General features: G+C 38.6%; 2 protein-coding genes, 3 long non-coding RNA genes and 1 other non-coding gene across 7 annotated transcripts; 1 reads left to right on the top strand and 5 right to left on the bottom strand.

Annotated features, from left to right (window-relative positions):
- The first annotated feature begins 6934 nt into the window (after positions 1-6934).
- LOC105480050 (uncharacterized) lies at positions 6935-10388 on the top strand. The gene is made up of 3 exons (XR_986257.2): positions 6935-7572; positions 8691-8783; positions 10254-10388. It is a non-coding gene; the product is annotated as an uncharacterized lncRNA (long non-coding RNA).
- A 1665-nt stretch (positions 10389-12053) lies between these two features.
- Positions 12054-255022, bottom strand: LOC105480046 (DnaJ heat shock protein family (Hsp40) member C1). The gene is made up of 13 exons (XM_011738488.3): positions 254816-255022; positions 253065-253366; positions 178192-178293; positions 177658-177704; positions 169931-170096; positions 168961-169058; positions 167901-167994; positions 153027-153117; positions 132733-132890; positions 55681-55800; positions 22553-22601; positions 14747-15195; positions 12054-12266 (listed from the first exon to the last, which is right to left on the bottom strand). Exons 2-13 carry the CDS (start codon positions 253290-253292, stop codon positions 12198-12200), a joined length of 1671 nt encoding a protein of 556 aa, XP_011736790.1. The 5' UTR covers positions 253293-253366; positions 254816-255022; the 3' UTR covers positions 12054-12197.
- A 733-nt stretch (positions 255023-255755) lies between these two features.
- LOC139356403 (uncharacterized) lies at positions 255756-457967 on the bottom strand. The gene is made up of 3 exons (XR_011608215.1): positions 457698-457967; positions 283721-283813; positions 255756-256216 (listed from the first exon to the last, which is right to left on the bottom strand). It is a non-coding gene; the product is annotated as an uncharacterized lncRNA (long non-coding RNA).
- LOC105480071 (endogenous Bornavirus like nucleoprotein 1) lies at positions 442713-449696 on the bottom strand (the record flags this gene model as incomplete). The annotated part of the gene is given in 3 exon segments (XM_071070413.1): positions 442713-448978; positions 448981-449042; positions 449045-449696. Coding segments are annotated over 3 exon segments (1116 nt in total), but the record flags the coding sequence as incomplete, so codon positions are not given.
- Positions 457968-465064: 7097 nt separating the features above from the next.
- LOC112426382 (uncharacterized) lies at positions 465065-486599 on the bottom strand. 2 transcript variants are annotated; one of them, XR_011608211.1, is made up of 3 exons: positions 485604-486599; positions 472831-472963; positions 465065-471104 (listed from the first exon to the last, which is right to left on the bottom strand). It is a non-coding gene; the product is annotated as an uncharacterized lncRNA (long non-coding RNA). The 2 variants fall into 2 exon arrangements; XR_003017675.2 differs by having other exon boundaries at positions 472831-472958.
- TRNAN-GUU (transfer RNA asparagine (anticodon GUU)) lies at positions 469498-469571 on the bottom strand. The gene has a single exon. It is a non-coding gene; the product is annotated as a tRNA-Asn (tRNA).
- Positions 486600-490754: the final 4155 nt, after the last annotated feature.

Raw genomic sequence — 490754 nt, 5'->3', positions numbered from 1 at the left:
TCCTCAGATGAGAGGGAGAGTGAAGAGGGAAATAGCCTCGGTGGAGATAAAAGGAAAACAAAGTCCAGATAAGATAATTAATTAGAGCCCGTTGATAAAGCAGTACTCACACTTGGTAGAGATTCGATTCCTGTTACTTACAGAGTTAGCTTTAACTAGAGGCATTCCATGAAAGAGAAGCCCAATCTATTTAGTGGGCTTGGTAAGCATCAGAATCACCTGTGGTGCTTTTCAAAAATATAAATGCTCAGACTTTATCCCAGACTTAATTGAATCCAAACATACTGATCTGTGTCAAGTGCTCCTGGTAATTAAGAGGCAAATGAACAAGAAAAACTGGTCCTAGGCTATAAACTTTATTAAGGAGCAAGTTTTGGGTTCTTGGAGATTTTTTTTTTATGCACATGAAAAAATTACGATTCTAGAAATTCATCTGTCTCCCAAGGTGAAGGATTACCTTCCCTCTAGAGTGACAGGTGACTCATCCATCAATTCCTGCGAGTTTAGTTTCTTAACACGTGTCCTTTGCCTTAGCTGCGTGTTTGTAAGCGTCCACTTCTGTAGCTTTCTGGCTTCCTGGAGGCTCCAGGACATTGACCTTGTCATCCTGCGTTGCTGCCCTGCAAGGCCCTGGCAGCTGCTGGTTCGCATGTGCGCCTTGTGTCCTGGGAAGGGCTCTGAAGAGCTACTGCCCTGCTGGTGGCCCTGAGCCCTGAAGAAGGTCGACACTGACTGGTTGCCATCTGCACTTCTGTGCTTTAGTCCTGTGGTTGTGCAGTCCACGTTGTGGGTCAAGATCAAGCACTGGGCCAAGACAGAAAAGCCAAGTCGTTGTCTTATGCTGTCTACCAAGCAGAAGGGAAAGATGATCCCATAATCCTCCCAATAGGTGGGAGAGACCCTTGGAATTTGCAAGGGAGGTACCACCTTACAATGAAATGTAATTTTGCTTTCATAAGTGGATTATGTACTTAGGTTTTAAAAGAGATGGTCTCACTCTGTCGCTGGGCTGGAGTGCAGTGGCAAGATCATAGCTCAATGCAGCCTCAAACTCCTGGGCTCAAGCAATCCTCCTGCCTCAGCCTCCTGAGTAGCTGGCACTACAGTTCAGAGCCAACGTGCCTGGCTCTCTGGGTCATGTCCTTCCAAGTAGAAATCTCAGACAAATACTGTTCATCTTAGTTTTACTTGTTGAAAATAAAACATCAATGATACCATCTTTTCATATAAACTAGGCTTTTCAGAATGAAATAGGGGTGAACTTTTATAATTTGGAAGTCATTTTTTAAATAATTTGTTAAAATGCATGTCAATTGTTTTTCCATTCCCCAATTTGTTATTTGCAACAAAAGAAATGTCCTTTTCGCACCACTTACTAATTTTTGCAATTCAGTAAAAATTTATGTAAAAATGTAAGTTTCGTTTGACTGTGACTTAGGTCACAGTTCAAGTTTGGCAGGTCTTTCTTAAGGGACAGATTCCCCATTGAGGTAAACAAACGGGCACACATGTCCCTTCTAGCTGTCTGACATATCTCAGCCTCAGATCCCTGGCTGCATCAAGGTCTGGAGGTCCACAGTCACATGTGGAGTAGACAAAGTGCCCATTTTCCAAGTGTGTGATCCACATCCACCTCAGGGCACTGGTGACACTTTTAGGTGTTAGCATTAACCTATTTAAGTAATAAAAATTAGCATGACCACTTTTTAAAAAATTCGAAACCAGAAAAAAAAAAAAAAGTCCTGTCACTTTTCTTTTTTTTTGAGACTGAGTCTCACTGTCACACTGTCTAGAGTGCAATGACACAATCTCAGCTCACTGTGACCTCCACTTTCCGGGTTTAAGCAATTCGCCTGCCTCAGCCTCCCAAGTAACTGGGATTACAGGCAACCACCACGCCTGGGTAATTTTTGTATTTTTAGTAGAGATGGGGTTTCACCATGTTGGCCAGGCTGGTCTTGAACTCCTGACCTCAGGTGATCCGCCTGCCTTGGCCTCCCAAAGTGCTGGGATTACAGGTGTGACCTACTGTGCCCGGCCTTTCACTTTTTATAAAATATGATACATCTGTAATTTTAATATTTTCTTTTCCTACATGGTTGAGTGTTCAAAGTTACGGCCTGCTTTTGTCACTTAAATAAAAAGTGACAGGAAAGATCTTAGAAATCAAATTTTGTGTTTTTTAAATTAGTCATTTTCTGGGCCAGATGGGCAGTTTCCCACTGGCATGGTTGTCGCAGCATGAGCTCTAAATGTTGTTCCCTTGTCTTTTAGGGGAAGGAGGTCTCAGGGGATTGGAGTAGCGGCAGCATAAAGGGCAGGGTTGGGAAGGACCAGCGCTAGTCACAAGGGATCAGGTGGGCACAGGAAATGAGGCTGGAAGGCGGCTGTGGGTTTGCAAGAAAGATGATTGGTGCTGTGCTGGAGCGTGGTTTCTGTAGTTCTGTGGCCACAAAAGATTGTAAATGCACATTAAGCCAGCAAGCAGCGTGTGGATAGGGCAGTGAGGCACCCTCTCTACAAAACAAAGTTAGCCAGGCATGGGGTAAACACCTGTAGTCTGAGCTATTCAGGAGGCCTAGGTGGGAGGATCATGTAAGTCCAGGAGGTCACGGTGGCAGTGATCATGCCACCACACTCCAGCCAGGGTGACAAAGACCTCATCTCTTAAAGGGGCAGGGCGGGGGCAGCTAGCAACTGGTTGGGCACGATTACTCACACCTGTAATCCCAGCACTTTGGGAGGCTGAGGTGTGTGGATCACCTGAGGTCGGGAGTTCGAGGCCAATATCAAGACACCCCGTCTCGACTAAAAATACAAAATCAGGCATGGTGGCACATGCCTGTACTCCCACCTACTTGGGAGGCTGAGGCAGGAGAATCACTTGAACCCAGGAAGTGGAGGCTGTGGTGAGCTGAGATTGTGCCATTGCTCTCCCGCCTAGGCAACAACAGCAAAACTTCATCTCGAATAAAAAAAGGTAGGGGGATTGGCTAGCAGCAAGGTGCAGACTGGGTAAATTCAGGGGAAAGGCAGATGGGAGAAGGTGGATACTAGGAGACAAGTGCGTTATTTCTAGATCTGGGTCCAAATATTCTAGATGAACTCACTGCCTCTTCTCTGGCCTGCTTTTTGTTGGAAGCTCCCAAATTCCATGAGGTTGAATTTTCAGGTTTTGTTCACAACTCTTGGTACATCTGGTTTACTTCAGGTACAACCAGAGCTAGGCCTTTGGTTGGTGAGAACTCCAGCGCCCCACCCTCCAGGTGAGCCATCAGTGTGGCCACCACCCTTGTCTACTTTCAGATGGCAGAGACATGTCCCTTGAGTGTGGGCAGTTGGCAGCGGGTGTTGCCATGGGTGCTGACCCAGACGTCATGTCAAGCCCTTCACCCGCCTTACCTCACACCTCCACTTCACACAACCCTGTGAGGGCTGTTTTGTTTCCCCCATTTTGCAAATTAGGAAGTTGAGGCTTAGGAGGGTACAGAGTCACATAGCTGCCAAAATGTGAATTGGTGCAATTAAGAACAAGAATGATCTGAGGCAGGTAAAGTGGCAGCGCCCCATGATGCTCTTAGAGCCCCTCCCGACTCCGAGTTCACTAAGGAGTGGTGGAGGCTGGGACACCTCTTCAAGACTGAGGCCTCTCAGGGTGTGGGCTCGGCTCATCCATCCAGTGCTGGCTCCCAGCACAATTCCACCCCTTGCTGTGTACCCCAGCAAAACCCAGCCATGCTGTTCTCGAACATGCCATGTCCCTGATACCCCTATGCCTTTCCCAGGCATCACTGGTAACTAGAATCATAAAGGCCTGGACATGGCTATGGCCGGAGTTTGAGCTGTCCCTAGCTCTGCATTCATTTGTAGTCTTTCCAAGGGGTGTGGGGGTGTGAGAGCCTTAGCCTGGCTGCAGACTGGAAAGGAACTAGGGAAGAAACCAGAGACCCCTCGGTGGACCTGTGAATTGAACTGGTTTGGAGAATTCAGGTGAGATGATGTGAGAGGACTGGAGAACAGAGACAAGTTGGAATCCCCTCCCCCCCGCAAAAAAAAAAAAAGCTGGGGATGTTTCAATCCCCCTGGAGGCTTTCAGGGCAAAGGAATTCACCTTTTCTAAGGCCCTAGCTCCAGAAAAACTGCTTTCTCAACTCCGTGGGAGGGACTCGTACCCTCCAGCTGACTGGAGAGGAGACCACACTGGCCGTTTGCCATACCTCTGCTCTGGCTCTTTTGGACATCAAGGAAGCACCATAGCTCCCTGGATAGAGTGGAGGATTCTGCCAGGTATGCCAGGGGAGGATTAGAGCAAAGGGCGCTGGAACCATAAAGTTGGCCCTCACCAGACCCCTAACAGAGGGGGGCAGTTGAAGTCAATGGGATGGAGAAGGGCGAGGACAAGGAAGAAGACCGCAGACTTTGGGGACACCAAGACTACCAAAGCAAAAGATCAAACATCTGGAGAGGAATCTGAGGAGGAGCCAGGGGAACTCTTGGTTTGATTTATATCCATTTCACTCCAGAATGTGAAGCTGCAAAAAGCTGGAAGATGTCACACACCGCCTTCAGGATTAAAGGGGTAAGGTCAAGCCTGAAATCACCTTTTGGACGTGGTACTCAGGTATGTGGTGACATGAACAGGAGCAGCTTTGGCAGTAGGAAGAGGGGCTAATAGGTAGGAGACAGTGTCTAAGGCTCCCAACGCGTGCCCTTAAATACTTGATTGTACACTGAGGTGGTATCAAGCCAGTGTCAGTTCAGCTTGCTTTAACAAAGTGCCATAATCGGGCTGGGTGTGGAGGCTCAAGTCTGTAATCCCAGGACTTTGGGAGGCCAAGGCAGGAGGCTCACTTGAGGTCAGGAGTTTGAGGCTGCAGCTATGATCACTCCACTGCACCCCAGCCTGGGTAAGACCAGGACCCGGTCTCGATGAAATAATTTAATAAATGCTGTAGTCTGGGTGACTTACATACAACAAATGTATTTCTCCAAGTCAGTGAGGCTCTGTTCCAGAGGCAGAAGGCTGACTCACAGGGAAGGGGGCAACTCTGCTCTCTGGCCTCCCATTAGTGGGGGCTCCACCCTCTTGACCTAATCACCTCCAAAGGCCCCACCTCCTGATCCCATCTCCTTCAAGGTTTGGGTTTGGACACATGACCTTGGTGAGGGGAGACACATTCAGTCCACTGCAACCAATGAAAAAGAAGTTACCTCATGGTTTGCAGCAAACTCAACAGCGTTATCTTCATTTTGCTAGCACCTTCCAAAGTTTAAAATTAAAGCATGACATTTCACTTTGTGCCGATCAGGTTTGTTTTCCTTCAAACACTGATGGTTGCATCTGGGGGTTTCTCACTTGGCTCCCGTAACAAGCAGATGGATGAATTAGGGGATTCCATCTTGGCAGCGCCGCCACCTTGCTGGTTCCCCGGGGCTCTTCCAGAGCAGGTAAGGTCAGGTGCTCTCTGCAGCTAAGTTGCCCGCGTACATTGGAATTGTTGAACAAAACAGGGTCCCATTTGCTTTGCAAGCTCTTGGCCTCATGCAGTGGTTCTTCCTGGCTGGCCAGTAGAATCACCTGGACATCAGCACCTTCATGCAGGGATTCTCTACCCAGGACCCATTATTTCCCCGCCCCACGAAACAGGGTCTCACTCTGTCAGCCAGGCTAGATGGCAGTGGTGCGATCATAGCTCTGTGCAACCTCAAACTCCTGGGCTCCAGTGATCCTCCCACCCCAGTCTCCTAAGCAGCTGGGGCTATAGGCATGTGCCACCGCATTTGGCTTTTTTTTTTTTGTAGAGACAGGGTTCATGTTGCCCAGGCTGCTCTCAACCAATCCTGCCTTGGCCTCCCAAAGCGCTGATCACAGGTGTGAGCCACTGCACTGGGCCCACATCCAATTTTTAAATTCTAGTTTTTAACAGAACAGGACAGACATAATTGTATCCAAACAGCAAATTTCCAATAGTGATTTTTTAAGCCAAGCCTCTGAAGGGAAAACAGTTGAGGTCAAATATGTCAAGACATCTACTGTTTAACTGCAGTGATATCTAACTTTGTGAAACCAAGATTGGAACCAAAATGACAGTATAAGCAATGAGACATTTTATCTTACATTTTACAAGATATTTCTTTTTGAGTAATAACAAAAGCAAACATGACCAACATGGCTCATTTTCCTTTATGACTTAGGCCACAGTAAATCACATGGCGACCCTACTGTTACCCCCAAATCTGTCGATTTCATTTTGTAAACGGTATACTGTATGACCCACAGATGACCCAGGGACACTCTTGGTTTGGGACCGTTCCTGACAAGGCTGTGAGGGCAAGAGGCCACCCTGGCCTGGCTCCCACTCCGCGTCTCAGACTCGGGCCTGGCCTGGAGTGTGGTTACAAAGGGAGTCCCCAGACCCGAGAGAAACACCATTCATGTTTCAGCCCAATATTTGGAAGTCGGATTTGTTTTAGAAAATACCAACACGGTTTCACCAAATGACTAACCTTGTCCAGTTGCAGTCACGCAGGCCCCCACACCAAAGTCTCACCTCTCCTCAGCCTGCAGAGCCAACTCCTGGTCTTAAAGGCCTGAGCTCAGGTGCTGGTCCGTGGCTAGGGGCGGCAGACCTGCAGCGCAGGTGCCGGTGCACGTAGTTGTAGGAGATCCTGCCAGGCTGGGTCCTGACTCAGGTGTCTCTGGGGCTCAGCCATTCTCTGAGGCAGGTGGGTCTTCACGAGGGCTGGGGCAGGACCAGGACTCACCTCTACCCTGGGGCGTTCTAAACCAAAGCAAGACAATGGACATCTCTGAGCTGTCCTTCCTCTCTGGGGAGTTCAGCGCCCCTCTGAAAATCTGCAGGCATTTGGGATTGGCCACTTGTTAGCAATGCCCCATAAGACAGGAAGGCCACATCCTGTAGCGCCTAGGCTGGGTGTCCTGGGCCCCAGGGAACACATGGCCTCCCTGTATGCACAGAACATGATTTAAACCATGCCATTTAAACTGTAGGAACAAGCCTAACTGCCAAAATGAACAACAACAAATACCCTAGAAAATGAAGTTGGGATGAAATACTTGATAGAGCTTTAGTTCTCTACTTGGAGAGGAGTTTGGGGGAGTGTGACTGGCATATATCAAGAAGCAGCCCTGCAGCAGGAGGCATTTTTTAAAGTGTCTGAAGACATTGACAGTGGAAAGCTTCTTACGGTCTTATTCTAAAACTGCGAAGGGAATTTGAGGGCACTCCAGTGGAAGACTAAACCCACAGTCTGTAACTCAGGGTGTTTGCCAAGCACGTGCGGACCAATTGAAGACAAACTCCCAGGCAGTTCCCAAAGCGAATTCTGCAGATGAATCGGGTAATTTGGTGAAAATCTAAGTAAGCTGGTCCACTGATGAAAAAAACCTCCTTCCCACCCCAACTTTTCCTAATAGGGCATTCTAAGGCCGTGCACGGGGAGCTCTTGCACACCTGGGGAAGAACGTGGCTTGGCTGCACATCCCAAACATTCCTGACCCCCTGTGGGGGGCGGGCGCAGAACCCCCATTAGGGGTAAATAAGACGACAGGTGAGTGTGCTTTGAAGAGTGGCGCGATAAACAGTTTGAGGAAATGGTAACGCTGACATTTCTGCCCCAGTGGGGAGAGGAAAATTTAAACCACTAAAGGGTAAGAGACTCGGGTGTCCAGGAAGATGAGGGCAGAGCCCCCGTGCCTGGTGTCATGCCTGGGAGTACCCTGCTGCTCTGCGCTCTGTGGGGCTGAGCGGGGTGGGGACTGCAGACGGCCTCCCTCCCTCCCTCCCTCCCTCCCTCCACTCCTCCCCCATCCCCTCCCTTCCCCCCACCGCAGCCCTCAGAACCACAGCCCTCTCCGTGGCCTTGGTCCCTGCTCCTTCCCCATGGTCTTCACCTACGACTCAGACGTGGGTCTTCTGATCGAAACTCTGCCCTTTCCCTAAACTACACCTGAGGAAGAGGAGACCAGGCTGAGGTCAGCCCTAGGGAAGAAATGTCCCCACTTAGTGGCAAGGGGAGGAGCACAAGATGGGGGCAGAGCCGAGAGGGGCCCTGAGCGTGAAGGGCTTTCCCAGAGCGGCTCGCTGCCCCTCAGGTATTAGCAACTGCATTCTGTGGACAGGAAACGAGCCCCAGAGAGGGGCTAATACCACTTGCCCAGGCCCTGGTCATCAGCAGTAGACCCGGGACTTTGAGCCCTTTCTGCCTGAGGCCCAGTCTAAGGTTCTCCTGCACACCACACGGGCCCTCCTGGGGCCATGTCAGGAGAAACGTCACCGCACAGGCTGTGAGCCTTTTTGGGTGAGAGGCCCTTGGGGCACCCAGTGAAAGATGTGGACCCTCTCCCCAGAAAAGTACACATCCAAGATGGAATGATTTTGCAGGCCTGTTGCAGGTCCCCGGGAGTGCACAGAGTGACCCAGGCCCCTAGGCCCCGGGCTGGGATTCCCGCCCCCATGGGCAGGAGATGGAAGGAGCTTGGCCCTGCCCCATCAGCCCTGCTGTGGCCATCGCCACGCAGAAGACGATGGTGACAGGAAGCCAGGCTGTCAGAAATAACATTGTTTCTGCCAAGCCAGGCACTGCGTTAGAAAGAGTTCACACAGATTATCTCACTTTATCATCCTAACAACCTAAGCGGCAGCTGCCATTATTCTCTCTTTTCCCAGATGAGGAACTGAGGCACAGTAGTAAAACAACACACCTGATGTCACCCAGCTCCATGGACAGTGGGAGAGCCAGCGTTCTCCACCTCCAACCAGGTCTCACTCCCCGCAACATGAGCAAATGGACATGGCCATGGGGGCGAGAGGTGGGGGGGCTGCCGAGAAGCTGGAGCCGTGGGGTCCCCAGAAGTGGAGGCCTGGAGGCAGCGCTGGGGCCCACTGCACCTCAGGGCAGCCCTGGGCTGTTCTCCGTACCAGCTTCACCCTCAGGAGACTAAGTTATGCCCTGCTGAGGATGTTCACAAGGACGCACTGCAGGCCCCAGAGGCAGATGATCCCCCTGGAGAGGCTCCAGGACTTGGTGGCCGGCGAGCAGCCCAGGACCCTGGGCCCGGGGTGGACTGCGGTTTGCCCTCCCACCCGGGACATTCCAGGTTCACGTTTTCTCAGGTCTCATTTAACAAGGAAAAAATAGCACACACAACATTCATGTCCCACAGACAACTTCTTTTCTTCCCTCAAAAAGGGAAAACCAGCCCGGACCACAGAGCCAGACCCATCTCTACATAAAAACAGAAAAAATTAGCAAGGTGGTGGTGGTACACGGCTGTGGTCCCAGCTACTTGGGAGGCTGAGGCAGGAGGATTGCTTGAGCCTGTCAGTTTGAGGCTGCAGTGAGACATGATTGCGCCACTGCTCTCTAGCCTGGGCAACCAAGCGAGGCTGCTTCTTTAAAAAAAAAAAAAAAAAAAAAAAAAAAAGGTGTAAACTGAGGAGGAAAGAGTGGTTGGGTTGGTTCTCATGAGCAAGACAGCAAGAACAGAAAAGCAAGCACAGGCCACCTGTGGGGGCTGGGCGTGGCATGGGGAGGCCTCCTCAGTGGGCAGGGTAGGGTGGCTCAGGAGGACACAGGTCTGGGAGTGGGAGAGGAGAAGGGGCACGGTGGGGCTGTCGCGTGGCTGGTGCATGCGCCACGTCCCCACACGCATTCAGTGCATTCCCTCTCGAGGATCCTCGCTCTCCTGCTGTGACCCGGGGTGGCAGCTGTCATCTGTGTACAGGGCTGTGCTCTGAGAGCTGGGAGCCCACACGAGTCCTTCTGCCCAGCCTCCGGCCCTGGCCTCCCCCACAAACCCCCCCCCCATCCTACTTCAGTTGACTCCTTGGCCCCCAGAGTCCCCCGAGGGGAGACCATGGGCAGCGCCTTTCCTGGCAGGCAGAGACAGGCAGCAGAAAAGCACACTAGCACCTCACTCTCTCAAGGTAGCTGGAGAAGATGAGGACAGGGCGAGTTGAGGGCTTCCAGCAACTCAATTTCCTAAAGCACCTCTGGACCCCCAGGGGCCTCTCCCGCAGAAAGCCCAGGAAACTCATAATTGGGCTTTGGGGTATGTGTGAGAGGAACCCAATTCAGGCTGCTGTAAGTGTAAAGGGCGATTTAATGGCAGAACACTCACAGAGTGTCCTGGGTTGTATAACAGGCCTGAGGCTGGGCTCAGAGATCAGAGGGGCCCCCGGGCCGGCATATGGCCAGGACGATCCTCCCCTCTCCCTGTTCCTCTCCAGGAACCAGCTTCCCTCTCAGATGTGTCACTCACATAGAGCCACTGCGACTGCACAGCAGTCACCTCATGGCCCCCAGCTGGAGGACAGAGTTCTGGGAAAGACTCAGATTCTCGTGACTAGCCTGGTTTTGACTTGTTACAGGAAGAGGACAGTGAGTACTGCTGGGGCCAGATGACTGTGCCTGTCCCCTGTCCCCACCGGGCCAGACAGGTACCACTTCCCTATCCCTGCTGGCTGAGGCTGATGGAACGGACTCCCTGACTCAGGCAGTTCTGTGCAAACCAGACTGCGGAGACTGTGGCTGGCACAGGCTGAGCATCCCTAATCCCAAATCCAAGATCTGAAATGCTCTCAAGATCCAAATTTTTGGAGTGCTGATGTGACGCCACCAGTGGAAAATTCCACACCTGATGCCTCTTTCTGATGGTTCAGCAAATAAACTTTGTTTCTTGCACAAAATTATTAAAAATATTGCATAAAATTACCTTCAGGTTGTGTGCATAAAGTGTATGTCAAACATAATGGACGTCTGTAATCCCAACACTTTGGGAGGCCGAGGTGGGAGATCACTTGAACCTGGGAGGCAGAGGTTGCAGTGTACCGACATTGCACCACTGCACTCCAGCCTGGGCGACACAGCGAGACTCTGTCTCCAAAAACAAACAAACAACAAAGAACGTGGTGTTTACATTCAGGTCCCATCCCTGAGCCAACTTATTATGTATATGTAAATATTCCAAAAATCAGAAAAAAAATATGCAAAATCTGAAACTTGTCTCACAATTTTGGAAGAGGGCTACTCAGCCTGCAATGTGCTGTTTTCACTTCTCTGCTGCTCTTTTTGGGATGAGGGAGTTGGGTCTGAAGTGTAAGTTCCCTAAAACATCTGCTTGGAGCCAGGTGTAGGCCTGAGACCTAAGGCAGCCTCTGTCACCTCGTGTCATGGAAAGGGCTGGGGACTTACCTGGTTCCATGTCCTCTGTATGGAAAGAAGCTTGCACTGCAGAGTGGGAACCTCTGTCACCCAAACTATCCTCCAGGAAACTGTACCCTCACTTTACTCCTTAGAGAAAACATCTCTAAGATATCTTATCAAATCACGTCCCTTAACTGTGTTCTGGTTATCTTCATGATTTTCACGTTCAGGCAAGCTGCATTCATCACACTATTTCCACGCCCTGAGCAAATGACAGAAGATTTAAAAGGAGTGCTCAGCTGACAGTGACAGTTCAAATACAGCAAGAAAGACTTCGACAGAAAGTAATAGTATAAAATAGTCAAAATAGTGATTTTTAACTTAGGTACGAAAAAATGGTCCCAATTTCATCATTTCCTGAAAATGGTCCTGCCTGTTGTCTGGAAATTCTATCAGGTGGGAACACATTTCTGTCAAGCAGCTCAAACTTCGAAAGTATTACCTTATGTCTTTCTTCACCTGGACAGTTTTTTCCCTCGATATATTTAACTAACTAAGAGAACCTCACATTGTTCTTAGCCAACCAGCTGGATACCAACCTGGTTTTCTTTCTCCCCAAGAACTGATCTTTGCTACTCAACCCCCAATAGAGACATGAACTGCTGTGTTCTTTGGTCGTGTTTTAGAGAAACATTGTTTGAATTCTTACACATTAGTTTGTTCACATGTTCCTTCAAAACCATATATTTTTGCCTGATCATTAGAAAGCACTGTTTATTCCCTAAGAAAGTAAACTTTGAAGTGATGAGAAATAAAATAATCTGCAAAATACCCACATCCTTTTTCCCCGGCACAGTATTTGTTTAAATAGTATAGCACAACACTCATCTTTTATTTATTTATTGGTTTTTTTTTTTTACTAAGGCACATGACGTAGAAATATTGAGGTACAAAAATGCAAATTTCTGCAAAAGATTTTTAAGATATTCATTTTGGAAAATGAAGGTGAACATCAACTCCCAGAATATTCAGCTTTTAGCTTGTTTTTTCTTTTGGACCAGTTCAACCAGCAACTTGTACCTAGCGATACAGTCTTCCTGTAGGAAGAAAAAAAGAGAGGTGAAAACAGTCACTTGCACAAGTCAGTGGGGTCCCCGGGGGGCCGGTCTGCTGCCTTCTGCTCATGAAGAGCCTCACGTCCAGTCCCTCTGCCCAGAGTTCCCAGGATGTCCTGGAGTCCAGCCGCTCACAAGGCAGACCTGTCCAGGCAGTGCAAGAAGGGCTCCTGCAAGCCCAGCCCGAAGGGAAGGTGCTTGGCGCGGAGTGAGGGGCTGGGGCAGCCATTTGTGAGGTGCACTAGCATCATCACTGGTACCTTCAGCCTGCTGACTCTCATTTTCATGTTAACATTTCACTCTTTCATCACAACACGCTACTTTAAAGAAATCAAAAACCCTGGGGCCAGGTAGCCACAATAGTCTTCTTCCGTGGGTCTGGCTTTCCTTAGGTGCTGCTGAGTGAGACCTTTCCTGTGGGGCGCCAGACCCCGGGACACTGGAAACACTTGTGCTGAAATACACACTCCTGCTCCTCCCGGCCCCACCTCCATCCCACCCTACAGGCTGCAGGGCCACCCACTTCAGACCTCAGCTGGCCACAGCTGTCACGCCCTGGGCTGGGACTCAGGACCAAAGCAGAGGTGGGTTGATGGTGGGGAGAGGCCTCATTATTTTCTCGTTGATTACAGGAACTTTCTAGAATCTATTCTGTTTCTGTTCCAAAAATACTGACCCCTGAGGTTCTGTAGCTTCTGCTGACTTAGGGTCCAGTGCAAAGTGACTTTATCAGCTGCCTGGGACAGGGAAAGGATGTTTACTCTCCCAGGATTTTAGCTTAGTGGTGTCATGAGAGTCTCTTCTCAGGGTTTTTTCTGCATCCCCAAAGATTACCTGCCTAAGGTCTTTAAAGATATCAGTCTTTCCTTAGTATCTATGCTGTCCCTAACCACATAGTGCCGAAACCAGATGTGGCCAGACCCAGCACGTAACCCCGGAAGGACAGTGTGCTCAGAGCTCTGAGCTGAGCTGTGGCAGCCAGGCCCAGGCTCCAGGACAGCAGGCAGCTCAGCCCTGGCTGGCTCTCAAGTCAAGGCTTGAGGGGAACACCTGCAGGCCGACGAAGCCCCGCTCATTGCTGGTTGAAAACTGGAAGGTTTCCAGACCCCCCAGGTATGAGTTTCTGGGTGTTCTATCCTTAGGAATCCAAGCTCCAGCCCCTTCGTTTATAAGCCAGTGTGGACTCATCACACATGGAGACACCTGTGTTCTGACAGATGCTAGAGAAATTCGGGGAGAATAGTTACTTCTGGCAAACCAGTTGGAGAGGCTGGGAGAAGCTGCGCTTCCCAAGATCAACTGCTAAGGGTTTATTTTTCTCCCCAGGAACTCTCAACTTTCATCCTTTTAAAGTAGGTGGAGAAAACTAGACCTGTACACTCAGGGACACGCATGGCCATGAGCTAGATTTTCCAACACAGAATTTCAATTACAAAAATAAGAATGTAAATGAGCATCAGTGTGCCCAGAGGCGACTGAAGGAGGCACAGACGGCAGAATAGATCGTGGCTTTTGATTCTGACTGTTCCTGATTCCTCGACTAACAATCTAGCTCCCTGGAAAGAAGCCTCAAGAGACACTGTGGTAGGATCACACCCTGGAACTCTCTGCAGCGCCTCACGGCCAGATCACAGGAAAGAGGCCGCCCAAGCTGGGTGGGTGGGCTCTCCACAGGGCACTCCCGCCCTCTCCTCCCATCTGAGTTTTCATCTGAGAACTATCTCAGATGTATGTGAGCAGGCACTAAGAGCTACAAGCAGGGAGAAAGGCCAACTACAAACAGCCACGGCCGTGGAAGGTAAGCCGAACCCTAGCTGTCGCCTGGCACTGAGCACACATGGAGATGGCCTCAGGGCACTGAGCACACATGGAGATGGCCTCAGGGCACTGACCACACATGGAGATGGCCTCAGGGCCTCTGGACAGCCACGAGGTGCACCCGCTGAGTCCAAAGTTATTCACATGGCAGAACCAAAGATGATTATGGTAATACTGTCTATACCAGCTATCCCTTTGGTCAAAGATTTGCTACATAGCCAATGGGCCTTGTGATTTATGAACCCTCAGCCTGGTTCAGAGGCGCTTCCCATCCTGACCCTCCCCAGCTGCCGCATTTCACGGTGAGACAGCACCGGCTGAGCCTCCCATGTGCCCTTAAACCCTAGGCCTGAGTGGGCGAGTTCTCCAAAGGGCAGGCAGGTGCTGTAGGTGAAGTTTCTATAATCAGCTACCCTGTGTGATGATGAAACTTAGAATCTTGAGCTCATCTACACACATGAACCACTCAATGCACAGATTCATATGCTCTAGGGAGAAATATACTGGAAGATAGCTGGGAAAGAAGAGATCATGGGGCAGGTGTCAGTAGATAGGAATGAGGGAAGAAGCCGCAGGCAGACAAGCTGCGGCTCCTCTGGTGGGATTCTAACACCTGTGCAGAGGCCTCTTTCCCTGTCACTCACCTTGCTCTTGGACGGGACACATCTGGCTATTTTGTCCCAGCGGTCAGAGGATCCCTTTGGGTACTGCTGCAACGCCAGTTCCAGAAGTTTCTGTTGATTCTGAGTCCACGGCTCCTCTGCAGCCCGAGCTCTCTCTTTTTTCTGGCTCTCCTCGTCGCTGGACTCATTTGGTTCTGCTACGTCAAAGTCCTTCTGCCGCCTGGCTCTGGGCTTCTCCTCTGGCTCCAGCTTCGCGGTAGTCTCCAGCAGCCTGGCTGGCTTCCGCCTCCGAGGTCGGGCCTCGGTGCCCCCCGTCTCCTGCTCACCAGAGTCTCCCCCCTGCTCCTCCTCCACCACCGCCCCCTCTGCGTCCTCTCGCTGGGTGATCATGTCATCAGGCAAGGTGGTGGCACTTTTGATGGGCCTGGAATTCTGAACTGTTGATTTGAGTTCGGAGAGTCTAACCATTCCTAGGAAAGAGGGGTGCGCCACACAGATGTGAAGGGCAAGGTGAATTAAGGAGATGGTGAGAACAGCAGCTGCTGGGCACACAGCAGGCAGCGCACTAGGCATTTTGCATGCATGGTCTAATTTCATTTCCACACTATTCTAGAAAGATAGGGATCATTACCCTAATGTTACAGATGAGAAAAAGAAGACTCAGAAAGCACTAGAGTGGGATCTGAACCCACTTCTGTCTGATTGCAAGCCTTTGTCCCTTTCTCTACTCTGAGGAATAATGGGCATATAAAGAATCAGATTGTGAACAAGAATACAAACATGTCTTTGAGAAGGAATAACCTGCTACTCAGTATAAGAAAGGATTCACTGGCTCCACTGGAAAGACAAAAATCAACTGGTCAAACCTTAAACTGTGCTGCCTCTGGAAGTCAAGTGTATGAGTAAATTATACACTTATAAATAGTAGCTATAACAAGAATTTTTAAACATGGAAAAGAAACATTTTATCAAAACATTTATTAGCTGGGTGTGGTGGTATACACCTGTATTCCTAGCTACTTGGCAGGCTAAGGAGGGAGGACTGCTTGAGCCCAGGAGTTTGAGGCTGCAGTCAGCTATGATCACACCACTGTGCTTCAGTCTGGGCAACAGAGTGAGATCTTGTCTCTAAAAGTAGTAATAATTAATAACAAAAGTTTTAAACCTTTTAATAGGACAGAATAGTATACAGAGCACTGATATCCTCAATACAGTAGGAGTTACAACTCAGTAAGATAAAAGGACAAAGAACACAGCTCACAAAGGAAGAACTACAGTAGCTGACGAGTATTAGAGAACTGAAACAGTGAATCACCACTTTTTAATTATTAAATTGGCAAAGATTAGAAAGTATGACAATACCTAGTGCTGGCAAAATGCAGGGAAATAGGTACATTCGGACACCGGGAGTGGGAGCAGAAACTGGCCCACCTCAGAGCTGTCCAATGAAACATGCTGTGATACGATTATACAAACCACTTGGTGTAGCACTGAGGAATTAAGTTTTTAACTTTATTTAATTTTAATTAATTTAAAATTTAATATAAACAGCTACAAGTGGCAAGTGGCTACCATATTAGACAGCACAGGTCTAGCCTTTTTAAAGAACAATTTGTCAAATGGAGGTGAACCTTAAAATTGTATTTACTTGTGACTCTATAATTTTACTTAGAGGAGGTTCTCCTATGGAAATAATTACAGATGTATATACAAATTTGGCTACAAAGAGGCAATATTTTAGGCCCAGTGCAGTGTGGCTTGCGCCTGTAATTCCAGGACTTTAGGAGGCCAAGGTGAGGTGCATCACTTGAAGCCAGGAGTTCCAGACCAGCTTGGGCAAACATGGCAAAACCCTGTCTCTACTAAAAATACAAAAAATTAGCTGGGTGTGGTGATGCATGGCTGTCATCCCAACTACTTGGTGGCTGAGGCATGAAAATCGCTTGAACCCAGCAGGCAGAGGCTGCAGTGAGCCGAGACTGTGCCACTGCATTCCAGTCTGGGCAACAGAGTCTCACTCTGTCTCAAAACAACAACAAAAAAGGAGGCAATATTTTATTTCCTTTTTTACGGCAATGTTTCCTCTTTTTTATACTAGCTTTTATTTAATAAAAAACAAAATCCCGGCCGTACACGGTGGCTCACGCCTGTAATCCCAACACTTTGGGAGTCCAAGGCGGGGGGATCACCTGAGGTCAGGAGTTCGAGACCAGCCTGGCCAACATGGTGAAACCCTGTCTCTACAAAAATACAAAAATTAGCCAGGCATGATGGTGGGTGCCTGTAATCCCAGCTACTCAGGAGGCAGAGGCAGGAGAATCGCTTGAACCAGGGAGGCGAGGTTACAGGGAGCCAAGATGGTGCTATTGCACTCCAGCCTGAGTGACAGAGTGAGACTCCATCTTAAAACAAAAACAAAAACAAAAACAAAAACCTGCATATAATTTAAAAAAAAAAAAAAGTAAAAACTACAAAAAGGAATACAATGAAAAGTGGCTTCCTGGTCTGCTTTCTAAGAGGCAAAAATGAGTTGGGGTGTGAGTGTGTGAACGTCTAGATATAGAATGAGTCTTGCACACCCTGTGTAGCTGTATTTGCCTTCTCCTTTCTTATGTTAATGGCAACAAACTCCCTGGAGGTTATTCTGTATTAGCTCACTAAAGTTCCAGGTCCTAGTCTTTTGTTACTACAAATGAGTTGCATTTCATAATCATTATCTCCTCCATATTTTTTATTATGTACTCCATCAATAAAACCTCTTTGAAAATGCAATTATTATTTTTTTAATTTTTATTTTTTGAGATGGAGTCTCGCTCTTTCACCAGGCTGGAGTGAAGTGGTGTAATTTTGGTTCCCTGCAACCTCTGCCTCCTGGGTTCAAGTGATTCTCCTGCCTCATCCTCTAGAGTAGCTGGGACTATGGGTGTCAGCCTCTCAAGTAGCTGGGACTACGAGCACGCGCCACCATGCCCAGCTAATTTTTGTATTTATAGTACAGACGGGGTTTCACCATGTTGGCCAGGATAGTCTCAACCTCTTGACCTCGGGATCTGCCCGCCTTGGCCTCCCAAAGTGCTGGGATTACAGGCATGAGCCACCGCGCCCAGCCGAAAATGCAATTCTAATATATGTATATTTACTTATATTTACTTATTCTTTTATATCCACCACTCTACTAATATATTATAAAACACATATGAATAAGAAAATCAAAGATAAAAAACAATCTAAAAACATCATTAAGTGAAACATTCTCATGAAAATATTAATATTAAAAACAATGAGACTGAAAAATTGCTTAATACTGGGTAAAATACTCAATTAAAGGCCTGGTTCCAAATTCACTTTATTTTGGCACCTAACTTTGAATGGCCATCCCAGTTGGAAAAGATGACCCAAAAGGATACATCTATCCACATGGAGCGTCCTGTTGGCCATGTTTACTATGCTCTGATATTCATTGTACAATACAAATTATGAAAACATTTTCATAAAAATCTTCCCCAAGTCAATCATTTGGTCTTGCAAACTAAACAGAAAGTGTTATTTATCTGAGATGGGGGTCTTGTCACCCAGGCTGGAGTGCAGTGGTGTGATCGTAGCTCACTGCAGCCTCCAACTTCTGGGCTCAAGTGATCCTCCCACCTCAGCCTCCTGAGCAGCTGGGACTACAGGCCTACACCATCACGCCTGGTTGTATTTTTAACAAATGAGTTCACTTTGTTTGAAAGATTTACAGGTTAAAATTCTATTTTCAACATTTTTAAATCCGTAAAAATAAGTTTTTATAGGTCACATTGTTTTGGTCATAGAATAACACATAACAAAGAAAATACTATCAAGCATCGACTTTTTTTTTTTTTTTTTTTGAGCCAGTCTTGCTCTGTTGCCCAGGCTGGAGTTCAGTGGCATGATCTCGGCTCACTGCAACCTCTGCCTCCCGGGTTCAAGTGATTCTCCTGCCTCAGCTTCCAGAGTAGCTGGGACTACAGGCATGCACCACAATACGCAGCTAATTTTTGTATTTTTAGTAGAGACTGGGTTTCACTATGTTGGCCAGGCTGGTCTCGAACTCCTGACCTCAGGTGATCTGCCCGTCTTGGCCTCCCAAAGTGTCAGGATTACAGGCGTCAGCCACCACACCCAGCCAAGGATCTACTTTCAAACGTCCTTTCTACAGCATAAATAGTTTTCAAAACACTTTCATATTCATTGTTAAAAACCCATCTTTATTTTGTAAAAATATTTTAATATAATAAAAGGATTAAATATATTAGTCTTCAGTGAGTATGCTGCCATTAACATAGAAAGAGGGAGGCAAATACAGACAGGGTGTGCGCCACTAGTTACACTTCTAGACGTGTGCACCCCCCACTCTGATTCATTATTCCTTCTGTGGAGGGCCAGGAATGCAGACTCAGACACTTTTCATTGTATCCCCTTTCGTACTGTTTTAATGTTTTAAGCGTGTGCAGGTTTTTTTTTTAGACCCTACATCAATAATTTATTTATTTAGTTATTTGGTAAAAGAAAAGTATAAAACTGAAGATCTTTAAATTCAAAAACTTTTAAAAGTACTTTGTCAAAATACTAGGAAGCCTCCATATGATAGGAAATATTCCCGTGGTTGCCCTCCACCTTATAAAAAGATGTCACTGCAACTCTGGGGTTATCTATACATCCACTCAACTGGGTATCTTGTTGCAATATCTTGAGAGCGAAAGAACGTGGGATGATGCCGAGTGATGAGGCCATCATCAACCTGTGAGCGCTGTGGAAATCCCATTTTTCCCTTGGGAAACGCCGGTGCCCTATGTAACACATAAGCTCTGCTAATGGGCACAGTGAGGGTGCTGGCATAAGTCTGAATATCAAAGATGAGAAAGCTTAATTACTCTCTCACTGCTTTAAGATAAAAATAAAGATCAATAGAAATTCAAATACAGTCTTCTTAAATTCCAAAGAATCATCTTGTCTACCTCACTTTGGAGACCACAACTTCATAACAATAAAAAAAAATGGAAACAATCAAAATGTCCAACAATAGAAACCTGTTAAATAAACCATGGGGCAGATATCTATATTATGGACTACTATGGAGCCATTAAGGTGATGATACAGACATATGAGTATATGGAGTGAAAAAATACAAAACAGTATTGTAGCATAGTCCCATTCTTGTAAAAATATTATATGCACATACGTGCATCAGAAAAGTCTCAAGAAATAGGCTGGGCGCAGTGGCTCATGCCTGTAATCCCAGCACTTTGGGAGGCTGAGGTGGGAGGATCACCTAAGGTTGGGAGTTTGAGACCAGCCTGACCAACATGGAGAAACCCCGTCTCTACTGAAAATACAAAATATTAGCCAGTCGTGGTGGTGCATGCCTATAATCCCAGCTACTCAGGAGGCTGAGGCAGGAGAATTGCTTGAACCTGGGAGGCGGAGGTTGCAGTTAGCCGAGATTGCACCATTGCATTCCAGTCTGGGCAACAGAGCAAGAATCCGTCTCAAAAAAAAAAAAAAAAAAAAAAGAAAAGTCTGAAGAAATATCTCTCTCAAAATAACAATTGGTAGGTTACATGTGATTATTTTCTTCCTTTTGTTTATCTGTATTTTTTTGAGTTTCTATTAGCAAATATTTCTTTCCATACTCACTAAAGCAACTCTCTTAAGAAAGAGCTGAATACTTCCATCTGGGTGTGTTCTTATCTGTAGAAGGTCATTTTCCCCTGTGCTAGCCTATTAAGCCAGCTGTGTTTTCTAAACCATCCATTTCAAACCCTTTGAAAGGTAACCCAAATCTTAGGAAACAATTTTAGAATATCTAATAATACTTCAGAAGCACAGCTTTGTGACTTAAATGGATCACACTGCTTACGGATTCTTTGTTAATTTGTGAACATAATCAGAAGAAATACTTTTATTTCAAAATCCTTTGGCTTCTTAAAGGCTATTAAAAAACAAAACACAGAATTTAATGAATATATCTGTGACAAAGACCTTATGGTGCTTTTAGAGTCACAGGATGCTTGGATGTGGCCAAATATCACATCGGATTTGCTTCTTTTCCTCTCTGTCCTAATGCTGGATCTGCTCTCTGCTCAAAGCTGCTTCTGGTGCCTTCTCTCAGCCACAAGTGTTGGTTGCCTCAGAGATGCACTTAAATATTCAACTCCACATTTCCTGTTTTCTTCATACTTCTGACCCCCTCCACCAAAGCTCCAGGAAGATCTATGTCAGTTCCTTACTCTGAGATGCGCTGCCTTTTCAATGGTATGATTTTGGAGAATGTCTTGAAGTAGACTTCTGTTATGTAACATTCCATTGCCCCATCTCTGCCTCCATGTCCACAGAAATAACTTCATTGGCAGAAAAAGAAATCCAGAAATGTCCTCTTTGCTAAAGCCTGGAGAACTCCAAGTTGAATTCTTTTTTAAAAATTATTTTATTTTTATGTTTATTTTTCAGAAATGGGGGTCTCACTATGTTGCCCAGGCTGGTTTTGAACTCCTGGGCTCAAGTGATCCTCCCGCCCTGGCCTCTAGAGTAGTTGAAACGAGAGCTGGGCCACCATGCCTGGCTGGGATGGCTTTTTGAGATCTCTGGGTTTGCTAATCGTTGGCTTGTTCATCTGCATTACTCTCCCTGGCACCTGTATTCGAGTTAGGTTGGAAAGTTTCTGAGGCATGTTCTTACTTCCTGGTTCTAAGCAAAGAATATGAAGACTCTAACAAAATTCCAGTTAATCTTGGAGGAAATTGATTTTAAGAAACATAAATGCGGCCGAGCATGGTGGCTCGCACCTGTAATCCCAGCAATTTGGGAGGCCGAGGTGGGAGGATCAAGAGGTCAGGAGTTCAAGACCAGCCTGGCCAACATGGTGAAACTCCGTCTCTACTAAAAATACAAAAATCTGTCAGGTGCAGTGGCGGGCACCTGTAATCCCAGCTACTCCAGAGGCTGAGGCAGGAGAATTGCTTGAATCCAGGGGAGGCAGAGGTTGCAGTGAGCCGAGATTGTGCCACTGCACTCTAGCCTGGGCAACAGAGCAAGACTCCGTTTCAAAAAAAACAAAAACAAAAAACAAAAAACATAAATGCTTGGGAAAGCTGTTTGTCATCTATCCCAAAGGGTAGCTCTGCAAGTGCGGCAGTGACAGGGGTGGACAGTGCAGGGAAACAGTGTGCACACAGCATTTGCGTGGTGTGCAGAGATGGGCTTTCTCCTGCGTCCCCCGTCCCCACAAATTGAACTAGAGAAGACGATCTGTATATTTCTTTAACCTTATTAATTAAATACATCTTCTCGGCACCAGAATATGCAGGGATGGACTGGCTTGCTGGTATTTCTTTTTTTTTTTTTTTTTTTTTTTTTTTTTTTTTTTTGAGACGGAGTCTCGCTCTGTCACCCAGGCTGGAGTGCAGTGGCCGGATCTCAGCTCACTGCAAGCTCCGCCTCCCGGGTTCACGCCATTCTCCTGCCTCAGCCTCCCGAGTAGCTGGGACTACAGGCGCCTGCCACCTCGCCCGGCTAAGTTTTTGTATTTTTAGTAGAGACGGGGTTTCACTGTGTTACCCAGGATGGTCTCGATCTCCTGACCTCGTGATCCGCCCGTCTCGGCCTCCCAAAGTGCTGGGATTACAGGCTTGAGCCACCGCGCCCGGCCGGCTTGCTGGTATTTCAACCCCTTTTGGAGATGCGACCAGATTTAGAGTTCATTAGGCAAAACTTCTAGACCCTTGTATTTAAAGAAGTTATTATAAAAAGGGATTAATTTAGAAGAAATCACTTTAGATTAATGAGATAGAGGAAGTATGAACTCACCTGGGGAGCAGGTCACTGAATCCTTCAGTTGCTTGGCTTTGGTTGTCACCTGTTTCAAAACATAAAAGCAAAAATCTTACTTTCCATGTACCTACTGTAGGCTGAGTGAAACTATTCCATGTAAGCTCCATGTGAATGAACAGGGTTCACTGAATCTCAGGTCTGAAAGACCCTCAGTCATCTGTCCCATCCATTAATGTAATTAACAAGAAAATTGAGGCCCACAGAGATTAAATGGATTGCTCCAAAACACCCATCCACTCAGCAGCACAATTAGGACAAGAACTCACATACCTGGACTCCTTCTAGTTCAATGACAGTTCTGTTATACAAGACTGCCTCTTAAAAGATACTACTTTCAAGGCCAGGCATGGTGGCTCATGCCTGTTATCCTAGCACTTTGGGACACCAAGGCGGCTGGATCAGTTGAGGTCAGTAGTTCAAGACCAGCCTGTCCAACATGGTGAAACCCCATTTCGATTAAAATATAAAAAGTAGCTGGGCAAGATGGTGGGTGCCTGTAATCCCAGCTACTCTGGAGGCTGAGGCAGGAGAATCGCTTGAACCCAGGAGGCGGAGGTTGCAGTGAGCCGAGATCGCACCACTGCACTCCAGCCTGGGCAGTGAGACCTTGTCTCAAAAAAAAAAAGATACTGCTTTCATTATGCAAACAGGTCATTTTTTAAACCTAGAATTTCCAGAAATTGAATATCTTTCTTCACTGGAGAAGATTACAAGCACATGCCTGTAGTCCCAGCTATTTGGGAGGCTGAGGCAGCAGAATTGCTTGAACCCAGGAGGTGGAGGTTGCAGTGAGCTGAGAACACGTCACTGCACTCCAGCCTGGGTGACAGAGCCAGACTCCATCTAAATAAATAAATAAATAAACAAAAATAAAAAAAATTACAGAACATTCCTGTTACTCCAGAAAGTTCCCTTGTGCCCTTAATGCAATCTCTATCCTGCCACAGATAACCACTGTTCTGACTTCTATTGTATATTTTTAAAAAATATGGGGTTAAAGTTATTAATTTTTTTCAAATGAATAGTTAATTGCCCTAATACACTTATCTAACAAGCTATACTTTCCATTTATTTAAAATATGAATTTCATTAAAATTATGTTCGGCTGTATACATGTGCTATTATATTTTTCTATATTTCTCTATCCCATTAATCCATGTATATTCTTGAACCAACACTTCAAGGCTTTAATGAAATTTGAAAGTAAAACGTCAGAAAGCATGATCATTAAGAGCCAAGAAAGAGTCAGGCAGATCTGCTCTTCAATCTTGGTTCCACCTCTCAGCTGGGTAACAGACAGCAATTTTCCATCCTTTCTCTGTTTCATATATTACCCTCTGTAATGTGTGGATACCACTACTAATACCATTTGCCGCTTACGGATGTTTTCAGTTTGAAACAAACCCTTAGCATGATACCTGGCAGACACTAAAGGCTCAGTAAATATTACCTGTTACAACTGAAATAGATCATTTGTTTTCCATTCATACAAAGTGCAGAATTAGAACATTTAAAGCTGCGTGGAAACACTTTTCAATTTTGTTCTCTACCTTCCACTCTCTCTACAGATGACCTTGCTTCCTATTTAATGTAAGCAAACTGAACTTATCCAACATGAGCTTCCTTGACTTCTGAATTTCCCAGCTCAAAAATTTGCTTGCCCCACCACATATCCATCCCTTCTTTTATCCTAATTCAAAGAAATAAATGCATTCCTTCCCCTTGAGGCTAAATCTGCCCCTTGAATCCTCACAGAACTATGTGCCATCAGTCATCTGCTTTCATCTTCAACTTCTCCCTGTCCATCAGATACATCCCATAAACCTTCAAACTTAGCTCAAGTAGTCTACTCTAAAAGACAATCTTCCCTTGACTTTATCTTTTCTATTCTACTTGGCATTCATGAGAGTATCTCCTAGTTTTCCTTCTTTCTCTGAATGTTCCTCCACTGGCCTCTCCTATATACTCCTGCCTCGTTCCCTAATAGAAGTGTTCCTCAACATTCTGCCCATGTTCTTTCCACTTTCTACTCTGGTATTTCATCCCATCTATTCAACAATACTTTAGAAAAGAAATGATTAACCTACATCTCTGGCCCTGACTTCTACCTTGGAATGCCAGTCTCACAGAAATTGACCATGCAACAATGGATCCTCGGATCTGAAAGGGACTTCACCTATGTAACATTAAGCTTACTATGCAATAGGCACTGTTCTAAATAAGCTGTGTGTGTATACATATTCCTCACAGTAGCGATATTAGGTAGGCATAGAACTGTTACCTGATTTTACAGAATCTGAGGCCTAGGGAGAATAAATAATATATCCAAGTTAAACAGTTACTGAGAAGCTAAAACCAGACAAGTAGGAATCTAAAATTTTTGCTCTCAATCACTGTAACATAACCACTTTTTAAATCGAACTCTTTCATTTTATAGAAAAAAAAACAAGCCAAGTGCTCTTTCTGCTATACTACATGGCTTTACTTTCTAACTGCCATTAAATCTCTTAGAGGTCTCCTAGTTCCTGAAACTAAACAATGTAAAAACTAAACTCATCAGTTTTTCTAATAAAACAACAACTCTGCTTTTCCTCCATTGCTTAATAGTTTTATCACCCAAGTCACTCAGGCTTAAAATCTAACAGTCCATTTTTGGAGTTTTCTCTCCTTCCCCAACCAGTTGCTTCATAGTATCAATTTCATTTGTTCCCTACTCTCTCAGACCTCCACCACCTGCACCAGTCCTTCATTCTCACTTGACCAAACTAATATAACACCTTCTAACAGGTCCCTAACTTAATTAATAGTTAATAATTAATGACTGATACGGAGCATTTTTTAATGCGTTTATTGGACTTTTGTATATCTTTCTTGGAGGAATATCTATTTCATATCCTGTATCCATTGCTTATGTGGGTCATTTAACTTTTTATTATTGAGTTGTAAGATTATTTTTTTCTTTTTTTTTTTTTTTTTGAGATGGAGTCTAGCTCTGTCGCCCAGGCTGAAGTGCAATGGCACGATCTCAGCTCACTGCAGCCTCCACCTCCCAGGTGCAACCGATTCTCCCAACTCAGCCTCGCAAATAACTGAGACTACAGGCATGCGCCACCACGCCCGGCTAATTTTTTGTATTTTTAGTAGAGATGGGGTTTCACCATGTTGGTTAGGCTGGTCTCAAACTCCTGACCTGAGGTAATCCGCCTGCCTCGGCCTCCCAAAGTGCTGGGATTACAGGCATGAGCCACCATGCCTGGCCAGAGCTGTGAGATTCTTGATGTGCTCTGGGTACATGTACTTTTATCAGACATAAGATGTGCAAATAAGTTCTCTCACTCTTTGGGTTGCCTTTTCACTTTCTTGATGGTGTCCTTTGACTCACAAAAGTTTTAAATTTTGCTGAGGTCCCATTTATCTATTTTTTTAATTTTGAAGTTTTTGGTTGCTTGTGCCTTTGGTGTCATATCTAAGAATCCCCTGCCAAATCTAAGGCCAGGAAGACTTAAGAGTTCCAAATTAAATTACTTTAATTTCTTTCAACAATGTTATATAGTTTTCTTTTTTTCTTTCTTTTTTTTTTTTTTTGAGACGGAGTCTCGCTCTGTCGCCCAGCCTGGAGTGCAGTGGCCGGATCTCGGCTCACTGCAAGCTCCGCCTCCCGGGTTTACGCCATTCTCCTGCCTCAGCCTCCCGAGTAGCTGGGACTACAGACGCTCGCCACCTCGCCCGGCTATTTTTTTGTATTTTTTTACTAGAGACGGGGTTTCACCGGGTTAGCCAGGATGGTCTCGATCTCCTGACCTCGTGATCCGCCCGTCTCGGCCTCCCAAAGTGCTGGGATTACAGGCTTGAGCCACCGCGCCCGGCCAGTTATATAGTTTTCAAAGTTAAAGTTTTTCACTTCTTTTGTTTAATTTATTCCTAAGTATTTGATTCTTTTTGATGCAATTATGAATGTAATTATTAATTCCATTTTCAGGTTGTTCACTGTAAATGCATAAAAAAACTGATTTTTGTAATACTGCTATATATCCTGCAATCTTGCTAAACTCATTTATTAGTTCCAATGTTTTTTTTAGTGCACTTCTCAAGATTTTCTACATATAAAATCATGCCATCTGCAAACAGATAATTTTACTTCTTTTTTTCCATCTTATTTCTTTTTCTTGCCTAACTGCCCTGGCTAAGACTTCAGTACAATGCTGAATAGAAGCAGCAAGAGCAGACATCCTTATTTGGTTCCTGATCTTAGCAGGAAATCATTCTTTCACCAGTAAACACGGTGTTGTGGGTTTTTAGTAGATGTTCTTTTATCTGGTTGAGGTACTTCTTTTTTATTGCTAGTCTGCTGAGTGTTTTTATAGTGCAAGGGTGTTGGATTTTGCCAAACACTTTTTTTTTTTTTTTTTTTTTGTGAGACACAGTCTCGCTCTGTTGCCCAGGCTGGAGTACAATGGCACAATCTTGGCTCACTGCAACCTCTGCCTCTGGATTCAAGTGATTCTCCTGCCTCAGCCTCCCGAGTAGCTGGTATTACAGTTACGCACCACCACACCTGGCTATTTTTCGTATTTTTAGTAGAGATGGGGTTTCGCCACGTTGGCCACACTGACCCTGAACTGCGGACCTCAGGTGATCAGCCTGCCCTGGCCTCCCAAAGTGTTGGGAACCACCGAGTCCGGCTCAAACACTTCTCTTGAGATGATCGTGTGATACTGCTTTTTATTCTGCTGACATGAGGTATTTACATTAATTGATCTTGAGATGTTTAACCAACCTTGCGTTCCATGGTTGATCAGGGTGATTTTTTTTTTTTTTTTTTTTAACATAAATCTTCACCCAGCCTGAAGTACAGTGGTGTGATCAAAGCTCACTGCATCCTCCAATTCCTGGGCTCAAGGGATTCTCCCTGCTTAGCCTCCTGAGGAGCTGCAAGTACAGGTACACACCACCATGCCTAGCATCATGGTGATAATTCTTTTTATAAGCTGCCGAATTCAGTTTGGTGGTATTTGTCAATATTTATTTGCATCCATATTTATAAAAACATTCGTCTGTAGTTTTCTTGCGATGTCTTTGGTTTTGCATCAATGCAATACTGCCATCATAAAATGAGCTGATAAATATTCACCCCTCTTCTGTTTTTTTTTTTTGAGAGCACTGGAATTTTTTAAATGTTTGGTAGATTCAATGGCGAAACTATCTGGACTTGGACTTTTCATTGTGTATAGGTTTTGGATAACTAATTCAATCTTTTTACTAATTACAAGTCTATCTATTAAAATTGTCTGTTTCTGATTCAGTTGTAGCAGTTTGTGTCTTTCTAGGAATTTATCCATTTCACTTCTATTAGAAAAACAGCCATCTAATTTCTTGATATTCATTTATTCATGGGTGTATTCCTTTATAATCCTTTTTATTTATATAAGATTGGCAGTAATATCCTTTTTTCCCCCCACTTTTGACTGTAGAAATCTGAGTCCTTTCTCTTTTTTTCTTGGTTAATCTTACTTAAATTAAATGCATGTTTATTTTCTTGGTATTTTCCAAGAATCAGCTTTTGGTTTCACTGATTTTCTCTATTTCTTTACTGTTCTCCATTTCTTTTTTTTTTTTTTTTTTGAGACGGAGTCTCGCTCTGTCGACCAGGCTGGAGTGCAGTGGCCGGATCTCAGCTCACTGCAAGCTCCGCCTCCCGGGTTCACGCCATTCTCCTGCCTCAGCCTCCCTCCATTTCTTTCATTTCTGCTTGTATTAGTCCGTTCTTGCATTGCTATAAAGAAATGCCTGAGACTGTGTAATTTATAAAGAAAAGAGACTGAATTGGTTCATGGTTTCACAAGCTGTACAGGAAGCATGGCAGTATCTGCTTGGCTTCTGGGGAAGCCTCAGGAAACTTACAATCATGGCAGAAGGCAAACTAGGAGACAGCACTTCACATGGCCAGAGCAGGAGGAACAGAGAGCGAGGGGAAGATGGTGCATACTTTTAAACAACCAGATCTTGTGAGACCTCTATCACGAGAACAGCACCAAAGGCGGAAATTCAACCCATGATCCAATCACCTCTCACAAGGCCCCACCTCCAACACTGGGGATTACAGTTTAATATAGAATTGGTGGAGACACAGAACCAAACCATATCGCAGCCCTATTTTTTTGTTATTTCCTTTTTTCTGTGTGCTTTAGGTATAGTTTGTTCTTTTTCTAGTATCTTAAGGTGGAAAGGTTAATGATTTGAGATCTTTCTTCTTTCTTACATAGGCATTTATAGCTATAAATTTCCCTCTAAGAAGTGTGCTAGCTGCATTCCTTGAGTCTTGGTATATCATGTCTTAATTTCATTCATCTCTGATAATTTTCCAATTTTCCTCATGATTTCTTCCATGATCCACTGATTATTTAGGATTGTGTTAATTCCCAAACATCTTTTGATTTGCCCTGATTTTTTTTCCCTGATACTGATTTCTAATATCATTCCACTAGAATTAAAGAACATACTGTGTATTATTTCTATCCTTTTAAACTTACTGATGTTTGTTGATGTCCTAGCATATAGTCTATTCTGGACAATGTTCCATGTATAAAGAAAAATGTATATTCTATTGTTAGATGGCGTGTTTTAGAAATATGTTAGGTAAAAGGGAGCTATTGAAATTTCCAACCATTATTGTTTAACTGTCCATCTCTTCATTCAAGTCTGTCAGTTTTTGCATCATGTATTTTGGTGTTCTGTTATCAGGCGCATACATATTTACAATTGTTATATCTTCCTGAATTGGCCTTTTTATAAATGTCCCTCCTTAGTAATTTTTTTTTTTTGCTTTAAAGATTACTAGAGGACATACAAAGATGTATAAAGATACAGAATATATTGCATTTTACCTAAATAATAAATCAAGCACAAGAGCATAATTCTAAGAAAAGCTTATGATTTATCTTGTAGAATTTAAATTTTTCTCTGCTTCCTGCCTGGATAAGTAAGTTGTGACATATATGGTCACACAAGGAGTTCATATAAACTTTTCATTTGAGGTCAACTGGCAAAGTCACAAATACATGTGACCTCAGAATCTCATAACTTAAGATTCATATAACTCTCTAACATCTTAAAGTCATGCTACAGCCTTTCATATACATTTTTTATCTTATATGAATAACTAACATATTAAACATATTAATGTATGTTCTTATAGCCAAATGGATCCCTAACATCAGAATCCTGCCCAGTAAACACATTCTAATGGCATGTGGGGATGAATTACCTTAGAGAATCATTCACCTAGCATTGATATTCTAGTATTAGAACATAGCCTTGACTGACTTAAGGTTTCCTGATACATAGTCAAGAACAAGCTTCGTTTCTACAGAGTCATGGACTCAGTTTGAGAAGAGAGTCACCTTATACTGGTAGTAGATTCTGAATACAGCATCTATCACAATTTAGCTTATCCATCACACATAATCTGAGTCCTTCAGATCATTACTGCCAAACAATGGAAACGATGTGACATTGCTATTGTCATTTTGGGGCCATACCTTTTTTTCCCTCACTTAAAAGGCCAACTTAGAACTTATAATAGGTTCATTAGACAGAGGCAAAGCACAGTCCATTTTCCAATTCTGTGTGGTCCAATGTTAATATTCAAGTCACTCTGCAAAGTCTACATCTCCTGCTGTTATAAGACAGTTTCATAAAAATGATAACTGCAAGTGACTTTTTTTGTTTTTTGAGAATTTCCCTTTTCACTAGTTTTTGTCTTGGGAAGAGCCATACACATGGTGGATGATGGCAAAATATTTTTGTTTGGGGGCAAGTTTGGCATCTTCAAATGATCATTTATGATTCCAGGTAGATAAAGAAACTTCTAAATAAGTAGTGGTCTAATATAAAGCTCAATGCCAGGGTGACTCAGTAAGATAGTAAGTCAGTTTGGGAAAGTAAATTCATCTTTCCATGACCATGGTCATCACCAAATTTATTTCTCTCCTTTAGATCTGAATGACTTTCAGTAAAGTGGGTACCAATTTACTCTCAAAATGTTTAGTGTTTATTTTCTCAGACAGTATGTAATAAATTTTTCAGCTAGTCATTCTATTTTTATATCATGTGCAGTTTCAGAAGATATGGGACTTTCTGTAGCCTCTTCTTGGGAGAAGACATTTATTCTTGGGAGAAGACATTTATTCCTATATATGTTTCACACAGATGAGGCCTCCCCCTTCTTCTTTGGTATCTGAGGAACTAATATTGTGGGCTACTGGCTTGGGTAGGCTTTTGGACAATCCAAAGTGCATTAACAGTATATGGATTGTAACTGTGGTGGAATATGTTTCACCACATTACGATTCCAAGCAGAAAACACTTTCTAACTCCTCTTCCTAATGCCCAAATTTATCTCTAAAATGCTTATGAAATTGGGGTCCTACGGTCTAAGTTTGTGACTTACGATAGGTAAGGGTACAGTGAATGAAAAAAAACTAAAATAGGTTGCATTCCCTCTAGTAAAAACAGATGAAATTAACAGAAAATTAAATCAGCAAAATGAAAACTATAGTTCACAAGCCAGAACTAGGATCAGTTAACAGTTACGTGGTTACGTATTTCTGTTCAATATAAAGAAGAATTTTCCAATTTTCTGAGCTATATAAAGTATATGTTCACATTTCTGGCATCTTCAGGTAACTCATAAAATAAGTACCGAATCTGGAAAATAACCTTAAGTCACATTTTTCAAATTCTGGCTGTCAGTGATATTTTAAGTATTACTCTAGTAACAAAAATTATGTAACTGTGAAGTTCATTATTTTCATTTGTTAAATTTACTCTTGGTCAACTTTCCACTTGAATTTAGCCCTCATTACAAGTGAGAACTACTACAGCGTTCAAACACAAAGCATGTTCTGTTACTTGAACATTAAAAAAACCACTCTGAAAAAGTACTTTTTTTCTCCTCTCCCTTCTCCTCCTAAATAAGCCACCTGAAAAATGTTTCCAACTGGTAGAAAGCAGTGGTGCTCATTCTTGTTATTTCTCTAATGTCTTTAAACTTTTCTGTGGATTATCTGTCTAGATAGAAAAATATGATATGATAATTGTGTTCATCTTAACTTTTAAAAGAGAAGGTCTTTCATTAACTGATTACCTCTATAAGCAATGTGGATAGCCATTTCCTGGGAGAAAACACTTATGCAAAAAGACAGTTGTGTGGTTTTGCAGATACTGTTACTCTACTAGTGAACACCGTAACAACATAATACATATTCACCCATATTATTCTCTTTTTAATGGTTTCCCCAAATTTTAAGACAAGGAGGCAATTTTAAATTGCATTAACATGTAATAGCTCAGGTATCACCATTCTATTGACTTGCTGCATTCTTAACTATACGTAAGAAGGTGTTATATATAATTCAGAGTAATAAAATAAATCCTTACTAGGCAGTATGATAACATCACCAGACCACAGACTATACTATGAGCTAAACCAGTTCTTTTATGAATATCATTCATAGTATTCAAAGTGTATGTGATTATTACTAGTAAATTTGATACAGGGTTTAAAGTTAAAGCAGATACTATCCTTTTGGTAAGATATAGGGCTCTGATGAGTGAGTACAAATTACAGATTCAGTATACTAGTAACACAGAACACTTAATAGGATCCAAAGACTATATAAGAATCTTAAATAGGAGATATAGAAAGAAATGGCTTCTTGTAATCTGCAAATATGCTTTGCTTTAATGAGTCACTAAAGAAGATGACAAAGTGTTCCATTAGAGCTTAATGAGTCCTTGAATATTTCTGTGGTTCAAATATTCAAAAGGATACCTGTGAGAGTCACTGCTTGCAGAATCCCTTAGGAGCATAGCCACATAAACTGGCCAGTCTCTCAGGACATGAAATACCTTGCTCTCACATTTACTCCCTTTTAGCCCAGCACCCTCAGGAAACCAAGTGATTTCACTTTGAAGATATTATCAGATCAAAGTATGACAAAGAACAGTGCTGCCACATATGCAGGGTTTGAAATCACGTTTTTGCTAAACCAAAAGGGCAACATGGCCTAAGAAAGAGTCAGAATGGTCCGAGTTGTAGGCCTGGGCTGACAATAACCAGTTTTGTGGCCTTCTTTATCTCTTTTTAAAACTCACATCTGTAACAAAAGTGATAATGTGATTTACAATTGCATAACGGTTCATTCCTATTAACAAAGTATTTTCATAAGACTGTCACATTTCATCCCCCAACTACCTTGTAAAACTGGTATCACAGGCTGGGCACAGTGGCTCATGCCTGTAATCCCAGTACTTTGGGAGTCCAAGGCGGGTGGATCATCTGAGGTCAGGCATTCAAGACCAGCCTGGCCAACATAGCAAAACCACGTCTCTATCAAAAAATACAAAAATTAGCTGGGCGTGGTAGTGCACACCTGTAGTCCCAGCTACTTGAGAGGCTGAGGCATGAGAATTGCCTGAACCTGGGAGGCGGAGGTTGCAGTGAGCCTGGATGACAGAGTGAGACTCCGTCTCAAAAAAGAAAAAAAAAAAATGCTGATATTACAGATGAAAAAACTGACTGAAGCTCAGAGTGATCTCAGGACCTGCAAAGTCATATACTTGAGTCAGAACACCTAAGGCAGGTTTCCTTTTAAATCCTGTTTTCTTCCCACTTTACATCTTTGTCCATAAAACAAAAGGATTGCATTCATGATTTCCTTTTAGTTCAAATATTCTGTGGTTCACTGGATGTCACATTATTAATAAAATATCCCAAATACCAAAGATTTATTAAGTATTTACTTAGTACATCACTGCACTGAGAACGGTAGTTTGTATATGCAAGGTATTATCCTATCCATTTCAAGAGGCTTACAATTGGGCTATTTACTTGCATATTCATTCAAGACACTGCAGATTAATTAGAACTGTGCTTATAAGAAAAAAAAAATCAGCTTCTTGCTTTAAAAAGGTCTTATTTATAAATCAATATTGGCCAAAGCAAGGAAATAGCAATCCAAACAGGCTTGTACACTGGCAATTTGAGGGTCTGGCCTCATGTCTCAAGAAAGAGGCCAATTCTGTACTCTTAAGCTGCATTACTGCCAATTTCCCATCGTGTGGAGGTAGGCAGGATGCAAGCCCTTTGTACTTCAATTTCCCCAGTGTTCATCAGATGTATCTGCCAGTGATATGTGTCACCCTACTAATTTGCAAGGATTGAAAGAATCCAGCAGGCTTGGTAGGTATCTCGTTCCTCTCTGTCAACTATTGCCTTTGCTCCTCTTCAAGGTGTGTCCTCCGTAGAAGAAGAAAACTGAAGGAGGATATCCTCTGGTCCAAGGCCTGCAAGTATTTGTTACTCCTTTACCAGAACATTTACTCCATGTCCTTTGACAGGGGAAAGTAGGCAGTCAAAAATACAACAAAATTCTAGAGATGGCTCTAGAATTCCTTTGAAAAATAAAACTGTCTTTGTTGAAGGGATAGTCTGGCAAGTGTTCCAAGTGGAAGTTGAATGCTCTCCCTGCCCTCCTGGGACTAGATGGCAACTGCCACCTGGACATCAGAGCAAAAGGCAAAGTACTCTGTAGAACACAGGAAAGAACATGGAGTCCAGGCTGAGGGTTAATCTGGAAGAGAGAAAGTGACAGGAAATGGAAGGCAGAGGAAGATGAAAAAAGAAAAAGGAGAAGGGGAAGGGAGAAAAGCAACTGGAAATAGTATGATTAAGAAGGGCACTGGACCACAGTGATATCTATAACTAGTATGTAATGTGTGGATTTTAAATTGTTTGTTATAGGGCGTTCCTCCATTTCCCCTATAAGATCACTAGGAATGTCAATCACTGTGTAAACTTCGAGCTCCATTTAACCTAGATCCACTCCTGCTCATTAATGCTTTTGGATGAGTAGATTCTTTTTTGAGAAATTCACTGTCGTATAGTACAAAGGGGACACACTAGAATACAGGGGCGTGAGGCAAGAAGAGTGCACACCTTGGGAATTAACACACATAATGGGAATATTTTTAGATTTTTCATGGACTATAGAGTCATTGGTGGTCTTAGCCCATTGGTTCTGGATCTCTAAGAGGCAGAGAGGTCCATCTGACACCTGAGTTATAATATGATAAAGATAGCGGAAAAGAGTAATTCCAGATCATACATTAGGTTGTTTACTATGTAAATTCAGGCATTTCATCTAACATTTGGGTGCCTTCAGATTTCCCACCCATAACAATCTCTTGAAAATTCATTTCAGACGTAATGATGAGGTTTTGATTTTAAAATGGGAAAAAAAAAATATATATATATATATACATTTTTTTTTTTTCTTTTTTTGAGATGGCATCTCGCTCTGTCGCCCAGGCTGGAGTGCACTGGCATGATCTCGGCTCACTGCAGCCTTCGCCTCCTGGGTTCAAGTGATTCTAATGCCTCAGCCTCCTGAGTAGCAGGCATCTGCCACCACAGCGGCTAATTTTTGTATTTTTAGTAGAGACGGGGTTTCACCATGTTGGCCAGGCTGGTCTCGAACTCCTGATCTCAGGGGATCCACCTTGGCCTCCCAAAGTGCTGGGATTATAGGAATGAGCCACTGTGCCTGGACTAAAATGGGAATTTCTATCTATCCAATTACCCTCTGTCCCTACCGGATATCGCTATTAATGTTATTTTCTTGGTACTAATGAAAATTATAATCTTGTTTGTTGTACAACTACTCATTAAGCTGTTTTACATATTTATATTTTATAATAACGGAGGAAGTACGTAATAAAATAATATTAACAACCTTGGGGCCGGGCGCGGTGGCTCAAGCCTGTAATCCCAGCACTTTGGGAGGCCGAGACGGGCGGATCACGAGGTCAGGAGATCGAGACCATCCTGGCTAACACGGTGAAACCCCGTCTCTATTAAGAAATACAAAAAACTAGCCGGGCGAGGTGGCGGGCACCTGTAGTCCCAGCTACTCGGGAGGCTGAGGCCGGAGAATGGCGTAAACCCGGGAGGCGGAGCTTGCAGTGAGCTGAGATCCGGCCACTGCACTCCAGCCTGGGTGATAGAGCGAGACTCCGTCTCAAAAAACAAAAAACAAAAAACAAAAAACAAAAAAAAAACAACCTTATGCCAATTTATTTCCAGATTTAGTTTAATGGGATACATTCCTAGAAAAATCAAATGTTGTAAAATTTACTCAGAAGAAACAGTCTTGGCTGGGTGTGGTAGCTCATGCCTGTAATTCCAGCATTTTTGGAGGCCGAGGCGGGCGGATCACCTGAGGTCAGGAGTTTGAGACCAGCCTGGGCAACATGGTGAAACCTCATCTCTACTAAAAGTACAAAAATTAGCCAGGCATGGTGGCGGGTGCCTGTAGTTCCAGCTACTCAAGAGGCTGAGGCAGGAGAATTGCTTGAACTCAGGAGATAGAGGTTGCAGTGAGCCGAGATTGTGCCATTGCACTCCAGCCTGGGCAACAGAGCGAGATCCCATCACAAAAAAAGAAAAAAGAAGAAGGAGAAGGAGGAAGGAGGGGAAGGAGAGGAAGAGAAAAAAGAAGAAAGAAGAAAAGAAGGAAGAAGAGGAGGAGGAGAAAGAGAAGAAGAAGAAATAGAGTTATTTGGGGAGGTGACATCAGCAAGATGGCTGACTAGAGGCCCCTAGTGCTTGTCCCTTCCATAAAGACAGCCAAAAACAAAACAATGAATAAACCACTACATTTTAACAGAAATAACCAAAGGAGAGTGCTGGAGCATGTCGAAGAAGTAACAGCAACCCTGGTGAGTGCAGAAACTCAGGACAGTCACATAAAGAACACAAGGAAATGCCAGTCCTCTGCCACTCCATCCCCCAGCCAGGATCAGCTGGGAACCAGGTGGCCACTTCTGTCTTTGATGAAAAGGTAGGCAAGAGGATCCCAGCAGCTCCCACCAACACCTTAGACACCTACAGGCCTCACCACTGGGGTCGCTTGCAGTCCTCACAGGCACTAAGCCCAGGTGAGGGAGCTGCCAAGAAGCTGCACAGCTTTGCTTCCCCAGAGAAGTAGCCAATACTGTGTTCCTCCCACTGTGGCCTGCATGGTCACCATGCCACACCATCTTGGAACTGGAACTAATGCTGGAGTAGTCTTGCTCTGGGGGCTAGCAGTCATGGCACCCCTTCATCCCTGAGGCTACCCTCCTATCAAAGCACCTTTGCTCAGTGGTCTGACATGCCCAAGTGGCTCAGCTGTGAGCACCTTTCCCTGTGGAATCAAGCAGTGGTGGAACTTCCACCCCCCACCTCCCATCACCTTGGGCTGGAGCTTAAGCACCATTTCTCCCTCCTGAGGAAAGGGTGCTTTGACAGAACAGCTCCATTTACCTCTGTCAGCTGAGGCTGTGCTCTGCCCCTATAGGCCTGAGCTGGAACTGTGTACTGCCTCCACTGGAAAGAGGGCTTTGCTGGAGCCCTGCATCCATGGTGCCTGGGCTGCCTGGGCAGCCACACCCCTGTAGGCCAGAGCTATAGCAGCACGTTGCCCCCTGGGGAACTCATGCCTTGGCTGAGCTGAGAAGCTGTGCATCCCAGGGCTAACCTGATGTACTACCCTTTGTCTCAGGGAAACAGAGCAGTGACTAAGCTCAGACACCCTACCCTATAGGCCAAACAACTCCAGTACCCTGCTTCTCTGGAGCTGGACCAGCACCTTAGAGTCTGGGCTGTTAAGACACCTCCCTGTTTGGGGAGGAGTGTTATCGCTCTGCCATTTTCTGCCCCTCATGGCCCAAACGACAGCTATGCTCAGCCATTCTGGGCTACTTGCTGCCACTGCACTTGGACTTACAGAGACTGAAATACTGCTGAGCCCCACCATCCCAGATTGTAGAGTTACGCACCTGAGTTTTCACTGAGCCCTACTGGTTCAGGCTCCTGAATCAAAGCCATATCCTGGCCTAGGCTCAAACCTCCAGAGCACACCTTCTTCCCCGGAGTCAGGCCAGAGCTGTGAACTGCTCCCCAGGGGCAGCATCACAGCTACAACCTGACCTCCTGGACATCAGCTGCTAGAAGGTACCTCAGAGTCACAGATGCTAGCACTAAAAGCAACCTACATCCAACCCTGCCACAGAGAGCAAGCTTGCACCCCAAGACCCTGGTGTCATAATAAGGTTCATAAGACCCTGAGCTTAGGACTCCAGCCCCACAGATGCTCTGAGCACCCACACCTGGAATTTAGCCACTGTGGCAGCTGCTTATAGGCCATGCCAGATCTGACAGCAAGAGGGATCCTCCTGTGGCTAAGTTTCCCCACTGTGGGGAAGTTGAGAAAAGGACTCCAAAAGCCCCTGCTACCAAGGAATTAACAACCTATGCTACTGCTGCTGCCACAACCACAGATGTCTACAACCTAGGCCACTGAGGCATTCATATTTATTACTAACATTGAATACGGATGAAGAAGCTGCACAGAGACTATACCACTGCATCTACGTGGAAAGAGTTACCACCCACTCCCCAACTGGTACTGTAAGACCCAGGTGCAAGTTTTTCTCTACGTATGAAAGCCACTCTAGAAAGTTTGGAAGAGGCTATTGTTTCACAAGATGCACAGACATCAATACAGGGACATAAGAAATATGAAAATCAAGGAAATATGACATCACAAAAGGAACATGACTCTTCAATAACAAACCCTAATGACAAGGAAATCTGTAAGTTGCCAGTACAGATATTAAAAAGTAATGATCTTAAGGAAACTCACCACGATATAAGAATGTACAGATAGATAATTCAACAAAACTAGGAAAAAAAAATCAGGATACAAATTAGAAATTCAACTGAGAGGCCGGGCGCGGTGGCTCAAGCCTGTAATCCCAGCACTTTGGGAGGCCGAGACGGGCGGATCACGAGGCCAGGAGATCGAGACCATCCTGGCTAACACGGTGAAACCCCGTCTCTACTAAAAAATACAAAAAACTAGCCGGGCGCGGTAGCAGGCGCCTGTAGTCCCAGCTACTCGGGAGGCTGAGGCAGGAGAATGGCGTGAACCCGGGAGGCGGAGCTTGCAGTGAGCTGAGATCCGGCCACTGCACTCCAGCCTGGGCGGCAGAGCGAGACTCCGTCTCAAAAAAAAAAAAAAAAAAAAAAAGAAATTCAACTGAGATAAATATCATGAAAAAGAATCAAACAGAAATCCTGCAGTTGAAGAATTCAATGAATAAAATAAAAAATACAGCCAGGTGTGGTGGCTCACGCCTATAATCCCAGCATTTTGGGAGACCGAGGTGGGTGGATGTTCAAGCCAGGAGTTCAAGAGCAGCCTGGCCAACATGGTGAAACCTTGCCTTTACTAAAAACACAAAAATTAGCCGGGCATGGTGGTGCATGCCTGTAATCCCAGCTACTTGGGAGGCTGAAGCATGAGAACTGCTTGAATCCAGGAGGTAGAGGTTGCAGTGAGCCGAGATTGAGCCACTGCACTCCAGCCTGGGCAACACAGCGAGACTCCAGCTTAAAAAAAAAAAAAAAAAAAAAGACAGCTTAAGTAGCAGACTTGATCTAACAGAAGAAAAAAAAAATCTCTGAGTGTGAACACAGGTCATTTGAAATTACCCAGTTAGAGGAAAAAAAAAATCAAAAAAGAGTAAAAAGAATGCTTACAAGACTTATGAGACCAGGAAGTAAATAAGTGTTCATATTATGGAAGTTCCAGAAGAAGAAGACATGGAAAAAGGCATAAAAACACCTATTTAATCAAGTAATAGTTGAAAACTTCCCAAATCTGGGGCATCCAGAGACCCCCAAATAGATTCAACTCAAAAAGATCCTCCCAGAGGCACATTATAATCAATCAAATTTTCAAAGTCAAAGACAAAGAGAAAATTCTAAAAATGGCAAGAGAAAAATGTCAAGTTACATTTAAGAGGATTCCCATTAGATTTCTCCAGAGAAACATTGCAAGGTACAAGAGAATGAATGAAATAATGTATTCAATGAACTGCCAAAACAAAACAAAACAAAACAAAAAAAACACCCACCAAAGATTAATGTACCCAGCAAAACTATCTTTCAGAAAATAGAAAGAAAATCTTTCTCAGACAAGCAAAAACTAAGAGAATTCATCACCACTACATTGGCCTTACAAGGAATGCTCAAGGAAGTCCTGCATCTGGCAGCAAAAAGATGATAGCCACAATCATGAAAACACTCAGAAGTATAAAATTCACTGTTATAACAAATAGACAAAGCAGAAAAAGGATCAAATTTTAATATTACAGAAAACCACCAAACCACAATGATGAGAGGAAGAAACGAAAAAAAAAGATACCTAAAACAACAAGAAAACAATGAGCACATAATGACAGGAGTAAGTCCTCATTTATCAATAATAACCTTGAATGTAAACAGATTAAATTCCTCACTTAAAAGATATAGACTGGCAGAATAAATTTTAAAAATATGACCCACCTATACTATATGCTACATATAAGAAATTCACTTCACTTGTCAAGACACATACAGATTGAAGGCAAAGGAAGAAAAACATACCCCATGCAAAAGGAAAACAAAAGTGAGAAGACATAGCTATATTTATATTATATAAAACAGGCTTTAAGTGAAAAGCTGCAAAAAGAGACAAAGAAGGTGATTATATGATGATAAAAGGATCAATTCAGCATGATGTGAATATATATGCACAGTTGTGAATATGTATGCACTCAACATTGGAGAACCCAGATACATAAAAGCAAATATTATTAGATCTAAAGGGAGGGATAGACTCCAATACAATAACAGTTGGGAACTTTGACACCCCACACTCAGCAGTGGACAGATCATTCAGACAGCATATCAACAACAAGAAAACACTGAATTTGAATTGCATCTTAGACCAAATGGAACTAACAAACATTTACAGAACACTATCCAATACAGCTACAGAATACACATTCTTCTCATCAGCTCATGGAACATTCTCCAGGATAGAGCACATGTTACGCCACAAAACAAGTCTCAACAAATTTTTAAAAAGTAAAAATCATATCAAGTATCCTCTCTGACCACAATGAAACAAAACTAGAAATTAATACCAAGGGAACTTTCAAAATCATACAAATATATGAAAATTAAATGTGCTCCTGAACAACCAATTGGTCAATAAAAAAATTTAAAAGAAAATTAAAAACATTCTTGAAACAAATGAAATTAAAAACACAACAAATCAAAATCTACTGAATACAGCAAAAGCAATATTAGAGGGAAGTTTATAGCCATAAACAAGGAGGAAGATTTCAAATAAATAACCTAATGATGCATTTCAGGGACTAGAAAAGCAAGAAACGAAACCCAAAGTTAGCAGAAAGAAAGCATTAATAGACATCAGAGTAAAAATAAAATTGAAACCAAAAAAACCATACCAAAGATCAATGAAACAAAAAGTTGGTTTGGTGAAAAGATCAACAAAATTGATAAACCATCAGCTTAGAGTAACCGAAAGAAATGAAAAACATGGATAGTTCACCCATCATTAAAGAAATGAAATCTGTGGTCAAAAAAAAAATCTTATTTGGAGACAATATCAGCCACACTTTTATTACTCAAGCACTTTCAGAGCACAACCGCTGATGTGAATGAAATGAATATATTCCTAGAAATTACTAAAATTTAATCAAGAAGAAATAGAAAATCTGAATAGACCTATAATAACTTAAAAACAAATGAATTAGTAACTAAAAATCTTCCCATAAGAAAAGCCAAGGCCTAGTTGGCTTCACTGGCGAATTCTTTCAGATAGTCAAAGAAGATATAACAGCAAATGTTCACAAGCTTTCAGAAATTAGGGGAGGAAGGAACACTTTCTACTCATTCTATGAGGCTAGCATACCCTGATATCAAAGCCAGGCAAAGACATCCCAAGAAAACTATAGACCATTCGCTCTCATGAACACAGAAACAAAAATCCATAATAAATTATTAGCTAACCTTGGCCGGGTGTGGTGGCTTATGCCTGTAATCCCAGAACTTTGGGAGGCTGAGGCGGGCGGATCACTTGAGGTCAGGAGTTTGAGACCATCCTGGCCAACATGGTGAAACCCTGGTCTCTACTAAAAATACAAAAAAGTTAGCCAGGCATAGTGGCAGGTGCCTGTAATCCCAGCTGCTCCAGAGGCTGAAGCAGGAGAATTGCTTGAACCCAGGAGGTGGAGGTTGCAGTGAGCTGAGATCGTGCCACTGCTCTCCAGCCTGGGTGACAGAGTGACACTCTATCTCAAAAAATAAATAAATAAATAAATAAAAATTAGCTAACCAAATCCAGCACCATATAAAATGTATATACAACATGATCAAGTGGGAACATAAGGTTGGTTTAACATCCAAAGATCAATTTATATAATATGCCATATTAATAAAACACAGGATAAAAATCGTGATCATCTCAACAGATGAAGCAAAATCATGTGACAAAATCCAATGTCTATTCATGATAAAAACTCTTAAGCTAGAAATAAAAGGGAAGTTCCTCAGATAAAAAGCATCTATGAGCCCAGGCACAATGGCTCACGCCTATAATCCCAGCATTTTGAGAGGCCAAGGAGGGCAGATCATCTGAGGTCAGGAATTCAAGACCAGCCTGGCCAACGTTGTGAAACCCTGTCTCTACTAAAAATACAAAAATTAGCTGGGCGTGGTGGTGAATGCCTGTATCCCAGCTATTTGGGAGACTGAGGCAGGAGAATCACTTGAATGCGGGAGGTGGAGGTTGCAGTGAGCCAAGATTACATCATTGCACTCCAGCCTGGGCGACAAGAGCAAAACTCCATATTGGGGGTGGGGGTGGGGGCGGGAAAGAAAATCATCTATGAAAAACCTGCAGCTAAAATCATACTTAACGGTGAAAGGCTGAATGTCTTCCCTCCGTGATCAGGAACAAGGCAAGTATGCCTGCACTCACCACTTTTGTACAATATTGTACTAGATGTTTTGGCCAGTGCAATAAGACATTAAGTAAATAAATGGACTGAAGGCATCCAGATTGGAAAGGAAGAAGAAAAACTTTTTATCCACAGAACTATTAAACTATCAATGTTAGTTAAGTCCACAGGCTCCAAAACCAGTATATAAAAATCCACTGTCTTTCTACATACCAGCAATGGACAATTTGAAAGTGTAATTAAGAAAACAATTCTGGCTGGACACAGTGGCTCACATCTGTAATCCCAACACTTTGAGAGGTCAAGGCAGGAGGATCTCTTGAGCCCAGGAGTTCGAGACCAGCCTGGGGGAACATAGTGAGGCCCTGTCTTTATAAATAAAAAATTAAAACATGAGCTGGGCATGGTGATCCATCCCTGTAGTCCCAACTACTGGGAAGGCTGAAGTGGGAGGATTTGTTGAGCCTAGGAGGTTGAGGCTATAGTGAGCAGTGGTCACGCTACTGCATTCCAACCTGGGCAACAGAGTGAGACTCTGTCAGAAAATAAATAAAAATGTAGATAAGTAAATAAAACAATTCTGGTAGGGCAAGGTGGCTCATGCCTGTAATCCCAACACTTTGGGAGGCTAAGGCGGGAGGATCGCTTGAGGTTAGGAGTTTGAGACTGGTCTTGGTAACATAGCGAGATTCCACCTTCACAGAAAAAAAATTAGTTGGGTGTGTGGTGGTATGCACTTCTAGTTCCAGCTATTTGAGAGGCTGAGGTGTAAGGATTCCTTCAGCCAAGCAGTTCAAAGTTTCAGTTATCTATGATCATGCCACTGCACTCCTGGGCAACAGAGTGAGTTCCTATCTTCAAAAAAAAAAAAAAAAAAAAAAAAAAAAAAAAAAAAAGTGAGAGAGAGAGGAAAAAGAAAACAATTCTCCATAAGCTGAAAAAATACTACATTTAATTAAAATAAAAAAAACCAGATTTGCATACTGAAAACACTGTAAGACAGAACTCTTAAAAGCTCTAAATAAATGAAAGACATTTCATGTTCATGAATTTGAACATCGATGGCAGTTCTCTCCAAATTGATCTATTGATTCAATGCAAATGAACATCCATGAGCAAAAAAAAAAAAAAAAAAATGAACTTGACCCTTACATCTCCTTAAACACAAAAAATCAACTCAAAATGGATCTTAGACCTAAATATAAGATCTAAAACTATAAAACTTCTAAGAAAATATAGGAGAAATTCTTTGCTATCCTGGGTTAGGCAAAGTTCTTAGGTAAAACACTAAAAAGCATAATCTATAAAAGAAAAAAATTGATAAACTGGACTTTACTAAAAGTAAACTTTTGTACTTCATATGACACCATTAAAAAAAAAAAAAAAAAAAAAGACAAACCACACAGTGGGAGAACATATTTGCAAATCATATATTTGATTAAAGACTTGAGTCCATAATATACAGGTTGAGTATTCATTCTCCAAAATGCTTGTGACCAAAAGTGTTTCAGATTTCAGATTTATTTGGATTTTGTAATATCTGTATTCTATTTACCATCTGAGCATTCTGAACCTGAAAACCTGAAATCTGAAATGCTCCAATAAGCATTTCCTTTGAGGGTCATCGTGGTGGTCAAAAAGTTCTGGAATTTTGAGCATTTCAAATTTTGGGTTTTCAGATTTGGGATGTCTAACCTATATATAAAGAACTCTTATGACTCAATAATTAAGGAAAAACAACCAAATTAAAATATGGGCAAAAACTATGAATAGGTATTTCACTAAATAAGACATAAGAATGGATAATAAGCACTACACAGATTAATGTTCATGGCAGTATTATTCTAATAGCACCAAAGTGGAAATAAGACAAATGACCAATTAGTAGAGAACAAATAAAATGAGGTATTTATCCAAATATTGAACAATACGAATAAATGAACTGTTGATACATGCTACAACACAGATGAACTTCAAACAACACAAATGAACTTCAAATACAACACAGATGAACTTCAAATACCTTTTGCCAAGTGAAAGAAGCCATATGTGAAAGACTAAATACTGTAAGATACCATTTAAATGTAATTTCCTGAAAAGAAAATAGATCAGTGTAGCCTGAGAGAACAGAAGACTAAATACTATAAGATTCCATTTAAATGTAATTTCCTGAAAAGGAAATAGGTCAGCATAGCCTGAGAAAACAGGAGTGGGAAATGACTGCTAATGGGATTGAGGAAACACTTCAGGTGATGAAAACATCTAAAACTGGATTGTGGCGATTTCACAACTCTACAAATTTACTAAAATAACATGAGATTTACTCTCTTAAATCAGGTATAGAGTAAAATACTGTTAACTATATGCACAACATAATACAGCAGACCTCTAGAACTTATTACCAAAACTTTATATCCATATTACCAAAACTTTATATCCATTAAACAACTCTCTATTTCTCCCTCGCTTCAGCTCCTGGCAACCACCATTCTACTTTTTGCTTCTGTGAATTTGGTTATTTTAGATATCTCATAAAAATGGAATCATGTAGTATCTGTCCTTACAGATTTTTTCACTTAGCATAATGTTCTCAGGGGTTCATCCATGTTGTCACATATGGTGGGGTTTCCTTTTTTTTTTTTTTTTTTTTTGAGACAGAGTCTCACTCTGTCACCCAGGCTGGAGTGTAGTAGCATGATCTTGGCTTGCTGCAACCGCCACCTCCTGGGTTCAAGCGATTCTCCTGCCTCAGCCTCCCAAGCAGCTGGGATTACAGGCATGCACCACCACACCCAGCTAATTATTGTATTTTTAGTAGAGACGGGGTTTCACCATGTTGGCAGGCTGGTCTGGAACTCCTGAGCTCAGGTGATCTGCCCGCCTCAGCCTCCCAAAGTACTAGGATTACAGGTGCCAGCCACCACACCCGGCCATTCCTTCTATTTCATGAATGAATAATATTCTATTATACGTATATACTACATTTTTCTCTAGCCATTCATCCATCAGTGGACATTTAGGCTATTTCCATGTCTTGGCTACTGTGCATAATGGTGCAATGAACGTGGGAGTGCAGATACCTTTTTGAGATCTTGATTTCACTTCTTTTGGATATATATCTAGAAGTTTTTCTAGAATTGCTAGGTCACATAATTCCATTTTTAACTTTTGTAGGAACTTTCATAGTGTTTCTATAACAACTGTACCATTTCACATTCCCAGCAACAGTGTACAAGGGTTCCAATTTCTCTACATCACTGCCAACACTTTTTTTTTTTTTGATGATGGCCGTCCTAAGAGATGTGAAGTATCTTACTGTCATTTTGATTTGTATTTCCCTAATGATTAGAGATGTTGAGCACCTTTTCATATACCTGTTGGCCATTTCTATGTCTTCTTTGTAGAAATGTCTTTTGAAATCCTTTGTTCATTTAAATATCAGGGTTTTTTTTGCTCTTGAGTTGTAGGAATTCCTTACATATTTTGGACATTAACACCTTATCAGATAAATGGTTTGTAAGTATTTTCTCCCAGTGCATGGTTTGTCTCTTCACTCTGTTAATTGTTTTCCTTGCTGTACAGAAGCTTTTTAGTTTGATAGTCCCACTTCTTTATTTTTCATTTTGTTGCTTGTGTTTTTGGTGTTATAATCCAATAAATCACTGTGAAGACCAATGTCATGAGGCCTTCTCCTGTGTTTTCTTCTAGGCATTTTATAGCTTCAGGTCTTACAGTTAAGACTTTAATCCATTAAAAAAAATTTTTTTTGTATGGTGTAAGGGTCCAGTTTCATTCTTTTGCATATGGACATTCAGTTTTCCAAGCACCATTTTGGTGAAAAGACCATTCTTTCCCCATGTAATGTAATTCTTGGCCCCCTTTTGAAGATTAGTTGACTGTATATGTGTGGGTTAATTTCTGGGTTCTCTTTTCTGTTCCACTGGTCTATGTGTCTGTCTTTATGCTAGTACCATACTGTTTTAATTACAATAACTTTGTAATATATGTTGAAATCAGGAAATGTGGTATCTCCTTTCTCAAGGTTGCTTTGGATATTGGGGGTCCTTTGTAATTGCAGATACACTTTAGGATTGGTCTCCTAGTTCTGTAAATCAATAATTTTTTTAAATATAAAAATTTAAAACAAATGAGTGCTATGGTTTGAATGTGTCCTCCAAAGTTCATTTGTTGGAAACCGAATCCCCAATGCAATAGTGTTGAGAGGTGGGACCTTTAGGAAGCAATTAGCTCAGGAGGCCTCTGTCCTCAAGAATGGGTTAATGCTCTTATGGCGGAAGTGGGTTATTGCAGGAGTGGGGTCCTGATAAAAGGATGAGTTCAGCCCCCTTTCTTCTTCTTTTTTTTTTTGAGATGGAGTCTCGCTCTGTTGCCCAGGCTGGAGTGCAGTGGTGTGGTATCGGCTCACTGCAAGCTCCACCTCCCGGGTTCATGCCATTCTCCTGCCTCAGCCTCCTGGTAGCTGGGACTACAGGCGCCCACCACCACGACTGGCTAATTTTTTTGTATTTTTAGTACAGACGGGGTTTCCCAGTGTTAGACAGGATGGTTTTGATCTCCCGAGCTCGCGATCTGCCCACCTCGGCTTTCCAAAGTCCTGCGATTACAGGTGTGAGCCACCGCACCCAGCCCCACTTCCTTTCTTTTTCCTTTGTGTGTTGTGTGCTCTCTTGTCCTCCTGTGTTCTACAGTGGGAGGACACAGCAAGAAGGCCCTTGCCATATGTGGGCCCCTTGACTTCTCAGCTTCCAAAATTGTAAGAAATCAGTCTTAGCTCTTTGTAAATTATCTACTCTCAGGTAGTCTGTTACACCAGCACAAAACAAACTCAGACAATGAGGTAGGCCTATATATACTGTCATGAAAAATATCCAAAGACAAATGTTTTATTTCTTCACAGTTTAAAAAGTCGTTTTTAAAAATCAAGGTCATGCATGTACATGGCTTTTTAACAAAAGCAGTACACAAGGTCTTATGACAAAAAACAATGCACTTTACACACACAGGCAATCATTTCCATTCACAATTCTTCTGAAGGTTACAAGTATACATTGCTAATTAACATGCCTTTGTATACCACATCCTGCATCTAATCTCTTTCCCACCTTTACCAACAACCACTAGTCCAAACCACCATTGTGTTCTGCAGGGACAACCAAAATAGCCTCTTACCTGGCCTTCCTTCCTGCTTTCACAATTCCCCACCAAGCAGTCAGAACAATGCTTTTAGATCACTGCACTCCTTTACTCAAAATCTTCCAGTGCTTTCCCACTCGCTCAGGGTAAAATCCAAAATTTTCACCTTGGCCAAAAAGGGCCAATATGGCCTGGTCTTCCACTACTTCTCAGATTCATTTCCTGTAATCTTCTTCTCCTACTCATGCCTTAGCCATATGGACCTCTTTGCTGGGCCTTGCACACCCGACATGCTCTTGCCTCCAGACCTTTGTAGGTGCAATTTCCTCTACCAGCAATGCTCCTTCTCAGACAATCTTGCCCCTTCACTTGCTTTGTACCTCTGCTCAAATACTAGCTCAAATACTACCTCTCGGAAAGGACTTTCCTCAGAACCCTATTTTAAAACGCAGCTCCATCAGTGTCTATCTGCTTACTCTGCTTTATTTTTCTTCATGTTACTTGTCACTATCTAAGAATTTTCTTTTATTGCATTCATTCAGGTTCTTTATAGCCTGTTTCTCCATAGCTCCTTAGGGAAACTATCTTTGCTTGCATGGCTGCAGACATATTAGTATTCTAGCTTAGTGGGAGGGAAAAATAAATAAGAGCTCATATGAACACACATTACTTTATGTTCTCCTGAAAAGAAATTAGTGATACAGCCATATCAGAGCTTGGGAGGCTTCGGAATGCAGTATCGTTGGGCACATATGTGCCTGACCAACAATCTACTGCTAGAGAAGGAGAGAACTTACTTTGGTGAACAACATGCCACGGTCCTCCACAATGTGTGGATTTTAAAAACTGAAAAATAATCTGTAAAACATCAAAAATGTTTAAAATATAAAAAGTCATCATGTAAGATATTACATAATTATGACCTGGTAAATATTATTCACCAAACAAGTGCTCTTTCTACCAATCTACTTTTTAGTATAATTAAACTTAAACTATGTCTCCTTACATCTGGTTTTCCTGTTCTGTGTGGAATTTCTGGTTGCTTTTTACTTTTTGTTGTTGTTGTTGTTGTTGAGACAGGGTCTCACTCTATCACCCAGGCTGGAGTGCAGTGGCATGATCATGACTCATTGCAACCTCGATCTCCTGGGCTCAAGTAATCCTCCTGCCCCAGCCTCCCAAATAGCTGGCACACAGGTGTGTGCAACCATACCCGGCTAATTTTTCTTTTCTTTTTTTGTAAAGATGAAGGTATATGTCACCCAGGCTGGTTGCAAACTCCTGGTCTCAAGTGATTCTCCTGCCCTGGCCTATCAAAGTGCTGGGATTATAGGCATTAGTTGTTGCACTTCACCTATTTTTTTTCTTTTCCACATTTAAACATATGCATTTTTCCAAGTTCTCAGCCATACTATCTATTCTATGAAACTTCCCTCCCTCCCAGGGTCCCTATCATGCAGTCCTTAGTTCTCCTGATTCACCATTTCTTGGCTCCCATGTTGTCCTCTTCGATTTATTCCTTTTGTTGCTGGAGTACGACCTCAGGAAAATTTCCAGGAAAGGGTACGAGTTCTCACCCCATGTATTTACCATCACACTTGGTCAGTTCTAGATTCAGAACCATTTCCCCTCAGCACTGTGAAGGCACTCTTCCCTCACCCCCCAGAATCTAGTGTTGCTGAGTGACCTGTGTCATTCCAATTTCCTTTACTTTGGAGACATCCTATCCACAGAAAGTTTAAAGATCTGAGTATGCTCAGTGTTCATAAATATCCCCAAGATCTTTTCCATGTCTCTTCCTTGATTTTGAGAGACTCTTACAAAGTGGTCTCAGGTGTCCCCACATCCTGAAAACTTAACTGTATTATTTACCGAACAATGATCTTGCCCCTGTTTTCTCTGTCCCACACCAGAACTCCTCATCAGATGTGGACCCCTTGTACTGAGTCCCTGTGTTTTCTTTTGCAAGTAACAAAAATCAGTACTATAACACTTTTCACTTGATGGGCAATGGTGAAAAATGTAGTGTTCGGTTTTTACGGGACTATGAAGTGACCTCTCACATACCACTAGTGGGAATGTGTATTGTTATAACCTCTCTGCAGACCAATTTCAGAGCCCTCAGAGGCTCTAAAAACATTCATATTCTTGAACTAAGCATCTTCTAGGAATGCAATCTCTACTTCTAGGCACACAAGCTAATAAAATAGATATGAGTGAAAAGACAATTTTAAAAAACACCATGTCCATCTCAATGAAATAGCAAAAAAAGGAAGCAATTTAAATGTCAATCAATAGGATATTCTTTAATGATATCATGGCAGCATAGTCTATTATGTAACTCTTTAGAAAAATGATGTGGATCTTATCTATTGCCATGAAAGATGCTCATGGTCTAGAGCTATGTGAAAAGGACAGAAAGTAGATTACTCCTATTAAAATTATACATATTCATACATCTATACAGAAACACTAGTCTCTAGAATGATATAAAACAATGTTTATACATTGTTTATGCAATGTTATACAAAAATGTTCACAGAGATCTCTTTGAAATTATGGTTGATTAGAAACAAATTTAGCTTAAGTGTATTCTTTGACGTTTTGTTTTTGCTATGAACATAGAGTTTTATCAAAAAAGGGTCAATGATGTAAGTCTCTAGACAAGTTTAAAGTATCTTCCATACAAACATCAATAAAGCAGAATTAACCAGAGGTAAAAACACGTAAGTATGGAATCAAAATATGTGATCTTGTCCCAGTTCTACTAACAGCTGTGTCACCTTGAACAAATGTCTTAGCAGCAGTTTACTCAGCTGTAAAACAGGGAAAAATAATGGTTGCTTATTTACTTCACAGTGTTGTTGTGAAAAACCAAATAAAAGTATATTTAAATGTTTTGAAAAGGCCGGGCGCAGGGGTTCACGCCTATAATCCCAGCAATTTAGGCGGCAGAGGCAGGCAGATCACCTGAGGTCAGGAGTTCGAGACCAGCCTGACCAACACGGAGAAACTCTATCTTTACTGAAAATACAAAATTTGCCGGGTGTGGTGGCACATGCCTATAATCCCAGCTACTAAGGAGGCTGAGGCAGGAGAATCACTTGAACCTGGGAGGCGGAGGTTGCAGTGAGCCGAGATCGTGCCATTGCACTCCAGCCTGGGCAACAAGAGTAAAACGCTGTCTCAAAAAAAAAAGTTTTGAAAAGCGTTAAATACTAAAAAAATGAATGATGCAATAATCATTATTATCACCAAAGCAATTACAAATAAAAATGTTGGTTTGCTACAGAATGGGAGAAAGTATTCGCATCTGGCAAAGGTCTAATATCTAGCATCGATAAGGAGATGAAATAACCCCATTAAAAAGTGCGCAAAGGACACAAATAGACACTTCGAAAGAATATATACATGCAGCCAACAAGCATAAAAAAAAAAGCTCAATCACTGATCATTAGAGAAATGCAAATCAAAACCATAATGAGATACCATCTCACACCAGTCAGAATGGCTATTATCAAAAAGTAAAAAATAACAAATGCTGGCAAGGTTGTTGAGAAAAGGGAATTCTTATACACTGAAGGTAGGAGTGTAAATTAGTTCAACCATTGTGGAAAGCAGTATGGTGATTCCTCAAAGAGCCAAAAGCAGAACTACCCTTTCTTTGACTCAGCAATCCTATTACTGTACATATACCCAGAGGAATGTAAATCATTCTACCATAAAGACACATGCACGTGAATGTTCACAGCAGCACTATTCACAATAGCAAAGGGATGGAATAAACCTAAATCCCATTAATGATAGATAGTATAAAGAAAATGTGATTATATATACATACCATGGAATACTATGCAGCCATAAAAAAGAATAAGCTCATGTCTTTCGTGGGAATCTCAAAAGATGGAGTTGGAGAGGGTACTAGCCTTAGCAAACTAACTCAGGAACAGAAAACCAGATACCACATGTTCTCACTTGTAAGTGGGGATGAGAACTCACCAACACAAAGAAGGCAACAACAGACACTGGGGCCTACTTGAGGGTGAAGGGTGGGAGGAGGGAGAGCAGCAGAAAAAATAACTATTGGGAACTAGGCTTAACACCTGGGTGATGAAATAATTGTACAACCAGCCTCCGTGGTACAACCAGCCCCCGTGACACGAGTTTAACTGTATAACAAACCTGCACGTTTTCTAAAATTTAAATATCTTTAAAAGTTTGTAAGGTTGAGAGGGTAAGAGAAGGAAGAGAGAGGAGTATGACATGTGGCTCAGACCAAGAGAATTGCTATAGCAGGAAACTGGTAAGGGGACAGTGAGGATGAAGGCAGAAAAACCAAAAGGACAGTCCTTATCATGTTTACAATTTTGTGTAGGGCTAGCCTAAGTCTAAAAGTAATAGCAATATATTTGCCAAGATAATAACTATATATTTAGTTCACTGATATAAAGCATAATGCTTATTTTCGATTGAAGAGTCCACTTACGTGTTTTTGAAACCAGTATAACAGCAATATATAAATTTCCCCCAATAGGAATCTCCTTGTGGTTGAGCTATGGAAATGAAATTGGGAATTTTATGATTTTCCCTCCTCCTCTTCACTTGCATAATAGGCTACTTATATAACTACACACCTCTTACCTCACACTATGGCACTAAGCTAATTATAAAAGCCTGTTTAAATCTAGCCACCTGTCTTTTGTTTTGCTGCCTACCTGGGCCTTTTCCAAACAGGCAGAAAAATCTCCTATCAGTCTGTTATCACAACCAGAATGCAAGAGATTAGTGACCAGGGAGAGAAGCAGAATCAGTTTACATCCTTTCAGGCAAGAGAATAGTATTACTTCACAAGCAAGAAATCTGGGGCCCCCTGAACTTAATTTAGGAAACCTGCAGTTAATCATCATGTTAAAGTTGGTTTTACATGCGAGACAGTTTTTGTTTCCTCTGTTATTTTTACAATTTGAGTGTCCTTTGTGATTACCAAAATTATTTGCTGAAAGGCATATATGAACATTTAAAATATTAAATCCACAATAAAGTAGGTCTTACAGTTTAGGTATATTTGAATTAAAATACACTCAGTGTCAATTTTTTAAAAAGCTTAAAAAAACATTGCTTGTATTTATCCAGAGCACAATTTAGCAATCTAATTCTGCTAATTATGACAATTAATATACTTAATTTCTTTCTTAATTGAGGAATAAAAAGGTTTTTAACTGTAACCCGACAACCCAAATAAAGAATCATATAAATCTCACCACTGGCACACACTCACCTCTCTCCCAAAAGGTCAATTGTTTCTTGAAGGAAAGAGAACTAAGCCTGAAGCTACAAATTTGGCAAGGAAACCGGGTCAAAGAACAGCTGTGCAAAGTCAGGGAGAACTAGGCAGGTGATCAGGTCAGTATGCAGAGGTTCTGATGACACTCAATTGAACCTGGCTTCTTTTTCATGATCGAATTCTTAATGAAAACAAATCTAATTAACACCATAAGCCAAAAACAGGCACAAGTGGTCTTTTTAAAGTGTGGTTAACTTTCACTTAACATTATACTAGAGAAACAATATTAGCTGAACCACTTCAGCTGTTTCATGTGATTTACAAGTCATCTCTGTGAGTTACTAAAATGAGTCTACAGACACCTGTTCTCTTTTACAGAGTGATTTTTCTCTGTGTGTGTGTGTGTGTGTGCGCGCGCGGATATGTGCATGTGTTGGGGGACGGTAGAGTTATTGAAATGAATACTCCAGCCATGGAGATGATGCTTACAGAATGAAAATGCAGTGTGGGTCTATATATATATATACTGACATAGATGAAAAGTTATAATGGCATTTTTTTGTACAACAAAAATTTAGATTTATTACATATTTATTTCCAAGGTACCTTTGTTATTATGAAAACAGAACTAATACTTGGTCAAAAAACAAAAACAAAAAACCCAAAAAACAAAAAAACACCACTTCACAATGTCAGGTTTTCCACTTCCATGATAAAGGGAAAAAATATCTATTGCATACATGGAATCAGTCTCCCTTGGGTAAGTCTAGGGAGGAAAAAAAGGAAACATATGGGATGAATTTGAAAAAGTTTAAAAAGATGCTTTTGACTGCACCAAGACTACTCTAGTAAATTAAGTATATACTAGGATCTATGAGGCTCTGTTGGTTACATCGTGTGTATTTTTGGCATTTTTAAAATCTTCATCTTTCTCCTCTTAAAAATACGGATAAAAATTTACCAGGTTTTAATGACAACAAATTAAAATATTACTCAGTTTCCTATCTGCCTTTAGCATCAAATGTAGAGCCTTACAGAAATATTATCTTAAAAGTTAAATGTGGTACAGTCTTCAAAAGAGATAATACATAAGTATTACTATTATTTTTCATTAAGCAATTGAACTAAAAGTTTAGGGCCTTTTTAAACCAATGTTTTATAACTTAAAAAAATTATTTCAGTTTCTTTTGATAATCACTGTATTAACAGCAGCTATGTAATTAGAAGGTCATAGTACTTAAAACATCAAAAACCATGGAATGTCTTTAATTTGGTCAGATATTTACTGATTAAGTCATTATTAACTTATCTTTTACAAACAACCTTAAAACGAGATAATAAAACACACCATCCAGTAACATAACATGTTTAGCTGAAGAAGAGTTACCCTTATGGTTCTTTTCTAGTAACTCAAGATGACTAGTCTCCTCATGAAACATAGCAAAAAAAAAAAAAAAAAAAAAAGTTACAAAATACTACAGCTATTTTCCCCTATGATCAAACTTCAACTTTAAATCAAAAATATTGCTAACTATCTTATAAAAATTCAGATTGCAGTCTTTTAAATGACTTCTACAGTAGTAACAATATTCATATATATAATTTAAAATTCTCAAAGCAGGTCCATTGCAAAAACAAAACAAAACAATACAAAACCTGACAGTACAGATCAAGGATACCTAATCCAAAAGTCTGAAATTGCTCAAAAATCTGAAACTTGAGTGCCAACGTGACGGATTACGAATGTGCAACCGTAATAATTTCCTAAGTTTCTTTCTGAACTAAAAAGTGGAAGTTGATTATAGAAAGGAACTTACAGCATTTACAATAAGCTTTTTTTTGGTAGCCATGTTTAGTAATCATTTTGCAGGTTTTAAAAAACTGTCAGTATCAAAAATGGCCTAAAAGTATACTAACAGAATGGAAGGGGAAATTTAAATCTTTGCTTTCAGTAACCCTCTAAGTATTTTTGGATCTATAGGATTTATTTAAAGTAAATTTAGTAAAGAATATTTACTATCCCTTATGAAAATATCAATTTGATAAAAATATTTTTTCTCAATTTCAATTAAACATTTACTGTGTATTTAGTATATTACACATCAGGCACTGTGCTGGGTGCTTTCTAAAAAATTTTCTGCTCTAAATTTCCTCAATAAAAGCAGCTAAAGTGTTAAGTCAAAACCTTTCCAAGTAAGTAATTTATCTTTTAAATGTTAGGTATGGACACACACACACACACACACAGTTTCTTCTGGTTAAACTACTTATCACACGAATAGTTGCTATCATCCTTGAAACAAAAAGGCCAACCTCCATTTGCATTATGGGAATATTGCTCATTTAATTAATCCAAACCACCTGTCTAAGTAGCAATCGCAATCTGTACTTCAATGTTAAACAGATCCAGCTGAAATACAACCTTCCTAATTCTGATCAGTTTGAGAACTATTTTTTCCACAGTTAAAGGGGTCACTATAAACCCCAAAACTGGCATTGTTTTCCTTTGATTAGGTTACAGTAGCTTAAGTCTCTAAACACTAGAATTCCTCACACAGCTGTTAATTGTGGACCAGGGGACTGGCTCACATCTGCTTCTCACTTATTTCATTAATGGTTCACTTTCAGGTCCTAAAAGGATTGTACCCCTCCCCAAAAATACTGTGGAACCCATCTATATCTGCCTTCTACATAGCTGACTTGTTCTGGTTTGTCTCTCTCTATACAATGTAAATCTCAGTGAACTCACATCTGTCACAGATCGACCCAATTCGTGGGCAATCTTTTCCCATCGACCTGGAGTCCCTCCTGGGAACTTAACCATACTTCTTGTCAGTTGGCTGAGGTCCTCTTCTGTCCATTCAGGTGCCTGCAAAACATTAAAGAAAATAAAAAAAGATAATTGGGAGAATAAAAAAGATAATTGGGAGATAACTGCTGTGAAGCAAATTATTGGCAATATGCTTTCTGTAAAAAACAATGCTAAGTTGTATCTAACAGTAAGATTTGAGCTGCATATTTAACACTGGAATGCAAAGCTCTAGAAGCCTATTTCATTTTCCTACGTATACTAACTAAGAAAGCATAAATATTGCAAAATCAGGTTTTGTAGACATTTTTTAAAAAAGACTATTCGGTTTTGAATTAAAGTGAGAAACCATTCTCAAAGCTTATGAAATGCATCCTTGCTATAAAATGCAGTGCTGCTCAGAAATGCCTCACATAAAGTTACTATTAAAGGTCTCTCTTTTTGTTTGTTTTAAATACACACTTTAAAAAAAGCAAAAAAAAAAAAAAACAACAAAACGCAAGTATAAATGAAATGTGAACAAGTAAATATACTGGTCTGAAATAAGAATTGCGACAAGACACTTTTTGATCATTCTATGTAATGATGTTCAATTTTAAAATAATATTTTTTCAAGAAGTTTAGCTTGTCAAATGTCACTACATTTTTTTTTTTTAAACTTCGGAATAGAAATAAAATTAGAAACTCTTGTGGCCAAGACTCAAACCATCAAGTCCATGTAAAGCGGTATTTCATTTCATTTTGACCATTTCATTTTGGTCAACTTTTAGCTTTGACCAAACGATTAAACTAAATTTAAAAATACCTTAGAGATTATAAACATGCATATGCAAAAATTCCTACAGCAAACATATTCTCTGCATTTTACTCAGCACTACCAGTGGTCAAACCCCAAAGTGAGCACAGTGAAATAAATCTTTATCAAACGACAAAAAACCATGTTACAATTATTTCACATTACATTTTAGCACTTAACTATTCCCCACCAGAGGCAATAAAGCACTCTGGTATTAAACAATACTCCAGTAGCCAGCAGAGAGATTGAGGAAGCCTACCTTATTTTCCTTTAATTAAAATGAAAGAATGAAAGAGAAAGAAAGAGAGAAAGAAGGAAACCTTTGAGGCAAATACCTTTTCTAATCACCATTTCCGATAATGAACAGGCATACATCAGGCAGTTTGCATTACAGAACCATCAGCACAGAACAACAGTCAGAGGTGAGTGACCCCAGGGACTATCTCCACAGCTACAGCAAAGCTTCTCCCTGACACTAATCCTCCCTGTCATTCTCCCACTGTGCTCTAACCACACTGACATCCGCCTGCCTCACTGCAAGCTTAACGGGGCCCTTCCTGACTTTTTACTGTCTCCCCCAATCAATGGTTCAAGCGTGCTCTTTTCACCATGTCCAAATGGCAGCTTCACTCATAATCAAAGTGCATTGCCCCTGTTAAAGGGCTTTCCGAAAGGCTCTCCCATTTGCATTCATTTGCAAAGCAAACTACTTTTATTCACTTTGTTCTGCTATCAAGAATGTTCCCTGAAGCAGATAAATTGGCATAAATACAACCTGCCACTTAAGAGTCAGTAAATAATAGCCAATAGTAGGGAGGATTTTATCAATCATTCTATTTTGTATCCACTAAGAGCTGAAAGCCTCAAACATATTCATCAGTACAGCATCTACAATACATGCATAAATTCACTTATATAAAAAGGTAGCCCACATTGGGTCTGGTCGGAATTTCTTTGATATTTAATGAATATCAGAAATCTAATTATTCATATCAGATGACTTAAAAATTTACACGGAGGATTTTTTCTTTCTCCTTGTCTTTATTTAAGGAAAAAAGTATTATTCTTATTCAGCTACTATTTAGAGAAATATATTTGGATTTTAAAGGAAATCATAGCTTTATTGCTAAAAAGCTTTAATAAGTAGACCAATCGGTTTCAGAAATGCAAAAGACTTAAGTTTAGGCAGAATTTAAATAAGCTTACAGTAAAAGATCATGTCATGAAGAGCGTGAAGTTGATCACTGCATAAAGATATATACTGATCAAATCATACAGTATGTACAAAATCACACTAAATCAAATTACCTAATTTCTATGTTATTTTAACATTTTTGAAGCAAAAAAAATTGTCTACAATGTCTAAAATATAAATCATTGTTTCATATAGTAAGCTAAGTCTTTAAAATAATCTCTGTTTTTAACAGATCGGCTTCCCAAATACTCTCTGCATATATAAACGTTGGCATTAAAAACAAATCTGATTTTAATTAGATTAATGAGGGTGTAAAAATATAGTACTTTTCTGAAAAATAAAAATTTTATATAAAGTATTTGGATTGAATTCCTGAAAAATCACCTACTGCTATGACAGTCTTAAGTTTCATAGTTCTTTTATGGCCATAATTTTTATTATTAATATTTTTAAAGAGGCTTGATAGTGACTAGGGCCATAATCTGAAATCTGAGAGAACCCTTTTAGCAATGCATTATTCTCCCTCCTACAGCTGTAAGGCACTTCGGTGAATGTGTAATTCCTTGGCAATAGTTAGTTGTGTCTTTAGAAGGAACAGAGCCTCCTGTGATCCAGCTACTACAGCAGCCATGAGGGTGGCCATGGTGTGAATGTATTCTCCCTGTTCTAATCTGGAGCCAACTGTAGCTGTGAAAGTCAAATGAATGCATAAGCAAACTGCTTTGCCACTTAAAACCATGTGTGTCCAATACTACCGAAACACTGGGCCAAATATTCATCTCTACAGTAAAGTAATGGAAGACACCACATGGTGTGGAGACAGCTGTTGTGACTACACAAGCATTCCAATTTTGCATCAGAAAAGCCCATTCTGGGAATAAATCTCCATACTGAATACAAAATAAAAAGTTTTCAAATTATTCAACATTTTAATGTAATGACCTCAAAATACAGCAACCAGAGTAAGAACTGATATGAAAACTTAAATTATATTCTCAAATTATGTCCCTTTGGGATGGATTTTTGCCATGAAACCCACTATGTTCAAAGATTTGGTGTCTGAAAATCCTCTATACTTTTGGGGTAGGACTGTATTTTTAAAGTAATCTACATGTACTTTTCTTCTCACAGCTTTGGACTACAAAATGTTAATTAGAAAGCATCATGTAATTTATCTGGCACTAAAAATTACGGCAAAATTAAAAAAATTTTTTAATGTACTTATTTATTGTATTTTTATACTTTAAAGACAAAAGGCTCAATTTCTATCTAATAAATAGATACCAAAACTCTCTAATGAGCAATACTTCTACTGAAATGGCCTATTAATAATCATTATTTATATAAATACGGAAGTCAAAATTTTGGACTCAACTATTTTTAGTAGATTCACCTCAACTCATAAATTCTCAGAAATTTTATCCAAGAAAATAATATTCTTACATAGCATCACCCAGTGAATATATAACACATTATTAGATATACATAACACAATATTAGATATACATAACACATTATTAGATATATATACACATGTTAGATGTATATATCTAATATTTATTAGATGGGATGGGATGAGATTGGATGTCTAATAATCTAATTATCTCCTACCCTCTTAAATTCTATAAACAAACTTTTAGTGCATTTAATTCAGTGCATAGTTTTCAGCTATACAATTTTCCTTTCCAATTTAAAAATGGAGGCACACTCTTGACAAATATATATAAATACATGGTATAAAAACAACAACAAAATTAAAAACTAAATGACCTCAAAGGTCTTTTTACTCTTAGGAGGAGAAATTCCTTTTTGAGGCCTATCTTCCTGACTTGCAGTTGGCTGCCTTCTTGCTCAGTCTTCACATGGCCTTTCGTGTGTGTGTGTGTGTGTGTGTGTGTGTGTGTGTGTCAGGGTGGGGGGAATGGGGGAGTCTGTTGTCTCTCTTCCTCTTCTTTTAAGAATACCAATACTATCGATTTAGGTGCCCACCCTTCCGACTTCATTAACCTTAATTATCTCCTTACAGGCCCTATCTTTAAATACAGTCACACTGGGAGTTAGGGCTTCAACATGTGAATTTGGGGGCACACAATTCCATTCAGAACAGGCAGGACACAAAAAAACAAAAACTAAAACAGAAGTCCACAATTTGGCCCAACTGGTTTTTCAAAATTCACTGAATTTATACAGTACATAGATAAAAGGGCAGGAATTGGCTTTTGTGCCTCTATGACACTGGCTCTGAATTAACATCTGCTGAAATACACCAATTGGCAAACCTTTGTGCTGTTAATCAATATTGGGGATCCCCCCAAATTTAAACAAGGGTCCCCCTATAATCTTAGGGGAGTTATTGAACATAATATAAAGGACAAGTATGCATGCCTCACCCTAACCACAGGAATTCTGTCTTGCCTTAATTTCCCATGGTCATCACACCCATTGTTCTAAAATATCCCATAGTGGTCATGGACTCTGACCCAATGAGTAATGAATTAATTTTAAGTCTTTGGCACTAACAAATTGCCTTTTTAAAATGGACTCATGGACCTACTGCTTCCCCATTAAAACAGTTAATATAGCCAGATGTAAATTAAAACAGGGCCTTTAATGATTAAAACCCACTATACAAGACCTATTTAGAAAAGGGGTGACTATCCCCACTGCCTGTCCATTTAACAGCCCAATTTGACCAGTTTTTACACTTGGGAGGAATGTATGGTACCTCCTGGTGGATTACTTCAACTTCAATGCTGTGGACTTCACTAAGGACCATACCCAATATAACTGAAATTACTGACTTCATCTAACCAGCAAATGGTAAATATTTTGCTAGTATAGATTTGGTGAATATGTTTTGTTCAGTGCCTATTTCAACACTCTTGACTGCAGTTTGCCTCCAAAGGGACCCAATACAGTTTTACCCAACTACCACGGGGTACTACAAACAGCCGCACTGTAACATACAATCTTCGAAGGCAAGATTGAAACTGCACCCTACTTTTCCCAGGAATGCCCGTATGACATCACACTGATGACCTCCTCTGCTGAGGAGATTCCTTTGATACACTCACTCGGGACATACAAATGAAAGGAGCTCATGGGGTGACCCACAGCCTCACATACAGTGCAAGGCCTTGGTTGTATTTCTGAAAATTATTGGGTAAACTGAAGGCAACTCCATCCATGACACTGTCAAGAAACAGCTACTGACTCTCATAGCACCCACAGTTTCTTTTAGGCTCTTTTGGGTTCTGGAGGAAATAATACTTCTCATTACAAATTGTATTAAGCCCATATATGTTGTCACTTGTGAAATGACTCACCTTGAATGGGGCCCCTTTTGACCAAAGGTTCTAGAATCTGTCCAAATTGCAAAACAACTGACACTCCAGTGTGTCTCCCACAGACTCCTTAACTGTAGAGGATTTAACAGTCTTCTATCAGTTTGAGAGTTGTGTGCAAGTAATAACATGGTAAAACCACAAATATTTGGATTTTGCCAAAATTAAACTTTTGGTCTTTTAAAGAAACTATTTTTAAAAATGTAAAGGAAGACCACAAACTAGCAGCAAATATTCTTAACATATATCAGAAGAAAGATCTGTATCCCAATCTGTCTATCCATTCTCCTATTAATGGATATTTGGGTTGCTGCTAGTTTTCATTCATAAGGCTACCTTCCGAATGAATAGGGCTGCTATGGATATTGTGTCCAACTCTCTTAGTGGTCATGTTTTAATTTCTCACATATAAATACAGAGGGGTGGAATTGCTAGGATCATAGGGAAAGTGTACATCTAACTTCGTAAGAAACTACAGGAGTATTTTTCCAAAGAGGTGCTATTTTACCATCTACCCAGCAATGCATGAGTGTTCTTGTTGTTCTACACCCTTACCAACACTTGACATGGTCAGTTGTTTTAATTTTGACTACTCTGGTGGGATTGAAATATAGCTTACTATGGTAATAATTTGCATTTCCCAGATGACAAATTTTTTTTTTTTTTGAGATGGAGTCTTGCCCTGTGCAGGCTGGCGTGCAATGGTGCAATCTTGGCTCACTGCAACCTCCACCTCCCGAGTTCAAACGTCTCCTGCCTCAGCCTCCTAAGTAGCTGGGATTACAGGTGCCTGCCACCATGCCCAGCTAATTTTTGTATTTTTAGTAGAGATGGGGTTTCACCATGTTGGCCAGGCTGGTCTTGAACTCCTGACCTCGTGATCCGCCTGCCTCAGCCTCCCAAAGTGCTGGGATTATAGGCGTGAGCCACTGAGCCCAGTCAGACAAATGATCTTGAATATCTTCACATGTGCTTATTGGCCAAGTGAATGCTTTCTTGAAGTATGTGTTCATGTCTTTTGACCATTTGTTAGTTGGTTGTCTTCTTATTAGTTTTAAGAGTTTTTTATATTTTGTAGATACTAGATCTTTGTCAGATATAAGTATTACCGAATATTTTCTTCTGGTCTACAACCTATATATATATTTTTAATAGCTTTTTTCCTTTTTAGAGACAGAGCCTTGCTATGTTGCCCAGGCTGGAGTGCAGTGGCACAATATGGCTCACTGCAGCCTCAAAATCCTAGGCTCAAGTGATCCTCCCGCCTTGGCATCCCAAAGTGCTGGTATTACAGACATGAGCCACCACTCCCAGACCCTATATTTTCATTTAAAATCCTTTAACTTTTACTTTGAAATAGCTTTAGGTTTATAGAAAGTTGTAGAAAATAGTACAGAGTTCCCATATACTCTTTATTTAGCAAACTACGGTGTTAACTATATAGCCATTGTGATAACAAGTCAGCCTCCAAGGTGTTCCTCAGTGATTCCCACTTCCTAGTATTAATGCCCTTGTGTAGTCTCCTTCCACAGTGGCGAGGGTTGACCTGTAACAAACCAATAGGATACTGTGGAAGGGACAGGGGGATAGGGTGTGTTTTCCAAGGATAAGTGATAAAATACATACGTGTATATATATATGGCTTCTGCCTTTCTCTTTCGTGGGTTACTTGTCTCTAAGGGAAGCCAACTGCCAAACAGCGAGGACACTCAAGCAGCCCAATGGATAGGGAGTAATAGGAAGAGACGGTGTCTCCCTTAAGGTCAAAGGGCAAACATTCTTATTGTCCAGTATAGTGAAGATACTGCCTCCTCAGAGGAATAGGTAGCCATGCTTATTGCCTGTTGTAAAAAATTTGAGTTACCTAAATTCAGGATTCCTCATCTGTAATACACCGCAGTGGTTGTTTAGGAGTCAGTTGGCCTTCTTTACTCTGTGGGAACTGAGCTCAGAGAACAAGCAGAAAAATGCTGATACTCTAGCTATTGCTGCTGCTGTGAGTAATAAACTGCCCTCTGTCTCTGACCCAGGAGTCTCATGTCTTCTACCAGCATTCATGAAACTGTAGCAGGCTACCTTATTTGCTCACAAGTAAGGTGAAATCTCAAACCCTTCACCGTTTTTGACATTTTGGTGATGAGGATGGGATTCTCAAATAGACTCTTCCTCTTTCTGAATGAGGGCCTTGTAGAGATTTGCAGAAGTTCCTGGGCACCTACAGTGAACATGTTAATTAAGTTATATTGTCGGTTGGGCAGTAAACGTTATTCCTTTTACTGCCTATTAATAAGGAAGAATTGCGGAAGTGGCTGCATGCTGAATACCAGGAAATAGGTTCAAACACAGCTGCTATTAAGGCACCCTTATTGTTCCTAAATCTCTTCCAGGTTGGGGGATTTTCTTGCCATCCTGTTTGGTCAGCCTCAGGTCTGTACCACTGTAACAAGTACTAAATACTAAGTAACAGTACTAAGATTCATTTTGTGTAGCCATAAAGTCTACTCCCTTTCCGAAAACAATTAGAGATACACACTCATAATGAGCATGAAGAGAGAAATTCATGAGCACAAACCAGGCCAATCATTAGAACAATGGCTAGTTCACTTGGGAGATAAGGGGGCAGGGTGAGTAACGCTTTTTAAGGAAGAATGGGATCAGGTGGGCTGTCTTACAGTTCAACTTCTCTGTAGTCTATTACGCCAACCTTAAATCCATCTGGAAATGACAGCAAAATGTCTCAAAGTATGTCTTGGGTGTTTTCATCCTTTCAGGGAGATCTCCCAGAGAAAGATATACTCTTGTATTATAGGAAACCAAGGACGACCACTTGAAGAGTATTCAGGCTTATTGCCCTGGATTGGATTTATTAGTAGAATGCTAAATTCAGTGAAAGTGAAACAAAAGTAAATGGAAAATGAGAAACTAACTCAAAGAAATGTACGTAAATCTATGCAGTCAGCCCTGCTACTCTGGAAAACTCCCCTAGCCCTTACGCTGAAATTTAGGAGGATTTAAGAGATTTTATTTTAGTAATGGGAAAGCAGATGCTCTGGATTAAGGTAGACTCACCAAAGGTCACACTGCTAGCTTGAGTCAGGCAGAAGGGCAAACTCCATGACCTCAGCTAGAAAGGACTGTGGCTAGGGCATGGTGTCAAAGAGCTCTCAAGATTGAAATAGATGGTGTCAGTCATGAAGACCTTCTTGCCATCTCATATAAATCCTGAGTAGCCAAAAACATTAAGCCACAAGCCACAGTACTATGCTGCTCAGAATGAAAAACAATGTTAAGCTTTGTTTAATGGCATGGAGCCACTATAGCTCCCTGACTATTTGAACTGATCCATGACACCACCCTACCATGGTAGTGGAAGTCATTCAGGTAAGCTCCTGAACTCTCAGCCTGGGGTTATTCTTGATGACCAAACTGCAACAGATGTTTTCCTTGTGGGCCAAGGTGGAATCTGTACAATCGTTAATGCATCCTGTTACACCTGAGGTTTGGGGAGCTGGCACAAACATACTGATATTCTGGTAACTGCTATTGCTATCATTAATAAACTGTCTTCTATCTCTGACCCAGGAGTCTCAAGTTTTCTATCAGCAGTATCCATGAAACTGTGGAAGGCTAACGTAGTCTACAAATAGCATGAAACAAACTCTTCACAGTTGTTGGCAATATACGCCTTTTCATTTCCTTAATGGTGTCTTTTGAAGGGCAGAAGCTTTTCATTTTCATAAAGTCCAATGTATCTACTTCTCTATTTTTTTTATGGTTAGTGATTAGAGTGTCCTAAGAAATCTTTGCCTATCTCAAGGATGAGGCAGAGGTCAAGTTTCATTTTTTTTTTTTTTTTGAGATGGAGTTTCCCTCTGTTGCACAGGCAGTGCAGTGGTGTGAACTTGGCTCACTGCAACCTCTGCCTCCAAGGTTCAAGCGATTCTCCTGCCTTAGCCTCCCGAGTAGCTGGGATTACAGGTGCCCGCCACCATGTCTGGCTATTTTTTGTATTTTTAGTAGAGATGGGGTTTCACCATGTTGGCCAGGCTGGTCTTGAACTCCTGACCTCAAGTGATCTGCCAGCATTGGCCTCCCAAAGTGCTGGGATTATAGGCATGAGCCACCACACCCAGCCTTCAAGTTTCATTTTCTATTATATGGATATCAACAATACCATTTGTTGAAAAGACTATTCTAGATGGACGCCTGTAATCCTGGCACTTTGTAGGGCTGAGGCAGGTGGATCACCTGAGGTCAGGAGTTTGAAACCAGCCTGGCCAACATGGTGAAACCTGGTCTCTACTAAAAACCCAAAAATTAGGCAGACCTGTGCCTGTAATCCCCGTTACTCAGTTGGCTAAGGTAGGAGAATCGCTGGAACCCAGGAGGAGGAGGTTGTAGTGAGATGAGATTGCGCCACTGCGCTCCACCCTGGGCGACAGAGCGAGACTTCTAGAAAGAAAGAAATCACTATCCTTTTTCCTTCCGAATTGTCTTCACTCCACTGTCAAAAATCAATTGACAAGCTGGGTGCAGTGGCTCATGCCTGTGATCCCAGCACTTTGGAAGGCCACGGCAAGAGACTCACTTGAGGCCAGGAGTTCAAGACCAGCCTGGGCAGCATAGGGAGACTCGGACTCTGAAAAAAACAAAAACAAAAACAAAAAAAACCAATAGACTGTGTGTGTGTACATCTGAGGACCTTCTTTCAGGATCTACATTTCTTACCTGTAAGAAAAACATGGTGATATGCTAAAATGTGTTTAAGATGCTCATCACAGCATTTTTCATAATAAAGTTATTTAAAATTACACATAAATGTTTACATTTATTTAAATCTTTGTCCTTAAATATAATACTGAACACCCTGACCACCTGCGAAAGTCCTATCATGACTTGCAGTCTTTGTATTTTTTTCCCCTCATTTTTTATTTTTAGCTACATGTTTCTAGTGCTCTATAAAAGTTATGTTCTGTCTTGCTCTTCCTGAAACAATAACACTGTCATCACCTTTAAGGTTAGGAAACCAGCAAAAAAAGATGTAATGACTTTCTTAAGACCTTCTAGGAAGTTCATACAAGAGCCAAATTAAAATTGAAAGTTCTTAATGAAAAAAAATGTATTCTGGAAAAAAGAAATGAGTATTTAAGAATAAAGAAATGAGTAAGACCCAACTTTTGCTATACTGTTCAAAAAGATTCAAAATGATTTGTTTTGAAAATGAGCACTGATGGTTGGGCGCGGTGGCTCATGCCTGTAAATCCCAGCACTTAGGGAGGCCAAGGTGGGCAGAACACGAGGTCAAGAGATTTAAGAATCAAGAAATGAGTAAGACCCAACTTTTGCTATACTGTTCAGAAAGATTCAAAATGATTTGTTTTGAAAATGAGCACTGGTGGCTGGGTGTGGTGGCTCATGCCTGTAAATCCCAGCACTTAGGGAGGCCAAGGCGGGCGGATCACGAGGTCAAGAGATTGAGACTATCCTGGCCAACATGGTGAAACCCCATCTCTACCAAAAAAAAATACAAAAATTAGCCGGGTGTGGTGGCGCGCACCTGTAGTCCCAGCCACTCGGGAGCCTGAAGCAGGAGAATTGCTTCAATCTGGGAGGTGGAGGTTGCAGTGAGCCGAGATCACGCCACTGTACTCCAGCCTGCCAATAGAGTGAAACTCCGCCTCAAAAAAAAAAAAAAAAGAAAATGAGCACTGGTAAATCCATGCTAGAAAATCTTTGTGCAGTCATTATTTACTTATTTTCTGCTGTTTTTTAAATACTGAAAGGTAGAAAAAAGTCTTACATAAGATTATACATAAGATAATATTACAATTCACTTACATAAGATTTTATTACAATTCACTGTCTGAAACCTTGTTTTTAGAAAAATGCAGAAGAGTAAACTGAAAGAAACCAAAGTCAGATGCATCTGATATATAATATCCCAACTATTATACTAGTTGGGATAAAGCAAAGTCATATTTAAGGCCTAATATGACACTAATAGAAAGACTTTAGAACATGACACTAGCTTTAAGACCTGACGAAAAGCAATAAAAGTTTGGTTTAAAAAAAGTTTTGGGCCGGGCATGGTGACTCATGCCTGTAATACCAGCACTTTGGGAGGCCAAGGCGGGCGGAACATGAGGTCAAGAGATTGAGACCGTCCTGGCTAACATGGTGAAACCCCGTCTCTACTAAAAATACAAAAATTAGCTGGGCGTGGTGACGTGCATCTGTAGTCCCAGCTACTTGGGAGGCTGAGGCAGAAGAATCACTTGAACCTGGGAGGCAGAGGTTGCAGTGAGCCGAGATCACACCACTGCACTCCATCCTGGGTGACAAGAGGGAAACTCCGTCTCAAAAAAAAAAAAAAAAAAAAAAGTTTTGGAGGACATGCATTAGTCTACTAGCTTGTTGGTCATACTTTGAAATTTAAGTTTTAAAACGTATTGCTTTACCACCAATAAAATTTAAATTATAGAAGCTTAGAATCACAGAACATGTGAGGTGGCCTTTAAATGTTATTTAATCTCTTAATTTGGGGTATTGGTCACATTTTGTGCATTTGATATTGATTTAAAAATTTTTTTTATTGAGATCTAATTAGCATACCATAGGCTAGGCACGATGACTCACACCTGTAATCGCAGCACTTTGGGAGGCTGGGGGCGGGGGGGTAGATCACCTGAGGTCAGGAGTTCAAGACCAGCCTGGTCAACATGGTGAAATACCATCTCTACCAAAAATACAAAAAATTAGCAGGGCATGGTGGCGCATGCTTGTAATCCCAGTTACTCTGGAGGCTGAGGCAAGAGAATTGCTTGAGCCCAGGAGGCAGAGGTTGTAGTGAGCTGAGATCACGCCACTGCACTCTAGCCTGGGCAACGGGGCAAGACTGTCTCAAAAAAAAAAAAAAAATAAATAAATAAAAAATTAGCACGCCACAAATTCACCTAAAGTGTACAATTCAATGCTTTTTAGTATATTCATAAAGTCATGCACAATTTTGAAGCATTTTCTTCATTCCAAAAAGATACTTCTTATCCTTTAGCAGTCACCTTTCATTTGTACTACTGCTTCAGTCCCTAGTCAACCACTAATTTACTTTCTGTCTCTACAGATTTCCCTATTTTGGGCATTTCATAAAAATGGAATCATATAATACATAGTCTTTCACTTAGCATAATGTTTTCAAGGTCCATGTAGTAGCACATATCAGTACTTCATTTCTTTTAATGCTGAAAAATATTCTATTGTATGGGGGGTATATGTCACATTTTGTCTGTGTTGTCCATTTGATGGACATTTGGGTTGTTTCTACTTTTTGATTATTAAAAATAATGCTGCTATAAACATTCATGTGCAGGTTTCTACGTGGATGTATGTTTTATTTCTCTTAGGTATACACCTGGGAACACTCTCAAACTGTGTTTTTCCTCTACTTCACACAAACACAAAAACAATCAACACAAAAAGCTTCTGTGACCCACAATATGCGGCGATTTCTCTCAACAGCAAGCAAGCAATCAATTCTACAGGAGACACCAACTGGGTGTCCGACAATTCAGTTCTGACCCTACCTACCTGGAGACAGTGTAAGATCCCATAGGACTCTGGGCCCAGTCCCCAAGAGTCCCTCCAACCCAATGGAAGTCTGGGCCTCCGGAACTTCTGACCAACTGGTTTCAAGTTGGGGTTCCCATGACCCCCTCTTTGGGTTCAAATAATTTGCTGGAGTGGCTCACACAACTCAGGGAAATATGTTTTACAGGTTTACTTTAAAAGATATTACAAAAGATACAGGTGAAAAGACGTTTAGAGTGAGGGATAGGTGAAGGGGTTCAGAGCTTCCATATCCTTTCTGGGCACACCACCCTCCAGAAACCTCCACATGTTCAGCTATCCTGAAGCCCTCTCAACCCTGTCCTTGTAGGTTTTCATGGAGGCCTCATTATGTAGGCAAGATTGACAACCATGCAAAAATGGGATTGGACAAAAAGGTCTTATACTAATAGATTGAGTAGGGAAACCCAGCCAGGCCTCTGTTCAGAATCTTCTTGGTCTCTCTGTGCAACACTCCTTCCTCCAGAGAATGGGGCAAGGCATTCTCTGGAATGAGGGTCTTATGACCCACAATCAGACTGAGTCCTGCTTCAGGCAGGTGAAAGGAGGGCAGGAGGTCAGAGAGAGAGATTCTGTTTCCTGAGGTCTGCTCTTGCCCTCAATATTGTAACAAAAGACTGTAACAACATCTATGTGAGTTATGAGCCAGGAATTGTAGGAAAAAATGCAATATATACATTGATATATAGTTTTATTAAAATTACATTATATTATGATGGCTTCTTTATATAACTGTTTTTCTCTATAGAATATAATCTCCTAAAGTTTGGGGACTATGCCTCTCGCTTATATATTCTCAATGCCTGAAACACATTCTCAAGTCAATGAATGACTGTTGAATGAGTATTTTGAGGAAAAATAGAAGAACGCATGAGAAAAATCGATGTGAAGCCTACCAGGCCACTTTGGAGGTAGGAAAATAAATTCTAGATATATTAATAGACATGTATAACTCACACACAAGTGAGAAATGACAATAATTACATATTTCTCCTAGGATTCATGATGTTCAAAATGAACATTTCTTGCTTTAAAGTTAGAAGTCCACAAAATAGACATTTTTATGTCTCAAGGGACATTTTAATTTATAGATTTATAGCTCTTAAAATTAAATGTGACCTCAAGGGAACAAGTATTCTGTCTTCAGGCAGAAAATTTTGTTATTACCCTATTCAGGAAAAAAAAAAAAAAAACAAACCTGAGACTAAATTAAAAGGATTGAAAAAATGTGTAAGGACATATCACCGGTAAATGGTATAGTGGAAATCAGAAACCTGCAGGGTTCTTTCCACTACGTTCTACTATGGCGCATCGAGTATTTATCAAAGGTCATATTATTCAACAGAATGGTACCTGACTCTTAGTATAGTAACTGAAATCCTATATGTATACTAGAATCTAATTACCATTTTGAAAGCATGAAGGGTAACATTTTTAGTTATGTTTAGTTTTGTTATATTCTCTTAGAACAGACTCATTTCAATAATTGGAGACAACTGGTTAGGCACAGTGGCTCACACCTGTAATCCCAGGAGGCCAAGGAGGGTGGATCACTTGAAGTCATGAGTTCGAGACCAGCCTGGCCAACATGGTGAAACCCCATCTCTACTAAAAATACAAAAATTAGCCAGGCATGATGGTGCACACCTATAATCCCAGCTACACAGGAGGCTGAGGCAGAAGAATCACTTGAACCCAGGAGGCGGAGGTTGCAGAGAGCTGAGATCGTGCCATTGCACTCTCGCCTGGGTGACAGAGCAAGACGCCAACTCAAAATAAATAAATAAAAATAAATAAATAAATAAATAAATAAATAAATAAATAAATAGAGACGATCTAGTCTTATGCTCTGTTTTTAAGAAAGAAAAAACTGAGACCTACAAAACTTGAGAAATTTTTTTTAAGTTCACAAGGTAATCAATGACAGGGCTAGAGTAAGACCTTAACAATTTTAGCCCAATAATCCACTGTCAGTTTTTTGGGTCAGAAATACAAGTGTTAAATTGTCACTGACAATGGATATATATATATTATATCATAGTTAGGTGATAAAAAACTTATCAAGCCAAATTGTTGAAGTGGGATACCTCTGAATAGTTCCATACAATTAAGGTAGGATTACAATTTTAGGTGTCAGAACAGTCATGACAAGGCTTGAAAATTCTAAAGATCAGGATAAGTGATTTTTATTCTGGAAAATAATTTCCTTCACAGTTTTATTATATTATCTAGTAGAAAAGACCTAGACATAAACCAGGTGCACAGAAAATATTAATACATGTTAAATTGAAAAAACTACCATGGTCAGTAGTTTCGAATATTAGTCACTAACAAGAGAAGGTCTGTGTAATTTACAGAAAAAGGATAAGAATGCAGGTAGGGAAAACATAATAAAGAGGAATAATTTGTAAATCATGACAATTTTAAAAATAGGTGTTATTTAGGTCTTTATTAATCTCTGCCAGTTCAAAGAGACTTGAACTGAAGTCTGCAAAATCACAAGCAAAATCTATTAGAGGAGTTTTTTAGGAGAAAACTAAAACTTAGATGAATTATGAGCTTAAGAGCTGCTTTTTGTAAAGGCAGTAAATAACTAGATCTCCTTATGACTAGTGGTATACATCTATAAGATGGTTCCTAGGATGGGATAAGGAAAGTGATGTCAAAAGTGTAAAAACTAATCTCACACAGGGATCAAACCACAGCATGACACTGTTGATGATGCTCACATATGTGCACCCACCTATTTCCCTACATTTTCACATAGGGTGGTTTAGTGTTTTTTCCTAACATTTAGTCTGATTTTTCTATCACTGATGAGTATTTTCCTTACTCTCAATAAAAAGTTGTCATATTTTCTTTCTTCAATAAAAAGTTATTGTCATATTTTCTTCCTTCAGTATTCATTCGATGCCTTAAAATTTCTGGCTTCCGATATGCTTTTTACTTACATATAAACCAAGGGTGTCCAATCTTTTGGCTTCCCTGGGTCACAGTAAAAGAAGAAGAGTTAAGTCTTGGGTCAGACATAAAATACTAATGCTAATGCTAATAACAGTTGACCAGCTTAAAAAAAAAAAAAAGCAAAAAAATCTCATAATGTTTGAAGAAAGTTTATGAGTTTGTGCTGGGCCACATTCAAAGCTGTCCTGGGCTGCATGCAGTCTTTGGGCATCATGGGTTGGATAAGCTTAATATAAACTATATAGTTCTTTTAATTTGAACAATAAAAAAGTGCATTGTTACTCTTTCATGTGTTTCAATACTTGAGAATAAAAACTGAATACAATAAACCTATCAACAAGTAAAAACATATGGACAAATTCCTTGAATATCTTAGCATACACTGTGCCTGACATATAGCAGGCTTACAATAATTCTGTTGAATGAATGACTGGTTGATTAGCAGAATGAATGACAGAAAGAAACAGGAAGATTCTAGGCATTCTGAGAGGGGCAGAAATTTACCACTAAACAGTTCTTCTGGCACGTAACCATACAGACTAAATTCACTTGCTCTTCTGAAGGAATACTAAAGCTTCCATTCAATAACAATAGCAGTATTAAGAGCGGCTGTCATATCCAACACTAAAAACTAGGCTAGGCAAGAAAAAAAACACTATTTGAGAGAGGGATTTCAGACAGACTTTGTTCTCAATGCTAAATGCACCTCAAGTGTGAGAGTTCTATAAATGTTATTTACAGGTATACAAACATGCGGTGAGTAACAGAGAGTACTAGTGTCTCGAAACAGGGAAAGTTTGGCAACACAGGATGGTGGAAATACATTTGAGTACATGAAGTAAGGCTGTAAGTTGAAGATATATATTAAGGCCCTAGAAAATAATATTTAACAAGTGTCAGCCCTGTGTTACTGAACTGCTAAATAGTCCTCTGGAGAGAGATGGACAGTGATGGAAGTCTTACCTTTCTGTTTCCTACTGGCCTGGGCAAACCACACTGCTCCCATCCAGTTCCCACTTCCTACCCAGTTCACAAGACAGTCACAAACCTGCCCTTATGCTTTTATTTTTAATTGTGGTAAATCATACATAATACAAAAGTTGACATTTTAACTATTTTATTTTTATTTATTATTATTATTATTTTTGAGATGGAGTTTCGCTCTTGTTGCCCAGGCTGGAGTGCAGTGATGCAGTCTCAGCTCACTGCAACTTCTGCCTCCTGGGTTCAAGTGATTCTCCTGCCTCAGCCATCCTGAGTAGCTGAGATTATAGGTACCCATCACCATGCCTGGCTAATTTTTTGTATTTTTAGTAGAGATGGGGTTCCATCATCTTGGTCAGATTAGTCTTGAACTCCTGACCTCAGGTAGATCCACCTGCTTTGGTCTCCCAAATGCAGGGATTATAGGTGTGAGCTGCCATGCCCAGCCAACTGTTTTAAAGTATGCAATTTTAAGTGCACCATTCAGTGGCATTAAGTACATTCATACTCCTGTACAAGCCATCACCACTGTCCATCTCTAGAACCTTCTCATCATCCCAAACTGAAACTCTATACTTATTAAACAATAACCCCCTGTCTCCAGTCTCTGGAAAACACATATTTGCATTGTGTCTCTATGGATTTACTTATTCTGGATATTTCATCAACATGGAATTATATCATGTGACCCTTTGCTTCTGACTTCTTTCAGTGTTCATCCCCTATGTACCATCTACCAGTCTTTTTTAATGACTGAATAACGTTCCATTGTATGTATATAGCATAGTCAGTCAATCTAGTGATGAACATCTGGGCTCTTTCTACCTCTTGGCTACTGTGAATGGTGCTGCTCTGAACATGGCTACATGTGCTATTTGTTTAGCATCTGTCTTCAATTCCTTTGAGTGTATACCTATGAGCGGAATTGTTGGGTCATATGGTAACTCTATTTTTTTTTTTTTTTTTTGAGACGGAGTCTCACTCTGTCGCCCAGGCTGGAGTGCAGTGGCCGGATCTCGGCTCACTACAAGCTCCGCCTCCCAGGTTTACACCATTCTCCTGCCTCAACCTCCCGAGCAGCTGGGACTACAGGCGCCCGCCACCTTGCCCGGCTAGTTTTTTGTATTTTTTAGTAGAGACAGGGTTTCACCATGTTAGCCAGGATGGTCTTGATCTCCTGACCTCGTGATCTGCCCGTCTCGGCCTCCCAAAGTGCTGGGATTACAGGCTTGAGCCACTCTATGTTTAACTTTTTAAGGAACCACCAACCTATTTTAAAAAGCAGCTGAGACATTTTACATTCTCACTTGCGATGTATGAAGATTCAATTTTCTCCATGCCTTCACATTTCTTATTTTCTGTTGTTATTGTTATAGCAATTCTAGTGGGTTTGCAGTGCTATCTTCTGTGGTTTTGATTTTCATTTCCCCAATGATTGGTGATGCTGAATATTTTTCATGTGATTACTGAACATCAGGAAATCTTCTTTGGAGAAACGTCTACTAAAATCTTTTGCTCATCTTTGAATTGAGTTTTGTTGTTGTTATTGAGTTGGACTTCTTTATATATTGTGGATATTAATTCCCTTATCAGATAGATGATAGAAAACATATCGACCAGGTGGGAGGCCTACACAGGCAGATCGCCAGAGGTCAGGAGTTTGAGACCAGCCTGGCCAACATGGCAAAACCCTGTCTCTACTAAAAAATACAAAAATTAGCCAGGCATGGTGGCAGGCACTTGTAGTCCCAGCTCCTCAGGAGACTGAGGCAGGAGAATGGCTTGAACCTGGGAGGCGGAGGTTTCAGTGAGCTGAGATTGTGCCATTGCACTCCAGCCTGGGTGACAAGAATGAGACTCTGTATTAAAAAAAAAAAAAAAAAAAAAAAAAAAAAAAAAGAAGAAGAAATATATTATATATGCAAGTATTTTCTCCCATTCTATGGGTTGCATTTTTACTCTCTCTCTCACTTTTATTTTAGACATAGGGTCTTACCATGTTGCCCAGGCTGGTCTTGAACTCCTGGGCTCAAGCAATCCTCCTGCCTCGGGCTTCCTGAAGTGTTAGGATTATAGGCATAAGCCACTGTGCCTGGCCCATTTTCAGTCTCTTCATGGTATCCTTTGATACAAAAAAGTTTTTAATTGTGATAAAATCTAAGTTACCTATTTTTCTTTTGTTGCCCGAGCTTTTGCTGTCATATCCAAGAAAACTTGCCAACTGCAATGTTGAGAAGCTTTCCTTTTATGTTTTCTTCTAATAATTTTATAATTTTAGCTCTTACATTTATATCTTTGACCCGTTTTTGTAAATTTTTCTATATAGTGTAAGGTAATAGTCCAATTTCACTCTTTTGTAAAAGGATATTCAGTTTTCCCACCACCATTTGTGGAAAAGACTGTCTTCTCCACAGTGAATGATCTTGGCAGCCTTGTTGAACATGTTTGACCATATAAGCAAGGATTTATATCTAGGCTCTCTATTCTACTTCATTGGTCTATATATCTGTCTGTATGCCAGTATCACACTGTTTTGAGTACTGTAGCTTTGTAGTAAGTTGCAAAATCAGGAAGTGTGAGTTCTCCAACTCTGTTCTTGTTCAGGATTTTTTTTTTTTTTTTGGCTTTTGGATCCCTTGAGATTCAATTTTGATGGGGACTGCACCAAATATGATTGCCCTGGGTAGTTATCGTCATTTTAATAACATTAAGTCTTCCAATCCATGAACATAAGATGGTGTTCCATTTATTTAAGTTTTCTTTAATTTCTTTCAGTGATATTTGATTGTTTTCAGTGTTACTTCATTCATTTGTATGATGAAATAACTTCAAAGCCACTTTGTCCAGTTACTACCACTTGCTTACTGGAGGTCAGTTTCCTCCCTCCCCAATGTCTGCCTTGTGGTTATATAACTTGTATCACGCTATCCACTCTTTTCCCATTTAACATTAGGTTTTCAAGATTTACCCATATTGATACACACAGTTTTAGTTTTAGTTTCATTCATTTTAACTGCTAGGTAGTACTCCACTGTGTCTTTGTTTCCTAGGGCTGCCATAAAAAATTACCACAAATTAAGCGGTTTAAAATTGCAGAAATTTATGCCGTTACACTTCAGGAGGTTAGAAGTCAGAAATCAAGGTTTTGACAGGGTTAGTTCCTTTTGGAGGCTCTGAGGGAGAATCTGTTTCACGTCTCTCTCCTCGTCAGCAATCCTTGGTGTTCTGTGGCTTGCAGCTGCATTACTCCAATCTCTGCTGTGTCACCACATGGCCTTTTTCCTTGTGGATGCTTCTGTGTGTCTTCTCTTTTTAGAAGGATACCAGTTGTTGTATTTAGGACCCATTCTAATCTAGTATGACCTAATCTTAACTAAGACCCTATTCCCAAACAGTATTATATTCTGAAGTTCTAGGTAGACATGGGTTTTTTTAGGATACTATTCAACCTACTATACACTGTTGACTACATATAATTTATTCATCCATTATTCTCCTTTTGGACTTTTAGGTTGTTTAAAATTTTTCACTACTAGCGGGGGGCGGAGCAAGATGGCTGAATAGGAACAGCTCCAGTCTCCAACTCCCAGCGCGAGTGACACAGAAGACCAGTGATTTCTGCATTTTCAACTGAGGTACTGGGTTCATCTCACTGGGGAGTGCCGGACGATTGGTGCTGGTCAGCTGCTGCAGCCCGACCAGCGAGAGCTGAAGCAGGGCGAGGCATTGCCTCACCTGGGAAGCGCAAGGGGGAAGGGAATCCCTTTTCCTAGCCAGGGGAAATGAGACACACAACACCTGGAAAATCGGGTAACTCCCACCCCAATACTGCGCTTTAAGCAAACAGGCACACCAGGAGATCATATCCCACACCTGGCCGGGAGGGTCCCATGCCCACGGAGCCTCCCTCACTGCTAGCACAGCAGTCTGCGATATCGCGGCAAGGCAGCAACGAGGCTGGGGGAGGGGCGCCCGCCATTGCTGAGGCTTAAGTAGGTAAACAAAGCTGCTGGGAAGCTCGAACTGGGTGGAGCTCACAGCAGCTCAAGGAAACCTGCCTGTCTCTGTAGACTCCACCCCTGGGGACAGGGCACAGTAAAAATAACAAAAACAGCAGAAACCTCTGCAGACGCAAACGACTCTGTCTGACAGCTTTGAAGAGAGCAGTGGATCTCCCAACACGGAGGTTGAGATCTGAGAAGGGACAGACTCCCTGCTCAAGTGGGTCCCTGACCCCTGAGTAGCCTAACTGGGAGACATCCCCCACTAGGGGCAGTCTGACACCCCACACCTCACAGGGTGGAGTACACCCCTGAGAGGAAGCTTCCAAAGCAAGAATCAGACAGGTACACTCGCTGTTCAGAAATATTCTATCTTCTGCAGCCTCTGCTGCTGATACCCAGGCAAACAGGGTCTGGAGTGGACCTCAAGCAATCTCCAACAGACCTACAGCTGAGGGTCCTGACTGTTAGAAGGAAAACTATCAAACAGGAAGGACACCTACACCAAAACCCCCTCAGTACATCACCATCATCAAAGACCAGAGGCAGATAAAACCACAAAGATGGGGAAAAAGCAGGGCAGAAAAGCTGGAAATTCAAAAAATAAGAGCGCATCTCCCCCGGCAAAGGAGCGCAGCTCATCGCCAGCAACGGATCAAAGCTGGACGGAGAATGACTTTGACGAGATGAGAGAAGAAGGCTTCAGTCCATCAAACTTCTCAGAGCTAAAGGAGGAATTACGTACCCAGCGCAAAGAAACTAAAAATCTTGAAAAAAAAAGTGGAAGAATTGATGGCTAGAGTAATTAATGCAGAGAAGGTCATAAACGAAATGAAAGAGATGAAAACCATGACAGGAGAAATACGTGACAAATGCACAAGCTTCAGTAACCGACTCGATCAACTGGAAGAAAGAGTATCAGCGATTGAGGATCAAATGAATGAAATGAAGCGAGAAGAGAAACCAAAAGAAAAAAGAAGAAAAAGAAACGAACAAAGCCTGCAAGAAGTATGGGATTATGTAAAAAGACCAAATCTACGTCTGATTGGGGTGCCTGAAAGTGAGGGGGAAGATGGAACCAAGTTGGAAAACACTCTTCAGGATATCATCCAGGAGAACTTCCCCAACCTAGCAGGGCAGGCCAACATTCAAATCCAGGAAATACAGAGAACGCCACAAAGATACTCCTCGAGAAGAGCAACTCCAAGACACATAATTGCCAGATTCACCAAAGTTGAAATGAAGGAAAAAATCTTAAGGGCAGCCAGAGAGAAAGGTCGGGTTACCCACAAAGGGAAGCCCATCAGACTAACAGATCTCTCAGCAGAAACTCTACAAGCCAGAAGAGAGTGGGGGCCAATATTCAACATTCTTAAAGAATTTTAAACCCAGAATTTCATATCCAGCCAAACTAAGTTTCATAAGTGAAGGAGAAATAAAATCCTTTACAGATAAGCAAATGCTTAGAGATTTTGTCACCACTAGGCCTGCCTTACAAGAGACCCTGAAGGAAGCACTAAACATGGAAAGGAACAACCGGTACCAGCCATTGCAAAAACATGCCAAAATGTAAAGACCATCGAGGCTAGGAAGAAACTGCATCAACTAACGAGCAAAATAACCAGTTAATATCATAATGGCAGGATCAAGTTCACACATAACAATATTAACCTTAAACGTAAATGGACTAAATGGTCCAATTAAAAGACATAGACTGGCAAACTGGATAAAGAGTCAAGACTCATCAGTCTGCTGTATTCAGGAGACCCATCTCACACGCAGAGACATACATAGGCTCAAAATAAAGGGATGGAGGAAGATTTACCAAGCAAATGGAGAACAAAAAAAAGCGGGGGTTGCAATACTAGTCTCTGATAAAACAGACTTTAAACCATCAAAGATCAAAAGAGACAAAGAAGGCCATTACATAATAGTAAAGGGATCAATTCAACAGGAAGAGCTTACTATCCTAAATATATATGCACCCAATACAGGAGCACCCAGATTCACAAAGCAAGTCCTTAGAGACTTACAAAGAGACTTAGACTCCCATACAATAATAATGGGAGACTTCAACACTCCACTGTCAACATTAGACAGATCAACGAGACAGAAAGTTAACAAGGATATCCAGGAATTGAACTCATCTCTGCAGCAAGCAGACCTAATAGACATCTATAGAACTCTCCACCCCAAATCAACAGAATATACATTCTTCTCAGCACCACATCGTACTTACTCCAAAATTGACCACGTAATTGGAAGTAAAGCACTCCTCAGCAAATGTACAAGAACAGAAATTATAACAACCTGTCTCTCAGACCACAGTGCAATCAAACTAGAACTCAGGACTAAGAAACTCAATCAAAACCACTCAACTACATGGAAACTGAACAACCTGCTCCTGAATGACTACTGGGTACATAACGAAATGAAGGCAGAAATAAAGATGTTCTTTGAAACCAATGAGAACAAAGATACAACATACCAGAATCTCTGGGACACATTTAAAGCAGTGTGTAGAGGGAAATTTATAGCACTAAATGCCCACAAGAGAAAGCAGGAAAGATCTAAAATTGACACTCTAACATCGCAATTAAAAGAACTAGAGAAGCAACAGCAAACACATTCGAAAGCTAGCAGAAGGCAAGAAATAACTAAGATCAGAGCAGAACTGAAGGAGATAGAGACACAAAAAACCCTCCAAAAAATCAATGAATCCAGGAGTTGGTTTTTTGAAAAGATCAACAAAATTGACAGACCACTAGCAAGACTAATAAAGAAGAAAAGAGAGAAGAATCAAATCGACGCAATTAAAAATGATAAAGGGGATATCACCACTGACCCCACAGAAATACAAACTACCATCAGAGAATACTATAAACACCTCTACGCAAATAAACTGGAAAATCTAGAAGAAATGGATAATTTTCTGGACACTTACACTCTTCCAAGACTAAACCAGGAAGAAGTTGAATCCCTGAATAGACCAATAGCAGGCTCTGAAATTGAGGCAATAATTAATAGCCTACCAACCAAAAAAAGTCCAGGACCAGATGGATTCACAGCTGAATTCTACCAGAGGTACAAGGAGGAGTTGGTACCATTCCTTCTGAAACTATTCCAATCAATAGAAAAAGAGGGAATCCTCCCTAACTCATTTGATGAGGCCAACATCATCCTGATACCAAAGCCTGGCAGAGACACAACAAAAAAAGAGAATTTTAGACCAATATCCCTGATGAACATCGATGCAAAAATCCTCAATAAAATACTGGCAAACTGGATTCAGCAACACATCAAAAAGCTTATCCACCATGATCAAGTGGGCTTCATCCCTGGGATGCAAGGCTGGTTCAACATTCGCAAATCAATAAACATAATCCAGCATATAAACAGAACCAAAGACAAGAACCACATGATTATCTCAATAGATGCAGAAAAGGCTTTTGACAAAATTCAACAGCCCTTCATGCTAAAAACGCTCAATAAATTCGGTATTGATGGAACGTACCTCAAAATAATAAGAGCTATTTATGACAAACCCACAGCCAATATCATACTGAATGGGCAAAAACTGGAAAAATTCCCTTTGAAAACTGGCACAAGACAGGGATGCCCTCTCTCACCACTCCTATTCAACATAGTGTTGGAAGTTCTGGCTAGGGCAATTAGGCAAGAGAAAGAAATCAAGGGTATTCAGTTAGGAAAAGAAGAAGTCAAATTGTCCCTGTTTGCAGATGACATGATTGTATATTTAGAAAACCCCATTGTCTCAGCCCAAAATCTCCTTAAGCTGATAAGCAACTTCAGCAAAGTCTCAGGATACAAAATTAATGTGCAAAAATCACAAGCATTCTTATACACCAGTAACAGACAAACAGAGAGCCAAATCAGGAATGAATTTCCATTCACAATTGCTTCAAAGAGAATAAAATATCTAGGAATCCAACTTACAAGGGATGTAAAGGACCTCTTCAAGGAGAACTACAAACCACTGCTCAGTGAAATAAAAGAGGACACAAACAAATGGAAGAACATACCATGCTCATGGATAGGAAGAATCAATATCGTGAAAATGGCCATACTGCCCAAGGTAATTTATAGATTCAATGCCATCCCCATCAAGCTACCAATGAGTTTCTTCACAGAATTGGAAAAAACTACTTTAAAGTTCATATGGAACCAAAAAAGAGCCCGCATCTCCAAGACAATCCTAAGTCAAAAGAACAAAGCTGGAGGCATCACGCTACCTGACTTCAAACTATACTACAAGGCTACAGTAACCAAAACAGCATGGTACTGGTACCAAAACAGAGATATAGACCAATGGAACAGAACAGAGTCCTCAGAAATAATACCACACATCTACAGCCATCTGATCTTTGACAAACCTGAGAGAAACAAGAAATGGGGAAAGGATTCCCTATTTAATCAATGGTGCTGGGAAAATTGGCTAGCCATAAGTAGAAAGCTGAAACTGGATCCTTTCCTTACTCCTTATACGAAAATTAATTCAAGATGGATTAGAGACTTAAATGTTAGACCTAATACCATAAAAATCCTAGAGGAAAACCTAGGTAGTACCATTCAGGACATAGGCATGGGAAAAGACTTCATGTCTAAAACACCAAAAGCAATGGCAGCAAAAGCCAAAATTGACAAATGGGATCTAACTAAACTAAAGAGCTTCTGCACAGCAAAAGAAACTACCATCAGAGTGAACAGGCAACCTACAGAATGGGAGAAAATTTTTGCAATCTACTCATCTGACAAAGGGCTAATATCCAGAACCTACAAAGAACTCAAACAAATTTACAAGAAAAAAACAAACAACCCCATCAAAAAGTGGGCAAAGGATATGAACAGACATTTCTCAAAAGAAGACATTCATACAGCCAACAGACACATGAAAAAATGCTCATCATCACTGGCCATCAGAGAAATGCAAATCAAAACCACAATGAGATACCATCTCACACCAGTTAGAATGGCGATCATTCAAAAGTCAGGAAACAACAGGTGCTGGAGAGGATGTGGAGAAATAGGAACACTTTTACACTGTTGGTGGGATTGTAAACTAGTTCAACCATTATGGAAAACAGTATGGCGATTCCTCAAGGATCTAGAACTAGATGTACCATATGACCCAGCCATCCCATTACTGGGTATATACCCAAAGGATTATAAATTATGCTGCTATAAAGACACATGCACACGTATGTTTATTGCGGCACTATTCACAATAGCAAAGACTTGGAATCAACCCAAATGTCCATCAGTGACAGATTGGATTAAGAAAATGTGGCACATATACACCATGGACTACTATGCAGCCATCAAAAAGGATGAGTTTGTGTCCTTTGTAGGGACATGGATGCAGCTGGAAACCATCATTCTTAGCAAACTATCACAAGAACAGAAAACCAAACACCGCATGTTCTCACTCATAGGTGGGAACTGAACAATGAGATCACTTGGACTCGGGAAGGGGAACATCACACACCGGGGCCTATCATGGGGAGGGGGGAGGGGGGAGGGATTGCATTGGGAGTTATACCTGATGTAAATGACGAGTTGATGGGTGCTGACGAGTTGATGGGTGCAGCACAGCAACATGGCACAAGTATACATATGTAACAAACCTGCACGTTATGCACATGTACCCTAGAACTTAAAGTATAATAATAATAAATAAATTTAAAAAAAATTTTTTTCACTACTAGCATGCTGCAATGAACATCTTTTAAATAACTCTTTGCTTATATGTGTGTGTGTTCTCTAGTGAATTAGAGGTGGAATTTAGAGGTGGAATTTCTGATAGGACATGGGTATCTTCAACTTTACAATTAGATATTGTCAAATTACTCTCCAAAGGAATTTTATTAATTTACTTCCCCATCAGCGTCAATGAGAGAACCTCTTTTTCCTCCATTATAATTGCCAACATCTAATTTTGACTTTGCCAGATGTACAGTTTGCTATTACTGCAAAACAGACAACTGAAAATCACAGTGTATAAAACAATAAGCAATGTATTTATTATATGAGATGGCTGATCTACGCTGGGGTCTGCTAGAGTAGTGCAGCCAGATCACCTACATCCCATGTGCCCAGGTAGGTACTATGATCATACTCAATTAACAGATCAGAAACTTAGCACCAAAAAATAAGGCAACTTTCCTAAGGTCTAATAGCAAACAAGTAACCACTTAAAAGCCAGATATCCAGATAATGTGGAATGAAAGGAAATTAAGGTATTATTTTCATGTTCATGATTCTTAAGTGAATGCTTCAAATATTTTATGAGTTAATGTACAGTTTTACCTATTGGCAGCTGGGTGTACTGGATGTTGAATTCTGTTGAATACATACTAGATTATGATAGACTTAAAAAAAGTTTTAAGATAAAAAAATTTAAACATATAATAGAAGTAGAACCAGTAACATAATAAATCCTCACGTACCCATCACCCAGCTTCAATGATTACTAATTCATAATCGATCTTGTTTCATGGCTATCACCATCTACTTTCTCCCTCCCATAGTACTTTAAAGCAAATCTAAGACATTAGAAAATAACTTTTTAAAACTCAGTAACATTTTTGGAAGGATTTTTGTAACTAAGTTCATATGCAACACTGACCTACACTTTTCTTTTTCATGATACACGTATTTAATTTTGAAATTACAATTTACATTAGCCTCATAAAAGAACTTCAGGAATTTTTTTCTCTTTCTATATAGGAATAATCTATGTAAGGCAGGTTATCTGCTCCTTGAAAGTGTGGTAATTGTGTATATTTTCTTGCCATGTGTAAAGTTGGGGTTGTTGTTCGATGCATAAAAATTATTAGGGTCAGTCCTCTTATTTTTTCTATCCCTTTACTTTCTTCTTCTTCTTCTTCTTTTTTTTTTTCTATTTGAGGTGGAGTCTTGCTCTGTTGTCAGGGCTGGAGTGCAGTGAGGGTGATCTTGGCTCACTGCAACCTCTGCTTCCTGGGTGCAAGCGATTCTCCTGTCTCAGCCTCCCAAGTAGCTGGAACTACAGGCATGCATCACCATGGCCAGCTGATTTTTTTTTTTTTTTTTTTTGAGACAGAGTCTCGCTCTGTTGCCCAGGCTGGAGTGCAGCGGCGTGATCTCGGCTCACTGCAAGCTCCGCCTCTCGGGTTCACGCCATTCTCCTGCCTCAGCCTCCTGAGTAGTTGGGAGTACAGGCACTTGTCACTACGCCCGGCTAATTTCTTTTTGTATTTTTAGTAGAGACGGGATTTCACCTTGTTAGTCAGGATGGTCTCAATCTCTTGACCTTGTAATCCACCCACCTTGGCCTCCCAAAGTGCTGGGATTACAGGCGTGAGCCACCACGCCCGGCAAATTTTGGATTTTTACTAGAGATGGGATTAAACCATGTTGGCCAGGCTGGTCTTGAACTCCTGACCTCAGGTGATCCACCCGCCTCGGCCTCCCAAAGTGCTGGGATAACAGTCGTAAGCCACCAGGCTGGGCCCATCTCTTTACTTTCAACCTTTCAATGACATTATGCTTTAAATGTCTCTCCTGTAAATAACATATGGCTGGATTTCATTCTTTTAATTTGACAATATTTGCTATTTAACTGGTAATTATAGCCTATTTTCATTTATTGTGATTGAAGTATCTGGATTTATTCCTCATCTTAATTTATGCTATTTACCATGTGCTTTCTTTTATTCTTTCTCTTTTCCTACATTCTTTCAGACTGGCAAAGTTTTCTTGCTCATAATCCTCCCTCTACTGGCTTGGAAGTTCTACATTCTAGCTACAGTAATGAATATCCCATTTTTTTTTTTTTTTTTTTTTTTTTAGACGGAGTCTTGCTCTGTCACCCAGGCTGGAGTGCAGTGGCCGGATCTCAGCTCACTGCAAGCTCTGCCTCCTGGGTTTACGCCATTCTCCTGCCTCAGCCTCCCGAGTAGCTGGGACTACAGGCGCCCGCCACCTCGCCCGGCTAGTTTTTTGTATTTTTAGTAGAGACGGGGTTTTACCATGTTAGCCAGGATGGTCTCGATCTCCTGACCTTGTGATCCGCCCGTCTCGGCCTCCCAAAGTGCTGGGATTACAGGCTTGAGCCACTGCGCCTGGCCGAATATCCAATATTTTTTAAACAATCACTAACAAATCTAAAGTAAATCCATATCTATCCTCCCCCCATTAAATACAAGTACCCTAAAATGTTTCCCTGATTTTTTTCTCCCATCTTCTAAGTGTTGCTGTCATGTATTTTAGTTTTAGTTTGTTTTACCTTGCTCTAAACTAGTCATCATCATTACAATAATTTCTTTTACAGTCAGTGTTTTAGATTTATCAACACAATTTCCCTGTTTTGTCACAACCTTTTCTCAATACCCTCTCTTTTTTTCTACATTCAATTTTCTTCTTGCTGAAGCACATCCTTAAGTAGACTTCACAGTAAGGGTCCATGAGTGGCAAACTGCTAGGCCTTAGTTTGTTTGAAAATATCTTTATTTTATTCCTACTTTCAACTAATACTTTAACAATACATAAAATGCTAAGTTGACAATGATTTCCCTCAGCACTTTGAAGATATTTTCCTACTTTCTTCTGATATTTTTTGTTGCAGATGAGAAGGTAATTGGTAGTATAACTGGTGTTCCTTTGTTTTCTCCCTGTGGTTAGTTTTAAGATTTTCTATTTGCTTTAATGTTCAACAGTTTCTCCTTGATTTGTTTAGAGGTAGATTGTTTTTATTTATCCTGTTCAGTATACTATGTACCACTCAAATACAAGGATTTTTTTCTTACCAATTCTGAAAAATCTGTCTTTTTAAAAAATTATAATACTGCATTTCCCATTCTTTCCTTCTAAAACGTATTAAACATTCTATCTTTAGTGTCTCTTAACTATTCCTATATTTTCCATCCTTATCTGTTGGTTCTACATTCTGGATGATTCTGAGTTTTATTAATCACTAATTGATAAACTTGTGCAAAAAGCATAACTCAAGTTAACTCATCAGTAAATGAGAAATAATAATAATGTTATCTCATATAGTTGATGTAAGGCTTAACTGAGGTAGTTTGCGTACAACGTCTGTGAACTGAAGGAGTTCAAGCACAATGCCTGTCATGTAATAAATAATAAACAAACATTAACTGCTATTATTATCATCTTTTAATTGTGAAAGTAGCTACCTGCTACTTTATTGGAACTCCTTTAGAAAACAATTTTGGGTTCTGCCAAAAATCATTTAATATGGCAAAAAAAAAAATCAAAGGTTTAAAGTTTCCACAATATGCTTGACCAGGTATCTGGACCATCCCTGTGGCTAAATGCATCTGTGGATAAGGTGTTACTATGTTTAAAGAAATAAAAGACCAGCATGAAAATATCCACATACGCACAGGTATTAGAAAAATATAAATATTTACCAAAAGGATTTGATAAAGTACCAAGTAGAGCCTCTACCATTAAAACTTTTTAAAATTGAAATATAATATTCAGTAGATAGGTATAAAAGCAAATTAAACATATATGTTATAAAGAGTATTAGTGAGATGGAAGACAGAAAATTTAAAAGCCAGCCAAAATGAGGTTAGGATTAAACACTACATGCCAAGTATCAAAGTGTTTTACATTAACTAACTGATTTAATCTTCCCAGCAACCTACTATTACCTCCATTTTACAACACAAAATAATGAAACTGCTGTTATCTCCATTTGTATTTCAAAAATAAACATTTCCATATCAAAGATGAAAGACAACTGGATAATGACCTTTTTTTTTTTTTTAACTCCGTTTTCAGTTCTGGCTTAGATGGGAGAGGTAATAACTAAGAATCCTGCTTGAAAGTGTCAAGGACAAATAGATAGGAAGCTTCTATGATAAAGACATATACATTTTTCACATAATATAGTTACCAGAAATAAATATGTATTACTCCTAGGTCCTCTCCCCTTTTCTAGTTGTTTGGCTCTTACTCCTCAATGTTCAGCTTAAGTGTCATTTCTTTTCCCTTAGGTGTCACTTTGCACCTATGCATTATTTTACTTTTACATTCATATTGTGTTGTAAGCATTGTCACTTCCAGACTGTGTACCTCTACGAAAGAACCAGCAAGGCAGTCATAAAAATGTCAAACAGTTAGAATTCAGCAATTTTTGTGACTTTAAAATATCATTTATTTTCTCCCAATTTTCTTCTTTTAAAATTGATATATAATAATTGGACATGTTTATGGGGCACATGTGATATTTTGATACATGCATATATATATTAAATCAGGGTAATTAAGATATCCATCACCTGAAAAATTTATCATTTCTTTGTGTTGGCAATTTTCCAAATCTTATCTTCTAGCCGTTTTGAAATATACAACAAATTACTGTTAACTATGGTCACTCTACTACGCCATCAAACACTAGAACTTATTCTTTCCAACTGCATTTTTGCAACCATTAACCAACCTCTCTTCATCATCCCTCCCTCCTACCAGTCTCTGGTAACTATCATTCTACTTTCTACCTTTGTGAGATCAAGTTTTTTAGCTGTCACATGAGAGTGAGAACTTATGATAGTTATCTTCTTGTGCATGGCTTATTAAAATTAACATAACGTCCTCTAGTTCCATCTATGTTACTGCTAGTAACAGAATTTCATTATTTTTTATGGTTGAATGATATTCCATTGAGTGTGTGTCCATATCTATATGCACAAACACACCATTTGCTTTATCCATTCATCTCCTAATGGACACTTAGGCTGATTCTGTATCTTGGCTATTGTGAATAGTGGTGCAACAAAAATGGGCATGCAGATATCACTTTGATACCCTGGTTTCCTTTCTTTTGGATACATACCCAGCAGATGGATTGCTAGACCAGATGGTAAATCTATTTGTAGTTTTTTGAAGAATGTCCATACTGTTTTCCACAGCGGTTATACTAACTTTCTCACCAACAGTGAACTATTAGTGTTTCCCTTTCTCTACATCCTTACCAACACTTGTTTTGTCTTTTTGATAACAGCCATTTTAACTGGGGTCAGATTATATCTCATTGTGGTTTTGATTTGCATTTCCCTGATTATTAGTGATACTAAGCATTTATTTTCATATACTTGTTGGCCATTTCTATGCCTTCTTTTGAGAAATGTCTATTTAGATCATTTGCTCATTTTAAAATCAGGTTATTTGCTATTGAGTTGAGTTTCTTATATATTCTAGTTATTAATCCCTTGTCAGATGAATAGTTTGCAAATATTTTCTTCCATTCCGTAGGCTGTCTCTTTACTTTGTTGCTTCCTTTGTTGTGCAGAAGATTTTTAGCTTGTTGCAATCCTTTTTGTCTATTTATTTTTGCTTTTGTCTTCTGTGCTTTTGAGGTCTTACCCCTAAAAAAATCTTTGCCCAGACCAATGTCCTCAAGTATTTCCTCAATACAACTCCACTTTCAGTATGGATAGAACATCTAGAAAGAAGATAAATAGGGAACCAGAGGATTTGAATAAAACTATAGATCTAACAGACATCTATAGAACAATCCATCCAATAACAGCAGAATACACATTTTTCTCCAGTGCACATGGAACATTCTCTAGGATAAAATATCTACCAAGCCACAAAACAGCGTCAATAAATTTTAAATTGCTGAAATCACACAAAGTATCTTCTCTACTCATAAGAAGTGAAGCCAGAAATCAGGAACAGAAGAAAAACGAGGAAATTCAAAGTATGTGGAAATTAAAACACTCTTAAACCACCAATGAGTACAAGAAAAATCAAAAGGAAATTTCTTGAAAACACTCAGAAACAAATGAAAATAATAAAAAAACATACCAAAATGTATGAATACAGTGAAAGCAGTGTTTGAAGGGAAACTTATAATAGTAAACACCAGCCAGGCACAGTGGCTCATGCCTGTAATCCCAGTACTTTCGGAGACTGAAGGAGGTGGATCACTTGAGGTCAGGAGTTCAAGACCAACCTGGCCGACATGACAAAACCCTGTTTCTACTAAAAATACAAAAAAAATTAGCCGGGTGTGGTGGCACGCACCTGTAATCCCAGGTACTTGGGAGGCTGAGGCAAGAGAATCATTTGAACCCAGAAGTCAGAGGTTGCAGTGAGCTGAGATCGTGCCACTGCACTCCAGGCTGGGTGACAGAGTGGGACTCTGTCAAAAAAAAAAAAAAAAAAAAAAGTAAATGCCTACATTGATAAGAAGTATTTCAAATTAGTAATTTAGACTTTATTCCTGAAGGAAGTAGAAAAAGGAGATCAAAGATCAAAGCTAGCAAAAGGAAGGAAACAATAAAAATGAAACAGAGAACAGATAAATAATAGAATCAATATGAAATAAAATGTCATTTTTTAAAAAAGACAAAACTGATAAGCTAATACTGACAGAGGGAAAAAAAGAGGGGAAATGCAAATAACTCAGTCCTTTTCAACATCTTACAAAACGTCTGAAAAGAAGGGAACATTTGCTAACACATTTTATGATGCCAGTATTACCCTGATTCCCAAGCCAGACAAAAACACCATGAGAAAAGAAACTATAGATCAATATTGTTTATAAATATTGATACAAACATCATCAAAAAATATTAGCAACCCAAATCGAAAAGCATATGAAAACAATTATACACTAAGATGAAGTGAGATTTATTCCAGGAATTCAAGGTTGATTCAACATGAGAAATCATTCAATGTAATACATCACATTAATAGACAAAAGGGAAACCCCCCCACACATGATCATCTCAATTGATGCAGAAAAATATTTGACAAAATTCAACACCCTTTCATAATTAAACACCCAACAAAGTAGGAATAGAAGGAAACTACCTCAACATAATAGAGATCATTTATGGAGAAACCATAGCTAACATCATACTCAATGGTAAAAGACTAAAAACTTTTCCTTTGAGATCAGGATCAAGATAAGGATGCCCACTTTTGCTACTTCTGTTTAAACATAGTACTGGAAGTTCTAGCCAGAGCAACTGTGTAAGAAAAAGAAATAACAGACATCTGAATTGGAAGGAAAAAGTAAAATTATCTCCATTCACAGATATAATCTGATATGCAGAAAACTCTAAGGACCCTACAAAAAAAAAACTACTAGAATTAACAAATTCAGTAACATTATAGGTACAAAAATCAATACATAAAATGCAGTTGGGTTTCTAGACACTAACAATGGACAATATAAAAAAGAAAATTAAGAAAACAATTCCATTTACAACAGCAAGAAACAGAATAAAATACTTAGGAATAAATTTAACTAAGGAGGTGAAGGACTTGTACACTGAAAATTATAAAACACTGCTGAAAGAAATTAAAGGAGACAGAAATAAATGGAAAGACTTCCCATGTTCATGTATTGGAAGACTTAATATTTAAATTTTCTTTTCTTTCGTTTTTTTACTTAGTGCTTCTTAGCACAAGGGAGACAATATTGTTAAGATGTGACTACTGTGCACATCTACGCACATCAATGCAATACCCAACAAAATCGCAAGGACATTTTTTGCAGAAACAAAAAATTCCATGCTAAAATTCATTAAAATCTCAAGGAACCCTAAATAGCCAAAATGAACTTGGAAAAAGAACAAAGCTGGAGAATTCACACTTTCTGATTTCAAATTTTACTACACACCTATTGTAATCAAAACATCATGGTACTGGCATGAAGAAAGACATACAGAACAACAGAAAAGAATACAGAGGCCAGAAATAAACCTTGCATAGATGATCAAATGGTTTTTGACATAGGTGACAAGTCCATTTAATGGAGATAGAAACAGTTTCTTCAACAAATGGTCCTGAGACTATAAATATAGAACGAAGCAGGACCCATAACTCACACCATAAATAAAAATTAACACAAAATGAATCAACAACCTAAATATAATAAGAAAAAACATAAAATTCATAGAAGAAAACATAGCAGTAAAATTCATGCTCTTGGATTTGACAATGTACTCTTAGTCCATACAACAAAAATAGAAGTCAATAAATTGAACTTCATCACAATTAAAAACTTTTGTGCATGAAAGAACATTATTATGAAAGTGAAAAAAACTACAGGATGAGAGAAAATATTTACAATTCATATATCTGATAAGGATCTAGTATGCAGAATTATAATAAACTCAACAACAAAAAGACATCCCAATTCAAAAAAGGGCATTTCTTCAAAGAAGATACACAACAAATGGCCAAAAAACACGTGAAAAGCTTCTCAACATCATTAGTCACTAGGGGAATGCAAATCAAAATCACAGTGAGATAGTAAGATATAACTGCACACCCTAGGGTGGCTATAACAATCACAACCACAACAAAAGTGAAAAATAACAAGTGAAGGCGAGAATATGGAGAAAATGGAATCCTCATATATTGCTAGTGAGAATGTAAAATGATTTGGCTGCAGTGGAAAACAAGTTGATGGTACTTCAAAAAGTTAAACATAAAATTACCATTATCACCTAGCAATTCCAATCAGGTATATACCCAAAGCAATTGAAAACAGAAACTCAAATAAACATACATACATTTGTAGCACCATCATTTACAATATGTAAAAGGTAGAAACAGCCCATTCATTCATCAATGGATGACTGGATAAACAAATTGTGAGATACCACCAGGCGCAGTGGCTCATGCCTGTAATCCCAGCACTTTGGGAGGCCGAGACGGGCAGATCACAAGGTCAGGAGATTGAGACCATCCTGGCTAACATGGTGAAACCCCGTCTCTACTAAAAATACAAAAAACTAGCCAGCCTGGTGGCAGGCGCCTGCAGTCCCAGCTACTCAGAAGGCTGAGGCAGGAGAATAGCGTGAACCCAGTAGGCAGAGTTTGCAGTGAGCAGAGATCACACCAGTGCACTCCAGCCTGGACGACAGAGCGAGACTCTGTCTCAAAACCAACCAACCAACCAAACAAACAAAAAAACCAAATTGTGAGATACACACACACACACACACACAGACACAGAAATGGAATATTATTCAGTCATAAAAAGACTGATACTAGCTACAATGTGAACATCAAAATATGCTAAGTGAAAGAAGGCAGAAACAAAAGGTCACATACTGTATGAGTTGCTTTAAATGAAATATTCAGAAAAGGTAAATTCATTGAGACAAAATGCAGACCGGTGGTTGTCATGGGCTGGTGGAGGGGGGCAATGAGAAGCAATTGCTTAATGGGTACAAAATTTCATTTTGAGGTGATAAAATGTGTTGGAGGTAGACAGAGGTGGTGGTTGGACAACACTGTCAATGTCCTAAATGCTACTGAACTGTTCATTTTTAAAAGGTTAATTTTATGTTATGTGGGTTTCACCTCAATTTTTAAAAACTCTTACAGCAACAACAACAGCAACAAAAAAATCATACCTCATTGTGATATCCACCAGAAAAGCTAAAATGAAAAAAGATACATAATATCAAGTGTTGTCAGGGTGTGGAGCAACAGAAACTCTCATGAACTGGTGGATGTATAAACTGGTTACAATTACTTGGGAAGACTGGCAACACTTACCAGAGGTAAACCATATTCATACCAAGCATAATGCTTGGTCAGGTGCTCAGTAAATATTTACTGATTGAAGTAACAAAGTACCCACTTTTTTTTTTTTTTTTTTTTTTTTTTTTTTTTTTTTGGTACTATGCTAAGAAACAGGACATAAATGAAAAGATATGGCTTGCTCTCCTAATAAAGAGACACACACAAATGCTTATAATATGCTTATATTGTGGAGGGTGGATAGTGTAGTGGTTTTGGAGTCAGATCATTTGAGTTCTGACTCCACCATTTACTAGTTAGCTATGATTTTCGGCAAGTCTGAATTTTATTTCTGCATCAATTATAAAATTTCTTTCATTTCCACTCTCACTCCACAGTTTCAGTCTACTGCTGCTACTGTCATCTTTACAAAACAGAGCATGTCAATAACCCATTCCTTCCAGCTAAAAATCCAAAGATTCCCTACTATATAAAATAATGTAAACTTCTTAACTTGGCATTCAAAAACTTATACATCTTGTTACCTACCTTTCTTTCCAGCTTTATCTCATATTCTACTCCTGCCATGTTCCAGAGTCGTTCTGGCCTACTATCTCATTTGGAACATACTGTTGAAATGTCTTGGCTTTGTGTCTTTGCTCCACATGTGTTTCTTCCAAGAATTCACTCTCTCTACTTTGAGTATTGTTAGTTCATGAGAAAGTGAATTTTTCACGGTACTATATATTGATAAAGGATCTTCTGCATTTAATTTTACTTAACATGTAGATTAACCCTGGCAGAGAATAAACTGACCACATTTATGGGAGTAGTCTGATACACATTAAAAATGAATAAAAAGTAGCATTCAGGAGCATCCTTTGGCCTCCCCACCTTTTATTTTGGTAAAAATTATTTCCTCAATACTAACCATATTGTTGTACCAGAATATCTCTACTTAAAAACTGTCTCTGACAGCCTGGACAACATGGTGAAACCCTGTCTCTACTAAAAGTATAAAAATTAGCTGGGCGTGGTGGTACATGCCTGTAATCCTAGCTAATCAGGAGGCTAAGGCAGGAGAATTGCTTGAACCCAGGACACAGAGGTTGCAGTGAGCTGAGGTCACGCACTCCAGCCTGGGCGACAGAGTGAGACTCCATCTCAAACAAAACAAAACAAAAACCTGTCATTGGGGAAACTGCTTTTCTGGTTCATTCATTTGAATCTAATCCAGTGTCAAAACAAGTTAGCTCTGCCACCCCTGTTATTCCTAGTTGTGAATATGGGAAGATAACTCCCAGGAACTTTAAAATGACAGAAATAAGACTGTCCTTTGAAAGATCAACACATAAAGGATAAGAACATGTAATAGGCATTGAGTGATTAAGTGAAACAAATTAGTGGCATCAGTCTAATTCACCAACTCAATTTAATTACATTTACCCTATAGATACTACAGTGGATACAAAGATAAAAAGGCCATGAACTCCACCATCAGGTTGTTTATACTAGAACAGAAGAGAAATATAAGTCCCCAGGTAATTATAATATAAGAATTATATCTCAAATTCTTCCTAAAAGGTAGTTATTTATGTTAATAAGAAGGCTGGATGCAGGGAAAAAAATATAAACTATAAAAACTAAAACCTATACTACAGTATATGAGGAAAAAACCTTACATTATAAAAGGACTGTCAGATACAAGTGTGGATCTTTAAAAACAAACAAACAAACAAAAAACTGTTTCTCCATAGGTAAAGGTTGTATTTTAAATATTGTCAAACTTTTACTTTTGGAAAGCATTTAATACACTGTAACTTGTCTTTTCTATAATTTCCTTACCTCTACAAAAATGAAATCTAATTAGGTATCTGTTTTATTTAATGTCATATTCCTAAGACAGAAGTGGTGCATTTAGAGATACAGGAAAAAAAAAAAACAAAAAACAGGAAGTAGTATTCACCTAATCAGTAATATGATGTCTGACTGGAACAAGTAGCATATCAGCTGTTAGGAAGTGAAAAGCATTCTCAGATTTCAAAGCAACATAGATGTGATAAGATTCAAGGAAGAAGAGAGCAGGTGGTATGACAGCAGCCATTAATTATAAGATATGCTTATAATTAGGCTTAACAAAAGACCTACTTTAAAGACTTAATTATCAATATTGGTGTTTTAAAAATTGACTGTAAACTGTTTTTATTGTAGAAAATTTCTAAGAAAATAAATTTATAATTAAAAAATTAAAGTCAAATAGTCATCACAAGAGAAATGGTTGTAAAGTTTCTTAGCCATCTGTGAAATATAGTCTTTGATATTATGAAACTAAAGATAACATTAGAGAGTATTAGTAAGTGAATGAGACATGCTGATAAAAATCTACTTTAACCATAGTTCCATTAATTCTTCTAGAAAATAATCTAGTTAAGATCTGACTTTTTTTTGTACTCCATTATTAAAAAGTTCTACCTCTAATAGAATCTTACAAAATATAGGCATTTAATCAATACTGATAGAGTTAAAATAGAATTTTAATAAAGCAAGAATACAAAACACATAAACAGTGAATAAATATCCCATTTTTTTGAGATCTCAAATCACTGGCCCTTTTCTGTCACGATGATCAAAAGAACCCTGAAGTGTATTTTTAATAGTGCCATATAATAATGCATTCATTAGGGGGTCTTTTCTTACACATTCTGCAATAGTCAGAGACAAGGTTTAGAGAAAGTTATTCTTTTTATCTTGATACTTATGTGATAAATATCTTTAATTCAAAAGGCCAAATCAATAACATATATGATTTTCTAACTGGCAAAGCTCAGATTTTTGGAAAAAAAAACTGTTTTAGACAATGTATGTGATAAAAAACAATTTTTATTAAAGCGTAAGCTAATGAGTAGTAAAAATATTCAGTAACAAGCTGATATTATCAATGATGAATACAAATAGGTGATTGCTAGGGTAACAGATTGAGACTTACCACTGGAGACTTCAGCTGTTACCAAACCAATTACATTTAAAAGCTTAAAAAAGAAAACTGTGTTCTTAACAATAAAACAGTTTAGGTAGCTGAAAATCTAGCAAAAAAAGAGCCTTACCAAATACTTCAAGGTAATCAGCGTTCTGCCACCCCCGCCCCCACCACTGCCACCCTGACCGCCTCTTTTTTGGTTGTGTTGTTAAGACATAGGGAAGATGTTCATTTTGATAGTTTCAAGTCATCTTGCTAGGCAAGTTAACAGGAAGCAATGAGATTAAGTGACTACAGAATAATGTAACAGATGACTTAATAAGACAGACAGAATAACCTAACAAAACAGAAAACAGGTTGGTGTTTATATCGTCTAAATATTCCCTAGATACAGCAAAATAATCTACATAACTATTTATAATGAATAATCTTAGAGGTAGTCACAGAGACTGAGGATGGTTGAATTAGACTTAGAGTGGGAATTTTCTAAATTCTCCTGAAGGTAGATATTATCTCTAAAGGGTTTTGTTTTGAAAGGTAAAGAAACCAAATTTTCCCAAAGAACAGTGGTATGCTGAAGTCTACTCATACCAGCTCATGAGAGCAACTGCTATTTTCAGAAACTCTGTAAGCTGGTTAAATATATGCATCATTAAAAATTATGTAAACATAATTAAATTATACTAAAAAAGTAATAATGACTCAAAATTCATCACTTCCTATTTTACTACATTTTATTATTGTGTATGTCTTTGAGGATATTTACATCTATTGTATCTGCACGGCGGAAATATTATATAATGGTAATCCACTACTATGCATCTACTTCTAATTCCACTTTTGGTGTTTCACGTTGATAGCTTGAAATCAGCCATGGTGGGAGAAATTAATACCACTAAAACTGGCAAATGTCACAAATCAAGGCTTTTTTTCCTCCTAAGAACCAATTAAAAAAAATTTACCAACACACTCATGGTATATTCTAGAAGTGAGGGCTGGTTTAAAATTGGTTACGTTGTAAGATAGTTGGAAAACTATCCTCTAAAAAAATCACTAATGACACGTAGAAAAAAAAATTTTTTTTTTTTTTTTTTTTTTTTTTTTTTTTGGGACAGAGTCTCATTCTTACCCAGGGTGGAGTGCAATGGTGCTATCTCGGCTGGGGTTTCACCATGTAGACCAGGGTGGTTTTGAACTCCTGACCTCAGGTGATCCACCTATCTTGGCATCCCAAAGTGCTAGGATTACAGGCCACCATGCCCGGCCAAAAAATATTATCTTAAATGGTACTAGATTATAAAGTATATCGATTCTGGAATACTCCATAATACAAATAACAACTATCCTTATTAATAAAGAAGGATATGCCATTTATCTTTAACTGACTGCTATGACTTTGGGAGTTTAATTTTGGTTTGGGGGCCATTTTACTCGGAAATGAAGAGGGTTTGGCATAAGAGCAGAGTAAGAACCATTAAGAGTCCTTGTTGAATACTTTTCAGGACCATACTCTTAGTGCTAACACTTTTAAACAGGAAAAGAAAAGTATTCCAAAACCACTAAATTTTTGTGTATATAGATAAATGTGAAACTAAGCAGGGCAGACATGTTTCTTGGAATTTTAGGGCTTTTCCAAGGTTCTACCTCATGGAGTGAGGAAGAAGCTGAGATGACGAGACTTTAGCCTCCCTCGTTTTGGCATTAACCAGAGAAGCTCTGCTTTTTGTATCATTCTTTAATATACTGGGGTTCTATGTAAAATGTCATTAGAAAAAAAAAGTGTTCCTTTGTAGGAAGGTAGGAAGAAAAAAAGGGAGAGAGAGAAGAAGGAAATCAGCGTGTTAGGGAATATTAGGGGGTGTGTATGTATGCATCCATACCATCAGTACTTATAAAAGATATGTTTGTTGGTGAAACCCCGTCTCTACTAAAAATACAAAAATTAGCTGGGCATGGTGGTACACACCTGTAGTCCCAGCTACTCGGGAGGCTGAGGCAGGAGAATTGCTTGAACCTGGGAGATGGAGGTTGCAGTGAGCTGAGATTGCGCCACTGCACTCCAGGCTGGCGACAGAATTAGGCTCCGTCTCAAAAAAAAAAAGCCAAAAAAACAAAAAAACAAAAAACAGGTATGTTTGTGTGTGCACGTTCTGGGAGAAACAACTTTAGGTAAACTGGGTCTATTCATGTAAAAAAGATGAATGTCAACAAACATTAGTGCAATTCTTACTGAATTATATGTGTTGTTTATTTTACATATATAACCACATCTACCTAATTAAAAGTATTGGTATTTGAGATTGTTCTAAATTATAATTTAAAATTAAGAAGTATATAACCTAGGTTTTAAAGGGAACAAGAAAACAGCTGTAATTTTGGATCTTCACACAGTTATATGCATTAAAAATTTTTTTATGTGTTGCATCGTTTGTAAAGTAAGGGCAACATTATCTCTCAAAACAAAAAGAAACAGAACAGGCATTTTATAACAATGAATAAAATGAAAAGTCTCTGAGAAAGTAAATTTTTACACAGTAGAAAACACTGCTAGTTGGGACACTGCCTTCTCAAGATTAAAACCAAATGTCTTTCAAACTAAACAATTTTTCAATTTTGAAAAGGAAAAATAAATAATAAGTGCATTGATTTAAATGACCAGAATGCCATTTACTTTAAAAGACCTTTCTTTTTACCCGGAGCAAGCAAATCAATCAAATAGTAAAGAGGAAAGTACAATAATAACTGTAAGACAAGGTTTCATGGAAGATGAAATACTGGCTGTATACAAGATCTGTGTTCCACAGACTTTGTTTTCTTTGAGGTCTTCCAACCCAATACTAACCAGGTCCAGCTAGCTTAGCTTACAAAATCTGACAAGGGCACAGCCCATGGCAATAAGGATGCAGGATAGTGATTTTATTTCTTATTTTATTCATTGCAGCCCCAGGGAGACAGATAACGAGAATAGATATGAAATCCAGGTCTCCTACGTAAAACACTGCAGAACATTACCACTAGGTCACCAGGGGTGAAGAGGAAGAAAATATTTTATTTTAAAAGAGTTTATTTGTTATAATATTTATGGTGGAAAATTATTTGTTTTGGCTTACCTGATGAAATTAGAACCTTACTCTCATTAATCATAAATTTGAATGACTGTTTCCACAAAAAATTGTTTGGTATCTGCTTATTAGATTTAAAATGTTTAACTACATTGTTGTGGAAACAGAAAAAAACACTATCATCAACTTAACTCACAAAATGTCAGGCAGTTAAAAATCATCAGTTATAATTTTTAAAATTTCATCTAATCTTCCCACTACTTGGATATTTGTCATATTTCATTTATTCCTACCAAGTGTTGTAGGCACTGTCACTGATGAAAGCCCTGGCAAATTCTGGAGAATTTACCTACATTTGACTCTTCCAAGAACTTAAGAAGGTTAAGAAGTTCCTTCTTAAGGGAATGGCTTAATGCCTAACTTACTAATAATGCTGATTGAGCCATGTAAGATTCTTGACATTTGAATGTTTTTGCCCTAAAAAGTGGTTATTGCATATGACTAAATTAAACATAGCACAATGCCCCTGATACTCAAACTCCTATGTAAAATGAAGAAAATACTATACCTAAGATTCTTGTGAGGTTAAAATGAGCCACTCCATGAGCACATAGGACAGTATCTAACACTCAAAATATGTTAAGAATGATGAAAATAATGATGAAAATTTTATATTTCCCCTATTTGACATGGAATCATCAGTAAAAATCAACAGAGTTTTCTATTATGGTATTTTTCTGGTATACTATGGTATAACTCCTATAGACATAGGCATAGGGGTTATACACAGACATACTAGCTCTGTCTATGGTCATTCACTGCCATGACATTTTACATCAACACTTTGTGAGATCTTTTAGATTATAAATACTGGACAAAACAAAAACTAGTCAGGGAAACTAACAGATAAACTCTTGGGAAAAAAGTCAACTTTTTTTTTTTTTGAGACAGAGTCTGGCTTTGTTACGCAGGCTGGAGTACAGTGGCATGATCTCAGCTCACTGCAACCTCCACTCCCTGGGTTCAAGTGATTCTCCTGCCTCAGCTTCCCGAGTAGCTGGGATTACAGGCGTGTGCAACCACATCTGGCTAATTTTTGTATTTTTAGTAGAGATGGGGTTTCGCCATGTTGGCCAGGTTGGTCTCTAACTCCTGACCTAAAGTGATCCACCCACCTCAGCCTCCCAAAGTGCTAGGATTACAGGCATGAGCCACTGTGCCCGGCCAGAGTCAACTTCTAAATGCAAACAGCAGAAAGGGTAACTAGGATATATATTTATCTTCACTTTGGTTTATACTAATGAAAAGGAGAAAACAAACAAACAAACAAAAAAACTTAAGCAAACTTTGAAAACGATAGCAGATACCAAACAAGGCGAGAATAAGAGAAAAACTTCATGTTTTAGGGTTTCTGAGTTTATAAAATGTTTTTAACACACATCTCTTATCTCTAAAATAGAAAGAGGAGATAATTTCATATTTTATAAGATACTAAATGGTAAGAAAACTAAAACCCAGATCATAAAAATAACAAATGGCAATGTTAAAACTAGAATCAGGACAGGCACGGTAGCTCATGCCTGTAATCCCAGCACTTTCGGAGACTGAGGCAGGCGGATCACGAGGTCAGGAGTTTGAGACCAGACGGACCAAAAACGGTGAAACCCCATCTGTACTAAAAAATACAAAAAATTAGCCAGGTGTGGTGGTGCGCACCTGTAATCCCAGCTACTTGGGAGGCTGAGGCAAGAGAATTGTTTGAAACCAGGAGGTGGGGGTTGCAGTGAGCCAAGATGGCGCCACTGCACTCCAGCCTGGGAGACACTGTGAGACTCTGCCTCAAAAAAAAACAAAAAAAACCCCAAAACTAGAATTGAAGTATTCCAACCGTTAGAGACCAGGATCTTGTCTCCCACTCTTCCCAAGATTATGCTCTCTCAGCAGAGGTCACTATGACTAATTGGGCGCTTGATTAACTTAACAAGTACTTACTGAGGGTCTAATGTGTGCACATTTCTATGGTAAGTTCAACCACAGAAACCACAGATACAAGTTCAATGAGAAAGAGAATACAGGCTTTGAAACAAAGGACTCTAAGAGAGCTAATGCTGCTTAATCACACAGTTCTATAGATAAAAACTCTAGTATGACCTCATTTAATTACATCTGCAAAGATCCTCTATTTCCAAATAAGGTCACATTCTAAGGTAATGGGGGGTCAGGACTTCAACATGAATTTTAAGGAGATAAAATTAGCTCCTAACACAAAAGGCAGGAGGAAGACAGATGAGGTAAAGGTTCTAAACCCATTGCATTTTCTGGAAAAAGGCAAAGAAATTCAAACAAGGCTGTGGTAAATTATTCACTAAAAATAAAATAAAATGAAAAGAGTATATAACTGCATCAATTTCATAGAAAGGAGAAATAAAATATTAAAAATTAATCCAAAAGAAAGCAAAAGAGGACACAGGAACAAATTTGAAACAAGAGGGATAAACAGCAAATCCTAATAGATTTAAACCCCAAATGTCAATATTAATACTATATATAAATGAATTTAATGCTTACCCCAAATTTCAAAAACAGTAATGTCAGAGGCATTTGAACCACTGCAACTCCATCTTAGGTAGGGGCTGGATAAAATGAGGCTGAGACCTACTGGGCTTCATTCCCAGACGGTTAAGGCATTCTAAGTCACAGGATGAGACAGAAACGAGGTTGGCACAAGACACAGGTCATAAAGACCTTGTTGATAAAACGGGTTGCAGTAAAGCCGCCGGCCAAAACCCACCAAAACCAAGATGGCGATGTGAGTGACCTCTGGTGGTCCTCACTGCTACACTCCAACCAGTGCCATGATAGTTTGCAAATGCCATGGTAATAAGGGAGGAGACCACGCCTCATATCATCTTATGCCCAATTTCTGCCTCCAAAGAAAGATGTAAAAACTAAAAGGCAGAAATGAAATCCACAGGCAGACAGGCCGGCGCCACACCCTGGGCCTGGTAGTTAAAGATTGACCCCGACCTAATTGGTTATCTAAAGATTACAGATATTGTATAGAAATGCACTGTGAAAATCCCTATCTTGTTTTGTTCTGGTCTAATTACCGGTGCATAGAGCCCCCAGTCACGTATCCCCTGCTTGCTCAATCAATCACGACCCTCTCACACGCACCCCCCTTAGAGTTGTGAGCCCTTAAAAGACAGGAATTGCTCACTAGGGGAGCCTGCCACTTGAGACAGGAGTCTTGACAATGCCCCCGGCTGAATAAACCCCTTCCTTCTTTAATTTGGTGTCTGAGGAGTTTTGTCTGCAGCTCGTCCTGCTATATTTCTTGTTTCCCTGACCGGGAAGCGAGGTGATTGGCGGATGGTCGAGGCAGCTCCTTAGGCAGCTTGAGCCTGCCCTGTGGAACATCCCTGTGGAGGACTCCGACCAGGCCAAGCAACAGATCCTGAGAGCGCTCCCAGGTAGGCATTTGTCCCGGTGGGACACCTCGCCAGAACAGTGTGTAGCAGGCCCCTGTGGAGGATCAACGCAGTGGCTGAACACTGGGAAGGAACTGGTACTTGGAGTCCGTACATCTGAAACTTGGTAAGACTAGTCCTGAGAACTTGCCCACTCCATTTGAGTGGAAGCGTGGCCTGATCACCCACAGCATGCCTTTATCGGTGCTTTGGTTTGGTTTTGGTTTTGGTGTGGACTTGGTTTGAATTGACAGGACCGGTCTTGGGAACTTGCCTACTCCATTTGAGTGGAAGCGTGGCCTGATCACCCACGGTGTGCCTGTACTGGTATTTTGGTGTAGGTTTTTGACTTGACTTGGGTTGCTTGATACTTTGGTTTTGGTTTTGACCTGGCTTAGATTTCTTGATACTCTGATTTTGGTTTTTGATTCTGGTTTGGAGTAAACTGTAAACGTGTGTGTGTGTGCCCTTTTTACCCATTCTTTGTTTTGTGGTGTGCATGTGGTGTGAGCGTGGTGTTTGTCTCAAGGAAACACGGGTCAGGCACAAAGTAAGCCTACCCCACTAGGAACTATGTTGAAAAATTTCAAAAAGGGATTTAAGGAAGACTATGGAGTCACCATGACACCAGGATAACTTAGAACTTTGTGTGAGATAGACTGGCCAGCATTAGAGATGGGTTGGCCATCAGAAGGAAGCCTGGACAGGTCCCTTGTCTTGAAGGTATAGCACAGGGTAACCTGTAAGTCAGGGTACCCAGATCAGTTCCCATATATAGATTCTTGGTTATAGCTAGTTTTGAACCCCCCACAGTGGTTAAGAGGACAGGCAGCAGCAGTACTAGTAGCAAAGGGACAGTTAGTTAAGGAAGGTCCTCGCTCCACCTGCTGAGGGAAGTCGGCACCAAAAGTCCTGTTTGACCTAATACCAGAAGAATCATGGCAGGAACTGGTACCAGCAATACCCCCTCCTTACTGGAAGGAAGGGCTCCCCACCCCGGAGCTCACAGCACCTCCACCTCCACCAGATGACCACACCCCTAGACCACCCAGAGTAGACAAGAGAGGAAGTGAAACCATGGGAGAAACTCCTCCCTTGGCAGCTCGCTTACAGCCCAAGACTGGAATCCAAATGCCCCTGAGAGAGCAGCGATATACTGGAGTAGATGAGGATGGACACATGGTGGAAAGGCGTGCCTTTGTGTATCAACCTTTCACCTCTGCTGACCTCCTCAATTGGAAAAATAATACTCCATCTTACACTGAAAAGCCTCAAGCTTTAATTGACTTGCTCCAAACTATTATACAGACTCATAATCCTACTTGGGTTGACTGCCACCAGCTGCTCATGTACCTCTTTAATACAGATGAAAGGCGAAGGCTGCTCCAGGCAGTAACTAAGTGGCTAGAGGAGCACGTCCCAGCCAATTACCAAAACCCCCCAAAATATATAAGAATTCAACTGCCAGGAACAGACCCCCAGTGGGACCCGAACGAGGGACCAGACATGGAGAGGCTAAGATGGTACCGTGAGGCATTAATAGAAGGTCTAAAGAAAGGGGCTCAAAAGGTTACAAATGTAAATAAGGTCTCTGAGGTCATCCAAGGAAAAGAGAAGAGTCCAGTGCAATTCTATGAAAGACTGTGTAAGGCTTACCGTATGTACACTCCTTTTGATCCAGATAGTCCTGAAAATCAGTGCATGATTAACATGGCCTTAGTCAAAGCGCAGAAGATATCAGGAGAAAACTGCAGAAACAGGCTGGGTTTGTGGGTATGAACATCTCACAGTTACTGAAAATAGCCAATCAAGTGTTTGTGAATAGAGATGCAACAAGCCGCAGAGAAAGCCATCAGGAAGGTGAACACCAGGTTAGGTGAAACGCCAACTTACCGGCCGCGGCCATTAAGGGAATTTCCCTGAAAGGAGAGGGAAAGGGGGGTTCAGGGAAGAATACCCAGTCTAATCACCCATGCTTGCGACATAACCAATGTGCCTATTGTAAGGAAATAGGACATTGGAAAGGTAAGTGTCCCCAGCTGAAGGAAAAGCAAAGTGGTTCGGAACAAAAGACCTCAGATAAAGACGAGGGAGCTTTGTTCAATCTGGCTGAAGGGCTACTGGACTGAAGGGGACGGGGTTCAAGTGCCCCCAAGGAGCTCACGGTCAGGATTACAATTGGGGGCAAGGACATTAGGTTTTTGGTTGATACTGGTGCTGAACATTCAGTAGTGACCACCCCGGTAGCTCCCTTATCCAAGAAAATCATTGATATAATCGGAGCAACAGGAGTTTCCACTAAGCAGTCTTCCTCTCTACCACAGACCTGCTCGGTGGGGGGACATGAGATAGTTCACCAGTTCTTGTACATGCCTGGCTGTCCCTTGCCCTTGCGGGGAAGAGACTTGCTTAGCAAGCTAAGAGCCATCATCTCCTTTACAAAACAGGGCTCTTTACAGCTAAAGTTACCGGGAACAGGAGTTATCATGGCCCTTACGGTCCCCCGGGAAGAATTGAGACTTTTTCTAACCGAGCCAGGCCAAGACATAAAACCAGCTTTAGCTGAGTGATGGCCCCGAGTATGGGCAGAGGATAACCCTCTGAGACTGGTGGTCAACCAAGCCCCCGTACCCACAGAAGTTAAGCCTGGGGCCCAACCAATTAGACAAAAGCAGTATCTGGTTCCCAGAGAAGCTCTCGAAGGAATCCAGGTTCATCTCAGGTGCTTGAAAGCCTATTCCTTGCCAGTCTCCATGGAACACCCCCCTGCTGCCTGTCCCTAAGCCAGGGACCAAGGACTACTGGCCAGTACAGGACTTGCGCTTGGTCAACCAAGCTACAGTGACTCCGCACCCAACAGTTCCTAATCCTTACACTTTGTTAGGGCTGCTGCCGGCTGAGGACAGCTGGTTTACCTGTCTGGACTTAAAAATGCCTTCTTTAGCATCAGAATAGCTCCTGAGAACCAGAAGCTGTTTGCCTTTCAGTGGGAAGATCCAGAGTCAGGTGTCACTACTCAGTACACTTGGACCCGGCTTCCCCAAGGGTTCAAGAACTCCCCTACCATCTTCGGGGAGGCCCTGATTCGAGACCTGCAAAAGTTTCCCGCTAAAGACCTAGGCTGCGTCTTGCTCCTGTACATGGACGACCTTCTGCTGGGACACTCCACGGCAGGCGGTTGCGCAAAAGGGACTGATGCCCTGCTTCGGCACCTGGAGGACTGTGGGTACAAGGTGTCCAAGAACAAAGCTCAGATCTGCAGATAGCAGGTACACTACCTGGGATTCACTATTTGGAAAGGGGAGCGCAGCCTGGGGTCAGAAAGAAAGTAGGTCATCTGCAGCCTACTGGAACCTAAAACCAGAGGCAAGTAAGGGAATTTCTAGGAGCTGTAGGGTTTTGCAGATTATGGATTCCAAACTTTGCAGTACTAGCCAAACCTTTGTACGGGGTTACAAAGGGGGGTGACCGGGAGCCTTCTGATTGGGGGCCTCTACAACAGCAAGCATTTTGTAAGTTAAAGGAAAAACTTACGTTGGCCCCAGCCCTAGGGACTACCAGATTTGACAAAGCCCTTTACACTCCATGTGTCAGAAAGAGAAAAAATGGCAGTTGGAGTTTTTAACCCAGACTGTGGGGCCCTGGCCAAGGCCAGTGGCCTGTCTCTCAAAACAACTAGATGGGGTTTCCAAAGGCTGGCTACCACGTCTAAGGGCCCTGGCAGAAACAACCCTGTTAGCGCAAGAAGCAGATAAACTAACGCTTGGGCAAAACTGGAATATAAAGGCCCTCCATGCTGTGGTAACTTTGATGAATACCAAAGGACATCATTGGCTAACAAATGCTAGATTAACCAAGTACCAAAGCTTGCTATGTGAAAATCCCCACGTAACTACTGAAGTCTGTAACCCCCTAAATCCCACCACCCTGCTCCCAGTTCAGAGAGCCCGGTCGAGCATAACTGTGTAGAGGTGTTGGACTCAGTCTATTCTAGCAGACCTGACCTTCGGGACCAGCCAAGGGCATCAGTAGACTGGGAATTATATGTGGACGGGAGCAGCTTCGTTAACCCACAGGAGAAAGATGTGCAGGATATGCAGTGGTAACTCTGGATACTGTCATTGAAGCCAAACTGTTGCCACAGGGTACTTCAGCCCAGAAGGCTGAGCTCATTGCTTTAACTTGGGCTCTAAAACTCATTGAAGGTAAGACGGTAAGCATTTACACTGATTCTCGATATGCCTTTCTAACCCTCCAAGTGCATGGAACATTATATACGGAAAAGGGTCTGTTAAACTCTGGGGGAAAGGACAAAAAATATCAACAAGAAATTCTACAATTATTGGAGGCAGTGTGGAAACCTTAGAGGGTGGCAGTCATGCACTGCAGGGGACATCAGTGAGCCTCCACCTCAGTGACCTTAGGAAACTCTCGAGCTGATTCAGAAGCTCGAAAAGCAACATCTACCCCTTAATGGGCATCAGTAGTAGCCCCCTTACTCCCTCAAACACCTGACCTGGTACCTACCTATTCTTTTTTTTTTTTTTGAGACGGAGTCTGTCGCCCAGGCTGAAGTGCAGTGGCGCGATCTTGGCTCACTGCAAGCTCCGCCTCTTGGGTTAACGCCATTCTCCTGCCTCAGCCTCCAAGTAGCTGGGACTACAGACGCCCACCACCTCGCCCGGCTAATTTTTTTTTTTTTTTTGTATTTTTAGTAGAGACAGGGTTTCACCGTGTTAGCCAGGAGGATAGTCTCGATCTCTTGACCTCGTGATCCGCCCGCCTCGGCCTCCCAAAGTGCTGGGATTACAGGCGTGAGCCACCGTGTCCGGCCGGTACCTACCTATTCTAAGGAAGAAAAAGACTTCTTCCACGCAGAAGGGGGGCAAGTAATAAAAGGAGGATGGATCAGATTGCCAGATGGGAGGGTAGCTGTGCCACAGTTGCTAGGAGCCACAATTGTATTGGCTGTGCATGAAATCACTCATCTAGGTCAAGAGTCACTTGAAAAACTGTTAGGCCGGTACTTCTAGGTCTCACACTTGCTAGCCCTTGCCAAAGCAGTAGCACAATGGTGCGTTACTTGCTGACAGTACAATGCGAGGCAAGGCCCCACTGTTCCACCCGGCAGACAAGCTTATGGAACAGCTCCTTTAGAGGATCTTCAGGTGGATTTCACAGAAATGCCGAAATGTGGAGGTAACAAGTATTTGCTGGTTCTTGTGTGTACTTACTCTGGGTGGGTGCAGGCTTATCTAACAGGAACTGAAAAGACCTAAGAGGTAACCCGTGTGCTTCTCCGAGATCTTATTCCTAGGTTTGGACTGCCCTTACGAATTGGCTCAGACAACGGGCCGGCGTTTGTGGCTGACTTGGTATAGAAGACAGCAAAAGCACTAGGAATCACTTCGAAGCTACATGCCGCCTACCGACCTCAAAGTTCCGGAAAGGTGGAGCGAATGAATCGGACTGTCAAAAATAGTTTAGGGAAAGTACGTTGGGAAATAGGATTAAAGTGGATACAGGCCCTTCCTACAGTATTGTTTAAAATTAGATGCACTCCTTCTAAGAAAACAGGATACTCCCCTTATGAAATACTGTATCATAGGCCTCCTCCTATACTACGGGAGCTTCCAGGCCCTCCCTGGGAGTTAGGTGAAATTTAATTACAGCGACAGCTACAGGCTTTAGGAAAAATTACACAAACAATCTCAACTTGGGTAAATGAGAGGTGTCCCATCAGCTTATTCTCCCCAGTTCACCCTTTCTCTCCAGGTGATCGCATGTGGATCAAGGACTGGAATATAGCCCCTTTGTGGCCACGGTGGAAAGGACCTCAGACCGCCATCCTGACCACTCCCACAGCTGTAAAGGTAGAAGGAGTCCCAGCCTGGATCCACCACAGCCATGTGAAACCTGTAGCCAATGAAACCTGGGAGGCAAAGCTGAGCCTGGACAACCTTCGCAAAGTGACTCTGAGGAGGACGACAAGCCCCACTCCAGTCACACCTGGAAGCTGACTGGTCTACGCACAGCCGAAGCATGGGAAGAATCATCGTGGGACTCATTTTCCTTATAATTTGGACTTGTATAGTAAAAACTTCCACTGATTTTCCTCGCATGGAAGACTGCTCTCAGTGTATACATCAGGTTACCGAGGTAGGGCAACAAGTTAAAACAATCTTTCTGTTCTATAGTTACTACGAATGCCTAGGAACTTTAAAAGGAACATGTTTACATAATGACACAGTACAAGGTATGTGGCCCAGGAAATGACTGACCAGATGTGTGTTATGACCCCTCTGAGCTTCCCATGTCCACAGTTTTTGAAGTAAGATTAAGGACTGAAGACTGGTGGGGACTCATAAATGATACAAGTAAAGTATTAGCCAGAACAGAAGAAAAAGGGGTGCCCAAACGCATAATCTTGAAATTTGATGCCTGTGCCGTCAATAATAGCAATAAGTTAGGAAGAGGATGTGGCTCTTTTAGCTGGTAAAAAGGCTGTATGACTGAAAATAAGTACTTTTGTCATGAATTAGGACTGTGTGGAAATGAATGTGGATACTGGTCGTGTGTCATTTGGGCCACTTGGATAAAAACTGGAAAGGATCCAGGCCATCTTCAGCGAGGAAAAAATGGCTTTTCCTGTACTAAAGGACAATGTAACCCCTTAGAGCTAGTAATAACCAATCCCCTTGATCCTCACGGGAAAAAGGGGAGCTTGTGACCTTAGGAATCGATGGGGCCGGACTGGATCCTCGAGTAAATATCTTGGTTCGAGGAGAAGTTTACGAACCCTCTCCTGAACCAGTGTTTCAAACTTTCTATGATGAACTAAATGTACCAGTACCAGAAATTCCAGGAAAAACAAGAAATTTGTTTTTCCAATTAGCCAAGGATGTAGCACAGTCTCTCAATGTCACTTCATATTACGTATGTGGAGGAACTGTAATAAAAGATCAACGGCCATAGGAAGTCCGAGAATTAGTACCTACAGACCCAGTTCCTGATGAATTCCCAGCTCAAAAGAATCACCCTGATAATTTCTGCGTCCTAAAAGCCTCAATTATTGGACAATATTGCATAGCTAGAGAAGGAAAAGAGTTCACTCACCCCGTAGGACGACTTAGTTGTCTGGGACAGAAACTGTGTAATGCTACCACAGAAGCAGTCACTTGATGGAGTTCAAATCAAACAGAGAGGAATCCATTTAGCAAATTCCCAAAGTTGCAAACCGTGTGGACCCACCCGGAGTCCCACCAGGACTGGACAGTCCCCACTGGATTATACTGGGTATGTGGGCATAGAGCTTATGCCAAATTACCTGACCAGTGGGCAGGTAGTTGTGTTATTGGCAATATTAAACCATCTTTCTTCTTACTTTCTATAAAAACAGGCAAACTCCTGGGCTTCCCGGTCTATGCTTCCTGTGAAAAGAGAAGCATAGCTATAGGAAACTGGAAAGATGATGAATGGCCCACTGAGAGAATCATACAATATTATATGCCTGTTACTTGGGCACAAGATGGCTCGTGGGGATACCGGACCCCCATTTACATGATCAACCAATTCATATGGTTACAAGCTGCCTTAGAAATAATCACTAAAAAAACCAGCAGAGCCTTGACTATTCTGGCCCAGCAAGAAACTCAGATGAGAAATGCTATCTATCAAAATAGATTGGCTCTCGACTACTTGCTAGCAGCTGAAGGAGGGGTCTGTGGGAAATTTAACCTTACTAATTGTTGTCTATAAATAGATGATCAAGGGCAAGTAGTTGAAGACATAGTTAGAGATACGACAAAACTGGCACATATGCCCGTGCAAGTGTGGCATGGATTTGATCCTGGGGCCATGTTTGGAAAATGGTTCCCAGCGTTAGGAGGATTTAAAACTCTAATAATAGGAGTTATAATAATAATAATAGGAACCTGCCTACTGCTCTCTTGTTTGATACCTGCACTTCTTCAAATGATAAAAAGCTTCATCGCTACCTTAGTTCACCAAAATGCTTCAGCACAAGGATACTATATAAATCACTATCAATCTGTCTTGCAAGAAGACATGGGTAGTGAAAATGAAAGTGAGAACTCCCACTAATAAAATGAGTGAGAGTCTCAAAAGGGGGGAATAAAGAAGGAGACCACCCCTCATATTGTCTTATGCCCAATTTCTGCCTCCAAAGAAAGAAGAAGTAAAATCTAAAAGGCAGAAATGAAATCCACAGGCAGACAGCCTGGTGCCGCACCCTGGGCCTAGTAGTTAAAGATCGACCCCTGACCTAATTGGTTCTGTTATCTATAGATTACAGACACTGTATAGAAATGCACTGTGAAAATCCCTATCTTGTTTTGTTCTGATCTAATTACCGGTGCATGCAGCCCCCAGTCACATATCCACTGCTCACGACCCTCTGACACGCACCCACTTAGAGTTGTGAGCCTTAAAAGGGACAGGAATTGCTCACTCGGGGAGCTCGGCACTTGAGACAGGAGTCTTGCCAATGCCTCTGGCCAAATAAACCCCTTCCTTCTTTAACTTGGTGTCTGAGGAGTTTTGTCTATGGCTCGTCCTGCTACAGTAACATCAGGAAGTTACCCTAGTTGGTCTAAAAAGGGGTGGCATGAATAATCCACCTCTTGTTTAGCATATCATCAAGAAATAACCATAAAAATGGGCAACCAGCAGCCCTTGGGGTTGCTCAGTCTATGGAGTAGCCATTCTTTTATTCCTTCACTTTCTTAATAAACTTGCTTTTGCTTTGCACTGTGGACTCTTCCTGAATTCTTTCTTGTGTAAGATCCAAGAACACTCTTTTGGGGTCTAGGATCTGGACCTCTTTCCTGTGATAGTAACACCTAAATAATAACAACAAGACTAAAAACCATATGCAAACAGGAGGTAGTATGAGAAAGATTTCTGTAAAATACCTTCTGTTAAAAAACAAAACATGGCCTAAAGAACCAAGGGAAACTAGGATATGTTTTAATTTGAATAAAAATGAAAATATGATACTAAAATTTGTGGGCTAAAGCTAAAATATAATATACATAATACAAATAAATACAAAAAAATATAAACTACTTTTTTTTTTTGAGACCGAGTCTCATTTTGTCTCCCAGGCTGGAGTGCAGTGGTGTGATCGTGGCTGACTGCAACCTCCGCCTCCCGGGTTCAAGCAGTTCTCCTGCTCAGCCTCTCAAGTAGCTAAGATTACAGGTGCGTGCCCCCATGCCTGGCAAATTTTTGTATTTCAAGTAGAGACAGGGTTTCACTAAGTTGGCCAGGCTGGTCTCAAACTCCTGATCTCAGGTGATCTGCCTGCCTCGGCCTCCCAAAGTGCTGGGATTACATGCATGAGCCACCGTGCCCGGCCATAAACTATATTTAAATAAACCAATGCTCAGAGGAAATTTACAGCATTAACTCTTAGAAAAAGAAGGAAGTTCTCAAATCAACCTTATCTTCCACTTTTTAAGAAATTAGAAAAGGAAGACCAAGGCCAGGTGAGGTGGCTCACGCCTATAATCCTGGCACTTTGGGAGGCCAAGGTGGGTGGATCACCTAAGGCTGGGAGTTCGAGACCAGCCTGACCAACATGGAGAAACCCCATCTATACTAAAAATACAAAATTTGCTAGGCATGGTGGCGCATGCCCGTAATCCCAGCTACTTGAGGCAGAAGAATCGCTTGAACCCAGGAGGTGGAGGTTGCAGTGAGCCAAGATCACGCCATTGCACTCCAGCCTGGGCAATAAGAGTGAAACTCCATCTCAGAAAAAAAAAACAAAAAAACAAAAACAAAAAAACAAACAAACAAAGTAGAAGACAGGTATATAAGAGCAGAAACCAATGACACACAAAACTGAAAAAACAGAAAAATCAACAAAACCAAAAGCTGATGTAGCTCAAGAGAGGCTAAAACAGAGAAGAAACAAATTACTAATATCAGAAATAAGAGAGGAGACATCACTATAAATTCTATAGATGTTAAAATAACTAACTATTAGAAACAATTCATGCCAGTACACTCAACAAGTTAGATGAAATGGTCAGACCTCTTAAAATACACAAACCATCAAAGAACCCATAAGAAGAAATAGATGAAATTCTACACAGAGGAGGGAACATTTCCCAATGTGTTCTATAAGGTCAATATCACTGTCACTGGACATAAAAAATAGGCAAAAATGTTAAAGTAAAACTAAATTGTAGACCAATATGAACATAGACGTAAACTGAAAAGAAAATTTGCAGACTAACTCCACAATATATAAGAAGGCTAACACATAATGACCAAATGAAGTTTATTCCAGGAATTCAAGTCTGGTTTAGGATTTTAAAATCAACCAGTAGAATTCACTATATTAACAGATAAAAGGAAAAGACCACATAATCATGCTATTACATGCAGAAAAGAAGATCTATTCATGATAAAAACTCTCAGCAGACTAGAAATAGAAGTAACTTTCCTCACCTAGATGAGAGCATCTGTTAAAGGCCTGCACCTAACACAATTGGTGGTAAAAGACTGAATGCTTTCCAACATCAAAAATAAGATAAAATGGCCAGGTGTGGTGGCTCAGGCCTGTCAAGGAAGTTAGGAGGCCAAGGCAGGTGGGTCACTTGAGTCTAGGGGTTCAAGACCACCCTAAGTAACATGGCAAAACCCTGTCTGTATTTAAAATATGTACAAAAATTAGCTAGGCATGGTGCCGTGCGCCTGTAGTCCCAGCTACTCAAGAGGCTGAGGTGGGAAGATTACTTGAGGCAGGAGGATCATTTGAGCCAGGAGGCAGAGACTGCAGTGAAGCAAGATCGTGTGCCACTGCACTCCAGCCTCAGTGACCAAGTGAGACCCTGTCTCAAAAAGAAAAAACTATAAACTTTGACCCTTACCTCACCCTATTTGCAAAAAAGGTAACTTAAAATAGATCAGAAACCTAACTATAAGATAAAACTATAAAACTTCTAGAGGCCAGGTGCAGTGGCTCACGCCTGTAATCCCAGCACTTTGGGAGGCCAAGGCGGGTGGATCACGAGGTGAGGAGATGGAGACCACCCTAGCTAATGCAGGGAAACCCTTTTTTTTTTTTTTTTTTTTTTTTTTTGAGACGGAGTCTCGCTCTGTTGCCCAGGCTGGAGTGCAGTGGCCGGATCTCAGCTCACTGCAAGCTCCGCCTCCCGGTTTACGCCATTCTCCTGCCTCAGCCTCCTGAGTAGCTGGGACTACAGGCGCCCGCCACCTCGCCCGGCTAGATTTTGTATTTTTTAGTGGAGACGGGGTTTCACCATGTTAGCCAGGATGGTCTCGATCTCCTGACCTCGTGATCCGCCCGCCTCAGCCTCCCAAAGTGCTGGGACTACAGGCTTGAGCCACCGCGCCTGGCCCGGGAAACCCTGTTTCTACTAAAACATACAAAAAATTAGCCGGGCGTGGGGCACGCGCCTGTAGTCCCAGATACTTGGGAGGCTGAGGCAGGAGAATTGCTTGAACCCTGGGGGCAGAGGTTGCAGTGAGCCGTTATCATGCCACTGCACTCCAGCCTGGGTGACAGAGTGAGACTCTGTCTAAAAACAAACAAGCAAACAAAAAGAAAACTTCTAGAAAGAAACAGAAGAAAATCCTAGTGACTTCGAGTTTGGCAAAGATTTCCTAAATATGACATATAAAAAGAAGTATAAAAGAAAAAAAAATTGAACATATGAATTAAAAACTTTACTCTTCAAAAGATACTTTTACTAAAATAAAAAGCAGGCCAAATGATGGGAGAACAAATCTGCAAAACATACAGGAACACAGCACTTGTATCTGAATTACATAACGAGCTCTTAAACTGAGCAATAAGACAAACTGGACGACAGGGTTGAATGGACACTTCATAAACCATGATATTCAAATGGAAAACACATGAAAAGATGCTCAGCATTATTAATCATTAGGGAGCTGAAAATCAGAATCACAATGAGGTACTCCTACACATCCACTAGAATGGCTAAAATTAAAGAGGGTGAAGATAAAAAGTGTAGGCCAGGATGTGGAGCAATTGCACTTCTCACACACTGCTGGTGGAAATGTAAAAATCAACAGCTACTCTAGAAAATAGTTTGGCAGCTTCTTAAATAGTTAAACTATACCTATCATGCGTTCTAGTCATTATCCCACAAGGCATTTACTCAAGAAAAATGAAAGCATCTGTCCATACAAAGACTTGACTTGCACCTGAATCTTCATAGCAGATTTATTAATGATGGTTAAAAAACTAGAAACAACTCAAATGTCCATCAAATAGTGAATGAATTAAAAAACTTTAATATACTCATACAATAGAATATTACTTAGCACAAAAAAAGGCAAGTCACTGATACACGAATAAACATGGATAAATGTTTATTGCTAGTCAAACAAGCAACCCCAAACTAATAATAATAAAAGGATTTAAAAACATAGTTAACAGACTTTAATTAATTGACATATATGTAATTCTGAACCCACAGATACACAATTCTTTCAGGAGTACATCAAATATTTAAAACAGCTGACTATAGAGTAGTCCATAAAGCGAGTGTCAACACAATTCAAAGGACTGAAATCAGAGTGTGTTCTATTATAAAACAATTAAGCTGGAAATTAATTACAGAAAGATAACTAGAACATTCTCATGTATTTGTAAATTAAGAAACAGACTCATAAAGAGTCAATGGGTCAAGAAAACAATCACAAGGAGAACTAGAATTATTTTTTAAGTAAATGGGAAATGAGAACACAAATTATTAAAACTGGCTTTTCAGCTAATGCTGACCCTAGGGGGACATTTATAGCCTTTAATACCTATATTACAAGAAAGACTAAATATCAGTATAGTAATTCTCCATCTTTAGAGGAGAGAGAAAAATTGCAAATTAAACTCAAAGAAAGTAAAAATAAAACAGCTGAAATCAGTAACAAAGAAAACAAGCATACAATATACAAGACTCAAAAAAGGCAAAAGATGGTTCTTTGAAAAGACTAGTACATTAATGGCCTGAAAAGGAGAGAGAGAGAGAGGGAATATAAGAATATACAAATACCCAATATTAGGAATGAAAAGGAGGACAACATTACACAACCTATAGGTGTGTGCTAATATGGTAGCTGTTAGTCAGTTGAAGCTATTTAAAGTAAAATTTAAAGTATTTACAGGGCAACACAATTTAAAATCTAGTCTCTCAGTCATACTAGTCAAATTTAAAGTGCTCAAGAGCCGCATACTGAGACACAAATAATACAAGGTGGTCGCTGAGAGAGGAATAATACAAAGTGATCACAGTATAGAAAATCTCAGGCAGCAGTTTCACATGACTAGCAAAAGGAATCTATTGAAATAGCTGCAGCTACGGACTGGTAAGACCCTGAAAACCCAGGAGTAGACCAAGCTGGCTGAGACCAACTGGTCCCAACATGGCACTGGATTTGACCTAGGTTTCACCTAGAACCTCATTATATGCTCATTAACATACAAAAATCACACAGCTACCAGTATCATGACAGTTTCAGGAACATCCATATTTGGTGTAAAACTGGGTGACAGGCCAGGCGCAGCAGCTCACGTCTGTAATCCCAGCACTTTGGGAAGCCAAGGAAGGCGGATCATCTGAGGTCAGGAGTTTGAGACCAGCCTGGCCAACATGGTGAAACCCTGTCTCTACTAAAAATACAAAAAATTAGCTGGGCATGGTGGCACGCGCCTGTAATCCCAGCTATTCAGGAGGCTGAGACAGGAGAATCACTTGAACCCGGGAGGTGGAGGCTGCAGTGACCCGAGATCGTGCCACTTCACTCAAACCTGGGCAATAAGAGTGAAACTCCGTCTCAAAAAAACAGAAAAAAACCAAAAAAACTGGGTGACACTAGAGTTCTAAGAAATCTCTGCCCTTTTCCAGGAATCTTCATGAATATTCTACCCCTTGGTTAAAGAAACCCATAAAGACGGAAACCCCACATCCTATGTGCGACTCTCTCTTGAGGATGCTCGCACTCCCCTTTCTTGAGTATATACTTTCCCCTTTGCGATAAATCTCCATATTTTCACTATTTTCTGACTTATCCTTAATTCATTCTTGCAACAGTGTCAAGGGCGTGGACGCCAGCTGGGGTTGAGGTCCCACTGGCATTCAGGGATCTCCCCCAGCCCAACAGTATCAATACCATAGCAGACAGCACAGATACAGAACATTTCCATATCACAGAAAGTTCTATTGGACAGTACTACTATAAACATTAAATTAAAATAAGAAGACACTGTGATCAACTTTATACTAATTAGTTCCATAATTTAAACAAACTGACAACTTTCTGGGAAAAACACAACCTAAGCTAAACTGACTCAGGAAGAAATATAAAATCTGAATGATCATGTAAGTATTAAATAAATGAGAACCCAATTAAAAATCAACCCTCCAAGAAAGCCCAGATGGCGTTACCAGTGATTGCCTCTAAGTATTTATGGAAGAAATAACCTCAATCTTATGCAACTTTTCCAGGGAATAAAAACAAAAAACAAACAGAGATAGTCTTTTAAACAAATGGTGATGAAACAGTTGGATTATTGATAGGCAAAAACAAACCAGAAACAAAAAACCCCAAAGCCTTAACCTAAACCTCATATCTTAGAGAAATATAAGCCAAAGTGGATCATATAGTTTATGTAAGATAAAGAACTTACTAAATCTTTAGAAGAAAACACAGGAGAAACTCTTTGGGACCTATGGCATGGTTACAAAAGATCTTAGGTATGACCTAAAGGCACATTCTATAGAAGAAAAAAATACTAAAGTGGACTTTATCATAATTAAAAACTTGTTCTGCCAAAGGTCCTGTTAAGAAGATAAAAATACAAGTTACAAATAACTAGGAGAAAATATTTGTACATCAAAAATCTGATAAATGACCCACATCTAGAATATTTAAGGAATTCACAAACTTTAACATCAAAAAAGTAAACAACCCAATTAGAAAATAGGCAAAAGACATGAAGAAAGATTTCTTTAAAGAGAATATATAGATGGCAAATAAGCCATGAAAGATATTCAATGTGGTCAGTCATTAGGGAAATGGAAAATAAAACAAAGTGATATCACTACATGCCTGTTGGAATAGCTAAAATAAAAAATAATGATGCCAAACATGGGTGAGAATGCAAAGAAACTGAATCTTTCACATATTGTTAGTAAAAATGTAAAATGGTACAGCCCCTTTGAAAAAGCTTGGCAGTTCCTTAGAATGTTAAACATAGAGCTACCATATGACCCAGTAACTCCACAATACCCAAGAGAAATAAACTCTTCAAACAAGAAATTTGTTTACAGCAGTTTTACTTGTAATTAGTAAAAACTGGAAACATGCTGGGCGTGGTAGTTCACACTTACAATCCCAGCACTTTGGGAGGGCGAGGTGGGCAGACCATTTGAGGCCAGGAGTTTGAGACCAGCCTGACCAACATGGCGAAACCCTGTGTTAGATATGAGTTGTAAATTTCTTTGCAAAGAATATGTCAGTATGTTCAATTCTTTGCCTTCTACTTTTGAACTTAACTTCCTCATAAAGCAACCTTTTTCGATTACCTACTCCACCCTGACTCATTCTGATCACCTGCTCCACCCTAACTCATTCAGATTACCTGCCACCTGCTCTGCCCTGGCTCCTGCCAAAGCACTCACCCCAAAGCACTCGCCCTGTCATTCTCTTTAAATTAGCCAATCGGAATTAGTTTAGCCTGTGCAGTCTAACCCTAGCCAATAGGGGAACAACACAGCAGCAGGGCCCAGGGATAAGAACCCCTTCCCCTCCATTGTCCAAGAGGGCGCTTCCTACCATTGCTCCATCTGTAAGGGTGCACCCTTCTATAGAAGTAACTTGCCTTGCTGAGAGTTAAAAAGAAAATTTTCTATTCGAATGTTATTCCTTTTGCAGCTCCGAAACTTTATACACAACACCCATCTCTATTAAAAAATAGAAAAATGAGCTGGGCATGATAACGTGAGCCTGTAGTCTCAGCTACTCAGGAGGCTGAGACAGGAGAATTGCTTGAACCCGGGAGGCAGAGGTTGCGGTGAGCTGAGAAAATCGTGCCACTGCACTCCAGCCTGGGTGACAGAGCAAGATTCTGTCTCAAAAAAGAAAAAGAAAAAAAAAAAACCCAACCTGGAAGCAATGAAAATATTCTTAAATGGAGAAATAATTACATGAACTGTAGTACAGGCATACAATGGAATATTCAGCAGTAAAAAGAAATCTACTGATACACTCAAACATTTGGATGAAATCTCAAGGGCATTATGCTAACTATAAAAGTCAATCTCAAGAGGTCACATATTATTCCATTTAGATCCTCAAAATGACATTAGATCCTCAATATCATTAGATCCTCAAAATGACAAAACTCTAGAGAATTGGTTGTCAGAGGTTAAGGAGGGTGAGTGGATAATGGGTGTGTAAACCAAAAATAAAATCTGAAGCCCCCCAAACCAAATTTATGGACCTCCACTGAGGTCCAAGTGATCCCAAAGAAAACCTGAAAAACTAGGTCGGGCGATGATGGGAAGGGAGGTTAGATATGCCTCATTACACCCTCCTCCCTTTGGAGTTTAGGCACAACTGACCAAAAATTAACATTAAAATAGAGATCATAAGACTGACAAAACAGATTCTTTGTAGCAATAGGATACCAAATTCCAATCTGTGGTATAGCATCACAAGACAGGTAACAGTCCTTAAAGGAAATCAAAGTATTTTGTCCCCAAATACATTTATTTGATACATTGTGGAGTGGCCCTACAAAGCGATCTCTTGTGGGGAAAATTTGTATTCTGCAGAGAATCTCCTTCCCTTACTAGGTCTTTTCCAGATATATTTTTGGAGAATATGACACCTTTTAAGGTCTGATAAGAGACAGTAGCCCACATCACTGCACTCCACTCCAGCCTAGGTGACAGAATGAGACCATGTCTCAAAAAAAAAAAAAAGAGACATTTGCCATCTATTCTCTCTGAAGCCTGTTACTTAGAGGCTTCATCTGCATAACAAGAACCCTGGCTTCTACAAGGCCCCTTATCTTAACTCAAGCATTTCTTTATATTGACTTCAATTCTCCAGACAAAGCTTAATGCTTTCAATCAATTCCTAATCAGGAAATCTTTGACTTGGAAGCCCCTACTTTGAAATGTCCTGACATTCTGAGCTAAACAATGTATACCTTATATGTATTGATTTATGCCTTTGCCTGTAACTTTTGTCTCCCTAAAATGTATAAAACCAAGTTGTAACTCAACTACCTTGGGCACACCTGCGGACCTCCTGAGGCTGTGTCATGGGCCATGGTTACTAACATTTGGCTCAGAATAAACCTCTTTAAATATTTTACAGAGCTTGGCTTTTTTCATCAACAGGTGTGATTATAAAGGAGAAGTATGAGTGACATTTTTGTGGCAATGAAATAGTTCTAAATCTTGTTGGAGAAGTGGTTAATAAATCTATAGGTGATGAAATGGCATACATCTATAAACAGCCAATGTACCAAAGTCAATTTCCTGGTTTTGATATTGCACTATAGTTACATAAGATGTAACCATTAGGAAAAACTGGGTGACAGGTACAGAGGAACTCTGTACTGTCTTGGAAACTTCCCGTCAATCTATAATTTTATTTATTTTAAAATAAAAACTTGATTAAAAATTCATATTTTATAAGTCCAGCATGTAACTGACACCACACCTGACAAAAATATTATAAGAAAAGAAAATCACAGGTGAATCTCTCTCATAAACATAAAAGCAAAAATCCTAAAAATATAGCAAATCAAATCAAATAATAAAGAACAGTATTTCATAGGACCAAAGAGGGTTCATTCCAGAAAAACAAAGTGATTTAATACCAGAAAATCAATCCGTATACTTTATCTCATTCACAAAATAAAGGTGAAAAATCACACAATCATCTTAATAGATGCAAAAATAAATATTTGATAACACTTAACAGTATTCATTTGCAATAAATAAAAAATTTTTAGCAAAACTAGAAAGAAAACTTCTTAACTTGATTTTTTAAAAATCTAGACTGCTGTAGCCCTAGCACTTTGGGAGGTCGAGGCGAGCGGATCACGAGGTCAGGAGATGGAGACCATCCTGGCTAACGTGGGGAAACCCCATCTCTACTAAAAATACAGAAAATTAGCTGGGCTTGGCAGCGGGTGCCTGTAGTCCCAGTTACTCAGGAGGCTGAGGCAGGAGAATGGCATGAACCCATTCAACCCGGGAGGCAGAGCTTGCAGTGAGCCGAGATCAAACCACTGCACTCCAGCCTGGGGGACAGAGCGAGACTCTGCCTCAAAAACAAAACAAAACAAAAAAACCCCATACTGATGTGGACAAAATCAGAAGAGTAAGAAACTCCCAATTCCACCTCTCCACAAAAGCAACAACAACAAAAAAAAGCCAAAACTATATAATCGACTTTTTCTGAACTCCGGAAATTAACAAAAGGCTTGCAGCACCATGAGTAAGGTATATTTAAGAAAACCAGCTAGAGCCTGGTATAGTGGCTCATGCCTGTAATCCCAACACTTTGGGAGGCTGAGATGGGAGGACCGCTTGAGCCCAACAGTTGGAGACCAGCCTAGGTAATGTAGGGAGACCCCATCTCTAGAAAAAAATTATAAAATGAGCCAGGCCTGGTGTCACATGCCTGTAGTCCCAGCTACTTCGGAGGCTGAGGTGGGAGGATTGCTTGAGCCTGGGAGTTCAAGGCTGCAGTGAGCTATAGTGGCGCCACAGCACTCCAGCCTTGGCAACAGAGCAAGACCTCATATCAAAAAAGAGAAAGAAAGAGAGAAAAGAAAGAACAAAAGACAGACAGAAAGACAGACATCTGATTTTTGATCAGAACAGTAACTTTATGGCACATTAATTTACTCTAGTCCAACCCACTGTTCCTGGGTGATCACAACCTGTGAACATCACAACCCGTATTACTAGTACTAGAAGATGCAGAATGAACTAACTTGCAAAGAATGGAAATTATTTGTTCTGTCCTGTTTGGTACCTCCCTGGAAGACAGGTTTAAAAGGCTTGTCTTTATTTTCCCTAACTTAAAACTAGCCTTATGCTAAAGCTGCTTCCCTGGGGGCATTTGTTAAAAAAATTTACAGAATATTGTCTTTGTATGTTGCATGAAGCTATTAAAACAGTTGGGGCAAACAACAGGTAAACCAAAAAGTTTGAGAGGAAAGGCTGAGGCATGAAATGTTGACATTCCTGGGAACCTAGAAGGCCGTGTGCATGTTCAAGGCTGCACACATACTCAGGAAAGATCTGAGAAGGAGCTAAACTCTCACCTGCTGCTGACATTAAGGCTATGTGGAAGCAAAAAACAAAACAAAACAAAGTGTTAAGGCAGAATTGTAAACCAATACAGAACCCAAAGCAAAGACGGAAAGAATTTTTGCTTCCAGGCATTTATGAAAATCTCTTCCCAATTATTAGCTGATTACCCAGCTAATGTAACAGACTTCAGTGGCTACACATAACAAAAAATAGAGACTTCATAGAATTAGTTCAGAAAACTCACTAAAAAACAAACAACTACAATAAGCCCAACACCACAAGTCCTTTAAAAAGTAGATATCTGATTTCCATAATTGCTAATTTATAACATTTAAAATGTCCAATTTTCATTATTATTATTATTATTATTTTTGAGACAGAGTCTCACCCTGTCACCCAGGCTGGAGTGCAGTGGCGTGATCTCTTCTCACCGCAACCTCCGCCTCCCGGGTTCAGACACTTCTTGTGGTTAAGCCTCCTGAGGAGCTGTGCACCACCACACCCAGCTAATTTTGTATTTTTAGTAGAGATAGGGTTTCACCATGTTGGACAAGCTGGTCTCAAGCTCCTGGCCTCAAGTGATCCTCCTGCCTCAGCTTCCCAAAGTGCTGGGATTACAGATGTGAGTCACCATGCCCAGCCAAAATGTCCAATTTTCAACAACGAAAACTTACAGACTAAAGAAATGAGACAGTATGGCAGACATAAAGGAAAAAAATAGAAACTGTGCCTGAGGAAGACCAGACAATTAACTTTCTAGACAAAATGTTAAATCATCTTTTTTTTTTTTTTGAGACGGAGTCTCACTCTGTTGCCCAGGGTGGAGTGCAGTGGTGTGACCTCAGCTCACTGCAACCTCCACTTCCTGGGTTCAAGTTATTCTCCTGCCTCAAGCTCTCAAGTAGCTGGGATTACAGGTGCCCACCACCATGCTCGGCTAATTTTCTGTGTGTTTTTAGTAGAGACAGGGTTATGTCAGCCAGGCTGGTCTCAAACTCCTGACCTCAGGTGATCCGCCTGCGCTGGCCTCCCAAAGTGCTGTGATTACAGGCGTGAGCCACTGTGTCAGGCCAATCATATATTTTAAATATGTTCAATGAGCTAAAGGAAGCCATGTTTAAAGAATTAAATGAAAGCATGGGAACAATGGCATACCAAATTCAGAATATCAACAGATTAAGTTTTTTAAAAGGCAAAATAGAAATTCTGGAGTTGAAAAGTGTAATAACTGAGATAAAAAATTCTCTAGAGGGGCTCAACAGCAGGTACGAGCAGGAAATGAAAGAATCAGCAAACTTGAGGATATGTGCATTGAAATAATCTGGAACAGAAAAAAAAAGGAATAAAGGAAAAATGAATAAATCTTCAGAAACATCATTAAACATATCAATATATGAACAATGGGAGTGCCAGAAGGTGGTGGGGAGTAGTGGGAGAAAGAGGAGAGAGCGGGTAAGAAATATTTCAGCTAGGCGCAGTGGCTCTCGCCTGTAATCCCAGCACTTTGGGAGGCCGAGGCAGGTGGATCCCGAGGTCAGGAGATCGAGACCACGGTGAAACTCCGTCTCTACTAAAAATACAAAGAAAGCAGTTGGGTGTGGTGGTGGGCACCTGCAGTCCCAGCTACTCGGGAGGCTGAGGCAGGAGAATGGTGTGAACCCAGGAGGCGGAACTTGCAGTGAGCTGAGATCACACCACTGCACTCCAGCCTAGGCGACAGAGTGAGACTCCGTCTCAAAAAAAAATAAAAATAAATAAAAAATAAAGAAATATTTCGAGAAATAATGGTCTAAACTTTCCAAAATTTGAAGCTCAATGAACTCCAATCAGGATAAATTCAAATGGACCAAAGGGAGGAAACCACCCTTCATATTGTCTTATGCCCAGTTTCTGCCTCCAAAGAAAGAAGAAGTAAAATCTAAAAGGTAGAAATGAAATCCACAGGCAGACAGCCTGGCGCTGTGCCCTGGGCCTGGTAGTTAAAGATCAATTCTTGACCTAATCGGTTATGTTATCTATAGATTACAGACACTGTATGGAAAAGCACTGTGAAAATCCCTGTCCTATTCTGCTCTCTTCTAATTACCAGTGCATGCAGCCCCCAGTCACATACCCTCTGCTTGCTCAATCGATCATGACCCTCTCATGCAGACCCCCTTAGAGTTGTAAGCCCTTAAAAGGGACAGGAATTGCTCACTCATGTAGTTCGGTTTTTGGAGACGTGAGCCCGCCGATGCTCCCAGCTGAATAAAGCCCTTTCCTTCTACAACTCGGTGTCTGAGGTGTTCTTGTCTGCAGCTCTTCCTGCTACAGACTCATATTAAGGAACATCATAATCAAACCATCAAAGCTAAAGAGAGAACAATACTGAAAGCCCCAAAGAAGTAACTCATGATTACGAGGAATCTTCAATAAGATTAACAGCTGATTTCTAATCTGAAACGATGAAGGCCAGCAGGTAATAGCATTATGTAATCAAAAGTGGTGAAAAAAAATTCTACCAAGAATTAATATATCTGGAAAAAAACTATCCTTCAAAATGAAGCATAAATCTAGATATTCTCAGTAAAATAAAAAGTGAGAGAGTTCACTGCTAGCACTCCTGCCCTACAACAAATGCAGAAGGGCGTCCTTAGGGATGAAATAAAATAACACTGGACAGTAACTCAACTCCCTATGGAAAAATAAATGCCGAGAAAGGTATAAACATAGGTAAGCGGAAAAGACACTATAAAGACATTTTTGGCTTGTAATTCCTTTTCTTTTTAAAAATCTAATTCAAAAGACAACTGCATAAAGCAATAACTACAAATCTAGGTTGATGAGAACATAATATATAAAGATTTAATCTGTGGCAATAATAAATAATAAGAACAGGCATAAAGGGAAGTGGAACAGGGGCAAAGTTTTTGTGCTTTTTAAAGTTTGCATTAATTCTAAGTAGACTGCTCTAAATTAAGATGTTAATTGTAATCCCTAGAGAAACCACAAAACTATGTTCACACGGACTTGTATTAGAATGTTCATAGCAGCTGTAACATAGCCAAAAGACCCAGAATCTAATTAAATGTCCATTAGCTGAGTAACAAATAAATAGTATGTGACATATTCACACATTATTATTCAGTCACAAAAAAAAATGAAGGCCAGGCACAGCAGCTCACTCTTGCAATCCCAGCAAATTGGGAGGCTGAAGAGGGAGGATCACTTGAGGCCAGGAGTCCAAGCCCAGCCTGGGAAACATAGTGAGACCCCATCCATACAAAAAAATAAATTAGCCAGGCTTGGTGGCACACACGTGTGGTCCTAGCTACTCGAGAGGCTGAGGCAAGAGGACTGTTTGCATCCAGGAGATTTAAGTTGCAGTGAGCTATGATCATGATTATGCCACTGCGACCCGGCAGCCTGGGCAACAAAGCAAACACAGTAAGACCTTGTCTGTTAAAAAAAAAAAAAGAGAGAGAGAGAGAGAGATGAGGTACAAAGTATTGTTATACGCTATGATAGGAATAAGCCGTGAGAACATTATGCCAAATTAAAGGAGCAAAACATAAAAGGCTACATATTGTATAATTCCAATTATATAAAGTGTCCAGAATAGACAAATCCAGAGATAGAAAGTTGGTTAGTGGTTGCCAGAAGAGGGGAGATCAGAGAATTGCTAACTGCTAATAATATGGTTTTATTTTCTGATGCGATGAAAATGTTCTAGCATCAGACAGTGGTAATGGTTGCACAACCTAAATAAACTAAAAACCACTTAAGTGTCTGTGCATTTTCAAATGGCGAATTTTATGTTCTGTCAAGTACATTTCAACAAGAATGTTATAAAAAGCCTATAGCATACATCATATTTAATAGTAACAAGATACAAATGTTTTTGTTTTGTTTTTGTTTTATTTTTTGTGTGTGTGAGGGAGTCTTGCTCTGTCACCCAGGCTCAAGTGCAGTGGTGTGATCTTGGCTCACTACAACCTCTGCCTCCCAGGTTCAAGTGATTCTTTTGCCTCAGGCTCCCGAGTAGCTGGGATTACAGGCACGTACCACCACAGACGGCTAATTTTTGTATTTGTAGTAGAGACGGGCTTTCACTATGTTGGCCAGGCTGGTTTTGAACTCCTGACCTCAGGTGATCCACCCACCTCAGCTTCCCAAAGTGCTGGGATTATAGGCTTGAGCCACCACGCCCAGCGATAAAAGTTTTTTTTTTTTTTGAGACAATGGAGTACAGTGGTGTGATCAGAGCTCACTGTAGCCTCAAACTCCTGGACTCAACGAATCCTCATGCCCCAGCCTCCCAACTTGCTGAAACCACAGTTGTACACCACCAAGCCTGGCTAATTCATTTATTTTGTAGAGATGGGGTCTTGCTAGGTTGCCCTGGCTGGTTTTGAAGTCCTGACCTCAAACAATCCTCCCACCTCGGCCTCCCAAAGTGTTAGGATTACAGGCGTGAGCCATCACAACCAGCCACAAGTTAAATAAACAATTTCAATGATGAAATAAAGATTTTCAGTGATGAAAGCTTTCTTTGAGATTGGGAATAAAACAAGGATACTTGTTATCACCACTTCTATATTGTATTGGAGATTCTAATCAATACGAATAAGAAAAAATGTATAATATACAGAGAAACCATTAGAATTAAAAAATAAGCCAGGTGCTGTGGCTCACGCCTGTAATCCCAAAACTTTGGGAGGCTGAGGCAGGCGGATCACTTGAGGTCATAAGTTCAGACCAGTCTGGCCTACATGGCGAAACCCCATCTCTACTACAAATACAAAAATTAGCTGGGTGTAGTGGCAGGCACCTGTAATCCCAGCTACTCAAGCGGCTGAGGCAGGAGAATCACTTGAACTTGGGAGGCGGAGGTTGCAGCGAGGTGAGATCGTGCCGCTGCACTTCAGCCTGGGTGACAGAGTGAGACTCTGTGTCAAAAAAATAAATAAATAAAATTTAGCAAGGTTATTAGGTACAAGATTGTTGGACAAAAATCAGTTTTAGTTCTATATACTAAATATAATTAGAAAGTGAAATTTGAGACACAATGCCACTTACAATAATCATTTAAAAACACAAAATAAATCTAATAAAAAATATCTCATATGTACAAAAAGCTGCAACGCATTATTGAAAAAATTTTATTTATTTATTTATTTATTTTGAGACAGAGTCTTGCTCTGTCGCCCACACTGGAGTGCAGCAGCATGATCTCTGCTCACTGCAATCTCCACTTCCTGGGTTCAAGAGATTCTCCTACCTCAGGCTCCTGAGTAGCTGGGATTACAGGTGCATGTCACCACACCTGGCTAATTTTTGTATTTTCTGGTGGAGATGGGGTTTCACCATGTTGCCCAGGCTGGTCTGGAACTCTTAACTCCAAGTGACCTGCCCGCCTCAGCCTCCCAGAGTGCTAAGATTACAGGCGTGAGCCACTGTGCCCAGCCTGAAAAAACTTCAAAAGATCTAAACTAATGGATCTATTTATGGGTTTTAGAGTTAATACAATTTGAATGTCAATTTCTCCACAACTGATACATATATAATTGTTATCCCAATTACATATCTCAGCTGAATAATTTGTGGAAAACAAGCTACATTAAACATTTATATGAAAATGTAAAATGGCAATCTTGAAGAAGGAAAACAAAATTGGAAAATTACTGTACTGGATACCTATCATGAAGCTACAGTGATTAAGACTGTGTGGTAGTAGCACAAGCATGAACAAGTAGATAAATGGAACTAAGCAGAACATCTGGAAACAGACCTACACAGTTAAGGGCACTTGGATTATGATTAAAGTGACCTTTGTAGAGCTGTAGGATGCAGTTTTTAAAATAATTTGTAGCAGGCCCATGGGTTTGGAGAACTTTTGGAACAAAACATTAATCTTGATCATTACTTAATGCCAAACAAACAAAACATTCCAGGATGTTTAATTGAAATGTTTAAGTCAAATAATAAAGCTTCAAAATCTTTATAGTTGTGAGACAGAAAAATATTTGTTCATTCAGGCGTGGCGGCTCATGCTTGTAATCCTAACACTTTGGGAGGCTGAGGCAGGATAACTTGAGCCCAGGGGGTTGGACCAGACTTGGCAACACAGAGAGACCCAAACTCTAGAAAACATTAAAAAATTAGCTGGGTGTGGTGGTGTATGCTTGTGGTTCCAGCTACTCAGGAGGTTGAGGTGTGAGGATCACTTGAGCCTGGGAAATTGAGGCTGCAGTGAGCCATGACTGCATCACTGTGCTTCAGCCTGGGTGACACAGTGAGACCCTGTCTCCAAAAAAAAAAAAAAAAAAAAAAAAAAAAAATTTTATATATATATATATATATATATACACACACACACACACACACACACACACGCACACACACACGAACACAGAAAAACCAAATAAGGAAAAGGCAGACTGATTAACATAATGAGTAAGTTCTAGTCATCAAATGACAACACTAAGAGCAAAAAAACACCAAGCAGAACGGGAGAAAATATGTGCAAAACGCTTATTTCTGAAATACAGAAAGAACTCTTTATAATCCAGTCTCAAAAGCAAAAAGTCAACACAATTAAAGAAAGATTTGGAAAGGCACTTCACAGAGTAAGATATCAGTATCCAATAACCATAAGAAAAGGTGTTCCGTCTTATTCATTAAAGGATATGCCACTTAGACCAAAATTAGGTATCACCACATACTTACCAGAATGGTTAAAATATGAAAGACTTGACCAAGTATTGGCAAAAATATAGAGTAACTGGAATACTCATATCCTGCTGCTAAAATATAAATTGACACAAACTTTTGGAAAACACAGCTGACCCTTGAACAATATGGAGGCTGGGGCGCCAACCCTTGGGCAGTTGAAAATCTAAGTATAACTTTTGGCTCCCCAAAAACTTAACTACTAACAGCCTACTGTTGACTGGAACCTTTAATAATAATATAGACAATAAATTAACACATATTTTGCATGCTTATGTACTGCATTCTTACAATAAACTAGAGAACACAAAATCTTAAGGAAAACACCTTTTTAGTAATGTACTGTATTTATCAATACCCTAAATTCATGTTGTTGTCTGTCTGAAATGGCAGCCAACAGCAGGTGCAGACCTCACTCTACTGTACTTATAAAACAATTCAACTTTTTCTTGTAATGTCATGACTTTTCTCTGGTTCTCGAGAGCAGTCCTAGCATCACTAGTGATACTTTCCATAGGCCCGATGGTGTTATTCAAGGTTTACAGGATTTTACTAAACATGATAAAAAACACATAAGAACTAAGATAGATCACATTTTCTATGCTAGGCAATTTACTGGAGAGACAAACTGCTCACACAGAGATGATTAGCATCATGGGGAGGTTTAAGCCAATACTTGCAACACGTGAGCCTACTGCAACAGCAACAGGAGGTGTTTTAAATTATTATAGTAGTATAGTAGGTACACTGTGTGCTACAGTTTATTTTACACAGTTATGATTTAGTATTGCATATTTACATTTGTCTACATTACCCTCATCTGCAAATGGTGCCATGTACGGTAAGTATTTGTGTACGTTTTGATAAGTTTTAACTTTTTATGACAGATTTATATATATCTTATGGTAATAAGTGATAAAATACACTAGTATCTACATATATTTTATGCATGACATGCCTAACTTTTTCTTAATTTTTTCAATATTTCTAGGCTACGTGGTTTGAGATTTGAAAAATTACCCAAAATCGTCTAAAAATTTTCCAAAATATTTTTTGGAAAAAAATCCATATATAAGTGGACCCAAGCAGTTCAAGCCTATGTTTTTCAAGGATCAACTGTATTTACTGAAGTTGAGCTTTGACCCTGCAACTAACTCGAAAAATTGAAATTTACACATATACGTACTAAAAGGCATGCACAAGACTGTTCACAGAGAAATTATTCATTATAGCCCCAAACTGAAAACACTACATTTCTCCAACAAAAATAAATTGTGCTATATTTATAAAGTATTATACAGCAATGAAAATAAATTACTGCTATATGCAATTATTAATAAATCTCACAAATATACTGATGAATAAATCTCACAAATACATTGAATAGAGGAAATCATACACAAAGGACTACATATGAAATGATGCTATTTATAAACTAACAAGCAGGGAAAACTACTCTGAAGTCAGGAACGTCATCATCTTCGTGGAAGAAAAGAAATAGTGAGTGGCAGAAAGCATGGTTTCTGGATTCTAGTCATTGATCTACGCAATGGTTAACTTGCGTCACCTGTGATAGTTCGCTGAGCTGCATCTCTATACACGCATACCTCAGAGATATTCCAAGTTCAGGTCCAGGCTACCACAATAAAGTTAATACTGTAAAAAAATAGGCCGGGTGCGGTGGCTCAAGCCTGTAATCCCAGCACTTTGGGAGGCCGAGACGGGCGGATCACGAGGCCAGGAGATCGAGACCATCCTGGCTAACACAGTGAAACCCCGTCTCTACTAAAAAAATACAAAAAACGAGCCGGGCGAGGCGGCGGGCGCCTGTAGTCCCAGCTACTCGGGAGGCTGAGGCAGGAGAATGACGTAAACCCGGGAGGCGGAGCTTGCAGTGAGCTAAGATCCGGCCACTGTACTCCAGCCCGGGCGACAGAGTGAGACTCCGTCTCAAAAAAAAAAAAAAAAAAAAAAAAAATGAGCCACATAAATTTTTTGGTTTCCCAGTACTTATAAATGTTATGTTTACAAGTCAGGCGCAGTAGCTCACACCTATAATCCCAGCACTTTAGGAGGCCGAGGTGGGCGGATCACTTGAGGCCAGGAGTTTGAGACCAGCTTGGCCAACACGGTGAAACCCCATCTCTACCGAAATTACAAAAATCAGCAGGGCGTGATTGCACTTGCCTATAATCTCAGCTTCTCAGGAGGCTGAGACATAAGAATCTCTTGAACCCAGGAGGCAGAGGCTGCAGTGAGCCAAGATCATGCCACTTGCACTCTAGCCTGGATGACACAGAGAGACTGTCTCAAAAAAAAAATTAAAAAAATTTTTAAAGCTATGTTTACATTATAGCTTAGTTTAAGTGTGTGATAGCATTATGTCCAAAAAACAATGTACATACTTAATTTAAAAAATATTTTATTGTTAAAAAGTATTAACAACCATCTGAGTCTTTCAATAAATCATAATCTTTCTGTTGGTAGAGGGTCTTGCCTCCATGTTAGTGGCTGCTGACTCACTGGGGTGGTGGCTGGTAAAGGTCGGGGTGTCTATGACAATTTCCTAAAATAAGACAATAATGAAGTTTGATGCATTAACTCTTCCTTTCACAAAAGATTTCTCTGAGGCATGTGATGCTGCTTGATAGCATTTTACCCTCTCCAACCCTGCTAGTTCCTTTATCAGTGAAGCTTATAGAATATTCTCAATCCTTTGTTGTCATTTCAACAACTTTCACAGCATCTTCACCAGGAAGAGATTCCATCTCAAGAACACTTTTTTTGTTCACCATAAGAAACAACTCCTTATCTCTTCAAGTTTGACCATGAGATTGCAGCAATTCAGTCACATCTTCAGGCTCCACTTCTAATTCTAGCTCTCTTGCTATTGACACTGTATCTGCAGTTATTTCCTCCAATGAAATCTTGAACCCGTCAAAGTCATCCACAAGGATTAGAATAAACTTCTTCTAATCTCCTGTTAATGTTGATATTTTGACCTCCTCCCATCAATCATGAATTGCATGATTTATAATGGCATTTAGAATGGTAAATCCTTCCCAGAAAGTTTTCAATTTACTTTGCCCAGATCCATCAGAGGAATCACTCTCTATGGCAACTACAGCCTCATCAAATATATGTCTTAAATAATAAAACTGAAATTGGAAGGGCTCCTTGATTCATAGGCTGCAGAATGGCTGTTGTGGTAGTGGGCATATAGATAATGCTCATCTCCTTGCATATCTCCCTTAGTGTTCTTGGGTGACTAGGTACACTGTCGATCAGCAGTAATATTTTGAAAAAAATATTTTTTTTTAGCAATAGGTCTCAACAGCGGGCTTCAGTAAACCATGCCGTAAACAGATGTGCTGTCGTCCAGGCTTTATTGTTCCATGTATAGAGCACAGATAGAATGGATTTAGCACAATTCTTAAGTACCCTAGGATTTTCAGAATGATAAATGAGCACTGGCTTCAACTTAAAAGTTACCAGTTGCATTAGTCCCTAACAAGAAAGTCAGCCTGTCTTTTGAAGCTTTGAAGCCAGGCATCAACTTCTTCCCCTCTCTAGCCATGAAAGTCCCAGATGGCATCTTTTTCCAGTAGAAAGCTGTTTCATTACGTTGAAAAATCTGTTGGCTGGTGTAGCCACCTTCATCAATGATCTTGGCTAGATCCTCTGGATATCTTGCTGCAGCTTCTCCATCAGCACTTGCTGCTGCACACTGCACTTTTATGTTATGGAGACAGCTGCTTTCCTTAAGCCTAATGAACTAACCTCTGCTAGCTTCCAACTTTTCTTCTGCAGCTTCCTCACTTATCTTGGCCTTCTTAGAATGAAGAGAGATAGGGCATTGCTCTGGATTAGGCTTTGGCTCAAGGGAATGTTGTGGCTGATTTGATCTTCTATCCAGACCACTCAAACTTTCTCCATATCAGCAATAAGGTTGTTTTGCTTGCTTATCTTTGATGTATTCACTGGAATAGCACTTTTAATTTCCTTCAAGAATGTGCCCTTTGCATGCGCAACTTAGCTAACTGTTTGGTGCAAGAAGCCTAGCTTTTGGCCTGTCTTGGCTTTCAACCATGCCTTCCTCACCAAGTTTAACCATTTTTATGTAAAGTGACACACATGCAACTCTGCCTTTCACTTGAACACCTGGAAGCCACGGTAGGGTTATTAATTGACCTAATTTCAATACTGCTGTGTCTTAGGGAGTAGGGAGACCAGAGGAGACAGAAAGAGACTAGAGAATGATTGATTAGTGGAGCAGGCAGAATATACATAATATTTACCAATTAAGTTTGCTGTCTTGTACGGGTGCACTTCACGGTACCCCAAATAATTATAATAGAAACGTCAGAGGTCGCTTATCAGAGATCACCATACCAGATGTTAAAATAATGAAAAGTTTGAAATACCACAAGAATTACCAAAATGTTATATAGAGACACAAAGGAGATGCTTTTGGAAAAATGGTGCCTGTAAACTTGCTCAACTCATAGCTGCCACAAACCCTCAATTTGTTAAAAAACAAAAAACAAAAAAAAAACCCCGCCGGGCACAGTGGCTCACGCCTGTAATCCCAGCACTTTGGGAGGCCAAGGTGGGCAGATCATGAGGTCAGGAGATCGAGACCATCCTGGCTAACACAGTGAAACCTCATCTCTACTAAAAACACAAAAAATTAGCTGGGCGTGGTGGTGGGCGCCTGTAGCCCCAGCTACTTGGGAGGTTGAGGCAGGAGAATAGCATGAACCCGGGAGGCGGAGCTTGCAGTGAGCTGAGATTGCACCACTGCACTCCAGCCTGGGTGACAGAGCGAGACTCCATCTCAAAAACAAAACAAAACAACCGTATTTGTGAAGTGCAATAAAACAAAGCACTATATTGTGAGCTAATCCTGTATTTTAACCCTATATTTTATGTGCTTTTCTATAAATGTTTTACTCAAAACAAGTTTTATAAAGTTTATTTACCTGTTTTTTCTGTGTTCGGTTCCTGTTTTCCAACCAATCATCCATTTGTTCCTCAATTTCTTCTATGGAAGTTCCATGATCATAAGACTGAATATATGTACTTTCTAAAGGTGTGTATACAGGAAATTCAGGTTTGGGTTTTTTAACTTTCTTCTGTTCTAAAAAATGTTTAAAAGAACCAATTATTGAGATTTTTAAAGAATAAAATTAATTTCTAACATTTTATTCATAGTCCATATCCTGAAAGAAAATATCAAAATATAATTGTTCTGTTATAAATAATTAGCTATAAGTATTATTGTACATAAACCATTGCACTGTTTCTAAACAAAACTCAGAGCTGCTACTATTGTGGAGACGATCATGAGATAGCCATCATATCAATTTGCACTGATACAAACACCTTTGTTTTCAAAGTACTTTTCACAAAATATTTCATTTTGGCACAATAAAAAGAGCTTCAATTTAATGTTGTAATCCTAACTTTACCATGCAATAGTTAAATAATACTGGGCAAATAACTTAACACTTAGAACAGCATCAACTGTCTCATCTATAAAAAAAAACTGGCTCTCACTAAATGGTATACATTTATTTTTCAATATTTTACAAAGGTGAAATATGATGTGGCAACAGTAGTTATGAACAGATGGCAATCCATTGGGCTCCTTATTAAATCCCATTTTGGGCCTGGGAGCAGTAACTCACAACTGTAATCCCAGCACTTTGGGAGGCCAAGGCAGATGCATCACTGGAGGCCAGGATTTTGAGACCAGCCTGGGCAAAATGGCAAAACGCTTCTTCTACTAAAAATGCAAAATTAGCTGGGTGTGGTGGCACATGCATGTAATTCCAACTACTTGGGAAGCTGAGGCATGAGAATCACTTGAGCCCAGGAGGTGGTGGGTGGGGTTAGCCGAGATCACACCACTGCATTCCAGCCTGGGTGACAGAGTGAGATTCTGACACACACACACACACACACACACACACACACACACACACACACCATTTTAATTGGAGACTTGACACTGAGAAGCAACTCTATTCTTAATTACTATAGTCAAACTCAAACAGCCTTATAAGAGTATTTTCACCACCCTGTGTGTATGTGTGTATATGCATGTACTAAACTGCCAATGTAACAAAATCAATATATACTGGCATAGGAATAGATGAATTCCTACAAGAGAATAGAGAATCTGTAAATACCAATGCTTGTTGACTTATTATGGGATTACATCCTGATAAACTTACCATATATTGAAAACATCCTTAATTTGAAAATGCATTTAATAAAACTAACATCATGGCTTAGTCTAGCCTACCTTAAGTGTACTCAGAACATTTACATTACCTTACAGTTGGGCAAAATAACACAGTGACACAGTACACCGTAGGGGATCAGTTTTAACCCTCATGATCATATGGCTAAGTGGACACTGCAGTCTGCTGCTGTTACACAGCATTATGAGGGAGTATCCTACCGCATATTGCCAGTCCAGTAAAAGATTCAAAATTCAAAGGACAGTATTGTTTTTGCACTATCATAAAGTCAAAAAATTGTAAGTCAAATCATTGTAAGTCTAGGATTGTCTGTATTTCAATTTAGTGGGAAAACAATTTAATTAGTAATGCTTACACAACTGAATATCCATTTAAAAGAAAATTGGACATACTCTTACACTGTATACACAAATAAATTCCAGACAGATAAGAGAGTTGACTTTAAAAGCCAAAACAATAAAAATTTTGCAAAAAGAAATCTTAAAAACTACATATACTATTTAAAGGAAGGAGACGTCTTAATTAAGAATGAAAACCCAGATGCTATTACAAAAAAGATAAAAGAGTAAACAAATCAAGAGACAAATAATAGATTTGAAAAGGATGTATCCAATTCAGAGTATAAACAGAAGATTGCTATAAAGAGATTTTATAAATGGACAAGGGGATAAGCAATCCAATAGAAAAATATAGGCAAAGGTCATAAATGGGCAATCCACAATTGAGCAAATCCACATGGCCAAGAAATAAGAAAACAGGCTCATACACTCTAAAGGTTAAAGAAATACAAATTAAGTAATACCAAGATATAATTTTATACCAATCATATGGGTACAAATTTAAAATCTAATTCAGATGTGCTGTTGGCAGGGAAAAGGCTACTTTTAAATTGGTGGAGGGCCGGGCGCGGTGGCTCACGCCTGTAATCCCAGCACTTTGGGAGGCCGAGGCGGGCGGATCACAAGGTCAGGAGATCGAGACCACGGTGAAACCCCGTCTCTACTAAAAATACAAAAAATTAGCCGGGCGCGGTTGTGGGCGCCTGTAGTCCCAGCTACTCGGGAGGCTGAGGCAGGAGAATGGCGTGAACCCGGGAGGCGGAGCTTGCAGTGAGCTGAGATCGCGCCAGTGCACTCCAGCCTGGGCGACAGAGCGAGACTCCGTCTCAAAAAAAAATAAAAATAAAAATAAATAAATAAATAAATAAATAAATAAATAAATAAATTGGTGGAGGAAAGGTGAATTATTCTATTACAGCCTTTCTGGAAAGCAATCTAAACGTATCTATTAAAATTAAAATATACAGCATTTTCCCCAGCAATTCTCCCAGAAACAAAAGTACTCAAATATAACTGCATGTGGGTATGTATGTGTTTGAGTGTGTGTATGACTATTTACTGTTTCTTCATAGAGAGGTGAAACTATTAACACAGTAAATGCTATTAGGAGAAATGACTGAATAATTATTGATAATGCTTTTACACTGAAAGGTATGAAATCACCATTGAAGTTGAGCAATAGCAGAACTAATTTGGGCTACATATAGAGAATCAGTTATTTTTTAAAAAAGCAAATAAATTCAGTTGTTTGTATTTATTTCTGGGGTGTTTCATTACAATTGCAAGTGATGTCTTTTTAAATAAGCATTTATAAAGGAGCATAAATACAGAAATGAAAGACTGCTACAAGCTAATACAAAAATACACAAACCAGTGTCACTATAAATTAACCACACAAACAAGTCAACATAATAACCAGCTAATAATACAATGACAGGATCAAATCCACACATATTAATACTAACCCTGAATGTAAATGTGCTAAATGTCCCACTTAAAAGTCACAGAGAGTGACAAGCCAGATGAAAAAACAAGACTCAATGGTATGCTGCCTTCAAGAGACCCATGTCACAAGTAATGATACCCTTAGGCTCAAAATAAAGAAATGAAGGGAAAACTACCAAGCAAATGGAAAACAGGAAAAAGCAGGGGTTGCAATCCTAATTAAAGATTAAAGCAGGTTCTTAGAGACTTAAAAAGAGACAAAGACTCACCCACATTACTAGTGGAAGACTTCAACCCTCCATTGACAGTATTAGACACATCACTGAGGCAGAAAATTAACAAAGATATTCAGGACTCAAAATCAACAGTGAACCAAATGGATCTGATAGATCTCTACAGAACTTTCTACCCCAAAACAACAGAATATACATTCTTCTCCTTGCCACATGGCACATACTCTAAAATTGATCACATAATTGAACATTAAACTGTCCTCAGCAAATGCAAAAGAACCAAAACCACACTAAACACACTCTCGAACCACAGTGCAATAAAAACAGAAGTCAAGACTAAGAAACTTGCTCAAAAGAATGCAATTACATGGAAATTAAATGACATACTACTGAATGACTTTTAGATAAATCATGAAATAAAGGCAGAAATCAAGAAGTTACTTGAAACTAATGAAACCAAAGATACAACATACCAGAATATCTGGGACACAGCTAAGGCAGTGTTAAGAGGGAAATTCATAGCACTAAATGCCCACATCAAAAAGTCAGAAAGATCTCAAATTAACAATCTAACATCACAACGGAAAGAATTAGAGAAGTAACAACAAATCAACTGCAAAGATAGCAGAAGACAAAACATAACCAAAATCAGAGCTGAAATGAAGGAGACAGAGAGAAGAAAAACCATTCAAAAGATAAACAAATCCAGAAATGGATTTTTTTTTTTTTTAATTAACAAGATAGATAAGCTACTAGCTAGGCTAATAGAGAGAAAATCCAAATACACACAATTAGAAATGATGAAGGGACTCATCATTACCACTGACTCCAAAGAAGTAAAGATAACCAATAGAAACTACTACAGAAACCTCTATGCACACAAACTAGAAAACCTAAAAGAGATGGATAAATTCCTGGACACACACACCCTCCCAAGACTGAACCAGAAAGAAATTGATTCCCTGAATATACCAATAATGAGCTCCAAAATTGAATCAGTAATAAATTAGGCTCCCAACTAAAAAAAGGCCAGGACCTGATGGATTCACAGCTGAATTCTACCAGATGTACAAAGAAGAGCTGGTACCATTCCTATAGAAACTATTCCAAAAAACTGAGGAGGAAGGACTCCTCCCAAACTCATTCTATGAGGCCAGCATCATCCTGATACCAAAACCTGGCAGAGCCACAACAACAAAAAAACTTCAGGCTAATATCCTTGATTAACAGTGATGCAAAAACTACAAAATATTTGGAAAACTGAATACAGCAGCATATCAAAAAGCTAATCCACCTCAATCAAGTATTCTTCATCCCCAGGTAGCAAGGTTGGTACAACATACGCAAATTAACAAATGTGATTCTTCACATAAACAGAACTAAAGACAAAAACTGCATGATTACCTGAATAGACACAGAAAAAGCTTTCAATAAAATTCAACACCACTTTATGTAAAAAGAAAAAAAAAACTCTCAACAAACTAGGTATTCCCTTTGAAAATCGGCACAAGACAAGGATGCCCTTTCTCACCACTTCTATTCAACACAGTTTATTCAACACAGTATTGAAAGTCCTAGCTGAAGCAATTAGGCAAGAGAAAGAAATAAAGGGCATTCAAATAAAAAGAGAGAAAGCTAAACTGTCCCTGTTTGCAGTTGACATGATTATATATCTAGAAAACGCCATAGTTTTGGCCCAAAGCTCCTTTAGCTGGTAAACAACTTCAGCAAAGTTTCAGGATACAAATCAATGTACAAAAATCACTAGCATTCCTATACTCCAACAACAGCTAAGCCGAGAGTCAAATCAGAAAGGCAATCCCATTCACAACTGCCACAAAAAGAACAAAATACCTAGGAATACAGCCAACCAGAGAGGTGAAAGAGCTCTACGATGAGAATTACAAAACTCAAATAAAGAAATCAGAGAAGACACAAACAAGTAGAAAAACATCCCATGCTCACGGATAGGAAGAATCAGTATCATTTAAATGGCCATATTGCTGAAAGTAATTTACAGATTCAATGCTATTCCTATCAAATTAACAATGACATTCTTCAAGGAACTAGATAAAACTATTTTAAAATTCATACAAAATGAAAAAGAGCCTGAATAGCCAAGGCAATCCTAAGCAAAAAGAACAAAACTGGAGGCATCACACTACCTGACTTCTAACTATACTATAGGGCTAGAGTAACCAAAACAGCATGGTACTGATACAAAAACAGGCACATAAACCAACGGAACAGAACAGAGAACCCAGAAATAAGGCTGCACACCTATAATCATCTGACCTTTGACAAAGCTGATAAAAACAAGCAATAAGGAAAGGACTCCCTATTCAGTAAGTGGTGCTGGGATAACTGGCTAGCCATATGCAGAAGATTGAAACTGGATCTTTTCTTTACACCATATACAAAAAACTAAAGATGGAGTAAAGACTTAAACATAAAACCCAACTATAAAAACCCTGGAAGACAACATAGGCAATAGCATCCTGGATGTAGGAATGGGCAAAGATTTCATGACAAAGACACCAAAAGCAATTGAAACAAAAGCAAAAATTGACAATTGAGATTTCAACTTAAGAGCTTCTGCACAGCATAAAGAAATGATCAACAGAGTAAACAGACAACCTACAGAATGGAAGAAAATTTTTGAAAACTTTGCATGTGACAAAAGGTCTAATATCCAGGATCTATAAGGAACTTAAATAAATTTACAAGAGAAAAACAACCCCATTAAAAAGTGGACAAATGACATAAACAGACACTTTTCAAAAGAAGACATCCATGCAGCCAATAAGCATATGAAAAAAAGCTCCATATCACTGATTATTAGAGAAATGAAAATCAAAACCACAATGAGATACCATCTCAATCCAGTCAGAATGACTATTACTAAAAGGCCAAAAAATAACAGATGATGCCAAGGTTGTGGAGAAAAGGGAACACCTATACACTGTTGGTGGGAGTGAAAATTAGTTCAACCATTATGGAAGACAGTATGGTGATTCCTCAAAGAGCTAAAAGCAGAACTACTATTTAACCTAGCAATATAATTACTGAATATATACTCAGAGGAGTGTAAATCATTCTACCATAAAGACACATGCACACATGTTCACTGCAGCACTATTCACAATAGCAAAGACATGGAATCAACCTGAATGCCCATCAATGATCAATCTGATAAAGAAAATATGGTACATATGCTCCATGGGATACTATGCAGCCATAAAATGTGGTACATATACACCATGGAATACTATGCAGTCATAAAAAAGAATGAGATCATGTCTTTTGCAGAAACATGGATGGAGCTGGAGGCTGTTATCCTTAGCAAACTAAAGCAAGAACAGAAAACCAAATACCATATGTTTTCACTTAAAAGTGCGAGCTAAATGATGAAAACTTATGAGCACAAAGAAGGAAACAACAGACACTGAGGTCTACTTGAGGTTGGAGGGTGGGAGGAGGGAGAGGAGTATAAATGATAACTATTGGGTACTGGGCTTAATATGTGGGTGATTAATCCGTACAACAAGTTCCTGTGACATGAGTTTACCTATGTAAGCTTTTTTAAAAGCTTATTTATTTATGTAGTTTTTAAACTTTTAGGTTCACATGTTCCCCTGAACCTAAAAGTTTAAAAACTACATAAATAAATAAGCTTTAAAAAAGTCGTTTTACAAAGTGTATTAGTTCATTCTCACAATGCTAGAAATAACTGAGACTGGGTAACTTATGAAGAAAAGAGGTTTAAGTGGCTCACAGCTCTGCAGGTTGTACAGGAACGGTGACTGCTTCTGCCTCTGGGGAGGCAGTTCAGGAAGCTTTCAATCATGGCAGAAGGCAAAAGGAGAACAGGTGTCTTACACGGCAGGGGCAGAAACAAAAGAGAGAGAGAGGGAGGAGGTGCCACACACTTTTAAACAAGCAGATCTTATGAGAACTCATTGTCTCAAGAAGAACACCAAGGGGATTTGCTAAACCATTCATGAGAAATTGCCCCCATGATCCAATCACCTCTCACCAGGCCCTACCTCCAATACTGGTGATTATATTTCGACATGAAATTTGGGTGGAGGCACAGATCCCAACCATATGAGAAATTAATATAAAACTTCCATTTCAGAAAAAATGGAGAACTTTTCCACACTCGTCTCACTAAGAATTATAAAAAAGATAAAAGAGTAAACAAGTTATTTGTTTACTCATCTTAAATTAACCATTATATATAAAACAAACACAAGAAGAATTTGAAAGTTAGAGAGAAGGCTGACCAGCTAGGTACTGCAGGGCTCAAGAATACCCAGAGTAGTCAGTTCTATGAGTTTTTCTTGTGTTTCTTACATATCTCAGATTTGGTGCTGCAGAAACTAGCAACCCAGAAACACTAACAGGCACAGACACACATATACGGGCAAAACAAAAACAACAGCCTGCTCTCTCTAGCTAAAGGACCAAAAAAGAGACAGCACAGGCATTTATCTTTTGTCTAAAAGATAAAGCTTTTAGACAATAACCACTCTAATTCAGGCAAACAAGACAGAAAGTAGTGTCACCCCCATCCCACCACTCACCATGACAGCAAAGACTAATGGGAAACCTAGGCTTCTGCCATTGGCAGCCTGTAATGAGGCACCCAACCTCCCCACCAGGGGGATGAGAGAGAGAAGGCTAAAAGATAAGGTGGATCCTCCTCCTGCTAATAAAGTCAGTAGAGACTATATAGGTATCACCAAGTTAGCCAGGCTGGTCTTGAACTCCTGAACCTCCATATCCACCCAGAAGTAATAGGTGTCTCTCCCTCTACCAGACAGTGTGGTTACAGAGGAAGTCTAGTGGGCTGGTGTGGTGGCTCACACCTGTAATCTCAGCACTTTGGGAGGCTGAGGGGGCTGGATGACTGGAGGTCAGGAGTTCAAGACCAGCCTGGCCAACATGGTGAAACCTTGTTTCTACTAAAAACATGAAAATTAGCTGGGTGTGGTGGTGTGTGCCTGTAATCCCAGCTACCAGGGAGCCTGAGGCAGGAGAACGCTTGAATCTGGGAGGCAGAGGTTGCAGTGAGCCGAGGTTGCGCCAATGCACTCCAGCCTGGACGAAACAATGAGACTTCATCTCAAACAAAACAAAACAAAACAAAAACAGAAGCCTAGTGAAGAATCAGGGCTTTCACAACTGCCCAATGGTAGCAAAGCCATCCCCACATAATGTCAGTGGAGGCCAAGTGGGCTGCAGTAAGTAGGTATTGCTGCTCCTCTTCCTAGACAGCGTGTTATCAGTGGAGGTCGAGGCAAGCAGGAATACCCATACCCACTTGAGAATCCACAAACACTCCGTTCCTCATCTGTCAAACAGACCACATAGGAAACCTGGACTTCAATTCTATCTAGCAGTAACAGGCAACACTACCCCTTCCATGGCTAGAGTATTGCCAAAGAAGACCAGGTAAAACAGAAGACTTAAATAAGGTCCAAAGTTTCATAATACCCCTAAATGTCCAAATTTAAATAAAAAATCAGTTGTTACACCAAGAATCAAGAATGCCTCAATTTGAATGAGAAAAGGTAACAGATGCCAACAAGATAAAAGGGATATTTAAATTCCTTGGTGCCAGGCCTCTGAGTCCAAGCTAAGCCATCATAGCCCTTGTGACCTGCACGTATACATCCAGATGTCCTGAAGCAACTGAAGGTCCACAAAAGAAGTGAAAATAGCCTTAACTGATGACATTCCACCACTGTAATTTGTTTCTGCCCCACCATAACTGATCAATGTAGTTTGTAATCTCCCCCACCTTTAAGAAGGTTCTTTGTAATTCTCCGCATCCTTGAGAATGTACTTTGTGAGATCCACCCCCTGTCCGCAAAACATTGCTCCTAACTCCACCGCCTATCCCAAAACCTATAAGAACTAATGATAATCTACCACCCTTTGCTGACTCCTTTTTCGGACTCAGCCTGCCTGCACCCAGGTGAAATAAACAGCCATATTGCTCACACAAAGCCTGTTTGGAGGTCTCTTCACACGGACGCGTGAGACACTTGGCTGGGCGTGGTGGCTCACATCTGTAATCCCAGCACTTTGGGAGGCCGAGGTGGGCAGATTATCTCAGGTCAGGAGTTTGAGACCAGCCTGACCCACAAGGTGAAATCCTGTCTCTACTAAAAATGCAAAAATTAGCCGGGCGTGGTGGTGTGCCCCTGTAATCCCAGCTACTTGGGAGGCTGAGGCACGAAAATCACTTGAACCCAGAAGGGGGAGGTTGCAGTGAGCCAAGACGGTACCATTGCATTCCAGCCTGGGCAACAGAGTGAGACTCCATCTCAAAAAAATAAATAAATAATTACTTGATTGAGCTATTAAAGCAGCCATGTAATAATGATATGACAAGCAATAATGAACATTCTTGAAACAAATAAATAAAAAGTTTCAGCAAAAACAAATAGAAGACATACAGAAGAACCAAATGGAAATGTCAGAGCTGATGTGTAGTACACTAACTGAAGTTAAAAACTTAATGGATGGGCTCAACAGCAGAATGAAGCAAACAGGGAAAAGAATCAGTGAATTTGAGGATAGAAAAACATTTTAAATTGCCTAATCTGAAAAACAAAGTAGACAAAACAAAACAAAACAAACAAACAAACAAAAACCTAAAAACACAGCCCTGGAAAGTTTTGGGACTCTGAACAGCAACTTAAAAGCAGCAACAGAGAAACAAGACCTTATCTGTAGTAGAAATAGCATTCAAATGACAGTGTATTTCTCACCCCAAACCATGGAGGCCAGAAGGAAGTGGCACAGCATTTTTCAAATGTTGAAAGAAAATAACTGCTATACCTGAAATCAATATCCTGTAACAATATCTTACCGGAATGAAGGGGAAGCCAAGACATCCTGAGATGAAGGAAAACGAAAAGAATTCGTCACCAGTGGACCTATCCTGCAATAATGGCTAAAGGAAGCTCTATAAACGGAAAATAATAAAAGAAAATATATTGGACAACCAGGAAAGAAGAAAGGACAAAAGAATAAAAATATGAGTAAACACAATAGACTTTCCTCCTGCTCTTGAGTTTTCTAATTATGTATGACGGTTAAATCAAAATTATAACCTTCAGTGTTATAGAGAAAATACTAAAGACAATGATACTATAAACAAGGAAGGTAAAGGGATTTAAGGGGAGGTAAGGTTTTTACATGTCAAAATAGCAAAAATCTGACACCAGTAGACTGTGATATGTTATGTATATATAACATTATACCTATTATACCCACTAAAAAGTGATACAAAGAAATATAGTTTAAAAAAAAACATAAATAAATTAAAGTGGCATTCTAAAAAAATGTTGAGCCACAGGAAGGCAGAAAGAAAACAGAGAAATGATAATGAGAGAGAAAAAATAGAAAATAAAAAATAAAATAGCAGACTTAAGCCCTAACATATCAATCACTATATGAAATGTAAATGGTTTAAATACACAAATTGTTTATTTAACACACACACACATACACACACAGTCTTTTGTCTTTTTTACATATATATGCTATTTATAACAGAGAAATGCTATCTGTAATAGAGAAAACAGAGAAATGATAATGAGAGAGAAAAAATAGAAAATAATAAAATGGCAGACTTAAGCCCTAAGAGATCAATCACTATATTAAATGTAAACAGTGCAAATACACAAACTGTCTATTTAATACACATACACAAACATATATACATATGGTTTTTCATCTTTTTTACATATATATGCTATCTATAGCAAACTCATTTCAAATATAACAATATGGGCAGGTTGAAAGTACCACGATTGGAAAGATATACCATACAAACATTAATCAAAAGAAAGCAGAAGTAGTTATACTAGTATCAGGTAAGGTAAAGTAGACTATAAGGCAAAAACAAATTACCAGGAATGAAGAGAGACATTATATAATGATAAAAAGATCCACCAAGATGGCATAGCAATCCTAAATGTGTATGCACCAAACAACAGAGCTGCAAAACATGTGAAACAAAAACTGACAGAACTTAAGACAAATTTATAAATACAGTAAAACTTCCAATACCCCCTCTCAATAATTAATAGCATAACTAAATCGGCAAAGATATACAACTCAACAATGCCATCAGCCAACTGGATCTAACTGGCATTTATAGAACACTCCAATTCACCACAGCAGAATACACATTCTTTTCAAATGTCCATGGAATATATGCCAAGATGGATCATATCTTGGGCCATAAAACAGATCTGAACAAACTTAAAGGAATTTAACTCATACAGAGTGTGCTTCCTAATGAAAAGGGAATCAAACTACCAATGTTTAATAGAAATATAACAAAAAGGGCCCTGAACATTTGGAAACTGAACAATATACTTTTAAATAATGGATGAAAGAGGAAATCTCAAGAAAAAAAATACTGAGCTGAGTCAAATAAAAATGTATCAAAATATGTGGCCAAGCGCGCTGGCTCACGCCTGTAATTCCAGCACTTTGGAATGCCAAGGTGGGTGGATCACTTGAGGTCAGGAGTTCAAGACCAGCCTGGGCCAACATGGTAAAACCTTATCTTTACTAAAAATAAAAAAATAAGCCAGGCATGGTGGCACATGCTGTAATCCCAACTACTCAGGAGGCTGAGGTGGGAGAATTGCTTGAACCTGGGGGGCAGAGGTTGTAGTGAGCCTAGACCGCACCACTGCACTTCAGCCTGGGCAACAGAGTGGAGTGACATTCTGCCAAAAAAAAGAAAAAAAAAGAAAAATCAAAATATGTGAGACACAGCCAAAGCAGTGCTGAGAGGGAAATGTATAGCATTAAATGCCGACATTAGAAAAGAGAAAAAGTCTCAAATTAATAATCTAAACTTCCACATCAAGAAACTATAAAAAGAAGATCAAAACAATCCAAAAGCAAACAGAAGGAAAGAAGTAATCAAAACAAGAGCAGAAATCAATGAAATTGAAAACAAAAACCATAGAGAAAATCAACTAAACAAAAAAACTGGTCCTTTGAAAAGATCAACATCTGGCAAATCTGACAAAGGAAACAGAAGACAAAAGTTACCTATATTAAAAATGTGAAATCACTACAGGGCATACAGACATCAAAAGGACAAAAAGCAAATATTAGGAACAACTCTAGATACATGTATTTGACAACTTAGATGAAAAAGACCAATTGCTCAAAAAACACAAACTATCTCAACTCACTCATGAAATAGATAAATGAAACATGAAATATATTTAAATAGCTCTATAACTATACATCAAATTTAATTTATTTTAATACTCCAAAGAAAGAAATATTCAGGCTCAGATGATCTCACCAGAGAATTCTGCCAAACATTTCAAGAATTAATACCAGTGTTAGACATTCTCTTTCAGAAAACAGAAAAGGAAGGCTGGGCACGACGGCTCATGCCTATAATCCCAATACTTAGGGAGGCCAAGGCAGGTGGATCACTTCAGGTCACGAGTTTGAGACCAGCCTGGCCAACATGGTGAAACCCCATCTCTACTGAAAATACAAAAATTAGCCAGGCATGGTTGTGGGCGCCTGTAATCCCAGCTACTTGGGAGGCTAAGGCAAGAGAATCACTTGAACCTGGGAGGCGGAGGTTGCAGTGAGCCAAGATTGCATGATTGCACTTCAGTCTGGGCAAGAAGAGCAAAGCTCTGTTTTTCAAAAGAAAAAAAAAATAGAAGAGGAGAGAAAACTTCCTATTTCATTATATGAAGCTGATATTACCAATAGCAAGGTCATACAAAGACAGTGCAAAAAGAGAAAGCTAATGCTATGGTTTGAACATTTGTGTCCCTTCCAAAATTCATGTTGAAACAGTCTCATAGAGGTGGAGCCTTTGGAAAGTGATTATGTCATAAGGGCTCCTCCCTCATAAATAGGATTAAAGGCCTTATAAAAGAGGCTTCACACAGCATTCTGTCCCCTTTCTTCTTCTATCTCTTCTGCCATGTGAGGACACAGCATTCATCTCCCGTAGAGGATGCAGCAACAAGGTGCCATCTTGGAAACAGAGACCAGGGCCTCATCAGATACTAAACTTGCTGGTACCTTGGATCTTGGACTTCTCAGACTCCAGAACTGTAAGAATAAATTTCTGTTGATCATAAATTACCCAGTCTCAGGTATTTTGTATAGCAGCACAAAATAAACTAAAATAGAAAGTAATCCTGAGAACTGGTGGTGCTACTATACCAAATACCTGAAAATGTAGAAGTGGTTTTGAAATTGAGTAATGGGTAGAAGCAGCCAGAACAGCTCTGAAGTGCATGCTAAAGCATTAAGCATGCTTCCAGTGAGAGCTCTGAAGAAGAGGAGAACTGTAGAGAAACCCTCAGTCATCTTAGAGATGATCTAAGTGGTTGTGATCAGAATACTGGTACAAATATGGACAGTAAAGGCCATTCTGATAAGGCTTTAGTTGGAAATGAGGAGCAGTTTATTGGAAACTGGAAGAAGCGCCACCCTTGCTGTAAAGTGGCAATGAACTTGGCTGAATTGTGTTTTGGGTCCTATTACTTTGAGGAAGGCAGAACTTAAGAGCAATGGGCTAGGATATTTTGTGGATGACACCTCTATCTCTAAGAAAATTGTTCAGGATGCTTCATGGCTTCTCTTGACTACTCATAGTAAAATGCAAGAAGAGAGAAAAAAATTAAATATAAAATTTATAATTAAAAGGAAAGCAGAAGTTAAAGATTTAAAAAATTCTCAGCCTGGTCAGGTTTTAAAGTATGCTTGAAGAAGAATGCCAATGGTGTGGCCAAGCAAACATTTCATAAGGAGATTTAATATGAATAGAAGGAAGACAGATGCTATTCATCAAGACGATAGAAGAATGACTGCAAAGGTATTTTGGAGATTATCTGTGCTGCCCTTCTCATAGCAGGCTCAGAGCACCAGGTCCTTGAGGGCAGAACAGTTTCAAAAAAGGGGCCCAAAACACTTGTGAAACCATGGGGCTTGTTGCTCAGGATGTCTCATTTCTTTTCCGTGCATTCAGATACAATGCTCCTCAGCCGCCTCAGGTACGGCTCACGCAGGCCATGGTGCATCTCAGGCCACCACTTCAGGGGGCACAAGCAGTAAGCCTTGGTGACATCCATGTGGTGCTAACTCTGCAGGTGCACAAAGTGTGTGAGTTGTGGAGATATGTCTACCTAGATTTCAATGGATGCCTCATAGAGCCTCAGCGCCCAGGCAAAGAACTGCCACAAAGGTGGCGCCACCAGAGACAACCCCAACTAGGGCCATGCCCTGTGGAGCCATAGGAGTAGGGCCCCCACTAAGACCTCAGAACTGCAGAGCCACCAGCATGCAACTCTAGCCTGGGAGAGCTTGCAGACATGAGACTCCAGCCTGTGATAGCTGTTCCGTGGGCTGTGACCAGCAAAATTATAGTGCTGGGGTTGCCCAGAGCCTTGGGGACCCAACCTCTACTCTCGTGTACCTGGAAGATGAAACATGAAGTCAAACTTGATTATTCTCAGGCCTCAAAAATTAATGGTGTTTGCCATATTGGGTTTTCAACTTGGGGACTGTTGCCCCTTTATTCTTTCCCATTTCTCCCTCTTGGCATAAGAATATCAATCTTATGCCTGTCCCATCATTATAATCTGGAAGCATATAACTTGTTTGATTTCACAGGTTCACAGGTAGAGGGGAATTGGCCTCAGAATGAATTGTACCTTGAGTCTCACCCATATCTGATTTAGATTATATTTAGATAAGACTATAGACCTTAAACTTTAAAGTTGATGCTGGAATGAGTTAAGGCTTTGGGGGCTATTGGTATGTAATTAATATGTTTTGTATGTGAAAAGGATATAAATTTTGGAGGGGGGTGGTCAGGAGTGAAATGCTATGGTTTGAATGCTTGAGTCCTTCCAAAATTTATGTTGAAGCAACCTCCAATGCAATAATATTAAGAGGAAAAGGCCATTGGGAGGTGATGAGAGAACTTCCCTCTTGAAAAAATTAAGACTCTTACAAAAGAGACTTCACACAGCATTCAGCCCCTTTTCCCCTTCTGTTCCCTGTGAGGACACGCGTTTGTGCCCTCCGGAGGATGTAACAACAAGGTGCCATCTTGGAAACAGACAGAAACCTTCGCCAGACACCAAACCTACTGATGCCCCGATCTTGGACTCCCCAGCATCAAGAAGAGTGAGAATTAAATTTCTGTTCATTATAAATGAGCCAGTCTCAAGCTATTTCCCAGGTATTTTGTTACAGCAGCACAAATGGACAATGATAATTACAGACCAATATCTCTCATGAATATAGATGTAAAACTCTTTAACAAAATAGTAGCAAATAGAATTCAACAGTAAGAACTATACACCATGTCCACGTGGTGTTTATTCCAAGTACGCATAGTTGGTTCAATATTCAAAATCCAATAATGTAATCTATCGTATTAATATACCAAAAAAGAAATATCACATAATCACAATTATTGATGCAGGAAAAAAACACTTCACAAAATTCAATACCCCGTCATGATTTCTAAAAATGCTCAGAAAACTAGGAATAGAGGGAAACTTTATCAACTTCATGTACAGCAGGGGTCCTCAAGCCCTGGGCCATGGACTGGTATCAGTCCATACGTGTTAGGAACCAGACCGCATAGCAGGAGGTGAGCGGCAGGAGGGCAAGCATTACTGCCTGAGCTCTGCTTCGTGGCAGATCAGCAGCGGCATTAAATTCTCATAGGATCTAAGTTGCACACTCCTTATGAGAATCTAACTACAGTTTCATCACAAAACCATCCCCCACTGCCACCAGGTCCATGGAAAAATTTGTCTTCCACAAAATCAGTCCCTTATATATTGAATATATATACTTATGTATTTATATACTTATATGATTTGAAATATTAAGGGAATTGTAAATTTATATTTGAGTTGTATGATTTTAAAATTTCACACTTTCATTGGTATTCAAATATCCTAGGATATTATACTGCACCTTAGGTAAAAGTACCTAGGATAAAATACTATATTCTTTAGATGTTATTTGCCTATATATAAACTGTTTTGGAACGAGGGCTCCTATTAGATTTTAGGTTTTATAATATAAAATGGCATAAGGTACAGAGATTCTATTAGGTCATGTTTTCAGATATGCTGGAGCTAGTGATTGGTTATATGTCTTTGCATAAGTTATCTCAGAGAGTATGCTCCCATCCGTGAGCACCCTATGTTACCACAGGCAAAGTGTTCTAACCTAAACTGTGGCTACTCTTCTTCAATCTATTTTTTCTTCTTCCCTACCAACCCCCAAATCAACTACTTTCTTCATGAACCTGAGTTTTCTAGAAAATCACTCTTCCTTTAGTCTTAAGGAAGGTGACTAAACTTTCTCATCCTGCCACGCTAAAAAGTCACATTCTGTCCCCCACTTTCTCACTGAGTGCTTCATCTTACAGGGTGTCCCTGAGGCACCCCTACTTCAATCCCTTTCTGGGGCATGCAACAAGGACCACAAAACAAGAAAAACATAACTAATGTTGGGAACTATTTCTCCATATTTAAAGGAAGTACTTGGCAGCAGCGTTTTGATTAATTTTGGTTTTGTTTTAAAATCATATAAGGTACAAAGAAAGGGGTCAAGGAAATAATCAAGTTTACTTCTATACTTTCCTTTCCTTGTCTATTCAAATTGTGACCTTTACAATTTCTTTATAAAGTAAGTCAAACATGTCTTTTTCTCATTCATGATATGGGCTCTTTTAGTACACATAATTCACTTTCATTAATTTAGAATGAAACATGATTAGAGAATGTGCAAAAAAATCATTAACCCTCAAAAGTCTAATATTTGTAAGTATTCAACTTATTTAAACCTAAACTACAAAATTGATTCAAGGTTTATAATAAGTGCCCCAAATTTCCCAAACATATATCAATATTTCTTTTGCATAAAGACTTCTCAGAAGGATATTTATTTTTAAGAAATCACCCTTTTCACTGCCCCCCCATATCTAAAATACCATTTTAATAAGACTATCGCACCCTACTTGAAGTAGTTGTAGTGCAGCCCTCAGAGAATACTGCACAATCTAAGCAGTAAAGCAGATGAGGGCAGATTAGCAATTAGGTCATGAAAAACAGGCAGCATAAAACAGCTATTGCTAATCTACATGAGATGCATTTACTCAATTAAGTAGATGGAAATGTTATTATGAACTTGATATTCTGATGATGGTCTTTAAAATTAAGAAGGATGGGGCAAATGAAATGCACACTGGGGGATTTGGGGCCTTTATGTATTAATTCTAAAGTATACAATGCAGAATACTGTAATGAAGTTAACAAAATTAATTAAAATATTCTTTGCATGTAACCATTAGAGACTACATTAAAAAATACATGACAGTCTGACATTGTTAACAGTAAATGTGACTGTTCTTTAACATTCTTAATGTTGATACCATCGCCTTTTCTAAATATACCACTGATAAAGGCAGCATGCAAGATAACAGTCTTATTATTCAGAGCATAGTATGAGGATTGTTTTTAATATGCTTTCTGGTATTCACTTATTCCACTCTGAGTTTCAATAACTGATAAGCTAGTGATGAATTTTCAAATGTTACACATTTGTGTAAAGTGAAGACTGTTACACATTTTCACTTTCAGATATTTACATATTTTTTAGCTTGTGATTTTTACAAAATCAGACGATGACAAAATTAAAAGAGACATTTTGTTTTTGAGATGGAGTCTTGCTCTGTCACCCAGGTTGGAGCTCAGTGGCATGATCTCGATGTACAGAAACGTCTGCCTCCCAGGTTCAAGTGATTCTCCTGCCTCAGCCTCCTGAGCAGTGGGGATTACAGGCACCCACCACCACGCCCAGCCAATTTTTGTATTTTTAGTAGAGATGGGGTTTCACCATGTTGTCCAGGCTGGTCTCGAACTCCTGACCTCCAGTGATCCGCCCATCCTGGCTTCCCAAAATGCTGGGATTACAGGTATGAGCCACTGTGCCCAGCCAAGAAGAAACTATTAAATATGTTTGAGAATTATATAAAACTCTTAAGCAGAACAAAAGTCATTGAACAATTTTGGAAAAATAGTTAACTCCAAAATGAGCTTTTGTATAGTGATAAACACTTCATGTTTAACCTCTAATTTCAGAAAGGGTAGTGTATATACTTAGTCTTGTTACTGTTAAAGAATTCTAACACATCTACCAAAATTACAACAATTAAGTTTTTTAACAAAAAATTACATAGAAATGATAAGCTGTGTCTATGAGAGCAATGAAATGTAGTGTATTTATGTTGCCACTAGGTAAATTTTGGATTAATTTTATATTCTTCTCTTTTCTTTTTTCTTTTTTTTGAGATGGAGTTTCACCCTTGTCACCCAGGCTGGAGTGCAATGGCGTGATCTCGGCTAACTGCAATCTCCACCTCCCAGGTTCAAGTGATTCTACTGCCTCGGCCTCCCGAGTAGATGGGATTATAGGTGTCCACCACCACACATGGCTAATTTTTGTATTTTTAGTAGAGACGGGGTTTTGCCACGTTGGCCAGGCTCGTCTCAAACTCCTGACCTCAGGTGATCTGCCTGCCTCGGCCTCCCAAAGTGCTGAGATTACAGGCGTGAGCGATGGCGCCTGGCCGATAGTCTTCTCTTCTCTTACAATTGTAATTTTTCTTCTTCTTGTGATTAGTCTGAAAAGGCTTAGCAATTGTTATGTACCAATTTTTCCTAAAATAACAATTACATAAAAATGACAGAGTTTCACTTGCACACTCCTACTTCTTAACACACATGTCAATCTTGGTATGTAATAATCCTCTATCATTCTAACTCCTTCTTAACAGAAGTCTACTTTAAACAATTATATAGTTGATGTGAATATTATTTTGTATTTGTAAGTATTGAAACTTTTTGAATTAAATAATGTGCTTCTCGAGATGGTGTTTTATACGGCTAGGTGCTCAGTGGATGCTCATTAATATTCATGGCATTACATGAATTCATACATCCATCCATTTACCGAACATTTATTATGTGCCAGGACCCTGTTTGATGTTGCAGACACAAAGATGAACGGTCTCTGTTCTAAAGCTGTCCAGACACCTGAAGGATTGTGACAGACTGAAAAATGACCCCCTAAAATGACCACACCCAAACCCCTAGAACCTGGGACATAACAGTGAACAAAACAGATAAAGACCTTATCCTTACGGAGCTTACATTCTACTGGGGGTGGGGAGTGGGGTGGAAATCAGATGGTAAACAAAACTAACATATAAATTAAAGTAGTATTAAGTGCTTGGAATAAAAATAAAGAAATGCAAAGAGACAGAGCATATATGTGTGGGAGCCAAGAGGTAGAGAAGGCAAAAATAGACAAAAGGACTGGAGCTGAGAAAACACCTTTTTAAATAATATATTCAACTTTTCCTAAAATCAGCAAGAACTGTCTTTGTGTTCAATGGAAGATTTCTTTTCAACATACTGATAATTTATACAAAGTTGTTCACACTATATAACAATACTGCAAATGAAACAAAACCTTTCAAAACAAAAATCATTGGTATTTTCAGGTTTCCTAACTACAACTGTTACACAGCAAGTTGGGTGATTAACCGGTTAAACTAGCACTAAATATCAATTGTAATTACAATACTGAAGTATTTTAGGGCTTTGCAGACTTTGGATGCCCCTGGATTTGAGGAGTTACATGACTCAAGCTGATTTTATCCTTCCTTTTGATACCAAACTTTGGGTGGTAAAGTAATGCTATAATGTAGTATGTTCCATGTCAAACACATTAAGTACAAGTGCCTCCACTAGGGAGTGGGGAAAAAAAAAAAAAAAGAAAACCAGAAAATTTAATTACTGCTGAATTTAAAAGATAATTTACATTTAAATCATTAATTTTATATGATATTGTTAAAATACTAATGTTTAAAACTCACTTTGAAGTGTTTCAAGTTCAGTTCTAGTCAGTGCATCTTCCTTTTCCTTCAATCTTGTTTCTTTATATTTAGCATAAAACTGCCCAGCATCCTTAAAAAAAAAAGGGCATACATAAATTAGCATAAAAATCAGTGTGCTTCAATAATATTTTCCATATAACTTAATTTTAAAGCATTATATTCATTTTATAGCTTTTCTTTTTGTTTTCAGATTTTATGATGAGTAGAAATTAAACATTTGTCTATGATTTTTCTCTCCTGGAGAGCCAGTTACGACAAGAAATTCTGAGTATAATTTTAAACTATTTTTTCTCTCAGATATGGAAAGGAGGTATCCTCTTCCTGTTTTCTTCCATTGTATGCTATTTTCTTTCTTTCTTTTTTTTTTTTTTTGAGATGGAGTCTCGCTCTGTCTCCCAGGCTGGAGTGCGGTGGCGCGATCTTGGCTCACTGCAAGCTCCACCTCCCAGGTTCATGCCATTCTCCTGCTTCAACCTCCTGAGTAGCTGGGACTACAGGCGCCCACCACCATGACCGACTAATTTTTTTAAAAAATATTTTTAGTAGAGACGGGGTTTCATCGTGTTAGCAAGGATGGTCTTGATCTCTTGACCTTGTGATCCCGCCTCGGCCTCTCAAAGTGTTGGGATTACAGGCGTGAGCCACTGCACCCGGCCAGCTATTTTCATAATATACTGCTGCATGTACAAAGAGCAGAAAAACTCATTTGCTGAACTGATTTGGCATAGTAATTTATATTACTGTGACTAACAAAGTACTACTGCTATTTTCATATTAGCCCTTTAACTACAATAGATATTCAGAATTATTTTCAAATCTGATTATAAAACTTATATGCGCATGTATATAAAAGTGAAAGTTGCCACTCCTCCTTTTACCAACCTTAGAGACCAGTATAAAAACCATTACCATGAAGTCTTGAGGATTGAGGACTGAGGATACATACTGCATACATACACTTAGGTGTCAAAATACAGTGACCGAAGTCTCAATGAGTGGCACACAGCTAAGGCTTTAGTGGTGTACCAAAAAAAAAAAAAAAAAAAAACTAGGTCTTAAATAATGACATACACAAAAATAAACAAGTTGATGCTCTAGGCATATGAGATCCTGACAATGAAAATAAACAAAACAGATCTTTTACCACACTCCTTGGCTCAAACCGCAGATATTTTATAGGAATACCACTTGTATAACAGCTACCAGCCCACACTGTGCTTCCATGTCTGTGCAATTGCTTTGCCCTCTGCCTATAATATTGTGCTTCCCTGGCATTATTCTGATGAACTCTTATTAATCCTTGAAAACCCATTCAAGACCCATCTCCTTTGCAAGTTTTTCTGACCTTCTCTGGCAGTGTAATTCTCCCTTGTATACTACCTTTTGTATTTAAACATGTCTATAACTGCTTTGTATCATGTTATATTCTCTTCCAGATGAGAAATTGAGATAGGAATACTTACATGCCCAGAGCACAGTATCTGCCATTAAGCAGGTACTCAGTAAGTAAGTATTTACTGAATTGAACTAGACTGAAATATATGAGAAACCTAATAAGGCAAGAAATGAAGGGCCCTGATGACGAACTGAGGTGAAATAAGAAAAAGAAGGGTATCAAGAATAACTCTAGGGTAACATTCCTAGACTATAAGATTCCTAGAGCAGATAAATCATAGACCCATCTGAGAGAGCTTTATTTCTGCAGGAAAAAAAGGAACAAAATCTTTGACACTACTTTGACTCAGATGTAAATACATAAATACTTAAACCCTAGAAACTCTTTTCATCTATGACTGTGGCCAAATTAAAGCTTTCTCCTGGGGGTCTGTGTCTCTTGGGGTTCTATCAGAACTCCCCCACCTAATAAAAATTAGGTATTCCTAAAATAATTGACTCAATACAATACAGATATATTATTGATATAGTAAAAGATCTCTTAATTCTTTTCATCCCCACTTTTACGTTCCTACTTCATTTCTATGAGGATTCACACAAGCCCTAGGCCAGGTAAACAATGGTACGATTGGAAGAGCACAGATGGCCATCACCCAACTTACTCATTCTCCCATGCCTATATACAGTTTAAGTTTCAACGGGGTTTTGGGTTAAGTTTTTATAGCCCCTTAACATTCCCCACCCCCCGTAAAAAAAGTCAGCCCTAAAGAAGTATTATTTTATATTAAGCCATATGAGTCATTTATACCTTGGTGTGAGTGAATGAGCTTATTAGCGTCTTTCCACAGAGTAAGTTTTAATAGTAGGGAAGAAGAAAAGGTCAGGAAGGCATTGGCTCCTTGAGGGGAGTAGGAAATGTGGCACATGCAAGAAAAGAAGGGCACGGATTAGTTATTTATGAGAGGTAAAAGAAAGTAGGCTGAAATCAATCATCACAGTATAGCACAGTGAAATATGGTGATTAAGAGGACAGATTTGGAGCCAGACTATCTGAATTAAGATCTCAGCTCTGCCATCTTACTAGCTATGTGACATTCAGCAAATTTTTTAACTTCTCTGTACGTCCATTTTCTCATCCATACAATGGCGATAATAAAAGTACCTAACTTATATGACTGTTATGAAGATTAAATATGTTAATACCTGGGAAACAGAATGACATCTTCCACATAATTAGGCCTTATATGTATGTTAGCTATTCTTCTTCTTCTTCTTATTATTTTTTTTTTTTTTTGAGACGGAGTTTCGCTCTCGTTGCCCAGGCTGGAGTGCAATGGCACGATCTCAGCTCACCGCAACCTCCGCCTCCCGGGTTCAAGCGATTCTCCTGCCTCAGCCTCTCGAGTAGCTGGGATCACAGGCATGTGCCACCAAACCCGGCTAATTTTGTGTTTTTAGTAGAGAGATGGAGTTTCTCCACGTTGGTCAGGCTGGTCTCAAACTCCCGACCTCAGGTGATCCACCCGCCTCGGTCTCCCAAAGTGCTGGGATTACAGGTGTGAGCCACTGTGCCAGGCCTTTTCATAACTACTTCTACCAATTTGACAAGGATCTTGTTTTCCAACACAAAGGATGAGTTTTGTGCTTCATACTTCACCAAAATTCCCCTGCCAAATCCTGTATCTTCTTGCTTATGTGACCTTTTTAATTGCATCCTTTTTACTTCATTTTGCTGCATAATAGCAAACTCTTCCTAGTAGTCCTGCCAAATTTGAACATTTCTCTGTTAATGTTTCTTCCTGCTATGGCACATAATCCCACTAAAACTTCCTCTTTGAAATACACGTTTAATCCAAATCCACACTTATCTAAGGACTGCAATCCACCCAATCATCCTAACCTACTCTACTTAATCTGAGAGTTTCAATACATTCCGTAGTTTCATTCACTGCTTTTATCTTCCTTTTGCTCTATTTCTAAGCATTTATTCAAACACTCCTCATGTTTTCTCTTTTTTTCCATATTGTACCTACGCTTTGAAATCAAATTACAATATACCCACTCCAGGAAACATTATTTCCTTAACATTCTATGAACTCAAGCAATTCTACTTTACTGTACAACTTTACATTGTTTCAACCATCCTTGTGTACAGTTTGGGGTATTGCACTTTAAGATACACTGGCAAATAGACTTTAAAAGGAAAGTGATTAAACAGGGAGGCAGCTTGAAACTCTGTTTTTATAAGGGATTAGAGATAAGAAGATTGGGGATAACTTCCTAACTACCATAGAATATCTCAAGGTTTATTATAGGAAAGAATGGTATAAACTACTATATATGATTCCAGAGATGAAAGTTTTGATTTTGGATAAATACAAGGAAGAAGCTGAGCGTGGTGGCTCACACCTGCAATCCTAGCACTTTGGGAAGCTGAGGTGGGCAGATCACTTGAGGGTAGGAGTTCAAGACTAGCCTGACCAACATGTGAAGCCCCATTTGTACTAAAAATACAAAAAAGTAGCCAGGTGTGGTGGCAGGCACCTATAATCCCAGCTACTCAGGAGCCTAAGGAAAGAGAATAGCTTGAACCTGGGAGGCGGAGGTTGCAGTGAGCCAAGATCATACCACTGCACTCCAGTCTGGGTCACAGAGTGAGACTCTGTCTCCAAAAAAATAAAAATAAAAATAAAAATAATATACATATATATAAGCATTTCCTAATAATTAACTGAAAATGAAATAGACTGATTTTGGAGGTAGTATTCAAGAAGAAACCAGGTGGCTATTCTTTAAGGTATGTTCTAAGGTATGGCTATTCTTTAAGGTATGCTTTTGAATTCAAGCATTCAAAAGAGGATGAATAGAAAAAATTGTTTTCAACCTTTTTTCCCTCCCATTTTTCACGGGGGGGGGGGGGTGAATTCAAGTGAATAAAATTATAGTAAAATTGCTTAATGAAAAAAATAAGCACAAAAACTTACTTGGGTCCAGAGTAAACTCTAGTTTACCTACACAGAAAGTTAGATTTCCTGGGGATATAAACTTCTAATCCATCCTTATAGCTCCAGTATATTGCCTGGCACTTACAGAAGCTTAATAAACATTTAATGAATAATTAAATGCTTACTTTAATTGATTAGGCCTCTGAACTGCCTGACCCATAATACTGTATTAAAATTATGTAGTTTACATTTTTCCAAACAGAAAGAACTCCTATTCTCAAGGAGTTTATAATCCTTATGAATGGAACCATAAGCAAAAGATTTTATTCTAGAAGCAACTGTACTAGTATTTAAATTTCTTTTTTTTTTTTTTCTCCCCGAGAGAGTCTCGCTGTGTCGCCCAGGCTGGAGTGCAGTGACATGATCTCGGCTCACTGCAATTTCCATCTCCCGGGTTTAAGCAATTCTCCCTGCCTCAGCCTCTTGAGTAGCTGGGATAACAGGCGCCCACCACCACACCCGGCTAATTTTTGTATTTTTTAGTAGAGACGGGGTTTTTGCCATGTTGGCCAGGCTGGTCTTGAACTCCTGACCTCAGGTGATCCACCCACTTCAGCCTCCCAAAGTGCTGGGATTACAGGCGTGAGCCACCGCCCTTGGCCAGTACTTAAAATTTCCTGAAGAGTTCAAAACCTGCCTGCATAGACATCAAACAGGGGACAGGTTTTACATTTAAACGATGGCTAACTTAAAAGAATGTATGAGTGTTCTTTGTATGTAATTATAGAGCACAGGCTCCTGCACAAGAAGACATTAAACAGGGATATTTATGCTTATTTATTGAACCACTATTATATGTGTTGTACATTATTAGGATATATGGGGATTATATAAGACATAACAGTTTCCCTTAAGGAATATGTAAAAATAACTATAAATATTAACCAAAATATGGAATATAGAATATAAGCTCCATGAGAACAGGAATTGTTGTCTTTCTCTCCCCACCCCCGCCCCAAGGGCCTAAAAGAGTACCTGGCACGAAGTAAATAATGCAATCAATCAATAAAGTTTGTTGAAAGAATTACTGGCAAAGAAAGTGGTGCTCACTCAACATTCTGTTTTCCCACATTTCCTTGTTCTTTCAAGATTAGGTGGGGTCAGAGGACTAGTTCTGGATAGACTGTGGATGGAAATATCATGTGTCATTTCCAAACAGAAAAGCTCATGCAAATCCTCCAGCTCTCTACTCTTGTCATAATGAGCACGGAGGCCACATGTTCCAGATAGACAGAGCTAGAAGATGGTGAAGACATCATTGCTCTGAGCTCCTGAATGGTTAGGTAGAGCAGAATGCCCACTTTCCTATCAACCAGACAGACATGAGGCATATGCCGGAAACAGACTAAGGTCTATCAGTCTACTGTGATTAATACAAATAGTAAATGCTACACAGTTAGTATGGAGAACATACAATGAGAATTTTTCAGTTGGCCTGATGAAGGAAGGTTTTGTAATGATGATAATTAGTTTAAGCCCTGAAGATACAGTATTTCCAAGACTAGTAAGCTGTGAGATGGAGAATATCCTTACATTAAACCTTTTTTTTTTTTTTTAGCTTTTGAGATGGAGTCTTGCTCTGTCACCCAGGCTGGAGCAGAGTGGCAATATTTTGGCTCACTGCAACCTCCACCTTCTGGGTTCAAGCGATTCTCCTGCCTCAGCTTCCCAAGTAGCTGGGACTACAGGCGCCTGCCACTACACCCGACTAATATTTATATTTTTAGTAGAGACAGGGTTTCACAATGCTGTCCAGGCTGGTCTCGAACTCTTGATATCTGGTGATTCGCCCGCCTCAGCCTCCCAAAGTGCTGGTGTGAGCCACCGCGCCCGGCCATCCTTTAACATTCTTGACATAGTTCATTAAGTGATAAGAGAATACGCTAAGCTGGCGCTGTTGGTAATGTTTTGGTTTACTTTTACCTCTCCATATAAACGTCAACATATTAAGCAATCCAAAGAAAAACTTAAGAAACAAGGGCATTAAACTAAGAGAAAACGAAACACTGCATGTTCTTACTCATAAGTGGGAGCTGAACAATGAGAATACATGGACACAAGAAGGGGAATAACACACACCGGGGCCTGTGGTGGAGCGGGAAGAGGGAGAGCTTCAGGATAAATAGCTAATAGTGCATATGGGACTTAATACCTAGGTGATGGGTATTAAGCAAACCACCATGGCACATGTTTTCTTATGTAAACAAACCTGTAAATTCTGCACATGTACCCCGGAACAGAAAGGAAGGGGAAGGGGAAGAGGAAGGGGAAGGGGAAGGGAAAGGGAAAGGGAAAGGGAAAGGGAAAGGGAAAGGGAAAAGGAAAAAGGAAAAGGAAAGGAAAGGAAAAGGGAGAGAAAGAGAGAGAAAAAGAGAAAGTGAGAGATAAAGAGACAAAGAAAGAGAGAAAGAGGGGAAGAGAGAGAGAGGAAGAAAGAGAGAAAAAGAGAGAGACAGAGAGAAAGGAAGGAAGGCAGGAAGGCAGGAAGGTAGGAAGGCGGGCAGGCATTGATTTACAGTGGTAGGAGCAGGGAAATACCTGTCCTGATGGGAATAAGGAATATGGAAGTTATGAGGAAGGATACCTAGAAACAATATAGAGGATGCTCTATTTCTTTTTCATTTTGATAGCCCAAATCTTTTGTTTGAAGCTTAGAAATAACCTTCAATATAGGAAAACACTGTAAGTACATTTCTGAAAATCTGCCCACAAAATCAAATGCTCTATATTGTTTTGTTCTCCCACTGGCTTATACTATAATCTCAGAATTACATATAATATGCAATAAAACTATAATGAAAAATATAGAAAAACTTTAAAATTTTATATTTTGATGAATCAAAATTTCTGTACAGAATTATAATAAGACTAAATCCACAAAAAGTAATAAAAACAAAACAGAAAACCAGAAGCTACTGTCTTCCTCTGACCTGAGACAGTAATATTCAAGGAGATGCAAAGCCTAAAAACTATTTTTTCCATTTGTTCCAAGAGATAGAAGAGACTGTAGAAGCCATTTATTCAGCCCTAACTCAATGTAAGAATCCTTCTACAACTTATGTCATACAGATGTTCCCAACTTGACTTAACGATGGTTTAACAGAACAATTTTTCCATTTTATGATGGTGAGATAGTGACATGCATTCAGTAGAAACCATACTTCCAGGGCCCATACAATCATTCTGTTTGTATTTTCTTTCAGTACAGTATTCAGTAAATTACATGGGACACTCAGCACTTTTTAAAAATAAAATAGGCTTTGTTTTAGATTATTTTATGCAACTGTAGGCCAAATGTAAGTGTTCTGAGCATGTTTAAGGTAGGCTAGGCTAAGCTATGAGGTTCAGGAGGTTAGGTATATTTAATGTATTTGCAACTTATGGTATTTTCTCCTTATGATGGGCTTATCAGGATGCAATTGGTAAGTTGAGGAAAATTTGTAATTATAATCAGCCTGAACATTCTGACAGGGAGTTTAAGATTAGACAGCTTATACTATAAAGTTCTAGTTATCTACCTGGGGAGAAATTTATTCTTTTTTAGTTTTTATATTTCTTACATATTTTTTTCTTATATTTTAATATTTATTTTCAGCTGTTTTAAGTTTCATTTCTACCATTAACTAGTTGTGTCACTTTGGGGAAACTGTTTCACCAATCTGAGTCTTAAGTATTTCCATCTATAAAATATGGAATTGATGAGACTATATGTTGCTAACATCCTACCTAACATTTTATGGCTTTTTATCTTTTCTACATCTAGCAATAACCTACAAAACTCTATAGTCTGTCTTTGGATCTCTGAGTACTTGCGTAAGATGCAAGGATTTACTTTCAGAGGGTGGAAGTAAGGAATCTCTGTCTTATGTTGTAAGGTCGTTCCAGTTTTCCTGTATCCCTCTGTCCTGCAGCAGTGGAGTTTCAGCTTATAAAAATTCAGATGAACTCTTCCATCTCTTTTCATTTGTTTATGTATTTCCTGTGTCAGGTTTGTGTGTGTGTGTGTGTGTCTGAAAAGTTTTAAAAAGTTTTAGAGTATTAAAAGCAAGCTGCCTCATCCCTTGGAAAATCTTTTGAACTCTAAGTAGAAGAGCAGGCGACTCAGCTTGAAACAAATGCCTCATAGCCTTTTAGAAGCTTTTTTTCCTGCTAATTAGCTGTGAATGTTTTGTTTGTTTGTTTTCTGACAGAGTCCCAGCAAGCAGAAGCAAAGGAGCTAGAAAGGAAGGGCCCTAATTGTCAGGGAGGGTGACCTCCAGGCTTGTCCACAGTTGTAGTCTACACGGGAAAAGCAGCTTCTTGGGAGAGAGGATGCTTCCATTTACACATAGTTTTATAAAGTATAGTACTCCTTTACTCTCAGGCAATCTTTTTTTTTTTTTTTTTTTTTTTTTTTTTAGGTAAAAGCCAGAGCTGTACAGAGAAGATTCCTCTATTTTCTCAGCCACTGCTCCTAGGCAACCTATACATCCTGATGGGGGTGGGGATATGCATGCTGGAAACTTCCTATGACAATTTTTACTTGAATGGTGTTCTTGTTAGATCTGCTTGGTAATGAGAAAAGATAGGACTGGGACTTAAAAAGGTGACAAATTTACAACTTTAGGCAATGCACAACCAAATGAGTTTTGTATTTTATAAATTATGCTACCGAGAAATGTAATATATAGGTCAGAGAGAAACTTGAATGGTGAATTCCTAGAAAAATCAAACAAATTCTCAAGCAAATTAAGTTCTGACTGCTGAAGACCTGTTTGATCTCAGGAAATACAGGGAACTGTGTCTATGATTTAGACTGGTAATCACTTGGGATATGTGGCACTTCCTGATTTTATGAGAGAAACTGATGGTCTGAGCAATCTAAATTATTATGGGCAAAAATACATAAGGTTCTGATACAGTTGCAAAAATAAACTAAGTTATAACGGCTAAATTGAAAATATGCACAGAGCACTGATTATATGTCATCAGCTACTTGCTATTTTCCACGTTACACAACATATGATCAATTTAAAAATACCCAAGACGGGCATTTTGGAGGTTAGAAAAACTTCCTGGGGTTACAAGCCGAATACAACCAACAAAGAAGACTGGTTTTTGTCAGATTCCAAGAGAATGTGTACTTCCTTCAAACCCACTGTAAGAGCAGAAACAGATTGGTAAGATGTCAAAGTGTCACAGGAGCTATACTTTAAATGTTATAATTAAATTCTTGCCTCAGAGAATTTAAGCCCTCTGTTGATATAGTCCAAGTTCCTTGTTATATACTAATTCATACCCATGTCTTCTGGGGATCACTCTACTTGCTTTGTTAGCTATCTCAACACACTTCCTCAAGCGCCCCCTGCTTCCATGTATGTAGTCATGCATTTTACTCCTCTCCAGTGTTCTCTCATCTCTCTAAACATACACACCAGCCTTCCATTCACTCATCAATTTACAAACACTGTATTCTTTTCCTTTAATTTCTCAGTTGACTTTTACCTTTTCTGCCTATATAGATTAGATGGGGCATACATTTGACTAAATATGGTAACATCCATACATCTTGTCCTTGAATACTGACCTACTTGGGAAATGTTTAATATTAATTTAATATTATCAAATATTTAACATCCACTAAGTAGAATAGCTTTTCACTCTTTGGCTTTGTTCTTCTATCAATTCTTATAATTTTCCCAATATCCTTCTCAGAGCAAAGGAAAGGAACAAAATCCAGTGCTCTGGAGGTTATAAGGACCTTCTCAAAAAGCAAGGGGAACTATCAAAGAGATACTTTTACCTCTATCTTGCCCAATCACAGAACCACTTCATATATTTTCTGCTGGTTTCACAGTCCTTATGTACTTTATTTCTACCATTCCTAACAATGTACACATATCTTTCACAGATGTGTGTGTAATCAAAGAAATACTTTGCTGTCTTATCAATTAACTTTATTCTGTCTAAATATTCTTTTTAGACTTGTCATATCAGACTTACCTGTTATAATATAAATTCCTAAATAGATATAGTCAGAATCTACAGACCTGGAATACAATCTGAGAACCTAGTAATGGGCTACATGATAGCCTCTTTTAAAAAAGGCTCTTGTAAAATGTTTTCCTCAGGATGCTTTTAGCCTTAACACAGTATGATTTTATGGGAAGTACTGCATCTACAAAATTATCTTTGTATACCACCTAGTATACAAAGTGGGCACTTAACTGTTAAGTGTCTATTCATCTTTCAATACTCAGTTCAAGTGGTTCCTCTTTTTAGTTTTTCTTGGTCATCCCAAATAGAGACAACCTTACTTCTTCGAATATCTATAGAAGTCACTGTTCATATTAAACATGTGAAGCATATATACCGTATTGTAGAATGGTTATTTAAACTCATGTGTTATAACTGCTACCTGACATTAAGGTCCTAGAGAAGGCATATTTATCTCTGTAGTCCCTAGTAGTGCCATGTTCTGATACACATTTAGTATCTGTTTATTGAACTGGCTGAATCGTCTTTCTAAACATCTGACCAAAAGACGCCTTACACATCAAATGTGGAAATAATTATTTGCATTTGTAATTTTGTTTGGGAGGAAATAGAAAATAATTTAGGTATACTAAGCAGGCAACAAGAGTTTTCTTAAGGCTCTTAGATGCTAAGTAATAAAAGCAAACCTGGGAACACAAGTGAGCCAGAAATGCCACTTTTCCCAATCCTACCAAACGACCTTATGTATGTGAAGTGCAGCAAAGGAATGGGTATTTAGAGGATGAATGGGAAGGAAAGAAATTAGACTGAAGAACTGTTGCTATGACAAGATTTGGGTACAGATTCTGTCAGTGTAAAGGTCACTTGCTGGAAGCCTCTGAATCTCCCACTTTTAGCTTGGACCCTGCTTCTTAACCAACAGCTATATACAGACATCAAATATTTGCAGCTCAGTTTTAATTAACTTTTCATAAAATGCAGGGAATTTACACCAAAAGTAAAACTCTCTTAACTTAAATGTGCTTAACTAATTTACTGTATACTTACAAGAGCTGCTTGTGTTAACTCTTAAACCTCCTTGTTATTCTAATTACATGATTCAATTAATTACTATGTAAAAAAGGATGAGATATGAGTAAGGAGTAAGAACTGTTTCTCTGAAAAACCAAATTGAATGCTTTGGCAAGCTCAAAATAAGAGTTGTTAAAAATGCTGTTTTAATGTCCCACCTAGGGTACCCCCAACCTCCCCAAAAAAAGACTAGCATGGAGGTGCGTGCCTATAGTCCCAGCTACTTGGACAGCTGAGGTGGGGGGATCACTTGAGCCCAGGAGTATGAGGCCAGCTGAGCAACATAGCAAGCTCCTGTCTCTAGAAAATAAAAATTAAATTAAATTAAAATGATGTTAACTAGATGTAAGAAAGCCAATTATGAAAGACTTGGAGGAAATCACATATATCTACAAAGATTATACAATTACATTGTTTCACAAGACTCTAGTTTGACTCTTCTTTAAAGAAAGCAAGATTATCTGCATAGTTTACGCCAGGAAGAGTACAAGAAACTTCAATCAGTGGACTCTTATTTAAAAATAAAACAATGTTGGCCGGGCGCGGTGGCTCAAGCCTGTAATCCCAGCACTTTGGGAGGCCGAGACGGGCGGATCACAAGGTCAGGAGATCGAGACCATCCTGGCTAACATGGTGAAACCCCGTCTCTACTAAAAATACAAAAAAATAGCCGGGCGAGGTGGCGGGCGCCTGTAGTCCCAGCTACTCTGGAGGCTGAGGCAGGAGAATGGCGTGAACCCGGGAGGCGGAGCTTGCAGTGAGCTGAGACCCGGCCACTGCACTCCAGCCTGGGCGACAGAGCAAGACTCCGTCTCAAAAAAAAATAAAATAAAATAAAATAAAACAATGGCCGGGCACCGTGGTTCACGCCTGTAATCCCAGCACTTTGGGAGGCCGAGGCGGGCGGATCATGTGGTCAGGAGATCGAGACCATCCTGGCTAACATGGTGAAACTCGATCTCTACTAAAAATACAAAAAATTAGCCGGGCATGGTGGCGGGCACCTGTAGTCTCAACTTCTCAGGAGGCTGAGGCAGGAGAATTGCTTGAACCTGGGAGGCAGAGGTTGCAATGAGTTGAGATCGCACCACCGCACTCCAGCCTGGGTGACAGAGTGAGGCTCTGTCTCAAAAAAAAAATAAAATAAAAATGAAAAACAATGGTTCTATATCACAAAAGTGGTGCATAAAGTACACATTTTAAAACTTTAAGGTTGTACCTATCATTTTTTATTCTTAGAGTCTTAAGAGCATTCTTTTTTGATCACTGTTCCAATTACCAATCCAGATAACTTCAGGTGAAAAAGACTCATACTAAATTTCATAAATATCTTATTTAAGAAGATCTCAGGTTAATACAAAGGTCATAGCATACTACAAACAAAAAGCAGACAAAAATCTAATCCTGAGAGCAACTGATCAGTATTGTTTTGCTAATGTATTTCATAAGCAATGTTTATCAGTCTAAAGTACATTCACTATTATAATATGTATTTGAAAGAGTCTACTGCATGACATTATTTTGTTAGTGACCACTAGAAACACTAACCTAAGGTCCCCAAAGCAGAATAAAAATATCAAATATTTGCTTTAAAAAGGAAAATCATTTTACTTTTCTTCTTGAAATCCATTTATCAAGAAGAAATAATTAGAATAAAATTTAAAAATTAGATGTAAAAGGTCTTGAAACCCTAATGCCTTGCATCTCAAAACTGAAAGGCAGCAGGTACCATCAAGTAAGTAAAAACTTTAAAATTTAAACCGATCAGTTAAAAAAAGCAGAGTTTCTAAAGAAACTAAAAAGTTTCTGTAAAATTCCTCATTTTTGTATATTTTCTACAAATTTGTGATGAGGCAAAACAATCAATCTGTTACATGAATTAACAGCTATCACAGGCAAGTATTTTAAAGTAAATTATAAATCTAAGCCATAATAACATGTTGGTTCTAGTCTGGTAAATTACTCTAGATGCTAAACAAGAAATATGCTAATTTTACCAAATAAACTTTATCTCAAATTAGATTAAAATTACAAAGAAGTTTTTAATATTGACATGTTATGTAACATTCTATTTATACTGCCTCATGAATATACTTTTAAACTCATCTATATTCTGGTTTGCCTGTTGCACAGATTCTAAAGTTGGCAAAAAATAATCAGACTTAAAAAAATAAGAAAATCTGCCCTAAAATTATTTTTCTGTCTCATTTTCTCGTAAACATACCAGTGTGATAAAGACTTTCCCTCTCATTAAGTCTTACACACAGCATACAAGCATTGCAGAGTATTTTTTCAAGCAAACAATATAACACGCTAAACAACTTAAAAACAAACCTTTCAAATTACCAAAATACTGTAAATTTTCTCTATTAACTGTAAACAAAATATAAGATTCTATAAGCAATAACTATTAAGATGAACTGATGGAAAAACTGGTAATTTCTCAAAGGACAGAAGTACACTAGTATTTTGGTTCATTTCTCCTTTAAATATAAAATTTTCATTATGAGAAAAATAAAGGAAAATGCAGAAGTTGTAGTCAGCTTCCTTAAACAATCAGGAAAAATAGCTCTACTATGTAACTACAAAGTGGGTAGAACTGAATAGAATATTATCTGGTCCTCTAGATTATAAACACTTATTTTCTAAAATAAAACATTTCTCTCCAAAAATTACAATCTCAACCTCAGAATCTGTACACCAAAAAGTGTTTTATTGACTTTCAAATATTTACGTGTTGGGGATTTTCTAACCTGATGCAATAATCAAAATTAACAAAGCAATAATTTAATAAAATATGCTTTGATATACTAAATTTAAAAAAAAGGAACTGACATAAATATGATATATATACACATTTTATTATTTAATCAAGACTAAATAGAAACAGAAACTGATTACCTGTATAAGACAAAATGTCCTCACTCTTCTTAAATTTGCAAATAAAATAGAAAGCAATATATATTTTGGCATAATTATACAGATGTTCATGTAAAGGTTGGTTTTTCTTTTTTTTTTAACACTCTGTACTTAAATGTTATTAAAATAATGAGTGGCAAGCTACTTGAATGCTGTTCCTTTTTACTGGTTATGCTTTTAATGATAACAGTAGATTAAATTTTTATTGCTTTTATCTCTGTACTAAAGATAGTATTTTTTTTTTCTTTTTCTAGCATCTTGGGACTCTAAGGCAATCTAAAACCATTATAAAAGATAATTACAGAAACAGATATCTAAATAATCTTAGAATTGTCTAAATTAGGTTTAACTTACAAAAATCCTACTCAATCAACATTATACAGCATCCACTGCATATTGGCATTCAGAAAGCCAACATGGGCATAAATTATTTCATGAATGATTAAAAATAAAGGATCTAATGTTATATAAAAGAGGTACATTTTACCTGGATTAGGTGAGGTAATGCTTTTAGTGTAAGGCAAAACCAAATCCCCAGTTTGCATGGAAGCAAATCATGCCACTGTGGTTTCATCAGCAATCTAAAGGGAGGGAAAAAAAGAACACCATACAACAAATGAGGAATATACAGAGAAAGCTGGGAGACAAAATATTTTTATAAAGATCATGAACTCTTTTTTGAATGACTACTTCAACAACAACAAAAAAAATGAAGAAATTATTCATTGAAATATTTATAACTGACTTACGCTATCATGAAATATAGTAGTCACAACAAATGCAATATACATAGCATGTAAGAGAAACCAGGCTAAGATTTTGGGGAAGGAGGTTCCTAATCAAGTTACAAAGATAAACAAAAGCCCTCTTTCTAACCTGGGCTTTTCATCACTTTTGTACAATGAATTATTAAGCCTTATGATTACTTAAGCTATAAAAAAACTAACCATCATCAGAGTGTTCCCATGTGCTGACAACCAGATATGAAGACTGTAGCATAAACAAACCAATACATAAAAATTAATGTCATTTGCAGTTCACTGAAGCATTACTCACTGATGTCATCAGAATAGAAGACAGGCAGAATAGTCTCTGATCTCCATCCCTCATTGATCCCAGTTCATGCCCTGCTGTGTGAACTATTTAAACCCTTTATTCCTTTCTATGAATCAATAGAAGAAATGGTGGCATCTTTTTGAGTGTACTGCATATCACCGCCTCTCTACATACGGTTACTCCTGAGCTAAGTGATAGGTCCGTCTAATAGTACTTTGTTTCTAAAGTTCAGTATAAAAATTTCAAACTAGAAGAATTTGAGGGATTATTTAAATATATATTAACATTTCATATAGGGGAAAAAAACTGGAAGAAATTTTGCTTAAGATTAGAATTTGTCTCATAAACAATGGCACCTTATTAGTCTTTTATAAGACTACCACAGATATAAATGAGAGCACATGTAAATAGACATACATATGAAGTTGAATCATATTAAAGATGTATTTTAAAACAGCTTCAAATTATGAAGTATTTTTATATACTCTCACCTTTCATTTTTTTCTGAAGCACCAAGTTTGGATACATCCACACTCTTGCTGCCAGTCTTTTTTTTCTTTTCTCTCTTTTTTCTACTTAGCAGTTCATCCTTAATGTGGAAAGAATTATGGTTACAGGTTATCATTAACATGTACACTTCAAATGTTATCTAGGCTCTTCTGTGAAGGGTAAACATTATAGAGGAACATTTATGCAAATGTATGTAGGGTCCAACATGATTAAGTAAAATCATCAATCTTTCACAATAACTGTTGCCATGGTATCCAGGCCTTAAACACACATGAAGTTCAGCACTGTCAGTCATGTGCATCTCCATAGCAATCAAAGTTTTCTAAGAAGAGAAAGCATTCAACTCACTTTTTCTCATTCATCCAACTTTAATAATGTCACTTCAAAAGGAATAAGTAAACAGATGCTAATTCATGAATACTGATAAATATGTTTGATTATCTTTGACATATAAATAAAAACTCACAGAAGAATAAACTATAGAGTAGCATATTAAACCAAGAAAAGTGTAATAATTTTTTAACCAATTGATCTTTGAAGTTAGAATATTATATTCATTTCCAATTTGATTTACTTAAAACATTTTAAAAGTAAACATTCATTATATAAAGGCCTATGACACAAAAAAATCTAAAGTCAGTCTTACATAAAAAAATTTCTATTTGGAAGGTGATAATTAAAACATGGTTCTACCTTCTAATTCCCAGCTACGTATGTGGGCTTTCACAAAGTTTTATAATAAACTTAAGTGCCACATTTTTTAAAAGAAGAATATTTTCTTATTTCATGGGTTCTTCTTGACTTAGAAATATGTCAAACATTGAGTATAAAACTATTAGAATAAGAAGTATACACAGAGAAATAGAAATTTTCATCAGTTGAAAAATAAATGTCTGAAATTCCATATAAAATTAAGGAGGCTAGTTCATTTGATTTATTACTAATACTTACCAGTTGTTTTTCCAGGTAGATTGACCAAACTACAGCATAATGACCCACTGTGAGAATAATGAATAAGAGTAATGCCAGCTCAGCATTGCTCATTTTTCTCACCCGCCTGTAGTAGAATACAGGCTGTCGCCAATCTGGAAGTCCATTGATCAGAATATCATCATACCTACAGTACAAATATAACAGTTTTTCATGGGGAGTTTAAAATAAAAACAAAAAAATTATTTGTGCCTATATTACAAAGAGGAAAAAGAAAATAATTTATCCAAAATAGATGTTTACATACATTCCCAGCATTATAATGTTTAGTAAATTCAAAGCACTGTAGATAGCTCTAGTCACTGACACCCTTCAAAAAAGTGCCCAGTAATACACTGTGGATACTAGATCTCATATTTTTGCAGCACCCAAAGTTGTGACTCCTGGAGTGACATCTAAACTAAACGAGCTACATGTAGTCTACCTGTCTACTAGTCTATAGTAAAGACTCCACCATTGAAGTCAGCAACAAAAAGAAGGATCTCAACAGGAGAAAGATCAAGATAAGAGCTGTTTGTTACCATGAATTACATATTAATTGAATCAAATTCTGAATAAATTTTCTAGTCAGTGCTTTTATTTCTACCCCTATACTATGGTGGCTCAATGTTGAAATATTTATACACATGATTTTATCAAAGCTTTTAAATGAGATAAAAGCCTATAAAATTGAGTACCTTTTAATTTCGTATTGCTATATTCCTTTAGAAAATAAAAAACTCCCAAATTAGAAAGAGATGTGGAAACAACCAGTGTTTACGTTGGATTTCTCAACTGTTTATTTGTAAACATTTAAGTGGCAATTTCCTCATTTTTGGCTTTTGCTGGAAGAGAAGAACATTAAGAGTAAAAGCTTTCCTAGTCCTTTAAAAAGCTGATGCATTTCAAATCAGCTTTCTTGGTACTATCAGAATAAAAAAGTTACTTTAAAATAAATTTTCAACTGAATTTAAATTTACTTGTCAGACAACTATTGAACAAATATCTTTGAGGTTAAAAATAAGGAGTAACATTTATGATTGTAAAACTCAAAATGGTCACACACAAACACTGTGTTCAACACACACAACCTGTTAATCTTAATTGAACACAACTCATTAAATATTCTAATCACACTATTTCCAGAATTAAATCTTCACTGAAAGGCCTAATTTGGTGCAACACATTGACCAAAATATTTTAATTAAAAATATTCTGAGTTAGTTGCAGGCCTAATTACAGGAATAGAAATAGGGCCTATATTGTCAGGCAGGTCAGTAGAACTCAGTAGTAGGTTTTTCTCAAGTAAATTGACCGATCTAGGAATAATAGCGCAGCTGCTAAACTGCCAGTCTTGACATGTAAATCAATTTAAATGCAACAACTGCAGTAGCTACTTTGATAGTTATTAAATTGATACCTTGGAGATATGCTAAAAAAATAAAGCAGAGGATTTATTACAGGCAACTTCTTTTTTCAGTAGAAAAACATCAGATATAAATGCAAAATATATTTTATTAGCAAATCTAGAAAACCTTTTTGATCAACTTAGGTTATTAATAACAGTATCATCAAATTGGAATTACCAATTTTGAAAGGAAAAGTCATTAATTAGTACTAAACTCTTAAAAAGCAAATTGTGTAATATACAAGAGTCTACAAATTAATGTATGGTTTGGCAGTAGCTAGATCAGAAAAACCTGGTGTTATTCTTTTTCAATATTTATCGAAATGCTTGAATATTAACATCAAGATATAATAATATGACTTCATAAGAAACTATCATTCATGTTATCAAAAATTTATGTTTAAATCAATCTTATAAAAACCGGCTCATTTTAAATGAGAAATGTATAGGTAAAAAGGTTTCAAGTGCTCTAACATAAGATTACAACATTCAAATGAAGTCCAATCAATCTTAAGTCCTGAATCTATTCTCAATCCATATTCTACTTCAGATTTCTTGAGGGGGAAAAAAGGTGAATATAAAAATCATTATTTTCAGCAAACCTCTCCCATGAAATAATTTCAGGAAAAAAAGTATAGTTATTGATAAAGAACATCTAAGAAAATGGAGACAATTCCTTAATAGCACTCTTAAGTATTAAATTTGCTTTGGATATAACTGAACTATAGCAGAAGAGAAAACAGCTGAACTCATAGCTAAGAATTTCTTATCAAATATTTTATCACCATCATAACTGAAAGTGCTATGTGTCTGTTAATAGCTACTATTTTCTACCCTACGTATAAATTGTATTTAGTGCACACATTCAAGATAGCAAAACCTCATGCACTGAACACATTAAACAGAACTAGATATTTACTAGGCTATGTCTGTCACTCTAAATAACAGTCTCTAAGGATTAAGCTTTGAATCAATGCTCTATTGATTTTACTATCAATGAATATTATGGCTCACATGACTGGCCATTTTAAGGAAAGATAGCTTCCATTATAGTTCACTTTTTAGAATATATGCTGTTAAAAGATAAATTACTGCTTTCCTGATGAAACATTGAAAATAAATTTCTTAAAGTACACACAGACACTATTTTCATAAGTTATTTAGGAAGAAATACTGTGTTGACACATAAAATTTAAAACATCACTTTATTAGGCTTTTCTGTATTTAAACATATAACACTTAAAATGCTCTGTATTTGGGATTCATACAAACTGTTCTCAACTATTTGTTAAAGTCAGATTAAGAATGTACAAATGTATGTGTTGTAAGATATAAAGAAACAGATCTCTACGATAAAAAATATCGCTAATGCTAAAGATCACAGGGAATTATAATGGAATTTTCTTGGAAATGAAAACATTAATCAATTCCACACATCCAACATATGGCCTAATGTGTGTTTATTTCATTTGATTTTCTTACAATATACATCATGAACATAAAATAATGGTTACATACTCATTAGTGAGTTTCATACTATAATCTGCAATTCATGAAACATATTTAGGCTAATACAAACACTGGAAAACAAATTTAAAATTTTTTTCAAGTTACCAGCAGAAAAATGCATGGAAATTTAAAACGTTACTATTTTTTGAAATATCAAATAGTAAGTATGTAACTAAAATTAAAAATCTGTATATTATGAAAATGAATATTTAAATAATTCTAGCATGTGCCTAAATTATGAATTTTCTGTATTACAAAGCTGGAATTTTTAGTTTAAAACAATAATAACATAATTTCCATTTAGATAACATTTTGAAACTTTGAATAAAAACTACTTGTACAAACATTATAAACAGAAAACATGTCTAAATTAATTGCTCTCATTCTTCTTTGAAAAAAAATATATATGCCAAAAATTGTGGTACACTGCACTTTATTTAGGAAAGGTGCGAAAATAAATTTCCTATTCTCAGACTAATGTTTATTTTGATTCGAACACACCTGTAATCACATTTACAATAACTAGTTAATGAATTTATAAAAGTTTAACATATTAAGGCTGAATAACTATACTTTGCATTTGTAAATAAAACGTTATTTAGTAAACTAAAAACACATTCAACTTATATAAATATAGTAACATGAAACAGACAAAAAATTTTAAAGTTTCACAACTGGGTTAGCAAAAGAAGACTGGTTAAAAATTCATAATACATTTTAAACAAAAGTAGCTATGTTAATATTACTAAAGCGCAATCTAGTATATAAATGTAATGGCTGGTACTCAGTACTTTACCTCCACTAACATTCAGGGCACTCATAAAAATTTGTTGGAACATAGCTGGGCTACTGTTTCCCAAAATAAGTTAGCTAAAGAGTTTAGAGAAGGCTGCTAAGCTAGGCTTTCTTACAATAACCACGAAAACCTGTTATAGGCATGCTTTAATAATGACAGTGATTGGGTCTCAGAAATGCATAATTAGGCAAACCGTTAGGCAAGTTCCTCGTTGTGTGAACATCATGGTGTATTTACATTAACCTATGTGGTACAGTTTCTACACATGTAGGCTACATGGTAGCCTATTGCTTCTAGGTTACAAACCTGTATAGCATGTTGCTGTACTGAATACTGTAGGCAACTATAACACAATGGTAAGTATTTGTATATCTAAACTCAGAAAAGGTACAGTAAAAATACCATATTATAATCTTATGGGACAAGCATTGGGTTTTTTTGTTGCTGTGGTTGTTGTTTTAGAGATGAGGTCTCACTCTCTCGCCCAGGGTGGAGTACAATGGCACGATCATGGCTCACTGCAGCCTTGCAATCCTCCCATCTCAGCCTCCCAAGTAGCTCAAGCAATCCTCCCAACTCAGCCACCCAAGTAGTTGGGACTACAGGCATGCAACACCACACCCTGCTAATTTTTTTATTTTTTGTAGAGATAGGGTCTAGCTATGTTGCCAGGGCTGGTCTCAAACTCCTGGGCTTAAGCCATCCTCCCACCTCAGCCTCCCAAAGTGTTGGGATAACAGGTGTGAGCCACTGCGCTCGGCTAGCATTGTATATGTGGTCCCTCATTGAGTGAAATGTCATTATGCAGTACATGAGTGTGTTTTCAAGCTGTAGTCTATGTTCTTGGGGGAGAAAAAGGCTTAAACATTTATTCACAATTGCACTCCTAGGAATCTAACCAAGAGAAATGAAAACATATGTCCATCTGAAGTTTATGTGAATGTTCACAGAAGCCTTGTTCATCATAGCCCCAAACTGGAAACAACCCACATGTCCATCAACTAGTGAACAGATAAACGTAAGTGGTATATCCATACGATGGAATACTGTTCAGCAAAAGAAAAGAATGAACTACTGGTATATGCTACAATATGGATGAATCTCAAAAACCTTATGTTAATAGAAGCCACATACAAAAAAACTACATATTGCATGATTCCATTTATACGAAATGTCCAGAAAGGACAAATTTATAAATACACTAAATAGATCAGTAATTGCCTGGAGCTGCAGATCAGGGTGAAGAATTACTGCAAATGGGCTAAAGCTTTTTTGAAATGATGTAAATGTTCTAAAACTGGACTGTGGTGATGGTTTGCACAAGCCTGTAAATTTGCTAAAAAGCATGTAACTGTACACTTAAAACAGGTGACTTTTACTGTATGCAAATTATACCCAAATAAGGACATTAAAAAAAATCAAACAAAGCTGACTTTTTCTTTTTCCTCTTTTTTTCTTTTGAGACAGGGTCTTGCTCTGCGGCCCAGGCTGAGCGCAGTGGCGCAATTAGAGCTCTCTGCAACTTCTGCCTCTGGGGTTTAAGCAATCCTCCCACCTCAGCCTCCTGAGTAGCTGGGACTACAGGCATGTGCCACCATGCCAGGCTAACTTTTGTATTTTTTGCAGAGACGAGGTTTCGTCATGTTGCCTAGGCTGGTTTCGAACTCCTGAGTTCAAGGGATCTGCCCTTCTCAGCCTCCCAAAGTGCTAAGATTACAGATGTGAGCCACTGTACCCAGTCAGCGTTTCCTTTTTTCTTTTTCTACAAAAAGTTATTTGGTTTGTTAATTTATCAATTTCACTGCTATTCTCTTTTCCAGCAAAATTCAAATAATGCATCTGATTTCAGAGAAAACACAATTATATAAAAGGGAAATAAATAGGAAACATGTCTGACAATTTCCCAAATTACCAATTCCTGGAAGGTTACACATTTGAAAGTATTATTTAATGAATATTTATAGTAAATAATTGTGATACCAAAAAGTATTTTTTTATATCAATATGTAGATAATCTTCTTTTGAAGATAATGCTGACTGTGCTCTTCTTTTTTTTCCCTAAAGGAATTATAAACATTAAGTAATTGTCTGCAGAGATGTCTGTCTCCTGTGTTTAAATACTCACAGGTCACCTGGCCTCAGGCACAAGCTTTAGAGAAGTGATTCTTAGCTTGATTAGTTAAGACTTTTGCCTCAAGGAAAACCAGCTACCAAAGAGTTACTTGTGCCTCAAGGGGTATAAATACTACAGCTGTTTCTGTAACTGTCACATTCATTTTTTTCTATCAACTCTCTAAAATAAATGAGAGAACTAATCCTAAAGAGATGATGTTATTTATTAATAGATGATTCCATGTTAATGAAGAAACAATTTATATATAAGAAGTGATTTGTTTTGAAAAGATAGAAATAATTTTGGTAACTGAAATAAATTACAAAGTTTACTGACTTAAAATAACAACAAACAAAAAGAAAACACCTCAAGCCAAAGATATTAGAAGACTAAATAAAGCTACCTTTACAGACACATTCTTAAATGTGTGAAACAAAACTAGGGCTCACAGAGAAACTAACTACAAATATGTGCAGAATGACCAAAACTTCTTTCAACACACTTCTTGGACTCTTTCAACACTATGGATTATCTCAAACCAGAGGAATGTCTGCTATGGTATCTGGACCAATGCCAGCCCTTGTTATAAAGCGAAGAACACTTTAAGAGAAGATCTTGAATCCTTGTGCTTTGCAATCTGACAAGCAGAGGTATTCAAATTAAATGGTTAAGATGAGAATCAAGAATGGTAGCTAACATTTTAGGATACAGACTAATTCCAGATAATACATTTGAGGAAAGATTCAGAATGTAACACAGCATAATTTATAGAGTTGTCTAAAGATGTATTACCCCCCTATTGAAGGATACAGATATTTAAGCTGGCTTTTGCCTAAATCTCAAATACCTAGGTGTTGTTTTGCTTTGTTTTTTAAAGGTACTCTTGTACTGTAGAACAACATTTTCAAATTTTGGATTGTGGTCCACTAGTGTCTCATGAAATCAATTTGGTGAACTACAACCAACATTTTAAAAAAATAAATAAATAAAAAACATCAAAAGACTAGTCTAGCCTAGAATAGAAAATGATGTGTTTAACTTGCAATAAGAAGTATTTTGTGAAACTACTGTTTTAGTTGTGTATGTGCATATGTGTTGTGGTATGACTTAAAAAACTTAGAAGGTTGCTGAAATGATGTCTACATTCCATACATTCTGTAGAAGTAGAGGAAAGGGGCCTCTGTGTAATCTCCTCTTAAGTCACTGGCATTATAAACTACTACATAAATATATTGCCACTCTTCTGAAAGGGGCACAGAGAAGTCTTAGTGTGAGGGACTGCCTCCACTCTGAAGTTTAACCCTCAATGCAGAATCGCCGGAGCAGAGTAAAGGAAGGGAAGGAGGCAAAAGAAACAGACACAAGAAGCGAAGTTTTCTTCCACCCCTATCTTCTACAGGCTTACAGAAGCTTATATAATTGGGTTATTCTGAGAGTGAGGAAATATCAAGAAAGAGTACTAACTTGACTATCACTATGGTCTAATTCAAACATTTAAGGAATAGTGGGGGAAAAAGCACCAAGCACCAGGCACAGATAGGAGCTATTACTGACATATGGGAAAGAATGGACATTTATTTGAATTCAAGCAGTATTTGCATTTCCCAGGGCATAAACACTCACGTTAAAAGTCGTATTAAGGAAGCCAGTACTTGCTAACATTATGACTCATAATCCTGAAGCTTGTAAGTATCGAATCAATCTAGTGAATACTTTCAATAAAGTTAACTCTGCTTCAAACACACATTTTTAAAACACTGCATTTCTTGGAAGGAACAAAAATAAAATACTAACATAACAAAATGTTTAAGGAGACTTAATTCTTTATAAACTGTTGCATGAAATGATAACATCTTAATTCAAAAGCAGAAATGAACACTCACCTCTGCCTTCGTTCATCATCCTTTAAAACTTCATAAATGGCCACCAACTAAAATAAAAGCATTACTTTAAAATAAAAATACTCTCAACTATAAAAAATCACGTAGGAGGGTGAAGGCACTACAATACACATGCAGAAAATCCTATGTGCCTATATATACAATAAACAGATGAAATCTCAATTATAAGTAACACTTTACGTTTTGGTAGTACCTTAAGAGGTTAAAAATGCTTGATATCAAAATAAACCTTTGTGACAGTTACAAAAGTAATACTTATCTTAAAATGTGCATTTTAAAAACAAAAGCTGTAATTTAGACAAGAAAATTATGACAATTATGACCCTCCAAGAATTTAGAGATGCTAATACAAAATGGTAAAAATGTATTTTGTAAAAACTTGAAAACATATACACTATATTTTAAACTACTACCTCATTTACAAATGAAAATATTCCATATATAAGTGAATATTTCTACCATCAACATATTAATACATTTGTCACAAAAATATATATAATAGCATATTTCACTTACTTGTCTAAACTGAGTTTCTGCATTTTCATCTTTATTCTTGTCTGGATGTAAAGTTAGTGAAAGCTTACGATATGCTTTTCTGATGTCTGCAGATGATGCATCCTGGAGGTGGTAGGGGGAGGGGAAAATACAAAGCAAACTTTGTCAGAAAAAGAAATTCCTAGAACCTTGTTAAGATCTGAGAAGACAGCCAACCAAGTGCAGGACCCCAGGCAATGTAATTTGAGCAATCAGTCTAACAACGAGGCTATGCAACTAGCCTGACCCACATGACTGAACAATTATTCAATCTAATTTGGCTCTCCTCTTAACTTTTCATTACCATACAGTCATTTAAAGAAGACAGTATTTGGCGAAACTTTTCAAACACTTGCCTTCCTAAAATTAACCAATAAATCTTTTTCAGCAATTAGGAGATCAAAAAGAAACAAATTAAAAATTAATACATCTGTGTGCCTTCAAAGAAACTCTTCATTTATTGGCAAATGTTAAAGCCAATTTCTGAATCCCAGGCTAACCGTATGGTTTCTCTATTGTTATTTATATTGAGTTTATCATCTTAGCAACAACTTACGGAATCTCACTTTCACATGTCAAAAAGCATGCCTATCTGAAGAGAGTTAAATTCGCATTTATCAAAAATTATTATCATTAGAAAGAGTTAAATATACTATACTTATTTACTCAGTGCTTTAAAGGGTATTTTCAATGTTGGCCAGCCTCCTCAGTCTGGTTCATAAAAATAAATTTGCCCAACATTTATGTATTACTAGTATAGTTTAAATATATTTAAAAGGTTACCATGGTTCAGTACTTAGATTAAGTGGATATTAAAATTACATTTTATATAATCCTGTGTGCACAGGTAAAATCAGACAACATCATTTCTACATGGCCAGTATAAAATGCATAATAATAACAAAGAATACACTGTCAAGTAGGGTTTAAAACTTTCCTTGAGACAGTCTGATTCTATCACCCAGGCTGGAGTACACTGGCACAATCTCAGCTCACTGCAACCTCCACTTCCTGGGTCCAAGAGATTCTTGTGCCTCAGTCTCCTGAGTAGCTGGAATTATAGGCATGCGCCACCACACCCAGCTAATTTTTGTATTTTTAGTAGGGACAGGATTTCCCCATGTTGGCCAGGCTGGTCTCGAATTCCTGACCTCAAGTGATCCAACCACCTCGGCCTCCCAAAGTGCTAGCTAGGATTACAGGTGTGAGCCACTGTGCCTGGCTGGAGTTTAAAACTTGATCTGTATTAAACTTAAAGTATATTCAAATAACATACTCGTATTGGGAAAAATGAGAGTAAACTTGCTTATTAAATGTCTCTCATTTGATAGCGGACTGTCATTCCAAAAACTACTAAGAAGTTCAAACGATGAAAACACCAAACCAAACCAACACAAAAAAATCTATATACCTGGGACTAAATATTATCAATAGTTTTTAAATAGAGTTGGAGAGAGACAAAGTGAAGCTATAATTAGTCTGTCAGGCTTGTCTTTACAAACCATTATTTTTATTATCAGTTTTCTGGGGCTTGTTGCTCCAGACTAGTATGTTACCCGGGGTTTGAGTATTTCTGTGACTTGTGGAAGGCTGCGGAGCTATAAAAATTAGTAAAGTACTGCAGGTAACATTGTTGTGATTTTCATTCTAATTTCCTTAATAAAATTGACATGTTCCCTACATAGACTACAGATAACGTGGTAGAAACAAATGATTATTTAATGAAAATTTATGATGAATCCTTTTGTTGAGCAAAGACATCAAGTGTCAACTGAATAACCAATCTCTAATTGGGATTTTAATCTTAGATTTTTTAAAAATTGGGACTATATCATAAATTATTCAACAAGTATATTTCATACAAAATAACAGCTATGTATTTTCTTCTATTACAAAATTAATACATTCTCACTATGGAACATTTCTTACTTAAAAATAAAAACAACTAATAGTAACCTAAGGCATTTCCCTGCTTCCAGTCTTGCCATTCTGATCCCCCAATCCTCCATTTTTCTGCCACCATATGTACCCCAAATGTAAATGTGGTCAGACAGCTCTCCTACTCTAAATCCTTGAGCAGCTACCAGATGCCTTTGTCACCTATGTTTTCCAATTTTTTTAGCCTTATCTCCCACCCTCTTGGCTCATCCTCCTGGTCCCCCAGATTATTACACCTTAGGATACAGTTCACCAACCTCATGTTGTTTTTCACCCAGCTACAGATACAGACAGCTCTCTTCTAAGGAACAGGGCTCTGTTCCTTATACACAAATATTGCCTGACTATTTTCCTCTTGAGAATCTATCCAGTAGTTATTTCACCAATAAATTCTACCTCAAGTAGATACAGGTGAAAAACATGAAGATTTTCTTATCTACAAAGACATGCTCTAGATAAGCTGTACTTCAAACTAGCTTATGTATTCATTTAACATTAGGTATTCAATGAATTCAAACTCAGAAAATATTGCTTCAGAATCAGATCTCTTTATGTTGGCTGTTTAGCTTCAGATTTGGGCTAACTTTCTAATGAGATAGAGTTTTGGGAAGGTAGTGAGAACAACTATTACATTCTTGACCTGATAAACTATACGGAACATGTCCACATAACTACAATGTGAATATGTTCCACTGGAGCTTTAAAGGTAAAGACCGTGGTATGTATTGGCTTGTCTAATACATTTGACATCACATTTCTATTAGAGACCTGAATGTTAGAACATTCATCTCCCATATTCACTGGATTAGATGTTTTATCTCTCTAGCTTGGAGAGAAAATTTTTTGATAGCACGTGAGTGAAATGGCTATCTTTAACTCAGATCTACTGGATTCATCTGTTAGAATTCTCTTCCTTCTAAATGTGCAAGCTAACCATTCATGGTTGGCAAGCTAAACATGAATTATTAACAGTCAGGTGACCTCTATGAAGAAGAAACGTATCTTAACTTTTGAAAAACAAAACAAAACAAAACACTCTGAGGCTGGGTGTGGTGGCTCACGCCTGTAATCCTAACACTTTGGAAGGCTGAGGCAGGCAGATCACTTGAGCCCAAGTGTCTGAGACCAGCCTGAGCAACATGGAAAAACCCCATCAGTGCAAAAAAAGTTTTTAAATTAGTTGGGTGTGGTGGCATGCGCCTGTAATTCCAGCTACTTGGGAGGCTGAGGTGGGCGTGTTACTTGAGCCCAGGAAGTTGAGGCTGCAGTGAGCCATGACTGTACCACTGCACTCCAGCCTGGGTGACACAGTGAAACCCTGTCTCCAAAACAACAACAACAACAAAACCTGAAAATAATGTAAGCTTATCAAAATGGAAACAATGCAATGGCATGTCAGCAAAAAACAGCATGTTAGGGAACTCCAAGTTCGTCCCTCCACAGAAACAGTGAAAATAACCTGACAAAAACTGTCAGAATCAACTTTATTTGATCTCTGAAAACCTGTCAAAATTTACAGCAATTAGGCAAGCACTTAAGAAAAAGATGATTCTCACTAAGGGTCTTAACGATGCCAACCTAAGGCCTTGGTTAGGTTCCTGGTGCCAGAGGGATCAGAGTTTACCTTGTTCTCAAAGATCTGTGGTTGTTTTGTTTTAACCTCTCTGTTGGCTTAAACTGTGTAAAGGGCTTGCTTTTATTTTGCCACACTCAGAACTCTGCCAGGGCAGATAAGCCATCTGTTGTAAACATTTAAAGGCAACTTTGTTTATTTGTTTTTTATTTTTTGTAGAAATAGGGTTTTGCCATGTTGCCCAGGCTGGTCTCAAACTCCTGAGCTCAAGCAATCCACCTGCCTTGGCCTCCCAAAGTGCTGGGATTAGAGGCAAGAGCCACCGTGCCTGGCCTACAGGCAAATGTATTAGCCAGTGCTGAATGGGGTAAGGGGTAGCAATTGAGGCAAACAATGGATATAATAAATTGTTTCTATAAATATAGAAAAAAGCTTGAAAGGATACAAAAATATTTTTATAGAGCTACATATATGTTTGTGTTTTAAGCTAAGCATTATTACAAAAGAGTCAAAAAGATAAAAAATTAAAAAGTTAATCAAGTAGAAATGTTATATAGTAAGCTATGGTTAATTATCAAAAAGCTTGGGGATGTGAGGCAGATCTGGCTGCGACATCTGTCACCCCACTGATCGCCAGGGTTGATTTGGCTGATCTGGCTGGGTAGGCGGGTGTCCCCTTCTTCCCTCACCACTCCATGTGCATCCCTCCTGAAGCTGCATGCTCAGTCCAAAAGGACAACCATCCCTGATAGAGGAGGACCAGTCTTCAGTCAAGGGTATACAAGTAGCTGCGCTCCCCTGCTAGAATCTCCAAACAAGCTCTCAAAAAGCTTGGGCACACAGACTGAAAAGTGACATGTTCCTTGTGAAAAGTGACATGACATCTAGTCTTATGTATTCCTTGGAAACTAGATGGCCATGTGTGTGCCCAGGACAGAGCACATGCTCAGAAACACTTGAGAAGGCCCTAAGTTCTCGCTTCTGGCTGATCTTCAGGCTCTGCACAAGCAGAAACTGAAGATAAGAAAGATGTAAACTGCCCAACTAAGTATTGAAGGCATGGCCCCAAGATATACACAGTCTACTGGCAAACACTGGAAATATATATATATATATATATATATATAACATATATATATTATATATATATAATTTATTTATTTATATTTATATAGTCATACACCACATAACAATGTTCCCATCAACAATGAATCACATATATGATGGTGGTCCCATAAGAATACAATACAATGGAGCTAAAAAATTCCTATCTTCTAGTGACATGTTACCCTTCCTAATGTCACAGTGCGATGTATTACTCATGTGTTTATGGGGAGGCTGGTGTAAACAAGCCTACTGTGCTGCCAGTTGTATAAAAGTATAGTATGTACAACTGTGTATTGTACATAATATTTGATGATAATAAACGACTATGTTACAGGGTTATGTATTTACTATACTATTACGGTTATTTCAGAGGGCAATTTTTAAAAAACTATGTAGAAGAAATAAAGTGTAAAACAGCTTCAAGCAGGTCCTTCAGGAGGTATTCCAGAAGGGGCACTGTTATAAAAGATGACAGTTCCAAGCATGTTACTGACCCTGAAGACCTTCCAATTAAATGACATGTGATATTAATGATCATGACCCTGTGTAGACCTAAGCTCATGTGTATTTGTGTCTTGATTTTTAACAAGAAAGCTTAAAAAGTAAAAAAATCAAATAATTTTAAATATAGAAAAAAGCTTATAAGGATACAAAAATTTTTTATACAGGTATATATGAGTTTGTGTTTTAAGCTAAGTGTTATTACAAAAGAGTCAAAAAGTTAAGTTTATAAAGTAGTAATGTTACATAGTAAGGTATGGTTAATTTATCATTGAAGAGATCACATATTTTTAATAAATTTAGTGTAGTCTAAGTGTACAGTGTTTATACGATGTACAGTAATGTCCTAGGCCTTCACATTCACTTACCACTTACTCAGTGACCCACCCAGAGCAACTTCCACTCCTGCAAGATATATTCATAGTGAATACCCTATACACGTACATTTTTTACCTATTATACTGTATTTTTACTATGTTTAAATATGTTTAGATACACAAATACTTTTGTATTACAATTGCCTACAGTGTTCAGTACAGTAACACGCTATACAGGTTTGTAGCCTAGGAGCAATAGGCTATACCATACAGCCTAGGTTTGCAGTAGGCTATACCATCTGGATTTGTATAAATACACTGCGATATTCACACAAAGACAAAATTGCCAAGTGATGCATTTCTCAGAATGCATCCTTGTCATCAAGTGATGCATGACTATATATTTCTGGCTCCAACTGTTAAGAAAATAACTGCCAAATCATTAGTTGACCAGAGATTCTAAGCTAACTGAACAGAAATTCTAGTGGCCACACACAGCACAGAATATAAACTTTACAAAAGTGTCTACAAAAGTCACTAGACAAACAACACCAACTACAATAAGCAGCAACAAAAACCTCTAAGAAAGTAGAAAATATCACTGCCACATTATATATCTAAAATGTCTAATACTCAATAAAAAATTATGAGGCATGTAAAGAAACAAGAAAGTATGGTCCTCACACAGAGAAAAAAAATTAATAAGAAATTGTACCTGAGGAAGTCCATATATTGCATTTACTAGGCAAAGACTCTAAATCAATTATTTTAAATATGCTTAAAGAGTATGTACAAAGAACTAAAGGAATGTATGAGAATAATGTCTCATATAATTGAGAATATCAACAAAAATAAACTTTAAAAAAACAAAATAGAAATTCTGGACTAGCAAAATACAATAATTGAAATGAAAATTTTACTAGTTGGGGCTCAACAGCAGGCTTGAGTAGGCAGAAGAAAGAATCAATGAACACTTAGATCAACAGAGATTACCTGATCTGGGGAGCAGAAAGGAAAAAAAATGAATAAAATGAGCAAAGCCTAAGAGACCTGTGGAACACTATTAAAAGTACCAACAAACACATAAGGGACCTCCAAGAGGGGAGAAGACAGAGAAAAGGAGACAGAAAACATATTTAAAGAAAAAATGACATCTAACTTCAAAAACTGATAAAAGACATACACCTATATATCTAAGAATCTCAACAAACCCGAAGTAGAAGAAAACTAAAGAGATCCATACCTAGAAACATCATAATCAAACTGTTAAAAGAAAGAGTCCCAAAAGCAGCAACAGAAGCAACTTATCATGTATAAGGGATCCCCAATAATGTTAACAGCTAATTTCTCATCAGAGATTATAGAAGCTAGACGGTAGTAAAGTAACAGGAAAAAAAAAATCTATCAACCAAGAAGTCTATATCCAACAAAACTATCCCTCAAAAACAAAAGAAATTATGATATCCCAGTTAAAAAACTAGAATTCATTGCTAGTAGATATGCTTTATAAGAAATGCTATAAGGAGTCCTTCAAGCTGAAAGAAAAAAAAAAAGTAATTCAAATCAGCACAAAGAAATAAAAAACACTGATAAAGATAATGCTGTGGTCTGAATGTTTGCATCCCTCCAAAACTCATGTGTTGAAATCTAATACTCCATGTGATGGCATTAAGAGGTGGGGCCTCTAAGAAGTGATTAGGTCAAACGGGATTAGTGCCCTTGTAAAAGATGTCCCATAGACCTGTGCCTTTTTTGCCCTTCTGCCCTGGGAGGACACACAGAAGGGACTATCTAAGAGGAACGGGCCCTCACCAGACAGTGAATATGTTGGTACCTTGATCTCGGACTTCCCAGCCTTTAGAACTGTGAGCAACAAATTTCTGTTGTTTATAAATTACCCAGCATAAAGCATACTGTTATAGTAGCACAGACTAAAACAGTTAACTACATAGATAAATATAAAAGTCATTATTAATGCATTTTGGTTAGTAACTTCAATTTTACTCTATATGATTTAAAAGACAGTTACATAAAGCAGTAACTACAAATATGTCATAAACAATATAAATCTATGTCTATGGCAGACATTATATACATAAAAATGTAATCTGTGACAATAAACAACATAAGGAATAGGGAATAGTGCTTGTTATACAAGCAACATTTTTTATTTTCTTTTTTCAAATTAATTTTTAATTTTTCCTTTCTGCATCTAACATTCTAACAAAAATTTTTACACGATTGACACTAAATTGGTATTAATCCAAACTGGATTGCTATAAATTAAGATGTTAATTGTAATTCCCATGGCAAAAACTAAGAATATAAAGATCTACAGTAAAAGAAATGAAAAGTGAATAAAATAGCTTTATTTTATTTATTTATTTTCTAGGAAAAAAAACTGAATACAAAAAAAGGCAGTAATGGAGGAACTGGAGAACAAAGAAGACATATAATATATAGAAAACAAATAGCAAAATAGCAAAAGTAAGTCGCTCCTTGTCTGTAATTACCTTAAAATTAAATGAGTTAAATTCTCCAATTAAAATGCAGATATTGGCAGAATGAATTCAAAACAAACATGACTCATCACAGCAAGTCCTCACTTACGGTCATTGATAAGGTTCTTAGATACTGCAACTTTAAGTAAAATGACATACAATGAAAACAATTTTTTTCTTCATGCTATAATGAAACAACATTGAAGGAAATGATGCTATTTAAAGACTTACTGCAAGTGGCAGTTTCTAAGACTCTACTGTTGATGGCCAAGAGGATTTACTGTACATGGTGTCTATAAGAGACTCACTTTAGAACCAAAATACAAATAGGTCAAAAGTAAATGGATGAAAAAAGATATTCCTTGCAAACAGTAATTAAAAGAGAGCTGGGTGGCTATACCAATATTAGGAAAATCAATTTTAACACAAAAATTGTTACAAAAGACAAAGGACATTATTTAATGACAAAAAGGTCAATCCATCAAGAAGATGTAACAATATAAATAACATAAACACGCACCTAACAGAGCCCCAACATAAATGAAGTAAAGATTTAACAGAACTGAAAGGAGAAATAGACAATTCTACAGAAATGGAAACTGCAATATTCCACTTTTAATAATGACTGGAACAATCAGGAAGAACAGTAAGAAAACAGAAGACTTGAACAATAGTGTAAACCAACTAGACACATCTCACAGACATCTATAGAACATTCCACCCAAAAAGAGAATATACATTTTTCTGAAGTGTATATGGAACATTAGCCAAGATATACTGTATTTTAGGCTATTAAATAGGTCTCAATATATTTAAAAAGACTGAAATCATACCATGTACCTTCTCCAACCGTAACGAAATAAAATCAGAAATCAATGACAAAAGGAAATTTGAAAAATTCACATGAATGTGGAAATTAAACAACACATTTTTTTTTTTTTTGAGAGGGAGTCTCGCGCTGTCACCCAGGCTGGAGTGCTGTGGCCAGATCTCAGCTCACTGCAAGCTCCGCCTCCCGGGTTCACGCTATTCTCCTGCCTCAGCCTCCTGAGTAGCTGGGACTACAGGCGCCCGCCACCTCACCCGGCTATTTTTTTGTATTTTTTAGTAGAGACGGGGTTTCACTGTGTTAGCCAGGATGGTCTCGATCTCCTGACCTCGTGATCCGCCCGTCTCGGCCTCCCAAAGTGCTGGGATTACAGGCTTGAGCCACCGCGCCCGGCCTTAAACAACACATTTTTAAACAATTAATCAAAAAGGAAATTAGAAAATACTGTGATATGAATGAATGTGCCATTATGTTGTCTCTAAATGACTGTGAATGTGTTAGAAGACCATCCTCAGTAGCAGGAGAGAAGCCTATGCTCTTTTTAAAAGAATAAAACTGAAAAGCTCTTTCTTCCTTTATGTTTAGAATGTTTGAGACTAAAATAGGAAAGGCCGTAAAATATAAGGGTTTTATTAGTTGTTAGATATTTCTGTTTGGATTCATTCCTTCTGGAAGATTTTAATTCATTAATGTTAATAGTTAATCGTAACTATTTTTTCTAATTAAAACCAACTGAGGATTAAGCAAGAATAAAATTAAATCACGATATTTAATTTTTAAAGTAAAAAAATCACAGGAGAAGGATATGAATGAAAATGAAAACATACCATGCCAAAACATAGGATGTGGTAAAAGCAGTGCTCAGAAGAAAATTTAGAGTTATAAACACACGTGAAAAAAAAAGAAGAAGAAGAAGAAAAATCTCAACCTAACTTTCTACCTTCCATGGTCACTATCCTAAGTTTTGCTGCGTAACAGCACTGAAAAATCTGCCTTAGGTGACTCAAGGGAAACTTATTATTTTACTTTTTATCAGGGATTGGCAAACTGTTTCTGTAAACGGACAGATAGTAAATATTTTAGGCTCTGTGGGTCAAACAGTCTTCATTACAACTATTAAATCCTGCCATTGTAGTAAGAAAGCAGCCACAGACAATACATAAATAAATGGGTATGGTGGTGTTCCAATAAAACTTTATTACAAAATCAGGTAGTGGCTGCTTTTGGCCCAAGTACTGTAGTTTGCTGACCCTGATTTTAATCAATGGATTGACAATAATCTAAAACTCATTCTATTTATACAGTGTCTCCACAAATGTGATACCCACATTTTTAGGTGTGCCAAGTAGTAGAAAAATACTTGGCTAGTTAACCAAAACCAAAACCAAAAGATCTTATCCAGGATCTGACCAAAGGAAACTCCGTTTTTCTGTTTGTTTGTTTTGTTTGAGACGGAGTCTCACTCTGTTGCCAGGCTGGAGTGCAGTGGTGTGACCTCGGCTCACTGCAACCTCTGCCTCCCAGATTCAAGAGATTCTCCTGCCTCAGCCTCCCCAGTAGCTGGGACGACAGGCACACACCACCACACTCAGCTAATTTTTGTATTTTTAGTAGAGACAGGGTTTCACCATGTTGGCCAGGATGGTCTCGATCTCTTGACCTTGTGATCCGCCTGCCTCGGCCTCCTAAAGTGCAGGGATTACAGGTGTGAGCCACTGCTCTCGGCCCGCTCAAAGTAAACTCTTCTTAATGAAACTTCTACTCCCTTGAAAAAGACTCAGGAGTATTAAATTGAAGGGAAGATCATCTATTTGGCTATCAGATTCACTGAGGAAGGAAGACAACATTCATCCAAATTATATTTAGGAACTTCAAACTCTAATTGACACCTGGGACCCTTAATTTGTACAGTGTTATTAATCAAGACCAACTGCCTCAAAGTTAATACAGTCAATGCACTGCATGACATTTTGGTCAATGATGGCCTGCATATATGATAGTGGTTCCTGTAAAATTATAATGGAGCTGACCTATATAGGAGTACCATTTTAAATCTTTTTACTATACTTTTACTATACCATTTCTATGTTTAGATACATAAATACCATTGTGTTACAAATGCCTGCAGTATTTAGTAACATGTTGTACAAGTCTGTAGCCTAGGAACAATAGTCTATACCATGTTGCCTAGGTTTATGGTAGGCTATACCATCTAGTTTTGTAAAAGTGCACTCTATGATGCTGGAACAACGACAAAATTGCCTAACGATGCATTTCTCAAAATGCATCCCCATCATTAAGCAATGCTTGACTGTAATTCCATGTCATCTTTCTCACTGGGTCTTTGGGTCATTTTCGTATCTGATTTATCGATTAAAAGCTCAAGCTAAACTCTTACTAATGACTTTGCCCTCTTTACTCTGACCTTCACATGTAAATTTAGCAGTCAACACAGCTTTCTCACCCCATGCCAAACCTCTCAAAAAAAAAAAAGCAACAAAAAAACCAAAACAAACATATGTGTCTGTACACAACTGCAGTCATCACTAGAAGAACTAAATAATAGGGACATGTAAAGGAAGTTGTCTCTGGTGAGTGGATCAGAAGGATAAGGCAGGAAACTTGGATTCATCGCAGTATCTTCAGGATTATAAGATTTTACACCAGATGCATATAAAATTTAAAATAAATTGAAAAAAGAAAATGCTTTAGAAATAAGTTTCAAAATAAAAACTATTTTTCATGGCAAAAATAATAAATACAATAATATAGTTTATTTCATTATAAATTTTAAGTCTGGGCTTCTATGGCCAATATCCTACAAAAGAAGTAGGGGGAGGCTTTGGGTTTCTCCATAATAGATCACTGTTAAAGTCAACCTTCTTTGGAGAGATGTATTAAAATTTATGTAAGATTATAACTTTAACTGACTTCCTTAGCCTTAAACTATATACAGTAACCAGTGATAGGTTAATCTATACGAAATCCTGGCTACTGATAAAGAACATGTATTATTCTTTGAGAGTCAAGGTCAATAAGAATGATTTCTTGACAAATAAGAAAACAATTTCGAGCACAGTAGAAGAATGTATTCTGCTCCTTTATTTTAGGAATACATTCTGTCCCCTATTTTAAACTAGTATCTAAATAAATTGAGATTAATAACACATTTATTTGAGTTGGATACACCTCTGTCCTCTCCATAAGATTAAAAAGGTAAGCGTTCTCCAAAATATAGATAAACAAAAGACGGCCGCTTCAAGAGACAGCTGCTTCTGATATCTAATTACTGGGGGAATTAAGTTGGCAGGAACATCAGACCAACTATTCACAAAACAAAATAATCATTTCTATAATCTGGTAACTAGATCTTAGACTAAATCTTGCCACTGATTTATCTTGAAAAGGAGGTCCCTTTAACAAGTCAATAGCTGGGGGAGAAAGAGAGGGAGGAGAGACAGTTTTATAATAAAGAGATTTAAGAAACAGAACAAATGTATGTAACTTGTTTGGCCCCTGATTCAAATTAAACCAGAGTAAAAAGGCAGTTTTGGGACAACTAGGAACATCTGAATAAAGACTGCTACTAGATGCTATTAAGGAATTATTCATTATATTGGATGGGATAATAGTATCCTGGGTATTTAGTATCTCTTTATCTAAAGAGATGCAGAGTGAAGCACTCAGGAATAAAATGTCGTAATGTCTGATATTCATTTTAAAATACTTCAGAAAAAAAGGATAATATAGGAAAATGATAATTATCAAATGAGTGATGATTAAATATAGAATTCATTAAACTATTCTCTCTACTACTGTTTATAAGTTTTTCATAATTAAAAAAAGCATAGTGAACAATAAATACAAAAGTATGATTGGTATATGTAATATACATATCTGTAAGTGTTCTTAAAACAGAAGAAATATGCCATAAGAGACAACCTAATAGTGGCCTAGAATTTTCAAAAAAGAAAAAAATAAGAGGAAGTCAACCAAGAAGGGTAAGTGGTAAAGTAAAAGCTGTTATTTGATTTTATTAGTAGAAAAGTATAGGTTTTATTATCATCTTTAAGGATGAGAAGGTAACCACTATGTAACAGAAAAGCATATAAAAATTTCCAAATTAATAGAAAGAAATTTTACTAAGCCAACAAAAGAAAACTTAAAAAAGTATAACAAATACTACAGACAAGAGAGGAAAAACAAAATTAAGCATTTGTTTCTCATTAACACATACAAACATATACTGAGTTCCCTTATCAAAATACAACTGATCAACTAACTTTGAAACAAAACCGAAAAGGCAGAAAACGGAGATGAAGAAAAACAGACGCAAACAAAAGAAAAGCAATAGTGTTGATATTAATAGTGGAAAATGGGAATTCAGGGTCAAAAGCAAGTAATAAGACAAAGAGTGGTAATAAGTAATGATAAAAGGTCTAATCCATTGAAAAGTTAAAACAGTCATAAACCTTTATTTTCTAAACACTCCAAATTCATTCACATAACAGCAAAACTCCTAAATATAAAAACTTGATAAAAACAATCACAGCAGAATATTTTAATATACCTCTACCAGAGTACGACATAGTAAACAAAAAATAAGCAAAATTATACAGAATTTGAATAATTTTTAAAACACTTTGAGATGTTTATGTTTACAAATATAAGATATATAAGATAAATATAAGTGGCCGGGCACGGTGGCTCACACCTGTAATCCCAGCACTTTGGGAGGCTGAGGTGGGCGGATCACGAGGTCAGGAGATCGAGACCATCCTGGCTAAAAGAGTGAAACCCCGTCTCTACTAAAAATACAAAAAATTAGCCGGGCGTGGCAGCATGCGCCTGTAGTCCCAGCTACTCGGGAGGCTGAGGCAGGAGAATGGTGTGAACCCGGGAGGTGGAGCTTGTAGTGAGCCGAGATGGCGCCACCTGCACTCCAGCCTGGGTGACAGAGCGAGACTCCGTCTCAAAAAATAAAATAAAATAAAATAAAGATAAATATAAGCATACAAATATAAATATTGCCAGCAGTTAATACCAAGCCTATATTCACGGTTCATTAGAAAAATGAGTAATAAGTCTGGTCACAAAGGAAGCCTTAATTCTAAAACTTAGAGATAGTACAGACTACATTTAAAAATAATAATCAAATAAAATAACCATCAGAGACCAAGATGATTTTTAAAAACCCCAGCAACTTACAAGTTAAAAAAAATTTTTTTTTTCAAGACAGAAATAAAAGTTTAAATTACAAATAGCCTAGAAATTAATGAAAGGGAAAATATTTTACATCAAAATCTATGAGAAATGAAATTCTACACAGAGGAAAATTTATGCAGCTTTATATGCTATTATTAACAAGACAAACTAAAAATGAATGAACCAAGTGCCCAGGCCAAGAAAGCAGAAAAAGAACAATTAAAATACACCAAAACAAAGTAGGAAGAAGAAACAGGTAAACATAATTGCAGAAATTAATAAAACAGAAAAGGGAAAAAAGCTAGTTCTTTTGAAATGCAAGCAAAATAGATTAATTCCCTAGCAAACATAATTAAAATAAATATACCAAACAGAGCTGCCTCAACAGCTACTTAAACCTCAGCTTTCTTATCTGGAAAATGGTCACATATTTGCTTTACCTTCCTTCCTTCCCTCTTCTTCTGCCTACCGTACCTTCCAATAGCAATGTCAAATGAGCTCATCTGAAAGCTCAGCCCAGTTGGTTCTAAATGTGACATAGGGAACATTACAATCTGTCATTCACCTAATACTGTTGTGTATTTATTTCCTTTCAGACACAGACTGATCCCTAATCCCAGAGCTCCAGTTGCCTTTACAGGGCTTTTTTCTGCTGTGGTTCCTGCCAGACAATCTTGTTCTTGGCTGTCTCCTTTCCAAACACAATAGCCCTATCCTTGAAAGTCAACCCAGAGCATAGTTCCCCTGCCCACAGCAGGATCTCTTAAACACTTCAGTGACTGCTATTGCTAAACTGACTAGTCCAATTTCCCAATGTTATGTTTCTACCCTGTATGTAGTCAGGAAAGTGAGAAAGATGACTGCGGTCAACTGCAAATGTTGGTTTCAAATCCATGCCACGCCAGCAAAAAAAAAAAAAAAAAAAAAAAAGGATAGGCACCCATGTCTGTAAAGGGAAAAGCAAAAGCAGCAGAAGCATGGCCTCTATCTCATTTCCACCTTCTAAAACATACACGAGTACATCTCATGGGCCAAATCTACCTTATATTCAGAATACTTGCTGCAAGTGGATCTGGGAAACATAGCTTTCAACACTAGGCAAAATAGGAAAGGACACTGGCATGGAAAAATAAATGTTGAAACCAATCCATTGTTTTCATTACATAAAGTTTTTTTTTTTCATATTATCCTCCAATTTTAATAAGCAAATTTTTACAGCATGTAAAAACACTGATAAATTCTCAAAATAAAACTGCAAACCAGTAAATGTAATAGAATGATACTGGATGCTTTTCTTTATATCTCTGAAATTAATTCACCTTTTAAGGATGTATCCTTATCTCCATATAAATAGACATGTAATATTCCATTCCATATTTACTTTCTCTTCAAAGATTGTCAGGGAAATTTTCTAAGTTTTTCATAGTATGGTTTGTAAATCCCTTGAAGACAGACCAACTCTTTCCATTTTATATATTGTTTTAAGTTCCCACTGCAGCTGCAGTGGCTAACTGATCATGGCAGTTTCCTGGTCCCAGTGACTTCCTGATTGTAGCAATCACAGCATGGCACAGGTAAGAGAGATTAGATAAGTCTAGGAAAATCACAGGGGAGAGAGAATTAAAATACTGTGGAAGAGGGGAAGTTAATTTGTCTTGGATAATCTGCAAAGGAGACAGAATCAAGAGTCTGTTAAAAAAAAAAAAAAGTCAAATCATGTTGTGCACCTTAATATATACTATTTTTGTCAATTATACCTCAATAAAACTGGAAAATAAAAATAAACAGGAAAGAGAAAAAATGTTATGAGAACTTTTGATGAATTAGATTGGGAGTAAGGCTGTATATGATAGATAACTTGTGGGTATCAGACTTGCATAAGCAAGGATACTGATAACATCTGCAGAAATAGGAAAACACTGGAAGAACATCTGTAGGCTAGAGAAGACAATTAGCTTGTCAAGTAGGAGGTGTTTTTGAAATAGTCAAGTGGAACTGCCAGTTTAGCATCTGGTTACATAGGTCTGAAACTCAAAGTAGTAGTTTGTATTAGACATATATAAATGTAGAAGCCATTGGTATATGAAGAAAAGTCAAATAGGTATGAAAGAGATTGCTTAAAGAAAAACAGAAGAGTGGTAATACATGAAGGCTTAAATGAGCTTTGAAGAATGTCAGCATTGTCAGTACTGCTGATGTCAGGTATAATGAACACTAAAAGTTATCAACTGGACGAGCTATTATGAAAATCCCTGGTAACCTTGGAAACAGCTGTTTTGTTAGAGTAATGGGTACAGATACCTAAGAAGAGTGGTGTAAAATGAAGGTAAATTTTCAAGAAATTTGGCTGTTGAATGGAAAAAGATATGTGGCTGGGAGAGAATTTCTTGTCTTTTTAAAGAAACATATCTACATAAATACTTATGATAAAGATGTAATTGAGAGAGGACTTTAAATATAGGTGACAGATAGCAGCACTGACAGTATGTTTCCAGAGCAGGAAGGGGTATAGTAAGGGACAGAATCCAAAATATGGGAGACAAGGTGGCATTCAAAGAGGGGACACCATTAGCAGGAAGAAGGAGAGGATACATGTAGGTCTAAGTCTGTGGGTTGGTTGTAAGATGAAAGTATTTGAGTATAAATAGTATAGATTCTGGCCATATATAAAATGTCACGGCCAATAAAAGTTGAGAGGGGAATTCTTTGAATTAACAGGCATGAGGGTGCAAGTTGATAGTAAGAGAGATCTTTTACATCCTTCATCAGAGGTGTCTGAAAGGTCGCAGTAAGAGAAAAATGGACATGTAGATGACATGGAGATAGGACTGGTAAGATAAGTCTGTACAATTTTGCCCAGCTGTTCTTTAAAAGAAGATCTATAGTGATTAATTCTACATTTAACTTAACCCTTTCTCTCCAAATTAGTGTTTCTTCATATTTCCAACTTTATACAAAATAACTGATAATTTAGTAATTTGAGAAGTGATAAATGCAAAATCAAAATCATACTAATCGCTGAATAAAATAATTCAAATTCCTTTCTTTTCCTCTTTTTATTTTTGCTCTGTCACCCAGGCTGGAGTGCAGTGGTGCAATCTCAGCTCACTGCAATCTCCATCTCCCGGGTTCAAGCGATTCTCCTTCCTCAGCCTCTTGAGTAGATAGGACTACAGGTACGTGCCATCACACCTGGCTAATTTTTTGTATTTTTAGTAGAGATAGGGTTTCATTGTGTTAGCCAGGATGGTCTCAATCTCCTGACCTCGTGATCTGCCTGTCTCTGCCTCCCAAAGTGCTGATACACATGGAAATATTTTATAATCTATACATTTTATATCCAAACAGCCATTAAATATATTAAAAGTACTCAATTTCCATAATTACAGAAAAAAAGCAAATTAAAGTCAAAGTGAGATACCACTACATACCTACCAGAATGGCCAAAATAAAAATGTATCTTTATAGATATTTTATTTTTATAAAAAAGATAATTAGTCCCAAACGTGAAGGCTGTGGAGCAACCACAACACCAACGCACTGCTGGAAGGAGGATAAACTACTATAACCATTTGAAAATGGTTTGGCAGTATCTACTAAAGCTGAACATACACAAACCCAGCAATGATACAGTAATTTCATTCCCAAGTATATATGCAACAGAAAAGGACATATAAACTCATTAAAAGATATGTACAAGGATGTTCACAGAAACATTGTTCATAACAGTCCCAAATTAGAAACAACCTAAATATCCATCAAAAGTAGAATCTATCAATAAAATGGGATCCTGCTATGGTTTGAATGTGTCCCCCTGAAAGCATGTGTTGGAAACTTAATCCCCAAGCCAACAATGTTGGGAGGAGTGACCTAATGGGAGGTGTTTAGGTCATGAGGGCTCCCCCTCATGAATGGATTAATGGCATAAAAGGACTTGAGGTTGCCAGTTCCATCTCTTGCTCTCTCTCATGCCATGGGATGATGCAGCATGAAGGCCCTCACCAGATGCTGTCACCTTGATATTGGACTTTCCAGCTCCAGAACTGTGAGAAAGAAGTGTATTTTCTTCACAAAGTATCCAGTCTGTCGTATTCTGTCACAGTGAAACAAACTTTCATGTGCATGATGTGCAAAATGTCACGTTGATGTCATGTGCAAAATGTCCTGTGCATGACATTGAGAAGCAGAAGCCAATTTAAGAAGCAAATTAGCAAGTAATTTAAAAAATCAGTATCAGAATACACATAGCTGACCCTTGAACACCAGGAGTTTGATCTGTGAGGGTCCACTTATATTCAGATTTTTTTCAATAAAAGTTATACAAGCATGCCTGCCTCTCCTGACTCCTCTTTCACTTCCTCCACCTCTTCTGCCTCTGCCATCCTTGAGGCAGCAACACTAGCCCGTCCTCTCAGCCTACTCAATGAGAAGATGCAAAGATGAAGACCTTTATGATGATTCACTTCCACTTAATGAATAGTAAGTATATTTTCTCCTATGATTTTCTTAATAACATTTTCTTTATTGTAAGAATACAGTATATGATACATATAACGTGTAATTGTTTGTTGGTGGTAGGCTACTAGTAGTTACGTTTTGGCAGAGACAAAAACTATTCATGGATTTTCCACTGTGCTGGAGGATCGGCACCCCTAACCCCTCTGTTGTTCAAGAGTCAGCTAAAATTTGATACTGCATATCTTTTCGATGAAGCTTAGCAGCTCCAGAGGCCAGGAATTGTATACAACTTTTGTTTCTACAGACAAATTTTATTATGCAATAGATGCTTATTATTTCCTGATCATTATCCTTTAGGAAGTGTTTCATAGTTCTTATCTCCGAAAATAATTGAAATATTTTATTACATTTGACTTTTGACCAAAATTGTAGTCAAATTATTTGTAATAATTTATCATTCAACCTTTGCAGAAATGACAAAGCAGCAAGGCAAATACATAGTTTGATTTCTCAGATCTCTCTCTCATGTCATGAATCAAACATATGGGATATAATAAAAGTATTAATACTAACCAGTCCTTATTTCCTTCCTTGCTTTTTGTTTTTGTTTTTGATTTTTTAGATGAAGTTTCACTCTGTTGCCGAGGCTGGAGTGCAGTGGCATGATCTTGGCTCACTGCAATATCCACCTCCCGGGTTTAAGTGATTCTCCTGCCTCAGCCTCCCAAGTAGCTGGGATTCCAGGCATGAGCCACCATGCCTGGCCCAACTTGCAGTCTTGAATGTTAAAGTATCTATCAAATATGAATATTTGAACTTCTGCATATTTACTACTTGCAAGAATGCCAGAAATCATTGCACAAAATAATTCTAGGAGCAAAGTAAATAAAATGTTGAATCTAAGAAGAACTTAGATATAATATCATAAAAATCTTCAAGTCAGTATTACTGAAATTAATGTGGAAATTTCTAATTCCAGGCAGTGTGTTTGGTGACCTGTAGTATATAGCACAGGCTCCCTTGGCAGAGCTTTTGCTTTCTGAGGTTTCAGTTACCCATGGTCAACTGTAGTCTGAAAATATTAAGACATTTGAAGATGAGAGATCATATTCACATAACTTTTATTATAGTATATTGTTGTAACTGTTCTATTTTATTATTATTCCTATTAATTGTATTGTGCCTAATTTATAAATTGAACTTTATCATAAGATATTAATACATAGGAAAAAACATAGTTTCAGGCACCCATTGGGATTTTGGAACATATCTCCTACAGATAACGGGAGACTACTGGATATTAGGAACCCAGTTAAGGTTCAGAAAGAGCTTGGGACAAGTTAAAAGTACCTCTTTTTAAAAATGTTTGCCACTTATCTCAGTTTCATGCTTCACTCCCTCCCAATTGGAGAATTTCTAGGATAGAGATGCTAGTAAAACTCATTTAATTAATTCAGAAGAGTAGCCAAATTGTATCTGTCTCAGCATGAAGTCAGACCTTATCAGTTACAGTGGAGGCAATATTTTTAAACTTTCGCTCATCTTCAGTAGTTAAAAGTTTAAAAATCTGTACGTATATTTCGGTTAAGTGTTTTCCGACTACTGCAAAACAAACAAATGAAAACAGGAAAAAAAGGAAGATTCCAGGAAGGGACATGAAATAACTGTACCTAACCAGTTTTAAAACGAGGGTTCAATTTGCTTCCTTCACATTACATATTATGAGAACCAGAAATAAATTGCTGAAATAATTTTCAGATATATTTGAGTATAGTTTATTGTTCTCTGCTTTTAACCAATTGGATGATTTTGAATCATTTCCAGAATTAAAGAGTTATATCCTAGTCTATTTTGAAGTATAAATGCTTCAATAAGTAATTGCTCCCTTGCCCTTCTCCCTCCCCCCACCCCCTTCTTTTTTAAAAAAAGAAAAAAAGATGGAGTCTCTCGCTTTGTTGCCCAGGCTGGAGTGCAGTGGCGGGATCTTGGCTCACTGTAACCTCCACCCCCAGAGTTCAAGTGATTCCTGCATTTCAGCCTCCCAAGTAGCTGGGATTACAGGCACCTGCCACCATGCCTGCCTAATTTTTGTATTTTTAGTAGAGACAGAGTTTCCCCATGTTGCCCAGGCTGGTTTTGAACTCTTGACCTCAAGTGATCTGCCCGCCTCGGCCTCCCAAAATTTTGGGATTACAGACGTGAGCCACTGCGCCCGGCCAATAAGCAATTGCCTTTTATTGACAAACTAAGTAAATCAGTCCTCGAAACCTTTGGAGTTAACTTGGTAACTGGGAGAGTTAAGGAGGACTGCCATTTTATGGAATATAATCACAGTACACTTTTAATCTAGTTGTGTATTTACTGGTGTGTCATTTTGCATGATGACTAGTGTTTAGAACTGGGTTGATTTCATTCAAATTTGCTTTAGTTTTTGCTTAAATGAGTGTCCTGTACTACAAATGTTCTTACTCCAATTTTCCATGTCATATAATTTTCTCCTGTGGTAGTCTACAAATGCAAAAATATGTAGTCATCCACAGAATTTTTGTTTTTTTTCTTTTTGAGACAGGGTCTCACTCTGTTGCCCAGGCTGGAGTGCAGTGGCGCAGTCCGCCTCACTTTATTGTGCTTTAGTACATGTTGCGGCTATTGCATTTTTTTTTTTTTAACAAATTGAACGTTTGTGGCAATCCTGAGCCAATCAAGTGTATGGGTGCCATTTTTCCAACAGCATGTACTCCCTTCCTGTTTCTGTATCACATTTTGATAACTCTCGCAACATTTCAAACATTTTCATTATTATTACATCTGTTATAGTGACCTATGACCAGTGATCTTTGATATTACCACTGTAATTATTTTGGGGAGTCACGAACCATGCCTATATAAACTGGTAAATTTAATCAATAAATATTGTATGTGTTCTGACTGATCCAACGACCAACTGTACCTCCATCTCTCTCTTTCTCTTTGGGCCTCCCTACTCTCCAAGACTCAACAATATTGAAATTTGGCCAATTAATAATCCTACAGTGATCTCTAAATATTCAAGTGAATGGAAGAGTCACATATCTCATACTTTAAGTCAAAAACTAGAAATGATTAAGTTTAGTGAGGAAGGCATGTTGAAAGCCAGGAGAGGCCAACAGCTAGGCCTCTTGCACCAAACAGGCAAGCATGAACATAAAGGAAAAGTTCTTGAAGGAAATTAAATGCTACTCCAGTGAACACATGAATGATAAGAAAGTGAAAAAGCCTTAACTCTTATACGGAGAAAGTGTGAGTGGTGTGGATAGAAGATAAAACCAACCACAACATTCCCTTGAGCCAGAGCCTAATCCAGGGCAAGGTTCTAACTCTCTTCATTTCTGAGAAGGTCAGGAGGTGTGAAGAAGCTGCAGAAGAAAAGCTGGAAGCTAGCAGAAGTTGGATCACGAGGCTTAAGGAAAGCAGCTGTCTCCACAACATAAAAGTGCAAGATGCAGCAGAAAGTTCTCATAGAGAAGCTGCAGAAATGCTTCAATTCAGACTTGGCACTACTGCCAGAAAGATGAAAAAAGTAATCTAGACAGCCAGGCGCCGTGGCACTTTGGGAGGCCAAGGTGGGTGGATCACAAGGTCAGAAGTTTGAGACCAGCCTGATCAACATGGTGAAACCAGGTCTCTAGTAAAAAGGTAAAACTGAGCAGGGTGTGTTGGTACACACCTGTAATCCCAGCTTCTCAGGAGGCTGAGGCAGGAGAATCGCTTGAATCTAGGAGGCGGAGGTTGCAGTGAGCTGAGATTGTGCCACTGCACTCCAGCCTAGGTGACAGAGAGAGATCCATCTCAAAAAAAAAAAAAAAGAAAAAAGAAAAAAAAGAAAAAAAGTAATCTAGACAAGCCTAAAATACGACAGATGACACTACACAATGCCAATATACTGGTTAAAAAAGCAGAAAACGTAATCTGGCAACCTAAATGATTGTAAAATAGAGAAATGTTTCCCCTACCAAATTAAAGACAGTTTAAACTGTTTCTACAGCAAATGACAACTTTGTGCTTTATTCGTTTTCCCTTAAAAAAAAAGGTTTAACAATGTAAAATTAACTTGATATAGAAACCATTCCTTCGGTGGCTCAAGCCTGTAATCCCAGCACTTTGGGAGGCCGAGACGGGCGGATCACGAGGTCAGGAGATCGAGACCATCCTGGCTAACACGGTGAAACCCCGTCTCTACTAAAAAATACAAGAAAAAACTAGCCGGGCGAGGTGGCGGGCGCCTGTAGTCCCGGCTACTCGGGAGGCTGAGGCAGGAGAATGGCGGGAACCCGGGAGGCGGAGCTTGCAGTGAGCTGAGATCCGGCCACAGCACTCCAGCCTGGGTGACAGAGCGAGACTCCGTCTCAAAAAAAAAAAAAAAAAAAAAAAAAAAAGAAACCATTCCTTCATAGTGCAAGTGGTTCACAGAAACTATCAGTTTCCTTTTGTCCAGAGAGACTCCTCAAGTTACTAATTAAGTCCAAACTTACCCATAACTATTTTAAATAAATTTATTTCATTAGTAACTACTACTACAAGGTAACCACTAATAAATATTTGTAGTGGCATAATAGTTCCTTAATGTGGAGTTTTCCTACCCCTGAGAAACAGGCCATACTTTGCAAGTTCACTTTGTTACACAATTAAAAGCTAATTTAATGCAATTATATATGTTTAGAAAGTATTAATAATAAAAGAACGCTTGAACATTTATGTGACGTTCTTGAAATGTGTCCTTTTGTTACTAAAGTGTCCTTTTGTTACTAAAGTCCAAAAAATTTAATTAGATAAGGAACAAATAAAGCAACGCATGCCTTTCTGGGAGACTGTTACTACGGAGGTGATTAGCAAGCAAATTATGCTGCAACTTTAGCTGACTATACATCCTGAAATGAATTTATACCATATTTGCTTAGCCAAATAAAAAATCAACTGTTACCATTATTGTTGAGTGTAATCATAAAAAATTACTGGCAACTACTGTTTTAGTAAGGTTTTTGTCTCAATAGAGAATAAAACATTCATTCATGAAACTGAAAATAAGTAAAACCCCCAAATAGTACTTTTCAGGTTTCTCTTATAATTTTTCAGTTACACTTTTTTTCATCATAAAACAATTATTATCTCATGTCAATTTCAAACCAAAGATTACCCAAGGTTTCCCTCTAATATTTTGAGTGCATAAAAACGGACAACTTAAAGCAATAGCTGCTTTTTCTTCACTGAATGCTTTATGAGACCTCAAAATTAACCTAAGTAATTGCATACTAGTAGAAAAGTAAGAAAACTTACTCTTCTTTTTGTTTTTTTTTAAAGATAGGGTCAGGCAGGTGTGGTGGCTCATGCCTCTAATCCCATCACTTTGGGAGGCTGAGGCGGGCAGATCACCTGGGGTCAGGAGTTCGTGACTAGCCTAGCCAACATGGTGAAAACCCATTTCTACTAAAAAAATACAAAAATTATCCAGGCATGGTGGCATGCGCCTGTAATTCCAGTTACTCGGTAGGCTGAGGTGGGAGAATCACTTGAAACCAAGAAGCAGAGCTTGCAGTGAGGTGACATTGCGCCACTGCACTCCAGCCTGGGTGACAGAGCAAGACTCCGTGTCAATCAATCAATCAATCAATAATAAATACAGGGTCACGACATATTGCCCAGGCTGGTTTCAAGCAATCCTCCCACCTCAGGCTCCTGAGAAGGCCAGCTAGAAAACTTACTATTCTTTTTGAAATTTCACCATACAGGGTCATTCTCAGAAAACTTGTTGTTCTTGTTTCAAGTTTTCTTATTATTCAAGAAGGAGACACTAAAATCAACAGTGCAATGAGAACATTAACATCCTATTTCTACTAATAAAAATGACAACTTCCCTTCAATATATAGTGATAATAGACTCTGATTGTAAAAGGAAAACATTAGTGATGAAAGAATATTTACTAAAGAACATACATATTCTTTAAAAAATTATTTTACATTAAAATTCCTAATGTTTTAAATTTTTTTAGTTGGGCAACTGAGTTGGAGTAATAGTTATGTTCTCTTAGGAACTCAAATGTTGAATGATAATAGGCATAATAATATAGATGGTCAGATTTAATTATAGTGCAATATGGATTTTAAGTATCTGACTTCTTATTAAATATCTTTTACTAACTTGTTAGATATGCAAATCATTTATACTATACAGAAATGTTTGACTCAAAGTTTAACATACTTTTTCAACAAATATTAACAATGAAATCAAAATATACTTAAATAGCCATTTTTTCAAATCATTAGGTAATCTGGTGAATTAATTTCCATAATTACAGCTGAAATAAATTCACCCTTAAATATTATTTTTTAAAAATCCATTCTGGATTTAATATATTATGTAAAATAATATAAAACATGTACTTGGAAAGATACAGGAAACATTTTCCCTTAGAAAGTACTGAAGCTCCATCTAGAGGCTTTTCCCCCCATTACTGTCACTGTCACTTGCAATATAAGTAATATCACCTAGAAATGTGAATAATATTAAAATGTCAGGGATTTCCTTTGTACCTACCCTTTTGTTATTCATAATGAGTTCTTGCCCTAACCTTCTCAGGGTAGAGCTCTAGCTCCATCACTGCCATCAAGTGGTAAAAAACTAAAACTGAACTTTAAAAAAAAAAAAGGAAGAAAGAGGGGGAAAAAAACCCCAACTATGTATTCTTCACCACTTACACACCTTCTTTTGTTAGTTTAATAAACGGGTTTGTGTTTTTAACCTTTGCTATTTATAGTTTACATCAAATTATATAAAAAATAAAGTTGCCATATGTTTCTAGAAAATAGTACTATACATTGTCTCCCAATCTAAAATTTTTTCTGGGCATTTTTGTATTTTCAAGGCATATAAAAATATTTTCAATTACACCTTTAGTTAAATTATGTGTTTTAATGTAAGTACAGTTCATGAATTACTCCACTGAGAGGAATAGCAATGAGAAACACAAATAATTACTTGGGATTAATGAATTTTATAGTACACTACAATACTTATTAAAAGAGGAAATAAAATCATGATGTGACTAAATTATTTTCTCTTGCCTCTAAAAACAAGCTAGATTTCATAAATCAGACACTCTCATTGTACCCTCAGGGTGTAGTCATAATATTTCCCAAAAATGTCTTCACTAGCCTAGAAGTGAAGAAAGATCAGAATAAGGATTTAACACTATGTTGCAGGAGTTGAAACTTTCAAAGAGGCAAAAACTACAACTACAGAATCTAGGAGAAAAGGCCAATGAAATAGTATCTCAGTCGAAGGGCTACTGCTCTACAAAAAGGCAGCATCGCCCCAAAAATAATTTTTCAAATATTAAAAAAAAGTTTGTATAGGAAACAGTAGGCTGAAATACAGAGTTAACTTAGTCACTCTCATCATCATGTTCAGAAACTCCCCCAAATTACTAAGATACCTTCATTAATCGGCCATTCTTCTGATGTTACATAATTGATTAGATTTTAGTTTTTACTGAGAAACAATAAAACAATAGCAGCCAACATTCCTACTATGTACCAGGTGCAAATCTAAGCATATCTCATAATAAATATATTAAACAGCCTCTCAACAACCCTATAATATAGGTACTACTATTATTATGTAATAAGGAAACTGGGGACAAAGAGGTTAAATAACCACCCACAGACACACAGTTAGTAGCGGGGCTGTGATACAAAACCCGAGCAGTCTGCCAGGGTAGTCCTCACTCTTAACCACTTTCCTCTAAGTCAGGTTTTCTCAACCTTTGCACTACTGACATTTTTGAACCAGGTAATTTTTTGTTGTAGGAGGCTGTTCTGTGCATTGTAGGATGTTTGGCAGCACCCCTAACCTCTACTACCAGATGCCAGTAGCATTACCCACTCCCACTCCCCCAGTTCTAATAACCAAAAGTATCTCCAGACATTGTCAAATGTCCCTCGGTGGGGGGATAGCCCCTAGTTCAGAATCAGTGATATAAAATAAAAATTTAATCCATTATAACATTGCAGGAACAAATTATGAACAATTTACCTGAAACCAGTTTTCCCCCATTTTAACTTACTTACCGGAACACAGAAATTCTTAAATCTACAGATGATTTAGAATAGTAACACTCTACATCTTACTACTTAAGGTAAAAATTATATGAGGGGCAAACCTCTTCAGGTAAAATTTATGTAAGCAAACATGGAAATAATGGAGATACAGGGTATACAGAAATTTCATAAAAAATTTTTAAAGTATTACCTCTGACAAATGGGACTGAGGGGCAAAGTATGAAAATATCACCTTTCACTTTACATATTTCTGTATATGTTAAATTTTTTCCTTTTGATTAATTTTTCTAATAACAAAAATGATATATATTTATAAACATGATGTTTTGAAACAGGTATACATTGTAGATGGCTAAATAGAGCTAATTAACATTTTCATTACTTCATATAATTTCCTTGTAATGAGGACACTTAAAATCTATTGTATTTTATTAAATTTTTTATCAAACAATAGTTTATTACTAAGTTTTTTAAAAACCAAATTTTAGCAAAAGCATTCTTTTTGATGTTAGCATCTCCATATGCTTACACTTATAAAGTAAGTTATTTTCACATATTCTGTGTTATGTTCTATCCCACATGCTAACACAGAAAATACCAAATTCATATGTCTGTCCATCTGTTTTGTATTGTTGTAATAGAATATGTAGATATGATACCTTGATTTTCAAAAACTACTTAAAAAATTTAAAGAAAAAAGTTATTTTACCTTTGAATTCTTTTCATGTCAGTATATATAGGCCAACCTCATTGTCTTTGTATAGTGCTTCTCTAACAATACCTGAGACTGGGTAATTTATAAAGAACAGAGATTTATTTCTTACAGCTCTGGAGGCTGAGAAGTCCAAAGTCAAAGGGCTCACTTCTGGCGAGAGCCTTTTGCTGCATCATCCCACGGCAGAACACAGAGGGCAAGAGAGCACACACGAGGGAGAAAGAAGGGAAGTGGGCTGAACTTATCCTTTTACCAGGAACCCACCCCAACAAGTAACCCTCTCCTACCATAACTGCACTAACCCTTTCATGAGGGTAGAGCCTTCACGACCTAATCACCTTTTAAAAGTCTCACCTCAACACTGTTGCACTGGAGATTAAGTTTCCAACACATAAACTTTAGGAAATACATTTACATCATACTATCATGCTAAAAATAACTGTGTCTAATTAGACAAAAAATATTAATTAACCATAGGTTTGAAAGCTAATAGATTAAATAAGAGGACACTAGCGGTATTATTTTTAAGAGTGCTGCTTATACATACACATATAAATTTAAATGCATACACATATATATACAATATAAATTATATTTATATACATATAAACATGTTTTATATATGTTTTAATATATAAAACGTACATTTATATATGTTCGTATATAAATTATATAAATATATTTATATGAATATAATTTATATTTATATATAAAACACCTCTCCCATTACCATGATGGGCCAAGCCATTATAATTTTTTGCCTGGATCATTACAAAATCTAACATATCTCCCAACTTCAGACTCTGCCTGGTACCTTCCCTCAACAGTCTATATTCAGCACAGCATACAGATTAAAACAAAAAACAGATGCAGTTAAAAGCCTCCAACAGTTCATACATCACACACACACACACACATATATATAAAAGTAGGTGTAAATTTTTCTTTTCAGACAGTTCTTACTTATTTCTAGAATTCTTTTTTTTTTTTTTTTTTTTTTTTTTTTTGAGATGGAGTTTTGCTCTGTCGCCCAGGGTAGAGTGCAGCAATCTCGGCTCACTGCAACCTCCGCCTCCCAGGTTCAAGTGATTCTCCTGCCTCAGCCCCCCAAGTAACTGGGATTACAAGTGCCCGCAACAGCACCTGGCTGATTTTTGTATTTTTAGTAGAGACAGGGTTTCACCATCTTGGCCAGGCTGGACCTCGTAATCCACCCGCCTCAGCCTCCCAAAGTGCTGGGATTACAGGTGCGAGCCACCGCGCCTGGCCAGAATTCTCCATAATAACTTTAACCATATGTATTTTGCCAATCCCTGATTATAGCAATGTTTCTTATTTCTGATTATTCAGAAACCCTTTAAGGAAAGCATGGAAGAATAAAGGCTCCTCTATTCATTTAACATTATCATTAATACTTTCATTGTCATCTTAATTCTTTTCCTCTATTTTCCTATTTGTTTTTACTGCTGTAAATAAATTGTACATATTATATTGTACCTTCCTTTTGTTAGCATATATAAAAGTTTCCATTTTACTTCATAAATTTAATAAAGTTATTTCATGGTCAAGTAATGTTACAGCTCCATTGAGTTAATTTACTATAATCTACTTACCCATTCATTTTTGATCTTTGCAATATTTCTGTACTATATCAACTTGGCAAGTAAACATTTTTCATGTATTTACTTTTTTCTCTATCACCACGGCCATTATTTAGGCCTCAGGCATCTTTTTCCTTTTCAGTTGTTTAGTCTCTTTATACTTTGCTTTCTATCAGTTACACAAGTAACACATGAATAAATAAATATATACATTCTTTTTCAAAGCCTCATTCTCTCAACAGAAGTAATTATCATTAGTTTGGTACATATACTTACCAACTTTTTTTAAAAAATGCACTTACTTTCATATATGTGTACATGGAGAAATGTTCCACTTTCTTTAAGTGATGGTACATTAAGTGATGGCAAACTTAATGTACTATTATTAAGCAAAATACCTTTCTTATATTAAAACAGGCTCATAATACCTGCTTCTGTCCATTCACATATTTCTCTACTGGGCTTTACTGTAATATTGATTTTCATATAAGATATGCTACCTAACACTAGTTTTAGCAAGGATTTGGCTTTTTATTAGAAGCATATAATTGAGAATACCATTGTATAAAATATATACTATTTTAAAACAGAAATATATAAGTAAAAACCTAAAACTATAATGGAATTAAAAAGTTCAATCAAAATTTCTCCATATAATACTAATAAAATTCTAATCCAAATGGTTGAGAAATGAAGGCTTTTTTCTTTATTTTTGATATTTATGTATTTTTAACAGCTTTAAGTATAAACGTTTAAGTATAATTTACAAACCATAAAAGTCACCTGTTTTAAGTGCTTAGTGATTTTTAGCACATTTATATAGTTCTGCAACATCATGATACTCTAGTTTTAGAATATTTCCATCAACCAAAAAAGATTCCTCATACCCATCTCCACAGATTTGTCTTTTTTTTTTTTCCGAGATAGAGTCTCACTCTGTTGCCCAGGTTGGAGTGCAGTGGTGTGATCTCGGTTTACTGCAACCTCTGCCTCCTGGGTTCAAGTGATTCTCCTTCCTCAGCCTCCTGAGTAGCTAGGACCACAGGTGCGTGCCACCACGCCCAGTTAATTTTTTGTATTTTTAGTAGAGACGGGGTTTCACTGTGTTAGCCAGGATGGTCTCGATCTCCTGACCTCGTGATCCGCCCGCTTCGGTCTCCCAAAGTGCTGGGATTACAGGCGTGAATCATCGCGCCTGGCCCAGATTTGCCTTTTCTAGACATTTCATATAAATGGAAGGGATGAGGTTTTTCTGATATATTTTAACGTCAGATTTGGCAGAAAAAAAATGACTATTTTTTTGCAGAAAAATTTTGCTGTCGAACTTCTTTGTAAAAGTTATTCACATGCTTTGTTCATTTGGTAAGAACATTATGAAAATAACAGAGCTCCTTTTCCTTCTTTCCTTCTCACCCTTCCTTCTTTTCCTTTTACCAATTTATGTTCTTTTAATATTTAACAATCTATACTCTCAACAGCCCGGTTTCTCAGTCTAGAACACATGGAAGGTATGAGGAATTGGCCTTTCTAATTCAACTCCACTAAATATCCTGATAGTTTAACAGGAAAACAAAACAAAACACCAAGAAATCCAAATATTGAACTTTTTTTTTTTTTTTTTTGAGATGGAGTCTCGCTCGGTCACCTAAGGCTAGGGTGCACTGGTGAGAACTCGGCTTGCTGCAACCTCCACCTTTCGGGTTCAAGCATTCTCCTGCCTTAGCCTCCCGAGTAGCTGGCATTACAGGTGTCCGCCTCCAGGCCTGGCTAATTTTTTGTGTGTTTTTAGTAGAGATGGGGTTTCACCATGTTGGCCAGCCTGGTTTTGAACTCCTGACCTCAAGTGATCTGCCTGCCTCAGCCTCCAAAAGTGCTAGAAGTACAGGTGTGAGCTACCATGCCCAGCCATACTGAACATATTATATCCTCAAGATGTTTTAGTTTCTCCTGAATGTGGAATACATTTTTAAAACATTGATGAGAAATCCAGTCGGGCACTGTGGCTCATGCCTTCGATCCCAGCAATTTGGGAGGTCGTGCAGATCACCTGAGGTCAAGAGTTCGAGACCAGACTAGCCAACATGGTGAAACTCCATCTCTACTAAAAATACAAAAATGAGCCGGGCTCAGTGGCGGGTGCCTATAGTCCCAGCTACTTGGGAGGCCGAGGCAGGAGAATCACTTGGACGCAAGAGGCAGAGGTTGCAGTGAGCCAGGATTGTGCCACTGTACTTCAGCCTAAGCGACAGAGGGAGACTCCATCTCAAAAAAAAAAAAAAAAAAATTGAGAGAGAAATCCATTTTATACAGATCTCCTAAAATCTGTAATGTTATCTCCAAATGTAACTACATCTCCCAAAAATTTTGGAGTCACTTTTGACTCCTCTTTCTCTCACAGTCCACATTCAATTCATTAGTAAGTCTTGTTGGGTCTACTATCAAAAGCATACTCAGAATCTGAATACTAACACTCTTACCACTACCACAATGGGCCAAGCCACTATGGTTTTTCGCCTGGATTATTACAAAATCTGACGTATCTCCCAACTTCATTCAGCTCCTGCCTGGCACCTTCCCTCAACAGTCTATTTTCAGCACAGCAGAAAGATTAAAACAAAAAACAGATGCAGTTAAAAGCCTCCAACGGTTTTCCATTTTACTCAGATCAAAAGCCAAACTCCTTAGTGGTTATCTTAGGAATTACGATTAACACCTTAAACTTGTAACAACCTAGGTTTAACTTAATCTAGGTAACCACTAAGAAAGTAACTAAAAAAGATATAAAGCAGGAAAGAAGGGAATCAAAATAGTACACCATTTAAAAAATCAACTAAATACAAAAATAGGCAGTGATTGAAGAATTCGGGAATAAAAACATGTAAGATATAGAAAACAAATAACATTAAAGGAAACAATCAAGAAAGTGACAACTAAGGCCAGGTGCCTATTATCCCAGCACTTTAGAAGGCTGAGGTAGGAGGATTACTTGAGCCCAGGAGTTAACCAGCCTGGCCCACATAGTGAGACCCTGTCCCTATAAAAAAATTACAAATATTAGCCAAGCATGGTACCTGGAGGCTTAAGTGGGAGGATCACTTGAGCCTTAGAGGTTGAGGCTGCAGTAAGCCAAAGTTGCACTGCTGCACTCCAGCCTGGAGGACAGAGGGAAGACCCTGCCTCTAAACAAACATAGTGAAAACTACAGAAGGAGAAAAGTATTTGCCAATCATGTAACTGGTAAGGAGCTAATATCCAGAATACATAAAGAACTCCTACAACTCAACAACAAAAAGACAAACAATCCAATTAAAAAATAGGCAAAGGCACCATGGCACATGTATACCTATGTAAGAAACCTGCATGTTCTGCACATGCATTCCAGAACTTAAAGTAAAATTTTAAAAAAAATAGGCAAAGTATTTTAATAGATATTTCTCCACAGAAGATATACAAATAGCCATGAAGTATATGAAAAGATGCCATCATTAGCCATCAGGGAAATGCAAATCAAAGCCACAATACATACCACTTCACACCTACAATCACTATAATTTTTAAAAAGGAAAATAACGTGTTTACGAGGATGTGGAGAAATTGGAGCCCTTATACATTAATGGGGGCTCCAACAGTGCAACTGCTTGTGAAAAACAGTAAGACAGTTCCTCAAAAAGTTAAACACTGAATTACCATATGATCTGGCAATTCCATTTCTAGGTATATACCTGAAAGACTGAAGGCATAAACTCAAACAGATACTTGTACATCAACGTTCATAGCAGCATTATTCACAATAGCCAAAGGTGAAAGCAACCCAAATGTTCATCAACAGATAAATGGATAAACAAAATGAGGTATATACATACAATGGCTACGACTAATCTATAAAAAGGATTGAGGTACTGACACGCAACTACAACAAAGATGAACCTTGAAAACATTATACTAAGTGAAATAAGCCAGATACAAAAGGACAAATAGTATATGATTCCCCTTATAAGAAATATCTACAATAGGCAGATTCATAGAGACAGAAAGTGGATTGGAGGTTACCAGGGGTTGGTGTAGGGGAGGGGGAAAAGGGGGGTTATTGCTTAAAGGGTACAGTTTCTGTTCGGAGTGATGAGAAAATTTTGGGAATTTTGAATAGCGGTAATAGTTGCACAACATTGTAATTGTACTTAATAGTACTGAATTGTATACTTAAAATGGATAAAATGGCAACTTATTGCCATACACGTTTTACTTTTGTTTTTTAAAGTCAAGTAATCATATCACATCCTCCAAAGTCTTTTAAATGGTGTATGAAGTCACTGGGACCTGATGCCTCATTACCTCTCTGAACTCATATCCCATCACTTTTCCTCTAACTTTCTCTACACTCAGGCCTCCCTCATGTTCCTTGAACACTTTGGGCATGGCCCTGATCATGGCCTCTGCATTTGCTGATCCTTCTGCCTGAAATGGTCCTCCCCCTTATCTTCATTATTCACATCCTCCCTCCTTCAGGTCTTTGCTCAAATATCGCCCTCCCTTGTCTACCCTTATCTAAAACTGCAGTCTCTCCCATCACGCTTCCTATCCCTCTTCTCCGCTGTATTGTTCTCCATAAAATTGTAACTAGTATATAATACATATTTTTTATTTACACTTACTCTCTTCCACTAGAATATAAACCCAATAAGGGCAGATATTTTGTCTGTTTTGTTTAATGCTGTGTCCCTAAAACAGTGCTAGGCACATAGTAAGCAACCAATAAATAATTGTGAATTAATGTATAATAATTTATTCAAAATTCCAACATAAGACTTTTGACCAATTATTAAGACATGCCACTTCTTAAAGCTTCTTCAAAATTGGAGATGGCTCTATTTTTATTCTAAACTCTAAATTCTATTCTATCCATCTAGGATGCAATTAAAACTTGCTACTTTATTGCTTTTTTTTTTTTTTTTTTTTTTTTTGAGACAGGATCTCACTCTGTCACACCCAGGCTGGAGTGCAGTGGCACCAACACATGGTTCACTGCAGCCCTGACCTCCTGGGCTCAAATGATCCTCCCACCTCAGCCTCCTGAGTAGCCGGGACCACAGGTGCATGCCACCATGCTTGGCTAATTTTTTTGTTTTGTTTTTGTAGAGAGAGGATCTTGCCATGTTACCCAGCCAGGTCTTTAACTCCACCATGCCTGGCCTGACGTTTTTAGTGTGTTATGTTTAACTTAGCATTGAAAATAATTCCTACTGTTCCTGTACATTATTTAAAATTTCCCTATTCATTTTAACAGATGAGAAAAAGTAAAATATTGAAAAAGACCATATAACAATTAAACAGGAAAACCAGGCTTCTAATTTCCAATGTAATTTTCTCTCTAGGAACTTATCCTTTGTTTTCTTGTTTTAAAATAATATGGTTTAAACTGATATAAGAATTAGAATAAGCAGTTCCCTCATTTAATTCAGTATTTCACGAAGAACAATCAGTTTGTTGAAAGTCACTCAGTTTTGTTCAAGTGACCAAAGAACATCTTACTTGCTCCTAAGAACCTGTTTCTTTCTGGTTCTTCCTGATCACCATAAAGAAAGAGAATAAATAGTATCATATAGCAGGTAAAAGTCAATTTAATAAAATACATTTTATAAAAAGAAATACACAGAAATATGGATATGTCTCACTAACTACAGCTATTTATAATTAGTACAGCTATTTATAATTAGCTCCACACCCAGTACATAATTTGAATCCCGAACTCACCAAGATTTTCACCAAAAGTAAAAGTTGCTAAGAGTTAACACTGAAACACATACTTGAGACAACTGAAGAACAGTTTTACATGCAAGGTGTGTAAGGAAAATAGAATATACTTTTGGCAAAAGATTATAAAAAGGCATGAAAATGTGGATTTTTCTTGCCTAGATTAAAGTGTTAAAAGATTGTTTTAAGTTAGATAGAATAAAGCTGAAGGTTTGAACAAGTTGTGGAAGGTTTATAAAGAAAACTATTATGTAAAAATCTGCTTTACATAATTGTGAACACTTATGCAAAAAAGGAAGTGCTACTGAGTAGGGCAGTCAATGCCTTACTTCTAAGTACTCAGTGGGTCAAATCATATTAATTTACATCTCTTGACTTCTGATCTTTTTGCATCTTTGTATTTCAAATATGTCTCTTATCAACAGCATATATTAATTTTGCCATTTATTTTTTCATTTGGTCAATTTTTGTCTTTAGATAATTTTATTCATTTCCATTTAATGTGTTTATTGATACATGTGAAGTTTTTCTACCTGTTTATTTTTTCAGGGCCTTTTTGCTTTTTTGTTTCTACTCTTTCCTTTCCTTTCTTGACTTTATTTATTGCCTTTATTTATTTTAGAATGAGTGTTTTCCATTTGTTTGTTTTTCTAAACCCTTAGGGGCCACAGGCCCCTTTCTTTCCCCACCCCTATTCCCTATACATTTTTGGAAGTCATATGCTCTATTTAGTGGCTACTCTAGTTAATTTTAGATGCATATTAAATTTAACAAAGTTGTCTAATTAATGTTGTTCCCTTCTGAAAAATATAAAAACCTTAGAATACTTGAACTCTGATCACTCTCATCAAACATATGCCATTATTACCCCAAATTTTATTATTTTATTTTTTTAGACGGGGTCTCACTCTGACCCTCAGGATGGAGTGCAGTGGCACGATCTCAGCCCACTGCAACCTCCGCCTCTTGGGCTGAAGCAATCCTCCCACCTCAGCCTCCCCAGTAGCTGGGGCTACAAGTATGCGCTACCATGCCTGGCAAATTTTTTTGTATTTTTAGAAGGGGTTTTTCCATGTTGCCCAATCTTGAACTCCTGGGTACAAGCCATCTGCCAGTCTTGGTCTCCCACAGTGCTGGGATTACAGGCATGAGCCACCATGCCCAGATTCAAAATTTTAATTTTATCCTATTTACCATCTTTACAAATCAGGTATTTCTCTTATACAGACAATGTTTGCTTAGGATGCATCTATATATTTATTATTATGTTTATTCACTATTCAATGTTACAGCTCAAACTTTCCATCTGCTAATCATGTTCCTTCTTCCTGAAGTTTAGTTTTTGGTATTTGTTTCAGAAAAAGTCTGTTGGGTTTTTTTTTAAATTAACTCTGTTTTTGTTGTTTTTCAGGAACTATCTTCATTGTGTTCTTTTTCTTCATAGGCAGCTTCACTTGGCGTAGAATTCTAGTATTGAGGTTATTTTCCTCAAAGCCCTGAAGACAATACACTCTTTTTCTTCACTGTTGCTATGGAAAAGTCATCAATCTACCATTCCTTTGTAGATAATCTGTCTTTTCTCTTTGATTGCTTTCAAAAATTTCTCCCTCTCTTCTGCATTTTTATTGTTTCTGTTGATGGTTCATTTAGCTTCTTGAAAATACTATATTGTTCAACAATTCTCAAAAATATCTCAGTCATTATCTTTCAATCTTGCCGCTTCTTTGTTCTTACTATTAATATTATACAACTTCCATAACTCCAATTAGATGTATCTTTTATCTCTCACATTTTCTATATCTCAGTCCCTTATGTCTGCATCTCTTTGCGTCTCTAGAGATAATTCAAGATAATTTTTTCTGTTTTCCGTTTCAGTTCACTAACTCTCTTTTCAGCTGAGTCTGATCTGCTGTCTAGTCTATTTTGTATTTTATAAAACTTCTTACTTTGAAATAATTTTAGACTTACAGAAAAATTGTGAAAATAGTACAAAGTTTCCATATACCCTTACCTCAGCTTTCCTGAAAGTTAACCACTCTACAAGTACTAAACCCAGGAAACTCACACACTGATGCAATACTATTGTCAGAGGCATTCTAACCAGAGTGACTCCATTTTGAGTGACGGCTAGGAAAAAGAAGCTGGGACTTGCTAGGCTGCATTCCCAGAAAATTAGGCATTCCTGGCCTCTAGATATTTACATTTAAGGGAACAAATTAATAATGTTTACTAAACAAACCAAGACTTGGGAGTGTCCAGATATCCCGGTATCTGGAGAACAAAGGTATTTCCTAATTTTGCTTTAAAGATAATAATATCAATTTTGGAAAATATAGTAATTAAGAAAATTAATCCTTTACCACAAACCCTTGTAGCAGAACACACCTCCCCGTATATATGAGTATAGTACCTAGGGTGGACACGTTCCTCCTCGTATTTTCGGCAATGTCCTACTCTGTTTATGGAGTAGCTTTACTTTCACCACTTTACTTTGTTAATAAACTTGCTTTTACTTTGCACTGCAGACTCGCCCTAAATTCTTTCTTGCATGAGATCCAAGAACCCTCTCTTGGAGTCTGGATCAGGTACCCCTTTCCTGTAACACTATTACCTAAAGACTTTGTCTAAGATCACTGCATTTGGTTTTCAGATCTCTGTAGATACTTCCAATTTGTGACAGTTCTTCAGTCTTTCTTGTGTTTCTTGATCTTGACACTTCTAAAGAGTACCAGTGAGTTACGTGTGAAATGTCCCATAGTTTGGGTTTGCCTGACATTTTCTCATGACTAAATTTAGGTTATGCTTTTTTGGGGTCAAGACAACCATGTAAGTTATATTGTACACATCTCTGTGCATCCTATTGGGGGTAAATATGCTGATACATGTTCTTACTGGTAATAGTAACACTGTTCACTTGGTTAAAGTGGTATCTGCCAAGTTTCTTCCCTATGAAGTTACTATTTTTCCCTATATAATTAATACATATTTTGTGGGAATACTTACTAAGTATTCTGGGCATACTTTTAAAAACTAATTTGAGCATCCATTGATAATTCTTGTCTGTCACAATTATTGCTGGGGTGTTTATCTAGTGGTGATTTTTTTTTTTAATCATCATCAGTCTTACCTTTGTTAATTGGGATTCTAGTGTTAAAAAAAAGCTGTGCTTTCTCCTCTATTTGTTCAGTTATTTATTTATGTAGATATAAATTCATGGATATTTCTTTTATCCTATAGGTTAAAATCCCTTACTATCATCATTCTGTTGTCTAAGTTGGCCCAGATTTGGCCACTGAGAGAACCTCCAAGCTAACTACTGAGTTTTTTGTCCACCTCTTTCTTCTTTTTTTTTTTTTGAGGTGGAATTTCAAACTTGTTGCCCAGGCTGGAGTGCAATGGCACCATCTTGGCTTACTGCAACCTCCGCCTCCTGGATTCAAGCAATTCTCCTGCCTCAGCCTCCCAAGTAGCTGGAATTACAGGTATGCACCACCACACCCAGCTAATTTTTTTGTATTTTGAGTAGATACAGCATTTCACCATGTTGCCCAGGCTGGTCTCGAACTCCTGACCTTAGGCGATCTACCTGCCTCGGCCTCCCAAAGTGCTGGGATTACAGGTGTGAGCCACTGCACCCGGCTTTGCCCACCTTTTTCTTCTTCTTCTTCTTTTTTTTTTACAGTATCTCTCAATTTTTTTTACAGTCTTATTGAAATTTACATACCACACAATTCACCTATTTTAAGTGTACAATATAATTTTTAACAAATGTATTTAGCTGTGCAACATTTATCACAATCCAGTTTTAGAATACTTTCATCACTCCAAAAGTTCTATAATGTCCATTTGCAGTCAATCCCTGTTCCAATACCCAACTGCAGCAAACACTGATTTACTTTCTGTGTCTTTAGTTTTACCTTTTCTAGAAATTCCATACAATATGCAGTCTTATGTGTCTGCTTGTTTCATTTAGCATGATGTTTTTGAGGTTCATCCATACTACCACATGTATCAGTTCTTCTTCTCTTTTTTTAAATTGCGAAGCAATACTCTTTTAAGCACTTCCTTACTTTCTTGCACCACAGTGTTCCAGGATCATCCTCTATTTTTCCTGTCCCAGCCCTAGAATCAACCATTTCTCTAGGCATCCCTATTTACCCATTGAGTTTTTATTTCAATTCCCTTTTTCATATTTAGAAGTACTATTTAGTTCCTTTTAAATCTGTTTGGCTGTTCTTTTAAAAGTATTAGTTAGGATATAGGCTAAGACCCTGTAACAAAGAGATCATAAAATACGTGGCTTAAATAAGAGAGAAAATGGTTTCCTTCTCATATAATAGTCTAGAAATAAGCTGTGTAGAGCTAGTGAGGCAGCTCAACACATACTTCAATCTCTGGGTCCAAATTCTGCAGACTCGAGTTTTCATCAATGATCAGTATACAAGAAAAGGAAATAGATAGGGGGCAGTACACATGCCTTCCTTTTTAAGGCAAAACACAAAGGTGTCACACATGACTTCTCTTCTGAATCCACTGCCAAAACCTCAGAGGCCATACCAACATTCAAGGGAGGTTAGTATATGCTGTTTCCAGCTTGATAGCCATATATCTATACAACTTAACTTACTACCTTCTAAAATAATAGAAAGATCAAACAGTCACTTAGTCTCAAGTTTCTAAAATGAGCCTTCACACAATACTACCCATTATTGACAGATACTATTTGAATAGTTTTATATTACATCAATAAAGTTCAATTAAAAATTTTTCAGGATTTTCACTCAGCCATTTGCAAGGGATTATTTATACTTATCAGTATCTTTTCCTCTCTACAAGTTACCACTTTCTCAAAGTAAAAGGACTAAACAAGTAAAAGAACACACAAGGAGTTCAACAATAAAAGCACACTGCCATAAAACCTAAGATAAACTATTAGCTAACATTCATTAAGCAGTGTATTTTACATACAGAATTTCATCAAAACCTCACAATCACCTTACAAGGTAAGGGCTTCTTATCTCACAGGTAAGAAAACTAAGGATTAGAGACCTTATGTTACCCAAGATCATAAAATTAGTATTACAGCAACCCAACTTTGAGTTCCTAGCCACTATGCTTTAAAAATGGGTGTTTTCTCCATACTTTAAATTCTCAAAATTCATGACATATCTTGAAATTGCTAGCATATTACAAACACTGCTGTAGCAGTAATAAGTGGCAATAACAAGGCAGCTGTCATTCCCTGTGTGTCCACAAAACTTGTAGAATTTGAGTTGGAAGAAAATCCTAGGAGACTGGGCACAGTGGTTCACACCTGTAATCCCAGCACTTTGGGCCAGGCCGAGGTGGACAGATCACTTAAGGTCAGGAATTCGAGGCCAGCCTGGCCAACATGGTGAAACCCCAGATCTACTAAAAATTTAAAAATTAGCTGGGTGTGGCAGCACATGCCTGTAATCCCAGCTACTTGGAAGGCTGAGGCAGGAGAACTGCTTGAACCCGGGAGGCGGAGGTTGCAGTGAGCCAAGATCGCAACACTGTACTCCAACCTGGGCAACACAGCAAGACTTCATTTCAAAAAAAAAAAAGGGAAGAAAATCCTAGGGACAAAGAGTTGGAATAACCTTTTAACTCCTAAAATCCAAAGAACTGTGAATAGAGGATGAGGGTGGGGGATATCAGACATATTTGGCAACATTTCCAAAATGGGTATAAAAATCAATTAACTCATCATAATTGCAAAGTTGGCTTAAGAATTCAGCGCCAGTGGTTCTTGATTCTCTTTAGAAATACTGAATAAAGACTGCATGTAGAAAAATTGAACACCAATGACTGAGTCAAAAAGTGATTCAAATGAGTCGAATTCTGAATGTAAAGAACAATAGCAATTCCTTAGCCAGTTGATTTCACAATACATTTTCATTTTCAGGTATGTACGAGAGTTATAAATAATATAATCTATGTCTTACTAATTCTGATAGGGTTATTTTAACAAATATAAAAATTCTAAATTTTAAAAAGCATTGGCAGTATGTTTCCTTTTTAAGTAGTACATAAAATAATGGTGTGGCCAACTATGAATAGCAGAAACAGTGAATACTCTGTGATTCACTATATAGCATCCTATGACTGGTATTATATTACAAGGATATAACATCAATGAAATCGTATTCCCACCTCTAACCCCATCTTCTGACCATGAGCTTATGCATTACGTAGGATGGAAATGTGGTGATTAACCCATTTGGTCACTTGGCACTTTCCCAATTTTTTCAGATTCATAAAGTATAATATTTATCTGCTGAGTTTCCCATTACTCAGTTCCTGATTTTCTTTACACCTTAACCTACATACAGTTTGTAAGACTGAGAACTAAAAATATTTTAGGTATTTAAGTTACTTTCTTCAGTTATCATTATTATCAGGAAGATTTTTAACAATTTATTTGTATTAGCATTTCTCACTACTCAGCATTTTGGTGTTTCTAAGTTTTCTTCACTGGAAGAATTTATTACAAACACAAAGTTAAAAATAATGTAATTCGGATTTATATTAATATAATTTTGTACTATCCAGTACAAAATACATTACAAATTTATATAGTACAAAATTACATTAATAAAAATCTGAATTACATTATTTTTAACTTTGCGTTTGTAAAAAATGAATACTATACATTCGGTAAATTCTGTGTCCTTCCAAATTGTATCATTCTGAAAGCTTAATTATCTAATAAATTCTCTCATTTTCATATTTTCCTAAGTTGTTAAAGGAGGTCAATAGAAGAAAACAACAACAAAAATTCCACATTTCTTAACAGGTATTAAAATATGACTTAAAAAAAACCAAAAAATTTAAAAATAGCACTGGAATCAGAAACCAAACAGAAGCAGGAAATTCTGTTACAGGATAGGCTAATAAACATTTTTAAATTAAGGATTTGAAATTTATCAAGAGGGGAGAAAGTACTTGCAATCCTGTTCAAATATTTGTTCCTGTCCTTCCATAATGAATGTTTTCCTTTGTAGATCTCGACAAACTCCTTCCCATGTCAGCATCTCTATCTAAAGGTGACAGACCAAAGATTTATTTTCAGACATGGACCATAATGGAATACAGAGTTGACTTGATGCCTGTAGTGCTATTCCCACAAAAATATTCCTGAAATTATTTTCTCAGGCATAGTTAGTACGTTCTATGACTATGGTAGGAAAAAAAAGATCAAATTATTAGCCAAAGAGTTCTCTAATCATAACCTAATTTTTCTGTATTTCTAATATCTTACATACCTTTAATTCCATCTGATAGTTTTGAAATATACCTTCTAAACTTTTCCCCTACTTATTGAGGTCTAGTTGACAGTTAAATACTGCATATATTTAAGTTATACGACTTGATAATCTGATAAATGTATACACTATGAAAGTCACCGCAATCAAGGTAATTAACATATCAATCACCTTACATAAGTATCTTTTAACATTTTTTTAGTTTCTACACTTTTATACCATACTGAATAAAATAGTATTTTAGTTTATCCTGATATGACACTAGACACAGAAGTATATATGAGTATATATAATAACTATCTAATCTTACATGTGGCATAACACCTTTGAATTTATCATTTCTCTAGAGATATTTAGGAAACCAATGACTGCTACTGAATATTTCCCTTTTAACATTAGATTTGCCTCATCAACAATTCAGTAATAGTTGGCAATGAAATAAATAATTATTTAGATATCTTCTATTTATGTCAAGTAATGAACTGTTTATCTTAACATATTTCCACTTTAGAAGTTAAAATCATTACAAAGAGTCATATTCTTCTCTGTTATGTATTTATAATGACCAACTTACTTAAGTTTTTAAGTTCTATGAGAAATCAAAAGAAAAGAGCAACTGAAAACAGAATTTGAAGAATCTTTTAATAAGAAACACTTGCTTAGAATAAATGATATATGAAAAACAGGGACAATTTTTTAAGCTCCTTCCTTCGAGAAACAAAAGATGCTGTACTTTAAAAAAATAATAATTTGTCACAACAAATTTCTGCTCATGTCAGAAACTCTTCTAAAACTTATTTTGAAAATATTCTGAAATGAGAAGTTTGACATCAAAATTCAAATTACTTCTGTTAAAACTGTCATTAAAACTAAAGAGCAAATGGTACAAATATGAATATATGACAAAGATAACTAAATCATTTTCTAAACTTTAGACTTTTAGATCAACCTCCATGGTATTATAACTGGAGGATATTAAGAGAAAATATGATTGAATGTGTCATGTAAACCGATTTCAAATATGTAAAAAAAAATGCAAATTCTCAGAAAAACTCAAAAATTGGACTCTATAATTTAAGCTCACCCTCTCTCACCCCACTTTTCCTTTATCTTCTTTATTTTGTATATATCTGCATAAAATTAAAAACTACATTCTACTGTAGTGGTTCACTGACATAGAGTGTGACCTAGTCTTTGTTTTGCTTTCAAGGGGACTTTTGTAAAATCTAACATAAGTAAATTACTAAAATAATGAAATTAAAAAACAAAGACATATAAAATGTAACTCCAAATAGCATTGTTATTAGATTCCATAGGCATGCAATTACCACGTAAAATTGCTATAAAATTTTCTAAATGTTTAGTCTCAGTTTCTGTTCTTATTTTATTGCAAACAAGTAACAATCTGCAAACCAGCACAAGTCCACAGACTATATTTTGAGTATTTTGAGTAGCACTGCCCCAGGTAGGGATTAAGAAAGACATTACACAAAAAATATTAATTAGGAATTTGTACTTAAAGCTTTAAATGATAAATAATCTATAAATTTTCTGCTTAAGAGTATGTATTTAAATCTAAAATAAATGCATCAATGTAACTTTCTTCTCAAAATTAAGCAGCAGCTTTATCACATTTGAAAACAAATACAGAGTTTGAAGGATATTTGAGCATGCAATTAATTTAAATGAGAAAAAAATTTGGCCTTGAAGATAAAATAAACTCTACAAGTTAAATTAATCTAATCTGACTGCCTGTTTTCCCTTAAGAGTAACACTGGTTGTTAAATCGGTCCTATAAATGATTTCTATTTGTCCAATATAAAACATTACTTGTTCTAAATGAGTGATTAGGAGGTTACAGCTATGATTCATGTAAAATGAACAGATGATCACCCACTGGTTTTAAAACAGATCTATTTCTGCGCTAACTACTACTGGAGAAGAGTTGCTGATATATTTCCTGTTCTACACCAAGAAACTGAAAACAGGGTATTTCAGGTTGAAAACAGAACCAGAGAACCTAAATACAATAATATTTTCCAATAAAATGTCTTTGATTCAAAAGAATAGAAAGCTGAAAGCCCCTTCAAAATATAACACCATTTTTCAAATCAGCTTCCACCTTGTTCACAACTTTATAAATCACATAGTTAACTGAAGTAAAGAAATATTAAAAACTGATAATTTGTGAATAAGCCTTAAGGAAGCAATAAAGCCAGAAATGAAATTAATAAATACATATTTATATTTACATTACCTAAATAACAGGGCTGTGTATTGGATGTGTATTGTGGTTTATCAGTTCTGCAAAAATCAAAATTTCTATAACCAAAGAAGAAAACTTGTTACTTCCAATATTTGAACTGCCATAATTATAGTAGCAGTCTTTCCTATGTGACTCCTGAAGGCAAATGTAGCACCAATAAATGAAACTGACAGTTATCAGGTTAAGTTTTAATAACCACACTAATAATGAAAATGGCTGCCTAAGAAGAAAGTCCTATATTTCTATTACCAGAGAAAATCAAGCTGAAGGTACATAACCAACCATTAGACTAAAATTATTTTCTAATGTTCTATTCAATACCAAGATTCTATTGTTCTATTGTGATCCTAGCAAAGGGATAAATATTTCCTAGCACTTGGCTAGAATCCATCTTCTGTTATACAACAGATGCAAATGATAACTTTTTGCTGAAATGAATCTAAATCCACATACTGAGCTATATCAGTATTCCTCAAATATGCAGTTGTACCTGAGGTTACTCATATTAGGTAAAAGAACTGTGTTTCAAAACAATTGTGTGACAAACCTGACTGTGCATAGTTAACAAAATTATTTTTGGTAATTATTTACTAAGGCTGCATAGTTTTATGCTCACTACTTTAAAAAAAAAAAAAAAAAAAAAAAAGAAGTGGTAGAAAAGATCTGGAGATGAAAGTTTCTTTAGCTTGAAATATGATTTTTGGCCGGGTACGGTGGCTCACGCCTGTAATTCCAGCACTTTGGGAGGCCAAGGCAGGTGGATCGCCTGAGGTCAGGAGTTCAAGGCCAGACTGGGCAACATGGTGTAACCCCATCTATACTAAAAATACAAAATTAGCCAGACCTGGAGGTGCATGCCTGTAATCCCAGCTACTTGGGAGGCTGAGGCAGGAGAATCACTTGAACCTGGGAGGCAGAAGTTGCAATGAGCCGAGATTGCACCACTGTACTCCAGCCTGGGCAATCGAGTGAGACCCGTTTCAAAAAACAAAAACAAAAACAAAAAACCAAGAAATAGAAAAAAGAAAAGAAATTCGATTTTCAGTGGTAACCTACCAACCAGATAGGTCTTAACACTTTTCCTTTTAGTAATGAGGAAGTTAGGCTCAATCTCACCAGTTAAAATGAAAATTTAAACAAAATGGAATGTTCACCCTCAAGAATATAGGAAATGTAAAAGTCTGGCTAGAATGTCAAATACTAATTAGGGCATGGGGAGTGTAAATTAGTACGGCCACTTTGGAAAGTAATTTTGCTGTGTCTAGGAAGAATCAAAATAGTATGTAACCCGTGATGCAGCTAACCCATTCTGGGTACATAATCCACAGCCGATTAAGATACACAGCACAAAATTTATTTTGTATCACACCATAAACTTTTTTTATTGAGACCTACAGTAGGAAATACATTTTATATCACAACTCAGAACACAATTATATATATTTCATGAAAAAGTAAGGACCTTTTACCCTGACACTTTGTACTGCATTCTATTCTTCTTAAAAGTACAGATTCCAACTTATTACACTGGCTTCATTACCTGCTGTTTAGAAAACATTGCTCTAAAAACCTGTAGCAATATATACAAGACAACATTTATAAGGTTGTTCACTGTGATATCGTTTAAAATGGAGGAAAAAACAACGTTACTTACACATTCATTAATAGGTACATAACTGCAAAATACAATCTAATATGAAGTAATTAATGGTTTAAAGTAGATTTCTTTATGTAATGTAATATGTATACTTCTGATGTAATATGTATACATCTTAAAAATATAATGCAGGGTAAAAAAAAAAAAAACAATGTTCCCAAAATAATATCATTTATGTAAATTTCTAACAATACCATAGTATGTTTATGAATACATATACACAGATATAAAATTATAAAAATAGTATGGAGGTATATATTTTAATATATTAACTCACAGTAGACTGGGGGTACTCATACAGTATAGGCTGGTTAAAGAGGACTTCAGCACTACGTATGTAATGTTTTCATTTTTACAGAGCTATTTAAATGTTACTTTAAAATAGTTATTTGAAAGAGTTGCAGCAAGTTCTGAGAATTTAATTGGTAAAATGGGAGTAGAGGTGAGAAGAAATGAGGTATAAAGGAACAGAACCAGGTTATAAATATCCCAACTCAAATCAATGAATATGAGAAAAAAATAAGCTGCAATCAATCAATAAATAAATAAATAAATAAATGAGAAAGAGAGTGAGAGAGACCAAAATCATAGACTAAGGAATTATTAGGGAGGTATACTGCAATAGCTGGGGGAAAAAGGCATGAAGTGGGCTGAAAAGGCAGGAAGAAATGGCCTAACAACTGGTAAACTGATGCATTCCTCATTGGTGGTTCAACTGTATAAATAAAAGGGTGGCAGCTTAGTGGGAAAGTACTTAGCAACTCTGTTTACACAGACAACAGAAAGTGCCACTAGAGTGGCAAATTGAACTGTGCAAGGCCAATTAACCCCTTCACCTTAGTGTTTTATACTAGCTATCTTACTTACTGTGCCTCTGTTAGATCTACACTGATATGTGTTAGAACCAAATGCAATTATAAATCATTGTTACATGTATTGATGAATCCTGCAAATTCCATGAAGCACATTAATTTTATTTAGTGTTCTGAATACCTTCTTTGCTACTCTCATCTGGTTTTAATTAAGAAACACTTTCAAAGGAAGAAAGGTTACCCAGAAACTCAAACTACACGTGTCCTTTATTAAACTATGAACTGATTACTACTCAACTTTTTTGGCCTAAAGTTTTTTTTTTTTTTTTTTTTTTTTTAAAGTTAGATTCACCTCAAATTTTTTCTAGATAAATTAGGGGGAAATTAGGGAAAGAGTAACATATTTAGATGGGCAAAAATATAATAGGGAAATCTTCAAATGCACTGAAGAGGTCCATAAATCAGCTGCTACATAAGCAGCTTTATCTACAATTACAATTTATTACTTATAAGAGTAACTTTGAATCCTGAAGGTCCACATAATAAGATTTTTTTTTCAAAAGACAGTAATAGATTTATTGCTGGAAACTGTATTCATCTTCCTGATTCCAAAGTACAGTCATGTATCTTCTTTATCCATATTTGAGAACAAGCATCGAATTTTTTACATATTCTACAAAATCTAGAAAAGTATCATATACAAACCAGGCATGAAATATTTGGTAATGAACATATTGTAAAATGTTGGCATATGTAAAAGGCTTTGATTCTATGAGGTAGGGCCAATAATAAAAGTATGTGATTATTCAGTTGTAAACTAAGGCAATCCACACAAACATTTATTAACTGTTACACTACCTTTTCCCTACTACCCACAGGTCCTGAAAGTACCAACATCATCCCACTGTCATCTGAAATTACATGCCACGTCTTCTCCTGGCCACATTATTGGTCACTGAATCTTTGTAATAATACTTCTTAAGACGCTAGTCAAATAATAGGAAAATGCCAACAGACCATATTGCTGGGGGAGAGTTTAAACGAATATGTATATACTGTATTCCTTAACCCGTCAAAAATCAATAGAAGTCTGAAAAGGTTACCCTTGCATTTTAGGAGCAAGGGATGTTTTCCAGTTTTGTTTTTTTCTCAGCTCTTCCCACTAACAAAAGGCAAATGAGCTAGAGAATTCTGCCTTCCTTATGCTACAGAGGCTATGTTTAATGACTCCTGTGGCCATGTTAAAATCAGTGGAGGAAGAGACAAACACCGTAGCTTCTGCCTTTCTCTGTCTTCTTGAATGCCACCTGCCCACCCACCAGGCTCCCCTATTTCTCTTTTCTTCTGTAACAACAACAGCACAAACATTGCAAAAGCAACCAATCAAAACAAGCAGCATCAGTAAAGGGGGCCAATGGTAAGCAACAGAAGAAAAAAGCAGTGACAGTCTCCAATCTGCTTTCATCAACGAGCCAGAGCATACTAAGGCTTCTTTGTAGATAGGTAGAACATGGTGGACATTCACACTGCTGGCCTCTTACTCTCCCAGCAATTCTCACAAACACAAAAGCAGAATCCTAGGACTCAGCACTTAAATACCAGAACAACATTCAAGACCTTATCTTAGCAATTTTTTAAAAAGAAAACTACCACACTTAAGAAATGAAAAAAAAAAAAAACAAACACAAAATGACTATGCAAGTAAACTTTTATTATGTAGCTAAAAGCTGCAATTTATATAGTCTAATTAATCTACAAAGCTCAGTTTCTATAAAACAACTATTAGCAGGTTTTCTTCAAGAATTTACTCCTTATTTTGTAAACATCCACATGAACTAAAATATGAATCAAAACAACAACTCTGAAGGAGACATAATTTCCCGAAGTAGTAATTACGAACTAAACCCAAGAAAAGACTTGTGTGGCTTAAAGAAGTACAGAATATCTATTTACATAGTCTGAACACCCTAATTCTAGAAGCCAATTTTGAACTTGAGTTTAGAATTGATTCCCAGTGCAGGAGACCAAAATATACATGCCCAGGAGCCAACAGTCAATTATTAAGATTTTTTCACATTAAATAAAACATCTTAACGCATCTTAACACATCCAATACATATTTAAGTTAAGAGTCAGGAGGCTTATGTTCTAGTGCAACCCTGCATATGAACATTATATCATTCTAAATCCCCACTTCCCCACCTGGATAGTGAGGGTTCCTACTCAGTGTTTTCTCTCTTTTGGAAAGCTGATGAGATTGTCTAATATAAAAATTCTTTGAAAAGCCTACAGAAAAATAGTAAGTAAATTTCTTTTCAAAGTGACAAGGGAAAAAAAAACCTATGCCCAAGATATTTTTCTATATTTGTACATCAAAGCAACATTTAAATGATATTTAACTGCAAAAAGTTTTTTTAAAATAAGAATGTCTATTTTTTATATAGGAGCATTTGACTTATTTTGTAATTTAGATAAGCTTCAATAGTTTCTCTTCCTAAAGTTCTTTCACTCTTCACAAGTTCTTCCATCTATCTCATTCCTCATCATCCAAATATATATATAGATTTTTCTTAACTTTTTAAATAGGTAATACAATATTCAAAAAGTACTTATGAATATACAAGTTCCCTGGCAACCAGTCACCCAGAAGCACATCTCCATCAAGAAGGAAATTTGAACAGAGGGAGAGAGAAACATGCAACAACATGCAAACTCTTTAAGAATTTCCATTATTTCTTGAAGCAAGATTTTGTAGAACTAATACACTGATAAAGTATAGAATTTGAAAGCCTCTCCTTTCAGTAAAGTGGGAAAGTCGATTAGCAAGTGAAAAGATCGGCTCAGAACCTAGTAAGACAGGGGTCAGCAATTTCTTAAGCTTGAAGTGCTTTCAGTAAAACCAGACAATGCTAGGGAATTGCACACACAGGCCTAGTATTTACGGACAACATGCAGCAGTCTATCAATTGATTATATTCTGTCTTCCAGTACTATCAAATTATTTCCTGTATGTAAAAGGCAGGAATCATACACTTCCTTCAAAGATTCCATAAAACCTGGCAGTGCTAGTGACTACTAAAGTAGATGAAGTAGAATGAGGCACAGGAAAAAGAGGGAAAGAAGTTAAAAGACTGTGGAAACATACACAAACTACCCACAAGAGCTGATACAAGACCCAAGGATCCTAAGGTGAAGATACCTTCAAAACTGTATCATGAAGCCACCATTTATTCAGAGACTGTAAATTCAGTAAGTGATATGTTTATACGATATTATCAGAAACATTTAAGGCTATAAAAAATACATATATAGGAAATATCGACTCTGGTTAAACACACTGTCACTGAGGTGCAATCGGTTACTCAGATTATTACAGATTAATTGCTACTATGACTTTTTTAACTTGAATGATCTTACATATAATTAGTAAACAGCGGAATGATATTCTTATAATGCAGTTAGGTAAGTTCGACTTGATTTTTTTTCCCCTGGCACACTCATTTTTTTTTTTAAATGATCCAAGATAAGTTTTCTTGCAATTAAAGACAAAACCTTAGTAAAATATGAAGACATTTTTAAAAACCAGCTAGAAATCTATTAGACATGCCTTCTATTAATATAAGTAATAGCTGGTTTTGTGGCTTCAAGAACTTCTATGGTTTCTACTATGTAAAGCTATCTGATGAATCTCTGAGTGCAGCTCAAGAAGCTGCAAAGACATTTCCTCCATTTGCAAACTTAAGGATTAGTAACAAGGGCTATTTTCTGAATCGTATTATGTGTTTTTATTCAACTGATCTAAAGAATCTATATCCCAAATAAGTATGAGAACAAGGGTTTAAAGGATTTTAAGAACTATGACGCTACGTTAAGATGCTGGAGGAGATTTAATTAATTTTTTACAGTAGTATTAGTTTCATTAGTGCTTATAAGGTTTCACAGATTTTGAACGCTCTACCTCAACCCTATTTTTCCTATAGGTACTGTTATTTTTATGGTGTGATTTTGCAGAATATGAAGCCATATATGGTTTTACAGTGGGAATACATGTACTTGGATCCGGTCTACCTGGATAAAGTAAGAAATAATGGAAAGTAAATTAAAGACAGAATACCTGTAAAGGAGATATCCCTATTTATAATTTTTTCTTTTTCACCATGACTTTACCTTCTGCAAGTCAATCAAGCTAATGTACAATGGATAAAAGGACTATCAAGCTTCTCTTTCTTACCTACCCACAGCAAAGTTTATTCCAGGCCTTTGACATCTTCATTGTTTTGGATAATAATCAAAGCTTTCTGCTCCTATGACTTTTGCATTCTTCTTATTATGAACCCTGTTCAGAGTTTATTTTTGTCTTGTTCCCCAGCTTATTTTTCCAGAATCAAAACATTAACAGAGTTGTGAGGCTGGAAAGTCCTTAGGTTATCTAGTCTAACTTTACACTATTCTATATTATTAGCTACAAATATTTACTGACCACAGTGCTAAACAAGTGCTAGAAATGGCAGTGAACAAAAACAGACACAAAATCCAGATACTGAACAAACTATATACACATATATATTTCCCAGTTCTGTCCATTAAGAAGTAATTTCCTACAAGGAAATTAACAAAGAGAAAATAGTAACTTTACAGTGGAGAAACCTGGCAGACCCTTAACTAAATGATCAAAGTTAACATCATCTGTGAGGAGATAGATGGATATCATGTGCCTCCTGATACAATACGCTGAAAAGGGCACAACACTTCCATGGTATTTATAACAAACATGCATAGCTTGAATTTAATCATGAGGAAACATTAGACAAACCCAAACTGTGGGACACTTCAAAATATAACTGTCCAATCCTCTGCAAAAGTGTCAAGGTCAAGAAAGACAAAGAAAGACCGAGGAACTGTCCCAGAGTGGACATAAACGAGATAAGACAACTAAATGTGTGATTCTGCACCAGGAAAAGGATGTTAATGGGACAGCTGGAAAATCTGAATAACATCTGTAGATAATAGTATTACTAACAGTGTTAATGTCCTGGTTTTTATCAATTTATTAAGGTTACATCTGAGAAAGCCAGGTAAAAGGTATATGAGAACTCTGTATTATTTTTGCCACCTTCTGTTAAGCCTAAAATTATTTCAAAATAAAAAATTATAAATAAAAAGTTTTAAAATATATTTCTTAAGTCTAATATTTGAAGTCAGTGATCACATATTTCCTTAGCCTTTCCTTTTCAGACTAAATATGTTCTTCTTTTTGGGCAAGATTCCCAGAACCCCTACTGTATTTGTAGCTCCTCTTAAAAAAAAATTCAGTTTGTTAATATTCCTCCTAAGTGTGGTACCAGGAGTGTTTATAATACCTTGATGTAGATTGCATTAAATTTCTCATTTTCTGTGATCAAGTCACTCTCTGTTTCTACGTTTATTAATGCAAATTACAGTTGAATTTTAAAAGCAGATGCATAATGCTGCTGGCCTAATTCAGCATGTGAACAACTAAAACCCGAGTGTTTATCTTTACTGAAGTCAAACCAGATCTCCCCGTTTTATATTTGTGCAAATCATTTTCTTAAGCAAAATGAAGAATTACATTTTTCCCTGATTACTTCCATCCTTTCAACTCATAGTTTACGATGGTATGGGGACCAGTTAGATTATGCTGAATGACAATTCGATCATTTACTCATTTGGCACGTATTGAACACATACCATTTGCGGTGTACTATAAATTAAGAATCTATTAAAAATTTGCCATGGAATTGAGAGCAGTCATATCTGACCGGAAGAGCAAGCAATGGAGACAATCTTAATAAAATGGGATTAAATTTGGGCTGGGCCTTTAAGAATAGGTAACACTTGGCTGGGCGCGGTGGCTCAAGCCTGTAATCCCAGCACTTTGGGAGGCCGAGACGGGCGGATCACGAGGTCAGGAGATCGAGACCATCCTGGCTAACACGGTGAAACCCCGTCTCTACTAAAAAATACAAAAAACTAGCCGGGCGAGGTGGCGGGCGCCTGTAGTCCCAGCTACTTGGGAGGCTGAGGCAGGAGAATGGCGTAAACCCGGGAGGCGGAGCTTGCAGTGAGCTGAGATCCGGCCACTGCACTCCAGCTCGGGTGACAGAGCGAGACTCCGTCTCAAAAAAAAAAAAAAAAAAAAAGAATAGGTAACACTTAAATAGTAAGAAACAATTACAGAATAATGGTTATGATCTTTGAGCCTAACAGATAAGTTCCACCAGTTGTTAGTTTTCTGAGACTGGGCAAGTCTCTGAAATTCAATTTCCTCATTTGTAAAATGGGATAAAATACCTAACTAAGTAGGGCTGTTTTAAAAATTACATAAGACAATAGGTATATTCAAAACCAGCTTTTTCAGCAGATGGTGCCAGGAAAACTAGATATCTGCATGCAAAAGAATAAAACTGAACCCTTACCTTTAACAAAGACTCTCTTCTTGACCAAACTCTAGTCAGGTTCCTCTAAACCATCTTCACAGCTAGGCCTCAACTTTTGAACTTCTATCTCCTCCTCTGCATCATCCAATTTTAGCAAGAATTCTGCTAAGAGAGTTAAGCCAGAAACCCTACCATTGATATCTGATCACCCTCAATATATCTGACCAAATTCCTCATTCCCCACCAACCCCCAGGTGATACCTGATTATCTTGACTGCCTTTGGCAAAAACCTTGTTCAACTGATTTCACCAGAGACCCCCCTAACTCTGATGTTTCCTCTAATCTTCCATCCACTGACCCTGTTCCTTGGCTATAAATCTCCACTTTCCACATTCAGAATTAAGCTTCAGTCTATAACGAAGTCTATTCTCTCCTACTGCAACTGATCCTGACTAAAATTTGTTTTTACTGCTTCAACTACTGTCAGGTTCTATTTTTCTTTGATGCCTCAAATCATATATATAAATTGACTAAAAAATAGATCGAAGACTAACATAAGAGTTTAAACTATAAAACTCTTACAAGAAAATATATGGGAAAAAACTTCCTATCAGATTTGGTGATGATTTTTTGATATGACAGAAGTACAGGCAAACAAAAGAAAAAAATAATAAATTGGACCTCATCAAAATGAAAACCTTTTGTGCATCAAAGGACACTAGTAAGAGAGTAAATAAACAACCCACAGAATGGGTGAAAATATTTGCTAATCATATATCTGATAAGAGATTAACATCCAGAATATATGAATAACTCCTACAACCAACAACAAAAAAATCCAATTAAAAATGGACAAAGGACTTCAACAGACAGTTCACCAAAGAAGACAGACAAATGACCAATAACCCACATGAAAAGATGCTCAGTAACACTAACCACTAGGGATATGCAAATCAAAACCACAACAGATACTACTTCTCACCTATTAGGATAGCTATCATTTAAAAAAGTAGAAAATAAGTGCTGATGAGGATGTGGAGAAACTGGAACTCCTGTACATTGCTGGTAGGAATGTAAAATGGCACAGCAGCTATGAAAAACAATTTGGTGGTTCCTCAAAAATTTAAATACTGCCTAGGCAACAAAGTGTGACCCTTTCTCTACAAAAAATTTTTTTTAAAAATTAGCCAGGCATGATGGCACATACCTATAATCCCAGCTACTTGGGAGGCTGAGGCAGGAGGATTGCTTGAGCCTGGGAGTTTGGGGCTGCAGCAAGTTATGATCATGCCACTCAACTCCAGCCTGGGCAAGAGAGGAAGACTGTCTCAAAAATAAAAAGGAAGTTAAATATAGAATTACTATATGATCCAGCAATTCTTCCTCTAGGTATATAACCTAAAAGAATTGAAAGCAGGGGCTTAAACATATACTTGTATACCAATGTTCATAGCAGCATTATTCACAATAGCCAAAGGTGAAAACCTAAACGTCCATCAACAGATAAACGGATAAATAAAAGTGGTATATACATGCAATGGAATATCATTCAGTCTTAAAAAAGAATGAAAATTTGAGATACACTACAACATGAATGAAACCTGAAGACAAGTGAAATAAGTCAGACACAAAAGGGCAAATATTATATGACTCCATTTATATCAGGTGCTTATAATAGGCAAATTCAAGAGTAAGAAAGTAGATTAGAGGGGCTGGACACAGTGGCTCATGCCTGTAATCCCAGCACTTTGGGAAGCCGAGGCAGGCAGATCACTTGAGACCAGGAGTTTGAGACCAGCCTGTCAAATATGGTGAAGCCCTGTCTCCACGAAAAATACAAAAATTAGCTGGGCGTGGTGGCACTCGCCTGTAAATCCCAGCTACTGGGGAGGTTGAGGAACAAGAATTACTTGAACCTGGGAGGCAGAGGCTGCAGTGAGCAGAGATTGCGCCACTACATTCCAGCCTGGGCAACAGACTGAGATTCTGTCTCAAAAAGAAAGAAAGTAGATTAGAGGTTACCAGAAGCTGGTGGTGAGGAAAGAATGGTAAGTTGTTGTTTAATCGGTGCAGTTTCTGTTTGGAATGATGGAAAAGTATTAGAAATGAATAACAAAGATGGTTGCACAGTATTGTGAATGTACTTAATGCCACTGGTTTTTATATTTTAAAGGAGTTAAAATGCTAACATTTACATTATGTGTATTTTACTACAATAAAAAACAAAAAAGCAGTTTGCATACTGTACTCACAACTCGCATAAGGAGTCAAAAGAAATTTAGGTGCAGTTAACAGTATGAGCAAAGTTACTAAGGCCAGTAACAAAGATACATGAAGATTAAAAACCTGAAATTCTATAGACAAAAATATCAAAAGTGGTTTTCTTCTATCATGTTTTTAAATTTACTTTTTCTTTGCTTTTACATAAAAAATTTTAATAGAAAAATTACTTAAAGAACAATCCCTCATACAGGTAAGAACGGTATATCAGAAACAGGCTGCTTATAACAGAGACCCCAAATAACAACAGCTTAAAAAAATGATAGAAGTCTATTTTTCTCTTACATACAAGAAGAATAGAGGTAAAGCAGTTCCAGGGGCAGTTATGGCCACAAGGACCCAGGCCACTACTATATCTCTTCTCTTGGCTTCTGAAGGTCACTTCAAGTTGCAAGACATCTGGTACGGTAGCTACATACATCTCATCCAATCCCAGTGAATAGAAAAGAAGGAATAAACAAGGGTAAAATGGTGTGTCACCCTTTAAGAGCTTTACCAGAAGCCCAACCCATGTCTTCTGCTCATTGGTCACCACTACCTGTAAAGAAGGCAGAAAAATGTACTTTTTAAACCCCCAATATCCAATAATATAGGAGTTCTACTAAAAGGAGAATGGATAGGTGATTAGTCTGCCATATATATTTAAAATCATTTTTTTTCTTCTGAAATTTCAGCTTTCAGCGTTATTTGGAAACTTTTCTAGAAAGTATAAAATCTAATCAAAAGATATAAACACATTAACAAGACACTGTACACTAAAGAAATTACACTGTAATGAATATCAAAACTAAAAACATAGGGAGACCAAGTTCTGACAGCATAGATGCAAAATAGTAGAAATAACCTTGTATACTCAGTTTACACAGAGTTGTGTCTGGATGTGCACGTGTATGTACGAAGAGGATGAAGAGTGAAAATGTTTAAATGTTCAGACATATAATTCACAATTTAAGTTCTTTTACAGACTAATCTACAAATAAGACTCAATTTAGAAAATTCTGAAAATTTCCCATAAAATAACATGTCTTATTTTTCCAACAGCTTGGTTGAGGTACAATTTACATAAGATAAAATCCACCCATTGTAAGAGTATAATACATTTTGATAAATTTATAGAGTTGTGCAACCATCACCAAAATCCCATCTTAGAACATTTCTATCACCCTACAGAGATCTCTCCCATCCATTTGCAATCAATCCCCATCCCCAGACAACCACTACCCTGCTTTTTTCTTTCTTTCTTTTTTTTTTTTTTTTTGAGATGGAGTCTCGCTCTGTTGCCCAGGCTGAAGTGCAGGGACATGATCTTGGCTCACTGAAACCTCTGCCTCCCAGGTTCAAATGATTCTCCTGCCTCAGCCTCCCAAGTAACTGGGATTACAGGCATGCCCCACAGCACCCGGCTAATTTCGTATTTTTAGCAGAGATGGGGTTTCACCATGTTGGCCAGGCTAATCTCGAACTTCTGACATCAAGTGATCCACCCGCCTCAGCCTCCCAAAGTGCTGGGATTACAGGCGTGTGCTACCGTGCCCAGTCACCTGCTTTCCATCTCTATACATTATTTGCCTTTTCTGGACAGTTCAAATAACTGAAATCGTACATGTAGTTGTTCTGAGTCTGAATCCTTTCACTTAACATGTTCTTGGAATTCATCCATGTTGTGGTTTATCCCAGAAGTTCTTTCTTTTTCTACTAAATATTAAATAGTATTGCACTGAATGGATACACCACATTTTGTTTATCCATTCAAGGGTGGCTAGGCATTTGGAATTGTTTCCAATTTTTGGCTAACATTACGAATAATGCTGCTATGAACACTCATGTACAAGTCTTTGTGTGGACATACATTTTCACTTCTCTTCTGTGGATACCTAAGAGGAATTGAGATGAATATTAAGTTTAACATTTTTATTAAAAAAAAACTGCCACACTGTTTTCCAAAGTGGTTGCATTTTACCTTGCCACAATCGATGCATAAGTATTCCAGTTTTTCCACATCCTCACCAGTGCTTTTTACTGTCCTTCATGTTAATTACAGCCATGCTAATGGGCATAATATGTTACCTCCTTATGGATTTAATTTGCATATCTTTAATAACTACTACTACTGAGCACCTTTTCATGTGCTTATTAGCATTTGTATATCTTCTTGGGTAAGGTGTCTATTCAGATAGGTTTTTAGATTCTCTTTATTAGGTTGAGGAAATTACCTTCTATTCCTAGTTTGTTGAGAGTTTTCATTATTAATGAATATTTGAGTCTTTCAAAAGTTTTATTCTCTATCTGGGATGATCATATTTTTTGTTCTTTATTCTATAAATATGTAATACTGTATTAAGCAATTTTTAGGTACTAAACCAATCTTGCATTCCTGGGATAAATTCCACTTGATCATGGTGTTTAATCCATTTTATATGTTGCTAGATTCAGTTTGCTAACACTTGGGCTGGGAATTTTTTTGTTTGTTTGTTTGTTTTTCCCTTGAGACGGAGTCTTGCTCTTGTCACACAGGCTGGAGTGCAATGGTGCCATCTCGGCTCACTGCAAACTCTGCCTCCCAGGTTCAAGCGAATCTCCTGCCTCAGCCTCCCGAGTAGCTGGGATTACAGGCAGCTGCCACCACACCCAACTAATTTTTTGTATATTTAGTAGAGACGGGGTTTCACCATGTTGGCCAGGCTGGTCTCAAACTCCTGACCTCAAGTGACCCACCCTCCTTGGCCTCCCAAAGTGCTGGGATTGGGCGTGAGCCACCACGCCTGGCCCAGTGTATAGTTTTTAACAATACATCTCTATTCATAAGCCAAATTTTTGATGATTAAAGTGAAATAAATGAAATATAGTTCTATCCAAACAATAAAATTGTTTAATGGGAAAACATTTTATACTCCCTCAGCTTTTCAAATTTTAAGTGAGTTAAAAATCAAATACAATGTAAAATTAATGTTCTTAGTCTAGCCACATTTCAAGTGCTGTATAGCCATATGTGGCTACAGTGCTGGACAGCACAGCTCTAAACCTATAAGCACTATGAGGATTTTAAGGGTAAATATAATAATATAGTTGGTTGTTCAGCAGTATCTACAATACTGAATTAAAGAGATACAGTATATACAAAAGCATTCAGAAGCATAATACAAAGATTAGAGGCACTAAACTGTGGTCTCATCCTCAAGGTTAAGCTTTCTTGGTCAGGATAATATGGTGTTAACCAGAATGTAGAATTATACCCACAGCTTACTGTAAGTATATTTGCAAGCACTTTTATTGAACACAGACAACAAATCTACTTCATTTAACCCAGGCTGTTTGAAAAAAAATTACCTTATTTAATTTCCCATTTATAACCTTCAATAGATTATAGGTTAAAGTTTTTAAAATATCCATATGATTTATCTCATAAACATGAAAACATCTGTTAATTTATCCAATGTGTTTTAATTGTACAACACTCCTCTTTCCAAAGTAATATAATCTATACGGATATATGTTAGTAATATTAGCAGAACTCTAAATGAAATATTTGCCCCTAAATAAAATTCCACCAGTCCCACAATTCAAACTCTTCCCATTAGCCCATGTTTCTGTCTTGCCCTTGTGCACATATAATCCTGCAAAATTACAATAAAATCTGAATACAACTTGATATTTGGCTTTTCTTCACTAACATTGTATTTTCCATGTTGCTATGTCATTTTCACATATATTACTACTAATTTCACAGCACACCAAGAATGTGTCATAATTTATTCAAATACACTCCTTATTATTAGAATTTGATTGTTTCTCATTCTTTACTATGCTTTACTATTTTACAGAAATACTGTAAAAAGAACTAATGAATTAACAAACATGAAAAGCAAGGTTTATTATCAAAATTTCTTAACATAATCTAGGTAGCTGTGCATATTCTATTGTGTTACAAAAACACTGAGGATTGGTGCAGAGTACTGTTATCCATGTTAGAAACACATCAGCTGCCTATAAGTAAAAATGCCTTTTAAGAAGATCATTATACCACTGTTCTCTTCCATGTTGTTACCCTCAAAAGACTTCTCTTAGATTAACAACTCAATATTAAAGGCATATAATAATTAAAAAATCAATGTGCTCCTCAAATTATACAAAAACTGACTAAATCCTATGATTCCAAAATGAAAGGGCCCTTTATCTTCTCTTGTAAATTTGCATTCTATATTTCTTTCCTTAAAAATAAATCATTTAAAGTATGTTCCAAATGTATACTCTATAAACTGCTTATAGCTTCAATTAAGGATCACACTTAATTCTATGAAGCTAATATCCATTGAATTCTAAAATTTTATTATTGTCCATTAAGTTGATTATTAAAACAGTTTTTAGTGAGGGTTAGCCTCATTGTCCTATGTTTTGTTTTGTGAATCTCTGAAGACTGATTATAAGAAAACAAAATGTTATTTAGCCCAGAAAGTCTTTTTAAGAGGTTTCTGAGTGAAATATATTTATACAAGGTCAACATGAAATTACCTGCATATAATTTAACTTTAGGAGGATTAATTTTCCCTAGCCCATGGTTTTTCTGACACATACCTAAGATTCAATATCTCTTTTCCCACCTGGTAAATTTTTCTAAATAATTTCATGACAGTGCAGGACTCTCCTCTGGGTATCTCTAATAACAGGGACATATATGTCATTCTGAGATAATGGACTTATTTATCACTATATTCAAAACCTTGTAGGATTTGATTATTTTAGAAATGCTACTTGACTGTTTTATCCCCTAGACTTGAAAGTCTGGGAACAGTTGCCAGAAAGGAACATGGATGGAATGGTAGACTGTCTCTTTCAATGCCTAAGTAACAGCCTCTTAAATTACTGTGAATAAACAACCTGACCACAGTTCTGGATAAGTGGCAAAAGGTTCTCAGATAATAAGAAAGTGAACATTAAAAAATATTATAAAATAAATCTAGCTTTTAAAAATGTTCCAACATGAAAACTGCACTCTAAGTATTTGAGGGACTTCCTCCAAAACCCCACACCAAACATATACCAAAGTTAAATTTAAAGAGACAAAATTATAAACATATAGCCATGATCAAAAACTTGTTAAGCATCTCTAGAGACAAAAACAAATGAAAACCTATAGCCATAAATAGGGGTTAAGCTATAGGCCTCCTGGGCTCCATGATTACAAGCAGGCAGACGAAACAAGAAGTCTGACTCCCATAGAGTGATGAGAACTAAAAGTACTCTACAAAGGCCTGGGATCACAGCCAGGCTTGCTGCTTGAAATCAGGGGTTGCAGTGGCAATCCACCGCCTGTGGGGAAAAAAAAATATGAACAGTGAGAAGGACACTGCCCGAGGCTACAACTTATAAAACATTACGTATCTGAGATGTTAAGAGGCAATGGTTTTAGCCCCACAGTCCAGATCAGGCCAAGGGACCTGCAGGCTTGGTATCTGGATCTGCAATGGCCCCAGTGTAACCTCAGGAGGGAGCCCTAAGCCACCTATATAAGACCTAGTTCTTTCCTAGGTGTCTCAGAGAAAAGAGTAAAAACATCTATAAAGCCACTAGGGAGAGGTGAAGAGAGAGAAGAGAGAAACTCACACTCAAGACAGGTCTGAAAATTAAAATTCCACCTACAGAAACAATATTTCAATTATCAAAGATGAATTATTTACTTCACAGTTTAACCACCTATGTGCAATTCTTAACAATGCCAAAGTCTAAAACATTTTTATAACACAATGACAGGTCTGAAGCAGATACACAAACTGCACAACTGTACACAGGGGTGCTGCCTCAAGAGTCTATAGCAATTTCTGGCTACATTTTTAATTAAGTTTATTCTGTGGCCTCTATTATCAAAGATGGCATATAACAAATCATCTTATTTTTCAATCTTCCATAATTTTCCTATTGCTGACTTTGATAAACCCTGGGAATTGTATATAGTAACCACAAATCATGCCTAATGCAGTGCCAAGACAACTATAACTATGGCGGCTTGAGTCTTCTTTAGGGTGGCCTTGGTACATATCTAAAGACAATGAAAACAAATAGCCCCTCAGTTTGGCTGTACTTTTTAAAAAAAGACCTTACTGTGTGGAGAAAATCAACAAATAATTATTTCCCTTGTGCATTTTATTTTAAGGCATGCAGAAAAATTATTTAGAAGTAGTATGTTCAGGGGTACTCCAGAAGATAGTGAGTACATTGAAAGTAGATAAGAATTATGATTTGGGCTTTAAGAATAAAATTTCCACTGAGTAGTATTATACAAAAACTTAACAGGTTGTTTCATAATCCCTATTGTTAGACACCATCAAGCAGGCCAGAAGACCATCGGCTGGGAGTGCTACAGAAGAGACTCCTATATGAGGAAAGAGATATTCGTGAGGTCTCCACCAACTTCAGGACTCTATTGTCAGTTTTAAAATTTTTGTTTTGTTGTTGTCTTTCCCTCCGCATCGAATGTTTAGTATCTTGGACACCAGTGCAATTTCCTGCATGTACCAGGTCCATTTGAAATAACAGGAGCTAAGTATGTGTAAGAACTGTCAACAGTAAAATCTACTTCTTTTTCTCAGCTATTTATGAAATTACAAAAGGTAAAGGTAAAAAGATCGCTAATTAATCATTCAGTTCAAAGGAAAGCTGTACTCATCAGGAGCTATGAAAAGGTAGCAGAGGCAGCTAGTAAAAAAGGGTGATGTTAGAATCCCTGATTGGTATTATAAAGAGCCAACAGACTGGCACACAAACAGAAATGCATCTAGCAATCTCTTTTTAAAATCATTTAATTAAAGATACTATAATAATCAAAATAAATGACAGGAGAGAATATAGTGAATATTTCATAGCTAGCAATACAGAAGATGGATGAGTTTCAGAATAGGGAGAATGGGCACCCTGAAAGCTAAAACTCAAAATAGGAACTCTGGTGATTTCTTGATCAAAATATCACTAACGACATATATATTAAGTTAATAATTAACACTTAAAGAATTATAAAATATAATAGATGAGCTAGCAGAAGCAAATGACCAACTTTAATTAAAGTGATTACCTGAAACCACCCTTAGCAGACAAGCCTATGCATGGAAGTTCAGACAACCAATGTTCCTAGAACAGCACGAATTTTATACCAATAGCCTTTACAGAACAAAGTATGGTCAAAATGTCTAGTATAGATAACTAACTAGGAATACGATCGCTAGCACAATTGGAACAACCTGAAAACAAAACAACAAAAGCTACACCGGGTTTAAAAAAATATGAAAACTACAAACTATGTCCCTAACAAAATGGAAACAATAATCAGTGATTTTACCCAAAAACATTTAGCTATATCTACACAATACAGAAATGTTAATTTCCTAAGGCTATCCAATGTACGCTATCCAATAAGCATGAGACATATTTAAGCACTTAAAATGTGACAGTACAACTGAGAAACCAAAATTTTAATTTTTATTAATTTATATTTAAATTGAAAAACTGATATTCTATTCAGTTACTGGAAACTTTTGCTTACAACGATTTGGGTACGTGAATCTACTTGTTAGCTATATGCCTTATGAAATCTCAATACAGATAAAGTATTTTCAATCAAAATTTCGCTTCCAAATTAAGGTGTGCTAGAAGTATAAATGTAAAACATACATGGATTTTGCTGACTTAGTACAAAAAGCTAAAATGTGAAATATTTCATTAATAATTTTTGGCTGGGCATGATGGCTCATGCCTGTAATCCCAGCACTCTGGGAGGCAAGGCGGGTGGATCACCTGATGTCAGGAGTTCGAGACCAGCTTGACCAATATGTTGAAACCCCGTTTCTACTAAAAATACAGAAATTAGCCGGGCGTGGTGGCATGTGCCCGTACTCCCAGTTACTTGGGAGACTGAGACAGGAGAATTGCTCGACCCGGGAGGCGGAGGTTGCAGTGAGCCAAGATCGTACCAATGCACTCCAGCCTGGGGGACAGAGCGAGACTCTGTCTCAAAAAATAATAATAATTTTTGAAAATGTGATTCCATGTTGGAATAATATTTTAGTATATTGGGTTAAATAAAATACATTATCAAAATTAATTTCAGGCTGGGCATGGTGGTACACTCCTGTAATCCTAGCCACTAGGGAGGCTAAAGCAGAAGAATCGCTTGAACCCAGGAGGAGGAGGTTGCAGTGAGCAGAGACTGTGCCACTGCACTCCAGCCTGGGCAACAGAGCAAGACTCCATTTCAAAAAAAAGAAATTAATTTCACCTGTTTTTTACATTCTTAAATATAACTTTTAGAAAATTTAGCATCACCTCTGTGTTTTGTATCATTTATCTATTGCACAGTGCTGCACTGAGGGATGAATGGCTTGAAAGAGTCTGTCAGCTGTCAAAAATATGAAATATCCATCGGTCAACATTTGTATGTAAAATATTATCTTATCCCCTAGTGTCACAAAATATTACTTCAGACTACCCAGAATTTGAATACTTACACATTTCAAAGTCATTTGTATCCTCTTCATACAGCAGATGGTTACAGCTCATTAAAGTATCACTCTAGAGTTATTGCAAACTCTGGTAACATTTAATGGCCATTCTGACATCCAGGGTAAGTAATCAGGTAAAGAATGCTAATTAATCAAAGACTTATTGATTCCGTCTCTATCTAAATTCCCTCGTCCATACATTAAACAATACTTTTGTTTCTATGAGAGCTAAACAAGGATCTTTAGGAAATATTTTGATAAGACTAATATTATAAAACAATTTTATATTTACATATATACTTTTATATTTACCATATATATACTTTACAATCTAAACATTTTATACTCATAAATTTATACACTCAGTCTACACACTCATAAATTTATAAATATATTTACTATACACACATACTTGTAAGTATATAAATGCACACACACACACATGCACCCTCTCTCTCTCATAAATCTTCCCCTGGGGCCAGGCGTGGTGGCTCACGCCTATAATCCCAGCACTTTGGGAGACTGAGGCGGGCGGATCACAATGTCAGGAGATCGAGACCATCCTGGCGAACATGGTGAAACCCCGTCTCTACTAAAAATACAAAAAATTAGCCGGGCGTGGTGGTGGGTGCCTGTAGTCCCAGCTACTCGGGAGGCTGAGGCAGGAGAATGGCGTGGATGGGGGAGGCAGAGGCTGCAGTGAGCCAAGATCACGCCACTGCACTCCAGCCTGGACGACAGAGCGAGACTCTGTCTCAAAAAACAAATAAAAAATAAAAATAAATAAATTAATAAATAACTCTTCCCCTGGAAAAAAAGCATCAGAACTGCATGCCTTAGCAGTGTTTTCCCAACCTCTTTCATACCATGGCACATTACAGAAAATTGTATTTGTAAGGCACACTGGAGTAAACTGTTACAGCTGCTCAAGGGAGGGCATCACTATCTCAGCACACTTGCTTGCAGCACACCAACTGGGAAGCTCGGTCTTAAAAGTGCCTGCAAAATACTGCAAGAACTCTCTGACTCATATTTTGTTTCCGCCTGTCTCATATTTTATTCTTACTTATGCCTACAGTTGTGAAAATACAACCCCTCAACATTTTTAATGGCAATATCCAAAGAAGGCCACAAGATGGAGATATTACTCCATTTTCATTTATATTTGTATTTATGCATTTTTCTGTATCTGTTTCTCTCTGCGTATATCCTGCTTTCTTCCTCAGTGGTATTCTCAGCTACTGCCTCTAACATTTATTCTAATTCCTGTACCACTCGGTTTTAACTTGCTTTATTATAGAAATATATAATGAATACTATCATGATCTTTGTTAATATTAAAAGCAAGCAGATAATTGAAATATTTTCTTCTAGCTCTATATTTTCCCACTTCTTAAAATTAAGATCACTTTTATTTACACATTTTTATCCTGCAAGCAAACTTTTTTTAAAAAAAATTGCTACCCACAAAGTAATAAGTAGTCCAAGAGTCATTTACTCTAACACATTCTATTGCCTTGTGAAGCTACAGATTTATGACTTTGTGTCAATATCACTCAAAACTTCTCTGTAACTTTTCTTTGAGAACAGTCCTCAAGGCAGTCTATAAGCATTACATGAAAATTATATTCAGATCTTTTCATCAATACAAACTATTTATCCGAGCTTCCTAACCTAATTTAGTCACCAAATTTAGCTCCAAATGACTATTTGCTATAGCCAAAAACCAAACCCAACTTTAACATTTACTACTAATGAGGCTAATGTGAAGAATATGCTGCAAGCTTTGAAGGCAATTCAAAGCAAGAAGCTTCAGTGACGTTTTAAGAGATGGCAGCACGTTGAAAAACTGTGAAGCTTTCCACAATAAACACTTGCAAAATCAACCTAATTTACTTTAAGTTAAATCTTATGTACTTCCAAACGGGTGATACAAAAAGTCACACATTGATTGTTTAAAACTACTACAGAACTGCACAACATGGCTGTCATTTGAACTTTACCAAATGTCTGAACTAAAATACTTTAAATACAAGAAGTCTATTTCCTACTACATATAAAAGATCCATACAGAAATATTGTATGATATAACTAAATCACAATTTCCAGACTTCCTACTTTATATATGTTTATATTATATATACTTATATATATTATATATTAATATATTATATATATTTATACGTGTTAACTTCCACAAATCAAATTTAATCACCAACTATTAATACAAAACACCACTTAAAGTCAGAAAAGAACCTAAATAGTAATCTTATCTGTTAACGAAAAGTGTGGTGACTGAAAATAACTATTAATAAGATTTGCAATTTAAAAAACTTTTCTAAAAGTCAGAGGTTTCTTTTTAATGTATAAATTCAGTTGGTCATGGAATAGATTCCTTAACCTGACCTGTTTTAATGGTATAAATAAAGTCCTTAAGGATTGACTAGAAATAAGAAGTTTCTACCTTCCTCATATGTATGGACCCTAAGATTTCTCCACGGTCTATTCATACTTTCCCAGTAAATGGCAACAATGATCTTTTTCTTTCTGGTCATAACTCATTTTGACTACTGCTCACTATACATGCCACAGTTGGGTCTCATGTAACAGTTTAAAATTCTTGTTCCTCTTTTACACTGTTGGTGGGAGTGTAAACCAGTTCAACCATTGTGGAAGACAGTGTGGCGATTCCTCAAGGATCTAGAACTAGAAATACCATTTGACCCAGTCATCCCATTACTGGGTATATACTCAAAGGATTATAAATCATGCTGCTATAAAGACACATGCACACGTATGTTTACTGTGGCACTATTCACAATAGCAAAGATTTGGAACCAACCCAAATGTCCATCAATGACAGACTGGATTAAGAAACCGTGGCACATATACACCATGAAATACTATGCAGCCATAAAAAAGGATGAATTCGTGTCCTTTGTAGGGACATGGATGCAGCTGGAAACCACCATTCTTAGCAAACTATCGCAAGAACAGAAAACCAAACATCGCATGTTCTCACTCATAGGTGGGAACTGAAAAATGAGAACACTTGGACACAGGAAGCGGAACATCATCCACCGGGGCCTGTCGTGGGGTGAGAGGAGTGGGGAGGGATGGCATTAGGAGATATACCTAATGTAAATGACGAGTTAATGGGGGCAGCACAACAACATGGCACATGTATACATATGTAACAAACCTGCACGTTGTGCACATGTACCCTAGAACTTAAAGTACAATAAAAAAAATGAATAAATAAAAATAATAAAATTCTTGTTCCTTCTATAACCAGGATTTATATGTAGTCCAGAATGTGTTTAACCAAGGATATTACTACCTTTCAGAATTCTAGTATTTGCTCTTAGTGGCATCTTAATGTTGCTTTTCTCCATTTTAATGCTGCTGCATATACTATGGCATGCCCTTTAATTCTTGATCTTAGACTCTTAGCTTTAATAGTAGACAACTCAAATACTATTAGTTAACTGTGTAGCTGCACAGAGCTTAATGCCTACTGCCTCAGTAGCAATAAAACAGGCATCCATCTGATAATGAAGTACATTGTTTTATACACACATTCTAACAAAAACGTAGAATGTGGCATGCCCTTGCTTTTGCAATATGCCTGGTTACATATGAGATTTCAGTTGCTGGATGACGTAATCAGAAATACTCATCAAATATGGTGAATGAATCCTAACCTTGCATAATTTAGTATTACTTAAGATGGGGAATAAAACATAAATTCTAGATTAAATTTCTAATTAGGTCCTAATGACACTCTTAGACAAAAAATTTCAGTAAATATAAGTAATACTCAAATATCAACTATTCAGTTCTTAAAATGAAATACTATGCTGTTATTTAAAACATATAATCATATTTTTACATTCATTAGTATAGGGCCCATCTTTTACAATTAAGTGTTTTGATGAAAATAAAGATTTTTGAAAATATGACTGTAACTTCATTATAAAATGATCTAGGGTCCTGCTTCATCCAATCAGAAATCTCTCTTTCCACTGCAATTCCTTTATCTTTGTATAACTCTGTAAGAAAGGCTTTGGAATTGTTTTTAACTAGGTGGAATTAACTGGTATCATTACTGTCTAAATAGACCCAACAATGCCCACATTAGAAAACAGTTCTGAAAGTCACATAGTACCATCCGTGGAATAAGAAGTTCATTGAAAGAGAGCATAACAAAGCTGAGAAAAGGTTTAGTATAGATACTAGGCATTTTATCAAACAACTTTCATTGGCACTACTTACAATTGCCATATAAATTCTCCTCCCAGCAATCAAGTCAAATAACCTTAACCTCTGTTTTATTATCAACATCGAATAAAATATGATTTTGAAATTTACCACATTAAATCAATCACTAGGTTAAATGGTGATCGATATAATATTTTAGATTATATTTCTAGGAATAATTGTAATAGCAGAAGCTGATTCCACTTTCCCAGTTCCACTTAGGCTATTATCTATGAATAACAAAAGATAAAATATTCTAAGACTGTTCTCATAATTAGAGTAAAGAAAAAACTGAGAATAGCATAAAAGGAAAAAGGAAACTTAAAACTAAAAGTCTCTGTTCCATCAGTTCTAGATTATAGGTGAAAAAATTTTCACAATAGACTTGCTTTATCCCATAAAATTGGCTCAGGCATCTTCCACTAAACTACACTACCATATCACAAAAAGAGTGTGTACATAAGATAACTAATTGTATGAAAATTCGATCTGATGCAAAGATGTATACAATTAAACAAGTACTTATTCAGCTCTAACTCTCTGCATGCCTACATAAGAAATATAAATGACTGAAAGGTTATCTACCATTCTAGATTTTGTGTATCTCTTTCTCCAAATTAAAAAAAAAAAATGGATTCTACAATAAAAATGGGGAAGCTATTATTACACAACACACATGTACAAAGGAATCGACTCAACAGAGAAAGACTGAACTACACTCAATACCACAAGCTCAGTGGATTCCACCACAAGAATCACCGGAGAAAATTGATAATCACAGTACAAATTCACTGTCATTCATGAATGAAATCATCAACTTCATTTCTAAAAAGGACCGTGATGGGCTTTGGGGAGGCCCCACTAACTGGTTTTTCCCATCCAAAAAACTAAGTGGACACAGGAGTCAGGCAGACAAGAGATGAACTATCACCTTTATAACTGATACAGCTATTGAAGAATACAGGTTAGATGTGACGGCCAAACGGGCTTGTTAGCAATTTGTGCCCTCTCCTCTACAGTCTAGACTTTGAGACAGTATGCTCAAGGGTAAGTCTGGTTAGGATAATTGCCTTACTGGTCTGGGCAGAGAGCTGCAAAGAGACTGATTCCCACTGCTCATAGCTTTCCGACTGATTAGCTATTCCTAATCAAGCAAAACACAGTAAAGGCAATCACCCTCCAGCAAGGTAACTCACACCACCATGGAAAGATGTGAGAGATGGGTCTAGCGCTCAGCAGTGTTTTTTTAGGGAAGTTCCTCCCCACCATGGGGCACGGATGAATGGGCAACAATTGTCCCTCCTCTAAACAGGATGGCTAATCTGTACATTTGAAAATACAGACTGAATAAGCTTAAAAGGTTTATTAATTCCTATTTAAAAACTAAAATCCAAATATTTTATAAGCACATTACTGTTCTTCTGCTTTTCTTCTGTTAACCAAGTTTCAGCATTCATCTGAATATAAGGATTTAGTTACAAAACACGAGAGAAAGAGAATGAAGCACATTTTCTAGCTATATAAACAGAAGTCTGTAATGACTGACTGGCACCATGAAGACAACTCTGACTTCAACATAAAGCAAATACTACAAAATTTAAGATAATTTAGCTTGTCATTATTTCAATTCACAGATTTTTTGAATGAATATGAAGTGTTTACTGTTGGCTAGAATTACTGTACAAAGGATAAGGAAAGTCATGGTCCCAAAAGACAATTAAAAGAAACACAGAGGCTGGGCGCAGTGGTTCACGCCTGTAATCCCAACACTTTGGGAGTCCGAGGAGGGTGGATCACCTGAGGTCAAGAGTTCAAGATCGGCCTGACCAACATGGCAAAACCCCATCTCTACTAAAAATACAAAATTAGTCAGGCATGGTGGCAGGTGCCTGTAATCCCAGCTACTTGGGAGGCTGGGGCTGGAGAATCGCTTGAACCCAGGAGGCAGAGGTTGCAGCGAGGCGGGATCACGCCACTGCACTCCAGCCAGGGCAACAGAGTGAGACTCCATTTCAAAAAAGAAAAAGAAAAAAGAAAAAAAGAAAAAGAAATACAGAATTGCCACTGACCCCACAATAAGTACAGATGTCTGAGAAGCAGGTGCTGTTACACAAAATATAAATACTGTGCAGAAACCTATAATTTAAGTTGGTAACAAAAGATCTTTCAAGCACATTTTTTTCCTATACTCCTCTCCCATCTTCCCCCCATATCCTCTGAAAAGACGCAATACCCAAATTGGAATGTGCTATTATTAAAGTCATTCTAAAAACAGTATGAATGACTAATAAGTCAACTGTATATACCCCTCAACGAAGACTTCTGCAACCCCTTTCTAGACTTCTAGAAAGGACTTGAAATCTAAGAATACATGGAAGGAGATTCTTCTGCTGCCTGAAGGCTGTGAAAGATTACATAGAAGTAAAATCTGTTGAGTAAAAACTGTCAAGCAACTACTTGTTTGGGGAATTACAGTTTACATTTAGTTACAATGTTTATAATGTTTGATTCAATAAATATTTAGGAGTCTACTTTGTGCCTTACTATGAAGAAAATAAAAAGCTACCATCTACTCTAAAAATGAGGCAACTAACTTGTCCAAGGTCATAAGGTGGTCTGGTCCAAGTTCTAAGTCATCTGCTATTCAAATTATAGAGCTTAGAGAGTAACTGAGTTACCTTAGACCTGGAGGATAAGGGGATAAAGAAGATGCCACAGTCAGTCACTACCATCTCTAGTTTCTAGTTTAGGATATGGATATCTCAAAATAATGTTCTATATTAATTGTCTCCAATTCTTCCCTTTCACTCTCTCCTGAACCCAATCTATCCAGACTATTGATCTCACCACTGCACTGAAACAGTTCTTACTGAGGTAGCCTGTGACCTCCATACGGTTAATTCCAACAGTGAAATCTCAGAGCTCATCTTATTTGAATCATCATTATCATTTAACCCAGCTGATCTCTTTCTCTTTGAAACACTTTTTTCACTTGACTTGAGAGAACCTTGTCTTGGTTCGCCTCCTACCTTACTGGTCATTCCTGCCCTATATCCTTTGTTGATTCCCCTCCATCTCCCTGACTCCTTTTTTTTTTTTTTTTTTTTTGAGATGGAGTCTCGCTCTGTCACCCAGACTGGAGTGCAGTGGCACGATCTTGGCTCACTGCAAACTCCGACTCCCGGGTTCAACCAATTCTCTACCTTAGCCTCCCGAGTAGCTGGGATTATAGGCGCCTGCCACCACGCCCAGCTAATTTTTATCTTTTTAGTAGAAACAGGGTTTCACCACATTGACCAGGCTGGTGTTGAACTCCTGACCTTGTGATCCACCCGCCTCAGCCTCCCAAAGTGCTGGGATTACAGGCATGAGCCACCGCACCCAGCTCCTTGACTCTTAAAGTCTGGAATCCCCAAGGCTTAGCTCCCAGATCTCTTCTCTTCTCTTTTACATTCATTCCCTTGGTGAACTCATCCAGTTTTGGAGGTTCAAGTTACTAAGTGCCTCAGACTCCTAAATTCCTATCTTCGGCCCAAACCTTTCTTCTTGTAACTCTACACCTGAATAACCAATTGCCTACATACCAGCTCAACTTCAATGTTTAATAGACACCCCAAATTTAGCACATCCAAAAACTAAATTCCTGATGTTCTCCAAACCAGGCTCCTAGTCCAGGTTTCTCCGTCTCAATAAATGGCAATTGCACCCTTCTAGTTACTGAAGCCAAAATCTTTAGAATTATCTTCAATTTCTCTTTTTCTCTCACCTATCATATTCAAGCCATCAGTAAAATTCTGTTCACTCCATGTTGAAATTAAATCCAGAATCTGACCACTTTGCACCACCTCCACTGCTACCACCCAGCTCCAATCTATACCACAATTATCCCTCGAAGTAACTAATACCTCACAGACTATACTCAGCACACTAAAGAGATCATTTTGAAATTCAAGTCAAATCATGTATCTTTTCTATTCAAACACGGCCTCCCCCAACTTATAAGTAAAAGCCGAAGTCCTTACAATGGCCTACAAAGCCCTACATGGTCTTCCCTTACCACCTATGACTCAGATCTCCTATTACTGTTCTTGATCACTCTGCTCTGGCCATACTGCCTGCCTTGCTATTCCTCAAATACTAAGCAAGCTCCCGCCTCCTGGCTTTTGTGCTTATTAGAATGCCCTTCCACTATGCTATGGTCTGAATGCTTTTGTCCCTCAAAATTCATATGTTGAAATCTAATCCCCAATGTGACAGTAATACAAGGTGGGGCCTCTGTAAGGTGATTATATCATGAAGGTGGAGTCCTAATGGATGAGATTAGTTTCCTTATAAAAGAAGCCCCAGAGAGCTGCCTGTCCCTACCACCATGTGAGGACAACAAGGTGCTATCTATGAACCAGAAGGCCCTCACCAGACACAGAATCTGCCAGTGCCTTAATCTTGGATTTTCCAGCCTTAATCTTGGATTTTCTAGCCTCCAGAATTGTGAGAAATCAAGTTCTGCTGTTGAAAAGCTGTCCAGTTTATGGCATTTTGCTATGACAGCCCAAATGGCCTACAACACAATTACCCACATGGCTTACTCCCTAACTTCTCTCAGAGGCCTTCTCTGACCATATAACATTTATATTTATTTACTTGGTTGTTTACTGTCTGTTTCTCCCTACTGAACTATAAGGTTAGGGGTTTTGTTTTATATAAAGGCCAATTCCCAATGCTTAAAATCCAATAGGCACCAAATACATCTCTGTTGCTTGAACAAGAAGAAGAGATTAGTGCATAGAGCCAGGTCACCACTTTCAGTAGCCTACCTACTTTGTTCTGGTCCCTCATGTTTGGCTAGTCACCAAATGGTTCTGGCTTGAAAATTACACATGAAAGACCTTGGACAGGTTGCGTTTGTTTCCACCAAATTTCTGGTCCCTGAAAGTCATCTAACAAAGTTAAGATTCAATGTAAAGAAAAAAACTTGTTCCATTCAGTTTCTCTGCTTGGACAGAAAAAAATTCCTCCTGCATTCTTTCCAATTTCAATACAGCTGTATAGAGAAACACAGGTTAAAAACAATAAAATAATCTTCTTTTCAGATTCTACCTTGACAAAGAATCTTCTTGATTATCCATGCTTCTTTATTTTCTCATCTTTGCCCAGAAAGTCAAGTGCTCTGGATGTTCACACTGCCTAACTAACTATGCAAATCAAGTTACATGAAATTATAAACGAAAATTCTATGAGAGTTCACACGCAAAGCTAGATTACATAATCTACATTTTAAACTGCTATTAAATTTCTGCTCTCTTAAAGGCACTTAATTTTTCATGAATAACTGGATCTTCAAGATTTTTGGATGGGTTATGTTTAAGATTCTCTTTACCTAAAGAATGTAATCAACGATGATAAATTCTAATTATTCCCAGTATTAAAGAAATTCTTAAAAGTCATCAAAATTAGTATTTCACTAATTATTTTTACACATACTCCATCATCATTTGCTTTGAAAATGAGATATATAGTGTCTCTATGAGGAGGGACGGGCACCAGGTAACAGATCACAAATGCAGTTATTACAAAGTTGCTTGCACATATGAATCTGAAGTGTGACATGCCTATACTTTATAACTCTTACAAAAATAAAAAACTGTTAGACTCATGGTACCCTGGCAGCCTAGTAAGTTTATATTCAGTGATGGAATGAAAATGCAATGTTTGAAAATTAAAATTCAGTAAATGTTGAATAGTTCACCCACATTTATGACAACCTATGGGGGAGGGGGATGTGCATTTCATATCTAGTTATGTGAAGTGTGCCTTGAATGACAACTATTGTAAACATTAATTTTTTACTCCCATAACTATTCAAAGCATTGTACGAAGGGCTCAATCAGATAAGTGTGAAATATACATTTTTCACCCTGTAAGCCTGAAATCAGCGAAATGTTATCTTCTCCTTTGCGCGAGACTTCAGGTAGAGACTGGATATCTACCCTCACTCAACCACCCTCAATGGTAGAACTAAAAAGCAACAGAAGGGTTTTACAAGTTAATGTCTCAAGCTAAAAAAGAAAACAAAATGAAACAAAAGGAAAAGGGGGGAAAAAAAAACCCATTCCTACATTACTGGTTGGGGGCTTCTCTTCCAATCGCACTCCAAGTCCTCTGCTGCCCAAAAAACTTAACACCTCCAACCTGGTAGAGGCTTCAAATTCCTCCAGATTTCTAAACTACGAAAGAAACATCTATCTAACAGGCTAAAAACGATGTCCAAGTACGAGGTAAGAAAAACTTCTGCAACACAGACACTGGTCACAGTGCATTCCTACTTTCCCAGAAGGGAAGAGGAGGGGAGGCAGCTGAAATAAGAATAAGAATGAGGGTAAGTCTCGGTGGAAGATGACAGTTTAGAGAAGCGGCTGCTCTTTCTCACATTCAGGGGGACAGGAAGGCAAACGGTAGGTGTTAAATTAAAAAAAAAAAGTCTACCCACACCACTCTTCCTTCTTCCTCCAGCACAGCTGGAGGGGGAAGGCTCTTCCCCAGAACGCCGGACCAGAGAGATGGCATTGCCACCCCAGGCAAGTGGCGTCGTCCAGCCTGTCACTGGGGCTGGGACTAGAAAAGTTGAAGCAGGAGTAAGGATTTGGGGAAGACGGACACGTCCTTCCAAGGCTGAGGACCCTGGTGGCCCGGGCTGAGGGCAGCCAGAGCCCGGGGTGACCGAGCCCTGCCCTCCGTGTCCGACTCTCTGAGGAACCGGGGTCGCCTGCCGCCTGCCCCGGCCCCTCTCCGCCCGGCCCCGCGCGCCTCCTTGCTTACCTGCTGCACTCCGAGGAACTGGTAGAAGTTGAGCTGCACCTCCTCCACCAAGTCAAACAACTCCAGGTCTCCGCTCTCCCAGCCGCGCGCCGGCGCCACGGCGGCCAGCAGCAGCAACAGCAGCAGCGGCCACAGCAGCGGCGTCCGCGGCTGCGGCGGCGGGAAAGGCATTAGCCCGAGCTGGCGGCGCCCAGGAAGCTGTGCCGGCCAGGAGCACAGAGCCGTCATCGCACTGGGCTCGGAAAGGTCACCCGCCGCGCACCTCCGTTGGCCGAGAGCTGGGACGTGGCGGGCGGCACTGGCTGTGGGAAACAGTGCCCGTCAGTGAAAAGCGCGGGCAGGCGCACCGGAACGGCCCGCCAGGCGGCTGGTCCCAGACTGAGCGCGGTGGTGGCGGGAGCCCGCGGCCGGACCAGCGGCTGGGCGGGCGGGCGGGCGGGGCCGCAGTCGGCGCTACGTTCCGCGGACCCTGGCCCCCAGGCCTACACACAGCTGGAGAGCCAGCGCCCGGCGCCTGGGCTGCACAGGGGGAGAGGCTTCCCTTTGCCTCAGCCTATCCCAGGCCTCGCTTCCGGTGACATCACGTCTCCTAGCAACCGCGGGGAAGGGGGCGTGGCCGGAAGCCTGGACGCCTGGCGCCCCGATCTGGGCCTAGGTGAAATGCCTTTCAATCGGTTGGGCGCGTCGAGGAGCTGAATCTACGCCAAAACGGGCTGAGAGACAGGGAAGGTTATAGCCATCACGCGTCTACCTGGAACGCCCCTCGTGGACTTCCCCCGAAATAGCTACTGTCTTCCCCTCCCCCAGCTATCGAACACTAAAAGCATATTTGAAGCCTGATTAATTGATTATGGCTTCCGTGCATTTAATTAGTCCTTCAGCAAAGAAGGCAGGACAAGTTGAACCAGGTTCTAAAAGGGGCAAATCTAGTAAGTAGAGAGAGGTAGAGCAGAAAAGGAATTCAAACCAAAACAATTATGAATTAAGATTTACAGGTATAATACCACAAAATGGCCTGGTAGAATTAATAGTTAATAATGGTGACTCAATCATAGTTGGAGGAGGAATGGAGTTTATCCATCTTAGCCCACCTCCAGTTGGGGTTCTTTTGAAAATAGACCTCAGTTGAGATGTTTCCGTTTTAAAAGACAGGCTAAAAACCTTCTCTCTCTTCCGTAACAATGCCTCACTTCCTAGTCTTGCATTGCTTCTGTTCAATCTCTTTTCAAGTTATTTTCTCCACCACGATTCTCTTGTGTGAACTTTATTTTCCTTTTGGCTTTCTCACATTTCTCTTCCCTGAACTCTCCACTCTTGTTGAGGAAGAAGGAAGCAAAAAATGCTACTAAAACTCAGAAAGTTAGCTCAATTTTGAAAGTTTGACCTCATGCTCTTTCCATCTTGGATCTAGTTAGTTAAATCAAGCTCCATAGCGTAATGATAAAGCTACTTCCCTCTCATAGTCAGAATATACTATGTTGGATAAAGGTTAGAAAAACACTAGGAAGCAAATCTTACTGAGAAAATCCTAGTATGGAGTGTTAAAAATATTTTTAAATAAAATCAATAAATGCAAATCTTGGTATGGAGTTTTAGAAATATTTTTGAATGAATTCATAAATGAATGCAAGTATATCTTGCTTAAAAATAATAGGTATGCTTGAATTACTCACATTTTAATCTATCATGAGGGCTGCTATAACAAAATACTTTAGACTGGGTGACTTAAACAACAGATACTTATTTCTCACAGTTTTGGAGGTTGAGAAGTCCAGGGACAGGGTGCCAGCATGGTTGGGTGCTGATGAAGCCTTCTTCCTGGTTTGCAGATGGCTGTCTTCTTGGTGTATCCTCAGGTGGCCAGGGAAGAAGGGGTGATGGATGGATGGATAGATAAATAAGAGTTCTCCGCCAGGCCTGGTGGCTCACACCTGTAATCCCAGAACTTTGAGAGGCCGAGGCAGGCGGATCACTTGAGGCCAGGAGTTTGAGACCAGCCTTATCAATATGATGAAACCCCATCTCTACTAAAAATACAAAAAGTACCCGGGGGTAGCTCACGCCTGTAGTCCCAGCTACTCGGGAGGCTGAGGCAGGAGAATCGCTTGAAACCGGGAGGCAGATGTTGCAGTGAGTAGGGATCTCACACCGCTGCACTCTAGCCTCAGTGACAGAGTGAGACTCTGTCTCAAAAAAAAAAAAAAATTCTCATGTCTCTTCTTATAAGTGCACTAATCTCATTATGGGGGCTTCAGCTCCATAAGCTCATCTAAACCTAATTATCTCCCAAAGGCTCAGCCTCCAAATATCATCACACTGGCGATTAGAACTTCAACACATGAATTTTGGAAGGATCAAAACATTAAGTCCACAGCAAGCAGCATTGCCTTTTCTGGGTATTCCCCAGTGCTTAGCACAGTGCATAGCACATGAGAGCACTTAATTAGTTGAATTGAATCCTGTGACTACCTCCCTACCACCATTCCCCCTACCACAGATTTTTAGTTTATTTATTTAGAGACGGAGTTTCACTCTTGTTGCCCAGGCAATGACGCCATCTCGGCTCACTGCAATCTCTGCCTCCCACGTTCAAGCGATTCTCCTGCCTCAGCCTCCCGAGTAGCTGGGATTACAGACTCCTGCCACCATGCCTGGCTAATTGTTTGTATTTTTAGTAGAGATAGGATTTTACCATGTTGGCCAGACTAGTCTCAAACTCCTGACCTCACATGATGTGATCCACCCACCTCGGCCTCCCAAAGTGCTGGGATTACAGGCATGAGCCACCACCCCCAGCCAAGTTTATTTTTGGTTATATCAGTTTTCTTAAAGTGAATGTCATCTTTACCAAGTCCCTAAATTAGGTTACTGTTTATTCAATGAGTAAAACATCAAAGTAAGATGAAATTAATTATCTTAAGCATTACTTTTACATATTATTGTAACATTCATCTTTTCTCCTAATTTGATCATTAGATTAAGTGCAATAAAACATTTGAAACTGGTGCCATGTTGCCACAAATCTAGGATTCTTACCCTGATCTTTTAGCAGGCAGTCTAGTATTTCCCTCTTGAGTTTTACCTTTATGTTGTCTGAGAACCTCGGAGACTTACTGCATCTAAAGAGAGCCCATCCTCTTTCCAAGGCCAAGCTGAAACAGAATTGGAGTCTATTAATAATACTTCTCATGGACATAAGGTATTACTGCCCAGCTCCAATGATACTTGTCCACCCTGAGATGATCTTCTTGCTTCTTTCTAAGGCCAAGCTGAAACAGAATTGGAGTCTATTAATAATACTTCTCATGGACATAAGGCATTACTGCCCAGCTCCAATGACACTTGTCCACCCTGAGATGATCTTCTTGCTTGTCCAGGTTCCTGCAAAGACCACAGTGATATTCATATTTAGACTTCTAGCCTGGCCTCTTTACCTATTCAGTCATTGTCCCAAAAATTACAGTGCAATTAAATAAATCTTTTGCTGAGGTCTGAACTAAGTGAGTGACAATATCCACTGTTTTCTTCCCTGGTGACATGTACTAATTCTGAGCATAGACTCATCCAGGTTGGCCTGGGCAGAGTAAGTTTACACAGAAAAAGAGAAACAAGTGAGATGTTTAACCATTATGTGAGTTGTGTAATGGATTGGAAATATAGAGGAGCCCCAAACATACAGCCAGTTTTCCCACAGGACATTTGCTGAGTTCTGGGGTGGTGCAGGAGGCTGAGCAGCTGAGCGTGATAGGCAGAGTAAAATTATCCCATGTTCTAGGGCATAGAAAGCTAATTCTGCTTAGAAGGAGCCTGCCTCAAATACACAAGCACTCTCCTGCTTCAAGACATTTACACTATTTTTGAAGTTGTATGAGAAGGAGGCTAAAGATCTAAGTTTAAAACCTCTCAAAGGCAGGACTGAATCTCCAGAGCAGAGGAGGCAGGAGCCGTCCAGGCTCTTGATCAAAATCCCAGAGGGATCACACATGAAGAATAGAGAAAAACCACAAGTGGCCTGTTGTTCTGAAACCGCACCCCAATCCCAACCCAGCTCATCCTTGATTAGACAGAGGCAATCAGAACATCACCCTATTTGTTTGTGTTTATCCCTAGAAGAGAATAACATCATCTATATTGTCTATAGATCTTTAATATAAAAGTCTAACATTTGTTAAAAAAAAAAATTATGAGGTGTGAGAAGAGCAGGAAAATTTGACCAATAATCAAGAAAAAAAATAAATAATAGAAGATCCACAGATAAGCCAGATATTGAAGTTTAGATAAGAACTTTAAAATAACTATTATTAAATAAAGCCATAGATTATAAAATAGAAGAAAACATGAACAAGATGGATTAAAATGTGCAGAATTTTAAAAGTATTGAAATCCATAAAAAAGAATCAATGGAAAATATTGAACTGAAAAATGTAATTTCTGAAAGGAATATTTCAATGGATCGGTTTAATAGCAACCTGGACACAGCAGAACAGAGGGTTAGTGAATTTGGAGACTGGGCAAGAAAAAAATACCTAAACTCAAGTACAGAAAGAAAAACAAATGGAAAGAATAGAACAGAGCTTAATAGGCATGTGCACAGTGGTGTACTGGAGTCCTAGAAAAAGAGGAGAGAGAGAATGAGGCAGAAGCAATATTTGAAGATATAATAGCCAAGAATTTACAAAAGTAATGAAAGACGTAAAACCACAGATGAAAAAAATAACTCAAAATGAATCCTAGACCTAAATGTATGAGTTAATGCTACCAAACTCTTGTAAGAAAAAAACAGGAGTAAATCTTAGTGACCTTGGGTTAGCCAATGGTTCATTATACATATAGAAACATAAATGACAAAAGAAAAAAAATAAATTGGACTGCATAGAAATTAAAAGCTTTTATGCTGCAAATAATATTATCAGCAAAGTAAAAAGACAAGAGAATAGGAGACAATATTTGTAAATCACATACTTCATAAGGGACTTAGATCCAGAATTTGTAAAAGATTCTTACAACTCAACAACTAAAACAACTCCCCTTTATTTGTTAATGGGCAAACGAGTTGAATAGACATTTCTTCAAAAATATGGAAATGACCAATAATCACATGAAAAGATGCTCAACATCTGTAGTCATCAGGGAAATGCAAATCAAAACTACAATGACATGCTACTGCTCACAGAGTAGGATGGCTATAATAAAAAAGATAGACAATAAAAAGTGTTGAACATGTGGAGAAATTGGAAGCCTCTCACATTACTGCTGGAACTCAAAATGATGGAGCCCCTTAGGAAAACAATTGGCAGTTTCTCCAAAAGCTAAATGTAGAGTTACTATATTACCCAACAATTCCACTTCTATAGAAAAGAAACATATGGCCACACAAAAACTTGTACACAAATGTTCATAGCAGCATTATTCACAATAATCAAAAGTTTGTAAACAACCCAAATGCTCATCAACTGAAGAAGGAATAAACAAAGTATGGTATATCTATGCAATGGAATATTATTCAGCAATAAAATGAAATGAAGTATGGATACATGCTATGACATCAATGAATCTTGAAAACATTATGCCATGTGAAAGAAGCCAATCACAAAAAATCATCTATTCCAGTTATATGAAATGTCCAGAATAGGTAAACTTATAAAGACAGAAAGTAGATTAGTGGTTACTTAGGGATAGGGAGTAGAGAAGGTTACAGATTAACTGCTAATGGCTGTAAGATTTCTTTTAGGGGATGTGAAAATGTTCTAAAATTGGATTATGGCAATGATTGTGTAACCTGGTTTAGTATATTGAATACTAAAAAAACACTGACTTAAATATACTTTAAATAGGTGAATTGTGTGGTATGTCAATTATGTCTCACTAAGGCTGTTAAAATAGAAAGAAAAAAACAACCACTCACAAACACAATATGCTCAACAAACCCCAAAATGAATAAATGCAACAAAGCAAAGCAAATTTAAGCATATCATTGCCAAACTGTAGCAAAGCTTGTGGGATGTAATGAAGGCAGTAACTTCAAAGAACATTTGTGGCAGGGCGCTGCGGCTCATGCCTGTAATCCTAGCACTTTGGGAGGCCGAAGTGGGCAGATCACTTGAGGTCAGGAGTTTGAGACCAGCCTGGCCAACACGGCAAAACCTCCTCTTTACCAAAATTACAAAAAATTAGCTGGGCATGGTGGAGTGCGCCTGTAATCCCAGCTACTCAGGAGGCTGAGTCACGAGAATTGCTTGAACCTGGGGGCGGAGATTGCAGTGAGGTGAGATTGCGCCACTGCACTCCAGCCTGGGCAACAGAGCGAGACTCTGTCTTGAGAAAAAAAAAAAAAAAAGAACATTTGTAGCCTTAAATATCTTAAGGAAGGAAGGCAGAAATTTAATGACCTATGTGTTCGACGTAAGGAGTTACACAAATAACCACAGCATAAATTAAAGTGAAGATTTCAATGAAGACATCTAATTGTTTTTATCATGGTGCTTATGCAGGTGAGCTGGGAGCATATCAGCTCATGCATAAATTTTTTTTTTAAGTCATCATTTTGTAGGTTCTGGTATTGCCAAGGTTCAAGGTGTGACTATGGTCATGTATGGCTAAGATGCATTGGAAGAATATGCCACTGGCAATGAAGAGAGGGGCAAGAATCCAGAGTGTTGGGTAGGTCACTCACATAGAGGTTGATGGGAGTTTTGATCTTGTTACACGAGAACTTCAACATCATAATGACCACTACTTTCCAGAGAAAAAGGTGAAAAAATACTGGTAATTTAATAGACCAGTAGGACTCACAGAGTCCTCCTACTGGTAGTCTATCCTTCGCTTTTGGGTAAGATCAAATTTAACTATATCAAACAAAATTGAATATATAAAATTGATATGTTATAGTCAAAGTCCAAATATCTCCTTAAATCATCATTAGTGGCCTGTTTACCCCATGATTTAAAAAATCCTGGCCCTCATTACATCTTAAAATATTCTCATTAGCTCCTATATGGCTGTTTCTCAAATATATGAGCTTGAAATTCTAAGATATCATTGGTCTTTAATGGAACATTATCTTCACTCAGTAATGTATTTATCCAAACGCCATTCACAAACTTACATTGAGTTGACAAAGGTTAGAAAAATATTGTTTTGGTGGAGCACCTCCTTAGAAAATAATCCCTTGGGTATTGCAGTATTGAATTTTAATCATTTGGAAGGTCTCCATAAATAAATACAGATGCTCTTCATGTTATAAATAATAAATATATTTTTAACATGCTGACACTATGGTTTTCACTTCCCTGAATAATGTACTATTTACTTAAATAATCTCCTGGTGAAGAGGAGCACAGATTCTAGAGCCAGATTGATTACATTTGCACCCTGGCTCTACCACTTAGGGTGATCTCTGAATTTCAGTTTCCACATCTCTAAAATTAGGATCAGACTACTCCCCAAATCATAAGGTTCTTGTGGGAATGAAGTGGAATAGTTAGTGCCTGGTATATAGTAATTGCAGTTTAAAAGCTACTGTCATTTTATGGGAAGTCTCCATCTATACTGTATTAAGGTTTCTATAAATAACTCTTACCTATTTTTAAATGTTTAGATGTTATCTTTAAAGGCATTTGTTGCCAGGTGTGGTGGCTCATGCCTGTAATCCTAACACTTTGGGAGGCCGAGATGGGCAGATCATGAGGTCAGGAGTTCAAGACCAGCCTGGCAAACATGGTGAAACCCTGTCTCTACTAAAAAAAAAAAAAAGTACAAAAATTAGTCAGGTATGGTGGTATGCACCTGTAGTCCCAGCTACAGAGTAAGACTCTGTCTCAAAAAAAAAAAAAGCATTTGTTATCAAACTTCAGCTGTAATTGCCTACTTCATCAAAAATGTATCCAATCACTTGCTTGCCCAGGATGGTGGGAGACAAGTTTTGCTTTGTTTTATTTTTACCAAATAATGACTGGTTGTAAAAGTCAATTTAATTTTTTTTTTTTTTGCTCCAGCTTTATAAAAACATATTATTCATGATTTCTCCGGTAAATTCAGCTTAAGGTTAAACAGTAGATGCTGTATTAAGAGCAGGCACCCAACTGAACAAAAGGAAGGGAAAATATTCACATTCAGCGATTTAGCCACTAAAGAGTTGGCCGCTGTCATCATTTTCCTCTGGTTTAGCGCTGTATTTTCAGACAGTGACGTTTTCTGCTTTCCCTGGACTTTAATGTGTCACAATAAACTCCATGTTAAAATTTCTTTCTTCTAACATCTACAGTTTCACGATTATCATTAATTTTTCAAAGTTGTCTAGTAACTCGCTTAAAACTCTTGAAAATTTCAAAATTAGTTTTTGTCCTTGTTCCTTTAACTGACCCAGATATTCTCTTCTACTCTCAATCACAGCGATCATTGCATTTTCCTCATATTCAAAGGCTCCAATTAGTCTGCAAAAGGAAATTTTTGCAGACCTCTTCATCATCTATTCTTTCAGGCCTTACAGCTTGATTTTGGCATTCTGCCGCTGAGCCCTAATATTGTTTGTGATGCCAAATTGGAACACAAGGTAAAACAGTACAAAGTTGCTGTTCGCCACGATCAACAGGTCCCAGCAAAGGTGCTAGTTTATGTATAGAAATTCCATGCCTCATAAATGCCTGTTATTACATTTACTAAAAGGAGGCAGCATTCTTTACAATACTGAACTAGCAATATGACCAACACAGAAACAAATAGAGATAGATTAAGGAAAACTTAGTTCCAGATGGTAAGATATGGGAAATTTACATTTGCTGTCCTGAATATGACTATTGCATCGTTCTCATTTTGCTAATCCATACAGCAGCCCAGCTTCATCTCTCTCCACTTCCAATATATAAATATGTAATGCCGTATTATTTTTGCTTGTGATAGGATGTTTAGTGCTAAGACTCCACAATTAAAGTCTTGTAACTTACAAAAAAATAAATAATAATAATTTCACCACCAGGGGGCAAACAACATTTTTATAGGCCAAGGATATTTTTAACATTCTAAAGGAATTATCTTGTGTGAACATATTTTCTGTTGTTGTTTTCAATAGCTTCAAGTTAAAAGACACCAATTCGAACTTCAAATTTAAGGAAAAATCATGTTTATAAAAGAGAAAATTGTACAAGTCACCATTAACCTGTTGCCCTTCCATTTACTGTAATTTTTAGATGCTTTAAAAAAATTTCCTCCCTTTTACCCTTTTCTTTCATATATTTGCACATGAGGCAGAAAAATAGAATTGAACTTTTTAAATGCCCATGTAGCCTTTGTTTGTGGTGGCCTTTACATTGCTTTTAGTACACATAGTATATTTTGGTCACTGGCTTTCTAAACATGTATTTCAGCTCTGCTTTTTTGTTAATTTAATATGATTAAATCATATACTCAGATCTCTACCTCATCCTTTTTTTTTTTTTTTTTTTTTTGAGACAGAGTCTTGTTCTTTTGCCCAAGCTAGAGTGCAGTGGTGCGATCTCAGCTCACTGAAACCTCTGCCGCCTGGGTTTAAGCGATTCTCCTGCCTCAGCCTTCCGAGTAGCTGGGATTACAGGCAGCGTACCAACACACCCAGCTAATTTTTGTATTTTTAGGACAGCCGGGGTTCCAGCATCTTGGCCAGGCTGGTCTTGAACTCCTGACCTCGTGACCCACCCATCTCAGCCTCCCAAAGGGCTGGGATTACAGGAGTGAGCCATGGCGCCCAGCCTTCTACCTCCTTCTAAAATTGAATTTATTGTCTCTTGTTTTGATTACTGCTTTGCCATTTGTTAATTTTATAACTGTGAAATGATAATAACTGATAAACATATCAAATCAAATTATGTCTTTTGAGAGCTTGATACACTGAACTTGATAAAGTACCAGAGTTGTGAATAACTAATCCACAAAAAACAAAATGATCAGTACAATATATTATCAGTAGGAGGCAATGAGAAGAGTAACTTTGGTGAAAATTTTGGTCCATCATATTCTGAAGTTTCAGGATATTTGATTACTTCTGATTTGTAACTTGGTAAAAAATTCTAGCAATGGAAGCAAAATCGAGTTTTTAAATCAGGGTATCTGTGGTGCAGCAAAACAACCACATTTTATTTCTCTTGGCTTAGTCCGTTTTCCCGTCTTCCTGCTCCTAAGTACCCACTGAGACCACATTTCCCTGAATCGATTATAATGATGCCACTATTTCAAATTAGGGCTGGAGGAGAATGAAGACGTCACAGTGGCCTGGCAAGATCTGCTACTTGTTCTTTCTCTTTACTGCTCTCCCAAGCCTGGCCATTATTTCCACTGTCGCCCCCTGGCATTAGGGCTGTCACTATGAACTGCAGAATTGAGTTGTTCACCTAAAGATGAAATCCAGATGAAATCCATTTCTATCCAGATGAAATCACACTGAAGTAAATATTGAAAGCAAATATACAGAGAAAAAGAAGTAGCAAAAGTCAATGTTAAGGGTTTATTTAGAGGCACACTAAAAAACATTCTATGACCTACTGCCAGTTATATCAGCAATGGAGGGGAACTTAGAGATAAAAGTTTTATTTTTTTGTTTGTTTGCTTGTTTTCTCTGTTGTTGATTGGGTTTTTAAAAGATTGTTTTGGTGTGAAATGACAAAATCAGCTTTTTGTCACTGAGTGGGTCCTTAAGCTGTTGCCCAGACACCAATTGCTCAAAGGCTAAACTTTTCACTCCAATACATGATATCTTGTTTTAGTGACCCCCAAGCATCTTTTTAATCCTTCTCCATCTCATACAGAAACTAGCCTCAGCCAAGTGATCATTCCCACGCTGACTTCCACCAGCTTCTGTAGGTGTACCCTGACAGCACTTTGCCCTGGGGCAAATTTTCTGACCTCTTTTTGATGGCAAATGGTTGTCAGTAATATGCTACCTGGAATTTTCTTAAAAAGTTTAATTGCACTTACAGAATTTCCCTAAGATAAGAAATATTTTAACAATGAATGACAAAGAAGCTCATACTATAGTGACAGCATGGAAACAGATGTTTGAAAGTATTTCCATCATCATAAGATTTTTTTATATGTCAAAAATGATATATGCCACTAATAATCTCATATTTGGGTCCCTAACTTGTTTAAAATCTTTCATATGAAGATTTTCACGAACATTAAAATCCATTTATTCAAAATGTAAGAAATTCTCACTTTTCAACTAGTTTACAAAAATAATTTTTAATTTTTTTTCTTATTTTTAATTTTTATGACTCATAGTAGGTGTTTATATTTATGGGATACATGAGATGTTTTGATATGGCATGCATATCAACCATGCAATGTGAAATAAACATGGCACAGGGAATGGGGTACCCACCCCTCAAGCCTTTATCCTTTGAGTTACAAACAATCCAATTACACTCTTTATTTTAAAGTGGACAATTAAGTTATTATTGACTATAGCCACCCTATTGTGCTATCAAATAGTAGGTCTTATTCATTCTTTCTGTTTTTTTGGTGCCCATTAACCATTCCCAACCCACCCCAACACCCCACTACCCTTCCCAAGCTCTGATTACCATCCTTCTATTCTCTATGTACATGAGAAGAACAATTGTTTGACATCAGGGAGGATGGAAAACAACTAAGCTAAATTTTAGCAAAAACCTTTACAGGTTTCCTGAAAGGAACTGAAAAATGAGTCTATGGCTTAGTGGCAGAGCCAGCCATACACTTCCTTCACTGGGATCTAGGCCTCTTTGCAAGAAATATTTCTTCTCTATGACAACCACTAAAACTAGGCATCTAAATAAATTGGAATTGGACTCAGACCTTTACTTTATCACAAAATGTTAAATCAGATTTCAAAATTAACACGATTTTTTAAGTGATAGTTATATTCTTCACTTTTTGGGAAAATCCTGTTTAACGAATGCTTTGTAATACAATAATTAGAAGACTGGTCTTAAGGTTGATTTATTTTAAAAAAGTACTTTATCCATTATTCAATTTTCTTTCAAAACGTCTACCTTTTTCTCGTTGTTAGAACATCCCCTTTATCTCAAAAGAATACACAAAGTGTTTTTATTTATTTGTTTACTTATTTTTTATTTTTTAATTTTTGAGACAGTCTCGCTCTGTTGCCTAGTCTGGAGTACAGTGGTGCCATCTCGGCTCACTGCAACCTCCACCTCCTGGGTTCAAGGGATTCTCCTGCCTCAGCCTCCCAAGTATCTGGGACTACAGGCTTCTACCACCATGTCCGGCTAATTTTGTATTTTTAGTAGAGACGTGGTTTCACCATGTTGGCCAGGCTGGTTTTGAATTCCTGACCTTGTGATCCACCCGCCTCGGCCTCCCATAGTGCTGGGATTACAGGTGTGAGCCACCGCACCTGGACCTTGTTTTTATTTTTAAGAGATGGGGTTTTACTTTTTTACCCAGGCTGGAATATAGTGGCACTATCATAGCTCACTGTAATTTCAAACTCCTGGATCCAGCAATCCTCTTACCTCAGCCTCCCAGGTAGCTGGGACTACAGGTGAGTGCCACCACACTTAGCTAATTTTTAAATTTTTTGTAGAGATGGGATCTTGTTATGTTATCCAGGCTGGTCTCGAACTCCTGGGTTCAAGCAATCCTCCCAACTTGGCCTCCCAAAGCTCTGGAATTACATGCATGAGCACCACGCCCAGCTTCAAAATACGTTTATTAAATATTTAATTGAAAGTCTTGTGGCTTCCCATCACACTAAGAATAAATTCCTGTTCTTTATAATTCTATATAACCTGGCCCCTGCCTACCTTCAGCCTTATCTCTTTCCAGCTTTCCTCTCCCTGCACTGGTCTTCCTTCGGAGTACACCAAGATCATCTGTCTTGGGGCCTTCACACTTCCTCTGCTCTAAAGCTCTGCTTCCCGATCTTTGCATGACTGGCTTCTTCCCTTCATTCAGGCCCGTGTTTAAATTTCATCACCCCATGTAGGCCAATCCTAATCACTGCAGGGGCCAAAGGAAAACTTTCCCTTCACCCTCTAAAGGCTCAGCTTCCTGAAAATCAGTGGACAAAAGTCAGGTGAATAGGAGAAAAGGCATGTGCATGGGGGAGAATCACAGAGTGATTAGCTCACCATACAAAGGGGTATGGATGGTTACATACCCTTCCTCTTAGGGGAAAGGGAGGTGGGGCAGTGTGAATGATTTTAGGGGAGTGGCAAATTATTTTTAGGGGAATTCAGCAGTCTTGAAGAATATACAATGGCCTGGGACAAAGTCTGTTGGGCCTACAGAACAGACAATGGTTTGTGACAAGTCTGTCCAGGTGTGTTGACAGACTTTAGTCTTTCTTCTGGCCATATGAGTTCAGTTAATGAAAACTCAGGGAAAGCACCAGAGGTAATTGTTTTCTTTGGCAGGCCCAAATTTTAAGGGAACTTCAGAGAACAACTTCATCCTTTGCTTTGACAGAGACAACAGATGAGAGACAGAAGGTGGGGGGATAGTCAGAGAGACCTTGAGGCTTCATCTTCAGTTCCACATGTCAAAGCACCATATTTTGGGATATCTGTTTCCGAGTCCCAACATCACCTAATTTAAAAAAGCATCACTACCTTATTAAATTCTCTGCATAGCACTTCTCTGCTACCACTTGGTTAATTTCCCTTGTTTATATATCATTTGTTTGTTGTCTGATTTGCTCACTAGAATGCAAGCTCCATGATAGCAAGGACTTTATCTTGTTCATTCCTCCAACTAGTGCCTAGCCTACATTAGGCTTTCAATAAATATTGAATTTAAAAATGAAGACTCCTGTCTCTCTCTGAGGGTAATAAGCACCTGTATTATGTCAGATTCCTGCCAGATATATGACTGTATTGTATCAGATTCCTAAAAAAAAAAAATCAAGTAAACTGGAGACTTGTTCATGTTCAAGCTATAGTAAAGTATCCAGCTCTGAGTAAGCTACTACTTCCAAGATGACATCCATGTTTCACCACCCAGGGCCAAGTGAAGGACTTGGTAAAGGATGTGATGAATTGACTCACCAGCTGTATTGATGAAAATCATTGTTTACATTGATAACAAGTCCAAGGTTAACTCTGACTCCACAGAAACACTGCTTGCAGTTACTCATTTTTGATTAGTATGTATTAAACTATTTATGACTTAAAAACAAGTTAGATACTATATGGTGCCATAATGAATAATATGTCCAAAAGTTCTTCAATCACATTAAAATTCTCATTGCCATCTTGAGTAAATATAGCCAAGAAATTCTGATTTGCATTATGTTCTTCTCAGTTGCAGTAGGACTTGTCACAGATAATTTCTCAAGATTTGTCCTGCAAGTTCGAGGTCATGCTTTCAACAGACTGAGCAGCAGTATTTTCCGGAAGACAGAGATATGCAAATGCTATGATAATTTTATATACTCATTAGAAAAGATTTTTAAGCCCAACCAGTTCTTTGATTCGGTACACAATTGCATTTCACAGAAACAATGTTTTCATTTATATTCAAAAGCAATGTTTGTTAATATTTCAGTTAATGTTATCGTTCATTAGCTTTATCATCACATATCTTAGGTAAGGTCATAGTTGTGGTAAAGAGTTGTTTCATAATGACCTCTCAAGCTGTATTCTTTTGACACAGAAACATTTTAAGTACAGAGCAATAGTCTCATTTCCACAAAGAAAAATGCTTGCTCCCACTTTTCTTTTTCCCTGCAACTTAAAGCTTCATGGTAGGGTTGTCAGATTTAGCAAATAAAAATACAGGCTACCTAATTAAATCTGAATGTCAGATAAGCAACTATTGCATGAGACATACTTATATGAAAAAAATCATTTGTTGTTTATCTGACATTCAGATATAACTGGGTATGTTATCTGGCCACCCTGGTCTATCTTCGATTTTCCCACTTTTGATAGAGACATAGGTTGAAATACACTCAGATGGTTTCCAGGAAGTAATGACATCTTTATTACTTTCTTGTTAGTGATCTTTAAATGTTGTCAGTCTTTAAAAATCAAAGTAGGGAACTAATACTTCTGACCAAGATGAATATTGGAAGTCTGAAACACTGGAAAAAAAAAAAAACCCCAGATAAAATAAATGAAATATCAGTTCTCAGGACACTGAAAATCAGGCAACCGAAGGATTTCATTACGTCAAACAATTAAATAGCAAATATTGACTCAGCTTTTACCATGTCATAAGTCATTGTATTACAACATGCCACAAACACAAGAAGAGAGAGAGAAAAAAAAAGACAATCTCTCAGTCCTTGGAGAATTTACAATTTGGTAGGAAAGATAACACGGATACACACAAAAAGATAATAAACAGTACAAGGAAGTGGGTGGTAAGCGACATAAGAGTAACACAGATAAGAGGAGGCAGGAGATCAGTTTCATCTGTGTCTTTGGAGAAACAGTCAAGCTAAAGGCCTCAAAGGGAGAGAGGACAAGAAAGAGAGCATTTCATTAAATGCTTTACATTCATTATTCCATTTAAGCCTCCCAATAACCCTACAAGGGAGTTATTATTATGATCACCAGTTTCCAGCTGAAAAAAGAGAATGAGCAGGCCTGAGGAACATAACTATGGCTACACAGCTAGTAAGCAGCATCTCTACCTCCACCAGGTCCTCCTGACCCCAGAGCCTAAGCTTTTAACTACTAGTGCTACCTCTGAGATGAGGGGGGAGTAGACTGGAACCTCTACTGTTACATGAAACTCCTAGAATTTTGAGTGGGAAAGCAAGATAAAATGACTATTTTAGAAAATTAATTCTTCACACACTGTCCCAGACATTCTGGATACAAATGTCATTTGATCACATCGGTTTGCAAGGAGACTAAAGAGAGAGTCAAAGATCAGAAACATTGTGAAATCAAAACAAACTGAAATGAGCTGGTGGTTATTTGCTTGTATAGGCAAGAGAGAAGAGAGAAAGGGAAAAATCAAAGGTAAATGCAAGACTAAAGATTACACACACACACACACACACACACACACACACACTCTCTCTCTCTCACAGAACTAGTAAATTCACCAAAGTTGCAGGATACAAAATAATCACACAAAAATCAGTTGTGTTTCTATACACTAACAATAAAAAACCTAAAAAGGAAATTTATATAATAATTCTATTTTCAATAGCATCAAAAAGAATAAAAAATTTAGGAATAAACTTAACCACGCCAAGGGAAAAGAATTATAAAAACTGTAAAACTTGCTGAAAGAAATGAAAGACAACACTAATAAATGGAAAGACATCCTGTGTTCATGGATTGGAAGACAATATTGTGAAGATGTCAATACTATTCAATGTGATCTACAGAGGCAAGGTAATCCCTATCAAAATCCCACCGGTGATTTTTGCAAAAGGAGAAAAATCCATACTAAAATTCATGTGGAATCTCAAAGGACTCCAAATAGCCAAAACAATCTTTAAAAAGAACAGAGTTGGAGGACTCACAATTCCTGGTTTCAAAATTTACTACAAAGCTATAGTAATCAAAACAGTGTGGTACTGGCATAAAGACAGACATACAGACCAATGGAATAAAAGAGAGAAATAACCCTTCTCATATACCTTACGTTATATGAAACAACCCTTCCCATATACCATATGGTCAAATGGTGCCAGAAATAACCCTTCTCATATACCATATGGTCAAATGATATTCCACAAGGGTGCTAAGACCATTCAAGGAGAGAAGAACAGTCTTCAACAAAGAGTGCAGGGAAAACTGGATATCTACATGCAAAATAATAAAGTTAAACCCTTCCTTCACATCACATAAAACATTAGCTTAAAATGAATCAGCCAGGCTTGGTGGCTCACACATGTAATCCCAGCACTCTGGGAGACTGAGGCAGATGGATCACCTGAAGTCAGAAGTTCTAGACCAGTCTGGCCAATATGGTGAAACCCCGTCTCTACTAAAAATACAAAAAGTATCCCGTTATCCTGGCATGGTGGTGGGCGCCTATAATCCCAGCTACTCAGGAGGCTGAGGCACGAGAATCACTTGAACCCAGGAGGCGCAGGTTGCAGGGGGCTGAGATCGCCCCACTGTACGCCAACCTGGGTGATAGAGTGAGACTCAATCTCAAAAATGAATCTAAGATCTAAACACAATAGCTAAAACTATAACTCTTAAAATACAGAGTGATTTGGAAATTATTTCTTGGATATGACACAGATAGCACAGGCAACAAAGGAGAAAAATAGGTAAATTGAAATTTATCAAAATTAAAACCTTTTGTGCATTAAAGGTTACCATAAACAAAGTGAAAAGGCAAATCATATACTTGATAAGGAATTAATATTCAGAATATATAAAGAGCAATTCTACAACAATGACAGCAACAACAACCCCCAAAATGGGCTAAGGATTTGAATGGATATTTCTTCAGAGAAGATATATAGATGGCCACAAGCACATGAAAAGATGTCCAACATCACTTATCATTAGGGAAATGCAAATCAAAACTGCAATGAGGAATCCCTTCACATCCATTGGTATGCCTGTTATAAACAAAAGAAAATGGAAAATAGAAGTATTGTGAGAATGTGGAGACATTGGAAACTTTATGCATTACTGTTGGGAATATAAAATGGTTCAACTGCTGTAGCAAACAGTATGGCAGTTCTTCATTCAACAGAATTAACAAATGATCTAGCAATTCCGCTCGTGGGTCTACACCCAAAAGAATTTAAAGCAAGGACTCAAACAGATATTTGTATACCCATTTATATAGCACAATTATTCACAATAACCAATTAGTGGAAGAAATCCAAATGTATTGATGGATGAATGGATAAACAAAATGTGGCATATACATAAAGTGGAATATCATTCAGCCTCAAAAAGAAATGAAATTCTGACACATACTACAACATAGATGAACCTTGAAGACATTATGCTAAGTGAAATAAGTCAACCACAAAAATACAAATACTGTATGATTTGTACACCATACAGGTATCTAGAGTAGTCAAATTCTTAGAGACAGAATGTAAAATGGTGGTCGCCAGGGGGTTGGGGAAAGGGAGAATGGGGAGTTAGTGTTTAATTGATACAGTTGGATAAGATAAAAGAGTTTTGGAGATGGATGGTGGTCTGGTCAAACAACAATGTGAATGTACTTAATGCCACTGAACTGTACACTTAAAAATGCCTAAATGGCCGGGCATGGTGTTCACACTGTAATCCCAGCACTTTGGGAGGCCGATTCGGGCGGATCACCTGAGATTGGGAGTTTGAGAACAGCCTGACCAATATGGAGAAACCCTGTCTCTACTAAAAATACAAAATTAGCTGGGCGCCATGGTGCGTGCCTGTAATTACAGCTACTTGGGGGGCTGAGGCAGGAGAATCGTTTGAACCCGGGAGGCAGAGGTTGTGGTGAGCTGAGATTGCACCATTGTACTCCAGCATGGGCAACAATAGTGAAACTCCATCTCAAAAAAAAAAAAATTGCCTAAAATGGTACATTCCACATTATGTATATTTTATTGCAATAAAAAATTAAAAAATATATAATCCATAAATCCATGCAACTATGCACCCAGAAACTACAGCATACCATTTTAACCACTCTGACTGTGGAAAATCCACTCTTCCCTCAGCATGCCCTGTGTGGCATATGTGATATGTAATTATCTGAAATCTCAACCAAGAAAGGGCATCAGCATAAAATGTGTATTATGTATTACATAAAGCTCAATTTCTTCTTTATTTTTTTCAGAGGAAAAAAATAGAAGCTCTAATGGTTTTCTTCCCAGATTGTGCCCTTTTGGAGGGACCATTTGTTTAAAGGAAAGGAAGAAAAGAGAGGCCAAAAAAAGACTGACAAAGTATAGTGAGCAAGGTCTGAGAATAGCAAAAACAGCGTGTGCCCTGGAAGCAAAAGGAAGAAGGGGAGATAGAGTAGTTCACTGTGTACAATGCTGTTTGCAGGAGAGTAAGTTAAATGCAAGGCCAGGTGTAGTGGCTCAAGCCTGTAATCCCAGCACTTTGGGAGGCCGAGGCTGGAGGATTGCTGGAGCCCAGGAATTGGAGACCAGCCTGGGCAACATGGCAAAACCTCATCTCTACAAAAAATACAAAATTAGCCAGGTACGGTGGCACAGGCCTGTAGTCCCAGCTATTTGGGAGGCTGAGGTGGGAGGATCACTGAAGCCCAGGAGTTCGAGGTTGCAGTGAGCTATGATTGCACCCCTGCACTCCAGCCTAGGCGACAGAGTGAGACCCTGTCTCTAATAAATTAAAAATTAAAAATTAAAAAATAATAAGTGCAGAGATGGGATACTGGGGTTGGCAACATGAAGGACAGCAGAGATCTCGACAAGAGCGATCTCCATGGTGTGATATGGATGGAAACTCGATGGAGTGGATTGAAGACAGGGTGTGACAGGAAGAAGTGGAAATAGTAATTATATCACTGCCTTCAAAATGCTGTGCTTTGAAAGGGAGCATAGGAATGAGAGGGAAATTTGAAAGGTTCCATGATGCTAAATTAGATGCTGTTGTTGTTTTGTTTATTTATTTATGTTTTGAGACTGAGTCTTGCTCTGTCACCCAGACTGGAGAGCAGTGGCATGACCTCAGCTCACTGCAACCTCCGTCCCCCCAAGGTTAAAGCAAGTCTCCTGTCAGCCTCCAGAATAGCTGGGAGTAGCTGGGATGACAGGCACCTGCCACCACGCCCAGCTAATTTTTGTATTTTTAAGTAGACGGGGTTTCACCATATTGGCCAGGCTGGTTTCAAATTCCTGACCTTAAATGATCTGCCCGCCTCAGCCTCCCGAAGTGCTGGGATTACAGGCATGAGTCACTGCGCCCGACCTGTTATTGTTGTTTTATTATGGCAGATTACAGCATGTTTGGATGCTGGCAGGAAAAATCTAGAGGAACTGTAGAAGCAGAGTTCTTGAGCACAAGAAAGAGGACAGGGTCCAGAGCCACTGGGAGGAGATGGCAGAGAGAGGGGTGGGGTGGGGTGTGGGCAGGTAAGACAGTGACTTTGGTGAAGGACGGTTGAAGAAGGTCTTGTCCGATGAAGTGAGGTGAAGGAAGAGGGGCTATACATAGGTTACATGATGGGCAAGAAGGTAGTACATACCCAGCTTGGAGTTGGGAGAGGAAATATTTCAGGGATGTGAGAGGATCCTGGGAAGTACTGAGTACCCTTTGAGATCTGCAGTTACAGATTTACAGTGAGACTGTTCAGCAGGGCCATGTGTTTTTCTTCAGCAACACTCAGCTACTCAGGGACAGGCACAGCACAGGCAGATGGTTGGTCTTAACCAGATTGGGGCTTTGCCAAAGTACAGCAGAGGAGAGAGACAAGGAGGAAGTTAATGAGGTTTGCAAAGTGTGCATTGGTGAAAGTTAGTAAGAGAATATTAGGGTGCAGACAGGGTTGGGTCCTTGCTGATGACAAGGTCATTATCATAACAGTGGGTATCTGAAGTGGGTTGAGGAATAGATATTTGGAGGCGAGAAGTCAAGGGGTTGAGAGGCCATGGTACAAATGTGTGGCAGTGGGGCTATGTCACTGCAGCACAGGGCTTAGGATAGTCTAATCTGATCCTCCACAGTCCCACCTTGGCCAGAGATGTGAGTTTTGCTCCATGCCTCTATCCCTATACAAGATGACCAAGTTCTCCACCTTCTGATCAAGGACATCAGTAAATGTCCAGAAACAACAGGATGTCCCCAGTGGGTGGGAGCTTCCTTGACACTTGATGCTTGTTCGGCACTGAGTCCTGTCTACTCCACTTCCTGGTTCTTGCAACTGTGAGTCTGTCTTCCCGCCCCCGCCCCCTTTCCATTTCAAGAACTCTGTTCTTTCTAGGCTTTCCTCTTTGCAAACCATTTCCATTACCCTCTCTTTCTAGGTAAGCCTGTGTCAGAGTTTTCTTGTCTCATATTTGCAGCAGAGGTATCTCTGAGTCTTTGCTTCTTCATTGTGTGCTGGAATAGAAGAAAACTGCCTTCAGGCTTTTAGAGAGAGCAAAAAGAGGAGAGAAATACACAGAAAACATGCAGGAAATTAGACATGCACCCTGTCTCAGATGAATTACCCACAAGGCCACTGGAATCATCAAAAAATGAAGACAGAAGTAGACGTAGAAGACAGTGGGCCCAGTGTGAAAGTCATCAGCAGTTGAAGGGGAGGATCAAGACAGATAGATGCCAGCAACAGACGGACAGCAGACCGAAAGTTTGATGACGTGAACTTTGAAGGACATTAGGAGTCTTAATGCCTGGAGACAGCATCTGGGGAGCAAAGAGGATTCTCTCCTCCTCCAGGTCCCAGGTATCTGAAGCTTAAGAGGGAAAAACAGTCTGCACTTTGGAGTAAAATGCTGTTATCAAGAGGCAAAGAGCTTTCCATTGCAGATGGAAAGGTCTATAAGGAATAAGATCCTCTGTCTGTCATGTTCAACTTCACATCTCCAACACCTTGTACAATGCAATGAATGCATGATGTGTGTTCAACAAATGTGCGTTGAGTAAGTGGAAGGGAAGTTAACTGAATCTAGTATTTGTATTTCAGTCACATGCCACAACCCCATCACTCTTCTGGAAGAAATCACAGTCTCTATCTTACTGACCCAGGAGATATGACTGTCAGGGAAAACAAAGAACCTTCCTGGAGCCTTGTACATATTCCTGGTGCCCAACAGAGCACCAAGAATAGCACCTGATTATGCCCTTTGCTCACCTCTTAGCTCCCATTACCTCTAGCAGTGACAGAAGATAATTACTCAAGTGTTCCCTGCCCTTCTGATTGATCTGGCTTTCCATAGTTAAGAGTTTTGGGGAATTTTACAGGCCATTAAGTAATAAACCTTTATTCTCACTCTTAGCTCAAAACCAAATAAGAAATAGATGCTAGAATCAAGCATACTGACATAAAAATACCAGCTTTATTACTGATAAGACCTAACTGAAGATCACAATCTTAGCTATAGCCTTTATCAGTATCCCTAAAAGGTCCCCTTCTCTACAGGATTATGCTGACCTTGGAAAGGTTCAGGAAAGGTGGGCAAGGAGTAGGTGTCCTTCATCAACAAAGAGAGTCTAGAGAAGACTGGACCACACATGCTCTGTCCTTTCAAAAATAAATTACTTCCCAGGTTTGGGGAGAAGTTAGTGAAGGGACAGAGAAAACCTTGAAAATTCCTCTCGTATTTCTCTTTCTTACTGAGAGGACATTTTCTCCTTTCTTTGAAAATACTAAGAGGATAGAGGGGTTCCTTTTAACACATACTAACTTTTAATTCTCCTACTGTGCTCAGTTCAGTATATGGTCAACCAGGATGGGCTGTTCCCATAGGAAAAGGGATATGCTGCTTCTTAGGAAGATCTGCTCCCACATTCAGGGGAGACCCTTGCCCACCAACCATATAAACCTCGGTTGATTCATGTATCTTTCTAACATCACTAGTTGAACACTTAAATTCCCCCCAACCCCATGAAACCTCTGAAATGGTGAGAAGAATAACTGTTGAATTAATCATACATCTACTAATTTGACCTGTCTTCCCACCCTTTTCTGTCTTCCCAGACTCTTCTGCTGTGACCTCTGGACCTCATGGTATATCATTCGTAAACTCCCCTATGCCCCTAACATTTGGCTGGTTAAAATGTGAGTCATGGTACACTTTAAAACCAAAACATAACTGCTATGGTTTGAATGTGTCCGCTCCAAAATGCAGGAGTTGCCAATGTGATAGTATTAAGATATGGGGCCTTTAAGAGGTGGTTAGACCATGAACCATGAGGACCTCTCCCTAGTGAATGAGATTAAGGTTCTTATACAAAAGGCTTCACACAGCATTGGGCTCTCTTTTCTTTTAGCCTTCTGTGATGTAAGGACACGGTGTTCCTCCCCTCCAGGGGATGCAGCCCTTACCAGATAACCAGATCTACTGGTGCCTTGAGCTTAGACTTCCCAGCCTCCAGAACTGTAAAAAAAAAATGAACTTACTTTCTTTATAAATTACCCAGTCTGTGGTATTGTTATAACAGCACAAATGGACCAAGACACATACATAGCTATCAGTGAAATTTCTGGGTCATTTAATAACTCTACGTTTAAGTTTTTAAGGAATTGCCAAGCTGTTTTCCAAGTGGTTGTATCACTCCACTTCTCTACCAGCAATATTTGAGGGTTCCCATTTTATATCCTCACCAACACTTATTATCTTCTGTTTTTTAAAATTATAGCTATCCTAGTGGGTGTGAAGTGGTGTCTCATTTTGGTTTTAATTGCATTTTCCTAGTGACTAATGCCACTAAGCATCTTTTCATGTGCTTATTGTATATTTGCATATCTTCTTTGGAAAAATGTCTACTTAAATCATTTGCTTATTTTAAATTGAGTAGTGTTTTTATTAATGAGTTATAAGAATTCTTTATATATTCAGAACATAATTTCCTCATCTGAGTTATTATTACAAATATTTTCTTTATTCTGTGGGTATTTTTTCACTTTCTTGATGGTACCCTTTGAAGCACAAAAGATTTTAGATATGATGAAGTAAAATTTATGAGTTTTTTTCTTGCTGTGTTTCTGGAACCCATAGCCTAATCAAAGGTCAAAAAGATTTATGTCTGTGTTTCCTTCTAAGAGTTTTATATTTTAGTCCTTTCTCCCCTTTTCGATAATAGCTTTACTGAGATATAATTCATATGCCATACAATTCATCCATTTAAAGTATACAATCCAATAGTATTTAGTATAGTCATGGAGTTGTGTAACCATCACAATTAATTTTAGAACATTTTCATCACCTCCGGAAAAAGTCCTGTGCCATATAGCTATCATGCCCTACTTTTCTCAACCCAACTCCTCAGCCTGAGGCAACTGCTAATCTACTTTCAGTCTCCATAGATCTGCCTATTCTAGGAATTTCATATAAATGGAATCATATTTGTGGTCTTCTGTGACTGGCTCTTTCACTTAGCATAATGCTTTCAAGGCTCAACCATGTTGTAGCATATATCAGTACTTCATTCAGGCCAAATAATGTTCCATTGTATGGATATATCACTTTTGCCTATCCATTCATCAGTTGATGGACATTTGAGTTATTCCTATTTTGGGAATATTATAAACAATGTTGTTATAACTATTCTCTCAATTTTTATTTATCTGAGGATGTTTCAATTTCTCTTTCATTTTTGAAGGATAGTGTTTCTGAAAAAATGCTTGATTGACAGTGTTTTCTTTCAGCACTTTGAATATATCATTCCACTGCCTCTGGCCTCCACGATTTCTGATATATAACCAGCTGTTAATCTCATTGAAGATTCCTTGTACTTGACATGTCTCTTCTCTCTTGCTGCTTTCAAGATTATCTCTGTCTTTGCCTTTAGTTCCTTTTGTTATAATGTGTCTGGGTGTGTATCTCTTCGAGTTTATCCTCCTTAGGGTTTCTTGAGCTTCTGGGATGTGTAGATTAATGGTTTACATCAAATTTTAGAAGTTTGGCCATTATTTCTTTCAACTTTTGTTTTTCCCCTTTTTATTTATCCTTGGAATTCTCATGTGTATGTTAGTATCCTTCATGGTGTCTTACAGGTCTTTGAGTTTCTATTCATTTTTTTTGTTCTTTTTTTTTTTCTGTTCCATTTGGTGAGACATTACTTTCTTTTATTATTATTTTTTTTTTTAGACATAGTTTTCCTGACTTCTTTGAGTATATTTAAAATAGTTGATTTAAAGTATTTGTCTAGTTACTCCACCATCTGAGCTTCCTCAGGGAAAATCTCTATTGCCTCCTTTTTTCCTGTGTGTGGTCGGTCTGTACTTTCTTATTTCTTTGTATTTCTCATAATTTTTGGTTAAAAATGGGATGTTTTAAATTATATAATGTGGCAAATCTGGAAATCAGATTTCCCTTCAATTCTCAGGGTTTGTTGTTGCTGTTTGTTTTTTAGTGAGTTTCCTGAATTCATTCTCTGAAGTCTGATTTTTTTTCATGTGTGACCACTGACATCTCTTCTTGGTTATCTTAATGGGCAGTTAATGACTATACAGAGATTTCCTTAAACTCTTGGAACCAATAAGTCTGCCAGCCTTTGCTAAGGGGTGTTGTGTGCATATTGGGACATGCCTCCAATGTTCAGACAGGCAGTTTACAATGCTGCTTCAAATTTCACTTCCTGCTTGCACAGAGACTGATAGTTAGCCAGAGGTGAGGGTTTGGGGCCATCTCGGCTATCTCCTGGGCATGTACACAGCCCTGTGCATATGTGTTGCCTTCCAGTTTCCCAGGAATATGTCAGAGCTTTTCAAAGCTTATTATTAATATCTTATTCCCCAGCATTTCCTTTTAAGTTTTTGGTCAGCTTGTTGTTTGTTCCAGCTGTTATCATCACAGCCTCATGCAGCTGTGATGTTAAATCATTGCCACTAATCGTTTTTGACAAATACCTTTGGGTAAAATGCTGTTCATGGTGAATGCTCCCTGAGTCAGGTCAAATAAAGACAAGTCCTATGAGTGAGATTTTCCAGGCACCTGCCAGACAGGTCACATAATGACCATTATCTAGGAATGGGGCTTCAACATTCTGTTCCCTCCAGTGGCTTTTAGATTGTTGGCTTTCACCATGATTGCAGTTCTCTTTGTTTTCAAGGCTACTCTAGAACTGGGGAGAGGAGGATGAGGACAGAGTAGGTTAAAATGCCATCAAGCCTCCTGTTCTTACCAGGATTCAGCCATTTTTCTTGCCTAAGCACTCCAACTGTTGCAAGCCTTTGGTTAATTTCCAGAGTTATGAAAAGTTGAATTTGACAGTTTTTTTTCTTTTTTTTTTTTTCTTTTTTTTTTTTTTTTTTTTTTGCCAGTGCTCTTGTTGCTTTTATGGAGAAATACATTTTCAGAGGTTCTTACTCTGTCATCCTTGAACCATTGTCCAGGTCCTATTATTATTTTTTAAATTTTTTATTTTGACAAAATTATGAATTCACCTGCGGCTGTAGGAAGTAATACAAATAAATCTCATATACCTTTTACTTAGTTTCTTTTCATGGTAACAGCTTGCATAACTAGAGTACAATATCCTAACCAGAAAACTTATACTACTGCAATCCATTGACTTTATTCAGATGTTACCAGATTTGCCTGTGTGTGTGTGTGTGTGTGTGTGTGTATGTGTAAGTAGGTGTGTTTAGTTCTATGTAGTTTTACCACAGTTAAGTTACCTAATGGTTCTATCACAAGGATCCTTCATGTTATTCTTCTTTCATAGCCAGTCATGTCAACTCTTCCTCAAAGCACCACCCCGACATCTGTTCTGCAAGTCTATAATGTCATCTCAAGAGTGTCATGGAGCATATCATTCGATGAAATATCATTTGGCAATTAAAAGAAATAAAGTACCGACACATGGCACAACATGGATGAACCTTGAAAATATGCCACGTGAAAGAAACCAAGCACAAAGGATCACACAACAAATGACTCCATTTCTTTTTGAAATGTCCAGAATAGAAAAGTCTTTCAAGACAGAAAGGAGATTAGTAGTTGACATGGGCTGGGTGGGATAGGGGGGAATCGTTGGTGATGGCTAAGTCATCTAGAAGGGAGGGCTTAATAAAAATGTTCTAAGATTGATTATGGTGATGGTTGCACCTCTGTGAATATACTAAAAGTCATTGAATTGTACGCTTTAAATGGGTGAATTACATGGCACGTGAACTATATCTCAATAAAAATTTTTTTTTAAATTTTTTTTAAAGAATGCAATGGAAATAGAGTCATACAATAGGTGACTCTCTGAGACTGGTCCTATCATTTTAAAGCAAAAGTTTGGTCCCAGAGAAAGTATCTGTTGTAGAGGTAGTAGATACATAATAATATAGTACAGAAAAGTTAGATATGAACTATCATAGTTGAGTGTGGTAAGAGGTCACTTGGCATGGTCAGAAGGAAGGGGAGAACCTGCTCCAGCTCTCAGAGAAGTCTAGGTGGCATTACTATGCACATACAAATACAATCCAGGTGGGTCTCTTTTCAAGTCTACTCCAAGGATGAGATTTCTCAACTCTTTCTGGAACTGGACCCAAATGGGATGGATGAAAATAAGCTGTTTCAGCTCAATTCAGCTAAGGCTTTTATTGGAAGAGAAAGCCAACAACAATGATAAAAATTTATACATACACTGAGGTTCACCATCTCAGCTGTTTCTAGATTCACAGATAAAAGCCATAGAGCAGATTTCCTTTCTGTACTTGGCACAGAGATTAAACATTCTCATATGTGGCTCTTATCTTGTTTTGTACTTTTACCTCCCTCCACACTAGATCATTACAAAGCTTTCTGCTGGGAGAGACATGCTTTTAGACCTTATGTAATTATTTTCTTATAGAAATCGAGTGATTCATTCAACTATAGAACGCTGTCCCTTGATCAATTTATCGTGGTTACTCACCATCAATCAGCATTTAGTAGAAGTAAACTTGATTGCAATTAGCCTCTATAGATCAGTGCATGATAAGTTTCAAAGCTAGAAATTTGAGAATTGAACATTTTCAAAAAGAGCTCCTAAAGGCAAATCCTCTAATAATTTCAAAATATCAAGAACTCACAATTTTCTGAGATACATAGCTTATTTCAGTGGTCTCTAATTGAGAAAGAGAGGGAGGGAGAGAGAGAGAGAGGTCAAAGGTTATTTGCCGTCACTCTGACGCTGGGTTCCTGTCCATTGTGTATTGCACTTTCACAGTAGAACAAAATTGCAAAAGTAATTAATCCTTAACTGGCTAAAAAAAACTCTCTCTCACAGAGCATTACCTTCTCTGACTTTAGAGATATTAACTACAGTAGAAATGTTTCGCAAATGTGGTATTTAATGAACGTTAGAACAGAGTTTATTCTCTAAACCAGGGTTGGCAAATGTTTTCTGTAAAGGGCTAGATATTAACTATGTTAGATTTTGTGGACCACTTAGTCTCTGTTGAAACGAATCTACTCTGCCATTGTAGTCCAAACACAGCCATAGATAATAAGTAAATGAAGAGGTGTGACTGTGTTCCAACAAAGCTTTATTTATGGACACTGAAGTTTGAATTTTATATCAATTTCCACTGTTATAAAAAATGTTGTTTTGATTTTTTTTTCCATAAAAATTTTTTTCTTAGTTCACGGGCTCTATAGAAACAGGGATGGAGTCAGATTTGGCCTGTGGGGCTTAGTCTCTCAGCTCCTGCTCTAACTGATGGAAGAGTAAAAACATCATAGGCTGTACAGACGAGTGGTTTGGAAGTTTTGACTTGGTATCAGGCAGATATGAGTTTGAATACTGGCTGTTCCACCCCTAGGTGTATGACCTTGGGCAAGTTACACAACCTGTTTAAACCTCAGTGTCCTCATCTATAAAAGTGAGGATGATAACAGCCATCTAATAGGAATGCTGTAAAAATTAAATGAAATAATACATGTATGTTTAGCACATACAAGGTCATAGGGAATGCAATTAAATCTATAGCAAGTGTCATAAGAAGTACAAAGCCTTTCCTTTTCCCAGGTCTGTATCTGCACCCTGGAATTCACAGAGGGATATTTATCAAGAGAGTGTAGATCAGGCCAAATCTTAGAGTCATTCCTGAGTCCTTATTCTCTTTTCCCTCCCATTCAATTCAGCAGCAAATCATGTCTTCTCTAACCTCAAAATTTTCCCAGAATCTGACCATTTCTCCACAACTATCACCCTCATCCATGCCACCATCAACTCTCATCTGGTCTTTCTGGTTCCACCCTTGCCTCCTCTCACCTAATCTCTGCAGAAATGTTTCTAAAATATAACTCAGATTGTTTCATTCCTCTTCCACAAACCCTCTAATCATTCATGCAGAGGAAAATCCCAGGTCCTTACCATCTACGCCCTCTGGTGTCCTACACTCTTCCCCTTGTTCCCTCAGCCCCAGCCAAAGTGGCCTTGCTGTCCTTCAAACCTGTCAATCCTGCTCCCACTTCCCACTTAATATTTGTTGGTATTTCTGTCTGGAATGTTCTTCTCCCAGATAACAAAGTGGTTTCAATTTTACTACTTCCTTCACGTTGCTGCCCAAATATAATATTATTAGAAAAGCATTTCTTGACTCTCCTTAATGATCTCATCCTACTTAGTGGACATATTACCACCTCCCACTGTATTTCGTATTTATATGTGGATTGGATGCTTCCCCCTCCTAGAAGGTAAACTCATGAAAGCAGACTTTATATATCTTGTTTACAGCTGCATCCTCAATGTCTAAAACAGTGCCTGACGCTGAGTAGTTTCAAATTTGTTGAGTGAATTAATAAATGACTTTTTGCTGCTCTAAAAGTTTCTCAAATATGTGAGCTTCTTGAGTATTATTCTTATATTTATTAGATTATATGTTTTGCTGTGTATAAGAAACAGGTTAGAAAGAGAGAAATTAATTTACTTATTTATTACTCAAGAGTCTGGAGGTTGGAGATTTAGATTCCAGTGTCTGCTTGTTACCAAGTTCTAAAGTCACTTCCACATTTTTAGATATCTTTATAGCAATGCCCCATTCCTTGATACCAGTTTTCCATTTTAGTCTGTTTCCACATTGCTATTTAAAAAAATACCTGAAGGCAGGGCACGGTGGCTCATGCCTGTAATCCTAACACTTTGGGAGGCTGAGGTGGGTGGATCATTTGAGGTCAGGAGTTTGAGACCAGCCTGACCAATATGGTGAAACCCCATCTCTACTAAAAATACAAAAAAATTAGCCAGGCATGGTGGCATGTGCCTGTAGTCCCAGCTACCGGGGAGGCTGAGACAGGAGAATTGCTTGAACCCGGGAGGCGGAGGTTGCAGTGAACCAAGATTGTGCCACTGCACTCCAGCCTGGGCAACAAAGTGAGACTCCATCTCAAAAACAAACAAACAAACAAAAACAAAAACACCTGAGACTGAGTAATTTATAAAGAAAAGAGGTTTAATTGGCTCACTGATATGGTTTGGCTGTGTCCCCACCCAAATCTCATCTTGAATTCCCTTATGTTGCGGGAGGGACCCAGTGGGAGGTAACTGAATCATGGGGGCAAGTCTTTCCCATGCTGTTCTCATGGTAGTGAATAAATCTCACGAGATCTGATGGTTTTATAAAGAGGAGTTCCCCTGTACAAGCTCTCTCTCTTTGCCTGCTGCCATCCATGTAAGACATGACTTGCTTCTCCTTGCCTTCCACCATGATTGTGAGGCTCCCCAGCCATGTGGAACTGTGAGTCCATTATAAACCTTTTAACTGTATAAATTACTCAGTCTCAGGGATGTCTTTATTAGCAGTGTGAAAATGGACTAATACACTCACAGTTCAGCAGTCTGTACAGGAAGCATGGTGGCTTCTGCCTCTGGGGAGGCCTGAGGGATCTTTTACTCAGGAGATTTGTCCAGGTAACGAGGCTTCCTCTAATTTGTTACTATGATTTCAAAAGTGTGTTGTCCTTTACTGAATGATCCATGATGGGTCTCTATTATATATATATATTTATTCCAAGCAGCAGGAAGGAGGAAGAGGTGGGAAAGCCACACATAGACTCTATTTAAGGATACATTCTGTAAATTGTACAAAACATTTCCACTCACTTCTCATTGTAAAATTGTATCAAGGCCAGGTGTGGTAGCTCATACCTGTAATCCCAGCAGTTTGGGAGGCCAAAGAGGGAGGATTGTTTGAGCCCAGGAGTTCAAGACCAGACTGGGCAACATGGCCAGACTCTGTCTCTGCAAAAAAATAAAAACAAAAAAAAAACAAAACTTAGTCTGCTGTGGAGGCTGCAGTCTTTCTTCTCAGTAGCCTTATGTCCAGCTAATAATCAGTATCTCTATTTCTGTAAGGGAGGAGCAAATATGCATTGGGAGGGGGTAAGTCTTTGTTTTAGTTCTCTATATATTTTTTTCTCCTCATTTCAAAAGAATGTAGCCAAACCTAGGAGTCCTGATTCTTGGCCCAAGTGCTGGAGAAACTGCCTGGACAGTCGACATTCCTTTGCTATAGTAAGATGCTAGGAAACTGGCTTTTCATTGAATTGAGTTTATTAATCGAATTGATAATTCACTTTCTTCAGATTTACATTCCAAAAGAAATGGAAGTGTTTTCTGAATATTTGAAATTATCTTCCTTGGTTTGCATGGCTTAGTACCTGATATCCTCTGAAATAGCCATTCTGGGTTAGCTTCACGGGCCTGTGACCCATGCAGTTACAAGGGCCCCACATTGGGTCAGTGCTCTTCTGTCTCCATCTTGCAATTCTTAATAATGTTATCTTTGATTCTGTGCTTTGTAAGTGAAGTCCAAAGGGAAAATGCAGCGTGCACCTGAGCGGAGGCTGTATACATGTAATACACATGCCATCACTGGCTGACCTGTTTGCATATAGAGTTGAGATACCCATGAACATAGAATGCCAGTGGACATTCAATGGATGGGAATTGTGAGACTCAAAGCGCATACAAGTAAGCGTTTTATATGTCTTGACTGAGTGTGCTGGGCACTGGCAGCCCTGGGAAGCCAAGCTTTGTGTTCAAACCTTGCCTCACTTGGAATCCTGAAAGAAGGCTGTAGTGTTCCAAGCAACACAAATAACTGACTAACTCTATGATATCCTATCTTACTTGTGTTACTTCTCCATGTGAGCCAACTACTTTTCCTGAAAACGATGATGTACAAGAAAGGGAAAGATAGTTCCTTTTCCTTTCAGTTCTTCTTAACGTCAGTAAGTCAAAAGTAGAAAGTGTTGGTAGAACATGCAGGTATTAAGAAGCGAAATAAAAACAGTTGAGTTAATTTTGGATGGTGTTGTTCTGGTAAGAACAAAATACATAGGCATGTGAGAACTACAAAATACAAATTGTGTAAGTTCAGCAATTGTGCATACAAATTAAATGCTCTTATATTTACATTTAAACTGGCTATGCACAATATAAAGATGAATGCTAAATCCATGCTAACAATTTACAATTTTAATTTTTCTTTACTTAAAGTGATGTTTCCTTTACTTAAAGTAAAAAATAAAAAGCACCATGACCTGTTGAGAGAGCGAGACTGCAGAAGACAGGGAAAGCTTTATAGTATTTTACCATCTTTTATGGTACCTTTCTCTCTTGCTTTTTGAATAAGTCCTGCATTTTCATTTTGCATTGGACTTTGCCAATTATGCAGCCAGCTCTGTATCCATTTTAGTTAAACCCTGCATAAATTTCAGTCTGTTCTTAGCCACCCTGTCCCATGCCAAAGGGCATTTCACAGCCATGGTGTTATTCTTTCTCAAGCCTCTCTGCTTTTATGGTCATTTTCTCACCTATTGGAAATCCCTGGATGTATTAAAGGGGATCTATTGCCTTCAACTGAGTGAGAGCTGCTCTAAGAACACTCTGGCTACACCCAAGCTCTGTATTGTGTAGTGTTCAGTAACTCATTACTCTTGCTTTGCTTTTCTGATTTGCCAAGAGTTTAATTGTTCATTTTGTGGATCCAACAGTTGTTTCATTTCCTTGCTTGTTTTTCTATATAATTATTATAAAGAAACCACTTTAAAATATCAAACCTCTCTAAATGACATGCCATCCATCTCCAAGTTTGAGCCATAAGCCTAATCATCTCAGGGAAAGAGATCACAGATAGAGAACAAATAGGGCATTGCCCAGCTTTATGTCCTAAGGATGACTTCTTTTTTTTTTTTTTTTTTTTTTTTTGAGACGGAGTCTCGCTCTGTCGCCCAGGCTGGAGTGCAGTGGCGCGATCTCGGCTCACTGCAAGCTCCGCCTCCCGGGTTCACGCCATTCTCCTGCCTCAGCCTCCCGAGTAGCTGGGACTACAGGCGCCCACAACCGCGCCCGGCTAATTTTTTGTATTTTTAGTAGAGACGGGGTTTCACCGTGGTCTCGATCTCCTGACCTTGTGATCCGCCCGCCTCGGCCTCCCAAAGTGCTGGGATTACAGGCGTGAGCCACCGCGCCCGGCCAATGACTTCTTTTTTGAATTGAAAGAGAGAGATAGAGAGAGAGAGAGAAAGAGATTTTTTTTTAAAAGAGATCAGGGACTTTCCAATGCATATATTATCTATTGATACATAATAGGACCAGTTATTACAAATTACCCAGTAAAGAAAGTCTTGTACTGATATAAAGCAAGGAAAGGAAGCCTGCCCTATCTGGCTATGGTAGGTGAAGATCTATTGCAGTTGGTGGAGTGGAACAGAAAAAAAAAAAAAACAACTTTAATTTGGGGGTAGGGACAGAAATATATCTTGAGTTTGGCCCATTAGAGGTTTCTTTCAGATGCGAGAGGGATAGGAGGACTCGTGTAGAGACCCAGGTTTACAGCTCCTGCCTAAGACTACAGGTGAACTAGAACAATAGAAAATGTCCCTTACTACAAGGCTAGCACGTGCTGACCAACAGTCGACTTCTAAGGGAAGCTCATGAGAATGCAAAGAGATCTTCTCTGATACACAGGCACAAAAAGAAAATCTGAAGCTGAGGCTGCAGCTGTCATTACAAACAAACAAACGAACAAATAAAAGCCCTCTGGTAAATCAGCCCCCAAACCTCCACCCTAAACCCAAGTTAATTCCAGAGGGATTTAGAATTGAGAGTGGCACATTGAAAATAACTGTAGTAATGACAAAACTTAAACTTAGGCTATCTCATAACTAGATTGATTGAGCACCCCACACTAATTGCCTAGTAAAGATGAGGCATGCCTATTTCCAGGCAGAAATAGTGTTTGCCTCAGTCTCTACTGTCCTGCACATGATGTCTTTCTTTTTCAACAGAAGAATAAGAAACACTACCCTGTGAAGAAACAAAACAGTCAACAAAACTAGACTTAGATATGTCACAGATGTTGGAATTATCAGTCAGGGAATTAAAGATAGTGATGACTGGCCAGGCACAGTAGCTAATTCCTGTAATCCTAGCACTTTGGAAAGCTGAGGTGGGAGGATCACTTTAGGCCAGAAGTTTGAAGCCAGCCTGGTCAACATGGCAAGATCCTGTCTCTACAAGAAAAAAAATTAAAAATTAGCCAGGTGTTCCCTATCATCCTGAAGCAGCTGGATTGACAGGGTGGTGGACCAGGCATGGTGGTGTGTGCCTGTAGTCATAGCTACCAGGGAGGCTGAGGTGGAAGGACTGATGGAACCCAAAAGTTTCAGGCTGCAATGAGTTATGATTGCGCCACTCCACTTCAGCCTTGATGACAGATACTCATTTAAGAAATAAAAATTACGAAAACAAATGAAATGGAAATGATTGGTAGCATGTTAACAGAGATGAAGAATACCTTTGAGAGGTTTATCAGCAGACTCAGTTAAATAATCACTAAATGTGAAGATGAGTTAATAAAAATTTCCCAAAATAAAACACTGAGAAGGGAGCACAAAAGAAAATGTAGAGCATCCAAGCATTGTGAGGGAAAAAAATCAAGCATCTATTTGGAATCCCAGAAGAAGAGGAGTGAGTGAACAGGGCAGAATAAGTACATGAGGAAATGATGGCTGAGAATTTTCCAAAATTAATGAGATACCAAATCAACACTCTAGGAGTCTCAGTGAACACCAGTAAGTATATGTAAGAAAACAAAATGAAACAGGAATCACAGATACATAAGCGTCATATTCAATTGCCAGAAACCAACAAAAAAGAGAAAAATTTTGAAGCTAGCTAGAGGAAAAATAATACGCATTACGTACAGAAAAAAGGTAAAAATTATAGTGGACTTCTAGTCAGAAACTATGCAGACCAATTGACAATAAAGTGACATTGCTATAACACTAAAAGAAAAAAGAAAACTATCAACCCAGATCTTCCTTCACTGATTCAATAAATGAGTCAATAATACTAATGTGATAACAAGGTAAGTCAGGTAATACGTTTCAACAGTCATGTATTCTGGAGTAATTACTTTCTTTTTTTAAATTTAGTGCTAAATATTCTTTTTTGAGTACTATCATGAATTCATGAAGTTTTCTATAAAACCTATTTCACATGTAATCATTATTTTCTTTGATGTTCTAATTGTTTTATCCTAGCCAATGTTTACTTCTTTTAGTTGCTTAGTAGATCCTCTGGATCCAGCTTTATAATATGAAAATTTTCTTTCTTTCTGACCTGATAAGGTATCCCAGACTTATATTATACCTTCTGTGCATCAGATACAGAATCAGTCATTTTTTCCAAGGATTCTGGGTTCATGTAATGGAAAATGGTATTAAGGACCAAATTTCAGACCTTAGAGGAACAGATCCAGTTTGTGTTGAAGATGTTAGATTACTCCCAGGCCATTTCAGTGGGCAGAGCTAGAATATATCTATATCTTCATCTATTTTTAACTTTTTATTTGGAAAAAAATCATATTTGAATAAAGTTGCAAGACTTATACAATAAGTCTTATATACCTTTTTTCTAAATTAACCAATTGTTAACATTTGGTCACATTTGCTTTATCACTCTCTTATTTTATGTGTACATATATTTATTAACATTATGGTGTCAATATTATTAAGCTGAACTTAATGAGATATTAAGATACTAAGTTACAGAGACCATAAACATTAACCCCTAAATACTTCGGTATATTCTTCTTCAGAATAAGAACATTATTTTACATTATTAGAATATAATGAAATCCAGGAAATTTAACATTGACACAATACTTTTATCTATGGTAAATTCCATGTTTAAATTTTTCAAAATGTCTTAACAATATCCTTCATAGCAATTTTTTTTTCCTAACTCAGGAGCCAGATCAGGATTATGCATTGTATTTAGTAATCACGTACTTTGATCTCCTTTAATCTGGAACAATTCCTGAACCTTTCTTTGTTTTCATGTCATTGGCATTTTTGAAGAATGAAAGCCAGTTACTTTGTAGCTTATTTTTACACTTAGGTCTGCTTGACTGTTTTCTCATGTTTAAATGGAAGATTATGCCTTTTGATAGGAATTTTACATTAACAATGACATAATCTTTTGGTGCATCACAACTAAACCTGGTTCCCATTATTGGTGATGTTAAGTTGAATCAAATTCAGTTAAGGTGGAGACTACCAGATTTCTTCCCTGTGGTTCCTGTGTTCTTCTCTGTAGCTAATAATCTCTGAGGAGATACTTTGAGACTATGTAAAAATCCTGCACCCCTTAAACTACCAACCAATAGTTTTAGCAGCCATTGATGGATTTTTTTCACTAAATAATTACCATGATGGTTGCAAAATGGTGGGTTTTCTAACTCTGTGATTCCTTCTGCATTTATTAATTGACATTCCATTGAAAAGAGCTTTTCATTCCTGCTTCCCCCACTGCTTGCTTTTCCTCCTTGCTTTTCTTTAGTATTAATTTAAGAAAGTGATACATTCCCTCAACAGGGTTTAGCCCAAGTTCATTTCTCTTGGACCATGGAATACCTCACCGGTCACTGAAAGCCTCATGTCTTTTGACTGTCAGAGATTCTGCATGAATTATCCTTGGACGTGAAGCTACATGTATCAAATCTATGCTTCTCTTCTGGGGCATTAGGGGGTGGCGAGTTACGAAATTCTAATGTTAAATATTCAAGACATACACTAATAAAACTAGCACATTAGTAAGAGGGCTACGTATATTTGGAAATAGTCTTGTTTTATAAATAATTGGCATGGTAAACAATTATGCTGCTCACTGCAATGCTGTTTCCATGCCAATGAACAAGTATTTTCTTCTCTTTTCATTTTCTTCTTGATGATTTTAAAAAGTACTCTGCCTTGAATTTGGTTGTTTCTGTTAACTCTTTGGTAGACATTAGTTTGCAATACAAACCTAAAACATGAGTTTAAGAAAGTCTGAATATATTTTAAGCATGCAGTGGATGTTGTGGTCAATACTCAGGCACCCCCACCATCCCCACCACACCTCAGCTCTCAGTGGCATCCCCTCTGGGAACTGCCCTCAGCTGAGCCCTCTACCTTCCTTCCTGGAACAGCCTACAGAGGAAGACTGGACAAGTCAGGAGACTAACTTAAGTCAGGAGAACCCTAAAGGGCCCTCCCAGCTCCAGAGCTACCTATGGGGCTGTACCACATCTCTGCTTCTCCCACAGCCCAATCCTATTTCCTTCACTTTTCCCACAGGTTTTGGGGCCCAGGGCCCTCCTCAACAAATGACTGTACATAAATCTCCATTTCAGTCTGTTTCCCAGGGAAACTGACCTTAGTTAGCTTTTGAAGAACCGAATCTGAAAAACAGTCCTATTAATATTTTAGTTTATTTTTGTATGTCACTCAGAAGCCTATTTTATTTACCTGATTACAGGAAGAGATAATTTGGGGTTGAATTTTTGTTTGTTTGTTTCGCATCACAATAGAAGAGTATTTTTGGAAAATGTGAAAATAAATACAACTCCGAACTCAGTTTTAAAATGGGTTGCCAGTATAACATTATATTTAGAAACTAAAAGGTGTTCTCTATGTATTCTTTTTTAAAACCTCTAAAAACAGAGCAATAAACATTAGAAAAATAATTTGTGAAAGAAAGAGACAGAACTGAAAGTAAAGTTGTAGAATTGGTGGAAATTAGCTAACATTATTACTGTTCAGGTTCAAGTATGAAAAATACTTTAAATAAAATATATATATTTAGTTTTTTAAATTCTAGGATTCACACTACTCTACAATTTAACCATCAGATAGGAAAGTAACTAATGAAATATTGACTATTAAGAAGGATGTCCCACTTTATACAAATATATTTAATTTCCTAACTATATCATGAGGTAAACATTATTATCCCGATTTTATGGAAAAGAACACGGAAGTTCAGAGACATTAAGTAATTTTTTCAGGTCACTAAAATAGTAAGTGGTGGGAGTCCCAATTCAACTCAGGTCTCCTGATTTTAGAATTCACATTCCTGATCTAACTCCACAGGATGAGTTTTCTGGTTTCTAAACTTAAGGATGGGCTAGGCCGGAGGACAGAGTCTGGTTCTGGGATGACAATGGGTGAGAATTATGACTTTGATTAGTCTGGAGCATCTTTTATTTAGGTTTGCCCCAGTGGCAAGTTGCAGAAGACGCTGAAATAAGTGGTCAGGCAAGCGGACGTAGCAGCTGGCGCCTTCCTTATTTTTTGTGGAGACATGGTAGAGGCTCCAAGGGCTGGGCAAGCTGTGAGGGAGATATTTGCCTGGTTGGAGGTGCATCAAACTATGTGCTTGCTGCCTTTATACCACCAGTCATGTTGGCATTCAGCAAGCATAGACAACTTATTCTACTAGTTATGGTAGTAATTCCACCACTGATGAGACCATGTTGATGTTCTGAGCCTTGGAATTCTCTGCCAACACTGGGCATTGTACTCTCATCTCTCTCAAGGTCTCAGGGGGAAGGAAGTTTTTACATGTGTCCATTTGGACCACCCTGTCCATAGCCTCCCTTAAGAAGGCAGGACTCAGACTGGACATGGTGGCTCACACCTGTAATCTCAGGACTTTGGGAGGTTGAGGTGGGAGGATTGCTTGAAGCTAGAAGTTTGAGACCAGCCTGGGTGACATAGTGAGACCCTGTCTTACCAGCCCCCGTACCTCTCCCCAGTAAACAAATAAATAAAATAAATAAGAAGGCATGACTCCTAGCCATTTGGCTAAACTATCACCTCTGTAACTACAGTTCAAAGACTTCATATGCCACATGGAGTATCTGTATAAATAAGTGATTTAAGTTACTTAGAACAATAATTTTTGGTCAAATTTTATTATGTGAGGATAATTAAAATATATTAATTAAAATTAAAATAAATTAATTAAAATATATCAGTCACAATGGCCCAGTGCTAAGAGGATAAATTCACAAAATTTTAAAGTTTTAAAATGTGGGTGTAATAACATATCATCATATCATCATATGATTTAATGTGCAGGGGGAAAATTGTGACTCTGTTTAGATTCTTCCTTGGTCTAGAACTTAGTCAAAATAAAGTGGAGATCTGAGGCAAGTGAGGACACAAAGAAAGTGAAGATGTCTTAGTACTGTGTTTCATACGCAGTTGTAACCTATCTTTAGAGATAGTAAAGCAAAAAATTAGAATGATTTAGATTGTTTAGCTGGGAGAAAATAAAACAGATGGTATTCTGTTCTTAATTTGCAATGTTAAGAAAGGTAGAAGAGCATACATCTTTTTTTTTTTTTTTGAGACGGAGTCTCGCTCTGTCACCCAGGCTAGAGTGCAGTGCCGCGATCTCGGCTCACTGTAACCCCTGCCTCTGGGTTCAAGTGATTCTTCTGCCTTAGCCTCCGGAGTACCTGGGACTACAGGCACGTGCCACCATGCGAGGTTTCACTGTGTTATCCAGGATGGTCTCCATCTCCTGATCTTGTGATCCACCCACCTCAGCCTCCCAAAGTGCTGGGATTACACAGGCGTGAGCCACCGTGCCCAGCCAAACATACATCTTTTAAGTCCACATTCTTTCTTTCCATTCCTCAGCAGAAATTATGCTTAAACCATAGGAAAAGGGACTCAACTGGTAAATAAATGATCAGACATGATTATTTTTGTTCCTAAAATTGTCTTTCCTTATTATAAAAGTAATGCATACCATGTAGAAAGTGAGGAAAATATTGACGAACATGAAAAGAGAATAAAGGTTGCTCAGATTGTACTCAACAAAAGATAATTAACATTTTGGTGTATTTCTTTTTTTTCTATCTTTTCAATTTTGATTAGGTAATACATTCACGTGGTTCAAAAATTCGAAGTTACAAAAAACATACCCCAGTCACCTAGGCATGGAGTTCTGCCACCTGGAAACAAGCAAGGTATATTTCTCAAGTATTTTTCCACATCATTCCAGAGCTAGTATGTGTAAATAAAACATATACATGTAGTTTTCCCTTTTTCTTTTTTTCAGAAACTATAGCATACTATACACACTGTTGTGCAACTTATTATTATTTTTTACTTAACCATAAATCTTTGAGATTTTTCGTATCAATCTACAAAGGGCTTTCTCTCTCTCTCTTTTTTTTTTGTTTTACTTCTGGGTATCATCCAGTTGTATAGATACATCAGGATTTATCTGAGAAATTTCATTTTCATGGATATTCATATTTTTCAGAATTTTTGCAATTACAAACAATACTACCACGAATTACCCTATTCCTGTGCCATTTTTCACCTGTATGAGTATATGTTTTGGATAAGTTCCTACTCTGAAAATACTAGGTAAAAAAAAAAGTTGGCTAGATACTGCCAAATTGCCCTCCAGAAAGATTCTAAATTATTTTCAATCCATATTTTCTTTTATAATTTATTAAACTAAAAAGTATATTTTTATTATTTTACTTCCAGAGAACAATGAAGAGATCATGGAACTTTTCTCCCACTCACATCTCAATAAATGAATAAGATATAGATATACCATGCACACACAGAGAATTTTCAAACTAGAGAGGGGCAAAGCACTTCTCTAAGAACTCTGAAGTGTTGCCAGACACAGAGGGTTGTAGGAATTAACAGGCAAAACCTCAGTTGCTTATTCAGAAATAGTATTCATCATTTCTCTAGTCACCCATTTAGCAAAGATTTATTGAATGCTTGCTACATGCTGGAATACTAGATCTGTGATAGATTTTGCAGATGCAAGACCGAGAGAGAGAAAAAAGCAAGGGGAAGGTGTTGAGACAAAATTCTCTTCTGGGCTAACACCTCCATGTTGGGGTTGAGCAGGGCTGATGGTGACAGGGTGTGGAGAGGCAGCCCAGAAGGAAAGACACAGAAAGTTGCCCCGGAAATCCGCACCTCACAGCAGGGTGGTGGTGACTCAGCAAAAGCCACACACAGTGCCAATCACATCGGTTTGTTTTTCTCTTGCTGGGAGGAAGATACGAGAGGAATTGAGGTCTAATATGAACTATCCCTAAACATTAAAACAAAAAAGTCTTGACAAAATAAAATGGAAAAAAAAATCAATTAAAACTGCTGGAGACATACTAGGTGCATAGAAAGTCCCACGTGAAACCAGTCTCTTCGTTGTCCACACAGATAGTGCCTTAGCCTGAACTAGAAGACCTACCTTTGTCCTTTCCTTTACCCCTTACTTAGCGAGGAAAAAAGCTTTGGTTATAAACAGTGGAGAGCAAACACTCCCTCAGGGCTAACAGCTTCTGACAGTAGTAAAGGTTTAGCAACACCTGAATTAGAGACATAATCAGGAAATAGAGGCTTTCCCCTCCCCTAGCATCCCTTCCTCAAGTATCAAAACAGACAGAAGTACACCTGATCTACACGAATAAACTCTAGTGCAGGCAGAACACAGACCCTAGAACTATCCCAAGTCCAGCCATAAATGTGATAAGACTATCAATCTCTTTGTTAAATAAGAAATCTAGTAGAATTACATGCATTTATTCTTTTTATCATGCAGGTGAGGGTAGAAAAAAATGCTAGCAATTTTTTTGCTGATTTGACAGAACAATCATGAGTGTTCATAGTATATAGGAACACAGAAACGTCAATCATGACATGAAGACAGCATCTGGCTACTGAGTAAGACGACTCATCAGAATCACAGGGCTCTTTGGAGATTACTTTTAAGGAAATGGCAAGGATTTCTAGAGCTTTTGTTCATATTTTCCTTCCAAGGATAAATTTGTAAGGCTAAAGAACAGAACTAGCAAGTAGAGTTACAAATATTCACACATCTCAATGCCACATCGAATCAGATTCTTTGGACTTGTTTTATGATACAAAGACGGTCAGTCTTCTTTAGCTGCAGAGGAGAAAGCACATTTCCTTCCTCTGTCTCTTAGATTCTTTTTGTGAATTATGAAGATTTGCTTTTTTAAGAGCCAACTCTGGAATTTTACTTGTAATTTATAGCAAAAAGTCAGGCCTGTGGAGCTCAATATTATTTAGGGAAATAGAGAAAAAGATGAGCATGATTTTACTAAGTAACAGGGAAATAAGCTGAAGCTTATTATGAAGGGAAGATGCCAACTTGCACCTTGATAAGGAAGGAAGGGGAGAATTCACCTGTAGTATCATTGGAAAATTAGAGGGCCCAGATAACCAAAGTGCTCTTAGACTAAATAGCCTCGAAGATAAACTGTGTTACTCAAGATAAACAGGAATAATTTATAATAATGAAAGGTTCATTTCAGCTGGTAGCTTTAGTAATTTTAAATTTGTATGCACTTAATAGTTTAGCTTTAAAAATTGACAGATGAAGAGAAATAGACAAATCCACACTCATAATGTGGCACTTAATATAGCCACTCAGTAATTGATAGAGCAAATGGAAAAATAATTCCTAAAAATACGTATAAATATCATTAATAAACTTGATCTAATAAACATATATTGAATACTACATGTAACAAGCACATTCACAGAAATTCACCATATACTGGATTGTAAAGCAGGTGTCAACAAATGTCACAGGAATGAAATAATAATAAGCATATTTCCTAACAAAATACAACAAGTTAGACATCAGTAACAACAAAAAGACATCAAGAAAACCTTCGTATGTTTGGAAATTAATTAAATACACATCTAAGTATCTTATGGGTTAAATAGGAAATTACAGTGGTATTAATAAAATAGTTTGAACTGAGCAATAATGAAAATACTACCTAACAAAACGTATGAGGTTTAGCTAAAGCAACATTTAAAAGTATATTAGATGCATATATTAGAAAAAAGCTAAAAATTAATGATTAAAAATTAATAGTAATTCAAGAAAATAGAAAAAGAATAGCAAAACAAGACAAACAAACAAAAAAACCCAGCAGCAACAAAGACGGTGGAAGGAAGGACATGAGAGAAGTAAGAACAGAAACTAATTAAATAGAAACCATACACTATGGATACGATAAAGCCAGAGTGGTTCTCTAAAACACCTAATAAAATCGACAAACTTCTGGTGAGTCAAAAAAAAAAAAAAAAAAAAAAAAAGACTGATAGCACAAACACAAAAATAACTAATATCAGAAAAGAAAAAGAGGACCTCACTAAAAAAGTTAGAAATATTAAAAAACAATAAAAAGTCACTTGAACAATTTTATGCCAATAAGTTTGAAAATGCAGATGGAATGAACGTATTCTAGCAAAGCACAATTTACACAAACTATTGAAACAGAAAAACAGAATGGTGCTAAAATCTGAATGGCCTTTCAATACATTTGAAGAATTGAATTAAGGAAAATTTCAGGTTTCGATGGCTTCACATTGAATTTTGACAGTCAAGGAACAAATAATTCTGATCTATTCTCATATTATGCACAAACTCAGAGAGTAAAAAAGAGAGTGCTGCTAGTCTCATTTTATAAGGTTAGCATAAAGTTGATAGCAAGAGAGAAAAATTATAGGTCAATATCACTCAAGAATATTGATTAAAAAATTGTAAAAAAAAAAAAATCAGCAGACTGAATCTAGCAATACAGAAAAAGTATAAAGCAATTTGACTGTGGTAGCCAGTCTCTAAAATAGGCCCCAGTGTTCACTACCTCTGGGTCATCCCCTCCCACATTCTATTAGGTATGTGACCAACAGAATACAGTAGACATGATGGTATAACACTTCTGAGATTCGGTTATTAAAGATATGGTGGCTTCTACCTTTATTAATTTATCTCTCAGATCATTCACTCTGGGGGAAACCAACTGCCATGTCATAAGCAGCCCTATTGAGAGGACCACACGATGAGCTGTTAAGCCTCCTGCCACTGCCATGTTGATGAGGTTGGAACTGCAGCAATGGCTGACATCTTGACTTGAAACCTTGTGTGAGACCTTCTGGATCCCTGACTCACAGAAGCTGCATGAGATAATACATACTTGTTATTTAAGCTGTTGCATTTTGGAGTAACTTGTTTTGGAGCAATAGATAACTAATATATACAATAACCAACTTGTATTTGTACCAGGAATGAAAGCCTGGTTTGACATGAGAAAAATCAACTAATGATTTCTGCCACATTAAAGGAAAAATGTATATGGTCATCTCAGCAAACATACAAAAGTGTTTGATGAAATCCAGCATGCATTGATGATTCATTTAAAAATTCTGTGAACAAGAATGAAAGAAAATGCCCTTAAAAGCAATGAAATGAACAAACTAAAGCCTCATGTAACAATCACAAATGAAAAGAAATCAAAAGTAGGTGAAAATAAACTATATTGTTTACAGATTCATATATAGGTGGCAAACCATAAAGACAAGCAAGGAATTGGCCATCACATGTGTCAGGATAGTGATGCATAGGGAAGTAGGAGGCAGGTGTGATGGCTCACAGGCAGCTTCTAAACTTAAGACACTGTTCTGTATCTTGACCTGACCAGTAAATTACACAGGTGTTTGTTTTCCTTTTTTTTTTTTTTCTTTTGAGACAGGTTCTCCCTCTGTCTGATCATGATCATCCCTCTGCATGATCATGGCTCACTGCAGCCTTGACCTCCTAGGCTCAAGTGATCCTCCCACCTCAGCCCTTCAGCCTTCCAAATAGCCAGGCCACAGGCACAAGCCATTGCACCTACCTGTTTTATTTTATTTTACTTTATTTTATTTATTTTATTTTATGTTTTAATATAGATAGAGTCTCATTACATTGCCTAGGCTTGTCTCAAACTCTTAGGTTCAAGCAATCAATCTGCACCAGCCTCCCAAAATGGTGGGATTACAGGGGTGAGCCACCACATTTGGCTCAGGTATTTGTTTACTAATTATTATTTAAATCATACATAAAGGAGCTATGCACTTTTTTCTAAGGGTATTATCTCTCAACAGTAAAAAAAAAGTTAATGATGCAGAAAAATAACACTTATTAATATACCATATTAACAGATTAAAGGTGAAAAACCCATATTGTCTCAATAGACACAGGAAAAAGCATTTGATAAAATAAAAGATATTATTTTAAATTTAAAAAGACAGTAAATTAGTACAGAAAAAAGAAACATTCTTAGCCTGCTAAAAGGTATATAGAAAAAAATCTACAGCATACATCATATTTAATGATAAGACATAGGAAAAATGCTCTTTAAAATTAAGTATGAGGTAAGAATAGCTTCAATTGTTGCTTCTCTTTCACCTTGGGTGACAGGAATAACCTTTGTGGTAAGACAAGAAAAATAAATAAATGTATAAAGATTGGAAAGAATGTAAAACAAAACAAAACAAACAAATACTGACATTATTCACAGATGTCTACAAAGAAAATCCGAGAGATATGAACAGGCAAATTATTAGACTTAAAAAGTGAATTCGATAAGGTTATTCTACTTAAGTCAATTATTTTTTTAAAAAATTCAGTGAATTTTTTATATACCAGCAACAAATGGAATCTTTGAACAAAATACAAAATGTATTTATTAATAAATATTAAAAATGTGTATGAATGTGTAAGATGTGTAAGAATGTTATGGCCTAAATAAATTTGGGAATAGGAAAACTTAGTAAATATGTCAATTCTCTCTCAATTAATAAAATACAATAAAGTTATAATAAAAAGACACATCTTTTAGCAGACTTGAAAAGGAGATTATAAAATTTGTATGAGAGAAGAAAAAAGGGCCCCAAACAACCAGAAGAAAAGGGGAGCAGAGATCTTGTTGTACCAAATATCAAGACTCATTTTAAAACTGCATCAATTAAGACACTGTTCCCACACTGGACTGATTTTGACAGAGGTAGCATAGCAGATCAGTGAGCAGAGACTGGACTGTTTAATGAGTGGTGATGAAACACTTTTTTCCAATTGTACAAATGTAATATTGAATTCTTATCTTCCACACATATATTAATACAAAAATTATTTCTAGGGGGATTGTATTAGTTAGGGATCTCCAGAGAAACAGAACTGATAGTGCATGCACACCACACACACACACACACACACACATATATGGTAGGAGAGAGAGATGATAAGGAATTGGCTCACACAATTACAGAGGCTAAGTCTGAAATCTACAAGATGGGGTAGTGATATGGGCGACCCCAGGAAAAGCCAACGTTTTTATTTGAGGGCTGTGAAGCAGGAAAAGCCAATGTTGCAACTGAAGTCTGAAGACCATCAGCTGGATAATTTTTTCTTACTGGGGGAAGGATTGGTCTTTTTGTTCTATCCAGGTCTTCAACTGATAAGATGAGGCCCACCCTCATTGGAAAGGCAATCTGCTTTACTCAAAGTTCACAGATTTAACTGTTGATGTCATCCAAAAACACCCTCACAGAAACACCCAGAAAATGTTTGGCCAACTATCTGGGCACTCCACGGCCCAGCCAAATTGACACATAAAATTAACCATCATAGAGGTTACATGGAACCTAACATGTAGGAGGATATCTTTATGACCCTTAGGTAGAGAGAGTTTTTTTTTTCTTTTTTTTTTTGAGACGGAGTTTCACTCTTGTTACCCAGGCTGGAGTGCAATGGCGCAATCTCGGCTCACTGCAACCTCTGCCTCCCAGGTTCAAGCGATTCTCCTGCCTCAGCCTCCCAGGTAGCTGGGATTACAGGCATGAGCCACCACGCCTGGCTAATTTTGTATTTTTAGTAGAAACAGGGTTTCTCCATGTTGGTCAGGCTGGTCTCGAACTCCTGACCTCAGGTCATCCACCCACCTTGGCCTCCCAAAGTGTTGGGATTATAGGCATGAGCCACTGAGCCCGGCCTAGAGAGAGGTTTTTCAAAGAAGATACAAAAAATACAAATCATGAAGGAAACATGATAAATTTGACTACATAAAAATGTAAAAAATTTAATTCCAGTATTTAAAAAAGACTGAAAAGACAAGCCACAGAAACATCCCAAACTCGACGTTAGCATCTGCTTCTAGAGAGCTCATCTTATAACATGATCTCTTTCATGCAAAACAATATACTGTATTGTTTCTAGAATATAATTCAGAATAGTGGTGGTGTGTTGGGTAGGAGATACATTTTGGGAGGAGTTGTCTAGGACTTCAAAAGCACTTGTAATACTTTATTCCTGAAGCCAATGGTGGGTGTGAGTATGTACTATATCAGGGCTCCCCAACCCCAGGGCCATGGGCCAGTACCAGTCCATGGCCTCTTAGGAACAGGGCCACACAGCAGGAGGTGAGTGGCAGGTGAACGGGGAGCCAGCAAGCATTACTGCATTTGCTCTGCCTCCTGTCAGATCAGTGGTAGCATTAGATTCTTATAGCAGTGTGAACCCTATGGTGAACTACATATGTGAAGGATCTAGGTTGTGTGCTCCTTATGAGAATCTAACTGATTCCTGATGATCTGAGGTGGAACAGTTTCATCCTGAAACCATCTTCCCAGCCCCCGCTCAAAAACTGGTCCCTGGTGCCAAAAAGTTTGGGGACTGCTGTAATTATATCATTATTTGAATCTATGGTATTTAAAGAATGAGTAATAAATAAATAAGTAGCAGAAATGAAACTGTCAGATTTATGATCTCTTGGAAATCAATCAAAGGAAAAGTAAAAGCCATTATTTTGTATTTGAACACATGAATATGAGGTTTATAAATAAAACATCAATATCTATAAGCTGAATTTAAAGGCCTGAATAAACTAAATATTAATTAAATTACAAGTAACTATGCGTATTTCATTCTGGCCCACAGCCCTTTTAGACATTAAAAACCCACTGAAAAGAATTACTCTTCCATGCAAATGAAATATACTTCTATTGCCTATAAAGGACAAGACCTATGGATGTACTCATTGCACAGCCATTAAGATTAGCTGAATTAAGAATTAATTTCAAAAAAAAGAAGGATTTATATTTGAAGTTAGACATGCATATACATCTTATCAGTCAACAAATATTAAATGCCTACTCTATGCCAGGCGCTATTTTCAGATGACACAGATAAGCTGTAAGCAAGAAACACAAAGTGCTCTTGAATCATTAGCATGATTTGTTTTCAGAGTACTGTCTAACATCATCAAAGTATCCAATTGCTAATGTCTGACACAGGCAAAATTTTTCTATTTCAGTAAGTCAAGCTATTAGTGGCTGTATAGTACACTGTGCAAGGGGAAATCTCCTCAAAGATTGCATAGAAAATTAAGGAGTTAATTTCATTTCTGTTCAGTGTTGTAATGGAATTTTGTATTCCAGACTGTTCACACATGTCTCTTTCCCTGAAGGCACCAAGGATTACAAATTTAGAATCAAATATTTCTGACCATAAAACTTAACTATCCAAATCTTTAACCACATTTAAACTTGCACATGGTCCAGGCAAGGAAAAATTCACAAACGCCAATATTTATTGAGGTAAAAATGTAAATTATGAGAAACCACCTAGACACCTTAAAATAGAACACAGGACTCCACATTTTATTAAATTTGTGCTATTTCTCCTACTATAGTTACCATCAGAAACACATTCCATTGTAAGGGTTTTTTTTTTTTTTTTTGCAGTATTTTTTTTTTAATTGTTAAAAAAGCTGTAAAACTCAAAGCTAAAATTTGGAGTCACTTTAAATTTGAGTCATGAACCAATTAATTTTATAACTTTGGAGTGTTGAAATGGTGTCATAGGAGTTTGAGGTTGACACACATACTTTGATGGTTTAATAGTCATAGATGGCATGAAAAACTATATATTTGAGTAAAAGAACTCTTTGAATGTTCTGACAAACACCAAAACTGGGTTTTGTAACTTTTCTCTTAATTGTTAAAATAGTTGGATTTGTGGAATAATAATTTTGCATGTCTATATTTCAATTCATATACTAAATGTACTTATATTTACTTTTTGCTATTTTCATGTTATTTATACAACATATACTTATTGAGTGCCAATTCTGTGCCAGATACTCTTCTAGGCTTTAGTGTGAGCAAAAGCAGATGTGATACCTATTTTTATTTAACTTTTAGTTCAGTAAGGGAGAGAGACATTAGTTAAATAATTACCAGGTGGGTGTGGTGGCTCACCCCTGTAATCTCAGCTCTTTGGGAGGGCAAGGTGGGAGGATCACTTGAGGCTAGCAGTTGAAGACTAGCCTGGGCAACATAGCAAGACTCCATTTCTATGAAAAATGTTTAAAAATTAGCCAAGCATAGTGGTGCATGCTTGTAGTCCTGGCTACTTGGGAGGCTGAGGTGGGAGGACTGCTTGACACCAAGAGGCCAGGAATTTGAAGTTACAGTGAGCTATTATCATACTGCTACACTCCAGCCCGGGTAACAAAGTGAGACCCTCTCTCTCCAAAAAAAAAAAAAAAAAAAAAAATTGTCAAACGAAGAAAGCAGTTTAACTGACAAGAGCCAAAGAGGAGATCATGCAGCACTAACTTAGGAGGGGCATTTGATCTAGTCAAGGAGGGAGGTCAGGGTAGTCTTCTTGGAGGAAATGGCCCTTGGGTTGAGAACCTAGGATCTTGGAGTTAATTAGGTTAAGAAAGGAGGGCCTGTAATCCCAGTACTTTGAGAGACCGAGGTGGGTGATTCACTTGAGGTCAGGAGTTTGAGGCCAGCCTGGCCAAAATGGTAAATCCCCGTCTCTACTAAAAATACGAAAAAAAAAAAAATTAGTTGGGTGTGGTGGCTTGTACCCATATTCCCAGCTACTTGGGAAGCTAAGGCAGGAGAATCATTTGAACCTGGGAGGCAGAGGTGGCAGTGAGCCAAGATCATGCCACTGCACTCCATCCTGGGTGACAGAGCTAGACACTGTCTCAAAAAAAAAAAAAACAAAACAAAACAAAACAAACAAACAAAAAAAAAACAAGAGAGGAGGGAAGAAGATTCTGGGCAGAGGGTCCTAAATGCATGTCTAGGCCCTATGACTGGAACCATGTGAGGTTCTGAAAAATACACACTGAGTAGGAGCTTCTGCAAGCTGAGACCGGGACAGCAGGTAAGGGTCAGATCGCAGGGTCACTTGTAAGCCACAGTCAGTCAAGAAAGAGTATGTCTTTCTCTTCAAGTGTGCATTTGAGAACCCCTGCTTCTGTCTGCAATGTGGAGAACAGATGGGACAGAGACCAGAGTGGGAGAACAGAAGACCAATTTGGAGACTGTGCCAATAATCTCTGAGTGAGACCTGATGGTAGAGGTGGTGTTAGTAGCAGAGACAAAGACACTTCAGAACTGGAATTGGCAGGGCTTTGTGATGGATTGATAATAAGAAAGCTGGATTGGATTGGTGGGCAAAGATGTTAATAATGAAATATAATTAACTATACAATTAAAGCTTACAGTAAAATCTTATTAAGTCTAATTAGGACACATACATCTTTAAGGTAGAAGGCTCAATAACTGTATTAGATGACATTACTTCAGTAAAAATGACTTAGGCCTTATAGTATAGTTTGAATTGACATCTCTTATATTAAAGAAAATTTACCTTTAACACATTGACTTCCTTTACCCCTCTTCTCTAAATGCTTTTCATTTTAACCGAAAATCAATATCATTATATTCCATTTTGTGTCAGTGACAGATTTTGAAAATATCATGAACTTTAGGATTATATTTTTTCCATTTAATTGCATGTGAATTTTTACCTTTTTAAATAAAATCTCTTGGTTTTATAAACTCCTACTATAATCCAAATTTTACTAAACTAAATACAAAACCCACCAAATGAAGGCAATGGTATTCATTTTGACTTAAATTTATACCCATGTACATAAAACTGTAGAAACTTCACAACTGGACTTACTTTTTAAACCCAAAGAAATTCCCAATATATTTGCAATAGCTCCTGTGTCATTCATCAATCTAGGCTTTAACATAATATAATCTGTTCGCCCTTTCCTGTTTGGGACTGAGTCAACTTTAATGAAAATTACACATGCACTAGGGGAAAGGAAGCTAATTTAATGTGAAAGAAGCAATTGCAATGCCAGGGCCTCACAGATTCTACTCTCCATTCATTTTCATTAAGATCGTGAGGCAGATCAGGCTTTCCTTCTCTCCTTATTCCCTTTCTCTCCCCAGCCTCCATCCCGGGAGGGGTCTTTTTTATCAGGGAAGAAAAGCAGAGCATAAGGACACTATGCATGTGTGCTATCAAGGTGATCAATGTCCACAAGAGAAGATATTACTGAGCAATCAATGGGCTCACTGTCTGATGCACATAGAGGCCAATACCATGGCATCAGCTTTTGAGAAAAGAAAAAAGCTTTATTGTGAGTCAACTGGCAAGGAGACCGGAAGAAATGCTCTAATCTGTCTCCCCAAGCTGGAGTTTGGGTTGGATTTTATAAGCATAGATTAATGAGGTGTGATCTGATTGGCTCTTGCAATGAGGCAATGCCAGGAGGCATGGTCTGACTGGATCCTGCCATGGGGTGACGCTAGAGCTTGGTCTGATTGGATCCCAGGTCCTGCCATGCAATGTCCCCTTCTTTATTCAGTTCCTTGGTACAAGTACTTAGGTTCCCCCTGCGATTGCATGCTTGGTTTAACTGGGCATGCTCAGGTTATGTGACCTTCAACCTGGGAGTCCATGGCAACTGAAAAACAACTCACAACTTTGTTACATAAAAGTTGACCCCGATTGGTCTGGTGTGGTTACAAAGAGAGGAGCATTATAGTAGCGGAGGTTTTTCCTTTTCCAAGGGACTTAAGATTCTCTCCCAAAGGATAGATGCTGCCCCTCTAGCCTTCTCCAGGAGAAAACCAAAATAATCAATTGACTGGAATTGGAAGATGGAGAGAGGAAGAGATAGGGGTAAGAACGCTGAGGGGAAAAAGACAAGACGAGATTAAAAACACCTCTCTGAGGCGTCCTTTAAGTACTGGGAGGGAACTTGAGGCCAAACAAAAAAACACCACCACAAAAACCCGAACATCTGTTCTGTGACTTAATTTGGCCTTTGTATATTTGTGATCTACTTATTTAATAAGACTTTTCTGTCTGGTAAGAAATAGTGCCTTCACACCCTTCCAGATACTGGCTTAAGCAAGAGTTTATATTTACCACAGTGTTAGTGCTGTCAATTGTATCTTTACTTTTCCAAAGACTTAGATTTAAAATCAAATACCCCCTTTTATGGAACCTAGTTTGCTAGATTTTTCTTTTTTGATACCTTGTTTTATACTACTTTCCTTGTTATTATTTTTACTACCAGAGTCATCCTAAAGATTCAGTGACCTTGGGGTACTGCAAAATGTGGTTTGTTCTTAAATCAAATATGGTATTTGTTCCAGTCTATACTAAGCAACTAAAAGCCTAGCATCCTGGATAGTTCCTGCTGTAAAATAAATAAATAATGCCACAGTTATTGGATGAAAGCCATCTATACAAGTGAACTAGACAGACGGTAAAACTCTAGGTACCTGACATACTTGTAAACATCTTGGGATAAAGTGGCCCTAGCTGTTGGTTATGCATAAGTTGCTATGCTTTGGGCCATCTGTTCCTGTTGCCTTGGCCACAATCAATTAGACTCTGGAAAATTTCAAAACACCAGCCATTAAGGGCTCTTCATATTAAAATGGGATTACCCAGCTCAGGTTCTTCCTCACTGAGAACTTGTGTTCAAGATACCCAGAGAGTAGAAGTGAAGAGGAAGCGATAGAGAGAAGCTGTGTCATGAATGTAGTGGAGTCACCAGAATAGGGAGCAGTGGAAGTCTACTTGGAGCTGTGTCTCCAGCTGTATTGAACACCAGGAATAACCACTGTGATGGTAAGTCCGTCACATCTTGACCAATGCTCCCCAATCTCCAGTGAGGCTGGACTATGCTGACACATCTCTGGGTCTTTCTGATTTTCTGTACTGTCTCAGTTCCTGCTGCTATAACAAAATACCACAGGCTGGATCATTTATAAATAATGGAAATGTATTGCTTATAGTCTGAGAGGCTGGAAAGTCCAAGAGCAAGTGAGCTGGCAGATTTGGGGTCTGATAAGGGCCTAGTCCTCACACTTACCTAATCTTTCCCCCAATGTTCTTTTTCATTTTTTAATTGACAAATGAAAATTGTATATATTTGTGTTATCAGAACATGATATTCTGACATATGTATACATTGTAGAATTTGGCTAAATCAAGCTAATTAACATATGCATTACACATATACATTTTTGTAGTTAGAAGACTTATGAGCTGCTCTCAGCATTTTCAAGTATGCAATACATTGTTATTAGTATAGTCACCATGTTGCATACTAGATCTCTTGAACTTACTCCTCCTATCTATCTTTAGTTTTGTTCCTGTTGACCTACCTCTCCCCCATCCCTCAGCCTCTCCCCTTCTCAGCCTCTGGTAACCACCATCTCACTCTCTGCTTCTGTGAGTCTGATATTTAAAAATTCTACACAAGTGAGATCATGTGGTGTTTGACCTTCGTGACTGGCTTATTTCACTTAACATATGTCCCCCAGGTTCATCCATGTTGTTGCAAATGACAGAATTTCCTTCCTTTTTTAAGGCTGAATAGTATCCATCGTGTCCTTGTCCTGCAATGTTCTTTCTACCCAATCCCGTTTACCAGAACCCACTGCAGTGGCTCCACTGTAAGAGTGGGTGGGATCTTGGAGGCATGACTGAGTAGTTTTCTTCAGGAATAGGAAATTGCTCTTCCCAATATGCTTTGCCTGGTGTAGTCTAGTATGCAGAATGGCTTGCCATCTTTTTCAGCACGGTCCACATGCTTGTTGGAAGAAGTTACATAAAGAGAATTGTGCAGTGGAAGAAAGCTGTCCAAGAGTTGCAAATAGTTTCGTTAAATTGAAAACCATAAGCAATCGAGAGAACTTTATTGTGTAGATTTTTTTAATTCCATAAATGCAGATTAAAGTTATATACTCATCCTGTAAGCAAACTAAATAGGAGAGTACAATTTGTAGTTGAAATATTGTATCAGCCCTCTTCATTTTTGTTAAGAAAACCTCCATGTGCCTTTTGAGCAACACAACCTATATAAGATGAATTTCTACTACCCCTAAGCAGTTATCGTAAATATTGTCCTAATTTACAAAATAAGCTTTTTGTTCATGACTTTAAAAGTTAAAATGTAACTGATTTATATTTTTCAGACATATAGCAGTATTTCTAAATCAATAAGAGTGCAGGAAAAGCAAAGTGAAGCACACAATTCTGAAATATTACAATCCTCTTTATGAAGGTGATAAAACTGCATACTATGTTACTTTAATATCAAAACATGTGAAATTTATGTTGAAAGTTCATACAAAATAGATATCAATATAGAAAATTATATCAATTAGTGGCATTTCCTTTCTATCATGACCAAATGTATTTGTTTCATTAACTGGAAATCTGTTTTTTTAAAAAAATACTTGATCTTAAAAACAATTCGGCCGGGCGCGGTGGCTCAGCCTGTAATCCCAGCACTCTGGGAGGCCGAGGCGGGCGGATCGCGAGGTCAGGAGATCGAGACCATCCTGGCTAACACGGTGAAACCCCGTCGCTACTAAAAAAATACAAAAAATAGCCGGGCGAGGTGGCGGGCGCCTGTAGTCCCAGCTATTCGGGAGGCTGAGGCAGGAGAATGGCGTAAACCCAGGAGGCGGAGCTTGCAGTAAGCTGAGATCCGGCCACTGCACTCCAGCCCGGGCGACAGAGCGAGACTCCGTCTCAAAAAAAAAAAAAAAAAAAAAAAAAAATTCATGCAAATTACATTTTTTGTGATCACATCTCATTATAACCTTGGTGTCTAGAGTTTCACTACTACAACTACTACATCCTATAAGAAACTGTTGTATCATGAGCTAAAGACCTGAAGTTATTCTTCTACAGAAGCCTCTGTTGGCTAGGATGTGAGTTCTCTGAGGACAGTGACTTTGGCTCATTCATTCTTTTCTCACCAGAATGTAGGTAGACTGGAGTTCTTTAACAGCAGTGACTATTTCTTCTTAACTTGGCATCTATGTTGCTTAGAACATAGTAAGTGCTTAATTAGTGTTTAATAATGAAATGAATCAAGTGCTTCATTATTAGTGTTTAATAATGAAATGAATCAATGATCATGTTGCTTAGAACATAGTGCTTAAGTAGTGTTCAGTAATGAAACGAATCAATGATCAACTTTGCTAACCGCTGGATATGCAGAGAACAGACACCTTTGCTGCCTTCAGGGAACTTGGAGTCAGAGGGAGAGACAACCATGAAATAAGTGAAATTCTGGCAATAGGACCAGAGTGCTATGAGAACAGCTAAAAAGTAGTGATCATTTCTGCCTGGCAAGGTAAAAAGACTGACATTGAAGGTAGCCCTCTACAATGAATCACATTTTTCCAAATTAAAAACAAGTTACATGGGCCAGTTGTGGTGGCTCACGCCTTTAATCCCAGCACTTTGGGAGGTCAAGGTGGGCGGATCACGTGAGGTCAGGAGTTCAAGACCAGCCTGGCTAACATGGGGAAACTTTGTCTCTACAAAAATTAGCCAGGCATGATGGCGGGTGCCTGTAATCCCAGCTACTTGGGAGACTGAGGTGGGAGAATCGCTTGAACCCAGGAGGCAGAGGTTGCAGTGAGCCAAGATTGCACCATTGTACTCCAGCCTTAGCAACAGAGCAAGATTCCATCTCAAAAAAAAAAAAAAAAAAAAAAGCAAGGGACAAGAAGATCTTTCAGAGAGTGGATATGAAAAAAGACACAACTGTTATGAGCACAGCATGATCTCAGTATGGTGTGTACATAAGGATAGGGCTCCCAGGAAAGGGAATTGAAAAGTAAGAGAATTAGCACTTGTAAACATTATCATGTGCTAGGTTTTAGATACTCTGTATTATTAACTCTCCAGCAAGATGTTGTGGGGCAGTAATGAGGCACCTTACCTTAATGAATAAGATAGTTATTAGGTATAGATGTCATGGTGCTAGAGGATGAGCCCTTTTGGCAAAGGGCTTTGAAGGTCATCCGGTTAGGGTTACATAATCAGACATAATCAGACATAATCAGACCAGTGTAATTCACTAGTCACGTGGCATACTTACCATTGTTAGTGTAACAAAGGTTACAATTCTCCTGCCATAAATTGAGTTACCCGTATCTCACATATAGAAACATGCTTTTATGTTATTTCATTTCACTTCCTTCCTTTTCATCTTTGACCATATTATCTGTATTTCCTTGTATACCAGACTTTTGGACACCATATAGATGGAAGTTATTTTTTAATTTCCCTGTTTCAGCTTCTTCTTAGATTTCTAGCTTGTCATTTTTGAGCTTCCTCCATTTTATTGGGGACACCAGTTTATTTGTGTCTGCATTTAATGTGTCCAAATGCTTTTCCTTTTCAACAATTTTCTTTCATCATTACATAAATCTAGCTCAAAGCCTTCACATTCCACATTTATCTTTAAAGTTCAGCTTTGATTCTATTTTTCTGTTGTTTCTTTGTCTCTACATCCAAACACCACATTGTGTCATCTATCACAGAATTTATTTTATGACTTTTAATCATCAGCTTTACTTAATTCTGATTGTGTCTGTGAACCATGTAGCATTCTTTCATAATAAGAAACTTCTCTGCCTTACTGTTTTTTCTTTCTTCCCTTTTTTTTAAAAACATGTTGTTACTCCAAGCTGAAGAACTGCTTATCTGTATAAGGAATCTGACTTTATTACCCATTTCTTCTGTTTACTTACTGAGTTATTATCTAATCTTAAGAACAAACTGATTCTAATGGACTCACACTGCTGTTTGCATCCTCGTAGGTGGCCAGTAAGAGGATGTGAGATCAAATTTTTCATAAAATTATCAAATGAATAGACAAAATGACATAAAACATCTGGACTTTTGGGTAAGCATTTGGTAGCATATGCATTAGAGAAATGGAAATGCATGTCTTTGGTTATTGATACTATGAAATGAATCTTGGGACTATAAACAATGTACAGTTTAAAATGAAGTAGCATGTGGATGAATGAACTTGGTTTAGATTAGCAGACCTGGCAGAGTTTAAGGTCAAACTCAGTTTTGTTTAACATCTTCATAAATAATCTAGAAGACATATTTTTAAAAACCTTTTAATTACATGTTTAAGTGACTTTAAGCTGGGAGGTGTTAAACATGATATGAGGAAAAGGACTAGAAGAGGTGAACAGATAAAATGATAAACTTATTTTTCATTAATCAGGAAAAGTATAAAATGATAGTTTAGCATGAGAACAAATTTACAGCAAGTTACTAAAAGGAGAAAAAAACATGAGTAAAGGAAGAACAGTGTTGAAAGGATGCCATAGAAAGCAATTTGAAATGTGGTATGGAAGCTAAAATGGTCATTATTTTATAGAGTTCTCTTAAAATGACACTATGATTTCTCTCATGGGGGGCACATAAACTGCTGACCTAAGTACCAACAAGGCACAGAATCATTAAGATGTTTATGTCAGTTATAAAATCATATGCACAAATTCATACATTTTTGTACTTAATTTTTATTGATTAAATAAAATCAACAGATAGAAAGACTGAAGTTTTTTAAGGGGCCAACAACTGTATGAACTTTAATACATGTTTAGATTCCTGTAACCACCACACTTAGGTGACAGAAAAGTTCCATCTGTAAAACACTTCCTTTCATATCCCTCTTCCCACCCCAAGCCTCTGGCAATCACTTATGTTCTCTGTTCCCATAGTTCTGCCTTTTTGAGATGTTATGTAAATAGAAACACACATATAATGTCTCCTTTGTCCTTTGAGGTGCATTTTATTTTTTTATTGTAGTTAAAAACACATCACATAAAATTCATCATTGTGACCTTTTTTAAGTGTACAGTACAATAATGTTAACTATATGCACATAGATTGCTAGTGCAATAGATCTCTAGAACTTCAGTGCAATGGATATCTTGAAATTTATCAGCTTGCAAAACTGATACTTTATAGCCATTGAATGCCAATTTCCCTTTCCCTGATTCCCACAGCCCCTGGAAACCACCATTCTGATTTCTGTTTCTAAGAGTTTAACGACTTTAGATATTTCATATAAGTAGAATCATGTAGTATTTAACCTTTTGTGATTGGCTTATTTCACTTAGCATAATGTTCTCAAGGGTCATATAGGACAGATTTTCCTTCCTTTTAAGGTGGAATAATATTCCACTGTATGTATATGTCACATTTGCTTTATCTATTCATCTGTTGATGGACATTTAGGTTGCTTTCACCTGTTAGCTATTGTGAATAATACTGCAATGAACATGAAGTGCAAATATCTCTTTGAGATCTTGTTTTCAATTCTTTTGGATATACACCCAAAAGTGCAGTTGCTGGATCATATGGTAATTCTATTTTCAATTTTTTGAGGAGCCTTGATACCATTTTCCATAGCAGTTGAAACTATTTTACATTCCCACCAACAGGGCATGAGTTCCAAATTCTCCACATCCTCACCAACACTTGTTATTTTCTTTTTTAATACTAAACATCCTAATGAGTGTAAGGTGATATCTCATTGTGGTTTGGTTTTTTGTTTTTTGAGACTGGGTCTTACTCTGTCACCCAGGCTGGAGTGCAGTGGCATAATCATGGCTTACTGCAGCCTTGAGCTCCTGGGGTCAGGCGATTCCCACTCCACCTCAGTCTGTTGAGTAGCTGAGACTATCGGCACCCACCACCATGCCTGACTAATTTTTATTTTATTTTTATTTTTTATTTTATTTTACTTTTTGTAGAGATGGTGTCTCACTATGTTGTCCAAGCTGGTGTTGAACTCCTGGGCTCAAGCGATCCTCCTGTCTTAACTTCGCAAAGTGGTGGAAATACAGGCATGAGCCACTGTCCCAGTCTCCTGAATGATTAGTGTCTTAGTCTGTTTTGGGCTGCTACTAAAAATACCATAGACTGAATACTTTATAAAGAACAGAAATTTATTTCTCACAGCTCTGGCGCCTGGGAAGACACGAACAGATGCCTGGTCTCTGCTTCCAAGATAGAGTCTTTAACTATGTCCTCTGGAGGAGAAGAATGCTGTGTCCTCACATACCAGAAGCTGGAAGGGCAAAAATGGATGAACCCTCTCCCTCAAGTTTTTCCCTAATTTCATTTACGAGGGAGGAGCCCTCATGGTCTAATCACCTCTTAGACCCACCCCACCCCCTACTGTCACATTGGCAACTTTTGAATTTTAGAGGTGATACATTCAAATCACAGCAATTAGTGATTTGGGGATTCTTCATTTTCTTGTTGGCCATTTGTGTATCTTCTTTAGAGAAATGTCAATCCAAGTCTTTTGCCCATTTTGAGATGTTTCTTTTGTGTATTTTGAGTTGCAGAAGTTCTTTATATATTTAGGACATTAACTCCTTAACAGATATGGTTTGCAAATATTTTTTGCCATTTCATAGGTTGACTTTTCACTCTGGTGGTTGCCTTTTTGCTTTGCAGGAATTTTTCAGTTTGAAAAATTTGTGTATTTGTGCTTTTGTTGTCTGTGCTGTTGATGACATATCCAAGAAATCATTGCCAATCCAATGTTATGCAGCCTTTCATTATTTTCTTCTAGGATTTTTAGTTTTCAGGTTATATGTTGAGGACTTGAATCCATCTTAATTTTTGCATATGGTGTAAGGTAAGGGTCCAACTTCATCCATTTGTTACGTGGATATTAAGTTTTACCAACATCATTTGTTGAAGAGACTATCTTTTCCCCATTGTGTAGCCTTGGCACCTTTGTTGAAGATCATTTGACCATACACATGAGCATTTATTTCTGGGTTTTCTATTCTGTCCTTTGGTGTACATGTCTATCTTAATGCCAGTATCATATTGTAGCTTTATAATTTTTTTATTTTTATTTTTGAGATGGAGTCTTGCTCTGTCACCCAGGCTGGAGTGCAGTGGCGCGATCTCGGTTCACTGCAAGCTCCGCCTCCTGGGTTCATGCCATTCTCCTGCCTCAGTCTCCCAAGTAGCTGGGACTACAGGTGCCTGCCACCACGCCCGGCTAATTTTTTGTATTTTTAGTAGAGATGGGGTTTCACCATGTTAGCCAGGATGGTCTCGATCTCCTGACCTCGTGATCCGCCCACCTCAGCCTCCCAAAGTGCTGGGATTACAGGCTGAGCCACCGTGCCCGGCCCTGTAATACGTTTTGAAATCAGGAAGTGGGAGGCTTCCAGCTTTGTATTTCTTTCTCAAGATCGGTTTGCCTCTTCAGGGTTGAGATTCCATATGAATATTAGGATTTTTTTCTATTTCTGCAAAAATGCCATTGATATTTTGATGAAGAGTGTGTTGAATCTGTAGATTGCTGTGGGTAGTATGGATATTTTGACAACATTAAGTCTTCCAATCCATGAACACGGTATATCTTTCTATATATTTCTATCTTCCTCGATATCTTTCAGTGATGTTTTGTAGTTTTCTGTGTACAAATCTCTAGACTTCTTGGTTAAGTTTATTCCTATTTTATTCTTTTTGATGCTATTGTAGATGGGATCATTTCTAAATTTCCTATTCAGATTATTCATTATGTATAGAAATGCAGCTGGCTTTTGTCTGTTGATTTCATATACTATTTTGCTGAATTTGTTTATTAGGTCTAAGTTTTTTGTGTAATCTTTTGAGTTTTCTACATATAAGATCCTGTCATCTGCAAACAGAGAAATTTCTCTTACTACTGCCTTTGATGTATCCCATAGTTTTTGAGATGTGTCTTTGTTTTGATTTGTCTCCAGAGATTTTCTAATTTCCCTTGTGATTTCTTCTTTAACCCATTGATTGTTAAAGTATGTGTTGTTTCATTTCCACATATCTTGGATTTTCCATTTTGCCTTTTGCTATTGATTTTTTAGTTTTATTACCCTGTGGTTGCAAAAGAGTCTTGGTATGATTTCAATCTTAAGTTTGTTAAGACTTATTTCATGACCTAACATGTGATCTATTCTGGAAAAAGGTATTCTGCTGTTGTTGGGTGGGATGTTCTGTTTATGTCTCTTAGGTCCAATTGGTCTATAGTGTCAATCAAGTCCTCTCTTTCCTTGTTGGTCATCTATTTGGTTGATCTATCCATTATTGGAAGTAAAGAATGTCTTTATGTCTAAGGTGAGTCTCTTGAAGACAAACATATAGTTGGATTTTGATTTTTAAAAATCCATTCAGCCACTCTATGCCTTTTGATTGGATAGTTTAAATAATTTACATTTAAAGTAATTACTGTTAGGGAATGATAATGATTTACTATTGACACTTTGCTCATAGTTTCCTATATGTATTGTAGTTATTTTGTTCCTCTTTTTCTCTCTTGCTGCCTTCCTTTGTGTTTTGTTGAATTTTTAATAGTGACATGCTTTGATTCCTTTCTCATTTTCTTGTGTGCATCTTCTACGGATATTTTTGTTGTGGTTATGATGAGAATTACATAAAACATCTTATAACAATAACTTCAATTGCATACACTTCTGTACTTCTTTACCTCTCTTCACTTAATGTTATCAGTGTCACAAATTATGTTTTTATATTTGGTATTTATTACCATAGTGCTATGGTTAAATGTTTGTCCCCTCCAGAACTCATGTTAAAACTTAATTGCCATTGTAATAGTATTAAGAGGTGGGACTTTTACGAGGTGATTAGACTACGAGGGCTCTGCACTCATGGGTGGAATTGGTGCTGTGAGTGACTTTGGCCTCCTCTTGCTCTCTCTTGCCCCCTCTCACTCTGCTGCTTTCTCCCAAGGATGACACAGCAAGAAGGCCCTTGTTAGATGCTGGCACCTTGATATTGGACTTCCCAGCTTTCAGAACTGTGAGCCGCCAATAAATTCTGTTTATTATAAATTACCCAGGTCAGGTATTTTGTTATAGTAGCACAAAATGGATGGAAACACATAATTTTATAGTTGTAGCTGTTTCTTATGCTTTCGTCTTTTAAATTCTGTATCTGAATTGAGAATGATTTATGCATGATCACTATAGTATTTACAGAATTCTGTATTTGTTTACGCATTTACCTTTACCAAAGGCTTTATATTTTCATATACTATCATGTTGCTGATAGCATTCTTTCATTTCAACTTGAAGGGCTGTCTTTTACAATTCTTGTAAGCCAGGTTTAGTGGTGATAAATTTCCTCAGCTTTTGTTTATTCAGGAAGAATTTTATTTCTCCTTCATTTTTGGAGGACATTTTTGCTAGAGACAGTATTCTTGGTTGGAAGTTCTTTTTATTTTAGGTCTTTGAATATGTCAGTCCACTCCCTTCTGGTTTGTAATGTTGCACTGAGAAATCTATGAAAGCTCTCCTTGTTTGTGACAAATCACTTTTCTTTTGCTGCTTTCAAGATTCTTTGTCTTTAACTTTTGACAGTTTCATTATAATGTGTCTTAGTGTGAGCCTCTTTGGGTTCATCCTAGTGTTGAGTTTCTTGAATTTGGATGTCCATTTTCTTCTTCAGATTTGGGACATTTTGGGCCATTATTTCTTAAAATCAGCTTTCTACCCATTCTCTTTCCCTCTTCTCCTTCTGAGTTGCCCATAATATGTAGATTGGTCTGCTTAACACTTAGGCTTTCTTCAATTTTCCTCATTATTTTTATTTTTATCTCTCTGACTTAATAATTTCAAATGACCTGTTTTGATGATTCTTTCTTGATTTCCCTTTATGGAATTTTTCAATTTAGTTGTTGGATGCTTCAGCTCCAGAATTTCTGTTTGGCACTTTTCTACAGTTTCCATCTCTTTGTTGTTATTCTCAATTTGTTGATCTTACATTTTTCTGATTTTAATTGTCTACGTTCCCTTGTAATACATTGAGCTTCCTTAAGATGATTGTTTTCAGTTTTTTTGGGGCAATTCATGGTTCTATGTTTCTTTAGGGTTGCTTTCTAGAGATTTATTTTGAGCCATTGATTGGGCCATGTTTTCCTGATTCTTTTTATGCCTTGTTTGTTTTGTTACCATTTTTGCATTTGAAAAAATAGTCACCTCTCCCAGTATTTATGAACTGGTTTTATGTGGAAAACACCTTTACCAACCAATCTGGCTAGAGATGCTGAGGGTCTCTTTTAAACCTTTCATGGAGATGCATCTTCTCTGGGCCAAGTAGCTACTTCATGCATTCTTTCCAGGTTTCATAGCTGCATTTAGTGAGAGACAGGGTGGAGTATGCTTACATCATCTTACCTAGAACCAGCAGTCCTCTGATTTGTATTTGCCCAATATAAATTACAGATTCTTTTATTAAAATGGTATTATAGCTACTCTTAAGATCATTTCCTCTTTTTTCTTGCCTTGCTTTTTTCCTCCTTCCTTACCTACTCAACATTATTTACCTAAATCATCTACCCCACTCAAATATGTATGGCTAAGGAAGAAAACACCCAGAATGAAACAGTAAAACTAAAGGTAACAACAGTGAGAGTCTTTAACACTCTGATATAAGCAGGCAGTGTAAACTGTAAACCATGTTTCCTATAGTTGGAACAACTCAAATATTTCAAAATTCTCTTTTCATAGGAATGAGCTTCTCATCATTAGAGACTCTAAGCAGAGGCTAAATAACCACCTGGTGTAGGTGATTGCAGGGAATTCAAGTCCTAAATAGGAGGTTGTGTCTGGTAAACTTTAAGGTGCCTCCTAGATCCTCCTAGGACAGAAATTCTATTAAGGATTTTAAAAGAAGTCATGGGTGACAGAAAATCATACTCACCTCTCAACAAATATTTATTAAGTAGCTACTCTTTGGTTGGGCCCTGGGGATATGCAAGTAAACATGACACATTCCCTCTTTCCAGGAATGTATAGGTATATAGAGAGACAGACAAGTAAATAGGCAATTATGAGCCAGTGTGACAAGTGCTACAGTAGGAATAAGCACAAGATGTTATGGAGTCTATTGGAGGGCTTCTATATTTAGGAATCAGGGAAGTCTTCATGGGAGGGGAACTTCTAAACAAAGGGTCTACTAGGAATCAGGGAAAAGGAGGAGGGAAGAGAGGCTGTTCTAGGAAGATAAACAACCTGGGCAAGGTTGAGGCAGGAGAGTGTGGTGTATTCTTGGAACTGCAAGTGCTATAGGCAGGTTGAGTAGTATCATCCCTTTCCAGTGGGCTAAAAGCAACCATTTCATTGTCCCCAATTCTTTGGATATGTGTTTGCATATTTGAGAGCGATGGAATGTTCCTGAAACATCTTCACAGTAGTCTTAAACCTTTCACATTTAACTAATTTTTATTTCAGACTTTCTTTGTCCTCTCTACAAATAGCATATGACTAAGATTTTGTAAATATCAAACTTACACTCTTCTGTTAGGGAAGTTTAATTCATTAATATGTATTATGTTTCTGTTTTATTCATTCCATCTTATTTAATGTTTATTATTTATCATGGTTTGTTTAAAATAATCTTTTTTCTCTCTGTGCTTTTGTTAGCATTGACCATGCTTTTAATTTTTAAAATCTTTCTGGTAACTTAAAAGATCTACTATATATTTGTAATTAGCGGGTAGCTATTTTTTTCCTTAAAGGCTTTTATCTGAAGTTTTTTTTTTTTTTTTTTTTTGAGACGGAGTCTCGCTGTGTCCCCCTGGCTGGAGTGCAGTGGCGCGATCTCGGCTCACTGCGAGCTCCGCCTCCCGGGTTCACGCCATTCTCCTGCCTCAGCCTCCTGAGTAGCTGGGACTACAGGCGCCCACTACCGCGCCCGGCTAATTTTTTTTTTTTTTTGTATTTTTAGTAGAGACGGGGTTTCACCGTGGTCTCGATCTCCTGACCTTGTGATCCGCCCGCCTCGGCCTCCCAAAGTGCTGGGATTACAGGCGTGAGCCACCGCGCCCGGCCTATCTGAAGTTTTATCCTAGTACTTCAAATAGCCATAGTTAAGTCATTATTTCTCCATACATATGGCAGAATAAAATACTTGTATCTTTCCCCAGCTAGAAAATTTTATTTCCCACTCCCTTTCCACACTAAGACTTGAGAACATTTTTATTTCCCCAGTCTCTCTTACTAGCCTGATCCCCTTCATCTGACACTCTATGCCAAATAAATGAGGAAATAAAATACCTCCTTGGTTTTGCTAAGAAAATTTATAACATTGGTTTCAGGTCATTATTAAGCTTTCCTTAGTAGGCAACCTCTTCACTTAAATATTTCATCAACAAATATTTATTAACTACATACTGTATGCCAGTGTCTTTCAGCTGTAGAGATATTGCCATATATAAGTATAGTACAGAAGTTACATAACAAGACAACAAGAAAACAAAATATATTTTAAAAAATAGGTTGATAGGAAGTGTTAGAAAGTGACCAGGCAAGGCTGTGAGCAGAAGTAGAAGCAGCCATGAGGAGACCAGCAGGAAGAGTATTCAGCCCGAGGGAATTGCATGTATGATGATCATATGGTGTTGGATTGGTCTTAGAGGTGGGCACAGGCAGTTTTTGAAAGGCCTTGAAGGGCTCAGGTAAGGAATGAGGACTTTTATTTTAAGTGTGATAGGAACTCATTGAACATTGATTGATTGATTGATTGATTGATTTTAGACACAGAATCTCATTCTGTTGCCCAGGCTGGAGTGCAGTGGCATAATCATAGCACACTGCAACCTCGAACTCCTGGGCTCAAGTGATCCTCCTTCCTCAGCTTCCCGAGTGGCTATGGCATGTGCCACCATGCCTAGCCAATTATTTAATTTTTTGTAGAGGTGGGGTCTCACTATGTTGCCCAGGTTGGTATTGAGGTTTTGAACTCCTGACTTCAAGGGATCCTCCTGCCTTGACTTCCCATAGTACTGGGATTACAGGTGTGGGCCATGGTGCCTGGAAAATAAGTGTTTTTAAAATTGTTGCAGTTATTATTTTAATTAATTTTTTATTATACTTTAAGTTCTCGGGTACATGTGCAGAACTGGGAGGTTTGCTACATAGGTAAACACATGCCATGGTGGTTTGCTGCACCCATCAACCCGTCACATACATTAGGTATTTTTCCTAATGCTATCCCTCCTCTATCCCCCAACCCCTCGACAGGCCCCAGTGTGTGATGTTCCCCTCACTGTGTCCATGCGTTCTCATTGTTCAACTCCCACTTGTGAGTGAGAACAAGTGGTGTTTGTTTTTCTGTTCTTGTGTTAGTTTGCTGAGAATTATGGTTTCCAGCTTCATCTATGTCCCTGCAAAGGACATGAATTCATCCTTTTATATGGCTGCACAGTACTCCATGGTGTATATGTGCCACATTTTCTTTATCCAGTCTGTCACTGAGGGTCATTGGGTTGGTTCCAAGTCTTTGCTATTGTGAATAGTGCCACAGTAAACATACGTGTGCATGTGTCTTTATAGTAGAATGATTTATAATCCTTTGGGTATATGCCCAGTAATGAAATTGTTGGGTCAAATAGTATTTCTAGTTCTAGATCCTTGAGAAATCGCCACACTGTATTCCACAATGGTTGAACTAATTTACACTCCCACCAACAGTGTAAAAGCCTTCCTATTTCTCCACATCCTGTCCAACATCTGTTGTTTCCAACTTTTTAATGATCGCCATTCTAACTGGCATGAGATGGTATCTCATTGTGGTTTTGATTTGCATTTCTCTGATGACCAGTGATGATGAGCATTTTTTCGTATGTTTGTTGGCTGCATAAATGTCTTCTTTTGAGATGTGTCTGTTTATATCCTTTGCCCACTTTTTGATAGGGTTGTTTTTTTCTTGTACATTTGTTTCAGTTCTTTGTAGAGTCTGGACATTAGCCCTTTGTCAGATGGATAGATTGCAAAAATTTTCTCCCATTCTGTAGGTTGCCTGTTCACTCTGATGACAGTTTCTTTTGCCGTGCAGAAGCTCTTTAGTTTAATTAGATCCCATTTGTCAATTTTGGCTTTTGTTGCCATTGCTTTTGGTGTTTTAGACATGAAGTCTTTGCCCATGACTATGTCCTGAATGGTATTGCCCAGGTTTTCTTCTAGGATTTTTATGGTTTTAGGTCTTACCTTTAAGTCTTTAATCCATTTTGAGTTGATTTTTGTATAAGGTGTAAACAAGGGGTCCAGTTTCAGTTGTCTGCATATGGCTAGCCAGTTTTCCCAACACCATTTATTAAATAGGGAATCTTTTCCCCATTTCTTGTTTGTGTCAGGTTTGTCAAAGATCAGATGGCTGTAGATGTGTGGTGCTATTTGTGAAACCTCTGTTCTGTTTCATTTGTCTATATATCTGTTTTGGTACCAATACCATGCTGTTTTGGCTACTGTAGCCTTGAGGCATAGTTTGAAGTCAGGTAGCGTGATGCCTCCAGCTTTGTTCCTTTTGCTTAGGATTGTCTTGGCTATGCAGGCTCTTTTTTGGTTCCATACGAGGTTTCAAGTAGTTTTTTTCAATTCTGTGAAGAAAGTCATTGGTAGCTTGATGGGGATAGCACTGAATCTATATATTACTTTGGGTAATATGGCCATTTTCACTATATTGATTCTTCCTATCCATGAGCATGGAATGTTCTTCCATTTGTTTGTGTCCTTTCTTATTTCCTTGAGCAGTGGTTTGTAGTTCTCCTTGCAGAGGTCCTTCACATCCCTTGTAAGTTGTATTCCTAGGTATTTTATTCTCTTTGTAGCAATTGTGAATGGGAGTCCACTCACGATTTGGCTCTGTTTGTCTGTTATTGGCGTATAGGAATGCTTGTGATTTTTGCGCATTGATTTTTTTATCCTGAGACTCCGCTGAAGTTGCTTATCAGCTTAAGGAGATCTGGAGCTGAGACGTTGGGGTTTTCTAAGTATACAATCATGTCATCTGCAAACAGAGACAATTTGACTTCCTCTTTTCCTCATTGAATACCCTTTATTTCTTTCTCTTGCCTGATTGCCCTGGCCAGGACTTCCAACACTATGTTGAATAGGAGTGGGGAGAGAGGGCATCCTTGTCTTGTGCCGGTTTTTAAAGGGAATGCTTCCAGTTTTTGCCCATTCAGTATGATATTGGCTGTGGGTTTGTCATAAATAGCTCTTATTATTTTGAGATATATTCCATCATTACCTAGTTTATTGAGAGTTTTTAGTATGAAGGGCTGTTGAATTTTGTCGAATGCCTTTTTGCATCTATTGAGATAACCATGTGGTTTTTGTCATTGGTTCTGTTTATGTGATGGATTACGTTTATTGATTTGCATCTGTTGAACCAACCTTGCATCCCAAGTATGAAGCCGACTTGATCATGGTGGATATGCTTTTTGATGTGCTGCTGGATTTGGTTTTCCAGTATTTTATTGAGGATTTTTTGCATCGATGTTCATCAGGGATATTGGCCTGAATTTTTTTTTTTTTTTGGTGTGTCTCTGCCAGGTTTTGGTATCAGGATGATGCTGGCCTCATAAAATGCATTAGGGAGGATTCCCTCTTTTTCTATTGATTGGAATAGTTTCAGAAGGAATGGTACCAGCTCCTTTTTGTACCTCTGGTAGAATTCAGCTGTGAATTCATCTGGTCCTGGACTTCTTTTGGTTGGTAGGCTATTGATTACTGCCTCAATTCCAGAACTTGTTATCGGTCTATTCAGGGATTTGACTTCTTCCTGGTTTAGACTTGGGAGGGTGTATGCTTCCAGGAACTTACCAATTTCTTCAGATTTTCTAATTTATTTGCATAGAGGTGTTTATAGTATTCTCTGACGGTAGTTTGTATTTCTATGGGATCAGGGTGATATCCCCTGTATCATTTTTTATTGTGTCTATTTGATTCTTCTCACTTTTCTTCTTAATTAGTGTAGCTAGCAGTCTATCTGTTTTGTTGATCTTTTCAAAAAACAAACTCCTGGATTCACTGATTTTTTTAAGAGTTTTTTATTTCACTATCTCCTTCAGTTCTGCTCTGATCTTAGTTATTTCTTGTCTTCTCCTAGTTTTTGAATGTGTTTGCTCTTGCTTCTCTAGTTCTTTTAATTGTGATGTTAGGGTGTCAATTTTAGATCTTTCCTGCTTTCTCTTATGGGTATTTAGTGCTATAAATTTCCCTGTACATACTGCTTTAAATGTGTCCCAGAGATTCTGGTACATTGTGTCTTCGTTCTCATTGGTTTCAAAGAACATCTTTATTTCTGCCTTCATTTTGTTATTTACCTAATATTCATTCAGGAGCAGGTTGTTCAGTTTCCATGTAGTTGTGTGGTTTTGAGTGAGTTTCTTAATCCTGAGTTCTAATTTGATTGCACTGTGCTCTCAGAGACTGTTTTTATGATTTCCATTCTTACGTATTTGCTGTGGAGTGTTTTACTTCCAATTATGTGATCAATTTTAGAATAAGTGCTGTTTGGTGCTGAGAAGAATGTATATTCTGTTGATTTGGGGTGGAGAGTTTTGTAGGTTTCTATTAGGTCCATTTGGTGCAGAGCTGAGTTCAAGTCCTGAATAACCTGTTAATTTTCTGTCTCATTGATCCATCTAATATTGACAGTGGGATGTTAAAGCCTCCCACTATTATTGTGTGGGAGTCTAAGCCTCTTTGTTGGTCTCTAAGAACTTGCTTTATGACTCTGGGTGCTCCCGTGTTGGGTGCATATGTGTTTAGGATAGTTAGGTCTTCTTGTTGCATTGATCCTTACCGGTATATAATGCCCTTCTTTGTCTCTTTTGATCTTTTTTGGTTTAAAGTCTGTTTTATAAGAGATTAGGATTGCAATTCCTGCTTTTTGTTTTTTGGTTTTTTTTTTTGTTTGTTTTTCTTTTTTGCTTTCCATTTGCTTCGTAAATATTCCTCCATCCCTTAATTTTGAGCCTATGTGTGTCTCTGCATGTGAGATGGGTCTCCTTAATACAGCACACTGATGGGTCTTGACTCTTTATCCAGTTTGCCAGACTGTGTCTTTTAATTGGGGGCATTTAGCCCATTTACATTTAAGGTTAATATTGTTATGTGTGAATTTGATCCTGTCATTATGATGCTAGCTGTTTATTTTGCCTGTTAGTCGATGCAGGTTTTTTCATAGCATCAATGGTCTTTACAATTTAGTATGTTTTTGCAGTGGCTGGTACCAGTTGTTCCTTTCCATGTTTAGTGCTTCCTCCAGGAGCTCTTATAAGGCAGGCTTGGTGGTGACAAAATCTCTCAGCATTTGTTTGTAAAGGATTTTATTTCTCCTTCTCTTATGAAGTTTCGTTTGGCTGGTTATGAAATTCTGGGTTGAAAATTATTTCCTTTAAGAATTTTGAATATTGGCCCCCACTGTCTTCTGGCTTGTAGGGTTTCTGCTGAGAGATCTGCTGTTAGTCTGATGGGCTTCCCTTTGTGGGTATCCCGACCTTTCTGTCTGGCTGCCCTTAACATTTTCTCCTTCATTTCAACCTTGGTGAATCTGATGATTATATGTCTTGGAGTTGCTCTTCTTGGGGAGTATCTTTGTGGTGTTCTCTGTATTTCCTGAATTCGAATGTTGGCCTGTCTTGCTAGGTTGGGGAAGTTCCCCTGCATCATATCTTGAAGAGTGTTTTCCTACTTGGTTCCATTCTCCCCATCACTTTCAGGTACACCAATCAAACGTAGATTTGGTCTTTTCACATATTCCCGTATTTCTTTGAGGCTTTGTTTGTTCCTTTTTATTCTTTTTTCTCTAATGTTGTCTTCTTACTTTATTTCATTAAGTTGATCTTTAATCTCTGATATCCTTTCTTCTGCTGGATCTATTCGGCTATTGATACTCGTATATGCTTCAACGAAGTTCTCATGCTGTGTTTTTCAGCTCCATAGGGCCATTTATTTTCTTCTCTAAACTGGTTATTCTAGTTGGCAATTCGTCTAACCTTTTTTCAAGGTTCTTAGCTTCTTTGCATTGGGTTACAACATGCTCCTTTAGCTCGGAGGAGTTTGTTATTAAAGACTTAGTAGAAAAGACTTATTATTCACCTATGACTACCTAATTTGGGGGCTTCATAAATTAGGTGGTTGGTGGTGCTATAAGTGGAGAAGACTAGAGAAGAAGTAGATTTTAGTTGTTTCATTTTCTTGTGTTTCTTTTTTCTGGAGAGAGAAATCGGGAGTTCTTGGTATATCCAGGTAGAGATGCAAGTCATTAGGAATATGAATGTAGAGTTTGGTGGAGATGTTAGGAGTTGGGATAGAAATTTTGGAAATCATTGGCATATATATGGCATTTAAATCCATAGGATTGGAGGAGCTTAGAGAGTTGGTGTGGCGGAAACCAAGAAAGATCTAGTATGCTAGCCCTGTTCCATGCTAACAAGGAAGGAAGAGACCTTGAAGTCAAGAGTGTGATGTCATGAAATGCAACAGAAGAAAGCATTTTAAGAAAGAGGGAACTGTCCATGGCCACAGTCGTGTTGAATCCTACGGATCTCATTTACTCCTTCAACTAATCCTGCTTCTTTGATGCCAACTGCTTTGCTTATGTGGTAGCATGCCTCCTTCAAGTTATAGCATCCTCCGAAATGATTAGTGGTTTTTCTTGGCTGATTTATATCCTTAGGTATGTAATTCCTCAGTAGGTAGAGAACTGAAGTATCAGACAATGTTAGAAAGTGGAGAGGTGCAGTACAAATGGGTAAAAAGAAATAACCAGTGACATATCGGTCTGTTCTCACACTGCAATAAATAAATACCCGAGACTGGGTATTTTATAAAGAGAAGAGGTTTAATTGGCTCATGGTTCCATAGGCTATACAGGAAGGATGGCTGGGAAAACCTCAGGAAATTTACAATCATGGCGGAAGGCGGGGAAAGCATGACTGGAGCAGGAGGAAGCGAGAGAAGGTGGAAGTGCTACACCATTGAAACAACCAGATCTCCTGAGAACTCATTCACTTTCACGAGAACAGCAAGGGGAAAATCCATCCAATGATCCAATCACCTTTCACCAGGTCCCTCCTCCAACACTGGAGAATCACTCCAACATGAGATTTGGACGAGCACACAAATTCTAACCACATCAACTGGCTTTGGTAACAAGAAGGTTAGTAGTGACGTTCACAAGAGAAATTTCAGCAGAGGAATGAGAGAATGGGAGGTGAAGAATAGGAGACAGGAACTAAGAGAAGTTCCACTGTAGAATGAAAACAGTAGAAATGGGAATGTCTGAAGAGGGAGGAAGGGGTCAGAGAAGGGTTTTAGACAGAGGATTCTCAACCATGCTTGTAATGCTGTCCTTGTAAGAAGGGGAAGAGTGATGATGTGGGAAGGAGAGGGTAAATGTGGTGGAAACATCTGTGAGAAGCATCCCCACTTAATGGTTACACTGCAGGTCTCAGACACACAATCACCATTCACTTATATTTAACTAGAGATAGTACAAGATTCAATACCCAGTCTTATTCTTTGTACTTTATTATTATTTTTTACTATCTTGAGATATTCTTTGATTTCAACTTGTCTGCAGTTGTTCCTTGGGGTGTTTCCTCAGAAAGAGAACATGGTTGTAGATTTTCCTGAGAGCTCTTTGTGTGTTAAAAATGCCTTTTCTTTTGCCATCACTTGGCTGTGTAAAGGATTCTTGGTTTTGATATTTTCCAGCTTCCAGTGCTGTAGGTGAGAAGACTGATACTTGTTTAATTCTTTTTCCCTTATAAAGTCCCATTCTCTCCAACTGAAAGCTTGTAAGACTTTGTCCCTGGAATATAGAAGTTTCACCAAGATATGACTGTCTTTTTTTTGTTGTTCTGGTTCATAACTCAGTGATCGCTATCAATCCAAAGACCCAAGTCTGTCTTTATTCTTTTCCTTCTGGGACTTTTAAAATTTGTAACCTTTTCTTCGTGACTCATGCATTTGTTCTGTGTGATGGAATATGTTCTTCATTCAGTCTACTACAACTCTGACAGCGTGTTCAGCAGTGACCACTTTGTTTTTCACTTCACTTGTTGACCTTTAAAATGCACAGTTAAGGCCAAGCGTGGTGGCTCACACCTGTAATCCCAGCACTTTGGGAGGCTGAGGTGGGTGGATCACCTGAGGTCAGAAGTTCGAGGCCAGCCTGACCAACATGGTGAAACCCGTCTCTACTAAAAATACAAAAATTAGCCAGGTGTGGTGGTGCACTCCTGTAATCCCAGCTACTCGGGAGGCCAAGGCAGGAGAATTGCTTGAAACTGGGAGGCAGAAGTTGCAGTGAACCAAGATTGCACCACTATACTTCACCCTGGGCAACAGAGTGAGACTCTGTCTCAAAAAAAAAAAGCAGTCAAGTTCTGTCCTTTCAGAAAACTTCTTTTGTGCTTTACTGTATGTCCTTCAACACTCACTACATTACTATTAAAATTTTCTTTGATTCCTTAAATGAAGTCAGCTTCTTAGGTGCCAACTACTTTGGTTGTCTGGTAGCATGCCCCCTTCAAGTTATAGCATCCTCCTGAATTATGTGAGTGGTCTTTTTGGCTGATTCGTATCTTTAGGTATAAAGTCCCTCAGTGGGTGGAGAACTGAGGTTTATCTGCCAATGCTAGAAGAGAGGGGTCTACCAATGCCAGCTGGTACCCCTCTCCAAAGGCACAATGGGATCTATTGTCTTCACCCCTGACTCACCACAAGACAAGCCTCTTTCATAGCTTTTGAGTCCTAACTTTGCAAACAGTGATGTTCTCAACCTGTAACTTCTGCCTCAGAACCCAATGCTGTCTAGGTATTTGGGGGCTCCTCAAGGCTTCAACAATAGTAGGCAGTTGTCTGAGTGGTCTGGGAATCCATACAGAACAGAGTCAGAAATTGAAGCTCAGAAATCCTCCTTTAATTTGATTTTTAAGGCTGTAACTTTGATATCACTGCCTCAGGGCACAAGAACAAAATATTAAATATATAAACTGTGTTGTAATATAAGGTTATATAGTATATGATTATTGGTTTTGCTGTTAAATATACATAACTAATTTAAGTGTATAATTAGTTGAAGAGTCATAATGACAGCAAATTATTTCTTAAAATAAACTGAATCCTAAAAACATTTTTCTTTCAAGTAAAAACTTTGCCATGAAATACCACATATTTTTAATTTTCCCACCAGGGATTAGAAGGTATTTGTAATCCAGGTTAGGGTTTGTAGTTTAAAGTTACCACAAGAGAAAACTTGTATAATTTTTACTTAAATTTAGCTAAGTCCATCTATAAACTAAAATGGTGTATTGAAATTTTACATCAGATTTTTAAATTCCAATATAGAAAACTGTGTATTGGAAAACTGCCAAGATGCTGAGTTACACATCCTAAACTCTGTTAATTCAAAAAGTTTTAATCATCCTGGTTCAATTAATGTCTCTAAATAAATTATAAGTTAACAAAATGTTTGTCAAGCCAAACCCTGATCCTGGCTTGTCTCACTGTGAGGCAAGCAGTGGCCCCGGGCCAAGGACGCTGCATGCTCTCGGGCTGAAATATGAGCCGGGCTCCTGGGAGACCAGCAAAGCCTAAACAAACATCTGGGCCCTTCTAGCTGCTTACTATTTTCAGTTTTTATAACAGTCTTCTCTGGATTTCTACATAAAAACAAAAATACTGTGTGCTTTTACTTAGAAGAGACAAGAAGATCTTTAGATCGAAGCTCTAATTTGGTTTCCATCAGTAACAATGCTTCTCTTTTTTTAACAAATTGTCTTTTGCCTCTGTAGTCCTTCCACTTCAATAATCTCTCTTCTCTTCTTTTTTTTTTCTCTTTCTGCATTTTTATTTCTTATTAAACTACTAAAGGGTGTTTAATTAATATCAATTAATGGCCAATCTGCGAATCCATCTGTCACAATAGTAGTTGTGCTTGGATAACCAACAATTTAACGTAGTAAACTGATTGGCAATCTACAGTGAGTCATTACCCCTCTAGCAGCGATAGTCTGCCCGGGGCATGCAGATGTGCTTGGTTTGCTTAGCACAGTGTTCTGTAAAAATTTGAATATGAGTGACGTTGAGTAGAACACACTTTTTCCAGTTGACACCAGGCCAAACAGTCTTAACATCCTTTCACTTTTACCCTATCTGCATGGCCTGAGTTTGCATCTGGTTAAAATTTTCATGGAGAAAGACCCACAGAAGTTTCTCAAATGTGACCCAAGGAGTTTTGAGGTTCAGCCCAGCATTGGGTACCTTTAATGGGCATTTCAGGTGATTCTGTGGGGGGTTAGCCTTGAGCCACACTGAAGAAACATCACCTAAAAGCTTTTCCAAATAGTCTTTACCTGTGTAGGTGTGTAACAAAAAATCAAAGCAAATCAAAAGAGCTTCTACATTATAATAGTACAATGAAAAGCAAGCTGCTAAGGTGAGTAAACGAGTGATCATGATGCACCTCATTCATTTGTCACTTCTCCTCTTGTAGATGCACTGAAGTCTTTATGAAAGAAAAAAAGTAAATACTTTAAAATGAATTTTATACAGAAAGCAGCAATAGGAGTGATGAGGTTGCCAAATTTGAAAACCATTTTCTTTTTTAGCACTCCTAAAGGTAACATATTATTTTTTTAGTTTAATTTCCTAAAACTTCATATAATGGAAAAACTTTTAAATCATGGTTTTTGTTAAGAAAAGAACATGATTCTCTTAATTTTGTAATAAGAGGAGTAGTTGCTAAATTAAATCAAATTAAGTGATTTTAATCCTATTCCTCTAAATAAAATAAAATGATTGCCTTTTTAGGCTCTCATAATATGAACAAATTTACCATTAAATCTAAATTAGGCAATGTCTTTGCATATAAAACACATCATTTACTACCACCATTCTTCTGAAAATTCCAGACAATTTTGTTTAAAATTGGTCTAGACATATTTTTTTAACTTGAAAGAGTAGGCAACATTTCTCTAAATGATTTTTCCTATTCCTTTTTTAAAAAGAAAGCTTTTTACCCCTCATTTTTCAAAGTTGTGCACCTGAGAGTCACACACTATAGAAAAGGAGAAAAAGCAAAACATAAATTCACCCTTCTAGGAAGAACTTTTAATAATGTATAAGATAATATAAAAGATGATAAATCATAATATACATATAACATGAAATATTTATAAAAATTTTTAAAGGATACCTTACAAAATTAAGAAATATTTGCATACTATACAAAAGCCACTAATAAACAAGCAAAATGCAAGTTTCATAGAGCAGTAAAAAATAAAAAGTGAAATTTTTATTTCCCAAGTCAGTCCTGATAGGTGGCTCTTTTTCTTCTCCCTTTTTAAAAGTTGTTCTAAGGGTTGACAGTATAACTTTAAATAATATACTTAGTGCTTTAATTTTTTTTCTTTTTTTGAGACAGGGTCTCTCTTTGTTGCCCAGGCTGGAATTTAGTGGCACAATCTGGGCTCACTGTAACCTCCACCTCCCAGGTTCAAGCGATTCTCCTGCCTCAGCCTCCTGAGTAACTGGAACTACAGGTGCCACCACACTGAGCTGATTTTTGTATTTTTAGTAGACAGAGTTTCAACATGTTTCCCAGGCTGGTCTCAAACTCCTGACCTCCAGTGATCTGCCTGCCTTGGCCTCCCAACGTGCTGGGATTACAGGTGTCAGCCATCACACCTGGCCCTTTTTTCCTTTTAATTCAGGTTTAGCTTGCACACATTAAGTTACATACAAATTGTAAGTCAGTGCAAATAAAATTGAGACACACAACACCTGGAAAATCGGGTAACTCCCACCCTAATACTGCGCTTTACCAAGGGTCTTAGCAAACGGTACACCAGGAGATTATATCCCACACCTGGCCTGGAGGGTCCCACACACACGGAGCCTCCCTCACTGCTAGCACAGCAGTCTGAGATCTAACTGCAAGGCGGCAGCAAGGCTGCGGGAGGGGTGCCTGCCATTGCTGAGGCATAAGTAGGTAAACAAAGCTGCCGGGAACCTTGAATTGGGTGGAGCCCACTGCAGTTCAAGGAGGCCTGCCTGCCTCTGTAGACTCCACCTCTGGGGACAGGGCATAGCTAAAAAAAAAAGCAGCAGAAACCTCTGCAGATGTAAATGTCCCTGTCTGACAGCTTTGAAGAGAGCAGTGGTTCTCCCAGCATGGAGGCTGAGATCTGAGAACGGAGAGACTGCCTGCTCAAGTGGGTCCCTGACCCCTGAGTAGACTAACTGGGAGACATCCCCCACTAGGTGCAGACCAACACCTCACACCTCACATGGCTGGGTACACCTCTGAGACGAAGCTTCCAGAGCAAGAATCAGACAGCAACACTCACTGTTCAGCAATATTCTATCTTCTGCAGCCTCCGCTGCTGATACCCAGGCAAACAGGGTCTGGAGTGGACCTCAAGCAAACTCCAGCAGACCTGCAGCTGAGGGTCCTGACTGTTAGAAGGAAAACTAACAAACAGAAAGGACACCCACACCAAAACCCCATTAGTACATCTCCATCATCAAAGACCAAAGGCAGATAAAACCATAAAGATGGGCAAAAGCAGTGCAGAAAAGCTGGACATTCAAGAAATCAGAGTGCATCTCCCCCTCCAAAGGAACACAGCTCATTGCCAGCAACGGAACAAAGCTGGATGGAGAATGACTTTGATGAGTTGAGAGAAGAAGGCTTCAGTCGATCAAACTTCTCAGAGCTAAAGGAGGAACTACGTAACCAGTGCAAAGAAACTAAAAACGTTGAAAAAATAATGGATGAATGGATAACTAGAATAATAAATGCAGAGAAGACCTTAAAATAACTGATAGAAATGAAAACCATGACACGAGAACTGTGTGACAAATGCACAAGCTTCAGTAACTGACTTGATCAACTGGAAGAAAGAGTATCAGTGATTCAAGATCAAATGAATGAAATGAAGCGAGAAGAGAAGTTTAAAGAAAAAAGAGTAAAGAGAAATGAACAAAGCCTCCAAGAAATATAGGATTATGTGAAAAGACCAAATCTACGTCTGATTGATGTGCCTGAAAGTGATGGGGAGAATGGAACCAAGTTGGAAAACACTCTGCAGGATATCATCCAGGAGAACTTCCCCAACCTAGTAAGGCAGGCCAACATTCAGATTCAGGAAATACAGAGAACGCCACAAAGACATATCTCAAGAATAGCAACTCCAAGACACATAATTGTCAGATTCACTAAAGTTGAAATGAAGGAAAAAAATGTTAAGGGCAGCCAGAGAGAAAGGTCAGGTTACCCATAAAGGGAAGCCCATCAGACTAACAGCAGATCTCTCGGCACAAACTCAACAAGCCAGAAGAGAGTGGGGGCCAATATTCAACATTCTTGAAGAAAAGAATTTTCAACCCAGAATTTCATATCCAGCCAAATTAAGTTTCATAAGTGAAGGAGAAATAAAATCCTTTACAAACAAGCAAATGCTTACAGATTTTGTCACCACCAGGCCTGCCCTACAAGAGATCCTGAAGGAAGCACTAAACATGGAAAGGAACAAACGGTACCAGCCATTGCAAAAACATGCCAAAATGTAAAATCCATCGATGCTATGAAGAAACTGAGCAAAATAACCAGCTAATATCAAAATGACAGGATCAAGTTCACACATAACAATATTAACCTTAAATGTAAATGGACTAAATGGTCCAATTAAAAGACATAGACTGGCAAATTGGATAGAGTCAAGATCCATCAGTTTGCTGTGTTCAGGGGACCCATCTCACATGCAGAGACACACATAGGCTCAAAATAAAGGGATGGAGGAAGATCTACCAAGCAAATGGAAAACAAAAAAAGCAGGGGTTGCAATCCTAGTCTCTGATAAAACAGACTTTAAACCAGCAAAGATCAAAAGAGACAAAGAAGGCCATTACAAAATGGTAAAGGGATCAATTCATCAAGAAGAGCTAACAATCCTAAATATATATGCACCTAATACGGGAGCACCCAGATTCATAAAGCAAGTCCTTAGAGACTTACAAAGAGACTTAGACTCCCATACAATAATAATGGGAGACTTTAACACTCCACTGTCAATATTAGACAGATCAACAAGACAGAAAGTTAACAAGGATATCCAGGACTTGAACTCAGCTCTGCACCAAGCAGACCTAATAGACATCTACAGAACTCTCCACCCCAAATCAACAGAATATACATTCTTCTCAGCACCACATCGCACTTATTCCAAAATTGACCACATAGTTGGAAGTAAAGCACTCCTCAGCAAATGTAGAGGAACAGAAATTATAACAAACTGTCTCTCAGACCACAGTGCAATCAAACTAGAACTCAGGACTAAGAAACTCAGTCAAAACCACTCAACTACATGGAAACTGAATAACCTGCTCCTGAATGACTACTGGGTACATCACAAAATGAAGGCAGAAATAAAGATGTTCTTTGAAACCAATGAGAACAAAGATACAACATATCAGAATCTCTGGGACACATTTAAAGTAATGTGTAGAGGGAAACTTATAGCACTATATGCCCACAAGAGAAAGCAGAAAAGATCTAAAATTGACACCCTAACATCACAATTAAAAGAACTAGAGAAGCAAGAGCAAACACAATCAAAAGTTAGCAGAAGGCAAGAAATAACTAAGATCAGAGCAGAACTGAAGGAGATAGAGACACCAAAAAACCTCCAAAAAATCAATGAATCCAGGAGCTGTTTTTTTGAAAAGATCAACAAAATTGATAGACTGCTAGCAAGACTAATAAAGAAGAAAAGAGAGAAGAATCAAACGCAACAAAAAATGATAAAGGGGATATCACCACTGATACCACAGAAATACAAACTACCATCAGAGAATACTATAAACACCTCTGCACAAATAAACTAGAAAGCCTAGAAGAAATGGATAATTTCCTGGACACTTACACTCTCCCAAGACTAAACCAGGAAGAAGTTGAATACCTGAATAGACCAACAGCAGGCTCTGAAATTCAGGCAATAATTAATAGCCTACCAACCAAAAAAAGTCCAGGACCAGAAGGATTCACAGCTGAATTCTACCAGAGGTAAAAGGAGGAGCTGGTACCATTCCTTCTGAAACTATTCCAATCATCAGAAAAAGAGGGAATCTTCCCTAATGCATTTTATGAGGCCAGCATCATCCTGATACCAAAGCCTGGCAGAGACACAACAAAAAAAGAGAATTTTAGACCAATATCCCTGATGAACATCTATGCAAAAATCCTCAATAAAATACTGGAAAACCGAATCCAGCAGCACATCAAAAAACTTATCTACCATGATCAAGTGGGCATCATCCCTGGGATGCAAGGCTGGTTCAACAGATGCAAATCAATAAACGTAATCCAGCATATAAACAGAACCAACGACAAAAACCACATGATTATCTCAATAGATGCAGAAAAGGCCTTTGACAAAATTCAACAGCCTTCATGGTAAAAACTCTCAATAAACTAGGTAATGATGGAATATATCTCAAAATAATAAGAGCTATTTATGACAAACCCACAGCCAATATCATACTGAATGGGCAAAAACTGGAAAAATTCCCTTTGAAAACTGGCACAAGACAGGGATGCCCTCTCTCACCACTCCTATTCAACATAGTGTTGGAAGTTCTGGCTAGGGCAATCAGGCAAGAGAAAGAAATAAAGGGTATTCAGTTAGGAAAAGAAGAAATCAAATTGTCCCTGTCTGCAGATGACATGATTGTATATTTAGAAAACCCCATCATCTCAGCCCCAAATCTCCTTAAGCTGATAAGCTACTTCAGAAAAGACTCAGGATACAAAATCAATGTGCAAAAATCACAAGCATTCTTATACACCAGTAACAGACAAACACAGAGCCAAATCATGAATGAACTCCCATTCATAATAGCTTCAAAAAGGATAAAATACCTAGGAATCCAACTTATAAGGGATGTAACGGACCTCTTCAAGGAGAACTACAAACCACTGCTCAGTGAAATAAAAGAGGACACAAACAAATGGAAGAACATACCATGCTCATGGATAGGAAGAATCAATATTGTGAAAATGGCCATACTGCCCAAGGTAATTTATAGATGCCATCCCCATTAAGCTACCAATGACTTTCTTCACAGAATTGGAAAAAACTGCTTTAAAGTTCATATGGAACCAAAAAAGACCCCACATTGCCAAGACAATCCTAAGCCAAAAGAACAAAGCTGGAGGCATCATGTCACCTGACTTCAAACTATACTACAAGGCTACAGTAACCAAAACAGCATGGTATTGGTACCCAAACAGAGATATAGACCAATGGAACAGAACAGAGTCCTCAGAAATAATACCACACATCTACAGTCATCTGATCTTTGACAAACCTGACAAAAACAAGCAATGGGGAAAGGATTCCCTATTTAATAAATGGTGCTGGGAAAATTGGCTAGCTATAAATAGAAAGCAGAACTGGATCCTTTCCTTACTCCTTATACGAAAATTAATTCAAGATAGATTAGAGACTTAAATGTTAGACCCCAAACCATAAAAACCCTAGAAGAAAACCTAGCTAATACCATTCAGGATATAGGCACGGGCAAGGACTTCATGTCTAAAACACCAAAAGCAATGGCAACAAAAGCCAAAATTGACAAATGGGATCTAATTAAACTAAAGAGCTTCTGCACAGCAAAAGAAACTACCATCAGAGTGAACAGGCAGCCTACAGAATGGGAGAAAATTTTTGCAATCTACTCATCTGACAAAGGACTAAAATCCAGAATCTACAAGGAACTCAAACAAATTTACAAGAAAAAAACAAACAACCCCATCAAAAAGTGGGCAAAGTATATGAACAGACATTTCTCAAAAGAAGACATTCATACAGCCAACAGACACATGAAAAAATGCTCATCATCACTGGCCATCAGAGAAATGCAAATCAAAACCACAATGAGATACCATCTCACACCAGTTAGAATGGCAATCATTAAAAAAATCAGGAAACAACAGGTGCTGGAGAGGATGTGGAGAAATAGGAACACTTTTACACTATTGGTGGGACTGTAGACTTGTTCAACCATTGTGGAAAAGTGTGGCAATTCCTCAAGGATCTAGAACTAGAAATACCATTTGACCCAGTCATTCCATTACTGGGTAGATACCCAAAGGATTATAAATCATGCTGCTATAAAGACACATGCACACGTATGCTTATTGCAGCACTATTCACAATAGCAAAGACTTGGAATCAAGCCAAATGTCCATCAGCAACAGACTGGATTAAGAAAATGTGGCACATATACACCATGGAATACTATGCAGCCATAAAAAAGGATGAGTTTGTGTCGTTTGTAGGGACATGGATGCAGCTGTAAACCATCATTCTCAGTAAACTATCACAAGAACAGAAAACCAAACACCACATGTTCTCACTTATAGGTGGGAATTGAACAATGAGATCACCTGGACACAGGAAGGGGAACATCACACACCAGGGCCTATTGTAGGGAGGGGGAGGAGGGAGAGATAGCATTAGGAGATATACCTAATGTAAACAACGAGTTAATGGGTGCAGCACACCAACATGGCACATGTATACATATGTAACAAACCTGCATGTTGTGCACATGTACCCTAGAACTTAAAGTAAAAAAAAAAAAAAAAATTCCCTGTGGAAAAAAAAAAGACCAAAGGTAGATAAAACCACAAAGATGGGGAGAAATCAGAGCAGAAAAGCTGAAAATTCTAAAAACCAGAGTGCCTCTTCTCCTCCAAAGGATCGCAGCCCCTTGCCAGCAATGGAACAAAGCTAGAGGGAAAATGACTTTGATGAGTTGACAGAAGTAGGCTTCAGAAGGTCGGTAATAACAAACTTCTCAGAGCTAAGGGAGACTGTTCTAACCCATCGCAAGGAAGCTAAAAACCTTGAGAAAAGGTTAGACAAATAGCTAATTAGAATAAACAGTGTAGAGAAGACCTTAAATGACCTGAAGGAGCTGAAAAACCATGGCACGAGAACTTCATGATGCATGCACAAACTTCAATAGCCAATTTGATCAAGAGGAAGAAAGGATATAAGTGATTGAAGATCAAATTAATGAAATCAAGTGAGAAGACAAGTTTAGAGAAACAAGAGTAAAAAGAAATGAACAAAGCCTCCAAGAAATATGGGACTATGTGAAAAGACCAAATCTGCGTTTGATTGGTGTACCTGAAAGTGACGGGGAGAATGGAAACAAGCTGTGACACATTCTTCAAGATACTATCCAGGAGAACTTCCCCAACCTAGAAAGACAGGCCAACATTCAAATTCAGGAAATACAGAGAACACCACAAGGTACTCCTCAGGAAGAACAACCCCAAGACACATAATTGTCAGAGTCACCAAGGTTGAAATGAGGAAAAAATGTTAAGGGCAGCCAGACAGAAAAGTCAGGTTACCCACAAAATGAAGCCCATCAGACTAACAGCAGATCTCTTGGCAGACAACTTACAAGCTGGAAGAGAGTGGGGGTCAATATGCAACATTCTTAAAGAAAACAATTTTCAACACAGAATTTCATATCCAGCCAAACTAAGCTTCATAAGTGAAGGAGAAATAAAATCCTTTACATACAAATGCTGAGAGATTTTGTCACCACCAGGCCAGCCTTACAAGAGCTCCTGAAGGAAACAGTAAACACGGAAAAGGAAAACCAGTACCAGCCACTGCAAAAACATGCCAAATTGTAAAAACCCTCGATGCTATGAAGAAACTGCAACAACTAATGGGCAAAATAACCAGCTAACATCATAATGACAGGATCAAATACACACATAACAATATTAACCTTAAATGTAAATGGGTTAAATGCCCCAATTAAAAGACAAAGACTGGCAAATTAGATAAAGTCAAGACCCATCTGTGTGCTGTATTCAAGAGACACATCTCATGTGCAGAGACACACATACACTGAAAATAAAGGGAAGGAGGAAGCTCTACCAAGCAAATGGAAAGCAAAAAAAAAAAAAAAAAAAAAAAAGCAGGGGTTACAATCCTAGTCTCTGATAAAACAGACTTTAAACCAACAAAGATCAAAAGAGAATTACATAATGGTAAAGGATGAATTCAACAAGAAGAGCTAACAATCCTAAATATATATGCACCAAATACAAGACTACCCAGATTCATAAAGCAAGTCCTTAGAGACCTACAAAGAGACTTAGACTTCCACACAATATTAATGGGAGACTTTAACACTCCACTGTCAATATTAGACAGATCAACAAGACAGAAGGTTAACAAGGATATCCAGGACTTGAACTCATCTCTGCACCAAGCAGACCTAATAGACATCTACAGAACTCTCCACCCCAAATCAACAGAATATACGTTCTTCTCAGCACCATGTCACACTTTTTCTAAAACTGACCACATAATTGGAAGTAAAGCACTCCTCAGCAAATGTAAAAGAACAGAAATCACAACAAACTCTCTCTCAGACCACAGTGCAATCAAATTAGAACTCAGGATTAAGGAACTCATTCAAAACCGCACAACTAAATGGAAACTGAACAACCTGCTCCTGAAGGAATGCTGGGTGAATAATGAAATGAAGGCAGAAATAAAGATATTCTTTGAAACAAATGAGAACAAAGACACAATGTACCAGAATCTCTGAGACACATTTAAAACAGTGTGTAGAGGGAAATTTATAGTACTAAATGCCCAAAAGAGAAAGAAAGATCTACAATTGACACCCTAACATCACAATTAAAAGAACTAGAGAAGCAAGAGCAAACACATCCAAAAGCTAGCAGAAGGCAAGAAATAATTAAGATCAGAGTAGAACTGAAGGAGATAGAGACAAAAAAAACCCTTCAAAAAAAGAAAACCAATGAATCCAGGAGCTGGTTCTTTGAAAATATCAACAAAATTGATAGACCACTAGCAAGACTAATAAAGAAGAAAAGAGAGAAGAATCAAATAGATGCAATAAAAATGATAAAGGGGATATCACCACTGATACCACAGAAATACAAACTACCATCAGAAAATACTGTAAACACCTCTATACAAATAAACTAGAAAATCTAGAAGAAATGGATAATTTCCTGGACACATACACCCTCCCAAGACTAAACCAGGAAGAAGTCGAAACTCTGAATAGACCAATAACAGGCTCTGAAATTGAGGCAGTTATTAATAGCCTACCAACCAAAAAAAGTCCAGGACCAGACGTACTCACAGCCAAATTCTACCAGAGGTACAAAGAGGAGCAGCAGGTCACATTCCTTATGAAATTATTCCAATCAATAGATAAAGAAGGAATCCTCCCTAACGCATTTTATGAGGCCAGCATCATCCTGATACCAAAGCCTGGCAGAGACACAACAAAAAAAGAGAATTTTAGGCTAATATCCCTGATGAACATCTATGCAAAAATCCTCAATAAAATACTGGAAAACCGAATCCAGCAGCACATCAAAAAACTTATCCACCATGATCAAGTGGGCATCATCCCTGGGATGCAAGGCTGGTTCAACATACACAAATCAATAAACGTAATCCATCACATAAATAGAACCAACGACAAAAGCCACATGATTATCTCAATAGATGCAGAAAAGGCCTTCAACAAAATTCAACAGCCTTCATGGTAAAAACTCTCAATAAACTAGGTAATGATGGAATATATCTCAAAATAATAAGAGCTATTTATGACAAACCCACAGCCAATATCATACTGAATGGGCAAAAACTGGAAGCATTCCCTTTAAAAACCGGCACAAGACAAGGATGCCCTCTCTCCCCACTCCTATTCAACATAGTGTTGGAAGTCCTGGCCAGGTCAATCTGGCAAGAGAAAGAAATAAAGGGTATTCAATGAAGAAAAGAGGAAGTCAAATTGTCTCTGTTTGCAGATGACATGATTGTATATTTAGGAAACCCCAACGTGTCAGCCCCAAATCTCCTTAAGCTGATAAGCAACTTCAGCGGAGTCTCAGGATAAAAAAATCAATGCGCAAAAATCACAAGCATTCCTATATGCCAATAACAGACAGAGAGCCAAATCGTGAGTGGACTCCCATTCACAATTGCTACAAAGAGAATAAAATACCTAGGAATACAACTTACAAGGGATGTGAAGGACCTCTTCAAGGAGAACTACAAACCACTGCTCAAGGAAATCAAAGAGGACACAAACAAATGGAAGAACATTCCATGCTCATGGATAGGAAGAATCAATATAGTGAAAATGGCCATATTGCCCAAAGTAATTATAGATTCAATGCCATCCCCATCAAGCTACCAATGACTTTCTTCACAGAATTGGAAAAAACTACTTTAAAGTTCATATGGAACCAAAAAAGAGCCCACATCACCAAGACAATTCTAAGCAAAAAGAACAAAGCTGGAGGCATCACACTACTTAACTTCAAACTATACTACACGGCTACAATAACCAAAACAGCATGGTACTGGTACCAAAACAGAAATATAGACCAATGAAACAGAACCGAGGCCTCAGAAATAACACCACACATCTATAGCCATGTGATCTTTGACAAACCTGACAAAAAAAAAAAAAAAAAAAAAAAGAAATGGGGAGAAAATTCCTTATTTAATAAATGGTGCTGGGAAAACTGGCTAGCCATATGTAGAAAGCTGAAATTGGATCCCTTCCTCACACTTTATACAAAAATTAATTCAAGATGGATTAAAGATTTAAATGTTAGACCTAATATCATAAAAATCCCAGAAGAAAACCTAGGCAATACCATTCAGGACATGGGCATGGGCAAGGACTTCATGACTAAAACACCAAAAGCAATGGCAACAAAAGCCAAAATTGACAAATGGGATCTAATTAAACTAAAGAGCTTATGCATAGCAAAAGAAACTACCATCAGAGTGAACAGGCAACCTACAGAATGGGAGAAAATTTTTGCAATCTATCCATCTGACAAAGGGCTAATATCCAGAAATCTACAAAGAAGTTGACCAAATTTACAAGAAAAAACAACCCCATCTAAAAGTGGGCAAAGGATATGAACAGACACTTCTCAAAAGATGACATTTATGCAGCCAACAGACACATGAAAAAATGCTCATCATCACTGGTCATCAGAGAAATGCAAATCAAAACCACAATGAGATACCATCTCACACCAGTTAGAATGGTGATCATTAAAAAGTCAGGCAACACTAGATGCTGGAGAGGATCGGAGAAACAGGAACACTTTTACATTTACACTGTTGGTGGGAGTGTAAATTAGTTCAACCGTTGTGGAAGACAGTGTGGCAATTCCTCAAGGAACTAGAACTAGAAAAACCATTTGACCCAGCGAACCCATTACTGAGCATATACCCAAAGGATTATAAATCATGCTACTCTAAAGACACATGCACACAAATGTTTATTGCGGCACTGTTCACAATAGCAAAGACTTGGAACCAACCCAAATGTCCATCAATGATAGACTGGATTAAGAAAATGTGGTATATATGCACCATGGTATACTCTGCAACCATAATGAGTTCATGGCCGAGCGCGATGGCTCATGCCTGCAATCCCAGCACTTTGGGAGGCCGAGGCAAGTGGATCATGAGGTCAGGAGATCAAGACCATCTTGGCAAACAGTTGAACCCCATCTCTACTAAAAATGCAAAAAATTAGCTGGGCGTGGTGGCGGGTGCCTGTAGTCCCAGCCACTTGGGAGGCTGAGGCAGGAGAATGGCATGAACCTGGGAGGCAGAGGTTGCAGTGAGCCGAGTTCGTGCCACTGCACTCCAGTCTGGGCAACGAAGCAAGACTCCGTCTCAAAAAAAAAAAAACCAAAAAAAAAAAAAAAAAAACAGAAAAAAAAGGATGAGTTCATGTCTTTGCAGGGACATGGATGAAGCTGGAAACCATCATTCTCAGCAAACTAACACGACGACAGAAAACCAAACACTGCATGTTCTCACTCATAGGTGGGAATTGAACAATAGGAACACTTGGACACAGGGTGGGGAACATCACACACTGGGGCCTATCAGGGGGCCTATCAGGGCTGGGGGAGGGATAGCAGTAGGAGAAATACCTAATGTAAATGGTGAGTTGATGGGTGCAGCAAACCAACATGGCACATGTATACCTATGTAACAAACCTGCATGTTGTGCACATGTATCCTAGAACTTAAAGTATAATAAAAATAAATAAAATAAAATAAAATTCAGCCATGCTTTAGGTATATCAGTGATTTATTGTTTCATTATTGTGCAATATTCCATTATATGATTATATCACAATTTATCCATTATATTGTTGGACTGTTTCCAGTTTTCAACTATTATGAATAATACTGCTATGGCCATCCTTGAACTTGTCATTTTGTGGACATAAGCATTCATATCTTTTGGTTAGGTAACAATGAGTTGAACTTATCAATATTTTTTTGGGTCCTGTCTAAGAAATCTTTATATATTCCAAAGTCATGAAAATATTCTCTGATGTTTTCTTGTAGAGGGCTTGTTGTGTTACACTTCACATTTGGGTCTAAGATCTATCTTGAACATTTTTGTGTACAATGTGAAGTAGAGGTCAAGATTCTTTTTGTTCTTCCAAGTGTGTATCCACTTGACCCATCATTCTTTCTCCCACTGAAGTGTAGTATGACCTCTGAGGTAACCATATATACATGGATGTGTTGCTCAGATGTCAGTTGCATTCCATGTATCTGCTTATTTGAATGTCACCACCGCACTTTCTTAACCACACTAATTTTATGACTGTAGACATCTAGTAGTTAAAGCCCTCCATTTGAGTTCTTCAGGATTGGCCTGGCTATTTAGGTCTCATGTATTTCCATATAAATTTTAGAATTACTTTGTCAATTTTCACAAGTAACCTGTTAGAATTGTGCTTGAGAGGTAATTGAATTTATAGATAAATTTGGGCAAAATTGACATTTTAATCTGTGAGCATCATGTTATCACTCTATTTAAAAATTATTAACTTTAATTTTTCTCAGCAATGTTTTGCAGTTTCAGTGTCAAAATATTGTGGGTTTTTTTGTTAAATATGTTCCTTGGCCTTTAACTTTTGTGTGGGTGTGCTATTTTATTTTAGATTTTATACGGTGTTTCTTTTCTATTTTTTTTAACATGGAGAAATAACATTGATTTTTATATATTGACCATGTATCTTGCAACTTTGCTAAATTCTTATTCTCATAACTTATTTGGAGATTATTTTATACTTTCTCTGTACATGTCATGTCACCTACATCATGCCATCTGCAAATAATGATAGCCTTATGTCAAGAACAGGGAAGGGTTTGAGATTTTATGCTACTTGCAGGTTACCAAGTTAGCTTGCCACTGTTTCATGGATGCTAACAGAGACATGAGAGTCCTGCATCAAGATGACTTTATTACTCACAGCAAAAACAGTGTCTAGGGTGTGAACATGTTTGTATCAGTTCCAAGCCCCAGTTTGTAGGGTACAATGTAGACAGGCCTAGATAAATGCCCAACCCTGACCCCTACAGTGGGCTATGTTACAGAAAGGAACACTGAGTGTGGCAAACCTTCTGTTTCATAGCAGCCAGTAACCAAAGCTTCTTCTTGTCTCAGAAGGACATGTTATCTCATTCTTCAAGGTTGCTTGCCACAAATGCAACTGTAAAGAATGGTCAGAGCTTTGGCAAACTCAACAAGATGTGTAGGAACAGGAGAGACCCATGGGAAGAGTGTCTTCCAACGCTACCTACCACTCAGTTTCACATCGTCTTGGCTTCTACATGATTTTCACAGAGTATGCTACCCTGTTGGCTGCTTTGATAAACCTGACCAACACAGCCTACCACTAAATCTGTTCAAGTTTTCTCACATAGCATTTAGTTAAAGCTGCTGGTGACAGGACTCTATGCAGCAGAATAAGGCCAGACTTCAGGACTGATCTCAGTCATGTCTACAGGTGTCCTGGATTTATCCAATAAACCATCTGGGCCTACCTTGGAGAGCCAAGTGGTTTTCTCCTTAAGACTCTGTATTGATCTTTCCAGTCGGCCCAAGGCATTAATCCATGTACAGAATGAATTAGCACTAGCAGAGACCCTGTCTTGGCAGGGGGATGTCTAGGACAAGTCCATCATCCATCACAATTCTGGCCAGTGACATAAAGCTGGCCTTCTAGAAAGCGGATGCCTTCTAGAACCAGATGGTATCATTGATTACCTCAGCTAAAATCAGGGACTCATTTCTCCTTCCTTCCTTCCCTCCTTCCTTCACTCCTTCCCTTCTTCTGTTCCTCCTTCCGTTCCTCCTTCCCTCCCTCCTTCCCTTCCTCCCTCCCTTCCTCCCTCCCTCCCTCCTTCCTTCCTTCCTTCCTTCCTTCCTTCCTTCCTTCCTTCCTTCCTTCCTTCCTTCCTTCCTTCCTTCCTTCCTTCCTTCCTTCCTTCCTTCCTTCCTTCCTCTCATCTCTGCTCTCTTTCTTTCTTCTTTTTCTTTTCTTTTTTTTGAGATGGGGTCTTACTTGTTGCCCAGGCTGAAATGCAGTGGTGGGATCCTAGCTCACTGCAGCCTCCACCTCCCACACTCAAGTGATCCTCCCATCTCAGCCTCCCGAGTAGCTGGGACTACAGGCATGCACCACCATGCCCAGCCTCTTACTACCTTTTCTAACTTAATGATTCATCACAGAGATAATTGCCTACAGGGTATACATAAATGAGCCAGTTATCCCTCAGGGGAGCTTCCCTTTGTACTTGAGGGTAGTCTTATTTCAGAAAGATACCTGCAGTTCCCAATGAGCTCCGTGATCCAGTAGTGTTTCCTTAGCACTTGAAGGTCTTGTATGACCACCCCTAGCATGCAAGTTGCCATGGTCTTGCAGGCAGAAAAGTTGATGCTTGGCCTCCACACTAGAAGTACAGCCCTAGTAGCAAACATGGTACCCCTGGAAAGAAGGTGATGCTTACAGTTGCTGGAGCCCACTAGGTAGGACCCTCATTAATTGGAGGGTACAGGTTGGCAGCGCCTCCAGTGTGGCCTCTTGGCCAGCTGATAGGCTTTAAGGTTCTCAATTTAGTTTAAATAATAGAGTCTGTCCTGTTTTGCCACCAGCCAGATACCATGGACTGACTAAGCAATGGCTATGGGAATGTGGGTGGGGAAGACATCTGGAAGTGTGGGGAAGACATCTGGAAGTGTGGACAAGAGTTCTGTGTGGGTTGTCCAGGACCTGGGGTCATCCCTTGCGGTTTCCAATAGATATCTCAGTAAAGTTAAGGGGAACAGCATCTAATAGTGGTAAGAGCCATTTAGCGAGAGTTACAGATCCAGCAATTATATTTAAGGCACTTGCAGTTTTGCAGAGCCAGACCAAGGTATTTTCCTTCATAAGAAAGTTTTGCGGGGGTGGGGGGATTCTGAAAGACAAAAGATGATTAAAGTCCTTCTCTCCCCTGTACCTTCTGAGGTCCTAGGGTGTGTTCCTTCCTAGGGTGTGAGGTCCTACGGTGTGTACTTCCCCAGCGGTGGGGTCACTACTCTCCACCACCACGAAGATGCTAAGTACCATTCCAACAGCTGTAACTTCAGATCTTCTCCAGCTGTCTCCTACTTGCACCCAAACCTTTTGTCCAGAGGGGTCAGGAGCAAGATGGACAAGGCTGTTTTCATAAAATGTATATAGCTGGGCACAGTGGCTCACACCTGTAATCCCAGCACTTTGGGAGGCCGAGATGGGCAGATCATGAGGTCAGGAGATCGAGACCATCCTGGCTAACACGGTGAACCCCATCTCTACTAAAAATAGAAACAATTAGCTGGGCGTGGTGGCTGGCGCCTGTAGTCCCAGCTACTTGGGAGGCTGAGGCAGGAGAGTGGCATGAACCCAGGAGGCGGAGCTTGCAGTGAGCCAAGATCGTACCACTGCACTCCAGCCTGGGCAACAGAGCAAGACTCCATCTCAAAAATATAAATAAATAAAATAAAATAAAATAAAATGTACACAGATCTTTTTGAGAAGCAGCTATTGACCTGTTATTGAGCTTGTGTCAAAACTGAACACCCTGACTTACAGAGGCCTTGGTTCGATATCCCCACTTGGGAGTGGATCAACTCGGACTCAACGATGACAATGAACAAGATGAGAAGGGCCTCAAAAGCCTCATTTGCCAAGTGGAAATGTTTATTCCAGAGTGCAGCCAGGATGTGTTGTTAGTTAAGATTCCCTAGAGAAACAGGCCTAATGGGATTATCTATCGATTTATCGATCTATAGATATAAGTATTGGCTCATGCAATTATGGAGACTGAGAAGCCCCACAACCTTCCATCTGTAAGCTGGAAAGCAGTGGTATAGTTTGAGGGCCAAAAGCATCAAGGGCAGAAGAGTGATGTCCCAGCTCAAGTAGTCAGGCAGAAGTTGACTCCCACCTTTCTCCAATTTCTTGTTCTATTCAGGCCATCGATGGAATGGATGATGTCCACCCACTTGGGGAGGGCCACCTGCTATATCTGCTATACTCAGTCCACCAATTCAAATGTTAATCTCCAGAAACACTTTCACAGACATACCCAGAATAATGTTTAACCAGCTATCTGGGCATCCCATGGCCCAGTCAAGTTGATACAAAAATTAACCATCACACGGCCTTTCTAACAGTTCTCATTATAACTTTAAATGATATTCCTACATTTCTATTTCTTTGTCAACTTTAGGTAATTATCAATTGATTCCCCACTACGAAAGATAAACATTTAATAAGATGATTTCTTTCCACTGCTTCTACCTCCATGCTCCTGATTATCGTTAACTGTATTACTAATTTTACATTGGTACCATGTATAATATTTGAACTATCTTCAGTGATAAGAAGTATTCTATGCTTTTAAAATAGAATCTTAAAACTTTAAATCCACTATATATTACATTACTATATTGTTGCAGAATCAAGAAGTGTGATTGAATGCATGGAGAAATATTTGTAATATTGAGTCGATAAACCCTCACTACTTGAAGGAGAATGTCTAATGTATAAGAATCACCAGACGCTACTTTAATATATTTTGCACTTTCTTTAATTCTGTTTTTTTTGTTTTTTGTTTTTTTTGAGATGGAGTCTTGCTCTGTCATCCAGGCTGGAGTAAGTGGTGAACCTTGGCTCATTGCAACCTCTGCCTTCCAGACTCAAGTGATTCTCCCGCCTCAGCCTCCCTAGTAGCTGGGACTGCAGGCATGCGCCATCATGCCTGGCTAATTTTTGTATTTTCAGTCGAGATGGGGTTTCACCATATTGGCCAGGCTGGTCTCGAACTGCTGACCTCTAGTGATCCGCCCGTCTTGGCCTCCCAAAGTGCTGGAATTACAGGCATGAGCCACTGTACATGGCTAATTCTTTTACTTCATGCTCAACTGGTACTGTGTGATGTTGTTCCATTTCTTATTTTAATGGTTCACATTGATGAAGTAACTACCAGTGGAATTTTTTTCATATAATTATGTGGGTCTTTATTTTATCTTAACATTTGACTGATATTTTGGCTTGTTATAGAATTCTAGATTTAAAATAATTTCGTCAAGGTTTTTGAAGGCTTTGCTGTATTGTTTTCTAGCACTCAATATTGCTGGTGACGGTCTACTGCCAACGTGATTTTAATTCCACTGTAAATGATCTGAGTTTTTTCTCCTCTGTAAACTTTCAGAATCTTCTTTGGGGTTCTAAAATTTTAGTAGGCTATGTCTAAGTGTGAATTTTTATTCCTTCACTTTGCCCAAAAAGTAGTGGACCTCTTTGATCTAAAAATTCATGTCTTTCTTTAATTCAAATATATATTTTTTTCAGATATTTATTTGATTACTTGTTTCAAGTGTTTAGTTATCTTCTTTTTTTTTTTTTTGGCACTACTATTAAACAGTAATTGAACTTTTGGATATATCATCCATGCCCCTCAACTTTTCTCTCACATTTCCCATTTCTTTATTATTATTTCTATAATCTTGGATGTTTCCTAAACTTCCTTTTCCAAGTTCTCAGTTTATTCTTTACCCCTATTGTGGAGCCGTTCCAGGGCATGTTTTGCTTGGGCAATCATACTTTTAATTGCCAAGAACTTTTTCCTGGCTTCTATTGCTTTTTTTTTTTTTTTTAAATAGTGGTCCTGTCACATTTTATGGATATAATGTCTTGAAATTCAGTGGATGTTAATAAGAATGTTTTCTCTAAATGACCCATTTTCCCTGGAGACAGTTCATCAGCAAATTCATCTTGGTCCTTTTGTTTTATGTTGCTGCTTGTCCTAAAATATCTGGTCATTCTGGGTGGTCTACTCACATTAATGACTCAAGGATCAGGTTGGTTTCATGGGTAGGTGGCCCAGCTGTTCCTTGCGGTACAGCAGGTAGGTTCCCCACAGGAGTTCCTGAATGGGCAGGTTGTGTTAACTGCCTGGCTTTATTTTAGCTTTGTATGAGCATCGACAAGCAGGCCAGCTGCCCCATCTCAACCCAGATGTGAAAATAAGGACTGCCATTAATCTGTCAAGGAGGACTTGACTGCATGTCTCTGGGGCAAAGCATCCCTGACCTTTTCTTTCTTCTTTTATGCCTTTTGGGGGTCCAGAGTTATTTCAAGCTGCTTTGCCTTTTAAAAAGCCCCTCCCCATTCTAGGAGCCCCAAAAGGCAAGTCGCTGGCTTTACAGGGCAGTCCTTGTTCTGTCAAAGCGGACACTTTAGGAGGAGAGAGCAGAGGTGGGGCAGGGACAAGAGTCTCAGAGTCTCAGCTGTCCTGAATAAGTTTCGTCAATGAGTGGCCCTGGGTTAGCTGCCAGTTTTCTCTCAAGCATTTTATTTGTTGAGGAGCTGTGGGCAGGGGTGCTTGGGGAAGGGTTGCTTTGTGCTATAGGTTTATTTTTATTTAAATTTTTTTTTTTTAGACAGGGTTTCACTCTGTCACCCAGGCTAGAGTGCAATAGCACACTCCTGAACTCAGGTGATTCTCCCACCTTAGCCTCCTGAGTAGCCAGGACTATAGGTGCATGCCACCACGCCTGATGAGTTAAATTTTTTTTTGTAAAGGCAAGGTCTCGCTATGTTGTCCAGGCTGGTCTCAAACTCCTGGCCTCCAGCAATCCTCCCCCCTCGGCCTCACAAAGCACTGGGATGCCATGAGTTGTTTTCTTCAAGCTTCCTGTACTGCTGTCTCCTCATTCAGGATTTCCTGAGACTTTCTGTCCTAAGGCGACTCCCCTTCTTGTTTTCCCAGTTATGTTTTCATTTCTTAAAAAAAATAAATTATTTCAGAGCTTTTAATGGGACTTTGGAAGTCAGGAAAAGTAAACAGAACACTCATTTCTCTGTCTTGAACTAGAAGCCTATAATTTCTCAAGGATTCAGCTTCATAAAAAGTGGGCCATGAAATCTCTTCTGCCTCCCCTACCCTTCCACCTCCTCTTCACCCTCCCTCCGGCGCCCTCTCTACTTCTATTCTCTCAGCACACAGGAAACTGCAAGTCAACAAAGTCTATTAAAATAAAAGAGGCTGGGCATGGTGGCTCAAGCCTGTAATCCCAGCACTTTGGGAGGCCAAGGAGGGCAGATAACTTGAGATCAGGAGTTCGAGACCAGCCTGGCCAACATGGTGAAACCCTATCTCTACTAATAATACAAAAATTAGCCAGGCCTGGTGGCAGGTGCCTGTAATCCCAGCTACACAGAAGACGGAGGCAGGAGAATCACCTGAACCCAGCAGGTGGAGTTTGCAGTGAGCTGAGATCACAGCACTGCACTCTAGCCAGGGCAAAAGAGTGAGACTCTGTCTCAAAAAAAGAAAAAAAATAAATAAAGCAAAGAAAGAAAGAAAAGGAAAACAGAATAGCAGTTATCTTCATGAAGCTCATTCTCTCTTTCATGGATGCAAAAAACATTTACTGAGTCCTTGGTGTTCAGCATTACTACAGGCATCAAAAATGAAAAACTCTGTAAGCCTCTAACTTCTTGGGAGCCCAAAGACCAGTAGCAAAGAAACAGGCGAACAACAGGCAATGGGGTAAGTGTACGATGAGTGTTATGTACCCCTTGCAAGGGGAGACCCAGGCTGGGGGCGGGTGCAGCTCTGACTTAAGACCATGGCAGGGAGTTCTGCTGAGAGAGTGGAGGGGGGAAGCTTTGCCACGGAGATCAGGTACCAGCTCAGCCTCAAAATGTAAACAAGACTGTGCCTCACTGACAAGGGCAAAGGATGCTTTCTGATTGCACAACACGTACAAAGGCAGTTTCATGACATAAGAAGTCCAGGGAAGTTCTGGATTTCCAGAGCTCAAATGTCTAAAAAGGTAGGGGGAGCAGGACGTCCTTGAGTGGCCATGGGAGTCACCCTAAAGAGTTAGCATGTGGTCACTGAAGCCAAGTGTTGCCCAAAGTGTGCAACGAAGATTATTTTAATGAATACATGGGCATTTAAAAAAAATAATGTCAAGTTTATTATGCATGTTAGAAACATGAACCAACACATTAAATCCATGATTCTGCCAATATTAACACTTAGGACAAGGCTAGTAGGTGATGCTGTTGGAATCCATCCTGGGCAGGCCAACCTACAGATAAGAGCTCAGACACGCTCATAAATGTTTCAAGCCTTCAGTGACCCCCACACTTAGAGAAATGAGAAAAAGAACACACCAGTAATACTAAGGAATTTGAACTAAGAAAGGAAAAAGTAGACCAGGCACAATGCCTCACATGTGTAAACCTAGCACTTTGGGAGGCCGAGGTGGGAGGATCTCTTGAGCCCAGAGTTTAAGGCTGCAGTGAACTATGATCATGCCACTGCACCCTAGCCTGGGTAAGAGAGCAAGACCTTGTCTCAAAAAAAAAAAAAAAAATTAAAAAAGGAAAAGTAATAGTGGTATGGGTAATCTCTCTTTCCGCTCCTGAAGTTATTACTCACTTGGTCTGTGTTAAGGTTTGAGGGATTTGGAGCTGATCTTGACCACAAGAGGCAGTAACACACAAGAAGCATTATTGAGTGGTGCTTAGGGTTGCAGCTGGTGGAAGTCCATCACAGAAGGGGGTCACAGCATGGGGGCCACCACCCAGAAAGGGAGGAGTGCAAGGTAACTTCCAGGGGCGAGGAGGATCAGAGGGGGAGCTTTCGTGTCTGGGTGATGTTGCTCAGCAGCATGGCATGGAGTCTCTGGGTCAGGGAGCTCTGAAAGGCACTAACAGCTTGAGATCTTACACCCACAAAGCTCTGTCTTACCAACAGCAGCAGATCAGAATGCAGTTTCACAAGATACATAAAGCAGGCAGGCTCTAAATGCTAACAATTTGCTTGTTTGGGCTATATTTCAAATAGTTGGATGTGTAAAGATTTGAGTTTGGCACCAGTGGGCTTTGAGCTAACAAGTCTTAGCCTGCAGTGAAGAAATATACAACTGAGGGGCCAATACACAGAGACCATCTTTGGCTCATTTATATAACAGCATTTGTTCTGTTGAGTTTCAGAATCCTGTAGTTTCTGAATATGATTTAGAGCAATGGGTTTAAGTGAAAAAAAATCACATTCCAACAAAACAATTTGGTGTTCCTTTGAAGTTGTATTTCTTTTCATTTAGTATAATTCAAAATAAAGCCAAAAATTTAAATTGTATTTGGCTTCAAAACAATTTTCATTTAAACTAAAAAGCCAGTCTGGGAGTTAAGAGCACACAGATTAGTGTTAGAAAGATCTGAATCCAACATCTAGTGTTACAACCTACGTAACCTCTATACACATCAGTGTTCTTTTATGTAAAATAAGGATAATCCCTCATTACTATCATAGATTAAATGAGATGATGCAGGTGAAATAGGAGCGAGACATTTCTTTTTCTTTTATTATTATTATTATTATACTTTAAGTTCTAGGGTACATGTGCATAACGTGCAGGTTTGTTACATATGTATACTTGTGCCATGTTGCTGTGCTGCACCCATCAACTCGTCAGCACCCATCAACTCGTCATTTACATCAGGTATAACTCCCAATGCAATCCCTCCCCCCTCCCCCATGATAGGCCCCGGTGTGTGATGTTCCCCTTCCCGAGTCCAAGCGATCTCATTGTTCAGTTCCCACCTACGAGCGAGAACATGTGGTGTTTGGTTTTCTGTTCTTGCGATAGTTTGCTGAGAATGATGGTTTCCAGCTGCATCCATGTCCCTACAAATGACACAAACTCATCCTTTTTTATGGCTGCATAGTAGTCCATGGTGTATATGTGCCACATTTTCTTAATCCAGTCTGTCACTGATGGACATTTGGGTTGATTCCAAGTCTTTGCTATTGTGAATAGTGCCGCAATAAACATACGTGTGCATGTGTCTTTATAGCAGCATGATTTATAATCCTTTGGGGATATATCCAGTAATGGGATGGCTGGGTCATATGGTACTTCTAGTTTTAGATCCTTGAAGAATCGCCATACTGTTTTCCATAATGGTTGAACTAGTTTGCAATCCCACCAACAGTGTAAAAGTGTTCCTATTTCTCCACATCCTCTCCAGCACCTGTTGTTTCCTGACTTTTTAATGAAGGAGTGAGATATTTCTGACCTCAGTGTCCACTGTACAGTAGAAACAGGAATACCCACATGAATGTGAGACAAATCAACCTCTACCACACCACCCAGTGCAGAATTCTCCATTTGTACACAGGAGTTATTTATCAATGACTCTTAACCTTCCTCTCCCATTTAGAGAACAAGGATTAAAGTGTGGAACAGAATAGTGCCGCAATAAACATACGTGTACATGTGTCTTTATAGCAGCATGATTTATAATCCTTTGGGTATATACCCAGTAATGGGATGGCTGGGTCATATGGTACATCTAGTTCTAGATCCTTGAGGAATCGCCATACTGTTTTCCATAATGGTTGAACTAGTTTACAATCCCACCAACAGTGTAAAAGTGTTCCTATTTCTCCACATCCTCTCCAGCACCTGTTGTTGCCTGACTTTTTAATGATCGCCATTCTAACTGGTGTGAGATGGTATCTCATTGTGGTTTTGATTTGCATTTCTCTGATGGCCAGTGATGATGAGCATTTTTTCATGTGTCTGTTGGCTGTATGAATGTCTTCTTTTGAGAAATGTCTGTTCATATCCTTTGCCCACTTTTTGATGGGGTTGTTTTTTTCTTGTAAATTTGTTTGAGTTCTTTGTAGGTTCTGGATATTACGCCTTTATCAGATGAGTAGATTGCAAAAATTTTCTCCCATTCTGTAGGTTGCCTGTTCACTCTGATGGTAGTTTCTTTTGCTGTGCAGAAGCTCTTTAGTTTAATTAGATCCCATTTGTCAATTTTGGCTTTTGCTGCCATTGCTTTTGGTGTTTTAGACATGAAGTCTTTGCCCATGCCTATGTCCTGAATGGTACTATCTAGGTTTTCCTCTAGGGTTTTTATGGTATTAGGTCTAACATTTAAGTCTCTAATCCATCTTGAATTAATTTTCGTATAAGGAGTAAGGAAAGGATCCAGTTTCAGCTTTCTACTTATGGCTAGCCAATTTTCCCAGCACCATTGATTAAATAGGGAATCCTTTCCCCATTTCTTGTTTCTCTCAGGTTTGTCAAAGATCAGATGGCTGTAGATGTGTGGTATTATTTCTGAGGACTCTCTTCTGTTCCATTGGTCTATATCTCTGTTTTGGTACCAGTACCATGCTGTTTTGGTTACCGTAGTCTTGTAGTATAGTTTGAAGTCAGGTAGCGTGATGCCTCCATCTTTGTTCTTTTTACTATGACGAGTTGATGGGTGCTGACGAGTTGATGGGTGCAGCACAGCAACATGGCACAAGTATACATATGTAACAAACCTGCACGTTATGCACATGTACCCCAGAACTTAAAGTATAATAATAATAAAAAATAAAAAATAATTTTAAAAAACCAAAAAAAAAAATAAATAAAATAAAGTGTGGAAGAGAGTTTTGCAAGGAGATTGTGGAAGAAACTTCTTTGGCGAGGATGACTACAAAGTTGAGTGTCCACTCCAGCTCTTTGTGGGAAAGGGTGAAAGTGTTAATTTCTAACCCAAACTTTATGGGTATTGGGGGTTGGGGACTTGTTTCCACGGAATTGTGTGGACAACTTTGCAGAAGGCAGCACATCTCTGCAGTGTTTCATTACACTATGCCATTACATTAGTTTTATACCCGGCTGGTTGATATAGTATAGATGTTTGTCACTATCCAAGTCTGATGTTGAAATGTGATCCCCAAGGTTAAAGATGGGGCATGGTGGCAGGTGTTTGGGTCATGGGGACAGATCCCTCGTGAATGGCTTGATGATGTCTTCGAGGTAGTAAGTTCTCACTCTATGAGTTTGTGTAAGAGCTGGTTGCTAAAAGAGCCCAGCATCTCTCTTGCTCCCTCTCCTGCCATGTAACGTGCCTGCTTCCCCTGTGCCTTCCACCATGAGTAAAAGCTTCCTAAGCCTCACCAGAAGCCAAGCAGATGCTGGTGCCATGCTTGTACAGCCTGCAGAACTGTGAGCCAAATAAACCTCTTTTCTTTACAAATTACCCAGTCTCAGATGTTCCTTTATAGCAATGCAAAATGAACTAATATACTGGTTATTTATTTCAAATGATGTGTTTTAAGTTTCAATTACAAACATAAATTGACATACATACAGTACCAAAAAACTTTTTTGTTGTTTCCAGCAATGAAGTGACAACAACTATAACTTATAGGTGATTCTGGATTGCCTATATTAACAGATGGAAGGAAAAACTTGGTCTAAAGAAATAGAAACAAGCCGCAGCTTAAAATTTACCCTGAACTGCTAACTTTATTCATCTTTCAACAAAACAAAGTAGTAGCAAATTCCTCAAGTAGACTGCAAGATGCTTGAGCTTAAAGGTCTTTTGCAGGGACTCAACTGCAAGGACTCAATCACAAGACTTCAGGCTCTTTGTTATTGTTTTATGCCTCGTGTCTTAAATGGTGCCTGGAACGTAGTAGGTGCTCAATAAGTATTTTTCAAAGAATGAATAATATTTACAAGTTTCCTCAAAAACTGCATAACAGTCTCTCCAGAGTTCCTTTGACTCCTTTTAGACTGCATCATTCATCAGGATGCAAATCAGACACATGCTGTAGGAACCTAGTGCTGTGATGCTACTTAATACATTGCTCATGTCCCTAATGTATGGTGTGGGGACATATTTTGTCCTTGATAGTTTCTCCTTCCACCAAGATCCCAAGATCAAGGAGTTGCTCTATTCCCAGCTACCCTGATTCCATTATAAAGTGTGGAAGAGAATTTTGCTTCCACAATCCTTGTACTCTGGCTCCTTCTCATTAGCTGTTGTTTTTTGTTTTTGTTTTTTGTTTTTTTTTTTTATATGCCTGTTGGTCACTTGTAGTCTTATTTAGAAAAATGTCTATTCAGGTTCTTGGTGCATTTTAAAATCAGGTTATTTGGCCTTTTTTTTGTTGTTGTTATTGAGTTGAGTTCCTTATATAGTATGGATATTAACCTTTATCAGATGTATGGTTCACAAATATTTTCTCTCATCCCATAGGCTGTCTCTTCACTCTGTTGACTTTTTTCCCATGGTGTGCAGAAGCTTTTTAGTTTCATGCAATCCCATTTGTCTATTTTTGCCTGCACTGTTGGGGTCATATCCAAAAAACTTTGCCTATACCATTGTCAAGAAGGTTTTCCCCTACAGTTTCTTCTAATAGTTTTACAGTGTCAGGTCTTATGTTTAAGTTGTTAATCCATTTTGAGTCTATTTTTATATGTGGGGCAAGAGAGGAATCTAATTTCATTCTTCTCCATGAGGATATGCAATTTTCCCAGCACCATTTATTGAAGAGACTGTCCTTTCCTCATTGTGTGTTCTTGGCACCTTTGTTGAAGATCAGTTGACTGTAAATGTGTGGATTTATTTCTTGACTTTTAATTTTGTCCATAACTGTATTCTTATTCATTTACTTTCAGTGCCCTACTAAGTGGTTTTTTCCACTCTCAAGCATTTTTAGTCAACTTTCTTGAGCTTTGGCGTGCATAGAATCACCCTATTTTTGATATGGTTACTTTATAATGTTTCTTATCACCCTTTTTCTCAATCCAGACTCTACAACTACATTGACTGGATATGCAGACCACTACACAACTTTTTTCTTTATTGAATCAATCATATATTAGAAACCGACATTCAAAATGATGTTTTTCCAGCCCTGCTTAATTAAATCCACATATGTGGTGGGGATAGGGGTTTTTACCTCTCAAATCATAGGGATTAGTTACCCCATTACTACTACCAGGTTACTATAAAATGCCATATTTTATGTGGAAGAAAAATGCCAAAGGAAGCCTTCAAGCTTTAAACATCATTAAGTAATTTTATTTAAAAATATTACAAGCTTAGAACCCACAGAAATAATTATATGAGGAATAAAGTTTTAAAATAGCTATGTAGAATATAACTAAATTCATAATAACAGCTAGCTGTAGTGTAGGCATCTCAGATTTGTATATACCTAATTTAAGATATTTATATAATAGGACACCCTGAAATAGCTGCTTGGAAGTAACATGGTAATGTGACAGCCCCTTCCTTTTCAGGAGTTCTGCCTGGAATTTCCTTTCCTTTGTTTTCATGATGGACATGGAGCTGCACTCCCCAGATCTCCCTTCAGGGAACAACAGGCTGCCCAGCCGCAGAAAGTGGGGTCAGCAGACAACCTCTGTCTGGCAGCCCCTTGATGGTCTGCGTTGGTCTGGATTTCCTGTACTCAGTGACCAAGTGAGTCAGAGGACGAAGGCCTGATCATTCAGATTCAGCACAGAACAACTCTATAGGGCAATTCTTGCTCCAGAGCTCTTGTCTGGTTGCCCAAGGCTTTTTCAGTAATACATCTGTTTGTCTAACTTCTTCTGCCCAATCCTTCTTCTTTTCCTTTCCCTTCACAGAAAATAAATATCTTGTACCTCACATTCAGTGTCCAGTGTCTGCTCCTGGAATACTTCATCTCTATCATTTCACCCCAACCTGAGTTAGCCTCTCCTCCCTACCACATCCCATTGTCCTTCAGTGTTAGTTGTAAGAACAGAAGGGATAACAAACGGGGGACAGGGGACAGGTGCAATGTGAGTTCAGCCCTCATTTCCCACCTTGCCTCCTGAGTAAGCATAGGAGGCCTAGGATGTGGCATTTGCTGAGCTGGTGGCTTATTCTGGTTTGGGGATAGAAAAGGTCATCTGGAAGTTCTATTGGGGGTACTGTGAGATGCTGGCCATTTTACTTTTTCTTGCTGTTCACTTAAGGCAAAGCTTTGCTCCAAGTGTTCAAAAATGAAGCTTTCACTTCATGCAATATACCAGGTAGCAATCTGCAAATGCACCACCCCCTGAATCTAAAGTTGAAAAAGAAAAAAAAAAAAAAAAAAAAAAAAAAAGGTGAGGTTGGCATTTTCTTCTCTGGCCCATAGATCCCTACCAGGAGTGCATCCTGTGCATCCCTGAGGTCAAGCCTCCAAGCCCTATTCCCAACCCCTTCTCTCTCATCCAACCCCAGCCCCCATCCTAACATCCTTGAAGATGGAGAACTGAGCAGCTCTGCAGGGCCAGGCTACCAGGAAAGGGCTCAGACCCCTGGCTGTGTGTTTGCCCTGTATCTACCTCGTTTCTCTTTCCCCTGTCCCCCTGGGTGGCTGGAACTTCAATCTGTTTTCTGAAGCTTTTCTCAGAACAGAAATGCCTTATTAATGCATCTGGGAGACAGCCAAGGAAATGTTTAAAGTTCTGTCTTAGGATACAGAGTTGGGGGCCGTGGCAAGAGAAGACCCAGACCCTGGAAGATGATGCTGCCCACGACTCTCTTGACTCTCAGGGTGTCAGATTTGCAGCCATTATCTTTCTGGTGCTCTGATTCATAGTTGCCTATTCATTAGCACACTGACAATCATAAATATTTATTTTAAAATACAGAACTTGGCCATGAAGGAATTAGGGAAATGGCATTATTTCCTGTTCAACCAGATTATTTGCCCATGGATATTTATCTTATTGGAGAAGCGAAGAGACTTACCTGTCTTGCAATAACAAAAAGGGAGATTCACTCAGTTATACCCTTGGGGGTGGTGGGGGGCAGGGAATAAGGCAGAAGGCAGCACTAGGGCTAGAACCTGCTAGCTGGATGTTTGCAAGCTACAGGGACCTGACTTGACCCTGGAAGAGGGGCTGGGGAGGGGAGCACAGGCTGTGGGTGAAATGTAAAAATCTGTTTTTCCATGCTGGCTAATTAAGATCATTTTGTATGAAGCTATAGCTTCTGGCTAAACTCCAGGAGGCCTGCTCTTACTTCTTGCATCTGTGCCCACATTTTAGAGGTTTTCTGCATGGTCCGTCTGACTGTGTGATCCTGAGGAACGTTTTCAAGAAGCTGTTGGGCATGTGCAGCAGTGAAAGAGGCTACTGCATATGCGCAGAAATGAGACACAAATTGCAATACTTCAGAGACTGTAGACAACATGATTCTTCTGAAGACCCCATGCTTAAAGCTTCTCCTGTGGAATCTAGGGATTTTCTGTGGGGATGCAGTTTAGGTGTCACCTGTTGGGGAATTGAGAGTTGGTGAGATCACTCCTCAGAGCCTGTGTGCCCTAGGACTTTTCTGGTTTATGCTTATTTTAAGAGTAGGTTTGGGAATTAAATCGTCAGAGCTGGTCCAAACACAGCCCTGCTCAAAGCCAAACATTTCACAGGCGTTTGGAAGAGGTGCTGTTATAGTTGATGAGGATAATTGTCACCGCTTTTCCCTCAAGGTTTTTCAGACCAAGGTGATCTCTTCTGTGCTTAGGTTACGGAAGTCAGGGTTTTCAACCAGGTACCAGTGAGCATCTAAGCAGATTCAAAGATGCTTCCCAAGATGAGTGCTGGAGAGAACACACCACCAAGGTTGTTTACCTTAAATGGCAACAATCAACCCTTCTTTCCCTGGGTGCTGAATAACCCATGACTATCTTTCCAGGTAACCAGAGGAACTCCCTGTACCCAGTTTCCTCATCTATAAAAACAGAGATGATAAGAATAATATTGACTTCACAGGGGAGTTGTTGTGAGTGATAGATGAGGTAATACATGAAGTTACTTAGAGGCCAGGCGCAGTGTCTCATGCCTGTAATCCTAACACTTTGGGAGGTTGAGGCGGGCAGATTGTTTGAGCCCAGGAGTTCGAGACCAGCCTAGGAAACACCACAAAACTCTGCCTCTACAAAAAATACCAAAATTAGCCAGGCATGGTGGTGTGCACCTGTAGTCCTAGCTACTTGAGAGGCTGAGGTGGGAGGATCACCTGAGCCCAGGAGGTCAAGGCTGAGGCTGTGATGAGCCATGATCACACCATCAATGAGACCCTGTGAAAGAATGAAAGAACGAAAAAATGAAAGAACCAAAGAACCAAAGAAAGAAAGAAATTTCATCTGCTACACATGGCTGCTAACAGGATTTACCACTGCCTCTGTTATTCAGCATTGTGAATGATGGTGGTCTCCACTGGGTTTGGCAGTGCTTTCCAAATCCAGCCAAAAGCTTGGCTAACGCTATCAGTATTTGAGAGGGGTATGTTAACTAATCATGCCTTGATTCTCTAGTTCTACTCTCTTATTACCAGATAACCAGAAAATCACATACTTGGATAGATTGTTTTGACTTCCTACATTTAGTTATTTCTACCCTACCATATTCTACCAATGATTTGAAGCCACATATGCATAATGAAATACATGTTTTAAAGATTCATATCCAGGGAAAACTCAGAGGAAGAGATTTAAAAAATTATTTTATGTTCATAGGTTTTTGGGGAACAGGTAGTATTTGGTTGCCTAAGTTCTTTAGTGGTGATCTGTGAGATTTTAGGGCACCCATCACCCAAGCAGTATACACTGAACCCAGTTTGTAGTCTTTTATCCCTCACCCCCTCCCACCCTTTCCAAGTCCCCAGTGTCCATTGTATCATTCTGATGCTTTTGCGTTCTCATAGCTTAACTCCCACTTAAGAGTGAGAACATAAGATGTTTGGTTTTCCATTCCTGAGTTACTTCACTTAGAATAATAGTCTACAATTCCATCCAGGTTGCTACAAATGCCATTAATTCATTCCTTTTTATGCCTGAGTAGTACTCCATTGTGTGCGTGCGTGTGTGTGTGTGTGTATACCACAGCTTCTTTATCATTTTGTTGATGATGGGCATTTGGGCTGGTTTCATATTTTTGCAGTTGTGAATTGTACTGCTATAAACATGTGTGTATAAGTATCTTTTTTGTGTAATGACTTCTTTTCCTCTGGGTAAATACTCAATAGTAGGATTGCTAGATCAAATGGTAGTTCTTTTAGTTCTTTAAAGAATCTCCACACTATTAGTTCTTTAAGTAATCTCCATTACTTTTAGTTCTTTAAAGAATCTCCACACTATTAGTTCTTTAAGTAATCTCCACTACTTTTAGTTCTTTAAAGAATCTCCACACTATTTTCAATAGTGGTTGTACTAGTTTACATTCCCACCAGCAGTGTAGAAGTGTTCTCCTTTCACCACATCCATGCCAACATCTTTTATTTTTTGGTTTTTAGATTATGGCCATTCTTGCAGGAGTAAGATGGTATTGCATTGTGGTTTTAATTTGATCATTAGTGATGTTAGCATTTTTTCATATGTTTTTTGGCGATTTGCATATCTTTTGAGAATTGTCTATTCATGTCCTTAGCCCACTTTTTGATGGGATTATCTTTTTCTTGTTAATTTGTTGGAGTTCCTTGTAGATTCTGAATATTGGTCTTTTGTTGGATTGTGAAGATTTTCTCCTACTCTGTGGATTGTCTGTTTACTCTGCTGACTATCCCTTTTGCTATGCAGAAGCTCTTTCGTTTAATTAAGTCCCACCTATTTATCCTTCTTTTTGTTGCATTTGCTTTTGGGTTCTTTGTCATGAAGTCTTTGCCTAGGCCAATGTCTAGAAGGGTTTTTCTGATGGTATCTTCCAGAATTTTTATAGTTTCAGGTCTTAGATCTAACTCCTTCACCCATCTTGAGCTGGTTTTGTATGAGGTGAGAGATGACGATCCACTTTCATTCTCCTATATGTGGCTTGCCAAGTATCCTAGCACCATCTGTTTAATAGGGTGTCCTTTCCCCACTTTAAGTTTTTGTTTACTTTGTTGAAGATCAGTTGGCTGTAGGTATTTGGATTTATTTCTGGGTTCTCTATTCTGTTCCATTGGTCTATGTGCCAATTTTCATATCAGTACCATGCTGTTTTGGTGACTATGGCCTTCTAGTATAGTTTGAAATCAGGTAATATGATGCCTCCAGATTCTTTTTGCTTAGTCTTGCTTTGGCTATGCAGGCTCTTTTTGGGTTCCATACAACTTGTCTTTTCTAGTTCTGTGAGGAATTATGGTGACATTTTGATGGGAACTGCATTGAGTCTGTAGATCGCTTTTTGGCAGTATGGTCATTTTCACAATATTGATTCTACCCATCCATGAGCATGGGATGTGTTTCCATTTGTTTGTGTCATCTATGATTTCTTTCTGCAGTGTTTTGTAGTTTTCCTTGTAGAGATCTTTCACCTCCTTGGTCAGGTATATTCCTAAGTATTTTAGTTTTTTGGCTGCTATTGTAAAAGGAGTTGAGTCCTTGATTGGATTCTCAGTTTTGCCACTGTTTGTGTATAGCAGAGCTACTAATTTGTGTACATTAATTTTGTATCCTGAAACTTTGCTGAATTCATTTATCAGTTCTAGGAGCTTTCTGGAGGAGCCTTAGGGTTTTCTAGGTGTACTATCATATCATCAGCAAACAGTGACATTTTGACTTCCTCCTGACCGATTTGGATGCCCTTGATTTCTTTCTTTTGTGTGACTGCTCTGGCTAGGACTTCCAGCACTATGAACGCCTTTAGGCACATAAACTAGAAAACCTAGAAGAGACAGATACATTCCTGGAAAGATACAACCCTCCTAGCTTAAATCAGGAAGGATTAGAAACCCTGAAAAGGTCAATAACAAGCAGTGAGGTTGAAACGGTAATTTTAAAACATATTAACAAAAAGTAGTTCAGGACCAGATGGATTCACAGCTGAATTCTATCAGATATTCAAAGAAGAATTGATTCCAATCCTATTGATACTATTCCACAAGATAGAGAAAGAGGGAATCCTCCCTAAATCATTCTATGAAGCCAGTATTACCCTAATACCAAAACCAAGAAAGGACATAACCAAAAAAGAAAACTACAGACCGATATCCCTGATGAACATAGATGCAAAAATCCTTAACAAAATACAAGGTAAATGAATCCAACAACATATCAAAAAGATAATTCACCATGACCAAGTGGGCTTCATGCCAGGGATGCAAGGATAGTTTAACATACTCAAGTCAATAAATGTGATATACGACATAAACAGAATTAAAAACCAAAATCACAAGATCATCACACTAGATGCAGAAAAAGCATTTGACAAAATCCAGCATCCCTTTATGATTAAAACCCTCAGCAAAATCGGCATACAAGGGTATACCTCAATGTAATAAAAGTCACCTATGACAAATCCACAGCCAACATAATACTGAAAGGGGAAAGGATTCCCTCTGAGAACTGGAATAAGACAAGGATGCCCACTCTCACCACTTCTATTCATCAGAGGAAGAGATTTAAAAAAAATTTTTTTTTTTCAGACAGTCTTGCTCTGTCACCCAGGCTAGAGAGCAATGGTGTGATTATGGCCCACTGTAGCCTTGATTTCCCAGGCTCAAGCAATCTTCCTGCCTCAGCCTCCCAAGTATAATTGATCATATAATTGATTTAAATTATAAATAAAATTGAGTGTGGAAATGAATAGCACACAGAAACGATCAACATAAAGATAAACCTGGGATGCAAATTTGCTTTGAAGTTTCTTGGAGAACAAAGGAAAAAGAGAAATGGGATTACCAACAATCTATGCTGTCCAGAAGAAGAAAACACACTTATTCTTCAGGGACAAAAACCCCCACAAGTACATATCCTTATGCTTGGGAAAAAACGTTTTTCATATGAACTACTGGTTTTTCATATGAACTACTGAGAACTGCTGTGCCTAATGTCCTCATCACTCCTGAATGATGAATGTAGTAGCTAACTTGGTATGAGATTACTAGAATGTCCTTCAATGCAATCCAAGTGAATAATGCCAAACATGCTGAAGGTAACTGGAAGCTCAAAACAAGGTGTTACAATCTGAGACCTCTCTTCGGATCCAGCTTAATCCAGGGAAAAACAGACTATGAAGGAGACAAGGGGGGACTGGATGTCCTTACAATTCTCTTCCATTTTATATTGTTTCTCTCAACTGTCTAAACAAAAACCCAAAAAACAAAAAGAATGCAGCAGACAATTTGAGATTATAGTTTTTGGTAGGAGGCTACATTCTATTACAGTTTAACATTTAGAACTTTGTCTTTCATTGGGAATTCGTAATAGCTAATGTATGATAAAATTGCTTTATCTTTTACAAACTGTTTTTAAAGACATAATTTTCAGTAGCCTTTTTACTAGATTCACCTGCTATGTTTTTCTTAGAACTATGTGCTAGGAAGAAATTGATAAACTGGTATGCTTTCAGGTATTAGATAATAAGAGTTTGGTGCCAGAAAACTTGGGAGTGAATTTTAGATTTCACATCAGTTGCTGTCTTTCACCTAGGTTTTCTAGAATAACAATTTTTCTCTTTTCTTACTTAGCTCTTATTCTGCTATCATGGTTTAAAGGATCTTGTACTATTTGTGTCATTTATTCTAAGCCACCTCAGAACCTTTTTCAAAAGAAGGAGAGGCATGAGTTTAACATTAAATCCATGACAGCATTTTGTGATGCAAAGGAGAACATTTAAAATTCATTCACTAAATGTTTTAATCAATATTGGTTTTGGCTGGAGGTAACATAGAACCCGACACAACTTTGACTTAAAGCATTTGTCTCACACATCAACGAGCCTAGAGAAAGGCAGTCCAAGTCTGATATGGGTGTTTAATGACAAAACCAAGAACTCAGAGTCTTTTGATCCTTCAGCTCCACCACTTATATGCATGACTTTCATTCTCATGGCCAAAGGTAGCTGCTCACCCCTCACCACCAACGTACCATGTGTGCATACACACTTCCCATAGTGGCTAGCATAGCATAGGTGCTAATAAATAATTTTTGATGGTAAGAATAATATGTATTCCATAGCCTGAAAGGACTAGAAGCATATTTTCCTCTGTTTGCACTTTCAACAAACAGACTACTTGATTTTTAAACTAATGGATGGTGTTAGGATTATAAAGCATTAATTATAATTCAGAATATGATCATTTAAATTTCACAATAGTAGTTCAATTTTGTAACTGTTACATTTCACATCAGGATTATGAACTCTGCCAGAGGTACATATTTATGATCAAAGGGAAAATGCAATATTATCTGTCAATCAGCTTTTTTTCTGTACATAAAAGTTTTAAAAAATTGAAGCCAGTTTAAATGTGAGGCATTAATTTCCTTGTTGCTCTCACATGAAATTTAGCAACAATTTGACTTTTACCTATGACATTTACACAAATCGAGTTATATAAACACAGCTTATGTTAGAGATCTTGTATCAGGTTATATCAGATAAGAGCCTTAAAAATAATATTTAACTAAATAAAACTAGTTAAATCATGAATAACACTTTATGCCTTCATATCTTCTGCAGTCTATTTTTGTTTTTTAAGTAAAAGCTTCTGCCCTGAATCTATAATCCCCAAAACTTGTACGTTCTGAGCTTCTTGGCAACTATGGCTTTCGAAACAAGAGTAAATTTTTTTCTTTTGAGACAAGAATGATTTTCAAAGTAGATCCTTTTCTTTAAACAAATAATTTTATGCCAGTTAACAGAAGGCAATACATTTAAATATAAGTGTACATCATTATAATATTTAACATTGTTTTCTTATACATATTCACTAGTTTATTCTATCATTGAGTACTTACTGTGTGCCACGCACTGGGCTGGATGCTAGGGGATATTTTGTTTTATTTCAATGGTAATAGTTGACTTTATGTTTATGAGCATGTGAGTAGAGCCGATGAAATCCTGACATTCTGGGATATTTGATCCAACACTGTTTTGTTTTTTTATACTATTTTGTTAAGATTATCTCCTATAATGATGCCACCAGGAAAACTAACTTTTATTTACTTTTTTTTTTGAGAAAGGGTCTCACTTTGTTGCCCAGGCTGGAATACAGTGGTGAAATATGCCTCACTGCAGCCTCTACCTTCTGGATCAGGTAATCCTCCTGCCTCAGCCTCCTGAGTACCTGGGACTACAGGCATGTGCCGCCACACCCAGCTAATGTTTTGTATTTTGTGTAGAGATGCAGTTTTATTTTGTGGCTCAGGCTGGTCTTGAACTCCTGGGTTCAAGCGATCTGCCCACCTCGGCCTCCCAAAGTGTTGGGATTACAGGTGTGAGCCACTGCGCCTGACCAAAAGTAACTTTTGAACTGGAAAACCTTTAATAAAGTCATAAGGTTTTTGGTGGTGTAAGTTTGCACAAAGAAAAGTTTCTCCCATTGTAAACATAGCACAGTAAACATCAAAGAGGGACTTGGGTTTGTTTCTACTCTTACCATATAATGGAGTAGACAGGGGAGCATCTACCTGTCTCTTTTTTGTTTTGTTTTGTTTTGTTTGTTTTTTATTAGTATTATTTTTTTTTTTATTACACTTTAAGTTCTGGGGTACATGTGCAGAACTTGGAGGTTTGTTACATAGATATACATGTACCATGGTGGTTTGCTGCACCCATCAACCCATCATCTACATTAGGCATTTCTCCTAATGCTATCACTCCCCTATCCCCCCACCATCCGACAGGCACCGCTGTGTGATGTTCCCCACCCTGTGTCCAAGTGTTCTCCTTGTTCAGCTCCCACTTATAAGTGAGAACATGTGGTGTTTGGTTTTCTGTTCTTGTGTTAGTTTGCTGAGAATGATGGTTTCCAGCTTCATCCATGTCCCTGCTAAGGACATGAACTCATCCTTTTTTATGGCTGCAGAGTATTCCATGGTATATATGTGCCACATTGCCACATTTTCTTTATCCAGTCTATCATTGATGGGCATTTGGGTTGGTTCCAAGTCTTTGCTATTGTGAACAGTGCCACAGTAAACATACGTGTGCATGTGTCTTTACAGTAGAATGATTTATAATTCTCTCGGTATATACCCAGTAATGGGATTGCTTGGTCAAATGGTATTTCCAGTTCGAGATCCTTGAGGAATTGCCACACTGTCTTCCACAATGGTTGAACTAATTTACACTCCCACCAACATGTAAAAGCATTCCTATTTCTCCATGTCCTCTCCAGCATCTGTTGTTTCCTGACTTTTTAATGATTGCCATTCTAACTGGCATGAGATGGTATCGCATTGTGGTTTTGATTTGCATTTCTCTAATGACCAGTGATGATGAGCATTTTTTCGTATGTTTGTTGCCTGCATAAATGTCTTCTTTTGAGAAGTATCTGTTCCTTTGCCCACTTTTTGATGGGGTTGTATGTTTTTTTCTTGTAAATTTGTTCAACTTCTTTGTAGATTCTGGATATTAGCCCTTTGTCAGATGGGCAAAAATGATGCAAAATTTTTCTCCCATTCTGTAGGTTGCCTGTTTACTCTGATGATAGTTTATTTTGCTGTGCAGAGGCTCTTTAGTTTAATTAGATCCCATTTGTCTATTTTGGCTTTTGTTGACACTCCTTTTGGTGTTTTAGACATGAAGTCTTTGCCCATGCCTATGTCCTGAATGGTACTGCCTAGGTTTTCTTCTAGGGTTCTTATGGTTTTAGGTCTTATGTTTAAGTCTTTAATCCATCTTGAATTAATTTTTGTATAAAGTGTAAGGAAGGGATCCAGTTTCAGCTTTCTGCATATGGCTAGCCAGTTTTCTCAACACTGTTTATTAAATAGGGAATCTTCCCCATTGCTTGCTTGTGTCAGGTTTGTGTCAGGTTGTAGATGTGTGGTGTTGCTTCTGAGGGCTCTGTTCTGTTCCATTGGTCTATATATCTGTACTGGTACCAGTCCCATGCTGTTTTGGTTACTGTAGCCTTGAGGCATAGCTTGAAGTCAGGTAGCATGATGCCTCCAGCTTTGTTCTTTTTGTTTAGGATTGGCTTGGCTATGCGGCCTCTTTTTTGGTTCCATATAAAATTTAAAGTACCTTTTTCCAATTATGTGAAGAAAGTCAATTCTGTGAATACCTTGACGGGGATAGCATTGAATCTATAAATTACTTTGGGCAGCATGGCCATTTTCACAATATTGATTCTTCCTATCCATGAGCATGGAATGTTCTTCCATTTGTTTATGTCCTCTTTTTTTTCCTTGAGCAGTGGGTTGTAGTTCTCCTTGAAGAGGTCCTTCACATCCCTTGTAAGTTGTATTACTAGGTGTTTTATTCTCTTTGTAGCAATTGTGAATGGGAGTTCACTCATGATTTGGCTCTCTGTATGTTATTGGTATATAGGAATGCTTGTGATTTTTGCACACAGATACAGATTTTGTATCCTGAGACTTTGCTGAAGTTGCTTATCAGCTTAAGGAGATCTGGGGCTGAGACAATGGGGTTTTCTAAATATACAAACATGTCATCTGCAAACAGAGACAATTTGACTTCCTCTTTTCCTCATTGAATACCCTTTATTTCTTTCTCTTGCCTGATCGCCCTGGCCAGAACTTCCAATACTATGTTGAAAAGGACTGGTGAGAGAGGGCATCCTTGTCTTGTACTGGTTTCCAAAGGGAATGCTTCCACCTTTGCCTATTCATTATGATATTGGCTGTGGATTTGTCATAAATAGCTCTTATTATTTTGAGATATGTTCCATCAATACCTAGTTTATTGAGAGTTTTTAGCATGAAGGCATGTTGAATTTTGTCAAAGGCCTTTTCTGCATCTATTGAGATAATCATGTGATTTTCATCATTGGTTCAGTTTACGTGATGGATTATGTTTACTGATTTGCATACATTGAACCAGCCTTGCATTCCAAGAATGAAGCCAACTTGATCATGGTGGATAAGCTTTTTGATGTGCTGCTGGATTCAGTTTTCCAGTATTTTTTGAGGATTTTCGCATTGATGTTCATCAGGGATATTGGCCTGACATTTCCTTTTTTTGTTCTGTCTCTGCCAGGCTTTGATATCAGGTTGATGCTGTCCTTATAAAATGCATTAGGGAGGATTCCCTCTTTTTCTATTGTTTGGAATGATTTCAGAAGGCATGGTACCAGCTCCTCTTTGTACCTCTGGTAGAATTCGGCTGTGAATCGATCTGGTCCTGGACTTTTTTTGGTTGGTGTGCTATTAATTACTGCTTCAATTTCAGAACTTGTTATTGGTCTATTCAGGGATTCAACTTCTTCCTGGTTTAGTCTTGGGAGGGTGTATGTGTCCAGGAATTTATGCATTTCTTCTAGATTTTCTAGTTAATTTGCATAGAGGTGTTTATAGTATTCTCTGATGATAGTTTGTATTTCTGTGGAATCAGTGGTGATATCACCTTTATCACTTTTTATTGCATCTGTTTGATTCTTCTCTCTTTTCTTCTTTATTAGTCTGGCTAGTGGTCTATCTATTTTGCTGATCTTTTCAAAAAACCAGCTTCTGGATTCACTGATTTTTTTTTTGAAGGGTTGTTGATGTCTCTATCTCCTTCAGTTCTGCTCTGATCTTAGTTATTTCTTGTCTACCACTAGGTTTTGAATTTGTTTGCTATTGCTTCTCTAGTTCTTTTAATTGTGATGTATGGTGTCAATTTGAGATCTTTCCTGCTTTCTCTTGTGGGCATCTAGTGCTATAAATTTCCCTCTACACACTGCTTTAAATGTGTCCCACAGATTCTGGTACATTGTGTCTTTGTTCTCATTTGTTTCAAAGAGTATCTTTATTTCTGCCTTCATTTAGTTATTTACCCAGTAGTCATTCAGGAGCAAGTTGTTCAGTTTCCACATAGTTGTGCAGTTTTGAGTAAGCTTCTTAATCCTGAGTTCTAATTTGATTGCACTGTGGTCTGAGAGACTGTTTGTTATGATTTCCATTATTTTGCATTTGCTAAGGAGTGTTTTACTTCCAATTATTTGGTCAATTTTAGAATAAGCGCGATGTGAGGCTGAGAAGAATGTATATTCTGTTGATTTGGGGTGGAGAGTTCTGTGGATGTCTACTCAGTCCACTTGGTCCATAGCTGAGTTCAAGTCCTAAATATCCTTGTTAATTTTCTGTCTCATTGATCTGTCTAGTGTTGACAGTAGGGTGTTAAAGTCTCCCACTATCGTATGGGACTCTAAGTCTCTTTGTAAGTCTCTAAGAACTCGCTTTATGAATCTGTGTGCTCCTGTATTGGGTGCATATATAAGATAGTTAGCCCTGCTTGATGCATTGATTCCCTTTACCATTATGTAATGCTCTTGTCTCTTTTGATCTTTGTTGGTTTAAAGCCTGTTTTATCAGAGACTAGGATTGCAACCCTCCTTCTTTTTGCTTTCCATTTGCTTGGTAAATATTCCTCCATCCCTTTATTTTGAGCCTATGTGTGTCTTTGCATGTGAGATGGGTCTCCTGTATACAGCACACCAATGGGTCTTGACTATTTATCCAATTTTCCAATCTGTGTCTTTTAATTGGGGGCATTTAGCCCATTTACATTTATGGTTAATATTGTTATGTGTGAATTTGATCCTGTCATTCTGATGGTAGCTGGTTATTTTGTCTGTTAGTTGATGCAGTTTCTTCATAGTGTCGATGGTCTTTACAATTTGGTATGTTTTTTCAGTGGCTGGTATCGGTTGTTCCTTTTCACGTTTAGTGCTTCCTTCAGGAGCTCTTGTAAGGCAGGCCTGGTGGTGACAAAATCTCTCAGTATTTGCTTGTCTATAAAGCATTTTATTTCTCCTTCCCTTATGAAGCTTAGTTTGGCTGGATATGAAATTCTGGGTTGAAAATTATTTTCTTTAAGAATGTTGAATGTTGGCCCCTACTCTCTTCTGGTTTGTAGGTTTTCTGCAGAGAGATCTGCTGTTAGCCTGATGGGCTTCCCTTTGTGGGTAACCCGACCTTTCTCTATGGCTCCCTCTATCAGTTTCTCCTTCATTTCAATCTTGGTGAATCTGACGATTATGTGTCTTCAGGTTGCTCTTCTCAAGTAGTATCTTTGTGGTGTCCTCTGTATTTCCTGAATTTGAATGTTGGCCTGCCTTATTAGATTGGGGAAGTTCTCCTGGATAATATCCTGAAAAGTGTTTTCCAACTTGGTTTCATTCTCCTCTTCACTTTCAAGTACACCAATCAAACGTAGATTTGGTCTTTTCACATAGCCCCATATTTCTTGGAGGCTTTGTTGGTTTCTTTTCACTCTTTTTTCTCCAATCTTGCCTTCTCAGTTTTTTTAATTGAATTGATCTTCAATCTCTGATATCCTTTCTTCCACTTGATCAATTCAGCTATTGATACTTGTGTATTCTTCATGAAGTTCTTGTGCTGTGTTTTTCAGCTCCATCAGGTCACGTATATTCTTCTCTAAACTGGTTATTCCAGTGAGCAATTCATCTAACCTTTTTTCAGGGTTCTTAGCTACCTTGCATTGGGTTAGAACATGTACCTTTAGCTTGGAGGAGTTTTGTTATTACTCACCTTCTAAAGCCTACTTCTTTCAATTCGTCAAACTCATTCTCCATCCAGTTTTGTTCTCTTGCTGGTAAGGAGTTGTGATCCTTTAAAGGAGCAGAGGCATTCTGGTTTTTGGAGTTTTCAGCCTTTTTGTGCTGGTTTCTCCCAATCTTTGTGGATTTATCTACCTTTACTCTTTGATGTTGGTGACCTTTAGATGGGGTCTCTGAGTGGATGTCTTTTTGTTGATGTTGCTACTATTCCTTTCTGTTTGTTAGTTTTCCTTCTAACAGTCAGGCCCTCTTCTGCAGCTCTGCTGGAGTTTGTTGGAGGTCCACTCCAGACCTTGTTTGCCTGGGTATCACCAGCAGAGGCTGAAGATCAGCAAAGATTGCTGTGTGTTCCTTCCTATGGAAGCTTCATTCCAGAGGAGCACCTGCCAGATGCCAGCCAGAGCTCTCCTGTATGAACTATCTGTAGGCCCCTACTGGGCAGTGTCTCCCAGTCAGGATACAGGGGTGCCAGGGACCCACTTGAGGATGTAGCCTGTTCCTTCTCTGATATTGAACGCAGTGCTGGGTGATCTGCTGCTCTCTTAAGAGTTGCAAGGCAGGGACGCTTACATCTGCTGAAGCTGTCTCCACAGCCGCCCCTTCCCCCAAGGGCTCTGTCCCAGGGAGATGGGGGTTTTATCTTTAAGTCCTTGACTGGGGCTCCTGCCTTTTTTTCAGAGATGCCCTGCCTAGAGAGTCAGTCTGGTGGCAGTGGCCTTGCTGAGCTGCAGTGGGCTCCGCCCAGCAAGCCTCAGCAATGATGGATGCCCCTCCCCCCACCAAGCTTGAGCATCCCAGGTCGACCTCAGACTGCTGTGCTAGCAGCAAGAATTTCAAGCCAGTGGATCTTAGTTTGCCAGGCTCCATGGAGGTGGGACCTGCCCAGCCAGGCACCAGAGAGAATCTCCTGATTTGCTGGTTGCAAAGATGATGGGAAAAGTACAATATCTGGGCTGGAATATTCCTCGCTATACAGTCTCTCACAGCTTCCCTTGGCTAGGAATGGGAAATCCCCCGACCCCTTGCACTTCCTGGGTGAGGCGACACCCCACCCTGCTTTGGCTTGCCCTCCGTGGGCTGCACCCACTGTCCAAACAGTCCCAATGAGATGAACCGGGTACCTCAGTTGGAAATGCAGAAATCACCCACCTTCTGTGTCAGTCTCACTGGGAGCTGCAGACTGGAGCTATTTCTATTCAGTCATCTTGCCAGCAACCCCTTTGTTTGTTTTTTTGAGATGGAGTTTCACTCTTGTCACCCAGGCTGGAGTGCAGTGGCATGATCTCAGCTCACTGCAACCTCTGCCTCCTGGGTTCAAGTGATTCTCCTGCCTCAGCCTCCCAAGTAGCTGGGATTACAGGCCCCTGCCACCACCCCGGCTAATTTTTGTATTCTTAGTAGAGATAGGATTTTGCCATGTTGGCCAGGCTTGTCTGGAACTCCTGACCTCAGGTGATCCGCCCTCCTCAGCTTCCCAATGTGCTGGGATTACAGGTGTGAGCCACCATGCCTGAGCTACCTGTCTCTTTGTTAGCCATTTCCATGATTTTTTTTCTGATTTTTCAGTTTTTATGGAATATTTGACTTCACTTTGCTAGGACTGTTTCTTGTGCTAAAAGCAGTGATCCCCCAGAGTAACTGTCAGAACTTCTACTGTAAATTTCCAAGTTCCAAAATAATGCCTGAATATGTTTGGGGCCCTTGTGTTTGATCCACTGCCTTTCCTATTGTCTTATATGAATCAATTGCTTTTTTAATGTTTGATTTTATATCATTGTAAATTTGAATGGTACAGCTTTTCTCCCCAAATAGCCTTTTTTTCTTTTTGTTTATATAGTCTATTCAGACCATATTATCTAAGCCACGGTGATATATTGAAAATGAAATCAGCATCTCTCTGTGAGAAAAGCAAAAGAAAAACAAATATATTCCAAAGGATAAGAGTGTTGTGATTAGGTGAATTCATGTTGACAAATTCTCACAGAATTTGGAATTTAAAGCTACTTGGTTTTCCTGCAAACTTGGGTTTCTGTTTGGACTCAAGGAAAGTTGTGATTTTGTATCAGGAATAGTTTATTTGACTTTTCCTTCATTGTTAAGGTAGAAGTGACTCTTTCCAGCTTTCCACATTCTAGGTGGATGAAGCAATGACAGATCGACCTCTGGGTGTCCCAGGAGGCTGCCTTGAATCAATGAGCTTCTCGGACCTTTGGCTCCTGTTGACTTTGGCCAATGGGAATCACTAAGGCAGGGAGGAGGGAAGAGGCAAGTGACAATCTGTAGATCTGTCTCAGTCTCTGCTTCTCAAGGCTCTTTCTGTCTCAAGGTTCAAATAAACATTTCTCCACCTGCCACTTCAGGTCTTTGGGCAATAATGGTGCCTTGTTGCTTCTAGACCTGAATTATTTAATTATCTGTTGTGATTTTCCTAAACCCTCCTTACACATTTATAAATAGTCCCTTCATTAAAGTCTCCTTAAAATACCCAGTTTGCATGTGCCATCTGTTTTCTGCTGGGATCCTGTCAGAGACAAGAGTTGGACTTTATTTTCCAAAATACTAATGTTTTTCAGCTGCAAAAATGATTAATGTCATTGTAAAAAAAAAAAAGTCAAATAATTACAGACTTTTTTAAAGTATAAGTAATCTTAAGTCCCATGGCCCCAGAATAAATATTCTTAATATTTTGGTATACATTTTAAAAAACTCTCTCTACCTATATATAATTTTTATAAATTGAATCCCATTATATATTCTTTTTATGGTATACTTTTTTCCCATTTAACATTATATTATGGATTTTTTTCATGTCAACAAGTTATAGACCAATCTCATCATATTTAATGGCTACATAGTACTTCATTAATTGGATGTGTCACAGTTATTCAGTGAATCTCATATTAATGGAAATTAACATAGCATATATTATATTGATAGTGGATATCATATTGAGTAATATTCAACTGGAGAATAATATAATATTCTGATAAACATCTTCCTGTATGTAGTTTTATAAAAGTTATTTGCCTATTTCCTTTTTAACTCTTTAAGATAAATCTCTGGAAATGAAATTGCCATATAAAAGTGTGACAGTCAAATGCCCTCCAAAAATAGGGTTACTGTATAAACTTTCATTTTACATCCAGCTAAATAATAAATAATAAATAGCAATTAAAATTTTAGTATAAATATGTCCAGTATAATACTTGGGACATAATTATACTTTGAAAAGTATTTGTTGTTTATCTGAAATTCAAATTTAGCTGCGTGTCTTGTATTTTTATTTGCTAACTCTGGCAACCCTTCTCCAAAAAGCAAGAAACAACTTGTACTGTTTATATACACCTTCACCAACTTTGGGCATTTCAATTATTTTAATCTTTGCCAATCTGATAAAAGAATCTCATTGTAGTTTGCACCTCTTTACTTACTAGTAAGAATGACTATCAGGTGAGTTTGATCATATGTGAATTCTATCTCAAATAACAGTTATTAAACATGATTGAATTGAATATGATTAACCCAATCAAAAGCTGAAAAAAAAAAGATTGAAGATCTTTTCACATACTTAGCAACCATATTCTATTTTGAATTTATCGCTCATTCTTCCTGGCTTATTTTTCTAATGGGCATACATTTAAAATTTTTGACTTTTTAGATCTTTTTCAATTTAACAAACCTCTGTTATCTAAGTTACAAATATTTTATCTCTGCTCTTATACTTCAATAGCACATAAGTTTAAACTTTTTTTAATTAGTCAAATCCATCAGTCTTTTTATTGGTGATTTGAAGTTATAAAAACCTTTTTATAATATTCTGTGATTATAATAACCGTTTTCTTTTAGCATTTTTTTTTTAATTTTACTTTTAAAGTTTACATTCTAGTCCCACCTGACCTGCAGTTCCTGGCATATACACTGATGTAACACATACAACTGACTACTTAACGCCTCCTCCTCAGTTTCTGATGGGTATCTCAGAGCTCACTTGGCCAAATCTGAATGATTTGTGTCCCTTCCTCTACGAATCTTCAGTTTCTTCAGTCTTCCTGTCCTTAAGAGATGGCACTGCTGTTTCTGCAGCTACTTGAGCCAAAAACCTATCCTTAGTCCTCCCTTTCCCTTACCTCCAACATTCAGTCCAACAGCAAGGTCTGTCACTTCTACCTCCAAAACACATCCCAGATTCGTCCATACTGCTAATGCCTCCCAAACCTAGGCTGACAGCGTCTCTTTCCTGGACTGCTGTAACAGTCTTGTCACTGTGATCACTGTTCCACTTCCTCCCTGCCACCCCCACAATCCATTCTTTCTATAGCAGTCAGGGAGGTTTTAAAAAACTGCACACCCAAATTACGTAACTCCCCTGCTTGAATCTCTATCATCACTTAGGAAATAAAATCTACAGTCCTCACTGCAGTCTTCAACTCTCCACAATGCCCAGTGCCACTAATGCCTCTCAGACCCCAGGCCTTCTCCTTTCCCTCTGGCTCCAGTGTTCTTCAAATACCTGCTTTGGGGCCCTCTGCTACTTTTCCTGCCTAAATCTTCACAAGGCTGGCTGCTTCTTTCCATCTCAGTGAAAATATCACCTGCTCGCCTGGCGCTCCCTGACCTACCTCTCTAAGGCAGCCTCCGTTATTCCTCCTTCTCTTCCGTTTTATTAAGTAATACCCCTCACCATTAGCCAACATTTAAAAAAAATTTATGTTGTCAGAAAGTAAATCAAATGAAAAGACCTCATGAAGCAGTGGGACCCTGTGGGAGGGCTTTAAATACAGGCTGCCATGAGGAGATGGGCCGGGGTCAGCCTGTAGCTCTCAAGGCCAAGGTCAAGTTCTGTGCCTCATAGCTAAGTCAGAGCAGGCATTCCTCATCGAAGTCTAATTTTGCCTATTAGAAAAATGCTTGAAAAGAGCTGACTGCTGACTCCCTTGGAATGGGGACAGATGGGAAAGGTAGGGTGGCGCACATAAGACCCAATGGGGAGGAAGCTCTGCATTTCCTCCGTCTTTTTTGCATTAAACTTAGAAGGAAAAAAAAATCCTATAAATATATATCTTCTCTTCTGAATTTCCTGCCTGCCTGTAGCCAGCTCTCAGCAAGAGAAGCCAACTTCTCTTAACCTCAGTGCATAAGGCCAATAGGCTGACAGCTGGATCTCAATATTTACATTCTGTTATCACATCTGTTGAGGAACCCCAGGCCTCAGTAGCCAAACTGAATTATTCTGGTTTTATCTCCTTACTACTAGGTTCTGAAAACATACGTCCTCTTTTTGAAAGCACAGGTTTTGTGAAGGTCAACATCTGCCCCCTAGCCCGACCCCCCAAAATGCTTTAAAGCTTTTTCAGCCCAAGAGTTAACCCTTGCCTACCTAGATCCACTGCCGTTCAGTGTATTTGAAGTGCACACTGATTGACACGACATGTTGGAAGCCAACAGTAAAACAATCTGCCATCCGTAAGGCACATCTCCAACATGTCAGTAAACAAGGAGAACAGACATTAAGTGAACACGAGCATGAGTCAGCTGTCAGCAGCTGCAAAGGGAAGACACCTTGAAGTCTGGAGGCCTGTCTGTGACTTAGATTTTGTAAGAAAGGAAGTGACAAGGGAAACTTTAAGATAGGCGGCTGACCACCCAGTGGAGAGAGAGTGCTCCACAAACCATGAGAAAGTTGCCTGATACACACTTTCATTGGGGGCAGGGGGGAGGGGAACTCTTCACAACTGTAATCTCAGCACTTTAAGAGGCCTAGGCAGAAGCATTGCTTGAACCCAGGAGTTCAGGACCAGCCTGGTCAACATAGGGAGAACCCATCTCTATGGAAAATTACAAAAAATTGGCCGGGTGTAGTGGTGCATGCCTGTAGTCTCAGCTACTTGGGAGGCTGAGGCAGGAGGATGTCTTAAGCCTAGGAGGCGGAGGCTGCAGTGAGCCATAATTGCACCACTGCACTCCAGCCTGGGCCACAGAACGAGACCCTGCCTCAAACAAAACAAACAAACGAAAAACTTTATGCAAATATTCTTGGCTGAATATTGCCCACAGTAACAAATGCTGGACAGCTTAAATGATTTGTTGTGTTCTGGAGTCATACTTTTTCCTTCCTTTACTTTCCTTTTTCTTCTCCTATTCATATCTTCATAAGATATGCATAGATGCAGTGTAGCCCCAATCCAGACCTATTTCAAGTGGCTCATGTTCTGCATTGTATAGGGGTTGGTTTACACAGAGACAATGCTTAGCAGGCAGCCTTGCTAAAGAATTTGCCTGCCAGGCGTGGTGGCTCATGCTTATAATCCCAGCACTTTGGGAGGCTGAGGCAGGAGGATGGCTGAGCCCAAGAGATCGAGACCAGCTTGGGCAACATAGTAAGACCCTGTTTGTACAAAAAAAGAAAGAAAAAATTAGCCAGGCACGGTGGCTCATGCCTGCAGTCCCAGTTACTCTGGAGGCTGAGGTAGGAGGATGGGTTAATTCTGAAAGGTCAAGGCTGCACTGAGCCATGATCACACTGCTGCATTCCAGCATGAGCAACAGAGCAAGACCCCATCTCAAAAAAGAAGAGAAGGAGAATTTCTGTCTCTGTCAAATAATGTCAGCATTTATATGTCTGTTTTACAAAACGTGAAGATGGAAAGAAACATCTTTGGTTTTTCAGTTTGGTCTCTCAACGTAGTTTCTCCTTCACACACGCCAGGCATCATTTCAAGCATGTTTCCTCCACATTCACTCTCCCTCGATCCCATGTTCAAGGTTGCCACGATCAGCCGCTGGGGTCAGAGTGGAACTTGTTCAGAGGCTGATTCACAGAGCCTGTGGACCCGTGCTCCCTCACATGCTGGGTCAGCATCCAACAAGCGGGTTTATTTGTCCATGCTCACAAAAGGGAGGGGCAGAAAAGCTCTTCAAGTTTCACTTGGCGGCATGAGGGCCAGAGCGACTTCCTTGTTAGTCCTGAGTAAATGAGAAGGTACCACATTTCTAACTACCAGTTAGCGCTTTTCTTTATTTTCTAATTTTTATTTATTCATTCATTTATTTTTGAGGCAGGGTCTCGCTCTGTCACCCAGGCCAGAGTGCAGTGGCGCCATGGAGTTTGAACACACTTTGATACAAACTTTTGCCGTATTTTGAGCTGCAGCAGCAATTAATTGTATTCTGCATCTTAAACATGGACCTTAAGGGACACTTAAGGGAACTTTTTAAGGGTCATATTAGGGTTTTGCAGAACTCCTCTGTTTAGGGAATTCTCGATCTTGTGAGAGTCATAGTGGGAATGCTGCTGAAAATTTCCAATCCTCATGTTCTCAGCCTCCTAAGCAGCTGGGGGCAGGAATGTGGCCTAAGCTTACCTGACTGAATCTCCCCATGCATGAATCAAGTGCGAGGGACATAAGGCCAAGGCAGCCTGGCCAGCATGAGGGGACAGCATGGGCCTGGCTGTGTTGGCCATGGGGCACTGAATGGCACCCAGGGGACATGGGGAGGATGCCCATTGACCCCACAGCCTGGTTCTTTGCAGTATTTAGGTTGGTCCCTGCTGCTTCCTATCATCCCTGGCTCCTGCTCATTCCCCAAAGCCAGAGCTCCAGCATCCCCTGCAATCATTTGAGCTTTCCAGTATCATGTCAATACTTTCCAAAAATTGTCCAGGGTTACAGGCCAGGGAAGTAAAAGAACATTATTTACAGGGCAGGGCTCCAAAGCTGGTATATCCCTGGGAAGTGTCTTGGCATAAACGCTAGTTGGATCTCAAGGCCCTGCCTTCACCCACAAATTCTCTTCTTCACCAGCATTTTGCATCTGCCTAAAAAGGCAGATGATCACCTCAATTCTTTTTGGTAACAGCCTAAATCAAAAACAACATCATTAAAATGAAACAACACAAAACTAAGCACCAATGTTCAGTTACTCCTCCTACCTCCCAAAATGGTGAGCTCAGATTTGTGGGGTGTTTAAGAGATGGGTTCTTGTTTATTTTTATTTTTAAAATAGAGACAGGGTCTTGCTCTATTGTCCCAGGCTGGCTTCTAACTCCTGACCTCAAGCAATCCTCCTACCTCAGTCTCCCAAAGTGTTGGGATTACAGGCATAACCCACCACACCCGGCCAAGAGATAGGTTCTTGACACTCAAACTGTCATTTCATTTCCCCTGACTCTCTCACCAGTATAGCTTTAGTGGTTTTAAATGTCGTAACTTATAAATAACATAGATAATATATATTTAGGTATTTTGTCACTTTTACTTTTAGGCCAACTCTCTGCAAGCTGTTGCCTCTTTTCTCAATAGCTAATTTTAATTATAATAAAGATTTTTTGAAGCCATGTCCTAAGCACTTTGTATTTCCAAGAGGGTTAAGAAGCTGCAGTGCTCATACACCTAGCAAATGGAGGAGGCAGGGTCTGAGAAAGGTTTAATCAGGGTTCTCCACTTGCCTGTAGACTCATAGACTGGTTCTGCACGAAACGTGTCACGTGCCTATTTTTTTAAGTGTGAAGGAGGTCTTTTGTAACCGGGCAGGCACAGATGCTACCAGTGTGAATTATATCCTTTGGTTCTCTGTAGAGATGAACAAGCACTTGCTTTGTCCGATGTTCAAACTGAAGTTTCTCTAAATATGACCTTTATTTTCAGTGGTGTTTTACTCTGCTTTTCAAAATAATAATTGTTTGAATGGGAAATTAATTAAGGTAACAACTTCCTCCCCTAGCAAAGTCTCCAGAAGATCCCTGTGAGCTCCTAGGAGAGCTTATACCCATGTCCAGCTAATGATCTTACTTCCATCATGCTCTTTTTGTCTCCTACTCCAGCCTTCTTCTGCTGGGCAGTGACTATTGGCCAGTGCTGTCCCCTCGGGGTGGCCCCGCTGCCCTGGGTGTGGACATCTAATCTGCCTGCTGAAACTGCTGCCGTCAGGTGGGGCCCCTTCAGCACTTACTTGCCTTTCCTTTCAGTTTTCTACATTTTCTACATATGAAACTCTCCATCTGGAATGTTTAAAAATTACAATAATAGAAACTAGAAGGAAACGTTGATTCATATACTCTTGATTAAATTTAAATGTGCTATTTATGTTTTTAAAATCTTAAGTGTTTGGAATTGTTCTGCCTCTCAGAAATGAAGTATGACCTTTTTTGTTCTTCTTGTTTCTTTTTTCCTCTCTTCTCCTCTCCTGATCTTTTCTTTTCTTTTCTTTGAGACAGGGTCTCACTGTCTCTTCCAGGCTGCAGTGCAATGGTGTCATCTCGGCTCACTGCAACCTCTGCCTCCCAGGCTCAGCAATTCTCCTGCCTCAGTCTCCTGAGTAGCTGGGATTACAGGCGTGCACCACCATGCCCAGCTAATTTTGTAGTTTTAGTAGACACGGGGTTTCACCACATTGGCCAGGCTGGTATTGAACACCTGACCTCAAATGCTGCACCCACCTCGGCCTCCCAAAGTGCTGGGATTATAGGCGTGAGTCACCACGCGCAGCCTTTTTTTTTTTTTTCTTGAGGCAGCTTTTAGCAGTTTACTTTGTTATACTAAAAAACTAAACTTTTTTTTAGTTGACACATAGTAGTGCACATATTTACAGAGTACATAGTGATAATGGGGTACATACAATGTATATGAGATCATGGTAATTAGCATACCCATCATTGCAAACACTTACCATTTCTTTCTTTCTTTTTTTTTTTCATGAGACAGGGTAACTTTTTCACCCAGGCGAGAATGCAATGGTGTGATCTCAGCTCACTGCAGCCTCAATCTCCTGGGCTCAAGCAGTTCTCTCACCTCAGCCTCCTGAGTAGCTAGGACCACAGGTGTGCACCACCATGCCTGGATAATTTTTTTATAGAGACAGGGTTTCACCATGTTGCCCAGGCTGGTCTCAAACTCCTGACCTCAAGTGATCCTCCCACCTTGGGCTCCTGAAGTGCCAGGATTACACGTGTGAGCCACCCACTGAGAGGCGAAGTCAGCTGGACTTCCTGGGTCGAATGGGGACTTGGAGAACTTTTCTGTCTTACAAGGGGATTGTAAAATGCACTAATCAGTGCTCTGTAGCTAGCAAGAGGTTTGTAAAATGCACCAATCAGCACTCTGTAAAATGGACCAATCAGCGTTCTGTAAAATGGACCAATCAGCAGGGTTCTAAAAGTAACCAATCACAGGGAGGATTGAGAAAAGGGCATTCTGATAGGACAGAAATAGGACATAGGAGAGGACAAATAAAAGAATAAAAGTTCACCACCCCAGCCAGCAGCAGCAACCTTCTTGGGTCCCCTTCCATGCTGTGGAAGCTTTGTTCTTTCACTCTTCATAATAAATCTTGCTGCTGCTCACTCTTTGGGTCTGTGCCACCTTTAAGAGCTATAACACTCACTACGAATGTCCACGGCTTCATTCTTGAAGTCAGCAAGACCACAAACCCACCAGAAGGAACCAACTCTGGACACATCTTGGGGGCTTGTCTGGGATATCGCCATGTGGTGAGTACCATAGGACCCCTTTCACTTGCTATTCTGTCCTATTTTTCCTTATAATTTGGGGGCTAACCACCAGGCACCTGCCGGCCAGTTAAGAGCCACTAGTGCAGCTGCCGGACTAAAGACATGGGTGTCAGGCTTTCTGGGAAAGGGCTAACAACCCCCGACTCTTTGGAGTTGTGAGCGTTGGTTTGCCTAGAACCAGGTTCCACTTTTCCTGTACTTCTGGGCTGAGCCGAGGGTCAACAAAGAAAGCCTTTCAGCACCAGGGTCCTGACAAAAAGTTGGTTGACCCTGCAGCCATGAGCGGAATTCTCAAAGTCATGTTGCCCAAGCGAGACTTGCCCATCTATCCTATCTATCCTGACCCTTGCCTCCCGGGTCCTAACACCTGCCAGACAAACTTCCTCCTGCCTCTCTTCTCCGAGGCTTCTCCCGCTTCTAAAAACCAGTCCCTGTCTCTGGTGCTTTTCTAGTTTCTCCTATAAGAATGATTACCAGTAAAAATTTCAGGACTCTGTTCCTTTCTTTTGGCACCCAGGCTTACCAATCAGAAAGACATAATTTTTGCCCAAAGCCCCATCGGAGGGGGGACTATCTGGAATACCATCTATCCTTTTAGGATCCCTCCTCAGACAAGCAGGCCTAACAAAGGCTATTCCCAAAGCTAAAATATGGGGAGCCTCAGAAATTATATCCTTTCTATTCATATGATGAGAAGTGAGGAAAAAAGACGTCACTCTTCCAACCCTAGAGATCCCTTCCTTCCCTCAGGGTATGGCCCTCCGCTCCATTTTGAGGCATAACATCTTTATAGGACAAGGGTAAGGTGCCAATACCAACAGGAGAAAACATTTAGGACTCTAACAGGTGTTTGAGAATGTGTTGGTAAGGGCTACTAAATCCATTTTTCTCAGTCCTCTTTGTGGTCTAAGAGGAAAGGGAAGAGTGCAGGTTTTCGAGAATGCGTTGGTAAGGGCCACTAAACCCGACCCTCCTTGGTCCTCTTTGCAGTCTAGGAGGAAAACTAGTGTTTCTGCTGCTGTGTCAGTGAGCACCACTATTCCGATCAGCAGGGTCCAGGGACTGTTGCGGGTTCTTGGGTCAGGGGGAGACAAACAAACCAAAACTGCAGGCAGTTTTTTCTTTCAGATGGGAAACACTCAGGCATCAACAGGCTCACCCTTGAAATGCATCCTAAGCCACTGGGACCAATTTGACCCAGAAACCCTGAAAAAGAGGTGGCTCATTTTTTTCTGCACTTTGGACTAGCTCCAATATTCTCTCTCTGATGGGGAAAAATGGCCACCTGAGGGAAGTCTACAATACAATACTATCCTGCATCTTGACCTTTTCTGTAAGAGGGAAGGTAAATGGAGTGAAATACCTTATGTCCAAGCTTTCTTTTCATTGAAGGAGAATCCACAACTATGCAAAGCCTGCAATTTACATTCCACAAGAGGACCTCTCAGCTTACCCCCATATCCTAGCCTCCCTACAACTCCTCTTCCTATTAATGATGAGCCTCCTCTAATCTCCCTCACTCAGAAGGAAACAAGCAAAGAAATCTCCAAGGGACCACAAAAACCCCTGGGCTATCAGTTATGTCCCCTTCAAGCTGTAGGGGGAGGGGAATTTGGCCAACCCAAGTACATGTCCCCTTCTCCCTCTCTGATTTAACACAGATCAAGGTAGACATGCGTCGGGGGTGGCTTCCCCAGGGGAAGTTTTCAGATGATCCTCATAGGTACACAGACGTCCTACAGAGTCTAGGGCAAACCTTCAACCTCACTTGGAGAGATGGCATGCTATTGTTAGATCAAACCCTGGCCTTTAATGAAAAGAATGCGGCTTCGGCTGCAGCCCAAGAATTTGGAGATACCTGGTATCTTAGTCAAGTAAATGATAGAATGACAGCCAAAGAAAGGGACAAATTCCCTACCGGTAAGCAAGCCGTCCCCAGTATGGATTCCCACTGGGACCTCAACTCAGATCATGGGGACTGGAGTCATAAACATCTGCTAACCTGTGTTCTAGAAGGACTAAGGAGAATTAGGAAAAATCCCATGAGTTATTAAATGATGTCCACCATAACTCAGGGAAAGGAAGAAAATCCTACCACCTTCCTCAAGCGGTTACGGGAGGCCTTAAGAAAATATACTCCTGTCACCCAACTCACTCAAGGGTCAATTAATCCTAAAAGATAAGTTTATTACCCAATCAGCTGCAGATATCAGGAGAAAGTTCCAAAAGCAAGCCCTGGGCCCTGAACAAAATCTGGAGGCATTATTAAACTTGGCAACCTCGGTGTTCTATAATAGGGACCAAGAGGAACAGGCCAAAAAGGAAAAGCGAGATCAGAGAAAGGCTTAAGGCTACATCCTTAGTCATGGCCTTCAGACAAACAAACCTTGGTGGTTCGTAGAGGACAGAAAATGGAGCCGGTCAATAACCCAGTGGGGCTGGTTATCAGTGTGGTTTGCAAGGACACCTTTAAAAAGATTGTCCAATAAGAAACAAGCCACCCCCTCACCCATGTCCACTATGCCGAGGCAATCACTGGAAGGCACACTGCCCCAGAGGACAAACGTTCTCTGGGTCAGAAGCCCCCAACCAGATGATCCAACAACAGGACTGAGGGTGCCCAGGGAAAGCACCAGCTCGTGTCATTACCCTTACTGAGCCCCGAGTACGTTTAACCATTGAGGGCCAGGAAACTGACTTCCTCCTGGACACTGGTGTGGCCTTCTCAGTGTTAATCTCCTGTCCTGGATGACTGTCCTCAAGGTCCGTTACCATCCGAGAAATCCTGGGGCAGCCTGTAACCAGGTATTTCTCCCACCTCCTCAGTTGTAATTGGGAGACTTTGCTTTTTTCACATGCCTTTCTTGTTATGCCTGAAAGTCCCACACCCTGATTACGGAGGGACATATTTGCCAAAGCTGGAGCTATTAGCTACATGAATATGGAGAACAAGTTACCCATCTGTTGTCCCCTACTTGAGGAGGGAATCAACCCTGAAGTCTGGGCATTGGAGGGACAATATGGAAGGGCAAAAATGCCCACCCAGTCCAAAATCAGGCTAAGAGACCCACCACTTTTCCTTATCAAAGGCAATATCCCTTAAGGCCTGAAGCTCATAAAGGATTACAGGACATTGTTAGACATTTAAAAGCTCAAGGCTTAGTAAGAAAATGCAGCGGTCCCTGCAACACCCCAATTCTAGGAGTACAAAAACCGAATGGTCAATGGAGACTAGTGCAAGATCTTAGACTCATCAATGAGGCAGTAATTCCTCTATATCCAGCTGTACCTAACCCCTATACCCTGCTCTCTCAAACACCAGGGGAAGCAGAATGGTTCACTCTTCTAGACCTCAAGGATGCCTTCTTCTGCATTCCCCTGCACTCTGACTCCCAGTTCCTCTTTGCCTTTGAGGCTCCCACAGACCACACGTTCCAACTGATGTGGACGGTCTTGCCCCAAGGGTTTAAAATAGCCATCGTCGTTTGGTGGCCCAAGATCTAGGCCACTTCTTAAGTCCATTCACTCTGATCCTTCAGTATGTGGATGATTTACTTTTAGCTACCAGTTCAGAAGCCTCATGCCAGCAGGCTACTCTAGATCTCTTGAACTTCCTAGCTAACTAAGGGTACAAGGCGTCTAAATTGAAGGCCCAGCTCTGCCTACAACAAGTCAAATATCTAGGCATAATCTTAGACAGAGGGAATGAGGGCCCTCAGCAAGAAACGAATACAGCCTATGTTGGCTTATCCTCACCCTAAGATATTAACACACTTGCAGGGATTCCTTGGAATCACTGGCTTTTGGCAACTGTGGATTCCTGGATACAGCGAGATGGCCGGGACCCTCTATACTCCTTGACCAGAGAGTCAAGGAGACCCAGAGGGCAAATACTCATCTAGTAGAATGGGAACCAGAGGCAGTAACAGCCTTCAAAACCTTAAAGCAGGCCCTAGTACAAGCTCCAGCCTTAAGCCTTCCCACAGGATAAAACTTCTCTTTATATGTCACAGAGAGAGTGGGAATAGCTTTGGAGTCCTTACTCAGACTCATGGGACAACCCCACAGCCAGTGGCACACCTAAGTAAGGAAATCAATGTAGTAGCAAAAGGCTGGCCTCACTGTTTATAGGTAGTTGCAGCAGTGGCCATCTTAGTGTCAGAAGCCATCAAAATAATACAAGGAAGGATCTCACTGTCTGAACTACTCATGATGTAAATGGCATACTAGGTGCCAAAGGAAGTTTATGGCTATCAGACAACCCACCTGCTCAGATATCAGGTGCTACTCCTTGAGGGACTGGTGCTTCAAATACGCACATGTGCCACCCTCAACCCTACCACTTTTCTCCCAGAGCATAGAGAACCAATTGAACATGACTGCCAACAAATTGTTGCCCAGACTTAAGCCACCAAGAGGATATCTTAGAAGCCCCCTTAGCTAATCCTGTCCTTAACCTATATACTGATGGAAGTTCATTTGTGGAGAATGGCATATGAAGGGCAGGTTATGCCATAGTTAGTGATGTAACAGTACTTGAAAGTAAGCCTCTTCCCCCAGGGACCAGTGCCCAGTTAGCAGAACTAGTGGCACTTACCCAAGCCTTAGAACTGGGAAAGGGAAAAAGAATAAATGTGTATACAGATAGCAAGTATGTTTATCTAATCCTACATTCTCATGCTGCAATATGGAAAGAAAGGGAGTTCCTAGCCTCTGGGAGAACCCCCATGAAATACCACAAGGAAATCATGAAGTTATTTCACGCAATGCAAAAATGCAAAGAGGTGGCAGTCTTACACTGCTGAAGCCATCAAAGGGAGAGAGGAAGAGACAGAGCAACAAAGAGGAGAGAGAGAAAGAGAGGAAGAGACAGAGAGACAAAGAGGGAGTCAAAGAGAAAGAGAGAGATAGAAGTAGTAAAGAAAAAAACAGTGTACCCTATTCCTTTAAAAGCCAGGGTAAATTTAAAACCTATAATTGATAACTGAAGGTCTTCTAGGTAACCCTATAACACTCCAATACTACCTTGTTGTCAGTGTAAACAAGGGCGTAGCCTGAAAGCACTGAGGCCCACTGATAACCCAGATAGTGTTTCTATCAAAAATCCTTAAGCCAGTAACCCACAGATGGCCCAAATGCATTCAATCTGTAGCAACAACTGCTTTGCTAACAGAAGAAAGTAGGAAAATAACTTTTAGAGGTAACATCATTGTAAGCACACCTCACCAGGTTAAAACTATCCTAAGTCCAGGAAAAAAAAAAAAAAAAAAAAAAAAAAGGTAGCTTCTAACTCAAAAATCTTAAAGTATGGGGCTATTCTGTTAGAAAAAGATGATTTAACCCAGCAGGTTTCCTAACAGGGGATGTAAATCTTAATTAATTACCATAGAAAGGTCTGACCAGATCTAGGAGGAACTCCCTTCAGGACAGGACAATAGATGGTTCCTCCCAGGTGATTAAAGGAAACAGACACAATGGGTGTTCAGTAAGTGATAAGGAAACTCTTGTAGAAGCAGAGTTAGGAAAATTGCCTAATAGTTGGTCTGCTCAAATGTGCAGCTGTTTGCACTTAGCCAAACCTTAAAGTACTTACAGAATTAGGAAGGAGCCATCCATACCAAGTCTAAGTTAATACGGACTGAACGAGGTCATATTAATAGCAAAGAATAATTGAAACCCAAACTTACAAGGTTTTCAACAAAAGTAAAGTTTGCTAAAAGTTAACTGTGTAACATGTATTATCCTAACTTCCAATCATGTGGAAATCAGACCCTATCAGTGCTCCTCAAAGCCCAAGTCTGTCAGCGCGGGGCCATACAACTAATACCCCTACTTATAGGGTTAGGAATGGCTACTGCTGCAGGAACCGGAATAGAGGTTTGTCCACTTCACTATCCTACTACCACACACTCTCAAAGGATTTCTCAAACAGTTTGTGAGAAATAACAAAATCTATCCTTACTCTACAATCCCAAATAGACTCTTTGGCAGCAGTGACTCTCCAAAACCGTCGAGGCCTAGACCTCCTCTCTGGTGAGAAAGGAAGACTTTGCACCTTCTTAGGGAAAGATTGTTGCTCTTACACTAACCAGTCAGGGATAGTACGAGATGCCACCTGGCATTTACAGGAAAAGGCTTCTGAAATCAGACAATGCCTTTCAAACTCTTATACCAACCTCTGGAGTAAGGCGACATGGCTTCTCCCCTTTCTAGGTCCCGTGACAGCCATCTTGCTGTTACTCGCCTTTGGGCCCTGTGTTTTTAATCTCCTTGTCAAATTTGTTTCCTCCAGGATCTATACCATCAAGCTACAGATGGTCTTACAAATGGAACCCCAAATGAGCTCAACTCATAACTTCTACCGAGGACCCCTGGACCAACCCACTGGCCCTTTGGCCTACAGAGTTCCCCTCTGGAGGACACTACAACTGCAGGGCCCCTTCTTCACCCCTATCCAGCAGGAAGTAACTAGAGCAGTTGGCGCCCAATTCCCAATAGCAGTTGGGGTGTCATGTTTAGACAGGGGATTGAGAGGTGAAGCCAGCTGGACTGTGTCAAGTGGGGACCTGGAGAACTTTTCTGTCCTATAAGGGGATTGTAAAATGCACCAATCAGTGCTCTGTAGCTAGCAAGAGGTTTGTAAAATGCACCAATCAACACTCTGTAAAAATGCACCTATCAGAGCTTTGTGGCTAGCAAGAAGTTTGTAAAATGGACCAATCAGCACTCTGTATAATGGACCAATCAGTGCTCTGTAAAATGGACCAATCAGCAGGTAACCAATCGTGGGGAAGATTGAGAAAGGGGCATTCTGATAGGACAGAAACAGAACATGGGAGGTGACAAATAAGGGAATAAAAGCTGACCATCCCAGCCAGCAGTGGCAACCTGCTGAGGTCCCCTTCCATGCTTGGAAGCTTTGTTCTTTTGCTCTTTATGACAAATCTTGCTGCTGCTCACTCTTTGGGTCCGTGCCACCTTTAAGCGCTGTAACACTCACCGCGAAGGTCTGCAGCTTCATTCTTGAAGTCAGCAAGACCATGAACCCACTGGAAGGAACCAACTCCGGACCCATCACCAGCTATCATTTATTTGTATTGGGAACATTCAATATCCTCCTTCTAGCTATTTGAAACTGTATAACATATTGTTAAGCATAGAACACTAGAATTTATTCCTATCTAGCTGTAATTTTGTATCCTTTAACAAAAAGAATATTTTTTTTAAAGGATCTCTCTTGTGTAAAAGGATCTCTTCCTATCTCCTCCCTCTCCCTAAACTTCCCAGCTTCTAGTGCCTTTTACTTCTGTGAAATCCACTTTTTTAACTTCTGCATATGAGTGAGAACGTGTGGTGTTTAACTTCCTGTTCCTGGCTTATATCATGTAACATAATGTCCTCCAGTTCCATCTGTGTTGCCACAGATGACAGGATTTCATTCCTTGTTAGGGCTGAATAGTATTTCATTGTATATAGGTACCGTATTTTCTTTCTCCATTCATTGGTTGATGGACGCTTGGGTTGATTCCTTATCTTGGCTATTGTGAATAGTTCTGTGATAAACATGGGGGTGCAGATGTCTCTTAGAAGCGCGACCCTTTCTGTTCCAGCAAATGAATTCAATCAATTTTGGAAAGTTTCCCTTTTCTCTCTGGATGTCACTGGGTTTTTAAAAATCAACATACTTGTACAGAATCTACTTTGAAGTTTGTAAATGAGCACCAACCAGCTCACCAAGGCAAGCAGAGTGGACAGGTTATTACAGATTTTGTGTTTTCCTATTAGATGGACCGAGTTCTTTATATAGTAAGCTATTCATTCTTTGCCATCTGGTGGCAACTATTTTTCCCTGATATGTTCAATTTTAGTACTTTAAAACTTTTTTCTTTTTTTCTTTTTTAGCACTTATGCCAATTTAAATGAATTATTTGTATGAGTCATGGTTCAATGTTTGTATAATACATAAACTTCTTACCATCTCTATGTCCACCATGAACACCTAGTGACTGCCACATCTCACCTGGCCTCTATCAGCAGCCAGCTCCCCGGGACTCCCTGCCTCCCCTCCCATCCCTCCTAGTTCCTTCTCCTCACAGCAGCCAGAAGGAACCTGTTAACTACAAAATTGTGTTCGTGACACTGTCTTCTTCAGAGACCTGTAAAGGGCCGGGCATTGGGGCTCACACCTGTAATCCCAGCACTTTGGGAAGGTGAGGCAGGCGGATCATGAGGTCAGGAGATCGAGACCATCCTGGCTAACATGATGAAACCCCGTCTCTACTAAAAATACAAAAAATTAGCGGGCCATGGTGGCGGCCACCTGTAGTCCCAGCTACTCGGGAGGCTGAGGCAGGAGAATGGTGTGAACTTAGGAGGCAGAGCTTGCAGTGAGCTGACATTGCACCACTGCACTCCAGCCTGGGTGACAGAGCGAGACTCCATCTCAAAAACAAAACAAAACAAAACAAACAAACAAAAGCTGTAAAGACTGCCCTCCTGTCATCTTCCCCCAACCAAGCCTTGCGAGTCCTTCTGGATCGAGTCCCTGGCTCTAAGTGTACAGGAAGCAAATTGGTTTCTATATTTTGATCTTGTATCCAGGAAGGTTGGTGAGCACATATCTTACTTCTAATAGTTTTTCTGTAGATTCCCTCTGAATGCCTGTCATGGGCATATCATCTGACAATAATGCCAGTTTTGTTTCTTCTTTTCAAATCTTTATATCTTTTATTTCTATTTTTACCTTACTGGGTAGAACTTCTCTAATAATATTGAATAGAAGCAATGATAGCTGGCTTTCTTGTCTTGTTCCTAACTTAAAGAGCATGCTTTAAACTTTTCACCATTAAATATGTTTGCTGCAGGTTTTTGTTAGACATACTTTATAAGAAGGAATTTTCCTTTTACTGTATTTTGCGGAGAGATTTTCACAATTATCAATGCATATTGAAGGATAATGAAATCAGCCTTGCCCTGTCAGATATTAATATATTAAAAAGTTATAATAAAGATTGTGGCAGTAGTACCAGGATAGATAGAACAATGACAGATTAATACACAGTCTAAAACTAGATGCAAACATACACAAGAACTTAGATGATTTATTCTGGCTCCCTTTGTTTTATATTGTTATGTTTTCCTCTTGATTGTCTTTATTTTCTAGACTAGATCTCTTTCTAAAAATCACCCAGGTTGGAGTGTAGTGGTACAATCATGGCTCACTGCAGCCTCGACCTCTCAACCTCCTAAGCTCAAGGGATCCTCCTGCCTCAGCCTCCAGAGTAGCTGAAACTACAGATGCATACCACCATGCCTAGCTAATATTTTTATTTTCTGTAAAGACATGCTCTCATTATGGTGCCCAAGACTAGTCTATGATGCCCAGGCTGGCCTCCCATCTTGGCCTCTCAAAGTGGTAGGATTACAGGTGTGGGCCACTGCACCCAGCGTTACTCTCTGTTTCTATAAGTTCAACTTTTAAAAATCCCACATATAAGTGAAACCATATAGTATTTATATTTTTGTGTCTGATCTACTTTGTTTAGCATAGTGTCTTCCAGTTTCATTTATATTGTTGCAAATGGCAGGATTTCCTTTTTTAAAAAAAGGTGGAATAGTGCATTGCATGTGCACACGCACACACATACACCACATTTTCTTTATCCATTCATCTATTCATGGACACTTAGGTTGATCTCATATCTTGGGTACTGGGAATATGGAGTGATTTCATTTCCTTTGAATATATGCCAAGAAGTGGGAATGCTGGATCATATGGTAGTTCTATTATTAATTTTTTGAAGAGTCTCCATACTGTTTTCCACAGTGACTGTACCAATTTACATTCCCACCAATGGTGCACAAAGGTTCCCTTTTCTGTACATCCTCAACAACACTTGTTTTCTTTTGGCTTTCTTATAACAGCCATTCTAACAGGTGTGCAATGATCTCTCACTGTGCTTTTGATTAGCATTTCCCTAATGATTAGTGATGTTGAGCACCTTTTTATAAATCTGCTGGCCACTTATATAATTCTTCTTTGGAAAAATATCTCTTCAGGTCCTTTGCTTATTTTAAAATGTAAACCTTTTAAATAAAAGATTATTTGGTTTTGTCCTATTGAGTTGTGTGTGTTCCTTATGTATTTTGGATATTAACCCCCTCTTATCAAATACATACTTTGCAAATATTTTCTCCCGCTCCATAAGTTGTCTCTTTACTGTGCTGTTTTCTTTGCCGTGCAGAAAGTTTTCAGCTTGATGGAATCCAATTTGTCTATTTTTGCCTATACTTTTGAGCTTATATGCAAAAAACTCTTTGCTTACACCACTGTCAAGAAACTTTTCCCCTAAGTTTTCTTCTATTAGTTTTACAGTGTCAGGCTGTACATTTAAGTCTTTAATATATTTTGAGTTGATTTTTTAATATGGTATGAGATAAGGGTATAATTTTATTCTTCTGCATGTGGATATTCAGATTGTTTTCCCAACACCATTTATTGAAGAGACTATCCTTTTTCCATTGTGTTTTCTTGGTGCCTCTCTTGAAAACTACTTGACAATATATGTATGGGTTTCTTTCTGGGCTCTGTATTCTGTTCCATTGGTCTATGTGTCTGTTTTTATGCCAGCACCATACTGCTTTGATTATGGGACATCTTTCCGTTTTTTTTTACCTCATTCAATTTCTTTCATCAGAGTCTTACAGTTTCAGTATGCAGATCTTTCACCTCCTTGGTTAAATACATGTCTGGCTATGCGGCTCATATCTGTAATCCAAGCACTTTGGGAGCACTTTGGGAGGCCAAGGTGGGAGGATTGCTTGAGATCAAGAGTTCAAGATCAGCCTGGGCAACAGAGTGAGACCCTGTCTCTACAAAAAAAATTTTTTTAATTAGCTGGGTGTGGTGGCATACACCTGTAGTCTCAGCTACTTGGGAGGTTGAAGTGGGAGGATCACTTGAGTCCAGGAGTTTGAGGCTGCAATGCCACTTTACTACAGCCTAAGTGACAAAGCAAGACACTGTCTCTAAATAAATAAATATATAAATAAATAAGTAAATATATAAATATATAAGTAGATTTACTCCTATGTAATTTTTTGGTGCTACTATAAATGAGATTGTTTCTTAATTTCTTTTTTAGATAGTTAAATGAGATTGTATATGAGATTTTGGTGCTATTGTAAATGAGATTGTTTCTTAATTACTTTTTTAGACAGTTAAGTGTTAGTGTGTAGAAATGCAACTGGTTTTTGTATGTTGATTTTATATACTGCAACTTTATAAAATTTGTTTATTATTTCTAGGAGTTTTTTGGTAGAGTCTTTAGGGTTTGCTATACATAAGATCACATCATCTGCATAGTGAGTGCTGGGCTACCCTAGCTATACCTGGGCCCTGCCAAGAGGCCCACCTCTTCCTTGTCCCCCCAGAATACAAAAGGAATCAGTACAGCTGAGTGGCTGGGAGAGGCTGCAATCAGGTAAGAGAAGAAGGACTTACAGCAATGAGGGCTTGAAACTTGACAAAGGGCCTTAAATTATACTAACCATTTCTGGGACTCCATCAGGGGTCCTCTTGAGATGCCTCTCTGGAGGCTCCCTCCTTCCAAACTGGCCCACAAGTGCCCCCAATGCTCTGAGTGAATCACCTTTCTCTCTTGACCGTGGTCAGTTCTCCATGTGTGCCCCCAAGACAGCAGATGTGAGCCTTTGCAGACAGCTAGACTCTGCGGGATTGGGAGAAGAAACACAAAACTGAAAAGAAAATTATAGATCAACATCCATGGTGAACATAGGGACAAAAATTCTCAACAAAATAACAGAAAACTAAATTCAACAGCACATTAAAATGGTTGTGTACACCATGATCAAGTGGGATTTATCCCTGGGATGCAAGGATGGTTCAATATATGTAAACCAATAAATGTGATACACAGCATTAACAGAATAAAGGATAAAAACCAAATGGTCACCTCAGCAGATGAAGCAAAAGCATTTGACAAAATTCAACATCCTTTCATGATAAAAATTCTCACCAAATTAGGTATAGAAAGAATGTGCCTCAACTCAATAAAGGCCATATATGACAAGCTCACATCTTATTCAACAGTGAGAACCTGAAGCTTTTTCTCTAAGATCAGAAACAAGACAAAGATGCCCATTCTCACCACTTCTAGTCATCATAATACTGAAAGTCCCAGCCAGAGCCACAAAAAGAAATTAGGCCACAAAAAGAAATAAAAGGCATCCAGATCAGAAAGGAAGATGTAACCCATTCACTGTTACAGGGTTATTCAATTGCCACTCATTTACAGAACTTTATTCACTGGGAATGTATTCCTGAAATTCAATATGCACAAAAGTTACAGGCTTACACATGAAGAAGGCCAATTGAAATGATGATGATGATAAAGATTAGCAATGATAATGGCAATATTTATTAAGCAAATAAGTTAATTAAGAAAATATAATAAGCAAATTAAGAAAATATAATAAAGTCCCTAGCTAACTCATAGGCATTGGAATCAGTAACCCCTCAAGCAAAAAGTTGCTGTGTCTATTTTCAGCGCTTCAGTAGGGATAAGCATTCCTTGCATATATCAGATCTTGTCTTGGTACCTACAGTCTTGACTGAGCCACCTGAGGGTTCAACTCCTAGAACTTGAATCTGTCTAGTAAGTCTGGTTGTACGATGCAACAGTTGAAGAGAGACACTTGTCAATAACAACACCACCAACAACAAAGAATTTAAAACCACCAGAAAGAGTTTTCAGTAATAGTTGTGGAAAATTAAAGATACTTGTGATGTAGGAAACAGAAGGTTTTAAAAATCTACTGTTGTATCCAAAATAGTTTAGTTACCATATATCCTTACTAACAAGAAGTTAAAGTAAAACAAGAGAAAGTGTTGAATATAATGCAGACTTCTGCTAAATATTCAACCAGCCTATACGATACATCTCTTTTTTTCCCACATATTTTTTTAAAGAGGAGAGCTCAGGGTCAGGTAGACCAGAGGGTAAATTTAGCTCAAGAGTCTTGGGCAGGCACAAGCTTCAAGCATGCTGGGCTCTCAGGAGCAGACTGGTTTGCAATGGGCAGAGATGTTACAGGGAAACTATCCCAGGTCAAGGTTCAGTATGTGTAACAACCCCAGGATTTATCTGGGCTTGTACTGGCATCAAAGATGGTCCAGCTCAGCTGGTAGAGGATGACAACAGAACCATGGGCATGCTAGTCCATAAATGGTGCTGGGAAAATCAGTTCACCATTTGCAGAATGAAACTGGACCCATATCTCTCACCATATAGAAAAAGTAACTCAAGATGGATTAAAGACTTAAGTGTAAGACATGAAACTATAAAAATCTTGGAAGAAAACCTAGGAAATGCTCAGAATTCTGGACACTGGCCTGGACAAAGGATTCATGACCAAGTCCTCAAAAACAAACACGATAAAAACAAAAATTGGCAATTGGGAACTAATAACACTGAAGAGCTTCTGCACAGCAAAAGAAACTATCAACAGAGTAAACAGACAACCTACAGAATGGGAGTAAATATTTGCAGACTATTCATCTGACAAAGGATTACTCTGCATAATCTATAAGGAAATTAAATCAACAAGAAAAAACCAACCCCATTATAAAGTGGGCAAAGGACATGAACAAACATTTTTCAAAAGAAACATACATGCAGCCAACAAGCATATGAAAAATTGTTCAACCTTACTAATCATCAGAGAAATGCAAATCAAAACCACAATGAAATACCATTGCACAGCAGTCAAAATAGCTATTATTAAAAGATCAAAAAATAACAGATGTTGGTAAGGTTGCAGAGAAAAAGGCTTTATAGACTGTTGGTGGCAATGTAAATTAGTTCAGCCATTGTAGAAAACAGTTTGGAGATTTCTCAAAGAACTAAAAATAGAACTACCATTGATACCCAGCAATCCAATTACTGGGTATACAGCCAAAAATAAATAATTCTGCCAAAAAGACACCTGCATTCATATGTTTGTTGCAGCACCTTTCACAATAGCAAAGACATGGCATCAATCTAGATGCCCATTAATGATAGACTGGATAAAGAAAATGTAGTACATACATGCCATGGAATACTACATAGCCATAAAAAAGAATGAAATAATGTTCTTTGCAGTAACGTGGATGGAGCTGGAGGCCATTATCCTAAGCAAATTAATGCAGGAAAGAAAACCAAATACTGCATGTTCTCACTTATAAGTGAAAGCTAAACATTGTGTACACACAGACATAAAGATGGGAACAATAAGTACTGGGGGCACCAAAAAAGGGACAGAGGGAGGGAGGAGAGAAAGGGTTGAAAAACTACCTATTGGGTACTATGTTCACTATTTGGGTGACAGGTTCAATAGAAACTCAAACCTCAGCATCACACAATATATCCATGTAACAAACCTATACATGTACTCCCTGAACTTAAAATAAATAAATAAATACATTTTTAAAAAGATTCATGGCAGTGTCATGGTTGCTAGTGGTATATATGTGGTTAAGAAGAAAAACCTTAGCCATCTCCTGTGGGACATAATCTTTGAGGAAGAGTGTCTGGCAAGGGGTAGGCCGAGTATCAGAGCCTTGAACAACTGACTTGAAGTTCAGGGAAGGCACAAGTTCTTGTACAAATAAGAAGGCCAAGAGGAAAGCCTAGTGAACACAGCAAGATTAGGAGGAGGCATGTGCATGCTCAGAGTGCCCAAATACTGTGTAGGTTTTCTTGTAGAAGATTCATCCTCTATCTTGGCAGCAGATGGATAAATCGACTCAATATGGCAGCCTCACTGGGATTGACTGGTGAATTCAGTGGTGTTTCTTTAGCCTGTAGATAAAGGTCCTCATTGACTTGAGTGGGACTAAACCATTCTGGCTATAACAGATTTTACCTCTTTCAGGGTTGAAAAAGTGTTGGAGTAGGATAGGAATTCTATTGTAATGAATGAAGAACATGCAGTTGAGGTACTACTATCTGTAGAAAGTCTTAGGGAAAAATTTGGTTGCATGACTGCAGCCCACAAGGTGGTTTATCCAGCTTACTAGACTTAAATGGAGCACTATGCGGTCTACGCCAGGGCCATGCTGTTTGATATGATCCTCAGTGACCTGGAAAACGACACCCTGACTTCCCTGCTAATGATCTGAGACCTGGGCATTCTTTTGCTTTCTTGCAGCCAGCTTTCTATAAAGCAGGGATTTCATTTGTCTCTTGTTAACAATACCAATATGTTATAAATGTAAAGAAGACATTCTCATAAAAATGTGTTGTATGTAAGCATTTATGCATAAAAACAAAATCTATGTCATGGAAGAAAGTCAAAGATTTGTTAAGGTCTGTTCATTAGCACTTCACAACTACAGACCAGGTGCAGTGACTCACACCTGTAATCCCAGCACTTTGGGAGGCTGAGACGGATGGATCACCTGAGGTCAGGAGTTCGAGACCAGCCTGGCCAACATGGTGAAACCCCGTCTCTGCTAAATACACAAAAATTAGCCGGGCGTGGTGGCACACACCTGTAGTCCCAGTTACTTAGGAGGCTGAGGCAGGAGAATCGCTTGAACTTGGGAGTCAGAGGTTGCAGTGAGCCGAGATTGCGCTACTATACTCCAGCCTGGGCGACAGAGCAAGACTTCATCTCAAAAAAAAGAAAAAGAAAAAAGAAAAACTTCACAACTGCAGTCATTCATTGCTTAACGATAGGGATACATTCTGAAAAATATGTCTTCAGGAGATTTTGTCATTGTGCAAACACTCAGAATGTGCTTAAAATGAACCTAGATGGTCTAGCCTACTACACACCTAGGCTACATAGTATAACCTATTGCTCTTAGGCTACAAACTTGCACAGCAAGTTCCTATACTCAGTATTGTAGGCAGCTGTAACACAGTGGTATTTGTGTACCTAAACATATATCTAAACATAGGAAAGGTACAGTAAAAATATGGTATTATAATCTTGTGGGACCAGCATCATACATGTAGTCCATCATTGACAAAAACATTGTTGTGTGGCACACAGCTATTCATAAAAATAATCTCTGTAACTCCATCCTGTTTCCCCAGCATCAGAATCATATCTCCCATTTGGTGACTTCAGGTGCAGCCAAACACAACTCATGACCTTTCCCCATAAATACATTGCCCTTTCCCATCTCACATCACCTCATCCTCCTCTTCACTCAGGCTGGACCATTCCTCTCTTTGTCAACCTACATGAATGGTCATTTCATTCCAAAATTTTCAGTAAAACTCAGTTTTCTTATGAAGCTGATCCTACCTATCTTCTCCCATATACCACCACACTTCGTGTATTTTAGTCCATTGAAATACAAACTGCAAGTGTGGAGAATGGAGAGATGGCTTATTAGAGAAGGTAGAATTTGAATTGACTTAAGATGAGTAACATTGTAATATGTGTATCTGGGGGAAAGGGCATTCCTGTCATCATCACCACCATCATCATCATTGTCATCACCATCATCATCATCACATATTCATCATAGCTAGTTTTTATTCTATGCTTACTACAAGCCAAACACTGTTTTTAAACATTCCATATGCCTATTTCACTTAATTTTCATAGCAACATTATCAGATAAACATTATCATTAGCCCCATTTTTTTTTTTTTTTTTGAGACAGAGTCTCACTCTGTTGCCCAGACTGGAATGCAGCAGCATAATCTTGACTCACTGCAGTTCAACCTCCTGATCTCAAGCAATACTCCCATCTCAGCCTCCCGAGTAGCTGGGACTACAGGTGTACACCACTATGCTGGCTAATTTTTAAAATTTTTGTAGGAGACAAGCTGTCACTAGTTGCCCAGGCTGGTCTTGAATTCCTGAGCTCAAGGGATCCTCCCACCTTGGCCTCCTAAACTGCTAGGGTTACAGGCGTGAGCCATTCTGCCCAGTCAAAGGACCATTTTTTGGATGAATACACTGAGGCACTGATAGATTAAGAGACTTATCTAAGATTGCTCAACCAGTAAGCAGTGGAACAAAGTCTGTCATACAGAGGCTGTGCTTGCAACCACTAAGTGGCACTGCATGAAGAGTTGATTAAGCAAACCATAGCAGAAAGTGGAGATGGGCAGGGTTTGAAGAGAAGTCATAGGTTAATATGACTAGATGCTAATAGGTTAATATGACTAGATGTTAATATGACCAGATGCTAATAAGGGTGATTCTATCTCTGGAGAGAGAGAATCAGGCTAAGTTACAGAAGGCTTTGAATTCTTTCACCAAATTTGCTTTTATAGGAGTTACTGTGTGGAGTGTAGAGAGCTGCAAAGGATTTTTTTCCTCAGACAAATGTTATAAAATCTGGCTTTAAGTAGGTAAGTTTGGGAGCAGTGAATAGAATCTACAGATAATGGAAATTCACCAGAAATCGGCAGTTTTCTTCTTTCTTTTATACTGTATTTAGCTAGTGAAGAACTTGGCATCCAGTTTAATTTGACTCCAATGCAGACATTTGAAATGATGTTTTCTGGCACCCCCAACAAACAAGAAGAAATAAGAATTCAGGTTATTTTGCATTGTTTTGTTTTTTGCGACAGGGTCTCACTCTGTCGCCCAAGATGGAGTGCAGTGGCACCATCATGGCTCACTGCAGCCTCTACCTTTTGGCTCAGGTGATCCTCCCACCTCAGCCTCCCGAGTAGTTGGGACTACAGCGGTGCACTACCACACCCAGCTAATTTTTGTATTTTTTTAATAGAGATGGGGTCTTGCTGTGTTGCCAAGGCTGCTTTTGAACTCCCGGTCTCAAGCAATCCTCCCACCTCAGCCTCCCAAAGTTTTGGGATTACAAGCAAAAGCTACCGTGCCCAGCCAAGAATTAAGTTCTTTGTGGACCAGTAAGTATATAAAAATAGTGACTCTTGCTAATTTATGAAATTATTATTGTCCACATCTCCTTTTTCCATGATATACATACATTGGCTCCTCTAATTACTGGATATGTTTATCAGATGCATCTTTATTAAGTAAAGTTAAAAAAAAAAAAAAACAGAATGTTTTGTTTGCATAAATCTTTCCCCTTCATTGCAGGCAGGCTGCAATTAGCAGCCAAGGCAATATTGAAAGGGGCTTAGAAAGAACAATCAAAGATGTGTGAATTATGTGTATGAACTAAGCCTAATTAAATCTCTTTGCTGAGAGGAATGGAAGAACTAACAGTTACTCACACTTTTCAGCTGCTCACAGCCAGCTTCCACAAGTGGAATCCTCTGAAGCAAAACTGCAAAAGGCAGAAATTCCGCTCTGGACAAACTTGCTGAAGTTCAACTCTGCATAGTTTCCAACCCTTGTTTGTGGTATAGCTATCTCAGTAAAACTTGATTGTTTGTGGTTAACTAACCTAACACATTAAATTACTGAGTTGTTTAATAAGATACAATTTGGTTAATATTTTGGTAGCAAATCAAAGAGTATATCCTATATATGTGTTATATTGATTTCTCCTCTTTTCCTTTAAAATAAAATGTATTTGTCCACAGAACCTCCAACTATTCCAAATATGAGTTCTTTTTCAGAATTCTAAATTCTCTGTTTGCTTGATTCAGGAAGTCTCTGTGTTTTTTACCTCAGGGGAATATTTTTCAGCGAATGCAATTGAGTGTTCATACCAAGAGCTTATGCTTAGAATCTGGCATTTCTCCGGGAATCACTGACCTTGTGCTACTGCCTTAAGAGCAGACCAAGTATTGTTTTCTAGGCCCAAATTACTTCATTTTCCACTATGGCTTAGAAGCATGAGCCTCAATCCAGCTCTTGCCTATGCTTCTTGAGGAGGATTTTGGTTTTTCTTTGTAGGTGGCTCTGTCCAGGCTAAGATGGGACAGCTCTCATCTAAGGGACCTACTGCTCTAGCCTATCCACTTTTATAACAGAAAGGCAGACAGGACATTCAGAAATGTTATTAGTACTATAAATATGTCTTGAATCAGCTGTCGTTTCTGTAAAGCTGTTGCCAGAGTGTAGAGTCTTGAATTACCTATCCAGATACTTTTGCCAATGCTTCTTGCCTACTTCCCAGATTTCCTTCCTAGTGGAACAATCCCAATAACATAACATTCTGGCTTCTCTCTGCTCTAGGGAGCTAAACTGACTGGGGAATTTGGAAGGAGAAACTAGGTATACATAGGGAGACTCCCCTGCTTTCACTTGGTAGAAGTGAGACTGTTCTCTGCTTCTCCTGGACCCTTTGTGGGAGGACTTCTGTGGTCCTGGGCTGCCTGGCACCATGTGGATTTGTCACTCCGTTTCTGAGGTTCAGTAGTGGGGAGTTCACTTGCCCACACTTAAAGGTCACATTTTCCAAAATCAGCCTTTTGAAAATGAAAGTGGTATTTATGTCTTTCATCTGCTGACTGATACGTTTCTTCTGTTTTTGTTTTTTAGAGATGAAGTCTTGCTCTGTTACCCAGGTTGGAGTGCAGTGGTGTGATCACAGCTCACTGCCTTGATCTTCTGGGCTCAAGCAGTCCTTCCACCTCAGCCTTTTAACTAGCTGGGACGACAGGTGTGTGACAACATCTCGTTAATTTATTTTTTGTAGAGATAGCAACTCATTATATTGTGCAGTCTGGTCTTGAACTCCTGGATTCAAGGGATCCTCTTGCCTTGGCCTCCCAAAGTGGTGGCATTACAGGAATGAGCCACTGTGTCTGGCCTGTTGTATTTTTCAATCAATTCAGAATGTGATTGGTAAAGAGGAGTGTCATTTATTGGGCCCCATATAACACCCAACAACTACTAAAGTGGTACTGAGAAAAGCCATATTTAATAAAGACAGATTCCCAAGACATTCACGCATTCCTTAAAGTTGTAAAAATTCTAGCCTAGTGTCACATTATACTGACAATATATATCTAGAGCAAGTTAATGTCAGCCCTCTCAGAATTGCCTTCACTGAGTCAAACATTAACGTCGACTTTTTACTGGAAGTCACTATGAAAAAGAGCTAAATAATTAACATATGTTTCTGCTGACTGTTAATGACAACATTGTCTGTTATATGTCTGTTACTCAATGCTCCTCTTATTTATTCCATGTGGCAAATATACTTTAGAATTTAGAAGCAGGAGAATATTGTTTTTACCCAAGAATTTGTATGCTTACTCAGAAAGACAAAGATAACTATGTAACCTATCCTACTTCCTTCTTTTGACTTTGCTATCAGGAAATTCCAGGCCCCGTATATTGCTCAGGCACAGTAACCATCACAGCTCAAATAAACAGCATGCTTGTTTCCTTCTTTTCACAGCTTTAATTTTTAATTTCCACTTAAATAATATGCACACAATCAGTTTTGTAGGCTACCCCCAAATTCTTTAAAATATGAATCAGGCACAGTTGAAATAAAACAAGAGAAAAATAAAAGTGAAGGACTTCTGGTTTCTATCCAGCAAGCAAGGAGCTTAGGAGTCATTACTTCTGAACTCACAACAACAACAAAAAGCTGAACAAATTGAATATCAACAATTCTTCTTTCATCTGTGAGAGAATTGAGGTCACAGAGCAATAGATGCACTCATACTACTTCCTGGAGCAGAAACCCAGGGGAAGAGCTTTGGGACTGTAATTGATGAATTGCTGGAGGCTCAGTTTGGATAAGTCTGAGAGTTAAAAAGAGTCTTAGGAGGCCCTGCACACTGTTGTGAGTTTTGCCCTCAAGAGCCCTTCCAGGTTGTCACAGTGAAGATTAGAGAAGAATCCCCACGTGCTTCTGGCAGAGGGAGGAAAAATATACCATTTTGAAATATATCCAGGTAATTCTGTTCTTCTTCTAACAAGGTCTTTTCTCAAGACAAACTAGTTTACCAGAGCCTAACTAACGGGTTTTACCAGAGCCTAGCTGATGTGGAGGATGGGAAATAACCAATTCTAGCCCATTCTAGCCTTCTTGTCTCCCCTAACCAGGAAACAAATAAAATGAAATTGAGAAGCACCTGTAAACATCACAGCCAAGGGGCACAGGCTCACTAGAAGACTGAGCTCTGATCAGAGCACTATGGAACACTTCCATTCCCTCTAGGATCTTACCACCTCATCAATAGGGCTCTTGTATAATAACAGGGGAATATAAGTGAAATAAATACATTTCTCAAGCCTTATTTAAGAAGAAGTCGGGGCCGGGCTCGGTGGTTCACACCTGTAATCTCAGCACTTTGGGAGGCCAAGGTGGGCGATTCATGAGGTCAAGAAATTGAGACCATCCTGGCCAACATGGTGAAACCCCATCTCTACTAAAAATACAAAAATTAGCTGGGTGTGGGGGTGCATGCCTGAAGTCCCAGCTACTCAGGAGGCTAAGGCAGGAGAATTGCTTGAACCCAGGAGGCGGAGGTTGCAGTGAGCTGAGATTGTGCCACTGCACTCCAGCCTGGTGACAGAGTGAGACTCCACTCAAAAAAAAAAAAAAGAGAAGTCTCTAGGGAAACTCAAAGACAACAGCAAAGACTAAAACAAGAAAACCAGAGAAAATTCTAGCCTTTGACACCCCAGCTACAGCAAATGGTAGACATAGTCTAACCCCTAATCAGATCAACATAAAAATTCACACTAATGGCCTATTTACCTCATTTCCTTTTGCCCAGTACATCATGTCCAGCTTTCAAGAAAAAATAGTTTGAAGAGACAGAACAGGCTTTGAACCAACCTCAGATATGGCAGAGATACTGAAATTTTCAGAGCAGAAATTTTAAAAATGATGATTAATATGCTAAAGACTATAATGGAAAAAGTGGACAACATGGAAAAACAGGTGGTTAATATAAACAGAGGAATGGAACCTCAAAGAAACAATCAAAAGGAAGTGCTAGAAATAAAAAATACTGTAATAGAAAAGAAGAATGCCTTATGGGCTTATCAATAGATTGGACATGGCCAGGAAAGAATCATTGAACTTGAAATGTTGATGGAAAGTTCCAAAACTGAAAGGCAAAGAGAAAAAAGAATAAAAAATCAAAGCATAATATCTGCATTGGTCTGTTCACACACTGCTATAAGAAATACCCAAGACTGAGTACTTTATAAAGAAAAAGAGGTTTAATGGACTCACACAGTTCCACATGGCTGGGGAGGCCTCACAATCATGGCGCACTGCGAAGGAGGAACAAAGTTACCTCTTACATGGCGGCAGGCAAGAGAGCATGTGCAGGGGAACTGCCCTTTATAAAACCATCAGATCTTATGAGAATTATTCACTATTACAAGAACAGCACGGGAAAGACCCACTCCCATGATTCAATTACCTCCCACCAGGTCCCTCCCATGACACATGGGATTATGGGAGCTATAATTCAAGATGAGATTTGTGTAGGGACACAGCAAAACCATATCAATATCCAAGAACTGTGGAACAATTACAAAAGAGATAACACGTGTTTCATGGAAATAAGAAGGAGAAGAAAGAGAAAGGATGGAAGAAATACTTGAAGCAATAATGATATGTTCCAAAATTAATGATAGACTCCAAACCACAGATCCAGGAAGCTCAGAGAACATCAGGCAGAATAAATACTAAAACAAAAACAAAAACAGACTCTATGCTAGGCATATCATATTGAAACTACATAGACAAAAGGAAGATATTGAAAGATACCAGAAGGGGAAAAATCTTACTATGAAGGAGAAAAGATAAAAATTACATGGAATGTCTCTTCAGAAATCATGCAAGCAAGAAGAGAGTTGAGTGAAATAATTAAAGTATTGAAGCAAAAATACCACCAATCTAGAATTCTGTTTCCAGCAAAATTTTCCTTCAAAAGCAAAGGAGACTTTGTTTCCTGCTCCTTCTGGCACAGAGATAGTGCCGAAGATCTGGGACCACTTAGCTGCAAGTTGCTTCCAGCAGGTACCTATGGCTCCTAACAGGGCATGCCCACCACGTCTGTCTACTATCACAGAGAGAGCTTTGACCCCTTGGGCTGAGAGGCCCCAACCTTTCCTCAGGCTAAAACTACATAGCATTGAGGTGCCAGCCAGATGCCTTCCTACAAAGGATCTGTGGTGGCACAGGGCAACTGACATGGTTCTTTTTCTTCCAGTCCTAGATACTTTTGGAGTCAAGGGTTATGGTGCAGACATGGCCAAGTCCAAGAACCACATTGCACATAACAAGTCCCCAAAGTAGCACAGAAATGCCATCAAGAAACACCAGTTGCAAAGATATGAATTTCTTTAGAGGGTGGACCCCAAGTTCCTTTGGCTCTTTGCCAAGCAGCACAAGAAGGATCTGAAGATGCAGGCTGTGTCAGTCAGTCTTGTATTGCTATAAAGGAACACTTGACACTGGGTATTTTATCAAGAAAAGAAGTTTATTTTGGCTCACAGTTCTGCAAGCTGTATAAGCATGGCACCAGCATCTGCTCAGTTTCTGATGAGGCCTCAGGAAGCCTTTACAAAGGGTGGAAGGTGAAGGGGGAGCAGGCATCTCACATGGCAAGAGAGGGAGCAAGGGAAAGAGGAGGAGGTGCAAGGCTCCTTTAAACAACCAGTTCTCTTTGCTGGGTGTGGTGGCTCACACCTGTAATTCCAACACTTTGGGAGGCTAGGCAGGTGAATCACCTGAGGTCAGGAGTTTGAGACCAGCCTGGCCAGTATGGTGAAACTCTGTCTCTACTAAAAACACACAAAAAAGTAGCCAGGTATAGTCCCAGCTGCTTGGGAGGCTGAGGCAGGAGAATTGCTTGAACCCGAGAGGCAGAGTTTGCAGTGAGCCAAGATCGTGCCACTGTACTCCAGCCTGGGTGACAGAACAAGACTCCTTCTGGAAAAAAAAATAAAATTAAATAAATAAATAAATAAATAAATAAATAAATAAATACAAGCTCTCACATGAACTTAATGGAGTGATAACTCACTCATCACCATGGGGAGGGCACCAAGCCACTCATGAGGGATCCACCCTCATGACCCAAACACCTCCCAGAGGGCCAGCTTCCAACACTGGAAGATGTGGAGAGGACAAAGCACCCAAACCATATCATAGGCCAACAATGGCAAAGCCATGAGTATGAGTGCAGAGGCTATCAAGGCCTCATAAAGCCCAAGGACATTAAGCCCAAAATCCCAAAAGGTGTCAGCCTCAATCTCAATTGACTTGCCTACATTGCCCATCCCAAGCTTGGGAAGCATGCTTGTGCCCACATTGCCGAGGGTCTAAGGCTCTGCCAGCCAAAGGCCAAGACCAAGGATTAAACCAAGGCCCAGGCTGCATCTTCAGCTTCAGCTCCAGCTACAGTTCTAGCTCCAGCTCTGGTTCAGGCTCCCAAAGGTGCCAAGATCCCCACAAAGGCTTTGGAATAGAAGCCTCTGTCGGGCAGCATGAGGACAGCAGGACTGGTGTGACCCCTGAGCTGCCATCTGCATGGGGCTGGTGTCTTCCTGTGCTATTTGTACAAATAAACCTGAGGCAGGACAACAGCAATAACAAAAAAAGAACCTGACATGGTGGAACTGGTTGAACTGGGACTCCCTGGTAGAAGAGAAGAGCAAACAGGTAATTGCCAACCCAAAATTAAAGAAGAGGGAATGGATTTAGAGTCTCAGGAGAAAGAGGAGGTGTTACAGGTACTGATGTTTCCCCGGCAAGCCCAGCATCCCATGTAGAAAATGGAGGAGTTTGTGTACAAGGTCTGGGAGGGACACTGGAAGATCGTCCCAAATGCTGGCTCCCTGACTTGCTGAAGTACAGTGATGCCTGCTACATGATAATGGACCACCCACGCCCTCCCTCAGGCTTACTCCAAGAGCACTCCACTCCATTCAGAAACTGGCAATGTCTAGAGACATCTGCTTGGTTTCATGCTGGAAATCTTCACCATGCTCAGACCAAATATTCATTTCATGGCCCTATCCACAGGAGAAGGTGGCTTGGAGAATGATCTTGTTGGGTGCAGTGCTCTGTCTCAATTTCTCCTAGCTCTTTCATACCACCTATTCTCATTCAGAGAAGGTTTTGGACATATTCCAAACTGGGCTATTCAGACATCACTCTCCTGATGATGGGGAGCCTTGTCTCTTGGCGGTATTAGTCCTTGTATTGTTCCCCAAAACCATGGCACATCCACCTCTCCATTGCCCATGTCCTGGGCATTTCTGCATCCTTGTGACACAGAGGGACCCACTTCCACTCCTAAGCACTGGCAGACAAGAGCAACAGTGTTCCTGGGACTTGACTTGGGTGGTGGTATGCCTACCATGGACTTTACTACCACTAAGGGCTGTGTCAAGGCCACCACAGTGGGCCAGATAGGCTGGTTCTTCCTCATGGCTGTGATGGACATCACCAGAGTTGCCTTAATGCAACTCGAATTCCTGAGCAGTATTTTCCTTGAAAATTTGACATGTGGTTCTGGTCGCATCCAATTTTCCATGTCCTGATGATGGTAGCAGCTTTTGTACACATCTGTAAAGTCTCCAAGCCTGGCATGGTAGCTTACTCCTGTAATCCCAACACTATGGTAGGTAGAGACAGGAGGGCTGCTTGAGCCCAGGAGTTTGAGACCAGCCTGGGCAACATAGTGAGACTCTATCTCTAGAAAAAATATTAAAAGTTTGTGGGTGTGATGGTGCACACCTATAGTCCCAGCTATTCAGGAGGCTTAGGCAGGAGGATTCCTTGAGCCCAGGAGTTTGAGGCCACAGTGAGCCACAATTGTACCACTGCACTACAACCTGGGTAACAGAGCGAGATCCTGTCTCAAAAAAAAAAAAAAAAAAAAAAAAAAAAAAAAAAGTCTCCAACTTACAGAAATCCTGTTATGGACTAGAAAGTGGCTATACTGATGCCTGCTTTGAGCCTCACACCTGAGGAACTTCCCAAGTGCCTTTTTTAAAGGGTATGTGTGGCCCTCAAATGGCAGAATATCAAGAATACAGAAAATAAGAAAATATAGTTAACATAGAAGCCCTGTGAGGAATGAATGGATGCCAAACAGACAAATACAAAATCTAAGAAAACATAGGTCAAACACTCAATCCATCATTTCTTCCCAAAATGATAAAAATCCTTGTGGCACTGTGGGACCCATTTCCCACTGTCAGGGTAAAAGTAACGCCCCAATTCCAGGGCTAGCCAGTTCTTAGAGGTAGTGTAGCAGTGAAACAGCAAAGGAACAAGCATAGCTAACTTCATTTTTGCTTAAGGGGCCTTTACCCATTGGTGAGTATAGGCAGGGATAATTTTAGAGCACTGAGATAAAATGCAAAAACAGCAATTATGTAGCTTTTGAAGCTAACTCTGGAATTAAAGGAGAAGTATGTAAACAACTATGTTTTGTCAAAGTGTTGTAGGAACAAGGAAGTTTGGCTAGCATCATATAGGAGACCATTACCCAAGGACAAAAGTTTCACAAACCTCCCTGGACCCTTGCTGGCGCCTAAACATCTGCTGTTATCAGTCCCCTCCTTTCCTAGACATAAAAGACAAGGCAAAGCCTGCATAATTCTAAGATGGTACTTTCGGATGCTAGCCTGCCATCTTCTCAGTTTGCTGGCTGTCTGAAATGAAGTCACTTTCCTTGCTCCAATTCCTTGCTTTCAACTTACTGACTGTTGTGCAGTAAACAGAATGAGTTTGGACTCAGTTGCGGTAGCAAAGCTTGCCTTTCATGTTCAAACCAACTATTCACAGTCTATACACCCCACACATCTCATCTAATCCACACTCCAAGTCAATATTTCCCCTGCCCTAAATCATCCCAGGGCCAGGTAGCAGGAAACTGGAGACCACTATATGACCAAAAGCCCACCAGAGTTATTCATACTAGCCAGTCCTAAACGGTTTACTCTCCCCCGCACTGCCTTTCCCACAGAAACCCCAATAAAGGCTGTGGCCTATGGCTTTCCTTCACTCCTTCCTTCCTTCTGACCGAAACCGGTGCTTTCTCCCATGGTCCTGTGTGGCCCTGTGTGCCCCCTTCTCCTGGGAAATGTAAGTAATAAATTCTTCTGTCAATAGCATTAGCCTCTCTGTGTCATCAGTCACCTCATAAATTAAAATCTCATGGGTACAAATGAAACACTGGGATTCTTCAAAAATTCTGTTTCTGGAAGAAAATATCCCACTCTAATCCATCTATTCTTTGTAACCTGGCTTATAATAGAACATTCATATTTTGTTTGTTTTTGTAGCACACCTTCTAAAAACAATCTGGTCCCATCTTTCTGGGGCTAGATCTGTTTACAAACAGGAAGGAGTAGATGTTTATGGTATTCATGGAAACAATACCACAACATGAACAATAACAATGCTAGAATATACTAGAATGTCTGATATAAATGATGATTCTGTAAAGGAATGCAGACAAAAGAGAAAGCTTCCTAGAATAAGAAGCTTAACTTCAAGAAGGTCAGGATTTGAAAATATGGTGAAAACTAAGGGGAAGAAAATCCTATTTTTAAATGAGAGAATTTTCTTATTATTCTTTTCATGACTTAGGAGCTATGTCTGCTCTGGTAGCCATTATTTTTCCATTATCAACAAAAAGAATATGCCCGGGGAGAAAATAACAAAGTAGTAGTTTGACACCATGTTGTATTAAACAATCTGTCATACTTTCTTGCTTCTTAAATATTAATCTAATTTAAAAACAGATTCTAAAATATTTCTTAGAGAGGTAAAGCTGTCAGGAACAAGTATGGAGACACAAAAAATGCCAGGTATTGGCCCAAGTACAATATTTGATGGTGCCTGAGGATCAAAGGTCATGAGAATGTGAGTAACTCTGGGGAAATGAAGACTAGAGAAAGAGAAAGAGACAATGATAGGAAGAAGAAAAGGAACTTCAAAAATAGTAAGAGACAAAGTAAAAACAGTGAATAGTATATTTCTTTCTTTACAGGTTATTAAGAGATGGTATGAAAAGAAAACTTATAATCTTGATGATAGAGTAGTCATTTCAATTAGCCAAACTTCCAAGTAGTGAAATAAATTGCACATAACTCAATTTCGCATAATGTGATGTATATATAATTTAATTTCACATAGTATAATGATATATAATTTTATATAATATAAATTCAATACTAGAAGTTCTATTTTGCTTGTTCTATTGAATTTCTAGTATTGAATTTATATCGTCTATTGTATTATTAATTTTATTATTTATATCATTATTTATGACTAGCAGTTCAATAGAACAAGAAAACTTCCATGAATAACAAACAATAAATCAATGTTTCCTTATTGTATGTAATTCTAAGATCCACTTAAATAATTTCACTTATGTTAATGAATAATCACCCTAGGAAACGTATACTGTACTAAAATATAATTAGTGTAAATATTGAGAAAAATAGCAATGTTGCTTAAAGGATTAGCTTGTGAAAAAGAGGTTTTCTAGAAACTATGCTAAAATCTAAGATACCAATACAGAAAAAAGTTAGTAAGGATATTATTGAAACATGCAATATTATAAAGGATATAGTGTAAACTGATAGATTATACAACTTTCAACTCCAAACTACACAGAAGTCAAAAAGTAGTAACTTCAGAGAGGGCAAAAGCATAAAAACAAACTACACAGGACGGGAGAATTGCCTCTCAAGTCTCTCAGCATGAAAAACCATATAAACAAATTTATTTAAGTAAAAAACAGTGTGCTATTTGAAGAGCATGGTGATATTTAACAAATGTTAACAAATACATATTCATCAAATATTTACTAAGCTCCGGCTGTGTACAAGACAATCTCTGCTTTCATTAAGCTTGTATTCTACTGGGACAGATAGAGAACAAAGAAGTAAATAATCAAATGAAGCATATAATTTCAGATTGAGATAGATGTTATAAAAACAACAAACCAGGAAACAAGACAGAGAGTGGCTGGGGTGTGATGAGTTGGGGTGCAATTTTAACTGCAATCAGAGAAAAATGTCTGCGAGGTTATATTTGAGGAAAGATCTGAGTCATGAGGAGAAGCCAGCCATATGAACATCTAAGGGCGCAGATTTCCTGACCAAGGGTGTAACAGCTATGAAGTCCTCTTTGTAAGATAGATGGAAAGACAGGCGGATGGATGTATGGACAAAAAGACAAATTGATAGATAACAAACATATACAGAACACTCCACCCAACAACCACAGAATATGCATTTTTTTCTCAAGCACACATAGAACATTCTCCAGAATAGACCATGTTAGGTCATTAAAAAAATCTTAGTAACTTTTACAAGATTGGAAGCATATGAGGTATTTTTTCAGATCTTATGAAATAAACTAGACATCAAAAACAGAAGAAAAACTGGAAAAACATTCTTAATCAATAGGTCAAACAAAAAAATCACAAGGGAAATTAGAAAATAACTTGAGCTGGATGAAAACAGAATAGAACATACCAAAATGTATGAGATGCAACAAAATCAGTGCCAAGAGAAATTATGGCTGGGCACCGTGGCTCATGCCTGTAGTCCCAACACTTTGGGAGGCCAAGGCAGGTGGATCACGAGGTCAGGAGATCGAGACCATCCTGGCTAACACTGTGAAACCCCGTCTCTACTAAAAATACAAAAAATTAGCCAGGTGTGGACTACGCACCTGTAGTCCCAGCTACCCGGGAGACTGAGGCAGGAGAACTGCATGAACCCGGGAGGCGGAGGTTGCAGTGAGCCCAGATAGCGCCACTGCACTCCAACCTGGGCGACAGTGCGAGACTCCATCTCAAAAAAAAAGAAAGAGAGAAATTATAGCTATAAACTTCTACAGTAAAAAAGAAGAAAGGAAAGCTGGAAAAACATTCTTAATCAATACGTCAAACAAAAAATCACAAGGGAAATTAGAAAATAACTTGAGCTGTCTCAAATCCACAACCTAATTTTATACCTAAGGAACTAGAAAAGGAAGAACAAAGTAAACCCAAAACTACCAGATAAAAGAAAACAATAGGCCAGGCACAGTGGCTCATGTCTGTAATCCCAGCACTTTGGGAGGCCAAGGTGGATGGATCACCTGAGGTCAGGAGTTCGAGATCAGGCCGACCAACATGATGAAACCCCATCTCTGCTAAAAATACAAAATTAGCCAGGTGTGGTGGCACATGCTTGTAATCCCAGCTACTTGGGAGGCTGAGGCAGAAGAACTGCTTGAACCTGGGATGTGGAGGTTGCAGTGAGCTGAGATTTTGCCATTGCACTCCAGCCTGGGCAACAAGAGCTAGACTCTATCTCAAAAAAAAAAAAAAAAAGAAAAAAGAAAAGAGAAAGGAAAACAATAAAGATAAATAAAATAGAGCATAGAAAAACAAGTAAAAATCAACAAAACCAAAAGATGGCTCTAAAAAGATCAACAAAATTGACAAATCTTTAGCTAGAATGACTAAGAAAAAAAAGATGAAACTCACATTATCAAAAATGAAAATAAAAGTGAGAATATTATTATCAGTTTTACAGAAATGAAAAGACTTAGAATACGATGAACACTTGTACATCAATTGATGGGGTAGTCTAGATGAAATGGACAAAATCCTAGAAATATACTCTACCAAAACTGAATCTTAAATAGAAAAGTTGAGTAGACCTACAACTAATAAGATTGAATCAGTAATCAAAAGACTCCTAAAAAAGAAAAGCCCTGTACCAGATGACTTCACTAGTAAATTCTACCAAACATTTAAAGAATTATCAAATTTCTCAAACTCTTCCAAAACACTGCAGACAGGGAACACTTCCTGACTTGTTCTATGAAGCCAGTATTACTATGGTACTGAAGTCAGACAAAAACACTACAAGGAAAGGAAACTACAGACCAACATCTCTGATGGATAGAAAATCCTTAACAAGATAATACCAAACTGGATTCAGCAGCACATTAAAAGGATTATACACCATGAGCAGGTGGGACTTATTCCCAGAATGCAAGGATGGTTTAACATATTTTAAAAAAGCATCAGTGTAATATGCCACATTAATAGAAGGGAAGAAACAAACCCCACATGGTCATCTCAGTTAATGCAGACAAAGCATTTGACAAAATTCAACACTATGATAAAAACACTCAATAAGCTAGGAATAGAAGAAAATTTCCTTAATATGATAGAGGTCATTTTCAATGTATGCATTTACATCTATAAATTTCCCTAGCACTGCATTCCACAAGTTTTGGCATGTGGTGTTTTATTTTCGTTTAGCTCACGGTAGTTTTTAATTCCCTTTGTGATGTCTCTTTTGATGCATTGGTTACCTAAGAATATTTTGTTTGGTTTGCACGTATTTGTGAAATTTCCAGTTTTCTGTTATTGATTTCTAGTTTTATTTCATTATTATTGGAATACTTTGTATGACTTCAATCTTTTAAAATTTATTAAAATCTGTTTTATGGTTTTATGGCCTAACATATGGTCTATCCTGGGGAATGTTCTGCATGCACATGAGAAAAATGTGTATTCTGCTGTTGTCAGCTATTTTAAATTTATTCTCTATTTTAGTAATCATGTGGGATGTTGAACTTTGTCAAATAATTTTTCTGCATATATTCAAGTAACTATGTACATTTTGCCTCTCTGGGCTATTAATAAGGTATAATACATTCATAGTTTTCCTAATATTGACTCACCTTTGTAGTCCAGGAGGAACTCAATTGGTAATGAGATATTTTTTTAAGTACTACTGAATTACAATTGCCCTTGTTTTATTGAGATTTTTACATAAATATTGATACATGAGGTTTGCTCTATCTTGTCCAGTTTTGATGTCACTGTTAAACTTCCACAAATATAATATGAAGGATTTCCTCTTTTCGTGTTTTGAAACATTTTAAATTCTGTCCAATTTACCTGTCCCTTAAATTTTTTACAGAATTAACAGTGAAACCAAGTAGACCTTGAGATTTTAAGAAGAAGCTCTTCTATAGCTTTTTCAGCTGCCTCCATTGATCCACTAGCCAGTGGATTATTGGCTTTTGTCTGTATTTCTGTCTTTAAAGAATCAGCTCTCCTCCACAATTCTACTGTAGTTCTTTCTTCTAAATATATGGTTGGATTTTGTGCATTTTTTCTTTTACATACTCTGTGGATTTCTGTATTGGGTGAACTTATTCCCATTTATACACATTAATATACGATATTCATTTAGTATTTATTCCACTTCATCTTAGGTTTACTAGTATCACTACTGCTACCATATATATGTATAATCTTTTTTGTATTTGGTTTTACAGGTGTGTGTGTGTGTGTGTGTGCACTTCTTTGGATAATTTTGAAAGCTTGTTTTCTGCAATTGGGGGATTTTCTGAGGTAGTCATAACTTTACTATCACTAACTCTCTACTTCTTGATTTAGCAACTTCAGACTGCATCTGTTGATTTCAAGTTATACAGGAATATCAAAGAAATGATCACAAATAAACCTCCTCCCATTTCTCTCCTTTCCCCTCCATGCCTGATTTTTTGTTGTTGTTGTTTGTTTTTACTTTTATTTTACTTTTATTTACATGTATTCAGTGGTACATGTGCAGGTTTGTTATAGAGGTAAAATTGTGTCATAGGGCTTTGTGGTACAAATTATTTCATCACCCAGGTACTAAGCTTAGTACCCAATAGTTACTTTTTCCGATCCTCTCCCTCCTCCCACCCTCTATCCTTAAGTAGGCCCCAGTGTCTGCTGTTCCTTTTTACGTGTCCATGTGTTCTCATCATTTAGCTCCCTCTTATATGTGAGAACATGCGGCATTTGGTCTTTTGTTCCTGCATTAGTTTGCTAAGGATAATGGCCTCCAGCTTCATTCATGTTCCTGCAAAAGAAATGATCTCATTCTTTTTCATGCCATACCTGATTTATATTATTATGTTATCATTTTTCACATTGTCAAAGTTTATAACACATTCTGTAACCACGTTTCCCATCATTTTTTAGTCTTAATTCTGTATTTAAATTAATTGAGTCCTTCTTACAGACTTTTTTAGTGTGATATTTCTCTTTCCTTCTTAGTTGTTTGGTTTTGATTTTTCATGTTTTTTCTAAAAGAGCATGTGGTTCCTGGGTTTGTTTATAGTTAAGGCTATTTGTCTGTCTCTTGCCTTTATATTTGAATGTCAGCTTGATTGAGAAAAATACTCTTCTTTCTCAATATGTGTCAGATATTGAATAATTCTTAGAGAAGTCTGAGGCTATTCTGATTTTTTTTTTTTTTCCTGGTAAATAATTAGTATTTGGGCCAGGTGCGGTGGCTCACACCTATAATCCCAATACTTGGGGAGGGAAAGGCAAGAGGATCACTTAAGTCCAGGGAGTCCAGGAGTTTGAATCCAACCTGGGCAACATAGTAAGAGGCCATCTCTACAAAAAATTTAAAAATTAGCCAGGCATGGTGGCCCATGCCTGTATTCCCAGCCACTTGGGAGGCTGAGGTGGGAGGATCACTTGAGCCCAGGAGATAGAGGCTACAGTGAGCCATAATCACACCAGTGCCCTCCAACCTGGGTGATAGACTGAGACCCTGTCTCGAAAAATACACAATAATAATAAGTATTTGTCTGGATACTTAAATAATTTTGTCTTAATGAAATGCAAACCAACTAGGTAGTGTTGGTGCTCCTACATCAATTTTTTTTTTTCAAGGAAAAGATGTTCTAGATTAATTCTTTCCTCTAATCGGGACAAAAAAAACCCTCTTCTGTTGCTTTTTAAGTATATTTTCTGATTCATTTGTCAGTTTCTCTAATTCTAAGACATTGATTGCTTTTATTATGATTAGTCTTTGTCTTTGAGACATCTTATCTTCTGTTTAAATTGCTTTGTGTCTTTGTCTTTAAAAACATCTTCAGACACTGTTTTTGTCAAGCCTTTCCCATATCAGTCATTGGATCTTAGGTTGTGTCTGTTCTGTCCTTTGCTGTTTCTAATTTTTTAATGGCTCTGTAAGAAAGTTGTTTTGGCCCTTAATTTGCTTCCTAAACTATGTGTCATTGTTTGCATTAAAACAGACCCAAGAATTTGAGTGCAAGTAGTTTATTTGAGAGGCAGTTCCAGAAAACATTAATGGAGAGCAGGAAAGCATAGCATGAGAGGGAAGAAATCCAATAATATTATCCAGCAAGTTACCACTGTGGACAACTAGAGCTAAAACCTTCTGGGGAGCTCTTTGAATCATTGTGGAACATGTCTGAGTTATCTCAACCAACAGGCAAAGAAGCAGAAGCATTTACCTACCAACTCCTTGTCTGTCACTGTCTGTAAGCTGTTACTGGGGAGCTGTCATACTCTGGCACTTGTCACTTGCCCAGAATGTAGATTAAACAGACATTCTCTGCTTTGGTCAGAAAAAAGACCTTGGGCAATCTCAGGTCTTTACAGAAATCACAGGTACATAAAGAAGAGGCATAGGGCCAGGCGCAGTGGCTCATATCTGTAATCCCAGCACTTTGGGAGGCCATTGTGGGTGGATCACAAGGATAAGAGATCGAGACCATCCTGGCCAAGATGGTGAAACCCCATCTCTACTAAAAATACAAAAATTAGCTGGGCGTGGTGGTGCACACCTGTAGTCCCAGCTACTCGAGAGGCTGAGGCAGGAGAATCGCTTGAACCCAGGAGGCAGAGGTTGCAGTGAGCCGAGATCACACCACTGCACTCCAGCCTGGTAGCAGAGCAAGATTCCATCAAAACAAACAAACAAAAACAAGAGGCAAAGAGGGGGCAAGGTAGAGGGAATGTGCGTGGGACATTAGCAGCAAACTCCCTTTTCACCTTTGCATTGTTGTTTTCTCTCATTGTTTATCTTGCAAATTTTTAAAATTTTCATTAAATTCTTCTATAGCTACACTATCCAATATAGTAACCAAAAGCCACAAGAGACTATTAGCAATTGAAATGCAACTACTCTTAACTGAGATGTGCTGTAAGTGTAAACTCTATACCAAATTCAAATATGTTGTGTAACTAAATGCAAAATATCTCAAAAATTTTTGCATTGATTATATGTTGAAATAATATTTAGGTATATTGGGTAATTACAATGTATTATTACAGCTAATTTCATCTATTTTCTAAAAAGCATTTTATTGTGGTTACTTAAAATGTTTAAATTACATATATTCTTCCAGAACAGATTTTTTTATCTCTATCTTGCACGTTACATTTCATTTTTTTCTTTTTACTTAGGGGAGGGGGATTTAATAAGTTTACCCAGACACCATACTATTTTGTTTTTTTCTTTCACCTTACTGTGCATATCTGTCCAGAAACGCCATTTCTGTATCTATAATGTGGGTATATTCTTTTAACTCTTAGCCTGAATGACAGAGTGAAATTCTGTTTCTAAAAAACAAGCAACCCACAATATTTCAAAAGACTCACATCAAACCTCTGAGATGAAAACTACATTGTCTGTGATAAAAAAAATTCACTGGATGGTATAGATGGCGGATTTGACATTGCAGAAGGAAAGATGAGTGAACTTGAAGATTTAGCAACTGAAACTATCCAAAAAGAGAGAGAAAAGACGGGAAAAAAATGAAGAAAGCATCAGTGAGGACAGTAAAACTTCCAGTGGCTCGATGTAAATGTAATTGGAGCCTCCAAAGGAGTGAAAGAAGGGGGTGAGGAAGAGAAAGTAGGTAAGAAAAAGTGTCCTGAATATTTCCAAATTACACAGAATTATAAACCACAGACAAAAGAAGATCGGCGAGCCCTAAACCCAAGAAAAATGACAACTACACTAAGGTTTATCACAAATTGCCAAGATCTTTGACAAAGAACAATGATTAAAAACAGCAAAAGAAAAAGACAGTCCTCACTTAAGGTCATCAATAGATTCTTGGAAACTGTGACTTTAAGTGAAATGACATATAAAAAATCCAGGGTTTTTTTGGTCATCACTGTGATAATGAAATGATGTTTTTTAAGGATCTGCTGTACGTCATTTTCCTTTAAGTCCTTCAGGAAGAAGAAGATATTAGATGGAAAACTACATCAAGAGATAAAGAGCATTAGAAATAATAACTATGTGGCTAAATAAAACAGAATGCTTTTTACCACTTAATTATATTTAAACGATAATAAACTGCTTGGAGCAGAAATCACAATACTTTGTGAAGTTTATACAATCTGCAGAAATAAAATGTTTAGCAATAGTATAACGGCTTGAGGGGGCAAATGGAAGCATACTGCTATAAGGTTCTTACACTAAATAAGAAGTGGCATAATATCCCTTAAAGGTTAAAAGTAGACTCATAAGGACGTATACTGTAAAGTGTAAATTAACATCTGAAATAATACAAGTTGTAGCTAATATGCCAACAAAGGAAATAGAATACAATTTTATCCAAATATTTGAAAAAGAAATAATATTAATTTTATACAAAACTCAAATAATTCAAAATAAGGCTGAACAAGGCAAAGGAGGATGCAAAGAATAGGTGGGAAAAATAGAAGCCAAATAACAAGAAAGTGTGTTTGGATCCAATCATACAAATTAAATTAATGGTCTAACCCGGGGTGGGGGAGGGGGATGGTTTTCGGATGAAACTGTTCCATCTGAGATCATCAAGCATTAGATTCTCATAAGCAGCACGCAGTCTAGATCCCTTGCATACACAGTTCGCATTAGGGTTCACACTCCTGTTAGAGTAGAATGCCACCGCTGATCTGACAGGAGGTGGAGCTCAGGTGGAATTCACGGACAAGTACCAGTCTGTGGTCCGGGGTTTAGGGACCACTGGTCTAACCACCCAAAGTAAAAGGCAATGTAAAAGGCAAAGATTATTGTATAGGATTAAAGAAGAAAGATCCAACTATGTGCTACCTTCAAGAAAGCCATTTTAAACACAAAGACTCAGGAAGGTAAAAGTCATGAGATAAAAAAAGATATAACATGTTAACATTGGGCCGGGCGCGGTGGCTCAAGCCTGTAATCCCAGCACTTTGGGAGGCCGAGACGGGCGGATCACGAGGTCAGGAGATCGAGACCATCCTGGCTAACGCGGTGAAACCCCATCTCTACTAAAAAATACAAAAAACTAGCCGGGCGCGGTGGCGGGCGCCTGTAGTCCCAGCTACTCGGGAGGCTGAGGCAGGAGAATGGCGTAAACCCGGGAGGCGGAGCTTGCAGTGAGCTGAGATCTGGCCACTGCACTCCAGCCTGGGCGACAGAGCGAGACTCCGTCTCAAAAAAAAAAAAAAAAAACATGTTAACACTAACTAAAACTGGTTATACTCATATCAGAGGCTATTTTAGAACAAAGAAAATTTCCAGGAATAAAGACGATCATAAAATCATAAAAGGATCAATTCGATAAGAGGATGCAAAAATTCGAAATGTTGATATACCTAATAGAAATTTTTTTGCTCCTAATAGTACAAAAAATGATAGAGCCACAAGAAAAAATAGACAAATCCACAATTAAAATTGCAGGTTTCAACACACCCTTCTGTCTATATTTGATAGAAGGGTGTTGAAACCTGCAATATCCTTTCTGATAGAAAATTGAAAAGGCTATGGGAGACTTGCATAATATAATCAACCAAACTGACTTAACTGACATTTATAGAACATCCATTTAACAAGTGAAGAGTATGAATTCTTGTCAAGTGCATGTAGAACATTTACCAAAGAATATATATTCTGGGTCACGAAACAAGTCTTAATAAATTCAAGTTTTCAAGTCATGCAAAATATGACTTCTGACCACAATTTAAGTAAATTAAAAATAAAACACTGTATAACCATAAAATGCAATAATAATTGTCTACTAAAAGGAATGAAATATTGATACATATTACAACACTGATGAATCTCAAAAACATTATGCTATGTAAAAGATGCCAGTCACAAAAAAACAGGTATTACACAATTCTACTTACATGAAATGTCCACAATAAACAAATGTATAGAGAAAGTAGATTTGTAGATGTCTTAATCTAGGGAGGTAGGGATGGGGGTGCAGAGGAAGAACAGGGAGTGGCTATTAATGGGTACAAGGTCTCTTTTGAAAGTAATGAACATGTCCTAAAATTAGGTGGTTGTGATGTTGTACAACTCTGTGAATGTAACAAAACATTTAATTTTATACCTTAAATGGGTTGAATTGATAGTATATGCATTACATATCAATAAAAGCCATTAAAAATACAATACAGAACTATCTCAAAAATTTGCCAATATTTTGAAATTAAATGGCACACTTCTAAGTAAGCCATGGGTTAAAAAAATCAAAGGGTAAAGGAGAAAGTACTTTAAATTAGATGAAAATAAAAATAAAATGTACAACTCATACAGTACTTAGAGGGAATTTGATAGCACTACATATCCATACCAGAAGAGAAAAATGTTGTCAAAATGACCCAGCTTTCACCCTAAAAAGCTAGAAGAAAGTCAATGAAACCCAAAGGAAGCAGAAGAGGAAGCAGAAGAAAGGAAATAATAAAATTCAGAAAAGGAATCAATGAACTAGAAATCAGAAAAAACAGAAGAAAATTCATGAAATCAAAGTTTAATCTTTTTATAGATCTTTCAGAAGATCTATAAAATTGATAAAATTATAACTGATCAGGGGAAAATAGAGAAAATACAAATTTCCATTAACAAAAATGAGAGAATGCTGTCACTACAGATTCTACAGACACTAAAAGGATAATTAGGGACAACTGTATGCCAGTAAATTCAAGAATGTAGGTGAAATGACAAATTCCTTGGAAGACACAAATAACCAAAACTCACTAAAGAAGAAATAGTTGGGGCCGGGCACAGTGGCTCATGCATGTAATCCCAGCAGTTCGTGAGGTCAGGAGTTCGAGAACATCCTGGCTAACACGGTGAAACCCCATCTCTACTAAAAATACAAAAAATTAGCCGGGTGTGGTGGCAGGTGCCTGCAGTCCCAGCTATTAGGGAGGCTGAGGCAGGAGAATGGCGTAAACCCAGGAGGCAGAGCTTACGGTGAGCCGAGATCACGCCACTTCACTCCAGCCCTGGGCGACAGAGTGAGACTCCGTCTCAAAAAAAAAAAAAAAGAAGAAATAGCTAACACGAATAACCCTATACCTATTAAAGAAATTGCATAAGTAGTTAGAAACTAATTGCATTATTAGTAAAACTCTTCCCACAGAGAAAATTACGGGTTTTGTTGGTGAATTATTTCAATTTTTTTAAACACTATTTTAGAAAACTCTTCCAGAAGGGAATACTTCCCAACTTCTTCTATGAGATTTTGGTATTACTCTGATAATGAAACCAGACACAGATATTACAAGAAAATAAAATAACAGACCAATATATCTCATGAACATAGATGAAAAATTCTTTAAAAAATTTTTAGCAGATCAAATTTAGTAATGTATAAAAAGGATAACTCATCATTAGTAAGTGAGGTTTATCCCAGGAATGTGAGGTTGATTAAACATTTTAAAATCAAACAGTGCAATTTACCATATTAACAGATGAAAAAAGAAAACCTACATGATCATCTCAATAGACCTACAAAAAGTATGTGATAAAATCTAACATCAATTCCTGAGGAAAACTATCAGTAATAAGAGGAAACTTCTTCAAAATGGTACATTTATGAGAAATTAGAGCTAACATTATACTCACTGACAAAGGACTGAATGCTTTCCTCTCCAGATCAGGAAGAAGACAATTATATTTACTAACATTAATTCTATTCAGCATTGTACTGAATTTCTAGGTTCTAGCCAGTACAAAAAGGCAAAACAAAAGAAATAAGCCATCTAAATTAGAAAGGAAGTAAAAGTCTTTATTTATAAATTACATAAGTATACAAAATAAAATCCACTGAACTACTAAGTTTAGCAAAACTGAAGGATTCAAGACCAATATATAAAAATCAATTGTATTTGTATAAATAAGCAATGAACAATCAGAAACTGGAATTTTAAAAATTAGGGTAGTATAAAAAGTATGGAACATTTAGGGAAAAATCTGATAAAAGATGCGCAGGATCTGTCCCTGAAAATGACAAAACAGTGCTGAGAGACATTTGAAAAGACTCAATGAAGTGGAGAGATGGATACCGAGTTCTTGGTCTGGATCACTCAATGTTGTTGTCAATTCTCCCCCAGTTAAGGCAATCATACTCAAAAATCACAGCAAGTTTGTTGTTGTTTTGTTGTTGTTTGTTTTGTTTTGTTTTGCCTTAGAAATTGACAAACTGATATATGAGATACCAAGGATCTAGAATAGCCAAAATGCCATTGAAAAAGAATGACAAAGTTGGAAGTTTTTTACTATATGGCTTCAAGAATAAGGCATTATAATAGAGACAATGTACTATTGGCATTGCTATGGTTTGGATGTTTGTTCCCCGCAAACCTCATGTTGAAATTTGATCCCAATGTTGAAAGTGGGACCTAATAGGAGGTGTTTGGGTCATGGGGGCAGCTCCCTCATGAATAGATCAATGCCTTCCCTTGCAGGTGAGTGAGTTCTCACTCTATTAGTTCCCATGAGAGCTGGTTGTTAAAAAGAGTCTGGCACCTCCTGCCTCTCTTACTTCCTTTCCTGACACATGGTCTCTGTACACACCAACTCCCCTTCACCTTCCACTACAAGTGGAAGCAGCCTGAGGCCATCACCAGATGCCCAGTCTTGGACTTTTTAGCCATCAGAATCATGATCCAAATAACCCTTTCCTCTTTATAAATTACCCAGGCTCAGATATTCCTTTATAGCAACACAAAATGGACTAAGACAGGCATCAAGATATGCAGGTAGATCAGGGGAGCAGAATAGAGCCTGCGAGAAATAAACCCACACATACATAACCATTTTTTTTTTTTTGACAAAGATGCAAAGGCACTTTATTGGCTAAAGAGTTGTCTTTTCAACAAATGGTACTGGAACATTTGGCTATCCATGTCGAAACAAAAACAAGCAAAAAACTTTGATCTGTATCTCACACATTTACAAAAATGATCTTAAATGGATCACAGACTTAGATGTAAAACATAAAAGGGTAAGAATTCTAGGAGAAAATTTTTGTGACTTAGGGTTAGGCAGAGATTTCTTAGCTATGACACCAAAAGCACAATTCATAAAACAAAACAATTGATACATTGCCAAAATTAAGAACTTTTGCTCTTAAAAAGATACTGTTAACAGAATGAAAGGACAATCCACAGGCTGAGTGGAAAAACGTGCAAATTGCATACCTATTGAACACTTGCATGCAGAATGTATAAAGAACTTTCAAAACTCAGTAAGAAAACAGACAACCTCATAAAAATGGAAATACTGTAAACAAACACTTCACCAAAGAAGATATGTGACTGACGAAAGTGCACATGGTCAGATACTCAACATTATTAGTCAACAAGGTAATTTGAACTTTGAAAATCCGTAAGAAAATACTATATACCTATTAGAATTACAAAAATTGAAAAGACTAACCATACCAAGTGTTGGCAAGGATGTGGAAAAAAATGGAACTCATATACTGCCAGTGGGAAAGTAAAAATGTTATAATCACTTTCAAAAACAGTTTGAAAAATTTCTTTAAAAGTTAAACATATGCCTATCATATTGCTCCATCATTCATATCCTAAGTATTTATCCAAAGTAAAAGCATATCTCCATACAAAGACTTGTACATGAATGTCCATAGCAGCTAGATTTGTCATATCAAAAACTGAAAACAATCCATGTGTCCACCATGGATAAATAAGTTGTATATCCATACAGCAGAGTATTACTCTGCAATACAAAGGGATGAACTGCTGATACATCCAACAATATCAACAAATCTCGAAATTATGCTGAGTGAAAGAAGCCAAAGACAAGTACATACTTATGATTCTACTTATACAGAATTCTAGAAAGTGCAAAATTAATCTATAGTAATAAAAAGCAGATCAGTGGTTTCCTGAGACTGGAAGGAGGGTTAGAGAGAGAAGATTAGAAAGAGACAGGAAGAAACTATTGGAGGTGATAAATTCATTATCTTGATTGTGGTGATAGTTTCTTGAGCATCTAATTGTAGACTTTAAATATGTACAGTTTACTGTGTGTCATTTATACCTCAATAAAGCTGTCAGAAAATGTATTAAAGTAAACGATAAATACCACCATCAGAAATAATGCATATTTTGTTTAAGATATAGAGGGTTAAGGCAGTATGTGGTTTTTAAAAAATCATTTGGAATTTCAAAGGTTTTAAGACATAACATAAAGATAGATCTTTTTTATAGGATTATTGGTTTAATGAGATGTTACCCCAAGGCAAAGCCAATATTTATTAACCTCCAATGGTCAATTTTCACCTCAGGAAAATAGTGGATTTATAAATATTTATAGCTGTTGTAGAGGACTTTTGATGCTACATATTGAGATGAGTACAGAAACAAACTATATTACTGAGTCTGAAGACTGATACAACTTTAAAAATATGTTTCAAAAAGCATTTCAGGATGACAGTAGAGAAAAATAAAAATAAGCATGAAGACTTCTGAGATGAGGTACTGTTTAAAGGCACTGGATGTTTTTAATTTGGCAGAAACATGAGAATCAGATTGAACTCTGTTATTGGAATAATAATTATTACAAAATAATGCTGAGAAAATTTATACTTTTTGACTACAACCACTTCCCCTCTGCCATGTATGGAAACAAAGAATTCCAAGACAGGTAGTGTTCCTCAGACTGAGAGTTGAGGATCTTTAGAATGTCTGAAGGAAGTTTTAAAGTAAAGCAAGCAAGGCTGAGACATTCATGCATGTTGGATAGGGTTATGGGCTCAAGATGAATTTGCTTTCTCTACTGCGTTCGTCATTAATTAATTAATCCAATCAACAAATATGTGTGGAGCATCTACGATGCACTGACACTTGGTCCAGTGCTTTTCAAAATTCTGATCTACAGTGAACAAAATCTCTCTATTTTTAGCATCCTTTCTGAATGGTCTTTTTTATTTCTTGCCATAACAGAGTCATTCCTCAGGGATACCATGTCTTCTACAGTCCTATTAAGTGAAAGACCCATCTAAACATCTTTCTTCCTCCTTATCAGTACCAGCATATTATTCCCTCTTCTTTTTGTAAAATTCAGTTCTTTAGCTGCCTCATCTTCAGTGACTTCTCCTTCACCTCAATAACCCCCGGCCAAGAAGCACCTAGATTAGGAACGGCATTGTATCAATAGCGCTAATTCATGTATGCCCCTTCTCACCATGACTTTCTGTAGTTGTAGTTCAACTACTTGGACTATAATGATTTTTGTCTTTACCTCTTTCCTTTCTTCCTTTTCTTTTTTTCTCTTTTCCCCCTTTTATTCTCATCTTTTAAACCTATATCCCTCTACATTCTAGCCATCACCTTTCTTTTCTGTTCACTTCTTCCTCCACTCAGTTTAAAATTAAACATTGTGTTTAGACACTTTACTAAAACCTCTGACATTACTTCTAACTTTTGAAAGAGTTTAGTTAAACTCTCACATTATGTCTAACTTTTCTGTAGATTCTTTGGAGTATGCAAATAATGACATTCTTTATTGTTTACTTTCCAGTCCTGTACCCTTAGTTTATTTTTCTTATCTTATTGTTCCTAAGACATACAGTAAAATGATGTACAGGTGTGATGTAATAATCCAAATATTCCCTTTCTCTCCACCTCCAAGGCAAACTCCCTAGTCTATGACACTATTTTCTTTCACTTGATCAACTAAATCTCCCTCCAAAATGGACTCCCTAGAATTACTCTGTTCCTTCCCAATCCTTTTGCATTTCATAAGCAGAATGATCTTTTCAAAATACAATTTAGGTTATGTAATAGCCTTGTCTTAAACCCTTCACTGGTTTATAACTGCACCTACAATAAAATCCAGAAGCTCTAACAGAATCTACTTCTTCAAGGCCTTCTTTTTTTTCACTAGATTTTACTCACTCTGCTTTCTTTTTCACTTTGTTTTTCTTTTTTCCAGAAGATGACAAAGCTTTCCTACCTCAGGTCCTTCTAATGGCTGTTCTTTCTGCCTGGAATGTTCTTTGCCTCACACTTTTCCTGCAAAACTCCTACTGATCCGGGGAAGCCCTCCCACAACTCCAGAAATTCAGAATTCAGTCAGCTCTCTTTCTCTCTCTCTCTTTTTTTTAGAGACAGAGTCTTGCTCTGTCGCCCAGGCTGGAGTGCAGTGGCACAATCACAGCTCACTGCAGCCCTGAACTCCTGGGCTCGAGGGATCTTCCATCCTGAGTAGCTGAGACTACAGGCACACGACACTGTGCCCAGCTAATTTTAAAATTTTCTGTAGAGATGGGGTCTCACTATGTTGCCAAGGCCAGTCTTGAGCTCCTGGCTTCAAGTCATTGTCTCACCTCAGCCTCCCAATGTGCTGGGATTACAGGCGTGAGCCACAGCACCGGCTCGCTCTTTTAAAATGTTTCATGCAACTCTTCATTTTTCCTTCAAAACACTTACTACCTCATGTAATTATATATATTTATTTATATGGCTACTTAATATATGTCTCCCTCATTGTACTGAAAGCTCTGTGTGTTTACCCCATCATCCCTAGCCTGTGGCACTTTGCCCAGAAAATAGTGTGCTCTTAATATTTATTGAATGAATAAACAGATGAATGAGGATACAAAGAAGACACAATCCTGGCTCAGAAAATTGCACTCACCGGTCTTTCCTTCCAGTGTCAATGAGTTGTTGGCCTTACCAGTGTTAGAAGTGGCAATAAGGAACAGAATGATATCCATGATCCCAACTTCACATTCCACAGTGAGAGGACCTTGCTAGGTCAGGAGTGGATTAATGTAAGCAGTTGCAGCAACCTGAATCATGGTAGTGAAAATGGCAGGAGGAGCAGGATAAACTGGGGTGAGAAATTAAATCCAGGCTTCATTCATTACACAACTAAACCCAGAAAAGCAGGATAGCCAAAATATTCACAGTTGGTTTGAATATAAACCTAAACAATTCAACACTTAGATTCCTTTTGTTATTTCCTTAGATTCCTTAAAGTCCATTTATTTCTCCTTCATTGCTTAATAAAAGAGTTTGTTTTCTTAAAGACAGAGTCTCACTTTGTTACCCAGGCTGGAGTACAGTGGCACAATCATAGCTTGCTGCAGCCTCAATCCCCTGACCTCAAGTGATCCTCCCACCTCAGCCTCCTGAGTAGCTGGGACTGCAGCACGCACTACCATGCCCAGCTTTTTAAAAAAATTTTCAGTAGAAACAAGGTCTCACTATGTGGCCCAGGCTGGTCTTGAATTCCTGGGTTCATGTGATCCTCCTGCCTCAGCCTCCTAAAGTGCTGGGATTTAGGCATAAACCCCTGCGCCCAGCCTACAAAGAATTTTTAAACTGGTGTTGCATGTGAGTAACTAAAAGATCCATGCTGTTGCCCAAAGGAAAAAAACAAGTAGCAGCAACTGTTAGCTTCTAAAGTCAGAAGCAGCCAGGGTTCCTTGAGGAGAGATGTAGCGTCCCACAAGTTTAAATGTGGGTTGAATGGTAAATGTTGGTTCCTTCTCAGAGATCTCATCTTCCTCCCAGTCTTAAATGATGAGCTGTCCCTTCTCCTATTCAAGGACCCCACCCCAGAGGCCTGAGACCATCCTCTTGTTCCTCGCATGAGACCTTGGCCTTCTGTCACCTTGTACCTTCAGCCAGGCTTTCGTTCTCTGTTGGAAACATCCCCTTGAGCTATAAATCAGCTTGTTCTCTTTTCCCTTGAATTCATATTACCCTCTGGCTATTATATAATTTATATCTTTCTTTCTTTCTCATTAAACCTCTCCATTTCCTTACCTCCCACTCACTCCTTAGCCCACTGCAATCTATTTAGAAGTAATTTTAAAACCTTTCTAAAAGAACTTCCTATCTAAAAATCCAGAGTATTTTCTAGTGTTTACCCAGTGATGTGCCAGTAAAATATTGAATAATCAGCTTCTCAGAGCAGGAGTGGGGGAGCCTAGATTTGTAGTATATTCCTCTTTCATTAAGTGTTGCAAATACATTCACCATGACTGCTTTCAGCTACCAACTTGGCATCAACTGGTTTGCAAAACTTGTGAAAATTTAACATTGGCACTTGTGAGCCATGATGAGCCTGCCCTAGCACACCATTGTAATCTTACTGAAATCCTCTGTTGCATGAGGATCTGTCAATCACTCTTTACTTCAACTTCCCATTCTCTGATATTCCAAGATATTACACGCCTTTGAGACTTCTCCTACATCTTTGCCTGTTACCTTCCTGGAATCTTCTTTCTCCTCTTGCTTAAGACTTAAGGTTCACTGGGGTCCAGTGACGTTCTTTCTTGACAAACTTTCCTAGTGAAATCAAACATAACTTCTGTAGTTTCAAATGCAGTTATATATCTCTCATGCAAGAGTGCACCTGAACTGCCTTGTGGTCAGACAGACTGCAAACCCAAAATGTCATAACCATTCTATGACCTGGGCTCCCTACCTCTTTCTAAGCAGTAAAGCACTGCTCTTTTATCTCCCCAATAATTCCTAAATCCAGCTCTGCTTCTCCATTTCTATCAGTATTGCTGCTTCAAAAGGAGGAATCATTTATAAAGCAATCCATAAGAGTCAAAGTTAATGATATCCCCATCAGCGTAAAACTGGTTCATGGGTCATCAGTCACTGGTACTATTTCCCAAGATGTGTACTGTGTTTTAATAGTAGAAAAAAAAGAAGTTTTTTAATTAAAAAAAGAAATGTTTAGGATTCACTGAGTTAAGTGAAGCAGAGGTTTGGGTTGGTTTTCACTTTTTGGAAACTTTAGTATGCTAATGTGGATTGCAGAGAGGATCTGAGTTAAAACAGGACTATCTGAGCGTGAAAGAGTCTCTCTCTTAGGTTGCAATAGCCTTGACCTCATTTTAATAGTCTTGAATCAAGTCTTCCTTTAAAAAACAAACAAACCAAAAAGTATTACTGCCTTGCAGCACATAAGCTGTCTTTAGAATACAGTTCAGAGTGACCCTGGTCTGCAGAATAAGAGTTAAAAACCTCAAAAAATGCAAAGCCCTCTTTGACTTGGTCTCTGCCTACCACTCCAGCCTCAACACTGTCTGTCTCTGTCTTTGATCTTAAACTTGAACATTTACATTTTTGTGTTTGCCTCACAAACCATGTTGTTTGCCACCATTCTTATATTCATGCCCTTCTCTAAGCGAGAATTTCTCTTACCAGCCCACTTGTCCAGACAATGCCTACTTTGGTTCTCTGTTCTCTGGCATCATTTCTTCCAGAGTCCTTCCTGGTTTTCTCAGCACCTTCCACCTGTATCTTATTTATTCTCATCATCAAACATAGTGCTTGTCTGTATTAAGTATATCTTTTTTTTTTTTTTTTTTTTTTTGAGACGGGATCTCACTGTTGCCCAGGCTGGAGCTCAGTGGCCCTAACATGGCTCACTGTACCCTAGACCTCCTGGGCTCAAGAGATCCTCCTGTCTCAGCCTGCCATATAGCTGAGACCACAGGTGTGTGCCACCATACCTGACTAATTTTTAAATTTTTTGTAAAGACAGGATTGCACTTTGTTGTCCAGGCTGGTCTCGAACTCCTGGGTCCAAGTGATCCTCCCACCTCGGCCTCCCAAAGTCCAGGGATTCCAGGTGTGAGCCACTGCGCCCAGGCATTTTTTTATTCTCATGCTTTGGCATCTGGGGCCTTGCTGACCTGGGAGAGACTGCCCCCTCCCAGGGCTAGCTAATTCCTAGACACAGTAACGGACTCACTTGCAAGTACACCTTTTGTATGCAAACCAACCAATCCAAAACCCATACCACTAACCACCTCCTTTACTGGGCTCTTATAGGACTCTTACAGCCCAGGCCACTATTACACAACCTTAATATGTCAGCACCAGGTACCAGACAACTAGAGACAGTCCCTATACCCCAGTGCCCACTGAAATTACTCAAACCAGCTAGTCCTAAACCTGCTTCCCTGCTTCCCCTGTTCTTCAGCAGAAAGCACAATAAAAGCTTCTGCCCACATTTTTCTTTATACCCCATCTCCTCACAGACCCTGGTACTTCCCCTGAGGTCCCCTGTGTGGTCTGTTGTGCCTCCTGTTTCCAGGGAACTGTGAGTATAAACTTCTTACATGAAGTCTTTTCTGTGTCTGCATATTTTACTACTATTGAATTAAACAAATTCTGAGTACCTTTGAAAATACTGTCACATGGTAGATCTTCAAGAAATGTTTGTTGAATAAATAATATTAAGTAACTAATTAGTTTACTGTTTGCAAGAATATAAAAGCTGCCATCCTGAGTTAGCCTGCTGGTTCATCTAGCTCTGCACTCTGATATCAGTGAATCCATCACAAAATATACTTGACATCAATAGTTAAGCCGTATCTTCAAAACAAAAAAAGTCCTTAATGAAAAAAGAGAAAGGAATCACATATTGTTTTTAATTTTCCTTGAATAATGAGGGTTTCAGTTACAGCAAGACAGTTGGGTTTTTCCCCTTCACTGCTACTAGCTTTAAATTCAACCCTTACATTTAGGAATATTGAGGAATGTCAATGCTGACATTTCTACAAATTGAGGGAATGTCAGCATTGAAAAAGCCTAGATGGGCGCGGCACAGTGGCTCATGCCTGTAATCCCAACACTTTGAGAAGCTGAGGCAGGTGGATCACTTGAGGCCAGGAGTTCAAGACCAGCCCGGGCAACATGGCGAAACCCCACCTCTACTAAAAATACAAAAATTAGCTGAGAGTGGCGGTGCACACCTGTAATCCCAGGTACTCCAGAGACTTAGGCACAAGAATCGCTTGAGCCCGGGAGGTGAAGGTTGCAGTGAGCCAAGATCATGCCACTGCACACCAGCCTGGGGAACAGAGCAAGATTCCATCTCTAAAAACAAAAGAAAACAAAAAAGAAATAGCCTAGATAAAAATCCTGTCTAGGAGAGGACAGGAGAATTCTCTTCTGGGCCTATGAGTCAGGCTGGTCTCTTTTTGGTATGAGAAGGAGGGAACTACAGGGGTCTCCATAAATTCAGCTCATTTGACTTATTGTGGAAGATGACAGTGTCCTTCATTTCTAGTTAAAATCAGCCACTGAATTGGTTATAAGCTTTATGTCGCAAGTAGCAGAAAAATCCATCCCAAACTGGCTTAACACACTAGCACACAAAGGATAAGTCAGGAGGTAGACTGATGCCCTTCCAATGTTAAACACAACTAAAACAGAAAATACTTCCAAGGAAAGATATAAAAGCACTAAAACTATATTAACTGGGTCCAAAACATAAAAAAGAGGTATGAACATAGGAGTCAGGGGTAACTTTGGGTCCGGGAAGGAATGAGATGAAATGGAGAGGAAGCCATATGGTTACGATTCAGTTATTTGTCAAGGTTCTTACTTTTGTTTTGCAGGGTGGGTTTGAGGGTGTTTATTACATTATTAAAAACATAATAAATAAATAAGCAAGCATACTTAGAGACAGAGCTAGAACTAGAACAAAAATTTTCTGATCCTAGGCAGCTCCTGCAAAAGACAAAAGCTGTTGTTATAGGATGCCTGCTCCTGGTCCAACCACTCCTCCTCCACCTCTGTAACTTGGAGAAGGCACAGGGCAACTTCATAACCTTCTGTTTTCAGCAAGGCATGGAGTTAGGGCCTCATTCTGTGCTAAAACAGGATTCAAGCCGAAGAGTTTTAGATGAAATAAATACGCATTTTTTAAGGAAAATAAATTTAAGGAATAGCCATTCCTAAGAGAAATAGATTGATGGAGTAAAATAAATAAACCAAGAACAGCTATCAATTAGTGGGATGCTCCCTGCATTGTTAACTGAGAATTTGCAAATGCTGAATAATTAATTTTGGCATCAATAGTTAACACAATTTAGTAATAGGAGAGGAAGGCTGTCTGATTGAGAAGCCAAATCTTAGGTTGTATTTTGATGAGTAATGCCCATAACAGGTTAGCCCAATTCTTCTTTTATTAAATTAATCTCATATGAATACGATCTTGAAATAATATATGTGATATGTGAGGCTTGCCTGCACTAGGAAAAAAAAAAGTAGTTCAATGTTTCCATTCTAACTCTTCATTGATTAATGTCATTGGTGATTGGTTGGAAGTGGAGGTTAAAAAAAAACAACTATGTATGAGTCTAAAAGGAATTTTTTTTCTCCTTCAGACTATGTTTAAAATTTTATCCAAGCTGGGAATGGTAGTGCATGACTATAGTCCCAATTTCTTGGGAGTATGAGATGGGAGAATTGCTTGAGTCCAGGAGTTTGAGCCTGGGCAACATAGCAAGACTCCATCTCTAAAAATACTTAAATAAAATAAAAATATTTAAAAATGTTTTCTCCTAATGACTGGTCAGAATCCAATTAAAGCTATGATTCCTCAGGTAAAGTTAAGTGAGCTAAAAAATTATTTTATGAATTTGATCAATATAAAAAGTCAAAGTAAATCACACAAAGAAAAGGAACTCTCCAAAACAGCTGTCTGACACTGTCTGCCTCCTTCCCCCTCTGTAGTTTATTCTTAAGGAAAATTTGCTGAATTTCCATTAACTCTTCTACTCTATATGTAGACTTAATAATGTGTTTGTGTGTTGAATTGACACAGTATGAAACTTAAATATTTACCAGTGAACAAAAACACCAAGCATTGAAAAAGCCAGAACATGCTTGTTTGTTTTTTAATCCTGACTGGTTTAACCACAGTGAGACAAAAGCCAGTGGGATATTTGTGTCTGGTGAGGCTCATCAAGTTGTTTCAAATGCTCTAGAAATCACAGATGATCACCCTGCCATCTGCTTAATTCTGGCCATGAAGACTCAGTTGTGTGCTGATAATGTCACAGTGGTTCCCTCATGGTAGAGGACCTTGATGTTCAGGCTGCTTTTGAACAAACGTGATGTGATTCGTGATTTGAAAAGTAGCTAATCTGACAGCAGACTGTAGTGCAGATGGCAGCGGGGAGACAAAAGTGAGGTAGTTATTCTAACCTTCTTTAGAGACAGTAATGTGGTCCTGAATTTGACAGTCAAAATAAGCAGGATAGGATGTAGGGGACAGGGAATGATGAGTTCAGTGCTAACGATGTTTAATTTAGCATCAGGACATCCAACTTCACCTATAGTGGGAAATGCAGAACTGGTGCTCGAGAGGATGACGTGAGGACTTAACCAAGGTGTAGCAAGCCACCTGAGTAGAGATCATTGATGCTGTGAAAGGCACCAGCTAGGTCTGAAGAGAATGTCTGATCTCCATCCCTCAGCAAATTATAGTAATTGCACAGGCCCCAGCAGATTCCTCTCCCCTACTGTGCTTAGAGATGTTATCATCAGGACTCCTTCTCAAACCACATACACACCCCCCCCACACACACACATATACACTCCACACACACCCCACACATTCACACCTGCCCCCTCCCGCCTCCCCTCCATGCCCCCTGCACACACCACATTCCAGGGTTCTCAAGGCTTTAGGAAAAGAAGTCTTGGTCATAAAATGTTTATGTAGGGAAGAAAAGACTTTTCCTGTATCCTTTTAAGATCCGTGGCTGGGCCTGAGAATGAAACTGACAAAAACAGATAAACAGGAGAAATGCATACATATTTTATTTGATGTTAATATTTTCATGTACATAGGGGCCTTTGGCCTTTGTATAAAGGAAAGGCCAAAAGAAGTGGATAGGCCTGACAGCTTGTATACTATCTTAACAGAGTGATAAGTTGTACATACGTGACAAGGCAAAGGAAAAGGTGGTTTGGCTAGGGTGGTAAATTGTGGGAAAGTGACTAGGAAATACATAAGGGAAACTAATCAACAGTAAGGATTATTTTAGTAAGATTTGTTTTACAGATTTATCAGCATCAATTATCTGTCTCTGGTGATAAAAATTGTTCTCCTCTCCAGGGAGGACACCTTTCTCACTAGAAATTTATGTCCTGCTTTTAAGTAGAAAGAGGAAGTCAGAAAGCCCTTCCTGCATCTTCTGTTTCTCAACTGCCTTCAGCTCAAAGTAATCAATGTGCCAACGTGCCATATTTTGAAGTGGCATGTTCTGATCCCCTTCATTTGCTATTCTTGGCTTAGCAAATTTTGCCGAAATATAACATGAATACACTATGATTTTACCACAGGTACTTGATACATGTGTATCAAGTACATCACAATATAAAAATTAAAGATATTAATTTGTTATGTTATGTATTTATTTTCTATAAGAATAAACTCTAGACTAATACGTTCTTTTACTCTAGGTTAGGCCCCCAGATATTTATGTGCCTATTATAAACCATGAATTTAAAGTGTTCTTAATTTTAATTATATTATATTAACTGGCAATTTCTGCTTGATACATCAAGTGTTAAGGATTTAATCCATTTTTTTCTTACATTTGGTAGGTGATTAGGTCCAAAAAAATACCTAATTTTCATACTATTAAAATAAATGTATTTTACTTCAGTTTTTTCCCTGAGGTAGGATCTCACTGTCACCCAGGCTGGAGAGTGCTGTGGCATGAACATGGCTCACTACAGTCTCAGCCTCCTGGGCTCAAGTGATCCTCCCACCTCAGCCTCACAAGTAGTTCAGACCACAGGCATATGCACCCACACCCAGTTTTTTGTTTTGTTTTGCTTTTGTTTTTGTTTTGTAGAGACAAGTTCTCGCTATGTTACCTAGACTGATCTCAAACTCCTGGGCTCGAGTAATTCTCCTGCCTCAGCCTCCCAAAGGATGTAATGTGGACATCAATACCCATCAACACACCTGAGGGTTATTTGTCACAGTAGAGTACTGATGTCCACATTTTATCATGTGACTGTGCCCTGTTTAAAGTGGTAATGTTTTCAAACTAGAATAAGAGGCCATTTTTGTTGTCTCAGTATGGATTTAGCCTAAGTACAGTTTGTAAAAGTTGCTACTCTTGAAAATAAAGCATCATCAGGGAATATTCTGTTAAAACATAGGACACCATGAAAGAATCACACAGGGCAGTGTCAACTGCTCTCAAAGAGAACAAGTAACGATTTTTGCCCTTGATCCATTGGATCCTTGATCTGGTATCACAGTTAAGGTGACGTTAGAATTTGTTTTAAGTTTTACCATTATTCATAAGAATGGCAGGTAAAAGAGGAAAACGGTCATCACTGATCTTTATTCCATACCACAATCAAAGGTAAATGATGTTAACTGGATAAGTATTTGGTTTTACATAAGTATTTTTTTCAGGATAAAGTCTGAGTTAATATTTGGTAATGCAGCCTAAAGTTCTTAAGAACCTTCTTCAGTATTGGTTATTGAAATTTTCAAGTTGATTAGACCTGATGCATCCAATGAATCCTTGATATATTTATAGCTAGGAGAGAAAATGAGACTCTGGGGTATCTGGTGTCCTTCACACTTACAGTTTTCATTCATCAAATCATTCATTTTTGTCCTTCATGGGATGAGTAATAGAGAAGGAAACATTAACTATATAAAAACATAGAGTAAATGTATGTCTACACATTGCAATAATTGTTCTGAAAGTGTAAGGGTCAGGCACCATGAGAGAGAATGAGGGAGGGATAGAAGAAGGGTATCTGAGAAAGCCTCTCTGCAAAGCAGTATTTAAGCTGACGTAGGTGTTAGCCAGGAAAAGGGGTAGCATTTCACATTAAGACAGAATCTCAAGTCTGTTTAATTGCAATAATTTACAATGAAATTATATGACCCTCATATACACCTTATTGGACCTAAAGGTATAACATAAAAATATTATAGATCATCTAACAATATGTGAAAATGTCACTCATTAATTTCAAATAGCAATTTGCAATTCTATGGTTATAAACTATTTGGCTTGGGGCAATATATTTCCAGGTCTTATGAAATTATTCATTCTCACTAAACACTAATGATCCTTACTGCGAAGATTAGAGCTAATTAACTACTCCTTTCGCCTACATAAATTTATTAGTTACTCATGATGAATCCAGTAAATGTTTCCGTGTTAGTTGGCCAAAGTAAGTATTATGGACCAGCTACCGACACCACTAAGCATGCATGTAAACAAATACTTTGAAAAATAAACAAAGCTATCATTAGGTAATCAAGTTGAAAAACAGATGGACAGCAGAACCAAACATTACGATATATTAAATAGTCATCCACCTAACATTAGTGGGGTACCAAAACATGGTGTTTCCATAGTTACAGGCACTGGTGTACAGGGACTTTGGTGGTGAGTACGGTTACTTTATCACCATTTCAGAATCAAAAGGGTAACTGAAAATGAGGAGGTTATTAGCACTGACTTCCTTGCCTTAAATGCTAACAAGAAGTAGCTGCTTTTTAGAACCAGGAAGATTTCAAACAAAGCCAGCAATGACACCAAGTCATCATTGGCATGAATGGAAGAAAATGAGTTCATCAATGCTTCAGAGCAGAGGAGTGGTTCCCAAAGTATGATCCAGGTAACAGTAGCATCAGCAGCACCTAATAACTTGTTAGAAATTCATGTTAATGGCTCAGGCTGGGCATGGTGGCTCACGCCTGTAATCCTAGCACTCTGGGAGGCCAAGGCAGGTGGATTACTTGAGCTCAGGAGTTCGAGACCAGCCTGGGCAACATGGTGAAACTCCTTCTCTACAAAAAATACAAAAATTAGCCAGGCATGATGCTGCGCACCTGTACTCCCAGCTACTTGCAGAGCTGAAGTGGGTGGATCACTTGAGACCAGGAGGCAGAGGTTGCAGTGAGCTGAGATTGTGCCACTTGCACTCCAGCCTGGGTTCAAAAAAAAAAAAAAAAGAAAAAGAAAGGAAAAAGAAAAGAAAGAAAGAAAAAGGCTCCCTACCTTGGCTACTGATCAGAACATCTCAGGGCAAGGCAATCTGTGTTCTAACCAGGTGATCCTGATACATGCTGAAGTTTGAGAACCACTGCCATTGATTTTAAAACAAAACCAGACTCAAAAACTAGCCTCAATTTTCTTGCAATTTTCTAAGAGTTATTTTCTTTCATTTATTTCAATTCAGAACAAATTGAAGCCATGTAATAGCATATCATTTAACTTCAATAACTTAGCAATAAATTTGAATTGTTAAATTTTGAATAAGTTGAACTCTGATCTTGGCATATTTTGAATGTGTTATAAATGTAAGGTTTTTGAAGATTATACAGAGTTTGTGCTGCCATAAATTTTTTTAGTTAGTGCAATTTAAATGCACAGGAAATTAAAATACGACTTATTGACCTAAGAATGTATATTTTCATTTGAACATTTTTGTATCCTTTAGTATATCTCACATTATATGTACTAAAATTATTTGCCTCACTTTAAGACAGCCTGATATAGAACATATCCAATTCTTTATAAAATATGGAAAATTAAATATTATTATTCACATCACAAAGAAATCATCTTTGGGCTTAAAACATGTATTTTCTTATATAATTTAAAAATAAATTTATTCACAAAATTCAGTGTCTATACAATTTTTCTGGTACATGTATGACAACCAAATCAACTGTTTTTCAAATGCACTAATTTTTAAGTATTCTGTGCACATGTAATGTATCCTATACATGTCCTACCACTAGGCTGGAGCAGAGTCTGACATCCTATAAGAGGATTTTGCATAATCTATCTTTTGCTCCATACACTGCATTTCTAAAAATCCGTTTGATCTAGAGACAGGGTCTTGCTGTGTTGCCCAGGCTGGTCTTGAACTGCTCGGCTCAAGCAATCTTCCTACCTCAGCCTCCTCAGTAGCTGGGACTACAGGTATGCACCACTGTGCCTGGAAACATTGCATTTTCAGAGGTGTCCTAATACTGTGAACAAATCACTAAACAAACTCCCCAAAACATAATTAAACCTATGTGTGAATGAAAGGGCTATCTTTGAGCAGACGTTACTCTGGTGTCATAGGTTGCTCTAAAAGGAAGCATGTCAGGCAGTGTTTTGAGTCACTGAAAATTAATATTACAACCAGGCAACCATGTAACATATAAATAAGAACTCTGCCATCTTGGAGCAGAGGAGTGGGCTGAGAAAGGCTGCAGGGCAGCAAGAGAAGCATGTTAATTCTAGGTGAAGAGTTTGATGAACAAAATGCAAGAATAAGAGAGTTGGAGTTTCCTATGTTCCCCATTATGAAAGTCTCAAGGGTTCTCCAGAAAGAACAAGGAGCTACAGCTATTATTAACACAATTCACATAACTATAACGTGGAGTGAGGTTTCCTCCTGGTAAAGACCTGGAGATAAAGCTAGGAACAAGAAATTTCACCTGGTCTATATGTAATGACATTCCATTATCAATTCTTTTAAATTTGTTAAGGTGCATTTTATGGCTCAGAATGTGGTCTATTTTGGTGAATGTTCCGTGTGACCTTGATTAAAATGTGTATTCTGCTGTTGTTGGATGAAGCTGTCTATGGACATCAGTTATACCCAGTTGATTGATGGCATTGAATTCAACTATGTCCTTACTGATTTTCTGCCTGCTGGATCTGTCCGTTTTGACAGAGCGTGTTGGAGTCTTCAACTGTAATGATGGATTCATGTATTTTTCCTTGCAGTTCTATCACTTTTTCCCTCCTGGAGTTTTCTGTTCTGTTGGTAGGTGCACACACATTAAGAAATGTTGGCCGGGCCCGGTGCCTCATACCTGTAATTCCAGCACTTAGGGAGGTCAAGGTAGGTGGATCACGAGATCAGGAGATGGAGACCAGCCTGGCCAACATCTCTACTAAAAATACAAAAATTAGCTGGGTGTGGTGGCATGCGCCTGTAATCCCAGCTATGTGGGAGGCTGAGGCAAGAGACTTGCTTGAACCCGGGAGGCAGAGGTTGCAGTGAACTGAGGTCACACCATTGCACTCCAGCCTGGGCAACAAGAGTGAAACTCTGTCTCCAAAAAAAAAAATTGTTATGTCTTCTTGGAGAACTGTCCCTTTTATCATTATGTAATGCCCCTCTTTTACACTGATAATTTTACTTGCTGTGAAGTCTTCTGTCTAAAATTAATATAGCTACTCCTGTTTTCTTTTGACTAGGTATATATGTATCTTTTAAGTGGTTTTCTTATCAGCACCATATAGTTGAGTCTTGTTTTTTTATCCACTCTGACCATTGATGTTCACAGTGATTGTTGATGTAGTTGGATTAATAGCTTTCACTCTTTCTTCTGGCTTTTGTGGTTTCAGCCGAGCATTTTATATGATTCCATTTCTCTCTCTTTTTTTTTTTTTTTGGAAACCAGGTCTCACTCTGTTACGCAGGCTGGAGGGCAGCGGCTCAATCTTGGCTCACTGACTCGGCGTCCCGGGTCTGGGACTATAGGCATGCACCACCATGCCAAGTTAATTTTTTGTATTTTTTGGTAGAGATGGGGTTTCGCCATATTGCCCAGGCTGGTCTTGAACTCCTGGACTCAAGCAATCCTCCCGTTTCAGCCTCTTGAAGTGTTGAGATTACAGGCACTAGCCAGGTAATCAGTCATGGCACCCAGCTGTTTTCTCTCCTTTCTTAGCATACCAATTATACTTCTTTTTTAAAAAAAACTTTTAGTAGTTGTCCTAGAGTTTGCAATATATATTTAAAGCTAATCGAAGCCCACTTTCAAATAACACTACCAGTTCCCAGATAGTGTGAATGCCTTACAAAAACAAAATAATCCTAATTATTCCCTCCTGTCTCTTGTATCATTGCTGTCATTACTTTCACTTAAATATAGCATATATAAATATATATGTATAGTCATGTGTTGCTTAATGACAAGGCTACAGTCTAAGAAATGTGTCATTAGGTGATTTTGTCACTATGTGAACACCATAGTGTATACTTAGACAAACCTAGATGGTAAGATGTAGATGGTCTAGCCCACTACACACCTAGGCTGTATGGTGTAGCCTATTGCTCAGGCTACAAAGCAGTACAGCATGTTACTATACTGAGTACTGTAGGTAATTCTAATACAATGGTACCCGTGTATTTAAACATATCTAAGGAGAAAAAGTACAATAAAAATACACTATTATAATCTTATGGGACCACCATTGTATATGTGGTTTGTCATTGACTAAAACATCATCATGTGGTTCATGACTGTATATACGTATATGTATACTGTGTATATATATGTATTATGTGTATATATCCCATAGGCACAGATAAGATATATACATAAACATACATAATCAAATACATTGTGACCATTATTGTTTTGAACAAATTGTTATCTGTTAGATCAATTAATAATAAGAAAAATAAGTCTTTATTTTACCTTTTCCTTTTTTTTTCAAACGGCGCCTCACTCTGTTGCCTAGGCTGGAATGCAGTGGCGCCTTCATGGCTCACTGCAGCCTCAACCTCTTGGAGTCAAGCAATCCTCCCACCTCAGCCTCCCAAGTAGCTGGGACTACAGGCATGCACCACCATGCCCGGCATATTTTTTAATATTTTGTAGAGATGAGGTCTCAATATGTTGCCCAGACTGGTCTTGAACTCTATTTTACCTTTTCTTATTCCATCTTTGTTGTTCTTCCTTTCTCTATGTAGATCCCAGTTTCTGACCTATATTATTTTTCTCTTCTCTAAAGAACCTTCTTTTAACATTTCTTGCAAGTCAGGTATGCTGGCAACAAATTCCCTCAATTTCTGTTTGTCTGAGAAAAGTCTTTATTTCTCCTTTACTTTTGAAGGACAATTTTACAGGATACAGGAATCTAGGTTGGTGGTTATTTTTCCTTACAGCTTTAAATATTTCACTCTCTCCTGGTTTGCATGATGTCTGAAGAGAAGTCCAATGTAATTCTTACTTTCATTCCCCTATAGGTAAGGTTTTTTTTCCACCCCCCTCTGGTGTCTTTCAGGATTTTTTTCTTTATCTTTGATCTTTTGTAGTTTGAAACTTCAAACTACAATTTCTCCAATTTTTCCATATGCCTCAGGGCAATTTTTTTGGTATTTATCTCGCTTAATGTTTTCTGAGTTTCCTGAATCTGTGGTTTCGTATCTGACATCAATTTGGAGAAAATTCTCATTCATTATTATTTTAAATATTTCTTCTGTTCCTTTCTTTCTTTCTTCTCCTTCTGGTATTTCTATTTAATATATACACCTTTTGTAGCTGTCCTACAGTTCTTTGATATTATATTCTGTTTTTCTCAGTCTTTGTTATCTTTGCCATTCAGTGTTGAGCGTTTATATGGAGATATCCTGAAGCTCAGAGATTTTCTCCTTAGCTGTGTCTACTAAGAAGCCCAAAGGCATTTTCCAATTCTGTTACAGTGCTTTTTGGTTCTTCCTTAGAATTTTCATCTCTCTGCTTATATTGCCCATTTGCTCTTGCATGCTATTTTATCCGTTCGAGCCCTTAGCATATTAATCATAGCTGTTTTAAATTCCCTGTCTGATAATTTCAATATCCCTGTCATGCCTGGTTCTGATGCTTGCTTTGTCTCTTCGAACTGTTTTTTGTCTGTCAGTATGCCTGGTAATTTTTTTTCTGGATAGACAGGATGTACTGGGTAAATGACTGCCATAATAGGCCTTTTGTAATATGATGGAAGGTATGGAGGAAGAGGAAGCATTCATTAGTCCTATAATCAGGCCTCCATTGTTTAGTGAGGCTGTACCTTTAGACTATGAACTTCATAAGTGTTTCTCAGTTTTTTTCTCCACCCTTTAGTGGGACAGGATGGCTAGAATTGGATGGGTATGTCCCTTCCTCCAGGTCAGTTAAGCTCTGATAAACCCAAGGTTAAGTTCTGCTTAAATAGATTCTCCTGAGGGCAGACCTTGTTAAGAAGAACTAAGTGCTCTGGCATATTTCAAAATGCTTCCTTTTTCCTTCCCCTGCCCAAAGCACAAGGGAATTTTTCTCTGATATTTACTGTGAGCACCTGGTTGAGCTTCTAGGGGTAAAACACAGAAACCCCATGACTGGGTCCCCCCTGGAGTTTTTAACTCGCAGACATGCCTACATCTAGCCTCTGTCAGTTTTTCAATTACACTTCAGGATTTCTGAGGCAGTTTCTCCTCCATATGCTATGATTCTCTGTGTCTGCCTGTCTGCTTCTCCAATTTTAAGCACAACATTTTGCCCTGTGACTTCACTTCTCTTATACATCTAAGAGGTGTGGTTGAAATTTTCATTTGTTAGGATAGGATGGTAACTTCCTAGTTCCTCACATGTGGAACCAGGAATCCAAAGCCTCTTTTTTTCTATATATACTATTATAACTAAATTACAGAATATATCTGCTTAAAGATAATTAAGAATTGAAATGAACTCTAAACTGTATTGTTTCCTCATTAAATAGGGATACTACTATCTATGTTTCGCAATGTTGAGAAGATTAAATAATCCCATGTATGTGAAGTCCTTCAGATAGTCCCTGGCATACAGTAAGAGCGCACACCTACATCATCATGATCAAGATCACCATTGAATGAATCATGTCATCTTTACCGTCATGCTCTTTGTTTTATACACAAAATCTGACAATACTAGTAGTACGAGTCTTCCAGAGTCAGAACTCAACATTTGTCCTAAATCTAAACTTCAGTTAAATTTCACCTCCACCATAGAAAGGATGAAAGTAAGCCACGTTTAACACAATTCCTCCTCCCCATGGCACAGTTTCAGAAACTTCTCCAAACATATATTAATTATTTTAAATTCAGGAAAATCAGCAACTTGCCATGATTTATAAACAATCAGATGTTCCAATTAATTACCAGATAATTTTAGAACTGAAATGAAATTATCTAGACCAAACACTCATGGTATAAGGCACAGAATGGTTAAGAGCATGCCCACAGCCGCTCTGCAAGTCAGACTGGCACAAGGCTCCTGAACACACTATGCCAGGCTGTCTTCATTATGGATGCATCAGGTAACCTACACTATGCAAAAAGAGCTTCCATTTCTCATGTTAAATAGTGTGCTGTCAAAGAATGGCTAGGCTTTCCTTCTTAACAAATATTTTTACACAAAACACTCAATTATTTGAGTTTCCAACAAAACAAAACAAAAAGACACTAAAAACACTAGTTTAGGTATTTTAGCTCAAATAATATTTCACATATCAGAATTTAAAAATGTTTTATGTGTGAACACTATCAAGTCACTATGTATATCTAAAGCATATAAATTATACACATTATATAGTAATATTTAACATTCATGTGTGTTACTAAAAATTCTGAATACTAAAGCAATTAATTGACTCAGATTCCAAAAAGATAACTGTAGGATGCAAGTGGCTTTTTTACTTATGACATAGTTTATTTTCCAAAACAATTTAAAATAATTCTTATGATGTTTATCTAAGTGTATCATTTACACACTCATCTTCCACCATCTAAAACACCAGCCCTCCTTTTCCTAAAGTAAATTTACATTTGGAGAAAGGTTTTGATAAGAGATTTTTTTTCCAGCCTGGAATTTGATAAGCTTATCAGTTTGAGATAAACTCCAGTTTCACAAACTGGCTAGAAAATTCAATGTCATTCTAGGGACAACATGATTTCTAATATTATCAGTTTTATTTGTATCTTCTCCAATTCTTGTTATATGCAAGTGATAAGAATTCCTTTAAGTTGTCTGCCTGGGCAACCAGGCTCCCTTGCTGAAGGAGTTTGTCAGCCTTGGGTCCTGTTGCTTCTTTGAGTAGACTCTAAAATGTATCCAGTTCAGGGCAGAAGCCTCCATATTAGGACTTTTCTTGTTCTTGTTTGTTTCTTTGCCCCATTCCCCACCCCACCCCACCCCTTTAAATCTGTTTACTTTTGCAAATGGAAAACATCAGCGAATCTATCTAAGCTTAAAAGAAAAGAATAGGCCGTTATAAAAACATCTACCATAACCAAGATTATCTATTATCTCCTTCAATTTCCAGGTGCAAAAAGAAATAAACTTCAGCTTTTCTAAATTTCTGTTTCATGTCATTGTATTTTTCAAAAGAAATACAAAATATAGAAAGGCTACTATCTTGGTTCTTACTAGGAAGAAAACAGAACAAAGCAGGGTTAAAAATAAAACCACAAAATCAAACTAGTAAGATCAAGAAAGAACTAAATACAAGCAACAGAGTCTATAATTTCCAAAGAAGATTCACTCTGGAGTATTTTTCTTCACTTCTCTTGAGAAAGTTGTCAAAGTTGGCCACACCTGTAATCCCAGCGCTTTGGGAGGCTGAGGTGGGTGGATCACCTGAGGTCAGGAGTTTGAGACCAGTCTGGCCAACATGGTGAAACCCTGTCTCTACTAAAAATACAAAAACTAGCCAGCGTGGTGGTGTGTGCCTGTAATCCCAGCTACTCAGGAGGCTGAGGCAGGAGAATCACTTGAGCCCAGGAGGCAGAGGATGCAGTAAGCCAAGGTCACGCCACTGCACTCCAGCCTGGGCAACAGAGTGAGACTCCGTCTCCAAAAAAAAAAAAAAAGAAAAAGAAAGTTGTCAAAGTTCAGAACAATATAACTTTTTTTAAACAACAGTTTTTCTTATTTATATACAATGACATGTTTTATGGAAAAGCAGAGAATAAAACATGGACAAGGGAAAAATAGTTCCTAAAACACTTCTTTTAACATTTCAGTTACAGTTGAAACTTCATAAGGAGTACTCCTTCCCATTCTGGAATCTCACTCCATAGAAGCGGCTGTTTCTTCTAATTTATATTACTGTATTTCAAAATAACCCCTTCTCCTGCCTTCCTACCTCCCTTCCCTCCTCTCCCCTCCCCCTCTCCCTTCCTGTTTCGTTTAAGGGACAGGGTTTCCATCACCCCAGCAGAAGTACAGTGGCAAGATCATAGCTCACTGCAGCCTGGAACTCCTGGGCTGAAGCAATCTTCCTGCCTCAGCTTCCTAAGTAGCTGGGACTACAGGCATGAGCCACCATACCAAACTAATTTTTAAATTTTTCTTGTAGAGATGAGGTCTCACTACATTGCCCAAGCTGGTCTTTAACTCCTGGGCTCAAGCAATCCTCCTGCCTTGACCTCCCAAAGTGTTGGGATTACAGGCGTGAGCCATGGCACCCAGCTATTCTATTTCTTGTGGGGGTTTTTGTTGTTGTTCTTGTTCTTAATATTGTCTTTTGACTTTTTCCTATGGAAAGTCAAGATTTCTTACCTACCCACCCCTACCAAACAAGCAAACCACTTTACTTCCCCCCAATTATAGTTACAGCATAATGAATCAACTTTCTATGATTCATAATTACAACCATAAATCTGCACAGCGAAGTCACATAGGGTTGTATAAGTTTTCCCAGATATTTTATTTTGCTTGGTTTTTTTCTGTCTCTATCTTGAATTGATTCACACACTCCCCAAAGCAAACCTCCAACCTTCTGAGGGGTTGAGGAAAGGTAGCCGCCAAGCCCTGAAAGGGGAAGGAGGTAATCTGGAAGCCCAAAGCCTTTCAAATAATTCTTTGAATGTCAGTGCCACTTTGTACTCCCTGTTTTAGAGGTTTCTGCTTCCTACAAATTCCTGTGGCTTTCTGGGGTTCTGCAGAGAGAAGTGGCTTTTTTGGCTGGCTCCTCACCCAAGGTCTTGGGCATCATATTCATGCCACTAAATTAGTTATCCCTCATTTTGCTTTCCTGATCTTCCATCTCCGTTGACATCTTTCGTCTGTTGTCATTTCTTCTGCCATTCTCCTTGTTCTTTTTTAATCCTTTAGTATCATTTTAGTGTGGTTTACAGAGGGAACATATATAAATGCATCTGTTCAATCCACCATGTTTAACCGGAAGCCTTTGTGCTGATTGTTTGTAAAGCATGATTGGGTATTTTTTTAAAAAATATCATCATACCCATTTCTCTTTTGTCTATTCAAAGTTATCTGCAGGTAAGTCTGATTAACTAATTAGAATGGATTTTTTTTTTTAAGTGGGGACAACACCTAGTCCTAAGCAAAACTGTAAAGCTGATGAGATTCACATCGAATGCTTTTAGCTTACCCATTCTTTTGCCATTTTCCCCACTTGATGGCACCCTTTTCCAATATCCATTATCTTCATGGTCCCTCCAGAAACTAGATGGGGTAGTGGGGTGTACGGAACAAATGTGCCTGGGAACTTATTCATACTAGAATGTAAATGATTGACAGCATTATAATGGTATTTGTATAATGGTACTTCCCAGCATACAAAAACAATGCAACTCCTCAGCTGAAATTAAGGTAAACTGGAATTTCCAAAGATGTGTTTTAGAAACTTTCTCTAGGAGTAGGAATGTGTTGGGAGGAGTGAAGTAGAGGAAAATGAGCAAGAAGGGACAAAGAAAATGAAACGGCAATGAAAAATCAGAGACAAGAGATTGGCGATAATGTCCGATTTCAAGAGATTTTTTTCCTTCTTATACATGCAAATCTTGAAAATTCCAGGGTAAAAACATTAAGAAAACAAAGTTCTATGGACTTCAGAAGTTATAACAAGAGATATGGCACTGGGAAAATGTAAATATCATAAAATTTCTTACATGCCTGGTGAACAAATTATAAAAATGTGTCCCAAATTCCATTTATGCTCCTACCTAATATTAATTAGTGGCCTCACTTTTCTGATGAATGACATTAGTAGCCAGAACACTCAGATTTCAGATCAGAGAAATTAAATTTTTTTGACTACTCCAGCAACAATATAAAGGAAAAGAAGCCATTATTTACCAGAAAAAATAGCATCGTTTTTTGACATGACAATCAAGGAACTCTAATGGCTACTGGAAATGATGACTGGGCCTTTCTAGGTACATGATCTCTAAGGGGCTTTGGCCAGCACAAGCAGAGAATGAAGCTGTCTTCAGAAAAAAAAAAAAAAAAAAAAACACTCATGCATCAGCCTTACTGAGCTTCTTAAAGTATGTTTAGATATCCATGGACAGGAATTCTAATTTGCTCATCCATAAAACAAAGAGATTGGCTTAGGTTTGTGGTTCCCAGTGCAGGCATGTTAAGCGACTTCCCTCTGTCATTAAATTTCCACCAGTCCACAGCATAGCAAGGAAAGAAGGGCTGTGTAACAGCTGTCCATGAAGCCAACTTTTCTCAATTTAAACAACTGTCCTCTATTTTGAAATTGAGTCCCACCTTTTATGAAAGAGTGATGAAAATGGACAGCAGTTTTTCTTTACTTCCTCCTTCTCCTCTCCCTACTGTTAAATCTTGGTTAGCAAAATTTAAAACTTAAAGGATTTGCATTGAACACCAACATTTATAAGATTTTAAAAATGCAAACACCTGCTGATCAATGATAGCTAAAGTTTCTGCCAATATTTATGCAAATTAACTCAAAACAGTCCTCCAGTTTTTTTACACCAGAGAATCTCAACATAGTTATTTTAAACCTCAGTCTTTCTCTTACACTGTTAAACTTCTATGTTGGTCTATGTTTAAATTATGGGTAAAAACCATTTAAAATGCATCAAATACTCAATTGAAGGTCAACATTGGTAGTTCTAGGGTCCACCTAGATGCTTGGTGATGGCAGACTAGTTGAGAGGAAAGCTACAGGAATTGCCTTTAAAATGAATTACACAGTAAGCACACTTTGCTTAAATTGTATGTTACAGATTAATGACGATAGCAGTAATAGATCTCTAAAGACATTTTTATTCATTCACTCTATTCGATTATAAGAAAATGTCAGTCACCTGTAACAAAGAAGAACAATAAGTATATGAAATCACTTTAATATGCAAGTGAATATAGTGATGCTTTCACTTTGTTTCATGTGTGTGTGTCCCCCTCCCCCACCCACTCTCTGGTATTGGAGCAAGTTCTCCCTGGCTAATGACATCAAGCTAATCTCCATAAGGGTTGGTAGATCTAGTGTCCGTGCTTGATAAGAACAGGCGTTTTATAAATCTTTGATCTTAAAGATCACATTTCCTCTAAAAGTACTAAATGAGGGCTCACAGACTTGAGCCGCTCTCCAGGATCTGCAATTCACCTCGGACTGTTGCCAAATAACTTCACCTCTTTGTGCCCTCAGCCTCCTGGTCTATAAGTGGGGAGAATAATATCTCAGTAGATCCTCAAGACACTCGTGAGGTAGATAACAGTCAGGAAAATTCTTTGAAAAATATGAAGAATAAAATGTTTAAAAGGTTATTTAAAATACTTAAAGGTATACTCAGATTCAATAAACATCATTTCCTGACTTAGGACTTCCAGAATATATCCTTATTTGTGTACAGCATTCAATTCAAATACCATAAATTACTATGAATTTTTATTCATTCGTGTACAACCACTAGCTTTTCCATTTACTCCCAGTTACTTGTATCTCCACCAACACAGTGACCTCCACCAACCCAGAAACCACAGACAAAAGTCTGTGCTTTCTAAAAATGGCTCCATGAGGCAATTCCTTCATGATGGTTAATGAAAGTCTATGTTGCCCTACAAAATGCCACTAAAAGTTCTAATCTAACTTTTCTATGGAATTTCTTTTCCTAGTCCATTGTTCAGTTTACTGTGAGAAACCAAATGATTTCAAGATCCAGAAACCAAATAGAGAGAAGAGAGTGATTCATCTGAAGGAATACTAGCAGCTACAAATTCATTAGCGGCTGGATTTAGGGACCTCCAGCAGTGGGTTTCCCAATATTTCAAGTATGAGAACTCTGTTTTAATGTTCAGATCCCTCCACAACTGAAAATTATATAATGACCAAAAAAGAAACTATAAAATTAGTGGTGCTTTTGAGTGAATTTGTATTTTTCTAATCATAACGACATCTGTATACATTTGAGAATTAGCACACAATGATTGGTAAGCATAGAGTTGGAGAAATTTCACCAGTTTTTGACTCATACGATGGCAACCACTGTCTCACAGTTAACTCTAGCCACGTTTTTTACCTTCCGATAGAAAATAATGAATTTCCCTCTTAAAATGAGAGAGAATAATAAAAATTCAGAAATTGATGTAGCAAGTTTCTGCCTTATTGTCTTTTTAAATCTGGGAACTGACTGGTTTTTAATCCAAGTGATCTATTGTTAGGGAAAAAAAATCTTGGCAAGTTGTTGAACCTTTTAAAAGTCATAAGGGGAACGTGTTTACTGTCTGTGACAGTGGTTCTCAACAATGTCTGATTTAACAACTCTTTTTTATAAGGATTATGCTGTAATGACTCCCTTTGATAGCCTATTTTATCTACCGAGTGAAATAAACCATCCTAAACAGCATCCTAAACCATCCAACCCACAGCAATGATTCTGTGGGTTGACTGGGCAGTTCTGCTTGACAAAGTAACGGCAGCTGGGGCTCTGGGCCTCTAAGAAGTCAAAGTGGCCTCACTCACATAACTGAGCTGGCACTGGCTGCTAATCCGGAGCTCAGCTGGGGCTGCTGGCCTAGGACCACCCTTTTCTTCCAGGTCAACCTCTCATGTGGCTTCTCGGGCTTCCTGGTAGCATGGCAGCAAGGTTCAAAGAAAGAGCATTCCTGGAAGCAAAGGTGGAAGCTGCAAGCCTCTTAAGGCCAAGCCCCAAACTTACACAACATTATTTCACTGCATTCTATTGCCAAAACAGGTCACAGGACCAGCCCACATTCAAGGAAAGGGAAAACAGATCCCACCTCTTGATGTTGAAATGGCGGTTATATTCGATGTACATGTGGGGCGGGCGCGGTGGATCACACCTGTAATCCCAGCACTTTGGGAGGCCGAGGACTTCGAGACCAACCTGGGCAATACAAAAATTAGCTGGGCGTGCGCCTGTAGTCCCAGCTTTTTGGGAGACTGAAGCGCGAGAATCGCTTGAGTCTGGGAGGCGGAAGTTGCAGTGAGCAGAGATCGCGCCACCGCACACCTGGCTTGGTCTGCAGAAAGAAAATAGATGTGGAATGGGAGATATTGCTATGGCCACCTTTGGAAACATAATCCATTACATATTTGGGAATGAAATTCCTGGGTGATATAATCTAACTACATAAACAATGTTTTAGAAATGAAAATAGCATCTCAACAGTTTAACAGAGAACTAAAAGGAAAATAATTCATACCATGTATTTCAATATGTAAATGCTCAGATATGACTACACTACAAGATCCATTAAAATAGCCAGATCCTTGCACTGACTTAATGATTACATTTTGACTTAAGAAAAGATAATAAGTCATTCCATAAAAGAGATCTCCTGAAATGAACAGAGGTACAGGAGAACACCAGAACCATAACAAAAAATTGTGCTAGGATAAATAATGCATCAGATTTATTTCAACATAATTATAAAAAATCATCAAGACAAATTAGAGAAGAAATACAATAATCTCAAAAACGATCTGGGCCTTATCTATAAAGAATAAAATTTAAAAACGCATGTGACTACAGAAAACATTTCAATTATTTCAAAATTCTACCACATGTCAAAGCATATTCTTAGCCTCCAGTACTTAAAAAGACTTTGGAGATCACATCTTTCAGTGGCCAGAGAATATTGGATGGATTCTTTTAAAGAAGTAAATAAAAGATTATAGAGAAGTTACAATAGATGTCAGAGACATATCAGACCAAGATTGAAAACAATAGGTAACACTCAGATAATTTTAGAATGTGATTTTCACATAATTTCTTTTTATATGTAAATACAAGGATTAGTTCACGTATTTGTTAGTCAAATCCCAAACTCCCGTACCCGCGAAGGATGTTAAGTGTATATGGATCCATGTCACTTCCTCTGGAGATTTTCCGAGCAGATGTCATTCAAACTAGATGGAGTGTAATAGTTGATCCTGGTATAAAGTCAAGGGCTTCAAATCCAGAAAATGTGGGATTCCTTCTTTTGGCCCAGTAGTTTGCTGCTGTTGCTAGGTTTGGGAACATTCTTGGTGATAGCTCCCGAATAACAGGGTGGCGAAGTACACCCCCAAATTCAAAGAAATCTCCAAGTGCCCTTTTAACCAGTGCTTTCTTCTGCTCAAAAACTGGAATCTCAGACACAACAGCAGGTAAAGCAATGGAACCATCCATGCACTGATCCAGGAACATTCCCACAGTGTAGTAGCACAGTGTAGTGTCGTCATCTGTGCTTTGTTGGCAACTACTTTAACTTGATCAAGTAGCTCACATGCAGGGATTCAAATTCTCCGAATAGAAATGTGAACATTAATCCTCCAACCCATGGTCTTGAGTTGATCCAATATATAGCTGGCCCTGCATTATAGTTAATTAATAAATCAGCACTTTTACCATGCAAATGTCTTCCAATGAATATCATCATTGCCTTGAATTGTCTCTGTACTTGGAGGCTGTTGGTGCATATCGGGTCACTCGATCCAGCAGCAACGCCTATCAGAAGATCACAGCAGTGACGGAGAACTGATGACATCTCAAGGGCGGTGAAGTTAGGCATAACATCTTCGAATTTGCTAGCATAAAGAGTATCTGTTTCCTTGTTCTCATTCCCAATCACAATATTAGACCTTTTGCTCACACCAATACTGAGTAGTGCCTTGCGTAATCCATCGAATATAAAACACAAAAATACTAAGCTTGGGGTTGTAAGGTGAAAATGAGATCTGTGTGCTGGGTCTAGCATAGACTTTCTTGCTTTTTCAATGTCCTTGACATCTCCAATGCCAGGTTGGGGCTCCAATGCATCTGCTGGATACTGTCTGCTCTTCCCAGAGAGCTCAAATCTCCCTTGAAAGTAATGGAAGCTGCTCCCATCCATTGTATTGTCTTGTGGGCTGCTGGTCTATGGGTTCTTTCTTGGGCGGGATATTGTGGGTGATTGTTTGTGATTTTCACACAATTTTGTATTGCATTAAAAAAATACAGAGAATGGCAATAATACAAAATATTTTTAAAATAACATTTATTAATGTATCGTGACTTCTGTATTTCATTTACTTCTTAGTAATATTCAGTTTTTTAGTCTAGTAATTTCCAAATCTCCTCAATTACACAACATAATTTTGATTTTTCTTGCTTTTGCAATAAATGTGCAGCTGCATTAAAATCCTTTCCCCTGTAAACTGTGAACACCAGAGCTATGCCAACAGAGTCGAGTCAACCACTGATTTCGAGCACAAAATTTAAGGGTTCCTTAAATTTAAACTCAATCCTCAAGATCAGTAATATTGTAATGTCAACCTTTAAAACATCAAATTAATGCCAATAAAACCCCCTATAATGAACAAAACAAAACTTCTAACAAAGCCAGGATCCACAGAAAGAGTAAGTTGTTTGATGATTCTTATGCAATATCTTTATGTCGTTTAAGCTTTCCTCTACATAAGGACTTTTTCCTAAGTAAGGAGCCCTTTTGTGTAGCTTCTTTTAAAACTTTTCGATATTCCTTCACATGGAAGGCTGCTGACTTAGATCTGTATTAAAAGTACTACTGCCATATTTGTCATAGGATATTGTTCAGGGCATCTTTTGAAACTAGCAGGGCCGGAACATTTTTCATTGTGCAGAACCAAATCAAGCTTTGGGGCCATCAGGCAAACCTGGTCCCCTCCTCTAAGTGTCAGTGATACCCTATATCAAATCATTGTGTCAACCCCAGAATGCCCTCATGAATTTCCAAACTCGCTGGCCAAGTGTGTGCTGCCCAGAGCAACTGGAGATAACACTGGAAAGGGAATGGAATCAAAGGAACATAGGTTGTACAGGTCTTTTGAAAACTGTCTTGGACATACATCTAAGGTTGATTTGAATTTTAATTAAGTCTCACTTAAAGGCTCTCTGGGGTTTTTAAAAATTAAAGTGCTTTTAAGATACAATATTGCATGCCCTGCTTTAAAACCTAGACAGTGATAAAAGCTTAAAGCTGACACAATCACCATGCTAATCACAATATTCCATGCAGAAGTTCTCCACTGGAAGGGATAGAACATTACACGGTCATTCATTTCTTTCTTTTCTCGCCTCTTAATGCAATGAAAGGTTATTATGTTTTGTCATGTTTTTAACTGTCTTGTTCCAACTATAGGCTTTTGATCTGGGTGGTATGTTGTGCATCTCAATAAATATTTTTCTTTGCATTAATTCACAGTAATCCATTTTTATTCCTCAAAAGTCCATTTGGAGGTGGAAAAAGGTGAGATTTATGAAAAGAAATGTTCAAAACCTCCACACACTTGAAAACATCCTAAACCTTCATGGATTTTTCTGTGGTTCCCAATTCCGAAAGCACATATAAAGTATAGGGTTTTTGTTATTTCCTTATGTTTAGACAAAGACAAAATCTAATAGGTATTAAATCATGTTAACAAAAACCAATTTTTTTTTTAGACAGGGTCTCATTTTATCACCCAGGCTGGAGTGCAGTGGCGCAATCTCTGCTCACAGCAGCCTCGACCTCCCTGTTCAAGTGATCCTCCTGCCCCACCCCACAAAGTAGCTGAGACTACAGGTACTTGCCACTATGCCCATCTAATTTTTGTTTGTTTTCTGTAGAGGCGGAGTTTTGTCACTTTGCCCAGGATGGTCTCTAACTCCTGACCTCAAGTAATCCGGCCTCATCCCACCCCATCGCCACCGCCTCCCAAAGTGCTGGGATTACAGGTATGAGCCACCGCACCTGGCCTGAAAACAATTTAAGGTGAGCCTGTGAGCTTTTCCCTCCACCTTTTTGGTGTGCTAATTAAATCACTTAAAGCTGCTTGTGTTTTACCACGTCCCTTCTTAATCCCATGTCTCAAACATTTAGTTAATATGCAACTAAACTTAACTAGCAGTTATAATCACAATTATCTGAGAATTCTTTATTGTGAATAGGTATCTTCGGTTATTAAAACCAAAGGTCTTAACTAAAAACGTCCCCGTATTCTTGATTATTTGGATAATTAGGGACTAGGGTTGGTGTTCTCAGTGCCATAAACCACAATGTGTTGCATACCTCTAAAGCACTTGGTGGGATGCTTTGGGTACTACAGGATTTTGTGAGTTTTCCAAAATATGTATCAGCTACAAAGGTGACAGTTAATTTAACTAATAAGTTGAACTGTCCATTCTTCTGTTGTCCCACAATCTCTATATTAGAATTCAAAAACATCGAAGAGTAAAACAGAAATGATAAATGATGTATCTTCTGAAATTTCTAAAATATGCAATTTTCAAATGACCTGTGAAAATTAGATCCCTTATCTTATAAAATGCTGTAGTAGTAGTAGGATACATATACTAAATAACCTTTCTAATATTTTTTGTTTTGTAAATAGAATAAATCCCTAGCGAGACTCTTTAAATCTAGTCATTAACTTATGTTCAGGACTATTTAATTAGGAAGCTTTTCTTCTCATTTGGCTATTTTTGATCCAAGAAACCAGGTGAAATACATAGTTTCTTGAATAATTTCTAGAATGAAAACTGTTGAAGTCTTTATACATATACTCTGAGTTCACAGCATTAAAACTATAGTAAAGTTGGATGTGGTGCCTTGTGCGTGTAATCTTAAGTGATTCAGGAAGCTAAGGTGGGAGGATTCCTTAAGTGCAAGAGTTCGAGACCAGCCTGGGCAACATAGCAAGACGCCATGTCTCTTAAAAGAAAAATAAATAAATACTTTTTTTTTTTTTTTTTAATTAGCTGGGCATAGTGGCACACACCTGCAGTCCTAGCTACTTTGGAGGCTGAGGTAGGAGGATTGCTTAACTCCAGGAGCTCAAAGGTACAGTGAGCTATGATCGTACCACTACACTCCAGCCTGGGCAACAGAGTGAGATCCTGTCTCTAAAAGAAAAAAAAAAGGTTGTATTAAAAACCCAGTCTATGATGCAAGTTATGTTATTCTATATATACAGGTCTGTAGCCTACACTCTGCATTATGGGCAAAATTATGTTGCATCTGAAGCATGAAACTTGGTGAGGAGCAAATTCATCTAGCTATGGCCTCAGTAAATACACTCCTTTATTTAGGTTAGTAGTCATCACTAAAAACATTTATTAATGATCTTCAATATATGGATCCTTTTCTCAACAAGTTTAAGATGTAGAAAAAATATTATAGAAGATGATATAAAGTTCTTGCTAGTCACATATAGTAAGATTATTTGTATAGAAATTCCAAAATGGAAAAGTAGAAAACAGATTTTTTCAAAGTATTTTCTAAGTTTAGTTCATAGATTCTTTAATTCCTATGGGAACACAAGATAATATATTACAAATATATAATAACAAGATCAGCAAAGACATACCTGTGAAAAGAGGCCAACTGCCTAGAAAATAAAGGCAGCCCCAGAGCCCACTGCTTGCCCAGGCTCCTTCCAAGATTAGGTACCTAATTTTGTATTTGTAATTTTGTATTCATTTTCTTTAAGAAAACCCCCCAAAATCATATAAGCTTTGGGCCCCTCAGAACCTGGATCTGCTCCAGTGGGGAGTAAACCATATGTGATTTGCATAAAATGAGTATAAGACTTGGCTGAGCTTTTTCAAAAAACTATAACCAGAGAGATATACCAGGTTCCTGGATGACAAAATTTGCTGCTATTAAAATGTCAAGTCTCTTAAAGTTTAACTGAGCGTTTCATGCAAGCACAATAAGTATTCCAACGGTATTTAGAAAACATAACAAAACTTTGGAAAAAGCTGGGAACCATCTGGAAAAAAATAAGAGTCACTAAGAAATTTTTGAAAACGATTATTAAATATGAGGTGCTGGGTTGAAGGAAATATTGCTGTTTTCCTGGGTACAAAACATATTCTAAACCTTCAATAATTTAAACAATGTGGTCCTGGTGCAGGAATAGGCATGCTGACCAAAACAGACATTAGAACATGTAAAAAAAAATTAATAATCAATAAAAAGGCAGTATCAAGACAAATTCAGCAGGGAAGAGAGGAAGTGTTAAGAAAAATGGTAATGGTACAACTGGTTAGATAATTGGGAGTAAAAATCCATTTTAATGTTAATCTGACACCATCCACCCAAATAACCTAAATAAAGTAATGAAGTATTTTTAAAGAATATAGAAAATTACAAGAAAATAAACATTAATATGGCTCAAACTCCTCAGAGGAATAGGGTTTTTGTTTTTTGTTTTTTGTTTCTTGAGACAGGGACTCGCTCTGTCGCCCAGGCTGGAGTGTAGTGGCACCATCATGGATCACTGTAGCTGCAACCTCCTGGGCTCAATCAATCCTTCCTCCTCAGCCTCCTGAGTAGCTGGGACTGCAGGCATGTATCACCTTGCCCAGCCAAGGAATGGTTTTTTAAAAAGCTTAGTAACAATGAAACCAGTTACAAAATAAAATATTGACTGAACTGACAATGTAGAACTGAAAAATATTTGCACACAAAATTCATTACCCAAATTAAAGGCAAGCAATATGGGGATTAAAATACTTTCTGCAAGTATACAAGGTTAACACTGACCTTATATAAAGAGTTCATGCAAATCTATAAGAACAGCACCAAGACACCAATAGATTAACATGCATAAAAGCATGTATGAACACTCCGGCAATTCCTCAAAATACTCAGCATGGAGTTACCATAGGACCCACCAACTACACTCCTAGTTGTAGGCCCAAGACAAATGAAAATATGTGTCCACCCCAAAACTTGTACATAAATGTTTGTAGAAGCATTATTTATAACAGTCAGAAAGCAGAAACAACTCCAATATCCATCAACTGATAAATTGATAAATGACTTACATCTGTACAACAAAATGTTATTAGGCAATCAAGAAGCACTGTTTTAAGCTACAACATGGTTACCCCTTGAAAACTTACGCTACATGAAAGAAGGCAGTCACAAAAGATCATATATTGTGTGACTTCATTTATATAAAATATCCAGAATAAGTAGACATATAGAGACAGAAAGTAGAGATAAGTGGTTGCCTAGGTCTGTAAAGGGGTTTGGGGGGAAATAAGGAGTGACTGATAATAGGTACATGATTCCTTGTTGGAGTGATGAAAATGTTGTAAAATTAATTGTGGTGATGGTTGCACAACCCTATGAATATATTAAAAAATCATTTAACTGTTTGCTTTAAATGGGTGAATTGTATGGTGTGTGTTATATCAATACACAATGTATAATATATTATCACAATACTATCTATATGATATCACTGTACATTATAAGTAGCTTTATTATAAAGATGCTTTTTTAAAGTGTGTCCAGCCAAATCACAGAAGAAAGCAAGTTAACAAACTTGAGGAAATTATCAGCATTGCTAATAACCAAAGAAATACAAATTAAAGCAATAAGGAGACAGTATTAATATTTTTATCAAAGTAACTAGAAAATAGTTTTGACAATTCTCACTGCTGCTACAAGTATGGCAAAACAGACATTCTCATATATTGTCATTGGGAGTGCAAATTGATACTGCCTTTTTTGAAGGCAGTTTAGCAACAGATATCAAGAACTCTAAATATATTAATACTCTGCCTCAGTGGTGTAGCTTATAAAAACGTCACACAAGAAATTCTTCCCAAATATGAAAGAAAAAAATCATTATATACAAAGACCCTCATTTCAGCATTATATATGACCATGAAGAAATGAAACATCTTAAATGTTTAGTGATAGTGGAATAGTTAAGTGTGCTGTGGTATACATACTAGATGAAATATTACACAGCAGTGAAAAATATTTTACATATTAATATGGGAAAATTAGTACAAGATATCAAGAGAAAATGATAGTACAAAATTATATGCATAATATTGTTAGAACTACATTTAACTATTTTCTTTTTTATATTTTCAAATTATCTTTAATAAACTACACTTAAATTTTTCTTAATATCTAAGAAAAATAAAATAGTAACAACAGTGTAAAACACAATATGATGTGTGGTTTATGCCATAATGAGAACAAGATACTCAGAGAAGAGTTTCAAACTCAGTGTTTCAATATTTTATCTGCAGGTGACTGTACTTCTATGATTTTTTTTACCCCAATAAAAGTCATTCAGTGAAACCCAATTTAGGGACACCTCATCTGGCATGTACTAACTAATTACCAAAAAAAAAAAAAAATTAGTGATAACATATACCTCAATCCATATATGTGATGTATTTTTCCTTTACTCTATTTTACAACTATATTTACAGTAAACACTTAGTCTTCAAACTGCTTCAATCTAGATTTGTTAAGTATTTTAAAACTAAAGATAATATATAACCTACTTTGAATTATCACCAACAGACTTAAACAGGGCAACAATTTCTTTAAGGAAAACAAGCTACTGCATCAAAATGAGAATACTTTCTATTCTTTTGAAAAAATACCTAGGTGGCAACATTCTATGTACAATGGGTAATTTACTTGTGGTTTTATTTGAAAAACTTAGAATATTTCTTTGAAATATGTAACTCTCATCATTGGTAGTTTGGCACACGAAACTCTCCTGAAAATATAGGTTACATATATAATACAACGAAGACTGAGGAAGGACAGGATTTTAGTGAAAAGTTGCAGTAATTTATAAATTGTGCTAATACAATTAGAGTATAAGATTTCAGAAATTTTAACTTGATTTTCAAAACACTGGAAGTTTAATCAAGAATCATGAAGTACTTCTTGCCCTATGTCCACTCCATCTCCTTTTTGCCAAAATCCACATAATCAAAATGTTGTATGATTTTTCTTAAGATTATTTTATTGAGATCAAAAACTAAGTAAGTACACTTGAGCCTCAAGTCTAAAACACAAAACTTGTGCGCTGCTTCATTTTACCTTAACTTAGCCAATCAGAATCCAGTGTTGCCTGGGAAACCCTCTCACGCTTATTATAATAACAATTCTGTTGTTTGATTTTTAAAGCAATAAATACATACTCATAAAAAACAATTCTGTTGCTTGATTTTTAAAGCAATAAATACATACTTATAAAAAAACATATATATATATTTTTTTCTTTTTCTTTTTTTTGAGGCAGTCTCGCTCTGTCATTGCAACCTTCGCCTCCTGGGTTCAAGTGATTCTCCTGCCTCAGCCTCCTGAGTATCTGAGATTACAGGCACGTGCCACCACGCCCAGCTAGTTTTTCTATTTTTAGTGGAGACAAGGTTTTACCATGTTGGCCAGGCTGGTCCCAAACTCAGGTGATCCCCCAGCCTCAGCCTCCCAAAGTGCTGGGATTTTAGGTGTGAGCCACTACGCCTGGCCTCAGAAATTATTTTTAAAATCTATTGGTAAATAGTCAACATTTCAGGAAAAGCAATGCAAAAACTTATTATCCTGGTTGCTTTTCCCTGATCAGTATGCAAAGGCACAAAGGAATAAAGAGAACCGTTTCACTTTCATACTGTTCTCATATTCATTTTTTTTACGTGCCAAGAACTTTGGTAATATAAAGAAAGACAGACAAACAGGAAAAAACATATCCTTTGCTTTTTCTATATATCCCGCACACTATGCATTTCATTACACACCAATGTGTTTGTCAGATTCAACTGCATTGTTATTTTGTATCTTCCTTGGTATATGCAAGAAAAATGGAAACAAAACTTTTAATGGAAAACAGAAAACTTTAATAAATGACAAAAGTAGATACTATATTGGCTACATTCTCTGACTACACCATGACATAACCATAAATTCGTAAAATTAACTTTGCAAAAAACAACCACTTGAAAAAGGTTAAGTATTAAGTCTCTCCTAAATAACTTCTAAGTCAAAAAGCAAGCAACAAATACAGACTATTTAGAAAATAATGTAAAGAGGAATAACTACGTGTATTAGTCCGTTCTCACACTGCTATAAATATACTACCTGAGACTGAGTAATTTATAAGGAAAGGAGGTTTAATTGACTCACAGTTCCGCATGGCTGGGAAGGCCTCAGGAAACTACAATCATGGCCGAAGGAGAAACAAGCAGCTTCCTCTCAAGGCAGCAGGAGCTAGAGAAAAAGCAAGGGTTGAGGGAACGGCCAGACGCTTTTAAACCATCAGATCTCGTGAGAACTCACTCACTATCACGAGAACTGCATGAGGGAAATCCACCCCCATGATCCAATCACCTCCTACCAGGTCCCTGCCTCAACAGTCGGGAATACAATTCAACATGAGATTTAGGTGGACACAGCCAAACCATATAACTGCATGGCAAAATCTCTGTCTTTTAAATATAAATCTTAATGACTTTGCCGTGTTTTAAAAAATTAAAGTATACAAACCAAATGTGTAACAAAAAAGAAAAAAAAAACAGCAATGACCTAAAAAGACAGGAAGAAATAATATATATATATATTTATATATATATATTTATATATATATTTATAATATATATATATAAGGAAAAATAATAAGAAAACTAACCACTCCTAGGAGACTTGTCCCATGGATACTATGGCCCCTCACCCAGGTCCCCTTCAGGTTCAAGGCTGTTGCTGGGAGTAATTATTGGCTGTTGATTGCTCACAGCTGAATCCATTTTCTGGCATTGACCTTGGTTAAAGGAAGTTGCCTCAATACATTTATGTCTCTTCTTCAAGGGCAGCCCACAATCCAATGACTGGGTTCAATGCAGGGATTCAAAGACCCAGCCCTGGTGCCTTGGATTGATACATCTCTGAATGCTCTTTCAGCCTCGATGCTCCCCCTGGAACCAGCTGAGGCTACTGATGCAGCTGCATCTCAGTTCGGCTTTTTCCTCTGCTCACTACTATTTTCTCCCTGGTTTCCTCAAAGGAGTTGCTTCTGAGAGCACTCTTCAATAAACTCCTACATGCAAATCTCAGAGTCTCAGGGCATCTGACCTGCAGCAGCTAGTGCTGGAAGTGATCCTAGAAAAGTGGCTTTAAAATGAGATTGCAGGTGCCTGTAATCCCAGCACTTTCGGAGGCCGAGGTGGGTGGATCACGAGGTCAGGAGATGGAGACCATCCTGGCTAACACGGTGAAACCCGTCTCCACTAAAAATACAAAAAACTAGCCGGGCGTGGTGGCGGGCGCCTGTAGTCCCAGCTTCTCTGGAGGCTGAGGCAGGAGAATGGCGTGAACCCGGGAGGCAGAGCTTGCAGTGAGCCGAGATTGCACCACTGCACTCCAGCCTGGGCGACAGAGCAAGACTCTGTCTCAAAAAAAAAAAAAAAAAAAAAAAGAGAGAGAGATTGCAGGCACAGCCAGATCACCCACTGGCGGGCAGGTACTGAAGACCCATCACTGGGGATAGATGGAGCATGGATGCCTCTGGCATGAGACAGTGGTGCAAGTATTAAAACGTTCCCGGTGTGAGCAGTCATTGGATACCAGCAAAAGGGAATGTACTGGCAGATGAAGTATTTTAGGATTTTGAGAGAGAGAAAAAGTGGTAATTACAAGGATTAGGGAATTGGCTGCTGCTGACAACAGGGGATGCCCTAGAGGAAGACAATGAAAGGCTGAGGTTAATTAATCACCAATTAAGCGTAAGCAGGAAAGTCAGAGGGCCTCTTCCACACCATATAAAGAGATTCTCATCTATGAGCCAACACCAAAAAAGGCTAAGAATCAAGCCCGAGCCTCAACAATAAGAGTAACAGAGCTTCGGAAGAGGTTGAATAAGGAGAGGGCCTGTTGGGAAGAAGTTGACCTTAAGGCATGGCATGGGGGCATCTTGAATTCCCATGTTCCGCCCAGACTCTGGGCCTACAGAAGTGGCCCACTTCATCCTGTCAAAGGCCAGCACAGCCTGCTTGCTTGAAGATGATGCAGTCATCTGCCTTGCAAGGCCACAAGCACTCCTTTCAGATCCACTTCTACTTTCTCTTTTGGCCATCAGATAAATGAGTAGGGTTGAGTCATAACATGAGCCAGCCTCCTGAGAGAGGGAAGAGATGCTCTCAAAAGGAAATGTAGGACCAAGCTGACATATACCATCACAAACCAAGAGAGTACAAGATAAGGCTGAATAAAGGAGGGCCAACCAAGACAGAGCATTGTCCTGTGAAACAGGATTTAACCCTGACAAGCAACCTAGGAGCTGGTGACAACACACTACAAGATTTCAGAAGCTTGTAGAAAACATGGCCACATTATGTGAGAGAAAGTGCTGGCACTTCCATGACAGACAGGAAAATAAAGGATCGAAAGGTTAGGAAAATAGTCTAGAGTGAATATACCCTGTTGAGTGCTGGAAAACCCACTCACCAATGATAGACTGTGGGAGGGGCCAGAGGACACTGTTTAATAAAGCAATGAAGCCATCGGGATGAGGGGCACCAGCAGCTCTGTGAAGGTCAGTGTGGCTGTCCCCTGTGGCTTGGGCTGAGATTGGGGATACTGGTACAGAACTGGGCTCCCTGATAATAATGGGGATGATAGTGTCCTGCAGTGATAAGGGCAGATTGTGGGCTATTATTCTAATGGCTGGCAAGTTTGGACTGAAAGAGGGAGAGGTGTCTGACTCACAGAGATGTGAAGTTGGTTAATGGAACATAGCATCTGTAGGGACATCTTGGATGAGCAGCCAATAAGCATATTACTCAAATTATACAATCAGGATAAATCGAGACCAAGAGTGGTGGCTCGCGCCTGTAATCCCAACACTTTGGGAGGCTGAGGCAAGAGAATTGTTTCAAGATCAGCCCAGGAAATGTAGGAAGACCCCCACATCCCTATAGAAAATTTAAAAATTAGCCAGGCATGGTGGCATGCATCTGTACTCCAAGCCACTTGGGAGGCTGAGGTAGGAAGATCCCTTGAGCCCAGGAGTTTGAGACTGCCACGAGCCATGACGACACAAGTCACTGAACTTCAGCCTGGGCAACAGAGTGAGACCCCCATCTCCAAAAAGAAAAGAAAAGAAATCAACCATGAATCTTCAGGAGACTAAGACCAATCACCCCAATAAAAATGACCATATTCTGCCTCAATTCTGGATCCGAGCCACTACTCAGGCTAGGAACTCACTGACTGAAGGATAGACCAGGTCCCAGGAAGAATTCTATCACCCACAGCAAGTATATATGATAGAGTCCCCAGTCCTTTTTCCAAAGGGACATATAGCCATTTGTGTGGGTGAACTGGGGGAAGAGGAATTCCTGACATTTCAAGGGTTTGAATTCACATTGATACTAAAAGATCCAAAGTGTTACCACGTCCCCACTCGCCATAGTTAGAGTGGGCACATTCACAAGCCAGGTAATAAATGCAGTCCTAGGTTCCACGCCAGCTTGGGCAATGTAGGGAGACCTTGACTCTACAAAAACTTTAAAAAATAGCTGGGCATGATGGCACACACCTGTGGTCCCAGCTACTTAGGAGGCTGAGGTGGGAAGATGGCTTGAGCTCAGGAGGCCAAGGCTGCAGTGAATTAGGATCACGCCACTGCACTCCAGCCTGGGCAACAGAGCAAGACCCAATCTCAAACCAAATAATAAAAAATTTTAAAAAATCAAAAAACCAAGACATATGATAAAAAAAAAAGGTTGTTGTTTTTATTCACTGAGTTTTATGGTGGTTTATTATGCAACAGCAGATAACTAAGACAGAACCTGATATTTGGAAGTGGTATCTGCCTTAAGAAAAACTTGCAGCCGGGCGCGGTGGCTCACGCCTGTAATCCCAGCACTTTGGGAGGCCGAGGCGGGCGGATCAGGAGGTCAGGAGATCGAGACCATCCTGGCTAACACAGTGAAACCCCGTCTCTACTAAAAAATGCAAAAAATTAGCCGGGCGTGGCGGCGGGCGCCTGTAGTCCCAGCTACTCGGGAGGTTGAGGCAGGAGAATGGCGTAAACCCGGGAGGCGGAGCTTGCAGTGAGCCGAGATCGCGCCACTGCACTCCAGCCTGGGCGACTGAGCGAGACTCCGTCTCAAAAAAAAAAAAAGAAAAGAAAAAAAAAGAAAAACTTGCAGTCTTACCTTTGGGACCAGGTGGTAGGCAGGAGATGGAAGTCCTTAAAGAGCCCATTATTGAAGGCTTAAAAGAGAGTAATGAAATAGCTATTGGAGGCTGAAGGAAAGGGGACATATTATAATTTATTAACAGGAGGTACAAACTCCACAGAAGACAGTGGTGAAATGTCTTCTGCAGGAACATGGAAAACAGAAAACGTACATAAGGAATTCTCATAGGTCTGGCTGAGGATATTTATAAGCACACTGTTGAAAGTACTAATTGTTTTTATTTTGCTTTGTTTTTGTTTTTAGCTGCCTATGAAAAGTACATGAGGAGTAGAATAGAAAAACAAGATAAATGTACAGTTTTAAAGCGAAATTTAGGGGAAATATAAAGGAATCAGGATTTGGTTTGGTACCCCTTTGTGGGATGACCCTCTATTGAAATTTGTTTTCATTGTGAATAGAGTGGGAATATAAATTTTTGGAAGGAAGACCACAGAGGTAAAGAGCTACATCCTATCAAGGGTACATACCATCAACATGACTTAACACTGTTGGTATTGATCGTGATCACCTGGCTGAGGTAGTACTTGTCAGATTTCTTCACTTAAAGTTACTCTTTTCTCCTTTCCATACTGAACTATTTGGAAGGAAATCACTTAAGGAGTCAGGAGTTGTGCTCCTCTTCCTTGAGGGCTTCCCTTCTCCCTTCCCTCCCCTCCCCTCCCCTCCCCTCCTCTCCTTTCCCTTCCCCTTTCTTTTTTTTTTTAATGTGTAGAGACAGGGTCTCTCTATGTTGCCCAGGCCAGTCTTGAACTCCTGGCGTCAACTGATCCTCCTGCCTTGGCCTCCCAAAGTGCTGGAACTACAGGTGTGAGCCACTGGGCCTGGCCTTCAACTTGCTTTTTTAATTAAATGTGCTTAAATCTGTTTCTGGGTTCTGAATTGTTTCCATTGGTCTGCTTATCTATCCTTGCTTCAATATCACACTGTCTTACATAATAAGGGGGAAAAATCCCCGCAAAATAATTTATATTTTCATTTTTAATTGTGATTAAAATGTACATAACATAAAATGTCCCATCTTAGCCATTTTAAAGGGTAGAGTTCAGTAGAATTAGTACATTCATGTTGTTGTACAATCAGTCCCTAAAACTCTTTTGATATTACAAAACTGAAACTCTATACTCATTTAAAAACAACTCTCCATTTCTCCCTTCCCCCAGTCACTGGCAACCACCATTCTACTTTCTAGCTCTACGAATTTAACTAGTCTATGTACCTGATACAAGTAGAATTATACAATTCATACAAATCATCAATTTGTCTTTTGTGAGTGATATATTTCACTTAAGCATAACATCTTCGAGGTTCCTCCATGTTGTAGCATGTGTCAGAATTTCCCTCCTATTAAGGCTGAATAATGTTCCATTGTGTGTGTGTGTGTTTATCACATTTTGTTTATTCATTCATCATTTACCAAGTTTCTATGGGCACCTGGGTTGCTTCTACTTTGTGGGTATTGTGAATAACACTGCTATGAACATGAGTGTACAAATAGCTCTTCAAGATTCTGTCTTCAATTTCTTTGGGTATATGCTCAAAAGTGGAATTACTGAATCATGTGATAATTCTATTTTCAATTTTTTGAGGAATCGCCTGCTGCTTTCCCACGATAGCCATGTAATTTTAAGTTCCCATCAACAGGGCACAAAGGTTCCAATTTCCCCACATCGTCACCAACACCTGTTATTTTATGTTTTTTTGGATAACAACCATCCTAATGTATGTGAGGTGGTTCTCACTGTAGTTTTGATTTGCATTTCCCTAGCGCTAATGATGTTGAGCATTTTTCATGTGCTTATTGGCCATTTGTACATCTTCTTATGGAAATGTCAACTCCAGCCCTTTGGCCATTTTTTGGCTGTTTAGTTTTCTATTGGTTGTTGAATTTTAGGAGCTCCTTCCATATTCTAGATATTACCTCTTTATCAGATACATAGTTTGTGAATATTTTCTCTCATCTTGAGAATTACCTTTCCACTCTTTTGATAGGATCCTTTCATGCACAGAAATTTTAAAGTTTGATGTAGTCTATTATCCACATTTTCTTTTATTGCTTGTGCTTTTGGTGTCATATCTACTCAAACAAATACATAAATCATTGTCAAATCCAATGCCATGAAGCCTTCCCCCTATGTTTTCTTTTAAGAGTTTTATAGTTGTAGGTCTTATATTGAGGTCTGTAATCCATTTTGAGTTAATTTTTGCATATGGTATAAAATAATGGTCCATCTTCATTCTTTTGCATGGGATGTTCAGTTTTCCTACACCATTTGTTGAAAAGAATATCCTTTCCCTATTGAAAAATCCCAGCACTTTTGTTGAAAGTTGTTTTATTGTATATTTAGGGATTTATTTCTGGGCTCTCTGGTCTTCATCAATATAATTTGTGATGGTTAATTTTATGTATCAGCTTAACTGAACCACAGGGTGCCCAGGTATTTGGTAAAACACTGTTTCTGGGTGTGTCTGTGAAGGTGTTTCTGGATGAGTTTACCATGTGAACTGGTAGATTGAGTAAACAGATTGCCCTCCCCAATGTGGACAGGCCTTGTCCAATCAGCTCAGATTCAAACTAGAACTAAACCATTGGCTCTCCTGGGTCTTCAGTTTTCCAACTGTAGATCTTGGACTTCTCAGCCTTTCTAATCACATGAGCCAATTCCTTACAGGAAATATATAGTGTTCCTGTTTCTTTGGGGAACTCAAACAAATACATAAATTTTAAGATAGAAAAACAGCATTCAAAATTGCATATAGAGTATGAGTTCAGGTATTTTATATTAGAAAAAAGTTAACAAATTAAAGTAATATATATTTGTTGTAGACAACTTGGGAGGTAAAGCATAAAAAAGAAAAAAAAAATCAGATCCTCTCATTTTGATGTATTTAACTCACTATCAAGAAATAATTATAGATCACCTATGTAAGTAATTCAGTCTTATTGCAAAATAGGGATTATACTTTTTGGACAGTTTTGTATCCAGTGTTTTGTGCCTAATGCCACATTTTAACATTGCACAAAGGCATTATTTCTGAAGAACACTAAACATCTGTATAAATGCTTTTTATGTATTCTCATGTCTAAAGAATATACCACAATTTATTTCACTATTTCCATTAGTGTTTGATATTTTCTCTTGTTTATAGTTTCTCACTATTTTAAGTAAAGTTGCAATAAACATAATTATACTGAAATTTTTATAGATATTTATTATTATAACCTTAGGCATATACCACTTTAATAATAACAATGAATAATTTTGTTTAAACAAAGTAAAACTTTTCTTGAGATTCTTGTACACTGATCCTTTCTTGAATGCATTTCCTCAGTGGTATTTTTGGACTTTCCACAACTTTAAATATAGCTTTTTTCATATAGCTCTAGATTTTCCTCTTTTTTTTCTAGTTTCAAAATGACAGGACAACTAATTTTTTTCCTCCAATATATAACTCTAGGTTAAAATTCTTAAGATTTTTGGTTATATTATCTGGGAAATTATTGAGTTATCTTATCTTACGGCAACTCTGAAGATCAAGTCTCATCTTGGTTTTAAAATTTACACTTTATTTCCAAAAATAAAATTGAATTAATTTAAATGCCATAATCATTTCTAAAAGGTTGTTTTTGTTTTGTATCTTTGATGGAAAGGGATAAGAGCACTTTTTATTTGTTTATAGACAAAATTAAACCCTTCAAGTAAATAGCAAATTTCTCATATTCGCCTTAATACCACAATTTTTTTCTTACCAAGTCTATCATAGATGGTTAGGTCATAAGTGAGTAGGCATGGAAAATTGATTTCTAGTTTCTATTATTTTTTCTAATCTTCATCTGTAAGTATTCCTCTGATACAGTGTTAAGGATTGAATGTTTCTGTCCCCCCCAAAACATGTATTCTGAAGCCCTAATTCCCAATGTGACAGAAGCTGGAGATGGGGCTTTGGAGAAGTAATTAGTGTTACATAAGGTGATGAGGCTGTGGCTCTCATGATTGGATTAGTGTCCTTATGAATAGAATATCAGAGAGCTAGAAATTCCTCTCCTAGGTACATGCACAAAAAAGGGGTCACATGAGCACACAGCAAGATGGCAGCTTCCCACAGGCCAAGAGAAGAGTCAGCAGAATAAAACCTACCTTGCTGGCACTTTGATCTCAGACTTTTCAGCCTTTAGAACTGTGAGAAATAAATTTTATCTGTTGTTTAACCCACCCAGTCTGTGGTGTTTTTTTATTGTAGGCTGAGCAGAGCAGACTAAGACACAGGATTTAGTTGTAAATTTATTTTTCAATATTGTTCAATGACAACTTAAAAATTCACATTTTAACCTAATAATCTGTATGTTTATAGTTTAAAACTTATATTTTGGTGACTGGTAAAAAAAAAACATAAAGCGGAGTTCTGGGATGTTGAGAGCTGTTTACACAGATGTGTTAACTTTATAAAAATGTATTCAGTTATACTCAATAATTCTTGTACATTTCTATATGTATTTATGCTTAATCAAAAAGTTTCCTTTTCATTCGTATTTCAGACAATTAAAATATTGAGATTTTTCTTAAAAATGTAGGCTTTAAAAATAACTTAAGATTTAAGTATTTGGTGTGATCTATAAACATAGTTTATTCTCACCCTATTCCTGTAAGCTCAAAGCTTATTTTCAACATGTAAAAACACAGAATACACTGACATTACCAAAAGGGATCAACATCGAGGACGTAAAATGAAATAATACAGTTGATAAAATTAACATTCTTACTTATTTAAAATGTTTCAAGTACTTTAACTATTTTCTGGTTAAATGTATTATAGCTTATTCTACCCTCTATTCATTGCTGTTTTCAATTGTAGCTATAAATTGAAGAACATTTTAGGCCCTGTGTCCATCAAAATTCAGAGAAATAAAAGTTCATATTTGCATTATTCATTATCATGTATTATGCATGCAGAAAGGGAGCAGTTCGGTTTCTTCAGGCTTTTTTTCCTAAACTTTGCATTGCATGACATCAGACATAAGTGTTAGAAATGAAAGCAGAGACATGTTAAACCATGTGGCTTCCTCCTAGCCTGCATTATGTTCTAAAGAAACACTTGCATTATAAAAATACTTTAAATGAATGATTTCTATGATTTTTGTGACAGATCTTTAATTTTTATCTATCATCTGTTTTGTCCTTTCCTAAATTAGATGAATAGTACATTCTCTAATGAGTTTTTATATTTAAATCATAGCAATTGGTTCACCTTTTATTATGTTACTTCAGTGAATTTCCCTCTGATTTTGTATATGCAGTTTAAGTGTACAACTCTATTAGCAATATTAGGAACATATTTACATACTCAAATATACAATATAGCGTTTTAAATGCTATTCAGCCTTTAATTAAAGCTTTAAATGATCTTGACATATATCTGGGTTTAGCTGGTATTACAGAGCCAAGACATTAAGGACAGAAAGACGCTCCTCAGAAATAGCATTTATTGCAACATCTACAACCATGACACATTGAAATTTTATAAAGCCAATGCAATTATAAATATTTATGCAATTCTTCCAAATTGTTGCCCACCTACCTTTTTTTGTTTCCTGAGATAGGGTCTTGCTCTGTGACCCATGCTGGAGTGCAATGAAGTGATCACCATGCTGGGTTAATGGTTTATTTTGTGTAGACATGGAATCTCATTCTGTTGCCCAGTCTGGTCTCTAACTCCTGGGCTCAAGTAATCCTCCTGCCTTGGCCTCAAAAAAGTACTGAGACTACTGGTGTCAGCCACCCACACTGGGGCCTACCTATCTTACCTGCCTGCAAGAGCCAAGGAAATGGCCTAAGCACTTGTCCACATAATAACAGCAACTGCTTCCGCTTACATTAGAGGGGAGTTTTGCACTCAGCGGGGCACCTCCATTCCCATTTAATTCTCCTTCATTTTCTGGTCTCTAAATCATATTAATACCCAAAATAGGATGAAATAGAATGTACTTAGAAATTGAAGATTGAATTTTAAACTGCCACCTAGGCCCCTAGTCAAGTACAAATTCTGGTACTATCTCACAAGAGTGTCCCGAAACAGGGGTCTCTGTGGATGTCCCAATTCCCAAACATCAGCTTGGGGTCAAAGAATCCTTAGTTTCTAGACTCCATGGCCTGAATCTATCTCCTTCCAGATTTTGCCTGTCTCTCTCTCTCATCTTGCCTTCTGTACCTAAATGCTAACAAACTGTTTCCCTAAGACACATTCCCCAGGAAGACTTCATGTTCACACACAGCCTTCATTTGAATAAAATTGACCAGCCTAATGAATGCATAATTTAACAATACCCTTTAGCACGCCATAAATGTTGTGTTGGTTTTTATTTTACTCCCTTTACGAGATTTGGAGCAAAATATTAACGAAACTTCATAAAAACCAATTCAAGTATCATTTTGGTTTTAAATTAACTAATTAGGTAGCTGTATTTTAGAGGAAGGAACTTCCAAGCAGGCAGTACAGCAGGGAGGAGCTTGGGCATGGGCCTGACTACCCAGGTTCCAAACTCACTGTGACTTCAAGCAAATTACTCAGCTGATTACTCAGTCGCACTGTGCCTCAGTTGCCTCATCTGTACAATGGCAGTAATAGGACCTGGAAGGCTTATGAAGATTATATACCTTTCTCCATGAAAGCGCTCAATAAAATTAGCCTTTATTAATATGTCAACTGAGCTGAAATATAACGAAGAATATAAAACAATATATCCACAGGAATCATTTGTACTAGTTCTTACACACTTTTCTTCAGAATTCTCTTTCAACTTTCTGTAGTCCAAACCAAGACAATAATTGTTATGATGAAACTAGGATTATTTCTCAAAGTAATAAAATAAAAGGAAACTATTTTGAGAGGGCTTTGCATTTGGGGAAATAAAAGTAGGGGACGTTGAAAGTAGAAAGTTGAAGCGAATTATGTAGCAGCTTCACTTTTAATCTTTCTCATCCTTTTTTTTAGGTTTAACAATCATACTATTTTAAAAGAGGTTTTTCTCCTTTTCTGCATCGATGGGAAGTGTTGCAGGCTTATTCCATTCTCTAATAAATTCAAGCGTTTTAGTAGAAAAAGTGAATATAATATATATTCTTACAATATTGTCCACACGAAAGATTTACTGCAACAAAAATTATTTCTGTAGGCATTAACACCAGGAACAATTAATGTTTAAGTCGCAGACGAAGATGTTTACGCTGAGAGGGAACAGACAAAAGGGCGGCCATGCTTCAACAAAATGTGAGAGTTTTCAGTTTGCAGCTCGAACTTGACACTGTTGAAATGCATGCATTGCGGTGGCCCCGTGACATTTCAGGCGTCCCGAAGCCCAGCAAGACCAGCCCGGGCCGCGTTCCCTGTGTACGCTCGGGCCTCCGGGAACGCGCACAACTGGAGAGGCGGTCGCGCGCGGCAAACGGGCCCGCGCGGCCTCTGCGCGTCCCCGCTCCGGGACCCTGGCGAGGCCTAGATCCCTGCGACGACCCCGGGGAAGGGCTGGCCGCGCTCACCTGCAGCCGGGGGAGGACAGCGGGGTAGAGGAGGTAGCTCAGCACGGGGCGAAACCGAAGGGCTCGCCGGCTGGCCGCGCAGTGTAAGGGTCGGTGGTTTCTCCGCTTGGTCCCTGGAAATCCACCCCAGCTTAGCCGGAGGCCTGAACTCCATTTCTACAAAACTACCCGCGACCACCTCGTAAAACGAGTGTACGTCCCTGGGTGGGCTCGAACCACCAACCTTTCGGTTAACAGCCGAACGCGCTAACCGATTGCGCCACAGAGACTCCCATGCTGCGTGCTTCTTCTGCCACAGCCTTTATGAAGAATAATAAAGGCAGTGTGCGGCTGTTCCTTTCTGCTTTCTGATTGGTACTATCAGAACCAAAATGTTTCATGTTTCCAACCCTCTTAATTCTATTTTCCACCTTTTAAGCATATCGAAAAATTATACAACAAAATCAAACAGCACTGCAGATTGCAAAATGTGTTAAAATACTGTTGCTTCCCCTCGCCAATTCCCATTTGGAACGTTGTATTTCAGGAAAATAATTATTTCTTAACAGTTTTCTTTTATGAGGAAATCAAAGCTTTCATCTTGTGAGCTGAGAAACTTTCCCTTTGTTTCAAACAATTTGTCCAGTGCTTCGCTCGCTAATCTCTCGTGATTTACTTGTGTAGTACTCCCAAGGTCATCTGAAATGTATTTATTTGCCTGCTTTATTTTTATTTTCAGGTATTATTAAAGGCATAAATGAAATCCCTATTTGTTTTGTACTAAATACAGTACAATGATTTCACACTAACATTTTGTTACTGGAAAGAAACATCAGGGGAAAAAAGGTACAGGAACATTCCTTAGTTCCAGTGCGTTGTAGTTTATTGCTAACTCTGCCCTCCTCCCTGGAATTAGCTTACACACCCACATCGAAGACATACCACTTAAAACACACATCTCGAAGGATAATTAAAACCCGATTTGAGGAAAGAGAAGTTAAAGAAGAAAAAGGAATGATCTATAACTAAATCCTGAAAATTTTTAGCACAGAAACACTGCAGGCAAACATGTTCCATTCCTATAAATACTTAAACGAAAATCGTTCCCTTTGTGTGAATGTTTCCTGGTGCCTTTTAACGTACTCTTCTAAGTTCCGAACGCTCTTTTTCTCCCTTTTTCTCTCCTCAAATAATTGCGAGTTTCCACTTGAGAACGTGATGTTTAAATTTTTAACAGTCAGTAAACTGCTCTGTACAGAATCCCTCCAAGAACAATCGCTATCATGATTTATAGACGTTGTAAGCGACGCGTCTTAGTCCAATCAGCATTTTGAGTTCCCGTTGCGTGATAAGACAACTTAAATTGGCTTTGGAACCAATTAGAAGCCGAGTTCTCTGAAAGCGTTGAGATGTTAAACAGCTGTGAATTCACGCCAAGCTGCACCACGCCACTTTCAACAAACTTTTGGAAGTGCACTTGAAATTTTTGAATTTGAAAAAACAATCTAGGAAATGCTTCTACAGAGCGTATGAGAAGTCTCATTTCATTAGACGATGCTGCTTTCTACTTGGTAATATTTTATGTACCTGCTAAAACTATCAGGTACTGGCTTTTCTTCTCCCAACACCAAACTGAGTGTCCTTTCCTCTATTGTTTTTGTGACTATCCAGTTAGAACAGACTGCAACTGGTGTACCTCACTGCCCTTTCATTCAATGTTTATTCTTCTGTTTAAAGTAGTATTAGGAACGGTTCTACTCATGTAAATCTCTTCAGCTCCAATATCTTTTCCTCACTTCAGTCATCATACTAGCATTTGACTTCTAAAAAGAGAGATAATGAGAGACAGGTGATAAGGAAAACGAACTCAGAAAGGAATATTAACTCATTCTAGGCTAAAAAATTGTCTATATAAGTACCACTATTGGTTTTAAAACTGTCTTCAAGCTTGCTTGTGTAGTTTTTAACATTTTACATAAAATGGCTGTTTCCACGGTTACTTAGCTCTGCCTTTTTTTCCCTCTCCACTTGAAACTACTTCAAAGGAGCATATAAATATTTAAAATATTGAATGGACTCTGAACATTTTATTCCAATGGTATATATCAAACACAGCTTTTATGCAGAATGACCACTAACAAAAATAAGGGAGAAGAATACAGTGTCATCTAAATCTTTGTGATTATCTCATCTGAGGCCATAATATTTATGTTCCGTTTTTAAAGCCAAACTAAGCCCACTGGATTAATTTTAGAAACATACATTATCTTTTCTTAATTTTAAGATAACCCAAGATAAATGAGTCCTATAGCTTCATTAGCACTTGGGTCTTTATAATTGCTAAAAGTAAAATGGACTGGGCATTTTGTCCCCTTTTTTGTATATTATACACAACTGAATTGCAAATTTACTTTTCCCAAGAATATGCTCTATCAATGGGGCTCATCTGTGCAGATTAATGGGCATATATATTTTATTTTCTTCCCGGAGAGGAAGAGAGAAAAGCAAGAACATCTGTGCAAATAGGATTCACCTGTCTTAACAGGCAAGCCACAATGGACCACACTGATCTATAGACCTTCCAGATATCATGAATCCAAGGCTTTCAGATAATATTCTTCCAGCTTCATCCCAACAGCATAGGCAACTCACAGGATTGCCATTAGCATGATTGTGCATGACCTGAATTCTTCTTCGTTTCTGTATTTCAGAAGTATGGTGACAGAATTGTTAAAAACAAAAAATCCAGTTAGAATTTTTTTTTTTTAATAGCCAGGTACAGTGGTTCACGCCTGTAATCCCAGCACTTTGGGAGGCTGAGGCTGGAGGATCACCCGAGGTCTGGAGTTTGAGACCAGCCTGGACAACATGGTGAAGCTCCGTCTCTACTAAAAATACAAAATTAGCCAGGCGTGGTGACAGGTGCCTGCAATCCCAGCTACTCGAGAGGCTGAGGCAGGAGAATCGCTTGAACCCAGAAAGTAGGGGTTGCAGTGAGCCAAGATCGCACCATTGCACTCCAGTCTGGGCGACAAGAGCAAAACTCCATCTCAAAAAAAAGAAAAAAAAAAGTTTGGAATTTTTTTTTTTTAATCAAGTGAGTTACAGAAGTCACCCCAATAAATGGAAGATGGTGGCACCAAGAAATAAGTTAAAAGACAACACTACACAGATGTTACTAAGAGCAAGAGGAGAACTATGAAATTAATTCTCAAAACAAATGCAAGTCATATTTTACAACTGATTTATAAGTAAAAGTAAATCGAACCCTTCCAACCAGCCTCAAGCTTAAAACGTTTTCTACTCACCAAAAGTTCTTCTCATACAAAACTGGAGGACTAAGGTCAGTTATGTTTAACAAGCCAAAAGCAGCATCACAGAAACTAGCATTCAACTGGGCATGGTAGCTCACAACTGTAATTCCAGCACTTTGAGAGGCTGAGGCGGGAGGATAGCTTGAGATCAGGACTTGAAGACCAGCTGGGGCAACATAGGAAGACCCCATCTTTAGAAAAAATCCAAAAATTAGCTGGGTGTGGTGGTGCGTACCTGTAGTCCTAGCTACCTGAGAGGCCGAGGCAGGAGGATCACTTGAGGCCGGGGAAGTTGAGGTTGCAGCTGCAGTCAGCTGTGATTATGCCACTGCACTCCAGCCTGGGTGACAGACAGAGCAATACCTTATCTCAAAAAAAAAAAAAAAAAAAGGCAATCAGTATTAAGGTATATTAGCATATTTCTTTTTTATTATTTTTTAAAGTTGTATCACTTAGTTGGAAAATCTTGTGAAATTATTCAGATAATTATCTCTTAAATGGGGCAAAATAATGCACCAATATTCTGCCTGGTGGGTTCTAACGAAAATTTAATTTTTTTTTGTTTTTTTCCTTCATGAACCTCTCTTTTGTATATGGAAATACTTTCAAACCATTTTTATAGCTTTAATAATGCAGAGCTAAAATTTTAATTCACTGCAGATCTCTTAGTAGAAAAGTGTTATTTGCAAACAGTATCAATGATTTCATCTGGGTCCAGACCAATAGAATCTTGGATCTAGCTAGAAATGGTTGAGGGGTGGAGGGGTGAGAAGGAGAAGAACTTTAACTTTCTTCGGTATACTGGGGAAACTTCTGCTGAAAGACCTTATGGTTATCTCAGTAAACTGGCTAAGTTGTATCACATTTTCCATCTCCTGACTGCAGTGCTATTAGCAAGGTAGCCATGGTCTTCAATTTTCCATGATGTGTTTACAGAAGCAACTTGAGGCAACAGTTCTTTGCTATTCAATCTATACAGTAAAAATGCTGATAAATTGGCAGTCTCGCCTATCTTTCTGAACTCATCTATTAAAAATCAACATTAAAAATTTTAGAATAGATACAAATATCCTCTTGCCATTTGCTTCAAAATAATAAAGTAAGTAGGTGCCCAAGGAAGACTTGACTCCTCAGCTGTGACTGCCAGGGACTGTGGGTAGGGAATAGGCTGGTCAAACAATCCACTGAGGAACTCAGAGACACAGGGGAGAAGAAAACAGTATGGAATGAATTCAACAAGGTAGGCAGACGGAGGAGGAAGAGTACTAAATATTGCATGATGCAGGGTAAGTGCTCCTTTATCTCCTCCTCTATAAAATTAATAATATTTGCCCTACCTAATTAATAGGCCTATTAGAAAATAACATGTGGATTTATGTTTTTTCACCTCTAAAATGTTAGACAACTATGCCATTTAAAATTTTTAAACTCAGGCCAGACATGGTGACTCACACTTATAATCCAGGGTTTTGGGAGGCCAAGGTGGGAAGATTGCTTGAGGCCAGGGGTTCAAGACCAACCTGGACAACACAGCAAGACCCTGTCTGTACTAAATAATAATAATAATAATAATAATAATAATAATAAAATTAGCTTGGTTTGGTGGCATGTGCCTGTAGTCTTAGCTACTTGGGAGGCTGAGGCAAAATGTTGGCTTGAGCCCAGAAGTTTGAGGTTACAGTGAGCTATGACCATACCACTGCACTCCAGCCTGGCAACAGAAAAAGCCCCTGTCTCTAAAACAAAGTTAAAGATGAATAGTTCTGTTTAAAATAAATGAAAGAAAAAAAAATCCTACTTCAATCACAAGGTACAATTTTGATTAAAGTAAAGAATCTAAGCCTCTTGCATTAACGTAAAGATGAGTTATTCAGGAAAAGTCACCAGGCAGCATCACACACTTCCTAGTGGTCTCCAGGTGTTCCCGGCAGTGGCATAGAGGGCATGACATAAGGATGAAACCATCCTGGACAACATGGTGAAACCCCTTCTTTACCAAAAATGCAAAAAGTTAGCCGGGTGTGGTGGTGCCTGCTTGTAGTCCCAGCTACGCCGGAGGCTGAGGTGGGAGGATCCCTTGAGCCCAGGGAGATGGGGGTTGCAGTGAGACAAGATTGTGCCACTGCACTCCAGCCTAGGTGACAGAGCGAGACCTCATCTCAGAGAAAAAAAAAAAAAAAAAGATGAAAACACTGTTCTCCGCTTCCACAATTCCAGTAAAATTTCAGGTATGGGGGGTATAGACCAAATGCCCCAGAAATGGCTCCCTCCTCGCTACCTTGAATTAAAGGCAACTAACTCATGAAGACAGTTGTTCCCAGTAAAATGTTGGTACTCAGCGTACTGTTCATTCAACAAATAGTTGTTGCATCATTATAATTCTGAAAACACAGAAACATTATCTTTGGGATTTATAGATATAGGTGCTGATCTAGATTTTAAGCAAACTTGATATAAAACCCATATTTGAAAAAAAAATTTTTGTAGAATTATGGAATGATTCACCTTAGAATAGTGTAAATAGCAAGTGCCCTGTGTATTTACAGTATGATTCCACCAAAAGGATGATTTTAAAATATGAAATCACAGGAATCAAGTACTCGCCCAGTGCCCGGAATTTATGGGGTATAGAAAAAGTTCGTTTATTTTCCCTGTGGCTCTTTCAGGTCATGATTACTCATCTAGCAGCCCAAGTTTCCTCTTCTTTTATTTCTTATCTGTGGTCAGTCGCATGGATTCGACCTTTGCAATGTCTCTCAACTTTAACTTTGTCCTCTCTTTCTCACCCCCATTCACACCACTCAATATTAATCCAATACATTCCATGTACCTGTTTTCCTGCCATAACCTAAATTCCAACAAATGTGTACCAAAAATACTACAGCATGATAGATAGCATGTATAATGCACATTTACTGTTAGACCCTGTGCTAAATATGACACAGGCATCATTTTTCTCCCATCTACTCTGTAAGACAGGCACTATGTTATATCTGTTTTATGGATAAGGAAACGACAGCTTACAATGGTTTACATTTTAACTTTAAATTAGTTTAAACTTCAAATAAGTAGCCCAAGGTACCACCTGCTCTGTCTTGCTTTTTTGTTCATCCTGCTACTTGGAACACCTGCCCATCTATCTCACCTACTAAAATCTTATTCCTCCTTCAACTTTATCCTCATCCTCTATGAAACCTTTCCTGCTCTCACCATCTAGATGTAATCTTTCGTTCTTGTAAACCCTCTCCCACTTTTTACTTCTCCAAATCTCACATTATAACCATTTCTGTGCTTAATTTCCCCTTCTAATTTGTGTACTCCTTGAGGTTAGAAACATTATCCATCTTTAAATTTACTGTAGCATTTGACTTAGTCAATCATAAATATGTTGGATAATTGAAAATTGATAAGTGAAAATAAAAGAACTATATTAAATATTTTTTATGAAAAACCATTGCAGTCAGCCAGGCATGGTGGCTCATGCCTGTAATCCCAGCACTTTGGGAGCCAAGGCGGGCTGATCACCTGAGGTCAGGAGTTTGAGAGCAGCCTAGCCAACATGGCGAAACCCCGTCTCTACTAAAAATACAAAAATTAGCCAGGTATAGTAGGGCATGCCTGGAACCCCAGCTACTCAGGAGGTTGAGGCAGGAGAATCACTTGAACCTGGGAGGCGGAGGTTGCAGTGAGCCAAGATCGTGCCACTGCACTCCAGCCTCGGCAACAAACCAAGACTCCGTCTCAAAAAAAAAAAAAAAAAAAGAAAAGAAAAGAAAAGAAAACAGTTTACAGGTTCCTAATATGAAGCAGATCAAAAAATTAGCACAAGAGTTTATCAAGGAAAACTTCAAGAATCCCAAGTTGGCCAAAGAAAAGACTAATAAAAATCCAAATCAGTTATTTGTAAAAACAAAAACAAAAACAAAAACTTTAACAAACACTTTATACAACACTTTATGTTAGACACTGTTGAAAGTCATTTTCAAATATTTACTCATTTAAATTTCATAACAACCTTATGAGGTAGGTTTCAGTATTATTATCCCTCTTTTACAGGTAAGGAAATTTAGAAGTTAAAGTAACTTACTCATGATCACACAGCTAGTGACAGAGCAAGGAATCAAACCCAGGCATCCTTCTCTAGACTTCTCTCTAAACCACGGGCCCATACTGTTTCTATTTTTTTTTAATTACAGAATAACTCTCATGTACTGTATAGTTAAATATTTTTAAACAATTTTGAAACTTTAAAAATCTTCCATTCATTTCAAATGTGTTAATTTTGACAAAATTTCAGGCTTAAAAGTTGTAAGACTAGTACAAAGAATTCAACCAAATTCCCTAAACGCTGTCTTCACTCTTTTGTCTTTCTTTCTCAATATGTACGATCTTTTTTTTCTGATCTGTTCTGATCTTTTTAGTGAACTGTTGGATTTGGTTAGCTAATATTTTGTTGAGGATTTCTGCATCTATGTTCTTCAGGGAGATTGGCTTGTAGTTTCCTTTATTTGTGTCTGTCCTTTTCTGGTTTTGGTGTCAGGTAATGTTGTTCTCACAAAATAAGTTTGGGAGAATTCCAACCTCTTCAATTTTTGGAACAGTTTGAAAAGATTGGTATTAGTTTCTGTTTCTTTTCTTTCTTTTTTTTTTTTTTTTAGCAGGAGTTTCACTCTGTCTCCCAGGCAGGAGTGCAACGGCATGATCTCGATTCATTGCAACCTCCGCCTCCCGGGTTCAAACGATTCTCCTGCCTCAGTCTCTCGAGTAGCTGGGATTAAAGGCACCCATCACCATGCCCAGCTAAGTTTTTGTATTTTTAGTAGAGACACGGTTTCACCATGTTGGTCAGGCTGGTCTCGAACTCCTGATCTCAAGTGAGATCCATCACCATGCCCAGCTAAGTTTTTGTATTTTTAGTAGAGACACGGTTTCACCATGTTGGTCAGGCTGGTCTCGAACTCCTGATCTCAAGTGATCCGCCGGCCTCAGCCTCCCAAAGTTCTGGGATTACAGGCGTGAGCCACCATACCTGGCATGGTATTAGTTTCTTAAGTATTTGGTAGAATTCAGCAGTGAAGGCATCAGGTCCTGGGCTCTGAGGGAGACTTTTTGATAAGAGACTTTTTATTACTGATTCAATCTTGTTACTTGCTGGTCTAATAACAAGACCAACGTGCTATTGGATCTTCATGGTTCAATCTTGGTAGATTCAATGATTCAATCATTATTCTTCAAATGTATTCAGGAAGAAATAGAAATGTTTAGATCTATTGGTCCATTCAGATTTTCTGTTTCTTCATGATTCAATCTTGATAGGTTGTATGTGTCCAGGAATTTATCCATTTCTTTTAGATTTTCCCATTTTTGCTTTATAGTTGTTTATAAGTCTCATGATCCTTTTGTATTTCTGTGGTATCAGTTGTAATATCTCCTTTTTCATCTCTGATTTTATTTATTTGAGTCTCCTCTTTTTTTTCCTAGTCTAGATAAAGGTTTGTTGATTTTATCTTTTCAAAAAAGCAACTTTATTTCAATGATCCTTTGTATTGTGTTTTTTAATCTCTATCTTGTTTATTTCTGATCTAATCTTTGTTACCTTTTTCCTTCTACTAATTTTATGTTTAGTTTGTTCTTGTTTTTCTAATTCCCTGAAATGCAAGGTTAGATTGTTTGTTTGAGATCTTTCAGTTTTTTTGATGAAGGTATTTATATTATAAATACATTCAGAACTGCTTTTGCTGTTTTCTATAGGCTCTGGTATATTGTGATTCCATTTTCATTTGTCTCAAAAAGTTTTTTAATTTCCTTTTTAACTTCTTCGTTGACTCATTGGTTATTCAGGAGCACGTTCATTTTCATGTATTTGTAGAGTTTTCAAACTTCTTCCTGTTTTTGACTTCTAGTTTTATTTCATTGTAGCCAGAAAAGATACTTGATATAATTTCAATTCTTAGAAATTTGTTCAGATTTGTTTTATGGACAAACATATGAACTATCCTGGAGAAAGCTCCATGTATTGATAAGAAGAATGTGTAATCTGTAGCTGTCGGATGACATGTTCTACAAATGTCTGTTAGGTTCATTTGGTCTTTGGTGCAGTTTAAGCCTGATGTTTCTTTGTTGATTGTTTTTGTCTGATAATGTGTCCATCACTGAAAGTTGGGTGTTGAAATCCCCTATTATTACTGTATTGCAATCTATCTCTCCCTTTAAGTCTCATAGTATTTGCTTTATATATTTGGGTGCTTTTTTCATGATCTGTTTGAGAGTAAATTGCAGACATGATATCCTCTGAATACTTCAGTGTGTTTTCTAAATTAATGTATTATTTTACATAACCACAGTACAATTATCGAAGTAAGGATCTTTTTTTTTTTTTTTTTTTTTTTTTTTTGAGACAAAGTCTTGCTTTGTTGCCCAAGCTGGAGTGCAATGGCATGATCTTGGCTCACTGCAAACTCCGCCTCCTGGGTTCAAGTGATTCTTCTGTCTCATCCTCCCAAGTAGCTGGGATTCCAGGTGTGCACCACCATGCCTACCTAATGTTTTTGTATTTTTAGTAGAGATGGGGTTGGTCTTGAACTCCTGACCTCAAGTGATCCACCTGCCTCAGCCTCCCAAAGTGCTGGGATTATAGGTGTGAGCCACCGTGCCTGGCCTAAAGTTAGGATCTTGACATGGATACACTATTAGAATGAGGTCCCAGTCCCAACTACAGACCTTCAGATTTCACTAGTTGTTCCCATGAGTTCCTTTGTTAAAAAAATAAAAATAAAAAAAATCCGGGACCATGATTTGCATTTAGTTGTCATGTCCTTCGGTCTTCTTTAATCTATAACAATTCCTAGGTATCTCTTTCTCTCTGTATCTCTCTTATTTATTATCATGATGTTGACATTTCTGAGGAGCACAGGCCAGTAGAATGCCTATAGAATGTCCCTAAGCGTCAGGTTGTCTGGTGTTCTCTCATGATTAAATTCAGGTTAGACACTTTTGCTACCTCTATTGAACACATTTAGCAAACTGGATACTGCAATGTCAACCTGAAACAATGGCAAAATGAAAAAGGAGGCTACAACAACCACAAAGAGGTGTGTGATGCTGATCATGAGTTTGACAGAAGCAGAACTTCTCAGTACTACTCAACTTCATACAGTAAGAATAGTCCCAATTATTGAAATAGTAATATTCTTGAAATAATAATTAAATGTTTTATTTTAAAATTCCCTAACTGTATCTCTTTCTCTCTCTCTCATATTCCAGGTACATATTCACCAGATATTTCTAATCTGCTGTTTCATCTCCTGAGAAATACCCATCAGAAAGGAGAACAACTATTGTATAAAATTGGTTCTTATTCTTTGGTGAGAAGGAGCCCTCAATGAACGGTCATTGAGTTTTGTGGTTTGAAAACCAACTACTTTTACATTTGGTTATAAAAACCCAGGTTTTTCATACCTGTTTACCTCTTGGTAAGCTGATAAACCTGTATTTCTGAATATGCAAAACTGAGACTCACAGGAAGCCACTGGGGTATATCAACCTTTAGCCAAGTGTTCCTTCTCTTATCCTGGGTTGCCTCTCACAAAACAGTTCCTAAGCATGACCAATAAGACATAGGAAACAGAAAATTTTCATAAATTTAGCACTGTCTAAATAATCACAAAGATCAAACATCCTTTCAGAGTTGACAGAGGGTATAATTCAGCAAGTGACTTCAATAGAAACATTGTGCCACAGGCTTCCCTTTGGCAAAACCAGAAAAGAGTTTGTGACTGTTTACTTAGAGAAAAAATATTTTTTTATGAGCTAAAGAATCAAATACAACTGTCTATGGCATTTCCAAGAGAACCACTTTTCCCCTTCATGAGAGCTTCATCATGCTACCATATCTCCTTATCTAGATAATATTTTTAAAACATTTGTAAAATTAAGAGTGTCAGTAACCAAAACACAAAGACAATAAATTGAATTACGAGATGCCATGGCCCTAGAGTCAAGAGATTTTTCATTATGGGAATCCTTGCATTTAAAGTAGAGGAATTTTAAATCCTTTGTCTAAGTCTACAAGATATAACAAATACATATTTTTTCTAAAATTAATAATTTGAAGGCTTTTGCATGAAATTGAAGACTAACTTTTAAATTAGACTAGTATTATGCATTCTAATAATTGAATGCTTCAATTCATAATTGACTTTTTAAGCTATTTCATAGAATACAGTGAAAAAGAGATTGCCAAAGTCCACATCATCAACATAAGTAGAATTCTATAAAAGAGCCCTGCAGGTGAGTATTTAAATTTAGGTTTATGCATACAATTTAGTTATTTTAGATGGGGTTGAGGCAGAGACTTTTTTTTCCAAAGAGATGTGAAAGAAAACCCAGAACTGAATTGCCCACAAGTCTTTTGAGTTATGAAGTAATTTGAGAATAGATATTTCTACTATGCAATTCACCTTTTCATTCTGGGATTATAGTTGTGGTACTAGAATAAGCATGAACATATTGTTCAATGGAATAGAATTGGGAGTCACTACATCTATGGCTAATCTAGTTCAACAAGGGCACTAAGACAATTCAAGAGGAAAAGAGGAGTCTTTTCAACAAATGGTGCTGGGACAACTACATGTCCACATGCAAAGAATGAAATTGGATCCCTAACTCACATCATATACAAAAATTAATTCAAAATGGATCAAAAACCCAAATGTAAAACCTAAAGCCATAAAACTCTTAGAAAAAATACAGACCTTAATTTTTGTGATCTTGGATTGAGTAATGGATTCTTTTAGATATGACACCAAAAACACAACCAATAAAAGAAAAAATAAATTGGACATGAACATCACCAAAATTAAAAACTTTTATGCTTCAAAATATACTAACAAGAAAATGAAAATACAAACCAACAGAATTGAAGAAAATATTTGCAAATCATATATCTGATATGGTTCTAACATCCAGAATACATACTCTTAAAATGCAACAATAAAATGAAAAATAATCAATTTTTAAATGGGAAAAGGATTTGTAGACATTCCTCTAAGGAAGATATATAAATGGCAAATAAGCACATAAAAAAAAAAAGCTCAATATCATTAGTCATTAGGGAAATGTAAATCAAATCACAATGAGGTATCTCTTCATACCAATGAGGATGGCAATTATGAAAAAGATGGACAATAACTAGTGTTGGCCAGGACATGGATAAATTGGAACTCTTACACATTGCTGGTGGGAATACAGAGTGATGCAACCACTCAAAAAACCAATTGGTAGCTCCTCAAGATGTCAAACATTGAGTCATCATATGGCCACACAGAAAAGTTTCTGTAATGTCCATGCAGGACATACAGTACTGTCCATAGCAGCATAATTCATAATAACAAAAAAGTGGAAACAATGCAAATGTCCATCAATGGATGAATAAACAAAATTTGATAGATCCAATTAATGGAATATTATTTAGCCGTAAAAAGGAACGAAGTATTGACACACACTATAAGATGGATGAATCTCGAAAACATTATGCTAACTTTTTTTATGGTTAAACATTATGCTTAAGAGAAAGCAGCCAGACACAAAAGACCATATATTATATGATGCCACTAATATGAAATGTACAGTATAGTAAATACATAGAGATAGAAAGCAGTAGCCAGAAACTGGGGTAATGGGGAATGGGGAATTAGGGCATGAGGGTGTTTTTTAGGGTGATGAAAACATGCTGGAATTCATGATGATGGTTATATGAGTCTGTAAATATACTGACTTATACACTTTAAATGGATAAATTTTATGGTATATGAATTACATCTTAATAACCATAAACACATTTTAAAAGAAAGCATTACTAGCATGGAAACAAAGACACAGAGAATTAGCTGAATTTCCCAAAGTTAACAGCAGAACCTGGATTCTGATTTGTAAATCCGTGTTTAATCCATTCTTCACTGTGATTAGCTGCACCTAACCCAATTTCCATAGTGAAACTCTCATCTGCTTTCCAGTTAATTACTGAGGTTTTAGGCCCAGCACAGTAGCTCATGACTGTCATCTCAGCACTTTGGGAGGCCAAGGCAGAAGGATCACTTGAGGCTAGAAGTTCAAGACCAGCCTGGGCAGCATAGCAGAACCCCATCTCTACAAAAAATTTAAAAATTAGATGGGCAGGCTGGGCATGGTGGCTCATGCCTATTATCCTAGCACTTTGGAAGGCCTACATGGGCAGACTGCTTGAGTCTAGGAGTTCAAGACTAGCCTGGGCAACATGGTGAAATCCCATCTCTACTAAAAAATACAAAAATTAGCCACCTATGGTGGTGTGTGCATGTAGCCTCAGCTATTCGAGGGGGCTGAGGTGAGAGGATCACTTGAGCCCGGGGGATCAAGGCTGCAGTGAGCCAAGATCACACCACTGCACTCCAGTCTGGGCAACAGTGGGAGACCCTATCTCAAAAAAAAAAAAAAAAAAAATTAGCTGGGTATAATGGACTGCACTTGTAGTCCCAGCTGCTCAGGAAGCTGAGGCAGGAGGATCCCTTGAGCCCAGGGGTTAGAGGCTGCAGCAGGGAGCCTTGATTACATCAGTGCACTCTAGCCTGGGTGACACAGAAAGACCCTGTCTCAAAAAAAAAAAAAAAAAAAGTATTGAAATTTTATGTCAAATCTATTGGGAAGTATTTCCTTACTTACTCACTGTGTAAACTTCAGTTTACTTGATATCCAAATTTACTCCCACATCACCAGTTTATGTTGTTAGGATCAACTTTTAAATGAATTAGTAGACATTTACTGAGGACCTCCTTGTGCCCGGTACTATGCCCATTGTTCGAAATGCCGAACTCAAGCTCAGTAAGTCAGTAAACTAGAAATACAGATTGAGAAATCACTGGTCTACAGGTGCTAGTTAGAATCCTAAATTGGATGAAATTGCTCAGGAAGAACACGCAGAGGAAGGAGAGGAGCTAGGCTGGAAGCCAGTGCACCTGGACATTTCAGAGCATCAGAAACCACCCTACCAGTGACAGTTGCTGATAGGAAGTGGCTAGTGAATAAGAGAGGTGAGAGAAAGTTATCCCACCTTATATTAAACCTTACACCTTATCACAGTGCATTGTTTTGTTTTGTTTTGTTTTTACATGGCTGTCTCCCTTGTTATACCCTGAGATCCTTAGGGTTCTGACTTGCTCTATTGCAAAAAAAAAGGTATTTACATAAGTCACCAGGGCCCTTCAAATTGTAAGATTCCACAGATCTTCTCCACTCCTTATTTAATCACTGCATTGCATTTGATACTGTTAACCAGTACATACTTCATTGTTTCTTACAACATGGGCATAAAAATGGTGCTCCTCTCTTGGAAGCCCAGAAAGAACAGCTGCTTTGAACACAGGCTGAACTGGCATGGCACAGAATCCTCGCACTGTGTGCTACCACCTCTCGCCTACCTGCTCCTTCTCCCCGCAATCCCCCACACTTTGCCCTGCACTGTCTCCACTGCAGAACCAATTCCTTGCATAGCTCTTTGTGATGCCGCCTCTCTGAGGTTCTATCCAGGGGGTGCCACCACGAAAGAAAAAGAAAGACCCAGGGTCTCTGTTGAACAGAACAACAGTAGGGGAAGAGTCTTGGCTCCACCCAAAATATATCACCTTACACAAGCTTCATGATACGTGTCCTGGCTCTGTCTCCTAGGCAGGACCCTGCCCTTTGTTGGCTCTCTAAACATGATGTATTCATTATAATATATAAGGAATCCAGAGCAATCATGGTGTCTCATGCCTGTAATCCCAGTGCTCTGGAAGGCTAAGGCAGGAGGATTGCTTGAGGCCAGGAGCTCAAGGTCAGCCTGGGCAACATAGTGAGACCTCATCTCTACAAAAATTAAAATTAAAATTGAAAGAAAATATTATTATAAGGAAAAAGTCCCACAGTCTGCTGTCTTCAAGCTGGAGACCCAGGAAAGCCAATGATGTACTTGGAAGGCCTGAGAGCCAGAAAGCTAATGGTGTGGTTCCCAGTCTCGGCTGAAGAACTGGGAACCAAGACTGTCAAGGATAGAAGAAGACCAATGTCCCAGCTCAATCACACCAATAGTGAATTCAATGTCCCTCCCCATTTTTGTTCAATTCAGGCCCTCAAAGGATTGGTTGGTGCCCACTCACACTAGGGAGGGTCATTTGCTTTGTTCAGTTCACCAATCCAAATGTAAACGTCTTCTAGAAACACCCTCACAAACACACCCAGAAATAATGTCCAACCATATACCTGGGCAGCATGTGGCTCAGTCAAGTTGACACATAAAATTGACCATCACATATGGGCAGGCTTCTTTCTATTCCACACTCATCCTGAGCCATTTCATCTACTCTTATGTTGTCAGCCCAATCTATATATTCATAATTTATTAACTTATATTTATTTTTCAGATCTGCTCCTGAGCTCCAATGCCCTATATCCATCTCATCCTTACACATATCTCAAATTCAGCATGCCAAAAAGTGTTACTCTTTCTCCCAAAGATATATTTTTTCTACGTGTCTGCTATCATATACCCTTTAACCCAAGCCTACAGTCTAGGAATCATCCTATCTCTTTCTCTACAAAAACCCATTGATAAGGAAATCCTCCTCTCCATTCTACCTCAGTAACACATTTTAGATCCAGCAGCATGCTCATTAGTATGTCTCATTTTATATCCCCATCACTTCTCTCCTAAATGACTACCATTAACTCATGGTCTCCTTACCTCCCACCATGCCTTTACTCCAATCTACAGAAAGGTGGAGCTTTCTCAAATACAAAATCAAATATTTAATTCAGCAGATGAAAAATCTTTCATGACCTATACCATGGTTCTCAAATTGCACATCAAGTCACCCTGGGACAGCACAGGGAACAAACTCACAAGGTTGCCATGGGATATTTTAAATGTTTGAGAGCAATACAGCCCCATCTATCAAACACCACACAAATGACCACTAATGTGTTGTTTAGACTTACCTACTTAAGGAATGGAATTGAATTATTTCTTCTGGCTGAGGGCACCATGAACAAATTACGGAGATGATACAGATGCAGTGAGCTGGAAAGTTTGGGAACCTATGACCTACCAAATATCTTCAAGCCTCCTACATTGGCATGAACTCATCTTTACCTACTGCTACAGCCTTGTTTTGATCCTTACTGTGCCTTTCTTTTCCCCCCAGTCCTACACTACAGCCAAGCAGACAGGCTTGGATCTCCCCAAATACGCCCTTCTTGCCATCCTGAGTGGTTAGGACCTGAAACCTAAGACAGTAAAGACCTGGAGCTCCTAAGTCTAGGTGTGAGACCCGGTGCCCTTCATGGAACACAGATGAAGTAAATAAATCAGGAAGGGCGTTCCAGAATTCTCATGCCTGGTGGATTCTGTTTGAGTTGGATTCTACATGGATTCCATATGAGCTGGATTCTAATATGAAGTTAAAAAAAAAAAAGGTTGAACATTCCTAGGAATTCCATGCATATTTGTCAGGCCAAGGGAAGGGAGGAGGCCAGCTCCCTTATCCCTACCCTGCTTGTGATTTTCTATAGAGGTCTGTATTATTCCAGGGGAGGAGGCAAAGAGACAACCAACCAGGAAAGTGAGATTGCTTTTGTTAATGGCTGTATCACCCCTGTCCTTCCCTGAAAAGAGAGATCGCACCTGAGATCCAGAAATGGCTGCTCCTTTCTTTGTGCCCCATTTTATCTCATTCATCATTCTAAGCCTGGCATGGTGGCTCATGCCTGTAATCCCAGCACTTTGGGAAGTCAGTTTGGGAAGGTCGCTTGAGCTCAGGAATTCAAGACAAGCCTGGCCAACTTAGCAAGACACCATTTCTATAAATGATAAAATAATTAGCCTGCATAGTCCCAGCTACTCAGGAGGCTGAGGCAGGAGGATTGCTTGAGCCAGAGAGGCCAAGGTTATAGTGAGCTATAATTGTGCCACTGCACTCCAGCCTGGGTGACAGAGTAAGACCCTGTCAAAAAAAAAAAAAAAAAAAAAAAAAAAAAAAAAGACCCACAAAACATAGTATTTATTTACTTATTTATTTAGAGAAAAAGTTTCGCTCTTGTTGCCCAGGCTGGAGTGCAATGGCGCGATCTCAGCTCACTACAATCTCCACCTCCTGGGTTCAAGCGATAATCCCCATTAGCTGGGATTACAGATGCCTGCCACGACACCCAGCTAATTTTTGTTATTTTTCAGTACAGATGAGGTTTCACCATGTTGGCCAGACTAGTCTCAAAATACTGACCCCAGGTGATCCACCCACTTCAGCCTCACAAAGTGCTGGGATTACAGGCATGAGCCACTGCGCCCGGCCCACATAATTTTATCACAGTATCTATAACATTTTTTTGCACTTATATATTCACCTGTCCACCCCACTAGGCTATAAACTTGTGAAGGTTCAGGACCATGCATGATTCATTTTTTCATTCTCTTTGCCCAGCAGAGTGACTAATACATAGTAAGTGATGAGTGGGTACTTGATGAACACATAAATTTCAAAAAGAGTGTGGCTAAGCCCCACAAAAAGTTCAAGTCAGTTAGAAAATAAACACTGTCCATTGGATGAAAAAGTTCAGAAGTCACTGATGACATTACTCAAAGATATTTTAAGGGAGTGATGGCTTTCAGGGAGATGTAGCTGACAGTGTTTACTGCCTACCCCAAAAACCATTCCTCTATTTCTTCTTTGCTTAACTGAATTCCAGTTTTATTTAGGCATTGAGCAAATTCCCTTTGATGTGGAAATGTGGGCCTGTACCCCAGATAAAGGGTGATAATATGTCCCAGTTCTGGCTAATATGATGTAAGAGGAAATCCTTTGGTGGGGCATTTTGGAAAATATTATACTTCCTTGAGGTGAGTAAGACTCACCAATAACACATTTTTTTTCTGCTGCCTTCCCACTCAGAAGTCAGTGTGGTATTTGTACTTACTATGGCAGACATTTTGCAACTATGATATGAAGGTCTATTGAATCACAGAGCTGATATCACTGAACCCCCAAGAAAACACTAGCATCTCTTTATCTACAGACTTCTTGTCACATAAGAAAAATGAGCCTCTGTGTTAGCTGGGTTGTCTGTTATATTCTAATTGATATAAGAAGAGAGAAAAGAGAGACAAATGAGAGACTGCTGTTCTTAGTGAACATATTACAACTAGTACAGTTTGGTGGCTGCAGGATACAGAGTTTGTTTGGTAGTATTGGAAAGAGGCTGGAAATGGAAAAGCAATGAGGTTACAGGGGCTTCTAATGCCAATGAAGAGAAAGGTTTTAATTTTGTTGGCAATAGGGGGCCATAGAGGTTTTTGGGTAATGTTTTGGAACTTTAAGAAGAGTGCTTTGGCAGAAATTAGCAGGGTCTATACATGCCCAAAGAGTGATGCATCAGAAGCGATGCATTTGGCATAATCACATTGGTATTGTCCACCATGAGAATCACTTGGTATGCAAACTTGGCTCACTCAGTTCACACCAAATAAGCAAAACAGTAACCACTTGGCTTCATGATGCTTGTGGACCTAAAATAAACACAAGGTATCAAAGTAAATGAAATGTTACATCTTTCCAGTGCTCCATATGAATAATCCCTGTGGAAGTAATAAGCAAACAAAACTTCTGTTCATAAAAAGTATCAATGACAGATGTAAATACTGTATAAACTCCTGCCATATAAAAGGAGAAAATGAGATCTCATATATCCTTCCACAACACCAATTCCTGACACTTAGCACAACAAATTAGATACACTTGAATAATAATTATTACACACTAGGCCTCAAATTATTCAATAGTTTTTTTTTAACAGTGTTTCTTTTTTTTTTTTTTTTTTTTTTGAGACGGAGTCTAGCTCTGTTGCCCAAGCTGGAGTGCAGTGGCCGGATCTCAGCTCACTGCAAGCCCCGCCTCCCGGGTTCACGCCATTCTCCTGCCTCAGCCTCCCGAGTAGCTGGGAGTACAGGCGCCCGCCACCTCGCCCGGCTAATTTTTTTTTTGTATTTTAGTAGAGACGGGGTTTCACCGTGTTAGCCAGGATGGTCTCGATCTCCTGAACTCATGATCCGCCCGTCTCGGCCTCCCAAAGTGCTGGGATTACAGGCTTGAGCCACCGCGCCCGGCCAACAGTGTTTCTATAATGGTGTGGAGGTTTTTGTTTGCTCACTTTTTAAAAACATATATCACGATTTCATTATAAGAGAATAAATGCTCTCATACCTAGTCATAGTTTCAAATATGTTTCTGTTCTTCTCATTTAAATCTACTCAGAAAACAAGCTTACACCAGAGAGACGCCAAACTAGGAAAATCTCTGCTGTAAGTATCACATAATATTCAAACACTGCCCAGGAAAAACATTGGGTAATGGTGTTTTCTTTGCCATCAAAGAAAAGCATGTGAACACCATCTTACAAGATTATTACTGACGAAGGAAAAGAAATGTGTCATTTGTTCATTCTTTAGACTAGGAATTGATGTTAGAGATTTTTAAATAAAGTATAACAAGCTTTTAAAAATCTACAAAGAACAAAATGTGTTAACATCTTCCCATAGTTGCCTCTGATCTTTTTATAAACAATTGTGGTGGGCCAGGCACAGTGGCTCATGCCTATAATCCCAGCACTTTTGGAGGCCGAGGTGGGAGGATCAACTGAGGTCAAGAGTTCGAGACCAGCCTGGCTAACATGGTGAAACTCCGTCTCTACTAAAAAATACAAAAATTAGCCGGGCATGGTGGCAGGCACCTTAATTAGCTACTTGGGAGGCAGAGGCAGGAGAATCATTTGAACCCGGGAGGCGGAGGTTGCAGTGAGCCGAGATCAAGTCATTGCACTCAAGCCTGGGGGACAAAAGCAAGACTCTGTATAAAAAAACAAAAAAAATAAGATTGTTGCCCCCTGGGGCCTCTTCCTATTCTCCCTCCTTCTTTCTTTCTATCCCAAAGGAAATTACATTTTTTGAAGTTGATATGTATTCATCCTATTAATAGTACTATACTTTCACTTCAAATGTATATATCCTGGCCCACATCTTTTATTTATGAAATTCTTTATACATGAATTAGTAAATTATTTCTATATAAGTTATTTATACACTTTGAATATTAATCCTTCACCAAGTACATGCCTTGAAAATATCTTCTCAGTTTATCTTGTAACATTTTATGATATCTTTTGTCATATAAAAAGTATTTTTTAAAAATTTTATATACAGTCACATGGCACTCAACTATAGGGACATATTCTGAGAAATAGGTCCATAGGCAATTTTGTCATGCTAACATCATAGAGTGTAATTATACAAACCTAGATGGTTTGTATATGGTACAAACCTATTGCTCCTAGGCTGCAAACCTGTACAATATGTGACTATTGAATACTGTAGGCAATTATAACACAATAGTATTTGTATAATTAGACACAGCTAAATGCAGAAAAGGTACAGTAAATATACAATATTGTAATCTTATGGGACTACTATTTATTGACTGACATATCATTATTTGGAGCATGACTATCATCCAATTTACCATTTCCTTAATGGATTGTGCATTTCAATGTTTTAAGAAATCCTTTCATACTACACATTCTTTATTTCCTTTCAATTTTTTTTATTTTTGTTTTTTGAGATGGAGAGTTACAGAGATAACTCTGTCGCCAGGCTAGAGTGCAGTGGCGTGATCTCAGCTCACTGCAATCTCTGCCTCCCGGGTTCAAGCGATTCTTCTGCCTCAGCCTCCCGAGTAACTGAGATTACAGGCATGCACCACCACACCCAGTTAATTTTTGTATTTTTAGTAGAGACGGGGTTTCACCATGTTGGTCAAGATGGTCTCAATCTCCTGACCTCGTGATCTGCCCGCCTTGGCCTCCCAAAGTGCTGGGATTACAGACGTGAGCTACTGCGCCTGGCCTTTCAATATTTTTTTAATTCTGTTTTTCTTATTTAACTTTGTAATTGATCTGAAACTGAATTTGTGTGTGGGAAAAAGAAGGGATCTAATTTTATTTTTTTCTTATGAATGTTTGTTTTCTAAATAAGAGAAAATAAAGAAAGATCAATTGCTTTTTATAATCTGTAAACTCCTTAACAACATTCACTATGATTTATAC

This window comes from Macaca nemestrina, chromosome 9 (assembly GCF_043159975.1).
Source record: "Macaca nemestrina isolate mMacNem1 chromosome 9, mMacNem.hap1, whole genome shotgun sequence".
In the NCBI taxonomy this organism is placed as follows: Eukaryota; Metazoa; Chordata; class Mammalia; order Primates; family Cercopithecidae; genus Macaca; species Macaca nemestrina.
This window is presented reverse-complemented; position numbering and strand designations above follow the sequence as displayed.

Bases quoted from the DNA above. Each gene is read 5' to 3' on its own strand.
- LOC105480046 (XM_011738488.3), bottom strand. From the start codon at position 253,292: ATGACGGCTCTGTGCTCCTGGCCGGCACAGCTTCCTGGGCGCCGCCAG. The intron at 170,097-177,657 runs GTGAGTGTTCAT...TTTGTACTGTAG, and splicing joins GATGATGAACGAAGGCAGAG to GTATGATGATATTCTGATCA. The intron at 169,059-169,930 runs GTAAGTATTAGT...TTCCACATTAAG, and splicing joins TCTACCTGGAAAAACAACTG to GATGAACTGCTAAGTAGAAA.